Source organism: Thamnophis sirtalis, unplaced genomic scaffold (assembly GCF_051295495.1).
Source record: "Thamnophis sirtalis isolate CommonGarterSnake01/CBP01778 unplaced genomic scaffold, rThaSir2_p1.2 scaffold_6, whole genome shotgun sequence".
NCBI classification, from domain to species: Eukaryota; Metazoa; Chordata; class Lepidosauria; order Squamata; family Natricidae; genus Thamnophis; species Thamnophis sirtalis.
Window position 1 is genome coordinate 65,239,834 of NW_028261386.1, and position 450,385 is coordinate 65,690,218.

The 450,385-nt window shown below is 36.7% G+C and overlaps 3 protein-coding genes and 1 long non-coding RNA gene across 25 annotated transcripts; 2 read left to right on the top strand and 2 right to left on the bottom strand.

The window, feature by feature from the left end:
• Nucleotides 1-4,895: 4,895 nt before the first annotated feature.
• AKT3 (AKT serine/threonine kinase 3) lies at nt 4,896-168,640 on the top strand. Of its 3 annotated transcripts, none has more exons than XR_015696982.1 (15): nt 4,896-5,386; nt 20,066-20,205; nt 85,844-85,969; nt 98,063-98,174; nt 106,821-106,965; nt 109,952-110,083; nt 111,500-111,565; nt 118,873-118,941; nt 126,104-126,226; nt 137,118-137,246; nt 146,947-147,161; nt 148,162-148,249; nt 157,358-157,460; nt 158,500-163,233; nt 164,399-168,640. XR_015696982.1 is itself a non-coding variant. In XM_087718033.1 (14 exons), the coding sequence occupies exons 2-14, from the start codon at nt 20,160-20,162 to the stop codon at nt 158,583-158,585; spliced, it is 1,440 nt and encodes a 479-aa protein (XP_087574159.1). In that variant the 5' UTR covers nt 4,896-5,386; nt 20,066-20,159; the 3' UTR covers nt 158,586-168,640. The 3 variants fall into 3 exon arrangements, 1 of the variants encoding a protein (XP_087574159.1); XR_015696983.1 differs by having other exon boundaries at nt 158,500-159,494; nt 160,364-168,640; XM_087718033.1 differs by having other exon boundaries at nt 158,500-168,640.
• Nucleotides 157,532-275,205, bottom strand: SDCCAG8 (SHH signaling and ciliogenesis regulator SDCCAG8). 13 transcript variants are annotated; one of them, XR_015696975.1, is made up of 20 exons: nt 274,213-274,676; nt 269,543-269,701; nt 269,378-269,463; nt 264,081-264,194; nt 262,263-262,385; nt 260,911-261,042; nt 259,314-259,378; nt 257,832-258,020; nt 256,173-256,311; nt 252,919-253,071; nt 250,130-250,264; nt 246,978-247,094; nt 239,716-239,858; nt 220,984-221,111; nt 213,790-213,898; nt 209,662-209,793; nt 172,597-172,723; nt 169,213-171,805; nt 167,457-167,622; nt 165,734-166,952 (listed from the first exon to the last, which is right to left on the bottom strand). XR_015696975.1 is itself a non-coding variant. In XM_014067419.2 (18 exons), the coding sequence occupies exons 1-18, from the start codon at nt 274,373-274,375 to the stop codon at nt 171,782-171,784; spliced, it is 2,238 nt and encodes a 745-aa protein (XP_013922894.2). In that variant the 5' UTR covers nt 274,376-274,676; the 3' UTR covers nt 168,774-171,781. The 13 variants fall into 13 exon arrangements, 4 of the variants coding, with proteins under 4 accessions (XP_013922894.2, XP_087574156.1, XP_087574157.1 ...); XR_015696976.1 differs by lacking the exons at nt 165,734-166,952; nt 167,457-167,622 and adding an exon at nt 157,532-157,816; XR_015696981.1 differs by lacking the exon at nt 274,213-274,676 and adding an exon at nt 275,131-275,205 and having other exon boundaries at nt 165,734-167,622; nt 264,081-264,103.
• On the top strand, nt 274,647-365,036 carry CEP170 (centrosomal protein 170). 8 transcript variants are annotated; one of them, XM_087718024.1, is made up of 19 exons: nt 274,647-274,685; nt 295,842-295,986; nt 299,043-299,132; nt 301,670-301,748; nt 303,391-303,449; nt 303,850-304,009; nt 306,435-306,569; nt 317,565-318,032; nt 319,676-320,292; nt 332,497-332,646; nt 339,136-339,262; nt 339,555-341,390; nt 348,428-348,662; nt 350,969-351,146; nt 353,580-353,747; nt 355,073-355,161; nt 359,967-360,060; nt 361,045-361,096; nt 362,873-365,036. In XM_087718024.1, the coding sequence occupies exons 2-19, from the start codon at nt 295,882-295,884 to the stop codon at nt 363,157-363,159; spliced, it is 4,929 nt and encodes a 1,642-aa protein (XP_087574150.1). In that variant the 5' UTR covers nt 274,647-274,685; nt 295,842-295,881; the 3' UTR covers nt 363,160-365,036. The 8 variants fall into 8 exon arrangements, with proteins under 8 accessions (XP_087574150.1, XP_087574149.1, XP_087574151.1 ...); XM_087718023.1 differs by lacking the exon at nt 274,647-274,685 and adding an exon at nt 275,291-275,497; XM_087718025.1 differs by lacking the exon at nt 274,647-274,685 and adding an exon at nt 275,291-275,497 and having other exon boundaries at nt 350,969-351,116.
• Nucleotides 365,037-408,897: 43,861 nt separating this feature from the next.
• LOC148045002 (uncharacterized) lies at nt 408,898-419,595 on the bottom strand. The gene is made up of 3 exons (XR_015697157.1): nt 419,556-419,595; nt 416,636-416,680; nt 408,898-409,125 (listed from the first exon to the last, which is right to left on the bottom strand). It is a non-coding gene; the product is annotated as an uncharacterized LOC148045002 (long non-coding RNA).
• Between the last annotated feature and the right edge of the window lie 30,790 nt (nt 419,596-450,385).

The window sequence follows — 450,385 nt, forward strand, 5'->3', positions numbered from 1 at the left end:
GGACATGTCCATATGAAACTCAGGGGGCTGGAGAGGAACTCGAGAGAGAGACCAGAATGGATGGTGGACTGAACCCATGCATCGGAGGTAGACTGGGTCTCAGCGATCAGCGAAATACGCCAGGTGCCCCCTGATGGGAGGAAAGCCGGGCCTAGGGTTAATTCTTGCGGAAGGAGCACCCGCCTCCTCCTCCTCTGCCCCCTTGAAAGGGCTGCTTCTGCTGCCTGCTCCTCTGCTGCCTCTCTGGGGGGTATCTCTGCCTGGGGGTAGCCTTCCTGGTACTGGCGAAACCTGAATACCCCAAATCCAACCCCCTGAACGAGTCCTGACCCCGGAAGGAAGACCCATAGTCCTGACCATGGTCAGTGGTTCATCTGGGGTAGGGAGTCGCTCTGGAGTCATTCTTTCTCTGCACAGTGGGAAGCACCTTCTGCTTGTCCTTGTTCTCTATCAGGAAGTGGTCCAGAGCTGTGCCAAAGAGCCCCCTCCCCCATGAAGGGTGCGGATGCCAGGCACCACTTGTGATGTACGTCCCCTTGCCACTGCCAAAGCAACCTGCGGGATGCTAAAGTGGAGACGATCGCCCTGGATGCAAATCTGGCTGCTGCTAGGGTGGCGTCCGAAGAGAATTGGATGGCTGCCATCAGTTTGTTGATGTCTTGGTGAGCCCTGACATCCCCTATTGGGATCCGCTGCTAGAGATCCTGTGGCCATAGTAGTGAAGACCAATTGAAGGAGGAGGCAGTGGTGGCTACCTTTACTGCCCAGATCGCAGCCTGATGGCTCCTCTGCAAGGTGAGGTCTGCCTTCTTGTACTCCGGTTTCAGAGTGTCCTCTGGTTCTCCGGGCAGGTTTGTAGGCATATGCAGCGCAGTGACTAGTGCATTGATGGTGGGCTGCGACATGTGTCCACCTTAAAAAAGGCTTTATCTGTGAAGGTTGCCATCGGCCCCGAGGTGGGAGATGCCCATTGCCTTCTTATCAGGTCAAGGAAGGACTTGGGTGTGGGCACCGTGTCAGCCTCCACGATCTGCTCCTTGACTATGGTCTCAGCCGAGAAGCCTTGAGGTTGCACTGGCAGTTCTGAAGGTCTGTTGCCAAGTTTAGCTGCCGTCTTTGCTTTGAATAGCAAGGACTTTTATAGGGAGGGCTGGAACAGTCTGGAGGAGGAGGACTTTGAGGAAGGGACGCCCTTGTCCTCGGAGAGTCTATCCTCTCTGAGCTCCCCTTCTTCAGATTCCACATCGCTGTCTTCATGGGAGGACAATGGGGAGTCAGCGGGGTCTTCCCCTTGGCCTCCAGCCCCTCAGGAACCATGGGTAAGGGGGCCACATGATGCTGCATCTGGGGCTGTTGGAAAGCAGCAGCCATGCACTGCTGAAACGCCCTCATTATTATGTCCTGGAAATTAGGTACCCTTGGATGGGTACTCCGGCTCCCATACCCACAGGTGTGGGAGGGAGGGGTTGTAGTGAAGGGCCTATGGTGCATGGAGGGGATTGCCATCGCTGCGGAGCTCCCCAGACCCCCAAGGTGTCAAAGGGAATCCTCACTTGAAGGGAAGGATCCTCTTCCATAGCTCTGTTGGGGGAGGAATGCCCCAGTGGCCTCTCATCTGATCCCAGCCCCTGCGAGGTCTTTCTGCTGTTGGCCTTGTGGCATATTCGCTCTAAAGCTTTATACCTCTGCTTCTCATATTTGGAGCCTGGTTTGGTAAGTTTGGGACCAGCACTCGGCTCCTTAGGTGCCTTGGGGGCAAGGCGCCTGGTCTTTCTTTTAGACTTGCCGCCCCCTCCCTTAGCAGTATCTTTGCTAGCTGGAGCTGGTGAGAGCTCCTCCGCTCCTCTGGTGAGACTGGCTGTAGGCATGAGGACCTGGCTCCTGCTGGTGTCCTGTGTGTTCATGGCAGTCGCCATCTTGGATCATGTGTTCAAAATGGTGGCTCACGCCAAAATTCAAAGCTCTGTTCCTCTGGTGTGGTTGAACAGCGGCTTGTGCCCTTGGGCTTCTGTGCATCTTCTCTGCAGGTGGAGATCTCTCTCTTTCTCCCCCGCCTTCGGCGCTCGTTCTCCAGCTCCACCGGCCCCCTCCGGTGTCTTAGGACAAGCATGGGCGCTCTGCAACGTTCCAATGCCGCTGTTTGTTGCTCGACTCTTGAGGGGAGCGGTGGAGTGCTCCGGCACTGTTTCAGGTTTTTTCCCCTTGCCGCTCTGTTTAAAGGAGCGGCGAGCCGGCGCCTCATGAGGCTTCTTTCTCCTTCTCACGGGGTTTAAAAGGCTGAGAGTGGCCGCAGGATTATTCCTAGTGGCCAAATCTGTTCACCGCCTTTGCAGCTAGTGGCGATAGGCGCTACTCCCGCTGGTGGTTTTGCTGTCCGCCAAAGTACTCACGCTTCAGAGGAATAGCAAGTTTGCGCTTTAAATTAGTTTTTCTCTCTTTCTTTACAATTTTTCAAAGAAATCAGTATGACACAGCCGTTGTGGGACTGAGTCGATAACTGGGTATTACCTGGTGATGAGGGCGTGGTCTAAAGAGCTTATTGGACTCAGTCCAATCAATGAGGACAAAGTTAACCCATCCTGGATACTCCTCCCCTCACTATGGAGAAAAACAAGCCATGCAGTCTTCACATTCTCAGGTAAAAAATAAACTAGCAGCATGTATGGGTATTCAACAAGAGAAAGAAGTACAGTACATGTAAACATCTGTCAGGATCAAGGTTCTGGTTGAGAATTAATTAAGAACATAATCTTCAGTTCTCAAATTTAAGTTTGAAATTGATTACTGTATTTTTCGGAGTATAAGACACACCTCCCCCCCCTAAAAGAGCATGGAAATGTTGGTGTGTCTTATACACTGAATACACTTATACACTGAATACACTTATACACTGAATAAAGCCATTTTGGGCCCCCGAAGCCCTGTCCCTACATCCCATTTTCGCTAAAAACAGGAGAAAAATGGGCCATTTTGCTCAAAAATTGGGGCGTTTTTGTCTTCCCCTTGCCCTGCTGAAGCCTGCAGAGTGCTCCTGGGGGCTGGGGAGGACAAAACCTTTTTTTCTTACTTACCTCTTTGAAATCTTGCTGCGTCTTATAGTCCAAAAAATACTTTTAAAGTACTTCTAAAGCAATAACCTGTAAATCTCTCTAAACTCCCTAAATTGAGAAAAGAGTTATTAATCGTATGATGGTGACTTTGGTAATTGTAAACTCAAGTTTTAAAAAATACCAGCAGGCCATACAAAACTACTTGGCAGGCTGCATGTTGTGCAAGCCTGCTCTAGATTATTGGTTGTACTATTCATTTAATTTCTTCAAGTCAGCTGAATTTTTTTTTCATTTCAATATCTCAATCTTAAAGAACTATAAGCTTTTGTTGTCTCAATGTTGTATTCCCCCCTCCCTGGTTTTCTGTGAGCCGCCCTGAGTCCCCTCAGGGAAAAGGGCGGCCTACAAATGCAAATAAACCTCTAAACCTTTTTGCATTTTCTTTTCTCTTATGAAAATAAGCATGGAACTTGAGCTGGTATCTGAACTTGAAGTAGAGAACTGTGTCCTGCATATCCTGGTGCCTCTGAATTGGTGTTGACTACTGGAGACTGCCTGGATTAGTTCCTGTGGTTTTCTTGGCAAGATTTCAGAAGTGAATTGCAGTTGCCTCCTTCCTAGGCTGGCCCAAGGTCATTCGGCTGGCTTTATGCCTAAAATGGGACCTAATAATGCCAGTGTTCAATACGTATAATAAACAACATCCATTAAGAAAGGGTTAATGGGAAAAAGGCTTCATTTTGTCAACAGTCAGCAGTACAGAAATAGTGTAAATAAATAAAAAACCATAGAGAAGAATAGTACTAACATTACAAACACAACACAAATATTTTTAATATACATCACAACAATCATGATTTAAGTATCTATGTTGTAATAATCTAGTGTCTTAATTAAACAAGCTAAATATCATATGGCTCCAAACTGCATTTGATAGGCTGATGAACTAGTTACCAGTAACATCAATTATATCATCCATTTAGAACAGAAGGGCAAAATTGCTTAGATTAGATGAGAGCTAAGTCCTTATTTGACTATATCCAGTAAGTATTTGTCAAGTGTCCACAGATCCTGAAAAATACTGTATGAATATGAATTGTCACTATCTATTTTTTCAGAACCCTGTTTGCTGGATGGAAATTAGTTTTAAAATAAATGCAACAAGGAACAAGTGAATTATGTATTCCTATTCCAGTATTTGTGTTGTGTGCATATTTTCACCTGTCTGAAAAAGAGGGCATACAATGTTATCAGAGAACAACAAGAAAAATCTGGTGGACAGTTGACTTCCTATCCAAGAGGCCCGATAAATTTGTGGCAGGTGGGTTTAGGTTTACAGAGATTTTTGAAGTCATAAATATTGTTGCTGGCCGTTCCTGCAAAGGCTGCAGCAGCAAAGTTAATGAAGGCCGGCTACTGACTTTTTATTATTGATTGGGAAGGGATTCTTAAATTTGACATGAGACAAACTTATTTTCCTAACTCCTGTTTCGGAGAGCGAATCGCCAAGTAGCCCCACGCTCACTTTCCTAAGTCCGAAACAGCAACCCTACTGCGGCACGCCAACATGATAGGTCCCCCATCTTCGACAGGTATCCCCTATTATGCAGACTGGACTCTTCCTACTCGGCCGGCTGCTTTTAATCTTTGCCTTGCTATACACGTATCCGTCGACTGGTCAGCAGCCCCGCCGCCTCCCGCCTCCCTTTCTCATTCATGCCTTCACCTCCTTCCCGCCGCTCGCCGGTCTCTCGCTCTGTCTGGCAGCCCCCACCTTTTCCCTGCTCGCTCCGTCTGGCAGACCCCCCGCTCCATTCCGCACGCTGGCGCTTCTCGCGAGATCTGGGGGATGCCGACGTTACTGCTGCCGCCGCCGCCACCGCTGCCGCCTTGGAGGGGGAGACACTGTCGGCGGGGGGGTGGGGAGCCAGTGACGTCGGGAGTTTTCCTCAAAGTCAATAACGAACCTGGCGAAGGAGGCGGCAGGAATCGAGCCGAGCGCTGGGGCCCGGGCCGCTCCGGGTGTATTCAGTTGGGGAAGAGCTGCCGCCGCTCCTAACTCCCTGGATGCTGCGGCCGAGCTGCCCGGGCGGGCGCCTCCCTAAATAGCGGGACAGCCACTATCGATGTAGCCGCCGCCCCGCCTGCATCTGTCAGAGCGGCGCCAGCTGGAGTGGAAACCTTCGCAAACCCAACACCAAGGTAGACCGCCGTAGCCGTGAAGGACTCACCCCCGGCAGGGGGGACAAGGGAGGAGAGATCGTGGGCGCCCCCCTGCCCGGAGACCCGCTTCCAAGCCAACGGCCGGCACCAGCCACCCTCGCCTTTTGCTGCAGGTAGGCAGGCTCGCAATCGCGCTGACAGGCGGGGGGGGGGGCTGGGAAGACGGGCGGCGGCGGGGGGTGGGTGTTGGAGGTTGGCTGGCTGGGCGCTGGTAGCTCTGGGGGCACGTGAGGCGAGGGTGGGGGGCAGGCAACTGCTCCGGCTCCTTCTTCCCGCTCCCTGTGACCCACCGCGGCGTCCCCCCCCCGCGCCGCCATCCTAAACGCGCCTAGTGACAGGGAGAGGGAGGCGGCGGCGGCTGCCTCGTTTTCGCAGCTCCTCCTCTTCCTCCTCCTCCTCCACTTCGAACCAGCGCATGCAGCAGCTGAGACTTAAAACACAAGTCCTCTTCTGGTGTGTGTGTCCGGTTGGCGGGGCCTGCCGGGCTTCTGTAGAGGCAGGAGGGTTATGTAACATTAATATACCCCGTGTGTGGGGGGGGGGGAGGGAGAAGGTGTGCGCTTGGCCACGAGGCGCATCATAACAACACTCGCGCGCGCAGCCCACCCCGGTTATTTGTACGGACTGCTTGTAGCTGAAAGGCCGCTGAAATGGATGGCGCATTACAGTTACACGTTTCGCTTCTCTCATATGCCCAGCCTCCCTCCCTCAGGAAACACTCTTTGGTCGCTGTGCTTCCTCCTTAGATGTTCTTATCTCTCCTTACATTCTGTTCTAAGGCGTAAATGAATGTAAAATGCACTTAATGAAGGATCCTTTCCGCTTTCTTCCTGTTAAAAACAAATCTGCGTTCTAATAATAGAGACAAGCAAAAAGATAGCCTGCTCTTTTCTTGCAGAAGTCCACTAATGCAAGTAAACAAAGCTGGCTTGTTTACATCACGTCTGCTGGACAGCCATGGTTACTGCTTTGCATATAGAGGCATCGATGTACCTTGTGGCATGTCTGATAACTGCTTTCCTTCAGTTTATGCAGCCCACGATTCAAAGAAATTAGTACAGTCTGAAAATTTCAGTGCAGTCTTTTCCAGTATTGTATATGGGATTTTCTTTTCAGTTAGTCAGTTACTACAGTTAAAACAGCATAGTATTCTTCTCAAATAGTTTAGTGTTTCTTTCACAGGAGTTTAATTTTATTATTATTTATACATTATAAATGATGTACTTATAATGTTGACATATAGGATTGATGAGATAGCATCAAAATTTTTGTTGCCTCTGCTTAAAAGTTCTGCTTTAAAAAAAACCTATTCAAAATCATACAATCATATAAGTTATGAAGTAGGCAAACATTATTTATATTTCACAAAGCTATATAATTTGTACACACAGGAGTAAACAAAATAACAATCTGAGGACTAAATTAAATTTGCAAATTACTACTAGAAGTAAACAGAATGCTTTATGAACTTTTAATATAGAATAGTCTCTTTGTTTCCCTAGTAGGAATTAACATATAAATGAGCTACAATTTCAGCTTTACATTTTTAGTAAATATTTTCCAGATGCATTTCTTCTGTCTTTCCCTCCTTTGTTTGCTTGTAGAAAGTTTATTCTCTTGGATGAATCAATTTTGCTCTAAAAATCCTAACTGAAGTTCTCATTATATTTTTATTTACTCTCAATGGAGGGCTTTAAATTGATCCCAGTATCTTTCATTGCATTGATCGCTTATTTGTATTTGTTAACTGGACAAGTTAAACATGTTTGTTCAGAAAAGGAATGTGCATAATTTATAACTATCAGAAATTCTGCTTTTCTATATTTGGTTAGTGAATTTGTTTTGGATTTGTTTTCACAAAGATCTTTCCCTTGTTTTGCAGTTATTTTGAATGATTGTTTTACATTATTTAATTTTGTAGAAATTATTATAGAAGCTGCTATTATATAGTATTTACGGTGCATTTCAAATAAAATTTGATTTTTCATGGATTATCACTGATTTTCCTAGCTTGCAAATAAGACATGCTTTGAATTGGAATCTAATATATTGTTTTATCTGTTTTTAATTTAAAGAATACCACTTAAACATACTATTTTATCTTTTCATATAAACAGCTCATTGGGAGTAGGAGGTAGGAGATAAGTTCTTCTGAGTTCAAAGAGATTTATTTCCATCTAAAAATACATGTGATTAATGTCTTAACATGTTATTCTGGATAGAATCCTTGTGTTTCCATTGAAGGAACTGGATGTATAAATACAAAGGGGAGAGACAATTTGTCCTTATAGCCACTGCACATTCTGTAAACCTACTACTGTATGATATATTGAGGAGGAACCCTGAATAAACTTTGAGAAGTATGGAAAAAGAGAAACCTCATTGTATGAATAGATGTTTACATATGCATATTTCGCTTCACTCATTTTTTCTACCTGAAAGTAGTAATTATGCAAATGGCAGTCTAAATTTTTGAAAATGGTTTGACAATTCAGGTCAGTTTGTACTATAAATTGTGATGAAAATACCATATAACAAACTTTGTAAAATGGTCTAACTATAAAATGAGTAGATACACCGTAGATATATAAATTTAAAGCTATAATGGCAGTTGGGGCAGTGACTATTGCTCCCAACTCAATTCACTCCCAATTTAGCCCATTGTCTACTTTTGTTTACTTATATTCATGTCCTAGTGAAATAAATGGAATTTACTACAGAAAAGTCTGATTAAACTTACAGTAGATGGCAGCACCTAACAGCTCTTGGTTGATCTTGAAAAGCTGAGTAGGGTCAAACTAGGTAGGTAGTAGGACGCAACACCATTGGGAAATCTCAGGATATAGCAAAGACTAGTATATTGAAAAAGTCCCATTAGAAAGCAGGGACAAACTGCTTTCATACTGTTGCACTATACTACATTGACACATGCAAATAATTATATTAGGTGTTCAATTTGAGCCAGACTTTTTCAAAGATAATTATTTTTCAAAGTCTGATTAAATTTGGACTGAACAGGAAAAAATTTTTAGTCTGCAGTGCAGTAGGATTTAGAATTAAGTGGCATAGTTAAAAATAAAGAATTAAAGTTTGGTTATTTTTTCTTTTTAAATGGAGACCCCAAAATCATATCTATAACTTATTTAGGAAAATAAAGCTGTTTTATCCAAAAGTTATGCTGGAAGCTATTTCTGTAGAATTTGTTAAGGCTTACTACTAAGTGTTATGATCTATAGTTAACAGATCAGAAAACTATAGTTCTTGAAAGTGCTAGAGTATACTAATGTGCTTGAAAGTTGGGAAATACTTTGAATCACCCTGTTTATTACAAAATATTGAATATTCTGTACATTTTGTCCATATCCACAGTATGATAGTGAAAATCTGGGGAAAGATTGAATATATATGAATAATGACTAATTGAGCAAATTCTTAAATGGTTTAATTTCTATTTTGAATAAGAATGAACTATTCTTTTTTAAAGTATATTTTCTACTAAGCATTTTAAAACAGGATTTCAGAATTGTTTTTTTCTCACATTACACGCTTCTCCAAAACAGTACTAAAACAGTACAGAAAACAATACATATTAATTAGCTTGGGCTGATTTTATTAATTTAAGAAATTGTGGAGAAATCTTTTCTGTGATCATGAAGACCAAGTACATATCATAAAAATCAGTCACATGCTTATAAAGCCTCTTACACTACATTTGAACATAGCTTGTTTATGAATCGGATTGTGATAAAAAAAGTATCAACAGCATCCTAATTTTTGTTGTGCAATGTTTCAGTAAAATTGGGTTTCTTAGAAATTTGCCTGACAGATTTAAGAAAGTTTTCCAACTAAAGCAGATCACATATAAGGTGATAATGTCACTTTTGATATTGATGCTTATATATATATCAGTAAAAACGTGAATAAACAGCTTGTAAATTATGTGTTGCAAGTTGTATAGGATTTCTTGGTGCCCTGATTCTGAAAGAAATAGATACTTTAGGAAATAGTTTCATTTTGTCATGTTTTGTTATGTTTCCCTTGTCTTCTAAAGATACTCATTCAGGCCTTTAGTATATAAATATTAAAATATCATCTTGAAGTTAACAGCCACAGCTATATTATCAAAATGTTGAATTTTATAAATTCTATTTTTAAATTGGAAGCTTTAAAAAGAGGAAGGATAAATGGTTTTATCTCATGGTTATAATGGAAAACATGTTTTCTGCCCTGAGCATAAACTGTTATAGAGATGCACATTATACCAATTTAGGGCATAATTACTGATGTAGAAAGAGATGCTGAGTAGATGAAGCAATTGCTGTTTCATGTAGAAAGTATTATGTCCATTTCTTCTAATATATATTTCTTAAAATCATATTTTTACAATCATGTTGTTTACAAACTTTATTTGCAAGAGTTTCCTGCTCCTTTCACAGGAATTGATGCAGAATGCTATAGAGAAAAAGAGAAGGCAAACAAAAAATAGAAAATGTTCTCCTATGAATGTGAATCTTAGACTTACAATAAAAGAATTAGAACCCAATCTTTATGTTTTGAATGCACTTTATTGGGTGAGTGCCTATTGTAGAGATTACATGTAATTCCCTTAGATATCTCTGAGATGCTTAATGATCTCAAAATCTTTTTTTTTATAGTTTTTTTTCAGATTGCTTAGTATTTTGTTTTGATTTTTCATCTCTGCTCAGTTGGGATCCAGAATTAATTATGTTTCTTCATTGCTGTAGTGTCAGTTCTTTTGTTTATCAGACATAACTAAAATTAAAGGAAATAACCAAAACAGAATATTGTTTTGGATTATGGAAATTACTATAAGGCAGTAAATGTAAATGTGTCACAGAAAATGTGGCATTTGTGATTATTTGATTATCAGGTTAATCAAAGAATGACCAGAATTATTTTTATAATTAAACCAGATTGGTCTAATGGTTAAGGTACCAAGCTAGAAACTAGGATACCATGAGTTCAAGTACCATTTTAGCCATGAAAGCCAGCTGGGTGACTTTGGGCCACTCTCATTTGTTGAGAAAATAGAAGAAAAGTGTTGGATATATTTGCCATTTTGAATTATTTGTAAAAATAATAAAACTAAGATACAAATGAATGATAAAATATAATAAATACTTGTAAGAGAGAGAAGCATCAATACGCTTCATTTGTATTTGATAACAATCAATGAGAAATGCTTCACTGGGGCAATAGGTAAGTATATCAAGTATACTTATACTTTTGGCATTTCCATGGAGGATCTCAATAATTTCTATGTGTTGGAGCAGAATGTATAAGCTGCTGCTTAGATTAATGTTTTTATTCTGGGCAATAGAAGGCAGGCTGATTGTCTGAAGGACCTTCATTCTCCATTCACTGATCGTTTTTCTGCATCATGGTAGACTTTCTAAATTGCTGCTTGGTTTAAAACAAATATATGAATGACAGATGCTGATTTGTTTTCAACCTTCTCTTGGTCTTTTCTTGCCTTTGTAATATTGCAAAGGAAATATTGAGAGAATGTAGCACATGTCTTGTGACTGTATTTATCCTTGAAGATGTTTAGGTTTAGAATTCTTTCTGCAGCATTGTTTTCCAGACTTAGGTCTGAAGGAAAACAAATAGATGTAACGGGAAATTTCACTATGCAACCAACATTTACATGCATTTACAATAGTAAGAGTGTCCTGTGGTCACATGGTCATTATTTGCAAGTTTAATAGCCAACTTCTGACAAGCAAAATCAATGACTCCAAGTGATATGCTAATTTTATAAGTGCAGCAAGTCATATGATGCATATGATGCATACTGTATTGGTTAGCAACCAAGTTGCTGGTCATCTATGGTTGTTAAGTAAGGACTACCTGTAGTCATGTGACTCACCTGTTCAATACCTTCCTATTAGATTTCTTTCTTGCTTCAATAATATCATTAACTTCCCGAGACCCATAGCTGTAATAATTTCTTTCATGACTTGCAGTGTCTGGTTAGTGTGCTGTTCATTACCAATGAACTTTGTGAGCATGTACTTTTGAAATAAATTAGAAAGGGAAATTCTAAAGCAGTGTGGAAATAAGATTTTATATTCATGTTGTGTATTTCATTTTAATTTTGGTGATCCCTAAACTTTGGCATTCTGGCAGTAAATTCAGCAAATTATGTTGTTAAAAGAGATAAAGATTGGAGAGAAGAGCTGAAGAGTTTAGTGTCAGCTCCTAATTCTCCTCCCACCCCTGGGTCTGTTTCTCCCAGCTTTTTTATTTATTTATTGGAGAAATATGGATTTCTGAGGGAGAGGGGGAGTTTAGCAAGGGAAAGGTTTTGGGAAGTTTGTCCTGAAACTACTGCCTTTGCATGCAGGTGGCTTTCTTCCCCAAAGCCTAGCAAGAACCAGGAGAGGTTTGCAGTCTCCCAATGGCTAGCTGATGGAGACATAGGCTCAGCCCACAAAAGTGGCTTCATCAGCCAAGCACAGAGACATATTTATCCAGCATTGGAATATGGTGCTAGGACCTAATCTAGGGGGTTCTTCCCCCCTGCTAAGCTGTTTTTGCAAAGGTTGAACTGCTTATCTGCCTCCTTAAGGATCCAGCTGCCTCCCAGGGCCTCCCGATCCACGAGGTATCCCATGCTTGCTTAATGACCTGTGCATTCTTTTAACAGTAGCATCAGGGAGAGCAGGGGTAGGGGTCTTTAAACAAGGCTACCTCATTTAATGGTTGTCACCATTGTACCCATAATGGGCAGGCCCCATTATGGTCATAGGTTGAGGACTACCGGTATTAACTTTTTCTTTTTGGTTCAGATGGTAGCCTCTTGAAGGTGCAAGCAATAGAGCAGGTGGAGAAGGTTTACATTGGACTGCTGGATAGTTGCTAGTAGTTGGATTTGGAATCAGATGACAATAGTAGCAGGAGGGTGGTGGTCTTGAGTGAGGAATTACTTGCATCCTGTGGCTACCACTGAACTGACCATATGAAACAGTGGCCATCTTATTAAATTCGCCTACCACTTTGGACCTTAGTATTTAGCTGGGGTTTTCCTGCAAAAACTTGACAACAGTAAGGTGTTGAATTGGGGATTTTTTGTTAGGGAATTTTTGATGGGGGGCTGTTGCTGGATGCAACAATCTTTTTCTGAATGAGAGTGACAAATATTGAACCTTGGTTATCCTTAGCTTGTATTTGATTTTGATTTTTCCACTCTTATTGCATCTGCAGAGCAATGTTCCCTCTAATTTTTTTTCAGTGTGAGCGGAAAAGTATAGTGTTTGATCGGCACATTTTCATGCCTGAGCACCTGAATTTTTTTCACAGATGTCACCTAAGACAACAACGAAATCAGTATTATTTGAAACTCAAAGTTATGTTTATTCAAGGTACCCGCTTAATTAAAAGTGTTATATAATATCAGTATTACTTAACAACGGTCCTGCTTAGCAACCAAAATGTTGGCTCAGAAACTCTGGCATTGAAGCGTGCAAGTCTTAAAGCTGTCAAGTTACAAGACCCTCGCACCCCTAACCCTTTAGGAAAAAAAACCCAGGGGTCTTCAAACCTGACAGCTTTAAGCCTTGTGGACTTCAACTCCCAGAATTCCTCCTCCAGTCATGTTGCAGCAACGTCATCTGCGTGGATCTGCTCCATCTTCGGTTTTTTCACAGGAGGCAGGGCTGCTGCTGAAGATGCCAACGAGCTCCCGCCGCCACTAGAATATGCATTTGTTTAGCATGACATAGAATAGTCTTTCAACCAGAAGTATGGAATAAAAGAGAGACTGATAAATATTAAAAAAATAAAACCAAAAAGCAGCTATTTATTTGAGTTCTAGATAAACATTTAGTTCAGAAGAGATTAGAATAGAACAGAGAAAGAATAGAATATAGAGAATACAATAGAAATAGAATTGGAAGGGACCTTGGAGGTCTTCTAGTCCAACTCCCTGCTTAGGCAGGAAACCCTACACCACTTAAGACAAATGGCTATCCCACATCTTCTTAAAGACTTCCAGTGTTGGGGCATTCACAACTTCTGGAGGCGTTGGTCCATTGGTTAATTGTTCTCACTGTCAGGAAATTTATCCTTAGTTCTAGGTTGCTTCTCTCCTTGATTAGTTTCCATCCATTGCTTCTTGTCCAGCCTTCAGGTGCCTTGGAGAATAGTTTGACTCCCTCTTCTTTGGAGCAACCCTGGGCCCTGAGATATTGGAAGACTGCTATCATGTCTCCCCTAGTCCTTCTTTTCATCAAACTGGACATACCCAGTTCCTACAACCGTTCTTTATATGTCAATATCATTTAGACAAAGTTGATCCCCTTATTCTCCACTCCAGAACCTTGGAGTTTGAAGTTCTTTGGTTCTCTTCTCCCACCCTCTGTGTTCCCACGAGGGGATTAGCATCATAGCTCAACTGCCCCCCTCCCACCCATAAAGACCAGGAGAGCATCGCTGCGCATAGCCAAATGCTACCATAGCAACTATGGCGTTGTCTGATGTCTTTCTTGCACGCTAAGATGGACTGACGGGGTGAAGCATAGCTTGCATTGTCCCTAGTGCGGATTCTTTTCCCAGCCTTGGTCACTTTACGAGGGGTGGACTTCAGTTCCCAGAATTCTTCAGCCAGGGAAATTCTGGGAGCTGAAGTCCTCTGTCCCTCCCTTATTCCTGTTTCCTTTTCCTTCATTATATTCAACTGTTTCAATATTAAGTGTAATTCTTCCTTCCTAACATTTTTCCATTTTTTTCCTTATATTCTTTTCCATTTCAACATTGTCTTTGTTCCTTCCATTCTTTCTTCCTTCTTTCAATCCTTCCAATATTTTTTCCTTCATTCCCTTGTCTGTTTCAATATTAAGTACATTTCTTCCTTTCTTCCTATACTTTTTTCCATTTTCTTCCTTATATTCTTTTCCATTTCAACATTGTCTTCCTTTTTTCCTTCCTTCCTTCCTATACGTCTTTCCATTTTCTTCCTTATATTATCTTTTCTGTTTCAACAGTCTTTGTTTCTTTCTTTCTTCCTTCCTTCCTTCCCTTCCTATACTTCTTCTTTCATTCATTATATTTTCTTTTCCATTTCAATATTAAGTGTAATTCTTTGTTCCTCCTTCCTTCTTTCAATCCTTCCAATACTTTTTCCTTCATTCTCTTTTCCTTCAATATTAAGTGCAATTCCTTCCTTCCTTCCTTCCTAAGTTATTTCCATTTTCTTCCTTATATAATATTTTCTGTTTCAACATAAAGTGCCTTCCTTCCTTCCCTCCCTCCCATCCCTTTCTTTATGTTTTCTTCATGCTTTCTTTTCTTTTTCCTCTGCTCTTTTTAAATCCCCCCCCTTCTTCTCCTCCTCTACATTTAGGTTGGATTAGTTTGTACAACGGTCATCAAACTTCTGAAGTAAAAATAAATAAATAAATCATATTTAAGAAGAAGAAGAAAAAGGAAGATGTTTTTAGTTAAGTCAAACGTTTTAATAAAAGTTTCATCTTTTAAGATTTGTCCAACACATCCAATTGTAACCTTAACAGTAAAGAATATCACCCCAGCTGCTAAAGGTTCAACCAGTCTGAGAACCATTAAAAAGACAACAGTGCAAAATCCAAAAGACACAACTTCCTCACCGCCATTGCTTTGGTACCAAATCTTTGAGGAAGGGGCTCCAGAAAGGAGGAGGAGGAGGAGGAGGAGGAGGAGGAGGAGGAGGAGGAGGAGGAGGAGGAAACCAAAGAGAGGCTTTTACCGAGTCTGCGCCCCACAGCCAGGACCGTCCTTGCGCCTCAAGCCGCGTTTCTTCCCGCGGCGCAAAGCCCTTCGGGCAACCCGAGAGTTCCGCTTGACGCCAGAAGGGCTTTGCAGGAAGAAACGCGGCGTTTCTTCCTGCAAAGCCCTTCTGGCGTCAAGCGGAACTCTCGGGTTGCCCGAAGGGCTTTGCGCCGCGGGAAGAAACGCGGCTTGAGGCGCAAGGACGGTCCTGGCTGTGGGGCGCAGACTCGGTAAAAGCTCTCTTTGGTTCCCTCCTCCTCCCCCTCCTTCCACAGCCTGTGTGACGCTGCCGCCCAGGCTGAGAGCTGCCTGCCGCTGAAACAAGTTTGGGAAGGTCCTTTGCGGGCGGCCAGTTCTAGCCGCCAGCAAAGGACTTCCCCACGTTTGCTTTGAAAGAAACCTCTGCGCGGCAGTTAGAAACCTCTGCGCGGGGGTTTCTTGCCATGTGCGCGGCCGCGCAGCCGCGCACCTTAGAGGGAACAGTGCTGCAGAGAGGTGGCCAGTGACACTAGTCAAGATGACCCAATTCTTCCTGGATAAGAAGGGTCAGAGATAACACAGGATTGTGAACGAGAGAGCCTTGGAGGAAGCAGATTATGGAATTGCCCTTGAAAAGTATTTAGCAATAACAATGGTCCAGAATACACAGAGGTGACAGCAATTTGGACTGTTTCGTGATTTGTGGATATAACATCTCTGTTTTGCAGATTGCACTGGCTCCTAGTAGGCTTCTAGGAAAATTTCACAGCTGGTTATAATCTATAAAATCCTACATGGCACAGATTAGATTACCTACAGAAACTTCTGTCTTCAGTTGTCTCTGCCCAACTCACCGATAAAAGATGGCATGCTCGCTTTTCTATTAAATGGTATCATTTTGTGGGAATTAAGAATTATCCCTTCCCTATGAAAATGGCTCTGATCCTGTTGACCTTTTGTAAAGCGTTAAAAGGCCCTGATGTTCCCATAGGGTTTTGGACTGGGTTTAAGCAACGCCCATTTTCTAATTGTTACTGTCTCAGTGCTTCAAGATAAAATAGTTTTTTGATCCAGGCAAGTGTTATTGTAAGGTTTTTATAAATGATTTTAAAAATTGTGTTATTATTTCTGTTTTTAATTCTACTGGTATGTGTTGTCCAAAATGAGATAATTTTAAATTTTTTTTGAAGGACTTTTTAATATGATAAAAATAACTGTTTTGCCTTTAATGCAGTTCTGAACTTCAAAATATATTTGGAATGTTAAGCATTTTGAAATATTTTATCATTAATTGCAATCTCCAAAATAACTTGCTTTCTAGTTTGTTTTCTTAACATACAGTATTCATATTATGCATTTGGGATGAAAATTCATAGTTTAATTAGGAGATGGATTTAATTAGGAGGAACCTTGATGGTGCAGTAGTTGGAATGCAATATTGCAGGCAAACTCTGTCTATAACCTGGAGTTTGATTCTGTTGGGGCTCAAGGTTGACCCAGCTTTCCATCCTTCTGAGGTTGGTAAAATGAGGACCCAGCTTGTTGAGGGCAATATGCTGACATTGTAAACTGCCGAGAGGATTCTGTAAAGCATTATGGGGTAGTATATAAGCCTAAATGATATTGCAATTTCTATTGTTAAATGATCACCAGAAAGAATTTTGTAATATTAATGTATGGAGAAAACTGTGATGAGAAAACAATGATGGAATATATAGTGTGACTCCTGGCCTTTGAATCTACATTGCATTGTCAGAATCCATAACATCAGCAATGGTTTATGCTGTAGTATTCTGATACCTATTTCATATTTTTCTATCCCCCTTCCCCTGTAGATACTCATGCTTCCTAACAGTGGAACTAATTGCCTAATGAGATATTTAGTACCTATTACCAAATGTCAATCAAGACTGATCTATCTTTCATTTAAGTTTTTAAAATCAAATTCTTGTATTAAACTTGTAACATTTTTATATTAAGTTGAGTCCACTAGGTTGTATAGCTTCCAAGTATAGCATCCAAGTGTATAATTCAGTGGTTTGATATAAATACAGGTAGTCCTCGATTTATGAATGTAATTAAGACTGAGAATTATGGTTATAAGTTGTGGCGGTTGCAAAATGGGTCATCATATGACAGGCCCCAATTTTACGACCGTTTTTGCAGCAATTGGTAAGCGAATGCAGTAAGCAAGTGTTTCAGCTGTTAAATGACCCATTATTCACTATGGCCTGGTTTTTTTGGAGAGAAGAATTAAATGCTGGTTTCTGGCAAAATGCTAATAAATTGGGATCACATGATCACAGGGTGCTGCAAAAAGCTGTAAATGCAGACTGTTTGCTGGGGATCCAAAATGTAATCACATATTCACAGAGTGGTGCAGCGTTGAAACTTCAAAACCAAATTGTGAATCTCTTTTTATCTACCGTAACTTTGAATGGTCACTAAGCAACTTGTCATAAATTGAGGGCTACCTGTATTGTGTTTCTTTGGCTTATTTTATGATGGGAATGAGAACATCGATCAGCATTGTATGTTTGTTGTTTTGGGGAGTAAGAAAAGATTGTTTCCAAATGACTTTACTGATTTTGGAAAATCATTTCAGAGCTGATGTCTTTGGAATAAAAGTTATCCAGATTGGAATAAAACACATCCAAATAACATGATTTAGCACTACTCGTTGGGCATCATAAGAGGTTTTTATATTAGTCTGATGAAGAAATAATTTCTTGCATTTCTGAATGGAGAGTTTAATTTCTTCAGTTAACTGAGTGACAAGCAAGTTTTGAAGAGTTAGGCAACTTCTTGACAATCTTGACAAGTTCCCAGCAAGATTTCTAGTGACTAAGTGATCACTATAAGAGCAAAGCATTTTTTGGTCCTTTTTTTGGCTGGAAGTGTGCTGGTCTCAGGAAAATAAATTGTTCCCTATTTCTCATCTGAGATCTTAAAAAAATAGTACAAATTCTCCTGTTGAAATTTAGCGCAAAAATAAGATAATTTCAATGGTGTGGTTTCAGGCAGTTTTGCAGGAGGTTGGGATTTTTAAGAGAGGTTTGCAGATCTCCCATATCTAAAACCATTCTTGCTGGATGTTTTTTTCTTAAAGGGAAATTTAAAGTAACATATAATAGTCCTCAGCTTATAACCACAATTGGTAACCAGTTTGGCTGTTAAATGAGTTGCCTCCAAGTTTATGACCTTTGTTGTTTCATCTGTTAAGCAAATCACTTTGGTCATTAAGCAGTCATGAAGTTTTAAGTTAATCTGGTTTTCCCCATTCAGTGTTTGTCAGATGCCCCCTGGGAAGATTGCAAATGGTGATCATGTGACCATGTGAATAATTGTAAATACATGTGTTGCCAAGTGTCTGAACTTTGAACACATGATTATGGGATGTTGCAATTGTTGTAGACATGTACCATAGTTACTTTGCGATGACTATTTGTAAGTCACTTTTTTCAGCATCTTCAAACAGTCACTAAACAAATGCTCACCAATATCCATCACAGCGATGTTGAAATATTGACAGAGGCAACTTGTTAAAAGTATATGTATTAGGAACCATAGTTTATTGATGAAATGGATGACAAAATTAATGATTTTTATTTTGGCCAGGCAAATTTTATTCACACCATGCTATCCTGATGCTAGATAATTTTTTTAGTATTATTGTTGTTATTGCTATGTGTTAAGTGGTATCTATGAATTTGACAGGCGCAAAGGATTAGGATGCCTTAAGCTGCAGTTCAAAAGATTTATTGCTCATATTTATACTCAAGACTCTAGCCAACTATAGTTCAGTACAAATTGGTGCCAGTTAAGGGTCAATGGAATTCAAGAGAGGCTGGGCTTGGACCTTTTGTGGCAACATAAAGACTCTGGCTCATCATACAATTAACCTGCTCTGTAGCTCTGCTTGCTCCTCTACATCATTTCACATTTTTAATAAACTATTCTATGTATATTTTGGGGGGAAATTGCCACATTGGGAGGGCCTTTGCACATCTTGCACCAATTGCCTTCTTTCCTGGATCAGGCGGCTCTGCTCACAGTCATTTATGCCCTCCAAATTGGACTACTGTAATGTAATGTACATGAGGGTACCCTTGAAGAATATCTGGAATCTTCAACTGCTGCAGAATGCAGTGTCACAGGCAGTTTATATTTACTTATAGAAACCTCTGCTCCACAAGCTGTTTGATTGCCAATCTGCCTTTGAGTCCAATTCAAGATGCTGGTTTTAACGTTTAAAGTCCTTCATGAAATAGGACCTGATATCTGAAGAACTGCCTTTAGATCAGCGGTCCCCAACATTTCTGGCATAACCACCCTGGCATTGGGGGGGGGGGAATAGTTCCCTGTGAGTGGAAGGCAGGTGTGTATGAGTGTGCACAGCTCCATTTGTGTGAGAAGCAGGAAAGGGAGTTTTGCTGCAAGCACAAGTGGCCACTGCTTGCTTGAGGGGAGCTTCAAACGCAAGTGCAAGCGCCCCCCATTTGCGTGGCCAGGTTCTACACATGCCTGATGGTTGGGGACCCCTCCTTTAGGTGATTACATCAGCCAATCCCATTCAATCTGAGAAGACATACTACCAATACTATCTTCTAGAGTGTTACATTTGATGGGTACCAGGAGGCAGGCCTTTGTTGTATGACATTTGCCTTAAGGAACGTTCTTTTCAAGCCCCTGAAGTCATGTTAACTCCATCTCTGCTATTTTGGAAGTTTCATAAGACTTTGTTATATTATCAAGCTTGGGGGTCTCAGCAAGCTGAAAACTTTTTTAGACAACTTCTCCATGATTGATATTTTGATCATTTTGTGTGGTTTGCATAATTTAAAGTTTTTATAGTATTTTCTTTTTAAATCTTTAAAAATATTTTTATGGTCGCTTTATATAGCTGTGATTTTATTGGATTGCTGTATGCTGTCTAGAATCATTTTTAGTGAGATGAGCAGCTGTATAAGTGTGATAAATAAATAGGTTGGGTATTAAGCACTGGGACATCAGAAGAGTTAATTTTTGTTTATTTACACTTTCAGGCTGCTTTAAAATATTGGAAAGTCAGAAGAATAAAGGAACTCTAAAAGTAATACTGCAAAATATTCTTTAATCTGAAGGCTCAGTAGAGCCATCATGAGCGATGTTACAATTGTGAAAGAAGGCTGGGTTCAAAAAAGAGGTAAGTATTAATTGAAATATATATATAATAGAAAACATTTAAATATCAATTATTCTCATAAGTGAGTATATATTCTCACTATATACAGGGTAGTGTATTATATATTATACCTTAGATTCTTTAATGTTATATAATGTGTTAATATAAATAGTCAACTGACTATTTAGAATCATCATTTTTGATAAGCCCATTAATATGTAGACAAGTATGTAGATTGCTGCTAGTATAAGTGATATAAAAATTATGAACCAGTGATTTCAAATTTGAAATAAATTAGAATATAATAAAAAATGTTTATAGAGAATGGAGAAGAATCCATAATATACATTTTATAATTATTGTAAAGGTTATTTTATTTATCCCTTGATTAAATACCTTGTCTATTATTAATTTCTGCAGATTAGGCATTTGACTTCAACAAATAAACTATAGGCTAGAGTGGCATATAATATATAGGTTTAATGCTTTTTATATAATTCATGTATCTTGATATTATCGAAATAGTATGAAGAGTTATGTTAAAACAAAAGAGTTATGTTAATTCCTATTAATCAATTTCTTATAGAGTTAACCAATGATGTTTTTTGTCTAGTTTTTAAAATGATTTTAGTAATAGTGACAGAACCACATATTATAATTATACCATAGCTATAATTATAATTATGTAATACATAAAATACATGGAGAATTTCCAGATTCAAATTTATCTTAAATCACCCTCTTAGAAGATATTAGAGAAATGAAAAGATAAAAAGTATTAGTTTTAATTTTGATATTAAGAAAAGAAAGTAAAAGTTTAAATCTGAAATTCATCTAGGCCCCAGATATGACTAATGAAAGATTCTATGAAAAATTCTAATAGAAATTGTAGATGGGAATACATGAATGAAATGCTAGATCTGAATTTAGAAAATTCACTTCTCAAAGAGAAAAATGGAGGAAAAAATCCCAAAAGGGTTTTTCAATACATGGACACTCTTGCTTTGATGAATGCTTGGGAGACTACAAATCCTGAATAAAGGGACTATATGTTCTTTTCTGTAAGACATAGTAGATATTCAATAATTGATATCTCCTAGGTTTTTAAGACTCTCACATCATTTATTAAGGAACTGGAAATTCTGTCCATGACATATGTGGACCAAATCCAATTTTGAAAAGAAAAATTGCTTTTCAAATAGAGGGTGAATAACAGTCTGTAAAGAAGTCATATTCCAGAAATATAAAAAACAAAATGTTTCTTCAACATAAATACAACATCAAGAATATCAGAGACTAGGAAGATCAGGAATATTGGAGATATGTAATAGTGATATGAGAGTAATTCTTATAATGTTTGCATCGCAATTGGATTGGGGGGGGGGGGGGGAAGAAGAATTAGAAAATTTCACAAAACTAATCTAAAACCAGTATTGGGAGAACTAAATAGAGTTAAACAACAATTAATGGAAATAGAAGAGCTCCAAATATATATATATATATCAAATATACTCATCATAAGAATGCAAAATAACTGAGGATTATTAAGGAGCATTTTAGTTTGTTTTGGGGGAAATGGACACAGCGTCACAACTGAGATCCACACCCAATAGCCAGTGCTGGATGCTGAATTTTCTCCAGATAAAGGAGGAAGCATGAAATCTATCCCTCTGATATTCAGATGGCTATTTCCCATGAGTTAACAGCAAAAATGGAAGTTTCTCCATGGAGGTGGAGCTAGCATCCAGACATGGGTTGACCTTTGTCTGGATGGTATCTCCACCTCCTGAGAAAAGGCGTCTCAGGTGAGAACCAATACCCTTTTTGTTGTTTACTTACTAGTTGATTGGCTGGAAGGAATGGGGAATCTATCTAGGTTCACTGCTATGATACAGCCAATGTGGACACAACCACATTTGGATATGATTATTTTTAGCCTGAGAGAGACTTGTTTTACAACAGATAAATATTTCTCTTGGTGGTTTTCCTTTTTTGGATGGGATAATTTAAAAGAAGAATTAAAGACTTAAATATGTGGATTAGTTGGTGAAAAGTTCAATAAGGAATGACAAGAAAGTTAAAAACTGATGAAGGGGAAGTTTACTTTACAAAAAGATTAATTTTTTAATGAAGCTATATTACAAAAATCCTAACTGAATTAATACTCAAACTTTCCATGGGAACACATTTGCTATATATTAAACATTGTTGATAATTGAGTTGATTTACAAAATAAAAAATTGAAGTAACCCGAGTAGATTGAATATTTGGTTGTAACCATGGAAACACAGATGTGCATGCCTGCAATTATAGTTTTAAAAACTAGAGAAAGTTTGTGTTTATCTTCAATTTAACAGTTTGGTTTCAAATAATGATGTATAAGGCAGGAAGAATAGAGTGTAGAAGAGGTTCCTTAGAACAATTGTTAGGGAAGGAAGATAAAGTGATAAAGCAATTTCTTTAAGCTTACTACACATAGTGTTTGATGAATTGGGATCTAAATTGACTCAGTCACTTGAAAACCTATTCAGTCTTTGAAAAAACAAAACAAATGGAAGGCTTGATAAAATGAAAGGTGGAAAATGTCTGGAGATATAAAGTAAGTTAAGGATAAGATGGACATTTTAAAAAGTAAATGGAGAATTGGAGAGAAAAATGAATAGTGTGGCTGCAAACTCAAAAGGAATTCAGTTTGAGATTTAAAGCTATCCTACGGAATTCAGATGAAAATATAGAGGAAAAATTATACCAGCATTGACCAGTTTTTTGGACTGTGAAGATGAGGATACTGAGGCAAGAGAGATTCATAAGGTACATGGGATGTTCTGTGCATTTTGTAAGGCTAAAAATGCAAGGGATCAAGTTTTCTAACAGCATTTCAAAACATGATTAAAGAGTGATACTGTAGATATAATTATCCTAAAAGATAATTTGTATACTTGGGGACTTCCTCCAGGATGGTATGTTGAATGGTGGGGAGTGGTTTCTCTTGCAGACAAACAGCTGATTATGCCTCCAAAGCTAGCTATTTGGCGGCTCTCTTCCCAGACTTGAATGGGAGCAACTAGGAATTACCCAAGACAACCCTTGGGTGATTGTCAATCAGAATAGAGTTGGAAGGGACCGTGGAGGTGGTCTTGTCCAATTCCCTGCTCAAGCAGGACACCCTATACCATTTCAGACAGGTGTGTACCTGCTGGGAAGAGGGATCTTGATGATCACAATTTTTGGTAGGACCAATCGGAAGGTTGGGTCTTCCATCTTTTTCTTTCAACTGTAGTTATCTTTAAGTACTCTGGTTTTAACTATTCATTTTAAAGTTTTCCTTCTTTTTTGATTTATATTTTTACTAATTGACTGGTAAAAATGATTGAATGTTGACTTATCCTACAACCCTTTGCTGGATTTTAACACAAACATTTTTTCCTGTTTATTTTGGAGTTTTAAATCACTTTCATTTTTGCTGTAGAGAAGTCAACTTTAAAATATTCAGTTAAAACAAAAATGTGCTTAAAGGGAAGATTCACTGTCAGATAGTGAAAGTCATCTGATTTCATTTACATTTATACTGCATTTTTACTGTTTACTAGTTTTTTAAAAGCTCTGGTCTTAATTTTCTTAAATTCTGGTGGGGAATTTCCTTTTTTTCTAACTCCTTTTTATTGTGGGAAATTTTATCTTAATTTTTCTCTCTGTTCTTTTTTTTTTACGGTACATTTACTTCTCTTGTCCTTGAGAGTTAAACTTTATGCTTTTGCCATGAAAGCTACCAAAGAGTTTTGGACTATAATAAAATGTAAATAACAATAAATCAAAGATTTTGAATACTATACATTGCATGTTCTTTACAATGTCTTTAGGAGGTCTTTGAAAAAATGCTTTTTAACTTACAAACTCTAATTGAAATCTTGGATAAAGTTTATCAATGGTTTTAAATCAGCCCCAAGATGATACCCAGATACAAAGAACAATAGCTGAATTAAACTTGCAATCAAATATTAAGTGAGAATATTTGATCCTGGAGAGATCAGATATGAGGATTGTGATGATTTGTGAGAGAGAAGAAACGATTGTAGATTTTCCATGCGTTAAATACAATAATAGGCTGTTAACAAAGGTTAATCCAGGTTCCATATGTATTATTTATAATTATTTTTGTGTTTTTATAGTTTTAATTGTTGTGATAATTATCCACTGTCCAGGGTCAATTGGATTGAGATGGGCGATTATAGAAATTTATTAAATAAATAAATATGCATGCAGATCAGACTGAAGAAGATGAAGGACAGCAATAAATTCATAGTCTATGTAGCAATGAAACAGCTGGTGTAATATTTTTGGATGCAGAGAAATCTTTGGGAATTTGGATTGGACATTCTGACTAGAGCGCATAAATGAAATTAATCCAGAAGAAGAATTGGGTGAATAGCATATACTAATGGCAAATAGCAATGATTAAAGCAAATGAAATACTCTGTTTTTAATAAGTAAAGGTACAAGGCAAGGATCCAATTTTCCAGAGGAGGGGGAGGGAGTGGTCACATGTGGGTTTTCTCTTAGCCTGATTGGTCCAAAGACTGAGAGCAAAGCTTTAAATACTGGTGCCTTCCAATTCTGGCCCAGATTCTCTCAGTCTTTGGTCCAAACACTGATGGAGAAATACTTAGGTAGGATTTATTGTTGTTGCAATCTGGTTTCTATTTGGCTTAATTGGGCACTTGAAAGATTTTTACTAAATTCCAAATTGTGCAGCTGCGGCCCCAAGGGACAGTTATCTGCCTTGGGCGGTTGGGGAGGGCCCTGTGGGGAGTTCTGCCTCCCCCCTGCGGGCCTGGAGCCTCAGCCCTATCCCCGGGGATGCGGGGGTGCCAGCTCCTTTATCGGCGGCTGCAATGGCAGCTGCGCGGGCCATAAAGCCTCGAACAGCAGCAGTGGCGCCACGAGGCGTCTCCTAGCTGTTCGCGGAGCCGACGATCATCGGATCGGCTTCCGCGTTTTCTCCTTGGTATTCCCTGGCTGCGAGTGGCCTCTGGGGGAGGGAGTGCGAGCCTGAGTGCCGCGTGGCCTCCCCCGTCCTCTCTGGAAGCGGCGTGGGTGTCTGAGAGCTCGGCTGAACTGCTGGAGGCTTGATTCGGCCGCTGGGCTGGTGCGGAGGTGTCCGGCGGCCATTTCTGTTGCCGCCACGTGCGTGAGGAGCGCGCTTCGATCTGTGGCTGCTCAGGCCTTATTTCCCTTAGTGTGCTGAAGGCTTCGGTTCCGGTGGGGCCTACAGAGCCTTGAAGCCCTCGTTCCAGCGTCGGACACGTGAGTAGGCATGGACGAGGGGCCTGGAATCCCCCAGGGCCAGGAGGTGGGCCTGATCGGAGGTGGAGAAGGCCTAGGGCAGGGGATGGATCAGGGTATTCCCCCCCCCAGGTTCTGTGACTGCTCAACGCCCATCTAGGTCCTCCACTAGGGAGGAGGCCAGGAGGCACAGGGCAATTGAGAAAACTTTTGCAAGGGCTGAAAGACAGGCCAGGTCTACTAGGCCTTCATCCCGGGATAGATCCAGGTCCACTCTGGGTCCTCTTTCAGCACGCTCTTCTCCTAGGGGATTTAGCCCTTACTCTTCCCCCTCGGTCTCTCCGGATAGGCCTCATTCCTATTCCAGAAGGAGAAGATCTCCCCCTCCTTTCCCTTCTAGGGATCCCTTGGAGGGTACGTCTAGGGGGCCCTGTCCCTCACGCAGGTTGGCTCCGCAAGGGCCTAGCTCTGCCTTTGGTGATGTAGAGGATTTGGAGAACCTCCCTGAGGGTCTTAAAAGGCTTATTTCTGCAGCCATTTCAAGAGGTGTTGCCCAGCGGGACAAGGGTTCCTTTTCTTCCAGGCATGGGGGACTTGGCAGGGCCTAGTGTCGTGCTTCCTCTCCTTCCATGGTGAGCGAAGCTTCGTTATTGGGGGGGGGGAGAACCTCCAGGACATGGGCTTCTCGGATGATGAGAATGCAGGCCTTTCAGATGAGCCCTCGTCTAAGGGCCTCTTTGTTCCAGCCCTGTTCAAAATCCTTTTGGATAAGGCGAGGCAGACCACTAAGGTTGGAATGGGGGACCCCTCGGTGCCCCCGCCTAGAGACCCTGACATGGCCAGGTTCTCCGCCACAGCCACAAACAAGGAGGAGATTCCGGCTCCTCCCCTATTTTTAGAGGTCTTGACCAATCAATGGGCTCGCCCCTCCAATTTCTCTACTACTGGGAGTAATGACCGCCAGCATTATAACGTGGAGCAGACCTTTACTAAGGCCATTCAGCTGCCTGCCATTGACACCCCGGTGGCCACCCTTGTTTCCTCCTCTCTGGTGGTTTCGGGCGATGCGGCGGATAAGATGAAGCCAGAGGATAAACGTACAGAGCTTACCTTGCGGAAGAATTTAAATGCCACAGCATGGGCTATCAAGTCCGCAGCCTCGGCCTCCTACTTTAACCACGCCACTGTCATGTGGCTTAAGAAGCTCCAGGAGCGCATTCCCATCCACGAGACGAGCGGCTCCACCAAGATCTCTTTAAGATCATGGCGGCTTGCCAGTTATCTGCTGATGCGATCCTGGACACGGTCAAGTTTGCTTCCAGTGCCTTGGCCACCTCTGTCACCTCTTGTAGGCTTCTTTGGCTGTGCCACTGGCAGATGGATAACAAGGCAAAGTGGGATTTGGCGGCAGCCCCTTTCAAGGGGCCCAATCTTTTCGGGGAGGCCCTCGTCCCCATCCTGGTAGAGGACAAGGACAAGAAGAAGATCCTTCCTTCTAATGCTAAGAAGCCCAAGGCTAAGTCTCGCCCTTTCCGTAGACAAAGGTATAGGGCGGCAGATTACGGCTATAACCAGCCTTTTTCTTCTTTCCCACCTGATAGACAGTTCTCCGGGTCGTCCTTTCAGCACAGGAATCGTTTCCAGGGCCATTCCAGGAGGCCCTTTCGTGGTGGAGGCGGCCGTCCCTACCGCAGGGGGAAGTGACTCAAACCCGAGTCGTCCCATCGGCGGCCGCCTCTCCCTCTATGCGGATCATTGGGACGAGATTACTTCGGATGCTTGGGTCTGAGCCACGGTTCGTCACGGTCTCAGGTTAGAATTTCTCTCCACTCCTCCGAACCTCTTCCGGTCGTTCCCTCCGTCTTGGAGCCGGGAGCGCCGCCGCCTGATGGATCAGGCGATTGCCCACCTCCTTGACATTTGGGCAGTGGAGGCAGTTCCTCTAGGGGAATGGGGCCGGGGCCACTACTCCAATCTATTCGTGGTTCCGAAGAGCACGGGGGGCTGGAGGGCGATTGTAGACCTCAAGCGCCTGAACAGGTTTCTGGTGTACAGGCGCTTCAAAATGTCCTCCCTCAAATCTATCCTTCAGGGCATCAGGAAGGGGGACTTCCTGGCCTCCGTGGATCTCACGGAGGCCTATCTTCGCATTCCTATTCTGCCCACTCACCGCAGGTTCTTCAGGTTCTCACATGGGTCCCGCCACTACCAGTACAGGGCTCTTCCCTTCGGGCTGGCCTCTGCTCCCTGGACCTACACGAAGGTTCTGGCGGCCCTGGCGGCTCACCTACGCTCCGTTCTGGTGCGGCTCCAGTGTTATTTGGACGATGTCTTGGTTCAGGCGGGGTCTCTTCCTCAGGCCATCTCGGACCTTCTGCTCACCATTCGGAGCCTTCAGAGCCTGGGCTTTTCGGTGAACTTCGCCAAAAGCCATCTTTCCCCCTCCACACGTATCCTCCACCTGGGGACGGTTATAGACTCCATGTCAGGGGTGGTGAGCCTGTCTCAGGAACGTCAAAACAGCCTTCGTCACCTGGCAGAAAACGTTCGCGGAAGGCGGTTCGCTTCCATCCTCTCTCTGTCACAGTTATTGGGCAAGATGGTCTCTTGCATCGAGATCGTCCCATGGGCCAGGCTTCATCTCCGGCCTCTCCAGTGGGAGCTCATCCCCTTTCAGAGGGGGCGATTGAGCAACTCTCTTCGGACCCTCCGTCTCCCAGCGGAGGTCTGGGCCTCTCTGGTGTGGTGGCTTTCCCCAGCCATTCAGCAGGGCTGCTGCTTCTGGGAGCCGGACAGGGTGACCATCACCACAGACGCAAGTCTGTTCGGGTGGGATGCCCTGGTGGGTTCTCGGATGGTTCAGGGCAGGTGGACGGCCTTGGACCTCCGACACAACATAAATTGGCTGGAGCTGAAAGCCGCGTGCCTGGTTCTGCGTCACTTTCAGTCCTCGGTGGGGGGACGTCATGTGCTCCTACTGACAGACAATGTGGCCACCAAGGTGCACATAAATCGTCAAGGGGGGACCACTCGTGGGCCCTTTGGCTGGAGGCTCTGCGGCTGGGCACCTAGGCGGAGAGACACCTACAGTCCTTGGTGTCGGAGCACATCTCCGGGCTTTCTAATGTCCAGGCGGATTGGCTGAGTCGGGCGACTCTGGACAACGGCGAGTGGCAGCTCCACCCGTCGCTATTTCGGAGGATCTGTCAGAAGTTCGGGATCCCTCTGGTGGATCTGTTTGCGTTGCCTGCGAACTCCCAACTTCCCCAGTTTTTCACCCGTTTCCAGTCCAGGTCGGCAGAGGGCACGGACACCCTCAGGAGCCGGTGGACCACGGGCCTTCTTTATGCTTTCCCTCCCATTCCCCTCATCCCGGGGACCGTCAGGAAGGTGGTGGCAGAGGGGGCCCTGGTCATTGTCGTGGCCCCTTACTCGCCCAGGAGGCCCTGGTTCGCGGACCTGGTCCAGCTGTCGGTGACACCTCCGTGGATGATTCCCCGGGGGGAGGTGGTCTTGCAGCAGGGGGCCCTGGTTCACCCGGAGCCCCAGTGGCTTCATCTGACCATCTGGCTCTTGAACGGCAGCTTCTGAGGGAGGCTCATCTGTTCTCCGGGGTCATTCATACCATTGAGGCGTCCCGACGTCCGTCGACGACCCGCATTTATAATTCCACCTGGATGGCCTTTGTCCGGTGGTGCTCGCCTAGGGGCATTTCTCCCAATAGGGCCACCGTTCCTAATGTCTTGGATTTCCTTCAGAAAGGTCTTGAGGACGAGCTTTCACAGAATACTTTGCGCCGCCAGGTGGCAGCTCTGTCTTCGATCCTGGGGTGGGGGGTGGGGTCTTCTTCCCTTTCCCAGGTTCCCCTGATCAAACGTTTCCTGAAGGGGGTGGCTAATCTCAGACCTCCCCCCATCCACAGGTTCCCCACGCGGGATCTTCCCCTGGTGCTCAAGGCTTTGACGGGGGCCCCTTTCGAGCCTCTCCAGTCTGTTCATTTACGTTTCTTGTAGCTGAAAGTGGCCTTCTTGGTGGCGGTTACATCTGCCCGATGTATTTCAGAGCTGGGTGCCCTGTCTTCCAGGGACGACCTTTGTCACTTTCACCAGGACAGGATGGTGCTTCGCCTTGACCCGGAATTCGTCCCGAAGGTGAATACCCCCTTTCATAGGGCTCAGGAGATTGTCCTGCCCGACTTTTGCCCGGGTCCATCCAATGACAGGGAACGACTCTGGCATCGGTTGGATGTCCGCCGTGCTCTGCGGATCTACTTCCGGCGGACCGAGGGGCTCCGTAGGCCGGAGGCCTTGTTTGTTTCCTTCCAGCCGGGGACGCTGGGGTCGAGGGTGTCTTCGGCTACCATTGGCCGTTGGCTGCGTCAGGCCATTGTGGAGGCTTATGGGGCTTCGGGTCGGCCAGCCCTGTTGGGGATTGCGGCCCATTCTACTAGGAGTGCCGCGACCACGGCAGCGTGGGCCACGAGGGCCCCATTTGAGGACATCTGTTGTACGGCCACTTGGGCTTCTCCGACTTCTTTCATCCGGCATTATTGCCTGGAGGCCTTCGCGTCTGCGGACACGTCCTTTGGTCGGAGAGTCTTGCAGGGGGTGGCGGCTGAGGCTCCCCTTGGGCCCTAGTGATTCTTGTTCTCCTTCCCTGGGACTTTAGCTTGGGTATGTCCCACATGTGACCACTCCCTCCCCCTCCTCTGGAAAAAGAATGTGGGTCTTACCTGAACGTCTCTTTTCAGAGTGGGGGAGGGAGTGGTCACGACTCGCCCTGAGTTGTGTTCCGTTGGGGCCAACGGGAGGGCCCGGGTGTTTTCCCGGGGTTTGTTTGTGGTTGTTTTTTTGTTTTTTCAGTTGTACCATTCGGCTTCGAGAATCTGGGCCAGGATTGGAAGGCACCAGTATTTAAAGCTTTGCTCTCAGTCTTTGGACCAATCAGGCTAAGAGAAAACCCACATGTGACCACTCCCTCCCCCACTCTGAAAAGAGACGTTCAGGTAAGACCAACATTCTTTCTGCTTAATAAAAATGATATCTAATTTCTGAAGAACATTTTGTAGAAAAAGAGACTGGCTATGAGATTACAAAAGATCCAGTAAAGTACTTTTAGGACTTTATTTGACATGATGTAACAAAAAACATTTTAGAACAATTATAATAAATTATGGAAATGAATAAATGATCTTGAAATATGGAAAAAAGCTTACAGGTCTGGCAAAGTAAATTAATAGATTCGTATAGAGCGGGAAAACAGATTCACAATCTGACTTAAAAGAGAGCTGGCTCTACATTTCCTAAGTTACATTATATTATCAAACAAGCTGTCAATCATGGATAACAAAATAGATACAATATCTGAATATCAGAAAATCAGTTATAGAGGATTTTGCTTGGCTAATGGATTTCAGAGGTATTTGGAGTACAAAGGAACAAAAGAGGACAAGAATTTGAAGGGATACTTAAAAATGTGGAATGTTCTACAAATAAATTCAGCATTAACATCATGATCAAAGGCTTTCTCCCGTGCGCTGCTTGGAGAATCCAAGCGTGGGTTAACTTCTGTCTGGTTGCCTAGAGACTGAGAAGAAAGCTTTGGCCACGCCTCCTGTGCTCGACCTCCTCAGTTCTTTCTTCTCAGTCGAGGCTAGCAGACGTGAGCCAAATCTTTCTTCAGATTAGGCAATTAGTCATCAGTTTATTCCCATCTTGAATTCTCCAAACAAGGCAGAGCGGTCACAGGCAAACTTAAAGGGATTGGGTAGAGCAGCCCAGCCGCCATGCCGCTGTCGGAGCCTCTCAAATCCAGGCATTGGCCCCTCGAAAGCCGGTGGCATACCTTAAACGTTTGGAGGGTGCTCCATTGACATATCAAGAGGACAGCTTACTTCTGAAGGTTGGAATTGCTTTTCATTTCCTTCCAGTTGGCCTCCATGGGCAAAAAAGTATCCTTCTCTACCATCAGTTGCTGTTTGAGGGCTTGCATACTGATGGCCTACGAGCACCAAGCTCGTCCCGTCCAAAGACATATTACAGCTCACTCAACTCGCAGCGCAACGACGTCATTGGCCTGGGCCACTCAGGCCTCTGTTGAGATTTGCAGAGCAGCTACCTGGGCTTCACCATCGCCATTTATCAAGAACTACAAATTGGACTTATTTGCCTCGGCGGAGGCGTCCTTTGGTTGACGAGTGCTCGAAAGGGTTCATTCCTTGGATGCGGACCAGTTGGCTGCCCACCCTTGAACAGCTAAGCTTGGGTATATCCCATGCTTGGATTCTCCAAGTAGCACACAAGAGAAAGACTGTTGGTCCTACCTTATTGGTTGTTCTCTATGTGCTGCAGGAGAATCCAACCCACCCTGTGTTCACTAGATCCAGGGTGTGGCTAGCATCATCAAGTTTCCAGTCTTTGAGTCTATGCCTTGGTTGAAAGAACTGAGGAGGCATGGCCAAAGCTTTCTTCTTGGTCTCTAGGCAACCAGACAGAAGTAAAGTCATGCTTGGATTCTCCCGCAGAGCACAGAAAACAACTGTTCAGGACCAACAGTCTTTTTACTTCATGGATAACTACAGTTAGAAAGCTTTCATTTTGTATGCTAATATGCTACATCCAAATTCAGAAAACAGATTAAACACAGCAAGAATTGCTCAATGAAGGTAGGAATTTAGCATGATTAATGTATGTATAAATTTATAGAAGAATAAAAAGTTATCTTAAAGAGAAGTGACCTTAAAAGAGAGAATAGAATTTGAAATGCTTGTAGAGAACCAAGATAATTTATTAGCATGGATTAACGAATTATTACTAAAATTGCACAAGAGGGGGGAATACATTAAAAATATATTATAAAGAGGATGCAAAATTTCAAAGAATAACCCTGGGAACAATAGAAAATGCTGTAAAAAATGGAAAAATCCATTCCAAGATATAATCTGAAATAAAATAGTTATAAAATGTTTTAGAGATAAGAGTGTGTAACTCCATTAATTGTCTTCAAGATGGACAAATTATATAATGAATATTAGAAACAGTAAAGAAGAAACATTCTATCACATGTGATGGTCATGCAAAAATACTCAAAAATATTGGAAGGATCATAGTAATCATTGCATTTTTCAGAAAATTACCACTCAGCTTTCCATTCTCTGCATCCATGCTCAGATATCATGATCAATGATACTGAAAGCCACTGAGAGATCAAGTAGGACCAGGATGGATGCAAGACCCTTATTCTGATCCTGTCTGACCCTGTCAAGATTCCAGTCATGCCAAGCACAATCAATTCTGCTTTAGCAATAAATCCTCGTCTTAAATCTGTCTAAAAGGAATTTGTATGATCAACTTCTTCCAGACCTTCAGAAGCTGCAAACTGACTACCACCTTCACAAAATGTTACTTAAATATTGAATGTTGGAGAATGGATTAAAATTATGAATTAAGATTATCCAGGACTGGTTTCTTGAAGTGGGGATGGGCCACTGCCTCTTTGAGGATCAGTGGGATCACACCCTCTTTTGCATCACTCCTCCTGTCCAACTACACCAATTCATTCTTCATTCATGGAAATATTCAAGTATAATTAACCTGAAGTTGGATTCAGTTATAATAGAAAGAATTTAGAAAAAAACTTAATCTTTTCCATTATATATTTCTGTGGTTTAAGACTAATTTGTTGTTTGTTAAACATAGAAAAATCATGCCATGTTAATTCTTAAGTACAAAAGAAACAAACCTACTTGAATAGTGAAGAAGAAATGGTTTATGCTGGAAATATGTATTTCAGTTTTTCAAATTGGTTAAGCCTTTTTCCTGTAAAATTGACTTCTTTTTAAATTAAAATGTATGTTTTAAATTGAAAATTAAATTAAAATCTACTTTGTGAAATTGGGAACTAACTTAAATATCCCACCACTTATTTGGTTCACTACTCATTTGTCTTATCTTTTTCTCTTGTTACATTTCTTGCTTCTATTTTCTGTCATGGCATTACCCTTACTGATTAAAGAAGATGAAGACTTTTCTGCCTTGTTTTTTCATTCTTAATTGGGAAGTGAAAGGACCTTTAATAATTTTGTTGTATCATTTGTTGAAAATAACTGAACGATACCATGGTTTACTTTTCTAGTATTGTGTGAGTAGTTCCTCTGTTATGGAGAACTCTGTTCAGGAAACTGTACTTTCAGTTGTCATTCAGTGCTTGAATTATTCACTATTTATCTGCTAGGAAATAGAAAAGGAACATGTTGCCATTATCTTTCTTATCAAAGATCAAATATTGCTTATCCTAAGAAAACAGGTAAATTAATAAATTTTATTTAGTAAATATATTTATTTTAAAATAAGAAATTGATTACATTTATTATTGTATATTTGATTTATTTGTAATTCACTGAGAATTTTTGTTAACTATGTTAACTTTTGTTAACTATTATATTGCTATGATGTCATAATTAGGCTTGAGTTTGAAGCATTTTTAATGTTTGCCTTAATTATAATTAGGGTTAGGGTTATGAATAGCCAGCCAGTTCACCAGCACAAAACTGCAGCTCTTTTTACTACCCTGCACTCTTCCAGCCCAGCTATGCACAGCTGACCTTTGTCATTTTCTGCTGCTGATTAGGCATGCCCGGTATGACCCTATACAAGACAATTATTGGCCATGCCAGGCCTTCTTCTTGAGGTTAGGTGTGTTGTTCTTCAACTTGCAAGAAGGCTGAGTGTGATTTAGAGAAAGCAAACACAGGCTTCTTGCAAGGTTTTGGAAGACCTTAGAAGCTTTTGTAGCTTCACAAGAAGAGTGCACATGTTTTGGAGAACAACAGGAGAAAGAAGACAACAGAGATTGGAAATAATTCGTCTTTTTTGAAGAACTATATTCCAAACTTAAAATTGACAGGGAATGTCTGAAAACATAAAAAGACACAGCTCTTAAAGAATTTAGTAAAAAACATGGACATTTGTGAAGGAAAACTATAATCATTCAAGATATCAAAGAATAAGAGAGATAAAAAAATAAAATTGGATACATGTCAGACCCAGACAGGCTGATAGCCCAGAATTACCAGAAGTTAAAAGAGGAATTAGTGAAATCACTATTGAATATAATGAATGAAATCAAGGAGATAAAAACAATGTCAAAAACAGAAATAAGCATTCATAACACAAAGAAAGGAAAGCCGTGAGCAAAAAAATAAATCTCAGTCACATAAACCAATTTCATTATAGAATGTTATTTGTAAATATATTAGCTATGTAAAAGGAAGTTCATTCCCAAATTATCAGAAACGTTATATTCCAAAGATGACATGGAGAATAGTGGAATTACTGTACTTACAAATACACTAAGTATATCAATATTATGAATAAGGGAGCTGTAATATTTTAGCTGAGGAAAAAGCTTTGACTAGATATTTCTGTAAAATGAATCTTGGAGAAGGATCCCAGAGAGCATATGTCAGCAACAAACAACAAAGATACAGTGAATGGAACACACTGCAAACTTCTCAGTATGAAAGACACAACATTCTTTCCTTTACTATTTGTAATCTCTTTGGAAGTCACAGCAAGTAAGATCCCCAAAGATAAACAAATAACTGGAATAAAGTTAAGGAGAGGGATACAAAATGAAATACTATGCAGACAATATAATATTAACATAATATTAATTATGCAACCAAAGCTCCATATGATTGTTGATATAAATAATCAAAGACTTTGGCTGCCTTTTCAGAAAGAAAATTAATGAAAAGCTAAGATAATAACAAGGCATTTAACCTCTGAAGAAGACTTTATAAAAGACCCACTGTTTGTAAGACAGCAAAGGATTCAGTGAAATATCTGAGACTGCACTTGACAGGAAGTAATAAAGATATATTTCAAAATAATTACAGCAAATTATAGAAAGAAAAAGAATGAAACGGAGAGCTATAACAACAACCAACAAGTTTCACGTGAGAAAGTTTGATGAATTTAATTAAGAATAGTCAACGGATCATTCAAAGGGAAATTGTTGTCAAGCTTGGCATTTCACAGGAATGTATGGGTCATATTATTGATGTTCTTCAATATTATAAGATTTGTAGAAGATAGATTCCTCACATACTGAGAGTTTCAAGAGTTGATACTTGCCAACAATTGTCACACTTGACAAAGAAAGTGAGGAATTTCTTTATAGCATTGTGGCAGCCAACAAAATATGAGCTTATTAGTATGACCCAGAATTGAAGTGTCAGTACATGGAATATCATCACAATGTTTTACATGCAAAAAAGAAAAAAGAAAGAAAAAGAAAAATTAAAAACCCAGGGTTTGACAGGAAAATTTATGGTGTACAGTTATTTTGAGACACAGATGGCATTATTCACATGGTTTTCCTTGAGCCTGGCACCAGTATAAGCTCAGATTGCTATATTCATCTATAATATTCAACATAACTGCCATACCCAAAACTTGAAACAATGATTAAGAAGCAGAAAAATGAAGGTTTTCTGTGACACAGTGATAGGCCTCACACTCCACAAACCATTGAAGATAGATAGATCTGTCTTCCATCTTCTTACAGTCTAGATTTGGTGATGTACATCTTCCACTTTTTCTCAAAATTGAAGAATAACTTTGTGGGCATCCATTGACTGAAATGAAGAGTGGAAAAGGCTTGATTGAGTTCAAGGAGTCCACATCATTAGTGTTATCCAACATCATATTCGAGCACTTTGCCCCAGAATGAAACATTTTTAACTGAGTATAATTAGCAAAATAGAAACAGTAAACTGATGGCAGAAGTAGACGCAATGATCCATCTAGTCTGCCCCTTGACATTTTATTTTTGATTGTTGTTTTTTCTTTTTAATTAATTTTTAATTATTTTTATTTCATTTTTGTTGGTTGAGGGACATATATCTATCCCAAGCATATTTAAACTCATTTGCTGATGATTGACTCACTACCTCCACTGGAAGTTGGTTCCAAGCTTCTGCTATACTTTCTGCAAAATAATACTTTCTAACATTATTTTTGAACTTCCCTCCTTTCAGTTTGAGTTTATGCTGCTGTGTTCTTGATTTTTGCTTAATATTGAAAATACTGCCTTTTAGTACTTTATTTACACCATGGGTCATCAACCTGGTCCCTACCGCCCACTAGTGGGCGTTTCAGGATTCTAGGTGGGCGGTAGGGACTTTGGAGGTTAAAACCTCCTTTTGAGCGAGTGCAGTTGCAAAATAGGAGAAGCAAACACGTGGGAAGGGAAAGGGGAGGACGGGATAGCAGAGACAGCCAAAATCCGAAAAGAGCAGTTGCAAAATAGGAGAAGCAAACACGTGGGAAGAGGAAAAAGGGGGGAGGGGACAGCCAGAAGCCGAACAGAGTAGTTGCAAAATAGGAGAAGCAAACACGTGGGAAGGGGAAAGTGGGGAGGGGACAGCCAGAAGCCAAACAGAGCAGTTGCAAAATAGGAGAAAGAAAAGTTATAGGTAGGAGAGAATTGTTGGCTAATAATAATAAGTGGGCTAACTAGCTCAGCCTTACTTTGTACATTGCCCTAGGAAGGTAGAAAAAGGAGATAAAAGGGAAAAGTTAAAAAAAAATAAAAAAGGGAAGAAAAATGGAGAAAAGGGGATAAAATAAAGGACGAGAGTAAGCAGTGTTTAGTCTGGCTCATAAATTAAGTTTTGTTATCTTATAAAATAAAAGAAAGAAGTAAAGGAAGGAGAAGGAGAAAATAAAAAAGGGAAAAAGAGATCCTTGATATAGTGAAATACTATAAGAAAGGTAAAGAAGAAGAAAACAGGAAAAGGATTTTTTTTTTATGGTGACACTTAATAAAAATTTGCACCTAATACAGCGTTGTTTTTGGTGTTTGTAACAAAAGGGAAAAGAGGAGGGAAAAAAGCACTGTGTGAAGTGCAGATCAAAACGTAAGAGTAAAAGTAAAAGATTTAATGAAATTAATTTGCAGCTTCAAAGAGCCAATATAACTGTTATAAGTTGCAAAAATATTGTGTCATTATTTATCGAAAAGCTTGATTTTCTCCGTCATAATATTTTAAAGAGAGAATTTCATCTGTTTCCTGAATTGTCCTCTATAAACAATGATGCAACTCCGGGGGATATTGAAAGGTTCAGTAGCCACCTCAACGAACTCAAATTGGATATGAAAAAATGATTTCAAGATATTTTAAACTTAAAGGTGCATGACTGGATGATAAATCCTTTTACAGCAAATGTTGCTGAGGTTGTTATAACTTGCCAAGAAGAACTATTAGAATTTAAATATGACAAAGAGAGTAAATGTAGTTTTGGCAGTGGTGGATACCAAAAACTCTGGCAAAATAAAAAAATGCCTGCGTTATATCCAAATATGTGGAAAATGATGTTCAATTTATTGAAACCTTTCCCTACCACATATCTTGTAAACTCAGGCTTTAGTGCTGTTAATCATATTATGAGCAAACAGAGAAACCATCTGAATATCATCGAAAGAGGAGACCTTCGTTTGTTCCTTATGAAAATCGAACCAGATATCAAATATTTAGTCTCGCAGCATCAGCCTCAAAAATCTCATTAATCACTAGTAAAGCTAATTTCAATTTACTTTATTGTTTTCTAATTAAACTTTATAAAGTTAAAAACATTATAAACATGCATAAAGTAGAAATAAAAAGATAAATGTACGTACATTTCTTTTTTAAAAAAAAAATACCCTCCTTTCTAAAAAATATTCCGCACTTGCGCAAAAACTGGTGGGCGGTAAGGGAATTTTTCCATCAAGAAAGATCCATTAGTGGGCGGTAGGTAGAAAAAGGTTGACTACCACTGATTTACATCCTTAATATATTTAAAGGTTTCAATCATGTCCATCCTTTCCTTTCTGTCATTCAGGTTTTACATATTCAGCTTCTCCCATCTCTCCTGATATCTTCTGCCCCTTAGACATTGTACCATTTTTGTTGTCCATCTCGGGAGTCACTCATCTTTCAATACCTTTTTTAAAGTGATGTCTTCCGAACTGGAAATTATTCCAAATGCGGTCTTACTAAAGCCCTATACAGCAGGTTTAGGACCTTCTTTTTCTTGCTGGTGATCCCTCTGGTGATGCATCCCAGAGTTTTGTTTGCTCTCACTGCTGTTTAACCACGTAGTTTACTCATTTGCAGTCATCTGTATGAGCACCCCTAAAGCTTTGTCTTCTGTTGCTCTGTCTAACACTGTACCCCAATACTGTATTCTATCAGAGGAGTCTTTGTCCCCAAGTCCATGATCTTACATTTAGAAACAATGACCTGCAGTCTTCACATTTTTGACCAATTCTCTAGCAATGGCAAATCATTTTCCATGTAAGGAATACCCGACTATCAATTCTATTAAACCTCTTTGTGTCATCAACAAAAAGACAACACTTCTCTAGAAATCCGTCTGCTATATCACTTACAAATATATTGATCAGAACAGGACCTGAGCCTTGTGACAGACAGTGTGCCACTAACAATCACACAATCACCCTATCTCTGAGCCAACTTCCTATCCACAACCACTCAGTGGTTAAGCCCTAGCCTGCACAACATTTTTATGAGCTCATTATGTGAAATGGATTTTGCTAAAATCCAGATAGGCTATGTATACAGTACCACCCTTGTCCAAAACATTTGTGACATAGTTAAATAAGTCAATTAGTTTGACATGATCTGCCCTCGTTAAAACCATGATGCTTTGGGTTCATCAAGTTGTGTGCTTTTAATTTTAAATGTTCATAATCCTTTTTTCAGGAGTGATTCCATTAACTTCATTACTATAGATAAATGTTGAGCTCTCTGGCCTGTAGTTTCCAGCTTCTTCCTTTAGCTGTTTGCCTTTCCTGAGTAACTTAACTGATTAGAAAAGACTGGTTAAACAGAACACTTATTGGTTGAATGAGAATACTTAGAAGTTCCCTAAGAACTCTGGGATAATACTATTCTGACCCATTTCTTTATTAAGCTTTAAGCTGGCTATAGCTCTTTCACTACTGTGCTAATTCCAATTTATTTCCAGTATTTTTAAATGCATTTTATGAATATTTCATTTGAAGAATTTATCTTAGGGAATTGAACATTTTTGAGGAATAATTGAGTTTTCGTTCAGTTTTTGGTCTGAAAGATAAAGTTAGAAATTTTTTATAAAAAACCAATTAAAAGAATTTCTGCCTCCATGCATTGTTCTTAACTTTTATTTTTGTTTCTAATGTCTGTTACTTTTGAACATTTTCATTGTAAATGTGTTCTTTGTTCAGTTTTCTGTCCACTTAAATGCTTAGAGTTGCAGATATTTGAAATACTGCAGAACCTTTAATAATAAAATCACTCTCATTTTAAAAAGAAAATCTATTTTAACTTCCCTCCTATGCACTGTACTCATTTCTAAAAATTCAAGAGATTTCAGCTCCTATAAATATACAATGTATTTTGACATACCAAATTGTAGACTCTTGTTTATGAGGAAGCATCCCATGTTAAATATGTAAAATGATAACATATTTGGCACTGCTATTAACAGTTATATACCTTTTGTGAATATGTGTTGAACATTATCTTAGTGACGCTTCTTTATGAATAGGTTACATTTGTAATAAATAGGGCCAATCCAAAACATTTTTATGCTTGAGAACTATCCATTCTTTATTCAGAATGTGAGTGGGATAGTTGCTGATTTGTTCATCTCTAATGATTAGACATTTTTAATGCATCTGAGTGATTTGTGTAAGGTTAAGGATGTTGGACAGAACGTATTGTACATAGTTCTGTTCTCTCAAAATCATCATTGGCATTCTTTATCATATTCTGCCTAATGGATCATTCCTAGTAATAAATGGGATTAAACAAAACTATAAAATGTTACCAACATTTTCACCATCCTTCATTAGCTTTAAGCTACAGTTTCAGTGCATGGAAGTTTCCACCAGGCACCTGCAATTTCTATGACTCTAGCCTTAATTGAAATGATGTATATTTAGGACATTAGCATATATATTTATTTCTTATCACATAACCCATATTTTTATATAATGCACAATTCTGTCAATCAACAATTAATAATGCTGGAAATATTTTTAATAATAAAATCATAGCTAAATTGAAATCTAATGTAAATATTACTTTTTATTTATGTTTTATTTATGTTTTATTTATGTTTTATTTATTATGGAAATTTATATGGCTGCCCATTTTAAACAAATTCGTTAACTAATGAATAGTACAGAAAGAACCATATTAATAAATATTAATAGCATAATATTTTAGCTTTAAAGCAATCTATTAAAGTGTTTCTTATAGCAGAAATACATACTGAAATCTACTAATAAAAATACATGGTTGCCATACTTGTAGAGACTGTATGCAGGCCAGAAGTCTTAATTAGACTGGGTTCTATATATGACAGAGTATATAGGGCGGGAGATGATAGGCTTAGCTGTGTTGTGAACTAAAATCCCACTATAAATCTGGGATGGAAATTCTTCATTCAGGAAAACATTCCCTAGAAAATTACTATGTCATGGAGAATGTCTTTCCTGATTTTGGTGCTACCTCATTGTAATATTGTAATTGTAAGTTGTTTTCATCTATGCAGTTAGAGTTTCAGGTTGTTTTAAAACTTGATCCTAAAAGAATGAAAGTAGTTATGTACATAATAAATATTATTGGAAAACTTTTAACTATGTTAAAATGTTTTTTTGTTTTTTTAAAAACTGTAAATACCATTCTTATGAGATTGAAATATTAAAGAACATCTGCTTTTTAAATACTGCTAAATTGTAATAATTAAAGGTTAAATAAAAGCTGGGAAAGCTTTGGAATTTGAAATGTTTGTTAACAGCTAGTAACATGACTTATTGAAGACATTTTGTCAAAGTTGAAGAAGTTAGAGCTAATTAATTTCTTGGGAGACATATGATGAAATTGTAGGTGTGATAACATATTTGAGTAACATATGGTCGTTATGGGGTACCTTTCTAATGACTGAGCAGCAAATTAAAAATAGATTTTTCTGCTTTTTAGTAGAAGTTCTTTGTTTATATTACATTTCATTATACATAATTTCATTGCATAGTGGCTTCGCTTGTAATAGAATTATAAAATTATACATATACATGCATACCACTTTGTGTAATTTGAATATCAAAAGTTTTTTTTCCCCAAAGTGAAAATTTCTTTTTCAGAAAGAGTGTTAATAAATCCACTTGATATGGTTCTTATGGGGAGGGTTTACTAATCCTGTACTCTTCTACTTAAAGCCTGATCTTGGGGGGGGGGGATGGCAAATTGAGAAGACTGGAGAATTTCTCTTTCCACTCATTGTTCTTGAAGCCCTATTATGCAAACATAGCTTCCAGGCATTTAGGGAGGGATATTCATCTATGTGGTTGACTTGACCAGTCTGAAGTGTGTTCAAATCAACTAGTTTAACTTGTAATACTTTTCTTATAACGAATTGAGCAAAAATTCTTTTTTTGATTGAGAATAAAACATGATGCTATACATATATGATCAGAATTTAGTCATAGAGTTTCTTCCACTAAAAATTCTTTAATATTCATGTAACAAAATTCTTGACTGTTGCAAGTGTATACCTAATCAATGTAAAATATTTTTATATGATGAGTATCTTGATTTTATTTTAATTTTCTAAACTATTTTTTGCATGTATTTCCCAGCCCACTGCCTAGAATTTTTCTTGTTTGCCTGGATATTCATGTTAGCAAATATTTATTGTTTTAAAGGCTATAAGCAGTGATTAGTGAACTATAATACAACATGTTATATATATATATATATATATATATATATATATATATATATATATATATATATATATATATATATATATATATATATATATATATATATATATATATATATATATATATATATATATATATATATATATATATATATTTTCTGAGGTTTTCGCGGGTGTTAGTATGTAGGTCTCTAGTTGTTCGGGTTTTCTCCCGCGTAGAATTGGAGATGTCTTGGCGACGTTTCGACGAAGTCTCATTCATCATCATCACTACTTCAGGCTTGGTGTTTCCAGGAGTAGTACTAAGCCTGAAGTAGTCTGAAGCAGCCTGAAGATGATGAATGAGACTTCGTCGAAACGTCGCCAAGACATCTCCAATTCTACACGGGAGAAAACCCGAACAACTAGAGACCTACATACTAACACCCGCGAAAACCTCAGAAAATATATATATGTAAAAGCAGTATATCCTGCCACATTGTTCTTTTATTTATAACATTTTGAGGAACAAATTAGAATGAAATTTATCAATTTCATCTCATATGTAGTCAGTTATTTTAAAGGAAAATTAAAAGGAAAGAATTTTTTAACATCTAGTGTACAGCATTGACAGGATCATTTCTGCCCATGTACGTATTATCACTTTCTTGAAGCTTGGTAAGGCAGGATTTATCTTTGCAAAATCCATATAAGGCAGGGTGCAGTAATCAGGTATAGAGAATTGTGGCTGACATATTATGTTTCAACCAAGCTAGTACATTTGAAACTTGTTTTGCAGAGAATTTGAATTTACTCTGCACTCAGTACCTTTGGTAAGAATTTTATAAAGAAAATGAATAATGGATAAGAAGATAAATGTACAGTTATTTATTGCATTTAGAAATGATTTTTGGTAGAGTTCTCCTTAATTAGCACTAAAATTATAGTATTCTTGAAAATTTGGTTGTTCCTCATTTCACCTTAAAATACTGTTTGGTTTAGATTATTGAAGCTTGATTGCCTTGGAAAAAACTGACATCATTAATGAAAAGTTATTTGTCTATGATTTTTTAAAACTTAAGTTTATCTATATTTTTAACATTTGCCAAAAGCTTTGGTAATGGCATTTCTTGGCATACTGACATAATGCATGAGCCCTCTGTCAGTCCACTTATTAAATAAATTCTAAAAACAGCACATATTTATAGATTTCATTGCAAGGACAAGAAGTTAGTAAAAGTCAAGAGAAACAAATCACTGTAGTTTTAATGTGAATTTTTTTTTAATAAAAGCAGTTTGGATGCACCCCAAAAAATTCAAACTCAAGATACATTAATTTTTGATATTTAAATAATATTTTAAAAGGGTACTACAATAAATATTATTTTGTTTTCCTCTGTCACCTTTATACAAATAGAAAGCAATATTGCCCTTCTAGTTTTTTAGGCATATGAAATCAGCTTAGACAGTTTTCCAACATCAGATAGGCTTTCTAGTATCTCATTTGTAATATAGCAGAGTCAATAAGGAAACAAGGAAAATCTAGATCATTGGTATTCTAATCATAGATAGCTCAATGCAAAGTGAAGTACTGTTTTAAAGTTTCGATAGAACCATTCAGGCAGAGCAATCCAGTTGTCTGGGTAGTTGGTATTTCCTAAAGAACTATTTATATTACGGGAGAGATAACTACTACAATTAAGCATACTTTGAAAAAAAAAGTAATCTACACATCAAGAAAAAATGTATTTTTCCATGGGGAGGACATTTCCTAACTCAATAATCATAAGAGGGAGTTGTTATTATCTCTGCATTTTAGTTAATTAAGCCTATAATTTTCTTGTACATTAGGACTTCTTTAAAATGAACAACTTTCTTATAAAATGGAATTTAAGGCTAACAGTACCTTGGAATTTAACTTTTATTTCCATTTAATGCTATTATTCATTTGTACTTGTTTTGCTGAGTTTTTATTAATTTACTGTATGCTATCAGGAAACAATGTGTTTGGATCTCTGCCCACTTCAAATAGAAAATATTTATCTGTACCAAATGGGTCTTTAATTCAGTGATAACTCAGTGAAGATGACACCACTAGTCATTCTTACAATCAATTCTGACTTTTTTGTCAGAATTGTGTCACAACCTTTAAAAAATATTCCATAGTTTCAATATATAGTTTTGCTATTAATTCTTTATGAAAATTAGTTTTTGGATTGATTTACTGCTTAATACAATACAAAGTCCCATAGAACTTGATGAATATTTTTTATTTCTCTAGACATTGATATATCCATTTATTTTTAGGACATGTGGGCTGTTTTTATTATGTTTAAATTACATTTAATACATTTTAGAACTTAAGTGCTTTCAGATTTTCTTGTTAATAGCTGTCAGTGCCATTTTATTGTTCATGATATGGGTGGAGATCCAAAATCTTGTGAAGGGGATAAGGACATGGAAAAGAGCAGAAATGAATGAAACAGGAGTGAATAGTAGTATATCTGCAGGAAGAGAAACCATGAGTGCTTTCCCAGTATAATTAATTAAAGTGTATGAAAATAAAAAGGTTGTTGAAGCTGTTTAGTATTACAGTGGGGCAAAAAAGTATTTAGTCAGCCACCAATTGTGTAAGTTCTCCCACTTAAAAAGATGAGAGAGGCCTGTAATTGACATCATAGGTAGACCTCAACTATGAAAGACAAAATGAGAAAACAAATCCAGACAATCACATTGTCTGATTTGGAAAGAATTTTTTTTGCAAATTATGGTGGAAAATAAATATCAAAAATTCATCTCAATACTTTGTTATATATCCTTTGTTGGCAATGACAGAGGTCAAACGTTTTCTGTAAGTCTTCACAAGGTTGGCATACATTGTTGCTGGTATGTTGGCCCATTCCTCCATGCAGATCTCCTGCAGAGCAGTGATGTTTTGGGGCTGTCGCTGGGCAACACGGCCTTTCAACTCCCTCCAAAGGTTTTTTATGGGGTTGAGATCTGGAGACTGGCTAGGCCACTCCAGGACCTTGAAATGCTTCTTACGAAGCCACTCCTTCGTTGCCCGGGCGGTGTGTTTGGGATCATTGTCATGCTGAAAGACCTAGCCAAGTTTCGTCTTCAATGCCCTTGCTGACGGAAGGAGGTTTGCACTCAAAATCTCACAATACATGGCCCCATTCATTCTTTCCTGTACACGGATCAGTCATCCTGGTCCCTTTGCAGAGTAACAGCCCCAAAGCATGATGTTGCCACCCCTGTGCTTCACAGTAGATATGGTGTTCTTTGGATGCAACTCAGCATTCTCTTTCCTCCAAACACGACAAGTTGTGTTTCTACCAAACAGTTCTACTTTGGTTTCATTTGACCATATGACATTCTCCCAATCCTCTTCTGGATCATCCAAATGCTCTCTAGCAAACTTCAGACGGGCCCGAACATGTACTGGCTTAAGCAGGCGGACACGTCTGGCACTGCAGGATCTGAGTCCCTGGTGGTGTAGTGTGTTACTGATGGTAGCCTTTGTTACGTTGGTCCCAGCTCTCTGCACTAGGTCCCCCCATGTGGTTCTGGGATTTTTGCTCACCGTTCTTGTGATCATTTTGACCCTATGGGAGGTCAAAATGGCATGGAGCCCCAGATCAAGGGAGATTATCAGTGGTCTTGTATGTCTTCCATTTTCTAATTATTGCTTCCACAGTTGATTTCTTCACACCAAGCTACTTGCCTATTGCAGATTCAGTCTTCCCAGCCTGGTGCAGGTCTACAATTTTGTTTCTGGTGTCCTCCAACAGCTCTTTGGTTTTCACCATAGTGGAATTTGGAGTGTGACTGTTTGAGGTTGTGGACAGGTGTCTTTTATACTGCTAACAAGTTCAAACAGGTGCCATTAATACAGATAATGAGTGGAGGACAGAGGAGCCTCTTAAAGAAGAAGTTACAGGTCTGTGAGAGCCAGAAATTTTGCTTGTTTGTAGATGTCCAAATACTTATTTTCCACCATAATTTGCAAATAAATTCTTTCCAAATCAGACAATGTGATTGTCTGGATTTGTTTTCTCATTTTGTCTCTCATAGTTGATGTCAACTATGATGTCAATTACAGGCCTCTCTCATCTTTTTAAGTGGGAGAACTTGCACAATTGGTGGCTGACTAAATACTTTTTTGCCCCACTGTAACAGAAAAAGTATTTTACAAGGTATCACAAAAATCTAGAATAACACTGATAGTATAATGATGCTTGATGAGAATGTTGAACTGAACATAAACAGGATGACGATAATGCATATAAGAGAATGCTCACTATAAGAAATGAGGTTGAAAGATACTACATCTATACATAGAGAGAAAAGGATAGCTGTAAGAAATGTAGTCAAAGTGAACAAGGAATGGTTAAAATTAAAAAGGTAAAAACCATAGAGTGATTTTGATGAAATGAAAAATGTTTTGGAAGTAAGTGAAAAAGACCAAATAAAGAGACTTTGGCAGAGTGGATGGAATTAAGAATAGAATAGATTAAATGATTTTGGATGAAGCTGAAGTAAGGCAATGCTGGTAAGAGTATTTTAGAGTTTGCAGAAAAACGATAGTGACATACCAAGGTGTATATTGTGTAATTAGAGAAAGTTATGCAACTTGTTTAATGTGTATATGAAAACTTCAAGACCATTGGAAGAATACTGTTACCTTCCCCCTATATATAGTAAAAGAAATCAACCCTAAAGGAAATCAACCACTGTTCTTTGGACGGTCAGATACCTAAGCTGAAGTACTTTCATCACTAAATGAGAAGAAAGCAATCACTGGAAAAGACCTGGATGTTGGGAAAGATTAAAGACAAAAGGAAAATGGGATAACAGAGGATGAGATGGTTTGATAGAGTCATTGGTGCAATGAACATGAATTTGGGCAAATTCCAGGAAACGGTTGGGGGGGGGAGGGAGGCTGGTGTGTTATGGTCCATATGACCACAAATATGATCAGACAAGACTTAGTGATTGAACAACAAATAAGGTAGCAAGTATGAATTCAAAAAGTACAGGGGAATTGGTTTAAGTGCTGAAAAGAGGTGGTGTGATTCTAATTGAAAGTATACAAAAGTAAGCAAAAAGCTGGGAAGTACTTTGTGGCTCTTTGCTGGGTGGTACCGTGTTTCTCCCGAAAATAAGACAGGGTCTTATTTTCTTTTGACCCCCAAAATAAGCACTTGGCCTTATTTTCAGGGAGGTCTTATTATTTTTGAGGTGCAGAAGGTGTTGAGTGTGGTCACTTTGTGGCTGATGCTGTGTTGCAATATTTTCAGGGAGAGCTTATTTTCGGGGGAGGGCTTATTTTAGCACATGGGTTCAAAAGCCCAATTGGGCTTATTATCTGGGGAGGTCTTATTTTCAGGGAAACAGGGTATGTGGATAGTACATATTTTTATCTTTAGCAAGTCATTGAAAAGTGCATGAGTGTATGAAAATTTATTTGGTCTCTTGATTTTCAAAAAATATATAATAAAGGTAATATATTTTTAATTTTAAATGTTTTGTGCAAATATAGACTGAAATTTGGTTGCTTAATGCAGTAAGAATTGTACACCATGAAAGTTGTACCATACTAGGAATCTACATTTGGTGGATACTAGAAGACATCCTCTCTCTGCCTCAGTGCCCATCTTATAGAACATCCTTTTCCCTGAAATTAGATTGGCCTCATCCCCTTTTGATATTCTGAAAGGTGCTTATGTCATGATTTTATAAAGTAGAAATATTTCCAGAGTTTGAAGACTAATTACTTCTGAAACCAAAAATATAAAGAGTTCCCCCAAAAAGTACATATTTCAGATAGCAATAAAAGGACATGTGGGTGATCTTTGACTTACAACTGGAATTAGGACTAAAATTTCAGTTGTTAGTCATGATGGTCATAAATCAAAGCATCCACATAATCTGACCTGATTTTACAAACATTTTTATTGTAATCATTAAGTGACTCATAAGTCCTAAGACCAAAATGTAAGATCATTAAGAGAATCACATGGTCATAAATCTGAGTCCCTTCTGCTAAATGGGTATATTTGCTAGAAATCAGCAAAAAGTGCTGAAAACTGGTAAAAAAGTTACAAATCATGGTCATGTGACCGCAGGATGCTATAAATGTGATCTGGTTGCCAAGCACCTGAAATACAGTCATGTGACCATAAGGGAGGGGCCGCATGACATTGGCCAGAAGAGCTTTATGGGCCATAAAGCACCTTTTCTGAGGCTGTTGTAACTTATTAGTTGTTAAATGGCCAGTTGTAAATTGAGGATTAGTATAGCTTGATTAGAAGACATAGAAACAAAACAAAAGGAATCATCCACAGAATATATTACATATATCAATGTTTGCACAGAAATACAGGGGAGTATCATAAGAACTGTTGATAGCACTTTGATGAAAAATGGAATTAAATTGGAATTTGCCCTTCCCCGTTCTTCTCTTTCCTTCCATGCTGAGTAAAAAGCAACAACCATTGGCCTATATGACATTCTTTTCAATATTTGAAGAGTTATGTCATAATCTCATTTGGTTCTTCTCAAGACTAAATGTACAGGTAGTCCTCAACTTATGATCACAACTGAGCCCAAAATTTCTGTTGGCAAGTGAGACGTTAGTAAGTGAGACATTTGTTGAAGTCAGTTTTGCCTAATATTGCAAACTTTTTTTGCCACAGTTGTTAAGTGAATTATTGTAGTAGTTAAGTTAATGACATGGTTATTAATTGAATCTGGCTTCCCCATTGATTTTGCTTGTCACAAGGTCACAAAAAGTGATCACATGATCCCACGACACTACAACAATCATAAATATGAATCAGTTGCCAAGCATCTGAATTCTGATCATGTGACCATGGAAATGCTGCAACGGTCATAAGTGTGAAAAACAGTCAGAAGTCATTTTTTTTATTACCATTGTAATTTTGAACCATTATTAAACAAATTATTGTAAGTCGAGGAGTACCTGTATATCCTACTCTTTCATTTGTCTTCATAGGATTTCATTTTTGCTTACCATTGTCCTTATGTCAAGTCTATCTAAATCCTGAAATATAGTGCCCAGACCCCCAGACCAAGGTATACATGGTTTGACCAAAATAGAATAAATTATCACTTATTGTGATTTGGAATTTATCCTTCCTTCCTTCCTTCCTTCCTTCCTTCCTTCCTTCCTTCCTTCCTTCCTTCCTTCCTTCCTTCCTTCCTTTCTCCCTCTCCCTCCCTCTCCCTCCCCCCCTCTGTCTCCCTCCATACACACACACACACACACACACACACACACACACACACACGGAGAAGAGGTAAAGAGAATACACCATATATATGCGCGCACACACACACACACACACACACAGGGAGAAGAGGTAAAGAGAATACACCATATATATATGCACATTGTGTGTGCGTGTGTGCACTCTGCATTTATGTCCTTTTTTGCAGTCATATTGCAGTCACATTGCATGCTCATTGTAAATAACTACTGTTTCAAGATTTTTTACACAAATATATTTATCAAGTTGGCTATCTTTGATCTTATGTCTGTGAATTATTATTTTAATAAGTGAACATTTCTGTATTAAATTTCATTATGTCGTGTTCATTTAATTTCTCTAACTTATCCAGATAATTTTGTACGTTATTTCTATGTTCTGCAGTCATGGGCATCCCACTCAACATTGCTTAATTTGCAGATTTGATTAATATTCCCTCTTCCACTTTGTCCAAATTATTTATAAAAATATTGAAGAATAGAGGACCTTGGACTGATCCTTGTAGGTCCCCACTTTATACCTTATTAGCTAAATGGACAAGAAGAGAAAGGAAAAAGGGAGGAACCAGAATAGACGTTTACTTTAACAAGAGCAACAGCAGAGGGCAGAAGAATAGCAGCAAGTACTGTAAAACAGAAACGAAGTCAGCATCCTGAATTAGACAACCAGAGGTTTTCCCAGAATTGGCTGTAGTTATGTATAACACCAGAACAATAAAAACTGCTACTTTAAATATTACCAGAGAAACCTGAGGCTAAAATGCAAGTTTGAATCAGAGCTTGTAACTCGGCAACATGAGCAGAAACAGAGTGACCAAAGAACCAGATTCAACACATTCAGAAGAAACACATATTGCATATTCAGAAACGTCTATCGGGGTTATAACCAGTATAATATTTAAAAAATTGCTTTTACAATGGGAATTTCCTGAATTTTGGAAAGAAGAATTATTTTTGAATTATGATTGGCAAAAAACTTTCATCACAAGACAGGGCTAAAAGAGAGCAGAGATCAAGGAAGGAAACAAGGATGCCAAGAAGATTTGTAAAGTTCAGGAGTGCCACTTGCAATTTGCTCAGCTGTGTGTGAGTCAAGAGCAAGCCAAAATGATGAGAGAGAAAGTCTATTTTCTTGTTACTGTTGTTGAGGCTGCAAAGAACAATTTTGAGGAGGCTGGACAAAACTTTACTTGCACTGGATCTTCCACCATCCCATATATTCATACTAAAAGCAAGTTTAATTGCTTTGTTTTTCTTATTGTATCTGTTTAACTAATTTCTCATTAGTTTCTTTCACACTCCTTATTGGAAACATTGGTTTTTCATCGCATGTTTCCTTCCCACAAATGATAATGTTCTTACATGTCTTGTTTACTTTTCTATACTCTAAAAATCCTCTACGGAATTTTGTTCATATGGTATTTGCCAAGGAAGTACCTGAATGGATCATCTTGTGTTCATCTATTCCATATTTTTCACACGATGCATTCCATAAATACTTTTCATGCATGGGGCTGGGTTTCCCTTTGAATAGTTGGAGGCACCAAATCCTGTTTGCTGAAAGGGATAAGGACTGAGCCAGAGCAACCAATTTCTTTTGAGTTTCTCTCATTAATTCCCATGGCTGGGGAAAGGAATGGGATAATGGTATCTCAGCTGGTACCTACATTATGCAGTTTACTTTTCTGAATCAGGATCAGACAAGGGTTTAACAAAACAAAGAACTGGATGATAAGAACAACATCTTTAAATAGTATCAGATTCCATTTCCTCAACTATCAACTATACAGTGGGGCAAAAAAGTATTTAGTCAGCCACCAATTGTGCAAGTTCTCTCACTTAAAAAGATGAGAGAGGCCTGTAATTGACATCATAGGTAGACCTCAATTATGAGAGACAAAATGAGAAAAGAAATCCAGACAATCACATTGTCTGATTTGGAAAGAATTTATTTGCAAATTATGGTTGAAAATAAGTATTTGGTCACCTACAAACAAGCAAGATTTCTGTCTCTCACAGACCTGTAACTTCTTCTTTAAAAGGCTCCTCTGTCCTCCATTCATTACCTGTATTAATGGCACCTGTTTGAACTTGTTAGCAATATAAAAGACACCTGTCCACAACCTCAAACAGTCCACTATGGTGAAGACCAAAGAGCTGTCGAAGGACACCAGAAACAAAATTGTAGACCTGCACCAGGCTGGGAAGACTGAATCTGCAATAGGCAAGTAGCTTGGTGTGAAGAAATCAACTGTGGGACAATAATTAGAAAATGGAAGACATACAAGACCACTGATAATCTCCCTCAATCTGGGGTTCCACGCACGATTTCACCCCGTAGGGTCAAAATGATCACAAGAACGGTGAGCAAAAATCCCAGAACCACATGGGAGGACCTAGTGAGTGACGTGCAGAGAGCTGGGACCAACGTAACAAAGGCTACCATCAGTAACACACTATGCCGCCAGTGACTGATCCTGCAGTGCCAGACATGTCCCCCTGCTTAAGCCAGTACATGTCTGGGCCCATCTGAAGTTTGCTAGAGAGCATTTGGATGATCCAAAAGAGGATTGGGAGAATGTCATATGGTCAAATGAAACCAAAGTAGAACTGTTTGGTAGAAACACAACTCGTCGTGTTTGGAGGAGAGAGAATGCTGAGTTGCATCCAAAGAACACCATACCTACTGTGAAGCACAGGGGTGGCAACATCATGCTTTGGGGCTGTTACTTTGCAAAGGGACCAGGACAACTGATCTATGTACAGGAAAGAATGAATGGGGCCACATATCGTGAGATTTTGAATACAAACCTCCTTCCATCAGCAAGGGCATTGAAGACGAAACATGGCTGGGTCTCTCAGCATGACAATGATCCCAAACACACAAGGGCATTGAAGATGAAACATGGCTGGGTCTCTCAGCATGACAATGATCCCAAACACACCGCCCGGGCAACGAAGGAGTGGCCTAGCCAGTTTCCAGATCTCAACCCCATAGAAAACCTTTGGAGGGAGTTGAAAGTCCGTGTTGCCCAGCAACAGCTCCAAAGCATCACTGCTGTAGAGGAGATCTGCATGGAGGAATGGGCCAACATACCAGCAACAGTGTGTGCCAACCTTGTGAAGACTTACAGAAAACGTTTGACCTCTGTCATTGCCAACAAAGGATATATAACAAAGTATTGAGATGAACTTTTGATATTGACCAAATACTTATTTTCCACCGTAATTTGCAAAAAAAGTCTTTGCAAATCAGACAATGTGATTGTCTGGATTTGTTTTCTCATTTTGTCTCTCATAGTTGAGGTCTACCTATGATTTCAATTACAGGCCTCTCTCATCTTTTAAGTGGGAGAACTTACACAATTGGTGGCTGACCAAATACTTTTTTGCCCCATTGTAGCTTCTGATCCAGCTGCTGAATAATGATTCTGACCACCTTAAGGAAGACCAGCAGATTAATATAAAGTTTTATTCAGGAATAGATGCAGAATCTGTCCTGCAGGAGTAGATTCCAGCATTGAGATGGATATATAACATATACATAAGGCAGTGTGTTCACTTGTCATTGGTGTAACGTGCTTTTGTCACAAATGGGTTTTCTTTGTACATACAATGGCAGTCCTATATGTCTAAAAGCATTGGGTGGCCATTTCCCTATCTTAGAATATTGTATCCTGATATGTATGCTAATTTATTAGCTTGGCTTTGTTACGTTGCTACTTCATAAATAATAGTTTGTTATTGCAAAAGAAACAATATGATAACATATGTCAGTTACTTCAGTGTAGAATTGTGCCTTTGTCCTATTAAATTTTTCAATGATTTGACACCATTTATCATGATTTTTAATTGGACTGCCTCCTATTCTGTGATTGTCTTAGTTCTTTAGGGGGTAATTCCAATATGTAGTTATAAAAGAGGAGTGATTGCAGAAGTGGGATACTGCTTGCATTCAGTTGTCTCCCTGGTGTTCTTTAAACTATATATGAAACTATTCTGAGAGATCATCCATCAGTCAGTGGTGAAGTATCATCAATATTGTATGTTGATGATAACTGCATTATTAACAAACTTTATATTGTCACTAGAGGACAAATCAGATAAGCTGTGAAGTTCTAATACGAAGAGTGTGGGATTCTGAATGGATACCAATAGAATTTAATAATAAAAAATAAAGAAGCTAAAATGCTCTGGGACTTTAAAATTCAAACACACAACACCTGCCACATATCATCCCAGACTTAATCATTGTCAATAATTAAGACCAAAAAAACCTAGATAGTGGCAGTATCTAGATAGTGGAGACAGCAGAATAGAAGAGAAAGAACTAAAGAAGATCACAAAATACAAAGACTTGCAGACAAAAATAGAACTATGGCAAAAGAAAGCAAAGACAGTATCAATAGTAATAAGCACCTTGGGTGCAATCCCAAACTTGAACATTATTGGCATTGACAAAATCACCACCAATTGACTACAAAAGGCAACTTGGAACTTCTTATGTCCTGCGATGATACAACTTGCTTATTTGAGGTCCACAATAAATAGGTGGATAAAAATACTATATCCAATCTAAATGTTCTGGCTGACCAAATTGGGATTATTCATACTCATTGTAGAGTGCTGAGTACAGAATAAGTGGAAAAGTTGTAGGAATATGAATGAATGCAGGTATTTAAAAAATCTTAATAGAGTAGTTTGGCAATGGAATTAATTCTCCAGATGATGAATGTGTTCAAACACATGCTGAACAAACACAATCACCCCTTTTAATTTTATGATTGTATTGAATATCGACCATAAGAAAGGCTGAGCACTGAAGAATTGAGGCCTTTGAACTATGGTGCTGGAGAAGACTCCAGAGAGTCCCTTGGACTGCAAGGTGATCAAACCGGTCAGTCCTAGAGGAGATCAACCCTGACTGCTCTTTAGAAGGCCAGATCCTGAAGATGAAGCTCAAATACTTTGGCCACCTAATGAGAGGGAAGGACTCACTGGAGAAGAGCCTAATGCTGGGAAAGATTGAGGGCAAAAGAAGAAGGGGACGGCAGAGAGTGAGGTGGCATCAGTTGTAGAATTTTCTCCAGTATGATACAGGGATAGATACAGATGAGTAGTATCTTTATAAAATATATATAAATAATTAGTAATTCAGTGTAAATTGACTAATTTTTATGCAATAAATATTTACCCACTTATGTGACATATTTTAAGCAGTATGACTTACACTTTTTATTAGGAGATTAGATGGAACCTTATTTTATAATGTACTAGCCTGTTACCAGAGATAATGAGAATACATAGTAAGAGAAATCTAATAATACAAATATTTTGATGAAAAGAGCTTTCCCCAATCTGATGTTATCCCCAATCAGAAAACAGCTGATCGTGAATTATAGAGTTGAAATCAGTTTTTAGGTTTTCATAACTGGAGAAAGTATTGCTTGAACATAGCATTAACAGCAGTACTGGTTCTATGTATGTATATATATTAGGTGGTTCCTTTTACTCACGAAGAAATATATGAATAGCAATACTATGTTACAGGTGGACATAGACACTTTTAGGAAGTAGTTTTGTCATTTACCATTTACTAACTAGTGTGTGTTTGTTAAAAATTGGAGTTTATTTAAAGCAAAAGCTTTAAATTACTGTTGTAGTTTGCAGTGAACGTTACCATTGGATAGGTAGAAGAGAAAAAGTGTAGGAAAACTGCTAATTATAGTAATTGCAGCTGGTTTCAAAGTACTTTTAACAGTTTGGGCAGAGTGCTTATTTGAAAGCATCAAATGGGCTCTAGTTGTGAAATAGAACACCTGTTTGTTGTTGAGCATGTGTTTATGCAGATGATTGTTGTTGTCAAAGCACCTTGATGTAGAGTAGTCCTGTTTACATTTACATTCTCCCCAAAGGATTAACAGTGTTCTCTCAATAAATGTGCAGTCTATTCTCTTCTCAAAAGCTGCTGTTTGGATGGTGGTGTGAATGAGGCAACAAGTGCTTGCTAATCACTTGAATGTACATAATTAGCCACAGTCTGGTGCACTGGAGGCTTTGTATAACCAGGACAGTGCTGATTGGCAGCAGGAGTTAACAATAGACGTGGCAAGATGTTGCCTGCTGGCTGTTTTGAAGACATCTTTACCTTTCTTATTTTTCCACCATTTTTTTAAAACTAATTGTGCCTTTGCTTTAATTTCTCATTCATTTTAAACACTGTATAGCAAAAGTATGTCAATAATTCAGGTACTTCCCTCAAATCTTTCCAGCTTAACTTAAATTTATAACATTTTCGTTTACTACTTGTTTCTTGGATTGTTAAAATTTGGGAATATTTTGTTTTTTATCAATCTTTATAATGTATAATTCAACACACAATCGAACATCTATTTACAGTGAGAACTACTGTATTTTTCGGAGTTTAAGATGCAGCAAGGTTTTGAAGAGGAAAATTTTTAAAAAAGTTTTTGCACTCTGCAAACCTCCCCCAAAAGGGCATGGATAGCCTTTAGGAAGCTTATAGCGTGCTGGGGGCTGAGCAGGGAAACGAGCCATTTTTCACTTATTTCTACCCTCCCCAGACCCCAGGAGCTCTCCGAAAGCCTTCTAAAAGCTATGCACGGCCATTTTGGTGAAGGGGTGGAGTTTTGGGAGGCAGCAAATGCTGTATTCAGTATATAAGATGCACCCAGATTTTCAGGCTCTTTTTTGAGGGAAAAAGGTGCGTCTTATACTCTGAAAAATATGGTAATTTTTGAGAAATAACATCAGCTTCATTATGTTGGGAGAAATATCTATCTGGTTCAGTTCCAAGGCCAGAGAAAGGCACTGGAGACAAAATGGATGCTGGAGGCTGATTGGAAAGACGGTCCATTTGTTAATGAAACAGAACCACCAAGCACATGTGATTCTGAGTAGCTGACCCCCTGGAATTGCATACAGTAGTACCTTTCTGTCTTAGTTCTGTCTCTAGGTTCTTCTCTGAAGTCATTCTCACCATTCATATAAATAAGTCTTCCTATTAATTACAATTCTAATTAGCAGCTCTCCTTGCTTACATTTATCAGCTGTCAAAAATCTATTTGTAATCATAGTAGAAATATCAAAACAGGTGTATGGACTTGAAACCTGACAAGAACACATCTCTGACAGCAGTGGGATTCACATATCTTTCCTACTGGTTCGCAAATTTGAGCGCATGCGCAGTGCTCATGCATTATGTCTGGGCGGGTTGAGCGGAGCCTCCCACAGCCGCTGCTACTGGTTTGCCTGAACCGATGAGAACCGGTTGAATACCATCTCTGGTCTCCAAGCTAACAGGAGTTTCACTAAAAGAGTGTAACTGATGCAAGAAAAGAAAAGAAGAGTATGTAAAAGTCTGAATACTAGAGAAGCAAGTTTTAAGAAGAGAAGTTTTGCTACATTTGTCTATAGAACATTTCTCCAGAAAACTAGAGGATCATCTAGATGTTTTCAGGCAAATTGTCCCCAGTTTTCTTAATGAGCTCTGGCTTCTGCCTTGTTCCTCAATTAATCCCATATTTACCAGTGTTTTTCTGATAAGGTGAATTCTGATTGTAGTCAATCCCAAGTAGCCTGCAGATCCCTGGAGGTTTTCAGGCTCATTGTGAGTTCCTGAATGTGATCTTGAGTGACTGATAAAATGATCACTCTTAAGAGGATTCACTATTCATTCTGTGGATTGGTAGAACCTCAGACCTTTAGAATTGTCAGAATTCACATCATGCCTGATGTTTAATTTCATTCTTCAAGTACTTAGCCCCATATTTAGAAACCATTTTATGGTAAGATAAGCCTCTTTATTGCAGATGTAATACTATTTATGTGGAGCACAAACATATTGTTTAAATTCTAGGCTTTTTTTTCTCTCATATTTTTTTCCAATTAATATAAAATAGACCATTCTGTTCTTGGCTTTAAGATTAGGAAATTTCTGCTCAGTGCTTATATAATGGTCCTGTCTTGCTTCTGAACCTCTGGTTCTTACCTTGTTTTATTCAACTGTTTCAAAAAATGATTAGACCAGTGATTCCCATACTTTTTTTGGCCATGCCCCACCTAAGCATCTCTAAAATCCTGATGCCCACCCTGTGACATATTAAAAAAGTGAAGTCATGCGGAGGAAGCCTAAAACGCCATTAACTTGGTTTAAACACGATTCCAAAGAAGATGGCATCCATGAAAGAGAAAAATAAGAGAATGAAAGACAGTAGATTCTATGTCCGCCCCGCCCCCTCCCTACTTGGTTTAAACCTGCGTCTTAGTGGGAAAGTGCTCTGGTAGTTCAGTAGGTGGAGGTGAATCACACACATACGTGGCCCAGCCCCAGATTGCTCTGAGGGGAAAAGCCTGGTAAAAAACAGCCTATGAAACACACAGACTAAAAATAACTATAAATCTAACAATTTCTTACTTAAACTTGGGTCCTGGTTCTATATTCTCACTGCTGGGGTTGCCCCAGCAGCCATCCACTCTGTCTCCCCACAAAGCGGGTCTCCCTGGAATCACTCAGCAGCAAAGCCGACAGGAAAGAGAATGGGAGTGAGAGATAGACATTCTTCCAGTCTCACAATCCTTAGTGGGAACACATCTGATTGGCTGGCACTTGCTCCCCCCCCCTCAGCTGGGATATCCTTTTCAGACCAGGCCCTAGGAAATTCACTTTAACAAAGAAAATATTAGGTAAATGAAACATAGCTGTTTCATCATAAATATATAAGAACAATTAGCGGACTCTCAAAAATTCAGTTAATAGCTCATTGTCGAATTGCCCCCATTAAAAATCAAATTTCCCTCCTGTGGGGCACTGGCCCACATTGGGAACCACTGGATTAGACAAATAAGTATTTTAGTGGAGAGGGAAGTCTTCAGAAATTAATTTCTTCTTAAGTAGACAGTGCATCCCTACTGATATATAAAGGGAATTTGAGTGAATAAGTAATACCAAAAGTTGCATGCTTTCAATCAGTATGAAGTAGGTATGAAAAAGTAAAAATTCCTCTAGTTCAATCAGAGTTTCAGACATGATGTTCTGATAGAGAGCCAGTTTGTCTTAGTGATTAGGCATCAAGAGACAGTGAGTTCTAGACCTGCCCCAGACATGAAAGCCAACTGGGTGACTTTGGGCCGTTATTCTCAGCCTGTGATATCAGGCTCAGGTGAATCTATCAGTCAATTCCTGGCACAACCAATGGATCAATGCTTGGTTGATCCAAAAAAGTTAACATCCTTGACTACGTAGGATACGGCAAATGTTGGTGCTCTTCTCTTTCCTATTCAACTTCTACATGAGACCCCTGAGTGAACTCATCTGTCACTATGGGTTGAGTATCATCAGTATGCTGATGATACTCAGTTTGCAGGAGGTTGGAATGGAAAACCTTCAAGGTTCCTTCCAATTCTGTTATTCTGTACATTCCTGTCCCTGGCATATTGAGCAATGCTATTATATTCCTGTGTCTGGGCACTGTGAGGGTCTGGATGAGAAACAACAGACTTCAGTTAAGACAGAGTGTCTTTGGCTTTTGATGTTTCTGGGATGTTAGCATCTTTGATACTTGATGGGGCTCCATTGCCCCCAAAAGACCCTGTGTGCAATCTGAAGGTTCTTCTGGTCCCACAAATGTGGCTTAAGGAGTAGATGGCAATTGTGGCTAGAGGGGTTTTTGCACGGAGTCATATTGCATCCATTTCTGTTTCGGGGAGAGCTACTCATGGTCACTTATGCGCTGGTCATCACTCAGTTATTGCAATACATTTTTCTTGCCCTTGAAGTATTTATGGTTGTGATAAAATACATGTTATACCTCTGCTTCACATTGGTTACCAGTTTGTTCCTAGATTCAATTTAAAATACTAGCGTTGACATTTAAAGCGATTCACAGCATGAGACCAAGTTTATTTGAGGGATCACCTTTTTCCAATTTCATTTGCCCAATCTGTCAGATGCAACAGTGAGGGCATGTTACAGGTTCTGTCACCTAGGGAGTTTACATTTAGCAGGCCTTTTCTGTTGTGGTGCTTTCTCCCCCTGAGGTGAGGTTGTCCTTGTCACTGATGAGCTTTTGGAGATCCTGCAAGATTTGATTATGCCGGCAGGCCTGGAGATCCCATGGAATGGCGGAATAGTGAGGTGGCTCTGCTGTTTTTAACATCCTTTCATCTAATCTTTGTTTTCTTTTGCTTTTTAAAAATATTTCTTAATGTATTTATTAACTATTTTAGCTCTGTTGTACACCACCTAGTTTTGCTTGTATGTGAGATGGGTGGTTATATAAATTGCTTTAATAAATAACAATGGTCAAAAGTAACCCAGCACTTGTGGGATAATGCTAGGAAGAAAAACCAACATTGAAATTGTTTCTGGCAAAGATACGCAGATATTCAGAAAATCAAATAAGAGCAACTACTTTTTGCAGTACTGTAAAATATTACAGTAAGAAACTCCTTTTTAGAGGGATTTTTAACATATTCTGAATGTTTATTCTGAATATTTATTATTCAGACATTTTATTGTATCCATATGATTTCAGAGAATTTAAATTCTTCTTTAAATGCTTGCATTACTTACTAAGAAGTATGGAATCCAAAGGATTTTTAAAATCTCAACCAGTATAAGATGACATTGTTTATCTCAAGGATCAGGAAGTATGTATGAGGTAACGTGAAAGTAATTGAATACTATTGGTAAATGCTGTTTTGGTTTTTTTTGAGAGCCACTTGATGTTCTTGGCTGTGAACAGGATGGATGGATGGATAGAATAGATAATATTTATCTTGGGTTTTATTTACAAGAATTGCATCAGTGATGGGCAGCCATATAAATTGATATAAAGAAATAAAATAAATTCATTTCTTCAGAATGCTGCCTTATCCTGTAACTTATAGCAAGATGTTTTCAAGTCAGCTGGAAACCAATGTTGATGTAGTTCTGATGTTAAAAGATAAGAACAATTGGTCCTACCTGAACTGTCTTTCTCGGAGTTTTGCAGGAGGGTCCAGGAATGGGATTGTCATGTCCATGGCTGCCCAGAGACTAAGTCATAATTGTAGCCATGCCTCTCTGACTCTCTCTCCTTGGCTCCAGTTTCGACGAGGTCACAGCTCCATGTAATGATCTGGAAAAAAGGTGAGAAAGCCCCCCCCCCCCGCCAACATCAGGTCTAACTACAGACCTCCATATTAGGGTGGGGCCTGGACGTACCAAAGCTGGCGTCCCAAGGGAGGGGAACTTACTGGTGTGGAGTTCCCAAGGTGGACAGTACCTGTGGCAACACCCTTCGCCCGAAGGATGTTTCAGCTGATGCGAATGCGTCCAGCCTATAGTGCTTTATGAAGGGCGATGGTGTAGCCCAGGTAGCTGCCCTGAAGATATCTTCAATGGGTGCTTGTGTAGACCAAGCTGCTGAGGTCGCGGCACTCCTGGTCGAATGAGCTGTAATGCCAGCTTGCTCTGAGCCTCGTAAGCCACAATTGTTCCCTATCTCTAAAGGTGTCGGGACAGAAGTCAGGAAGGACTGTCTCCTGAGTCCTGTGGAAAGGTGAGTTGATTTTAGGCAGGAAGGAGTGGCCTAGACGGAGAACCACTCTATTGGTAAGGAAGGTGCAGAGGTCAGCCCTGGAGGGCAGGGCTTCCAATGCACCTCACCGAGGTGACGGCGATTAAAAAGTTTAGTTTAGTTAGTTTATTGTTTTGTATGCCGCCCATTCCCGAAGGACTCCGGGCGGCTCACAATAAATAGGGGAGGGAATAAATAAGACAATACAAACAATTTTAAAATCCACAACAGTCACAATTAAGACGGGGCTGGGTGCTTTAACAGCCCCCAGCCTGCCGGAACAGCCAGGACTTAGTAGCTTTACGGAAGGCCGGGAGGGTAGTAGGGGTCCGGATCTCCACGGGGAGCTCATTCCAGAGGGAAACCTTTAAGGTTAGGAACTGGAGACTAACAGATCTTAAAGACTGAAAAGGTTCCCTGGTGAGGACCTGAAGGATCGTTAATAGGTCCCAAGTAGGAAACATATGGACTACCGGTGGTCTGAAGTTGGCTGTCCCCTTGGGGAATCTTTTAATGGCAGGGTGTACGAGGTCTCTCCCCTGCAAGCCAGTGAACAGAGCTGCCACCTGCCTGCAGATTGTGTTGTGGGAGAGATTCTGTCCAGACAATCCTGAAGGAATTCGAGAACCTGAGGAGTGGATGCAGATGTAGGTCAATGTGTGATGCCTGGCATCAGGTGACAAAGGTGGACCACGTGGCATTGTATATTCGCTTGGATGACTGCCTTCTGGAGGCCTCAATTGTTCTAATCCCATGAGCTGAGAAATTGGCATCCCTCAGATGACCTCTCTCAAGTGCCAGGTGGTCAATGGGAGCCTGTGGCTCCGGATGGACCAGTACCCCCTGGCACAGTGAGATTCTCGGGGAATCCTCCATGGGGAACCTCTGGCAAATCAGTTTGAACAGCTTAGGATGCAGTTGCCACTTGCCATGATCCACTGTGGGTCTGCTGAGCCAATCGGCTTGATGGTTTGCCTGTCCGATATGTGTTCTGATCTGAGAGACAAGGGGTGCCTCTCTGCCCAGGTTCCCAGCCTCAGAGCTTCATGTCATAGAGCTCTTGAGTGGGTTCCCCCTTGCCTGTTGATGTGAGCTTTGGTGGCTACATTGTCTGTCAGTGCTAATATAGCAATCCCTGATGTGTGATTTGAAGTGACAGAGGGCCAGGTGAACCGCACTGAGATCCAGCCAATTGATGTTTTGATGCAACTCCGACATTGTCCACCGACCTTATGCCAGGTGCGAATCCAGAAGCGCTCTCCAGCTGAAGAGGCTTGCATCTGTGGTCATGATGATTCATACTGGGGTCTTGAATACACAGCCTTTGGTCAATGGTGGGGACAGCCACTAATGTAGAGAGAGGGGGACCTGAGGCGGCACTCTGATTCTGGCAATGGAAGCACTGGTTCTGCTACTTTGGTATGGAAGTAGCAGCCACTGCAACGTTCTGGTGTGAAGCTGGGCCCATGGCATGATGTTGATGCAGGATATCATTTCTGCCAAAAGCCTGGAGAGAAGGGCTATGGGGACCGAACGTTCCCTGTGGATTTGCTTAATCAGGTATACTAAACTATCTCTATGGTCTGGGGATTGTATTTATAATGAATTCTCCTGTGAGAGAACCTAAGAAATTTCCAGTGCTCTAGGAGAATCATTATGTGGAGGTAGGCCTCCGTCAAATCTATGGATGCTGAGTGGTCTCCCTCCCTGATCCCTTCTAGAATAGAGTTCAGGGAAGAGATCTTAAATCTCTTATACACTGTGATAATTTAGAAGTTTTAGATCTAAAATAGCCCTCTACTCCCCCACCCCTAAACTCTTCGGGACCACAAAATGTTGGAATAGAACCCAGATCCCTTCTGAGACTCTGGAACAAGCTCTATGACCGGGATGTCCAGCAGATGCTGGATAGCTGTTTTTATGAGTTGCCATTTCAGCTTGTTCCAAGAGGGAGGGAAGGTTCTGAATCGGTTCGGGAGGTGGAGAGGAATTCCAGTCTTAGCCCAAATCGTACAGTGTTTAGGACCCAGGCATCAGAGGTAATGGAGTCCAATCAATCCGCAAACAAGGAGTGGTGGCCGCCTATGGGAGGATTCAGATCCCTTGCCCCGGCAGAAGGGACAGCCACACCCTCCATGAAAGGGTCGCTTGCCCTGGGGTTGGAATCTGGTTCTATCTCATGGGTATTGTCTATCTACTTGCCTAACTGATCGAGATGGAAAATACCTGTGCTGGTGGAACTCCTGCGAAATGAAGACCTGTGGAAATGAAGACCTGTGGAAGTATGCTGAAGGATGTCGGTCCGAATGTTTGATTCGCTGTGGGCAGGACCTTACGCTTGTTCTTGTCCTCCACCATTTTGGGGTCCAGAGATTCACCAAACAGGGACCCACCTGAGAAAAGTGAAGCCACTAAGCCCCTCCACTTGGATTTAGCATTGGCCTCCCAAATGCAAAGCCGAAGGAGTCTTCTGGACATGACCGAAGCTGAGAGTGCCCTAGGAGCATGCCTAACAGCATTAAATCTCGCGTCGGTGGAAAACTGGGTGGCTGCCATTTATTTATTGACATCCTGCTATGGCCTAATTTCATTTGGAGGTATGCGTTCCTGCATTTGGCATAACCAGAGAAGGGTAGTACGGTTGAAGAAGGAGGCTGAGGCGGCCACTGATTGGAATGTTTTACGCATGGTTAACCCAGCCTCCTTGTCCTCTGCTGTTAAATTGTCTGCAATGTCCCCCATGACCAAGGATGTGGAAGATGCTAGGGCATCCACTGGGGCATTGATGGTAGGCACCTGTAGGGCCTGGGAAAATCCCGTTTCAAGATTGTAAAATCTGTAATCATTGCCCCCTGGGTTAGGGAAGGCCCCTGGTTGCCCATTATTTCTTGACTATGTCCAGAAAAAGTTGTGGGGGGGACTTCTTCCTTTGCCAAGGGCTCTAAAAAGAGACCCCCTCCTAACTCTTTCTGAGTATTGGAACCCTCAGTAACAGGTGTTACATCCCTCAGTTTGGTGGTGGTTCTTGCCTTGTGAATGAGAGATTTAAATAAAGCTGGGGGAAAGAGGCCTGTGAAGTCAGGAGGATCTGGAACCAGGGTCTCCTCGTCATCAGATAGATCTAGATCCCTCTGAGCATCTTCACCTATGAGGGAACCCTTGCTAGCCAGTGAGGGAGAAGCTGGTCTATGCACTTTAGTGGTTGATAACCCGGGTTGGGCTAGATAGCCTCGTGGAGCACCACAAGTTCCTGGGTATTTGCAACCGGATTTCTCTGATGCAGCTCAGAAGCAATGCCCTGGGAAATGGCCTGTGATGTAAGCTGTCTAAAGCACTCAGGGAGTTCAGGTATTGGAGCTGTTAGATGACTTGGGCCCGGTTTAGGCCTAGGAATTGCTGCCTGAGGGGCACACCTTGATCTGGGTTGGATTGGCACTGAACCTGGTGCTAGGCAATCAAATGGATCCTTTGGAATTCTTTTTTTAAAAAAAGTTTTATTGTTTTAATTAAACAAAAACACAAAAAAAGAATAATCTTTCATTATATCTTGTAGAAAGCGTGTTGATTGGTTACAAATACATTCGTGCGTTTCTTCCACAATCATTACATATACTTCATTCAAATTGAATTGTACATTTTAAAATTTATGTATTTTACTATCACTATACCACAATTCTCATTTGGTTACAATTAGTTAAATGTGCTTTTATCTAAAATTATTTGTATTTAAAGACACAACCACCTACTGGCATACATACAATCTCAATAAACCTCCAATGACTTTACACCTTTATAACATATTCTAAAACAAAGTCAGTTAGTAGGATATCTAAGCATTCCCTCCCCTTCCCCCCCCCAACTCACAAATTAAAGCTTATGTCCAATTTGCTTTTACTGGTACAACACACATGTATATATCATTAAACATTATCCATTAACATTTCCTTTTTATTATTATAGTAACTAAAAATTATTTACTATTTATATCACCTCTCCTCTCATCAGACCCAAAAGAGATTATACCTTTATAGCAAGCTCTAACAAGAATTTATTAATAAAATTTATAGGTCTTTTCCCTAAGTCCCGAATTACAATTTATATCTAAATTATTTTTACTAATTAAGGTCATTTCATTATTATTATTGTAGTTAATTATATGTTAACAAAATGAACATTTAATAAGAATCTAAAACAATCTACAAAATGCTAACATTACTACTTATTAATCATCAAAAGTATCAATTAACATTTCCTTATTATTATTGTGGCTAACGACAAAAAAAATATTTACTATTTATATCACATCTCCTCTCTTCAGACCCAAATTAATTATACCTTCATAACAAGATCTAAACAAAAATTTATTAATAACATTTATAGGTCTTTTCACCAAATCCCAATTTACAATTTATGGCCAGGTTACTTATACTAATTAAGGTTATCATTTCATTATTATTGTCGTAGTTAATTATATGTTAACGAATAAACATTCAATGATAATCTAAAACAGTCTACAAAATACTGAATCCCTACTTATTAATTAACTAACTTTTTATCATCAATTTTCATTGTCAACCTGTATCTTTCCAGTAGCAAAACAGTCTTATCTCTCTTGCCAGTTGTTGTGTCAATTCTCTTTTCGGCTCCTTTCCAAAGTTTTTATGAACTTCTCTCCACACTTTATTCCTTAGAAGATCTCTCAAATAGTCTCATTGCCCTTGAATTGTTATTGACATTAGCTTATCTTTGGTTGTCAAACTTATTTCTGAATAGGTTTCTCTTCTTAACTCCATCCTTATCGCTCTTTTATTTTCTCCTGTATCTTGAAATCTGGGCTAAAGCTCCAAATTGTCAAATTCACTTTTCCATCTTCCCTTCTTTCCGCTTTCACCCATATTTGCTCCATTAATAAGTTGCCTTTATCTTCTATATTCTCATTCTCTACTTTAATTTTTGGGGCTCCAGCCCGATCATCCTTTGCTGTGATAAACAATAGTCTATCCAACTTCTTCCCAAATCTCCCAAATCCTTCTAAAATATTTTGGATTCCAACCAGGATGTTTTGAAATTTTAAGGTTTCGTCATCTGAATATTGATCCATTTTTCCAAAAGAAAAGAAAAAGAAAAAAAGAGTCTAATAGCCACTGCCACTCTAGCCTTCCAAATTTCTTTTGTGAATATATCTATATTTATTTTAAGTCTTAAGCACAAGTTCTTTTGTACTCTTCAAAGTAGAAGGGTTCTTATCTTTTTCTTTCCTTTTCCTTCTCTTGCCAAAATATTTTCCAAGAGCACCTGCAAAAAGCAATTCATGCCCTTGAGTCTTTATCAAATTTTGTAAACAAGTTGCAAACCCTTCAGTTACAAAGTCAGTGAGATCAAATAGGAGTGAACAAAGGATACATTGTTTCAAAGAAAAAAAACCTTCAGACTCAGACTTCCGAATGACAGATTCCACTTTTTTATACTTTTTCTCAATTTTATGGAAAACAAAAATCTTTAAATGTCTTTGGTGTAATTTTATAACAAATAGAAGGGAGAATTTGTTAAAATAAAAAAGAGAGTTTTAATTTAAGCTAAAGAACAAGGTGGTAAAAAATAGAGGAAAAAAAATAAGTCCATTAATTTCAAGCGGAGACACAGGAAACGTTACAATCACTTCAATCCACAAAACATCATTGCAAGCAAGAACAAAAACTTTCTAAGGTAGTCTAATAAGGATTACATTCACCACTTTATTCTTCGCTTAGAGGACTACTTTATCTTTTTTTTAAAAGGTTTCTTTGGGTAATTTTTCTCAAAGTAAAAAAACCCTCACCCGATGGACTCATTTTCACTTCCTTCCTTCTAGAGCCGTCTCTGACTTTGTCAGCCTGGGGGCTGCCCGTTTGCCGCCGGTTTGAAGCGCTTCCCTTGGGTCAATCAAGGACTTTGCAGAGTCCCTGAGACCAGCAAGGCTTTGTCTTCCTGGTCACCATCTCTCCGGGACAGTTTAGGTCCTACTGGACCATCCAGAGGCAAAAGTGTCAACGGCGGTCTCGGACAGTCGAGACGGCATGTTGTGTTGTCGCGACGTTGGCTCCTCCTTTCCCTCCCTTTTGGAATTCTTCTGGGTCCCCAGTAGAAAGAGGAGGAGAGAGGGAAATGTTGTCCCTGGGGGGGGGTGCCCCTATGGGGGATTGGAGATTGATGTGATGAGCCATCCATGAGAGAATCTCCGCAGGAGGAGATTCTAGGAGTGCGCTCTATGGTTGTGGGTTGGCAGCCGGACAGAGAGTCTTTTAGCAGCCAGCCCACAACCATAGAGCACACTCCTAGAGCGGCCGCTGTTGGAAGACTCAGCAGCCAAGTTTTGGAGTTTGGAAGCCAAAGAAGAAGTTATGCTTGGAGTCCGGCGGCGGCACCCTGGCCCTGCAGGGAGAGCTGGGCCAGGGCATGGTGAGGTTGGGGGGCATGCTTGCTGAGGCAGAACAGGCGCTTGCGCAACCCCCCTGTCCAGCTGGACAGTGCTCCACGCCCTGACGTAGGTGGTATCTCTAATGTGCCAAGCCACAGGAGCTAGGGAGCGGGCAGAGCACCACGTGCTTGGCGCCTTAGGGATACCCCCTAGGTCAGTGAATGGCGCTCTGCCTGGCTGAAGAGGGGGTGAATGTGGTCACTTCATGGCTGCTTTGCCCCTGAGGATGTGCCCGGCTCTTTGGGAGCGCGCTCACAAGGGAGCAGCCGCCCAGCAACTCCCCCCTCCGGCCAGGCAGAACGGCACTCCCCAACCTATCGGTATCCCGAAAGCACCAAGCAACGTGAGCACCATTCTCCCGGTTTCCGCGGCTTGGTGCCTTCGGAATACCGCTAGGTTGGTGAGCGGTGCTCTGCCTGGCCGGAGGGAAGGAGTTGTCCAGGGGGCTTATTTTGGGGGCTGGGCTTATATTTTTGCCCATGCAAAAAATGTGGCAAGGCGTTAGTTTCAGGACAAGTCGTATTTTCGGGGAAACACGGTAGTTTACTTGGACTTCAGTAAGGCATTTAATAAGGTAGAACATAACCTACTACTAGATAAAGTAGAATAATGTGGGTTAGACAGCATCACCACCAGATGGTTTCGTAGTTTGCTGACCAACTACACTCAACGTTAGTCCTCAATGGAACTGCATCTACATGGAGGGAAGTATGCAGTGGACTACTCCAAGGCTCTGTTTTAGGCCCAGTACTCTTCAACATTTTCATCAATGATTTGGATGAGGGAATAAATGGGGAACTCATCAAATTTGCAGATGACACCAAGCTGGCAGGAATAGCCAACACTCCAGAAGACAGGCTTAAGATACAGAAGGATCTTGACAAACTTGAACATTGGGCACTATCTAACAACATGAAATTCAATAGTGAAAAGAGTACGGTTCTACATTTAGGCAAGAAAAACGAAATGCACAGGTACAGTATAGGTGGTACCTTGCTCAACAATAGTAACTGTGAAAGGGATCTTGGAGTCCTAGTGGACAACCATTTAAATATGAGCCAGTGTGCAGCAGCTGCCAAAAAAGCCAGCACAGTTCTAGGCTACATAAACAGAGGAATAGAATCAAGATCATGTGAAGTGTTAATACCACTTTATAATACTTTGGTAAGGCCACACTTGGAATACTGCATTCAGTTTTGGTCACCACGATGCAGAAAAGATGTGGAGACTCTAGAAAGAGTGCAGAGAAGAGCAACAAAGATGATTAGGGGACTGGAGACTAAAACATATGAAGAACGGTTGCAGGAACTGGATATGTCTAGTTTAATGAAAAGAAGGACTGGGGGAGACATGATAGCAGTGTTCCAATATCTCAGGGGTTGCCACAAAGAAGAGGGAGTCCAACTATTCTCCAAGGCACCTGAGTGTAGAACAAGAAGCAATGGGTGGAAACTAATCAAGGAGAGAAGCAACTCTGTACTGAGGAGAAATTTTCTGACACAACTATTTATCAGTGGAACAGCTTGCCTCCAGAAGTTGTGAATGCCCCAACACTGGAAGTCTTTAAGAAGATGTTGGATAGCCATTTGTCTGAAACGGTATAGGGTTTCCTGCCTAGGCAGGGGGTTGGACTAGAAGACCTCCAAGGTCCCTTCCAACATTTCTATTGTATTGTTTTCTAGTATTTTTATTTATTTGAAATATTCAAATTATGTCAGGTACATTATTTATTAATGCTTATAACAGATTATTATCCCTATCATCACAATATAATTAACTTGGAGGTATATGTGGAATTGCTGGTAAGTGCACTTTCTATATTTTACTTTAGGAAATTTTTAATTAAAGTTTTAATTTCCCCATATGTTTGGGAAAATCTTTTGGGTGGAATTTCAATTTCTATTATTCCTTACCATAATTTTTCTTATGCAATTAAAATCCTGTAATTATTAAAAACTCAGATCTATATAGTGTTTTAATGAATATTTTTATTTAGATATTCATTCTCATTTTTCAATTTATATTTTAGTTAATTGAAAGGTAAATGAACTATTTTCCTTTATAGAATGATAAATATTTCTATTAAATTTTACTATATGAAGCATATACAGTACATATGCTTGTTTGTACATTTTGATCAAGCCACTGAGTTTTCTGGTTGCGGTTTGAAGATATTCCCAAGAAGACTATTGTAATTAGTCTTTTTAAGTATTAAGAAATTTTATTATTAAATTATTTTTATCTGATCCTCTCAAAAGAATTATTATGGTGGGGGGGACTAGGATTGTTTCACAACTTGCTAGATTTCTTTGCAAAGCTAAGACATTGCCTAGGCATTTTGTTGGTAATTATGCTCCACTTCCCTTGCGTATTGGATATTCTTATCCATCTTTATGAATGTGATAGAATAACAACTGTAAAACAAAGCACTATGGATGTAAGTGACTGTTTGCATGTATTTCAGAAGGGATAAATGCTCGCCATATGGTACAATTACTGTGTCCAAGTTTTCAAATTAGCTTTTCTCATCCTCCTTATTACTGTCTTTAAAAAGAGAAGGGAAAAACCCAACATGATTTATCTACTCTGCAGTAGAACTCTTGACGCAAAACAGCAGCCCAGTTCTGTCCAGTTTTTTCCCTAGTATAATAGAGGCTGTCGGACTTTTTTATACTAATTACTGTGTGAGCCTCAGATGAACCCCCTTCAATTCACAAGTCTTTGTTAAGGGAGGAGCTGTCAATGTGTCTGCCCGTTTGCAGCTGTGCTGTGGCTTTAGCTTGCTTAACATTATGCTGCTTTTTAGACTTGACAGAAGGGATTCTTTTTTTTTTAAATTATTATTAAAGCAAAGCAGCCTTGTAGCGAAATGGTTTAAGCAGCTGCATTGTAGCAAAGCACAAAGAAGTTATTATTGTGTCTATTTGGGAGGGGGTAGAATGGAGGAAAAAAAATATTCGGCTGCTGTTGATGCCGATTGTTGACTTGCCATCTGCCAGATAGGAGAAGAAAAAAAAATGACAGCTCCAGCAGGGTGTTCAAGAGGTTGTTTGGAGAGACGCATAAACATGTGCAGATGTCGAACTGAATAATGGCAAGAACTTGAGACGGTTTATGATGCTGCTGCTGTGTGTGCACATACAGAATAAATGTATGTGGGGGCATGGTTAGGAGGGAAGATACACACTAATTATTCTGATTCTTCCCTTCCTCCTTTCATCTTGATAATTAGTTCAGGAGTTGAATATTTCCCTGTCCTTCATTATTTACATCCATAAGTACCTCTTAAAATAGTTAGCCAACTTTATTTAATAGTTTAAAAGTTTGGTGAAATTGTTACTGTTTGATACAGAAGTACTTAATATCACTGTGTGAACAGATGCTTTATATCCTTCCACATTTTAGATAATTTAAAGGTAGAAATGCGTAAATCTCTCCTATCATGTTTGTAGTTATTTTCTCTATAACTATAGTGAACTTTATAGTTCACTTTGTAGTTATTTTTAGAAGATACTTAAAGAAAAAATTGTTACATTCCAATGTAGAAGTCATCACTAAATTTTTTTTCCAGTTTAGGATATTAATGTTCAATTGCCTATATTATTAAAAAGTACACTTCCTTAAATTTTACTTAAATGGGTAAATAACTGCACACCTATAAGCATAATATTACTTAATGCATTTTTTGTTCAATATAGTGCTATACATTTGTATCATTATAGTAACCTGATAAAATCTTTGATCATGCTTTTTGTCTTTTAATAAATTTTCACTTTTTTCTTTAGTACTCTTTTATAATTAGTCAGCTTCATTATTTATATTTTATTAAGCAATATACAGTATTGGTATCCAAATTGATTTTCATTTCTTACAGTATACTTTTGGAATAGAAAGTTCATTTACGTGAATAGTTGTTTAGTTATTCAATAGTTGGTTCATACCAGGGCTACAGGTGATTTTATAGTTTTTTAGTGAATTAGTGGTGACTCTGATAATCATATCTACTCACAGATACTCACAAAATAGTATAAATTGCGTGTGCCTAAAAATATTTCTCTATTTTTCCAGTTTTAAATTTGCCTAATCTCAATAGGTACAAATCAAATGTACAGTTTCAGAGGAAGTAATACTGAGAAACTCTTCCTCTTCCAATGTTAATGCTAACAAAATAAATTAAAGATATTAAGAATAAGATATTAATTTAAGTATCTTTTTCATCCCATCTAATGTCTTTGATAAGCAGCTCAGCTTGGAAAGGTATTGCTGCTTTGTCTCTGCAGTGTCTCACGAAAATGTAAAGTCATAATAGATTTCTTTGCTAAGATGTAAGAGTTTTATTTATAACTTTCTGAATAAGTAAAAAAGTAAGAAAATTAATTAGACTATATGATGCAAGTATTAAGTAAATTACAGATTAGAAATGATACTGTGAAAAGATTAATGTGGAATATTAAGAACAGATGTAAAAAGATGAATAAATTATAGCTTTTATGAAATAGAAAATTTTACTTAGCCATATTTGTTTAGATATATTTAAATGTATTTTAGTGCCCTTTTTAGTTAGCTTTTCATTCATTTTTAATAAATAAATTGACATTATTAATATTGCTTAATATATGATTTATTAGTTCAAAAATCATTCAAATTGTGTCCTGATTGATTATTATGGTTTCTCCTTGAAAATAATACTTGAAAAATTATTTCCAAAGTATTGCTTTTCTGTTTGAAATGAGAAAAGAATTAGACTGAGCAGCAAGAATGTTGATTTTGAAGATATTAAAAAGTAATGCTTTATAGATAAACATTTCTGACAAATTAGCAAGCAGAAGAAATATTAAGTTTGCTTTTATTAAGAATGTTGGATTGTTTTCTAAAGCAGGCAGTTGGAGACTTCTCCAAATATTTAAATAATTCTAAGAATTCTAAAAAGCTATCAAGGCAGCAATACTCAATTGGACCTTTATTAGTAGATTCCATTGCCAAAAATTAAAGTGAACTTTTTATTAATTCTTATTTTTCCTGAAGTGCCACTTTTATGTCATTGTTTTATAGAAAGAAAGTCTAAAGAATGTGTCATAAGAAATCATCTATTCTATTGTTGAAACCGACCCAATAAAACATAATTTTCATTTTTTAAAATCTAAATAAATGAAAAATGTAGGGTAGAAATATGTTATTGGGATAATGTAAGATACTGTTAGTGAAAAGTACTCCATTCTGTATAATGTGTATGCATTTGCTTGAATGTAAATGATTTTATTGATTTCCCATTTTTTTATTTTAATACATAAATTCAATTAAATTTTACTACTGTAGAGTAGTAAAATCTGGAAAAAATCTGTGTGGCACATACACAATATCCGTACAGCACATTTTTATTTTGTTTTAGGTACTTAGAAAACTTTTTAAGGAAAACTTTCAATTCAAATATTTCTAAAGATCCACTTTGATTGTAAGGAATTATGCGATGATGCATTAGAAGTGATACTTGGAGAACATTTCAATAAATAAATATAGCATTCTGTAATGAATAAATGATAATTAAGTCACATCCCCATTGTGACTATAATTTCTATACTTGATTAGCAGTGATAAACACTTGAACTTGATTGTTACAATAAGCTGCAGCACACTCTTGTGATGTTAGGGAATCACAAATAGGGTACTGGGGAATTACAGATGAATGATGGGATGAAATTCCTTGTACTAAATTGAAAGGAAATGATATTAACAGGAAATTAGTACAAAATTGTGTACGTTTTGGTATGCCAGTGGGAAGTTAGAAGATACTAATTCAGCTGGGAAAGAAATTAATGGCATCAGTGGCAACAGTATAAGATGGGAAAGAGGTGGTGGAATAAGGATACTTTGCATTGCTTTCAGAATGAGATGAATCAATAGCAGTTTCTGACATCTTAAGGTGATAGTTATATAATACATTCCAAGTAGAAGTCCATGCATGTAGCAATTTAACAAGTTAACATTATAATTTATTAATATTAATGAAGATTTGACTGCTGAATATGCATGAAAAATAACAATTGTGCAGTTTTATATAAAGGCAGTAGATAGTAATAACCATAAATGGAATATATGGAATGGTGAAATTGTTTGCTTAGTTAATGTGCAAACTGTTTAAATCATTTTTTATATCTAAGTATAGATTTCATAAATTGACCAACAGACATAAACTCATGGAAGTGCAGAAAACCTAAATTAAAATAACTGTAGTGGTTCTTGGTTCTCAGCACATTTTGAAGTGCTATTACACTTTATACCAGCTTACTTTGCCAAATGTCTCTTTCCACATGATTTTTATCATAATATCCCCCCCCATTTCTTTAATCACTGATATAAGTAAGAGATAATCTTCAGTGCATCCTTATTGAAGATTTCTCCTAAATGAGGCTTGCTAAAACAATTCAGTTTTTATTTTTAAAATATTAGTGATTAAAATATTAATATAGTAAACTTGGAAAAATGAAAATGATGGTAATTTTATATTTTTGTTTTGTTGCTGATTTGTTTATATTATTTAAAAATCATGTATTTGAGTTTTTGGTATTATTATTTTCAATTAGTTTGTTAGTATCTGTTTTAAAGGATTGAACTCTTAAAAAACAGGCCAGCAAACCTAAATGCCTTGTGTTCTTACTTTTCTTAATATGTCCTGGTGGAAGGAAGTAGGGAGAGAATTGAAGCAGAAGCAGTTCATGTAGGTCAGAAGAAACACCAAATCCACACCTACTGAGTGTGCTGTCCTGGCCTAATAATTGCAACCTGAACTGCTGGGATATTGTGCCACCATCATGTGATGTTTTGCTTTGTGTTGAATGGCATCGTCACGCGATGTTTTGCCTCATGTAAATGGTGCTGTACTTTAGGATGAATAGCACCATTGTGTGATAGTTTGCTTAATGACTGCTTTACTTAGTGACAGAAATTCAGATTCTAGTTAGGTTTATGATACCTGTACTTTGAATGTTCTTTGTTTAGAAAAGCAGACTATTAGAAGTATACGTTGGTATGTATATTAAAAACCTACACATGGCAAAGTGATAATAAATTTGCCATTTTGGACTAATATAAAAAAGATTACTAAAATATTTAGTTCTATTTCCATGGCATATTTAAAATAATTTTATATGAATAAGTGCCAGGTTTAAAGGACTAGTTTAACCCCAAATGTGCTAAGATTGTTTGGAGTGAAAGTAATCTCTTAACCAGGAATGTTGTACAAATAAAGAAAATAATGTTAATTGATAGCTACACTGCATCCGACAAAGAGGAAAAATCATAGAACTTCCCTAAGAGATGCATCTATTGTAAGATATTCTTTCTTATTTACTTGTCCTTGGCCATAGGGGGTTAGGTTTTCAACAGAATAAATATCAGAAGCATTCTTAGCAAACAGATTATGTAAAAATGATGATGTGTATGGTGATCACGTGATATACACCCTACTCTTACTTCTTTGCATTCTGACGCATGCACATTTTGCATAGTAACATGAAACATGCTTCAGTGCACATTTCATCACTGCCTTTCCACTTTCCCCCCTTTATATATGCTTGGAGACAATTTTGGAAAATAGGTAAGCTATAGCTGTTTATGCTATTGAATTGTCATAACAGAATAACATCTGATATAATTTTGGTCACTTAAATTGATTCATGTAAATTGGCTGTATATTTAGGAATCAATTAAATATACACATATTTAAACTTTATCCTATTTCAAAAGATAGTATAAGAGTGGTTTGTTCTGCTTCTTTAAGCCTCCTCTTAATTTAATTAGTAAATGTAATCTTGATTAGTTAGATGTATACTAACAAGATGTATGCTAACAAAAAATATATTTGGTTCACATGGTGAAAATGGTATACAATATTGTACTCTGCTCTGTCTGTTGGTTTGTGTCAGAGTTGTAGCAATTTATTTTTCAAAACTATTTATAGTGTGCCCATTTTTCTAAGAATTGAAAGTAGTTTGCAATGCAGATATAAAACTACCAATAATGTAACCTAATTAATGCAGTTCAGTATCATTACCGCCCATAGTATGTGAAATAAAGTTTTTAAATAACTTCCTCAACTCTTGAGAAACAAGGTACAAGTAGTCCTTCACTTACAACCATAATGGAGCCCAAAATTTCTGTTGCTAACAAAGGCCATTTTAATTTTTTACTGTTTTGTATTGGAAATTGCTTGCAATACAATACTGAATTGTATTGGAAACCAGAGTACTGATCTTCAGCTGCTGGTCACCTCTATTTACAAATAATACCTTTGCATCTGTAAATGTGTTATTGGGGGAATGATGATTGACCAGAAGCTACAGCTGTCCAGCTATTCAGTGTGCAAATATTTTTTTATATTATTGATTAGGATGTAAAAGAAGACTTATGAGTATCAAAGGAAGAATCTGTGAACTGTGGTACACTTTAGTTTCATACTGAGGAAAAAGTAACTTGCAGCATCCAATCTGGTTGATCACTGGGACCAGTGAACTTTTGGACTCGTGCTGGAGCCCATCCTCAAGGAACTTCTCTCTAGTAGAGTGTGTGCTTTGGACAATTCTCTCTGTGTTATTTATGTGGGGCCTCCTATGTGGGTTTTTAGTTGTTGATTGGAATGTTGATGGCTGGCTGTTAGGTCGTTGGCTGTTGTTTTCTTGTGCTGTTAAGTTCTTGCCTCCTAAGTACTTGGTAAACTAGTGGTAAATCAGCACCTTTGATTGAGAAGACACCCATTTCCCAGCCTTTAATCACTTCCCTGGCTATTTTTGTATCTGCTCGTCCAACAATCTTAGTAGCTGTAAAATTGAATATATGTCCTTGTTCATTGCAATGAGAGGCTACCAGTGAGTTTGGATCTCGTCTGACTGCTTCTTTGTGTTCTTGAAGTCTGGTGGTTAGCTTCCTCCCAATCTGGCCTACATAGTCCAAGGGGATCCATTTTGGAGATCCGATAGATTACATTGAAAATACCTCTCACCTCCAAGTGACCTGTACAATGGATAATTTGCCCTTGTATGATAGCTTCTGGGTGGTGTGAAATGCCCACCTATAGATCTCAAAAGCTGTATTCTATTGCTTCTGAAATATTTTTGATGTATGGCAGTGTGTGCCATGGTTGGTCCTGTACCTTGTTTCTTCCTTTCTCTTCCAGCGTGTTGTACAGATATCTTATATAGGGTGAGAATTCTTTTGAGAAGGTGATTTATATACATCAACTAATTATAGTGTATTATATAATTAGGCAAATAGGTATTAAAAATAAAATAAATTTTGATTTCTCTGAATTTTGAGTATTTAAAAGAATTGTTCTTATATGATCAGTTTATTTATACAAAGAAGGAAGGCAACAGTAAGTTTCAAAATGAAAGAACTTAAAAAGTAGATTGAAAAAGTGATCTTAGCAAGAGAGGCATTTCTAATAATAACATATCTTTTTATCTTAAACTTTTCAAGGGCTATATAACGTTAACAAAGAGTCCCTTCTTATCTTAGACCTTTTAAGGACAATTAAGAAGTCACTTCAAAATGAGATAGGCAGCAAATAAATTTAACAACTAAAATAAATAACAATAATAATTAGAATTATTGCTTTTAGCAAACTTTTAGTTGAAAATCTTAATCTTTGATTTTTATCAAAGTATTATTGGCTACTAAAAGATGTTTTTGCTGAAACAACATTACTTATTTTAATTTTGCTTGACAATGAAAGATAATTAAAAATTATAAACAAATGTTAACATTTCAAAACTTACTAAATTCTACATAAAATGAAGGTGCTGGTTGTCCCCTTTAAAGCCCTACATGGCTTGGGATTGGGTTATCTGTGGGATCATCTTGAATGAAAAAGGAATGACTAGAATCAAAAAGGATTGACTCATGGACTCATAGCCCATCTTCATAACTCTCGCCTTATGGAATATTCTTCCCTCATAGATGAGAATGTCTCCACCTGTGTTGGCTTAGACTATGTTAAGAACCCCATTGCTTGGCTTTACTGTTTGTTTATTAATCATCATTAGTCAAAGCTGCTGTTTGTACTTATTTATTTTGTGATTATTCTTTTTGTTTTAATGTTTTTTATTTATGTTTTAGAATTGTAAGCTGCCCAGAGTTACTTGGTTGAGTTGAGTGGCTATAGAAATTGAATAAATAAATAAGTAAAAATAAATAGATATGAAAAACATATATACATTTTATTGAGTAATGATATAGTCTAGAGAATCCAGAACCTTGTATGTTCATTTTGGTCAGTTTGATTGGTTCTATGATCTTGCCAGTGCTATTAATATATAAACTATTATATGCATATAATAGTACAATATTGTGTATGCTTTCTGAGAAAAAATAACACAGACCTAGTTCACACATTTTGTTAAAACTGTAGTGTTATTTTTCTAATTGAGGATAGTTTGTAAACTCACCTGTAATTTCATTCACTTGTGTCAATTTTCAGAGATTGTTGAACAAGTCCCTGCATATTTTTTTGCCAAGCTTTTTTTCAGAAGTGGTTTGCCACTGCCTCCTTTCTAGGGCTGATAGGAAATGACTGTCTCAAGGTCACCCAGCTGGCTAAGGCAGGACCAGTACTTATGGACTCTTTGGTTCTAGTTTGATTCCTTAACCACTAAACCAAACCAGTTTCATCTATAATTGTTTTTTTTTGCGTTCGCATATTTTTATTTCCATTTTCATAACATACAATCACATGTATACTATACATAGCCAGTATCATATAGTATTAAATAATGATTACATCAGTTCCTCTTGTCCTCAACGGCCCAAAAAGATTAATACCCCTTATTAGCTCTTCTACTCTCCATACACCTCTTTCTTCTACCTCTCTCTTACTTCCTATCTTCCCTCCATCTTCCTTTCCTATTCCACTTCCCCTTCCCTTCTCCTTCTCCTCTCTCTACATTCCACTCCTCCTTATCCTCATCCTCCTCATCTTCCCCCCTTACTCTCTCTCCTATCCCTCTCTTCCCACCTTTCTTCTCCCTTCTGCTTCCCAGTCTTCCTCTCATTAGTGTATTTCCACTTCCATATTATTCTACTTCCCCTTCCTTTCTCCTTCTACTCTCTCCCCTTACCACTCCTCCTTATACACCTCATCTTCCCCCTTCACCCTCTCTCCTATCCCTCTCTTCCTATCTTCTTCTCTCCTCTACTTCCGACTCTTCTACATCCTGTCTTCCCTCCATCATTTTCTACTCTACTTCCCCTTCCTTTCTCCTCCTCCTCTCTCCCCTTACCACTCCTCCTTATACACCTCATGTTCCCCCTTCACCCTCTCTCCTATCCCTCTCTTCCTGTTTTTCTTCTCTCCTCTACTTCCCACTCTTCCTCTAATTCACTTGGTGTGTTTCAGCATCTGAGCAAAATCCCTTTTGTGTTGATGGTATTTATAATTCCATTTCAATATAAATAAAAAAGAAAAAATAGCAGTATACATGTACAATCATCCAACATCCTCCTCCAACTTGGTAAACTCCACTCCCTCCCCCCAACCCCCCCAACCTTCCCCCACCCTGACTTCCCAGAACCAATACAAGGTATAAATCTTTAACAAAAACAGTTTAAGATATACTTAAGAGAAAACGTAGAAAGTTAATAACATCTTTGAATTGATCTTAGCTCCTCCTTGCTAGGCTAACTATAAAAAAATTGTATCTTTTCTGATCTTAGTCATAAACTATCTGAAATTTCCTAGACCCATATTTATTTTGAATATAGTCAATCCATTTCCCCCAGTCTCGTTTATATCTCTCATTTGAATTATCCTTGAGATATGCAACTATTTTAGCCATTTCTGCTAAGTTTGTGATATTCAATATCCATTCCTAGATAGTAAACAAATCTTCCTTCTTCCAGTATTATGCCACCAACAATCTAGCTGCAGTTATCAAATGCAAAGTCAGGTTAATCTCTACTGCTGTACAGTCAGTGATTATACATAACAGAGAATAGGTGGTTTTTTTTTGAGAGAGCATTTTACATAATCCATCATATTTTTGTCCAGAATACCTTAACCTTTTTATAAATCTACCATGTAATTAATATTAATATTTTTCCCAACCCGTAGCAAGGCATTCCCCAGAACATGACCTTTAAAGTTCTCAACCACCTCTTTATTATACAGCAAACAAGCAGCCATATACCAGATCAAACCCTTCAATACTGAGCACTCCATTTCCTGCTAAATTAATCCATTCGCTTAACATTCCATATTAGAGATTTAGTTACCACCATTAGCCCCCTGAAACTTTTTAATAGCCATCTGAATCTCTTGATATTTAACCTTTGGCCTAGCTCCTCCCACTGTTTCTGATGTAACACCTGTATGCTCCTGAACGGTGGCTTGTGTAAGTTGCTTTCTTAATTCCTGTTCCATTCGTCTGGTAACCACACGGTCATGTCTCTGTTCTTTAGCTTCTTGTACCTCTGAAAGAACAAGTTGACCCCCTCTTGTTAAAACTTGAGTGGCTTGCTTTCCATCATACCCTTCTTGTTCTCTTTGTCTAGATCTAGAGGAAGAGGGTTGTCTGCCCTTCAGTACGTTAGTGTAGAAATCTTGAGCTTTCCATACTGTATTGAGGCGAGATCTTTTTCCAAGATAGCTGAAAGCAATGCCGGTTGGTGCGTCCCATCTAAACTGTATCTGGCGATTTTTGAGCTCTTCCACTAGAAAGGCATAGTCTTTCCTAGATCTCAGCATTTTAGGTGGTATCTCCTTCAGGACAGTCACCTCCCGACCCCGGATTTGAAGCTTATTTTTGTAGAATTCCTGTAATATTGTATTTCTCACATCTCTAGTGGCGAAGTAGACCACTATATCTCTTGGTAATTGTTTTTGTTTTGCCAGCGAGGAATTAACGCGATAAACCTTTTCGATTTGCCAGTCAAGATTCCCTTCTGACCTTCCCGCCATCAGATCAAAGGCTTCAGAGAGAGTCTGTTTCAGGTTCTCTTGTGTATTTTCAGGGAGGCCCCTTATCCTTAAAACCAATTCCATTTGCCTATACTGTAGCATTATGATTTCATTGTCTGCATCGCTAACATTTTGCTGGACCGCCTCCAATTTCGTTGCCAAGTTCGTATTAGCATCACTAAGTTCTTCTAACTTTTCTTCAAGGGCCTGTACATAACCAACTATTAAATTCAGAGCCGTCACCAAGTCCCCTCTAATCATTTGGTTATATTTCATAATTTTTTCAGACATCTGTTTGTTAGAAGCAGCTATCTCTTCCTTAAATTTTATTTCCATTGTAACAGCATGATTTTTTAACGCATTGATTAATTCCTTCTGCAGAATTTCCCTTGTCAGGGGGTCGCCTGCAGATGTAGAAGGGGGTGATGATTGTATTTTAGCAGAAGGCGCTGGTGAAATTCCGGCACTTTTCGATGCGGGGGGAGGAGGGGGGGAATTTTTGCTTAGAAGCCATCTCAAACTTAGTCTTCTTTAGTCAGTTAAAAAGTCCAGGCAGTCCAATTATACAGCAATTGCTGTTTGTTTTGATAATAAATCTCTTCTTGATAATAAATCACTTTTAGGCTTCGCAAAAGCTCTACCCAATGCACGCCCCTCCTACACAGCTCGGTGCCATTTTTATAGAGCTTTCAGCAAGTAATCAGCAGAAGGAATTCTTTACAATGGAGCTAAGGATTTATACATACAATTAAGAAGCTCACAAGTATTGGTTCAGCTCGGCTTGAGGTCCATAATAAATCATTGTGCTGAGGATGGACGAAAACCTTCGTTCTGCAACAAAAGGCAGAATAAATCCTGGCACGGAGCTGCCATGCTACCACCAGTGCTTTCCGACTCTCTTCCCAGCGTTTATGCTGAAAGAGCTAGTTGGAAACTTCCGATGCATAGCTGCTCATCTCTCTCTTCTAAGCCCAAAGGGAAGATAGATAAACTGCTAAACAGCTTGATAGATTGCTGTTTAGACAGATTAACGACGCCAAGATTCCAGAGCTGTTAGAGATAACAACCCTCTGTCAGGCCCCGCCCACCGGAAGTCTCATCTATAATTGTTTAATATTAAATAATTATATCTGGATACTACTAAAACCTATTGTGATGACCTTTAACAGGGCAAAGTGGTCCATAATAGGGCAACAGTTTTTGAACCAAGGTACTTTAAATGGGCTATCCTACAGAATGTGACCAAAATCTGGAAGCCATTACTCCTAACGGAATGCTATGTAAGAAAGTTGTGGCTGCTTCAATGGAATTTGCAGTTATTTTGAAATTTATTGATAGGGATAAAAATGCTGATTTTTAGCCCAAGATGACTACCATAACTGATTTAATTCCAAAAATTGTCCCAGAAACCCATCTGAGCCAATTTTGGTTCTTTTGGTTCTCCTTGATTTCTTTGATCTTTCTGTACCATTCTGCTATCACTTCTGGTACCATTGATCACAGTATCTTATGTCAGCTCTGAACTTACACTTGGGAATAATTTTATTGCAATTCTGACTTTACATGCAGATTGGACTACAAGATAACAGTGCATTATGGTAATGACCTTATGGCAATTAAACTGTAGGATCCTGCTGAATTCCATTCAGCCTCCAGTTGTCTGTCTTTCATGACCTAGGACTCTATAGGAAATCACAGACCTCCTGGTTTTTACATTAGGACTTGGCAGAAGTCTTACAAGCAGTGTTAATTATGAACCATTATTGCAAACAAAAATGATGCCAAAGAAAACAGGTGATTTACCATTAGTAGTGCAAAAGTGCAAGTATCTTTTACTCAGTGGTTCAATTCCCCAGCTATTTTCCCCATCCTTTGGACAAATTAATGTTGGTGTGTGACATTTGGTGATCATGACACTGATCAATTGTTGAGTGTTGCATGCACTCGTTTCTGAGAAAGTAAAAATTGTAATTGACCCTGACCTGAAATGTCCCTGAAAGTAGAGAAATATTTTTTTTTATAATATAATCTTCTACTGTAATTTTAAATGGACCAAATAACAATTTTATGCAAACACTGCTGATACTATACATGTGTAGATCTCAGAAATACTATGTCGTTTTTGTTGGATAATAACAAATTCTATATATTAATATTATTTCTCTTTCATTGTACCATGAGCTAGCACTTTGATAGCATTCAGCTTGTTTATACTTGAGTGTATGGACTTTGCACTTATCCTATTTATCAGTTTTATTATATCTAAATGTGCATTGGAACAAAATAGTCTAGTCTTGTGATGGTTTGTCGTTTGTTTTACTTTTTTGGTTCTTCAGAATGTGTTATGTCCAGTGACAAAAATAAATATATTAGTTTATATATTTTGATTGACTTACATGTCACCTAAATCCATTTTCTGTAATAATTTCCCAGTACAATTGCTTTTTTATTTATAAGAGGAATACATTGTAACAATTTTCTCTGCTATACCTAAATTAATTGGCAAATTTTACTTGATATTATTTTTCTATAATAAATGTAAATTGTTTGACCAGAAGAATTTATTTGAATTAACTAATTTTCTTCAGTGCATTTACAGAATTAGACTTCTTTAGTTATAAGAAAAAGAATGACAGGGTATGTTTACTTTATATTTAACACAGCAGAAAGAAAATAATCCTCTAAAGCAGAACTACTACTACTGTTTCAGATGACAATTACATTCACAATGTATTCATTTTGCGTTTTAATATGATGTATTCTTCTTTCCTCTGTATTTGTCTTTGGGGGAAATTTACTTTCATATTTCTTATAATTATTACACTTTGTTTATACAGTTATTTGTATTTATGAATCGATATAAATGTATTTTAAGTTGCTTACCAAAAGTAAATATTTATAATACAGTTGTACCTTCTTTCTGTGTATATTCTTTGTATATTCTTTCAGTTAAAGAATAATTTTAGCTGAACGAATATGAGTGATTCAATTCTAATTTGTTTTAATTTGTTTACTTCTCTTTATCATGAATATTTTCTGATATTACATAATATTTCAATACTATTGTCATTTCTGTTTGTATGTACTATGTACTTCTAAAGATATTCTTTAGAGGAAGTTTTTAAAATGCTAATAAACCTTAGAAAAGTGTGGTGGTGGGGAGGGTTTTTATACAAATTATATAGATTCTTAATACATATTGATCAATAACTATTTCCTGAAATTAGTATATGTGATTAGAAGTTCAAACAGATGATTTTGTGTAAATAAACGACTGATTATACTATACAATCAATACTATCAACCTATAAGAACATGCTGTCATTTTGTGCAGATTCATTTATAGACAATTCCTGTTTAGCAGCTGTCTTATTTAGCAACTGCAGTTATGGTAGGTATAAAAATAGGTAACTTTATGACCAATTCTTGCTTTTATATCCTTCACAGGTTATAAAGCAAAGGAAAGCTGAAATAAGGTCACTGTTTCACTTAACAACCATTTTCTTAATGACCAATTTACAGGTTCCAATTGTGGTTGTGTAGTTCCTCCCTTTATGAATTTGTAACTAAAAGTCTTCAGTTGAAACATTAACTTTTTAGAATAAAAACATGGATAGAATTTGAAACTTAGGGATGTTAAAATCCTGTTTGACAAATCCAATTTAGATTAGCTTGTGTTTGTGTGGTTATTTATGTTTGTGTGTATAATCACATTTCCCCCCTTTGCCTCCAGATCCCTGCACAGTCCTAATTGTTGTTATGTGCCCTTGATTAAGTGAGTTTAGTCAAGCATGCACGTTTGAACAATGTGTGTTGAATACTTGTCATCTAAAGCTGTAGGTGGCAAAGCAATGTCAACATTTCTATTTTTCCTTTTTCTTTTTTTTAAAAAAGCCATATTGAATACGAGTGAAAGGAAAGAAAAATCTTCCACAAATGAGCAGTGGGAGATGAAACAGATGAAAAGAGATGGAGGAGGAAAAAGAAGCATTCAAACATAAAAATCACATGTACATATATCTTCATAAGAAATACCAGATTGTTATGGTTTCTGGGATACTTTTTTCAAAATTCTACCGTATAAGTATTCTTGTCTTCAGAAAAGTTGGGCGTGGGGATACACACCAAATCCACACTCACATTCAAGATTCAGCTAGATCCTTCCAGTGATACCACCTCTATCAATGAATAATCTCCTGGGTTGTAAATTTGTGTTTTTTGTTATTTGTAAATAAAGTTTGGAGGAAAAAAGGAAAGAGTTTTTGTATATTCTTTTGTTGTTCCCTAGGTATAAAGAAAAACTTATGCAAGTTTCAATTCATTTTTATTTCCCTCCCCCCCCCGCCCCGCCCCAAAAATCCCCAGACAAGCAATAAATTGTTTTAGAACCTGTTCAGCTATGGAGCTTATCCATGAAATCTTTTTGGCAGCTTTATGGAAATAACTTACTATTATAAATTACTATAATAACATATTATTTTTAATATTTAATAATTATTTATGTAATACTTATAAAATATATATTTGAAATAATTTGTTATAACCATTGGGAGATTTTAAAGAAAAATCTCAGCCTAGACTAAAACTTTGGAAGGTGGATTGTGGTCAGGCTTGATCATACTTAGCTTTTTCAAGATTAGCTAAGGTTGGTTGTTGTTTTTCTGTATTTCAGTATAAATTGATAAATAAATAAATTTATTGGTAAATAAATTTCTTACATGCCAATATCTGTAAACCTTGTACATATTTTTATATATATTATATATATATATATATATATATATATATATATATATATATATATATATATATATATATATATATATATATATATATATATATATATATCACTGCAAGAAGAGTAGATAAAAATATAATGCAATAGCCTAATGTTCTTTAGGTTTTAAGATGGTAATAGATCTATAAATGAATTTGCAACAGTTACATATGTCAACAAAATTGGGAAATAATAGGCAGTATGCCTTTCAGGGTTTAAGATATGAAGACATAAACAGTTGCAGTCTCTTGAAAGCTTAAAACAGCTGCTTTGCAGCCTGCCTGATATTTTATGAATGTACACGAAACACACACACATACACACACTTTCACTAGGATATAATTTCCATGAAATTAGTTTTATTTGTAAATCATGTTTAGGGTTCATGTTTAGTTAAAAATACAAAAAATTAAGCAACTTTATTGGTTCACCTATTCAGTCTATTTGTTTTATCTCAACTAAAATTAAATAGAGAATGAAAGTATCACTTCTGGTTGGTTGACCATTTCTACTTTAAGCAGAAGTTCAGATATCATTTATATTAATAATATTTTTTTATATAGGAGAATACATAAAAAATTGGAGGCCAAGATACTTCTTATTGAAGACAGATGGCTCCTTCATAGGATATAAGGAGAAGCCGCAAGATGTGGATCTACCATATCCTCTTAACAACTTTTCAGTAGCAAGTAAGTATCCTTAGTAATCAGTTAATGATTATTGAACAGGTAGTAGATTGAGAAACTTTTTGAAATGCATAGATTTTAACTTTCATATTTTAAGTCGATCAGACCATAATTCCATAATAGCATGAAAGTTTTTGAAATTTCATTGAATATTCATTGTGCATTATGGACTGACCAAAACAAAAGAATAGTAGCAGAAGGGAGGAACTCACAGGATGTGAGGCAGATATTAAATTTTAAATAGCCAGTATTTGAGGTACCATTGGAATGCTTACTCTGTATGTAAATCAAACCTCTATACATCTACTATATACAGTGTGAAAAACCTGTTCTAAGTATTCATTTGACTTAATTTTTGTGACCTAAGCCTGAATTATCATCGTGTCTATAGCCTCTCTGAAGATTCTACCAAATAGCAGAAATGATTTGTGGCTCAGCCTAATAACACCTTATTGCTACATTATTTTAGTTACAGGTGGTCCTTGATTTATGACCATAATGGAGTCTGCTCATTACAGTTTCAACTGGTGAAGTCAATAAGTGAGACAGTCTTGCTTAATAATCCTCACCCCCTGTTCTCTCTAATGCAGTCATTAAATTACCTTGTAGGTCGTTATGAGGAGCATGGGGTGCCTCAGGGGTGGGGGAGGCCCTGGGAGGCCTAGCTTTGGTCCAGACCCATTTGCCCTGAGCTTTCCAAGGCTCTGCCCACCACTTGAAACACCCTGTACTTCGCTTCTTAACCCTTGGGATCCCTATAGTCCTGGGGTCTGTTCCCCACTCAGAGTCCTGTCAGTTCTTTCTCCTCCCTGCCTCCCTGTTACCCATTGGGCCCTAAACTTTTGAATATCTCCAGAACTCTAGAGCTTTCCACAGAATTTCTCAGATTGAATTAGGAAAGCAGAACAGATTGCTTTATCACATGATTGCATGGTGCAATTCGAGAAGTGGCCATTTTCTAAGCAGCCACATTTCAGTGCAGCTGTTCAGAAAATGGCGCTTGTTCCAAAACTGTATTGGGCAGCCATACAACAAAGTGATCCATTTTGTTTCCCTAATCCAAAGTCTAGAGCTTTGGAGATCTTTGAAAGGTAAGTGAAGAGGACAGTGTGGGGCAGGTGGAGTGGGAAGAATGCCCAAGAAGGCCTTTTCTGTGATTGGTTATAAGGGTGAATGATTGTGGGGGCACTGCGGTGACTATAACCTCAGGACCAGGTCAAATAACTCGGGGAGGGGTGTCTGCCACAACTTTGAACAATTGCCAAGTGACAAGTTGTTAATCAAGGACTACCTGCAACACACACACATACACACACTTAAGTGCACAGCGAGTTGTACCAAAACACTCCTGAAGTTTATTTTGGGATGAAACAAAGAAGCAATTTTTTGGTTGCATAATCCATACGTCCATAATGCATAACAGAAATCTATAACTCCTCTGATAGATAGAAAATAGAACGTAAAGAAAATAAAGTCAGACAATTTTTCTATGAACAAAGTTGGATATACTGTTAGATGTTGCTCTGTGTAGAAAGAATTCTTGGAACTTAGATTCAATTGCTTTTACTAGAGTAAATACTTTTTATAATAATGAGTCCCTGTTTAATTGGTATAAAATATTCTTCTTCCAAGATCTCAATATATTTGGTATTTGGAAATTATAGAAAATGCAAAAGTGCATTCTGCTTTTTTAAAAAAAACACCTTGTAATTCTTTTAGATGTTAGAAGATATAGAAAAAATCCAAGGCACATTAAATTGGTCTTCATTAGGAATTAATTTTTTTCATTGTATTTCTTGGAATGGGGCTGTAAGACTTAAGTATTATGCGTTTAGGTATAAATCCTGTGGAACTTAATTAAAGTTACTGAATGTGCAGAAGATTGAACTAGAGTATTTTTTTATTCTAACAATGTGAATTCAAAGCATTTGAAATCAATCAATCAATCAATGGCTGTGTGTGTGTATGTATGTTCCAGCATAACTCTGGAACGCCTCGAGCAATTTCAACCAAACTTGTTAATTATTTTATTGTATTGACAATGTCTCACTCCTCTTGTGTACAAGCTGATAAATGTTTTATATTCTATTAGATAGCATTTACATAAGTGAGTTCTTTTAAGAATTCTTGATGATAAAGTCTTGACCTGTTTTCTTTATCATAAGTTTTGAAACTTCACTTTCTGTTACTTTTATTGTTTTTATAAAGACCTTCTGAAAATAAAAAAATTAGACATAGGTAACTCATATCTTCCACAGGTAGGATGGGTGCATAGGATTTATTTACTTTTTTTGCAATAGCCTTACATTTCTGGTATACCATAGTACACAGATGACTTACCCTCTGGAAACAAATACTGTGGAAGTAAGAAACCCTTAACACCCCTTGGTGTGTGTGTTCTATTAAGATACAGATACAGCCTGTTGTGCCTTAATATGGCTTCTACTGTACTGTCATAAAATGGCTTCTACTGTACAGCACAGTGGAGTTGCCATGGTAATGGCTTCACAGTACTCCACAAGGGGGTTCCCTCTGGTAAGGGGAAAAATCCAACAAATTACGTTTGGTCCGGAGATTATCCTCCTATAAATAAATACCAGGGCAACACCAGGTTATCAACTAGTACTTTATAAACACAATTATGTTACACCATTATACATACATTATATGTATGTATGGTGAAAGCAGGATAGGAGTAGTGCATCCATTCTTGCTCTCCTTGATCTCTCAGCAGCTTTTGATACCATCAACCACAGTATCCTTTTGGGTTGGCTATGGGGGATGAGGCTGGACAGCACAGTATTGCACTGGTTCAGTTTCTTTCTCCGAGGCCTGTCCCAATCAATGTTAATAGGGAGAAAAATGTCATCCCTCGACCACTCCTTTGGACTCATGACTCATTTTTTCATGAATAACAATAGCAACAGCAATAGCACTTAGACTTATATACCTGCTTTACAGTGCTTTATAACGCTCTCTAAGCGGTTTACAGAGTCAACATATTACCCCCAGCAATTTGGGTCCTCATTTTACCCACCTTGGAAGGATGGAAAGCTGTGTCAACCTTGAGCCTGGTGAGATTTGAATTGCCAAATTACAGTCAGCAGTCAGCAGAAGTAGCTTACAGTACTGCACTCTAACCACTGCACCACCGTGGCTCATCCTTTTATTACATCTGGCCTTATGTTGCTTTCATTGACCTATTTTTAACATGATTTCAACTAATTGATTTGGAATAAATGTTAACTATTTTATTGTATTGACAATGTCTCACTCCTCTTGTGTACAAGCTGATAAACATTTTATATTCTATTAGATAACATTTACATAAGTGAGTTCTTTTAAGAATTTTTGATGATATAGTCTTGACCTGTTTTCTTTGTCATAAGTTTTGAAACTTCACTTTCTGTTACTTTTATTGCCTTTATAAAGACCTTCTGAAAATAAAAAATTAGACATAGGTAACTCTCATATCTTCCACAGGTAGGATGGGTACATAGGATTCATTTACTTTTTTTGCAATAGCCTTACATTTCTGGTACACCATTCATTTTTTTCCAATAATTTTGTTTTCTTTCTGATGTAATTGATTATTGTTCTTGTTATTATTATTAATGTATTTTATCTTGTTTTCCTTATTGTGATACCTTCTTATTATCATCAGATATTTCCTTGGGCTCAAGCCTTTTGCTTAATTCATTTTAAAGTATTTTAATATTCTTATTTAGCTTTTGTATATAAATACAAGGATTTTTGACTTTCCTTTTTATTGTGATATTTTGTTAACCTATTTGCAAAAAACCCAACTTTTAGATGTATAGGATTTAGATGACATAATACATCCTCCTGGACTTATGACCATGATTGAGCTCAAAATTTCGGTTGCTAAGCAGGACAGTTGTTAAGTAAATTTTCCCTCTTTTATCACATTTCTTGCCACAGTTATTAAGTGAAGCACTGCAGTTGTTAAATTAGTAAGAAGATTGTTAAATGAATCTAGTTTCCCCATTGATTTTGTTTGTCAGAAGGTCACAAAAGATGATCACATGGCCCTGAGAATATTGCAACCATTATAAATTTTATCCCCCTGTCTGTACCCCCTTCCCTGACTGAATTGTGAGCCGCCCTGAGTCCCCTTCGGGGAAAAGGGCGGCATATAAATGTAATAAATCCAATCCAAATCCAATAAATACATTCCAGTTGCAGAACGTCCACATTTTGATCACATGACCACCAGGATGCTGCATAAGTATGAAAAATGGTCATAAATCACTTTTTCAGTGCTGTTGTAACTATGGGGAGTATCTGTAGTCCTTCAATCGGAAACTTTTGAATTTTTAGTGTTCTCCTGAAAATGATGAAAGAGGTTCTATCTTTACAATTTTACAATTTAAGAGGTTAATATAAATTGTCTTCATGGGTTTAAAGATGGGGAAATTATTTTTAATTATAATCTGTCACCCTCCAGATATTGCTGAATTGCAAGTCCCAGTATCTGCACACAATTTGATTGTGAATGTGGGATAGTGTTTACTGTAACAGTGACATCAGAAGGACCAAAGGCAGGCATCTGGTAGTCAAAATTCCAAGACTACTGGATACAAAAATGGAATGAGAGTAACCCCTTCTCCACAGACACCTCCAGTCCTTTTACAAGGAACCCCAGCCAAGAGATCCTTAGGTACTTTGTGGCCCCAAAGAAACTCTCTTCAGCTTTTGGTCAAGATCAACTTTCCCATGGAATCAACCTCTACTACAGAAAAACTTCAGCTACTCTGGGATCTCTTTCACCAAAATGTTAAAAGTTATGAAAGTTAAAACCTACCTCTCAGATGGTACACCAGCTCTGAAAGCCCCATTTTGGCTTTATTTCTCCCTTCCTCTTGTGAGGAGGGAAAAAGCCGCTTTTGCTTTTTCCAGGCAGCCAGGCTGCTGCTGGAGCTCCAGCTCCTGCAAGAAGAACAAGTAGAATGCAGTGATGATGGTGGTGGTGATAACTACCACGTTCCCTCTCTTTCCTCCTCCTGCTAGTCAGACTTTCTCCATTTGGCAGCTAGGCTTTTAGCAAAACCCTGGTTGCTCACTCTGATTAGCCGGGTTCATCATCCAGGTACTTCTTTCCCTCTTCTTGTGATTTACCCAGCTGAATTGGTCTCAGAAAAATGTGGGGCAGCACTTGCCTACCTTTATGCTGATGGCTTTGAAAACCTCCAAGCTTTCTTCAAAGAATTTTATGAATTAGTTATTGAAGGCATGTGAATGAACAAACATACATTATCTTTTGCAGATAGGATGGTACAAGCAGGTCAATATAATAAGCAGACTGTGACTCAGCCCTGTAAACCTTTGTTTATGTGCATTTCTAAAAATATATAGGAACATACATCTTTTATATTATTATGTGTGGATAATCTTGTTAGATTCACAGATGAAAACTGGTGGAAACTTAATAATTCAAGTCTTAAATAAGGACCTAATAATTAATTAATTAATTAATTAATTCTTTCTTTCTTTCTTTCCCTCTCTCTCTCTCTTTTCCGTTCTTCTTTCCTTCCTTCCTTTTGTCACATTTAGAAACTGTCCACCTCCCTCACAGAGCGACTAACTGAAGATGCTTTAGTTTAGGGCTGTGAAACTCGTGGCCTGCATTTGTGTCACATGTTAGCTACGCTCACGCCTGGTTTAGTGAAGGGGGAAAAAGATGTGATATGTCACGTGATGTTACTGTGACAATGCAAATTTGACACCCCTGCTTTAGCTGAAGATATTGTTACTCATAGAAAATGAACCTTATAACTTCTCAATTTACAACAATTTATCATTTGAACCTATTAATTGATTTACTGTATATACTCCAAATTTCATCTGAATTTTCCAATACAGGATTGCCTTGTTATTTAAGTTCTCCAAACAAAACAAGTGAATTACATTTCTGAAAAATGCTGCTTGTAGAATACCTTGTAGAATGTCACATATGGTATGAACCTGCTGTAAAACATTTATTTTTAAAATGTTAATTTTTTTCGAGAAACACATTTCAAGGGTGATGTTATTCTCACACTAATGAATATGTGGTTTATGAGTCTAAAGCCAGTCCATTCCCATTCTATTAGGAAATGTAAAGGTATCTGTGTGAAGGAGAGGCGCCTGATATTTGCTGATAATGAGTTCTACAGGTACAGCTTGTTAGAGGAATATGCAGATAGCCTAAAAAAAATAGACATTAGGAAAACATGAGCCTAACTAAGGATACCATAAGGAAGAAACTCAAAATTGACCCATCTTCACTTTTAAAAAAAATATTATAAAGGGGTATAAAACATACAAAAGAAAAAGAGTTTTTTATGATTTTTATGATGACATCTTGAGACTCAACAGGTTCTCCGACAAAGTCATCCGTACCATCCAGGCCTCCAGACGGCCCTCCACTGTCAGAATCTATGAGGCTACTTGGGCTTCCTTCTCTCGCTGGTGCGACACTCATCAGATTGTGGCCTCTTCTGCCACCATTCCGCAGATCCTGGACTTCCTACAGGAGGGTTTGGACAAAGGCCTCGCCCCTAACACCCTCAGGCGTCAGACTGCGGCTCTGGCCACCATCCTGTCCACGGACTCTCAATTGCCGCTTACCAGACACCCACAGGTCCGTAACTTCCTCAAGGGAGCTACTAATTTCTGTCCTGTCATCCACAGGTACTCAACCTGGGACTTGTCGGTCGTGCTACAAGCTCTGTCCGCACCTCTCTTTGAACCACTTCGAACCATTGGTCTCTAATATCTGACCCTTAAAACAGCCTTTCTGGTTGCCATCACCTCAGCCCTCAGGATATCCGAGATGGCCGCCCTCTCAGTCAGGGGTGACCTTTGCATTGTGCATTCAGACAGAGTAGTCCTCAGATTGGTCCCAGCCTTTGTGCCAAAAGTTAACAGCGTTTTCCATAGGTCACAGAAAATTGTTCTTCCAGACTTTTGTCCGGGCCCCAGACATCCAAGAGAGCGGCAGTGGCATAAGCTTGATGTCCGTCGAGCGGTCCGTGTTTACATGAAACGGATGGCTTCCTTCCCCAAATTGGAGGGATTCTTCAGATCTTTCCAACCAGTCTCTATGGGCAGGAAAGTCACCTCCTCCACCATAGAATGATGGATACGTGCTTGCATCAAGATAGCCGATGAACAGCAGGCCAGGCTGGTCCCTTCTCGCATCACAGCGCACTCAACGAGGAGCGCCACAACTTTGGCTGCGTGTGCTACGCAAGCATCCATTGAGGAGATATGTCGAGCCACTACGTGGTCCAGTCCTTCTCCATTCATCAAGAATTACAGACTTGATGTCTTTGCCTCCGCTGAAGCATCCTTTGGAAGAAGAATTCTGCAGCAGGTCATTGGGACTCCCGTAAGCTTGGGCAATTCTTCTTCCCTTCCCGGGACGGCATAGCTTTGGCATGTCCTGTGCTTGGACACTCCAAGCAACGCCTAGGAGAATGACCATTGGCTTACCTGAATGGTCGTTCTCTAGGCGCTGCGGGAGTGTCCAACCCTGCCCGAATAAGTGCCCGTGGGGTTCTGTACTCCAGTGGGAGACATGCTGCATCTCCATCTACGACCTTTTAGGGCTCTCTTTTTTTGAAACTGAGCCTCTCAGGAGAGCAGGAGGCAGAGCTACAAAAAATATTAAACTCAGTCCTTGGGCAGCAAGCTGATGTTAACCTGTGCTTGGACACTCTCGCAGCGCCTAGAGAACGACCATTCAGGTAAGCCAACGGTCACTTTATTCTTTGTACACACCTGACTGTACCCAATTGTATAGCACCAATGCAATTATTAAATTTGCGGAGGACACAACAGTGGTGGGGCTCATTAATAAGAACAACGAGTCTGCTTATAGGAAGGATGTAAAAGGGCTGACACTGTGATGTAAAGAAAATAATCTTACACTTAACACCAAAAAAACTAAAGAACTTATAATTGACTTCAGGAGGAAGAGAGATGTGCATTTACCATTGTACATAAATGGCGAGTAGGTGGAGAGGGTTGATAGTTTTAAATTTGGGGGCATTTATATCTCAGAGGACGTCTCATGGACCATGAATGTTAACATGCTTGTGAAGAAGGCACAGAAGGGGCTGTACTTCCTGAGAATGCTAAGGAAGATAAATCTATCTCAGCATCTACTTCTGTCCTATTTTGCAGCACTATTGAGAGTGTCCTGACATACGGCATTCTTTCATGGTATGGGAGCAGCTCTGCAGTGGACAAAAAAGCTCTACAGAGAATCAATAAAACTGCCCAGAATATCACCAAGCTCCAGCTACCAGTCCTGGATGACATTTTTGCATCTTGCTGTTTGAGGAAGTTGCATAACATTCTCAGAGACTCTTCTCATCCTGCTTACAATCCTTTTAGACTGTTGTCTTCTGGTAGAAGATACAGAACAATTAAAACTAGGACCACACGTCTTCTGGATAGCTTTTATCCCAGAGCTATAATTGCACTCAACAATGAACTAAAGGTCACTAAAGCTATTGGGCTGCACTACTTGGTCTGTTGTGTGGATGTTTGGGTGGTTTAGGGGCGGGGAATTTTTGGGTGGGTGGGGGTGTGTTTGGAGATTGTTATGTGTGTTGAGCCTGGTCTCTGGGTGTTATGTGAATTTCGTTGTATGTGTAAACTGTGTATATATGTACAATGACAGTAAAGTAAAGCGAGGTAGAATGGTTGTTAGGGCAATTTATCTCAAATATTTTTATTCCTGCCATCATCTAGCAGTTGACTATTTGTTTATGTATGTGGACCCTTCAGAGATGCAGCAGAGATAATGGTCTGTGCATTATATAAATATTAAACAACATTTAAGTATTCATAATCAGAAAGTAGTATAGTTTACTCAAGTCAGATTTGTGTGTAATTTCCTCTGAAATATTCAGCATAGAAAATTGTAGACATATGGACCCTACTATTTTGTAATTGATCAGATTTATTAATATTTATTTATGAAAGAAGCAAGAACATGCCTTATATCACTTGTTGCCTATAGGTTGTCATTTTACATCTTGGCTGTAAATTTAAAAAACATACGCATTTTGGTTAGTGGTAATTGTCAATGGAGAAAAAACACATCAAAGTTAATAGGCATATAAGATTTAACAATTGCATTCAATTTATTAATTAATATAATTAACTAACTTTGGAATTCAGTGCTAACTTGAGTAGATATTTCTTGTAAAAATCTAGTTTTGCATTACTTGTAGACTTCTCTGTATCTGGCTTTAGGAACTCATTTGGCAGGTTCCTATTCTTCCATAACAGATTTTAATGGTGTGTAAGGGTACTGCAAGAGGGGAGAATGAATCACCATCTTCCTAGTTCCGCTGATGGAAGAAAGTTCAATCATTAGAAATAATTCATTGGACTCTAGCCAGAGAGAATTGTAACTATACTATACATTTTAAATCCAAATTAATATGAGGATTGGAGAGTTGACTGGAGAGGCTGCACAGATAATCTAATCATTTATTTTAAGTGTAATGATAAACCTGAAATTGAAAAATTTCTGCAGGATCCAGTCTGGGTTCACTCACCAGAGGTTTAGTGTTCCAAATTTCCGAGCTTTTGGAAGACTAGCAGAGAGATGTTCCTTGAAGATGGGCTTCATCTTCACGAGTCCAAAAGCTTGGAAGACTAACCCTCTGATCCCATTGACTGATCCAAATTGGATCCTGCAACATCATCCTGGGACATGTATATTTGCCTTCATTCGTGATGAATTTATCTCCATTCAGATTCTTGCACTATTTGCCTTTAAGGCCCAACTGTCAAAGTAATCATTTGACATTTGACCTTTGAAAATGTTAAAAAAGCTAGTAAAGAATATAATATATTCCCTTTTTGGGGTCAGGAAGGAACTACAAAAGATAGACTGAATGATCATTTGAAATTTCTTCAGAGATTTCCTAAAGAATGTCACGTTGATCATAATTTTGTGTTATGTGAATGTATGACATTCATTTGAATGTTTAGTTAATCAACAAAAACTGAATCAAAAATTAATTATTGCTGTACTATTTGAATAGTTTTCATTATGCTCCCATATCCTTTTTGGTGCTTTTCTTTCATCACTATAAAATAGTTTGAGCTATGTTTTGTGCTACACTTCATTGAGCAATATATTCCAGTTAGCCATGATGTCTAAAAGGGACAATAGGATTAACAGGGATTCCCTCACAGCTACAGATACAAAGGCAAAGTCCTAGAGCAGCCTTATGAAAACAGAGTTGCTGTAAAAGCTCAGCCTCATCAAAGACTTTTTAAAGGGAGGCAATGTGCAGTTGTGCCGAGCCTATACATGCATAGGATCCTGTTCAAAGTATAATTCAATATCCGTGGGATCAATCTCTCTCTTTCAAGAAGGTAACATTAATTAGTTAAAATACAGTGCTAGCAGTATTTCAGGTTTCTCCCACACTACTATTCTGCTGAATTCAGTGTACAAAAGTATGAACTAAAAATACATTGAAATAGGCATTATGTAGAAGCAAATAGAGGAAAGAAAGTACACAAATGAATATTTTGTGCAGATAATGCATGCCAGTTGGCAAGTGTCTGAATTTTGATCATGTGATCACAGGGATGCTGTGATGCTGTTGTAACTTCAAAAGTTCACTAAATGAATGGTTGTAAGTCAAGGACTATTTGTAATTCAAAGTAAATTAATTACAAAGGTGAGAGAAATTCAAGCTCATGAATTAATGGCATGATTTGTAATATCAAAGCAGCTTAAATTTATAAATCTCATTACTATTGTCTAAGACACTTTTTCAGAGTTTAAATTTACTCGTCATCCTTCCAGAATCAGTTGGTTGAGTTGGGCAGTTTTAGAAATTGAGTAAATAAACAAACAAATAAATAAATCAGGGCAATGAAATAGTTATATAGAGAGTGCTCAATTAGCGAGCCCAATTGTGACTGACAGTTTGATTGTTAAATGGAAAATCATGTAACTGGGACTGTACTTATGGTTTTACTTCAGCTTTCCTTTCTCTCCACTTTGCCAACCTTCAGAATGCTCATCCCAGGATTAGGATAATTAGCAAGAAACAAAATAATGTTTGAATTTACAATCATTGGAGAGGAGTAAGTTTATTCTCTTGTAACCCCAACTTCTCCAGCGTCTCTGCTTTGCAAAGTGAGGTGGGGATAGGAGGGGAAAAAAAGGGGAGTCACAAACAGGAGAGATTGGTTAAAGGGATTGTTTAGGGAATCTCTATGTTCTGTGATGGCGAAGCAAAAAAAGTGTAAAGCATAGATGACATAGAATATTAATGCACATCTTGTTTGCAAAATTACTTTTTCAGCAGTGTCATAATTTAGAATGGTTTACTACTGCCTAAGCCAGCTGGTAAGCAAAACCTACCTATACTGAAAAGCTACTTTCTTTGTTTTGAAATGTACTACTAAGGAATATGCAACGTGGTATGCTCTGCTTGTTAGGCTACATGTTCAATGATATTTGACTATTGGTTAAACTTTCTGAGATTTAAACTAATGTAAAACATCTGGAGGACACTGTTATTACTTATCTTTGAGTGAAAGAAGAGGAAAAGTAATAAATATAAGTAGCAATTTTAAATAAAATTATTTATGCATATTGGAAGTTTATCATCATATTGTTCTTGTTATTTTGGGGAATATCTTTGAAAGGAAGATTCAGGCAGCAAGATGTTTTGATCCACTGATTTATTAGTGAGGGAAGAGTGTGTCGGTGTTTTGCAGAGGCCCCTTTTCTCCTTGTAATCTAGAATGTCATCATCTGACCTGATGCTAAAAGATTTGATGGGGTTACTGCCAGGAACTGCAAAAGAAAGGGATCATAAATGACCTTTCATCTGTTCTTGGAAATTTGTCAGCATTTGGATTCAACTGAATATAATTCATTTATTTCATTCCAGCTCATTTTCACACATACTTAATTATTTTTTCTCCTAAGGAGTAGAGTAAATGTGTATGCATGTGTGTGAGAGACTGAATGTGCATGTATCTATATGTACTTTGTAACAGAATATTTTGCTTCAGCATGTTATAAAAATATTATTTTTCTAGAATGCCAACTAATGAAAACAGAGCGACCAAAACCGAACACATTTATTATTCGATGTCTTCAATGGACCACTGTGATAGAAAGAACATTTCATGTAGATACTCCAGAAGAACGGTGAGAAATAAATCCAAGTGTGTCTTGTTGGGCTTTTAAATTGTTGGCAGAGTTTTTAGAAGAAGAAAAAATGCATTTTGAGAATTTGTGTTCATTTATTGAAATTATGAGCTAAAATATTCCTAATTCATTGGTGACAGCTACAAACAAATTATAGCATTTAATTGTGACTTAAAATACTTTAATTGTATCAGACCTTGAAGGTAGGCAAAGTCGAGAAACAAAGCAGCAGAACTGCAGAAAAGCTTTCCGTTAACATATAAAACAGAAAAACAGAATAAGCAAAAATCTAGAAAAACAGAATCTTGAAGGCCTGTGAAAGTTTCTGTCTTATGCCAAACAAAATCAAGGCAGGGTTATTTTGAATTTATCTCTCATGCTTTCTACTTTCCCAAGACAAAGTAGTCTTTTCTGATCTCTAAATAGTTTATTATCCTTTCCCCCCTTCCCAAGCTCAATACTTCATATTTCCCTGCCAGAATCATATTTCCCCTCTTGCACATGATAATGGGTCAGAGAAATCATCAAGGGCAATGGGCACATAATCATTTTTGTGTGAAAATGGATTTAGCAGCTTGTCAAGGTCAGTAAATAAACCTGATGAAGATGGAGATGGAACTGGAAAGGGCCTCTTGTCCTCCTGTTGCACAGCAACTGCTACTGAAGAATCTGACTTGGCAGGGAACGAAGAATCTTTTTCATTCTAGAGTCAGTATCTGGCAATTCTGGATGTAGTTCACGGGGGCAGGTTTTGTGTGAAAATTTCAGATAGCACTGGCAGATAATCCTTTGCTTCCTCCCACAATCCCTTCAATTCAGGGTATTCAGTTAGTCTACATATCCCTTCCTATAACACGAGTCCACGGTATGTTCTGCCTTATATTCCTTTCTTTATTTACCAGGACACAAGGCAGAAGGCAGGTCCTCTTGGACCAGTGAAATACCAGATGAATCTGCTAAAGCAGGCAACTGCAGAAAGAAATTCACTGGGATTATCTGATGTGTAACAGGGAAGAGGTATAGAAAGCAAAAGGGATGACCTTGACAGAGAAAGGGAGGATCTGTTACCAAGACAACAAACATAAACATTGCATAAACACAAACAATGCAGATTGGTATGAAATTGTCTCAGAAATACACCTCCAAATTCACATGAAAATAAAAAAGAGAGGAGAAACACATTCAGATTTACAAACTTCTGTTATAGGCACTTAATAAAAGTAGTTTTCGGCACGCTGGCATCTGTTTCTTGGTCTGCAGGGCTGACAAGGCTTTGACTCTAGCTCTTTGGATAGGTGAAAGGAAGTGAGGAATGCAGTGGACAACAACACCAAACGTTCCTTTAGAATCGGGGTGTCCTCTTGCCTATGAGCATCTGCTGCTCATAACTAAAGCTAACTACTTATTTAATGAAAGTTGGGTGGTTTATGTTTCCTGGTGAAAATTAGAGGCTCAAAGAACAATGGAGGCAGGAGGAATGGAGGGCAAGATCTATATATGATAGCTGTAGAGTGCTTGAAAGATCAACACACAACTGGAGGAATGTGGTGAGATGTTATATTTAAATTATTACTATTATGGTTGGTTGCACAGTCAGAGGAAAGAACATCCGGAACTACCAGAGGACTGGAAAAGAGCCGATGTGGTTCCCATCTTCAAAAAAGGGAAAAAAACAGATCCAGGAAACTACAGACCTATCAGCCTGACCACAATACCAGGAAAGATTCTGGAAAAGATAATCAAGCAATGAATTAGCGAACACCTAGAAGTACAAAGTATTAGCCAAAAGCCAACATGGGTTTGTCAAAAACAGATCATGCCTGACTAATCTTATTGCATTCTTTGATAATGTGACAAAATTAGTGGACCGGAGGAATGCCGTTGATATAGTTTACTTTGACTTTAGTAAGGCATTTGATAAGGTAGACCATAACCTACTGCTAGATAAAGTAGAAGAATGTGGGTTAGACAGCATCACCACCAGATCGATTCATAACTGGCTGACCAACCGCACTCAATGTTTAGTCCTCAATGGAACTGCATCTACATGGAGGGAAGTATGCAGTGGACTACCCCAAGGCTCTGTTTTAGGCCCAGTACTCTTCAACATCTTCATCAATGATTTGGATGAGGGAATAAATGGGAAACTCATCAAATTTGCAGATGACACCAAGCTGGCAGGAATAGCCAACACTCCAGAACATAGGCTAAAGATACAGAAGGATCTTGACAAACTTGAACATTGGGCACTATCTAATAAAATGAAATTCAATGGTGAAAAGAGTAAGGTTCTACATTTAGGCAAGAAAAATGAAATGCACAGGTACAGTATAGGTGGTGCCTTGCTCAATAGTAGTAACTGTGAGAGGGATCTTGGAGTCCTAGTGGACAACCATTTAAATATGAGCCAGCAGTGTGCAGCAGCTGCCAAAAAAGCCAACACAGTTCTAGGCTGCATAAACATGGATAGAATCAAAATCACTTGAAGTGTTAATACCACTTTATAATGCCTTGGTAAGGCCACACTTGGAATACTGCATTCAGTTTTGGTCACTACGATGTAGAAAAGATGTGGAGACTCTAGAAAGAGTGCAGAGAAGAGCAACAAAGATGATTAGGGGGCTGGAGACTAAAACATGAAGAATGGTTGCAGGAACTGTGTATGTCTAGTTTAATAGAAAGAGGACTAGGGGAGACATGATAGTGTTCCAATATCTCAGGGGTTGCCACAAAGAAGAGGGAGTCAAACTATTTTCCAAGGCACCTGAGTGTAGAACAAGAAGCAATGGGTGGAAATTAATCAAGGAGAGAAGCAACTTAGAACTGAGGAGAAATTTCCTGCCAGTTAGAACAATTAATCAGTGGAACAGCTTTCCTCCAGAAGTTGTGAATGCCCCAACACTGGAAGTCTTTAAGAAGATGTTGGATAGCCATCTGTCTGAAACGGTATAGGGTTTCCTGCCTAGGCAGGGGGTTGCACTAGAAGGCCTCCAAGGTCCCTTCCAACTCTGCTATTGTATTATTGTATATGTTAAGACTAGGCTTGGTATTTTTTATCCACGTACTGAACCCTTCCCAAGGCTCCGTGATAAGCAGGTGTTGTTTGATGGTGTTAAATGTATCATCACATAAGGTAAGTTGTTCCAAGTAAAGCTGCTTTTAGCAGTTGACAATGATTTTATCAATGCCAGTGGTGTTCCAATGGTGCTCCAGATGTTTTAGGATTACATGCAAGGCACCTATTGGTGCTATGTTTGCTTTCTTTTCGCCAGTTATTCTATTTGTATTTGCAGGTTTTTGTTCTCTCTGTTCTATTTTGCTATCTTCTGTACTGCAAAGTCCACTGACTAGATTTTTCTTTCTTTCTTATTGACAATGATTAAAATCTGTGGTTTCTTTGAATTCTAAAGTACTATTATTATTGGCTCACAACTACTGTGTTTCCCCGAAAATAAGATAGGGCCTTATTTCCTTTTGACCCCCAAAATAAGCACTTGGCCTTATTTTTGGGGAGGTTTTATTATTTTTGAGGTGCAGGAAGTGGTGAGCATAATCACATCATGGCTGCTGCTGTGTTGCAATATTTTTGGAGGGCTTATTTTGGGGGAAGGGCTTACTTTAGCACATGCACTCAAAAGCTCGATTGAGCTTATTGTTTGGGGAGGTCTTATTTTGGGGGAAACAGTATATAAAGACACAACAATAGTTATGACTGGTGGATCATGACCCAATAATCTATCAGTCTGTATTTGGAAATTAATAATATTTTAACCAGCTCATTTTTTTACTTTTTCAATTATATTCTCCCACCAATTTTTATTACTGACAGATGGTAATGTTACAGATGTTCTGGTGAATCATTTTGATGACTGTATTAAGTCATTGTTTATATTCAGTTTGTAGAGCTTCCTGCATGACTTAAGTATATGATCTGTTTCTCTGCACAATATGTACTTTGAATCATTTGACAATTTTTTCAGTTCTGGTCATGATTACATTAGTTCAAACAGCTTGCTCTTGTGCAGCCAAAATAAAATCTTCAGTTGTAAACTATTGCCAGACTTTATCTTTATCCAGTTTCTCCTAAATCTTTTTGAGAAATTGACCAGGTAATGCTTTTCCCTGCCAGCATCTTATTTGTATAAATATTTTTATATTTATACACAATATTTTTCTGATCCACTAATTTAGTCACTTTGTCAAAAAGCCAGTAAGTTTTGTCTGGGATGATCTATATTTCACAAACACAGGCTGGCTTTTAGTAATTCTCTTATTTGTTTCACAAATGCATTGGTTGATTATTTTTTCCATGATCTTCTCAGGTATGATGTCAGTTTGATTGGTCTGTAGTTTCCTGGATCAATTTTTCTCTTTTTGAAGATTGGAACCATCAGCTCTTTTCCAATCTCCAGATAGAATGAGACAACTTGCCACTGCCAACTTGCTGCGACCATCTTGCCATGGTTCAACTTTTTGCAGCCAATTTGCTGCAGGACAACTTGCTGCAGAATAATTGTATGCGGGATAAGTCAATGTGATAAATATTATCCATTATTACTTCTTCAACATTATTTCCATTGACAAAAATGGAAGTAATGTTGAAGAAATAGTGCCAGATAACATTTATCATCTTGAGTTATGTGGATTGTCCTGTGAAGAGTTGTCCCATGATGAGTTGACTGCCGCAGGATGGCCATGCTTGGTTCGCCACAGCAAGATGGCCACCACCATCATGAGCCATGGTGGCGCAGTGGTTAGAGTGCAGTACTGCAGGCTACTTCTGCTGGCTGCCTGCAATTTGGCAGTTCAAATCTCACCAGGCTCAAGGTTGACTCAGCCTTCCATTCTTCTGAAGTGGGAAAAATGAGGACCCAAATTGTTGGGTTGCTCTGTAAACCACTTATAGTGGGCTGTAAAGCAGTGTGAAGTGGTATATAAGTGCTATTGCTGTCATCTAGGAAGAGATGGGAGCAGTTGAAGCAAACAAGCTATTTTAATGATGACAACTTCAGCTGTAGACTAACATGACATGATAATACATTGTCTTCAACATTCACTCTCTTTCTTGGCATTAGAACTCTGACTATGAGATGCATAGTCAGACACATCCAGAAGTGTTATTCTTATTGTATAATTGAAGAGAAAGGGGACAGATAAATGACTTTAGAAAAACATATGGAGGTCATTCATTTGAGCACTGAGATACAGAATGTATTAAAAGTGAATCCTATTCTAGCCTACCCTCTGCTTCTCTACCCCTAGCCTTTCTCGAGTAATCCTTTGGCACTACATTATGCAATTGATTTCAATAATATGGGAAATAGCCAGGAAACATTGTACTCAGGATTGCATGAAAGTATATCTGGCAGCTTGTTCTTTGAAACAGGAACATAGATGATATAGGAATTAAAATGGGAGAAAAAGTTTGCACACTTGATTTGACATTGACTCAGTATTTGTACCTTTTGTCAATGTTCCAAATACTTGTATTTTATGTGTACCTTTATGAGATGGATAGCTTCTTCCAAGAATGCCTTATTGTTGAAACACTGCTTTTAAGGCTAGAAATTTTTTATTGAGAATATCATAGGTTTTTTTCAGCCAGGAAAAGAAAACTGGAATAAAACACACCAAAGGGGTAACTGGGAGCTGAATGTATGAGTGGCAGCTGGGAAGAAAAAATTCTCAGACTCTGAAAGGACTTATTTTTGAGTAGACCATTCATATTTGTATGCTTTTTCCAGATTTAAGGTTTTACAATATGAGGAACCAGCTATCTTCTCTGCCCAGGCATTAAACTGAGTCCTGGCTAGGCATTGTAGAAAGATGAGAAAGTTTATTTATACAGGCCTGATAAGGGTACAAAATTCCACCAGGCACTTCCTCAGCTTCTCTTTGTTATCCTCTGGTATCTGCCATCTCCCTCCACTTCTGTTTTCCTAATCCCTGCTACTGCTCTTTCTTCAGAATTAACTTTATGCTTAGCAAGCACTGAGTCTGCAGGCACTTATAATCAGGTGCTGTGGCTTGCTCACAGGAGGCTAGGTTGCATCACATCGGAATCTTGCGAAAACTACAGAGCAATTAATTGAATTATAAGGATTTTTCTGTTTTAAATTTGCCATTCTGTGTGTCAAAAGCTGTTAAATAATCATGGGATTTGGATCAGATCATGACTGTTGCTCAAGCCTGGTGTACTGAAGATGTGTGTGCCTTCGGAAGGCGATCCAGCAGTTCTAAAAGAAGAGATAGTCATTATTTCTAATGGTTATAGATAGTCCCTGACTTAAGACCACAATGGAACCTAGAATTTTGGTCATATGTTGTTGATGTTGTAAGGCACCACATGATTTGACGTGACTTTATGATCATTTTTATGCCAGTTGTAAAGTGAGTCACTGTAGTCATAAAGCAAATGGCATGGTCATTAAGCAGATTGATTCTTCTGAATGGGTGTTATCGGCGAAAAGTAGAAAATATCAGTCATGTTATCATGGAACACTACAAACAGTAGTAAACGCAAGCACCCATCACTTTGCTGGAGGAGTGGTAGTTGAAACTTGGAGGACAAATCATATGTAGCTTTCTTAAAGTTCATGTAACTTTGAACAATTGTTAAATGACCATTCATAAGTCAAGGACTATCTTTGTATAATTTAAGTCAATAAGCATGAACAAGTCACAAAGAAGAACTGTCTTTAATTTTTGTAAAAAATAATGGTGCAGATGTGGGAGATTTAGAAAAGATATCATACCCTTTCATTGAAAATTTGCAAAATTTCTGATATATACTGTATTTTTCAGACTATAAGATGCTCCGGACTATAAGATGCACCTAGCTTTTGGGGAGGAAAAAAGAAAAGAAAAAAATCTGCCTTTGCCTCTGCCTCCCAGCAATTTGCCTCCTTGCAGCAAAAAGCAAACAGCATGTCAGCTTCATCACAGCCCAATTTAGCACGATCAGCTGATTGGTAGGTGATCCATGCTGCCTGGAACGGACCGAAAATGGGACGTGCTGAGGCCAAAAATGGGGCACATGGAGGCGGCGATGGGCGGTGACAGTGGTGATGGGCGGTGCTGATCCCTGCACCTGGAACAGCTGATAGGTGGTATTCCGGGAGGCAGATCCAACTGCCAATCAGCTGCTCGTGCTAAATCAGACTATGCTGAAGCTGACCAGGCTGTTTGCTGCAAGGAAGCAAATTGCTGGAAGGCAGAAGCTGAAGGGTGGGGGCTGGTGGGTGGGTGGGGCTTTGGCAACATTCGCACTATAAGATGCAGAGACATTTCCAGTCACTTTTGGGGGGGGGGAGTGTGTCTTATACACCGAAAAATATGGTAAATGTCAGGAATCAATTGAGAGTTCCATCAGACTTCTCAAGTCAACTTGCAAGGGACTGGGGTAACACTGTATGGTAGTTTTGGGGCCATTCCTGGCTGAGATAAGCCTTGTCCCACAACATGTGCTTGCTGTATTGTGGCACTTTATAGGTTTGTAATTTTGAATTTATTTCCTGTTCATACAGCAATAAGACTTTGGCTACTTTTGTTCTCAGGAAAACCTTAAGAATCTGCCATATTCTAGATCTAGAAGGCAAGATCTCATGACTCTTTGACACAAAATATTGAGGCTTTCAAGATAGATGTTAGCCCTTTGTGTTAGTATGGTGAAGAAACAGAAGCGGTAAAGGTTTCAGGAGTGGTCTTTGTTATTGTAGGGTAAAATGACAAAATCATGAGATCATTTCAGGGTTTTTTCCTGCCCATTTTATAGCAAAAAATCACCTGGGATTATTTTAGGTTTCTTTTTCATGGTCCCTGCTTTCCCAAGTTTGAATTGTGTTTGTCCTCCATTAAAAGTTTATTGCTGTCTTCTCCCTTATGATGGCCAGATTTACATTCTTTCAGGCAGCATACATATGCTTTACTTTTTTTTAAAAAAGTGATTTTAATTGTAGACTTTTCATTACGCAAAAGGACATATTGGATGGAGAGTGGATTTTCAATGCAATATCAAGATGTACTGTAATTTTTTCGTTAAAACCTCACTATGGAATGAGATTTGCCAGTCCTACATTGTTATTTGAGTTTTGCTAGCTCTATACTTCTGAAACTATGATTTACACTTTCATGTTGTCCATTTATATCATAAATATGTTGAATTTTAATTACTTTTACATTTTATTCTGTTACAAAGATTTATTATATATACATTTTTACCATAATTTAGATTTACTTTCATATAACATTTCGTATACAAACCTAGCTTAGAAACTTTTTAGTGATGGTTTATTTCAGAAAACTGAGAGAATAATTAAACAAGAATTTAGTTTCTTGGAAGAGTGTATGCCTTTAAAAATGATTGCATCATATATTTGTACTTGGAAGTTGAGCTTCATTGTTCTTTAAAATCTCTGCCCACTTGGTTTGATCCACTTATGTACTGTTACAAATACATTCATATACATACAACCATGATTTGTGGGTTAAAAGCAATAGGAAATTTCTGTCCAAAGTGTAGCACAGCTAAGTAGGAATGCAGTAGTGACCTGGTTGGCTCCCATTGTTGTGTATTTTTAATTTATGTATCAGTCAGAACATGTTTTGCACCATTATAGGAATTTATCTAATTATATACATCAACAGGGAAGAATGGACAGAAGCCATCCAAGGAGTAGCAGACAGACTTCAGAGGCAAGAAGAGGAAAGAATGAATTGCAGCCCAACATCCCAGATTGATAATATTGGAGAGGAAGAGATGGATGCCTCGACGACCCACCATAAAAGAAAGGTATTTAGATCATTGGTTAACACATTTAAAAAAGTTTTTAGTGTCCTTAGTTACAAACATTCTTCTGATATTCTGGAAAGAGGAAAAGTAGATGAAACTATGCGAAACTAAGGTTCATATACAGTATATAATAATAAACCATATTAGTTGCTACATTAAAATTGTGTCAAAGTTTTATTAGCTGACATTCTAAAGTTCAAAGGGATTAGTTTGGAGTAGTAAGTTTGCTGCATACCCAAGATGTTTATCAAACTAATCGTAGTTCTGTGGGTTGTGTTTATTGACTGTTTGCTTATGATATTTTTTTATTTTTTTATCTTTATCAATTTATTAAAGATAAATCTTTAATCTACCTTTTACTTGAATTTCATTGGTTTTGTTGTCCTTTGACATATCACATTTAGAAAACATTTTGTGGATAGGAAGAGTACAAATATTCCATATACTTATTACCATCAATGTGTATTGTTTGTTCACTAGTTATTTCTTCTTTAATTAGAATAATAGTGAAAAATAGTGGGTTAATTCTGAGCAGCACTGTAGTTTAGTAATGCTGAGTGGCTCCTTCTCTGTCCCAAATATCGTTTATATTTTGTACCAGTTAGTGAAATAATTATTCTTTTATGTGATGATACAAGAATGAGAGTAAAAAGTGGAAGCTAGCTGAAAGTTTGTCAGAGAATATAAATTGCATATTAAAAAGTTTCTTGAAAGAAAATGTTATTTTGTAGAATGCTATTATTTTAAGTTCATTAGGAATAAAACTGCTAGCCAGGTCCACTTGGCTCTTGAGGCACTATTATGGAACTGGTTTATCACTGTCCTCTTCCAGATTTTTTAAAAACTTCCGACTCAAACTAGTAGCACTTGAATTTTTAGGTAGCCGCTAATCCAAATATTAACCAGGGCTGAATACCAATTAGCTTTTGAGAGCAATTAATACTGCCTTTTTAATGCTCATCAGTTGGCAAACTGAACACACTCATTTTTCTAATGCTTCACCTTTTTTTCTTCAAATATGCCTTTTGTAGTTGTGGCCAAACAGTTCAAATGTTGTTTCAATTTAATTTCAAAACATTTAAGGGCTATAGGATATTATAGGATATTATTTTGTATATGTTAGACAATGACATTTGAGATAAGATCAGAGAAAAACCTCTGACAACTCCTCTGCACAGATTATTGTTCTATAGACATCACTGTAGCCGCAAACAGCTACTCTATTAATTAAAACTTTTCAACTGGCTGTTTTCAGGATATTATATATCCTTTTATAAATCTGATCAGTTTGAGAGCAGCTCTAGTAGAGATTTGCTTTGATTTTGCATTCATTCATTCTTTATAGCCAGCCATCTCAAATTAGTGATAAACCAAGAACAAACCTAACACACACACACAAACACACACACGAAGAGAGAGAGAGAGAGAGAGAGAGAGAGAGAGAGAGAGAGAGAGAGAGAGAGAGAGAGAGAGAGAGAGAGAGAGAGAATTACTAATTTACTAGAATGCAAATATGCAACCTCCTCTCTCTCCCCTCTTTTTTTCTCAATTTTTTTCTTCTATGTAGCCCATTTTTAAATAAATCCATTTTGTTTTCTAGCAAAGCTCATGTTATATATTAAGTAAAATAAGTGTTAAAATAATGCAGTTTATTAATACAGAGATACTGGTGGATGCTCAAATAGACATATTCAATATATTGATTTATGTGTGGCAGCTTTAATGGTGATCAGATAAATATCATTACTAATATTATTCTAATTATTATATCAGCAGTAGAGTATTGAGTATTTGTTGGCTTACTGTTTTAATATATCCTAAAAAATGAGCATAAAAAGTTCCTGCAATCTGGTAAGAAAAATAACGCATTATGTTTCCTAGAAATCAGATGTGACAAGTTGATTATAGTTATTAGGTGAGATTATTAGAAGGACTAAGAACATTATCATTGTGCATATTTGTCTTTAGGAGGGTGCAACTGGAGGATTAAGGGTGTCTTATTAGGTGACCAAATCTCATCTGGTTAATGTGACTCATAAGAATGCATTAATAAAAGATAGATTTTTAGACCTAGCTTGCTTAAAAGTGTGGATGCTAATTACCATACAGGAATATCAGTTATTGAGTATTTGAGACAAAGGATTATTTTTCTATCTCTGGGAAATGATAATTCTTCATCTATAAGTAAAATATCCACCATAAGAAATGATAGACTATCGCATGAGATTGCTTTCAGGAGCTTATAAATAAAGTTTAGACTTTGAAATGATTCTATTTATTAAGCAGTGTTTTTCCTTTATAAACACGTGCTCTTTCTAGGGATCATTACATAAAAAAATTACCTTTTCATTTCTGAAGTATATTTTTAAACAAGAAATGCTACTAGATTTTGATCTTCTAGAGATAATTGTGACTTGTTGACAGAACAAAAAAAATCATTTTAGTCCACTTAAAAGATTTTTACAAGCTAGGTTGAACACAAACAATCTGCAAACTCTACAAAGAAAACAAACAGGTTGATTGTTAATGTTACAGTACTTTGAAGTCATTTTTGGGTGTAGGAAATTTTCACCTGAAGCTTCAGAGCCAACAGTATGCCCGTTAAAGGTTTTTGAATTCTCATATTTCTCTGTAGTTGATGATCTTTCTAAAGGTGGGAGTTTTGATAAATCTAATAATTTAGATTTATCAAAAACATTTTGATAAATCTAATAATTATTCTTCTCTATGTTGTATAGCTATATAATTGTCTATACTACGTAAGATAATTGACCTGCTGGTGTACTTCATTTTCAAATGTGTTTTCTTATACTGTAAATAGTAATACTAAAGTGAGATCAGCATTTGGAATAATACCACACTGATTTGTAAAGAATAGCTCGTTTCTTAATAACCATTGACTTTACTAATGGACAACAATATTTTAATGAATACAATATCTGCAAGCTGTAAATTCCATCAATTTTTCATCTTATACTTCATACAGACAATGAATGATTTTGATTACTTAAAACTACTTGGCAAAGGCACTTTTGGCAAAGTTATTCTGGTCCGGGAGAAGGCAAGTGGGAAATATTATGCTATGAAAATTTTAAAAAAGGAAGTTATTATTGCAAAGGTATGTTTATGTGTTTAATATAATTTTGTTGTAAATATAAATATTTGTGAAAATAGCTTATTTTCCTGTGCACTGCTTGGAAAGTCCAAGCAATGGGTTAAATTAGTCTTCTTCTTAAACTTCTTTATATTGTGATATAAAGGCTTTAATCACACACACCCAAATTTTAAAGTTCACAAGAATATTTATACTTTCTTAACTTTTCTCTTAAATATAAGTCTCTTTATATTGAATGGAGGCCGAAATGGGATTCATTGCAATGTAAGAACCGTTCTTTCCCAGAAATTCAGATTTTTCCCCGTCCTACAGTCCCATCATATAATTCTATAAAGTAATTATATAAACCTCAGTATTGCATCTGAGTATACATTTAGTATAATAATAAACAGCCAACAGTAAACAGCCCAACCAAAAACTCTAAGACCACCCCCAGGAACAGTAACCGGACAAGCCACTAAAATATAAACTGAGAGCAAATCCCACTTCTTACTAACATTGATGATGTTACCTAGTTTGAGTAATGAAATGTCTGCAAGAAAATAGCCAAGTTCAGAACGAAGCAAGGAACACACAGGCTAGTATATAAGTGACAGCAACTGCCCATACCAAATCAGTCTGTGACTATGTGTTGCAGAATAGTAGCCTCTTGCTAGCAGCTCACCAGGATTTCAGGCAGAGCTTTTTTACTTTACTTCCTGTCGGATTTTTTAAAGATCAGATATTGGGACTGAACTGTATCAAATGAAATCCAAAGATACTTTTTGCTGATTAATTTTGGCCCATCCGTACAGATTCAGTAGATGTTGTACGACATGTCATTCTTGATGAATACCATACTGTTTATATGTCGTAGCAGTCTACAGCATTCGTGCTCCAGATCTTAATTATATATTTCCATGGTGACACATTTTATAGATACATCAAATATTACAATATGAAAATGTTCTGCTCACAGAACATAGCAAAAGAGACAATTCTGAACATACCAAAAGAGGCCAACCCTTGATACACTATTCTAACTTTAGTCTATAAGTCTTAATGGCCCACCGCAGATCAGACAACTGACAAACGATTTTGCATCTCTTTGTATACTTTTATATTTTAAAAAGTGAGTATTCAAGGAAATACTCATAATTTTCTCAACAATAAATACTGGATTCTATAATTCAATAGTACAGGAGACTAAAATTATTTTACCATAGTGCTGTAGCAGTAGTGCTTGTTATAGGTTTGATGTGAATGAAATATCATGTATGATGTATCCTTTTGAAGCTTTTGAACACCGTGTTTCCTCTCCCTTTTAAAAAATGGTTAGTGTATGATATTTCAGAAACTTCTTGCATTTTTTCAATAATATTTTGAATAGTTTTTTCTTCTAAAATTACTAATTTTAATATTGTATTTTTTATTTTTTAGGATGAAGTGGCTCACACACTTACAGAAAGTAGAGTATTGAAAAACACTAGACATCCTTTTCTAACAGTGAGTATAGATAATTAAATTTATAGTGTTTTGTAAAATTACTTGGAAATTTTTCTAATTTCTAGAATGTTCAGTGGATCGATTATGCCTAAACTATACTGCAATGTAGTGACTTTTAAGTATGAAGATATTAAAACAATATGGTTAGGCATTATACTATAAGTGGAAAGAAAAGAGAAATGGATTCAGGAAATGATTTGGGGATTATTAATTGTATTAAAAACCTCCTTGATGATTTTAATTAAAAATTGATATAGAAATATTTTAAATAAATCGTAGCATACTTTCAATACATTTAGTATCAGTGCCATTATTTAGCTTAGTTTGGTTCAGTCCAGGTCTTAATTAAAATATTTTAGGCTGATTTCAAGTGTATAATAGTTGCAATATATACTCAAAACCTTGCCACCAGATGCAAAAGATGGAGGGTTCTTGTGTTTTAATGGCATATAGAAGAAATTTAAATAGATATACTATCATAAGAAACTGAGAAGAAAAAGACAATAATGGTAACCATCTGTTAGGGGAGAGTCAGATCTTAATGACCTCATAATGTTCTATAGTATCAAAGAGCTCAGTTTCATCAATCCTGCAAAAGCAATCCAGCAGTAAGAACGTGTAAGGTCAAGCTATCTATAGAAGAAAGGCTTACACTGAGAGAGATCATTTGTGGGATCCTTGCAGGTGGAATTCCTTCAGGTATGGGACCTTCAGCAAGACATGTTGGACTTTGAAGAGTTCGAGTGGCAGCTAAATGAAAACAAACAGTGTAACGAAGCTTGGTTGGGGACAAGCAAGTCCAACATGGCTAGAGGAAGGAGCAGCGGGAGGGAAGCAGTGAAGGAATAGTGAAGGAGTGATGTCTGTTGTCCCTCCTCCCCTCTTTCCAGAAAACAGCCCACCAGATGGCTGGCTCAAAATCAGACAGTTTCTCATTCCATTGCAGGAGAAGTGGCCAGATGGGAGGGCTCTCTCAGCTGCTGCCGGGTGAGGATAACTCTCTAAAAAGCCTGCTTGCCTCTTCTTCCCACCTCTGAGTGGAAATCGCCGAAAAAGGGGCCAGGAAGATGGTGGCGCTTGGTTGTGGCACGTTTGCAAGCTGTCTGAAGTTGAGCCGGTCATCTGGAGATGCAGGTCCAGAGAAGAGCAAGAGGGGGGGGTGCTTCTTGTGCTATTACTGCCGAGCTCAAATAACTGCATTCATGTGTGAGTCCACACATGCGTACACATCCACATTGCCCTTTAAGGCAGAGGAAATGGGCAAGAAAAGCTGATAGTGGCCCATCTTAATGGCCAAAATCACTTGAAAGAAACTGGTGGAGATCTCACCTGCTTTCATTTTTCAAGCCAAAGGCACTTAGGAAGCACATGCACACCCAGGAAGGGAAAAGGTCAGATGGAGAAAGGTGTGAAAGAGCGATGGCCATTGTCCCCCCCTTCCCTTTCCAGAAAACAGCCCCCCCTCCTTGCTCTTCTCTGGACCTTCATTGCCAGACAACTGGCTCAACTTCAGGCAGCTTGCCGCAGCCAAGTGCCTCCACCTTCCTGGCTCCTTTCTCGGCGATTCCCCATTCGAGAGTTTTCCTCACCCGGCAGTGGCTGAGAGAGCCCCCCGTCTGGTCACCTCTCCTGCAATGGAATGGGAGGGAGAACTCCCAATCTCTTTCCCAAGTAGCCGAAGGGAGCGTGTGATTCATGGTGCTTGGAATATTTCAGCTTGGGAGTAGCTTTGGTGCTCTCTTTTTGCCCCTCCCCCCTTTGAGTGGGGCAAACTTGTTTGGGGAATGAAGATCCGGAGCGGCTCCCCACTTCAAGTCAAGGTTGAGGTCTGATCTTCTCCCGTTAGGAGAGAGCCAAAGCCATCCCTGTCTTTGGTGCCAGGAGGTTTCTCAGGGAGGCCTGATAGCACTAAAACAAGGGTTGAGGTGGGGAAGCACCAAAAATGGGACATGGGGGAGTCATACTGTGTCCCCCTCATGAATGCATGCTATCCCCCTCCCCCCATGCATGCACCTGCGACCTTCCCCTACTCCCCATGCATTCACATGCGTCTCCTTCTGGCACCAGAGATCCAAAAATCAGCTGGCTGGCGGGAAGCACGCTGGCATTTGCAATGGATCTGAGCTGGGCGACTGTTCGTGTGCCAGCAAAAAGCGCCATATGTTCGCCATCACGGGTCTAAAACAACCAGAACACAAAACACAAAAAACACTTTAAAAATCCCAACTTATAAGACACTAAATGAATTTGTTGAGAAGATTGGATGGAATTGATTCATACATATAAAAATAGGTTTTACAACTAGCTAGTATTCTTGTTGAGGTGATAAATGGGGCAACCAACAGTATCAAAATTCAAAGACCTATTTCAGATCCAGTCCAAATGACATATTATTGGCAACCCAGGATAAAAACTTTGCTGGGAAAAATATTATGCATATTCAAGAGCTAGATCAGATGTTCTAGCATTAATTTATTTTCTTCTATAATATATAGGATGGGACAAGACCAATAATTATTATTGCTATCTAATAGACAAGATATATATATATATATATAATCATAAACAATCACAAATTCCAATACAATGCAACTTTTTTTTTAGATAAAACTGCCCCAGTAATTATTTCTGACAATTTATTCAGTATGTAGTAAATTACTTTTTCAACTTCGATATTGATACCTTCACAATCTCATATTCTCTAGACGGAGTAATATTTGAAACTAGTAATTCATGGTATTGGGCCTTTGGTCACTTGGACAATTTTGTGATCCAAATAGACAATTAGTTGGATATAAAAATTGCTAGGCACAAATATTTTACTTTGGATAAAAATGTTACGAATATACTTTGTGACATTTATTAAAAACTGCCTTTATGGACTAGAGCTATAAGTCAAAAGTTTTTTTAGTGGAATAACTTTAAGTATATATTAATATATATGCTTAAATGTTTTCAGAAAACTATCTTTAGATGATTTGGCCATAAAAATACCCACTATCCATGCCTGAATAGAGAAGTCTTCCCCATAAAACTCAAGCATTTAGATGCATGAAGTAAAATGCTGTTTTACTGGCAATTCCTAGTGGAAGTATATTCTCCACCTGTATATGCATGTAGGGAAAACATGCTATGGATCTAGAGCATGGGGGTGAAACTCACCACGTCACCGTGACATTTTGCAACATTTTCCCCCTTCATGGAGCTGGGTGTGCGTGGCCTGCGTGTAATGCATGTGGGCGGCAGGCCACCAATTTGCCACCCCTGATTTAGAGAAACACCTCTTTGAGAAATTTGCACAGCTGTAAAATAAGTATATATTGTTCTCCAGTGTTCTTCAGATGTGTACATTCCCTCTTGACTGGAAGCTCTGTTGGTTGTAGACCAGTTTTGTAAAAAGTATACTATTCTCATATTGCAAATTTATTTAGCTTTCATCTAAAACCAGTTATGAACTCTGGTAAAGTTCTTTTTGTGCTTATCTACGAGTATATTTCTATTTTATATATTGCTTGAAATATTCTTGAGAAGAGTGGTTTCTCTTTTAAATCTCTTAATAAAAATATGCCATTCTTATATGAAAGTTAAATGTAGTTGCCATTATATTAAGACTATAGTTAGCCTTCAGGACATTTTTCTAGAAATTAATTTCACCCACAGGGTCCTGTTTCTATCATGCTTCTTGGATTATATTTGGGGTTTGCCTATAAATTATTCATAAAAGGTTTATTCCTTCAACTTAAATTTCACTTATCTTCAGACCCAAATGATAAAAATGTAATTAAGAATAGTAATTTTATAGAGTTCTTTATTTAAGATAAAAAATATCTTCATGTTGCAGAGAAGAATGGTTAAATATTGTGGAGAAAAAGCTCTTTTTGCTACTTTCCATTTACCTTTCAGATTGATTCTGCCATCTATATTTCTTCTCCTAGCTGTATCATGTGTACACATATTTATAAGTTTCAAATGATCCTGTTTGAGTCAATAGTGGTAGTATATTTATACAGCTGTAATTATCTGGACAAGACTTAATAAGGTTTCCAATAAACAGATTATACTTCAGAGCCTTATGGTGTGTCTTGTTTATGTCAGTTACTTTCTCATATCCAATTGTTGCTAATGTACCAAGACATTTTTGGTCCAGAGTATTTGCATCAACAGTTCTGTTCTGAATACTTAGCAGTATTAACCTCCAATATAATGATGCTGGACTAAACAGATGGGATACTTCAAGTTCATACACAGTGATGGATTTATTTAAAAAAGAAAAGTGATAATGGGTACATCATATACATTTTGATATATATTATGGGTATTTTTATTTAATCTTACACCATCATTCTATTGTATTAGAATAGCTGTAAATTATAAAGGATTCTGGAGAAGAAATCATTTTTTATTATGAGTTGCTGTAAAGAGAGGTACACTTTTTCTTTGCATCATATTTCTTTTTTTCCCTAAGACAATTATTCAGCATAATTAAAGTCAAAAACGAAGTAAAATAGCTTGCAGCACCTAAAACATCTTGCAGGTATTTATCTAAAAAAATAAAATTCGGTGGCGACAAAAGTAAGTAATAGCAAGAAAAACTAAATGGATAGTTACTGTATGTAATAGGTGATACCTGGCTCAATAGTAGTAATGATGCTCTGAGACCACAGCCAATACTTTTGCCATTGGGTGGTCCAATCGGACCTAAACCGTTCCGCAGAGACGGTGAACAGGAAGAATACGTCTTGCTGATCTCAGGGACATCACAAAGTCCCTGATGGATCCAAAAGAAGTTCTTCAAGCCGGTGACAAAAAATCCAGCCATTAGGCTGATGAAGTCAGGGTGAATTTTTGCCATTTTAAAAGAGACTGCCTATAAAAAACTTAAAGTTAATTTAAATTTGAGAACAGAAGAAATAAACGGCAGAATTAAGCTTTGAATGGTTTTGGACAGTGGATTATCTTACTTTTTAAATGCTATTTTCATGGATGGAATTTATGCAAGCCTTTTAAAACGAATGGATTAAGTTTTCTTCTATTTTTTTCTTTTATTATTATTCTTTGTAACCTATGGACTAAAATCCTACTTCTTCACTACTGTGGGTGTTTTTCCCCCTTTCTTCTCTAACTCATTCAAGAATTTGACCTTTGTTTAACTTGGAATATAAAAAAGATACAAAAGGAAACAAAAAAAATGTTACAACAGAGGGAAAGAAAAACATTGCTGTTCAGAGGCTGGAGGTTTGTGTATTGGAAACAAAACACTCTCCTCACTGATTATTCTGCTTTGGCACTTCAAGGTCTCACCATTTGTTTATAGAGAGTGATAAGAAGAAAAGCATTCAGATGTTCCTTTGAAGTATATCCTTAACCAGAGAAAAGTGAAAATAAGACCTTATTGTGAATTTATGCTTAATCTTGTAAAAACCTTCTAAGCCAAAGCAGCAGTGTTTGTCAGCTGGAGATAATGGCACAACTTCAACAGCAGAAAGAAATTTTAAGCCTGCAAAAGATATTGTTAGAAATTCAGAAATTATCAAATACATTTGAGAGAATGGAGAAGAAGTTGGAAAACCTAGAGCATCTAACAGTAAAACATGATGAAGAAGTTGGAGATGTTTATCAAGTGGAAAAAATGGAGGTTAGAGTCCTAAAAATCAAAGAGGAAAATGACCATAAAGAAATTAAATCCATTGATATCTATGCTGATTGGTTTGTGTCTGGAAATGGAAAGAGTGGAACACTGAAAGAGGAATTAAATGGAGGGGAACTCTACCCCAGATGGCAAGATACAGAAGAAGAAAAAACAAAAGAATTTATGGATTTAAAGAGAGAAATTTTATTAGCAACATCATTGATAACACCACTGACAATTAAAGATAAGCTGATTAAGGAAACACATGAGACTTAATAAGCAATGAGTTGCTAAGAGGAGTCCATACAAATTTGATTAAGGAGATGATTAGAGGACATACCACAAATGGCAGAGGACATGAGACTGTTTTGCTAATGGAAAGATACAGATTGATAGATGGAAGTGCATAATTTAAGACTAGTTAAACTTAGTGAAATTTAGTGGCAATAGATATAGTCAAATAAATAATTGATAATGATAATAATAATAATATATACATATGTATTGTTATGATAAGCAATAATTGGATATGAATATTTGAATGGACCCATGAAAGGAAGATTAGAAATCTTTTTGGTTATATATAAAGACTAATAAAAAAGAACTAAGTTAAATTTAGTTAAATTTTGATTATTAGGGGGAAAATGTTATGATACAGGATATAGTTAAATAAAGGAGGGATAATGATACAAAGGAAAATATGTATGGGTACAACATAAGGAAACTGACTGTAAATTGTAAACAGTGATTTGGTAAAGAGGATTAGAAATTTTTGTTACTAGATATTATGGATGTTTAGCTAGAATAGGCCATAAGGATTCAGTGTTATTGGAGGATTTTAGAAATAGCAAATGAAATGCCAGTATGTGGTTATGTTTTAAATCTTAATATATTTTATAATGAAGGACGTTTAAACAATTGTAGTCAAATGAAAATGGAGGCATGATGATGGTAATATGTATAAGTATCTGAGTTAAAATGCTTGAGTTAATATGAATTATGATTGATGACTGGAAGAGATGTAACCAACTGATACACTTTCTACAGTATGTAAAAAAGGAGGATTCTTTGTTGTTTTTGTTTTGAAAATTAAAAATTAAAAAAATTAAAAAAAATCACTTAGTTGAATTCATTAATGCAAACGTATTTCTGATACTACTAACACTTCCTTTGTAAATTACTAGGAAGGTCATGATCTCTAGCCATACTTTCCCATGTTTTTCTTTTATACTTTGTTCAAAACCAGGGTGTTTTGTACCCCTCTTAACTATTTGCTTGAAGCATTAATTTCTTTTCTAGGACTGACACAAATAGAATTGTCATAGGTTTGTGCATACTCATCCTTAGACAGTGTTAAAAGGCCTTAAATCTGCTGTGTTGTGCTTTTGCGAGGAGTCATAATTTGACACTTGAGCAGTAGGTTTTTAAGAAGCATTTCCCAAAACACCTCTTTAAGTGGTTTTGCATGGCAGTTTTTATTCTGAAATTAAATTACATTTTATGTGTCATTTAACACTTTCCCAGTGTTAAATTCCATTGACCCTCATATTACTTCTGATTATATAGTTATAGGACTGAGGTATATATGAATTGAATGGAAATGATTATACTGTATATTGCCTTTGTCTTTATTGCTGGAAGATAGCTGCTTTAATAACTGCATTTTTTTCCCTTTAAGTCTTTGAAATATTCATTCCAGACCAAGGATCGACTATGTTTTGTGATGGAATATGTCAATGGAGGAGAGGTAAGATGCGAAGCAAGTAATGTTATTGCTGCTTTTATTTCTGTCTTAACTATTAAGTTTACTGACATAGTCCTTTGGTATAACTGTAATCTCTGTAACATTTCCTTTTACTAACACTTGTCCTTCCTACTCACATGTATTTCTCAGTTTGCTGAACAAATCAATTTGCTAAATGAATATAAAATAAGTAAAAATATTGAATTTCTTAGTCAGCCTTTCCTGTGAGCAAAATGCATAGCAAGTTTAAGAGGATCTAATTAGATGGGTAGGAAAGTTTGGATTTTTAAAAAAGGCATTGTCTGTCAATTACTTATTACATTAAAAAATTCTTATTTGTTAAGATTCAGAATATTAATTTACTGAAGTCTACTTTTGAAAGTATTAGCATTTCACTTGTTTTATCCTTTTTTAAACTTCAGTATTATTGGACACTTTACCTCTATGTTTTGCCATAGAGTTCTCTATTAAAACATTTTGCTTATGAAAAAATGCAGTTGAAGACAGGGTGATATCTTCATCTAGACGAAAGGTCGCTGTCACTGTCTCTCTTTCTGTCCCTCCCTCCCTCTCTCCCTTTCCCCCCTCTTTCCCTTCTTCTCTCTCCATCCCTCTCCCCCTCTCTCTGTCTCTCTCTCCCTCCCCCTCTTTCTCTCTCTCCCCCTCTCTCTGTATACTATGATCCTTATTCCATACTCAGCATTTCTTCAGTAATTCTGTTTAATTTAAGCCTCATGTTAGAAATGTTTTGGTGAGGATGTGCAAGTTCTGAATTAACTTTTTATTCTAGAGTATTTTGGGAGAGAAAGTTAAATTCTTATGATAGTATAAATTTAATATGCAGAAAACAAAGCGTGTAAAGAATTAGGTTGCTATTGAATTTCCTATGCATATGAACAATGTTGCTGCAATTTATATCATATAGCATCACCTATCTTAAATAATTAATTAACAAAGTTTATGAATGAATGAGTTATATGGAATTATATGGTTAAATCTTTGGTAACATAAGAAAGTGAACTTTAATGAATTCTGCTGGGAGTTAGGTTGGATAAATTGGCTTCTAATATTTAAGGATAAAATTTCCCAGAAAGAATGGAAAATTCTATCAAGTAACATCCAGAAGAAGAAAACAGTTGACACAAGAAAGGAAAATAATAGAAATCTAAAGATGCTAGTATGAATGAGCTCAGGTTTGAAGTACCTAAAACAACAGAGAAAGGTTTTCTGGCTACATTAGAAAGAAAGAGGAAATAAAAAAAAGTGCACCATTGTGGGGAAAAAGTGTTAAAAATAAAAATAATGAAGTGGTAATAGGCTATTATGAGAAATCTGAATTTCTTAACTTACTTTGCTCCTCTTGAATTATAGAATTACTGAAGAACTGGAGCAATATGTTTCTAACAGATATTAGAAGGACTAACGGAAAAGGACTCACTGTTGACTGAATCATCAAACAAAAAGAGTGCTCATTAATGACCACTTCATTTTGAAAAGAACCTTTGATTGGAATGCTATAGAGCTCTGTCTTGGATCCTATGCTGTTCAATGGTTTTATAAATGACTTGGATATGAGAGCTTGGGGGACACTTACAAAGTTTGCAGTTAGGACAAAGCTAAGTGGTAGGGTTAATACAAGATAAAAATTCAAAAACATCTAGACAGGCTTGAGCACTAGCTGAAGTGAGCAGAACAGAATTTAGCAGGGAGAAGTGTTAAATTCTTCATCTGGGTAGAAAAAATATAAGACATAAATATAGGATGACCTGATCTGGCTTGGAATAGTACATGTGAAAAGAATCTGGGTGCCCATGTCAATTGGAAGTCTGATAGAATACATAAAAGGTACCATATTTTTCAGTGTTTAAGACGCACTCCCTCCCCCCAAAGTGGGCAGAAATGTCTGTGTGTCTCATACAGCAAATGTTGCCAAAGCCCCACCCAACCACTGGCCCCCACCCTTTGGCCTCTGCTCCTTGCAGCAAACAGCCTGGTCAGCTTCAGCACAGTCTGATTTAGCACGAGCAGCTGATTGGTGGTTGGATCTGCCTTCCGAAATACCACCTATCAGCTGTTCCAGGCTATGGGGATTGCCACCGCCCATTGCTGCTGCCGCCTATCACTGCCTCTACACGCTCCATTTTTGGGCCTCTGTGCACCCCATTTTTGGCCCATTCCAGGCGGTGGGGATTGCCTCTGACGCATAGCCCCGCCATCTGGAATGGGCTGAAAATGGGATACGCTGAGGTCGAAAATGGGGCGCACAGAGGCAGCGATAGGCAGCAGCGACAATAGTGGCGGCAGTAGGCGGTGATGGGTGGTGGCGATCCTTGCAGCCTGGAACAGGTGATAGACGATATTCCAGGAGGTATATCCAACCGCCAATCAGCTGCTTGTGCTAAATCAAGCTGTGCTGAAGCTGACCAGGCTGTTTGCTGCAAGGAGGCAAATTGCTGGGAGGCAGAGGCAGATTTTTTTGTGTTCCTCCCCAATAGCTAGCTGTCTTAAAGTTTGGAGCATCTTATAGTCTGAAGAATATGGTAAATGCCATCCTGAGATGCATTAACAGGAACATAGAATCCATGTCACAGGAATTAAGTGTTCCACTCTAGTCTGCTCTGTTCAAACCACATTTAGAATACTATGTGCAAATCTAGGCATTATAGTTCTAAAAGGTATAGTGAAAAATTACTTGGAAAACAAACCCTGTGAAGAATGGTTAAGGATATTTTAGCCTGTAGAAATGACAGCAGAAGCTAAATATGAGCAGTGTTCAGATATATTAAAAATTATGTAGCATAAGGTGTGGATAATTTTTAGTGCTCCAAAGGCAGACCAGTAGTTTACATGGAAGCAGGCTGTGGCTGTTCATCAGGAGGCTGTTCATCTTGAGAACTGAGACTGGAATTTCTGTTGCTAAGTGCAGTAGTCACTAGGTGAAGAATCATGTGACTCCACCACTAGTGAGGGCAGTTACAATAGTCTTGACTATTGTTGTTAGGCGAGGACCATGCTATCATTAAGTGAAGACTTCACCTTTCTCCTGCCCTGCATGAACTGCTATCTTTGTCGTGCTGTTCCCCACCATCTGGGTCCTGCAAAATCCTTTCAGCAGATGGGGCTCCACCACACTGCCATGCTTGTCTCCACTTCAACTCCTTCCCACCTACCTCTCCCCATCTCTGCCCTTTTGGTTGCCCTGCACTCTGCTGCTGTCGCCTACCCCACCACCCCCAGCTGACCTTCGCCATCTTCTTCCTCCTCGCAGAAGTGTCGTGGAGGTTTCGTGAAGGGCCAGCAGCTGCCTCGGCCAGGTGCACCTCATCAGCAGAAGGAAGAAGATGGCGAAGGTCAGCTGGGGGCAGTGAGGGGTGGTGGGATACAGGGCAGAATGTAGGGCAGCAGAATGCAGGGTGGTCAAAATGGTATAGATGGGAAGAAGATAGGTGGAGAGGGGAAGTTGAAGTGCATGCAGTTGTAAATGCAGGAGGACTGCAAAGGACCCAATTTTTGGCCATGTGACCACATGCTGCAATCTGTCTTTGACGATTGGTTATAATTACTACCATTTGTCAGTGCTGTTGTAATTTTGAATATTTGCAGAATGAATGGTAACAACCCGAGGACTACCTATATGAGCTCTCAGGCAAGCTGCCAAAAGTGGTTCTTTTTTTCTGGAGGTCTTCAGAGACTAAATGAGCATCTATTGAGACATGCTTTGTAGAGCCTACACTGAGCAAGGGGATGGATTAAGTGATATCTGAGATCCATTCCAAGTTTATTCTGTGCTTCTAATTATTGTTATTGGCTCAATTTTCGCAACTACATTAACTTTGTATCTAGTTCTATTCATCTATGTGGAAGCTGAATTACCTGAGTTACCATTATCTGATGATAATTAGCTTTTAGAAATTTTAGAGAATTGGTGAAATACCATAGGACCGGATGGCACTAAATATTGCTTCTATCTTCTTTTTTAAAAAACCCAGTTTGGTGTAATAGTTAAAGCATCAGGCTAGAAATCAGGAAACCATGAGTTCCAGCACAAAGCCAGTTGCGTATCCTTGAGCCAGTCAATTCCTTTCCGTTTTAGAAGAAACCTTGCCAAGAAAATTATATGGATTTGTCCAGGCTGCTTGTGAGAATCAGACATGATTGAATATAAGAAAAAGTGAAAGAAAAAAAACCACATTATTTAGAAAGCAGAATGGAGTGACTGCAGAGTAGTCAATCTGATGTTGATACTTAAGAAGATTCTTGGTAACTCATAAATAAATTAATCTGCAAGCATCTCAAAGCAATATGATTACTACCTAGAGTCATTGCCTATTTGTTAGGAATGCATTTTATTAGCTCTGTACTATATCATTTTTTAAAAATGATTAATAAGTAATTTTGTTTTTTAGCAAAATGTTTAACAAAGTATTCTAGGACATTCTGATTATAAGCTAGCCTATACAGGTGAAACTCGAAAAATTAGAATATTGTGCAAAAGTTCATTTATTTCAGTAATGCAACTTAAAAGGTGAAACTAATATATGAGATTGACTCATTACATGCAAAGCAAGATAGTTCAAGCCATGATGTGTCATAATTGTGATGATTATGGCTTACAGCTCATGAAAACCCAAATCCACAATCTCAGAGAATTAGAATATTACATGCAATCAATAAAACAAGGATTGTACATAGAACAATATCAGACCTCTGAAAAGTATAAGCATGAATATGTACTCAGTACTTGGTTTGGGCCCCTTTTGCAGCAATTACTGCCTCAATGCGGCATGACATGAAAACTATCAGCCTGTGGCACTGCTGAGGTGGAAGACCAGATGCTTCAATAGTGGCCTTCAGCTCTTCTGCATTGTTCGGTCTCATGTCTCTCATCTTTCTCTTGGCAATGCCCCATAGATTCTCTATGGGGTTCAGGTCAGGCAAGTTTGCTGGAGAATCAAGCACAATAATCCCACGGTCATTGAACCAGGTTTTGGTGCTTTTGGCAGTGTGGGCAGGTGCCAAGTCCAAGCATCCCCATAAAGCTCATCTGTGGAAGGAAGCATGAAGTGCTCCAAAATCTCCTGGTAGGCTGCATTGACCCTGGACTTAATGAAGCACAGTGGACTAACACCAGCAGATGACATGGCTCCCCAAATCAACGCAGACTGTAGAAACTTCACACTGGACTTCAAGCATCGTGCAGTGTGTGCCTCTCCATTCTTCCTTCATACTCTGGGTCCTTGGTTTCTAAATGAGATGCAAAAGTTGCTCTCATCAGAAAAGAGGACTTTGGACCACTGAGCAACAGACCAGGTCTGTTTTTCTCTAGCCCGGGTAAGATGCTTCTGATGTTGTTTGTTGTTCAGGAGCGGTTTTACAAGAGGAATACGACATTTGAAGCCCATGTCCAGGATCCGTCTGTGTGTAGTGGCTCTTGATGCACTGACTCCAGCCTCAGTCCACTCCTTGTGAAAGTCCCCAACACTTTTGAATGGCCTTTAAACTTAACAGATTTGCAAATGACACAACACTACAAGAGAGAAATACAATTTAAATTGATCCTGATGAGATAGAGGAATGGTTGAAAATAAGCGATGAAGCTTAAGAGACAAATGCAAAGCTCTTCCCTTAGGCAACAAATCAAATGCATTGGCATTGAATTGAGCATTACAGACTAATGGCATTTATAAAAAATATGATGGAATAATAATTGATTGCCAACAATGTAACTAAGTGTCATGTTACACTGAGAAAGGCAAATACAATTTTAGGTTGCATAACTATTTCCAAATTGTGGAAAGTAATAGTCCCACTTTATCCTGTGTTACTCAGAGCCTCAGTTTGAGTACTATGACAGTACATGCAGTTCTCAACTTACAACCATTTGTTTAACAACCATTCTAAATTAAAACTGCACTGAAAAAGTGATTTATAACCAGTCTTCCTACCATTTATAACTGTCATAGCATCCCCATAGTCATGTGATCAAATTTAAGTGCTAGGCAACTGGTATGTATTAAGTGCTAGGCAACTAGCATGTATCCTGGGCTAATGTGATCACCACTGGTGACCAGCTATCTTTCCAGCTATCTTCTGACAAGCAAAATTAATGGGGGAAACTGTATTTGCTTAATGACCATATGAGTTACTTAACAACTGCATTGATTTGCTTAACAATAATGACAAAAGGTTGTAAAGATGGGCACTATTCCTTTAAAAACTGCCTTTCTTAGCAACAGAAATTCTCATCCCAATTGTAGTTATAGGTTTGAGGACTACCTATATTGTGGATCATACTTTAAAAAATATTCATATCTGGATAAGTTCAGGAAGGGAAACAAGATGAAGAAACCAACCCTTTGTAAAAAAAAAAAGATTTAATATGCTGAATATGTTTAATGTTGAAAAACTGAACAGTATTTAAATTCCTGGGTGGGGGGTGAATCACACATAAGTAATTCAAGTTATGTTCTCTCTGATTCTAAGCATAGAAAAGGAGTAATAGATCCACATCCTCTGAATGAAATTTGGGGTGATATTATATCTTATATCCTTATATGAAGAGAAGCTTTATGGTGGACTAAGTTACTCAGAAAAGTGGGTTTCCTTTCACTGGATATATTCAAGCAGAGACTAGAATAGTCATCCTCTTTGATACTTTAACTGAAATTTCTGATCTGAAAGGGGTTGGATTTGATAGTTTAAATTGTCCTTTCTAATGCCTAGATTTCAGTGACCACAAACACACTTTTTAAACCATACTCATTATTTTGTTTAATATAAAGACTTAGAGTGATTGGTAGAATTCCTACATTAGTTTCTTTGCTACAAATTTTAAAAAAACAAGGAGAAAGAGGAGCTGGAAGAAAAAAGTAGAGAATGATGATGATGCACATTTTTCCTCTGGTAACTGAAGGTTAAATGGGTAGCAAGGAAAATGCCTTAAACAAGATTGGTATATTGATTAAAATGCTGATTTAACAGCTCGCTTTTTCCCCTTGGAAACCTGGAAAAGATAAACCAGCTGCTATCTAAGAGTGCTGAATGTCCACTGAGAGTACACTATCTATCATCACAATATGGTGATGAGAGGTGTTTTATGTTTGTGTTAATTTCCCCCACTAAATCAGTAATTATTGCAATCCTGTCCCTGCTGTTTACCCTGCAGCTGTTTTTCCATTTGTCGAGAGAGCGGGTGTTCTCTGAGGATCGCACACGCTTCTATGGTGCAGAAATTGTGTCTGCTTTGGACTATCTGCATTCTGGAAAGATTGTATATCGTGATCTCAAGGTAAAAAAAAGTAATCAAAATGTTGTTTTTGAAGAGACTATTGGGAGAAACAAAGTAATTATGAAAGTTATGCTATTTTGAAAAAAGTAACTAGAAAATTGCAGTCTAGATTGAAGTTCATCAAAATGCTTATTATTCAATTTTATATTGTGAACTGTATAACTTGGCATTTGTGTAAATAATTCATAAGAAAGATTCAGTTTAGTGGTATGATAAAGGAATGTGTTAATTCTGTTGCTTCTTTTCATCAAACACATATAAAACCACTTATAAATGCTTCAGTTATAATTAAACTCCATAAATGAAAATAGGGACTTTGGTTTTTAATTGTTCTAGTAGAATATTGAGTGCTAACCTACCTCGGAAGAGGAGCCGTTTTGTCTAAGTTTATTTTGAATATTCAGTTAGCTGGACAGGATTGGAAGGGCTTTTTTCTTTTCATTGCAACTGGCTTTGACACATTGAGGATTCATTTGTTTTTACTTTAAACTTGGGTAAATCAAACTTAAGAGTTGATGTTTTGTTAGAAGTTCATTTTCATTGTAAGTACAATGTTTCATATTTCCCCACTGTGGTTTCATATTTTATGAAGCATCTCAGTGCCTAAATAATCCATAATAATTGGCATTATTTGATTAAAGCAAGGACTATGAAGGGCTTCTTTGACAGGAAAATGTACTAGATATTAATCACTAAAGAGAATAATCACATAAGATGGGTTTACAGTTTGCAAATATTCTTTCCAGTTGCATGTTTATCCTCAACAGCCCAGAACCTCACTACCTTTGCAATCCTATTACTTGTAATACCTACTGTTATTTTATTTTCATGTAGATCTTGACCTATAAGAATTTGGTCAGTGATTGTTCCAAGTTATAATCATGCTGATTGAATGATGGTTACCACTGGTCTTCAGAATTCTAACTATCTCAGCACCCCTGTGGTTATTTGATTGCAATCTGGGTGCTTAGCAACCTGTTCACACTTACGAGTGATTGCCAAATGCCCTGCAAATGGTTGCACCATTTGCAACCTTCCTTAGTGTCTTCTGCACAAAGTTATAGGGAAGCAGGCAGAGAAGGATGTAATTCCCTAGGCTAGGTCTTCCCCATCTACATACCATATTTTTCAGAGTATTTATTTATTTATTTATTTATTTATTTATTTATTTATTTATTTATTTATTTATTTGTCAACAAGTACAAAGAAGCAAGTATGAAAACACATGAAAAATGGCATAAATAAATGGATATAAATAAACAAAACATAGCCATAAACACATAAAAAGAGTACATATAAATGGAGACAGTAGAACAGGGACAGTAGGCACGCTGGTGCACTCCCCCTTAGGGATCTCTTAAGAAACATGTAAGGTCCACCATTTCTCCCCCTAAAAGAGGGTGAAAATTTGGGGGGGATCTTATACACCAAATGTAGCCCCGTCCACCCACCAACTCCCACCCTTTGGCTTCTGCCTCCCAGCAATTTACCTCCTTGCAACAAATGGGAAAATGGGGCTTCCGGGATAGGCTATGGCAATCCCTGCAGCCTGAAACAGCTGATCATCGGGAAACTAAAATTGAAAGTGAAGCGGACTGTTTGATGTTTGCGGCAAGGGACAAATTGCTGGGAGGCAGAGGCAGATTTTATTTTCTTCTAATCAGGCTAAACTGAAACAGGCTGTTTGATGTTTGTTGTTTGCTGCAAGGAGGTAGGTTAATAACTATAAATGCCTATAGAATGTTCAAATTATTAGACTTATTTTTAAAGACTGCTTTATTATTGTTCTAGACAACTTAACAAAATGAAGAAGCATTTTAAAATAAATGCTTGATCTGAAAAGGCCCAGTACTATTGTATCTTCTTTTAAATAACAGAGAATAATGTATACTTCCAGAAAGTCACTTCAATTTAACAGCATCTATACAAGTATAGTCTGAAGTGTAACACCACAAACAGTGTATATCATCTGTACTGTTTGCTATTTGCTGCAAGGAGGCAAATTTCTGGGAGGCAGAAGCAGATTCCCCCCCCCCCTTTCCTACCTAAAAGCTAGGTAAAAGCTTATACTTTGGAGCATCTTATACTCCGAAAAATACAGTACTTTCCCCCAGCTCCTATCTGCTTGCACCATACCAACCGCTTGAGTACACTCATGCATCCAACCCATGACACATCTCACACACCATTTCTGATCCCTGTAGCGCCCTCCCCAATCCATACTATGCCTCTTATACACCCCTTTGCACTATCTCAACACCAGACTTCTCTTGCACTCTCTTGCACTTTGTGTATCTTCCCCAACTTGCTTGGCATCTTCATGCCTCCTCATACTCTCACACACCCCGCCACATGCAGTGCCTCATTCCACTCTGTAACTCAGAGTGGAAATGAGGTGTCTTTGGTGCTTTCTGAGCCTGGTTGTTTTCTTGCAGATGTCTCATTACCTAAACAAGGTGACATCATCAGTGTTAGAAAGATAATACATTATATGATATATGATATAAATTTTATGTGATAATACCGGTAGGTCTATGACTACACTTCTTAGCAATGAAATGTCTGCAGGAAAACAACTAAGCTCAGAGACCATTAAGGATCACTCATAGTGCCTCAGGCATTCTGCTGCAATCCTCCCCAATTGACATACCCCCCCCCCCGACCCTCTTGCTCCTTATCCCGGCCACTTTCCTGCCTGCAAGCCTGGGACTTGCAAGTTCCTGCTGGCTTTCCCAATGACCTTGGTTGTGGGAAGCCAGCAGAAATTGCCTTACCTAATGACTGTGGGATTCAGTTAATGATAGAAACCAGAATTGCAGGGATTGTCGTCACTAAGTGGTGGGGTTGTGCTTTATGATTATATCGCTTAGCGACTGAAATTCCAATGATAATTGTTATCATAAGTCAGAAATTACCTGTGATACAAAATCCTATAAAATGTGGGAGCTTTCCCTCACTTAGTAAACTGTTATACTTCTTTGGCAGATGTTCTCACTTTGGTTGTTCTCACTTGGTTTCCATCAGAACTTGATGGCAACTGTACTGCATCCCCCAAATGCTTAGCTAGTGATAGCTCATATTTAGGTAATCATATAATTTCTGCTTTCCATGCATGTTTCTGGTATACCTAAAATCTCAATCTATGGTTGCAAGTTGCTATTTTGTTCCAGCTTTCACTGAATTTACCAAGTTGGCACCTTATGAGATACTATCCTCACATTACTGAGGTCTCTTTCCTTTTTGGATGATTTTTCATTTAAGTTATTTGGAGATGTCATTTGATGGCCTGGTCCAAAGAAGAAAGGCATGTACAATAAAAACATAGGTATTAGTAACACTTTCATGATATCCCAAACTTTTGAATATTAGTCTTCTTTTGGTATTCAGTCACATATCACTATTGGAAAGTAATTTATGTATGTGTGTGTGTGTGTGTGTATGTATGTATGTGTGTGTGTGTGTGTATACACACACACACACACAAACACAAACACATATACATATATACACACACTTAATTAATAATTCCAAAGGACATATTTGTGCAGTTCAGTCTGAGCAGAGTAGCTCAAAAAGTGTTACTCTGTTTTAAAACTTTGCATCTTAGGTTAGTCAAAATCCCTTAACTCTTTACATAATGCATGGGAGTTGTGATCTTATGTTATTGCCAAAGGAGCATCTATGTTCTTTTATATTGGAAGAAGATAGCATGTTCTGGTGAAAGCATTGAATTGTTACCTGGAGAAGTGACTAGATCCAAAGCAATTAATTTTCTCTCCCCCCCCCTTTCATTTTTCAACTTGTCATAATCTATGTTGAGTTTTTTTCCATTTCTGATTAGGATAACTCTCAATATGTTTGTAATACTTTAAAACTGAATGTAGTTAAAGTCAAACTGGATTTTTATGCTAGAAGGTATAGGGCCGTGATGGCGAACCTATGGCACATATGCCAGAGGTGAAATGCAGAGCCCTGTCTATGAGCATGTGCACCATTGCCCCAGCTCAGTCAGCAAGTCGTTGGAGTTCCAAGGCGTGCATGCATGCTGGCCAACTGGTGGTTGGGTTTCCAGCGCTCTACAGTGTGCATTCTGATTTGGGCAGTCTGTGCCTAAAAAGTTCGCTATCACTGGTATAAGGGATTTGTAGTCAATTTAAATAGGGGAGCCTGGAAAGAAATATGTACAAAAGGGTTGAAGCTAGGTCCTCAGAAATAGCATATTATTTTTTCTAGGCTGCTCAGTTGAGGAATTTTATTATTTAGAAAATTAAATATTTAGGAGATATTTAAAACAGATTATATATACCAGAAATTAGAACTTTTATTTCTGATATTGGTTTTACAAGGAAAGTATAGAAGTATAGAAATGACATAGAAAAAAATGGTGAACATGTTCAACCGCAGTGAAATAATATTGTTTGGTATATCTTTTGCATACCACTAGTATAATTTGGTATATCTTTTATGCATTGCCCAGAACCATTGCTGTGAATGGATAGCTATATGCAGGTAAATCTCGACTTACAATTGTTCTTTTAACAATGGTTTGAAGTAGTGGTGGGTTCCGGATCCTGTTGCAACTGGTACGGTTGCAACGGGGCCCGGCGTCCTCCACATGAATGCATGCGTCTTACCATCCAGTGATGCCTCCACAAGCTTCTGCGACGCTCCAGCTGCTCGGCGGAGTGTCACGCAGGCGCTTTACGCGCCATGTGTGCATGCGGAAGCACTGAAGGGTTTAAAGACAGGTAAGGAGTGCGAGCGGGTGGGCCCTCCTGTACCCGCTGCTCCAGGCAGGCTCCGCTATGCCCCTACAACCTATCACTGGTTTGAAGTTACAGCAGCCTTGGAAAAAATGAATTTCTGACCTAACCTTAAAAATATGTTCATTGCTTTTTCCCTGTGGTCATATAATGCCAATTCAGGTGCTTGGCAACTGGCTCGCATTCACAATTATTAGAATATGCAGTCATGTTATCACAATTTATGACTTCCCTAGTCAGCTTCAGACAAGCAAATTCAGTCACGGAAACTGGATTCACTTAACATCCATATAATTCACTTAATGACCATATGATTCATTTAACAACTGTGTTAAATCAGATCATTGACGTGATTATTTACTTACTGATATTTAATGATAGAAATTCTGGTCCCAATTGTGGTTGTACAAGGGCTATCTGTAAATGGTTTAAATAAATACATAACCAACAAACCAGGAATTATTTCCATTGTGGAAAATTGTCACTGTGCATAATGCTTTCTATACCTTTCTATAAGATACAGTTGATTGACAGACAAAAAAAAAGTAATTCATAACTATTCTTTCCGTAGTTTTTCCAAAGCTTTTGAGAAAGTATTTTGTGTTTGATGTATGCATTTTGTGTGGTATTGAATAGATTTTTTGTTTTATTTTAAATGATGTGGATACACATCTATTCTTCAGATGCTTGTAATGGTTTTACTGGATAAAATTCAAAAAGCTTACATATTGACATTACTGAACTTGGGTCACTTGAAATCGGATTGGAATTTGTTACCATCTTCTTAACAAAATTATATTCAGACATTTTTTTGATCAGTAATCAAGTCTCTTTATATATTTGGCCTCTCTCTACTCAAAGTTTTAGTGGTCAAAGATTTGGGGAAGAGGATTAGGGACCAGACTGATAAAGTGTGCTTGAAATACTGTTGTGATAACTAGGAAAGTGAAAACAATAGAAAATACTTTTTAAAAAATCCTCTAAAATCAAACGAAGCAATCTGCCAGAATGTTTGTGTTGTCCCAGGTTTTAATCAAAACAAAATCTTAGAATGATTTTCATGAGGAAGTAGAAAGACTAGTCTTCCATTTTTTCTCTTCATTCTTCCTCTCAGCTGCTGTCTGTTGAGCAGAACCTCTATTTTCCTCTCCCTTAATTTCCTAATGCCCTCCCTTCCTTTCTTCCCTTAGTTGCTGCCATTGACATCTGTGGGTTTTTATTAATCTTACTCTTTGCATTCCAAGAACTACCCAGTATTTTATGGTTTAGTCCATATCTGGAACAAAACAACAATTTCATTTTGGTGCAGATCAAAACTTCTTGAATATTTGTATTCATGTGTTGCAACTATTCCCTGTATGAAAATTACATGCACTATTTTTTTTTTCACATTTCTACTACTAATAATCATTAATTTCTTCATACCAAGAAAAAATTGAAGTTGTAAATTGAAATATTGTACAGTAGAGATGACATCACTCAATGACCCTTAGAAACATATTCCTACTTATTTGGGTACTTATAAGATACTTCCTCTAATCTAGTCCTCTAGTCCTCAACTTACAACAGTTCATTTAGTGACTGTTTATTACAATGGCACTGAAAAAAGTGAATTATGACTGTCTTCACACTTATGATGGTTGCAGCATCCCCATGGTAACGAGACCAAAATTCAGTTACTTGGTAACTGATTCATATTTATGATGGTTGCAGTGTCCCCTTTTGTGACCTTCCAACAAGCAATGTCAGTGGAGAAGCCAGATTCACTTAACAACCGTGTGACTAACTTAACAACGGCAGTGTTTCACATAATAATGATGGGAAGAAATGTCATCAAATGGGGCAAAACATTTTAACGGGTGTGAAGACCTTTTATATCCACTGTATATCGCTTTTTATGTACAATTTTAGCTAATTTGCATTTCATGGTGGATTTGATTTCAATCAGGATGTTTTAAATCACGATTTAAACTATGATTTAAATCACTAGTAAAAAGGCTTGATTTAAATCAGCTTGCCTTAAATCATAATTTTTAAAGAACTGTCATCTCTGTCCCACAGCAGCTTCTCCTCTGTTGACTCACCGACAGTCCCAATAATATAGAATATACATCCTTATGCTTCATAACTAAGCTCCATTTCATGCTGAATAAACTAAATTATTACTGTATCTTAAATAGAAAACTATCTTTAGATAGATTTTTATTCCAAAAGCATTTTATTAAAATAAATTTAAAAAAATATAAAAAAATCATCGATTTTTATCCACCCTTTTATATTTCAAGGCAAATGCAATGGATTCAGTAAGTATGATTCTGCAGTCATAAATCAAGCAATTTAATTTGAAAAGAAATCCATGGTACATTTCAGAGAATTGAAATATTTAATGCCAATTGTAATCTTTCCTACTTGTGAATATAGTTAGTCATGGATATGCAATATCTGCTACACTAATAAACTTTCAACTAATGCATTGTTTGGGATTTTGTTTTTCAAAAAGATCCTGAGAACGTATCACCTTGAATTGTCATTGAGAATTTGGATAGTTTTTTTATGTTTATTTTTATGGTAGTTAATAAAGTTGGAGGTGCTCGGCTTATATTATAAAGCCCTATGATGCTTTCAAATGAATGAGTCATTTCCTATAGTTTGTGGAGTGTAGGACATAAAACAGATGGCCCTTTCTCCTTCCCCAAAATCCAATCTCATGTCTGCCTTTTTGAAGTCAAGCAAATTTTCCTAGGCTTTTTAGACAACTTTACTTTTGTTCCCCCCTCTCCCTCCCTCCCTCCCTCCCTCCCTCCCTCCCTCCCTCCCTCTCTCTCTCTCTCTCTCTCTCTCTCTCTCTCTCTCTCTCTCTGTATAGATGGAAATCGTCTCTAGGGATAAAATAATCCATTGGAGGTCTCCTCACCTTGTCGGATCCAACAGTTTTTTTAAAAAATGACTTATTTTCTTGTAATAGAAACAAACTGGAGCATTTCCACTTACTATCATTCTTGATTCCTTTTTCCTCACTGGGTCCACTGACTATTTCTGCCATTCCCTTGTGCTACGTGAAAAGAACTTACTCACATTTTGAGGTCATATTTTCTCTTCCTCTCCATCTTTTCTCCTTCTGCATTCTTTTCTCTACTACCTCATGAGGAGTAACTAGAAGCTACAGGTGGTTCACAAGGCCCACATTATAGCAGGTCAAGCATGCTTAAACAAGTGTAGGTAGTTTTGACTTAGGACCACAGTTGGCCAGAATTGCTGTTGTAAATCATTGTGGTCATTAAGCAATCATTTTTACAATGGTCATTAAGAAAGTCACCATGGCTGTTGAGCAAATCTGATATATCCAATGGGTGTTTTTTTGCCATTTTCTATACCAGAACTGTCAGTTAGTTCTAAGTCTGTGAATTCTACTTCTGTAGCATTCATATTTCTTTCCAACGAACCTACTGCTTTCAGATCACATTCCTTTTGTGAGTTTAATTTATCTATGGCTAGATGCAACTGAATATTTTCCATAACCATTATCATTTCATCAAACTTTTTAAAAATATTTCAAATAAGTATTGCATTTTGTCACAGTCTTTTTTCTGATGTCATCCACATTTGCTTGTCTGTATCCTGATAAATTGTTGCTCTGTGTAACTTGGCAATGATAGATAAAAGAACATAGGAATCCTCAGAATGAAAAAAATAACTAAAAAGCATCCTCAGAATGGGGAAAAAAAACAACCTAAAACCCCCCAGAGAATATATTTTCTATATATTTCAATCCAAAATTTAAAAAAGAGTTAAAAAAATAAGCTTCAAACATTTTACAAGTTAGTAATATACAAAAATCCTGTAGTGAGAGTCCAAAATAGATGTAAATCAAATGAAAACACTTTCATTACCCCATAACATGACATGATTTCCTTATGAAAAAGCAAAAGTTATTCAGAACAATAGCACACCAGTCAAAGAGAAGATGAACAGATAGGGTCCAGCAGGGGGATAAAATAAATCAGCATTCAACCAGCCAGTCACCTTTTATAGATAAAAAGTAAAATAAAACAAAAGATTCAAAAAGTGAAATTTAAACTCAGGCATGCTGAAGAAAATGACCTGCCAAGAGGAAAGATGGATACCCATGACTTTCTGTCTGCTTTCAGAAGAAACTGAAATCTTCCCTTCAGACTCCCCTTCCCAGGTCTCTGAAAGTCATCTTGGGTCATTCCTAAATGCTCCCATTCAAATCCATGGAGCAGCACTACCAAAGTACCAGCTTTGGCAGCAAAAGTGGCATATCATTGGCAGGAAAAAGAAAAGTTCATATTGTTCAGTAGTCATCTTGGGGAGGAGTCTCTTCTGAGTCATTTAATATAGACTATTTTCAATACTCCAAGCTATGTAAATAGCAATAACATTAGTAATAGCACTTACATTGTACTTTGTATCAATCTGTAAGTAGTTTACAGAGTCAGCATATTGCCCCCCAACAATCTGGGTTCTCATTTTACTGACCTCAGAAAGATGGAAGGCTGAGTCAACCTTGAACTAGTCAGGATACTGGCAATGGGCAGGGTCAGCCTGAAATAGTGCATTCTAACGATTGCGCCACCATGACATTAGAATGTCAACAGTCTTTAATTATATAAATATTACTGTACTGAAATTGAAATGATGCAGTATATCAAGATTTATAATGATTCAAATAAAAGGAAAGAAGCAAAAATCTTTAATATGTTAATACTTAACTGTTATACATATATATTAATGACAAATAACAGTGCTTCTAATGTCAGTGTAGTATATCATGTTCTTCATGCATCTAAGGTTATTATTACCATACTGAACAGAATAGAATAACAGAGGTGGAAGAGACCTTGGACGTCTTTTAGTCCAACACCTTGCTCAGGTAGGGAACCCTATACCATTTCAGACAAATGGTTGCCCAATCTCTTCTTAAAAACTTCCAGTGTTGGAGCACCCACAACTTCTGGAGGCAATTTGTTCTACTGAATAATTGTTCTAACCATCAGGAAATTTCTCTTTAGTTCTAGGTTGCTTCTCCTTGATTAGCAATCTGTCACCCTGATTAGTTATTAATATGATGAAGAAACTTCCATGGATGATTTAGCAAGGGGAGCAATTGCTAAAATATGAGTTCTGGCATCTTGATTCAAACCCCATGATTTATGTAATTGTATCAGAAATCACTTTATAAATTCATAATTATATAATAGTATTTGCATTATGATATACCACATATGTGAATAGAATTTTTCAGTCTTCATGACTTGCTGCAAACACCCTTAGTTTCTATATAATTACGGAATAATGAACTTTGGCCACAGTATATGAATACATTAAACTGAGTTTCCTAGCAGTTTTAGAATTCCAATTGCCTACAGTAAAGAATTTGGGTCATTAAAACAAGAAGCTAATTACATTGTCATTTCACTTTTTCTGTACAATACATGAACTGTTTTACATAATTCCAGTTTTCACTCATGTTTAAGAAGATAGAATACCACTACATAGAGTAGTTCTTTCTGCATTTATGCTTTTGCCTGCAAGTGTATGCTGCTATTCCTTCTAAGGTTAAATGGCTGTGTGTTTACCAATGAAACAAGATGCACACATATGCCTATCAAGATACCATGAGCCACTTTTTAAAAGATCATGCGTGTACCCTCATGTTCAGCAGTACATCTTTTGTAGGATTTGCCTAGTCCTAAAAATCATGCTATAAAAATATAAATAGCAATTATATAAATGAAGAAAGTAAATATCAAACTAGATACAAAGATATGTACTGGTATAATTAATAGATATGCTGGTATTTTGTTTTTCTTAGAATAATATTATTTTAAAAGCCATTATTGGTTGTTCAAAAAGAGTAAATGAGGAAATATATTAAAATGGAAACAGTACCCTGGGTTAAAGGAGTAAAGATACATAAATAAATTTGTAACTTCAATCAGTTCAAGTGACCATTAAACTAATTTTAAAGGAAAAAAACTTAAAAATATCAGAATTGTCGTTATCTATTACTTTTATTGATAGCAAAATTGTAATAGAATTCTTACATGGCAGGTGTTTTTTTTTTGTCTTTAAGTGACTTTTTTGTGTGTCTTTGTAAAATACAGTTAGAAAATCTAATGCTGGATAAAGATGGACACATAAAAATTACAGATTTTGGACTTTGTAAAGAAGGAATCACAGATGCAGCTACTATGAAAACATTCTGTGGTACTCCAGAATATTTGGCTCCAGAGGTATGTCAGTATTTTATATTTTAAAGTCTTGCATTTTCTTTAATCATAAAACGCTTAGAATGGTAATCTTTATATTTTAATACTTGCAGATACTATTACAAAGGGTACTGTATTTATTATAGGTTTTGTTTCGGGGATTTTTAGAAGTGTAGTTTAAACTTAATTAAAAGTGTAGTTAAAGATTGGCATATGCATTAGTTTAATTTAAAATTTCTGTAGTGGAATCTATCTGCCATATAAATTGTAAATTCTCTCCCACTCCCCCCCTCCCCCCCTCTGCCCTTCCTCTCCCTTCCCCCTCTCTTTCAAAGGAATCTTATTTTTCTTTTCTTTTTAAAGCATTTATTTTTTCACACATAGAAAACTAAATGTTAAGCTAGTTCAAAAAAGTTCACAAATTAGATGAGAGAAAATAAGGAGATGAGAATTTTATTTCCAAGTAAAGTTTGGAAAAAACTCAAGGAATATTGCTGATGTAACTATGAAAAGAATTGTAGCTTAATCTAAACAGTTTGTCACCTAAGATAACACAAAAATATTTTTGCCAAGTTTTCATTAATGTTTATTTAAAGTATATTTTAGAGTATATTTGTCTCTTAAAATAAAAAAGGTTTCAAAAGCAAGATTTTTATTATGATCTTTCTCTGCATCTTGTGATTGAACCAGGAAACCTGTGGCCTGCTCTGGATGGGTACATACATAGCCGTTATTCTTTGTAAATTCTATGCATCTTATGTATGAATTATATGAAGTTTAGAAGATTGAAGAATCTTCTGCAGATGATTTTTATGGGAATCACTTAGTAAGACAGATGGGCAATGAAGTTCCTGTTGGCAGAGCTTCATTGAGAATTTGGCAATAAATCTCACTCTAGAAAATAAAACCTGCTCTTAGGAGCTAGCGGAAGAGAGTCAAGCTCAAAGTTCTCTTAGATAAGTTGTTTTACTGAAGAATAAGAAGTTCAGCTGCTTCATTATAATTAAGCCTTTTTCTATATAATAGTTCCTGGGTTTACATGTTATGTGTCTCTCCTTTCCTTATGTGGTAATGCATATATTGCTATTATTTTCCTTGACTTTTTTTTAGAACTTATTTTATTGTCACTTCGAATGTACATTAATCGGCATACATAAACAGGAAATTTCATTGCAAAAAGCTCTCAAAGGGTGTCCACCTCTAATATACACTACACAAACATGACAAAATAAATATATACATACCGTGTTTCCCTGAAAATACGACCTGTCCCGAAACTAACGCCTTGCCACATTTTTTGCGTGGGCAAAAATATAAGCCCACCCCCAAAAATAAACCCTTTGGACAACCCCCCCCTCTCTGGCTAGGCAGAGCACCACTCACCAACCTAGCGGTATCCCGAAGGTGCGAAGCCGTGGGAGCCGGGGGGAAAGGCACTCATGTTGCTTGCTGCCTTCGGGATACCGCTAGGTTGGGGAGTTGCGTTCTGCCTGGCCAGAGGGGGGAGTTGCCGGGTGGCTGCTCCCTTCCAAGTGGGCTCCTGAAGTGCCAGGCACAGCCTCAGGGACAAAGCAGCCATGAGGTAATCACGCTCACGAGCAGCCGCCCAGCAAATCCCCTCTTCAGCCGGGCAGAGCGCCATTCACTGACCTAGGGGGTATCCCTAAGGCACCAAGCCACGTGGCGCTGTGCCCGCTCCCCAGCTCCCGCAGCTTGGCACCTTTGGGATACCCCCTAAGTCAGTGCATGGAGCTCTGCCTGGCTGGAGAGGGGGGTTGCGCGAGCACCTGTTCTGCCCCCAACCTCACCAAGCCCTTGCACAGCTCTCCCAGGGCACCGCCACTGGGCCCCGCTGCCTTGCCACACTCCAAGCATAACTTCCAAACTCCAAAACCCGGGGCTGAGTCTTCCAGCATCGGCCGCTCTAGGAATGCTCTCTATGGTGGGCCGGCTGCTGGACAGAGAGTCTTCTGGACAGAGAGTCTTCCACTGAATGGCGCTCTGCCCGGCTAGAGTGTGGATTTGCTGGGTGGCTGCTCATGAGCGTGATTACCTCATTGCTGCTTCGCCCCTGAGGCTGTTCCCGGCTCTTCAGGAGCCCGCTCGCAAGGAAGTAGCTGCCCAGCAACCCCAAAACAATAAGTCCTCCCTAATAATAAGCCCAAGGCCATATTTCGTGGAGCAAAAGAAAATAAGACTTTGTCGTATTTTCGGGGAAATACGATACATACGTACAAAATTATGCATATACCCACATATATTATATGACATAGAGAAACAACACAGTCTGGTTTGTATGTATACATTTACATGCAAGAGAAATGAATCTTGTGAGTTTGCCAGACGGATGGCATAGGGAACTAAGCTGTTACAGAATTCTTCCGATAGGCAAACTGTAATGAATCAAATGTAGGGGGAATCACTCAAAACAAAATCTAAGACAGGTATCCTCAAACTATGGCCTGCAGACTGGATATGGCCCGCCAATGCAAAGTATCTGGCCCGTGGAGTGGTGGGAGGAAAAGCAGCTTGAAAAGTAGTGTGTTAAAAGTCTTTACAAGTGCTTTAAAAACAGCCTTTTGGATGTTTTTCATAACCATGTGATCCAGGGCTGGTGGGTGAGTAGGAGAGGAGGTGGTGCTAGCTTGCAAAGCAGCTGTCAGCTTGTAAAGTAGTGTGTTAAAAGTCTTTAAAAGTTTTTAAAAGTGCTTTAAAAACAGCCCTTCAGATGTTTTTCACAGCCACGTGATCCAGGGCCTGTGGGTGAGTAGGGAAAAGACTGCTTTTAAAGTAGCTTTAAAAGTGCATGGTTGGGTGAGGGACTTGTCTCCATGATTCCTAGCTTTTCAAAATCAGTGGAAGTTGGCTAACACTAATTCAAATGCAACCACAGTATAATACCTGAAGGAGAATTCACCCATTGCTTTGATTCTTCCCATATAAACCAAAGTACATAAACCAAATTGGTTGCTGAACAATTTTAGTAGATATTCATGTGTGTATATACCAATGTTGGGTTGCAGGCTGTATGCTCTGGTATGGGCGTACCGAAGCTTACTGGATGCCGTTCCAGTAAGGTGCTCCGGAGGGCCCACCCACCCGCCCGAGCTCCTTACCTGTCTTTTAAGGCTTCCACACATGGCGCATACAGCGCCTGTGCGATGCTCTGCTGAGCAGCTGGAGCATCACGGAGGCGGTAAGATGCATGCGCGTGCTGCGTGTGTTCATGTGGATGCCACCAGGCCCGTTTCAACTGTACCGGTTGGAACGGGATCCGGATCCCACCACTGGTATATACACAAGCACAAGTGTGGCAAAAAGCAAATCACTGTGAATTCTCTTCCAGGCTTAAAAGATCTTTATCCCTATAATCTTAAATAAGCAGACCCACACTTCCCATTGAATTAGTAATTTATGTTGGTTAAAATTGTTCTTTATTTTAAATATTGTATTATTTCATGGTTTTTTTGCACTTGAAATAAAGATATGTACAGTGTTCATAGAATTTTTTTCAAACTATAGTCCGGGTCCCAATAGTCTGAGGAACCATTATCCCTCCTTAATTCACCCTTGGAGGCTGTGTGTGTGTGTGTGTGTCTGTTGATTCTCGCCTTCTTCTGCCTGCTTCCAATGTCTCTCAAAGTCCATCTTGGGGTTTTTAGTTGCAGACTTAATTGGTGCAGTTCTCAGTCTGGTTTATTGTGTAGTCATCTGAAACATATGATCAGCAGTTATTTTGAAGGAAATCCTGTTTATTTTTTTATTTTTTAAATGGCCTATTAAGGAGCCTGAAGCTGCTGTTTTAATGAAGTTAGGCAAGTGGCAAGAAAGTTTGTGCTCTTTTTCCCTTTGGGGGGGTGGGGCTCTTAAGTAAATCGATTCCTTGGGTTGAGTAAGTACAGCAAGGACAAAGGCAAAATGGACTGCTAAATTAGCCATGCCCACCCAGTCACACCCACCCAGCCGAATTGCCCCTCCCAACAGTGTGAGGGACCATGAATCAGCCCCTGTTCAAAGCGTTTGAGGACCCCTGATCTAAGATGTGGAGAAGACCTGTTGTGTTTCAATAATACTTTTGTCTGCTTTCAAGCGCTTTCTAGTCTTAGCAGATTCTTTACTTATATCTATATTCCTTCTTAGTTTTCTTTAACCTGCAGAATTATAGCAACATTAGGAACATTATCCACCCTTTTGTTCTGTTCTTAGATTTCCATAGCTTTAAACTGCACAAAATTATTTCATGCAGGTCTTCATATTTTGCAAATTTCTCAGTTCTTTCTCTACTATTCTGCGGTCTACAGGTATTGTAATCTCCACTATCCAGACTTTTTCTTTCTTTCTTTCTTTCTTTCTTTCTTTCTTTCTTTCTTTCTTTCTTTCTTTCTTTCTTTCTTTCTTTCTTTCTTTCTTTCTTTCTTTCTTTCTTTCTTTCTCAAGAATTGTTAAGTCTGGAGTGTTATGTGGCAGCCTGTTTGAATTCTAAAATCCCCAAGATTTTAGCTTCAGTTTCTATTACTTTGTTGTCTCTTTAGGATTCCACTAGTTCTTGCTTGCAGGCAAATGGTATTTCTTGCAGATATTCCAATGCTCTATTATGGCTACTTTGTCATGCTATTCTTTGTAGTCAATCTGTGCAATCTTTTTGCAAAGTGAGTCTCCTTGAAAAAATTCTCTCTTGTTATTAACCTCTCCCAGTCTATTACCATTAACTATTCATAATGGCTTTTAGATCCACTTTTAGCAGAACCATCTTCAGTTCACCTTTTTTTCCCTAGAAGTTTCCCCAGCTGAACTATTGCATTTCTTCTTGCATATCAAAATTAGTGATAATTTGGGATTTTCTAACGAATCTTCATTGACGAGCTAGCCAATTACAGAATTTCTGTTCTATCAGTGAATTCTGTGAGCACTATGAAAAAAAATAACCTTATTTACACTGAAAGCATAGTAAATTATTGTGCTGTTTTCTTGCAGTGGCTGCATTTCTGTTGAATTAGCATTAGTTACGGGTATTCATCCCTCTAAATGTACAACCATTTTAAAACAAAATGTTGATCACATAAAGATAAAACAACACTTGAAGTGTTAAGTACATTTTTGGCATTTCAGCTTCATTATGTCCAGTCCTCAAATGCATGAACATAATCATATGAATATTAGTTATTTTTCACATGCTTATGTGATCACACAAAAAGTACATGCTAAAAAGAAGCAGATGGTGACAGATGGGGAAGGTTGAATAAGGTGGTTTTGGAATCCTAGAAAATGTACTTTTGTAATAGTGTAAAAATAAAAAAAAAGTATTTGAATGCCAAGTAAGAATCTACAGAACAATTGATTGGTAATTGTTTTCCTATTGTGGTAATTTTGATTAAATGTGTTTCACTGTCAATATTCATAATATTCAATATCTTATTCGTATTAAAGCCTGACATAAAAGAATGTATTTGTATGCAAACATTCTTGAAAGTAAGAACTCATTACTTAGTAACAATTAACTTTTGAGTATATTTTCATATCATTGTGCCATAAAATAATATTTAGCTGGAGTGGGTGGAGTCTCTCAGAAAGTAATTTTTATTTTTCAGTTTTCCTGAAGAACAGTTTTTATAATACTTCAAAGCTGGATTTAAAATAGCTGCCCAGTTTTATGTTTAAATATGTGCATAAACCTAATCATGTTCTCTTAGTAATCTCATAATTTTTTAAAACAGCCTATGTCCATTATGAAAAGGATTTTTTGCATAATTGGAAAGGGCCATTTAGGCCATCAAGTCCAGTCTCCTGCTCAGTATAGGACTCTAAATTAAGCATGTCTGACCGATGGCTATCAGCCTCTACTTGAGCACAATCAATGAAAGGAGTTCACCTCCTCCCTTGATATTTTTTTAAATAGTAGTCAAGGCTGTGCAATGTAGTCAATGATCATTCAGAGAAATTTATTTTAAAACATAAAGACATTCCTAATTAATCACATGAAGTATTTTACAATAATACTTTATTAAAGTAAAAAAAATAAGGAGGGATAGATGGATAGACACATATACCTTCTCCACAATAATATTTTGACAGGTTAGTTTCATTAGAATCCTGGTGGAGCAATGGTTACAAGTTCAGGATTGCAGCCAAACTGCTCACTGCTTTGGCTGTTGACTGGGCCAAGGTTATCTCAGCTTTCTGTCCTTCCAGGTCGGTAAGATGAGGATCTAGATTGTTGGGGGCAATATGCAAATAATGCTTCGACATTGTAAACCTCCCAGAGAGTTCTGTAAAGTGCTATGCAACAGCATATAAGCCTAAAATGCTATGCTAAATGCTATTAGTAATGTCCCAAAGTTAATTCAACAGTTGCCAATTGCAATTTGGAGACTTGGGATACAGTCACATTTCAAAATAGTGCATTTGTATCCATATGTCTGTTTGTATTAAAATTATTTACAGAAATAAAAGCTTTAGAACTTGTTTCCCCCATCAGAAGTACAATTATGCTTGAGCTCAAGTTTGTGTGTTCAATTGTGGAACCATGTCCTGTTCTTGGAGATGGCTTCGACTTGTAGTTTTTCAGAAGAGCTTTGCCATTATTTCCTTCCTGAGGCTGAAAGAAAGTGACTGGTCCAAAGTTGTCAGCTGGCTTTGTGCCTTAGGCAGGTCAAGAACTCACGGTTTCCTGGTTTCTAGCCTGATGCCTTAACCACCACAATGAACTGTTTCTCAGTTGTGATTTAACACTGTCCAAAATAAGCTCACTAATGCTCAGTGATATGAAACATAACATTCATAGTAAAAATCAAGATGAATAAATTGGAAAAGAGAAACATAATGTTGTAGTTTAATTTGTCTTGAAAACAAATTAAACTGCATTTAAAATAGTTCTTTCTGTTGCAAGACATTATAAGAGTAAAATCATGTTTTAAATTAAGGCAATCACATAATCTAATAACTGGAAACCATGATTGTTGTTTTTACATCTCTGAAATATATTGAAGTATCCTAATATATAGGAAATATTTTTATTATAACAACTGATAAATCCCACCTTGCTATGGTAAGGTTGAATTGAAATGTCATGTTTTCTCTAAATTATTCAAAAGTTTCTAGATCTGTTTCACTAGATATTTTATTGGTGGTGCCTCCAAAGTAAATATTAGGTTTTATTATTTATACTTTTTTTAAAAAAAGCCTCAGACACTTCATATATTGCCAGGTATATTTCCCTGCTTTTAATGCAAAAGGGACCCCCATTCTAAATATGTTACAATAGATATGTGAGTTATGTAACAATAACAAAGTTTACTTTTAATCACTCTAACATTTTTATTCATGTATAAACTAAAATAGTTTAAGTCATTTTTATATGATCAATTAAATTTTATTTAATCAATTTAATGTCAATTAAATGCAGTAGTCTCAAGGTAGTTTATATAGTGTTAATACACTAACTCAAGGATGCAAACTGGCGGCTCATGGGTCGGATGGGCCATTCGCAAGCCATACCCACCCCAGCTCCACAAAGGGGAACATGATACGTCACGTGATAGCAATACGATGCGGCAAATTTGACACCTGTGCACTAACTGATAGGTGTTAGTGACTTACTGGTCAAGTATAATTTAATGCATGACAGTGGTTTTCCATTACTGTCTATTATTTTCATCATTGAAAAGTAGAATTTTATTACAATGATTATTAAACAAGCAGAAAAGCTCTAAAATATTGCTTTTATTTCTATATAAGTAAACTCTTTACTTATTATTTATTTATTTAGCTAGAAGTAGGACTTGATTCAGTTTTATAGGCATCATCCTTTTATATGAAGAAATACTTTTTTTTTCATCTTAATGCCATTAAATAAATTTACAGGTGTACCTTAACAATGAAAGGAGTTCTTATGCAATGATGTATACAATTGTATCATATTATATGGTACTGGAAAAAAAATAGGAATATTTTCTTTGTTCCAGCAGTCCTAACTATAACAACGAGCAACAACAGCAATGGCATGACAAAGTACCAATAATGGTGCATTGGAATATCTGCAAGAAATACCACTTGCCTGCAAGCAAGAACTAGTGAAACCACAAAACAGACAAAGTAATAGAAAACGAAGACGCTAAAGTGCTTACCACATAACAACCCAGATTTAATAATTATTCATAAGAAAGATTTAAAAGAAGTCTAGATAATGGAAATTGCAATACTTTGGCAAAAGAAAACAAAATTGGTATTAAATAAAATTAAACAAATTTAGCCTTGAATAGAATGCCAAGACATCTAGAGCACCACTTGAACACTATTGGCATTGATAAAATCACCACGTCAATTGTAAAAAGCTATTTTACTTGATATAGCTTACATCCTGCAACAATATATTTAATATCATTAAATAACAACATTTATCTATCCCAAGGGTTTGGAAAAGACTCAATAAGGCAAAATCCAGCCTAAACAACTACCTGAATATGCAACCGATCATAAGCACCTGCTACATAATACTCAAGAGTTAACAATTATTCATAAGAAAGACAAACATATCTGGATAGTGGATGTTGCAGTGCCTGAAGACAGCAGAATAGAAGAGAAAGAATTGGAGAAAATCACAAAATACAAAGACCTGCAAATAGAAGTAAACGGCAGTGGCAGAAGAGAACAAAGTTAGTATCAATAGGAAAAGGTGCTTTGGGTGCAATCCCCAAAATCTGGCATACTGCTTGAAGACTGTTGACATTGAAAGAATTACAATCACTCAATTATAGAATGCTACTTGGTACAGTTTACATCCTGTAATGATGTAACAAATTTACAAATACCAACATTTCTCTATCCCAGATTCTTCGGAAGAACTCGATAGGTGGATAAAAATGCCAGATCCAGTCTAAACATCTGGCTGATGATACAACTGGCCATAATAATTAAAAAAATAATGTCATGTAGTGGTTAAGCTTTTGGATAACCTAGTTGTAGTCTACCTTTGGCTCAGGAAGTTCAGTGGATGGCTTTGTCCAGTCACTCTCCAAGCTTCCTCACAGAATTCTTTTGATGAATAATAGAAAATAATGCTCTATATGCTGCATTCCACTGTTAATTGAATGGCATACAATAAATCAAGCCTATGTCTTATATGTTGTTCAATTTTTTAGAGCTGTGTTTCTTTACCTTAGCAACTTAAACTGTGTGGTCATCAATTCTTTAAATCCCTCAGCCAGCATGCTGGCTGAAAAATTCCAGGAGTTGAAGTCTACACAGAGCTTAAAAGTTTCAAAGGTTGAGAAACACTGCCTCAGAGTATTAATTTTTGTCATAACAATGTCATAGCATAGCGAGCAGGAGATACTGTACTCCTTGCGGTATCTCCAGAACTATTGGACCTACATCAGTGCTTCTGTAGTGGAAGACGAAAAATGAAGTACTTTATGACCAGGACTGTGATCCGTTACACTGAATTGAATCCTTTATTTTAATAGATAAAACAGTAGAGCTCAAGGCACATAAAAACAGATGCTCAAAAGTTAGCTTTTAAATCATGTACATCTGTGTTTACCTAGAAGGATAATGACCTTGAAATGAAGATGCTGCCTTGTTTAAACAAAGACTAAATATAATACTTCCCTTTTCCTTAGAAAATTATGACAACACTCTCTTTTAAAGGGTAATTATTTCAAAAGTAATCTGTTCATCAGGTAAATATATTTGTCTATGTGTTAATGCCTTGATATTGCTATTTTAGGTTTTGGAAGACAATGATTATGGTCGTGCAGTGGATTGGTGGGGCCTTGGAGTTGTTATGTATGAAATGATGTGTGGCAGATTGCCATTCTACAACCAGGATCATGAAAAACTTTTTGAACTCATTCTAATGGAAGATATAAAATTTCCTCGAACTCTCTCATCTGATGCAAAATCATTGCTTTCAGGTCTCCTGATAAAAGATCCAAATAAACGGTAAGATTAAAGATATATTTTGGTATTAAAAATATATACAATATAAAATATACAAGGGAATGAAAAAGAATAAAATGAGAATTGCTTTTTAGAAAATTCCTGTTTAAGCAACATGATGCCCTTTTCCTCACAGTGAACAGGAATTAACTGATAATATTTCTCTATTGAACTATATTCTACTCAACTATATTGACTTTTTGTAGGATCAGAAGCGGCAAAGTTTATAACTAAAGAGGTAATATCTCTTATGAACTAAAATGGTGCTTAGTCAGTACTGGACTTTCCAGTATTTTAATTACCATAGTAAAATGTCACTTTCTGAAGATTAGAAATTTGTTCAAGTTGTATTCATAAACTGTATGAGTGATAGAGGCACTAAGGTATACTTACTGGGATCTCAGTTTTCTGAATTGTCTCTTTTATCTTATAAGACTTTCAGATATTATTTATTTGATTGATTGATAGCTGCCAATCTCATATACATGATGCTGAGTAATTTACAAAAAATAAAACAAGTTATACAGAATAAAAAGACCTAGGATAAAAACATCATAACATCAACAGATTGGCTCTACCACATATGTGGGGCGCCAGTTGAAGAAAAAGGAACAGAAAGTGCAGATAACTCTAATGCAAAATTCACTTTACATATTCTAGGAAATTTTATCGCTTTAAGATTAAAATCTGTATGAGCATTCCTGTATTTTCAATCCAATTAATTTGCATAGCAAATTTTAATAAAAGCAAGTGAAAGTACATGAGCTCCAAATTATATTAAGGAAGGCATATAATTATATATGCATTGTTTATTTTTAAAAACAAATTCCCCAACTTGAAAGTTGTGTTTTTATTTATTAAATGGCTTACATTAAATCTTAAATTATTCCATGGAATAATTTTAATTATTTTAGTGATCACATGGTCTCTGTACTCCCCTCCCCCTCTTTTTTTTTTTTTTACTAATAAGAACTCTTATTGCTTATACTCTTCTCCTCAATAGTCTTGGTGGAGGACCAGATGATGCTAAAGAAATTATGCGACACAGCTTCTTTGTTGGAATAAATTGGCAAGATGTATATGATAAAAAGGTAGGTTTATATCAGATAAAACAGAATTCCTAAGAAATCCCAAAGAGAATATACCTTATTTCAATTACAACAAATGTATATCAAGTAAATGCATATCAGGTAAAATTTAGCAAACTATCAAACAACAACAAAAACTCCAATATATCTAAGCGTAACAATTTTGGTCTTTTCTGATTTAATAGAAGCATCGCACTTCTACTGAACTGAGTCTTAATCTTTTTTTAAAAACAGTGCTTATATTTAGTGGAATCAGACATTTCATAATTATTATATATATATTTTGTATTTTCAAATGTTTCCTGTGTGAAAGATTAGGGTTTCTTGAAGACTTTCAATTTCAGGACTTTTTCTTAGGGGCAGTGAAAGCATTTCCATTTGTAATAGTTGCTGAAATGAACCAGCTTACCACAGGGTTTCAAGCAGAGGATTCAGAGGGTCACTTTGTGTAGCCATCCTGTTCTTTTTTTACTCATCTTTCCTTTGGACTTTGTAAGCCTAAACTATAACTTAGTGTAAATCTTGAGATACTATGTCATATTGAAGAAGGAATTCTTGTAGGGGCTATTGGTATTGCTGCAAAATTTGGATTGGAGGGAGAGTTAAGCATCCTCAGGTAATTTTTAATATACTGAAACTTCACAGTGTTACATTATTTTAATATTACTTAAATGTTTCTTTGAAAACCTATTTTAAAGGATTTTCAAACTCCTTAATCTAGATTTGGGAAAGAATATTTGTTAGATTTTTGTCTACAGTTGAGGAAAAATAAAGGAAGTTACTCAGAAGTAATTCACATATCTTTCTTGGTTTTGGGAGCCAGCTATCTTTGGTGATAGTGAGTGAAGCCCTTGTATTTTGTGGGTTCATTTTTAAAATTACTATCTTTTTTATCAACTTTGTCATAGTCTTCATTTTTGTTTATTTTGTTTATTTTGTCTTGTTTTTAGTGAACTGCCCTCAGTTGTTTGATGTTGGGTAACATATAGATTTTAAAATAATTACAAAGATTTTGCTAGTTTCAAATTATGTTGAATATTTTCTAAAATCTCTGAATTAACAGTGTGTGCATTGAGATTAAATAATTTGCAGCAGAATCCTCTGCATATTTTTTCTAAAAATAAATCAAACTATGTTCAGTGGAGTTTATTATTTGATGAGAGTTTAGCTGGTTTGTATTATTAAAGATTGATGAATTATAAAATAAAACAATGGGGAAAGTTTCTGTCAAAATGTGTTGATTTATCACATAGTTTCAAACTTCTTTTTTAAAAACTAAAGGGAAGGGAAAATGCTTTTTCAGTGATATTTGATATTGAGCAAATAATTTAGCAAATATAAACATAACACATTTTTTGTGGCAATTTGCAACTTGCTGTAGAGTTGGATACTATGAAGCAGTAATATGAACGCTGACAGCAAATAAATAATTAAGCTAATTAGCAAACATCAGCTATTTTATACAATTCCAAAAAGAATTCACACCATTTAAAATAGAAGAGTAAATTTACTAACATTTCCCCAATCTCCAGGTGCTAAGTTTGTGAAACTAAAAAATGAATATTCTATAATTGCATCTTAATAACATTTACAAAAATTAATAACAGAAGCTTTTTTTACTTAAGAAAGAAATAAATGAGTAAAAGGGAAAATAAAATTCAGGGTAATTTTTATTATGGTGGCACAGTAATTAGAATGCAGTATTGCAGTCTTAAAAACTCTGCCTACACCCTAAGAGCTGAGGTGGCGCAGTGGTTAAATGCAGCACTGCAGGCTACTGCTAGATCAGCAGTTCAGCGGTTCAAATCTCACCGGCTCAGGGTTGACTCAGCCTTCCATCCTTCCGAGGTGGGTAAAATGAGGACCCAGATTGTTGGGGGCAATATGCTGACTCTCTGTAAACCGCTTAGAGAGGGCTGAAAGCCCTATGAAGCGGTATATAAGTCTACTGCTATTGCTATTGCTATTGAGTTCAATCCTGACCAGCTCAAGGTTGATTAGGCCTTCCATACATCCAAGGTTGGTAAAATGAGGACCTATATTGTTGGGGGCAATATGCTGACATTGCAAATTGCTCAGAGTGTGCTATAAAGCACCATAGAGGTATATAAGTCTAAGTGCCTTTGCTTATTATTTAACAATATTTAATACTTAATATTCATGGTAAATAATTATTTGTCTATAATATAAGAAAGAATGCAAAATATTCTTCTGTATCTTCTTAATTAAGGGATACATGGACTGTAGAGTTAGTTTGCTTAATTTCACTGGGCTGTATCCTAAAAACAGTAGCTGGAATCTAGCTTCTGGAAAGTGGAGGCCTTGTAACCTCTGTCACTAGAGCTGCCAGTACGCTCAGTTTTTGGCACCCCTTCAGAATTAATACGTTTTACCTTAAATCTAAGCAATGTGTAATTCAATATAATGTATTAATAGTTGAGAAACTCAAACATCTTAGTTGTGAATACTTAATGTGAGGGTGGCACTACTCTTATTTGTACTAAATTGGACCACTCTGAATTCTGTCTATAAAATTAGAGTTTAACAATGAGGAAAAGAGGCAAGGACTATAAAAATTACAGAATGCTATGCACACAGAAAATCATAATATTTTCACAGCTTCAATACATAATGTTACAGATTAATTGTTACAAACTACTGTAAACCTTACAGATTAATTTTCTACATATGTGAATGTACAGCTGAGAATTTAGAACTAATTCGTTAGTTTTAAATATAAAAAAACTAATATTTATAATAGAAACTTAAGAGAAATATCAGTTGAATTGAACCAGAAGCAAAATGCACATCTTCTAGAACTCATGACATGAATCCAGTTCCTAGTGAAAATCAATAAAAATAGTTCCACTGACAGTTTTTAGTATCACAAGTTTGCCACAGGCCGGTTGTATTTGTGTAATAAGTTCACATGTGCATGTTATACTTACCTAGCAAAAATACAGGATGTACACTAATTATTTATTGTATTTATTTATACAAACTAATAGTATTCATTTATACAAAGTAATAAACTTGGCTTTAATTAATATCACAGCTCCATGTATTTCTGGTTCTTTCCAATCCTGTGATGTTCCTGTTTTGCAAAAGGATAAAATTTGTGTCATGCTTTTTTCAAAAAAGTACTTGTCAATTATCAAAAAGATTTAGATAGAATAACAATTATTAAAATTTCTCAATTCTCAATTCCTCAAACTATGTTTAGCCAATCCATTAATATAGCTTCAAGAAAATATAACAATTTATCCTACTTTTTAGTCTGAAAACACAAACTACACTCAAACATACAGTCCACAAGTATTAACACAATGTTCAAGTATATGGAACTACTTCACATTGATTGATAATTCTACGAGCTGCAGACAGGATTGCTTGAATAGTGGAGAAAAACAATGTGGAAAACATATGTAAATACATTGTGTAATTGCATACAAGCATATCACGATTTTAACTCCCATGCATAAATTTTTCTATGCTTTGCAACTCTATCCACATACTTCACGAATTGTCTCTCAGATGATCTTATGTCAACCACAAAAACTTACAAACATAATTCTAGGCTCAATTATGGTTGTAAGTTTACTCCTCTTGTAGTCCAGTCTAGCTTCATCTTGCTTAAGGAGTTAATTTCATAAAGCAAGCTTACAAACTTGGATTTGTAATAGTTTTAGGAAAGGCAATTAAGCAGTACATTGGATTTCATTATTTTATTAATATTGTCATTTAATCATGTTTTTTCTCCTTTCTAAATGTTTGATTATATTTGCATATTGTGTGCGTGTGTGTGTGAGTGTGTGTATTCGTATATATGGTCTTGTTGTATTTGGGTCTTTTCACATATACATACATACATACATACATACATACATACATACATACATACATACATACATACATATGCTGGTCTTGTTGTATTCGGGTCTTTTCCCTTGTAAGATTGAGATTATCTTGGCAATGTTTCGGCAAGGTCTCACTTGCCATCTTCAGGCTGGGTTTTGGGCTTAAAGCGTGGTTGGAACTGCCCAAAACCCAGGCTGAAGATGGCGAGTGAGACCTCGCCAAAATGTTGCCAAGACAATCTCAATCTCACATGGGAAAAGACCCGAATACAACAAGATCAGCATACCTACACCCATGAAAATCTACGAAAACACACACGCACGCACGGACACACACACACACACACACACACACACACACACACACACACACACACGTACGTTTTATATTGAGCAGGAATTGTTTTTAAATCAAATCATAATTTTTGTTTTCTTTATACCTTCAATGAAGTTTCTTTGATTTCAGCAAACTGAAATCAGTGATCATGCTTTAGTGGAAGTATGAGCTGTATTTGAAAAAGCATTAGAAAATAATTTAATCTCTCAATAGAATGAATAGAAACTGGATGTAAGGCAATGTTGAAGTTGCTTATCCTGTAGAGTGCCATAGAAATGTTTGTAGTTACACTGATGGAAAGAGTGAAAAAAGGTTTGGTGGAATGATGAAAGCAAAAAGACCCTGGATAAGAAAAAAATGCATGCCCAAGAATAATTGCTGAAAAAAATATGTATATTTCTTTCTTTCATTTATATGACTGCCCCACTCACAAAAGAGATCTTGGGCAACATACAGTTAGATTAAAGCACAAAAACAAATGCTAAAACAAAACACAGCATCCAGGACAGGATAACCAAAGCCAACCATCACATATTTCATTCAAGTTGTTTCATCTATGAATGGCTTATTCCATGCTCTAAAATCCTGGGGGAAGAACCAGGTTTTTCAGACCCATGAAACAGAACAGCAGGATCAGAGTCATCTAAATCTTGGGGAAAGCGTTCCATAGGGCAAGTGCTGTGACAGTGAAAGCATGCCTCCTGGTCCTGCCAGGTGACATTGTTTCTTATAAAAATCCCACAGCATGCCCATTCTGCCAGATTCCATAGGATGAACAGAGATAATTGTGACAGATGGCCACACAAATAACCTGGCCCTGTGCCATGAAGAACTTTATAGGTGATAATCAGCACTTTGAATTGCATCCAGAAGCTGAAAAGGAACTAGTTTAGCACACAAAATAATGGTGCTACATACAACATGTCTTCAGGACCACAAGATACAAAAGTCTGAAGCAGTGCGAAGTTGGGGGAAAAAGAAAACAGCTTAGTCTCCCCCCGATCAAATAGTAGCAGTGTTTGAGGCAATATGGCTGCTCGCAGTATGATAGGTCATGTGACAGCACAGGATGCAGACTGACAGTCCAACTGAGCCACCTGCTGCTCCTGTTCTAATTGTCACACATATTCCAGACATCTTCTGGAATGTAAAGGGCAGGCAACATAGAGGTTCTGACAGCTCAATACTCAGGGAGAGGGGAAAGCAATTCAACTGATATGCTGCTGTTATTACCTGAGGGAGGAATAAAGCCAGTGTAGCCACCATTGCAAAACCAATGACATTTTCGTCAGCGAAGTGGCAGCAACTCCTGCTCAACTCTCCCATCCACTGAACAGCTGATCAGAGCTGCCTTCATTATTGCTTTTCCACTGCCCAATTACTGACTGGTTGCACAATTCTTGGCAAAAAAGAAAGCTGTGGGAAAGGCCGCCTTGTTTGGTTGCCTGAGAGGCCCTTTGTGATGTGAGCCATCACTATTAATCTGATGCCATAAAGCCTCACTGCCTAGCCAAGAACCAGGCTGTGGACCGGGGTTGGGGACCCCTCTCTATAGCTCATATTCTGTATATTTATTTCAATAAAACTTAACTGTCCCATCCTTAGCACACACCTGGCACAATCGGGAGTGGGGAGATTTTGTAATGTATATGGAGTGGGGAATGTAGAGAATGAATGTGCAAAGAAATGAAAACGGTTATGAGAGTCTTTGTTGAATGTAATGTATGAGTAATATGTAAAATATAATCAAATAAGTTCATTTATTTTACATCAACACTGGTAAGAAATATAAAAAACAAAAAGCTTTAGGACATCGTGAAAGCAAGGCAGGTTTTCAAGAATATAAAGGCAAAGAGAACATAGTAAATATGGTGTTCTTATGATCTGCCTTTATTTTCTTTTTGTTTATTACTTCTGTTTTATAACTTTGCATACCTTGAAGAAAATTGCCTGAACACTCTGTACCTATTACTGAGATTCATTGTTCTATCCAACACCAATTAAATTGAAAATTCTGCTTTTTCTATGTCAGAACTTTGAGATTAGAGTAACTACTATCTAAGCACATCCTCTTTGGTCTGATTTTGCTGATGTAGAAAGTGTTTTAATAGTTTGTTTTTAAATTAATGAATGTTTTGGAAGAAATGTAGTCTATCATAAATCCTGTATAGATAGTATATAACTCTGATTAAGATTTAATTACAGATACGCTGATCCAAAACAAAAAAAAATCTAAAATAATTAGTGTTACAAGGACCTTTGATCTAAATGGATTGATTAAAAAGGGCAGATTAATGCTGATTCAGCTTTTTTGCTCTTAGGTGGCAGTCTTGCGAAGCTTCTTTCTTGACTTTTTGGATTTTTAGGAAAAGAAGGAAGGATAGATTAATAGATATAGAAAAAAGTTACATTTTTCAGGTTTGAAATGATTATTTAAAACATAGAATAATAAGAGTTGGAAGGGATCTTGGAGGTCTTCTAGTCCAGGTGTCGGCAACATTAAACACTCAAAGAGCCATTTGGACCTGTTTCCCACAGAAAAGAGCCACAAACCCCTTTTGACATCTAAAATGAAGATAACACTGCATATATCATTTTCAATAAAATGTATTGAAATATTAGGTTATTTGTGAAAAATACATAGTTTAATCTAATTAATAGTTTAATGTATTCAAATTAAGATACATTGATATAGAGTTTGTATGTAGAGAAAAATAAAATCTTGATTTAAGGAATGCATAATCTACTGTTTTGTTTAATTTTTTTAAAAATGCTTTATTAAATGAAAGGGAAATAAAGTATCTATATTTTATAAATCAGAATCTATTTTATTAGGCTCTAACATAATTTAGCAATGACAGCTGTGATACTAAGCATTTTATTTTTAAAAAAGGCTCAATTGGTGATTTTAAAATTCCCTTCCCATCATTTTATTAATAGTGAAAAGTGACTGGTTATTTTAAAAGTACTTTATCTTAGATTTTAAGATAAATATTTATTTATGAGGCTTATCTGCGTTTTTAGTCAGCAGGAAAATAAACAAGAAACTTTTTCCTTCACAAAAGCTGTATGTCCACGCCGCTTCGGCTTATTCGTGTTACTGTACAAATCCTGTGGTAGAAATAAATGCACCTGCTGTTGGAGGGTGCCACGAACAAGAACTGGTTCAAGCCACCTCAGGATTGAATACACCATACAGTAGAGTAGTCAGCAGAGCTCTTGAACTGTTTTGGAGCATGAGGAAAGGTCCATCGTAAATGTGACAGGTTTTCTTTTTTGGGGGAAAAAGTTACTCTTCTTTCTGTTGCCTAACAAGTCAGGTACATTACTTTTTCTCATCTTCCCTAATTCAGCACTGTGATAAATTTGCAGCTTGGGAGCTTCCCCAAAAGGATTCAAATATATATCACCTAACTCTTATTTCTGATACCCCCCCCCCTTCCGCCTGGGTGGTCTTGTCCTTCTTTGCCGAGGGAGCAAATCGGACAGATGGAAATCAATTTTGAATATTCAGTGCTAAAAGTTGTCTGGTTTCAAACACTCCCTTCCTGCAGGTCTCCCTTCAAATCACCGGAAAATCCTCCCACCCTCCCACAGGACATAATAATAGATTTTTTCTTTCCAATCTTATAGTAAATGTTTATTTAGAATTTACCCCACCTGATCATTTGAGTCAGGCAATCTTTATATTCTGTGTGTGTGTGTGTGTGAGTTTGTGTGTGTGCATGTACACACATACCCTTCCAAGGCTCTCGTAGACCTCCATCAGGCTGCAGAAGCGAAACCAAACCTACCTCTTCATATGCATTCATGTGCAACCACAAACATTTGCATACGTTTCGCCCATACGTTCGGGATCAGACATCCGAACTGCCAGCCTACAGGCACCTCTGCAAGGAAAGGTTGGATGTTGCTTAAGAGTTTTTTCCAACAGATAAAGGGGAGGTGGGGCACGTTCCCATAAGAGAATCTGGTTTTACTAGGCAGGGACCCACAGCAGATGCAGCTCCAGAGCCGCGGGTTGCTGACCCCTGTTCTAGTCCAACACCTTGCTCAGCTGGAGACCTTATAACACTTTGGACAAATAGCTGTCCACTCTCCTCTTGAAAACTTCCAATAATGGAGCACTTACATCTTCTGGAGGGAAGCCATTCCACTGACTAATTGTTCCCACTGTTAGGAAATTTTCAATTTAGTTCTGTGTAGGTTGGATCCTTCTTTAATGATCTTCTACCTGTTACTTCTTGTCCAGCCCCCAAGTACTTTGAAGAATAAGTAAACTCCTTCTCTGTGACAGCCCTTCAACTACTGGCAGACCCCTAATCTTTCTCTTTGTAAGACTTGGCATACCTAATTTCCTTATTTGTTTATCATATGGCTTTGCCTTCAGACCTTTTATCATCTTTGTTGCCCTTCTTTTCATTGTTTATATGGTCTTATGATCTCTCTATTTTGTATTGTGGGGGCCAAAATGGGATACAATATTCCAAGTGTGGTTTCACCAGTGCAGTTGGTCAGCCAGTTGCGAATCCATTTGGTAGTAGTATTTTCTATCCTGTGTTGTTCTACCTTATCAAGAAGTAGACTGTGAACTACTGGTGTTCTTTTACATTTTATTGTCTGTTTTGACTTACATTCCTATTCTGTCGCGGGTACTGCTTTTGATAAGCTGAACTATTTCTTCCTTTTGCATAAAGACAGATGCAAAGAATGAATTAAGCAGTTCTTCTTTCTTCCTGCTACCCATCACCTCCTTGCCATCTAAAAGATTCTATAAACCACATGAAACTATTTTTTTAGACATCAATGGAAGAGAAAGTAACCAAGACATACATGCAGGGGAAAGGATGATTTGTGAAAATTGGAATGTAATGTTCATATGTATTAATAAAAAATTTTCTTTCACTACACCTTCAGCTTGTTCCTCCTTTTAAACCTCAAGTGACATCTGAGACGGACACCAGATACTTTGACGAAGAGTTTACTGCTCAAACTATTACAATAACGCCACCTGAAAAATGTAAGTATCTCATTATTAAGGAAGGTAGGAGGGGAGGATTTCACATTTCATTTATTTGATTATGAAGAATCTAAGACATAATCTTAGATTATGAAGCTATTACAACAAATAATAACTATAATAGTAATTTGTGAGTGTGAGCATCTAATGATGATATCAGTCAGCCATTGAGGAGGGTCCCTGGGAATCAGAAAGGTCTTTCAGCAAGAAGAGAAGAAGTTGATAGTTCACTTAATTTTTCCCTTTTTCTCCTCCCCTTTTTTGACACCCTGTAGTCTTCCCAAATTCTTTTTGGTGGGTGTCTTCAATAGCAAAGGTCTGTGTCACTCACATTCATCCAAATCATCAGGATAGAACTGCAGAGACAGAAGGGGAAGAATAAGAAGTTATTGGTTGCCTTTTATTTGTATATGTATTGAGTATATCTGGAGCTATCCAAGAGATCTTATAGTAGGAAATCTTCAGCAGTGACTTTTTAAACATAATTATGTACTCTGATGTACTCTAATTTAGAAGGATAAAAAAGCCCCTCTGATGGGTTGGCTGAGTAGGTGGGAATTAGTTCAAAATTTCAGAGTATTAATCTACAGGAGTGGGAGTCTATTTATCAATAATCTATTTCTTCATTCTATTGAATATTGGACATCCTTGAATCCCTGAAGACTTGTAACATTTATATTTTGTACAAGGCCTAATTAATCTTATTCTGTCTATTCGGCTTCTCATTCTAAAAAATATTTACAAAAATAGTCTTCAGTTTTACATATCTCTACAAAAGATCATAGTAAACATAAATACAAAAATAATTTCATATTTAATTGGCAACTTGAAATATAAAATGTATATTTTAATTCTTCCAACAATAAAATTTGAAAGGAAAAATGTGATTTTTCCCCACATTTCATTGAACTAATCTTAAGAAAAATGCATTTAGGATGGTAGCATTCTAATAATAAAATATGTGCAAAACTCCTTATTTCAATAAAGAGGAACATATTAGTCATTTTTATGAGTTTATCTTTAACCTTCAATTCCACAGATGATGAAGATGGCATGGACTGCATGGACAATGAGAGACGACCACATTTCCCTCAGTTTTCTTATTCTGCAAGTGGCCGGGAATAACTTCCTGTTTTGTATTCCTGCTATAGAGACATACTCAATTTATCACTGAAAATGATTCCTGAACATCACCACCAGTCCTTGTTATTATTTAGGAGAGCAGAGCACTTTCAGAAATCATTCCAAATTGACCAATTTCCTTTTTTGATTAATCAGCCTATTTGGTTTATCTGCATGAGGTGTTACATTGTTCTAAGTTGACCTGCGGTTACTGCTGTCTCAGCATGAAAGTCATAGCAAAAAGCATTCCCCAGATATTAGAAGGCAAATTCTCAGTTGCGTGGATTTGTGCACAACTAGCTCTTATTCTCTTGCCTTCCCAGAGCAGAGATTAAAGGGCATGCCGGTCTGTGATACGGTTCTTGCTCCCTTCTAAAATTAATTCCATTAATTTGGATGTTTTCACAAGCTGATTGGAGCTTGACAGAATGAGGGAATATTACAAGGTGGTTGTGTACATATGCAAGCTTTCGGTAGATGTATGCCATCACTTGAATCAGTTTTACGTTTAACATGTGGATAAAAACATTCAGGCTAAGGACCTATAATTGTGTGTCTGTATGTGTGTGTGCGCATGTACATACACATACTCACACACAAACACACAAAGATAGATAGATATATGTATAATTATATATAATTATTTTTTAACTGTTGGATACTACCCAAGAAGCAAAAAGTCTGGGATTACCAATTTCCCACTTAGACTTCCATATTCATGTGCAATTATGGAGAATGGGACATTTAAATGGAAGAAATTATCACATAAAAGCAGCAAGTGATGTTGTTTCAACCTCTTATGATTTGTGTCTTGTGCTTTCCTTTTTCTTCGTTGATATTCATCACCCCTGGAGGCTGAAGAATTTAGACAAGCTTAACAACATTGCTTTTCACCAAAATTTGTATACTAAGGTAAACAATTGTTTACCTTTTATGTTTTTTTGAGTTTATGAACTAGTTTTATTTTCTTCAGATGTTTTAATTGAATATTTTGTTACACTTCAGTAGTATTTATTTTTTAGTGACAATGATTGTATGTGTCATGTTTGCAATGCTGCTACATCCTAGAAGAGGCTTGCAATTTATTTTATAATGTACGGAAGAACTGTACAAGCTGAACAAAAGAATGCACTTTTTTCTATATGAAAATGTTAAAATTCTGAAAGTGTACCTTGTATTTAGAATTTGGTTTTTATAGTTAAACTATTTCATTATGATCAAGAGAAAAAAATCCCCAACCTATGTATCCCAATTGTTTGCACAGTCTTTACTGAAGTTGAATGTGGTATAGAAGTTGGATAACCTTCAAAAATTTTAAGTTACCAAGGCCACAGTGATTACAAGAAATGCATTGTAAAGTTTCAAACATTTAGTTAGATTGATAGGAGTATCTGTTTTAAAATACCGTATTAGTTCTAGCCATGACAGATGCAACATTTTTAGTAAACCTAATTCTCAAAATATTTATTAAATAGGATGTTTGAATATTTATTTTTTCATTTAAAAGATTTTAAAAAATAAACATGTGACGAAAGGCAATTTATGACATGGCCCTTGGTGATGGGAGTTGGGATTTTCTAAAGGAGCTAGTAAGTGTAATAGTGCATGCCAGATTAGCCCTGAAGGATGATCTGTGGGATTATAACTGATGATTCTTGACTTCTTTCTTTGTAACTCCTATAATCTTTTAAGCTCTTATATGACTTGTCTAAGTCTTATGAAAACTGCCCTCATGACTTTAAAAAATATTTACATGCAATTGTATCCATCTCTTGATGCAGAAAATGTACATACTTTGAAGTATCACTGCAGGCAGTGGAACGTGCTAGGGTTATCAAGAGGCATGTGGGCATTTTATTCAGGCAGCTAGGATAAATCTATGCTTTAAAGAAATAAGGTAAGTATCATTGTATACTATAGTAGGTCAGAAATACTGTGTATCTCTTGTGTGGAATGATTATAGAATAAGACAACATCTGCATTTATTAAAAATTGGGAAGCAGTAAGGAACAGACAGAAAGAATGAGAAATTTAGTTTATGATCAGTGTCTTAGTACTATGTATTAAATACAAGTATACTGTTTCTTTAATAATAGTTGAAGTATTCTGAGTTCAGCAGTACTAATATGCAAAAATTTATTTGCTCTTCAGATGGACAAGGAAGTTAATTAGGACCACTTCTCTCCTTTTGCCATGGATAAATAAGAGAAGTCAGGAGTCTCATACTCCAAATGAATGAGGTCATGTACTATCATCATTTTCCTACTTGAAATATGCCAGCCCAAGCTAATAAAAAAGCCTGACATATATAAGATACATTTCTTCTCCTGTGCAGCCCTTATATAAAAGTCTGCACATGGATCAGTCTTGCTGGATTGGAACAGGCATGCTTTTTCACAGTTCAAAACATTTATTGATTAGTGTGTGCTTGGACTATTTTAGATTACTCATAATTATGTTACACATAATCATTAAGAGGATATAGTTCAGTACTAAAGTATAGAGCAGCCACAATTGAACAGACTGTTTAGGGGAAAGGGGTATTCATTCAATTTGAATGTCCGTTAAACTCTCAGGTTGCCCTCTGCCTCCCACCATCCACACCCCACTTTCCTTGCTCTCACTCCCCTTCCTAGAGATGGACTACAGGAAAAAGCACTTTCAGATACAGCCCTTCAAGGGAGGTAGTTGTTCCTAGCATCAGTCTTTGGGATGTTTGATGACGCTTTTCTTTCTAGCTCCTCTAGCAGTGTTCAGAGCTGCAGGTGAGGGAAGGGGAAGGAGTCACAGCTATTGCTCCTCCTCAGAGCACCTCCCCAGCCTTTTTTCCTCAGCTCAGCCCCACCGCTCCTCCTCTCATCGTCTGCCAGGTTTTCTCAGCCCCTTTTCTCCTTGACCCTCCCAGGAACTCACCATTAAGTATCTACAATATACACCCACCTGACCAACCTTGCATTTTCTGTCTCCCAGAAGTTAAACAGAAAGCATATCCATTTTTGAGGGTTTAGCAGCAACTGCTGCCCAGACCATTCCCCAAACAAGGGAGAAGTCTGTTATTTTTGGAATATTGCCCACATGGAAATTTTGTTCATTGTGTCTAAAGTCCATTAGTCCTGCACTATTTGTGATGGTCAATGATAAATTATTTTTGTAAACATGCCATTGGTCAGTCAGTATAGAGGAAAAAACATTCCATGCAGTCCCATTTTTACATTATACAAATATTATATTTTACGTTCTAAATCATTAATACTATTTTTATGATGACTTGATTTTTTTTAGTCATAATCCTATCTGATTATAATTGTTTCTACCCATTGCTTTTTGAGTTTTGATGTGTTGGCCAGGGAACGTAATGTAGTAAAATTATGGAGATTAAGAAAAAATGAAATCTTGAAATACATAAAATAGAATTTCTGTGATCTTTTTCTTGGTTTTGTATAAGGGATATTTTATACAAGATTCTAGATTAGTAAAACTTGCTTATTAATATGTTATGAAAAAACAACATAGACCAGTTATGCTAATATGGAAGAAAATGAGTAGCTGTGTATAAAGTGAGGCTAATGTGTACTCTTTCTTATCTGTTGAATACCAAGCTGTCTCGTTTAAGATGCTTGTTGCACCAATATTAGGTGAATAAGGCTCAATTCAGTTTTCCCGCTACACTCACTTTTTAACAGAGTTTTAGATTTTTAACAAGGCTTCAATGTCTCACCCTTTCTCAATATACAATATGGATAGATGAGAATGTTATTTATAAATATTAACTCTTCTGAATTCCTCCTGCCAACCAACCTAATGTGCTAGTTCAGAAGAAAGTAGCTTTTGTCCAAAGGATCAGAAATATATCATCTCGTTGTACAGGCATGTTACCTGAAACATTTGAATGATCCCATCTGTATTGCAGGGTGCAAACATTGGGCTTCAGACAGAATATTTCATCATGAGTGCAGTATTGACCAGGGGACACATTGTATTTTGTGCAACACTGATGGGATCAGGACATTACTCCAAGATCATTCATATTCAATAGTGAATGGGCTCTACCATTCTGAAGTATTCATTGCTTACATCATAGATTACTTTTTAGATCATTACTATAAATGAATACTTTGATAACACTTTTTGCCGTTTGCTCTTTTTGGCAAAATTCACAAATGAAGTTATAGAAGTATCATAGGGTTAGTCTTCAAAGTTCTAGATAATCTCCTGAACATTTATGAGATCATTAATGTCTTTCACCGTCCCCTGAATTTTCAGACAAGGGCAGTGCTACTATATACACAATAAAATGTTTTATGAAAAAAGTTAAACCAACTTTCAATTTTGCTATTTTCCTGAAAAGGAACTTGTAATTTGATGAATATGTGCTCAGCTGAACAAAAAACCAGCTTTCTTTTGGCACTAGATGGCAACACTAAAACCATGTGTCTTACGAACAAAATCCAAAATATAGTGATATATCTCTTTTATATTGAAGTGATTATAATTAATGAAATTAATTTATTTTACCTGAAGTTTCAAAGAGCAGTGAACAATACAAGCAATGTGTGGTATCGCATTAGTTTCTTTGCAGACACAATCCTACAGCTTTTTCGTTGTGATATCAGAGATCTTTTCCTGGAATCAGTGGGCTTGCACCAAACAGGTTCAGTACCATGTAGTTTCTATATGTTATATATTTCATATAAAGGACTTTATGATTCTGTTACTTCCCCAGTAGTCTTATGGATTAGGATCTCAAAAAGAACTTGCACTTTTACAGCATTTTGCTGAGAGCACTACGCTAACATCCAGCCTCAAAGTAGGAAATAATATTAAACCAAGTTCTGTATGAGATGAACCAGAAGAGCCTCTGCTATTTTAACTCTTTAATATATTGCATTGTGTCTATATTGTGTCATTGAGGAAAAGGGATTAATAGATGGCCATATACATTGAATAATTTTTGTTGTATATCTTTCCTTCAGGAGTTAAAAGTAGCAAAAAAGGAGTCTCTCCTCATATAATCCTATGAGATAGGTTAGCTGAGAGAGTGTGACTGGCCTATAGTAATGACAGCCATTGTCAGAAAGAATTGACAAATTCTGGGCGGAAAGAGAAGGCAACCTCTTTTCTACATAAAAGACAGTATTATAGAAAGCCTTATCATAATTTTCTCCAAATCAAATAGCATCTGTCTTTTTAAATCACAGATTTGCCATGGAATTGCAAATTAGTCCATATTATAAAGAACAGAACTTTTGCCATTTTGTATAGAGAAAATATTTAAAAGTCAATATTTAAATTGCCTCTGAATTTATATATTATTAATACTGGGCTGACATCTGCTAGTGAACTAACATTCCTATCCTCCTTCCCTAAATCTTTCTCAAAGGCTGGAATGTAGCAAATGCATGCCTGCTCATCTAATGTTGGATGCAGCCTACTATAACACATCCTGATAAATAAGTGGGGGGAATCTCCGAAGCTGGCATCCTATTTTATATCAGTTGCCTGCATTTAGTGTGTTGTCCACAGACCCAAGTCAGCACTAGAAGCTTTATCCCCTTCCTTTCTTGTGCTAAGGAGGATAGGATGATGGAAATCGAAAGGCCTAAATACTTGAAGCTCATCAGATTGGCTAAACTTGTCACAGCTTTATATCATTTGGTTTGATTTAAAGGCAATTGGGATTTGAATTCATGTTCCTATATGAAATAATCCTTCAGAATGTGGCAGCTAGTCTTCCCAAGTAATACATCAGTATTTTTTAAAAAATAGAACTAACACTATGGCCACAATACATTTGTAGCTTTTCTACTGTCTTGCAGCCTTTTCTGAATTTTGCTACCCTGACACAAGAGCTTTCAAGAAATTGTATTTTCATTGTATCTTGTTGGCTCCAGCTTATACTTGCTTCCAGGACATGATGTCCTCTTAACACTGCAGCCATCTTGACGACATCAAAGACTTTGGTTTATATCTGGATAATTTTTGCACACAGCTTTGCTTCCCATCATGATTCTTCCAATACATTTTGCTCATTGCAGAGTATTGTTTTATACTTTTTTTTTCTTTTTAAATGGGGGAAGGTGTCACTTCTTGAAGCTGGCAGTTCTTGCACAGGCCATGTGCTTCTGCTGGAGTGAAAAAATGTAAGCTTTCCTTACTATGTGCAGGGTCTCTATATTACACCTCAATGTACAATTTTGCTGCTACTGTTTGTACTGTCTACAGTAGAATTTCCTTATCTTGATCCTGGTAGTGCATTTACAGGTAAGCATGAAATGTAAAATATTTATTTAAATAAAAACTCTAAATTGATCATTCAATTATCTTCCCTTAGCTCTAGAGTTTGTGAAATTCCTTGACCTTGCTAGTTTTTTCAGAAAATCCCTGACAAATCTAATTGTATAGTTAAGGATATTAAGCAGACAAGACTAAGTCCAAGAAACAATTGTATTTGTACTTAGTTGTACTTAGGCTACTTTCTTTAGCATATGACCATAAGGATCTAAAATAACTACAGGGCTTTTTATTTACTTTTTGTACATTACATATCTTTACTAGTTTTACACTTACATATAGGGACACTCATTTGTGTATTTATTTATGCACACAGTATAAATAAAGCACAATGTCAATCTGTTAAATTTATGTCTATGTTGTTGGTTTTGCTTTGAAATACATATGCACATAAAGTTACAATTCTTTTTCCACTTTGTTTTAGGATAAAAGAAATTGCATACTCTGTTGAAATGACTGAAATACATAATTTTGAATTACAGCAGGTATAACTGAAGTGTAGAGTTTCTAAAGTATAAATCTGAACATAAAGATATACAGACGATAGTTTTAAAAGGCTGGTGCTTTCTTCTGACTGTGTGCATCGCCTCATTGTGCATCTGACGGTGCACAATGTCAGTCTTCATATAAATTATCAAGAAACTGCTCTGTTCTCCCATATGGAAATATCTCCTTTTAGATAATTCTGTAATTAAGAACATTTATTAAATACTAATTATATATAAGATTCCCACTGTTTAAAGACGCTCACTGTCTAAAAAATATGGGAACGGAATGAAGGAGCCAGAAGGAAACCAGATGCAGAATTTGTTGTATAATTCATACACAGTCACTGTAAGAAAAGCATGCTGGAGGACACATTTAAGAAAAACATTTTTATTTTTAACTGAAATTATCAGAGCATAGCATTCATTATGGAAATGCATTCCATGTATAAAAGAATACAAGTTAAATAGGAAAGATTTTGGAATGAATAATAAAAATTATGAATGGGAACTTACAGAAATGGCAAAAGTAATAAAGTCAGGCTTACGAACACAAAAAAGCAGTTCAAGAATATGTAAGGTGCTTGCTTCAATAACTGATGAGAAACTATGCATTCTGATACTGATTCTGCTTTTGCAAAATCATGAGTAATAATTACCAGTTTGTCCCAGACATCAGTAGCTTGGAAAATCATAAGATTCCAGTATAACATCCATTCACTCATTTCTGTTACTCTTTCATGCCTGACTCAAAATTATGGAGTTAAGGACTCATTTGCTTAATTAATATATATTAATTTACTTCAAACATTGGACTGCTCTGTGTAGAACAATTCCAAAATTGTTTTAAGAAATAAGTTTTCCAAATTTGTAATATTAAGAATACAATCCTAAAAACTATAAATAAGCATTTCAAGAGCCGTAGGATTTCTTAGATTTCCCTCTTGAGGCCCTATCAGAAATCAAAACTGACTTAAAGGCAATCAATCATTTAATAAATCTCCAAGATCTAGAAATGGAAAGCTTTAAAAAAAGGAGAGAGATTTCAGAAAAGATGCTTTGTTGTTCTAGAGGGTTTTTTCTTACCGCTTTCAATAAGCATTAAAAATCAATAAGGAAAGGAATGAATATTTGTTAACTTTTTGTACTTCAACCTTGTCAGATTGAAGCCACCAGACTGTCTTGTGAGATCTGATAGATACTTAGTATTCTTTTGACTACAAAAATGCAAACTTGAGACAACAAAACCACAGTATCATATTTGTCAAATTGACCACCACATTTCTTTAAGAGGCAAAAGATTGAATGCCTTCAAAAATACTTTCTCTATATAATGTAATGTTGCTGTTATATATACATTTTGTTTTGCTTTCATGGAATTTCAAGTCCCATGGGTTAAGCTTCTGGGAATTCTCTCAGAAATGGTATAGGGTCTCCTGCTTGAGCAGGAGGTTGGACTAGATGATTTACAAGCTCCATTCCAACTGTGTTGTTCTGTCATTATTCTATTATTATTATTATCCCATCTAATAGCAGTCAGTTCTATTGTTGTAAGGTTGTTTCATCCTGGATCTTCAGACCTTTGCTGTATCTACTACAGAAAGAATGCCAGACAGTTACCCCACTCTTCTGTAAAGTTATCCAAAAAGGCATACAATTTAATTATATAATCAGCAAGAACTAGAAATAGAGCATTGAAATATGGTAACACAGTATAAAAAAAGTAGCTGCAAGTATTTTAACTGGGATAAACTGTTGTAGAAACTGAAACTTGTAGCAATAAAATAGTTTTTGCAGATCAAAGTGGAAAAATAATCTATTTCTGAGGAAGAGTTAAAAATTATGGTACCATCACAGAAAAGGTCCATCTTTAGTGATTTTTTCTGAATTGCTTGGATGATGAGTTCCCAAACAATGATCACACTTTTTAGTCAGGCACTTACAACAATGTTTGGCTCTTTAAACAGCTTAGTGTTTGGCCTTTAAAGTACCCTGTTTTCAAACTGCTTTGATTTTAAGTTTTCATTGCAAAATAAAACAATGCCGTTTTTATGGATCACAATTATTGGAAACCACAGTCTCCAGAATAGCTTTATACCTGAAATGAACTTAGACTTAGTATCTACACTGCTGAAGTCATCAGGTGCCCAATTGGAAAAGGAAACATTCTCAAATGAAACAGTGAATTGAAAAAACAGAGGAGTGCAGGTTTCCAGAGACTCAGTGGCCAGAAGTCAAATCAGACTTAAGGCAATTTGGAAATGCTAAAAGAAGACAAGAATAGCATATGAGAGTTCAAGTAGCAATGAATCAATGCATAGAGATTCAACAATCAGTTGTTGTGTTCATTTACATAATCCGTACTTAGTGTTTTTTACCATCAGCTTCACATGTGAACTGTCTTATTTAAACTGACAAAAAGAAATACAGTATGTGAATTCTGTTTGTAATCAATTACAAGTGAGAATTCATTTATACCTGTAAGTAATCACCTGATAAGTTTATCAAGAATGAATCAGCATGTGTGAACAAATATTTGCCAGGGATGCTTGAGAAACAGATTAGCAAAACTCAGAACATTTAACAGCAGAATGCTTAAGAGAACCAAAGGAATAAAAGGATGTGTACTTGGTAAAGAAAGAAATGGAAGTAATGGAAAATAAAAATACAGGCAGAAATATGTAGTTCTGTCTAAATACATGTAGGATCTTAAATATCTGAAAGATTGGTAAGAGCTAGGAAAAATACTACTACTAGTTGGAAGATAGTGGTTGCTGAGTTTGGAGAATGAATGCAAGGTTAGGTGAGGTGGGAACAAATTCTTGAGGGACACCGAATGGTAAAAAGAATATTTTAGGAGGAAAAACAGGGTTATGCATGTGCTGGAACCTTCCCACTGAAATCAATGGGATCACAAACCTTAACTTTGTCTGGACTGTGCCTTAGTTATATGTAATCATGATTTCTCAGTTAAGTCAATATTTATTATACCATGAAAACATTTTATGACCAGAGGTATGTAACTATTCCAATTAAAACACATAAATTAAGATTCCATGCTAGACTTTGAGTTATTGCTCCAGGAAATTCTAATAATTGCATATTTGCTAGTCATTTTTAGTTATAAAATGACATAATGTTACACTTCTGTTTACTTCTGTCAAGCATGTACACATTTATTTATTTGGGTTGTTTTTTTAAATCTATCCTACTGCTGAAAATTCAGGGTGGATAATATTAAGAAACATTTTATTCATGTATTTAATAAATATTTATTACATATTTATAAGGGTGAAATGAAATTATTGCCATGTTAATGAATATCCAAAGCAAATGTGTTATTGGTCCTTCTTCATTTCCAAGCACCCTTTAAAGCACTGTGTATGAAGGGTTTAAATAAGATTGCCTTGGACAATTCAGTATTTATAATTTTTAATCATAACTAAAACCTTGCTATGAGTCACCATTTATCAAATAGTCAATTATTATTTGATTTCCAAGAACTTTCATTTTATTATTTGGTACAGATTCTGCATTGAAACAATACTGTGCAGTCCTGTGATTTCTATTTTGCAACCAAATGTCACATTTCAGTTATAGCTCTAGCAATATTTATTCAGAAGTCAGTTTGTTCAACAACTTAAGACTTTGATCAAAGATTGGTTGTCATACTTGCCCTTCCTTTCCCCACTACAAGCTGACACATTTTTCCTCTTGCTAGTCAACCCACTTGTTTGTGCACTGTCTCCATCCCAAGTCGACTTTTGATTATAGGTAGATTTATAATAAAATTAGAACTTTTGCCTAGGAGTCCAACATTGATTTAATTTCTCACATTTTTATTAAATTCTTACCTTGGTGACTATAACCATCATGGGCATCATTCAAGACATTCTAGATGCTCAGGATACTCCACATCAACCTCCATATTAGCCCTGTTTTTTAAATGTATGCTTCCTTGGCAGGTGGACCTATTTAGAAGCAAAGTACAGAGCTACATCCATTCAGTTTTTAATGTGGAAGAATGTACATGGGGCTTATATGGAATCTAGGTGCACTGAATATAAATACAACTTTAGATTCTAATATCTTGATTTGCAATTACAATGTTTTACTTTTTTTAAAATAGAGTGAGATATTTTCAGCTTCAAAATACATGTGTGTCTTCTTATAAAAACAGACCAACTACAGTTTTGCTGTAATATTTCTACATCATCACTATCTTTAAGCTGCAGGATAAAAGATCTCTCCCTCTCCCTCGCTCTCTCGCTCTCTCTCACACACACACACACACACTTTTCCCCTCTGCCACACTGTGCTTTTTTCTCCAACTTAAAAAAATAGTTCATTGTTTCTCCAGCAGAAATGTTAAAAGGCTCAGCTCCACAGCTTTCTTGCCCTAATTCACCATTTGTTGACATGCCCTCACTACAGAGTCTCCATCTTGTTACCACTGCCTTGAACAATGAGAACCAGCAGAAAAAGATATTTTACACAAGAATATGGAAAACATTCTATTTAGATATTATACCCTGCAGAGAGGAGGAAGGTGGAGGTAAAGTGGTCTTTGCGGGTGGGGGGGGGGGAAGGATGTGACTTATTTGGCTCCAATTGGTTCTGTGGGATCATCCATTTCTGGTCTTTGGCTTCTTTGGCTATAGCTTCTTTTGTGAGAGCTTAGAAACCTGATTCTCCAGACACTTTGTTTTTTAAACTCTTAAGAATAACCTGTTGACCTAAAACGAGGCTTCTGCCCTGACTGGACAACCAGCATATCAAGTCTGCTTCATGCTGTGGAACACAAAACAGTGGGAAGGAGAGGGTAAAATTAACCAGGTTTCCTGCTTTATGGCAGCTAAAGTTCTCCAGAGAGAACCCAGAAACAATTGAATTGGTTCTCATATCTGCCTCTGATACATTACTGACAGTCAAGTAAAAGAATCTCACAAAGATTATTAAATAAGGAAGGCGATTACTAAATCTTCAAACCCAATTTCTGAGCTTTCTAGGCTGAAGTTGTTTTCATTCTCTTCATACTGTAATAACTATTTGATGAACAACAGACAGCTCCCTTTCTCCCAGATATGTGCAGAGGTTCTGAACCTGTCCTATTTTTAATCAACCTCGCCCCTTTCCAGAATCTGGGAATATTAATAACCTCCCTTCTTCCTTCTTCACCAATTATGAAGCCAGGCTGAGGAACATTTTCCACTTGCTCGGGAGATGGTGAAGGACTAAGGTACTAATATTGGACAGGTAAACTATTTTTTCTGTGAAAATTGCTCCAAGAGATGTAACATGCAGGGAATCTGGTCAGAGATGCTGGCAGTTCCATATGCCTATGATTGTCACAACAAAATCAAATCAAAAACAGTGCTGGTATCCCAGAACAGCACAACTCTTTCATATCCTGTATCTGCTGAAGAACACTTGCGGCAAAGATGCTGGCTTTGTGGTGCTAGGACAAATCCATACTTTAAGACTTATTTATAGATGTGAGTCCTAGGCAGATGGTAAAGCCACAAACGGACTGAAAAATCAGCTACTTCCACTGCCATCTCTTTTTTGTTCTTTCAATTCAGCCCAACCATGTATGTTTGCCTAGACTGACATTTATTAAACATAAAGGTTTGCTACCATCATATCGAGTTCTAAGGAGAATATGATGTATGTACGAATTCCAACCTCAAATAGAGTTTTGTCTAGGGATTATATATTATATATATTACTCATTTATATGAAAACATGAAAAATCAACGATCATCGAATTATTTATAAAACCATTGAGAATGTCATTTATCTGACTTTTAAACTAACATCTAAGATTATTGATGTCTTCAAGCACCAGGTTTAGTGCAAACAACTCTACAGTCCAATCAGAGAGCTGCATTTATGATCTTTCAGATAGAAAAGCAATCATTTATAAATACTGCAGACTACAACAATACTAAGCTCCAGAGCTGTAGGAAAAGAAACTTTTCATCATCTTGCAAAGATGAAACAGATTTCAACCTTATTGGGGGAACTGTTCCTCACCCATGGGACAATAATACTTTAATTTATTTCAAAGGTGATGTGCGTACCTCTCTAGTCAGGGTAAAAAATGATATAAAAATGAGGAGCACTGGGGGGGGGGGGATAATACTGCATTTAAAGCTGGTTTTGATCCAGTATAACTTATCTGCATGTTTCAAGTTCCATCCAAAAAGACTGCACGTGTCAAATCATCTAAAAGTATAAACAATCAGAATTGTCTTCTTGAGAGAGCACAAAAAAGTTATTGAGTCCAAGACAGATGGGATGACTTTCCCAGCAAGGGAAGACATTGACAAATGTTTAACGATCTAAGCACATCAGGTCTTTATGCTGAAAAAAGGTGATTGGCATTTTTCTTCTCTGATGTTTTCCCCGAAACATTTTCAACTATGGCTGTGGGACAGAGGATAACTGAAAGAAAACAAACAACAAAAGATGGACTTTTACCACTTGTAGAGATCTGCAATCTTACATGATTTTTCTGTTACTTTTTTAAAAAGATAGTTGACAATGAATGTATATCCTATAAACAGGTTTCAAATCTCTTTCTTGTATTGATTGTGTACAGAGTTACATTTCACAACAACATGTTGTAAAAAAAAGGCTTCCATGATTTCTTAACATAGCTCATGCTTAACAGCAAATAGCACAAGTCCTGTATCAGGAAACATCTATAGTTGCCTCTTTTCCCTTCAAAAGAGGTGACAGATTTATGTTAGAATACATCACCTTGACGAGATTTTGTCAAAGAATGGCCAATTGTATCAAATCAGAAGATTTTTGTTTCAAGTTTAAAACAATTACAGCACTTTTGTGAAATGGTTTTCTTCATCTTTATAAACCACTGCTATGAATGGCAATGAATATTCCTCAACCCGTTTTACCATTTTAGCACAGCCAATAGAAACAGAATCATATTAATGACTGGGCACAATTACCCGCTGCAAAAACAAATAGAGGCTGAATGCTAACAGAAACTCAAAATGGGACTAAGATACAAAAGAAATGAAATCAGCAGTTCCACAGTAGTTCCACAAGAAAAGAAAAAGAAGAGAAGGGGTGGAGAGCATTAAAAATTCTGATTTAATAAGGAATGAGAATGCCAATCAACCATGGTGTATCAATAAGCCATAAAGAAGAAAAGGAAAAATTGGTTTGCATGAACTAAAGTCATGAATATTTCTCCTGGTTTTCAGAGATACCTGAGTCTGCAGAAAATCCACCTCTTCTGTAAGCATCTGCCGCTCCTTGTATAACTCATTCTGTTTGTTGAGTAATTCTACAAGTTGCTGGGCAGAAGACTGGCAATGCTTGTCAAGTTGATGTAATCTGGATCAAATATATAAAAAAGAACAGAATTATAAATGTAAAAAGCATGAGCAAATTTGCAAGGGGTATTCTTTGGATTATGGAAACATCGCCAGGCTACATTTACTAGCTTGTTGAAGAAAAGTTACCCAATAGCACACACAATAACAGAGTTGAAAGGGACTTTGGAGATCTTCTAGTCTAACCCTCTGCTCAAGCAGCAGACCCTACACCATTTCAGACAAGTGACTGTCCAACTTCTGATGGCAAGCTGTTCCACTGATTAATTGGTCTCACTGTTAGGAAATTTCTCCTTAGTTTTAGGTTGCTTCTCTCCTTGATTAGTTTCCATCCATTGCTTCTTGTCTTGCTCTCGTGCTTTGGAAAATAGGTTGACCCTTCCACTTCCTTGTGGCAATCCCTCAAATATTGGAACATTGCTATGTTATCCCTAGTCCTTCTTTTCACTAGACTAGATTTACCCCATTCCTGCAACCATTCTTTATATGTTTTGGCTTCCAGCCACCTAATCAGAGCCGAGGTGGCGCAGTGGTTAAATGCAGCACTGCAGGCTACTTCAGCTGACTGCAGTTCGGCTGTTCAAATCTCACCGGCTTAGGGTTGACTCAGCCTTCCATCCTTCCGAGGTGGGTAAAATGAGAACCCGGATTGTTGTTGGGAGCAATATGCTGACTCTGTAAACCGCTTAGAGAGGGCTGAAAGCCCTATGAAGTGGTATATAAGTCTAACTGCTATTGCTATCACCATCACTGCTCTTTTCTGCCTTCTTTCCAGGGTCTCAACATCTTTTTTATAATATGTTAACCAAAACTGGAGGTAGTATTCTAAGTGTGATCTTTAACTAAAACTTAATAAAGTGGTACAATTTACAATACTGATGTCACCTTGAAGCTGACCTGACCGAAGCCATCTTGGAGCTTCAGTGTTGCTATACTGGAGCTGAAGGATAGGGAGAGGGGATTAAAGATAGCTGGGGGTTTGTAGCCAAAATAAAATACTTTCTCTTGGGAACCAAGGACATTCTCACACCTGGCTAGAGAAAGGAGGAGTGAGGTCTTCAGACAACCAGACAGTGTTCTGATTGGACCATGTGACTGATTGAGGTTGAGAGAAAACTTTTAATTAGGTGAAACCTGGGAACCTTCAGTTGGTTTTCATCAGATCTGTGCCAATAAGATATAGCCAATAAAGCTATTTGAGGAATTCATCTGCCTCGGAGTTTTGCTTGTTAGGGTCTATTACTTAGAACCCTGAAACTGATTGTAAAAGTATAATCTGGACTTAGATCTATTGAGATTCTGATGTGTTTAATTAAATGAGGTCCTCCCTTCCAAGCTACATATATATCAGGCCAAGATAAACATAAAACATATATGTAATTTTTTTTTTAAAAAAATCACTCAACATCTGCCTCCTGGTTATAGAATGGCTGTGGTGGCCCCTGAGTCAAACCATTCATTGATTTAAAAAAGTGAACTAGCTTCCAATGAATTGTTGCAATGTAATGTTACTAAAACAGTAATTGGTGCAAACAAGTCACAATAAATGTTATCAGTTATATGATAGACTGGACCCTCTACGCATTTTGCCAGCAATGAAATTCCTATTGTTTCATAGTTTAAAATAATAGCTACAGAATAGATATTTGAGACAGTTGAAAGGAGATGCATAAAACCAAAACCTGGAGCCATTCAACTTACTCTTTTACTCTCTTAGGTAAACATACATTTTATGAGACACTGTCATTAATTAATGCAAACTATGAAAAAAAAGTTTTGGGATATGTCTTATTTGGCTAATCCAAGGGCATTTTCAGGCTGTATATTACGAAAACTGTTTGATGTAATATTTTTGAAGGGCAGAGTTCATTGATTTACATGGCTTCCCAGAAAACTATTTGGACAACTATCTGTCAGTGATGTTTGAAATTCTTGCCTAAGTAGTGGGGAAATTTCATGGGTTATGTCTGCCCCCTTCTAATTTTATGAGTCAAATCCCCAGGTAGACAAGAATAAAGCCTTTTTTGAACCAGGAGTACAGATGCCAGCTACATCAACAATACACTGGAATTTCTCTTCCAATTTATGTTCTAATTCTTAATCTAGTTTTAGTTGGCGGTTGTTTTTTAATTGATTTATGCTGAATTTCTCTTGCTTAACAAGGTTTGCATGTCTTTATAAACTCTTTAACTCTACTGTTCAAACATTGCAGCATCCCCTTTTCTCATTTGTATTCCACAACAGCCTTTGTAAATCAATTCTAATCTGTTCACCTACTTCACTCAATCTTGAATAAGGAACGTGTTTTGACTGATTTATCCTTTTCATTCATCTCCTCTCTACTTTCTATAGCAGATGTTTGACCTGTTTTTTTTTGGGGGGGGGATCTGATTAATGATTTGTTTATTTTGATTTTGGCGTCAGGATGACTCTGGAAAGCTTGTTTGCTTTTTGGCCATACAACAGCCATTTATTGCCACAAATAGCCAGTTCAAACACGACACTTTTGGAAGCAGAAGCCCTCTCGGCCACTTAGTGACGGGACAACTTGTTCTGACCACCACACTCCTAGTCCCAAGCAAGGGCCTTTCAAGTACTGAGGACAGTTATGGTGCCTGTTTCTCAATTCCCTCCTACTGAGGTCAGATGAGAAGAATAGTGAGCCCAGCAGGCAGCATGAAAGTGTCACTATCTGGTTCTGCTATATCTCTGTTCTTCTGTTTTTGTTCTGAAACTGGGAATACAACTAGCTGCTTCCAAAGCCAAAGTGCTGAGCTGGAGAGGCAGATGGCAGCCACAGCAGCCTTGCTTTCTTTGACCAATTGCAGCAGCATGGGGTCCTTGGATTGTCTTCTGCCCAAGGCATCTTTTTGCCCTCCATCCCTGCTTGTGAAGATAACTGCTATAGCCAATAAAAGTTACCTGCCTCCCGGTTGACATCTGTGAAATTAAGAAATAGTTCTTCATTCTAGAGCTTGGAGATTTGGGTAGGAACCTGACCCTCAGGAGAGCTGGGGAATTATAGTGAAAAAAAATCAAGATGGTGGCCATTAAAGTGTGATCAAAATTTGCTGTTTTTTTTAAATGGACAGAACTTCAACTGTACCATCACAGCCACCATAACTTTTTTTTTAAACCATGCCTTGCTAGCCACACCACTACTATGCATGCCTTTGGACACAACTCCCAGTCTGAAGCCTAGTCCAACAGCCACTAGAACAGGCTGATTCTCTCTAGCTCCAAAATAGGAAGAGGGCAGTTCATGCAACCTTTCTGATGAATAATACTAATATTAATAACACTAATAATAATAATAACAACAACAACAACAACAACAACTTGAACATTCTGATTCTACAAAAAAGCACCCTACTTGGAACAGCTTATATCCTCCAATGTTACCTTAACAGTTCCTAGGTCCTTGGTTAGGACTCGAGCTGTTGAGCTACCAACCAGCCCCAAAGGCTGATTAAACATCATCAACATCATCATCATCATCATCATATACTTTATTCATTATCAGTTGACTGAGTTTCATGTTTAATTAATAAAGTATATAATAATAATACAGAGAACTAACAAATTCTGATTCTGGGATAAGCACTGTTCACCCCAAGGGGGTAAGCAGGAAGTGAAAAGGCTGTCAGGTTCATGTCCTGACTCAGATGGAAGGGAGAGGAATGAAAGACTGGGGTTGTTTGCCTGCAGAGGTACAGACAGCCTGTGCAAAGAATAGCACAGTTCACTAGCTTGCCTGGCTGTTGTTTTAGCAGCTAAGAAAGCAGCAGCAGACAGCAAATAATACAAACAAGTGGCCTTATGTTCAAACACCTGTGACATCAATATAATTAGTCCAATGACAAATTCCAGGTTGATACCCACAAAAACACAGGCAGGAATAAATGAAGGATGCTTTTATGAAACAATTGACCACCATGTCCTGAAAAATATGAAATACCTGCAACGCAAAAATAAATTGTTAAAATAACTGCAAGGACACCAACCAATCACCCCACTTCAATGTTAACCAAAAATAGTATGGCCAACTAGGGAAACTGGGGAATCGTGGAAGCGCTCTCCCTCCACGTGTTTGTGAAGAATTGGACAGGACTTCTCCATAGATGGCTTCCTTTATGTCAAGATAATATCCTCCATTACTGCAGAAAGGCCTTTTGGGACTCAATCCTTGAAGCTTTAAAACTGAGTTCTAGATCAGGGCTCTAAAATTCATGGTCCGCTGGCCGGATGTGTCACAGGCTGGCCATGCCCACACCCGGTTCAGCAAAAGCGAAAAAACTCCCGATACGTCACACGCTGCCGCCATGACAATGTGAGTTTGACATCCCTGTTCTAGATTGTACAGATATCCTTGTGCAGGATCAGTAAGTCTGAATGTCTTAAGAGGTGAACATAATCCCATTAGAGAGGGCCAAAGCTTGGATATGAAACTGTCACGTCTCATTAGCAGAGTATTTCTCACTGTAAATTTGGTTAGAAATGAGAAGATGTACAAAAATGGCCTGCCTAATAGAAAATAAATAAATCTCCCAGGGGCTAAGTTGCTTCAGTGTTGACAAATAGAGGACATCGCGAGGCACATAATTCCCCTTTGTGGAATGACACACTTGCATGATTGAATTTGTTCGGTAACACTTGTCTGTTCACTAAGACATGTGAAATATCACAACATGAAATTATGCAGGAGGTATCCAGTTGCATAGTGGCATGGTAAGTGCAGCTGCAGTGATGTTAATTTTTCTAATCACTGTTGGGTTTTCTGATAAACCTTCAATGGTGCAATTGTGAGGCTCACTTGCAAAAGTGCATAGTATTTCAAATGGTGCCAGAAATTCTAACCCAGTTATATGAATGGCGGCCTTGGTTGCTCTTCAAAGATGTTGAAGGGAAGGCAACGTACTACTGTACCTGCTTCATAACACCTCTAGTAATATTTTCAGATGGAGAAAGAGGTTTGTGTGTCTCCCTGAGCAGCATATATAAAAGTGAATGTACACTAGGACAAGTTAAAAATAGGATGGTTATTGAGAACAAAAATTGCTCTGTAGACATTTGCCCAAATATAACCACTGACTGTTTTCAACACATGACCCAAGAATGCCAATGATTCCTTTGTTTTCAGTACTCATTATGATGATGATATTGAGGTTTAAAACTGAAGTAAATGACATTTCAAGGAGCTCTGGAAGCTCTAGGACTTCTGTTTGTAAGCCTGGAGCTTAGCCAAGAGAGACTTATGGGCATCAGCAGGAGCTGATGGAAATTTATGCATGTGAAACCTCCAAAGCTGTTTTACTCATTCTGATCTGAGATATCAGCACTTTGTAGAAGCTCAGAGACCCACTCCTTCAAATAAAACTGATAATGAGGAGAAGCTGAACCCTATATATTTTATCTATGAAAATGGAGAAGAAAATTATAAAGTTTTGTTTTGTGGCCAACGTCCAGAAAATGGTAGAATATTCAAAACTAAACCCATATAATATATGATGAGGAGATGCTAGATCTATGTAATATGGCAGCCTTAAAGTTAATCATATATTTACTACATGGGAAATATTACATCAATGAGTTATGTCTTTGCAGAATCACCTTGGCACATTCTTTGGAAGCAGAAGTAATGCAGAATGCATTTATTATTCGCAACAAAAACTCGTTTCGCAACTCGTTTTTAAATTCCTGTGTCTTCAAGTTCCTCCTTGGACTCTCCTAATACCTAACCAATATTCTGGCTGCTAGACAGACACCTGTTTATTTTCTTAGGCTTCCAAAGTTTTGCCTTTTTATCTCATATTGATTGTATTGTGTTATTTGATTCAAAACATTGTATTAACTGTGAGACTAATATACGAACAACAACAACAAAAACCCCAAATAATACCCTATTCCTAGCAATCATTTCTCTACAATGGCGTTATCATGCCGTACAGAGTCTAGGGAAAGAGGCAGTAGATCTTGGAGAAGGTGCTTCTTAAGATGCTGCAGATGCAGATGATAAATTGTAGAAATCAATTGTGTCCTCTTGAAATGTTAACAGAATTCACAACTCACTGCAGAAGTTCTCTTAAGGTAATCTTTGGTGAATGGAAGGAAAGAGTTTATTCTATTCTATTATTCTATTCTATTATTTCTTTTATCACAGCAGATGGCAGCACCTTGCCAACTTTTCACTGATCTATTAAAAAAAAATAAGTAGGGTTAGTTTACCTATTTATTCAGCCATTCATTCATTCACTTAGCTTGTACATTACACCATTTCTGAAGAGTCCAAAAACTAAGAAATTACGAAATATTAAAGCCCAAAAAGTAACATAATAAACTGATTAATAATTATATATATATAATTATATATATATATATAATCATGCTTGCAAATGTCCTTTTTCAACAGTTTCTTATAGACAACAGGAGAAGGCTGAGGCCTGTGGCACCCCATAACACAGAGCTCTTGTGGCACCTCCCCTACCCAGTTCCATTAGGAATCACGAAGAAGGCAACGTCGAAACTGGTTACTAATTTTCTAGAAAGCTGGATTGAACAGTGACTTCTTGAGGAGGATAGCACAGGTGCTTCTTTCAAAGCAGCCAAGACTTGCACCAGCCTCTCTACTTCTCTTCAAACTTTCACTAATTAGATCATGATCATAGATCAAACCTATTGCAGCTAATCACATTGAAATAATACTGCTGGATATATCTACATCTCTTGATTCACAAATATAGAAAGCATATAAGTTTTGAGTTATCAGAACTGATCAGATAAAATGTACAGTGCCTATTCTTTCTTCTGAACCTTTCTATTTTTTAACACAATGAAAAAGAACTTCAGTTTAATCAAGTAAATGGAATCTGTAATGCATACACACACTTACTGTTCTTCCTGCATTTGTCTTCAAAGTAGGTTAGAATGCGGTAAATTAGTTTATGACCTAACAGTTCTACAATTCAGAGACTATGCTGGCAATAGTACTGCTTCTGCTAAAACAGAAGTGTGATTAGCCTAAAATGCATTTGCCACTAAATTACCCCAAAAGTTCATCAAGCACATCAGTTAAAACTTAATTGGCAAAGTTGCGGGTAGCAAATTTGGGTTTGCTTTCTGGTTGTTTCTATTTTCTCTTCTCCTTTCCTATCTGTGAATAGACAGTCAGATCCCATGTTGGGCCTCCACTTTGCACAGCAATCCCACAGCAGTTGTCTTGAAGCCACCTGAAACTTTAGTCCTTCAGCAGAATTGACAGTCTAGTTCTGGTCTTGGTGCTCATGCATCAGGATGCAGCTAATATTTACCATCTCCATCCTTTCATTAATATGTTTTATTATTCTTATTCCAAAGCGTGCATTTGAACATTCATTATCTGTGATTTTTTTTTAATGGCAACAGCATTCTTGCAGTGGTGGGATTCAGCCAGTTTGCACCTATTCGAGAGAACCGGTTGTTAACTTTCTAAGCAGTTCAGAGAAGAAATCTCCTTTTCTTTTTTTCCACTTTACAGGGCTAATCCTGTAAGGAAGGCAGTAAGGAAACATTCTGGTGTTGTTACTAGTCTAATCTTTATTGCCCTGCTTACAGAAATTGCCTCTCTGGTTATCCCTTATTACATTGTAAAAGCTAAGGCGAAGCACCCATTGACCTGAGTGATGTTGAGTTGGCCATGCCCACATGTTCACCGAGCCACGCCTACCCAGCTGGTCATTAGAGCAGAGAACCGGTTGTTAAATTTATTTGAATCCCACCACTGCATTCTTGGTATCTCTTACACAACATCTTTATCTTCTAGAACCCCTTGGAACACCAAGAAGCTCCCTTGGATTGAAGCCCAAATAAATCCTGTTCAGGCACAATAGTATCAACCATTGTATCTGACTCAATTTTTAAAGGTGAGACAGGCACATTCAGGGGAATCCTTCACAAAAGTGTTGTTTCAAAACCAATAGGCTCTTATCAGGCACCTCGAGCAGACCCACTGAAAAAGTGCCTCCTCCTTGAACATGTTTCTGGTGCCAGTAAATTTCATAGTAACCAGTCCTCTAAAACTTTCCAAGCATTTGAATGAAAGACATTTGAATGAAAGATCCCAGAAGAAAATAAATTAACAAGGGCCTATTTTGACTAGGAAGAATATCTACTTTAACATTACTTATTTGTGGTGGAACTTTTAGCATAATTCTACGTTTTTGGGGACTGCAAGTTCCACAAAAGTGACAATAGCAGCTAAGGACTTCAGTGTTTATTACATATGAATTTGCAATTGTATTTCCAGATTAAACAAGGCTAAAGACCAGCAGAACAGGTACCAGTTGTGCATGACATATTAATTTACATTCTATAAATTAATATATAGTACATTTAGCATAATTATAAAATGTAAATATATACATATCTAAATCTACTCAAATGTCATGCAGGGAAAACAGTGATGGCACGTAATCTTTTCTGTCTGCTAACAGAATGGAATTTGCAAGCAAGCTAACATTTTCTACCTCTGGCTATTAAATCTGCTGCTTGAGAAATTTTTGGGGACTTCTCCCCAACACCCAAGCAGATTCAAGGGAGGAAAAGAATGTTGGAATGTTGCCCAATAGAAGTAAATTTCAAATGTAAAAGTGTTTATAAATGCAGCCTAAAAACCATGATTCAGATCCAGAGAAATGAGAAATAAACTTTTGGAAATATCAGCTGGATAGCTGAATCTAAGTGCTCCTGCTACTCCAAATCTTAAAAAGGTAGTTGGCTTGGTGCATGAAATCAAAAGTAGTTTTACCTTGAACACCTGGGGCACAAGGATACCTAGGATGTAAGCCAGTCTTAGCATTATGATTTTCTTTACTATGTAGTCACTTCTGTTTTTTGTGGAGTTTCATAAATACCTGCACTGTAACCCAAATCAAAATATGCCTTACCACAAAATTAATCTTCATATGTCATAGTAAAGGATAACAGCCCCCACCCCCAAGCAAATACCAATCTATTATAGTAAGGTATTTCCACTATTCCACTATTTTGGTTATGATATAATGGATTTCTACTATACTCTGCACAGATGAACGTGCAGAGCAGAGAGATTGAATTACAGCAACTGGCAGCAGCTAAACCAGCAAATCCAATCCAATCCAATCCAATAGTTATGCTGCACTTACTGGCACACATCTTAATTAGGTTTTAATATAAGTAATCTGATAACTACTCCTGGCTGGCCAGACCTGAACTGTCAGCAGTGAGAGCTTTGTTCTTTAGCTGCTCCTACTGTATACTGTAGGAACCTTCTTTCTGACCCTTATCTGAGAACCCCATCTGCTGGTTACCACGGTAACTGAAAGAGGCCACTTCAGCTGAATCAAGAGACTCTGGTGATACAAGACTGCGGGCAAAAGAATTTTGCAAAACAAAAAGAAAAACAACTTGCTCAAGAAAATGAACCCACACATCGTTATTCTGCCTTTCAGGGTTGGTGCAATAAAGGAGGATTACTTTGCAGGCTACAAACCCTGCAGAGGATCAGCAATACATGGCCGACAAGCGTTAAGAGTGTGGTGTTTGTTTGTTTTCCAGAGAGTTGAAGATGTTTTCAAAAGTAAGAATGAAAAGCTGCTTCTCGCGCAGTAGCTTCATTTTCAACTCTGGTACCTAGGTAATTTTCTTTTTCTTTTTTATTAAGTGAAAAGTATATCCCTAAAAAACACCCTTTTCAATAAATTATAACTTTGTGCCTTTTTTTAAAAAAAACACCACTTTTAACTATTTTTATCCACCTACAAGCACAAAATGGGATAGTATGTGCCCATTGTGAAATTGATTCTTTTAAAAGGCCTGTTGAAATTCAATTAGGGGAGATATTTTAAAGAGCACAATATTAATTTTTATTTGACTATGATGATGTCTCTGGTGCAAATCCTTGAGGATTTTTTTTTAAATGATGTTTTTCCCTGGTATTTCCCTAATATTTTTTTTTACTATTCAAACTATGCTCCAAAGAATAGTATAGGGATAATTTGCAAAGGGCTTGCAAATATTTGAATTTAAACATTTACATCATTTATCTTTTACAACAACCCGGACATTCCTAAAGAGACATTTCCAGAAGTGAGACATCCATCATTGTTTTTGGTGGATTGGTTGTTGTTAATTGCTTTGGTGCACTGTGTTTGAATTATAACCATCCTAAAGATTGCCATATAGCCAATCAATAAAAATTAGCTCCTGACACGAATTGTAGAATGATACTCCTGGAAGGGACCTTGAAGGTCTTCTAGTCCCTGAATCTTTGCAATATTTATGTGCTTTGCTTTTAGGAATTGGAATGTCATGCAGATTATATGGCTTCAACACTATCCAACATCTCCCCATCTCCCAAAATCCCTTTAATTTTACTATCTAGCCCGGTTTAACTTTTTAAGAACTCAAAACACTACACGTAATTTTGGGACTTTTTTCTGTGGTCAACAAAGCTATCCTTGCTTATAAAGTGTAAAGTTATTATCAGTTCAATGCAATCTTAGCTTTATGTTGGGTAGCACAGACCCTCAGATTAGTCCTCACACGAGTTTACAGAGCTTGCTGCTGTTTTATTCTTCGAAAGGACTAGAAGTTCCTATACACTTTTTCACTGGAGAGTCGTAGATTATATTGCCTCATAGACAATTACAGCAAGTTTACATATCCAGTTGTCAGAGATGAAGTAAGGCATGCAAATGTTTTGTTGCATGCAACAGTCCAATATCACTGCACATGAAGCAACCCAATGCAAGGTTTATGTGGAAATAAATCAATATAATCCTATTCCATTCCTACAATGGAATAAAGGCTGCATCCTTTCTAGGATATGTCACTGAACATAAAGAAGAATATTCAATACTATACAAGTACTTCGGCTTTAATAGATTTGTGCCTAAATTTCACTACTATGAATGTTTAGTTTGTAAACTTTTCTAAGAAACAGAGGTAAGAAAATGGAAAGCTAGTATAAATTTTTCTAGTCTCTTCATAGTTTTCACGATAATTTGCACTTAAAACATAGAAAGTCAAATGATGTTTGTTACAACAAAAACAAACAGTACTAAGCTGAAAAGTAACCCTTATTGGATCTTTTTTTAATTTCATCACAGATAGAAGTAGTTTCTTCTTGTATTAATCTCAATTCTCTGCACTGGGGTTTTGCACGAAACTAAAATGTAACTAAATTTACTACGTCACTAAGTTTTTCTTACATCACGAAATCAATGCCATGAAGAACTGAAGATGGGCAAACAAGAGGTAGATCAGTTCTCAATTATTCCCACTGAATTCAATAGGATAAGTAAACAAGAAGCAACAGAAGCAACCCCAACAGATTCTCAGTTAAGAGGGGTAAACTCCTGCTCTAAACAACGATGCTGGACGTGATATTAACTGATTAAACTCTTAGAGGTGGGATTCAGCCAGTTCAGATCGGTTCAGGCAAATGGGATGTTAATTTTACATCCGGTTCGCTGAACCATCAGTTCCAAGGACTGGCTGGACCCAAACACTCCGCTCTGCCCCCCCTGGCATCCGAAACGCAGCCCGTTTCGGATGCCAAGTAAAGGCAGGGCCTGCACAGAGGCTCTGGGAGAGTGAAAAATGGGCCTCTCAGAAGTTCCTGAAGTCCAGAAATGGGCCCGTTTCTGGCCTCCAGAAGGCATCCGGAGGGCCTCTGGAGCCCAGGAGGTTTGAGCAAAGCCTCCAAAGCCTGGGGAGGACATTCCTCTGGAGCCTGGGGTGGTGGTGAAAAACGGGCCTCCTGGAAGTTTCAGAAGTCCTGAAATGGGCCCATTTCCAGCCTCCAGAGGGCCTCCAGAGCCCGGGGGAGGATGTTTTCACCCTCCTGGAGGCTCGAGGAATGCCTCCGGAGCCTAGGGAGGGCAAAAAATGAGCTCTTGGAAGCTATAGAAGTCCTGAAATGGGCCTGTTTCCAGCCTCCAGAGGGCCTCTGGAGCCTGGGGGGAGGATGTTTTCACCCTTGAGGAATGCCTCTGGAGCCTTGGGAGGGCAAAAAACAGGCCTCCTGGAAGTTCCGGAAGTCCAGAAACAGCCCTGTTTCTGGCCTCTGGAGACCAGGGGAGACAGTCTTCACCCTTCTGGAGACTAAAGGAGCTGGGGAGTTAGGGAAGGTGAAAATACCCCCCCCCTCCCATGGTGCAGGAGACCGAGTATACCACAACATTATAGACACAGCAACCGGGCAGAGAACCAATTGCTAAAAAATTTCAATTCCAACCCTGTTCAACTCCCATTTCAGTATCTTGGAGAATAAACAGAGCAGAAAAGATGTGGAGAACTGAGAGAAGTAAGATGTAAAATGTCTGGAAAAATTAAAAAGGAGATACTACTAAACTGTTACATTTGTATCTAAACTTTATTTCCTTTTTCCTATTCCATCCCATAATTTGCATAACAATCAGAGAAAAGTGGCACAAGGAAAAAGGGTTAAGTACTCTCAGCATCTACCAAATTTTGGTATAAAAGGATCAAATGTATTTTTAATACCAAGCAGAATATATTGGTCGACACTTCCATTTCTACTTCTCTTCTATGTTAATCTACAATTATTTGTTAATAGTTGTCTTCCTTTAGGTTCCTCAAATCAACAAACGCATAAATTGAACATTCAAAGGTGTTCAAACCATGTCATTTAGTATTTCCTTCTTGGAAATTTGAGGCAATTTCAATCATTTTATTTTATTTTATTGTGTATTTGCATTAGAAAACAAATTAAACAAGTGCTTTATTGCTCACTTTCATTATTATTTATTACTTCCACAAAGTAGGGTTCCAAAAGTTCTTAAATATCTCCTATTTAAGATATGTTTTTCTTCAGAACTTCATGATAATTTCATTTCTCTCCTTATCACTAATGCTTTTTTAAATTGAATTTTAATATGAAGCTATGAAATTATCCTGAACCAACAAGACTTGGCTGCCCAATCTAAATTTCTTGTTCAGACCACAATGCCTTTAAAAAGAACCTCTCTGCATGTGAGCTTCCCAAGAAGTGACATCTAGCAGACACAGTGCATGTGGTGTTTAAGCAGGCTGCACAGAATGAACAGAGAAGGACTTTTTTAGGGTTTGATGGCATGTGCAGAGCGTATGGGAGGCCCCTAGGACTCACCAGGAATTTAGAAAACAATGTAGATCAATGTATAAGTTTGTATTAACTCTGTTAAAAAAAGAAACATTAGCAACTCTGCATTTGTAATGGAATGCTTTCCTTTTTCAAAGTGACAGAATGCCTTTGAATCATTCCTGGAGCTTCAAGATGTCAAATACTAAATGAAGATGAGAAAGACCCCTGTGATGGGTAAAACACCCCATCACTTGATTATTTGGGCAAACTGACCTCTGATACATACACATCATAGCCACCAAAACTTTTTGAACAATTAATTTTAGAAGAGATGGGAAGAAAAAAAAATCAGATTCCAATAAGTGATATACAGTTCTTGTGAGGAGAAACAGATTTTTAGAAATGATGGAAAAGTGCTGCATGAATCTTCCTTTTATTTCTAACATACAAATCACTATGTTCTTCTAGAAGCTAAAGGAATTTTGCTATTATTCAAATTGCAGAAAGTTAAAGCACAATTCTGCTTTCTGTTTCTTTTATTAAATGAACCCTAAGTTTATATTAATTGAAATCTTATTAATGAAAATAATATTAAAATTAGTTCTTATTCTTTATTTCAGTCTGCAACATTCTGTCTCTCATGCACATACATAGACTCACAGATTCACTAAAAATGTGAGAATCCTTGAGGTAGTTAGCAAATGAGAAAGTAACAATTATAACCATAATATTTATAATAAATCTAAACAATACACCATTTCTTTAAAAAATAACTAAAAATGTCTATTCTACCATTCACACACTCAATTAATATTTCCTGGGAAAAATCCAGAAAAAAACATAAATATTGCTACTAGTAATAATATTGCACTACAACACAGGTTAACATTCCAATCAATAGCAAATCATAGTTTAAAAGAACTAAAACTGCCAGTTTTTAGGAAGTGCTCAGTAAAATGTTCTCCAAGAGAATCATGGAGCACCCTAGCTGTTTCCTACTAAATGCTACTACTTTTTCCTGTTATTTCTTTCACACATAGTATCCTGAAAAACTACAAGTTACATTCTTTCTCTGCCAGACTTAGTAGCACTAACAGAAAAGAAATCCTGTTTCTGTACACACTCAGATGCATGGTGGCAAAAAGTGGTGTGTACCCATCAACCCCAATCAGGAGAAGTGCTTTTTGCAAAACGTTTGCATTTTCATTCCCATTTTTTGGTTAACTTTTTGATAAAGTACCGTATTTATCGGCGTATAACACGCACCGGCGTATAACACGCATCCCCCATTTTAACACAAAAATTTGAGTAAAAATTTTTTTCATTAAAAATAAATGACTTGGAAGCTCGGAACTTAATGTTGGATTAAAATTTATAACATTAGAACATGAATTATAACATTAACTCCTCTTAAAAGGCAAATATGAAATGAAAAAACACCTCTTTGAGCAAAAAGTTATTTCCATTTTCTTCCTTATATAATATTTTCTGTTTCAACATAAAGTGCCTTCCTTCCTTCCCTCCCTCCCATCCCTTTCTTTATGTTTTCTTCATGCTTTCTTTTCTTTTTCCTCTGCTCTTTTTAAATCCCCCCCCCTTCTTCTCCTCCTCTACATTTAGGTTGGATTAGTTTGTACAACGGTCATCAAACTTCTGAAGTAAAAATAAATAAATAAATCATATTTAAGAAGAAGAAGAAAAAGGAAGACGTTTTTAGTTAAGTCAAACGTTTTAATAAAAGTTTCATCTTTTAAGATTTGTCCAACACATCCAATTGTAACCTTAACAGTAAAGAATATCACCCCAGCTGCTAAAGGTTCAACCAGTCTGAGAACCATTGAAAAGACAACAGTGCAAAATCCAAAAGACACAACTTCCTCACCGCCATTGCTTTGGTACCAAATCTTTGAGGAAGGGGCTCCAGAAAGAAGGAGGAGGAGGAGGAGGAGGAGGAGGGAACCAAAGAGAGGCTTTTACCGAGTCTGCGCCCCACAGCCAGGACCGTCCTTGCGCCTCCAGCCGCGTTTCTTCCCCGCAAAGCCCTTCGGGCAACCCGAGAGTTCCGCTTGACGCCAGAAGGGCTTTGCAGGAAGAAACGCCAAGTTAAAATTGATATTGTGTGCAGAAAACAGAGACTGAGAATGAGGCTATTTATCTTTTCCCCTTCTTACTTGTTTGTTAAAACCTCTAATATACTCATCATAGAAAATGATCACATATATTTCCTCATATCTATATCTATATACTCCCGTTTTTTGGTTAATATACAAAAATATATTAAGCTACTAACTAAATAGCCAGTTGAAAGCTTCAGTATAATTCTCTTCACTTGAGTCTGAAGAGAATAGGTGTAAAGGAATTAAAACTCAAGGATATTGCAAAAAGAATGTTATCTCACATATATGCTTATCCCTTTAGAGACATGATACAAATATCTAAGAAATTAACCATAACTGATTTCCCAACAATGAAGAATGTATAATCTCAAACGGAATCAATGGTATTTATAAAGTAATTATTCCCCAGAGAGACAATTATGATAGGAGGGGGAAATACAACAGCTGTAGATAGAAGAAGCTGCCTGATACTGAATAGGACAATTGGACCATTTAATTCAATGTTTTGCAAACGGGAACTTTAAAATGTGTGAACTTCAACTCCCAGAATTCCATGCTAGAGTTGAAATCCACACAGCTTAAAGTTTTGCCACGTTTGAAAAACTGAGTTCACTCAATAATTTCTTCTCTGGGTAAAACAAGAATAAACAAAGTAGTGACTCTCCTGGTGCTTTGGATTTCAAATCCCATCAGCCTCAGCCCATGGTAAAAAAAAAACCTGCAGAAGACATAACCTCCATGCCTGATGCGTGGCCTTTCAAAATCAAAACATTCCTAGGGATGCCAGAAGCCAAACTTAAGAGGTGCTCAAAACATTAAAATTCTTACTTCAAACAATTCTGGAGTGTTTCAAGCTCAAAAAGCTCCCGAAATTCCTGGAAAAAATAGTGTTTTGTGCCTGATGCATTTGGAATCAAAACATTTTGCGTATTCATTAAAAACTCTTTGCATTCAAGGAACATTTTTTGGAATTGAACATTTCCTAGCTGTGGCTAAAAGACTTCCCATGGATAAATTGATTAAGAAGCGTTCCTGATAAGAATGATTCAACCTCCCTCCCTCTCTCTCTCTTTTTTTAAAAATTGATAATTGTGCTTCCTCTCGTTCCTGGTATAAAGCCTTCTTTCATCAAGTTGAATGGTGGTCAAGTTGAATGAAGATATCCAAGGTGCCTTCATGGAAGGAAGGACAGAAGGATTTTTGGACGAGCAACCAAGACTGAGGAGGAGTCCCCAAATGCAGCCAGTTGAAACTGGGGCAGAATACATCCTCTTCCTGATGTAGCATCCTCAATGAGTTAACTTCAGTGTTGTTGAATGTGAGTCACTTGGCCTGCCTGAAGATGAGGAAGGAGGAATGGCTGGGGAAGAAGATGCTTGCTGGATCAAAGAGTCCTCAGAAAACCCCAGGAACACAGAACACGCCGCGTTTCTTCCTGCAAAGCCCTTCTGGCGTCAAGCGGAACTCTCGGGTTGCCCGAAGGGCTTTGCAGGAAGAAACGCGGCGTTTCTTCCTGCAAAGCCCTTCTGGCGTCAAGCGGAACTCTCGGGTTGCCCGAAGGGCTTTGCAGGAAGAAACGCGGCGTTTCTTCCTGCAAAGCCCTTCTGGCGTCAAGCGGAACTCTCGGGTTGCCCGAAGGGCTTTGCGGGGAAGAAACGCGGCTGGAGGGGCGCAAGGACAGTCCTGGCTGTGGGGCGCAGACTCGGTAAAAGCTCTCTTTAGTTCCCTCCTCCTCCCCCTCCTTCCACAGCCTGCGTGACGCTGCCGCCCAGGCTGAGAGCTGCCTGCCGCTGAAACAAGTTTGGGAAGGTCCTTTGCGGGCGGCCAGTTCTAGCCGCCTGCAAAGGACTCCCCCACGTTTGCTTTGAAAGAAACCTCTGCGCGGGAGTTAGAAACCTCTGCGCGGGGGTTTCTTGCCATGTGCGCGGCCGCGCGGCCGCGCACCTTAGAGGGAACAGTGGACCCGGCGTATAACGCGCAGTATCGGCGTATAACACGCAGGCAGGGTTTAAGCTTCCAATTTTAGTTTTAAAACTGCGTGTTATACGCCGATAAATACGGTATATGATTTCAGAGCAGACTCAATAAGATGACCAACACAACTAGGCTATGCTGTTTACCATCACCTTCTGAAGCTGCCTTCTTTAAACTAGAGGAACATCATGATTTGTTTTTTTCAAGACTAGTCTTTTTCAATATGACTTAGTACACACAGAGGAATATCCATTCATGCTCTTAGGCCAGAGGGGGAGTCAAAGGTGGTATTTACCGGTTCTCCAAACTACTCAAAATTTCTGCTACCGGTTCTTCAGCAGGTTCTGACCAGTTCTGGGGAACCGGTAGCAGAAATTTTGAGACATTTGGAGAACCGGTAAATACCACCTTTGACTCATCCCACCCTCATCTATCTCTGGCTCCCGAGTCCCAACTGATTGGGGGAAATGGGGATTTTGCAGTTACCTTCCCCTGGAGTGGGAAGGGAATGGAGATTTTACAGTATCCTTCCCCTGACACGCCCACCAAGCCTTGCCATGACCACCAAGCCACGCTCACAGAACAGGTAGTAAAACAGGTATATTATTCAGACCATGAGTTATTCTTGCAAATATCAGTCATGAATTTGTCTCATATGCAAGAGACCCAACAATCACAGCCAGTAAAATAACAACTGTATTTTAGATTAGCTAAACCATAAAAACTGCTCCTCTACTATATTCAATAGAATGTTGTTGAACTTATTTGAACATGGCTAAGCAAGACCAAGATATATTTCTCTCGGAAAGGAGACAATAGATGACAAATCAGCCTTAGCTGGTAAAATGTACTACATGCTACTTTCACTTTTATTCATGAGAGATCAAATAATCTCATACCTTGGCTCACAGCTTGCATGAATGACAGGTACAATTCCAGATTACTTTAGATGCTCTAATTAGGGATCATTGAGACAGATTGTCGCAATAATGCAGCTTACATTTTGAAAATAAAGAAGTCTGGTGAAAGAGACCTGAAAAAAATGAAGTAATTAATATGAAGAGAGAGATGATGGAGAGATGATATATAAAAGTAGTTTTTAAAACACTATTGCAGATAATATAGCCTGTAAATATATATTTGGAAGCTAAAACAGGCTTTATCCATTAAAAAAAAACTTTTATTAGCCCAATCCAGTATTATTTACTTGCCTGGGCATAACTTCATTATGTATGTACTCGTATTCTTACTCTCAGGAAAGTACAAGCATCATTTTATTCTTAAAGCTCTCTCTGATGCTACTGATTGCAGAATATTGTGTACTTTCTGAACAATGCATTTGAAAAACCACAAATCTTGCCCACACAATACAAGCAAACATTCTAACCTAATGGACAAACAGCTGTTCAATCATGCAGGCAGCTGCAACTATTCCTAAGTGTTACACGCATTTTGTACTGAAAAGTAATGTCTGAAAAGATCATCCATTAAAATCTCAGAATAAAGGGATATTCAGCACTAGTAATTATAGTCTTGCAACTGTTTCAGACGCTTTTGTTTCATGACCTTCTTATCAGCAGGTTCCACAAAATCTTTTAGAATATTCTTATAAAAATAGCAATCTTAGTATTATAATTAAAACTGTAATTGCTATATTACATTGGAGCAATTTACAGGCACTGGACCTTTGGTTCTGTTTAATCAGCCCTTGAATCAGCTGAACAGAGAAATTGAGTGTTTTCATAAACTCAACCTCTATTCTCTTAGTGAGCACAGAGATAATTACCACTATTTCATTCACAAAAGCTCAAAATATACTTAAAAATAAGGTATCACAATTGGTTATCTATTTTTCATTAGAGATTGATAGCTTTCTATTTCCAGAGCAATAGACTAATTTCCCATTAATTGCTAAATATTGATAGAAATAGGAATATTAGGCTTAAACATCTTTCACAGACAATGCTATCATTTCCCAGTTAAAGGAAATGAAGATGTTTCTTATAAAGACACCAGCAATTCAGATAAAATGGTCCTGATTTCTTATCCTTCCTTTTAAACAAACAAAACACTGATAATTATAATAATTTTAAAAAGCTTTCAAACTGAAAATCCTCCTTGCGAATGAAAGAGGTTTAAAAAACAGGGACAGCTCAGCAGCTCTTTGTACCAGAAAAAAGGAGAATAAAATCATGCCATTTTTCAATATATTAATAAACAAATGGGGGAATGGGAAGGAGGGGTGGAGGAAAGGATGGAGCAGTAGGTGCCTGGGGGACAATTGCCTCTCCAGCAGCGGTAAGGCTGTTACTAGGCTTGCAGTACCATTTGTTCCATTACACAATCTCCTGAAGCCTTTTACAGAGAACTAAAACAACTGCCTGTACCAACACGACACATGGCTTTCCATCCCAACTCTTTGCTAATCCAGACGCTCCAACCATCTTTCTTTAAGATGCCATATGGTTGGCAGAAGCCTGTAGATCTAGCAGCACATCTGCTTGTACATTACTTTTTTTTCCCTTTCAAGACTTCCTCCTCCCAAAAAAAAAGGGGGGGGTAATTTTAATATTGTTTGTTATAAGAGATGTATATCTCTAGATACAGCTATACGCACACACTCACCAGGTTGCTACAATAGCTTCATTCTCCAAGGAACAATTAGAAACAGAGCAACAAATAAAGGAATAAAAGCCTTTTTCATTATTCCTGCCATTTCCAACACCAAAGCATCAGAAATGTTATTCACAAACAGCTAATTCACTGAATAGGACAGCATTTCATCTGTCAAGCATAAATCAATCAGGAATCAAGTAGGAAGCCAGAATAAAAGAAGTCTTGCTTTGTTAACTGGCAGAGTGAAGATCCGTATGCAAGTAAATCTGCATGAATACATTGTAGGAGCTTTTTCAGGGGAAAGGGAGTGTTGGAAATGCTTGATAAGCAAGATTATTGACAGTGTTAAAATCCTGATGGGGCAGAGAAATATACATAAAGTCATAACAAAACAGCTTGGAGAAATAAATTACACAATATTTTATAGCTGTTTAGAATGTTAAAAGTTTTAGACAACCAATTTTTATACAAAAGAAAAGGAAAAGAGTTGAAATGATAAACAAGGTAGATTGTACAAATATATTTCCTAAGAGGTAAACATCATGGTGATTCAAGAATAAAATAGGATGTTTAACTTTCCAAGTAAAATATGTAATTAAAAATGATTCAGAAAGAAATAGTACTGAACACTGAGGACCTATACTATTTGATAAATGTAGAACAGTATATGCCTATTCATTTTTATTTCAATATTTGAACTATGCAAATGTATAGCCTGTTTCCCCAAAAATAAGACCTCCCCGGATAATAAGCCCAATCGAGCTTTTGGGTGCATGTGCTAAAATAAGCCCTCCCCTGAAAATAAGCCCTCCCTGAAAATATTGCAACACAGCAGCAGCCATGAGGTGACCACACTCGCCACCTCCTGCACCTCAAAAATAATAAGATCTCCCCAAAAATAAGGCCAAGTGCTTATTTTGGGGGGGGGGGCAAAAGAAAATAAGACCCTGTCTTATTTTCGGGAAAACATGGTATTCAAGCACAGAAGGGAGAAGGATGGCCAATATGGACATGTTTAGGTAAGGTTAAGAGAAATCAAAAGCTTCTGAGTCATATGCCAACTTTCCAACAGTATAGCTACACAAGTCACAAAGAAGTGCACATCTTTGGACTTAGGAACATTGAACACATTGAAAATGCTGCACCCATTCAGACTATTTCTATGGAATCAAGCCATACATCTAATGAAAATGTAGCCAGGAAACAATGAGAAATATAAAATATAAACAAAAATATGTTTCTTTCTCCCCAGATTCCAGCCATTGTAAATATTATGTTTAACAGATTTCCATGTTCAGCAAGATTTCCATATGCAGGTGCAGAACCAAAGTACTGTATCAACAATCCACTTGGAACGCACAGCAAAATGCATAACTGCATCCATGTATTACAGAAAAATAATTCTTTCTTCAAAAGTCATGCTGGAATACCCCCTCTCCTTTTGACAGAATGGCATTTGCTCCCTTAGATCAACAGCTAACTCTTCAAATGAATATTGATTGATAGAGAATACTGCCAGCTGCAATTTTCAGTGTAACACTTCCTTTTTTCAGCATTCAGAACTTTTTGAAGTGTTCATCATTAAGTGTGAAATTGTCCATGCTTCTTCTCTGTCTGAAAATTGAGTATTTCTGGCAAGTCAGAGAAAATTCCCGATAACTGTTTCTATGAGGAGGAGGAAAAATATTTGTACATTTATTTTTTAATGAAATTTACATAGTAAAGTTTCAAAAAAAGTACTAAAACAAAATCTGGGTTTTATGACTTGCTGAACAGAAGACCGGGTATACAGGCAGGGTCCCAGCACTATTGAGGTGGGAAGGGGGAATCTCAATCTTTGCTTTGGTATTGGCACCTGTCCATGAAATAGTAATGCACCTTGTTACTGCTCCATCAATTCAAATAGCCATGAATGCAAGGACTGAGGTTGGGGAGGGGAAAGGGGGGGGGGGGAAGAGTCAGTATTTCCTAGGTCCTAGTTTGTTTCTTTTTTGAGATCTACTGAAACTATCTTTTGAGATCCACTGCACTATTTTGTGCTAATTAATGGTAGTTCAACATGCTGTATGAATTAGCAAAGTACATTTTAAGAAGATCTGAACACTGTTTTAGTTGTTATGTGGATCTTTCCTTTAACAAGCAAGTCAAAACACCTGGAATAGATATAATTTTAAGGTGCTCCCTCTAGGAACATACAACATCCATTTCTACTTAGTACCCCTATATTCATTTTTCATGTCTTGCAAGTTTTTGCTAGCCGTATGTTTAAAAACATCACCATTAATCACTTTTGATGCCCTAGTTTTCATAGCTCACAAATTCTTTTAAGATCCCAGACTCATACCTAGAATTTCCTATTCTTTTACTGTGAACAAAGCACAAAGAAAATGTACCTGCTGACATTTTAAACATTTAAAATTATATATCATGAAAACACAGCTGCTAAAATCAGAAACAGATAGCAAGTCACTAATCTATTACTGTAGTACTATAGAAGGAAAATGTATTGTTGTATTGAAGATGAAATGCATACAACTAAAACATTCTTAAAACATTTATACTGTTTTTCATATTTGGTGGTTAATATCTCATTTTTCAAGTGAAAAGAGATACATATTGCTAATCCTGCTTCAGAAGTTCAGTTTTGAGTTAAATATACAAATAAAATTTAAAGATAAACATTTAATAAAAGTGGCAATTTTAATTGTCACAAGAAGAAAAGTTATTCTGTCATATAATTCCCTAATGCTTTATTTCAGTATCAAAATTTGTTAAACCATCACAGACATACTAACATTTGTCTAAGATTTTTTTTAGTTCATTAGGTTGTGAACGTCTTTAACTTTCATGTGACCAAAAAAGAATTTTAAAAACGAAGTTAAATCCTGAAACAACTAAGGAAGAGATTATAGGTTCATACTTTTTCCAACTTAAAAAACTCAACAGGGTTGTCCCAAAGGTGTTTTTTCAAAAGGCAACTGGACTTTCTTTGTTCTTCCTTGAAGACATTGGCTTTTTCATTTCTGTACTGAAATGAAGTGACTCCATGAACTGAAGAAGCTTCTTGGATGAGAAGTGAAATTTCTTCAAGGAAAAACAGAGGAAATCGAAAAAGAAACTTCTGTCACAATATCAACTAGATGATTTATACAGTGCACTCCAACTGTGGTGAATCATATCCAAATGACAATAATGCAGATGGACTAACAGTAATCTCAGAGGCACTGTGAACGGAAGGACTCACTCTATTGAGTTTGAAGTTAAAAAGCATCCAGGTTATCTCGCTATCAGTCTATCTTTTTAAACTATTTTCATTCCAAAATGCAATCCCGAAAACACATTTAAGAAAGGAAAACCAACATGTTTTTGCTTCAAACAATTTATATAAATTTATGTAATTTGCATAATTTACTATATATTGAATATATTGAAATGTATCAAAACAGATTCTAGCATGAATTACATGCTATTAGTGTTGAGATAGATCAGGGCTGTCAAACTCCCGGCCTGCAGGCTGTATGTGTCACTTGCTGGCAACGCCTACACCCCGTTTAGCAAAGGAGAGAAAAAAAATCCTGATACGTCACGTGACGCCGCTGTGACGACATGAGTTTGACATCCTGATATCCTATTTTGGCAGATCACTGTGAAGTTTCCAAAAGATGACCTAATTAATTTACGAGCCACACATCACTATCACATAGGTAACCTTGAAAAGTATTTATCACATATTATCACATATTGATTTATTTGTTATTTAAATTTATAGGGCTGTCCAATCATTGTTTATTAGCACCTTACAAGGATTAAAAGCAAGACAAATGGTCCCTCTTGGCCATTTATAAGGCTATAGATAATGGAAAACTCCAGTGTCTAACTTCCATTTATACGGGTTATAGACAATAGAAAAACACACTACCATAACTCAGAACATAGGCTATAACAGCCAGATTTTAGGGTTCTTGTGATGGTGGTGGGATCAAGCTCATTCTTTGTCTTCCACCATCAGTATTCTAGACATCTCTTCATCTGTTTCATCCCCCTCAATTTCTCAGTATACCATGTGGGATTAAGAGTCTACATGTTAGGAGAGGTCTCATGAGTGCAATTCTATCCAGAGCCACATACATCTTTCTGTTCTAAGTAGCAACTAGTAGTTTGGAAGGACTATGCAGCAAATGATAAAATAAATGTAGTCTATAATCTACATGTATTTATTTTCAATATGAATATTTCAATATGAAAAGTCATGGAAGTAGAGTCTTTATGCATTTGGGTTTCCAATATGCAGATTCCTACAACATTTTCCAATTTTGTCCTATGCTTGTAATACCATGGCTATCTGTCTATTATCAGTAACATCTCTAAACTTGCAGTGATCTATTAGATTTGTTTTAATATTTAAATATATTTGGAAAAACATGTTCATAATAGAAGTTATGAAGTTTCTACTCTCTTTTTCCAAAGTATTTTATTCAGTGTGATTACCATCAGATGAATTGATATGTTTAGCAAATTATAGGATATCATTTCTGACATTATATATTTTCCTTTATTTACTGTGAAGTTTTATACAAATTTACAAAAAAGTAAATTCTAACTTAAAGAATAATAAATTAATAGTTTTCTGTTCTGTGCACTTCAAATCAAATGGGATGTTTGATTAATAATGAGAAATGCTACACATGTCTATGTAATATATATTGGACTTTACTGGGACAACCAATAAGAATAATTCTTATTTAGCCATGAAACACACTGGATAATCTTGTACCAATTGAAATTGAAATGTCTTACTACTCTGTTACTTCAGATGCTAAACAACCCAAACAAAACCCATATTATATTGTTGCAGATTGTGAGAAATTTTAGGAATGTTATTGACATTAAAATACTTAAATATTATTGCGTTCTAAATTAACGATTTCATCATAATGTAGACTTTGGTGAACTGGAGTCGGTTTCAACAAACTAATTAAAAGTTGACTTTATTTGGTAGGATAGCATATGTAAAACATATTCAATAAAAGTTTTTAAAAGTAGAATGCAACAATTCTGTGAACAATTTAAGGTAAGCAAATTTTTCAGGAAGACGAATTTGTTCAGATTTCTTCCCAGTTAAATATCAGAGTGGTTGTTGCTCCTGTGGAGGCATCTGGGGCAGTTTTTTGCCCAGTTATCTGTGAATGGTTTGACCCAGTGGTGGGATTCAACGTTTTTTACTACTGGTTCTGTGGGCGTAGCTTGCTGGACGTGGCATGGTTTGGTGAGCATGGCAGGGGAAGGATACTGTAAAATGTCCATTCCCTCCTGATCGGCTGGGACTCGGGAGGCAAAGAATAGGTAGGGTGGGGCCAGTCAGAGGTGGTATTTACCAGTTCTCCGAACTACTCAAAATTTCCGCTACCTGTTCTTCAGAACTGATCAGAACCTGCTGAATACCACCTCTGTTTTGACCCTGTTGCTCCTGAGTATGAATGCAAGCATTTGTGTTTTACTCAGGGTGCAGGCCTGAATATCGGATGGAAAGGACATTGGTCACACTTTTTGATTATCTCTGGCGGGAGAAGGATGGGGGTAGTACATCCATCCTTACTCTACTTGTAATCTCATTTATATCTTCTTAAATAAATAAAACAAATATATACACTGTATCAGTAAGATTCGTCTTCCTTTGAGGTGTCATATTTCTACTTTTAATGAGAACAAACAGTTGCTATCAATGAAAAGAGCCCTTCTTTAAGAGAGATGGGTGATTAAGAAATAGGATAACTAACTAAGTAGCTGAATAAACACTATCAATATTTTTCATTTCCTGAAATAATGCAGTATCAATGAAAATATGGATCATATTGATTTGGATTGATCCAATTATCAAATTACAGCTTTAAGGGAAAGTCAAATCCTGTAATTGGCCTATACCATATATAATGGGATACTGTTAATTCTTAGACAATGGGTATAAGATAGAGCCTAAATTAATAACTGATCAAAGTTCTTTTTGTATGCAATGCATATTTAAAATTCACTGCCATTAAGAGGTCATCTATTTGCACATATATGAGCTATATATTTCTTCTTTAATCTTCCTTTGAATTCATTTCAGTGAATTATCCTTGTAGTTTTTATTTTGACAGCTCTCTTTACAGCAGTAAAACAAAATGTGTGCATTGCAAATGGCAAGGATTCAAATTTCAGCTATGTTTATCCAAAATAGCACTGAACTGCTTCTGTACTTATGCTATACTGCCTACAGCCTTACGGAAGGGGAGACAGATGGGATGAATTTAGCAGGGAAACAGCTGGGGCTTGAAGTAGAGACAAGCAAAAGTTTTGCTATCAGGCTTCATTATGTATCAAGGTACCAGTAAAATGTGTATCCGTAAGGCAGCCAAAAAAAGTGTGTCATTTGACTAGTGATAATTACCTTTTCTCAACAGCTGACAATGTTCTAAGTAGCATTAAATAGGTATAATAATTAAGCAATAAGGCAGGCAGTGCTTTGCTTGGGATTATAGCTTGCCTCAGGTATGTTGCTAGGCATAAGGCTGAAGGGTGAGTGTTTTTAGACACTTGAGAAATGTAACAATCCCTAAGAAATGAACTACCTGGATTGTCTCACTGCTTTTAAACAGAGGTCCAGAGATGTTAGACACTTCAAAATCCTGTGGATTTTGCTGACATGAAAATAAAATGTCAAATGCCCAGTGTCTTTTATTTTTATCTTTAAAAGACCAGTCCCTTATTTCCATACTCAATTAAAAGGCTCAACATTAATATCCTATTATAATCCTATTAACCCATAGCTAGCAATATTGTTTAGTTTACTAATGAAATAAAGCTTTTTGTGTCAAGCTCTTACATTTTTTAATTTATAATTTTGCAATATTTCTACATTTCTTCATTCTCAGCCACATTTCATCTCCCTCAGTATTTATCTGCATACAGATCTCCCAAAAAAACAACCACTAGACAGTCAACACCAGTGTTATATTATTTCAGAAAGACATGAAGAACTCTTCCATTATAGTCAATTGTTCCATTAGAACAATCTGATTTAGAGTATGGCAGGCTGGCAAGAACAGCCTGTTTGATTCTGGAGTAAAAACAAAAACAAAAATGGGAGTTTACCAATTTAGCATACAGCAACTAAGTTAGAGAAACAGAGAAAATGTATTATAAGCCTCCAGTGGCCTCAAATTGATTTTTTCCTAAGAGTCCAAAGAGGCATGATTATGATTTTAAAAGACTCTACGAGATATGAATGTATCGGACGGTACACAGAAGTATCTGTAGTAGACAAGGAGAAAAAAATAACAATTACAGATAAACTGCTTGTCAATTTTAAAAGTTACTAAATAGGAACCAGTCTCTTATATTCTTACAATCCAGTGCTTCATGTAACCAATGTAATCCATAAATGTATTTAATATAATTCTCAACCCAGATTACTTTCACAACAATATTTCACATTCCACTTATTTGTACATTTTACAAGTTATTTCTAAAAGAAAAGATTTTGAAGTGCTTTTGGTCACAAAGCAACTAAAGTATAACCAGAAACAATCAGTGTGCCATTTAAAGAACTCTGCCAAATAGGTTGGTAATTAGATTTTATTGTTATTTGGAGTTCATATAAGGCCTATGGAAGGATCCCAATTTTGTTAAATACCCAAAGTGGATATTTGCTGTGTGAGATCTGCCGCTTACTAGTATTTACAAAACATCATACTGTGCATCTTGAAATATCAGAGGGATACCACACAGAAACTGAACTTAAACACACAGATGTATCCATAACACACAAATGAAGACAATGAGAAAATAGTAATTAGATATCAATTTAAATACCTGCTTAAAAACAATTATTTAAAGACAAATGACTCTACTGGAAACAAGCTATTAGAATCAGCAAAGAGGGTCCCATTCAGAATTATGACATAATATATACCTAAAAATAAAAGAGTATTTCTGCAACATTTTTAATCGGGGTCAAATTATTAAGTCGCTTGTGAATTAGATGCCTATTATGGGATATGGCATGCTGTTTTTGTTTAGTATTACACTAGTTTCTTTCCATAAATCTGCTAATATTGTATTGGCTCAATTCTTGGATCTTAGATCTTAGATTGGCTGCTTTCCTGAAGTTAAAGAGTTATCAAAGTAATGGTCATATGAATAAATTAAGATCCTTAATTCTTCATTCAACTCAATCTATCAAAGCACTTCAAAATGAAATTAAAGTGGGATTTTACTTAAATTTAATGTAGACAACCTATCTAATTGTAGCTTGATAACACAGGCATTCTATTATTATACCATAAGTAATTTATTAGTTGTAAAAGTTATTTGCAAAATGAAATAATGACACTTATGACATCTGCCTTTTCTGTCTATAGCAGAGATTTTTGGATAGATCTATAGGAGATCTTCACAGATGGGATGTTTTCCTCCTTTCTTCTGCCTTTACATGTGCATAGATTCGATATATGCATAAGGAGCGCATAGCAAACAATGAAAAGAGATGGTATATACTTAGAAAGCAATAGAGATGAAAAAATTGTATATAAATGTATATATTGTAAAAATGAGAAAGGATGAAATGAAGAATATGTATAAGATAGAATAGAATGGAAAATCCGAAATCAGAAAAAAGAAATACCGATAATAGAAAGTTGTAAAAGTGTAATTGTGATTTTAATGCTTGGAAAATGTCAAATAAAAATATATTTAAAAAAAAAGATTCGATATATGGAGATGGTGGGAAATAGAGAAATGGAAAATATGCACTGGTTTTCCTTCTTATAATGTCTGCTGCCTAATATATATGTAGTCAGGGGGAAAAAAAACTTGATTAGACTTTTGACCTTTTGCAATCCTATATAGGATCTATATCCCATGGTAGAATGGATCATAAAAGTATGGTCATATCTAAAGAACCATTCTAGACAATGTTCCTAATTCATTTTTCAAGTAACATTAATCACATATTTTCTACAATTAAGAAAATTTCATGGCAACAACTGACTGCAAAGTATATTAATCAACAGAATCTGATGGACTCCTTTAAGAGCTATAGCTCATGCACGAGGAGATGAGAAAGGGGGATATTAGTAATTCACATCTATAAAATACACACTATAAAATATGATATCAAATATTACATGTATCACAGTGAAACAGATTTCATAAATGTTATGCTTGCTTTCAATTCTGAAAAGGCCACCACTTCAGGTATTCCAATAAAACCCAGAAGCATAATACACGTTTGACACATTGAGTCTTTATAATCTAACATCTATGAAACTAGACAAGTTTTTTTTTCTTATTTATAGTAACAGGCAAGTGCAGAGCTCTGCCATCTTGTTACACAGATGGCTGTACATTTTTTTAATTGTTAACTTACAGCCACTGATGCCTGAGGAATAGACACACATCTGCCCCAAACTGCCAATCCTCTAAGCTTTTCTTTTGAACTATGGTACTCAAAAGAGATCAAGTAGGTGTTAGAAGCCAATTTTAAAAGCAAAATATTGGTCATATGCATAGACATACAGTAGACAAAGCTACATAGGCAGCAAAAAAACTCTTTTGGATTTGCATATAGCAGATCAACTAATCACTGAATGTAAAATATTATTTGAATGGATGTTTTTAATTGTTACCACGTCATAGAAATGGCTGGTATTAATTACAGGTGTGACTGATTCATATAGAAATAAAAACATGAATGTTTAAAAAGGTCATCTCTTGTCATAACAGTTCTCTTTTACCTGAGGAACTGATACATTAAATCTTCCACACATCAGTGCCAGCAAATTTATATTATTTATATTTATATTATTTTGATCTAAGAAAAAGAAAAGATATAACATTTTGACAAATTCCAGTGATTGTCTATGGAGATTCTCAGTCATACAGGTCATGGTTGTCCCAAAGGTGCATTTTCAAGAGGCAACTGGACTTGGATGAGAAGTGAAACATCTTCAAAGAAAAACCAGAAAGTCCAGTTGTCTCTTGAAAAACCACCTTTGGGGAAATTCCAATGAACTACAGCAATCTAATCATGACATTGAGGGTTACAAAACTACGTGGTTGTAAATATTTTTAATCAGGAATTAAAACTTAATGTTCTAGGAAATGCAACATCTCATTGCATTAGGCAATCCTGCCAATATCACTAATTGTAAAGGTTTTTTTAAAATCAAAACTGGATTTATGGCACTCCCAGCCAACTATATTTTTCTTAGTGATAACTCTGGTTTTATGTAATTACAAATAATTACAAGCAACCTTTCAGATAATTACCTTTAAAATATTATTTAAACTAGTAATTTACATCAGGAGTCACCAGCCCACAGGACATGGCCCATTCGGAACGTGGCCCATTTAGAACAGGGCCATGCAAGCGGGTGAGAGGATGCGCACATGAAGCTCCATTTGCCACTTGCATGGAACCACACTTCTCCCCTCCCCCTTCTGGTCCACCAAGCTGGAAAGGTTGAGAACCGCTGATTTACATGAAGCATGTTTTTCATCAAGTAAAATTGAACATTTAATTGTAGTTAGACCTCACTTCCGAAAAATTAACATATGGCAGAAGAATACTATAAAAATTTGAATAGACTAAAATATAGTTGCTATTCTGAAGGAAAAAGTAGAAAATATGCTCATAGAGCACCTGTTTGGAAAACATTTGTCACTTGGTTTCTTAGTATCTTCCTGATGTCCACCTGCAATAAGAAAGTGGAACTAGTGGAACACATCAGTTAGCTTCTTAGAACATCAATCCTGGGTAATTAGCAATATCTATCTGATAGGATAAAATAACATCGCGCACCCCAAAAAGATCACCCCAAAAAATCATGGTTACACTTTGGGGTTGAGCTAAGAAAGAAATGTTAGATCTTTAGTGTATGAGAGGCGTTTAGTGTGTGAAGCTTAGGACGAGCAATTATTACAGTACTGAAAATTCAGATAAGTGGTAAAAACTGGGCTAGGCTGAACAGATTCGAGTTTTTGCTTGTTTTATATTTTATGACTGGATCTGATTGATGACCACATTTAAATAAGCTTTCTCAGCTGTTTTGTCCTCTAGTGCTCAATTGTTTATCAAGACAAGGAGAAATGGGTGGTGCTATTTCAGTGATTATGTGGATATTATAGAAAATTTTACCAGTGTGGTAAAAATGACACACTGATCATTGAGGAATGATTCATGTTCTGATTTATTCTATGAACACAATCCTGATTATGCTGTTTGAATCAAAGTGCAGTTACTTAACACCAGAAAGTAGAAAGAGCTCATTCAATAAATGCTTAATCAAATAAGCTACTGTAAGGTAGGGTCTATAACAATTTGCCATGGCCAGCGTGCCATGACCAACTCGCCACAGCCAACTTTCTGCAGCTAACTCGCCACAGGATAAGAGTTACACTAATATTAAAGGCATGGTGGAATAGAAACATTAAAAAAAGGATGCCAAAGGAGGGAGAAAATGAAATGTGAATGACAAAAGTTAAAATATTTTTTTATTTATTTTAAATAATTAAATTGAATTTTCAATTGTCCCATGGTGAGTTGTCCCGTGATAAGTTGGTGATGGCGAGTTGTCCCATTCTGGTACAAGTAGCGCATGTGATTGAAGCTGGATGAGTGAAGATGAAAGATTCAAACAGATTCAACTCTGTTCATCAGATTTCTTGAATGACAGTCTACAACAGAAGACAAAGTTCTTTGGGTCCATGTAGTAAAGCCCCACCTCATAATGAGACCATAAGGCAACAATAGGATACGGTGATATGTTCATTTGTTTCCTGTCTTCTATCTGTATTGATAGAAGTGACATTAAAATTAATGCTGATTTTTCCTCCAACGTTTTGAAGGAAACTCAGTGAAGTTTATCATCAGATGTAGCTTAGTACTTTATGGCTTTCATTGTGATTAATCATAACCACAAACATGACAAGGCACATTTTTATTCATAGCCAGAATATAAGTGACTTAAATTAGTTGAAAATACTGTCATGACTATGGTTAAGCTTTGGAGCTACAACAATTACAATCTGCCTATTCTCAGATAAAACTAGGTGGAGTTTTCAAAGCTTTGGAAGATTTTCCAATCACTTAATGGAATGGGGGAATGACATGATAAGTTCACAGAATTGTTGAGTGTTCTACTTCTAAACTCAGACATTTTAGTTTTCTGAAGAATTTAAGAAATTGAGATGCTTAATGTACTTCCAGCTTGTGGGGCAATTAACCCCACAACACTTCTCCATTTGGCACACTAGGCTTCCCCCCCCCCCAACATCTACAGTTTCTGATAATGATTGCCTCTTTTCTTGTTTCCAGCTGTCATATTCAGTGCTAGAAAGGAATGTACAGTAGAATAAATTCTTCCTACTTAAAGAAAAGTCTTATTCTGCATGTACAGGAGAAAGATGGGGCTAGAACTCCCCTCTTTGACTGATGATGTTCCGAAACACTGCAAGACACTGAATGTATATAAACAAAAGAAGACTCAGTTCAGATAAGACTGAGTTTGGTTGGCCAGCAGATATGACAAAATAAGACTGTAGGTATACCCTATTCAGAATTGGGCAGCATTCCCTCTAAAGCAGATTTGAAGCCTGGAGGTACATTTAGATCCAGCACTGTGTACCAGTTGTGCCTGTTTCTGCTGGAGACATACATGACCATAATGATGTATGCCTTAATTATCTCATGTTTAAATTAATGTAGCTATTTTTTCCAGGGGCCTGCCCTTGAAGAATGCTTGGAAAGACTCACATCAAAAACAATGTGGTCACATTGCCTTCTTATGCAGGCTCTGTTTACCACAGTATGCTATTCCCATACCAACTGCTCAAGTTTACAAACCCTCTTGATCATAGCTAAGATGCAGGTCCCAGAAAACCCTAAATTATTTAGGGTCAGTCCATCTGAAAAGTATAACTTTTCAGACGATCCTGTCAATTATTTAAAAATCGATTTCAGAGAATGTTTTCATCACCAAGATATGGCACACTAGTGACAAACGGAACATTTATTTCCTGTGGCAGAATTCCATCTGTAATCTTCCATTTCTAAGGCAATTAAGATTGGTTTACTTTTATTTAGTGTTTGATAAGTATGCATTCTCTTGGTGGTCCTTCATATCCATATGTTATGGTTGAGAACATGTCTATGACAATACATACACACACACACACAAACACAAAACTACTAGTGAATTTGTACCATACTACTCAAGTTGTTGTTTTTTCTCTCTCTTTTTAAGTAGTTCTGGGCTTCCATAGAATAGCTTAATAAAAAGCCATTAATTACATCCATCATATTTGATGAAGATTAACCAATGGAGATATCCAGCAGACTTTCATTTATTAAACCCTGATATGAACTGGATAAGCATTCCATTCAGTTATAACTGCTGCTATGATAAAAATAATGCTGAGGATCTCACATGTCCTATATTAAATCCAAACTCATTTTATGTGTATAAAAAAAATCCCTTCTCACCCTATGAAAGATATGTGTCTTTGATAGAGGTGAATTGAAAGGACATGAGATTCTGAGCTTTTCTGTGAAGTATCTGAGCTATTCCTAGCACTCCATTCTTCTGAACAACAAGCTCTGACATTGTTCCTAGGGTTTCTTGGAGCCACTCTTCCAGCTGAGGAGTCACAGGATCAAGGGCTCCTACTACCACTCAAATCATTTTGGCCTTTACTTTCCATATCCACTCCATTTTTTCTGTCAGGCCTTGGTACTTCTCCAGCTTCTCATACTCCTTCTTCCAGATGTAGCTGTCCATAGCACTACAACATTGTGCAGATGTTCTTGTACAGAGTGCCAGCTAATTGGTTCTGCCAGTCAGTACATGTTGTTCCTACCTGCATCTTACACCCTGCCACCATATGTAGGACTCTCTCTCGTTATATTATAGATATTATCTATAATTTTTATAGAATATATAACATTTTTATTAAGAGTTTTAAGAACAATAATAAGAACATACACAAACTAAAGAACAAGAAGGACAAAAGAGAAAGGGAAAGATTAAACAAAAGCTAAACCTGCAAAAAGAAAATATAAGAGGTAAAAAATATAGATAAAAGATGAAAAGTAGAAAAAAGAAAACAAGAAAAGATATAAATATCTTTTAAACAAGGTAAAATAAGAATAATTTATCATCTTCATTGCAACTGTAAGTAGTTATATTTTAACCTCTCCCTCTCTAAGGTTATGTCATGACTCCCTTCTTTCTGTAGTCTATTCATCCAATCATCTAATCATCAAAACCATAAAATCACATGTTAAGTTTTTTTTATTCTTTTTTATGCAAAAAGTCATTAAGGGATTTTCAGTCAGTTATAAATGTGGTTATTGACTTTTCTCTAATCAAACAAGTCAATTACAGAAAGCTCTGTCATCTTCACAAAGCATTCCTCTATTGTAGGAAAGGAAGGAAAGAGATCCTGCAGATTTTATGTAACTGATTATAGGGGAGGGCATTCAACTCCGTTTCAAGGACCATTGTGCCAATGCTGTCTGAAGAAATTTCTGTGGTCATATGGCAGCAAGATACCATGGAATGCTGTTTCCTCCCCACCAAAGTGGTACCTATTTATTTACTTGCATTTGTATACTTTTGAGTTGCTAGGCAAAGGGACCTCACACCATCATATGACACTAGGATCTCGAATCTCGGCTGTTGGTTTCCAGCTGACAAGCTCAGCATCTTAACTACTGAGTCACCATACCACTCTCTCCCCTGGAGATATTGTCAACATTTTTCCATCTTTGGGCATATAATCATGTTGAAGAAATCACATATAAAATGTTTTCAATGACTCTTTTCTTTTTATTCACCAATCCCAGGAGGAAAAGTTCTGGTTTCAATTAAATATTAATTCTGGTATTTAAAATTCTATGAATCACTATATGTATCTGAGCCTAAATTTTTCAAGCTTTTTTACATGTCCAAGATGATAAAATGACTCTTCTTATTTTTCACATTTTCAATACAAATCTTTAAGATTCTACCTTTTTCTAGTGTTATATACCTATAGTACATAATTTTATAAATATTTTCTTTAAGATTATAACATAATGTAAACTTTAATCCTTTCAACTAAATATTTGACTGAAGTGATGCGGTCACTGCCCTTTTGTAGAGCTCCCTGGAAGCTGTAGGAGCCTGATGGGGGCAAAAGGTTTAAGCTGAACCCTGATAATGGTAACCTTGATAATATAGGTATGTGGAGCCTCACCATCTGGAGATTTAAAATCTTTAGTTCTGGGTGGGTTGGCATCCCTGAGCAAACCAGCAGTAACAGAAGCAGGAACCCACCCCTGAATGTAATACCACTGTTACGTGAGCTGCACTGGCTGTTTCTGGGTGCAATTCAGCAATGGGATTCACTTACCTTCCCTACCAGTTCACAAATGAGTGCACGTGCTGCGTATGCACATGCACATGCACACCACATTCTGTACATGCACAGTGCTCACGCATTACATCAGGGCAGGTGGGCAAAGCCTTCCACAGCCTCCGCTACAGGTTCACCCGAACCGGAGAGAACTGGCTGAATACCACCTCTGGTGCAAATTTAAGGTATTGGTTATTATCATTAAAGTTATCTATGGCATGGGTCCAGGATACCCATGCCATACTTTCCCCAATGGGACTGGCCTGCCCATTGATGCTGGCAGAAGGAGTCTACTGTGGATATTAACTTTTGAGGTTAATAATGATCCATTCTTTTTTAGAATCATATAAAGATTCTTGAATCAGCTTCATATGTATTTGAAGTCTGCTATGAAATTCATTTAGTTGAGATTTTAAAATTAAAAGTTAACTTCTAAGGTATTTGATGTAAGTCTTGTCCCAAGTACAGCTTTTATGTTCACTTTAGATCATTTCCTTATTTTCTTTCAGTTTCTTTTAAATTATAATCATCTCCCAAGTGAATACATCTGTTTACATTTCGTTTCATATTGTCAGTATCATTTAGAATTAAAGAATTGCTCTGTATTTTTTTCTCAATATAGATCACTTTCTAAAGATAGGTAAAACACAGAATCTGATACTATTTCCCAACCAATTGTGAGGATATAAATGTATGGTAGAAAAAAAAATCTGAAGAGTTCAAATCTTCCTCTATTAAAGCTAAAACAAAAGCTTTATGAAATGTTTGAAATGGGCGAGGCATTTTGGTGAATTGATATCAACTGCCTCTTTTTGGGAGGGTGGGCAGAGTAAACACATATTGTCACAAGCAGTAATATCTGAAATACTGGTAGGTAACATATTTGTAAGGAAATATTCCAAACCTGAGATTAAATCAATAATATAGTGAACAAAAAATCTAGTGCTGTTTTACAACTTAATAAGTTCTGATAGGAATATTACCAAGAGGACTGAAAATGAGGCCAAACGATTATAAATGACAAGATACATAAACAGCAAGTAAGACATTTAGAAATTCAGTGAGAGGAAAAAACTGAAGAAGTGGCATTTCTTAAACAGATGTAAGGGTGACTGCAGATGGCATGTTAGAGAAGGTCAGCTGCCTCAGAGGCAATAAACAAAAAAGTTGATTTGTGATTGAACACAAAGAAGAATGCAAAAAAAGGAGAGAGTAGCCTGGATACTAAAAAAAATATTTTAAGCTATTTTAATTTTTCAGCAATTATTCTTCTGCATTATTAATACCAGGTCATATACATTAGAAGCTAAATCGCATGGCAAATGTAGATGAGGAGACATCCTACGTTGACCTGAATGGTTTAAAGGAGGCAACAATTCTGTCTATCATAGCCACAGAGTGATATGGAACTCTGCCTCAACTGGATGGGGAGTTTAAAAAAAGAGTAGATATATATTATATCTGTATTTTTTAAAAGTCTATTGAAATATAGTTGCTGACAAAGACAAGGAAAAAATTTGTTGGAGGCAAGCATATTTGAATATAATTTGGACTGCATTTGTATTTGATTTTTTTAAATCTATTTTTTTTTAAATGAGCAATTACCTAAAATATTGATAATGTTTTTGAGATAAAAAGTATAGAAACATCAGTTTATAGTAAACCGCACAGGGATAAATTAATAAATCTCCCTACCTTAGTTTCATTTTCTCATGCATCCTTCCATGCTGGATACACTGATCCTCCAATTCATCATGCCTTTTCTGCACCTTCTCAAGTCTGTCATGGATATACTCATTTTCCTGACTAAGCTGGCTGATTTCCGACCTAGAGAATTAAGAACACTGATGATGGATGTTGCCAGATTTTATCATGCAGTGTATCATCAACTTTATACTTCACATCTGCATCGTTCTTCAAAGCAGAGAATATCAAAAAGTACTCTGGTAGTACTGTTGCATAGCTGGGGACATAACTCTACCAGAATCTGCAACTTAAAGTCTCTATTTAGACCAGCAATGGCTTAGATAATAGGTGTCATAGTCTAATTTAGAGGATACTAAGATGTAAAAGGCTGAACTATTGTTGCCAGGGGTATGGGTTTTTTTTGGCTTTTGTATTGCGGTTTTATCTTAGCCCAGAGTCACTGGGAGTGATTTGGGGCAGCCATGTAAGTTTTTCAAATAAATAAACATAAAATAAATTAAAATAAAATAAACCACAGAATTTTGTAGGAAAGTTCATTACACTAGGGCAGGGATGTCAAACTCCTGGCCCGTGGGCTGGATGCGTCACACACTGGCCATGCCCACGCCCAGTATAGCAAATGGGGGAAAAGTCCCAATACATCATGTGATGCCGTGACGATGTGAGTTTGACACCCCTGAACTAGAGAATAACTATATGAGAAACTGCCTTATAAAATTTCATTTACTTTGCAGGAAGGTGTTATAGTTTTCTTTTCAATGCCCCAAAACTGCAGGAACCACATTAGGTGGGTCTGAGGGGGAAGACCTTCTGTGCCATGGTAACTACATTATGGGACATTCCCTCCCCGCTAAAGTGAAGTAATCTCCATCCTTATTATTTTCTGGAAGTCCCTCAATACCTGGCTATGTCATTTGGCCTGGGGATTTGAAGAAACTGGTGAAATCTTAAGGTGGCTTTCTTACTGAACTTAATCTCGTGTGTTTTATGTTTTCTTTTTCTTTTTCTTTGCTTTTCATATGCTTATTGTTTTTATATTTTTTGCTGTATGGTACCCAGAGTCATTTCTTGTGAGATTTTATAAATAAATAAATAATTTTATCAATCAATAAATCCTAAGCATATTTCATAGAAAAGATATTCCATCAAATTCTGTGAACCTCAGATTAAAAATATGGCATGACACAAATGATTTTGAAGACTGGAGTCACAGAATGTATATTTTAAATAATAAAAGAGTTATCATGGCAAACAATTCTGTCATTTCACTCATACATTTTCTTTGTGGTGTAGGTACTACAATGTTACTGAAATACCACAGCTGCAAAATGTAGCCATACTAAACATCGTAAATCTTGATCCATCAAGAAGCTAGCATACACGTTGTTCTCAACCTTATTTGACCCCAAAATTTCTCTTGTTAACCAAAATAGTAGTTAAATGAGTTTTGCCCCATTTTTTGACCATTCTTGCCACAGTTGTTAAGTGAAACACTGCTGTTGTTAAGTTAGTAACATGGCTGTTAAGTAAATCTGGCTTCCCCGTGGCTTTGTTTGTCAGAAGGTCACAAAAGCTGATCACACGACCCTGAGACACTGCAACCGTTATAAATACATGCCAGTCGTCAAGCATCCAAATTTTGGTTATGTGACCACAGGGATGTTTTAAAGATTGTATTTGTGAAAAATAATAATGACACTTTTTAAAGTGCTGTTGTAACTTTGAATGGGCACTAAATGGTTGTAAGTCGAGGATGTTGTAAATTACTCCATGTACCTTTAGCTTAAAAAGCCAGTTTTATCCCTTTAATTTTGACAGACATACCCAAATTTCACTCAAAATATTTGGTTCATTGTTTTTCTGTTCATCAGAAACTTAGCATTTTAGAGTAATATAATTAAATGTAAGGTAGCTTCTATTTCTTTTGATGGTGATTAGGACAAAAAAAAAAGATATCACAGTTGTGGCTTACTTTTCCGCACAAGTTCAGTTTTACCTTCTGATTCTCTAGCTTTCCAAGACATCCCTAGTGTTTAACTGTAATGACTGCAGTCATCCAATGCTGCATCAACTGAACATGCAGAAAAACAGTTCAACCGGGTGTATGTTCTTTACTTCAATTAAACTCACACAGTTGGATGCCTACTGTTGCCAAAATGGTAATATAATTTATCCATTATAGGGAAACAGTAAAACTACACTAAAAGTCATTTAACAATATTTATAACACCATAAAAACTGTGTTAAAATATATGGACTGCAATGTGCACCAAAATTATAAAATTTGTTTCTCATAATCGGTGATTAAAAACAGGATCATTTCTCTAGCTTCAATACACTCAACCCTGGTGACAGATTAGAATTCAAATCTTAATGATCAATTTACAATTAACAAGATAGAAGTGAAACAAATTAAACCAACCATTATATATAATGAGACCCAATGGACTTCCATTGTTGCACTTAATTACAAAGCACAAATCACAAATACACAATAGACAGTGTCAAGTATCAACCCACAAACCTTAGACACCATGATAATCCCAAAAAGGGGGGGGAAATCATATAGAAAACACTAAAAAAATGTATTATTACAATTCCATGTGTTACATAGAGCTAGATGTGCAGCTGGAGGGGAGTAAGTTCAGTATGTCCAAGATCTGCCTATGTATGTGGGAAAATTTTTGCTCAAGCTAATTTTTTATTATTATAGATTTCTCTGAACAATTTGCCAGCAATATTATACATTAGTGAAGGTAACAGCTAAATCCAAAAAAGATAGCTTGCTATCTATTTGTGTAAGATAATTGCATCTTTACACACCGTGGATATAATCAGTCCCAAGACATTCTCTACATTAATCAATATAATTCACTTCTTATTATCTTACCAAAAGAACTATAATTCTTAATGCATTATGTTTTGTCAAACTTAAACAGTAATATATACTAAAATTTAAAAAAACATTTTGAGATATTATATCATTTTCTTGGGTTCAAATTGTAGAAAAAACTTTTTAAACTTTAATAAACAAAAGCACTGTGCCAACAAATAAGTATATTTAATGTAGAAAATACTTTGTTCTATAAAGGCATATGTTATTTCCAGATTACAACTCGCATCTCTCCCAACAAGAATGGGCATCAGTCCCCAATGCAAACTCAACACAGTGAAGGAAAAATGGATAGAGATGTCATGGGAGATGGCTTGGCTGTATAGAAAAGCACTTCATACTACAACATTTAGTTAAAGGTTCCACTCCCATTCAGATTAACATGATTAGCATAAGATACAGGAAAAGATGTTCCAACTGTAGCAATAGCACTGCAATGCCCAACTGTACAAATAATTATCACTTCAATGTTTGTAACTTAATTTGAATCAAATACTTGGTTTTTTTTTTTACAAGGGTGACATATAGAGTGCACATTCATAAATAAATATGCATTGTGCCAAAATGGTAAATAATTTCTTAAGTATTTATTTATCCCTTACCCAAAAATATGTACCTCAGAAACAACTTTATTCAAGAACTGATTTATATCTGCCCTTCTGCTTAAGTAATCTAGGCACAAGACTAACAATTTGCAAACCATAATGTATTAAAAGTATTCAGTTAATTTAGTTAATAAGGGTGGGAACTTTTTAAAAAGTTGATATTGCATATATATTGTGATTACAACTACTGTGATAGACAAATTTCTTTCTCATTCTTTTCAATTTGGAATCACCAATTCTTTTTGTACTATGAGCTAGGAAGAAGTACATACGAGAGAGAGGGAGGGAGGGAGAGAGAGAGAGGAGAGAGAGAGAGAGAAATTATACACTCATTATATATTGATACAGAGCATACATAGATGCTCATTAGTATGAGCATATAATGTCTATAGTGAATATTGGCTATAATCAGCATCAGCTTTTGTCCACACATTAAATGTGTTCATTGGGAGCAAGAGAAGGAAGGAAAGAGATTAAAGATCACTGACAACCAAAGTCTACAGCAATTAACATGCTATCTTACTATGGGAAACAGCATTATTTTGAGCACTTACAAATAATAAGGAAGTCTCAATACATTCTAATAGCTTCATATGCAAAATTACAGACTTTCTTTACCTTTTTCTTTCAGTGACATGTTCAACCTTCTTTGCTAATTGACAACATTCTTCTTTTAATTTTGATAGAAGAGCATTCTGGGAACTCAATAACGATTCCAGTTCGTTTACTAGAAAAAAAATCATATATATAGATAGGTTTTGTGAATATTAGGATTTAGATATTACATTTTAGAAGCACTTTAAAATTTTACTTTGACTATTATGCACAAATTACATTTTGAAGAAGTTAACCATAGCAAAGAGAAAACCTCTTTAAAGTAATAGGACAAATACATAGTCACGTTTCTTTATATGAATTGTAAGGTTTTCTCTTTTTTTTGTTCAGATACTAAATCAGTTTTATAGAAGCTTTCTAAACAAAGAATAGAACACCTCAATGCTTCTCACTAATAACAAGAGTTGACACTTTCTCTTTACAAAGAAATACACAATTGCCTTATGACAAATTCTACAGAATGCTATTTCCTATCTAACCTTTGTCCACTCATCTTCATTTTTAAATTAAGTTTCTTCAACTTTAGTACTTAACAAATAATCCTGAAATTGTTGGCTTTGTCCCAAACATTAAGACATTGGGAACTAAAATGAATTACAAAAATGCTTTACATTCTGATGCCCAAATTTCTATTTAAAAGGGAGGGAAAATACAAGGATGGCATTGCCTGAATGCATGTGGTTTTTCTCCCAAACTGCATTCTGAAAAACTAATAAAATTATTCCATAATCCACCACTTGTGAATGAATTGTCATTACATTTTGGCTAATGAAAAATGAAAACATTTATTCATGGTAAACTTTCACGTAGAAACCACCAAACATAATCATGCATTCTTTGTAATTATATTAAACGTAGTGATCTTTACACATAATACTCTAAAAACAATTTAACAATGTCATAAAAGATAAATATTTTTTTGGCCATAGTTTATTATTATGAGTTATTGCATTTACAATGAGAGGATGTTTCTTTGATCCTTCTGGATACCAAATTCATTTCCCTGCTAAATTTCCCTCTCCAAAGCACCTGAGGACAGGACAAGAAGTAATGGATGGAAACTAATCAAGGAGAGAAGCAACCTAGAATTAAGAATAAATTGCCTGACAGTTAGAACAATTACTCAGTGGAACAACTTGCCTCTAGAAGTTGTGAATTCTCCAACACTGGAAGTTTTAAAGAAGAGATTAGATAATCATTTTCCTGAAATGTTATAGGGTTTCCTGCCTCAGCAGGGGGTTGGACTAGAAGACCCCTAAGGTCCCTTCCAACTCTGTTATTCTATTCTATTCTATTCTCTATTCTTCTATTCTCTTATATTGTAATAAGCTCCGCCAATATATCCTGTGTTGCCCTTATCTATTTTAGTCTGGCTGTAAAAAAGAGGCCTTGGGAAATATTTCTGCTATGTAATATAATCAAAATAATTTTTGCATGGAGGCTGGAATTATTTCATGAGTTAATATGCAAATTAAAAAAGTCCTCAAACTAAGCTGTCTGCCAATTAAAGGAATACAAGTTCCATTAAGACAGCCCTTCTTTGGTAGAGGACGCATATTATTCTGCAGATGTTATACTGAATAGAGCCATGACTGGTGGTGAGTTGCTACTGATAGGTCATATACCATTTGGATTGTTTCTCCTTCTGGCCAAAAGTTAAGGCTGGCCTTTTTTTAAAAAAATTGTGATATTTGAGATAGTAGTAGTATTCAGTGGTTTACCTCAGGAAGATAAGATTAGGGTGTTTTTTTGGGGTGGAGTAGGGGCATGCCTTCAAATCAATGTGGACTCCTGGTGATTTCTTGGACTAATCCGTGGAGGTTTTTTGGCAGCATTTTTGAAAGGCTTAGACTTTCTTCCTAGGACTGAGAGGAAGTGATTAAACCAAAGCACTAGGCTTTGTTTGTGTCTTAGATGAGACTAAAACTCATGTTCCCATTTTGTAGTCTGATATTCTACAATATGTAGAATACAATATGTAGAATATGTCAGAGGCATGACAAACTCAGCAGTTAAACTTACTTGCCCCAGATCCTGCAAACCTAGTAGTTCAAAAGCACGTAAATACAGGTAGATGAATAGGTACCACTTTGGTGGGAAGGTAACAGCATTCTCCGTGCCTCAGCGTATAGTCATGGTAGCCATGTGACTACAGAAGTGTCTTCAAACAATACTGGCTCCCTCTGTTAAGAAATGGAAATGAGCACTGCCCCCAAGAGTTGGACATGACTGGAGAGAGAAAATTTTTACCTTTACTCTAACTACTACATCAAACTGGATCCTCTCAAATTAGTATTTCAGAAATGTATTACCTCCATGGCAAGTAAAGGATTATCACCACAAATGATTTCAGGCAGGATATTTTTATTTATTTATGATCTCTTCAGTATGATGACTATTTAATTAGGAGAATATAGTTTACTATTCATAAACATTAATCCTGAATGTGATTTATGGTTGTAGGAAGTCCATATTTTTAAAGAAATGGGAGAGGTTATTAAGTCTGAATATTTTCTCTATGCTGATAAGCCAAGGCAGGCCTGCTGGTTTTCCAGGAAGTTCAGAGGTATGAAAATGGGAATGCCAACTACAGCAGTGGTAGAGAAATTCAGAATAAATCAACAGAAGGTAGAGCGCGTTTTAAAGAATGTACTACAGCTTCAATGGCAATGAAGATGTTGTAATTTGCCACTGCTACTACATCTACACTGATTTTTCTAGTGCAGCTATTCCAAATCACTGTATGAAAGATCTACCACATTAAGAATAGAAGATGATACAACTAAATTTTCTATGTAAAAATCTCTTACATTCATTCTAATTAAGATTAGAAGATTCTAATTATGTACTTTCTATGCTTACATGTTCATGGATACACTTCAGTTTAAACACAGTGAAGATATGACAAGATTCCTCATAATAAGCCAATCTTTGGCAGAAGTGCTTGAGAGAGTGATAGATGGATTCTGGAACTGTAATGCAACCTGTTTTAAATGGAGCAACACTTCCCTAAAGAATCAGGTTTGCAGTCTGTGAGTGCATCTGGATTCACCAAGAAGCAGATGCCCAAGAAGATGTAAATAGGAGCATCTTTGCCCAGCTTAAGCTAATGTGCCAATTGCATCTGCTCTTGACAAGGTCAGTGCATCCATGATAATACCTACCAAGACAGGGCTACTGATTGGCTAGCTTCAATATATATATTATTTACCAATAAGCAATGTCCAAAGTGTATATTACATAAAAGATGGAAAAAAAGAAAAACCCAGTCTATTTAATGAAAACATAACAAAAGAAACTTAAAAACATATTGAAATGGTTGGAACAGGATACTTAACGTGTGAGAAAATAAGATTTAGATAGGATGTAAAGAATGTATGGATGCTTAATGAATGAAGAAATATACTGAGACGACTTGGTCATGTAGAAAGAATAAAGAAGGACTGAATTGCAAATAGGTTGAGAGGAAGGAAAAGAAAGTCATATTTTGATAGGGTTGATGAATTATTGTAAGAGAAAAGTTAAAAAGAAAAAAACACAAGGTATTGTATGAGCTGATATAAGGGCCTGGTGGAAGCAATGATAGGTTGTAATGTTAGCAATATATTAACAAGGGAGAAATACCATAAATAGAGCTAATCTGTACCATTCATAAATGTTTTATCCACATTTTAATGAAAATATCAATCCCATAATTTGTCAGATGTTTTTAAACTATGCAAATAATCCTGCCTTATTCCATCTGACTGATAGAAATTTCCAATTAATTTAAGAATTAAGAACACTGGAAAGGATAGGAACTGCGGGAAAAATATGATTAGGAATCTATCTAAAAAAGTAAGATTATAATTAATAACAAAATAATAGATAAAACTCCAAGCAATTTAGCATGACTACTATTCAGATTAGTTCTTTTTCTGTGTTTTTTCCCCTATTTCTTTTACTTTTTTATTATTGTAGTTTTTTTCTTTAAAAAAATCACTTGACATGAAGTACCATTCTCAAATGTAAGCAGATTAATGGAGATCTTACAGATATGAGAGAAAAGACTAAATGACAACTGGTTCTGTGTTTCTGTGCCAAGTCACAGCTGCTTATACACAGAAGTATTGTATAGAATGTAGAAAGATGCCACAAATAGTCCCTTTCCCCCTAATACACTTATGTGGAATGAAATCATAAAGCAAATACTTATGCTCATTTACAGAAAAATTGGCCTGCTAGGATTTGTGTCACTACTGCAGGATTCAAACAGATCACAGTTTCAAATTAAAATGGCTGTAAATTAAATGCTATCCTAGCTATGTAAGAAGAACGACCAGCAAAAGATGGTAACTAAACAAGCTAACTTTTGCTTTTGGTTTGTACTCTGTGAAAACACCCACTTTGAAAGATGGGCAGCCAAACAAATCATTCAAATAAATATATAAAATAAGTAATCATTCATGGTTATTCATGAGCTGGGACATGACGATCACATATAAAACGCTGAACTTTGGTGTAATTCAATTAATTCAAGGTATTGCTAGTGAATCTGTTTTAGGCTACCTTGACCAAGAGCAAGGACGTTATAAATGTGATATTAATAATAAGAAAAACAGGTTTGCCAGACCAGGACACTTCCTTAAACAGTATAAAAGAATGTATGTGCATTTATTTCAAAATTAATCCCATTCTTCTTTTAACAAAATAATTTACAACAAGTAGATTAAATAGATATTAGGTAACAACATAAAACACAAAACCATAAAACTTTGTTTCCTTAAAAAGAGGAGAGGAATAATCCCATTTTAACAGTAGGTAATAATAAACAAATAAAACTAAAGAAGCACTTATCCCATCTCAAAATTTCAAACCAGACTCATCCAAATTGGCGTCTAAATACATTCTGTCTTGGTGGCATCTGAGTCAACCAAAAGACAGTAATGACTTTAATACCAATAATAAAATTGCCTTGGTTTTCATACCAGATTTTGAGAAGTAGAATTAAGGTGCCAAGCAAGGACAGGGGAAAAAAAAAAAAAGAACAGTAGCAATCTATTATCAGAGAAACAGGCTCATCCATTATGCACTGGTGTATGCCACAAACTGACAGTAAAAGTCTTAGTCTAAGGTGACCAAAAATCAGAAGGAGTCTTGTATCACCTTTTCAGACTAACACATATTTATTAAAAGATATAAGCTTTTATGAACTACAGCTCAGCTCCAGATTTCTCCTGATTTGGGAGAACTAATCAGGGAATTAAGGAATACTTCCAAATAAAGACATAACTAGTAAGTGCACAGGCCCAGAGACCACTTTCTGCCATTCCGACCAGTCTTCAGGTAGAGGCACAGATCAGCATACTTTATATTCAATATACAAATCACCGCACTTCTATTGCTACAGAACTGTGAGAAATCAAAAACAAAAGTAACACATAGAGGGGGGGAAATAGTGAAATATGTCCTTGCAAAACAAAAGGCATCTCTAGCCTTCTTTCAAAGATAGAAGTGTCTGAAAAAGCAAACACTTGAAGAAAAGAAATAAAGTCTCACCTAATTCTAGCACACATACACACATACACACACCTAAAATTTAACAAATACTTTAGCATCTTCAATTTTGCATATCACGGGCATGATCAAATTTAATTTAACATGTAATTTCCTGAAATTCTACAATTCATTTACTTGTTATAGAGTTGCTTCACAACTCATGAATGAAAAGGTATGCAGATTATATTCAGACACAGAAGCAAGCCCACACTATATGAGATTTAACATGAACAGCGGCCTTTGGAATTCAGCATATTTAATGATAATAGTTCTAGTTTGTTGGAAAACTGGTATAGGCATTTCAATCAAAACAAATCTTTAGGCGAGTTAACCTCATTTCACAGAAGCCACTGTGCATGCACCCTTGTAAAAGTGGTACATTACATTATAAACACAATGGGAAATCTGGGAAATCTGACTTGAATCCACATTTTGCTGCATTCCTAAGTTGCATATTTAGCCCATGGGTAATTCCCCATAATTAATGTCAATTTTGGGGAAATTTATATATTATTTAGAAAAAGTTAAATCATGATTGAATTTTATTTTCCTTTCCCTTTCACAAATGTCGATTTGTAACTAGTTAGATTACATACACAGATTTAGAAAGGTTGGAGATACATGATTCATGGCTTACTACCGCAATGGTTATTTTCATAATTGCTCATTTAATTTCATTACAATTTTGGTTTCAGAGGTTAAGTTCTGAAAATGCACACTTTGCGAGTATTTTCTGCAATTCTGTATATGGAAAATTGTTATGTATTTGTTGTTAAACACATAGAACATTATGTTGTAAACCTAAAAAAGCAATGTCAAAAGACTACACAGATATTGTCAGAATTTCCATGAAACAATGTCACCATCACGGTAAAGGTAAAGAACGATAAATTAGTTGAACTAAAATACTGTATTGAAAGACATCAGGTTTAAGTCATATTACCAGCTGTTGCCAAAATCCCATTCTTATCAATTTAAACTTCATACTGCAAATTCTTGTAGCTACAAAAGATTAAAGCTATATCTAAATTTGAGTAGAACAGAATACACCAATTCCAAAAATGTGTGAAGCAACGAAGATTAAATAAAGGAACATATTAATTTGGAGCCAGTGAATTACATCCAGCTGCGACAGTGAATTAAGTACCAATTAATGGCTAAAGCTTTTCTCCAGTTTGGATTCTGAAGCAAACTCATTAAGCTTTTAGAGTAGCTATAATGTGTGTACTGTGGGAACTGTTCAGTACTATTCAGGAGACTTTAACTGTAAGCTCAGAGCATTTCCTGCAGAGCTTCTGATGCTATTTTCTTTATATAACATGTGTGCCTGAAAATCCAGCCAAAAATAAACCCTTTGTTTTTCTACTTTGTTGTGGTCCCTCTCAGCTTTACGTTTCTTGAACACAGGTAAATAAACTCATAATCCAGATGGTGCAACAGATGTGAGAGCAGCACTCTGAAATCAACAGACAGTGGGCAATACTTTCCATTTTCTCTTTTAAACGCTAACTAATATGTAATTCGGAATCTCCGGTGTAGTTAGCATCTGCTCCCTTCGGCCAGCCAAAGGTTACAGGTGTTCCTGATGTCATTTCACAGTAAGGCATGGGCCGGGCTTGTGAGTGAGTGCCCAGGCTCTAATCTTTCCCGACCACCTACCAGTTTTATCATGCTGGGCCTCCATTTGCCGCATCTTCTGTGTCAGATCCTGCTCTCTCTGCTGAGCCTGAAGGACTCGAGTCTTTGCCTCATTGCTAAAGCTATGCTGAATGTTCTCTTTTTCTAATCTAGGGAAAAAAAGATGGGAGGCTAGGTAAGCTGAGAAAGTACACGTTTAAAAAAAGCAAGCCCGCCCCATATAAGATCTATTATATATTTATAATGCAGAGGATGCATAGGGTAGGAATTATACAAAATAGCAACTCTCTGGGCTGAGAATACTAAATAATTATATTCATTTCTTTATAAGTAGCTTTCTATCCAAAATTGTGAGCAATACAACAGCAAAATAAGTTTAAGTAATAGAAAAAAAACAATTGTACAAAATATTTAATACATACATGATTAAGAGCAAAACAAATGATAAAACAGCAAGACAAGAATAAACTAGAGATATTTAAGGAAGGTGCCTTTATTCTGTTTCTCTATTAACAACATTCTACTCAGGTCCCATACTATTGTATATAGCTACAATATATTTATTTGTTTGTCTGTTTGCTCATATCATTTCAAAGTGACTCTGGGCTGCTTACAACAATTTTCTTTCCTGACTCCATTTATAATAAAAATCATACTCCTTTTTTATGTCTTAGGATTCTCAGAAATGTATGAAAGTATTCATCCTAGATGTGTGTATTAGAGCAACACATTTAACAACTTCTGGATAAATTCTAAATTAAGTTGAACAAATACATTATCATTCTTTATAATGGAGAATTTAATGTAATAAAAAGAAGGTCAATTTATGAAATATCGTTCTTTTTATTTGTTGGGCCTAGCTCTTCTGAAATAAGCAATCTCAAGCAATCTAGCACTATGGTTAATATCTGGATGAAATTTTTAGATAAAAATCATGCTTCCATTCTTTAAGGGATTTTCTTATCATTAGAACAGATAATTACATTAAAAGTCCTTTGATAACTGGAATAGCTGGGACAATGCTTTCCCCAATGAAAAAAATCAAGGGACATCCCTGTTTTTAAAGAGTGCTGGAGGTAAAGAAATGAACAGAACAACCAATTGTAGAACCTTTAATTTTGAAACAAAAAAGAATCTAGTTCAGTCAAATTTGGGTACACAGAATCTGGCTATAAGGAAGGTAATTTTATACAATACTACTGCACAGTGGAGCCAGCCACCAAAAATTTCAGGTGACCAATATGATCAAAAGTCTATTATCTTCTAGAACATGAGAAAAGAAGAGAAATTTTCAGATAATCAGTTATTACTAACACTGCAGATAGAGTGCCGTTATCTTGTCTAGACTAATGTCTAGATCCATGAATGCGAACCTATGGCACACATGCCAGAGGTAGCACGCAAAGCCCCCTCTGCTGGCACGGACGCTGTTGCCCAGGTCAGATCTCTGTGACATTTCTTTTGTGAGCTTATGTTTCCCTGCAAATGACGAAACAGAAGCTCACAAAAGAAAAAGATCTTATCCTGCCTCCCACTGGCCAGCTGGTCTTCGGGGCTCTGCTTCACATGTACACATGTTCATGCATGTCTGTGCATGTGAGCATGCATGTCCAAGTTTCAGTTTGGGCACATGCACAGTTTTGTCACTCAGTGACCAAAGATTCGCCATCACTGATCTAGAACTACTGGTAATAAGCATAACTTTGGCTTGTCATGTTATACTGGTGGTTTGACTACAGCAATGCACTCTACCCTAGGCTGCCCTTGAAAACTGCTCAGAAGTTTCAGTTGGACCAGAATGCAGCAGCACTGGTAGCAATGGTCTTTCCTTGGCATACCCTTGTGACATTTCTGCTTTGCAAGTCACAATGATTTTGTCTGCTCCTGCATGTAATTCTAGGTGCTACTTGTTATCTATAAAGTCCTACATGGCATAGGCTAGGTTATTTGAGGGACTACTTACTTCCCATGGTTTCTGCCTGGGCAATATAGGCCAGCAGAGTTAGCTTACTCCAGCTCCCTTCAAATCATCAATTGAAGACCTAATTTTTCTCCAGACCTTGATGTAAGATAGATGGTGCCCTTCGGCATATTTGCTATTGTTGTTTTGTTTGTATATTAGCTTGGTTGCCAGTGGTTTTTATGTTGTTATTTATTTATTATCCATTGTCAATTGGAGTTGGATGGTGTTCAAATTAAATAAATTACACACACACACACACACTTAAAATACTGAAGAATTATATCACTACAGTAGCAGGGAGAATTTTGCTTTAAACACATGTAAATAGCAACTGCCATACCTCATAACCATGTCATTAAACTTACCTTCTCAGTTCAAATACATTTGAATTGTCCTGTACTATGGATAGCAATCCAAATTGGCATTGCTTAATGCACATTGATTCTGTTGAGACAAGTCTTAGCTGCCATTTTTATCAACATCTCTCCCCTAATTTTTAGACAATCCAAAGTCATATCCCATTCTATTCAGAAAGGTCCCCAAACCCTCAAGGGGTGGGTGGAGGGCATCTTAAATGGGAAGGATGAAAATAATACCCATACATATATGACACTTATGCTATGGCACAGCCTAACCTATGTTAAAAATAAGAAGAAAATGGTAAAATGAATATAATTAATTCCAGGGCTTGCTGCCTGAAGAAAGGAAAATTTCTATTGATGTGTGCGCCCGTGCATGTGTTAATAAGAAAGACAGTAAAGGCAAACAAGCTATCTGCAAATAGCTTGCCCACAGATAATTATTATTCTTGTAACAACCATATATTTTAGTATCAGACAGCTAGAAGGAAACAAGTTAGTCTCTTAGTTCAGTGCAAGAATGTAGCTTTAAATACATCTGACAGGATGCTGCCTTGCCTCTGCCTTGGTTGCAATTCTTAGTTGCATTCAAAGTCAGCAGGTATTCCTTGAGTATGTTTTCTATCAGGTTCATGGTAGAATCTTGCTCCTTGAGACTGCTTTTCACAATCACAGTGAAATACATATCTTATTCTTAGAGAAACCTACACCATAAGTGGAGTTAAATAATTCTACTTTTTCCTGTTATCCATCTCTTTTTTTATTTGCCATCTTTGCTGAGCAGCTGGTATATTGCGTCTTGCCTTTCTTTCATAGAGGAAAAAGACTTTTTTGCTTTTTTTGGTCTTTTCTCTTTATTCTGCTTTTTCTTTTCCTGATCCTATCTCTTTAAATCGGGCTGCCTATATGTCATCTTCCTTAGTGACTCTTCCTCATTACATCTCCTATCAGTTATGTCCTTATTAATGTTAAATTGTCATTACATCAGTCTATCTCCTCAGTTTATACAATTTGATGAAAGCCCAGTCATCCTAGTCATAGACCTGCATAATCCCAGTATATGTCTGGAATATGTGAAAAACCTATGCCAAAATTCCCTCTTTATGGAAAGGATGAAAAACAGAAGTATTACAAAAGGAATAAAACATAGTTTTCTACTATCCCAGTAAAATAATATTTAGCATCACCACATTTTTGAAATTTTCTGGGATCATTATTTTATCATTCTACAGAGAATATTCCTTAAAAATAAGTAAAAAAACTTGAAGGATATAGGAATGTTGAATTAAACATTTGTATTATCAATATCAAAGATGAGCAATAATTTTAAAACATGCATTGTAGGTTACTAAATAATTAAAACAATCCTTTTTGCACTGTGATTCATTACATATACATATTATGGAAGAGATGGACCACAGATATACATATATTTGTATTCTATGTATTTTTCCATTTGAGTGGTAAAAAGGAAATATATATTTTAAGAGAACTATCAACAATTTATAAATTATTCATTCTTAAGACCATTTACAGTCAGAAAAGACAACACAATGCTAAAGTGGCCAAATCCAGGCGCCTGCTAAGTCAGCTTCCTTCAAATGCACTCACTTCCATGGCAGTAGCAATATATAAAAGCAGCCAAGATCAAACCACTGGCTTTGTATCATTATTACCAAATACAGGTTTAATGTAAAATAATAAAGTATGACATGAACAGTGAACCCCTTTTAGTTGAGTTTCAGACCTGAATGTGAGACTGAAACAATATTATGCTTCTGGATGACTTCTGTCAGCAGAGGAAGGGAGGTCATGCATCAATATCATTATCATGGTATCCTTCAGCACTGGCTTTGAGGGTTGGGTAGCCCAATTCTATGCTGGTTCTCCTCCTTCCTCTAATGTTGGTTCTAGTTGGCAATGATTGAGAGTGAGGTGTTCTAGTCATGGCTCTTGCTTTATGAAGTTCCACAGGGTTTGGTACTTATCTCTGCTCCTGTTTAATATCTGCATTAAGCTACTGGGTGACATCATCCATCACACTGGAATGAGCTATCATCAGCACACTGAAAATATCTAGATTTACATCTCTACCCCGGCACACTAAGCAATTCTGTTGACATCCTGTCTTGGTATCTGGAAGCTGTTAAGGTTTGGATGGGAAACAAGAGGCTTAAGGTCAATCTTGACAAGATGAAGTGGCTCTGGGTTTGGGATCTTCTGGTTCCATGGATTTGTGATCTCTTCTTCTGAATGGGCTAGCATTGCCCTAAGCAGACCTTGCATGCAATCTAGGGTCCTCCTGGACTCATGACTTCTGCGTGAAAAGTAGGTGGCAGAAATGACTAGGAAAGTGATAGCATATGGAATGACCCTAGGAGATAGGAGAAAGAACCTCAGACTAGACATGATCAAACACGATCTCAATCCACTGAAGGAATGTGGTCATGGCAAACATTTCCGAATGGATCTTCCTTAGTTTTTTCAACTGTAAAGATGGGTTGGGAGGATGGAATGTACTTTCAGACTTGCAAGATTCTCTGAATGTATCCTTACAATAAACAAACAGTATTTCTGGCTGCACTCCCTATTTGGACTGTCTGACAAACTAAACCAGGAAGCTTTCACAGTTTTGTGTTGCATGCCAGTTGCACTTTTTCCTGGTTTGGGATGCTTTATTTTCAATCATTTGATCCCTGGTTTCCTCCTGAATGGATGACTATAAAATGCTCTATCTGAGGCTGTCTTGAAGAGCATTTGGAAACTGCGGTTGGTACAAAAAGCTGCAAGGGCAGTTATGTATGCCTCTCAGGCAATTCACATTACATCTTTACTCAATGAGCAGCATTGGCTTCCAATGTGGCTCTGGGTGCAATTTAAGGTGCAGCTAATGACATAAAGCTCTACCTAGCACATAACTATGATATTTGAGAGATTGCCGTAAATAATAGAAAGCAAAGTGGCTGTGGTTAGAATGCAGTATTGCAGGCTAACTCTGCCTGCAGTCTGGGGTTTAATCCTTACCGGCTCAAGGTTGACTCAACTTCCCATTATTCTTAGGTTGCTAAAATGAGGACCCAAATTGTTGGAAGCAAAATATTGATGTTGTAAACTGACCCGAGAAGTGCCATAAAACTCTATGGTTTGGTATATAAATCTAAATGCTATTGCTATCCACCATATGACATTAGGTGGTTGTTGCTTGAGATCTTTCATAATATTCTGCACGGATCTAGGACAACTTGCTGTGACTAACTCATCATTGACCAACTCATCACAGGACAATTTGCCATGGTGAACTTGCTGTGGGAGAACTTGCCCTGGAACAAGAATTACACTAACTTTGAGGAAATGGTGGAATAGAATCATTAAAGAAAGGATGCAAAAGGAGAGACAAAACAAAATGTTTATGACAAAAATTAAAACAATTTTAAACATTATTTTAAATAATTAAATTTAATTGTTGAATTATCTGCATGAGTTGTCCTGCAGCAACTTGGCCTTGGTGAGTTGTCCTGGTGGGAGTTGGCCATGGTGAGTTGGTTGCAGTAAGTTGTCCCATTCTGATTCTGCACTGTGCGCGCACACACAATTTGCAGATTAACTACCATCAAATTTGCTTCATGTCACTTTGTTCTCTGTTATATATGGTACAGTGAATTATAAAGTTTATAAAGTTTATAAACTGGGGCTCAGAGAACAAAATGGATTGAATATGGATCAATAACAAGAGATTTGGCCAAAATAAGATAGATGTACTTTGATACTCTTTCTTGCAATTTGAGTTCATGTTACTTCTTGTGTACTACTACATAATGTAAGCACAATATATAAATAAAGGGCACTGGGTATTAGGGAAGAATTCAAGTCAGTTGATTCCCAAAAAGTCATCAAGGTGGTGGTGTGGCCACATATGTATTAGATTCAGAAGAGGACATGTGGTTATATATAGGTGGTGATGAATGCATCCTTGAGCAAGGGGTTGGTTTGCGACGATCTCAAAGAAGTGTTCTACCTTGTCCTCAAGGAATCATCATGGGCCCAGTTCTGATCAATTTTCATCCTGTCTCCAAAGGTATTGAGAATGAGTTTGCAGCTCTAGAATATCTTGGAGAAAATGAATTACCTAGATCTTTCTAGTTAGGTATCAGGCTTGTATGTAGCACTAATGCAACTCTGATTACAACTGGAGATCGGTGGTGGGACTGGGATAGAGTTAGTATATCCTAGCCCTCAATCTTTCAGTGCTTTTGGTATAATTGGTCCTTATATTGCTCTGGAGCAACTTTGCAGATTGAGAATGTAGGAGATGTTGAGGTGATTGGTAGTTCTTCTAGGGCAGTGGTGGGTTGCAGGTGGTACGCCCCAGTACGGGCGTACTGGAGCCTGCCCGGAGCACTGGGTACCATTCCGGTATGGTGCTCTGGAGGGCCCACCTGCCCGCCCGCGCTCCTTACCTGTCTTTAAAGTCTTTGGCGCTTCCACGCACGGCGCATACAGCGCCTGCGCGACACTCCGCTGAGCAGCTGGAGCATCGAGGAGGCGTCTCTGGACAATATGATGCATGTGTGCACTGTGTGCGTGTGCTCCATGCGTCCACTTGGACGCCGCCGGACCCGTTCCAACCATACCAGTTGGAATGGGATCCAGAACCCACCACTGTTCTAGGGGTAATTCCATTCAATGTTGTTAGATAAAATTCTAGCCCTAGAACTCTGCTTTATAGAGTTCCTGAGAACTCTACTTTTCTCTCCATTCCTATATAACACCTACATGAAGCTGCTAGAAACTATTGGAAAGGTTAAATATCACAAATATGGATTTACATCTCTACCACAAGTTAACTGGCTTATGCTATCAACTTTTTTCCCAGTATCTAAAATTTGTGAAGGGCTGGCTGAAGAAAAGCAGGCTTTGTCTACACCCAAGCAAGACTATGAGTCTGGTTTTAGGGACTCATTTCTGGAAAGTTTCCCTATACAGCTTTCAATAGGGTAATATCCCTCCAGACAAGTGCAGTATTAGGGGTTGTCTCAAGACTTGTGGCTGATGCCATAGCAGATGAAAAATTAAATGGTTTAGGATTTTTGAGTATGTTGTGGTTTGGCTGTTCAGTTTTATACTCTCTTGTTGTGTGTTCACTGTTAATCTTGCTTTGACGTCAAAACCGATGTTAGTTTGCCAGAATCACATTTTGAATTAAATACATACATGAGAGTTCATCCAACAATCTTTTGCAATGTTAACATAGGGTCAATTATTGGAAAGAAATTATGTTCCTGTATGAAAAAAAAGTCAGTTATGTTGGATGAAGGTCACCAAAAATAAGTGCAGGGCCTGGAAGTGGAGCAAGCTATGGATGAGGAGCAGACTGCCACGTTATAAATACCCATGTCTTATATTCTACTTGTTATCAAAATGTTTGATAACATTAAATATAAATGTTAGAATTATCCTTGTATCAGGAAGAAACGCTGTATAAAACCCTGAGATATTCTGTTCATTCTTTGTATGTGAAATCATTCCTGAATTTTAATTTATTAAATAATACAGTTAATCAACTCAAAAGTTGTGAGTTTGAAATAGGAATGTGGCTTTCTAATCAACCTAAAATAAGAAAACTACAAACATATTTATTCAAAACTTAATACGAATAAATACATTTTAAATTCATTCTGCCTAAGACAGAGACGCAGGAGCCCCAATGAACTTTTTATGTTTTGTCATGTCTTGATTTTTTTAAACAAAAATATATTAGATTTAATTTAGAATAAGGTTATAAATAAGAGAAAGTCAGAGACATGCAATTATGATAGTTTTTGGACAATATCATGCTTTTTTATAAAAAATATTTCCCATAACCACAGAACAATATTTTGCATAACATTTTGATAGAATTACATATCTAAGTTTGGATTATAAATATATAATTAAAATATGGCATTTCTACTAAAATAGGGCTATAAATTATAAGAAAAACAGAAAAGGAAGCTTGGATAAATCAGATATAATTTATATAAGGACAACCACAAAATTTGTCTAGATATTGAAATATTGAGCTTCATTTCCTTTTACAGAAAGGTTCCCAGCAAAAGGTTGTAGTTAAGGACATATTGCTTGCAATTATGCTCTAACTATAGCAAAAAACATCCAAACTGTAATCTTTAGGTTTCAATCTTATGTTGTATTAAACACTGTGTGTGTGTGTGTGTGTGTGTGTGTGTGTGTGTGTGTGTGTGTGTAATCATTTAGAATTAGATAAGAAATATGTCCTACAAGAAGACTCTAGGGAACAGTTAAGAGGGCCTGCATATCTTAAGATTTTTATGATTCAACAGAAACTGATTTTGAAACTTCCTGAATGTGCTACTCAAAAACCCCATAAGAGAATTCTGGATTAGCACCTGTACCTTAAATATAAATTAATAAACCAGATGCTCCTCAAATGCTCTTCCTATGAACATGTTAACAGTTCTTTAAATCTGTGTTATGTTTATTTTGTTTTAACAGATACCTAAGAGCAAACACAAGAAAAGAAGAAAAATACTGGAGTAAAGAAAGAAAGAAAAGATTTATGACATTGTAGAACTGAATAAGAATTTTCAAAGTAATATTAGATTAATAGAGAATATATATGGAATCTTCTTTCAATTCAGCAGTATAAAGCCATGGTTCAAATCAAGTCAATCAGCACAAGCAGTCAATATAATAATAATAACCAATCAGAACAATTAATAACACTATATAATTTTACAAAGACTATGATAATTATCTTATATTTTAAAGCCTTGTGTTCTTAACTATTCTCAAATGACATAAAGTGCATTGTAGCACAGCCTACCACGCCTCATTTTTTTTCTCTGAGTAACAATTAGACGATGAATAAGATTCTGTATGTTTTATAACATGCTTTTCAGGGGAATGGATTTCTTTCACATTTTGTCAGACTGTGACATTTCTTTGCAAGCAAAGCAAAACTAAGAGACTACTCCGCAGCTAATATCAAAACCTTTTCTTATTATCATCTTGATTTGGCTTGCCTGAACCACAACATTTTTCTAATCATAACTTTTGTGTGTTAACATTACCCAAAATTGACAGACAAAGCACCATTCTTGTCAATTTAAAAAGTGTTTGAAACACTTTATGTTATTTAGAGCAATGGATGAATGGATTTTAATAGCAACTTTCCAACTACACTCACAATTACTGTCATTACGCTAAGTGCTTGATGTCCCACTGTGCAGTTTTGCTTACTGCTTTTTTACCTTCTTCCATGCACACTTTTAGCCACTGACTATACAGCCTTTCAGTGTTTTCTGCCTTTTCCTTTAAATAAACTGGCTCTGGCTCCCTCCATCTGGTTCCCCTTCCGTCAGCAACCCTGCACCTGTTCACACCTCCTCTCCTGTTGGATTCCACTGAACATTTCCTCCTCTGCCAGGGCTATTCTGGCACTCACAACCTTTCTGTCATTCAATCCATCTGTCAGAAGTGAACTTTGTTTACTGCAAGCTTCTGCTTTCTTCTTCAAGATGCAAAGCCCCTCAAGGTCATTGTCAAAAGAACTGTCGGCAGAGATTTAATCCTTAGTAAGAGACAAAGCTGGACAGTTATGCGTTATATATTTTTTCCAATAATGTTGAAGACAATAGCGGAAGAGAAATATAATTTAAAAAATCCTCAAAGATCAAATTCATCGTCTTTCTGTAAAATCTTGTAGTGAGCGTTATTTATTAAGCGAGTTTAGCTGAACAAAAGGGACATGTGACAAACTATGTAGAAGAGAAAATACAGTTTCAGAGAAGGCTAAGATGTAAAGTGGACCAAAGAAAAATAAGGATGAAAATATTAATACAGTTTTTAAAAAGAGAACAAAGCAATATTCATTAACCAAATGCTGATTTTAATGTTACCTTTAAGCTGCAACATAGCTATATTTAAACTGTCATTCATCTATGACTAAGTAGCATATTTTGAAAAAGTAAGGTAAAAATCAATTCACCACTGAGAAATTTTATATATGTTATACAGTTTATGTGATTATCCATATTGCTATTCAAGTTAATAGAAAGAGCAGAGCAGCTAGTTTTGAGACATTTCATACTGTCAGCAGGATCTATTATGCAGGCTTAGTCAAGCATGCATCTGCTTTTCAAAAATTTGTTCCAACAGCCGCATACTATTGAATTATTAACTAATTTCTTTTTTACAAACATTCAAATAAAAACATTTTCAAAATGTTTTCTTGAATAATACCCAAATTTCAAGGTATTTTTCTTCACCTGCTAGAAATGTGTGTTGAAAGAAAAGAATAATTATTTTACTAGTTAACATTTAAAATGGTTATGGAACACAAAATATTGCTTCAGAGTTTTTAAAGTAGAAACTTGTCATTTTCCAAATCTTAAACCAATGACAGATATTACTTGCTTAAATAATAAACATTAAACACATAATTAAATTCCAGCTTTAATATATTGGAAATGAGAAACAAGCTCTTGCCTTTGTAATGATGTGTTTTTTAAATTTTCATTAGTCAAGTACTCATTTAAAGGAATTAAGATATTCATGATCTTCTCAAAAGGTCTACTACACAGCGCCTATCACATTACTTATATCGATAGATGCTTTTAGTTCTTAAATGATGTGCTATGCTGAGAACATGACAAGAGCTAAGATATAATGATACGGACAGGATATAATGAGAACAAGAAATCATACCAGCTGCACTTTTACAAAACGTACACAGATTGCAGGAATGAGAAGGCAATAGTGGGACAGTTGATGTGGCAATCAGGCTGCCATGGAAAAATGCAACAATTGAGCAGGAAAGAAGTCAGCTCCCTGTCATAATTGAAAAGACAAGAGACAGAAGAGAACTAGCAGATGGGAAAGAAAGAAAGAATCATTTGGAGCGGTTTTTTTCTGCTTCTAATTGTTACTTGCCAGGACAAGACATAGTAAAACAATAATGTTTTTCATACATCATAATTCCATAAGATTGATTTTAATGTTTAAAAAGAAATGTTAGGCTTAAAATAATTTAGCAAGTTACTACTTTATAATACAAATGAATAGGAATTTACTTACAAGCTCCAAAAAGCAGTTTCTTCCAATCTAGCAATTTATCCCTTGTAAGGGGAAAAAACATCCCAAGAATGACTTCACTTTATTTATTTTTCTTTTTGTCACTGCAGTAGCTCCATTGATTTGGTGCAGAGTAGTTGGTTTATTTAATATGCATTATCTAATTATGTGCATATTTCCACCTTATTTTATAAAGGTAAATTTAAGTTGGATGTCATAAAATATCAGCACGAAGCATCCAAATATAAAATGTTATTTTTTTTGTTCTGTCAACAAACTAAGACCTAATACACATTTTGTTTTGTTGTTTTCTAATTAAATAGCATGAATAAGCTTATCCAGATTCAATACCCAAAAAAGAGGTAACCAAATATTTATTGTAACAAGTACAAAACATACAATTTTCAGCAATGTGCGTGCATTCAGGAATGTTGGTTTTGTTTAAGAGACCAATGTCAGTATAATCATTGCAAATGATTATATAATCAGTTGTATCTATATAATCAGTTGTATCTATTAATTGTTCTTTCAGGGGGGGAAAATCTAAGCTTGATTATCAAGCTATGTAATTTTCCATCATCTTTAAAGGGGGGGGGGACCCTGAAAATATAGCAACATGTTCACAATTTACTTAGCTGTTATACTTACATATTTCATTTTCACCTAATACTTCATTAATGGCTTTGGAAATATTGTATCGTCAAACAATATATTTTTAAAAGGACAATAAGTGTCTAAGACATTAGATGATAAGAAATCAGCCAAATGACAGATTTTAAAATGCACTGTATTAATTATTACTGCAAGCACTGCCAGAAAACAAGAGATCTGATTTATTCCAAATCGTTTGATAGCTGTCATCATAAAGGAGCGGATATGGGCTAAATAATGGCAGGTAAAATATTCTTTTTTTTGTAATAATGGAAAGTACTTCATTTATATATGTAGAAATTAAATCAGCTACTTCAGAAAGAAACAGTAACCAAGGGGTTTCCCCAGCTTTCCCACAATTCTTGTGAATAGGCTTTGAAAACAGCAAATGTTTATTCCACATCTTGTTGAAAATTACCTTATGTACGACCTTCTTTATAGTACTGGATATAGTTGTGGATGTGTTAGTGAATACATAATACACATAGCTCAGGGGAAAGAAAAAAATGCTTTCAAAATCAATTAAGGAGAACAAATAACAACTTTACATCCACTGCAATGATTCGATAATATGCCGCTACATCAAATAAGAGTATTTTTTCTTGACAGTCCTAAATTAGATGTATCACAGTAATGGATACATAAATAGCATATGTTCTTCTTATCTTCCTATTTTAAATCCCTGTAATATTTGTCCCCTCTCCCCTCCCAGCCAAAATCAAGTCTGTCCATAAAGCTCTGTAAACAGAAAAATAAGTTGAAAAATGGAAAGCGTTTCAATCTTCTTTGTTAAATATCCATTTGTATATCTGCAATTATATATTTCTTTTCAAAGAATTTCATCATTCATCTTGCTAATCTAACCATGATAACTATTCTATGTAACAGGTCCAGATTTAAATTCATTTTTTTCTCATTCAGTTTTCTTTTCAACCTCGTTTTCCCCGCAGATATCAGTAAGACTGCAACCTGTATCCAAGGTACAATGGGGAATAAGCTTCTTTAAATGCCATAAAATTTATTTATCAGAAATTATATGGAATAGTCATGTATTACTGTCTGGTTTGCATTACTGATAATGGTTAGCTAGACTATTCAAATATAAGGTTGACATAAATCGTAGTGCTGAAAAAAAGCAAAATGAATGCCTTCTTTAAAGAGCTTTATATATATATATATATATATATACACATATATATATATATATATATATATATATATATATATATATATATATATATATATATATATATATATATATATATATATATATATATATATATATATATATATATATATATATGAACTGCATTTATTCTAATGTAAGTCACAATCATAATGTTTTGAATGTTTAAGTGATACCAAAATGCTATCTTGTTTGCTTTCATTGATCACAGATAATGTTTCCAGAAGGGCAATGTAGTATGAATGTTCTTTCCTAGCAGGGATTTTCAAGAATTTACAAAGTCAATTCTTCAGCAGATTTGTCCTTTTTATACATTTCTTGTGCTGCAAATTTCTCGGATAAACTGCCCAGTTAACAAAAGTTTGTGTGCGTTTTTGCAGTAAAAAGACATTGCAAGGTCTTTATCAGACCAATGGGCACACCACTGTAAACATCATGGAACTCTGCAGCTATCCTGCAGTTTCCCTCTCTGTGGTCAGTCTTCCCAGCTGCCCTATCTGTTACTGTCTGATTAGTTCTGCTAAGGAGCTCCTCCCCTGCCAGCTTTCAGTGCCATCTGTTCTACACAAGATGGCTGCTGCCCAGCAACCTAACACTGCCCTCCTACCTGGCACCCGGCTACCATCCTTACCCCAAAGTGCTAACACAGGTTCTCACTGCTGGCAGAGTCAGGATTTCATTACTACTACTTTGACAAGTGCAGGGTTGTTTGTAATTTCTCTTTTATCCTGATTTTGATTGTACAACCACCTCCCACTGATTCAGTTTGCTTCAGTTTTGTTGCTCACAGATTTTACTCTCCACATTAATCTCCCTCTGGCATGTTACTGCATCTGTTCCCTTTTTTATTATTAATTTTCAAATTCCCACCATTTTTGACAAAAAGGAGGTAATCTACACTCTGCTTCTGCCCATTTCATTTTCTTTAATTTGGAAGATAAGTATGAAAGCATGCCAAAGAAGTTAATTCTCCGTTAACAGTTTATTTTCTGGCATCTCACTGCCTTTGTATATGAAAAACAGATAGGAATAAATGTTGACTAAACCACAAATGATCCTAAATTTAATGAAAAATAAACATATAAAAACAGGAGCTAAAGAATTGATTATGCATGTTATCTTATTTCAGGCTTTTATATTTCCTTTTAATTATAAAATTCCAGGTAATATATGGGAAATTAAACTTTAAAATTCTCACCCGTTAAATACAAATTTCAATTCATATGAGCAGTTACTAATTATAGTTTGATGTGACTACTCATTTCATATTTTGTAAATTAAAACATTCTAGATCTTTCTATTTTTGCATATATAAATATACACCATTTATATGCATACAAATCTTTACCCCACAAAGAAAAAATTTAACAGAAGAAGAGTAGAAGAGACATGTTTTTTTAAAATCAATAGACTATAATACCTCAATACTTGTCATATATGTTGCGTAAAAAGATCCTTTTTTCTAGTAAGAATAGTATCAATGTCATACTGAAACATTAAAAAGTATAAACAATTCAACTACGTTCCAAAAACCTATTAGAGTGATAGACTTAATTTATGTATCTTATTTATTATACATGGACTTCAATGAATGTTAATGAAGCTATGGAAAATGTGCTAGGGGCTACAAGAAGTGCTAATAAACAGTAGGTTTTTGAAGCTAAAAAGGTTCTGATAATCATTATATGCCCTTTCAACAATATCTTCCAAAGATATGGTTTCCAAAAGTTATTCTTCTACTTATCAGTTATTGATTACATATCTATCAGTCCTCCTAGTGAAAACTACCAATGCCAACAAATATTAGTAAAGATATATAGAATAATTTGGCTCCGCAGGGAAAGCATTTCTAACCCCTTAATAACAGGTATACCCCACACGAGGTGGAGGGAAGAGGGGCTTTAGAGAGACAGCAACATTTCAGGCTGCTACCTAACAGATTTCCCCATAAAGGATGCATTGGAACTTCCTTTTTCTTTGCAGTCTCCAGCTGAATACTGCCCATTTTCAAATTCACTCTTTCTTTTGCCAGATTCTCCACCCACAGCAAATGTGGGTTTATTCTATTCAGTTTTCAGAGTTCATCTGCTTAGTGACAGACAGACAGAAAGACAGACAGATGAATGAGCAGACAAGCATTCTGAGCCCTTTACAAATGTTTTGCCCAACTTTCCACTGAGCTTGGAAAGAAAAAAAGAAGTAGGTAAAAGCAGGCTGAGGGTTTGTCAAAATCAATGCAAACTATTTTTTTTAAAAAGAATTAAGAATATAGTTCATGATCCAAAGAATTTTTCATCCGTAGTGGAAGATTTGATTATTTCTCTTCCCTGTTGCAGCAAGTCAACTCTTCAAAATTTGCTCTGCAAAACGACTTTAGTAAACCATGAAAGTAGATAACAACAAAGAAAAGGAAGGCTACAAAAAATTAACCAATCATATTGCACTTATAGATGTTTTTACTAGTTCATTTTGTCAGCAGAATACTGGCTTTTAAATACAACTCCGTGTTTTCTCGCATAGTAAAGTTCAATTTTGAAGTCCTAAATATCAGTGAAACCCGCTGTGTCAGCATTAACACCTGTACCACACAAGAAGAGATTGATAATGCTGCAATTTTACAATGCCAAAAATATGTACTGAAGTGATCTATATATGGCATTTTCTACCATATATGAATCATCCAGGGAAGAATGGGCTGTTTTACATATTATAAGTATCCATGTGATCAGCACAAAAATCAATAAAAAGGGAGGGGGAAAGCAACTAGTGAAATAAAGGAAAATAACAGTAACAAAATACTGTATTATGTTATTTATAGGACATTATTTCTTCTTATTTTTGAACCATTAAATTACAGCCAAAATATTGTTGATCAATCATCCCAAGAGCCAATTTCATAAACAGAAAGCAAACTCATCTATCTTTCTAACACTGTAGAATACTATTTTTGCTGCTTCCATGCTTGATAACTCCATCACTTTTCATATCCTACTCACATATATTAACAGTATCAAACTTTATAATATCATACAAATTAAATGGATTCTAAACCAACAATAAATAATAATGAGACAACAAACGCCCCTTACCCATTCCATACCTTAAACATGATGTTTTTAAATATTCTCTGGACTACCCACTGAATGTGAAAAAGAATATTTTACCCCATTTTAAGTTGCATTTTTACAATTAGCTAGACTATGCACAAAAATGTAGGATATAACAATACATATGAATAATTAAATAGGCTAAACTTACAGAGAAGCAAGAATTTTAAGCTGTTTAATGGTTTTTACCACCTTGTATGCAATGTTTGAGCTTAGTAGCACAAAATATAAATTCTTTATTGAAATAGAATACCTGTATTTATTTATAAATGTACTTTCTGCATCTTGGAAAGTAAAAGCTGGAAGAATGTGGTGACGTATATTCTAAATATGTACCTATTTTATTACTTACCTTGAAAAAATGCATTTTCATAAATTAATATGCCATGAATATTTTGGGTGGTCAGATTTGTATTTTTTATGTTAAAAAAATCCAATAGGACATATATCACCAGGTGAGCAGAGCAAAAACAAATATATGTTATTTAAGGGGCTGGGACATTTAAGGGTATAAATATATCAAGTGTTCAAACCTTACTTTGTCTCTCCCCACAAATCTTATTTTGCTATCAAATCTTATTGGCATGATCTAGGGTGTTCTGGAGGCTAGTAGTTTACTACTCCAGATTGAATATGTAAAGAAATCTACATAATTGCCAACAATTTAAACAACTGTACTTATATGTGATGATATGTTATGAATAAGAAAGAATCCAATTCTTCAATGCAATTATATTATAAATTGAGGCAAATCGGTTATTGGAAACTATAGATAGGAAGCTAATCAAATTATAAATATCACTCACTTTTTCCTCACAGCAATAAGGAAAATATAAAAATATAATTTAGTAAATGTTGTGACATTGTTACAGAAAAATGAATGAGAGAAAATAAGATACAACATAAAAAGAATATAGTAGAAGTGAATAATATATATATAGTAGAAGTGAATAAAAAACAGAATTAGAGCATGGGGGAAGTGACTATTGATACCAAAAATGCAAAAAGACTATCTGAAATTTGAACTCCCTCTCACTCCATATTGTTACAAAGTTACAAATCAGAAAATCCAGAAAATAGAACAAAATAACTATATGACTTAAACAATCAGCATGGAAATATATAGTCTGTTGTTAAACCTCTCCACCTATCAAATTTCTAAATGAAATATCCAATATGATCAATATCTGCAATGAAATTCTGCAGAGTGAATGGCACCAGATAATACAACATTAAAATAGTGTTTAATCATTAAATTGGACAAATTTAAGTCACTTATTATTGGGAGATTTTATTTAATTAGGCTGTTGGTATCATTATTAAAAGTGTGGAAGTTTTTCAGGAAATCTATCTACACTTTGGATTTTCTCCAAGACACCACACAGCTTCAAAACTTGTATGATTAGCCTTAGGAAGGAAACTGGTAAACCATTTGGTAAACTATCACAACAAATCATTATAAAAGAAGTCCTGCAAAATCCAAACTTTTGCTATCTTACAACTTACCCAAAACTTTTTTCAAGTTCATTAACCTCTAGCATATTTGTTCTTCAAATACAGACTGTGAGAAAAGTGTTTTTTTCCCCATCTGCTCCTGGCCCATAATCTATATTTACACCATTTTTTTAAAAAAAAGAGTATGATATGATAATTTAAGAGCGATACTACAATTACCCAAGTGAACCACCTTTATTCATGTGCACATGTATATAATTGCACACTACATATGTACACCCCACCTAATAAAATCATAAACTGGAATGCTTTTTAAAATACTTTTAATTATAATATAATATGTAGCTTTTATGTATTTAACCCCACCCAAATAAAAATTAGTTCATGCTTAATATTAAAATTCAACTGTTTAAAAAAATGATAGAATAACTCTGTTCAGCAGGGCCAGTCATGAAGAAGATAAATACAATTATATTTTAAAATATTATTATTTATTGAACTACTTGTTCACCATACATTTTAAGCCAGTTTATTTGTTTATCACTACTTTTTAGCCAGTTTTAAATGATTTATGTATCATAAATATTTTTAAGATTATGCACAAAATTATTAGGAAAATTGGGGCTATTTTTCACTTGTACCTATATGAAATTGACAAACATTCAGCTATTCCCTAAAACAGTTATAATTGTAGAATAATTGGTGTTGTGTGTAACTTTTACTGACTACAAATTAAGTAAAAATCCCTTTAAAGAACAGGGCAGAAGGAAACAGATTAGTACATTTACGGTTATCACACTTTCCTTTTTTTCCATTATACATTCACTTCTAAACTGCCTCAAAGCTAGACATTTAATTTGTAACAACTGTGGATAAGCAAATGACAAAACATGGAAATGTGAAATTGAAACTGGTATTAAGAACAAAAAAGATAAATGGTACCTGAGAAAATGCAGTTGTTGCTCAGCTTTGCCCAGCAATTCTGTTAGTTTCAGACATTCCTCCTTAGCTTTTGCAGTATCCTGCTGTGCTTGTTCTAAGCGCTGTTTGTTTTCATGAAGCAATACTTGTAATTTCTCAATTTGCTTTAAATACAAAGAGGAGGGCAGGAAATGTAGATAACATTAATTGAACATAATAAAGGAAGTTAGAAAACTCACAAATACCAGAAGAAGTTTAACATGTTAGGTATTTATTTTTTGGATAAAACAAAAGTTGAGAAACAATATTTATTATATTATGTTTACATCATACTTTTCCTCAATTCTACAATCATAACATTGGTTACATTTTTTTGAATCATATTTAACAAAAAAATGCAGAATGCTCCACCAATCACTCAGATTGCAATACTGCAGCTACACTTAATTTTTACTTTTTACTGCAGAATATAATGAGGCAATATAAGATACTATTCTATCTTTAGTTCATGACTACAAGATATTAACTCTTTCAATTTTTCCCTGTTCCTTCCTGATATTCTAAGCTCAAAATATATTTTAAAGAAATCTAATAAGCATTTTTGCAAATGAAAAATAAACAGAATTTGACAACTATCAACTAATGCCAAGACAATCTCAAAATTTCACAGTATAGGCATAAATATAAGTTCCTATAATTTTCTCAGGGAAAATAACTAAAGAAAACAGATGGGCTTTATACTATCCCTCAAGTGAAATCAACTCAGGTTATGCTTGTCCAACAATAAGTGAATTACAACATAGAGGGACTATGTTGAAAATAGTATCTCTCTACCTGCCAGATGTTTTGAGTCCAGAATTTAAGGTAATATTTTATCTGTTAATCTTCACTGCATTCAAAATTCAAACAGCTTCTTTAGAATTGTTATATTGCAGAGTAAAAAAAAAGTAATACCCCCTTCACATTACTTTTAGCTAGATATAATGAAGAACTGTGTATTATATTTTGAGTATTATGCTTGATCATAGACTTCTTAGCTGCTGCCATATTTGGCATTTAAAAAAAATGTTACTTTAGCTTGTTCTACAATTCATATACATGTAAACAACTATTGAGGTTAACAACAAAAATAAATGTTACTTCTTATACCATCTCATAGCCTTTTGACAAAGATCCTGGGTAAAAACAATGCTAGTAAATAGCATAAGAAAGCTTTTTAGAGCCTTAGCAAGCAGGTCCAATCTGGATTTAATATCTCTGGATTTATTATCACTAAAGTTATGTAGAAAAATAAAATGAAAAATTGTTGAAAAGCATTATTAACTAGGCATTATTATCTTTTTATATTGTCATTGTGTTAATTACCTCAAATTTGGCAAATCAATATATTCTTTGTAAGTTATATTTCTTTTAAACCATGATAAATTTGATAATAGTATAGAAACATTAAAATATTGATACAAACAGTATAAAAGGAGGGATGACTTCCAGAATAAAAACAACTTAACTTATTGGTGTGCTATTTCAAGTTCAAACTCTCTCTATTTCAATATCTACCTACCTACCTATCGGGGTGGATGTATAGACAGATATAAACATATAGATATACCAATGAATTAACATTAGCAAATTATCTGCTATATTTATTACTAAGCAACATTTAGTAATAGGAAGTGTAGGGCAAAGAATGGAAGAGAGAATTAAGGAAACTAATTGATCATAGCTAGTCTAGTCTTTATTGAAGGAAGATGAGTTTTTAAAATATTTTTATTGTTTTGCTTTTAAATCTGCTACTGATTAATCTTACTCTTTAATTTTAACCTCCACTAAAATAGAGTTTATACTAGAATGTAAATCAATTAAGCCAATGTTTTGAAAAATGTATTTATTTTAAATTAATTAATTAGAAATTATAAATGATTTTGTTCAAATTTTAAAACCAAAAAAATATATTGATACCTGTTTTTTTCTCTTTCACTCTTACATGAATATATATATATATATATATATATATATATATATATATATATATATATATATATATATATATATATATATTCATAAGTACTAACAAAAGAAGATTGTATGTTCTGCTCATTTTTTGACTACATAAGTGCTTAGGAAGATAAAAATATCTTCCACAACTTTTGAAATATGGATTTGGATAATTGATTTTAAGAAACCAAATAAGATATTTAATCTTATCAAAATGAAATCTATTATTCCAAATGTTCTATCCCACATTTACTTACTTTTCATAATTATTAAACAACTTTCAAACCCCTTCTATGAATAATAATATCATGTAAGAAGGCATTGGTTGTTAAATGTCTATGGAGATTTTCAGTCATCCAGGTCATGGTTGTTCCAAAGGTGCTTTTTTCAAGAGGCAACTGGACTTTCTGGTTTTTCTTCAAAGACATTTCACTTCCCATCCAAGGAGCTCTTACTTCAGCTGAAGAAGCTTCTTGGATGAGAAGAGAAACGTATTCGAAGAAAAACCAAAAAGCCCAGTTGCTCTTGAAAAAAGCACCTTTGGGACACTGGCTGTTAAGTCCAGGAATTCCTCAGTGTCTCACTTTTAGGAAGAATCTAGACCAATTATCTTGACTGAGACAATTTATGACTGCTTGTGATGGTTTTCTGGACCAAAGGATTAAAACAACTATAGTGTATTTTCTTGAACAAGTGTCGTGCCAATCACAAGAATTCAAGCTAGTGATTGCAACATAATAGCAAATATTATGGCATATTAGAGTGCATATTAGAGAGTGCAGAGAAGAGCAGCAAAGGTGATAAGGGGTCTTGTGGCTACATCATGTAATAAAACAGCTAAAGGAACTGGGTGTGGTTAATCTAATGAAGAGAAGGCTCAGGGAAGACATGATAACAGTCTTAGTTGAAGGGTTACCACAGGGAAGACAGTAGTATTCTCTATAGCACCTGATGGCAGCAAGTAATGGATTGAAGCTCTCAGAGATATTCAACCTGTAAATAAGAAGGAATTTTCTGACAGTAAGAATGATGCTCCATTGCTGGAAGTTTTCAAGAAAAGATTAGGTAACTATTTGTCCAGGATGGTATAAGAACTTCTGCCTTGGGAAGGGAATTGGACTAGAAGACCTCCAGTGTCCCTTCCAGCCCTATGATTCTATGATTATCTAAATTTCAAGTCTAAATTTGGCAGACAGTTTCCTTAGTTGTCTTGATGGATAATCTGAGCTGGAATTTGTTAATTCAACCATATTTTGCTCTGTTCAAGTTTGAAATCTGTGGTAGCACATTATAACAGTTTCATACTTAATAGATGACTCATTTTGAAAAGTAGTAGTAGAAGACTATTTGTTTATTCATATCATTTATGTTAAATGGATCTTTACATAATTTTTCCTCATTGCTATATTCTAGTACAGATAGTCATCATTTAGTGATTGTTTGGCAACTGTTCATAGTTACAATGGTGATGAAAAAGAAACTTTACAAACAAACGTTTAATATTTATGATCTTTTCAGGTCTGTAAAGCTGAAATAAGATAATAAGCACAGCTGCAGTTTTACTTATCAGCCACTTTGCTTAATGACCAAGTTATCAGTCCCAATTGTGATCACTAAATAAGGACCTTTACATATAAAAATAGCTGAGCGAATTAGGTATCATTAGTATGCAGATAACATGAACTTATACAGGTCCATCGAGCCTGGGATCAGAATAGGACTGGATCAAAGCCAAATCACGGAATTGAATTTAGTTAAGATGAGGTGTCTACATCTGACAATATATAAAGAATGAACTAATGTACCAATTTACATTTTTAGAACCCCCCTTCATTTTTGATAATGGAAAATCTTTTGGCAATTTCAGGTGTTGCGGATATAATCTCAGTTAGCAAAACCAACTAACCTCAATAATTTTGACTCTTAATCTCCAGATTAGATTACTATAATATATAGACTTTGCAAAAAAATTGAAAACTGAAATTAGCAAAAGGTACAGATGTAAATATGCTAAATGTATATTGCTCAGGTAAAATAATTTCTGAACTCTGGGTCTATTTCAAAATATTAATGCTAAATCCTAAAACCCTTTATGAGTTGGGAGTGGAGAACTATTCAAATGTCGTTGTCTATTTGCTAAAATGATCTCTACACAATGACACTGACTGAAGTAGACAGTAATTCTCTTCAGTTCTTTTGATTAATTAATTAATTCACTTCACTCTGGATAAACCTTTTCCAGCTTTCTGAAAATTGTAACCTTTTTTATTATAGAAGAAACTTAAGATTCCATAATAAAAGGCTTGGAAATATTCACCTCTAAAATATCTTGAAGTCTGGATTCCTTGTAGGTTCACCCTGACTGCAAACCCCCATAGGAAAAAAAATAAAGTTGAGCTTGCCTACATGATCAAGGAGATATCACCATCTTCAAGCTGATGAATGTTTTAAATGAGGAGGAAGGTTTCTTTGGTCATACTTTGTTGGACAAAGTCCGGTATCTAGATCTTAGTTTTTTCAGCAAGACCTATTTTGGAACTACTTATAATTCATGGTTCAGATATATAAAACCTATTCAGGCTAAACCCAAGAAAGTCTTTAAAATTATATTAGCTGAGGATTTAGAAAGATTATAGTCACATGCAAACAATAGAAATAATTAAAAACAGAGAAGGTCTGGGCTGCAGAGGTCTGAATTGTTTTACATGGAGTCCCTGAGTACTTTGTCCTAAACAGGCTGGTCCTATTGCAGGGCAGATACTTCAAGCTGCAAATACAAAGGGGCAAGCAGCTGAAATAAGGCATTGGAAAACACTATTGTTCTGTTGCTGTATCAGCTCTTCTTACATATAATGTAAACTCTTCTTACATGTAATGAGGGGCACTGTTCCATTTCTGTTTTGAAATTAAAAATTCAACTTTGTTGCAGGGAGAAAAATGTTTTACCATTCTTGCAAGGATCTTCGAATAGTTAGGACCAGCACAGCCAACTGAGCAGTGATATAGTTTGATCTTTCAATTAAGATCAAACTATATCACTGCTCAGTTGGCTGTGCTGGTCCTAAATATTCGAAGAACCTTGCAAGAATGGTAAAACATTTCAAAAACATCCCAGATCAATGAACTGAGGGTAGCTGATGCCATTCTGCATCTCCCTAGAGTATTTCCAACGTGCAAAACTATAGATATGTTTAGTTCCATTTTATCCATTCTTCTCAGAATTAAAGTTTATACATGTTACAATAAAAGAAAAAAAAAGAAAGAAGTATAGTGACTGTAAATAAAGACAAAAATATGTTTTGGCAACATTATACCATTTTATGTTTTAGATGGAAATACTAGATGTCATTTCTTTTGTTGTAAATGGCTTTCCATGGACTTCCATTACTTCTGCCTAGATTGCCAATTATTAATATAATGCATTCCAAATGGAGTTTACTTTAGAGAGGCTTTGAAAATTCTAATTGGTACAGAATGTGACAGCTTTTTAAAGATAAATACGAACATGCTATAAATTTCTCCTAATTATGCATTTTTCATCATTTTCTTTTCACCAAACATTGGGAAAATGGATATGCATGCAAAAAGATGTTCATGCCCACTTCAACCAAGGAATGAAGAAATGCAACAGAACAAGCCTTACTTCAAAACATATAACAAACTTTTGGGGAGTTGAGACAAATCCAGTCATTTTTACTAGAAAATTATTTATGTCACACCTAAACCATATTTTACCAAATGCTGTTTTAAAGGACAATGGACAGGATCCTTTTCCATATCAATAGGGCCCTGTTTTTCCTCTCCTCATAATGCCGAGGCATTTAGGAAAATCATTAGAATATTCAATAAATATGAAGAGCAATAATTAGTATTCCCATTTAATCTTCGCTTTATTTCTTATTTTGGATATCTAACACATCTGAAACAGTAATATCAGTGCATGACATGCACAGCCTTCGACATTCCATTATGATGCCTATATATTACCTGTGTGCACTATGCAGCACTCTATACAATGTGAACATAACATGTCCTACTGTATACAGTATATTTATTATCATTACCACTTGCTGATAATACAATGGCCTGAAAAAGAAATGCTTCAATTGTTAACTTGTAACTGTTTTTTTAATCTTTCATCCAAAAATTAATCAGTATGTTTGCATGCCATTCAAATGTGTTTCTCATATTTCTAAAACTATTCACTTTATCTTAATAAAGAAGATTAAACTGTTTTATTTGTGCCCCACTAGGCCTTGTGGAGATTTTGACAAACTTCTGAAATACTGTACTGGTTTGAAGTGACTGCTCCTTTAGCTTGTATCTTAGTTCTGCTTGATGCATTCAATTTTAACTAACCCACTCTTGCAATCCATTTCAGCCCCACCACAAAGATTTTGGGGAAATCTTCTAGAAGACTATGGGAAAGCTTTTAGAAGCCTATGCTATGTAGTAAGTTGCAGTAAGCAGTAAAATGCCTGAATATTGTATGCTCTCATTTGGGTGATTTGAATGTGCTTGCTACTGGACACAGCTCAAAGTAAGAATCCAAAAACACTGTTGGAGAGAAAAGAAAAGATCCTGCTTTGTAGTTTAATTTCATTTCATAAATACTACAAAAGGTGTAAAAGAACAATGGCTGTTTTAAATGATAATAATATGATTATTTTGAAAATAAAGTAATTCAAACAATTAAATATTCCATTCTCTTTATTAAATCACATTTCCTTTTTGAGTGAATATCTCCGAGTTTCTTTTCTGTATAGATGTTATGCTTAATACAGGGGTCCATAAGTTTCACTACAAATGTATACGGAGTTCAACTTTTTCATGTATAACTAGTTTATCCCAATATTAATTCTTTGTATGAGACAGCAAACAAGAAAGTCTTGAAAATATCTGATATTAATCAGCAATTGTCTAATTTAGAATTACTAACTTTAGAATACAAAAATAAAATTTACTTAATGCTTTTAGAATGCAAAATGTTCAGAAATTGGTTAGATATACTGTGTTATTTTTTTACATACAACAAATGATTAAGTTAATATCACAGAATAGATATATACACATAGACAATGTCTGTTCATGCATACGTCAAAAAGTATGTTAAGATTGGAGGGGAAAAATCTCTTATAATAAAACATTGTATTAGTATTAAATATAATAAATTAATTTATTCTCATAAGGACCCTCTCAAAATACTTATTAGGAAGGAAAGTCCCATTTTTCTACAAATATAGAGAATTTGTAAATATAGAGAGCTTTGATAGAGTATTCTCTCTTACCTGATCTTTAATTTCAAGTTCCCTTATTGTTTTTGTCCTATACTCCCTGTGCTCCTTTTCGGCTTCATCCTTCTTCATTTTGGTCTGATTCAATTCGTAATGTATTTCTCCACACACCTGTTAGTTCAAAAAGATAACATCCTGCAGTTTCAGGACTCCACAAAGTAATATTTGTTTAGAGGAAAACTTTTGATGCCCTCTAGTGACTATATTTATTATTTCATCATTTGCACTGAATTCTACAAAGTTTTTATATGGTACTCCTATTTTTTAGAGCCGGGATGGTGAACCTGTGGCATGCGGAGCCATTTGTCAGGGCACGCCAGGCGTTGCCCTGTTAGCTGGCCAGTGCACATGCATGTGGTGGCCAGCTGAGTTCACCCTTTTTTAAAGCCATTTTTCACCCTCCCCAGAGCCTTTATAGGAGCATGGTGAGGGCAAAACAGCTCCCCCCCCTGGAGGCCCTCCAGTGGCTTCAGGACCTTCCCTGAAGCCTCTGGAGCGCAAAAAACCAGCCCTACAGGTAAACTGGAAGTTTGGGAACTGACTTCCAGTTTGCTCCCGGAGCTTTCAAGGAAGCCTCCTGAAGGTCCCTGAAGGCTCTGGAGGACTAAAAATGGCCCTATGAGCAAACCAGAAGTGACTTCTGGTTTGTCCGTTGGGTTGTTTTTCGTCCTCTGGAGCCTTCAGGGAAGCTTCCAGAAGGGCCCTGAAGGCTCCGGAGGGCTTAAACCAGTCCTAGAAGCAAACCGGAAGTCAGTTCCTGAACTTCCAGTTTGCCCATAGGGCTGATTTTTTGCTCTCCAGAGGCTTCAGGGAAGCTCCTGAAACCTCCGGAGGGACGGGGAAGGCTGTTTTCGCCCTCCCCAAGCTCTTATAAAGCCTCTAGAGGCTGGGGCGGGTGAAAAAAGCATGCAAATAATGGGGTGTTGCACCTGTCGTCACTGCTTTAGACTGATGCTTTACATAGTCTCTCTCTCTCTCTCTCTCCCCCACACCTCTCTCTCTCTCTCTCTCTCTCTCTCTCTCTTGCTCTCCCTTTCCCTCTCCCTTTTTGTTAATGGTCATATAGCCACCAAATTGCATTCACTGTTGCTGTTTAAGCCTAAATATATCTATCATCAATCAATTCCAGAAACATAGATATTATACAAGCATAATCCATAGCAATAAGATTTACTTATTCAGAGTTACTTTTAGGAGTAATTTACTTTTACTTTTAGGAGTACTAGACGGAAAGAGGGGAGAACATTCCTATTTATGAGGCAACAGGATGACATCCCATCACTATGTTGAAGGAATTATATTGCAATGTTACTGGAAAAATAATGATTACTATTTCACATTTTATTCCAATATAATAGCAATTCCTTCACCCCACTCCTATCATCAACCCAACAAGAAAATATTTACTCCAAAGCATTTTCCAGGGGAGGAGCTGATGGAATGGGGCACTTTTTGAAAACAAGGAGAATTCATAAATATTTCATACATCATCAAGATCCAGAGACTAGAATTCTATTTTTTGTTTCTGGAAATTTGTATACTTGCACCATGTAACTCTGAGCTGAGCAACTTCTTTTTCTCAGGGGACCTTCCTTTTTCAAAATAGGTATCTAAGATTTTCAGGACTGTATGGAAGTATGCGGTGACATTATCACTGATTGATAGGGCTGAAATGTTGATTAATTAGGAGGCTTTAGGTGATTTACACAAAATTGTTTGTCATTTACTTAACCTGTTTAATTCAACAAAAAGGGCAAAAAATGTATCACTGAAAAATTACAATTTTTATGCCAAATTTAGAAAAAAATAATCTCAGGGGCTCTGGTGACCAGATAAATTAATTGTGATTAAATCATATAGGATCGGTGCAAATTGGCTATTTTTAGCTTAAACTAGAGTTTATATTTTAAGGAAAGTACAAATCTTTTACCCAGATTAGTGTTTCCCAGCTTTGGCAAATTTAAGGTAGGTGAACTTCAATTCCCAGAATTTTCCATGGTAGTCAGCATGGTTGACTGGGGAATTCTAGGAGTTGAAGTGCATACATTTTAAATTTGCCAAGACTGATAAACACTGATCCAGACAATGAATAATAATAAATGATCCCACTTTTAAAAAAATCTCAGGCATTAGACTTCAAAGTGTTTGAAGTAATGCTGATCTTAGATTTATTCTTCGCTGGAATCTTCTTTTCTTTGCTATTTTAATCACTAGCTATCCCCAGACTCTATGAAATAGACTAATCCAGAGCCTCCAATTTCAGCAATGTTTGTCCATCGCAGTAAAATAAATACTGAATAATAGGAGTTAATTTTTAAAATATTAATAGAAAAGCCAATCCGTAAGAAACACTTTTTCCTCACAAAATTAGCCCCTTTCATTATCAGGAAGTAGGAAGCTGTAATTAGAATGTATTAAAATAGAAAGGCTACTCTTTAAAGGCCAAAATTTAAGGAATAAAGTTTATCTCTAAAAAGAACTATAAATCAACAGAAAAAGTAGACATGCGTCTTAATAATTATAATAATTACTGGTAATCTTTCATTGCACACAATGAAAATGATCCTACATTTTTAGTGTCCAAGTAAAAGAAACTTAAGAAATTTGTTGAAATATAACTTTTACACTTGTAAATGCTAAGGCAAATACAGGAATACAATAAACTAAAAAATACACATAGTATTTTTGTAGTGCAGTCAACATTCTGCTTTGCTGTCAATCCAGATGGTAACAATGTACCAGAACCAACATTCAGCTGAAGGGTCTATCAGGACAGACTCTTGACATGGGCTGTATGTTGATACCAACTTTGTTTCAGCAACCATTTTTGAAACTGGATTCTTATTCAGTTGCTGACCACATAAACTATTGCAATGCTACTGTACCTACAATAAGTTTAGGATTTAGTTTTTATTTGGCACTTATTTGCAAAGCCATTTATTGACTGAACTTACTGTAAATCCTCTGCTGCTTCTCCTTTGTGCTGGCAAAGTTCAACTGCCCTCACTGCATCAGTTATTTATTTAAATATCAAATTTATTTGTCGTAGTTCAAATGACTCCAAGCTGTTAGTTAAAGTTAATTTATACAGTCAAAATGGGAGCTGATGAAAACTGCCTCTTCTGTATTTTCAAAAACTATTCTACCTTATTGATTTCCATTTCACGAGAAGAATGGTGGTTCTGAGCTTCTTCCAGCTGATTGGTTAGGGAGATCTTTTCCCTTGTAATCCTGTCAATCTGAGACTCCAGACCAGCAACATTCTGAGATAACGACATTACCTGAAATAAAAGACAAAGACATTACCTGGTGATAATGCAATCCTTTATTTAGCTATTATTAGGTCAATTACTCTGTCTGAGAAAAATTCTGATAAATTCATTAAAAATGAAATGGGAAATCATTATTTTATTGGGATTGTCATAATTGTACCTGTTATATAAGTAATAAAATGAATATCCAGCAGACATATCAAAAATTTTAGTAGCCCAATATAATAATATTTAATGCAGAATCTATTATCTGTACTATAATGAAGGTAAATAAATAGTATAATAATAATTACAAATCAAAAGATGTTTTAACAACGTGAAATCAAATACTGGAACTACATTTAAAATAATGAAGTTTTCAAAATGGCAAATACTTTGCAACTCTATTACTTAAGGGAATTTTTTTAAAAAAATACAATAAATTAACTATAAATCAAAATTTAACAAAAGGTAATAATTACAATATGCTTACAAGTACAAGTATGTGTCATTTCCAGATTGCTTAGTACATAAGATTTTTAGCTGCAAATGTAAAAAAAAATGCTTCTTCCATATCATGGGTTCAGATTATTATTATTTTATTTAGCTATCTAATTATCTGTAATTTAGAGCTAATTAATAGATGTCAATGATTGATAAAATGCTGCCATAACAAAGTTAAATTTTGCCATCTTTCTTTAGCCAGTCTTTTGTTTATTTATTACCTTTCTCAAATCTCAACACTTTGATTTAGTTTAAGAAATTGACTCAAGTAATCTGATTACATGTAATTTGTTTATATGATAGTTCTTTTTATTTTTAGAAATACATTTTATGTATTTGCTTTATGGATAAACTGCTGTGATACGGATCACAGAGATAGTTTTCCATGATCCTACCAAACACCATTTCCAATTTATCCCGGTACCTTTATCTTAACTTGCCACATCTTTCTCTGACTCACTTGTTTCATAGATAAAAATTATTATATTTTATATTAACTATCTTTATCCACCAACAGTTATTACAATTATTCAGCCTAATGACACACTTTATTGTAATTTTGCATCCAATCTATTTTTCTCTCTGGATTTCTGTATACGAACACATTATCCCAATGAGCTTTCAACACCAAGACTCTACTGTGAGTCAAATTAGCAAATGACTACCAGTGAGACAATTATAAATAATAATTTATAACCAAGATTTGATCAACTGTTTGATCTATATGCTCTTTTATATTGACTAAGTCTTCGTTTAATTACTCTATGATCACTGCCAAGCTCATCTTCCAAAACTCCTGTCTTGGCTGGTTCAAAGAGTAGTAATTTGGACAATATTGATGGACTCAAAGTATTTTGCTTCACATACATTTTGGCATTAAAACTAGAATTCTAAAAAGTAGTCTATATGCAACAACTCTCAATAGCCAGGAGACATGAAGTCATCATAATAGTGCTCTAATTGTAATAAACTCCTTGAACATTTTTTCCATTTTCTATATTTTCACTACACTTACACTTTTCTTGCTCCAATATAGTCATTAGTGTTCCTCCAATACTCCTCCCCATAGTCAGTAGATGTTCTTCACTGTCTATTGTTAAGGGTTTTTAAAGATAGAGACAAATTTTAGATTTATTTTTTTAAAATTGCTTTTATTTGAGGGCTACTGGATCTGGTAGATAATGAGGGTGGGATTTCCAGCATTTTTCCATCTTTTATTCCTATTGTTAAGTTTCATATATACAATAAGCCAATGCCATTGAATTTCAGTTGAAGAAATCTGAGAAGACCCAAAGGTGCTTTTTCAAGAGACAATTGTACTTTCTCTCCTAGTGGCCTCAAGAACTCTCTAAAACAATGCAAATAACCATTTGTCTGCAAGGAGTATAAATCCTTCCATTCCCCACCATCCAGTCAGAGCTGAAAAAGCTTTTTGGATGAGAAGCAAAACATCTTCAAAGAAAAAAAGAAACTCCGGTTGTCTCTTGAAAAAGCACCTTTGGAACAACTATGACCTGGATGACTGAGAATCTCCATAGACAAATCTGAGAAGCGTTCTGAAGTCACAATTTAAGTTATTTTCAATTATCAAATTTCTAGCTTATTCCAATTTCAATTCCAATTTCAATTTCAATTCCAATTTCAAAATGACTCTTGGCCGCTCACCATGGATTAGCAAATTAGCAGAATGGCCAAGCCAATTCTTCTACCATAAAGCAAATGGGGAAAAAAATTATTTTACATGAGTTTAAAGACACATAACATCTATTTTATTCTTTCCCATTGTTTCTACGTTTACTTTCCTCTTTTGCTATCTGTTCCCTATTATATTTTTAAATGCAAACCTGAAAAAAGCATATCCAAATTAATGAGTAAGGATTACATATTCCTCAAATAATAAAACAATAGCAGTAGGTAACTCTGTATATTCCATGCTTCATTTAAAACTTCCTTAAACTATTTCATAGAAACAAATTTGTATACAGGAAATGTAGATACACATGAGAATATTTTGGAGCTAAGTGAAACTATTTAAATATATAATCAAATAGTTCAAGTATTTAGAATAGTGGTTCCCAACATTGTTTCCAACAAAAATTCATAAATGTAATACCTATTAAAAAAACAACCAGGTACCAAAATTGTTTATGTTCCAAAGTAATTAAAAAACAGGAAAATACCAGTGATGACAGGTTTTCTTTTTCTTTCTTCATTTCTTCACGAACTGCTTCGCGCTCTCCAGCTCTCTTATCTAGCTGAAGCACTAATTCTTTTTCAAGGCGATCTTTCTGTCTCTCCATTTCATTTTTAAGCTGTTCACATTGAATTAAAGCCTGTGGAGATGATGAAGACCACTTTAATATTTGTAGAACCAAATTATACATTCTTTTAATATAAGGCAAAAATTAAATTTTGGAGAAAAATGAAATTAAAAATTCATTTAAATTTAAGTATGTTTTCACTAATATATAGATGCATACTGTATATAAATTTATAATTATACAATAAACTTTCAACATCCACAAAACAATGTGTCACTCTTAAATAAATGGAACTTTAATTCAGTGGTAATGCTGGATGTGTTTGTCCTAAATACCTATTAACATTTCATCATAAATATTCTGATTTCACATTTTGAAGTACATATCATATGATGAAAATGACTAAAGTTGCATATTTTTACATACGGATGTAAATGTACTTACTTTAACTCATCTTATCTTTACACTTTTCAGGCATATAATTTGTTCCAATTTGAGACCAAATTGACTAAATTACTCAATTTAAATGTTATTTTCTTATGTGAATATTATTATACAGGCAGTTATTTCTCGGATCCTGTTTGAAACATAATCAGCCTTAAAAAAATAAATCTACTCTTGATATTTGACCGTAAACTCTCTACAAAATATTACTTTTATTAAACATTGTCATTAACAGACCTTGCAGCATTGTTTTTTTCTATTTTGATTTTGCAAGACTTAATCTGTAAAAATATTTTTAATATTATTATTTTCTAGACTTTTATCCCAATTTTGCTCCAGGAGCAAAAGGTGACATACAAAAGCATGCTTTTCTCCAATTTTCCCCAATAACAACAACAACCTTGTGTGGTAAGTTAAGGTAACAGAGAAAGAGTATGCTGAGGTGATGAAATTTTTTATTTTCTTTATTGATATTAAAACAAGAAATTTGATAGGTAAATTGGTGAGAAACAAAATTGCCACCTATTTCTATATATTTTTGTTTGTTTTTTAACCCTCTGTGGTCTACAGATACTAATTAAATTTAAATTATCATAGGCCTAATGATTCTAGTTTATCCAAATATATCGGCTCAACTCTGAAAATGAAGAATATATGCACAAGCACTCTGTTTACACAGGTGCAGTGCTTACCCAAACAACTTTCCCTGCACGTGGTATCTTCAGCAATTCTTGTTAAAGTGATAGGAATATGAAATGTTATTATTTTAAAGCATGTTGTAAAATATTACAAAAAAAACTTCTGATTTGCCACTATTGGGTAACTCCTGAAATTATTGAAGTTAATTAATGATATTGTCATATTACTATTCTTAGAACTGAAGCTAACTGGATTCTTTCAGAGTATACTGGTACTTGAATTCCATTTGCACAATACAGTTTGGTCCCTTACAAAAATCTTTTCTTCCAAAACAGAATGCATATTGCATCAACTAGATGCAATATACTAATTACACAGCAGATGGCACTAGATGCCAAGGTAATAAATCAATCTAAAGCAAGAACCCTGTAAAATAAGCTTTTTAACTTACATTAGAAAAGCGCTTTAATATTGTTTATATAGCACCATTTTCAGTGCAAGGTATAAAAACTTAAAAGTATAACTCCCACTAAGTTCTTGAAACTGAGGAGAGAGAAAATTCACTTCTAAGTGAACAGGTCACTGGCAATAAAAAAAATGCAGCTATTCCAACTATTCCTCTTTCTGACAAACCGTAAATGGGAGAGGGAATAGAGAAAAGGGTATCTGAGATCTACCTCATGCCATTCAAATTAGTAGCCATAGGCTGTATGAATACAGGTAGTCTTTGACATGTGACCACAATTGGGACCTAGAATTTCCATTGCTTAAGTGAAGTGTTCGATAAGTGAGTCTGATTTTACAGCCTTTTTTTTGCCATAGTTGTTAAGCAAATCACTGCGGCTGTTAAGCGAATTGTGTGGTCATTAAGCAAATCCAGCTTTTGGTTGCTGTGACAGTTGCAAGTCACTTGTTTCAATGCTGCTGTAACTTCAAATAGTCGCTAAATGATTTGTAAGTCGAGAACTCTTTGTAAATACCTAGATTTGCCTTAAGTGCCTTCCAATCAGTTTTATTATGGACCCGGATTCCTCATCCATTTTCTCCACGTCTTTCATGAGTTCAACCACCTCAATCACATCTACACCTTTCACATATTTTCCAAGTTAAAGGCCCCACTGATCAAGTTTGGTTGCCCTTTTCTGCCATTTTTCTAGTTCTACTATTTACTTTTTGAAGTGTGGCACCCAGAACCACATATCGTACTTTAGATATGGTTAAACCACATACTTTTAAGGGCGTTATGAAGTTTTTTTTATCAAAACAATGAGCCATCCAACTCCACAGCAATTTTTGGTTAAAAAGAACATCTATTCTAAAGTCATGGAATATGTACCTTGCCTTACCAGGTACATAAAACAAAAAACAGATATGCTAATTCTAATGTATTATAAAGCTACACTACAAATCTTGCCAGTGTAAAAAAATACAAATCACCTGGTGTCTCTTTTTCACGAAACAAGAAGTGTTCCTTCTTAGTCTCTCCACCCTGCTGAAATCCCAGAAAGAGAGATGATTTTTAAAGGAAAAGCCTTCGGCCTGTTCCTGGGGGCAGTATGTGTGTGTTCCTGCACCCAAAATCTCACTTTGGTAGGAAATACATGCAGAATCTGTTTTAAAATTACTTCTATCACTTTTTTCTTTGCTCCTTTGAGCAAAGAATCTGGCCACAACCATTTTCTACCTGGGTCTTGCCCATAATTCATAAAACCCTTCATATCTGTCATACCTAAACCGCTACCTATAGGTATAGGGAGTTACATCATACCTACATAGGATTACCTCTTTATCACGATAAGAGATCCTGGGTGAGAAATAAGAGGTGCATTTGTGGATTGATAGAACATCTCAAACATTTATTTAAAAGTCAGTCTAATAATAGAAAGGAGTCTAGGCAGCAAAGTAATTTTTCTTTAGTACATGGACCACTTAGTACTATTCACCAAATATCATCAAAAATATTAATGGAATAGGGCAGAGCCCATTAAATCTAGCATTCAAAGCCTAAAGTAGTCAAGCAAGATGCCTCTTAAAGGCACATAAACAGGGCATTACTGTCAGCATTCTATTGTGTCTTTGTACAATTTTACCTTGGTTTTTTCCAAATTAGCTTCTTCACTCATGTGTACTGCTTGTTTCACTTGTTCATAAGCACTGCATTCTCTCTGTTGCATATCATTTAAGTTTCTTCTTATTGTAGAAAGTGCTGCCATTAACTCATCTCTCTCGCTTAAACGAGAGAAGAAAGAAAAGATCAATATATTAGACAGGCAGGAGATACTTTAGGAAGATAAAGAGCAACATCAACATTTAGTAACATTCATAAGTTATTATATAGAAAGCGATCACGTTAGATTTATGCCAGTTTTTTTAAAAAAAAGATAAGAACAGTCTGCCTCATCTTTATACTTTAAGCTGTAAATTAGCAACGACTCTACAAGAAGTAGTTTAGATTCCAGATCAGGAAGGGGTAACCTTGGCATAACTATAGCTCCCTTCCCAAGAATTCTCCCCCATAAATTCCTACTGAAAGTAATATGGCAGTGATGGCGAACATTTTCGGCACTGACTGCCCAAAACAGAATGCGCATGCGCGCCACAGCCCCAGAAACTCAAAGTACAGCTGGCCGGTGTGCCTATGCGGGCCAACCAGCTGGTCGAGTTTTGAGGGCTCTGGTGCACACATGTGTTCTAGTTTGGGCAATTGGTGCCAACAAGGTTCACCATCACTGTCCTAGAAGGTTACTATGCCCACCAAAACCAAAGAAAAAAATTGGCCAGTAAAAATATAGCTCTATTATTTTCAGTGATTTTATAGCATGATCAGAAAGCTTCATATAAATCTGCAGAATTTCATAAGATTAAATAACAGTCCCCAAGTCCTCAAATATTGCCTAGAAAACAATACATATATGCAGGATCCAATCTGGGTCAGTCACCAGGACCAGAGGTTTAGTCTTCTGCGTTTTCGGACTAGTGCTGGAGCACCTCTTCAAGGAACTTCTCTCTACCGGAATGTGTACTTTAAGCTATTCTATGCATCTTATTTATATGATGCCTGTTTGGGTGTGGCTTCCTAGGACACATATATTTGTCTTTATTTATAATACATATTGTATATGGCAGATAAAATTTGTACAGTTATAGTCAATTACTTATAACTCTGACTTCAATTGTTAAATACGATGGGTTAGAAAAGAGAAAATGAAACTGGAGAAGATCCTAATTCAGTTGGTAAAATCCTATTGTTTATTTCTGAATTACTTTTTTTGCAACCAATGATTTTCATTTTTTAATCACATATACATATAAAGAGATTTGTAAAGTATGGATTGTATAAATCTAATGTACAAAAAAGACAAATGGAATTATTTATATTTACTTGATGGCTTCATTATGTTGGGAATGTAGATAAGTACTGAATCTTTCTAGGTTCTTAGCAACTAGAAGGGCTGTATGAAAACCTCTTGTTCTGTTAATGGAAAATGGAAGCCATGTGTGAAATGGAGCTAAGGGACTCATTAAAAACCATTCCATAATCAAATAAAGCACTTGGTTAGGAGTCTATGGTGGGTGGCTACTGAGCAGGAAGATACTCTAAGAGGAATAATGCTTTTGGAAAGCTTCCTTACATTGCAATGAGTCTTCATAGTCAATTGCGCTAAAATTACTGATGTTCATGAAATTACTTGTTACAATTGTTATAGTCTGTGGGTTTTTTTTAAATTCAGAACCATCCATCTGCTTACTTTGTTAGTCTTTCAATGGTTTGCATATGGACATTTGAATGAGTCTGGGAAAGAACCGCTTCATGCTGTGCACAATTTAAGCAGAGACCACCAGGCCTATTAGAACTATTTGCTGCATTGATCAAATGCTGATGTTTTAATCGTCCCCTCAGCTCTTCACAGTTTTTTTGTGACTCTGATAAAGCTTTTCTGCAACAATAACAACATAAAAGAATTATAAACAGCACACAAGGTTGAGTACAATAATGATTGGAAAGCAACTGGAACAACTTTTTTCTTACTGCTTTAAACTCTCTAAAAGACCACAACTTTGTGCCACATTAAAGAACCACCATCTTATTACCACATAAACCTTTCATGGTTCACAATCCACATCAAATGCATAAAATATTTCCTGAGTAAAGATTACCATATGTCAAAGCTGGGGAAAGGGAAGAAAGAATGAACGGGAAAGAAGAAATGAGAGGCAAAAATGAAGAGTCACAAATAAAAGAGCATCACCCTGTGTTAAACAGATATTTTTAAATTAAAAAGCTGGATAATACCACATGTATCTATAGCATGACAAGAAAGCTTGACCTCTGTTTTAGGAGTTAGACATTGTGTGTCTTTGTGTTTTTAATGAAATGAATTGAATGGTAGTGTCTTAAACAATTTGTATGCTTGTTTATTTGCCCACTTCAGATCTTGGCAGGAACCAACTGAAAAAGGTCAAATAATCTACTTCCAGGGCATTCATCAACAGCACACAGCCTCCTTTTCAACAACCTTTCCTAAAAAGGGAAGGTTAGAGAAAGGAGGATATTTAACTAAAATTATTAGTTGCAAGGATGGCGTATTAGGAGGGGGGGTGCAGGAAGTACCGCCCCCTTCCTTAAATAGGCCAACAACCACAGCATGGACCTCAGGTCATTTTTATTTGTTTTGTGGATGTTTTTGCTGTTTTAATTTTTTTTACATTGTTTTAATTGTTTTATAATTTTAGAATTATAAGCCACCTAGAATAACTTGGATGAGTTGAGCAGCTGTAGAAATTGAATGAATGAATGAATGAATTTACTGTGCAATCATAAAATAACCATTCTGCAAAGAAAGATACAAATCCTTACAAATAACTAATATTTTTGAAAATATTATTTTAGGCACCAGAGGGAGATGGAGAAACTGAAACAAGCATTATATTGTTCTGAAAGTTTTATCTTTGTATGTTTGTAATGTTAGGGATTTTTTCCCACTAGATACTGATTGATTCTTTGCAATAACTTAGCAATCTTACCAGGAAAGCAACAAATATACATCTAATTACATACAGAAACAGACACATTATTAAACTATGACACATTCAAAAACTTTTAAAGAGCAGAGAATAAAATAATAATGATTTATTTCTACGGACTTACGGACAAGATAATGAGGCAAAATGAGACAATTCTATAGAGGCATAAAGCTTCAATCTAAAAATACATAAACTTTTTTTTTTACCGTAAAGACTGTATCTGAGCTTCAAACACTTCCGTCTTTTCTTCATGAAGATATTTTAGTTTCTCCTTTAAAATAAAATTAATACCTATTATTTGTTCGGTTATAAATAAGGCATAGTCAGGACTGCCAGGGCATCTGCAAAATTTTAGCAATCTGTCTGTCTTCTATCATTAAATTTATAGAGACTATCTGACTCCATCGTGACATTGGATACCAAACCTGCACTAGCTGAAAATGGAAATTAATTTAAATTACACAGCAACCACTCTGTTCGCCTAAGAATAAAATGATATGGTCATATACTAACTCATTTTCATCATCATCATTAGGTCCTGTGCAAAGCATATTGGGCAGCGTTTTCCAGAGCTTTCAACTGTTCTCAAAATTGACTAATTCATTTTAACTAAGCATTATTAACTATTGGGTAGTTTCTATTAAATTTGCTATCTAAGTATCATTGATTAAAAATGCTGGGAACTGAAATAAGGCTGCTATACAGCACATAGGACTATAAAATACAGATCCACCGAGTTAAGCTTTAAATGTCAAATCAAATTGTTTAGGGATTTAGATGATCATTTTTTGTAAATTTCTAATATTTAAATCACAAGCTTTTTTAAAACCTTTTTTAGATGGACAATTAAACTGCAACATTCAAAGGCAAAATATGTAATTAAAGACATAATTCAGTGTAACATTATTTGGTAAATGGTTATTTTAAATTACCCACACTTCGTTTTTTCTACAATGTTGAAAATTATTATTCTATAGCAGGAATATGTACAGAAATACAGAGCAGTGCTTGCATCATGTATAATATTCTGACACATCCTCTCTTGTGATTTTGTTTTTATTTAAGTTTAATTAAATGATTTTTGTAAAATGATTTTAATTGTTGATTTTATTGTACATCTCCCAGAGTCACTCTTGTGAGATGGGGAGCCATATAAATTTGATAGACAAACTTGGATTCAATATTTTTACATATTGTCTAGACTTACAACCTACTTGAAAATTACTATTATTAAAATTAGAAATATAAAATAAATGCAGAACAAAAATGCAGCATACAATACAATGCAGCAAAACTGAAAAATTAACATTTAAAACACGGCAAAATAAAACGTTAACCTTGAGCTCTGCAGAATAGGTTTTTAAAAACATGTTAAAATAAAGAGAGTTTCCACCTATTCTTGGAAGAGCATTTTTGTTTAGACATCACTTACCTACCTTAGAAAACAGCAATATCCTAGAGGAAAGATTACTGACTGACTCAGTCAGTGTCAATGACTGAAAAGAAATTGGGCTCACAAACAGTAAGATTTCAGGCTGTATAGGATTTTAGAACTTAACAACAAAGATCAGGAGGAAATATGGTAACCTGCTACATTATTTTAGGTGAAATAAAAGTGTTTCATTAGAGTCTCATCAGCAGCTTTATTTTGAACTGTACTTTCTGGTCATATAGTACATTTTGTTAAACCTATCTAAATTAATTAGTTGATTAAATGCTTATACTTTCAACATAAAAGTAGAGCATTTTACCTGAACAACAAATTGTTAATGTTAAAATAATCAACATTTTAAAAATACTGACCAATTCCTGTTGCCACTTTTCCAATTCCAGTGGAGGTGCCTTGGCTTGCTCAATGACATGACAAGATGCTTTAGCAGCTCCACAAATATGAGAATGATCACCATTTATACCACCAGATTTTGCAAGTAGAGTCTGAAACATATATCAACAATGAATGTGCACCTTAACTGCATATACATAGCACACACATTGAAGATTTCCTACAGGTATATATGATGTTTGTTACTGATCTTCTTATATTTATTCATAACAAGCTCAATAACTAATGATAATGATATAACTTTATATGTTATATTATTAATATAGCAAATTATTGAACTATTTCCACAAGTTGTTCCTTCTATTACAACATCATCTCTGCACCATTTCCAGATCTTTCCTAAGAGCTTTAAGACTTAAAGAAGAGTTTTGGTTTTAATAAAGAGATCAGGACAGAAAAACAATGTTGAACAAATGAAATTTTGCTGATAAAATGAGTGGCAGCAACATTAATTGTTACCATATGAAGCCATTAAAATATGTAATTAAACAAAACTCCACATTACTTTATTTATGACAACTAAATTTATTTCTATTTTCAGTGTATTCTGTTTTACAAGATGAGACATATATTTAGTGATAAACTAAACCTATCTGTATGTCTTTCACATTTAGAAAACTTAAGGGCAGGTTTTGCCAGAATCAATGACTGGAGCTCCAATGGAGGAAGACAAAGAATGAATCCAACTGAATAAGAGCCACTGTCAGACCTATGTCATGACAATAAAAGTGGCAAAACTTTGCTACTTCTTCATATTTATTGCATCTTCTGATATCAGCCAGCAGCCCTATTCAGAGTAACCGCTTCATATTCAGGACAGGCGGAGCCTCGGGATCATCTGCAGGACCATGATAAGAAATATTCATGCAATCTTTCCGGCCACAACACTCAGATTTACTTGGAGTTGGACACTGATTGGGCATGTCCAACCCAGTTGTAATGTTATCTAGACTGAGCTTGACTCTGTTAGGTATGAGGATATGGTCAAAATCCTTCCGTCTGTTAGTTTCGCCACCTTTATGTTAGATCCTGGCTCCTCCTTCAAACAGAAACTAGATAGCCCTTAATCCAAAATACTTTAACAGACCAGCAACTTGGATTTTATAAAAAGATGAAATATTAAATTAATCTCTATCATTATGAATGCTGTATGCAATACAGATCTATTTCTGTTTATATATCTGGTAATATAAGCTGCATATATGTGATATATTTTGATGCATTATTAAATTTTCTAGAGATTTCTTATTAAATAAAATTTTAAGACTACATTTTTATTTATATTTGACATTTTAAATTCCATAGAACTCACTGAGGCATTGAGGATAGTTTGCTCTCTCAAGGTCCGCTCTGTTTCCATCTTCAGATTATTTTGTAGCTTCTCATTTTCAACTACAATAACATGTATACGTGCTTTCAATTCAGATATTTCTTCCTAGAAAGTTATAATTATTGTTAATGTAATTATTTAAACATGGACTCAATCTCCTTCACAAACATAATGACAGCAGTGTAATTAACATTCAATTTTGCATAAAATCTTACATTAAAGGAAGCGTAACTAAATTTAGTGACATATCAAACAACAGAAAAGGATTTCTTGCAAGTTCTAGCATGCTTGAAATAATACGCTACTGGAATACTCTTCTTTTAATAAAAAGATCATTTTTCACCAAAATACTAGTAATATTAATGCAACATCAGTTTAAAAGAATAAATTTTCCTTATTCTTTAATCCTGCATAAAATCAAAGACCTGCGTTTTTATGAACAGCCTAGATTTTTCTGTATTTCGAGTTCAAAAATATCATAAACTAAGAGGGAACTTTCCCCTCTTAGTTTTTGATATTTTTGAACTCTAAATACATACAAAATGAAAAACAGTCCATTACATACAAAATGAAAAACAGTCCATTCTGATGAACTGAAAGCAGGCCTCAATTAATGACCATTTGTTCAGTGACCATTTGAAGTTACGATGATGCTCAATGAGGAGATACACAACCAGTCCTCAAAGATACAGCTGTCAGTGTCCCCAAGGTCATGAGATTATAATTTGAATAACTGGCAACCACCTTGCAATTATGACAGTTACAGTGTCCTGCAGTCACATAATCGTCATTTGCGATCTTCACTACTGGCTTCTGACAAACAAAGTCAATTGGGAAACCAGCAGGTCATCAAAGGCGATCATGTGATGTTGTGTCCAACAAGAATGAAGGATTTGCCTAATGACTGCAACTGGGAGAAACACTGTTACAAATCAGCATGATCCATGACATCACGCTTTACAACTGTGTTGCTTAGCAACAAAGTTTCCCATTCCAAATACCATTGTTAATCAATGACTACCTGTATTCAGTGAGAAATGTATATGAAAACTATGCACATGTGAGCAAAAAATATATGTATAGGAAATGGCACACTACTAGATATAGATCCAGAGCTAGATTAGGGAAGTATAATTAGAAAACACTGGAGAAATATATTCTTAATCTAATCAAATGGCAACTACAGGTAATCCTCAATTTACAACCATTCATTTAGTGACCATTCAAAGTTACAAACTATGAAAAAAATGTCTTAGGACCATTTTCATATTTAGGACCATTGTAGCATCCTCATGACCATGTGATCAAAATTCAGATGCTTGGCAACTTGTTCATATTTATGACGGTTGCAGTGTCCAGGGTTATGTGATCCCTTTTTGTGACATTCCAACAAGCAGTCAATGGAGAGGCCAGTTTCACTTAACAACATGTTACTAATGTAACAACTGCCATTATTCACTTAATAACTGTGGCAAGAAAGGTCGCTTAACAACAGAAATGTTGAGCTCAATTGTGGCTATAAGCCCAGGACTATCTATAATTTTTTGTTACTTATTATTCAAATGCTCATGTTTTTAATATGGTATTACAGTAGAAAAAGTTACTTCCTACTTCAGATATATCTAAAGCTTTTGGCTATATTAAACTTTTCATCAATAAATATAAAATGCTTTCTTTTTTGTTACTAAAAATTATCTCTGTTTTGAGTATAATATACAGAAGTGTAGGGTTAAAACGTCAAATGTTAGTGGTAGACGAATAAAGCTGTTTTGAGAGAACAGATCATATTATGTACGATACCTTGCAAAACTTGACTTCAGCTTCTAAATGATTGATATATTGAGACTGATCATTAATGATGGGAACAAGTTCAGAAAGGGCAGGCAAACTGTGATCGGTAGCTTTGGATGTTCTCTAGAAGAAATAAAAAAAAAACTAACCAGAATTATATGTTTCAGATAAAATTCTTTCCAAACTGTTTCATATTTGAATAGCATTTTAAAGCAGAATAATACATTAAGAATCTATCAAATAGGTTCCCTTCAGTAATTGAATGGTTAGTGCTCAGAAGGAAGGAGGCCATTTCAAAGTAGATTGAGGTCTTCATGAGTGGACGAATATAGGAAGAGGATGAAACAAAGTTGAGGAAATAAATCCTGAATTTTGCTACAAATGTTTGTTAGCAGGGATTCATATTTTCCACTTAAAGAAAGTCTCTAAAGCAGATAGAATGTAAACACTGCTGCTTTGTTTTTTTTAAAAAAAATTAATTAAGCATTCACTGTTTTAACATGCATGTTGGTGTACTTCCTGTACCTGCATATGCAGTGTACTTCTTTTACAATTAAGCATGATGGATAAAAGTTGATTTATTTTAGTTTCTTACCTGACATACTCTATATCATGTTTAATCCAAACAGAGGTTTATGCATGTACAGACAACACACAAGCATTGCTATGCATGTAAGCTGAAATAAGTATTTATCAAAGACTCTTGGACTACTCTTTGTTGATAGACTGAATGATTTGAATTGATAACAAACTGGGCTTTCTCCCAACAATCTCAATCTTTGTGAATACATCCATCCCGATTTCTAATCTCCTTATAATTTTTCTCAACTGGAAAAATTCTGACTGCCATCAGAAAAGAATCAGGGCATATTTATGGTGGTCCTCATGTTCTCATATGGTCTTCCCTAAGATGCTTATTTATTCATTTCATTATTTATATTTATTCATTAATTCATTCATTCATGCCTCACCAAAACCCAGCAACCCTAAAATATTTTAAAACAGGCATGGTATAGTTAAAATGACACAATTAAATTAAAAACCCTTCCAACTTAAAAAAAAACAAATTTAAATATTAAAACATTAACATATTTTTTATTTGCAAACTGCCCAGAATCAGATATAGAAAGCTAATGAATAAATACAGTAATACATAAACAATGTATTAAAAGCAATGATAGCGTAAGAGATGGTGCAGTCCTAAAACTAAAAAATATATATTTTATATAAGTCTACTCTTGATTTTTTCTAAAGACCAAGGAAGAAGAGGCTAACTTGATTTCTACCAAATGTCTGCTCCCAAGACCCACCACTGCCTTTCTAGTTTTGGCTTCTCAAAAATGGGGCTTTGAGTAGTTTCTCAGACTAATCTGTCAGCCAATTCAGTTAGATAGTACTTACCCTATAGGTACCCAGATGCTGAGCCATAAAGAGCTTTATAAGTCAAGAACATTATTTCTTGAAAGCAATCAGTGCACAGGCTTCATAATTGCTATTATATACACCCAGCACATAGGCTGATGAATTCTGCTATAGTTTCTGAGCAGTCTTTAAGAGCCACTCTATGCAAAGTGTGTTGCAGTAGTTCATCCAGATGGTAATAAAAAGAAGACTTGTATAACCAGTTTCTCCTTCATCATATAAAGCTGCAATTGGTCCACCAACTGAAGCCTGGCAAAAACTCCTCTGGGCATATGTCCATCTGCTCTTCGACCAAGAGCTGCTTTTTCTTTTTATTTTGTGTCCAGATCAAATCTTAAACTGCCAAAATGAGGCCACCTTTTTGGCTTTATAATTAGCCAGAAGCAAATCACTTTTGCTGCATTCTATTGGTAATATTCGACAGACCTACAAATGGGCCGGGCTCTTTATCTCTCCACATTCACACAGCATGTTGTTATCCGCTAGCAACCCCCACTTGAGCATATTGGTTTTACATTTAGGCACTCCCACCCTCAACCTATTCAATGTCCACCAAGTGACATAGAGGACATCAGATTCCCCAGCCATGTTCTCTTCTGGGATTATTCCTTGTTCCATTAATTCTCTCCTTCATTTCTAATTCATTTTTCCTCCTGTATGTTTTCAAGAATATTTGTTTTTGCCATAAAATTCTTTCTAGATTTAAGGTGACAGATTTGGGGAATGTATCCATTCAGAGGATGCTGATCATTCTCTTGTTTTGGTTCTCTCGGCAACTGCTGCTAGTTGTCTCCTAATCCTAGGTAGAGGAATACCAACAATAGTGGTTCCATCTTACTTAGATTCAACTTCAGCCTACTCCTTTACAGCCTCCAGGCACCAGAATAGGACAGAGACAGCATACTATATCCTCTACAGCTGATTATTTAAAGTTAGTTATGATTGGAGTACAGGTAATACCACACTTTAAACTAATGTATCCCCACCAATTTTATATGATGTTAAAAGAACAGGAGAGAAAGGACTGATCTGCACAGCAACCAACATATCAGAGACTACTGGATGATCCTTCACCTTCTACTACCTCAGACTAAAACCACCCATATAGAGAGAAAAAGAGCTACTACTCAATGAGATCACCAATGGTCCAATAAGACACCATGATGGAAATGCCATGTTTATGATCTTTATTCATTTTTATCAAAAGCCTACCAGTTTCTTTTTAAAAAGCACATCCGTTGCATTTTGGATATGTAAATTATACAAATATATTAAAAAACCAACAACACCTGATATATAAAAGAATTTATTTAAAGAAACAATGAAATGGCACAAATTTCAATGTTTGCAAAAAGCAGAAAATGTAACTGGGAGGGATAGTAGCTATTTTCTCTCAGAACAGATATCAATACTGATCAATGAAAGGAAGAAATGTGACATTAAACTATCCTGACAGTTTATTTATTTATTAAATTTATTTGCCACCCATCTTGCCACAAGGTGACTCTGAGCAGCTTACAGTAATAATGATATTAAGAGAACATTAAAAGTGGTAAAACCATAACAATAAGAATACAAACTAATTAAAAGAATACAACATTATATTTAAAAGATGGGAGGGAAGAAGCAAGATGAGGGCAGATGGGATCTACTATTAGTCCATCAACCACCTCCAGAATGGTGCTCCCCCCTTCCTTTGGAACTCCAGACCAATTGGAAGAGCCAGGTTTTCAAGGTCAGAATAGTGGAAGACAATCTCAATCCCGTGACCCGTCAAAACCGCGGTCGACAAAACCGCGCTCGACGAAAGCGCATACCTGACGTCATCAGCTGATGATCCATAGTTTGGGTAATGAAATGTCTACAAGAAAACAACCAAACTCAGAGAGCACCAAAGACCCCTCATTTTAACTGTGAGCTACAAATATTCTCCTCTATCAGTATCCTGACATGTTTTCATCACAGCTTCATCTTTATATATTTTATTATCTATTGGTACCATAATCTACATTAAATCAGGCTCAGAAGGCATGGTATAGGTTTCCCCTCTGGATTGAAGGAGTACAAAGGAGGAGGGTAGCTAGAAGCAAGCATTTTCTGTGATGGCTCCAGTGCTATGGGATATGCTATCCCTTGAAATTCATAGAATCCCCACATTTCTATCATTTTGGAAGACCTGACTCTTTACCAGGGCATTAGGAATGTTTGTTTGTTTGCTTGCTCTGAAGTGTTTTAATGACATGTTTCAAGTTTAACTTTATGATTTATGTTGTAAGGCTTTTATATACTTTTAAGTTGCCCCGAATCTCAGAACCAAGCAAATTATAAATGTTAGTGAATGAATGAATGGATGGATGGATTGATGGATGAATAACCAAGTAGCACAGTTTACAAAATATATGGTACTTGCCACGTTAAGATATTTTGAACCACTCAATGGTTAACTTTTAATCTTTTTATTTTAATTTATTCTAATTATTCTAATTTTTATTGTTCTTAGCACTTTGTAACTTTTAATTTTATTGTAAGCACTTGGTGTATTAGTGAGATGGGCGGCATAGAAATTTAATGAATAAAATTGATTTATAATGAACAATCTCTCATATCCTTTTGAACTCACTTCCTCTCTGTAATATTAAGTAGTCTTGAGACTCCTTAAAATTTTATATTAAAATGCCACTTTTTAAAGAGACCTTTTAATGCTTTTTCATTCTGTCTAATAACTTCTAAGTGGGGGGCATTTTTAATTAGCTTCCATTAAAGCATATAAATTGGTAGTGCTCAATAATTAAATAAACATCTTAACATGGCAAACCCTTTATCAGTTTAAAAAGAGTTGAAGAAATGTTGTATTTACCCTCGCATCTCCATACATTTAGCAGAAAAAGACAATAAACAAATAACAGGGAATATTTACTACAATCAAATAAAACACATAAACATTTTATATGTTTTCATGTTCCGTTATGGTTTTGATCAAACTATAGCAGTAGACTTATATACCGCTTCATAGGCCTTTCAGGCCTCTCTAAGCGGTTTACAGAGAGTCAGCATATTGCCCCCAACAATCTGGGTCCTCATTTTACCCACCTCGGAAGGATGGAAGGCTGAGTCAACCCTCAACTGGATTTGCCAGTTTCCAGAAGAAAACCACACTATTCTATCTCTCAGAAGAAAAATGATACGACATGTGACTTGTCAGAAGTGATCAATGGATTCAATAATTATCTTTTCCTTCAAGTAGAAGTTTTGAAACGTTTACACACATGTGCAAAACAGCAATAGGAACAGCACTTAGACATATATCACTCCATAGTGCTTTACAGTACTCTCTGAGAGGTTTACAAATGTCAGCATAGTGCCCTCAACTATCTGGGTCTTCATTTTATCAACCTCAGAAGGATGGAAGTCTGAGTCAGTCTTGAGCCCCATCAGCATCGAACTCTACACTGTGGGCAGAGTTAGCTTGCATTGCTTCATTCTAACCACTGTGCTAACAGGGCTCAAAAATCAATATGTGGTATATATAAAGAAACTTGCAGGAATTTCAGAACATCTCTTCTGTTAAAATCAACTAAAAGGACCATAACATGCTTGCATATGCTCTGCAACCAAACAAATTCAGAACCTTTCTCTTTAATCTCATCCTTATGCTTCGCCTTGTCATAGCATACACAATTAATTAGATGTATAATGCTGAACTAACAATAGGTAACTTAAAATAAATACAAAAGTTTATATATAGGCTAGCCTACTAATCCTTTGTTAAGTTACTACATAACTCCTCAAATGAGACAACATAAATACTACTTAGATATTGTTCTGTAAACAGATATGTAATTATTTGGTCATGTAACAAGAGATAAAAAGAGGATAATACTTACTGTGGGTGACATTCCTCTCTTCTTTGAAGGTGACATTTCACTCCCCTTTTCTTCTTGTTGACGTAATAATGCTTTAAGCTGATTAACTATAACACAATAGTAAAATATATTTTACCTAAGACAATAATTCTAATTTGAAAAAAAATCAAATGGAAAATTTCAAACCTGCATGGCTGTACTGTAGTTCCTGCCAAGCGTTATCTTCAGTCACTTCTTGGCCTGAATTAGGAAATAACTGATCCAATGTAGCTGTACTTTCGCCTATGGCCGGATCTTTTTCATGGAAGACATATTTCAATTGATCAAGGCTTTTACTAGCACGATCTAAAAATAATAATTTTGAAAGTCCATTGTGATTAAAAGTTTCTTTGCAACTCGGTAAGAAATACAGATAAGATGTATTATCAAGATTTTTATAACTGAATAAGGAGAAATTAAAAGAAATAATTTAGTTTGCTTACTAAATATATTTTAACTGGAGAAAGAGGGAAAAGAGAGACAGACAGACAGACAGACAGACATCTCTTTTGGAAAGCTACATGAGTGGAAAGTGGAATATTATTAATTCAAATATATGTGCACTAAAGCAAAATACAAAGCACTGAGGTAAACACACAGAACAAAATCCTAGTTCAGTCCCCCGACTGACCAAAATGTATTTAATTCAAGTACTCTTCATATGTTACAGGGAAAAGAGAGCAACAAAGCATTATATACTTTTTATAGTAAGTACTCCCCTGGATGTTCTAATAGCAAACTTTCCCCTCTGAAGTATTGCATGGACCTATTTGGCACATAATATTGACAAGAGTAACTGAAATCCTGATAATTCATAGGAGCAAAGAAAGGCTAGAACAAGGGCACTAATATATATATATGGTATAACCGAGCAGATCAGAGCCATCTATGCTAGTGAGACTTAAAAAATTACTACAAGAATTATTCATTAAGATCTGTTTTACAACAACATTGTTTCAGAAGGATTCTTTGATCTCTGACTGCGACCATGTTATAAACAACGAAGTTTTACAAAGAAGACATTCCTGAAGACTCTCTGAGATAGTGACAGAAAGAAGAATGCACTTTGCTAGAAATGTGTTCCACATGACGAGCAACATCCAGCAAAATCAATTGGATGCCAGCAGATGGTTGGAGAAAAAGAGGATGGCCAAAGAAAACCTGGTGCCAAACATTTTAGGAAGATCTGAAAAATATCAACCTTAAATGGAAGAATACAGGGATTGGAGATGTAACTGAAAATTGTGGAGTACACTGGTGGCCCAAAGTGCTTAGCACAGGACATGATGAATGAACCAATAATTAATGAACTATTTTTCTACCTTTTGCCACATTTTTATGCCTTCGTGTGTAAATAAGTGTTTAATAGGATTTATAAATATTTGATTATATGTTGTTTAGCATTCAAATTACTAAAGCCTTATTTTGCATCACACTTTCTATGATGTGTATATGTCTGGTTTTGTGGGGAGGATTGTTTATTTCCAATTTCAGGATTATTTTCAGCTCTAATATTTTAATTAAGATAGACTTTGACTTACAATAGTAATTGAGCCTGGCAAACATAGTCATAATTTGTAACAATTGTAAAGTAATGACTATACTGGATTTTATTACCTTTTTTTGCGGTGGTCATTAAGCAAACATAATGGTTGTTAAAGCAACTTTTTGTTCACAAGGGGTGGTTTTTCTGAAAACCATAAATAAATGCTGGTTTCTAGAAAAAAAAAACCCATAAATTGCAGTCATGATAAAAATGTGGACCAGTTGCCAAGTGCCCAAAATGCAGTTACATGACCATGAAGGGGGAGCAGATATTGCAACACGGGATTCTCTAGTGCCATTTTCCACTTCAGGGAGACTGAAACCATTAGGTCACTCTGCCCTTGGCAAATGATGAACCCCGATACGTTTCAGAAAGAGCTGGGAGTTCTTTCTGTTGTTCTGATGCATAGTTCATTCAAAGCTTTGGTTATCACAGGACAATGGTTAGCTGAGGTGCTCCACTGAATCATACCCGTGTGAATTCTCCCCTCTCTGGGATCCTACAATTCTTCATGATTTCCAGAGGAGTTGAGGGAGATGAAACGAAAGAGAGGTATCTAGAACATCATTGATACGCAATAAAAACACTATTAAGGCTTATTTGTGGTGGAAAAGGCAGCAAAACAGTAAAGAAGTAGTACTTATCTACCCTTACTGCATTTCATTCATTAGCATCCCACAATTCTGTTTCAGGTGATGTGAGTCCTCTTAGTAAAGAGGACTCTGGGAACCTTTTGCAAAGATGTTTGGAGGAATTTGCTAAGCATCTGTAATTGGATCACTTGGATTCACTTCAAGTTAAGACACAGCCTTGGTTGCAAGTCTCAAGGAGAGAACGAAGGTGGAGACTTGCCCAGGTATTTGGGAATAGTTTGAACCTTGAGGAAGTAAACAGATCCTTAGGACAGTGAGCTCAGTCAACTACTTTTTAGATCCATACCTTTCCTGGCTTGTCAAAGGATTGGGGGTGGGGAGTTATTGTGTGAGTATGTTCTAGCAGTGGTTAATTTGTTTTGAATTATGAGGTTTTTCCTTTACATTTTAAAGAACATTTCCTCAAGAAACCATTGCTGGACACTACATTACTGGACAATTTTCATCCAGTATCCCTTTTTGATGGGTGGGGTGGCACTGCTCAATCTTCATGATCTTCCTACACCAGGGGTGTCAAATTGGCAGCTCACAGGCCAGATGCATCCTATTCAGGCCACACTCAACCCAGCTTTGCAAATGGGAAAAATGTCTTGAAACATATGACAGTAACATGACACAGCGAGTTTGACACCCATGTCCTACATTCACAATTTCTTCTCAAGGAGTAGATGGCAGATGTTGACAGAGACTTTGCACAGCTTTGCATTATTCACAGTTGCATTGTTCTCTGTTTTAATTATATATTTTCTAATGACTGTTTTTATATTTTTTTTTATTTATTGTTGTACACAACCCAGAGTCCATTTTGTGAGATGGGTGTCCACATAAAATCCTTAATGAGATATTTGTGTAAACAAAACACATAATTCAGCTCTTAAGAAAAATCATATAAAAAAAGTTACATGGTCAGAGATATAGGAATATACCTCTCTCTCCATAGGAAGATATATTTTAATTTAACTTTAAGACAAGCTACAAGTCTGAATTAATGAATATCTACATATTATGGCAGTGCAACCCTATTAGGCTTTCACAGAATCCTGAAAAGAGGGCCACTTTCATTAATAACAGGGAGGCGCTATTCATTAAAGCAGATTTATTTAATATTTAACTAAGACATAATTATGGATAAGTTCTCTATATTATACAACATAGTTATATATATGTAAGCAAAAAGCAGTATATGCCAGATGCCATTTGAATTTCCAATAACCATGCTAGACCTAATAGTGCCCTCAACCAGAAATTTGATCCGTTAGATTCCAGTTGAGTAGCATTTTGCTAAAGATTTTACAAAATATTGAATTATCTATGGAGAAATGCCAAAAGAACAGAAATTCTCCATCATATAAAAAAGCTGATTGCTAATCTGAAGTGATTATCACTAAGCCAAAATTTACATACTTTGTGCAGGTGATGTGAATAAACAGTAGAAAAAAATAATTATGCTTGTCATAGTTGAGCGCAAACAAGGGATAAAAATGGATGAATCAAGAGATTATTCAAATGTCTTTGGTGGGGCTACAGTTTGTTAAAGGCATATAGTATCAAGATGTAAGGTACAACAGTATAGTTATCGAGAGTTGAATCTAACGCATTAGCCCCCAGTTAATTGTATCTCCTCCTTTATCTAGTTTGAGTTTTAATGCACTTGTCCTAATCTCTTCAATTACTACCCTCAATATTTACATTGATTTAACTTATGTCTGATGAAAAAAAGAAATAAAGCTACCTGTGTAGAAAAAACAATTTAGCCTTTTAATACAATGTCAAACCTTGAAGCTAGCTATTGCTTTCTGGAAATCTTCAAGATGACCACAACTAGTAAATAATGGCCAACCAAAACACTCTGTTCTCCCAAATTAGTGACTTAAGTTCACACATAAAGTTAAACCATGACATGGCTTGCTTCGTTTTGGGCTAATAATAGTTGGAAGCAATTGAGTTTATCTCTAAATGCAATTCCTGCTATTTTGATTTTCTCCAGCAATCAGGACATAATTCAACAAATTATTTGAAACCTGTCAGTCAGCCTAAGACCACTAGTACAAAAAGATGTCAAATCATTCTGTAGAACCAGCAAGAGATGCTGTTCTTGCCCTTCTCCTGAACAGCTCCTTTCTTAAGTTGGCCAGCAGAGTTTTGAAATTAGACTAAGAATGATCCAAATAAATAAATAAATAAATTCATTTCAGAACGTCTGTCATCGAGCACATCCATCTGCCATAGTTTCACATTTCACCCCGGGCAAACCAAGGGATGGGATCACGAATAAGGAAGACCTCCTTCTTTTGAAGCCCTCGCCTCCAAAAACACTTGTATTTTCCAATAAGCTTAGATCTCTCTCCAAGACCTAGCTAAGAAGCGGCTCCGGAAAAGGACAGTAACAAAGCCAGTAGCAAAGGCCAGTATCAAGGTTGAGGAGGCCAAATTCAAACGGACAACGAAGCTGCCCTGCTCAGGCTTGTCGATCAGAAAGCTCGGCAGTTCGGCGGTTCGAATCCCTACTACAAGTCTCCTGCGTGAGCGGGTGTGTGTGAACTAGATGACCTCCAAGGCCCCTTCCAACTGTTACTGTTTACTGTTTTACTGCCCGCCCGTCTTCTCTTCGTCCTCACCGCGTAAGCCTCGGTGATACCGCTCCAGGGACTGCGCCAAATCCGATTCTCCCGTGGCTTCCCTCACGGGATCGAGTGAATCCGGAGACTCGCTCCAACCGGGCCCCGGGCTGCACGCCGCAACTCTTCCGGCTATACCGACAGCTTCTGGGACTCCCTCCATTTGGGACGCGTGGGAAGTATAGCCGCCCCCCTCCCCTCCGGCTAGGCTTTCTTCGCGGGCTGTCGGTCTGTGTAGTTCCAACGCCGTCCTTTCGCAGTGCACGCAACAGCCCCGGCGACTAAGAAGCAACTACAAGCCCCAGGGACAGCGTGAGGAAGGGAGGGTGGGAAGGTTCAGATGAAGCTTGCGAAGCGGTTCGTTGCCAGGACAACCGAGAAACGGCGCTTCCCCGAGTCCCGCTTCGAAGACCGCTTTTATGCCCGCAGATAATCAAGTGACGTGTGACGCGGGGCTCGCGCTGCCTCCGAACGTAAGAGAGACAGAAGGCTTTCCTCTCTCGCCCGAAATGCTACACGCCGTAACGCTCCTCTATGTCGAGAAAGTCTTTGCCGCGCTGCTTTCTGGGAATTGTGGTTTGGTGCAAGAACAATGTCCCTACGGTGGGTTGGCTCGGCTCTGCGAAGGTGCCAGCCAGGGCTATTGTATACAGAAGACGGTTTTATTCTGTGGGAGGGGGTGAAGGCAAGGTGGTACTTTTTGTTCGCTTTAAAGTGAGCGCGGGTTCCCCCCCCCCCATTCTTATCCCGGACAAAGATGAGAGGAACAAAGCATTTTTATAGGAGAAACTATATTTGCCTTTTTCATATTCCGCAAAGAAACGACCCCCACCGAAAAAAAGATGCTATCTTTAAACCTTTCGAAACCTTTACTAGTTCGTGCCGTTAAAAAAAAAACACAGACATAAACAACAATACCAAATTCCAGCTTCTTCAGTCTGGAAAACGACGCCTGCGCGGCACGAATCGGTTGCTTCGCGTTCTACACGCGCCTGCGCATTAGCCTCGTCCTGAGGCAAATCCATTCTTTCTTCTCCCCCCCTCTCCCTCCGCTTGTATGTCGCTCCCTGGGACGGCGCCTGCGCAGTAGCTTCCCTGTGTTCCGCGCCGTTAGCCGCTTTATGGTAGGAATAACGTTGAAGCGGTTGCTACAGGCGGAACAACGTAGGTTGGCGAAGGGTTAGCGATCGCCCTTGACTTTCCCCATCCGCCCCGCGCGCCCTTGTTGTGGGAGAAGATGGTGGATCAGTGAGCCGGCACTTTCAGGCTTCCTGAAAGGGAGTAAGTGATGCTGCTGCGGGATCCTTCACTGTGGTGGGGAGGGGAGGGGAAGGGTGTCTTTGCCCGGCAGCGAGCGATCAACACATACAAGGCATCGTCCTCTTTTTTTCTTCGCGGTCCCTTCCTTGGCTTGCCCTCGGGAACGATGTCGATCCTGGGGCGGATCCACATATGAATTGATGCTCCCGATTCATAGGAATCAACCATAACGGTTCTCCTGACGTACTTTTTCATTAGTAGTAGTGGCAAGATTGCTACCGCTACGAGAATCGTTTTCCTTGTTGCCCCTGCTTCGTTCCCTTCTTTTGCTATTTCCTGGCCGCAGAAGGCTTGTCCCTTTGGGAGTCAGTCGAGGCGGTTGCTGCTGCTGCTGCATGAATATGAAGGGGGGATGGTCCAGATTGGATACAGATGGAGCTTACTCGGCCATCCGCTTCCTCTTTTCGCCTCTCCTCCCTCCTTTCACATGTTAGCTCGTCCTCCCCCCCGGGCGCTCTCTCTCGCGAGTGGCGTGGAGGCTTCCCCACCCTGGGTTCAGGCTCCAGGCTTTCAGCCCCCGCCCCGCTCCAGCAGCCCCTCTGGTGGAAAGACGCGGCTAGAGGGGGGAAGGGAGGGGGGAGGCTGCTTTGCTAGGGCGTTTTGTTCTGCTTCGTCGTTTTCCATTTTTTTCGTCTCCCTTCTTTGCAACTGTACCGTTTTCTTCTTTGTTCGTTTTTCCTTTCCTTTAGTTTTTACGAGCTTCTCTTTTTAACGCATACATGGCAGGGCGTGTGGGTGATTTCTTGGTGTGGGGAAGAGTCTGCTTTCACCCTGTTTTGTAGGTTGAATGTAAGCAGCCTTACCTAAAATGATGCATAGCTTTACACCTTGAAGACATCCCTGTGGGAGAAACTATGCCGAATCCTTTCTCCCTTCTCTCCTCTTTGATACGTCTGTTTTGTTCTTATAATTTTCCGTGTATAAAAAAAAAATTCCAGAAGGAAATGTGTTACATGGGTTCTTTGAAATGATTACAGAAATATCTTTTGTCAAAGTCATCTTTTCAAATTGTTTGTTGTGAATGCACATGTAATGTATATGGCTACAACAGATTTCTACTGGTCAATTTAAAGAAAAAGCTTAACAGGTTTGAAATACACAGTATATCATGAAAGAGATAGTCCAAAGGAAACAAATGATATCTGTACAGATGAGTCTTCTTTTGTGATCTCATCCACTAATTGTTTGGAACGGATGCTAGAAATGGGGGAAGGGGAGGGTTTCCGTTCATAACTGTACTCTTATATAGGTACTTTTTAATATTTGCATTCCAGCTAATTTAGTATCTGGCATTGTACAAAATTCTATGTATCCTAATTAGAAACTGCTTAAAAATGAGCTGGGGTTGTTCAGAGCATGGTTTTAATGGGGAAGAAAGCTGAAAGACTTGTGCTACTTGTTAGTGTCTGAAGTAGAGTAATTTTAAATAGGTGCTGCCAACTCCACTGTCTATTTCTACTACATTATGCTGCTTCACATTTAAAACAGTAATAAGACAATGTGTCTTCCTATATTGACTATTTTCAGCAGCAAGGGATCTTTTTTAAAGCACAGTCTTAAAAAATAAGTGATATGTGATAATTTTTCAGTTATGGTACCCTTGAAGTCTTGTTTGCAAATACCATGGTATCCTTTCGGTGGAGTTTACTGGCTGGATTCACATGTCATACATAGGTTTGCAAAGTTTCAGAATATCCTGCTAAGCCACATGCAAATCACATAATGGTTTGGTATTATATGTGAAATTAGGCAGTGTTTTGCTTTCTCCTTAGTTCGTTGATTTTATACTGTAATCCTCCTGTAAATATTTGGGTGAGATGCTCATATAATTATTTAAAACAAATGATAATTATTCTTCATTAGGAAATTTTCCTATCTTCAACTTATTTTTTTTTAAGAATCCAGCCTATTTCTTGAATTGTTAATAAAAGTTAAGTGATGAATCATATTTGATGCTCAAGGGTTTAAGATGCTACAATGTGTGCAAGTTCAAAATTGTCAAACATCTAAAAATATGATTAAAGGTTAATGGTTTTGTTGAATGGTGCCTCTAAAGTTTGTCATTCAATGAGCACATTTACTTCTTTACCTGCATCTACTCATTTTTGGAAGTGCAGTGATCAGTGTCCCAGATTTGTACTGTATTTAAAGGATTTTGTGATGTTGGTAATACAGCATCTAGCAATTAACATTTCAACAGTAGTGATTTATAGATTTAGTTATTCATTAATGTGCAAGTACAAAACCTATATACATTGATGATTTATTACCATGATAGCCATGTGATGCTGTGTAATAATGAAATTTTCATGAATTGTTTAGCAGTTGTAAAAATCACACAAAGGATATGCTGCTGAATTAAAGGAGTCATGAAAAATAGAACCACCTTGATAAAAGCGGTTAGAAGAATCATGAAGATAGCAGGTGTAAGAGTCGGCTTTTAATATACAAGATCAATTGATTACATTAGATCAGTTACTTTCAATTTCTCCATTTTAAAATTACTCTTGGGGAAGACTATATACTTCATAATTCCTAAAAGGGATGGTTGGTAATTTATTATTAATATAGTTATCTATAAATGGATACTTAATTTGTAACCTACTGCTAGTAAAATCCAATTGCCTCTTGTACTGAAAAATTATAAGGATGTGACAAATGCTTCAAATTTGAACTGAAATCAACATTTTTGAGGAAGCTTCTTTCACACTTGGAATGGTTCTGTTTCAAAATATTTCGCACATGACTAAAAGTCATGTTAGCCAAGATACAAGAATCTGTGTCTTTTGTTCTTACTATGCTTTCAATGGTGACCTAAATCATACTTTGAAGAAAGTAATCATTGTATATAATATATTTGTATACTTATCTAGTATAGAAGCAAGTTCCACAGAAAAAGTGATATTTGTGAGTAAACTTTCATGGAGTTAATTTTAAACAAAAATCCAAAACTTTCCAGAAAAAAATGTATGTGAGTTAAATAGTGGTTTAAAAGTTTCATCATTAGATAATAAAATATTGGTATTTGATTTTTAAGTTATTATAAGAACAGTCAAAATATTGCTGTCATTCTATACATTACACATAGATACTCATGCTGTTATCTTTCAAGATAAGTTTTGTTAAGAAAAAGTATGAATAGAAGAAAACTGGGAAGATGGTAACATTTAGCTTCCTCATTCACTTTTGCATCTTTAGTCAATATTTTTCCTTGATACAGATTTCATCTACTTGCTTTGATTTTTAGCCATTCATGTATAATTTGCCTCACAATAAAACTTTGGGCTTTGATACATTAACATTTTAAGATCCATACTGCATTTATATTAATATTTATTCCAGATGATTGGATTGTCAGCCCTTAATACAGCATAATCTTCATATAAACATATACATTCATATCCCAACTAATATCCCAACCATCTAATACTGCCACAAACATTCCTTAAGCATTCAATACCTAAAAAGCCAGGGGACTGTATCTACACTTTCTGGTCAGTGGTGAAATATTTGCTGTGTATTCCATTTTTGCTGCTAGTTATTGCCCGAGCAAAAGATAAATTCCAGAGATTCATATGCAAAGGATATAGCTAAGGTACTGAAAGGTAATCAGCCAAGGTTATAATTTTATCATTATCAGAGTCCCTTGGTCGGTAATAGGCTTAATTGACCATGATTTCATAATTAGGAAGAAGATAACCCTAGTCTCCATTAATAAAATAGTCATAAATTAGCATACTCCAAAGAAACGTAAAGGAAAAAGGTAACCAAAACAAATGGAATCTGTGAAGAATTGTTCAAAACTGTTTTATCCAGTTTTAAAATATTTTTTCTTCAGGGCAGGGTTTTCCCACAGGACCACATTTTGAAAAATCTGGCAGTCTGAGGAAAGCCAAAAGAGTTGAGAAATGTTAAGTTTCTTGATACAATATGTCTGTTGCATCACTTTTGTTTTTATTTCTGGAAGTATAAAAAGCATTTGTGTATGACAAATGTATGAAATAGCTTTCTAAAAGGAATATTATACATAGTTATTTCAAATACGTGAGAGGGGGAAAATTGCATTAACCTTTTCCAATCCTGATTATGATGGCACAATCCTTGATCCAATCAGTGCTTACTATCTGGTATTAGCATTTGGAAATGGGTTCCATTAGAAGTGGGTTGTTGAAAATTTTGCTTGGATACCAACCAAAATATTGCATTTGGCAAAACGTGTACTGAAGTATTGTGGTTAGCAATAAGCTGTACTTACTTCAGCAAAGTGGTTTGAATGTCAGTCTAAACAATATTAGGTTTTTGGATTTTTTTGATAGTATGCTGATGTTAGTCCAGTTAATGAAATTGTGGATTTATGTAGTTATTGGTGAGCCTGATGCATATCTCTCAGTGGTGGTTCCCTCCTTCAAACTTGGAACTGGAAAGAAAATGGCAAGCTCTAGATTTCTGTCAGGTTCTAGACTGGAAACTTGTTTTGATACTTAGCTCCTAAAATGTTAACTGACATTTGTATTTAACAATACAACTGTTAAATTATATTGCAATGTTTATAAGAAAAACAAATGTATAGAAACAAATTAAAACAAGCAGTGATTTTGAATTAATGAGCACAAAATTAATATCCACAGCATGTTCTCAAAAAAAAATTTTTAAATGCCCTCTGACCAAAGCCAAATCCTAGGAAATATAGCATAATATAGTGTTACAAAGAGAATAAGCTTTCATAAATAGCCACATAGTGACAAAATAATACAATTTATCATTGTACTATATCATTATATTACATTATATATCACATATATTGTGAATTGACAGGGGGGTCAAAAAAGAAACATAGTGATCAATTATCTTTCTCCACTCTTTGGAATATGGTATTCAGTTAATGGGAAAGTGTAGATTTTTGGTTTCTTGTGTTTATAACAATTTAACTAAAATTCTGTGGTTTAATTCATACGTCTTGCCTAACCATAAATGTTGGCAAATTACAATTTCTGTATTTTTCGGTCTATAAGACACTCTGGATCATAAGACACACATTAGCTTTAGAGGAAGAAAACAAGAAAAAAAAATTGCCTCTGCATATTCATCAGGCTAGCGTCCTTGCAGCAAAGAGAAAACAGCCTGGTGAGCTTCAGCACATTATCACAGCCCCAGCACATGACTCATTAGGGCTACGCTCCATTGTCCCACCACCAGTCAACTGAGCTGCCGCCGCCATTGGGAAACACTGGAGCCTTCTCTGCCAAACAGCTGATTGGTGGTTGGAATGGCCTCCTGGTATACTGCTGATCAGATATTCTAGGCGGCGGGAATCGGCAGCAATTGGTGGTGGTGGTAGGGATCGGCAGTGGTGATTCCATCGCCTAGAACAGCTGATTGGTGGTAATCCAGGAGGCCAATCCAACCGCCAACCAGTGATCGGCAGCAAAGGCTAATCAGCTGCAGTTGCCACTGCCACATCAACACCACCACCACCACCACATTATTCGCTCTATAAGATGCACAGACATTTCTACCCACTTTTTGGGGGGGGGGGAAGAAGTGTGTCTTATAGTGCAAAAAGTATGGTACAGTTTTCATACAGCACTCTTAAGTTAAAATTAGAACAACTATATAATGGCTTAGTATAAAGTTTGACTGCAGCATCTCCAAATATTTGAATATTCATACCAACTTATAATTGCTGATAGTCCAATTCTAAGAAACTGCTTACTTCGCAAGTGGTGCAAATATATATTTGTTTTAAAAAGTGTTACAAATGTATCATATTTCTAGTTTGTTTTAAAGAACCAAATGGCACTTGGAGAAATGGAATAAGTTTTTTTTAATGCACATTAACTGAATAATGCAATCTTTATAAATTTAAGCAATAATACATAGAGATTTTCGTCCTTTCGTCTATGAGTCTTTATATCCACTGACATACTGTGTCTAATCAGATTATCGAGTTCAGGTGGTAGAATAGAAGAGCTTCTTTTACTTGCTAACGTTAAATGGCTAACCACCGAGTAGATCAGAAGGATAAACCAGATAAATCCCAGGAGGAGAGAACTAAATCCTGTTACAAAGGATTCATAGGACATCAGTCAAAAGTACATATGCAGTCATTGAAGCAAAATGGCTACTCTAAGAACAAAACTGAACATTGTTGTAGTTTTACCCACATGATTTCCCATCAAACCTGGTTTCCAAAGGAATCCCTCCCCCCCTAATATATTATATTATTTCTAAGTCGAGTGGATGACATAGAAAATCTAGAATGGAGAAAGAAATTGCAAAATCCTAATTCAGACTTGATATGCTATAACCAGAATGAATCTCTGGCATAGACTTTACTACTTTTAATTATCAGACTAAATCTGATATAACCCCGTTTTTAAGATTCAAGATTTAATAACATTGTGCTAGTGATAAACAAGTCCCAATAATTTGTTGTAGTTTTTTTTATTTCCCCTTCCCCCAAAGTTTTCAGTTTGTTTTTCAATTTAATTGTATAGGTTATAGGTTATATTAAAGATGGGGGGGGAATTCTGAAGTGATTTATCTTGGTCTGGGGGGGGGGGTTACGTCTCAAAACCCTGGCATTTTAACAAGGATGTGTAGACTTTTAATATCTACTGTATCTTCCTTGTTTGGCCCTTATGCCTAAAGTGTATTGGAATTTTTCTTTTTTAGAAATCAAATCCACAATTCAATATTACTAATTATTATCCTGAAAACCTATGTAGAATACCTCAAAAACATTCTATGTTTCATGTGATTTAAAAGCCAAGTTCTTTTTTAAAAATTTTTTTTTTAGATATATTGGATTTCCCAGTGGACATTCAGAAAAGATTGGCAACTGGAAATGTGATAAATGTGAAGGAACATTAGTGCTCATGCTTTCGGCATTCCCATTCAGAGTTCTCTACCTAATCAATGATATTAATATATACAGTAATCATTGTGGAGAACCACGTTTTTGCAAGAACAGGATTTAAACATATTAATGTATTGCATTATTTTCCAAAATTTGTAATTTTATGAGCAACCTCACATGATGTTTGGACTATCATGAAAAAAGTGATTATTTCTGAAATAATATGTACATATTAGCTAAATGAAATTTGTCATTTCTGTGCCTTTAAAAAAGCTTTGTATTGATAGACATTATAAAGCCAAATGGTCAGTGTGTAGTTTGTTGTTTAATTGTAATTAATTGTATAAATATAATAACCTATTTTAATGTAGAAAAGTAATGAAAATGTGAAATGTTAATTATACATTGGTTTTTTTAGTTTGCATTGTTTATAGTTTGGTATATGGGTTTTTTAAACATAAAAACATTAAATAAGGTTTTTTTTTCTTTTAAAAAACTGAATAAAATCATATTAAAAAGTAAGAGTGGCTGTTGTTGAAGTCAGCTTGAGTCAAGATATGCAAGCTAAGTCCATGGAAACAAGCCTTACCCCAGAGCTCAGTTCCAAGAAGTAGGAAACAGAAGAGTGGTGCCACTATATCCAGAAACCTATTAGCCCACTAAGCAGTGATTCCCCTTACCCTCACTTTAATGAAGGTGGGTTAGAATAGCAAAACGTTATCTCCCCCATTACTACTCACACTCATAGCCACTACTATGGTAGAAATATATTCCGCTAGGCTGAGTTAATGACTTTTCAGAGACATTTCTGCCCGTCCCAACAAATGACATTGGCACCAAGCAAGAATGGCCCTCCGGGGGCCCTAACTGGCATAAAATAATATTCGTATTGTCTCTCATCCAAGCACTAACTGGGTAGAGAATCTATTTAAAACCTGAACAGCAGAAGATGGAATCACTAGAGATTTCCAACATTAGGGATCTTTTGGCAACCTTCATATCACACAGAAAGAGGACACCATCTCCTCACCAAAAATCTCCTAGGTCGAATTCCTAATATAAGCTAATGGAGAACAAAGGAGCACTCATCAGGATATTTTTACCAGAGGGAGACAAGAACTAAATGTAAAGACTTGCAGAAGTCCAAGTATCATTTGCTAACTGCCAATTCTTTCATCAATTCAATTTCATCATAAATTCCTTCATCCCTTTGATCATTTGCTTTATGGTATTGATTGAAATTCAAAATAACTCTGCCAACTGGCGTAGTTTGGAGCTTCTTGGGAATAGGAGTATTGGTTTGGTTGACATCTTAATTCGACAACAATATTTGTTCTTCCTATGACAGGTTACTAAAACAGCTAATCAGTTCTTGTTCAGAGATAGCAGCTGAATACTCAGAATGCATATTGTGTTTACTTGAACTCTGTCTTGCTAAGAGCTGATCTGTCATTAGGGAGTGTAAATTGTTATCTGCTTCATTGTCTTGTTTGGTTGCCTCTTGGTTCTTGTTACTCACACATTTAACAGCTGGTGTCGTCCCCCCCCCCCAGTAATGAATTGATATTTGTATCTCTAAATCCTCTGATTGGATAAATTCTAAAAGCAGCCAGGAAGGATTCATTTTCAGTAACACTTGCAGAATTGCATTTGTTATATCTGCTTGAATGAATCAACTTTTATTCCTTTCTGTCTCACAAAACAGCTATATTACTTTAATAAATTGCAGTTGGCAACAGAATAATGAGGCAATATTTTAACATAATTATGCACATCATCTCTTGCATAGTTTGATAAACATGTAAGTGACCTAAGTTATTTGGATTGCCTGAGTTATCTCAGGTCCCTTTTACTTTGATCACTACAATGACTCAGCTGTCATAAAAAGTTTTGTCACTTCTTGGTCAAGTTAGATGCTTATGCTATGCTATGACCTAGCATAGCTACAGAGAAGCATTAAGAAACCTTTCATTACCTTCACCTTAGTCACTTAGTCAGTAGCTCAGAAATGGCTTTCACTATCTGAACCATCAGAAGACACCCAATCAAGGATATTCCATAATTCTATTTAATCTTTATATTAAATATTTAATCACATAATTCTTCCTCTTTCACAATTGATGCATTTTCCCCAAAAGGTATTATCTTTTTCTAATCTTTCAACCTGGTAGAAGAATATATCAGTGCTTGGCTAATAGTTAAGAGTGTATTTCAGTGTCATAGCTTCATATTAATTTAATGTAAACAGCAACAATGCTTCCATTCACTTGTGATTCACTTATGCCAAGAGGGCATTGATTTCAGTTGCATGGTTATCTTTATTGTATTGACATGACTTGAACTCATATCTCTGTTACTTCTTTCTCATGACACGTAGTAGCCTGCATATGTACAGTCAAACCAATGGTTTGTTTGGTTTTGATTTAGTATATAGTATTATGTTTATAAGCAATTCTATTTGGCAAAGTATTATTGTATAACTTAGTGTGTGAATGCAGTCTGTGATTAAGGAAACAATAGCATGGAACAAGGGAAGGTAGGATGTAGCAGTAAGCAGAACCACAGAAACGACTGGACCTGAAATATCTTTGCATGATTGCACTGCAATGAATGTCTTAAATGAAGCACAAACCTTTGTCCCTAATTATTCTATAAAAAAACTGGAAATAAAAAGGTTACCTACATGAATGCCTACACAGTACATTAGGCTTTAGAAGGAGAACTATAACCTCATTTCAGTAATGTCTGAGAGATAGTGAAACATTGTAAGGGATTGTTGTTGTAGTCTGCTTGCCAAGGTCAGCCTCACCTCTGCTGAAAAATCAAGCAAAATAGATATATAGACTTCTAGGATCTTATTCTTCTAGACAAGTGGTGGCTAACCTTTTCTGGACCAAATTGCCAAAGCATGCACATGCGTGAATGCAATATGCATGAGACCCGAAGACTAGTTGGCAGGTGGGAGGCATGCGTGCATGCACAGTGGAACTGACCTGGGGCAATGGCTCATGTGCCCACAGAGAGGGCGCTGCATGCCACCTGTGGCACGCGTGCCATAGGTTCGCTATCACAGTTCTAGAGCAATGGGCTCTATAGGATGTCAAATTTGGTCACTTTGTCTTGATCAGTAACACAGTAATAGCTGACTTAAAAGTCCCAAAACAACATGTTTTGTAGATTATCAGTTCAAATTCAGATTTGAATTGTACACATCAATATTTAACTCAAATATTGGCAGAGTATCTGAAGATCATTCAAAAGGTGATACCCTTTATTTTTAGCTGGAGACAGAAATGCAGAATTCTGACTCTGGGTCATAAATTTGTTACTGATAATCTGTTGGATCCCCTGTGACATTTGTTTCTCTGTACACCAACACTAAACAATGTAGCATCTAAAACAATAACATCTGTTTCCTCCTTTCAGAATGAATCTGTACGGATTAGGGCAGCTACTCAATATTGTTAAATAATTTCATACGTTTATATTTGCAAAAATATTTTTCATTTCTGGCCAGTAATTACCAGATTGACATTCAAATTTAAAAAATTAAAAGACCATATAAATTAAATACTATGCAAAAATGATCATTTAATAAGTTAACTTATTAAAAGACTAAGATAGACATTATCAGAAGAATCTTCAAACTGTCAATGAAATTTCAGGACAAAACATAGAAAGTAAAATAGAAAGTAAACCAGATATCAGATGTAACAACCCAGATGTTTAGTACATGGTAACAAAGCAACACACTTTGTTCCCATTGGTAATCATCCAGATTTTTGCATCCCAGTTCTAGTAGCCCTGCTTAAAAACATATGGTTGGCCTACACATTAAATTAATAAATGAATTATTTTGTAATGCATAGAAAATGAATTTCATTAATGTTATTGAACATTATGTTATGGAAATGTCTGAATTCTCATAGTGAAAGACTCTTCCTTTACAAAAGTCTGCTACCACAAACTACTACTCCTTCCTTGAGCCTTATAGGACAGGGATTGGCATGTGTTGCTTGTTTAGGACCCACTTTAGTTTTACTATAAATCTGAGTTCTATTGTTGGCAGTTAAGTATAAATCAACCTACTCTAAGTTAATGAGTGTAGTCTAAGAATTAATGATATCAGCTGTAGAAGTACATCTAAAGAAAAAAGCAACTACATGCGGAATTTCAAATAAGTATAAATCAGTCTCCTTAGAGCAATTGCATTCTGGTTACAGTTTAAGATTTCAGAGTATTCATTCAGGTCCTTACAAAGTGGAACATCTGAAATGGAGTATCTTTGGCCTCTTAAAGTCTTGTTAAAGTCTTGTTAAGAAGCTCTAATAAGAATCGTGAAAGTTTGTTTCTTGGCATCTTCTGTTGTTGATACACTGAATGAAGCTAGTGACACAGTATGTATAGCCTGTCAGGTATTTTTCAATTTAAAGGTTAACTTCATTTGATTTACAGTTCTGCACTTTCATGTACTGTATATTCAACCAGGAGCAGTACTATGAAAGAGAAAGATAATTTTGAATGTGTATTCCGAAATAAACAGCAAAATACTGTATGCTTATTCAGGCCTTACAATATAACTTAACGATCCTAGATTTTTGAGGTGTCAATGCTGTGCTCTCGCAGAACATTGAAATTCATCACACCTTTTTTCAAAGTGTTAAGACTTTAAATTGAGTTGAAACTGTTTTTATTCAAATCTGGTTCTCAGAGAAGTAGAGTCAATTTTCTTCTTGTTAACTTTTAAAAGTGCAATAAAAATTGATGGTATTAAACTCATAGCAGATACTTCCAAGTAAATATGAATTGAACTTTATACTGTAGTATAAAGTATAAAGTAGTTTAGACACCATAGGAGTCGTGTAGAATGCTTATCTACATTACCGATCTGTCATAATTTTGCCACTTGTTTCTCCCAACTCAAGTAGTACAGTTGCTCCCTCCAACTTTTTATGGGGGAAATTCAACTTAAAGCAACTATGTTCTAGATACAGTAAATACTGGATACAGCTGATATGCAGTTATTTTCATTTTCTGTCCTCTTAATTAGTGATTATGTGCTCAGCATTCTGATTTATTAATATTGACCTAGTTATTTGCAAAGATTTTTTTAAAAATAACATATTCTTCAATATATTTGAGTTTATACATTTCAAGGATTTCTTTACTGTTATAAGATTTATAAATGGGTTTCTTCCATCTTACGGGTAAGAGTTTGTTCTTATCCAATAGCAAAGAGAAATTCAATGCATGCCTCCCTGAAAAAGGGAAATCTGCCAGGTTCATTGGCAAGTCCTTGGCAGAATTTCCAGGCATTTGACTAAGGTTGGCTCTAAGCTCATATTTCATTTAAAGCTCTCAGACACCCAGCCCTGCATGGCTAGATAAGAATTCTTTATCAAATGCAGGTATGACTGTATTCTTATAATCATTATAGTAGTATAGATTCTAGTGCTTCTTCCTTCCACTCTTTCCATAATTTAATTTTGCCCTGTGTTTGGTTTTGAAACTAAGTGACTGTTGGTTGTTGACATAACTGATATCTCTAGCCTGAGAAACATATATTTTCAACTCCTATCATAACATCCTCTTCATTCTTTACTCCAGCCATTCTATGTGTCTACAAGGATCAGAATCATCACCATCCCACTTCCTAACTTAATACAGTAGATATTTTCTCCCATTACTCCATCTCCATAGCAATAGGAGCCTATTGTTTCAGGGTCAACCAACAAGAATAATAGATACTTCCTCTCCCCCTCAGTCTCTTTAGCTTGCAGTCTTACTTTATCTGGCTGCTGTAAATCTCCAAAAGCCTGACCAAAGTAGTGTGTGTGTGTGTGTGTGTGTGTGTGTGTGTGTGCGCGCGCGCGCGTGCGTGCGTGCGTGTTGTGTAAATAAAATAATAGCTGGATTCTGTTCTTTGGCTAAAACTTATAGTTTCTGTCTGTCTCTTTGGGGCAATTTGATCTCTTCCACTTCAAAGGGTAAAGAGCCACTGGACAATTTTATCTTTGCAGACTCTTTCAGTTATTGATCCCTATCTTATCTCTTTCTACTAAGTACTGCTTAGCCTGCCGAATCTCTGCAGCCACCACATTTCCATTGTGCAACAAGATAGCTAGCTTGGGTTTATGATGAAATGGCAAAAGGCAAGACCCATATGCATCATCTGCTACCTCTTCTTTATTTAACCATTCCAATAAATCAAATATTTAAGATATCACCTCTCAGAATGTACTGAATTTCAGCTCATCTCTCCAACTAGTATTGGAGGGAGTGTTGCAGCCACGGTCCTTAATAAGAGGCTAGAATGTTACAATGATAGTCTATTATTGGAAATCTTGATGTGATCTCATTATTCTTTAAAACATGCTTAATTACCTGAAATTGCTGAATTACTCTTAATAAGTGGCAAAACAGTTATAGAATCCAGGAAAACCTCATCCCAAGGCTTCTGTAAGATTGGAAGAACTGCAGCAGATAATTTGCTGATTTGAGGCTTGATCATGCAATGAGTATGACATGATGTGATGTAATTTTTGAGGGCTACTATGTCATGACCCCCCCACTCCCCATAAAATGTGGATTGCTTTAAGGACATTCTGTTGCCATCTTTCAAAGTTGTAAATGTCTTCCTTTTAGGAAAAAGCATGGTGGCACAGTGCTTAGAATGCAGTACTGCAGGCTACTTCTGCTAACTGCCAGCACTTTGGCAGTTAGAATTTCACCAGCTCAAGGTTGACTCAGCCTTCCATCCTTCTGAGGTAAAATGAGGATCCAGATTGTTGGGGGCAATATGCTGACTCTGTAAACTGCTTAGAGAGGGCTGTAAAGCACTGTGAAGCGGCATATAAATCTAAGGGATATTGCTATCACCAGTCTTTGTGGTACCACATTCAGTTCTCTCTCCAAGAAAAAATGGAAATAAAAAAGAGAACAGAATCCCCAAGATCATCCATCCTATGGATGCTACTGTTGGATGCTACTGTTACTGAACAGATTTATTCAATTAAGAAGGGAATCCTCTTTCTAGCTTCAGAGTCTCTCACCTGGTAGGCAAATTATTAACCTTCCCCCATCCCCCAAAGTTTTCTCTCTGGAGATTGGAAATTGGGAGATGTGATAAAGTAAAGATTGTTCTCATTTATATAATAAAAACCAGGCTATAAATTTTGCATTCATGGAGTGCAAAGAGTCAAAATGAGGAAAAAAGTGACAGTCTGACTTGGCCTTAGGAAAACCTGAGAGAAGTAGGCAAGAGATCTAAGTTATCAGGATTGGTTTTAGATTTTACAGGACTTTACTCATTCCATTGAAGAAGTGGAACCAAACCTGGAAAGGCTTTGTAATGGCTGGAAGTTCCTTGTTAAAACTATTTATTTCATTTGGCCAGTGGCAATTAACTGTGTTAAAGAATGCACAAGGTAGTTGGTAACCTGTAACCCTTTCAGAAAATTGAACAAACACTTGCAGGCAAGGTATCCCATAAGGCACTCCAAGTGCAGGGAGGCTGTGGAAAGGGGGTGCGCGTGTGTATGAGCACAGGGAGGCTGGGGAAAGAAGGGACAGAGTTCTGTGTGCAAATGCAGGAAGGCTAGTAACAGAGAGTGCAGGTGTGTGTGTGCCTGTGTATGAGCACTGGGAGGTTGGAGAAAAAGTGTGTGGAGTGCCTTACAGGATGCTTTGTCTGCAAGTGCAGGGAGGCTGGGGAAGGAGGGCACAGGTGGATGCAAGCCAGTGAAAGGGGAAAGAGGCTATACAATGTGCAAGAACAAAGAAATGTTGGGGTGGGGGGGGGAATTTCCCAGGCATCTTGTGACTTCTCCTGACCGCTTCCCTTTTGACTTTGCTTGTGGGAAGCTGGCAGAGAAGGTCAGCAATAACCCAAATGGGATGTTGCAATGGGTCATATGTGTGAGCTAGTTGCAAATGCCTGAATTTTATTTACTTGACTGTGGAAGTGCTGCAATGGCCTAAACTTCAAGGGCAGGTTGAAAGTCCCTTTGTTCAATGTCATTGCAACAGTTGAAGAGTGCTGAACAATTGGTTGTAACTCCTGTCAAAGGAAATCAGAAAAAAAGAATCTGATGGGGAAATTATACCTTTTTTGCTGATCACATTTCAAACATACTAAGAAATTGTGGTTTGCCTGAAATTAGAAACAGAAGGGAAGAATTTTAAGAGCCTGGTTCTTCTTTGTAAGACAAAAAATCATAATCTAAAATAAATGAAAAACTGGTTTTTCCTTTAAATTATCAATATATTTAAAGTGTTATCAAAGTATTTGCAAAATGTTATCAGAGTTTGAAATAAACTTTAAAAAACTGAAAATATCAAGCACTAGACAGCTTAATGACCTATGATTAAATTTATTCTAAATAATTAAATTCAACTTATAGTCTGAGTGATACAGTAGAATTACAGATACCCCATGTAAATGCCTGATCAAAAGAGAAAATGCATTCAATGTATTAACATAAATTTTAATGGAATGCTAACTGATTGGGGGGAAATACCATGATTTCAGCTTCCTTTTGTGAAAATATTTTGATAGACAGCAATTGAGGTCTTCTGTCTGCCTAAGATAGCAAGTTAATTTCAAGGTTAAGAAAATAAGTAACAAATATGATTGGCATCTACTAACACTTGGGAAAACAAGGGTTGGAAGGGACCTTGGAGGTCTTCTAGTCCAACCCTCTGCTTAGGCAGGAAACCCTATACCACTACAGACAAATGGTTATCCAATATCTTCTTAAAAACTTCCAGTGTTGGAGTATTCACAACTTCTGGAGGCACGTTGTTCCACTGATTAATTGTTCTGTCAGGATATTTCTCCTCTGTTTTAAGTTGCTTCTCTCCTTGATTAGTTTACACCCATTGCTTCTTGTCCTGCCCTCAGGTGCTTTGGAGAATAGCTTTACTCCCTCTTCTTTATGGCAGCCCCTGAGATATTGGAATACTGCTATCATGTCATCCCAGTCCTTCATTTCATTAAGCTAGACATAACCAGTTCCTGCAACCGTTCTTAATATGTTTTAGCCTGCAGTCCCCTAATCATCTTTCTTGCTGTTCTTTGAACTCTTTCTAAAGTTTCCACATCTTTTTTACATCATGGTGATCAAAACTGGATGCAGAATTCCAAGTGTGGCCTTACCAAGGCATTATAAAGTGGTATTAACACTTCATGTGATCTGGATTCTATTCCTCTGTTTATGCAGCCTCGAACTGTGTTGGCTTTTTTGGCAGCTGCTGCACATTACTGGCTCATATTTAAATAGTTGTCCACTAAGACTCCAAGATGTTCTCACAGTTATTACTATTGAGCAAGGTACCACATATACTGTACCTGTGCATTTTGTTTTTCTTGCCTAAATGTAGAACCTTACGTTTTTCACCATTGAAGTTCATTTTGTTAGATAGTACCCAATGTTCCAGTCTGTCAAGATCCTTCTGTATCTTAAACCTATCTTCCGTAAAGTTGGTTTTTCATGCTAGCTTGGTGTAGTCTGCAAATTTGATGAGTTCCCTGTCTATCCCCTTGCCAAATCATTGATGAAGATGTTGAAGAATACTAGGCTTAAAACAGAGCCTTGGGGTAGTACCCCACTGCATATGTCCTTCCATGTAGATGCAGTTCCATTTAGGACTACATGTTGAGTGCAGTTGGTCAGCCAGTTACAAATCCATCTGGTGGTGATGCTGTCTAACCCACATTTTTCTATTTGATTTAGTAGTAGGTTATGTTCTTCTTTATCAAATGTCTTACTGAAGCCCAAATAAATTATATCGACACCATTCCTCTGGTCCACTATTTTTGTCACTTTGTCAAAAAATACAATAAGATTAGTCTGACGTGATCTGGCTTTTGGTTATTACTTTGTTTGCTTCTAGGTGTTCGCTGATTTGTTGCTTGATTATCTTTTCCAGAATCTTCCCAGTATTCAGACTGATAAGTCTGTAGTTTCCTGGATCTATTTTTTTTCCTCTTTTGAAGATGGGAACCACATCAGCTCTTTCCCAGTCCTATGGCAGTTCCCTAGTGTTCCAGGATCTTTGAAAGATCCTTTGTGCTGTGTTCAAGCTGATGTGTAAGCTTTGCTAAAATTGTTTTTTTCAAAATTATCTCAAAGCCCTCAAATTCAAAGAACACTTTACTGTGGTGCTGCTTAAAGCTGTCTTATTGCGTGGAATCATAATTAAGCCCTACTCCCGATTCTAGCTACAACAAGGCTGTGCATCTAGACTCCTTTAAGTTGCTTCCGGATGCTGCCACACAACCTTTGCTCTGCTTTTTCTCTCCCATGAGCCCGAATATGTCTTTTTCCAAAGGCTTTCCCATTCCCCACTGCACTTTCTCAAGAACCACCGCCTCTCTCTCTCTCTCTCTCTCTCTCTCTCTCTCTCTCTCTCTCTCTCTCTCTCTCTCTCTCTCTCTCTCTCTCTCTCACACACACACACACACACACACACACACACACACACTCACACACACACACACACACAGAGAGAGACAGACAACTACTACAATGGCTGACTTCTGGTATGGTTGGCTTTACTACTGTCTGTCTGTAGTTGTACTACAGTCAGCTTAGCCTTTCAGACCTCTTGAAGTGTTTTCTGTTAAGCTTTGTGAGTCTGCTATATTAGTTGCTTGGCACACCAAAGTGGTGGGGGAGAAACCACTTTTCCTTCCCTCCCCTTTCTTCTTGGTTTGGCTCTCTCTCTAAGAGCTTAGCCTGTAACACAGGGCAGTCTGCTCTCCAGCAGCTTTGAGGAAACCTAACCTAGTTGGGTTTCCCTAGCACTCTCTCTCTCTGAGTTGACACTTCTTTTTCTCGCAGTGTGGGCTGGCATCTGTCACTGCCAAGCTTTTCTGCAATCTGCAGCTTCCAAGATCTTTCAGTCTTTCTCCCCTTCCCTGTTCAGAGCAGTTCTTTAGCCATTTACAAAGCATATACATACTTCTATCCATTCCTTTATTCTTTCTATGTTTTTTTTTCTCTTCAGCTTTTCAACTTCTGTCTTTCCCTATTCATTATTTGAGTCTAATAAGTAACAAGCTGCTGCTAAAGTTCCCGTATTCTTCTATAAGGAATGGTCCCTTTTCCATTGAAGGGGATCCAATTTTTTCTCCATGGCCTTTCTTTCTTAATTTCAAAGGTTTTATTTCTTTTAAAACACAAATATTTCATCATTCGTCAATCATTAAAACATCGAAGTACAATTTTTTTGTATGCCCCTCCCTCCCTCCACCCCCCCCCCCCCCGACTTCCCAGAACCCGTACACGGTATGGATTTTTAACAAACACAGTCTAAAATCTATTGAGAAAAAAGAAATAAAGAAATTAATGACATTCTACATTGACCTTAGCTTCTTCTTGCTGAACTAACTTTAAACAATTTAAATCATTTCTGATCTTAAGCATAGGCTAACTGGAGTTTCTTGGTCCCGTATTTATTTTGTATATAGTCAATCCATTTTTTCCAGTCTCGTTTATATCTCTCATTTGAGTGATCTTTAAGATATGCCGATATTTTAGCCATCTTGGCTAAGTTTGTGACTTTCAATGTCCATTCTTTCATTGTATGTTTATTGCAGCTGGGAAGAGGAAAAAAGCTGCCATAAAATGATAAAAATATAGTAGATAGCATGTGGTATTTAGCAAGAAATTGGTATTTATTAAAAGAAGTAGCAGTAGTTGTGTTCTTTGTTATATAGAATGACAGTTGGGAATATCAAAACAAGCATGAAGTTAGTTTAATACAGTGTTGGTGGGATATTTAAGAAGAATGCATGATTAAACAAAAAAACAATGGGGCCAAGAATATATGGATCCTTAAAAATTTGGACTGAATACAAAAATGAGCAACAAGTACAAAATAAGTACATCAAGGTGGTTTGATAATTGAAAGACAATCAGGAATGAATTATAAAACATATATACTATATGAAGGAAGAGTGACATTCTAAGAAAATTATGGTTGGGTTGAAATGAGATTCTGAAAAACAGAGAGATGTTTGAAGGATATGCAATGGAAAACATGTTCTATTCCATGCACAGAGCAAAGAGGGCTTGGAGGTTTGGCCAGGCCATGGACTATATATCTTCCTCCTCCTGGTTGGCAATCCCTCCCCTCATTGTTTTGTGTCTGCCTTTTCCTTACCTCTTTTCAGTAGCATCGTTCCTACTGTTTTGGTTGGCTGCCTGGTTGGCTTGCCCAGTCCTCCCCATGATCTTCCTACACCTTCTTTTTCCTAACTTCCCATTTAGCTATTTACTGTTGCTGCCTCCACTGCCATGCACATAAAATCCATCCATCCACTCTTCCATCCTTTCTCAATTTCCTTTCTTTTACTACTTAGCTGTACATTGCTAAGACACCATGGTGCTACTGCTTGTAATGTACATGTCCTGGATCTAGATCCAACCTGGTGTTGCTGCTGAAACACACATTTCAGTCCAAGCATAAGCTACTCAGAATTCTCCATAAATAAATAAATAGATAAGTATGAAAGGAGCTTTATAGTGAATAAATAATATAGCTATAAATAGATTTGGCCATGCTCCCTTTACTTTTTTAAATCTCATTAAAAAAATTAGCTTACTGTTTTTTATTAATTTTAGCACTTTGCATAATGTTATTTATCCTGATAGTGAATAGTATGATGGGTTTTCACATATGCGAAGACTTATATAGTTCTAATTTCTTTTAGATTTATTTATTTGTTCTCATTTGCATAAAACTAAATCAGAAAAAGCCTACAGTGGTTTACAGTATTCTGAAAAGCCAAGTCAAATGCATATGATAAACACCATTAAAGTTATTTCAAATCAAGACAATAAACAATAAAGGAAGATGATATGAAACAGTCCTGATTATGAACATAAATACTAGCAAATTGAAATAGTTTTAAAATAGTCATTTATTTAATATATTTTCCATTTCTAAAGGAATCATCCATGAACTATGCCTTGGGAACACAAAAGGCATAGACGGCTGGCCTTTTAAGTTGCCTTTGCATGGAAAAGCCAAGCAGGCCTCTCTCTAGGCACTGAAATTGTACACCAGGACTGAATGTACAATCAGTTCTGATTATTTTCAAATAAAATGTCTCTTGAAACAGTTTTATCTGAAGACATTCTTGGGATGGCATCACTTTTGCAATTTGGATGTAGGGAAAAGTAACATTCATTATTTCATTCACAAAAGCAATCATGTTTAAAGTGGGTTTTGGGGGGGCAGGGTGTATTGGAAGCAGTGACTAAAAACAATATGTGACACATAGGAAACATAGTGATACATTTCTGCATGAAAAATAATGTCTGTGAAACAAACCTTGATAAAAATTTCTGGCACTGGAAAGACTCCCAACGATTTTTTAAAAAAATCCCATTAGGAACTAGAACGTAAGGTTAACTAAAATATGTTCCCCTTCTCATTGCAGGATGACGTAGCCTTGTGAGGATTTATTAGCTAAGCAGAAAATGAGCTTAACATCCTGGTTTTTGGTGAGCAGTGGAGGCACCCGTCATAGACTGCCACGAGAGATGATTTTTGTTGGACGAGATGACTGTGAGCTGATGTTGCAGGTAATTCTATCTGTTCTCCAGGCAGTAAATGTCGAAGGCTTGGATGTAATATACTAAATGCACACTACTTTCTGGGGAGTCTATTTTGAACTGTTAAGTAGTTTACTTTTCCCTATTTAGCCTCTAGCAATCATTTGAATCCCACAAATATTATAGCTCAGACATCTAAAGATTTTCATCCTGTGGCTCTCTCATTTTCCCCCCATTGATACCTGAAATAGAAGAATTAAGAGTTAGAAAAAATATAAAATTCTAAAATATTTTCTCAGTATTGATAAACAAAGTGCTGTGCTTTAAAAAGTATCATTAAATAGTGATGGAGTCCATAAATCTAACCAAGTTTGTTGCATTACTAACATTCAGAAGGTTGTAATGCTGTACAAAGTAGTTCATCATGGTACAACTGGCTTTGGAGAACCTTTGAACTAAAGTTCACAGTTAAGTATATACAAGGCTACGCTAAAATGTTAGCTGTAAAACTTTAGATGTCAGTTTAGATTGGAAAGCTTTCAATTGGGCTGGCAAATTTGGTAACCTAGTAACCTAATACTTGATTCGCATGCATGGTCTGGTGATCTTACAAAGGATTGTACAGGTCTGGTAAGTGGTAACAAGCAAGTTTAATAACTGATGAACTGTTTGTTATAGTACAGCAGTTATTTCTCTGTGTTATATTTTGATCAGATATCCAAGGTTTTGTATAGTCCATTGTGTATATTTTTATCCCATTTGGGGCCATTGTCATTACAACAATAGATTAGTTTCCACAAAGTTGGCATTGATGGGCCATGACCCAAAATCACAAAGCTTAGCTTCAAGCATACAAGTTACTGGTGAGATGCAGATTTATATGAAAAGCTATGTTATAATGGAAGGAGATGGGGCAGAAAGGAGAAGAGAACATCCAAGAAAGGTGGACATTGATAAATGGATTAAATAGATAAAAGAGAAAGAAAATAAATTTGAAGAGATCTGAAAGTATTAGCAAATTTTCAGATGGGGAATGTGTCCTGATATGAGCTGTGCCCACCAGGATTGTGCCAAGCATTTGTATTACCTTTGTTTTTCAAGTCTTGACATGAATAAAGTAATTTTAAATTTATACAATTTGCTATTTTAGAATTGTGTAATATAAACATCATTTTATTTTTTTGTATAAATTATTGAAAGGTACTCATTACTTCCACATATTCATTCTGCACTTGTTCACCAAGTGCACTGATAAGTACATCTCAAAAATGAAGAGACTGTGGACATTTTAGTACTAAAGAGGACTCTCTTCCATTAGTTACTTAGAGCTAAACAGATCAATGTTAAATGATCTTTTCTCAGTTATTGCAAATAAGGTCCATTTTTCAAATCATTTGGTATTTACTAACCTCTGTATATCAACAGTGTTAATTTAATTGTAGAATGTTACAATTAGGAATTATGAGTTTTTGAATGTAAAATCTGTGAATGTGCATGGCTGTGCAATATAATTGCGTATGGGTGGTCAAAACAAATGAGAAACTAATGAAAATAATGAAAAATCTAGAAGACTCCTGATTGCTCATCCCTGATTTATTGTCACATCCGAATAAGGGTTCTTGTTTTGTTGATCCCAAATAATTGGGGTTTATAAGCATATAACAATCCAATAAATATAATGCTAGAACTAATACAATTTATTTTTATCGCTTATAACGTATACAGCATATGTAATTTTCATATGAAAATAACTTTTTTCTTTCATATGAAAATCTAAATTTTCCCAAAGATTATATAAGTATAACTACTGCTACTTTAGCATGTTACATTAATGAATATGAAGCCATTTTTTAAAAAAATAAAACTGTCTGTTCCTCTTGTTGCATCGAGTGAATTCTTACTTTTCTGTTCCGTATTTTTTGGCGGATAAGATGCACCTTTTTCACTCAAAAAAGAGAGTGAAAATCTGGGTGCGTCTTATACACTGAATGCAGATTTTTTTCCCCTCCCAAAACCCCACCTCCTTTGCAAAAATGGCCATGTAGAGCTTTTAGGAGGCTTCCAGCGTGCTCCTGGGGGCCGGAGAGGGCAAAAATGAGCAAAAAACAGGCTGTTTTTTGCTCATTTTTGCCCCCAGGAGCACTCTATAAGCCTCCTAAAGGCTATGCATGCCCTTTTTTGACAAAAAATAGGCCCAATTTCATGAAAAATGGGCCACTTTTTGCTCATTTTCCCCCCCCAGCCCCCAGGAGCACTCTATAAGCCTCCTAAAGGCTATGCATGCCTCTTTTTTTTTTGACAAAAAGGCCATTTTTTGCTCGTTTTTGTCCCCCCACCAGCCCCCAGGAGCACTCTATAAGCCTCCTAAAGGCTATGCATGCCCTTTTTTGACAAAAAAATGGGTGCATTTTTGGGAGGTCCGCAGAGTGCAAAAACCTTTTTTAATTTGTCTCGAAAATTTTGGTGCGTCTTATACTCCTGTGCGTTTTATACTCCAAAAAATACGGTAATCCTCTGCAGTGTAAACTATATACTTCAACAGAATGTCCTATTTCTAGTTTTTAGTAATAATTGATTGCACTTGTTTATATTATTTTTCTATAACAACATAGTTTGGGGAATAGAAGACAGGAGCTCTTGTTAGCCTTTTCATTGTAATCTCTAGCAATCATTATTTAAAGAATGCTATCCTCTAGCAGTTTTCTTGAATAACTAATCTAGGTTTCTATGAAAAATACAGATATAAAGAGAGATTGGAATTAGATGTAAGTATTACTCTCCCATTCAAGTTTGGCTATTCACTTTTCCTGGACTTCCTGATAGTCGCTCAATATTATGCAAAAAATCTCAAGTGCTAAAGCAGATGTACATGTAGTGTTATTTGAAAATTTCAATTTGTACTTCATTTTAATGTTGAATCCAGTCTTCTTACACTTTAACAGCTCTTCACAATGATGGTGTCGTGTATTTTGTAGTTATATAATAATTCAGTTTGAACTACTTTTTCTGAAATGATTGCAGTTATTATTTTTTGCTACTTCAGTTGTATAAATTAATATATAAATTGTGTCATCTAAATATTTCAGTCACGTAGTGTGGATAAGCAACATGCTGTTATCAATTATGACGCCTCTGCTGATGAACACTTGGTGAAAGATTTAGGCAGTTTAAATGGGGTAAGTTTATTTTGTTTTCATTCAGTCTGGATGGTTCAAAACAACTATTTTTAGCTGTATATTTGTTATGCCAGAGCCATGTTGAAGGCACTGTGCTAGAAACCAAGAGATCATGAGTTCTAGTCCTGCCTTAGGCACAGAGCCAACTAGACCCTGAGCCAGTCACTCTCTTAGCTCTGAGAAAGAGATGAGAGGAAACCATTTCTGAATACCCTTGTCAAGAAAAGTGCAGGGACTAGTCTAGGCAATTGCCATGAGAACACAGTCATGAACGCACAAAACAAAATAAGATAAATTGCTATGTAGCTATATCCATTTTTTTTCTTGTTACATTGTTAGGGTGTTTCCCATAGTTGGGGTGATTTCCAGGCTTGGAGGCTATTTTAGGGGAATTTGAGAATATCTTTTGAAGACGTATGAAACTAAAATTAGGTAGCCTGTACTAGTTACTAACAGATTAAACTTAAAAATAATTTGAAAACTAGTCAAATACCAGAAAACATTAGTATGTTTTGGTACACATTAACATACAGTTATCAAGTTAAATTTTGAGCCCCATTACAAAACTACCGTATTTTCACCCATATAACCCACGGGTTATATGCGGTTTTTACATGCACAGCGCCCCCCCTGCGGGTTATATGCGTGGGCGGGGTATACGGAAGATATTTTACACGATCGGAGGCTTGCACAGGCTTCTTTCTCCGTTTCTTCCCCCACCCCGATCTCAGCTGTTTCCTTCTCCTCCGTTCCTTTCCTCTTCCCCAGCTTGCACAGGCTTCTTTCTCCGTTTCTTCCCCCACCCCGATCTCAGCTGTTTCCTTCTCCTCCGTTCCTTTCCTCTTCCCCAGCTTGCGCAGGCTTGTTTCTCCGTTTCTTCCCCCACCCCGATCTCAGCTGTTTCCTTCTCCTCCGTTCCTTTCCTCTTCCCCAGCTTGCGCAGGCTTGTTTCTCCCTTTCTTCCCCCACCCCGATCTCAGCTGTTTCCTTCTCCTCCGTTCCTTTTCTCTTCCCCAGCTTGGGCAGGCTTGTTTCTCCGTTTCTTCCCCCCCCATCTCAGCTGTTTCCCTTCTCTCTTACTCGTCGCGGGTTATATGCGTGGGCGGGTTATATGCGTGGGCGGGTTATATGCGTGGGCGGGGTATACGGAAGATATTTTACACGATCCGGAAAACCCGCGGGTTATATGCGTGGGCGGGTTATTTGCGTGGGCGGGTTATATGGGTGAAAATACGGTACTTAGAATGAAATTTTCTTCTCTTGTCCCAGTGCTGGCAACCATTACTAAGCCAAACTGGGCTCGATAATGAAACGGAGAATAAATAGAAGCTCTGCTTTGTGAAGGGATAATGTAGAATTGCATAATGTAAAATTAGGCCTTCGCTAAAGAATTATATGCTCACTCTTCGCTTCACATTGGAACTTTCAGTGAAAGCTTCTTCTGCCATTCAATAATAAAAGTTTTAAAATATATTCAGCGAAAATCTAGCATGCATATTTAAAAAAGAAAAAAAACATAGTTAACCCACCGTATGAGCTGGAATATAATAGACTGGAATTAAAGTGTTCATAACATTACTGATTTAATATGAAGTTCTATGGTTTAAACATTTATGGTTTCTTATGAAGCTCATGCTGGTAGAATATTCACTGATGTTACTTTAAATGTAAATAAATATGAATAAAGTGAGATACTTATTACAGAAGATAAATTGACTTTCCTTCAGACGTGCTGATTATGAGAAATACTTATTGCAATCCTTAAAGATAGTTATGAAGTGATGTATGAACTTGGTAAAAGCAAAGATACTTTGCAAGTATAGATACATAGTAAATGATGGTGTCAATAAAATGTAAGTGTATTTTCTATTTGCATTCCTAGCTCATATTTAAATGGGGAGGGATGTTCATTAATTTTTCCCCACTCTTTGTGTAATGTTACTTATCCGAACGAGAAATAATGTGATGGGTATATATTGTATCAGTATGTATATTGTGTTTTCCCAAAATACATGTCCCGAAAATAAGGCCAAGCCAGATTTTGGGGGTTGGCTTAAATATATGCCCTCCTCTGAAAATAAGCTCTAGTGAAGGGGTGGGCATGGCCAGCGTAGGAGGCAGCCCTTCCCTTCCCCAGTCAACTAATGGCAGCTGGGCCACTTAATTGCCACCCGTTGATCAGCTGAGTGCAACACAGCAGCAGCCATGAAATCACCATGCTCGTCGCCTCCTGCACCCCAAAAATAATAAGACCCAAAAAATAAGTCCAAGCGCTTATTTTGGGGTTCAAAAATATAAGATAGGGTCTTATTTTGGGGAAAACACAGTATTTTTATACATTTTTCTTGTTTTGTTTGGATAACCATATGCTATGCTATGACTTTGTTACCAAAATAAGGAAAACATCAAGAAATATATTACTGTAATATTAATTATTTATTAGATTTATACCCTACCTTTCTCTTAAAACTCACCATGGGTTATGTGTTTTTCCAATTTTATCCCAACAACAACATTCTTGCTTTTTTTCTCTCCAGACTTTCGTGAATGATGTGCGGATTCCAGAACAGACATACATCATCCTAAAGCTTGATGATAAACTGAGATTTGGATATGATATCCTTAACATAACAATAACACAACAATAGAAAAACATGTTTTTATCATGCCTAAGATTTTATTTCATTTGATTTTTGTAATTTGTTGATAAAATGAGAGTAGAGTAGTACAAAACAGTAAGTTTGTAGATTCTCAAATTGAATTTTATCATTGTAGAAAGAAATAAGAATAAAAAGAGATGAGAAATATTACATTTTTAAAATCTTACCTACATAGCTTTGCTTCTCTGCTTTTTAGAAGGTAAAAGTGCTACAAGGTAGGCGGAATCTAATAATTTGAATACTGAAAAGGGAGAAGCTGGTAATTTGTCACTTGCTCAATGAAAACCAATAGATATTTTGAGTAAACTAATGAGTTATTTTCTGGCATTTCTTGTTGCTGCTTTTACATTGGATTAAATATCTATATTTCCATCAAGTTCCTTCATACATATTATATCAAAAACATTTATGCACACATGTAGCTTATATTTCACCAAAATGTTTTGCCATTATGTCCAAATTGGCTAATAGCATATGATTCAATTTGCTTACAATATGAAAGCATGGTTTATAAGTTATATTGGTAATTAATTTTCATAATTTTCCAAACTATTGAACATTAAACCATGTTAGTGCTGGGAGCAGGATTAATTTTATGTTTAAAAACATAAGTTGTTTTTAGTATGTCAAAATGTGTGTTTCTGTGTGTGTGTGTGAGAGAGAGAGAGAGAGAGAGAGAGACCATGTTAAGGCCAGTGTGCATAAAGAGATCAATGTAATATTTTATTTGAAAAGTACTGTAACAGTAAGCAATATTGTAATTTGGAAAAGAACAGTGTGTTTGTGTCTGGAAACTTTCTACCCTTGGACAATGCCATATTTTGTCCCTTGTAAATTATCTCCTCCCTGGAATGCCAAGTAACATGTGTCTTTCCCATTAAGCTTATTAGCATATAAATGATTATCATTTTTGTCTTCCCTTCCCACACCTTTTTAACATATTTTTTATACCAAAGGTTTTTTATATATTGAAATGTTCTGCTCTAGAGAAAAATTTCCATATTTTTCTATTTTATAATTGCGCATCTCCCTTTCATATATGATATTTTAATGGTTTACTATCGTGACCCGTCAAATGCACGCCCGACAAAACCGCGCCAACGAAACCGCGCCCGCCATCAACAAACAACATAGTGGGACGCGAAAACAATGATATAAAGGGTTAGAGTTAGGACATTTTCGCGTCACATTATGTTGTTTGTTGATGGCAGGCGCGGTTTTGTCGGTGCGCATTTGTCGAGCGTGCATTTGTCAGTGAACCATTTACTATAAGCAGCTGGGAGAGAAGTATGTAGCCCAATTGTAGTGAAAGGAAAGCAGAGGTGGGGATTGTATGCATATAAATTTAAGGGGGAGGGGGCAGGGGAAAGACTGAATGAGAGAGGAAGCAGTGGAGATGCTGTAGCAGGCATGTTTCTCCAAACCACTATCCATGACTTTACACAGTTTTCAAGAACAAGCCTACCCATGTTGCTTATATATTGAAACTGTAAACAATTGTAGTGTCTCAAACACTTGTAGATTTGTAGAGTTTAAAAATAATTTGAGGTTTCTGAAATAGTTGGACAAGAATGACTAGTTTCCTTAGCGTGTCATACATACCAATCTTTTCACTGTAGTCAGAGGAGAACTAAGAGTGCCTGAAGAAGCACTTAAGGTAAAAAAACTAAATGTATATGTACTTTGTTTCATGCACTGTGTTGTAGTTTTAGACTGACTCCCATTAAGTAATAGCCTCTATTTGTATGTGCGTTCCAGTGCTGTTGCTTTGAATGGAGCAAAGGTTAAATGGATGTTGTCCGTTCCCTCCCCCTCTTAAAACTTATTTTGAATTGCTTAAATGGTAACAGTTTTACATATGGCTTCCAAATGGAGGTGTCATTTTGTAACTTTTGATGAACATATGAACATTTATAGTTAAATATCTTTACTTAAAATGGATCATCTGACAAATGAACATGCATATTAATCAGTTTTGTTATAGTGTATCAAACAACATGTTTTTATAAGTCCTAATATTTTCTTGCTTTGTCTGGTTGATTTTGCATACTCTTCAGCATGAGAAGTTTACTAGTCAGTTACAATTATCTCAGAAATCCTCAGAGGTAGACGGGGCAAAACTAAGTGGCAAAACTGCAGAACCAAGAGTACAAGACAGCACTGTTGAAATTCATCACAAAGCAATTGATGCTCTCAAGTCAGAAGAAAAATCAGCAGGTGAGGGAATGAAATAAGTACTACAATCTTTAAAGTATGCTGAATATTTATTTAATTGATTGTTTGTATTATTATATTCGCCCATCACAAATACATGAGTAGGTAGGTCACAACAATTAACAAACAATATAAAAAACCTAAAAACAATATAGTACAAAAACAATATAAAACTACATTCATTTAATGTAATTCTCTTAACAAACATGGTAAAAATGGACATAGAATCAGGCCTGGTTGTGTGATGACTTGCTTAACGACTGCAGCATTTAGCAAAGAGATTCCATCCCAACTGTGGCCATAAGGATGATCTGTAAAAAGCATTCAAGATACTATGCATGAAAAATAATTTGTTATACTCTCAGCCAATTTATTAAAGGCACTTCACATTCTTACATTTCTCTGCCACTTTCAATAATGTGTGATTTATAAAAAAAATAACAGGTATATTTGAGAATGTTTTATGATTTTTCTTGCACTTCAAAGTATTGCTATTTAAAGAAAGATAGAAGCCTTATAGGAACATAAATGAGACAGTAATTCAATGACAGTGTCAGGCTGATAGCCCTTGAAAGTAAGTGCATGAAGCATGAGTATTCTTTCCTAAATTGCCAGTTTAACATTCCCTAATGGCTAAAGAATTAGCCTCTTTTCTGTAGCTGACAAGAAGTGATTGGCTAAGAAATGTAAAAGAGATTAAAAGAACTCCTTATACCTGCATACCTAAGATAGGATGTTTTGTATGAGCCTGGCAATTAGTCCTATACAGATAAATATGGCCATCCATTTTTGAGATATCATGTCTTAATATTGATGTGAAAATTCTTGAAAGAGTTACTGAGACATTTGACCCATGTGTCAAAAAATAAAAGGCATGGGACTCAACTTCTTTTTTATTTCCTCAATTCTAAACAAACTCTGGAAAGCCTACACAAATTTTGGAGAATAGTTTTGGGATGGATGAAGACAACTTGAGACAACCCAAATAAGAGGAAGGCAAATGTTCTTTGTTCCTTCTCTGCTACGTCCAAGATAGTATTGCAACCATACTAAGATGGATTTCTACTGTCTTTCAATAGAAATACAGAAGAAGATTAGCATATTATTGGATTCAGTACAGTAAGCAGAAACATGAGTGACATAAAATTATAGGAGTGCTTTTTCATCAGGTTAGACTTGCAAATAGACTTTCTTAAGGCCCAAACCCTATCTAAAATGTTAATCTTGTCACAGTTGCACAGGCCAGCTCTACACTACACTAATATAGCATTGTCTTATTATTCTGCCTTTGAAGAGAATTCAGAAAAGGTATAAACAAAATGTTTTTGAATTCAGACCAATGTGTGCATGAAGTAATATCTGGATATTGAGGACCCAGATTGTTGGGGGCAATATGCTAACTCTGTAAACCACTTAGAGTTGACTGTAAAGCACTGTGAAGCTGTATATAATTCTAAGTGCTATTGCTATAACATCTCCAAGATCCTCAAAGTTCACAATAGGATGCTGTGGATTCAAGACAGTTCAAGTTCGGAATGTTTTTCCTACCAGAGTTCAGAACATTTAATTTGTTTTATTCTAATTTTTTTGGAGATTAAGTGATTGTAACATTTAATGCCCATTCTCTAATTATTGTTCTAGTTACCAGTCTCATTTAGCATCCTGTTTAACTTCTACAGTGAAACCTTAATTTATTACATTCTTCAGGAGGAAGGAATGTTAATTAAATTACGCATGTCCATTACATTCAAAGATTCTTCCCCCCCCCCCCTTTTTTTTTTTTTTTTTTTACTTTTTCATCCTGGAGATCATCTACAGGCACTTCTGAAGATAGCTTGCTGGGGGAACAATAATTACTTCCTTCCCCCATGGTAAAGTTTTATAGAACTTTTTCTCACACTGAAGAACAGTAGCAAAGATACTGTCATTCTACAGAAGCAAATAAATAAACCACTTTTCTAAAATACCATAGTATGCTTCTCTGGTTGACAAGGTATAAATGGAAAGAGAAAACAGAAAATTACATTATAGCAAATCATTATATTCTGTGAATTGGTATAAATTGTTGCTGTCTATTTCATTACAGTCAATATATTTATGGTTTTTTTAATGCAATTGAACTTTTGGCCCAGAGCAAATATTTCATCCTGTAATAGCTCTGAAACCCAGCAAGTTGCAATGTAAACAATGTAAAAAAGGAGAAAGTCACTTAAAGTTCACTTGAAACTCAAGGCAGTTGTTTAAATTGCATTGTGAGCAGCTACAGTATAAGCAAAGATACAATTTGTATAGCAGGCCTTAGATTACACAACATCTTAAAGATACTTTTGAGTGAAAGAATCAGATATATCTGCAGTTGTGACAGAACTATGTGTACCATATTGTTTCATTGGTTGTTTTATAGAAAAATGTTTTTCTGTTTATTTAGATCTTTCTGGAGTGCCTCGAGGTACACCATTATATGGGCAGCCATCTTGGTGGGGTGATGATGAGACTGAAGAGCAGAATGGTTGTAGACAAGATGGTAAACCTGAAGAGAAAGCACAAGAAATAGTAGTTTTAGGTGAGGTTATCCAGAAGGTAAATCCTCTTGTAACTTTTCCTCAGATCCTTTTCACAAGTGGCAAGGTTTGTACGTATTGTATACTACTTTTCCTTCTAAGTTAATAATTTAAAATGAAAATTCTTGTATATTGGAACAATGCGGATTCAGAGGAGCAAAGAAAAGGTCAGTATATTGTAGATTATTAAATTCTGTATTATTCTGATAACATGTAGGAATGACTTTGGAACACAGGAAAAAGACCCACAACCTAGACAAAGCCTGATAAGAGGCAGCTCAGCCTGCAGGTTGGGAAAGTATGGGAAGTCTTCAAAAAGGACCCACCTTAGTTTTTGAGAAACTAAAAGGAGGGGAAGGGAAATTATGTGTTCGAGAATCTTTGTGATATACCGTATTTTCACGACCATAAGCCGCACTGAAAATCCTAAAATTTTATCAAAAACCGGCAGTGCGGCTTATAACCTGGTGCGCTTTATGTGTGAAAAAAGATTGAAAATCTCTCCCTCCCAACGCTCAAACTTGAAGCTCGCAAGCATGCACACGTCCCTCGGGTCTCTCCCTTCAACCTCGCTACTTTCTGAGTCGGAGCAGAGAGCCACCCAGCTCCCAGCCCCTATAGACTGGGCTGTTCCGTCACCCCCGCCGCCGCAAGAAGGGACGGCAGACCGGCGCAGCCCTTCAGGATTTGCCGGCGCCGAGCACCCCATCCGCCCCGGCAGTCGCCCTGCCTAACTCCGCTCCGCGCCCCAGCCGGCTCTGCGCTGCCGGTCAAGGGCGCGCGGGTGGCCGGTGCGGCGCCGGTCTTCCCAGCACACCACGCCGGCCGGGCAAGAGCCGGGAGAGCAGCGGAGCCCGAAGCCTCCCGCGCCAGAAAAAGCACCTTTGGGATCCCTGGGAGCCTGCCATGTGCGCCCACCCACCCGCCTCAGGGACCGCAACCCGGGCGCCCTGCCCGCCCCCATCCCCCCCCGCCTAGCTCACCGGTGCGGATGACATGGGGCATGCCGCAGCAGGCGTGCAGCCAGAGGACTCCGAGTAGGGCGGCGGCGGCGGCAGCGGAGGCGCAGGAGCGGGCCAGTGGCGGGCGCGGGGCATGGCAGTAGGTCAGCATCCTGGGCGGGCGGGCGGCGGGCAAGGCGCGGGAGGCGGAGAGGACAGAGCGACCTGACCGCGGCGCCCCAGGCCCCCGCGCTGGCGATCTCCCGGGGTGGCGTGGCTGCGCGGGGCTGCTCAGCGGAGGAAGGCGGCCGCCTGGCGGGAGAGGCTCGGCCGAAAGGTGCCGGGGCTGGAGCCGCAGAGCCAGGCATGCCTTCCACCCGGGAAGTCCTGCCCCTTCATCCCCGAAGGCCGGCGCGCGGTGAGGGGGGCCGGCGAAAGTACTTTGCACATGCTCCACGGTCGCCGCGCTCTCCGTCCCAGCCTTCGCCGAAGCCGGCGGGCTGCCTCCCGAAGAAGCCGCCGGAGCGTCCCAAGCCAGAAAATGCCCCAACTCGGGCAGACGGAGTTCCAGTTGCAAGGGGAGCCGAGTCTCTGAGCGCGGCTTATAACCCGGTGCGCTTTATATGTGAAAAAAGTTTTAAAAATTAACATTAACTGATACTGCGGCTTACAATCCGGTGCGGCCTATGGTCGTGAAAATACGGTACATTTAGCACATACTTAATATAGAGTTAAGTGAGAGAGAAGCAAAAGAAAAAGGGGCTGAAGCAATGTTTTGGCTCCAATTCACAGCTTGATGGATCAAGCTCATTTCAAGGAAATTCAGTACAAATGTTGACGCATAAAAACAGCTTCAAGGAGTACTTAGAAGGTTTGCAGAATAGACTGGAAAGCAATATCAGGATTGATATCAAAGGAGAGGTTACAGAAACATAAAGATTGGTGTTTTGATGGCTTAAGACTTCTCTACCTCTGTGGCAAATTGTTGTTTAAGTACAGCTTAATGCTATTCAGAACAGCCCAATTGAAATCCAGTTAAAATGTTTGTGGCTATTTGCAGTGTTTCTATGGAACTGGTTCTAAGTGGAGCTGGCTAGCTCCAGCAAACCATACATTTTAGATCAAGAATGGTTTGGCAAAATTAGCATTAAAATATAAAACACATAGAACTAACGTGTTTATCGATGTGCTTACAAATAAAGAATGGGTTATAGGAAAAGATACCTGTTTATAACCTCAGAATGGGTGGAGTTATTAAACATGGAGATCTTGGTGCTCTCTGAACTTGGTCATTTTTGTACAGACATTTCATAATCCAGCTAGGTAACCAAATCAGTGCTAAAAGGGAGTGGGGTTTGCTCTGATTATAAAAATATAGCAAATTGTAATAATTTGTATTGACATGATAAAAAGAAAAATTGGATATAAATTGTAAACAATGATTAAGAAAAGGTTTAATTTTTTTTGTTAAAATTAGAACATTATGTTAAAAATGTAGTGTTAATGGATAAAGTTAGATAAATAATTGATAAGGATAACAATGTATATATATATATGTATTGGTTTGATAAGAGGAAATTTGATAAAAAATTTAAATGGTGAAAAAAGGGGAAAAAGTAAGTTAAACTTAGTCAAACTATTGTTAAATGACTGATAATGATAATAATGTAATAATTTGTATTGACAGGATAAAAGGGAAATTGGATATAAATTGTAAACAATGATTAAGAAAAGAGGTTTAAAATTTTTGTTAAAATTAGAGCATTATGTTAAAAATGAAGTGTTAATGGATAAAGTTAGATAAATAATTGATAAGGATAACAATATATTATATTGTATATTTGGTATAAATTTTTAAACTATGAAAAAAGGGGAAAAAGTAAGTTAAACATAGTCAAACTAAATGACTGATAATGATAATAATGTAATAATTTATATTGACATGATAAAAGGGGAAATTGGATATAAATTGTAAACAATGATTAAGAAAAGAGGTTTAAAAATTTTGTTAAAATTAGAGCATTATGTTAAAAATGAAGTGCTAATGGATAAAGTTAGATAAATAATTGATAAGGATAACAATGTATATATATGTATTTGTTTGATAAGAGGAAATTTGATAAAAAAATTAAATGGTGAAAAAAGGGGAAAAAGTAAGTTAAACTTAGTCAAACTATTGTTAAATAAATGACTGATAATGATAATAATGTAATAATTTGTATTGACAGGATAAAAGGGAAATTGGATATAAATTGTAAACAATGATTAAGAAAAGCGGTTTAAAAACTTTGTTATTAAACATAATTAGTTTTTTTATTTTGAATGTGTTAAAAAGGTATAATGTATTTGGATGATATTGAAAATAGATAAGGGAATGCCACTATGTGATTTTGTTTTAAATTTTGGAATGTTTGTTATAAAGGGACGTTAAAACAACTATAGTCATGAAGGATGAGGTATGATGATAGCAATATATATAGCAATATATATATGTGTGTGTGTGTGTGTGTGTGTGTGTGTGTGTGTGTGTGTGTGTGTGATGTAAAATAGATAATTTGAAATGAATCAGAGGTGATGATGGAAGGGATGCACGAAAACTCTGTGTAACCAATTGACACACTTTCTACAATTTTGTAATGGAGGATGATTTTGTTTGTTTTTATTTAAAAAATAAAAAATTGGGAAAAATATATAGCAAATTAACATATTTGGGATATGTAATATTTTTAAAAACAAGGATTACATCTACAAGTGAAAGTGATTAGCAGGACTAAATTTTAATTTCAGTATAATTACTTATTAAAATCAACTAAAATAGTTTACTACCCATTTATTTAATAATTTACCCTTCTTTTATATTAAAACATTGACAGCTTGTGAGACTGAGCACAAGGTTTTTGAGACATCTTGCACAAAGCTGCACATAACTGATTTAAATGTTTTTAAAATAACTTTGATCAACCGATCTATTAAATCAGTAAAAATAAAAAAGGTAGTGCTTGGGATTTTTGGAACTGTTCACCAAACTCATTGAATGTACTGAAAGAAGACAGTGGGAAACCACTTCTATAATGCCTGTTGAATGACTGTTGGGAACCCATCACAAATCATGGGTTTGTACAAGATAATCTACTTTTGCATTGAATTATAATCATTGATCCTACCAATTTATTTACCGTATTTTCACCCATATAACCCGCGGGTTATATGCGTTTTTTACGTGCACAGCGCCCCCCTGCGGGTTATATGCGTGGGCGGGGTATACGGAAAATATTTTACGCGATCGGAGGCTTGCGCAGGCTTCTTTCTCCGTTTCTTCCCCCACCCCGATCTCAGCTGTTTCCTTCTCCTCCGTTCCTTTCCTCTTCCCCAGCTTGCGCAGGCTTCTTTCTCTGTTTCTTCCCCCCCCCATCTCAGCTGTTTCCCTTCTCCTCCGTTCCTTTCCTCTTCCCCAGCTTGCGTAGGCTTCTTTCTCCGTTTCTTCCCCCCCCATCTCAGCTGTTTCCCTTCTCCTCCGTTCCTTTCCTCTTCCCCAGCTTGCGCAGGCTTCTTTCTCTGTTTCTTCCCCCCCCCATCTCAGCTGTTTCCCTTCTCCTCCGTTCCTTTCCTCTTCCCCAGCTTGCGTAGGCTTCTTTCTCCGTTTCTTCCCCCCCCATCTCAGCTGTTTCCCTTCTCCTCCGTTCCTTTCCTCTTCCCCAGCTTGCGCAGGCTTCTTTCTCCGTTTCTTCCCCCACCCCGATCTCAGCTGTTTCCTTCTCCTCCGTTCCTTTCCTCTTCCCCAGCTTGCGCAGGCTTCTTTCTCTGTTTCTTCCCCCCCCCATCTCAGCTGTTTCCCTTCTCTCTTACTCGTCGCGGGTTATATGCGTGGGCGGGGTATACGGAAAATATTTTACACGATCCCGAAAACCCGCGGGTTATTCGCGTGGGCGGGTTATTTGCGTGGGCGGGTTATATGGGTGAAAATACGGTAATGATGTATTTATATTGAGTTCAAACACAAGTATCTGAATGTTCTGTTTCTCTAGCAATCTTGAACCTTACCTTGATGCATAAATTTCTACTATAACAATATTTAAAAATATACATGCACTCATCAAAAACTCCTAAATAGAGTTAGAAGTTATGCATGTGAAGAGGAAGTGATCTTATTAATTGACAAATAGTTACTAGAAAGGAGACTGAAACAGGAAGGCACAGACTATATTTCCAATGGAGAATTTTTAAAAACAATTTGATTGTATCGAAAATCATTTTTATTCTTTCCTACCTATTGGAATGTTGGAAAAATATGTAAATGAATTTGGAAATTGTCCTGTGCATTTGATCACTAGTAAGATCTTTTTTTGGGGGGGGGGGTATTTATTAAAATCTTGGGTACCTTTTCTCTATATCTAACTTTCTTAGAGTTAGGCAGCATCAGAATTGAATGAAATAAATAATTTGCTTTGATAATAAATCATACATTGTTTTTCTTATGTTAATTATATTTAAAGCAACTTAAAATAAACTTAATAGCGACACCAGATTAATGCATATTACCCTCCAGTTTTCACTGTTTATAAAATGGCAATTCGCTGACTAGACGAGAAAGGATATAGCATGAAATGATTTAATGAGAAGATTGAAATACTAGATTACTTGCGGCTAAGCCAACTAGATACAATTAGCTTTAATAGCCTTAAGATAATCAGATTATTTTAATACCTTTTTCCACCTGCCATAATTGAAAGATTTGATAGAAAAATACTACTGGGGAGGCACAGTTGGTGATAATCAAATGCAAGAAACACTATTTTGGGTTGAATAATATTTTTATTGTACTATAGAATATACTATAAATATTCATGAAGTGTTTTCTGATAATATAGGGTATATATAATTAAACATTTTGCTGTTTATTTTCACTTTTAAACTACAGATAGTCCACGACTTACAACCACAATTGAATTTCTGTTGTTAAATGAGATATTTGTTAAGTGAGCTTTGCCGCATTTTACAACCTTTCTTGCCACAGTTATTAAGTTAATCATTGCAGTTGTTAAGTTGCTAACATGATTGTGAAGTGAATCTGGCTTCCAGGTAGATTTTGCTTATCAGAAGGTCTCAAAAGGTGATCACATGACCCTGGGACATTGCAACTGTCATACATAAGAATCAGTTGACAAGTGTCTGAATTTTGATTAGGTGACCATGGGGATGCTACGTAGTTGTAAGGGTGAAAAAAATGCTCCTGAGTTATTTTTTTCAGTATCATTGTAACTTCAAACAGTCACTAAAGGAACTGTTGTAGGTCACGGACTACCTGAGTCTCCCTTTTTAATCCCCATTGAATTGTTCAGGCATTTACTTGTCAATACCTTGCTATTTATTGCTCTTGCACAAAGAAAGCAAAAAAAAATATGGCAATATGTTTATCTTCAGCCTATTAATATGTTTGAGCTTTCATTTACCATTGGCAGTTACACAGGCATTTCATAAACAAGATTTAAGATGGTGGATTTCATCATTCAAGTTCATCATAAATGTGTTGTTTCAGACCTTCCCTACAGTTCAAAATGAATACCAGTGTGATTATGAAATTGAATAAGATGTTGTGTAAATTAAATTTTGCCCTTTAGATCTGGAAAATAATTCTGAAATTGCCTATAAGAAGATACATAATTCTGTTTCTGCCATATCCTACACAAATTTTAAACTGAATTTATTTGACTATTATTTAACTTACTGGGCTTACAGTGATTGCATAGAATGTTCTTAAGCAGAGATTTGCAGAACTAAAATAACTCAGTTTTCAAAAACATATAGGCACAAGTTGACACTGCATGCAAACTGCAGAATACTCTATATGTGCCTCATTTGTTTCTTCTCCCTCTGCTTCATTTTTGTCATTTCTGCAATTGTCCATTGCACATTGACTCTATCAAAGATCCCCCAACTCTCAGTATTACATCAACATGTATTTAAGAAAACATGAGTGATCAGTGAAAATCTGATGCAAGCAATCAGAAACACTATCATTGTATATAACCCAATAAATAACGTGAAACTTTGAACTAGAATTGGAGCGAGATGAAAATCTATAAGACACCAAATGCAGTCTGTCTTTTCTAAAGACTATCCTTTGATAGTAAACCCTTTGAAAAATGTGAGAGATCACAACATTTCATAATGACTATAGATATCCTGGATTTTACTACAATTCTGCCATTCCACTGTCTGGGTGCTTGCACAGCCTTTGATGTTTAAATCAGTTTTTCATCTTGTCACTGGTTTTTGTAGTTTTAAAAGATACTACTGATTCTAAGCTAGTAATTTTTTCCAGACCTAAAAAGATTTGACTTCCTTGGTATTAATAACTTAATATTGATAAATATGTTTCTGTGGTGTCCCCCTATCCTTATCCTCCTCCTATGCCAATCCTTATGTAACAAAATTTGTTCCATTCACAAACATAAGAAAGAAGTATGGAGAATCAAGAAAAAACAACATACAAAAATATTGTAAGGGGGAAGGGCAAAGATGGAGCAATGAGGATTGAACACACTTGATAATCCTAGAATGCCAACTGACTTTTGTGGAAGGAAGGGTGGGGTGGGGTAGGGATAACAATAAATCAAGCCAGAAGAAAAAGTACTTTGGAAAGGACAAGGCTAGTTAGCTACAACTCTACTTTAAGACTTACTGCAGGTTTCTCTTCTGAAGTAAACTTGAATGGAAATAATAATCCAAAACTCCTCAGAGGGAATGGGCCAACCAAACTTAATTAATCAGTAGTTTTTCATTAACATTTTTCAAAGCTCCTGGTTATTGAAATAGCTCTGCTATCCAGTTAAGCCTGGATCAGTTCATAGACTTGAAATTATTACTGATATGCTGAAGAATTTTGGCTAAAAAGCATTGTAAATCTGAACATTTTGGAACCGGTTTAATTAATAAAGGCAACGTTTCTAGCTTTCTTTAAGATTGATTCATTTAGATTTTTTTATCCCACCTTTATTATTTTTATAAACAATGCAGCAAACATTTATTTGTTTGTTTGTCAGATTTAGAGAGTCACTCGCAAAGTGGCTTGGTGGTGTACAATTAAAAACATTAAAACCATACAAATACATATCAATAAAAGGCAGTGGAAACAAATACAGAACAATCAATATTTAAAAGGGAGAGGGATTCAAGGCATTAACCAACCCCAATGTTGCATGCTTCTCTATGAGCTTCATATGAGTTGGCAGAGCCAGAACTTCAAACTCTTCCAAAATGCTAGGGGAATTGGAGCTGCCTCACCTCGGGGGGGGGGGGGTGTATTACAAAGGGGAAGGCATGATGGTAGAGAAGGCTCCACCAGTTGAAATTCTTTAACTGGTGGTGTCTGTAACATACTTTCTCTTCTTGACTGGGTGGGACAGAGTGATATAATGGGGAGAAGACAGTTCCATGGGTTCTTGATCCCATGCCATGTAGGGATTTAAAGATCATAACAAATACCTTGAATTGAACCTGCAAGCATTCCACTTTAGGGGTGCCCAATTGCTTGCGTGCTCATGTTCTGTAGTAGCTGGTTACACCATAACAGTGGCCCAAAACCACTCAGCCAGCTTTCCTGTCTAAGGTAGAACTAGAACTCAGTCTCCTACTTTCCAACCTGGTGCCTTAATCACTATACCTAATTGGCCCTCAATTTAGATTACTAAATAAAGTGGCTTGTTTTTCAGTATAAAATTTATAACGAGGTTACAAGTAAGTAGGAAATAACCTGGCCATCAAATAAATTATTCTCTGCCATCATGACTTTGTATGGACGGCTGCTCCTCTCTACTTAGAAACAATCTGTTGTGCTAATGAGTATCATAAAACTTCTGTTTCGCATTCCTGCTATATAGAATCTTCTACAGAAACAATGGTTTTCATTTGTCTAAATCCAAAATCCCATCCAGTCACAGGAAACACTATGATTCAGTTCAGTTTTTGGTCTTCCGCAGTCTTTGCTACCAGCCATCCCTGACTTCCTTACCCAGTTTCCTCTTTACTCCTGTCATTCCTACCTTGTTATTAACCAATGCTGCTCCATGTCTGTGCTAAACATTTATTGCTTCCTGCTGTGTTGTGCTTTCTTTCATTTCAAACAAAAGCTTGCTGTTCTCACTTCCAGAATCCTGGTTCCTGATTTTGGATTCATATGTGCAGTTAGTTAGTCTCGCATACTGTATGTACAGTTCATTTGCTATATGGACCGCTCTGCATTGCGTGTTAACCAAGCCACTGATCCATTTTGTTCCCCACAAATGCTGCATTATACATGCAATATCCTGGCAGAGAACTCCTTAACATTTTGCATGCCACAGTACATGCTACAGAGATAATGGGATTTAACCACCAGAAACCAGTAACTGCTTTCACTTTAAGAAGAGAAGAAATAAGAGATTTTATAAAAAGCATATTGGGACATCAGGCTGAACAATATGATACTTTAAAATCTTTATATTCAGTGTTATTCTGGAAGACTTCAATTCACTCAACAAGATTTAATCTACTCTCCATTTCTCCTCCTCCATACCTTTAGAATTCTCAGTCCTCCTGTAGAAGTTCCTCCAGCCATGTAGAACACATTTGGTGAATACATGGCAAGAAGAAAAATTGTTTAGCTGATGGATATTATTCAGATAAACACTCTAGATTTGTTGTTAAGTAAATGAATATTTTATAAATGCATCTTCTCTCCCCCCCAAAAGAAAACAAATTTTCCGAATTGATTAAATTACTGAAATTTTCTTTTAATTGATCTGAATTTGTCTCTTTTCCAGCAAACAATAAATTGTACATTCCAGAGCAATTTTCTTCTGTCTCGAATCTTAACAGATTGTGCATAACGCTATGTGTGTCAATTGGATGTAATAGAATCTTTCAAAATTAGATAAAAGTTTAACATTTTAACATTACTGTAAAACAGTGGAAGCCTCAGCTACAAGACTTCTTTTAGATTGGTGATCATAGAATACTGTATGCTATTTCTAATTCATTACTACTGTCATTTATTTTTCAACTATAAAAATAGGAACAGAACCATTTCCTGTTGCCATTCTAAAAGTTTCTGTTTAAATTAAATGTGATTATTTCTGAACAACATCATGGAATCTGCTTGCAGCTTGCTTGGTTGAGCATTTTAAAATGAATTCTGCATGATATGGGACCATTATTTCATCCATAGTGTAAGCGTTTTGAAAAATTCCTAAAATGTTATTTGCCTTAATTTTTTCTTTTTGTTTTTTTATAAGCTTAAACTAAAGTATGCTTCTTAATTCAGCAGTTTCAGCTTAATATCCAATATTCTTTTCAGCAGCAGTTGCTTGTAGTTCTATTCACATCTTTGACACTTGACTGTCAAGCTTATTATGCTAATTGCATAATGTTTTACAAACATTTTAACATTTATTCAGAATGGACACTGTCTTTCTTCTTCTACTACATACTTTGTTCATCAGAAAATAAGAAATTTACAGTTCCATATGTAGGTTTTTTTTGTTACTATAGTAAATTTCATTTTAAATCGATCTTCATTTCCGTTCTGTAGTTTAAAAATTGGATTTTCCAAACGTTTCTGAAATCTTTGCCGTTTCCCTTATTCATTTGATCTTTCCAGGAATATTTTATAAATATGCTATAACTAGATATATTTAAAATCTGCATTAAAGCTAAGTCTATACTTAGTTCTCAATTTTGGCCCATGGAGTTGGAAATACTTTCTTTAAAAAAAACCATCTCTTTGATATCACCTAGGACTTCAGTAAATTTGAGATCAATAAATCTAACATTCCAAATTTTCTCTGGATTCCTCATGAACTTGTAGTTGGGCATGCTAGTTTTTAATGCATGTCTCCAGAATTAAAATACCAACAAGGTGGAGAAAAAATGCAGTTCTGAAGCTGGTTTTCATTCTTTCTGCACAAACATATTTCTTTTTCAAGAATTTTCACCTGGCTTTCATACTGATTCTGAAATTCCTTGAAGACTTCGGTTGCACAATATCGGAGAATTCAATTTCTTTATTTTTCTTAATAGGAGGCAGCACAGATGGCAAGCAAGCTGAGGAGCAATCTGCAGCTGCAACTGGAGAAGAATCTTATCCTTTTTGTAGGGAACCAAGTTATTTTGAAATCCCTACAAAGGAAGCCCAGCAACATTCACAAACACCTGAGGGTACTATTCATGAGATCCCAACAAAAGATACACACATAGCAGGGGCGGGGCATGCTTCATTTACTATTGAATTTGATAATAGCACCCCAGGAAAAGTAACCATCAAAGATCATGTCACAAAATTCACTCCAGATCAGCGTCCCAAGCCTAAGAAGTCTCCTTCTGGTGCTCAGGATCTCTCTGGGCTTCAAACTGTGATGATGGCACCGGAAAGTAAAGTGGCAAACTGGTTAGCACAAAACAATCCCCCAACAATGATGTGGGAAGCATCAGAAGAAGACTCAAAAAGTATTAAGAGTGATGTTCCAGTCTACTTGAAGAGACTGAAAGGTAAAATAAATAATTTCAGCTTTATTTCTTTTGCCTTGAACACATAATATAAGTATACTTGCTAGAAATGTATACAATTACTACACTTCATTGGGATTCTTACAGGTCAAAACTTTTTAATCAAAGCATTTTGATTAATAACAAATTGTACCAGGACCAAAACATTATGCTTGTCAAAGTTTGTAATATTAACTAAAACATTATTACAGTTACAAAATAAACATTTCCTTTAAATCCTGTATAAATAAACTGATATAATTTTCCAATAATGTTTTATAATAGAATTTAAGTGAAAATAGGAGTTCTGGCAATTTTGTATTTATAACTAAAAGAAACAAAATGTTTTCAGCTAAAAGTAGATGTAATGATTATAATGGTTAAAATATAAATATAAAGGTTCCAAATAATAGTTCTATGAATATAGGGCATTCTAGAATTTTGTTCTGTTTTGTTTAGTTTAAAAAAAAGACCTTGTGTTTTTGATATTTTTGGAGGTAGTCTTCGAAAGTTGTGATCTAATGTTGATGGGTTATTAGAAGGTTTTGTATTGCTGAGTGTAGAATGCATTGCAGTAACGTATCCAGTATTAAACATCTTGTGTGCAAACCCTAGCCATGTTTTGTTACTACTTCCAGCCTTGACTCCTAGATAATATGCATGTAAGAGGCCAGAAAACAAGTACTGACTTGTTATGAAAGCTGTTACGAAGATGAACGCATGTTATTCGGGGCTTGTCTTTCCTGGTCAAGAATGAATATTGAAATGTATTCAGTATCTAGATCACAACTGTTTTTAGAAAATTTAGAAAATTGTGCATCTTTACAGCCAATCAACTTTATGGAGAAACCTTGAGAAATTATTCAATTTATGTAGAGGAAATTGTTGTTGATCATCTTGGCATTTTTTTTAACTGTAAACACTTGTAAACACTTGTAAACACTTCCATATTGTATAGTTGCTTTATACTTATTCAGGCAGATATTTTACGTTTGTTTAGACATTTTTCCATGTGATTCTAAACTGCATTTTAAAATCATATATATATAAATTAATGTTATCGTATTTAGCTCTGTTTCTATAATAAATTTTGACAAGAACTATTTAATTAAAACAAAGAAATCTTAAGTCTTATCACTATTAATGCAAATGAAGGAATGTGTTTTGGAAACCTAAGGAATAGGTCCAGGTTTTCTGCAGATTAACGATTAACAGGTGTAAAACCTATACAATGACTTTTTTTTTTTGCTTTCTACTTTTCATGAACATTTAGAAGTATGTTTTCTTTCCCCAGTTCATGAGATATTTTTAACAATTTAACAATATTTTGATTGAAATTTAAGTTCTCTCTTGTGCCCTCATTTTGATAGTATAGTGTTCAGATTTCATCAGAGCATGATTGGTTAAGAACTGAATGTCTTTTGAATAAGGCAATTCAAATGCTTGGTGGTGAGCTGGCAAATGACTCCATTATTGTATAGCAAGTCTGAATGAGTGTGTTGTTGCTATGGGAAGCCTGAAGACTTGTTAACTAACGAACCGTTGAGCTTCTAACAGAATCAAATCCTGTATTTGTATTAACTTTGGAATGCTCTTTTTACATTATGCTGAATAGAGCTAGATTTTTCTTTTCTTTGACTTTGCAGGAAATAAACATGATGATGGAACACAGAGTGATTCAGAAAATGTTGGAGCACACAAGCTCTACAGTAAACGTGCTGCACTTGAAGATCATTTAAAGCATCATTATACTGAACAGAAAAAATTACATTCAAAAGCTCTGAATGTAGAGAAACATTCTGATCAACCCGTTTTAAGTCAGACTGCCTTTATGATTGAGTTCTTTGATGAAGGCCATCCCCGGAAGAGGCGATCGTATTCTTTTTCTCAAAATATAGGAGGTTTGTGCCCTGAAACACCTTCTCCAGCATCCCTTGCAAGAACTGAAAAAGTGAAACCTCCACCACCATTGGCACAAAACAATTCCACCCAGCACAGGGCGGTGCATGCAAAACTTCTCAAGCAAAAATCAGAAGAGCCTTCTGCTGCACTACCTTTCTTACAAAGTGCATTGTTAAGAAGTTCAGGAAGCCTTGGGCATAGACCAAGTCCAAACGAGGACATGGAGAAGAAGCTAAAAACTCAGCTTGTTTCAGTGAATCTTGAAAAGGATGATGATGACCAAAGTGATAAAGGTACTTACACTATTGAACTGGAAAATCCTAACACAGAGGAGATGGAAGCACGGAAGATGATTGATAAGGTAAGCTGTATAAATGTTTGCTATTTTAATTAACTATTATTTGTGATGGACCTGAAAGGATAATAACTATAGTAATGATTATTGAACTAAAGGTGTTGTGATATATTTCTTCAGAAAGATACTACTCACAAAGCAAAACTGTTACTATGTTGTGCAGTGTTTTCTCAAAGCTGTTGCTAGTACACAGTTCCAGTTTTGCTTAATCCTAATGTACTGCCTTAATAGTGCCATACATTTGCCTTGTTTTTAAAAAAACTGTTTTCCAGAATTTACATGAATTTATGTCCTCAAGTTTTTTTATTTCTTCCAAAGCAAATGAAATGAAATAAGGTAATGTTGCCTGTTTTATAAGCTGCCTTGTATTGAGTTTATAATTAAATATTTTTAAACAACTCTTATAGTTAAATGCCAGTATAAATCAAGACTGTTCTATGTTGCTTACTTGTCCACTCCTTTTAAGTTACTATATTTTTAGGACTATAAGACGTACCCCTCCCCCAAATAAGTGGGTGGAAATGTCTGTGCATCTTATAGAGTGAATGTTTCTGAAGCCCCACCCGGCAGCCTCTGCCTCCCAACAATTTGCCTCCTTGCAGCAAACAGACTGGTCAGGTTCAGCACAGCCTTATGTAGCACGAACAGCTGATTGGCGGTTGGATCATCCTCCTGGAATTCAGATGATCAGCTGTTCCAGGCTGTAGGGATCACAGCTGCCCATCTCCGCATACCCCATTCTCGGCCTCTGGGCATCCCATTTTCGGCCCGTTTCAGGCAATGAGGATCGCCGCCAATCGCCACCGTTCAGTGGCAATAGGCAGAGGCAAGGGCAATCCCCATCTTATTTTTCATTGAGAGAATTAAAAATCAGCTGTAGTTCCTGATGATTAAAGAGATAAGAGGGTCCATAGCAATTCATCTTTCTCTCCCTTCTTGGCAGAGAAAGCCCTGTGGGTAGATGGGTAGAAATCTGCTCTTAGGTAATCTAAGTTAAAGCCTTTAAATTGTTTTAAATAATATATTTTTGGTCAATAAATCAGCATAGAACTCTCCTTTCTAGTATTTGGATTATGACTTGATATTTCACTCAAGCTTCCTGCTTTGTTTTAATAATAACACTGGTTGCATAGCTTTTTAAAACTCATTAAATTGTAGTTTTTAATACAGTGGTAGAAAATGTTATTCATAGCCAGGAAAACAGAAAAAAATAAATACTACGACAGAATAGTATGTTATATCATAATTCTCTGGTTGTTACCCTTAGAAATAAAATCCCCATCTGAATGGACATTACAGCAGTTCTACGAAACCTATTAGGCTACAACTTACTTTACAGATCTAGTATATAATACTTCAAAGGAGCTGATATTTCACAACGCCATATACAGAATGAGCTGGGAGGTGAAATTGTAGTATAATTCTGAATATCCGTCTAAGAAATACAATACTTGAAAGTGTGTGTGTGTGTGTATTTTCATTCAGTAAAGAGAGTATTTTATATATAGGTCAAGTTGAGGAACTAAGTATTCTTTAACATTTTATTATCTGAAACATGTGAGACACTTTTTTAATTATTAATCTTTACTACTTCTAGTGAATTATTCCATGTTTGCATTTCTTAATGTGCATTTGTGTATAATTCTTAACATTTAAATACAGTAAATTGTCTGAATTCTGTGTATAAATCAGTCAGCAGCTGGATGATCTAGGATAGAAATAAGACTTGAACAAGAAATAAAGTAGTCTTCTTTGAAACTCGGTTTTGCTCTTATTCTCTGTTGACTTTAGTGCCGGGAATGAAAGACACATGCAGGTACTATATTACTTTACCTCCCTTAGATTAGAAAAATAAATTCGTTTTAGTAGCAGTGAAGTCCTGCAGTTCTGGGTTACTTTTCTCAGTTTTATCACTTGCATTGCTGGACATGGTATAGTCCTTTCCAATAGTTACCTTGGTATTTTGTTAGAAGTATTGCATGCTCCCAGCCTAGTGTTCTATGAAGAGAGAAATTAGGTCAGAATGGGAATTTCACAATTTGGGATGGAGAGGAGAGGGTTCTAATGAAATATTTCTCTGTCTCTGTCTCTTCCTCTTCCTTTCTTTCTCTCTCTCCGCCCTCCCATCTTTCTCCATTGGTACATTCACAGGTACTGATACAGATATAAATAAACAGATACTGGCCTTAAACATATTTTGTTTATGTCATAGTAATTAGAGAATTGGAGTTAAAATGCTTAAAGTTGCCTTGTATTATTTGATAACAGGTTCCATAAGGGCCTTGCAAAAATAGGAAAGAAATTGCAGCCATTTTGCCATTGGTGTATTGCTCAGTCATATTGTGCATTAATAGAATAAAGATGAATTTTTAAGAAAAAAAAAAATTTCAGTGGGAAACTGATCAAACTTATGGATTTCACTTGGTGAAAGTGCTTTAAGTTCTATAGTGTGTGTGGGGGGGGGGATGACAACCCTGAGCTCACATTCTTGGAGGCATTTTCGGTTTTTAAAGGATTTGCCAAACAGGATGGAGTAGGATGGCAGCCAAGCTCATTGCCTCTGTTTAAAATCATTGGCAGGCTGCCATGTACCTATTGGCATGAGCAGGGCACAGATGCTACATGGACCCACACCTGATCCATTGTAACATTTCCTTAAAGGAACTGAGGGGATGAAGAAAGGAGGAGAGTGGGGGCTGGGCAGAGAAAATTGGCAAGAGAAGGAGTTCGATCACAATGGAAAGAGAAAACTAGCATGTACACGCATAAAAGGAGCTGATCTCAACAAATGGGAAGAGAGTGGAGGACAAAGTAGAGCAATTGGACAAATGGAGCTTTAATTGTAGAGCAATTGGACAAAGGGAGGAAGAGGAAGGGATTGGGTATCTTATTTTAAAGTTTGAAAAGAGGTGAAACAATAGCATCACAAAGAAAGAGGCTTAGTAAAAAGGTTTCCTGTATCCAAAGTCACAGGAAAAGATAGCTGAGGAAGGGAGTTGGCACTAGATTTGTAAAAGTGTGGAAAAAACAGTGAAAATTCCTGTATCTGAGATAAATCTTCCTGGATATCTTCCTCAGGAAATGCAAACTGGACTAAAAGAGAAGATTTTAAATAATAGCCACATCAATAGTGAAGTTATCCATCTACAGTACAGTATAGTACTGCTGTTCTCCTATATTGCATGACTTGAAACGCATTTTATAATATAAGTGTCCCATTGGAATAGCTTCCTATTTCAAACAAATCCCATGTGCGTAGATTAAAATCATGCCAGGTTCCAAATCTCCTGGGAAACTGGTTGTTGCTTGAAATAGTTTCATCAACCTGCCCCTACTCCACCCCCCCAAACTAGAATACAAATTTCTAAATTCTCATTTTCCATAACCATGGCTAACAGTCTCAATTGTTATGGTTATGGTGATTTTTGTATTGTATTTAGATTTATTTGCATTGACTGCTCCTTAAATAGGTGCTAAGTCAAATATTAATACCTCTGTTTGTATTCTGAGTTGGAGTATATACTTGAAAGTACAGCATATATGACTGTGGTCCAGTTTCCCATGTGACATTGATGACAAAGTAATACAAGCTGACTGTGTGTGTACACTTAAAACAGAGAGAGGTGAAGAATCTGTACATACTCAAGGCTGATTTAGACTTTCCCCCATACCTACATTGCAAAAGGCTTAATGCACAAGCTAGAGCAGTGATGGCGAACCTTTTAGACACCGAGTGCCCAAACTGTGTGCACACATACCCAAGCTGAAAGGTGCACATGCGCAAAGGCGCGCAAATGCATGCAAAGCGCGGACATGTGTGAATGCACAGCAGAGACCCAAAGACTAGCTGGCCAGCAGAAAACAGAGCATTCCCAACTCCAGCAGCGTGGCAAGAGGTAAGATCTTTTTCTTTTGTGAGCTTCTGTTTCGTTGTTTGCAGGGAAACAGAAGCTCACAAAAGAAACGCCACCCAGATCTGACCTCGGGCGATGGTGCACATGCCAGCAGAGAGGGCTCTGAGTGCCACCTCTGGCACGTGTGCCATAGGTTTGCAATCACAGAGCTAGAGGTTGCAGAAGGTTTCAGACGGGCTGTTGCAAACCTCCCAAATATCAACTGCACTGTTGTATGGAAGTGTGCTGATTAGTCAATCAACTTCCTGTTCTATGCTTAATATTTGAGGGACCACTAGGTTGAAGGTTAAAATTCACTGACATATAAAAAGAACGCCTATCCAATTGTCCTTGAATGACAGACCCATAGGTTTCCTCATGTTCAGTGCAGAAGAAATCTGCTCTGATCCTTAGTGTTTCTAAGTAACTGGTACTGCTTGAATTATTATAAATACCATGTTTAATATTAGTGTACATTCCTATTTTATAAATTACATTGCAGCATATGTTTTGATTTTCTACTTCTTTGTTGCCCATATTTTATATATTATTGTACAGTATGTTATTTTGTTACTATTGTTTACAATTATTTTTATTTATTTTTTTAGCATTGTTGTGTGACCTCCATCCATTTTTATAGATTTGTGCTGATTGTTTTCTGTTCTTCTGACAAATTATACAATCAGCTGTCAGTGTTTCTTTTGTCAAGAATTTCACAAAGGTTCAATGTGTTTAATGACAACAATCTCTTTTACAATCCCAGTTTAAATGCCATGGTTTAAATTAATTCTGTAATATTCTTTACTTTTAGATTTATATTATTTTTAGAAATATTTCAATTATTCAGAGTGATGTTTGTTATTGTGCATTCCTGTTATACAGATATGATTCTTTATCATGTATTTAATAATGTAATGATGTAAGCTATTCTCCAGAAATTGTGAATGCTCCAACATTGGAAGTTTTTAAGAAGATGTTGGACCATTTGTCTGAAGTGGTGTAGATTTCCTGCCTAAGCAGGGGGTTGGACTAGAAGACCTCCAAAGTCCTTTATAACTCTGTTATTCTACTCTACTCTACTCTACTCTACTCTACTCTACTCTACTCTACTCTACTCTACTCTACTCTACTCTAAAGAGAATGCTTCTTTAGCTCCATATTCCCATTGTGTATTTGCTACTAACCAGTAAGAATATGCTTATTATATATGATAACATAGTCGTGGTTATGTATTTTATTAAATCCTGCATATTTTCATCATGTTCATTCTCAACTGAAATACATTCTGACCCAAATCAGAAATTATCAAAATTTGTATTAGTAATAGTAATTAATGTTAACAAAACTAAATATTCAACATGTATACTGTATTGTGAGGAAGCTGGAAAATCAGAGTAAAGATTGATCTTTGATATGCTGACAACACAACTCTTCCCTCAGAAACCAAACTAAGTGTGAAATATCTGATCAAAACCTTTAAAGAAGAAAGCTAAAATTTGGCCTCTTCTTGAGCATCAAAAACACCAAGCTCATTGTAAGCAAATGTCAAAATAACAATTGGTGAGTGTCAAAATTAGAATTGACAGTGAAAAGACAGAATACATTAGAGTTGACAATGAAGTGGTTGAATACATGCAAGACTGCATTCCTTCTTAGGATCACAGATTGATCAAACCAGTGAAGGCAATTCAGAAAGTAACTTATTGATTGATCAAAGCAGTGAAGGCAGTTCAGAAATAAAGTATTGAATTGTCCTGGATCACACAGCAGTGATGAACATGAATTGAGTATGGAAAAGCAAGGATATCCCACTGGCAACTAAATGAGGCTGCACTGTGGCTAGACATTAAAGCCAACACCAGCCAAACCATAAAACAACTAAAAGAAGCCATACAAGATTGAGAAAATGAGGAGAGAAGTGGTGCATAGAATCGCCAAGAATTGGGACTTGATTGAACATCATGGTCAATAGAATCACATAAAAATGAGTGCATTACAAACCACTTTTTTCAAAGGATATGTTCAGCCCTAATTACGAATAATTTAAAGATCTATCTTGAGGATGGGACCTGATCTTTATATGAGATTCATGACAGAGCAGTGTTCTTGAAATTAAACGTATTTGTTTGATTAGATAGATGACTTGTAAACAGATTTGTTGGCTAGATAGATGACTTGCCTGGGCACCGGATGCATATTAATTTCATAAAAGGGGGATAGAATAGATACTATTTCAGGGTCAATGCATAGATAGATAGATAGATAGATAGATAGATGATAGATAGATAGATAGATAGATAGATAGATAGATAGATAGATAGATAGATAGATAGATAGATGATAGACAGACAGACAGATTAGATTAGATTAGATTAGATTAGAGAGATAGATATATCATACATACATATAATGAAGCTCTGAAATTTCTGTGACGTGCTTAAGATGCATTCCTGATACAAAGTATTGGAAACATTTTTAAATATAACTTAATAAATTCATATATCACCTGACTTTCAGAAAATATATCTCCCTGCATTAAAAGGATGTGGATAGCTGAAGGTTCCAATAAGTGATCCTGTGAACAAAGAACATAATGTACTTCTAGTCTTTTCAAGTAATTTGCATGAGGGCTCAAATTATGTGGGATGATGAAGTTGCATAGGACAGACTAATCTGCCTTCAACCTCCCAAGTACTTCTTTACTTCAAATTTAGGCCAAACCATGATGACATGCAAAGCCTGGAAGGTATTTCTACTCACCACTTAGTTTTCCTATGTGGAAATAGACTCAACAGCCAAGGCACGTGTATACAATTGTATTTTTATAGAGAAAGTGTTGCTTTTGCTGGCAACTAATGAAAAGTATATGTAAATCATCACAAGTAATGTTGCTTAAAAGAAAAGATTGAATATTAAATTTCCTTCCAGCACGCAGAGGAAATTATATATTTTTCTGAAGTTGTGTTTCATGTTTAACAAGAAGAATTAAATAACATTAAGCAAGTTAATTTTTTACTTATCATACTACTTCTCTGCATGTACAATATAATATGCATTGTTATTTTTCCATCTATTTTGCCCTTTTAAAAAACCTGGGAGAAGATATAGATATAAGAATTTTACAGATAGGTTCCTTATTTAATGGGAAGATAGATTTAATATGTATTTTTTATTTAAGTAGGGCCTACCCTTATTTATTGTGCGGCTTCTGAAAATAGATATTAACATCATGTGTACATATATGTAGTCTTTTCTTACTGACTACTCATTCAGCAACCATGACCAATCCTCAAAAGTTTTGGCTGTCACTACATCCCTGTGGTGATGTGATTGTGATTTGAATGTTTGGCAACCAGCTTGCATTTATGACCTTCCCTACCAGCTTCCCAAAGGGGAAGTCAATGGGAAAGATATCAGGAAAGGTCTCAAGTCATGGTAACCTCTCCCTTAGACCTTCTGCACATGCACCATGCCATGCCATCTACACCTCAGTCTTCCTATGTGCACTTCCTGCTATATCCCTCCAGCTTCCCGTATTCATGTCATAGCACCCTCTCCCCTGCCATTCCCCAACTTGAGCATGGGCTGCACTGTTCCTCCCAAGCCCTCCCCCAGCCTCTCCCACTCCCCCGTAGCAGCCTCATACTCCTCACCTGGGACTTCCCCATATTAGATTACATGTGATTTCTCCCGACATTTACTTGGAACTTTGGTTTCCTGAGAAAGAGTGCATCTTTAGGCTACAATGGCAACTGGTACTGTTGTTGCTAAGCAATGCAATCACTTGACATTACACTTCATGACCGCATCACTTAACACCAGCAACCCTGATCCCAATTGCCAGCGTAACCTGAGGACTAGTTATTGGAGTTAGTTATTGGAGAGATCCCCAGGATGCATTTCAGCTGCAGTTGTCAATTGTAGATTATAGGTATCTCAGATCTGACTTGGCATTATACTCCGTAGTAACGAGAAATTGTTGAAAAACTAGGAAGAAGCCCTTGTTTCCATCTTGACTATTCTCAGGTAATTATCAGAACAAAAAAGAAGTAAAAAAAAGAACTCCCAAATATTAAGAATGGAAAAATAACAGTTTTGAATACTCAGATAAACAGCAACTTACCAAAATCCAGTCCTAAAAAGGAAAGCTTACCAGGCAGCTATAAGTCATTAATGCTGAAGTGAGGCAGCTTCCCTCAGGAAGGAATAATATCCTATTATATTATTAAATTGTCACTCTTTTAATCTAAACCATATTGTTGGTTTTCTATTAATTTTAAATTTTAGTAACAGTATGATGTTTGCATGCTTATCTTGTGCAATGGAATGGCTTTACATCAAAGATACTTTGTTAACAAAATTTTCTTATGCTGAGAAAAATGAACACTATCAGACTTTCTTACTACATAAATGGGAAAGCTGGGCCATAGTGTGTATTAGAAAGAAAAATTAAGTATTAAAAAAATCCCAGATTATGTCATACCATTTCCATACTGTTAAGAAAGAGTCAAACTTGACCTTGGGTAGTATTATCTTCAATAGAAATGTTAAAGTTCTAGTTCTTTTGAAGGTCTCAAATAAACAAAGATAAAACTGAAAACAGCTATAGATAGTGATGTAACTTCATTTCTGATTAGGAAATATATTTATAATGTTTGCATAAGTTCTAGAAAATGTAATATGTGGAGAAATATATTGCTTTTTTTTTCTTCACAAAATCTCAATCTCCAGAATCGCCAAATTTCATGTGGCATACAGAGATATTTTCCATATGATACCAGAACATATACCCATGATGGCAAACCTATGGCATGCGTGCCACAGCTGGCACACGGAGCCATTTGTTAGGGCATGCCAGGCGTTGCCCTATCAGCTCCAGCGCGCATGCATGTGCTGGCCAGCTGACTTTGGCCTTCTTTTTCAGCCATTTTTCACCCTCCAGAGGCTTCCCTGAAGTTTTCCCATTTTCCCTGAAAATGGCCCTATGGGCAACCCGGAAGTAACCTCCGGATTCTCCATAGGGCCATTTTTCGCACTCTGGAGGCTTCAGGGAAGCCTCCTGAAGGCGAAAAACAGCCCTCCGGGCAACCTGGAAGTGACTTGCTGTTTGCCCATAGTGCCATTTTTTGTCTTCTGGAGCCTTCCCTGAAGCCTCCAGAGGGTGAAAAACCACCCAATGCACAAACTGGAAGTTCGGGAACGGACTTCTGGTTTGTGCGTTGGGCCGTTTTTCATGCTCCAGAAGCTTCAGGGAAGGCTCCCGAAGGCTCTAGAGCAGTGGGTCTCAACCTTCCTAATGCTGTGACCCTTTACAGTTCCTCATGTTATAGTGAGCCCCAACCATAAAATTATTTTATGTTTTTGATATTTTTTTGAAAATATGAATTTTCTGCTGGTCTTACGCGACCCCTGTGAAAGAGTCCCAACCCACAGGTTGAGAACCACTGCTCTAGAGGGCGAAATATGGCCCTACGGACAAAACAGAAATCACTGTTCCCAAACCTCTGGGTTGGCCATACGGCCGATTTTCACCCTCCAGAGGCTTCAGGAGCTTCCCTGAAGCCTCCAGAGGGGGGAGGCAGGGGAGGCTGTTTTCGCCCTCCCTAGACTCCTAGAAAGCCTCTGGAGCCTGGGAAGGGTGGAAAAAGTGTGCAAAAAGCAGGGGGGGGTCGCGCTGGTCGCACACACATCCACACTGGGTCACGCGCATAGCATTATGGGTGTGACATGCCTGTGCACGACCCTCCTGCACTCCCCCTGCTTTTGGCACGCAATCCAAAAAAGGTTAGCCATCACTCACATACTGTATGTAAATGGAATGGCATTTTATTGGCAAATAACAAGACTTTACAGGTAGTCCTCAACTTATGACCACAATTGAACCCAAAATTTATGTTGCTAAGTGAGACATTTATTAAGTGAGTTTGGTCCCATTTTACCATTTTTCTTGGCACAGTTGTTAAGTGAATCATTGCACTTGTTAAATTAGTAACATGGTTGTTAATTGAATCAGGCTTCCCAAATCATCACTGATGTCATTGTTATTGCAAAGTTTACACATTGATTTGCTTGGACTCAATACATTTAAGCGGTGTTCAAGCGGTGTTCCAATATCTCAGGGGTTGCCACAAAGAAGAGGGAGTCAAACTATTCTCCAAGGCACCTGAGGATAGAACAAGAAGCAATGGGTGGAAATTAATCAAGGACAGAAGCAACTTAGAACTAAGGAGAAATTTCCTGACAGTTAGAACAATTAATCAGTGGAACAGCTTCCAGAAGTTGTGAATACCCCAAAACTGGAAGTCTTTAAGAAGATTTGGATAGCCATCGGTCTGAAACGGTATAGGGTTTCCTGCCTAGGCAGGGGGTTGGACTAGAAGACCTCCAAGGTCCCTTCCAACTCTGCTATTGTATTGTAAGCATACATGTATTTACCCAGGTGTTAAAGGAGCAAGAACAGAAATATATCTAGTTTTTATGTAATTATGGACCCATTTCTTTCTGCTTCTGCTTGTCACAAAAGGTGATCACATGACCCTGAGACACTGCAACCATCATAAATATGATTCAGTCCACAAGAGTCTGAATTTTCATCATGTGACCATGGGGATGCTGTACTGGTTGTAAGTGTGAGAAACAGTCATGTCACTTTTTTTCAAGTGATGTTGTAACTTTGAAAAGTCACTAAACAAACTGTAACCTGAGGACTATCTGTATGTGTGTATACATGAAAAATCCACACTTTTAATGTTGAGCATGAGATCCAAATTAGTATTTTAAGAATGCTCAGAAATAGTATTTCCTTATCTTTTTTAACATTTTTAATTATGGCTCCCCATGCTATGTCAAATAAATTTTATACTTCCCTTTGATTCTGAATCCCCTGAGTGTTTGGAATTAATACAATGTGATGGACTATGGCACAGCATTTAAGAAGACTATCTGTGCCTTGTGTGGCAAAACAAATAAACATGCTGTGGAATAGAGAGGATTTAATAGGTTGGAGTAAGCATTGGTGCAATTGCACATATTAATTGTAGAGAATTTTAAGCTGATCTCCACTGAAAGAGACTTAAGTAAAAAAAAGGATTCTAATAATGCTCAAGGTGGTTTAAGTTCTTTCTCGGGATGACAGATAAAAAGAGCAGCATTGTGGCACTACTTTAGTTTAAATGTATGATAACATACACTTTTCATCAACTAAATGGCATCTCCTCATGTAGAGGATTTTATCCAAGGTGAAAGCTTGTATAAAGTCACAGCTTTCAGATTTTAACAGATGGTTCACATAACAAATACACCAACAAAAGATATTCAACACCATGACTTTTTTTAAAAACAAAAACAGAATGAAAAGGGTGCTATTACAATAAGTATTTAAATATATATTGTTTAGAGTTTTTCTAAAGATACATGCTTCTTTTCTTAAAATCAGTATATATTTAAATTTGCATGAAATTTTAAAATCTGGTACTTTTTAATCCCTGGATAGAAGAAGATACTTTTCAGATCTTTTCAGATTCTTGCCAGATAATTTCAGTGCCACATAAAAATATCTTTTGGAGCAGTAGCACTAATTGCCGTTTTTACAAATCTTCACTAATATCATTGTTCTTGCAAAATTTACACACTGGGTTGCTTGGACTTGATACATTTATGCCAAGCATACATACATTTACCCAGGTGTTAAAGGAACAAGAACAAAAATATATCTAGTTTTTATGTAATTATGGATCCATTTCTTTCATAACAGAATATATCATTTCATCCATACAGTAATAAGCACATGATATACATTACACACAAATCAAAAGCTTCAGTACATGAGGCACAAAAGGATTACTTAAATTTAAATATTTCAGTAATTCTGATTTTGTTTAAAATTACATCATTCATATATTCTGGTGAGACTGATTTATGGGTGCAATCCAATGGTATGTTTCTGTCACTAGAAACAATTTCTGCATCATTCTGGAACAAGCCCTCACAAAACCTAAAAATAATGTTTCCAGGACTTCTCTAATCCGCTTCACTAGATTTGGGAAGTACTTTGAAAATTGCAACAGAGGCAGGAAAGTCTTCTATTATTAAAATAAGGCTCCTTAATATCATATTTTGATTTCATTCAAAAGAAATATTAACAATTATTTTGAATCTCTAGAATTAGAACACATCGGTTCTACTTTAAATAGCAAATCATTTCAAAAAAACAGCTTTATAAGCACTCACTTTTTATTGGTAGCAGTACCTATGCATTCCCATTTAATACTACAAAGGAGGCTTTCAGTTAATGTATGATGATTTGTTTTGTTTTCAGGTTTTTGGAGTGGATGACAGCCAGGATTATAATAGGCCTGTTATCAACGAAAGCCAGAAAGATTTAGTAAAAGATTGGGCTATTAATTCTGCTACAATAGTGCTTGAAGAAAAAAGACTACTGAGTACAACTGGATTTCTTGACACAGAGGTAGAAATCAAATTTTGATGGGTCTTCTTTTTCCTTCCATTAAATGAGAGGACCTTTTTAGAGTCAGTGTTAAGTAGCTAGTAAGAGCTATTAAATACTTTATGATTATATAATAGTAATACTTCTTTATTTTTATTAGAGCTTATGTATAATCTCCTAGTACTTAAAAAGCTATCCTCACACTTGCTTTCTTTCTGCTGCTATTCTATCTGCATATATACCAAAGCACTGATACACAGGATTTTAGGAAACTGAAATAACCTAAATACTAGCTTTGTTGTATAAATATCACCATTCCTTTTATTATTTGCTTATAGTTATTTGGAAAATTTGCAAGTCAAAAAAAATATCTACAGAAACAAAGCAGAGATGAAAAAAAAATGCTGTTTCCAGATGGAAAATGTGTCATACTTTTGAAAGAAATTTAAAACATTCTATAGCACTATACTAAAACTTGTTGGTAATTTTTCACATCCAAAATTCTGCACATATCTAAACCACAAATCAACAGATGTCAGTATTCATCTGTTTTAAAGGAATATGATGAAAGAAACATATCCAAAGCTTAAGATGGCTTGTTACATTAACATCTACAATATACAGTTACATTTTTCATAATTAACATTATAAATGAATAACCCTTATGTGTTATTCTCAAACATATTGGTATATATATGTTCTTTTGCACGCTTGTTTTTACTTTGCTTATATTTCTTTTCTTACCCAAACTTCAGTCTCATGTTTATCTTCCAGAATCTAATCTTGATGCTCTTAATCTTCATATTCAATATTTCTATATGATATATTTTATGCTAAACTCTCTATAGTATATCCGTTTTTATCCTCTTGTTAAAGATATTTTTATAAATGGTAATAAAAAAGATAAAAGATAGATAAAAGTCAGTAATAGATACTGATTTAAAGTAGCTTAAATTGACAATAAGTTCATTAAAGGTAGAGGAAGCATGGTGGTGGTTTTTATTAATTTATTGTTATTCAGAGATGTTATGTATCCCATCCCAACACTGCCCTATAAGTTGGTTCTCGTGTTGTCGGAAAATTCCTATCAACCTTTCCAAACTAGAAGTCTAGGCTATTCTTAAAGCAATTTCATATACATAAGCCAGCCAATCACTGCTGTTTTCTCAAATCAATCTTCAAGGTTAATGCTACTATTCTAATAAACACCCCCCACATTCATAATTTGGAATGAAATTTTTGAAGTGGAAGTAAGTATGATAGCTTGTGCTTCTAAACCATAATTAAATTATTAAAGAAAGCCTATTTTCTATAGACCTTATATTTGGTCTACTTTGAGTTTTAGAGAACGATAAAACCTGGAATGTGTCTAGATTTACATGTTTGTCTAAAAAATCTATTAACTGTTTAAATAGCATTAAAACAGGCAATTTTTAGGACAAATATCAAATTGCCATGTTAGCAAGCTAGCAATTGATTGGGAATAGTATAATTTGCTTAGCCCTGACATGAATACAGCGGTTGCCAAGCTGCATTCATCTACATTGTGATTGCTATTCAAGAACAGTCTCCCTCAAATATGAGTTGAGCTTTGCAAACAATTTTTAATGATTTGTGTGTTTACTTTCAGTTTAAGTATTAATTTTTCATTATGAGATTTTTAATGTTTCTTAATTTATTTTTAATGTTTTGGTTTATTATTTAACACAACATATTATCAGTTTTATCTATTTTCCCACATTTCATAATTTATTTTTGTAACTGAGAAGGGCTAGAAGTCTCTGCATCTATCCATAGTTTTTCATTTGACCATTAGAGATGATTCATTTTACTGAACTATTAGTTCAGTATCATATCGTTATAAATATTTTGTATTTATAATATGCAGAACATATTTTGAGCTTTTATTAGTGAGTATTGAAAGAATGTTAATATCCTTTAGAATCTGTAGTAAGTGACTCCATAACTTATCCATAGCAACCTATATATACATATTCCATATGTCCTTTAACATGAATGTCATCAATAAGATTTTTAGGCCCCCAAACAAATCTTGAAGTGAACAAGAAGAATCTAATGTGCAGAATCATGAGTTCTAAGCTTTTTGGGAGTTAAAACTCTTGCATTTCTGAAACTGACATATGGTGTAAGTAACAAGAAATTGTTGACTTTCCATATGTTTTCCCTGAATATTTTAGGAATGCAGCAAAATCAGCATTAACATTTACTTAACATTAACTTTTTAGAGAAATTGGTTGGAATGTACATTTTTATTCTGATTTTGTAATTTAATTTAATTTTCCACCTTTATTTTTATTTTGTCTTGAGAACAATAGAGTAAAAAATAATTGATTAAGTGGTCATAGGAATTAAGAATAATTTTACACTCATAGTTTACTTCACAATTCTTTCATTGTTTTACATAGAATAATTCCATTCAATTTGGTGATATTATTTCAGAGGAAATTTTTTAAAAAATTAGAAGGCCAAACTGAATGGCTTTGTCAAAATTAAGAAAATAGATTTTTAAACCTTCATGGTTTGTGCTAGTCTGATCATTTGAAGGAAATGCAATATATAGTATAGAACTTTTGTTTCAAATCTAAACAAAAGTTTATATGTTTTAGCTCAGATGTTCATCATCTGAGCATAATTCATTTTCAAATTCTGTTTTATCATATTCTATTTGTGGTGCCTTTTTAGATCTTTATTTTAATTGTGCATATGAGAACCATTGAAGACTAAACCCCTGTGCAGTCAGTTGTTCTCTTGATTTCATTTTCAGCTTTACTTTTTCCAATATTAACAAATCTTTATATTTTAACCATTTTTCTTTGCCTGCTGTTTTATTTTTCTATAAACACTTATTGGGCTGAGGACCATAAAAGTATATTGGAATATAGCCTGGGTTTGTATCCATTCCATATTTGTAATATGGCATTCCTGAAGAATCTAGTTTCTCCAGGCAGTTCATGTGGTAGCATTTTGTTAATTGTAAACATTTCTCAAAAGAATAATCAGGTGACACTGCATATCTATTAATTGTAACATATTCCATGTTCTGGCATGATCAGTACAAGGAAGGGGCTTGATGTGCTGAAAAATAAACTTTCTTAAACTTTTAATAGAGTTCATATTTTGCTGATATCCAGATTCAGAAGAAAATATGATTCAGAGCATACTTCAGTATGCATGAACCACTGTTGACACCTCCTTAAAAATCCAATGACTGTTTTTCTGGGAGTGGACCATAGCATCTATGTGGACTCAGAGAAAGATGGTACTCTTTTAAGGAGTTGTTAGCAGGTGCTATGTGATATATAACAACCTTATAATCAGCCCAACTTCAGACCTGGATCACTGCAGAGCTGCACACTTTTGCTGTCTCTGTTATCTAGGTTAAGTTAGGTACTTATTTCACATCTCTCTGGCTTTTCTGAAATTTGGCACTGTGACCAAAGCACCTGAAGGCAGGACAAGAAGCAATGGATTGAAACTAATCAAGGAGAGAAGCAACCTAGAACTAAGGAGAAGTTTCCTCACACTTAACACAATTAATCAGTGGAATAACTTGCCTCCAGAAGTTGTAGGTGCTCCAACAGTGGAGGTTTTTAAGAAGAGATTAGACAACCAATTGTCTGAAATAGTACTGCATAGAGTTTCCTGCTTGAGCAGGGTGTTGGACTAGAAGACCTCCAAGGTCCCTTCCAACACTGTTATTCTGTTACTGATCCCCTTTGGTGTACTGCCCCAAAGAGAAAAATCCAAATGGTAACACACTATCTGTGTCATTAACTGATATAATGAAGGTTGATATCCTTCAAAATACAATAAAACCCTTGAATTTTATACCTGCTGGGAACAATTTATTCTAGAAGAAGAAAGCAAGAGGTACAACAGAAAAGATCAGAGGAATGAATGAGGCAAAATATTCTGAGACTTTACATCCACTTCCTGCTGCTTCACCAGTTGGGCTGCATGTCCTAAAGTGGTAGACTCGTTGCCTATCAACTCACATCAATCTGTGGTTCTTTTCAGGAAATGCTTGGTAATTACCTGTTGGCTGACTCTTGGAATGAGGTCAGCTCTCTTTTGATGCTGTTCCTTTGGAAGGTGATGCAAGAGTGATACTCTTGGATGAGTATCAGAATCAGTTGGGTGAGGGATTTAAGCTCTGCCTGTTGAACATAGGGAAGGAGCTGTCAGAAAAAAGAGCTGGTTGCTACTTCAGGAATTATAGCCAATCTTTGAGTTAGATAAGATGATAAGAATTTTCTGATGCTGGGATGAACAGTATGTGTGTGTATTTTAAGTATTCCATTGATGTGGGCAAGCTCTCTATGGAACCTGGGATAGTAAAAGATTTGGTATTGGCAGAGCATTATAGAGAAAGGGAGATTAATCTGAGGGAAATGTAAACATAATGAGAAATTTAATTACCATTCTGCGGGGCATATTATTTATCATGCCTACAGAGTTAAATATCTTAATTTTGTTTTAAAAAAAAACAAAAAAAAACCTGATCTTGTGACTCCATAATATCAGATCAGTCTAAAATAATAAAGATCCTCACAATTTGCTTATAGCCAAGAAACATACTTGGCCAGTATAACAAAGTCCAAGGTGGCATCATATTACAAAAGTGGGCTGTGACAGCTGAAGTAGCCAGATGGATTATTAGAATTAGCTGGAGGAAAAATCAACTTGGATGTGGCTAGGCATAGTATTCAGGCCTTTGAAAGCTTGAAGAAGCAATTTTCTGCATGAGTATACTCATATCACAAAACCTATCAGATGCTTTGTATAATGATGGGCTGACTTGGCCCTTCCCTTCCCAGAATTCTTCTACTGATCCCTCAAAGATTTAAATATAATGCTTTCAGGAGAATGAGGTGTTGTTGTTTTTTAGGGGTCCCTCATATTTAACAACCATGAATTATTTTCAGCTTCGAGTGATACTACTGTTTCCTGGATGTCAGAATGAGGAGAATAGCTGAGCCCATATTGGTTCTCTGCTGGTTAGCCATTTTATGTATTTTGGTTTTATAGTTTCTGATTTTGGTTTTGTTAGTGCCCAAAATCATTTTCTGTGTGATGGGCAGCTATTTAAACATTTGAAAGGAATATTAAATATTTGCTTCCCTTTCAGAAAGGGTTTTTAATACTCTGGTGGATGAAAATTGAAACCTTTGGCCTTAACAATACTAAAATGCTATGGTCTGAAAATTAAATTGATGTAATACTCAGCAATCAGGTTAGAGTCAGGGAGAGTACAAAGAGATCATATTACACTTGTTCTTTAAAGCATTTGCACTGTCTGGCTGTTTGTTTCTGGATAAAATACAGAAGGTTGGTTAACGCTTTTAAAACTCCATAACAAATTTGTGTGCTGTGTTAATGGTGCATATTGGAATGTACAACAATATCTTACGTGATGATGAGTGTGATAATTTATATTAGTACCTTTGCCATTATTTAGAAATAGTTCATACAAAAATATTCATCTAGATTTCTACTTAGGTGATTAAGTTGATTTGCAATAAAGTACTGACTGCTACTGTAAATTAATCACCATTCTAGCATTTGAAACTATTATTGAATCTTGTTTGTAATCCTGGCTTGCAGTCACCATTTAAACCAGGTGTGTCAAGATTTTGGTTTGCCTGGCCACATTGAGTGAAGAGGAATTGGATGAAGAGGAATAGGCCACATATAAAGTATATAATATAATGTATATAAATAACCAATTTTGTTTATTTTTTAAATATTTTTTTATAAAATCTTCGGCTGCATTACAAACTGTCCATGGTCTGTGGATTGGGCACAGTTTAAATGTGGGTCATCCAACATTCCAGAAAACTCTTGAGAAATAGGAACTATTCTGTCAATGGAAATTGAAAGCAGAAGAGAGAAAGAATATTCAGAAGAGAGAAAGAATATTCAGCCTTATTTCAAGTATGCCAAGTGTAGATTGTTATACATATCATGGCTTCTGGTTTATTGGTTTCCCCCACCCCACCCCACCCAATTTACTCTGATATGTGGATAAAAGTGATTTTCCAAAATCTGTGTTTGCAAAGAACAGTTGGCCTGAATCTATTGAAAGACTCTCAGATCTTTAACCAAAATGATAAAATACCAACAGTTAAAATGATCTTTTTTTAAAAAATGAATACACTGGTTTTAAAACGCTATATTATACTGATGCTGATGTTGATTTATGATGCTGATTTTATTTATTTATGCATTTATTGTCTGCATTTGTACACTACCTCATTCTCAGCAAACTTTCCAGTTTGAGTTATTCTATATTTCCTAGGTAAGATTATAAAGATACTCTTACAGTGTGAATTTTTAAACAATTATAACTTATTGTATATCTTAATTTTCTTCAGCTTCCTTTAAAGTGCATAAGACCTGATCCTGTAAATATTTATCATAGGAAATTTTTGATTAGATTGTTCAGTTTTATTGGGTGTGTAACTGATCTTCTTTAAAATCCCATATTAGGAAAGCACTGGCACATCTGGAAGCAAGCGCTGGGTATCACAGTGGGCTAGTCTGGCTGCTAATCACACAAAACATGAAGAAAATGAAGTACGGATGGAGTCATCTGCGCTTGTTCATTTAGAAAATGGTACCACATCTAATACCCATAGCTCTTTTTATACTATATCAATCAATTCTCTTATTTAGTCACATTTTGGGTTTGATTAATGTGTTTCATTCTTTTCAGTGACTCACTTTTCCACAACTCTTATGGAAATATTATATGTTTATACTCCATCTCATAAATTGCATTACATTTCAATTTTTAAATCTGAATAGTGTGTGAGACAAGAAAAGATGCTTTAATTTTCTAATCTTGTCACATGTATTAAATTTTAGAATTCCTGCTTAACTTTTGTTTCCATTTTATTTGATTTTAGACACTGACATCAATGAATCTGGCCTGTCAATTAGAAGTTCTGGCTCAATTACCTCTTTAACTAGCCTAGATCGAAAGAGGCGGACACTCCCTCAGTTGCCAAAGGAGGAAATTGCTGTAATCGAAGGACAAAAAACAAAAGTTACAGCCCATCTCAGATCAGAGATAGGTGAAAAACAGGACACAGAACTTCAAGAGAAAGAAACCCCAACCCATTCTCAAAAAGAAATAGGACACGCTACTGATAAAAGCCTGACTAAAGTGAGCAGGACAATAAATGGCCTTTCTCCTAAAACAGATAAGATGGTTTTTCACTCCAGTAGTTGCCTCTCTTCTGAAAAAGATAAAAATGAAAATGGCAAAGAAACATCTATGGTAAAGCAATCTTTAGCTAAAATTCAGCAAGAACAAAATGAGCTGACACATTGGGTACCAGCTAAATTATCTTCTGCAAGAACTGCAAGCCAGGTTGAAAAAGGGAAAGAGGAATCTTCTGTTTCCCATAAATTGGATATGAAAGAAAAGGCATTGGGGCGTGGTGCAGGTAAAACAGAAGTTAAAGTGGCACAAAGTGAAGGGAAAAGAAGGAAAGCCGAGGAAGCCAAATTGCAACCAACTAAAGGACTTAGTGGAGATAAGAAAGAAACCTCAAAGCCATTAGTAAGGCAAGGGAGCTTTACTATAGATAAACCAAGTGCAAATATACCCATAGAATTAATTCCTCATATTAATAAACAAGGAACTACTCCATCAATTTCTTTAACATCTACCAACAGAGCAAATGAGAAAAGTGATTCAGTGGAAACAGATCCTAGTCTAGATACAACTCTTATTTTAAAAGATACAGAAGCTGTAATGGCTTTTCTTGAGGCAAAGCTGCGTGAAGAAAATAAAACAGATGAAGGACCTGACACTCCCAGCTATAATAGAGACAATTCCATTTCACCTGAATCAGATGTGGACACTGCTAGCACAATTAGTTTAGTTACCGGAGACAGTGAAAGAAAAACTACTCAGAAACGTAAAAGCTTTACTACCCTCTATAAAGATCGATGTTCAACTAGTTCTCCCTCAAAAGATATTTTAAAGTCATCTTGTTCAAATGCCAGTGACAAAATGGAGAAGAAAACAAAAAGCCGCTCCTCAGAAGCTAGTTCAAGGGGTGATGCACGCAAGATTGCACAGAGTACTGGAAGAATAAGGCAGCCCTCAGTAGATTTAACAGATGATGATCAAACTTCTAGTGTACCTCATTCTGCTATTTCTGATATTTTATCTTCTGACCAGGAAACATGTTCTGGCAAATCACATGGAAGAACTCCTTTTACCTCAGCAGATGAACATTTGCATTCCAAAACGGAAGGAATTAAATTAGCTAAGTTGAAATCATCTTCACCATCAACTGGGCAAGTCAGTAAGTCAACCACTCTTCCAAGGCCTCGCCCTACAAGGACTTCACTGTTACGGAGAGCACGGCTTGGTGAAGTGTCAGATAGTGAACTTGCAGATGCAGATAAGGCATCAGTTGCTTCTGAGGTATCGACTACAAGTTCTACATCTAAGCCTCCATCAGGAAGGAGAAATATTTCAAGAATTGACCTGCTTGCCCAGCCACGGAGAAATAGACTTGGTTCTTTATCAGCAAGAAGTGACTCTGAAGCAACAATGACTAGAAGCTCTACATCTCGTACTTCAGACACAATAATTAGAAGTGGCATTAGACTAACACCACCAGCAGACAGTACTAAAGTTTCTCCTAGAATTAGAGCTAACAGCATTTCTCGCCTATCAGATTCCAAATCCAAATCTCTTTCTTCAACCCATAACTCTCCATCAGGTATGAGATACTTTCCATCTTATCTCTAATAATTTCATTTTTCAGCACTTTCCATTTTCATTTGGTGGCTATTAAAAATTGGTGCTTGTTCTCGTGCAAAATACTAAGTCAAATTAAACAAAAAGCATTAGGGTACATGGACACAAAACACAGCCAAGTACAGGTAGTCCTCAACGTACGACTACAATTGAGGCCAAAATGTATGTTGCTAAGCGATACATTTAAGTGAGTTTTGCCCCATTTTATGACTTTGGTTGTTTAAGTGAATCATTGCAGTTGTTATATTAATGACCTGGTTGTTAAGTGAAACTGGGTTTGCTTATCAGAATATCGCAAAAGGGGATTACATGATCTCGGGACATTGCCAACATCATAAATTTGAACCAATTGCCAAGCATCCAAATCTTGGTCACATGACTATGAAGATGCTGCAATGGTCATAAGTGTGGAAAAATGGTCGTAAGTAGGGGTGAAATTCAGCAGGTTCTGAGAGGTTCTGGAGAACCGGTAGCGAAAATTTTGAGTAGTTTGGAGAACTGACAAATATCACCTCTGGCTGGCCCCATTGGGATGGGAATGGAGATTTTGCAGTATCCTTCCCCTGCCAAGCCCACCAAGCCACAAAAAAAAATGAATTTCATCACTGGTCATAAGTCACTTTTTGCAGTAACTTTGTAACTTTGAACGGTCACTAAATGAATTGTAAGTTGAGGACTGCCTGTATGCTTTTTCACTACAATACTGGAGGACTTGAAAAAAGATTAAAGGATTCTGGATTTAGATTTGCTTCCCAGTCCTGCCATTTACGGTTCATTCATGTTGAACCTAAACTGCGGTGACCTAATTTTGTGTTGCAGTGTTCTACATAATAGCATGGTATGTGGCCTGCTCAATTACTCAGTTTCATACAGCTACTGGTAGTCATTGGAGTCTGCATCAAAGACATGTAATTTTCATGTGACTGATATTATAAATGGAAACAAGCATACTTGCAAAATACTCTTGTGCCATATGATAATTATAAAACTTGCTTAATTATCAACATTCTTGGTAGAATGTGAAGAACTACTACCGGGATATAATTTGCATTAATGTTTTTAAGGTTGTACTATCTATTTACAATATACCAACTGCTACTTTGAAAGGTTTATGAAATCATGGGGCATCATGTGCAGGGGTGGTATTCATTTACCTTCCTACCAGTTCACAAATGCCACCTCCGTGCATGTGCTCAGCCTTCAGTGCATGCGCTTTTGGCTAAAAAAGAGCCTAAATGGGATGCCATAGAGACCGGGGGGGGGGCGGCGGCGTACCTGCAATTTCTGCTACCAGTTTGGGCAAACCAGTCCAAACTGGCAGAATACTACTTCTGATCATGTGACGGCTTTAGCTGTGATAACTTGAAGAGAAAGTTGCTGTGCATGCATAGGCATATTTAAAATCTGACTACAGGATGGAAATTACATACTTCTAAGCCTAATAAACTGTATTTCAAGCATCCTTTCAGTTAATCCACTGATTTATTTATAAATCAGTTTTCATGTCTTTTTTGAATTTATTTTTCTTTTATTTTCAAAACAAACACAACACATAAAATCTTCCTTCTTTACATACTGTAGAAAGTGTATCAGTTGGTTACAAAAGGTTTTCGTGCATCTCTTCCACAGTCATCAAGCGTAATTCATATTAACTCAAGTATTTTAACTCAAATATTTATACATGTTACCCTTATACCTCCATTTATATTTGACTATAATTATTTAAACGTCCATCATAAAATATACCGAAATTTAATACATAACCACATACTGGCATTTCATTTAATATTTCTAAAATCCTCCAATAATACTGAATCCTTATGTCCTATTCTAGCTAAACATCCATAATATTTAATAACAGACTTTTCTAATACTCCTTTCCAAATCGCTGTTGGCAATTTTCATGTAGTTTACTTATATTATACTCATATATATGTATTTAGGTTATCATCATTATACCTCCTTTATTTGACTATATCCTGTATCATAACATTTTACCCCTAATAATCAAAACTTAACACTATCTAACTTAATTCTTTTTATTAACTTTTGTATATAATCCAAAATAATTTCTAATCTTCCTTTCATGGGTACCATTCAATATTCATATCCAATTATTACTTATCATAACACTACACATTGTATACATTATTATCATTATCAATTATTTATTTAATTATATCTTTTATTACTAAATTTCACTATGTTTAACTAGTTTTAAGTTATATTCTTCCATCTATCAACCTGTATCTTTCCAATAACAAAACAATCTCATATCTTCTGCCATTTGTGGTACTAATCCTCTACTCATCTTCTTGATCAGCTTTGTATGGACTTCTCTTAGCAATTCCTTGCTTATAAGATCTCTCATATAATCTTGATGCCCTCTTTCTGTTTCCTTATTCAGTTTGTCTTTGATTGTCAGCAGTGTTATCAAAACTTTTGCTAGTGGAATTTCTTTAAGTCCATAGGTTCTTTAATTTTATCTTCTTCTATATCTTGACCCTTGAAGTAGATTTCCTCTCCGTTTAATTCCTCTTTCTGCATTCCATTCTTTCCATTTTCAGGAACAAACCAATTACCATAGATATCAGCAGGTTTAGTCTCTCTATATTCATTTTCCACTTCGGTGGTTTGAGTTTCTATCACCCCGTTTTGCATTTGATGAACATTTTCATTTTTTTTCATCATATTTTCTTGTTATGTGCTTTAGGTATTCCAGTTGTTTCTCTTCTCTAATAATTTCTGTAGTTCTGAAAGTATAACTTGCAAAGTCAAGACCTCTATTTTTCCTTGGAATTGTGTCATTCTGACAAACACAGCTACTCTAGCTTAAAAGATCAACAAAATTAAAGCATAGATTCACAAAGAACGCTGCTCTCCTCTCTGGTCGAACATCAAAGGGACATCTGTGCATTCTTATCAGTGGGCAGCCAAGACAATAAAGCCTTGAGGCACCAAGTCAAAGCAATCCATGAAAGAAAAGAAAAAAAATGTTCCGTTTTGAATACTCAAAACTCCAATCAACAATACCTCCGCAATAAAAGAGGAAAGCTTTAGTCTGTAAATTACGGAGAGTCACGAGGAGAAGGTAGAAGAAGAAAACAATCCATCCATTTCAAAAGGCTTGCATAGATTCGATCCATGTAAATAACATTTAAAAAGTAAGATAACCACTGTCCAAAACCATTCCAAATTCAATTCCACTGCTTTATTCTTCTATTCTGTAATTTAAATTGGTTTTTGAGTTTTTATAGGCAGTCTCTTTTTTAAAACAATAAAAATTCCTCACCAGCTGGAAGCACTTTCTCTTTCCGTATCCTTCCGTTTTGGGCCGTCCCGACTTTGTCAGCCTTTGGCTGGATTTTTTGTCACTGGCTTGAAGAACTTCTCTTGCTTCTTTCGAGGATTTTGCAATATCCCCGAGATCAGCAAGACGTATTCTTCCTGTTCACTGTCTCTTCGGGACGGTTTAGGTCCGTTTGGACCACCCAGTGGCAAAAGTATTGGGTGTGGTCTCAGAGCATTGAGACCACACAACCATCTCCTCCCCCCCCCAGTTTCCATTTCTTTAGGACTTTCATTTGAGCTTAATAGCATATTGTTGTTAGTTGTGAAGTCGTGTCTAACTCATTGCAACCCCATGGACAACATTCCTCCAGGCAGTGCCTTTTGGTACTGTCCATGGGGTTTTCATGGCAAAGATCCTGGAGTGGGTTGCCATTTCCAGTGGATCATATTTTGTCAGAGCTCTCTGCTATGATCTGTCCGTCTTGGATGGCCCTGCACAGCATAGCTCATAGATTCATTGAGTTACGCAAGCCCCTTTGCCACGACAAGTCACGGCTATAATCCATGATGGGGTTAATAGCAGAAGCATCAGAAAATTTACACCACTCTAAAATAAGGCTGAGCATCCACAATGCGTTGCCTGTGGCTTCCATTAATCTATTTGCAGTCCATCACCACCCTAAAATTATGTTACTGAAATACAGTAGCAAAATGATTGACTTACATCATTTTAAAGGAGACAATAGGAACAGTTTATCATGAAAAGCCTTCTTCTTTTCTTACCCTTAAACTCAAATCAGCCTGTTTATGGAGATTCTCAATTGGGTCATGGTTATCCCAAAGGTGCTTTTTCCAAAAGGCAACTGGACTTTCTTGTTTTTTCTTTGAAAATGTTTCACTTCTCATCCACAAAGCTTCTTCAGTTCAATTCAATTTTGGAAAAGCACCTTTGGTCATTTATGTCCTCAAATTGTCAAATTCCACGCACTAGGTATATAATTCAAAAGAAAATTATCCTCTGAAAAGTTTAGTACTTGTCACACAATCATATACAATGCATTACTGTCTCCCAAAACTTGGTAAGTATGAGTAAGTTTTATCTTAATTATACATAGGCAGTACCACTTTTTAACTTTTGTTATTATTCCAAATAATTTGTTATTAAAAATTCATTTGTGAGTCTCCTTCCTGCAATGTAGATCAATACTTGGATTTTCAAATTGAATTGAATGCGAGAAATAATTTAGTGAGTTAAAATGTGTAAGTAGTGCTCCTATTATTTCCACATCTTTTTTTAAGTGGTGGAATTAACTTAGTTATTACCTTTAAGACAAATGCATTAAATCCGTATGTGTCAATAACATGATAACACATTTTTGTACACAGAAATATATCATCTTCTTCCAGACCCAGATCCTGCTGTTGAAACTTACAGTGGTAGAGTACTGGACATCATGTATTTCAAAATTTTCACCCCTATTTTTTTCTCTAAATACTCATGTTGTACAATGCTGAGTTATAGAACTAATTTTAAATATGTATTTTTAAAAAACTAATTGGAATTTTATTTTGAATAAGCAATTTGAAGGTATAGAAGAATTTTGAGTTCAGAGATATATTTAACCCAAGATGATTAAACTCTATTTTTGTCCATGACTGTGTTTACAATCGGTAGAAGTATTTTTTTTATCTGGTTATTAAATGTAAAAAAAGGAATGTTAAGAATTTAATATTTAATCAAGCCTGTTAGAATTATGGTAAATTTGAAAGAAAGTATGATAGTCATATCTGGCTTTCTATTCTTTAAATAGGACAATTACCTATATTCTAAACTCATTCTAGGATTATCTGCTTTCATTTACAAGTCACAGTTATGGCCATTATTTAAACCATCAGCAAAAGAAAACCCTTTAAGTTTCTAAAAGAGTCATCTCTTCACTTAACCAGTCTGCACAGACAAGACACCCACTTTTCAATATCCCACAATTTCATTTTTTTTCTGGCTTTCTGACTTTAATAAATAATTTGTTTGATTTGAACATTGCTGTTTGGCTGAAAAACCAAACAGATCAGATCACTTTATTCTCCATGGCACCTGAGAGGAAGACAAGGAGCAATGGGTGAAAGTTTGTCAGAGGACAAGCCTGGAAATAAGTAGGAATTTCCTGACAAAATAATTAATCAGCTTGCTCCCCAGAATTGTGGGTGCTCCGTTGCAGGAAGTTTTGAAGAAAAGATTGGATAACCATTTGTCTAGGATGGTATAAGGATTCCTGCTGTGGACAGGTGGTTGGACTAGAAGACACCCCCCCCCCAAGGTCCTTCCAGCCTTATGATTCTATAGAATTTAGGCACTTGGTGATTATATGACTTTAAGAAAGGTAAAGACTTTATTGCAGGTAAAGACTAATTCAGGACTTTATCCAGAGGGAGACATAGATTCCTTCTTTCCTGGTAAATTTTTCATATACACTTTCTCCCTTGGTATCGGCGTTCCCCCCCTGCCCCCAACGGAATCATGTTGCCCAAGAACAGTGTCAACAATAAAACCCCAGCACATTAAAACCTCCTTCACTCTTTCAATCAACTCTTTCTCACCTGGTCTAGAACACCTGCAATTGTCATTGACTTTAACAAAGCTTTCACTCAATTGATCAAAAACATGCTTGACAGCAAAGATAATTGAAATTCTCTTGGTGGTTTTTTATCTTTTTTATTTTTTGGAAATACAGTGGTGCCTTGGTACTCAACTGCTTTGAAACTATCAAATTTGGTACCCAATGCATTTAAAAGTGAAAATTTTATCCCAGTACTCATCATTTGTTTGGTATTCAATGCACAGGCTAGAACTTGTAATTGTTGGCTGCCTTGTGACTCACTACATTATTCCTTATGGGAAAAATATGCTTGGTACACATCATTTTTGGTATTCATTGTGCCTCCTAAAACCAATTAACAATGAGTACCAAGGTACCACTGTATTGTTATATCACTAAGAATTGAGGCTATATTATCATAAGCCTCCCTTACATGCTTTAAAAAGGAGAAATCATTTTAGTGGTTCTCAATGTCTATACGGCAATGAACATTTTCTTTGTTAAATCTGCCACTGTTCTTTCTTAGAAAAATAACAGCATCCTTTATTGTTGTTATTATTTCCCACCATTTTTGTATATAAACAAGGCAGTGAACAAACCCAATATTCCTACCTCTGTTTTCCTCACAACTCCCTGAACTCAAAAAGTGCCCTTAAAATAATTAGTCAATATCTCCTAGTATTTTCTAATTGGATTTCAAATGACATAAATTATAGTTTTTCTTCTCTAAGTCATCCCATTAATAGTATTTATATTTCTATGTGTTGTCAAATATGCAGTTACACATTTTTTTGAAATTGGCATGATTTGCAAAAAAAACCATACAGATTCACTGTATTGTCTTATTATTTTAGACTAATATTAATATTCCATCTTATTAACTCAACATTGTATACAGAGTACTCTTTTTCACATTTTGTCAATTAGTGTTTATTATTTAACAAAATTCTATATTATTTTTTCGTTTCAAATTAGCCAGTAAACACTTTAATGAGGCATTTGGGGTTTGGTATTAAGCAACTTTGGTATGCTATCATGTTGTTAAAGTCGTAATTGTATTATCTGCAACAAATACAACAATAATTCTTTTTCAATAATTAAACTAATTTAGTAAATTCAAGATGGAGGCGCTTTCCTACTGATTATGCTTCCACCTCAGAAGATGAATTTGGATCAAACCGTAATTCTCCTAAACATGCCCGTCTACGTACCTCTCCAGCCCTGAAAACTACTCGAGTGCAGAACATTGGAACACCAGTACAAAGTAGCAATGCCATGAAGCATAGGATAAAAGAACAGGAGGACTACATTCGTGATTGGACTGCTCATCGAGAAGAAATAGCAAGGTTGGCTTTCCAAGAAATAATAACTCTGTGAAAAGTCATTAGACATTAATTATAGTTTCAAAATTTTGGCACCATCAGGATAATCAGCAGTGTCTGAAGCAAATCACAGAGATGCCAAAAAATGGCAACATGTTAGCTGCAAATGATTACTTGTGTCCTGAAATCTAATGCAATTACATAAGTTGTGACATTTACATGACATCATTGTGTACAAGTTGTTGTCTTCCGCATCCTCCACAACCCTCTACGAGGAATAATACAGAAAACTCTCAATTTAGTTACATGGAAAGATAATGATTATGTAACTGGTTTGTGGATGCAACGTGATGGTGTGAATTGATTTAAAATCTATATTGGGCCTTGAGTGGTTTCTGAGAATTTCCACCACAAAAGAGGATCAGGACCAAATGAAAAGTAAATGTGATTTCCTTAAAAAGTGAAACAATTTATGCTGATTTAGCATTGCATAGATTCATCAGCAAAATGATGGTGACTGTAAAGGACAGTAGGTGGGCTTCATATCTCCCAAATAAATAACCCCTAACTTGCAATGTCTCTCTTGCAGCCTTAGCAAAGCAAACTTTGTGGGTGGGTTTGTTTCCTGTCTGATTAAAAAAAAATTAAATCACCAATCAACCTATGCATTTAGGACAACCATTTCATCCTTTAGAACATCTCAAGCTTAAAAATTGAGATTCCTTTTCAGTTTTGCAGGAAATTATAAAAGAAAATGGATGCCTTAGCAGCATCCTTAACCTCATCCCTCTACTTCAAAAATACACCACCAACTCTGGTGGCACTATGGTGTTCCTTGCCCTGCCTTCTCCTCTTAAAGCAGGGGTGTCAAACTTGCAGACCATGGGCCAGATGCCCCACATACACCCTGGCTCTGCAAAGGCAAAAAATGTTGCAATAGATCGCAATACGTCATGGGGCATGATCAAGTTTGACATCCATGCCTTAAGGTGTGAGGTACTCAGACCAAAAATGATCCTCAACTCTGGGTTAAATGACTGGTTTGTTGTGTATGAATAGCTCTGCATAGTATTCAAAAATTCAATTGAGAATGGCTTCTCTAATCCCCTTGCATAAGAACAAATAGTTGATAGATCAGTCAACACATCACAATAATTATTTCAGATTTTTTTCAATTATCTTGCATGACAAGCAATTGGAATGTTTTCTATTCTCAACCAAACTTGTTATTCATTAAAATGCATATTAATTAGTTTTAATGTAATATGTTAGTTTAAATCTTAAAATACCATTTTCATAAGCAAAACACACATCAGAAAATATAACATTTTCTATGCTTCATGAAAGCTTTGTATGTTTATGGACACTTGTAACAGGAACAAAGCAGCAAATACGAACTTTTTTTTCTTCTGGCCATACCAGAGTAAAGACAAAATGTGTATTATTTAATATACTCACATTTGATCTTTGTGAAACCCAGTTTTTAAAACAGAGAATAGCTTACGCAGAATACATATGCATACAAAATTAAATCATGTCAGTTTTTCCCCAAGACCATGTTTTATAACTATTTAATAAACAAAAGACAGACAGATTGACCATGTGCAACGAGGGACTTGTTAAATTTAAGGAGAGGGAATCAAAGAGGAAAAAGGATCTAATAAAAATGAGCAAAGTTAACAATGATATTGGGAATGGAAAAAGCATGGGCACAGAGCCCTCAATTGTACCGAGATAGGATTATGATAAAATATGTATATGCAAAAATATTTTCCTGGAGTATTCAGTTAGTTCCTCCTGCTAACAGAATGGTTTTCATCAATGGAAAAGGATGATAGTGATTTCCTCTGCAGCTCCATTCCCTTTAAAATACTTCAAAGGTTGGAGGACCCTGTAGTTCAAATTTGAGGAGCAAAGGACTTTGAAGGAAAAAGTAGAGCATAGAATTGCATTATGCAAATATATTTTCCCATGAGATATTTGATTTCAGTCTTTCTACTGAAAAAATCTAATTAAAAATCTTGGTTAATAAGGTTAGAAAATACAAGATAGTCGTGGTGGAAATATATACACGTATGCCCGTGTACTTACAAATGTAAAGCAGCATAATGGATTCTGGCTCAAAAATGGTTGAGGTGGATTTATACAATGGTAGTTGAAGAAAGATAAAAAATTTCATAAAGCACTTTTACAATGCAACTAATTTTGTGGAATCATTAGAAAAGAAAAACTAAGAAAATGCTTCATGTTTCCAATGGTCTCAACTAGAAGCTCTGATATTGATCAGTTCCCCTACTTTGTACTGCTAATGCTACTTTAATAATCAACAGGATCAGTCAAGATTTGGCTCTCATTGCCCGGGAAATCAATGATGTAGCAGGAGAGATCGATTCAGTGACTTCATCAGGCACTGCTCCTAGTACCACAGTAAGCACTGCTGCCACCACCCCTGGCTCTGCCATAGACACTAGAGAAGAGGTAGGAGATCTTCATGGAGAAATGCATAAGGTTCTTTCTTTTCTTTATTTCTTTTGTTTTACTCTTTTGACATGCTTTTGATTACGTCCACTCTTGTGTGCATGAAGCTCAGCATTCTCTTTCTTTAATTTTGAAGTTAGATGAGCAATGATTGAAAATTAATTCCAGTAGTTAATGGGCAGCTCTCTTCCTATGGTCAGTGCAGAAAACAGTTGTGCTTTGAACACACTTCCATGTTGTTGTTTTGTAATAACATCATTGTATTGTTTTTCATCCTAGGCACAGATACAAACAGCTGTGCCTATGTATTCCCTAGTGAAAAAGAATCCTTAAGCATATGTCAATGCCAGATATTACAAAATGTTATCTGTGAAATAAATAAATGTATGCATGATTAGTGGTCTTAAAATGGCTTTGCATTTCATTAATCTTTGCTTCTCAATAGTCTGTAGTCAGCCAGTGAATTAAATCTCTCCCAATACATAATAAACAGATAAATTGACATACCTTCAGAATCAGCAACTAAATTAAATCGATCTCAGAACATAATAATCAATCTAAACAGACATACTTTCATAGCCATAATGGTTAAAGTGTTAGAGCAGGACCTGGAAAACCCAGACTAAAGTTTATGCTTAGCCATAGAAAACTCACTTGGTGGCTTTGGCCTACTCACTGTGTCTCATACCAACCTAGCTCAGGTTTATAAAATGAAGAGTGATCCCTATGTAAGCTCTGGGATGGAAGGGAATATCAATCTAACAAAATAGCACAAATAATAAAATATAAAATTCAGATTTTGGCTTTCTCTGATCTATTTCTGTATACCTCTATGTCTTTCATTCTCAGATCACTGTTGCAAACTTTAACTAGTAATTAAAATTATGTAAATTAGATCAATTTTATAACTAGAATGTTTCTGAATTAATTTGTTTTGTTCTCAGAGTTGGCTTGGTATGCATAGTTTTAATAGCTGGGCAATAGTAAACACTATGTTTTTCTAGGGAGTGTGTAATCATTCTTTAATATAGTCAATTCAGTTCATCTTTTAATAATCAAAGAGAATCCCTCAAAATTGATTGCATAAACTAAGTTATAATAACACCAGCTATATTTACACTGAAAAAATAATTCTTGAATATGAGATGGGTTTTTTTTTCATTTTAAGAGATGAAAAAGATTTTCTAAAAAATAAAAAATAAACTAACTCAAGCTATTCTCATATTTGCTTTGGCAGTACTATTAGAGAGCCCAAAGGTGGCATATACAACCTGAGAAAAGAGTACTTTCAATTTCAAATTTTGTATATGTCTTAACTGTGGTGGTGCAAATGTCCATATTCTGGTTCCAAAATACACCCATCCATCATCTCCAAGGTTAATGTGTCTCTTCCCTGAGGCTAATATTCCATTACAGCAAACAATATATGGAACTCTAGATTCAGAGAGTATCTAGACTCAGAGGTCTAATTCCAAAATGAGTCTTTTTTAGGATCAGGTTGTACCTGGTATGCTGCAGAAGATTTGCTTCCAAAAAGAGAAGAATTGCTCCTAGAAGGGCTGGGGACTTTAGAATTTTCCAGCCCTGGAACATGGAGATTCTTGTCTTTTTGCTCAACTAATTCATAATGTTTTATCATTTAAACAGGCTACTCTCTATATACAGTGAATCAATAGACACAGATCTGAAATCAGAAACAGCAAGGGACACTTCAACATTTCAGAAGATTGTGTTACAGGTTTTAAGGTGGCCATTCTTAAATAAGGAACTTCAGAGAGAGACTTCAGCAAAAGCACTGACTGGAGCATAGGGCATTAAATTCCAGAAACATAATCTAGTTGAAATAATCCTACAGTAGAAAATATTGCCAAACCTGACTATTTCTCTCCATCAACTTGTGTTGTCTCCTTTTATTTATTTCAATAGCTTGTACGTGACCTGGTTAACATCATGTTCTGTGTACATTTTTGCAAAATGAGTATAACAAAGACACATAACATCATGTATTCAGTGTGATTTTACTAAGTTTGTGTTGGTTTCTTTCTCTTTCCCCTAAACAGGTGTACTAAGCATCTGCTAATATAAATGTGCATTTTTCTCTAAGATAGATAATGTTGATTTACATCTTTTTTTAAATACATGTAAAGCCCCTTCTTATGTTAGCACTAAACTGCAATCTATAGTGTAGAATATATAAATAGTGTTATACCCAGCATTGTTCAATATATAAATAAGTATGTATTTCTGTACCTCAACACTAAAATAATGGACAATCAATCTTTTGGTAACATTAATGAAATATTTTATTTTTAGTACATAATAAATTAAATATTCAAATCATTTGGGTGTTTATGTTTCTCTGTAGCAAGATCATAATAAATGGGCCTCCGAATACATCTAATCAGTCAGCTTTATAAGATAAGGCTTTGTTATCAATTATATATATTTGAATATATTTTTCAGCTCGTTGACCGTGTGTTTGATGAAAGTCTAAACTTCAGGAAGATTCCTCCAGTGGTAAATGCTAAAACACCAGATGGAAATATTCGGCCAAATGATCCCAAACCACAGACAACAGATGTACCTGAACCCCCCACAATTACACGTCGCCGAACCTGGAGCAGAGATGAAGTAAGGATTCATATTTTATGTAACGAACTGAACAAAAATTGCACAGAATTGCTAATTTTCAGCTTTCAGTGCTAAAATCACATAGAGTGAACTGTCATTTTTAGGCAGGACATCAGTTAAGAAAATTCCATTTTGCATCTCAATGCTTTTCTTGTTCCACAGGCAGCTTTACTTTTCATTGGGAGCAGGAGGTATGGGTTAACAAACAAAGGGGAGAAAGTAGAAGTTCTACATTTTACATTGCGCTGGTTGTTGATCACATAAGAGAATGCGGGTGATCCTCAAGTTACAACCACAATTGAGCCCAAAATTTCTATTGCCAAGCAGGATAGTTGTTAAATGAGTTTTGCCCAATTTTATAACCTTCTTTACCACAGTCGTTAAGTGAATCACTGCAGTTAAGTTAGTAACATGGTTGTTAAGTGAAGCTAGCTTCTCCATTGACTTTGTTTGCCAGAAGGTCGCAAGAAGTGATCACATGATCTTGGGACACAGCAATGGTCATAAATATGAACCAGTTGCCAAGCATTCAAATTTTGAACACCTGACCACAGGGGTGCTGCAATTGTCGTAAGTGTGGAAAACAGTCATAAATCATTTTTCCAGTGCGGTTGTAACTTTGAATGCTCACTAAACAAATAGTTTTAAGTCAAGGACTACCTGTACAGTTCTTCCATATTTAGAGCCACTGGGTTCTTTAATGCTTAATTAAGGATGTTTATTTCTGTAGAATAGATTCCTTCTTAAATTATAATTACATTTTCTTGAATTGTAAGTTTTCCATCCCCAAACTTTACAAACTAATATAACACAATATTAGCAAGAAATATATAAAATAATAATGAAACTCTTCACTATTTGAGTGTAGTTAGGTTGAAGTTATTTTACATTAGGCATATGCAAGATCAAATATATTTTGCATTCTGCAAACATTCCAGAGAATTCCAGAACATTCCATTCCTCCTTCAAATAACTCTTGTGGGATTGATCCAACAGCTAATATTTGAATACCTCAGAAGCAGTTTGTAGCATGTTCAATGTGGCATTCTGAGTTAAATAGGCCTGTATAAGAACTGGACTGTTTAAAGGATTATCTTTCTATTTCTGCATTAATTCATAGAGTGGAAAAAGGTTTAAAAGATATATTTTGGGCATCAATTTAATGCTTATCTAAGTCAGAGATCATCTTGGTCTCACATTCCATCTAAGTAAAATTATATGACAGAAATGACTTTGAGCATGATGTGGAAAAGTGAATTAGGATATTTGGTTTTGCTTTTTGTAAGAATAAAGTCTTTATTACATTGATTTTCTAAACTTTTCAGGTTATGGGAGATACCTTGCTGTTGTCCTCAGTCTTCCAGTTTTCTCGGAAGATTCGGCAATCTATAGATAAAACAGCTGGTAAAATAAGGTACCCTATTTTCTTTATCCAAAATATTCTTGCAAAAACTATTTAAATTCTTATATTTACTATGGTAGTGCAAATCCTTTGAAAGAGCTGTAGAATATATTACCTGACTTGATATACTGATAAAAACACTTCTAGAATAACAACTGTGTAGTGACCAATACATGAGTTTTAAAAACAATTTAACATTTAATATTACATAATATTTTTGATGGTATAACTAATACATTTGTTATGTACACGGCTGCAATATATATCGACAAGAGTTAAAATATAATATTTCATACTTTTATTTTCTGGCTTAAAAATAAGGAAGAATACTGTTGATGAAGAAAAAAAGAATCTAGCCTTCATGCTTTACAGACATGTATGTATGTATGTATGTGTATATGTGTGTGTATACATACATACATACGCACATATACATACACACCATTATTTCCACTCTGATGTGATAACTTCTTTTCATGTAAATCATACAGAATTGAAATTATTAAATAGTATTTATACCTTATGTTTTTTAACAATATGAACAATATGTCTAATGCCAGTTTTTAATATCTGATTTTACTATCAGGAGATGATATTTTCCCCCTTTCTAATGACATTTTTACCTAACATGTAGTGTGCTTTTTTTTCTCATTTTTTTTAGCTACTCCTCCCACATTTTTGAAATAACACTTCTTTTTCTACGCACATGTCATGACTATTTCTTCATAATACTATTCTATTGTATATTTATTTTTCTACACAGGAATTTATCTGAATAAAAATATTTTTTCCTAAAAATAGAAAAATTGTTATTCTTTCAAAATACATTAACTCAGTCAATTATATGACCCTAAAAGATAGGAGAGTTATGAAATGTTCATATTATTGATGTGGGAATAAGACCAAGAAAATATAAGTTAGTTTTAGTTCATTCTGAATCTGAATAGATTTCATTTAGATAAGAATTAAGAATCCATCCAATTTCTGTATTTTATCCATGCATCAGATAATTACATGACGTAGAAGAGTTAGAATATTGTTGTATTTTGAATGTTATTTAAAAACTTTCATTCTGTAAATGTTTTTCTGTTTTATAATATGCTATCTATTCTAAGATTTTTTAATATTACTTATTTTTATTCTTAGTATGCAGTCATTAAAAACTGAGAATGGTAACTATTGTTGGCCATTGCATATAAATAACAATTCAAGGCAAATTGCTAATTATGAGCACACAGGGCTTGATTATTCCTAGCATGTAAATTAGAATAAGTAATGAACCTTGTTTGATCCTTGGGTATAATTTAAAATGATTGTTGTTTTTCCTGAACCTTTAATTATTTTTGTATGTTTATGATACGTTTACCATTGTATTTTGTTAGTTGTCCAGAGTCATAACATATTGGGGCAGTTCATAAATTTCATAAATAAATAAGCATGAAAATATAGAATTCCTGCAATTCTGCAGATTTTTCCTGAATATGCAGGTATTAAGAGAATTAGCAATATTTTCTAGAAACAATGGAATAGCTACTTTCCCCATATATTCATTCTTCCTATACAACTACATGGGTAAAATTAAACTTGTATACCACACAACTTTCTAGGAAAGTCACAACAATCAAGGAATTAGAGCATTAGCTTGTCAGTCAAATGCAGCCTACAGAGGTAAGCCCTTAGATATGACTAAATCTAAGTAGTCATATACTTTGATTTGTTCTTCACAGAAACATCCATGTAAAACTGTTTATCTCTGAAACAACATTTTTTAACTGTTGTCTAGTTGACATGGGAAATGAAAGTCTAGAGTTGCACTTTAAGTCTAATAACTAACTACATGTAAAGTAGTGGCAATAACTAACCTATTCAGTGATTCAGCTATTAGACACTGACTCTGTTTAGACATAATACTATCTGATAAATAGAGATTAGGAATAATCCATGTGCCAGAATAGAACTTCTTTCAAATTATACAAAACCTTCTTGATATTTTCAAGTTCCCTCCAAACCAGAAATCAAAACTTCTGTTTGGATACATGTCACAGACTTACAATACCTGCCATAATAGAAATATTTGATACCGAATGGTAAAATAGGTATAATTGTTTTGGCTTACGTGAAGTTTATATACTTGCAGTTGTAACCATTTAAAAACATTTAATGTAGAATTTAATTTAATTCATTAACTTGTAGAAGAGGGTATGTTTTCAGCAAATTAGCTTTCATCTGAGGAAATGTGTCTGTAAGTTGAAATATTTTGAGGTTTGGAAGAAAACATTGATTTATTGCATTAATATGCATGCACATATTAGCACAAATACCTGGACTTCTGAAAATAAGCAGACATTCAGAGACTGCTGTTAGTCAATGGAATGGCAATTTTTCTCTAACAGCTCCAAGAGAAGGAAATTTTATTTTGCCTTTCAAATATATTACAAGGACAGATATATTATATCATAAGAATAAAAAAGCACAAACCACCCACTCAGTAGCTTTTAGAAAATCGGTGAAAATCAAGCTACTTCAAAAAACCTTTCAATAACATCCTGTGTGCCTCTTGTTCTTTATCTTAGTTTTCCTCTCCTATTTTTATTTTATTTTTGAGATAAAGACAAAAATTGGAAAATGAAAAGATCTGCAGATATTTAAAACATATTGGAATGAATGCCAAGAAAGCTTTTTTGAGGAGACTGTTGCAAAACTAGGACACCAGCCCTGCAAAATTCTCCCAATTTTAATACACTGAGGATAAAACATGTACATACATGAAATTGGAAAGAAAAAACAAACACAAGTTGAAAACCATTTTAGTAACCCAAGGATGTGGCCTGTGGCTTCTAATTGTTGGAATGGAATATGAAGCCCCTTTGCTTCAGTCAGCATCAAGGGCTGTGCATACCTGTGCCCTATTACTGAAGTGTAGGAGGCCTGTTGAGGCAGCTCAGCTAAACCTCAGCATGCCATCAGGAGGTTTACCTTTGGGTAGTGATATACCTCAAGGTAAATTGCACCCATCTTTTAGATGGGTAGATATTGAGAAGGCTAGGAAAAAGAGGTGCAGATGTAGATGCAAGGGAAAAATTGCAGATGGTAAGCAAATTGCCTCCATGGCTATAGATTCCACCTGCATATCTAGGAGAAGCCATGGATACAAAAGGAACCCCAAGTTGCAAATCTGCTCATTCTGGAGGTAGTGCTGCTTGATCAAGAGGTATAGGTGGAGATAAAAAGAGTCTTGCCACATAAGCAGCACTCCATATTAATTGGGTTCAGCTTCAGCCCGTTTCATGATTGATTTCATCATTCTACATAGTCTAGGTACCAAGACTTTTACAATATTATCAGCTTAGGTTGAGATGGCCATATCATTTAGCATATGGATATTATGCAGTATTATAATAATAAGGGGAGACAAAAGAATCCCATGTCCCTCCATGTATAGGGGACCACTTGATCAACTCAAGTGGTGGCAAGAGCCGAGGTGGCGCAGTGGTTAAATGCAGCACTGCAGGCTACTTCAGCTGACTGCAGTTCGGCTGTTCAAATCTCACCGGCTCAGGGTTGACTCAGCCTTCCATCCTTCCGAGGTGGGTAAAATGAGGACCCGGATTGTTGTTGGGGGCAATATGCTGATTCTGTAAACTGCTTAGAGAGGGCTGAAAGCCCTATAAAGCGGTATATAAGTCTAACTGCTATTGCTAACTCTCTTTCCTTTTAACACCAACTGAAACCAACCACTGTGGAAGAAGTAGAATCCCTGAAGGACAGTGGTTGCAAAGCTCAATTCTAGATACTCAAAAAGGATACCACGATGGTACTTTATGCCGCTGTGAGACTCAGAAGGACCAGAAGGGGCACAGTAAACCCCTCTATGTTCTAACAAAATATCACAATTAAAGCTTCTGTTTCATGTGCACCCTAATTCTCATTCAATAGCATTGTCTTATCAGCTGGAGTTTTATCTCACTACACTTCAACATTTTGGTTTGGCACAAAGTATGGCTCGCAGACTGTTTGGTCTTATTGATCAGTATCTGTTTTGATTCTCCCAGGATTATGACCAATGCTCAGCCTCAATATTAGAGCTGTTTGTCAAAGGTGCTCTTTTTATAACAAGGACACCGAATCTATTTAGCATAGGTCCACAGTCTGGAAATACACTTCAGATATCATTGGATTCACAATTAATAGTTATGGCCTAGAGCACATTTGTTTACTTCCTCCTTCCTGAACCAATGAGATTTGGAAACTCATAGCCATGGAAGTATTACATTCCATCTTGGCTACTGCATTGTGGTCTATGTAGAGTTACTGTTGAATAATATCCAGACATTGCAGTTGGTACAAAATGTAGCATTTAACTAAAATAAGGGATCACATAATCCCTGCACTGAAAGATCTATACTCATTCCCAGTTGCTCTTCAGGCATAATGTAAGATGTTGCCATTAATCTTTAAAGACCTAAAGAGCTTTGACTCTGCTTTCCCATTATGAACCTGCCCAGTCATTAAAAGCTGCAGGAGATGGTCTTTTTAAATTGTGTCCGCTACCAGAAGCTCATTTTACTGCCACTTGGAAGAGAGCTTTCTCCTGCTTCCAAGCTAGGGGTTGCATTCCCTAAGGGGTTGCTGCCTACTCTCTTGGCATTCATAAAATTGGTAAAGTACATTACTTTTTTCAAGCTTTTATTAGTTAATTTTATTAGTAGTTGTAATTTATTACTTTACTTTGTTTTGTGTTTTGAACACTGAATAAGGCAGGAAATAAATTGAATAAATAATAAAACTCATCACTTTTTTGTGCTTCTTGGTTACAGAATATTATTCAAGGACAAAGACCGGAATTGGGAAGACATTGAAAAAAAACTGCGAGCTGAAAGTGATATCCCAATTGTGAAAACATCAAGCATGGTATGATTAAAATAACAGATTTAAATAAATAGAAGTGAGACATTTTGTCATTAAAAAATAAATCCCCTTTAAAAATATGATTGTTCAGCTGTTATAAAAGCCCGTGCAAACTTAAACTCGGTCTCAAAATATTGACATTATTGTGTACCAGAATTTTACCTAACACTGAAGGGACTGTTGTGGCCCACCAGTGGCCAGCAGAGCTGGCAGCAGATTTGGACAGTGAGGAGGTTGGAGAGGAACATGGGCCAGTCCTAGAGTCTGGGGAAGGCTCTGATGAGGACTCTGCATCAGGGGCAGAGATGGGGCCAGGGCTGTCTGACAGTTATCAACTGTCTTCGGAGTCAGACATCAGTGAGGCAGATGAACATCTGAAGCCTGTGAATGTGCGCATTCACAGAGTTGCCAGATGAAGGAAACAGCTAAGGAACAAGGGTCGACTTGGGAGTAAGGTCACAGGTAGACGGTGAATGGCCCTTTCCAAAGGGAATAAAAGAGGAGCAAAAGGGGAGTGGAGTTTGCAGGAGACAATGTAGTTTGTTTATTTGGTTCATGACTCTCCGAAACTCCTTGCCAAGTTTTGAAGATATTGGCCTGACAGCTCTCCAAGCCAGATAAGGTCTGTGACTGTAAATTCACCCTTGAAAGACTTTGCTGGATATGAATGAGCAGAATTCACAGTAAATTAATAAAAAGGGGGTTTTGTCGGAACAAGTAATCTGCTTCGTGGTTTGGGGAAGCCTAGGTCAAAGCAGAGACTGAAGGAGCACCCAAGCTTGTATCTTTGAAAACCACCACTGCTTATCATTTTGTCAAATCAAACACCAGCTTGGCTTTATAAAACTAAATGTTGTGTGTTCCATTCAGTTAGATCAATCGTAATTAGGAAAGGTCACCTTTAAACTAGAAAAAAATAGCTATTGGGATTGCTATTTCGTATTCCATCCTTGAACCTTAGTAAAAGCGACGTATTTGCTCCTGCAGGAAATCTCATCAATATTGCAAGAATTGAAAAGAGTGGAGAAACAACTGCAAGGTATTTAATATTTCATCCAACAATTTCTAGAATTGTGATTTGCAGAAAAATAAACATGTAACATTTATAGAAGATATAGAATAGGATTTGGGTTTCAAGGCTGTTTCCTAAATTATGGGTTGGAAAGTATAGGGAATACGCTTCTGTAGGATATTACCTGTTTCCTAGACTTTTTCGCTTTATAAATTTGTACCCTGGAAATCATGACTTGGTCTATGGATTTAAGACGAAAGATTTATCTGATCTGAAGAGGAACCAGAGCATAAGGAAAATTAGATTTCAGCTATATCCTATTTAAAGGACAAAAAATACTAACAATAGGTTCAGAGAGGGCTGCCATAGCTTGGTGGAGAATCTGAACCTAAAATCTAAATGACTTTAATCTATTAAGAGTTTTGAGGAGGTCAATCAAGCTAGATTTTCCATTGTTTTTTTTATAAGTAGAATTTGCAAACAAAATAATTAATAGTTATTCTTAGCAATTTTATTTATTATTTTCTTCATGTCCCAGAACCATACATATCATCTATACCAGTGATGACCTTTTTGTCCTTGCATGCCGAAAGCAGGGCGCGGACGTGACAGTGCACACGTGTCCACACCCATGTGCGCATGATGCCCCCGAAACCCCCCCTGGTGCATGTGTGCGACCCCTTTGTGCCCCATTTTCTGCCTAATAGGCCTCCCTGAAGCCTCTTGGAGCCAAAAATGGGGCCCATGGGGTGTTCCCCACACTCCCTCCTGCCCCCCATGAATGCATCCATGACACACACACACATGCATGTGCATCTCCCACACCCAAAAATCAGTTGGCCAGCAGAAGGCGCACGCACATGTGCAGTGGAACTAAGCTGGGGCAACAGCTCGCGTACCCACAGAGAGAGCTCCACATGCCATCTGTGGCACGCATGCACCTCACCTTTTTTTTTTTAGCATGTATTGTATATATATAAACAGCTTGTAAACACATGGAACACCACTGTGGAAACCTGTGCTATTTTCTGAGCAGAGGTTTCAATATTATAACGTTTTACAGTTTTGTATTGTTAAACTTAACTCTTAGCCCTTCATTTCAAAGTGTTGATTATTATGGTATCTCTGCCATTTTAATATTATTTTTGTTACTGCTATGACCAAGATACTGATTTGAACAGAGGACTTGAGATAATGATACGAACCTTTTTGAGCCAGTAGGACAATTGAGAATGATTCATCTCTCTACCTAGAGAGAAAGGGTTTGCCAATTCTCAAAATTAATGCTGAGGTGAACATAGGGAGGTGGGTGGGGGGGAGTCAAACTGGTTAGAATACACTGTGACTATCCAGTATGCTTCCTACCCTCTCTTTTATTTCTGTTCAGTGAATACTTCCAAACAACTGCTGGACTGTAGCCATCCATCATTTCTATTTTCTAAAAATGATCATTGAGTCTAATAAAAAGAAAAAACAATGTGCTAGTTGTATCTGCAGACCAATATGTCTTTGGGTATTCTGGAAAATTCTTGCTTATTGACTGTAGTGATGTTCCAACACTGATATGAAAAGACCATATACATATACAATATTCCTTGGTTATTGGTTAATAAATTTTGTCTTGTCTTGAACTATTGAAGTTAATGGTCCTGGATATATTGTGTTGCCCCCAATGTTTTTAACTTTTTCAAGAAGAAATGAGATGGAAAGGAAATTAAAAGACTGAGTAATATTATATTAATTTTAACGCTGTTAACCAGCAGTCAAACTGATTTCTTTCCTGGTTTTTGTTCTGTTTGTTAGTGATTAATTCAATGATTGACCCTGATGGAACTTTGGACGCTTTAAGCAATTTGGGATTTGCTGGTCCTGTCCAAGCAGCTCATCCTAGGCAGAAATCCACTCCTGGTTCTCAAAGTGCCCATCCTCAGATACATCCCAACTGTCTGCCGGAAGCAAGGGCTGTACGGCCAGCCACTGCCTCTACTTCACGTGAACTTGGAACTGTTGAATCCGAGCATGATTTCAGCATACATTTCAATAGGTTCAATCCAGATGGAGAAGAAGAAGATCCAACTTTGTGTAAATGACATGAATGTGATCAGTACTTTTAGTATTGAATGTGCAAAATTCATTAAGAGTCTTACCATCCTCTAAACAGTAAAACAAGGTTGGTAAAACTGTTGTTGCTTTGTTATTACCAACTACTTTGTGATATTTTGGATGTCACAAACCATTTGACTCATTGAGGTAAACTTTGGTACCAATGAAGATGCACAGTTTATGATCATTTTACGAGTTTCACAAACACTTGCTTTGAATCTTTTCCTCCATAGTTTATTTTGTTTAAGTAGACTTCAACCAGCCAACCATCCTTCATTTCAAAATTCTGAGTCTCCTATGAAAAGGTGATCTTAATTAAGCTTCTTGACTTATATGTGTATAACATGATCACTTATGCTTGATTCTGAATAAAGGGAGCTAATTAGGACATTACATTTTAATGATATCACAATATAAGGAAAAGCAGACTTCAGAATAATTAATTATTGTATCCTGGAGATTGCTTAAAGGTTTACAGGGCTCAAATATTATGTTTGCACTAAGAATTTGCTGAGAGTGGCGAATGAACATATCAGTAGGAACTAATTACGCTATACTGTACTTTGGAAAATGATCAAAATTGTCCTTTTTTAAAACAAAATACCACTTTGAGAGTGGGGTAAGTCAACTTTCTAGGACGATCCATTTGACACTTGAGGATCCTATTCAATATGTCTTTTTGATGTTAATGAAATTAAATGTTATATGATTTCTGTTCAAATGTTTGGAACTACAAAACTGATTTAAATATATTGCTGTGTGTGTCTACTGCTTGAAATTCTTTTTTAATGCTTTGTTACTAAGATCAGACACAAAATTCATTCATCATGACTTGTGAAACTTTCTTCCAAAGTTTGGAGATAGGGTAGTGAAAATCTAATCATTAGATTGACTCCAGGCATACAAATTATAAATGTTTTCCTGTAGAATCTCTAGTAAATCTGTCTAATATGTTTATAAGAATTTCTGGAAAAAAATGCTAACATAGACCTTTTGCTTATACTGCTTAACAGCAAATCTATTAAAATATCACATATAAGCCTATTTATCTTTAAAACTATCCCAATTTTAACATTTGGAAATAATAATTTAAAAAAATTAACCATCTTGTATTTCCAGAACACTGTAATTTCAAAAACGTCTGTTACATGCAATTAATAACTGGAAATTTCTTGTGTTTTTGCATCAGTCTAAATACTAAAATTAAAAATACAACTTTGAAGCTTCTATGAACCAGTCTTTAATATTTCAGCAATAATCATATGTGTCGGTTGTTTAAAAATACTCCTTTCCTGTACAGGATTTTGAAACTGTACAGGATTTTGGAAGTCATTGCAAAGCTTGGCCAAGTAAATATACAAAAAACTTTTTTGTAGTAATATAAAGAACCCAATAATCCTGTTGTATATTGGATTACTTTACTTGTTTGTTTGTTTGAAAATTTAAAATCTGCCTCTTGTCAAACTCTGTATCCCACTCAGAGGTTGGGAAACAATTGTTTACAGATACCATAGCAGTTTAAACTGATATATGATGAAAATACATATATTGAGAATAGCGATATTTTGGCCATCATCATTCCTTCCTCTTTTCAGTGCTTGGGAGAACCACAAACATACAAGTATCAGAAACTAGGAAATAGTTATAGAAAAATTAAAGATTTTGACTCTTTAACACAATTCTTTTTGTGTATTCTTTTTCAGACATTTACACATTTTGTGTTCTGTAATATTTGCATTTACAATTTTCTTATTTGTATGGATGCATACTCCTTATTTATTTTTGTTACACTTATTATGTATGATGTTACAAGCATTTACAGCTCCATTTTTAAATAAAGTGTTTCTGGAACTTTATACAATAACCTGATAGAAATGTGTGATTATCTGTGTGAACATATTGTGATTTGGATTGAGTTCAGTAATTATGAAGAAATTTTTTTTAAAAAAAAATTTGCTTGAGAATAATTTTACTGAACTTTGTCTTATCTTGGTGTAAAGAATAACATAGTACTTTTATTGTATTAGGTCTTCACAAAGAGAATCTAAAATCACTGTATGTACATTCATTCCAGCCCGCACGCAAACACATGATTTCCTATTGAAAATTGGGTGGGTGGGATTCAGAGAATGCTTCAGAGTATAGAGAGCTGAGGTGCATTAATTTACCGTGGAAAGAAGTACCTCTCATCACAAATACAACAGGGCTTCTTGTGAAGATTTTAACAGCTGGACAAATTCATAATGAGAGAAACAATTAGATGTTTTATGTCTAAAAGTCAATGCCAACATCATAACTACCCAACAACATCAGGATGGACTTCCATCACCAAGTCCAGTTTTCTGTTTACCAGTAGCTGCTAGTCTTACACTTATTTAATTTCAGCTTGTTCTCCCTTACTCAGCAGATGAGCAAGTTTATGATTCAAGAATATTGACTCCTTGAAAATTGATTAAATGAAGTAATATCACTGAGCATCATTAACATGCTCTGAATTATCTGTCCAGTGGTTTATGTGTCCATTGATCATTGTAAAGAACAAGGCAGAACAAGGTAGGATATGAAATATAAGCTAAACTTGACCAATTTGCGGTTCTCACAATCTACATCACCGATCCAGTGGGAGTGTGTTTAGTTAATAGACCAGTGCTTTAAAAAGCTAACTCTAAATTGGTAAGTATGAGCCAAATAGACTCATTTCATTTAGTGCCATAGATTATACATTCTAAATTAACATTTCCTCCATATTGTGGAGTTTAGTTTCATTTGGCTTTAATAATGTCTAAAGCAATTTTGGGGAATGTATTGTGATTTTTTAAAAACAATGTGTGATCTATTAAATGCTAGTTATTGCATCTCAAAAGTGACTGAAGGGTCACACCACAATTTCTTACAATTGTTGAGATCAATGGAATTCTAATTTTCAAAGAAAGGATCATTTGGATATTAAATATATCATGGACCTTTAGATTTTGACTTTAAAATGATGACAATTTAATAACAAAATGAAAATTATGAACTCAGATTCTTTTATCATGAATTGTTCCAATCTCAGACCCAAACTCACAGTTGCAACTGTACTACAGCAAGTAACTTGTTGCCACTGCCATCAACACCCTACTTCCTGCATGGATTTTATGTGCTAAGACATTTTTTGGGTGTAGAAACTATTTTTGCAAGACAGAACACTTGCTTTTCACTAATCCCATCCATCCTTTGCAACCTAAAATATTGGAGGTTCTTTGCAATAGTGCAAGCATCAATTTATTTAATTTGCATACTATTGTAGACTGCAATGACTCCCAAGGCAATAAAGACAACCTTAAAACCAATACAAAAATGTCAGCATAGAGCACAATGGTATACATTTAACTACCAAATCTCCCCTACAATAGTTGTTTTTAAATTACTTTTCGGAGAGCCACTAGGATGGTTGATAACTTGAGCCAAATCCATATCAAGAGAACCACAATGGGAAGCACTTTGCAGAGCCCCCCTTGCTTCTCAATACTAGAGGAATCATCAGTGCATTATATTGGGGAGCGCACAGTGGATAGATTGATTCTACACAAAATTCGGTATGCCTAAAGATACCTTGGAGTGAAGCTATGTAGAGATTTATAGAACAAAATTAGCACTATAAATCACACATCAAAACCCATTGGTAATCAAAATAGTCCTGTAGCACAGGTAGTACAGCTGTGACAATACACTGAGTTTTGCATTTTGGAATAATTACAGTTTCTAAGTTGGTCTTCCATGTGTATAGAATTGCAGATAGAGCTATAGCTGACACACCAGCCAAAACAGCAAATCCCACCCCCAGCTATAGCCTCCCATCTGGCTCACAAGCAATCCAGATGGACTCCAAGTCATGGAATTACTTCTTCAAAGAATTAGCATTTAATCCAAAATCAATATCAGACCCACCAACCCTTCTAAACAAGCAACAACTTCCTCTTGCTGGGATTTGCCCCATTCAGCCCCTAAAAACTTCCAGATTCAGGATAAAAATTTAAGCATCTCTGCTCAGTGCAGAGTGGAGATGTTAAATTCTGTGTCATTGATGCACTGATAATACTAAACTAATCGATGTTTTCCCAGGGGTTTCAGGTGGATCTTCAAAAGTACTATGGAAATGATTGAATCCTGAGGCACCTTACAAATAAGCCATCACTGAACTAAAGGCTTCCACTCCTTAAGATCACATCAAAAGTAATCTGCTATTTCTGTTCCTTGCCAAGGTCTGAATGAGATCAGAAAGAGTTCGGATAATCTATTTCTGCACTGTAAAATAGAATTAAAAGAATCTTGATGCAATCATATATATGATATCAAAGGGTTTTCCTCCTCTCTCATTCTCTTTTATTATTTGATCAACGATCAAGAGGAGATAAGAGGTTCACAAAATACAGACACAGGGCTCTGCACAAAATTCAGAAACAACAAAATAATGGGAATTCCATTTTACAAAGATTGATAATTAGGTAACTCTTGGCCAGTTGTTAAGTTTCAGATTGAACCCTGAGAAGGTAAAAAAAGATAATCTCATGTAAGGCATGGGGGAAAATACGTACAAATAAATAAAATCATTTAAGATGTGTTTAATCTGCTTTTTAAAAGATAAAAGTTCCAAGTGATGAGTAGCTTTAGATTTCTCACATTTATGCCTAAGATTTTGTTCTTCATGTGCTGAATAATATTTAGAGACACTAGATGGCATATTGGTTTACTTTTTCACAAATTGCAAAAATAATGACAAGGCTAAAACAACAGTATTTTTTAAGAGGCAGAGTGTGGTGTTAACTATAAAGTAATAGCAACCATTACAATTCATAAACTATCTTTTTCATTAATTTAAACAACACAGTACACATTGAAGAACAATAAAAACAATGCATTATGTATTTGTAAAAATAATAATCCTGCAACACCATCAAACAACATTTGCCTATCCCAGATTCTTGGGAAGAACTTGATAGGTGGATAAAAGTGTCAAATCCAGTTTAAATATCTGGTTGACTGGGCAATTAATAACAACAACAACAACAACAAAATTATAATATTAAAACAGCAACAAACTGGTGGGAACATCAGCCTGAAAAAGTCACCGAAAATCAAATGGTCAAGATCTTGTGGGATTTCTGTATACAAACGGACAAAATACTGGCGCATAATACACCAGACATCACACTGGTTGAGAAAAATAAGGTCACAATTATAGACATCGCAATACCGGGTGATAGCAGGGTCGCCGAGAAAAATTGCAAAATACCAGGACTTAAAAATTGAAATTCAGCGACTATGGCACAAACCAGCAGTGGTAATTCCAGTGGTAATTGGCACACTGGGTGCTATTCCAAAAGCACTGGAATTACATTTAAAACAGTTAAAAATTGACAAAATCACCATCAGTCAAATGCAAAAAGCCGCACTGCTTGGATCTGCACGCATATTACGAAAATACGTTACGACATCCTAGGCCCCTGGGTGGGGCCCGACTAGTAACCAATGCCAAATCCGGCAAAACAACTGGCCGCTGTGATACAATTGTATAATAATAATAATAATAATAACAACAACAACATACATACATACTCAGCTGTTGTAAAAAAATCATGCAGACTGATTATAAATTGCGGCACAATTCAGTAGCACAAATGATCCACTGGAATTTGTGCAAAAATTATAATATTAAAACAACAACAAACTGGTGGGAACATAAGCCTGAAAAAGTCACCGAAAATCAGATGGTCAAGATCTTGTGGGATTTTCGTATACAAACGGACAAAATATTGGAGCGTAATACACCAGACATCACACTGGTTGAGAAAAATAAGGTTACAATCATAGACATCGCAATACCGGGTGATAGCAGGGTCGCCGAGAAGGAACATGAAAAAATTGCAAAATACCAGGACTTAAAAATCGAAATTCAATGATTATGGCACAAACCAGCAGTGGTAATTCCAGTTGTAATCAGCACACTGGGTGCTATTCCAAAAGCACTGGAATCACATTTAAAACAGTTAAAAATTGACAAAATCACCATCAGTCAAATGCAAAAAGCTGCACTGCTTGGATCTGCACGCATATTATGAAAATACGTTACGACATCCTAGGCCCCTGGGTGGGGCCCAACTAGTAACCAATGCCAAATCCGGCAAAACAACTGGCCGCTGTGATACAATTATGTTGTTGTGATAATAATAATAACAACAATAATAATAACAACAGCAACAACAGCTATCTTCTGTTCCTAGATGAAATGCAAAATATAAATCAAATGATAAATTTGATATAGTTGTAAAGGCTAGGAAGTAGGCAAGGTCAAGTCCCATTTACAGTTGTTGCCAAGAAAATTGCAAGCAGTTTCCAGGGATTAAGAGTGACGTGAAAGCACACATCTATTTCTTTAACAAGTCCTATTTAAAGTGAGACAGACATATTTAATGAGGAAAGGAATACCAAAAAGATCCAGTTTCTTGTGATGACCATCATAGTGGATCTTCTTGGTCTAGATTCCTATATCATATTATAAGACCTGATCAACAACTTAATATAAAGTTAGACAACTTTTTACATTCCTTGGAACAGCAAAGGTGACTAACCAACAAGCATGTAATGGAGACCAGCCATGAAGACCAGCCACAACACCAGCCATGAAGGCAAAATCATGAAACTGTCTCACTTTGGCCATGTCATGCGGGGAATTCATTGAAGAAAGCAATTATGTTTGGAACAGTTAGCAGTAAAATGAAACCAGGTCAACCAACCAGTCAAAGAACACAGTGACTGGACACCATCAAAATTGACACCAGTCAAAAACATAAAAAAACAAAAAGAAGTAGTGCAAAACTGGAAGGTGTGGAGAGACCTGGTCCATAGAAGCACCAAAAGTTGGACATGATTGAACACATAAATTCATCACCATCACTCTTTACATTGGTGTGTCCAGCCTTGGCAACTTTAAGAATTGCATAAGATATGCTGGCTGAGGAATTCGGGGAGATGAAGCCCACAAGTCTTAAAGTTGCCAAGATTGGACGCCACAGCTTTACATAGTCCGGTCCTCAAACTGGTCCCATATTTTAAAGAAAATGATTTTTACTTTGGGCTGGATTCAGAATTATGGTGACCAACAGTTAAAAATAATAAAAAGATATTATATTATTTTCTTCAAACAGTGAGGCAGTCACATGGTGCACCATATAAAACTTTTGTCCTTAAAGGAAGGTTTACATAGAATACTTTGTGCTCTTCCTACAAAGAGGTAATCACAGTGTACAGACCTGGAAACAGGATGGACATCTACCAGTCGTGCCTGATCCATCAAATAAAAATCTTGTGGGAATCCTTGAGAGTGATGCTTTCGCTGAAACCTGGAACAATAAATGTTTTGCTTCTGCCAAACCATTGTTGACCTAGATTGGTTTGGCAAGGCTTCCAGAATGCAATGTGGAGTTTGAAACAAAAGACTTCTTTTTTCATATGCACACCTGAATTAAGCAGCCATAATGACAGAGAGATGCTTTTGAGTGAACTGTCCTGGATAAGGGAAAGAGCTAAACTCATGATCTTCAAGAAGTATAATATACTCTCTTTCATCTGTTCTCTTTGTCAGGAGCACATCTGCTTCTTCTCCTCTGACACTCCTCTTTGTGTACTTGTAGGTCAAACAACTTTTACAAGGCTTTCAGTAACCATTCTCAGGAAAGTCAGATGACCTGTTGGATGCTCCATCAAGGTTTGAGAAACAGAAGTATGTTCAAATGTCTGTTAGTCATGCAAAGGCTTCAGCAATCTTATTTCTTGTATTTTACCACTATCATTTTGATTACTGATGCATTCATTCCAGTTCCTTATTGTTGTCACAGACACATTTTAAAACAGTATTAAAAGATTTATTTTTCTTTCCATCCAATCATGTCTGAATACTCAGACACTGCCTGGACTAGTCCCTGCAGTTTCCTGGCTAAGGCTTTTCAGAAGTAGTTTGCCACCTCCCTAGGGCTGAAAGAAAGTGACAGGATCAAGGTCACCTAGCGGCTTAAGATGGAACTAGAACTCACAGACTTCCAGTTTCCAGCTTGATGCCTTAATCTCTACACCAAATTGGCTCTCCATGAAAAGGATATAGATATTTATATACCCAATGGAGAGATTAAGCCAATACAAATTTGAAAAATGTAATAAAACATGAACCAAAGCTCGTACAACTCAAAGTACTTTCCCCCCTGCCTTTGGCTCTGATCAGAAATATATATATATCAATAATTTGCCAAGATGTAACACAACTATTTTGCAGAATATAATATTGCATACTCAGAACTAGAATTGTTAGAGCCTACTTTGACTCAATTGTCAATGGTTAAAAACTATATTCTGCTATCCTACTGAAGGGCAGGTCTCTAAAAACAAGAGGAATAAGAACAATGGTAATCAAAACATAAGTCAAATTGAAAGTAATATTAAACATGCCACAGTAATATCAGTATAAAAAAAGAAGATATTCACTGGTAGCCCGAATGATGGCAAAACCAATAAAGTCAAAGCATCTTTTGGTATCTTCCATCCTTTGACAGGGATAGTATCTATTTGCATGCAGTGTTCTTCGCTTTATAAAGAAGAATGTTTAATAGTCCTCAATGGAATTGTATCCCTGCTGGGCAAGAGGCCAAGAGAGTAATTTCTTGATTTCTTAGCTCTGCTAAAGGATGCAGCTCTTTGTTATTACAAAGAAAATGTGAGCTCTCTTCTTCCAATTGAAATTAGCTTTCATATATAAAGGGACAGGTATGTATCCAGCCTACTGAATCTATGATAAATTTACAAACCATGGTCTGTAGTCATACATGCTGATTAATTGTATAAAATAAACACTGAAAACTCTACTTATCTGTTACAATTATTTACTGAGCCTCTCTTAAACAAAATCACAATTACTCAATTTCCATCTGGCGGCATTTTTCATAGCAGCAGCTGTTTCACTAAGGGAGTTGTTCAGCCAAACCTAAAAGGCAGGTGCTGCCCCTAACATCAATGTTTTCCTGGGCTGTTTCCTATGAAGCAGCAATTAATTATAGATAATTACTGGTTTTTGAATGCACGGCCCTAAATTTATGAAATATTTATGCACCCAAAATGTATCCTGCTGTCAATAGCAATTCAATTTTTCATGCATTTTGCTGATCAAATAATCTGAAAGTATGAGCCTATTCATTAGGAACAATTGCTGTAATCTTTCTTGAGGTCTCCTAATATAGCCCTTGAACATTGAATATTCAGGAGGAAATTTATAAGCAGGGGTAAGCAAACAGACAAGCTGCTTGGAATGGGACAAAGCAACCTCTGTGTAGACTGGAAACCAGATCCTAAATGTTTTAATTACCAATCCAACAATACCAGCAGTTCATTTAGTGAACTTTGAAATTATAACAGCACTGGGAAAAAAATGACTTATGACCATTGCAGCATCCCCATGGTCATGTGATTTACATTCAGACGCTTTACAACTGGTTCATATTTATGACGATTACAGTGTCCCGGGGTCATGTGATCAGCTTTTGCAAACTTCTCACAAGCAAAGTCAATGGGGAAGCCAGATTCACTTAACAACCTTGTTGCTAATTTAACAACTGCAGTGATTCCCTTAACAACTGTGGTAAGAAAAATGGTAAAACGTGGCAAAACTCACTTAGCAAATTTCTCAGCAACAGAAATGTGGGGTTCAGTTGTGGTCATAAGTTGAGAACTATCTGTACTGTTTGTGTTCATAAGTAATGTTGATAGTCCAGATCAAGATAGTAAGGAACTTTTTTAGTAACAAACTTTTCATATAAATACAATGTTTTTAGTTATTTTTGGATAAAGACTAACACTAATTACTGGAAAATTTGAAAAATTATCACTTTTCAAGAAGTGAAGTTCCTTCCACAAAGAATTATTCCCTGAATGTCCTTTCTTTTTTCACTGATAATAATATTCTTGCCAAGAAGTTTAAGAAGATATTAAAACTTAATACAGTTCAATTTCACGTTAGTAAATTATGACCTCAATACTTCAGTTTTACTTTACTTTAATATAGAGAATGAATGCACTCTCTATAAAATCCAATAAACAGAAAAGAAGGAGGGGGAAATTTTATACCTTTTCATGTTTTGAGGGAAAATATTTTGCACTGCATTTTATACATTGTACCCATGAAGAAATAAAGACCATACCGTATTAGATAGATTAACAAAATTAATGTCTATTTAAAATATTTGCCATGTATTATTACATATACTAGATACATATTCTATAATACAAGTATATGGAATTTCCTAGATGGTCCATTAAATAAGACTTATTTCTGGACATATTTTATAATGTTACCGTGTGGTAAGATAAGCAGCCAACAAATGTAATAAATAAAATAATAAATAACTAAATATAAATTAGTTTCTTTTTTCAGTTTAATTATGTCCATTCTCAGTATTTTTTCATGACCCACTAAATAAGGTTTACTGGAAAGGATCAAAGTTTGACTGGACATGGTAATCTATTTCTTTATTACATCAGGGTATACCTTCAAAACTAATCAATATGAATATACCGTATTTATCGGCGTATAACACGCACCGGCGTATAACACGCATTCCCCATTTTAACACAAAAATTTGAGTAAAAATTTTTTTCATTAAAAATAAATGACTTGGAAGCTCGGAACTTAATGTTGGATTAAAATTTATAACATTAGAACATGAATTACTTCCCCACCCTCTTCTGTCACATCATTTTCCCCCCTCTGATCCCCCTGTACCACCTAATCCCCCCCCCAGATCCACCTGTACAACCTAATCCCCCTGTACCACATAGTCCTGATACCACCTGTACCATATAACCCCACCCCCCATATCACATACTCTTTCCCCCTGCGCCACATAACAAGCCCCCCCCACATAAACCCCTATTTCTATATGTTTTTGTTTTCACCACAGTACCTGGCCTGTGTCGCTAGCAGACTCAGGTTACTCTTTAATTGCGCTGACGAGTAACGTCCTCAGCGTAACGTCAGGGACGTCACTCGTCAGAAGTACGGTGGCCTCGGAGGGTCCTGAGGAGCAGCCTTTAAAACAGCAGCGCGGGCGGCTGCGGACTCACAGCTGATTGGGAGAATGCCGGCGCGTACACTTGGGACCAGAGAGCAGGCGGGCGGGAAGGTAAGCACCCGCAATGATGGAGAAAAAATACAGGCAGCGGGCGGCTCTCTGGCCGCTGCGAGCCGCTGCTGCTAGGATGGGGTTAAATCAGGCAGCGGGCGGCTCTCCAGCCGCCGCTTGTTCAATGATGGGGTTAAAGCGAACAGCAGGTGGCTGGAGAGCTGCCGCCACTGCTGCAAGGTAGGGGTTATATCAGGCAGGGTAGCTGGAGAGCCGCCGACGCTGCCATGAAATGGATGCTGCACTTCTATGAGTATCATGGGCGCCGGTGAATCAGCTGGAGCAGGCAGTTTGGGACCCGGCGTATAACACGCAGTATCGGCGTATAACACGCAGGCAGGGTTTAAGCTTGCAATTTTAGTTTTAAAACTGCGTGTTATACGCCGATAAATACGGTAATTTCTGTAAAATGTAATAAAATGGGAGATGATCCAAAATTCAAAAAGAACATTCATCGTTCAGTTTTTAAGATAAGAACTATATGTTCTGAATTAGAATGTCAACTGCAGAATAATTGATTTTTCCTACTATATTTGAAGGCCAAAATTCAATTCTATATCATTTTAGTGCTGTTTATGCAGCCCACCAAACTCAATGTGCTTAATTTAAGGATTAAATTTTATTGAATTCTTGTGGAACTTGCTTCCAAAAAGCTTTCCCTAGGATACCTGAATGTCATCTTATTGGGGATGCCTAGAATTACCATTCATTTGAATTAAATGAAGTTCATGGGGTCGGGAGCCCGATTGGAAGAATTCCAAAGCAATAAAATAAATAAAATAAAAGAAGAGGAGGGGAATTAAAAAAAACCCATGATTTTCAGGTCAATCCTGAGTTACATTTCTAATCTTACAAGTTAGCATTGGCTGTTGCTTATGCTACAATATTCAAGAGGCTGCAAATTCAAATCATTTTTGCACAAAATGCATAAAGATAGATCATATTTGCTTTGTTCGTTTTGAAAAGAGAAGAGAATTAAAGGCTGCTGAAAGCAGAGGCTCATTTATTACCTGGACACATCCATATGCCCTCTATTTATACAGTTAAAACTTATCAGAATGCATAGTTTCATGCTGTACTTTGTCTTGCTTTTTCTCCAGTTTCTCAGCATCTGTCCTATAATTTTTCTCCATTTATGTGGCCCTGGAGACTCTTTTTGCATTTTACCAAATTATGCTGATGAGCTGAATTTAGTGTGCAGAAGTACAGGAATTCCCAGACTGGGATTTTGGCTTGTTGCCTCTCTGATGCAGTGCTAAGAGTTGCTATTAGTTGCCATTGTTCTTATGAAGCAGACACTGCTCTGATATTATTTTGTACAGCGTTTATTTTGTAGTCTACATGGCGAGAACATAAAACTAAAAGTAGACTGGTATTCAAAGATGTCTGCAAACCTAGCAGACAACTTTATCTCCCAAAAGGTAGATACAGGAACTAGAACAGAGTTCCCCAACCTTTTTAGCTTTGCGGACCTGGGTGGGGGGTGGGGGTGGAGAGGGAGGAGAGAGGAAAGGCAAGCAGCAGCAAAAAGAGACCAGCAAAGTTAGGGTACTTCAGTAAAGCATTTGTCAAAGTGGGCAACAACCTACTTCTTGGTAAGATAGAAAATGTGGAATAGACAGCATACCAGTAGATGGATTCATAACTGGTTGACAAACTGCACTTAGTGTGTAGCCCTCAATGGAGCTACATCTACCTGGACTGATGTAATGAGGAATCCCAAGGTTCTGTCTTAGAGCCAGTTTATAACATCTTCACAAACAATTCAGATGAAGGGAGATAAGGGGAATTCATTCACTTTTGCAGATGACACCAGAGGTATAGCCTCCACTTTAAAAGATAGGCTCAAAATTCAGAAGGATCTAGACAAACCTGAACACTGGACCTTATCCCACAAAATGCAATTCAGTGGTGAGAAAAGTAAGGTTTTACACTTAGGCAAGAAAAATCAAACACGCAGGTATACAATAGGTGACATCAGGCTCAACAGCAGTAACAATGAGATATCTAGGAGTCCAACTGGGGAACCTCCCAAAGACCCATTAGATCACACAGATTAGGCCTCCTCCGGGTTCTGTCTACTAGCCAATGTCATCTGGCCACTACCTGGGGGAGGGCCTTCTCTGTGGCGGCTCCGGCCCTTTGGAACGAGCTCCCCGCAGAGATTCGGACCCTCACCTCTCTCCAGGCCTTCCGAAAAGCCGTTAAAACCTGGTTGTGTCGGCAGGCCTGGGGTCGATGAGTTCCCTTCCCCTCTTGAATCGTGTGGCTGTTTGTTGTTTTAAATGCCCTGTATTTTTTTGTTGTAGTTTTTGTGTTTCCCTTCCCCTCCTTGGGTTTGTGCACCACCCTGAGTCCCGCTGGGAATAGGGCGGCATATAAATAAAATGAACCTTGAACCTCGAACCACATAGATGTGAGTTGCAGTTGCCAAACAGCTAATGAAGTCCTAAGCTGGGTCAACAGAGAAATAGTATCAAGATCATGTGAAGTATTAATACCGCTATATACAGTACTGGTTTAGTAAGACCTCACTTGGAATAGTGCATTCATTTTTGGTCACTGGAATACAAAAAATATTCTCCAAAATATGCTCTGGGTTCCCCCTCTCTCTCCCTCTCTCTCTGAAAGAGAGTGAGAGAGGGGGGGAGAGGGGGGGAACTGATAAGAATCACTTACTTAGTTTGCTTACTGCTAGAATTTGGTGCTGAAATTGGGTCTCTAAAAAAGTCTTTAAAATACTTCTCATGTACTTTGGAGAGACAGCTGATTTTCTGGGTAGACAAGAGTGAACATTTAATTATCTGCCAAAACTGCAAAAGCCAGTACTGCCAGATGGTTTTTTAAAAGAATTCCTGCAGATGAGAGTCAAGTCCAGGGAAGACACTAGCTGGCCAGCCCCTACATATCGATTTTGGTTGCTATCCATTATCTTTTAAATCAATTGAAATAGTGCTGACCTAGAGTATTTTGTTTCCACAGATGAGGACAGCAGTAGTCCTAAGGAAGTTAAGTCAGAACATTAAAAAGGCTGTACAGGTAGCTCTTGGTTAACTAACATTTGTTCAGTGAATATTCAAATTTACAATGATGCCGAATGAAGAGACTTATGACCAGTCAACACTTGCGGCCATTGCAGTGTTCCACAGTCATGTGGCCATGATTCAGGAAATTGACAACCAGCTGATAATTATGACATCACATTGTTCCATGCTCACATGATCACCATTTGCTGCCTTCTCTGCCAACTTCTGACAAGCAAAGTCAATGGGAAAACTGGCAGGATGGACTGCATGAGATTCACCTAATGATGCAACTAGAATTGTCAGAACTCCTGTTGTAATTCAGAATGGTCATATGGTTTTGCAGCTTTACAACTGCATTGCTTAATGACTATAATGGAATATGTGAATGACCTTGGGGAATGTCCAGGAAACAATAAGGCAAGAAAGGGAGGAACCCCAATGGCTTAATGGGCAGAGAAAGAAACTTAGGAAGAACCATCCTAATGGAAGTTGGTACATTCAGATTTGCAAGATTTGTCAATGCAGTCATAAAATAAAGGAGAATTAATCCATCTAGTTGTATTTCCTATCTCTTTTACTTGAGAGGGCTGTTAGCTATGGAGATCCTCATTCCAATTATTACCATTAACCAAGGACTACTGAGATTTTTCATTCCAATGCAGACATTTGACTAGAAGTGTGGATAGTTGAATTATATAGTTGCTCCGATTTCTTCAGTTACAAGTAGCATTCCTAGATTCATAATTCCAGCCATATTCCTTATTTTACTACTGGACTACTGATGGAATGGTGAACTGCAATCTCCAGGGAATGGAGAGTGTGAAAAGGTCAAGATGGTAGCCATGCCATATGACTGTAGACTAGCCTCTTTTCTATGTAACACATGGGAAGGAAGGAAGGAAGGAAGGAAGGAAGGAAGGAAGGAAGGAAGGAAGGAAGGAAGGAAGGAAGGAAGTTCCAAGCAGAGAAAATACACTTCAAAAACATTAATCTAGTACACAGGTGTCAAACTCACGGAGTCATATTGCCATCATGTGATGTTTTGTGACATTTTTCCCTTCATGGAGCTGGGGTGGGCATGGCCTGCGCATGACGCACCCAGCCTGTAAGCTACCAGTTTGACACCCGTGATCTAGTACACAGGATACAAGAATCTTAGTGAAAGCTTAGTGGCTTGGAGATTTGAAATGGAAATACTGAATTTTCAGAAGACATTTGAAAAAAACCTGAACATTTAGTTTATGAACTAATATTTAGATCAAAATAATAGCTCACAAAAATAACCAAGAACAGCTTTAAAACTGAAGAGATATAGATATATAATTTTCTTATTTTAAAATGAAAAATTGTGAGTCAGGAGTCTTTAAATAACAGAAAGAAAAACTACTACCAAAACTGGATTATTTTTTGCAAAACTATAAATTGAGCACAAACAATAATACATTTCAGGAGGTACTAATTACTTTTTGATCCATTGGCCCACCTGCAAGCCCTACCTGCAAATCTTCTGACTGATCTCTTCCTTTCTTCTTTATCACTTCTACCCAGAAGATGATTTAGTGTTGACTAAGAACATGACAGAACAGTCTGATGATTAGTTCCACTGATGTTGGATGCTGATATATTAGATATTTTATCACATCTACTGTCCTTATTTCTAAGACTCAACTTGAAATATTTGTAATTTCTGCCTGTATTCAATGTCCTTGAAAAAGAACACACTTTGAAATAGATTAATGTCACAGAATCCTAATGAAGTTGACAAATAAATCCTTTACAAAGTTTTAGCCTTGAATTTCAATAAGGTGGCAGAAAAAACATAATATCTGGGATGTTTTTAATCAATGTAAATATAGTACTGAAATATTTGTTCTTTGGGATATTAATGCATTCTTTCTCATGGTTATTGTACTTAATCAAACAAGGTAAATAAGAAGGGTAAACTACAGAAGAACAAAATTGTATCAAAGGGCAGCCTTGCATGGAAAGAGTTCCTTTTTTTGGCAGAAGGAAAACATTTAATGAAGTCCATTGAAAGTCAGTGTTCTCATTCATTTGTTTTATCAGATATAAATTGTGATGGGTGGGATGGAATTGCTCTCTGTCATTTGTAGCAAAATCTACTTGCATGACTGTAACTTTGTTGCTTGTATCCTTACAATTTATATTGATATTAATTGTTTCCAGTTTGCTTATTTGTACTCTATAACTATCATTAAGTGTTGTACCTTATGATTCTTGGCGAATGTATCTTGTCGTTTTATGTACACTGAGAGCATATGCACCAAAGACAAATTCCTTGTTTGTCCAATCACACTTGGCCAATAAAGAATTCTATTCTATTCTATTCTAATCATGAATCAGTAGAAAAACAAATGAAAACAGAAAAAAAAGGTTGGATATCTACAATGCTGGGATATTGAGCCGCCACTTCAGCAGCGTTGCCTTAAGAAACCGGGACTTGGAAGAAAATTAAGCAAAACCACAATTGGGAAATGCTGCTATGTTGCAGGGGCAATGGCACAAGTCTTAACTATTCTGACAGAAATTACCTAGTACTGATGTAATAAAAGGTATTAGGAAATTTGTGATCAGTGAGCTTTAAACACAAAAACTAGAAGTTTAAACTGGCCTCTGGTTCAATTTGAAGGCCTGGCAAAGGACATGAGAGTATACAAAAGATCCAGCATTCTGTAAGTTATACTTTATTTCATGAGCTGTTCAACAGAGTTGCCATTTACATGCTATCTATATTTATCTAGCCTCAGTAGCATTTCTCTGCTGCTAATTAACAGCTAATAAAGCCATCAGATAGGCAGATTGTACCACCGTGCCACCTGCATATTAAAGCAGATGCTAATTTTGAGGATCAAAGTTCACATGGGATAAGGCTTATGAACAGAGCATGAATATAGAAGCAAAGCAAAAGCGGGCCTAAAATATATCTCAACCATACCCTTTCTGCGTTGGTTTCGCCTGCGACAGTTGGTCTTGCTCAGAAATGAGCTTTGGAGATGAGCATCGCTGATCGATAGAAGGGAATTCAGACTCCTCCAGAGTCTGTTCCTGGGAATTAGATTAAAGGCTGATTTAAAATTTAAAAAAGTGCTGCATACAGAATTCTGCTAGTGTGAAGTTGTAATTACCTACCAGGTGTTAGAAGACTCAGCACTGACTGAAAGTTTCTCTGCCAACATGCTTACTCCTCTCCAAGTTTTTTTTTAAAATCACTATCATTAATTTGGTCAATTAGCTTCTGGGGCTGATGTCATGCCTATTGTTTACTAATTATACCAGCAACCTGGTATTAGTCAGTTCCAGCATTGTTTCCCTTTAAGATATAAGCATAAAGGCAAGGTTCCAGTTCTTAGGGAAATCATTCTAATAAATGTAAAGAGAGCTGAAAGGCTACAGCCCATCAGTCAGAATTACTTTTAATCAATTTTGCGATTGCGCTAGCTTTCCCAGGAGTCTTCCCATCTATGCAATTTAACTAGCTTAGAAGTGGTGAGAGTATGGAATCTAAATTAGACCTGAATAGCATTAAGCACTCAGAATTTGCTTACACAGAAAGTGGAGTTAGGCATCCCAGATAACTGCCAAGCTATAACAACTTAAATTAAGCTTGGCACTGTGGGTGCACATGCAACCCAGAGAAAGATTATGATTAGCCCAGACACATGTTTTCTATTTTTAAGAACAGATTCCAGAAATGTTAGGAGTCTGTTTAGGGGCTGGACTGTGCCAGAGTCATCTTAGACTGCTTCTGGATCAGAAAATTAACTTTTGGAAAACTGGCAACCACCACCAGTGTAGCAGGGTCTGGAAGAATCATTTCTATGATGGTAGGTTTGCACACACCTAATAAAATATATTTAATAGTATATACAGCAGCAATTTTCCCCCACAAAAAAAAATACTTAATTTAGGACATGGGGTTGCATGAAGAAGTGGTTCTTAGAGAAGACCACCACCAGCAAAGCTGTACTCCGAAAAAGCTGATTTTCAATCCAGGTTCAAAATGACCTTATAATGTATGATAGAGAGGAAACCTGGTGAATCTCTGTGCTTCTAACATTGTGAGCAGCTATTTGATTTCACTTTATTCATTCTCCTTTCTCTTTTATTACGTGTATCAGGTTTGTTATATCATTGGCTTATGGGAAACAATGTCTTTGGTTTTATCGATTTAGGCAGTAAACTGCTATGAGGATTTTTTTTAATGAACAGCAGCAACAACATTTAAAAAATGTTTTAAATAAATATTTCAAATATTTTCCTAGGTCTTTCTTCTTTCTTATAATTGCAGTGTTACCCATGGATAATCAATCATGTACATAGTTATTTTTTTTTCTTTATACAAATCTTAGTCAGGAAATTATTTAAAGAACTGCCCTAGCGTGAGTCTGAAACTTATCTAGTTTATTGTTCTGTAGTGAGATCCTTTACATCAACTGGACATATTTGTCATATCCTGCCCATCCTTCCAATAAACTTGTAATTGATGTCTGTGAGGGTAATCCAACTTAAATCTTTTAACAATCCCATTAGACTAGTTAAGATAGAGATTGGCTTGAAGCCCAGAGTTGACTGCATGGTTGAATAGGATTTTAACATCTCTTATCAAGCCACTGTTTCAAATATTAGCTCATATCCAATTTTACATTTACACCTGATTATCTAAATTTTGTTTGGAATCTTCCTATATATATCAAAGGTAAATGCTGATGACAGCTATCTAGCCACAAAATCACAGAAAAGAAACCATGTGGACTATGGAATTGGTGGAACCCAATATGAGCCACCTATAAAAATTGGACTGCAAAGCCAAAGTTTTTATTCCTGGCAAAAATGCTCAAAGCTAGGTGTCAAAGTCACAGTGGTTAGAATGATGGGATACAGCAAAACGACCAAAGGATGCAAAATTCTATACCTCAGGTCTTGCACAGTAGTTATAAGTAATGGTATATACTATTTCTATAAGACATGGAATTTTTAATGAATTAAGGAACATGTGAGTTTTGAAGAACACATATCAGAAAGTATGTCTATACCAGAAAGTATGTCATATTAAACAGGAGAGCACCGTAGGCCAGAAAGATAAAGAGAAGATAGAAGATATGCCCAACCAGTCAAGCAAGGAGGAAACAGAAGATATGCCCAACCAACCACTTATGCTGAACAAGCAGATCAAGAAGGAGAAGCAGAACCCTGAAGGTCAAATTGGGCAACGAAAGGCATATAATGCAATCTTATATGGTGAAACCCCCCAAAGTATATGAATCTATCCCCTAAAAGAACATTAATGGATACCTACAGAAGACTACCAGGTAGAAAAGAAATAAAATCATATCAAAAAGTGGAACCCAGACATTCATCTGGGTTTTTTAAAGCTGGAAGGTGTAGTCATCATGAAGCTACGATGAGACATTTGCCCCAGAAAAAGTCATAATGACACTATCCCAAAAGTGCTTTTTCGAAAGGCAACTGGATTTTCTGGATTTTCTTTGAAGATGTTTTGTTTCTCATCCAAGGAGCTTCTTCAGCTCTGATTGGATGGTAGGGGATCAGATCAGAGCTGAAAAAGCTTCTTTGATGAGAAATGAAACTTTTAAAAAGAAAAACCAGAAAGTCCAGATGTCTCTTGAGAAAGCACCTTTGGGACAACCATGACGTGGATAACTGAGAATCTCCATAGACATAATGGCATTACTTTGTATTTAATCAAGTAAGGAAATGAAAATAAAACATATGGATACACTGTGAAGCAATGAAAAACAAGTGGGGCTTTAATTGTATCATCATAGTTGCCATCTTGACTCTTTTGTCCATACTCCAAGGACAGCCTTGGTTAATACTATCACTGATGAAAAAAACCTGAAGTGATGGCAACATTCTTATTGTTATTTATTTCTCATGATTCTCATTTCTTCAGTCATGATGATTGAATTCAGTTTACTTCTTCTCCCAAAATATGCATCATCTAAATTCTATAACTTTATCTCTTTAGAAATAAACTTGGAGAATTAAGTAAAACTACTGCTTGGAGCAATTTTCTAGGAAAATTTGCTACCCATCTGCAAAAAAGCAGTTTTTGTCAAAAACGGTTGTTGAACTGAATTCTGCTTTATATGTCACAAGTTATGGTGAACTTAGAAAACATACACAAACTTTGCTTGCTCAGTGTCATATACCTTGCCTGTATCCTGATGGCTTCCAAAGCAATTTTTTAAATCTCCTCCTCAGTCAGGGGTTGAACTGTTTTGCATTGCTAGGGGCAACAAGGTTAGTGGATTATTAATTGCTTTAGCCCTATAGCCAGCTGTTTCCTTATCTTTCTTCATCTTCAGTGGAAACTTTCTGAACTCTTTGGGTAATCAAATGCACAAATATCCCCTAGGACAATTTGGGCAAAAAAATGTCAGCTATACCATAGTTAGACAAGTGGGAGAAATTGTGGGGGGTGGGGAAACTATAAATTGACAATGTCGGCAGCATCTAGAGAGAATTTATACAAAATGTTCTATAGATGGCATCTACCCCCAAGCAGGACTGGCAAAAATGTTTCCAAACAGCTGGAAATGCAAATAAATACGTGGAAAGTATTATCACATGTGGTGGACCTGTCCCTCAGCAAAAAATATTGGCTAAGGATTAAAAAAATGGTTAGAGGAAATGGTAAAACAGCAATAGTTAAAACCAGAGCTATTCCTATGGGATATATTATCAGGGAAATATAACAAAAAAAATCAATATTTAATGCTACACGTAATAACGGCGGCCAGAATAGTACTATATATGCTCAAAACTGGAAAAACAGAAATATACCTTCTGAGGAAATGGTAATAAAGAAAATATTAGACTGCACTGAGATGGATAGGTTGACAATGGAAATCAAAGACAAAGGAGAAACAGACTACTATTTAATTTGGAATGTATGGTATAATTGGCTTGATAGTAAAATGCAAAGATTAGACAACTAATAATGAAAGACGATTAATGAATTAGAAATCAGAAATAAATATTTATACTTATTTCTAATTCATTAATTGTTTTTCTTTATTGGTTGTCTAATCTTTGCATCTACTATCAAGATGAAGAATATTTATTGTATATAATAGCATATAACAATAAGATGTTACAAAAATGTAAAAATATATCTATAACAAAACAAAAACTGTAGATATAAACCGGTATAAAGTTGTTGTAAAGATGTAATGAAAGATATAAAATGAAGAAAACTATATAATAAAAATATTTTTTTAAAAAGAAGTCATTACTGTATTTTTTGGAATATAAGACGCTCCGGAGTATAAGACACACCTAGATTTTGGGGAGGAAAACAAGGGAAAATATCTGCCTCTGCCTCTCAGCAATTTGCCTCCTTGCAAAAAACAGTACAGACAATATACACTGTTTGTAGTGTTAACATTTCAGACTATACTTATACAGATGCTGTTAAAATTGATGTGCTTTCTGGAAGTATAGTTATTCTCTGCTATTTAAAGAATAGAACATTTTAAAACAATAGCACTGGGCCTGCTCAGATCAAGCGTTTATTTTAAAAAGCTTCTTCATTTTGTTACATTGTCCAGAATAAATAATAAAGCAGTCCTTAAAAAATAAGTCTAATAATTTGAACATTCTATAGTAAGGTGACCAGATTTTCAGATTGGTAAAGAGGGACACCTTTGACCGGGGGGGGGGGGGGGGGGCTTGATTAAAAATTTTATACGGAGCAACAAAAATTTTCATACAACGCAAAAATAGTATTGTAATATTTTTTTTATTTCAGCATAACTACAATTTACAAATATAAATTGTAACTGTTGCCAAACATCAAAATTTTGATCACGTGACCATGAGGATGCTGCAACGGTTGCTAAGTGTGAAAATGGTCGCTAAGTGTGAAAAATGGTCATCAGTCACTTTTTTCAATGCCATAGTAACTTTGGTCACTATACCACCTTTCTTGCCACAGTTCTTAAGTGAATAACTGCAGCTGGTATTTTGTATCTTGGATAGAATCTTTTTTTAAATAGTCTAAGACAATTTAAAAAAAGAATCCACACAGAATAAATTGAAGTAAAACATTTCAAACTATTCCATACAGAATAAATTGAAGTAAAACTATTTTTAAAAATTCTATGCACAATATATTTCAAAGTATTGTGCATAGAATTTTTAAAAATGGTTTCACTTCAATTTATTTTGGATAGAATCCTTTTCTAAATTGTCTTAGACAAATTTAAAAAAAGATTCTATCCAAAATACAAAATACCAGCTGCAGTTATTCACTTAAGAACTGTGGCAAGAAAGGTGGTATAATGGGCTTAGTGACCAAAGTTACAATGGCATTGAAAAAAGTGACTGATGACCATTTTTCACACTTAGCGACCATTTTCACACTTAGCGACCGTTGCAGCATCCTCATGGTCACACGATCAAAATTTTGATGTTTGGCAGCAGATTCGTATTTATGATGGTTTCAGTGTCTGGGGTCATATAATCACCTTTTGACAAAGTCAAATGGGGAAACCAGATTCACTTATGTTACTTACTTATCAGCTGCAGTTATTCACTTAAGAACTGTGGCAAGAAAGGTGGTATAATGGTCTTAGTCACCAAAGTTACAATGCCATTGAAAAAAAGTGACTGATGACCATTTTTCATACTTAGCGACCATTTTCACACTTAGCGACCGTTGCAGCATCCTCATGGTCATGCGATCAAAATTTTGATGTTTGGCAACAGTTACAATTTATATTTGTAAATTGTAGTTATGTTGAAATAAAAAAAAATACAATACTATTTTTGCGTTGTATGAAATTTTTTGTTGCTCCGTATAAAATTTTTAATCAAGCCCCCACCCCCCAGTCAAAGGTGTCCCTCTTTACTGAAAATCTGGTCACCTTGCTCTTGGGGGGGGGGAAGGTGCATCTTATACTCTGAAAAATATGGTAATATAAATCAAGGATGGGAATCCATATAGACTCCAAAATACAAGCAGCACATGAAATGATTTGGTGGCTTCTAAATCTCCCTAAATCTCCTCTAGCAAATTATTAGTAATAAGTGACTAACAAGTTTATATTTTAATCTGTAAACATAGATATGTAGAGTCCCTTTGGTGTTATAGTTAAGGTACTGAGGACTGATTCTCATTTGCTCCAGTGGATAACACTAGAACTAATGGGATAAAATGTCAAATATGTAGGTACAGATTGGCATGAGGAAGAACTTCTTGATAGTAAGAGCAGTCAATCAGTAGAATAGGTTACTGCATGCAATGGTTTCTTCCTATTCACTGGAGGTTTTCAAACAGAAGCCTTATATTGTCATCTATTAGAGATAGTGCAGTGAATTCAACCATTTGCAGGGGATTGGACTGATGCTCTCTTAAGTCCCTTTCACTCCATGATTCTATGACTTTATTAATGTGGACCATCATTAGCTAGATATAGGCAGTGTGGAAGACTAGCTTGAAATATACAATAAACCTTTATGAGCAATTGGCCTCATTGCAGAATTAAGACTGACTGTATGTTAGAGAGACTTATGAAGATCACACCTACCATTAAGTAGTAGCAGTTGAGCAGTTTGTGGTACACTTTCATTTTATATGTTTTGATCAGTTTTGCAAATCTACTGCTATTTGATCTGGGTTTCAAACTTCAGACAACAATTAAGGTAAAGGTAAATGTTCCCCTTGAACATATGTGCTAGTCGTTCCTGACTCTCGGGGGCGGTGCTCATCTCTGTTTCAAAGACGAAGAGCCAGCGCTGTCCGAAGACGTCTCAGTGGTCATGTGGCTGGCATGACTAAACCCACTAAAAGTGGTCTCTATTTTTCGCCTTGCATTTTTTTACGTGCTTTCAAACTGCTAGGTTGGCAGAAGCTGGGACAAGTAACGGGAGTTCACTCTGTTATGAGGCGCTAGGGATTCGAACTGCCGACCTTTCTCATCAACAAGATCAGCACCTTAAGCCACTGAGCTACCGCGTCCCACAATCTAACAACAATTAGATGGGAGCATAGAGAATTTAGTGCTGCCATCTAATAGCGAATCAGATTTTTGCATTCCAGATATAATAGGCTTATTACAGGTAGTCCTTGACTTATGCTTAGTGATTGTTTGAAGTTTTTGTGGATCTACCTGGGGGTTACTTATGATCCAGTTTCTAAGTTCTGATAATCCTCCCCTCCATGGTCACTTAAGTTCACTTCAAGCCATCAGCAAGTGGGCCACATGGCCATTTACAGCATCCTGTGGTCACATGGCCACATTTTACTAGGGTTTTGCCAAAAGTGGCATTTATGTCCGGTTTTGGGCAAAACTGTACCCATAGTGAACCATTGATTTATTTAACGATCATGGTATTTGTTTAACTGCCCCCAGAGAAAAGGGTTGCAAAATCAGCAGGTTTACGAGTGTCACAAGTTACAACACTGGTGGGCAGGCTCCATTACTATCACAACTACCTATACAAACTATGAAGTTTTAGCTGAGGTGTTCACTTGACAATAATAGTAATCTGAAAAGTTATAGGGATCTTCTTCCTGATTTCCTCTTACTACAGGAAGTAAACAAAATCAATTCTTGTATTGCTATTGTTCCAAGGTAGAAATGAAGATTTTTTTAAAAAAATGTGAATGGTCCCAAAGAGAAGGCTTAGAAACTGACATAACCATGGCTATGATAAAGTGAAGGAGGACAGCCAGTGAAGTACTCTTTCTCCCAGTCTGTTCCAGAAACAATTTCCAAAAACACATACCGTAAGCAGCTTTGGCATCAGAACCTCTTAACAAAACAAGGCAGCTCATTGAAAGATCATAAGGTGACTTAAACTTTGATTAAGTGCCTTTCTTCAGCTCTAGATGTATTTACGATCTGTAATAATGGAAGATTAAAATGCAAGTCAAATTCCAGGTTGCAGATGGAATGGAAAAATCTTAATAGCTTGTTTATTCAGTTTATTTCTCTCCTTCCAAAGAACAAATATGTATTTTCTTCAAAATGCTCACATATTTCTTTCAAGTTGTCCCAGAACAAATTATTTTACAACTGAATATAGCAGCCACCATTCAAATCCAAAACAATTTATCTGAAAGTCACTTTTGAAGACCGTTTTTCTCTACTCTTTTCTTGACCAACATCTATCATTAGGCAGAAGTGACAGCTCCCCAGCTGTTCCTTTTGAGCCCTTGACTGTCCCCAGTTTAAAAAGGTCAGATCCATGAGTGCTCCATAGCAGGTCTCCTTTTCTTATATTCTCCAACTGCTCTCAAGCATCATAAATGATCACATCCGACAGCCCTTTATAAAGTGGAGGAAGGTTCCATTGGGTTCTTCATCATAGTCAGCCCAATGTCCTAGATGTATATACCCTTGTGCTTCAAGGACTTTAACTCTGCATATTTGAGTATAAAATGTCTCATAGCATAACTTGGCTATAACCTGTATTTAAGTAAGAATTTGAAGGTTTACAAAATAGACTTCTTCTATGTTACCTTTCACTGAACTGGCAAATTGTCCTGCCCATCCCCCTTCTCTCTCACACACATGCAAAAGGAATACATATATTTTTAATATGAAAAGCTTTCAATATTTTCAAAATACATAGCCTTGATGGAAACATTTCCTCTCTGGTAGTGCTTTTTCAATTCATAGAATGGAACTCAATTGGAAAAATCTGGAAGGGAATTACCTTCCTGAATTAGCCTTGAGTACGTGCTTACTGTCCCTGTCCTATTCTTCCCATTTATTTGTATTCATTTCTTATGTATATTCTTATACCTGCTTGTACTTACATGTTTATATGTTATATTCATACATACATTTTCTCATACATGCTTGACAAACCAAAATAAATAAAATAATAAATAAATAAATAAATAAATAAAATAAGTCTTGAGACATATTGCAGAGGTACACAGGTTAGTTAGTTTACTTTATTAATTAGCCCACAGGACATATCTGAAGACAAATTACTACTAAATCAGGTAAATTTATAAATATGCAATATTTGTATTTCTTCCTGTTACATGTATTGAGTTGCTTGGTGACTTGTCTTGCCTATTATTTTGCCAGTTAAAAATGAATAATATGAAATGCTTCCTTGTGAAGGAAGTCAATAAAATGCACACCATTGTTAAAGAAGCAGTCTATAGCAAGGGATTGGTGTGATGACCTGTTTTAAAAATTCTACCTTTTCCAATTACTTTTGCAACACTCTTCTATTTCATTGCTCCTTATTCTCTACCTGATTACTTCCCAAATATCTTTCAAGATACACACTGTATTTTTACTCTTTCCAAGACATTGCACTAATGTTTATGTCATTCTCCTGCATTGCCTATTGCCCAGAGGTGGGTTCTTACCAGTTTGGACTGGTTTAGCTGAGTAGGAAGTAACTTGGCCAGCTATGCCCCTGAACCAGTTCTATCAGTGGTGCCATAAACCCCACCATTTTGTTTTTTGCGCATGCACAGAAGCATTTTTATAGTACTGCACATGTGCAAAGCGCACATGTGCCCGCAGCACATCCCTGAGCGAACCGGCAGTAGCGGCAAGTGGAACCCACCCCTACTAATGCCCCTGGAAGCAAGAGATCTTTTGATTGGAAAGATGGAGCTTCTTTTTCAGGACCACCTTTGTGCTGAAATCTAACCATTTGTTTCCCTTGTAAGGCAAATGAATACAGGCTAGCATATATGTGGACCTCAGGCCCCTTCAGATGTACAATAGCCTCCTGTTTATCATCTACATGAGCCAATTCCTCCAAGAAAAAACTTGGTATGTAGTTATTTTGCTATCTTGACTGTAAGACCCTGAACTCTTTGCTCAGTACTCAAATTACTTTTTGACAGACAGTTGGCAAATTCCCATCAACGCAACACTAATTCCAGACTCAACCTTGTGCTTTTCCTCATAGATTTCTGCTGAGATTTGACATTTAAGCAAAAGGTCTACTAAATATTTACTTTATAAAGTGCTGTATGGTTCCAAAGTCAGCAGTTCAAAAAAAGGGGGGAAATTGATCTTTTAAAGGTTTCTGTTTTCTGAAGTGTGCTTTCCTAACCTTGGGAGCAAACAGCAGCAGTTTAGCATCTGCAGAAAATACAAAGATGGTTTGGGGAAAGCTTAGAATTTGCATTTACAGCCTGGAATCAATCCAGTTTATTTGAAATGTCATCATATTTTTACAGTGGCTGTCTACATAATGCTCAGGGGTGCTGGAAGCTATGTTTTGCCACTGCACAGTAATAATATTTGCATTTGGATCATATTTTAATGTAGTAAAGAGTGGAAAAAATCCATTTTTTGCGTTCATCTGTACACAGGCTTTCACTTATTTAGTCTTAGCCTTAAAATATTTCAATGCTATCTACTCTTTCCCTAATGTGCCATTTCTTTTAGAGTCTCTCTCTCTCTAGTCCATCTGCCACCTCTTTGACATTTTAAGAGAATGGAAATACTTTGCAATATAGCACATTCCATGGGACTAGATATCTGTTTCCTCCCCAGATATTGCTGAACTGCAACTCCATTCAAATCTAGGTAGGAGGACCAGTAATGTGGGATAATTGGAGTTGTATTGCAACAATACTTAAGTGAGCATATTTTGTCCAGTTTTGCATTCATCATTTGTTTTCATCTTCTGCCTATTCAACTGGACATCTTATTCACAATGGAGCAAATAGCCTTACTTTGATCTGTCAGGCCTACTTATTTTGTGTTGGGAATGCCATAGAATTATCTACTACAATGTCCTACCTGTCAATGACTGCTTCAGCTTCAAGCATAATAATACAGAAGTACAAAATAGATACAAACTCAAGTTAAACTGCATCAAACTCGATTGCAGAAAATACGACCAGCAACAGAGTGGTCAATGCCTGGAATGCACTACCTGACTCTGTTGTTACATCCTAAACCCCCCATAACTTTAACCTTAAACTGTTTACTGTTGACTTTTCCCCATTCTTAAGATGTCAGTAGGGGCGTGCAGAAGTGCACCAGCATGCCTAACGTCTGTGTCCTACTGTCCCCATTTATTTGAAGCCATTTCCTGTGTTCTTATTCATGTTTATTCTTATTCCTGTAATCTTGTACATGAGTGACAAACTAAGTAAAATAAAAATAAAATAAAGTAAAAGGAACTGTGTCGATCACAGGGTCTAACTTTCTGCCTACTGCAAGATTTTACTACTTTATCATTTCTGATAGATGATCAGCCAGGCCTCCGGTTTAAATACCTGCATCAAAGAAGATTCTAGCACCTTCAGAGGAATTTTATTCCATTATAAAACTGAACTGCTCTTGCCATTAGGAAGCCCTCCCCCCAATGTCCAATTAAAAAAACTGAATCATTTTAATTTAAACTCATCATTCCTTGTTCAGTCTTCTGGAACAAGTTTAAACATCTTCTACATGGCTCCCTTTTCAAATAATTCAGAGAATTATCGTGTCTTCTCACACTCTTTTCTAGGCTAAACATACCCAACAGTCTTAACATAACACATTTCCTTCTAACCTCTTATCAACTTGATTACTTTCCTTTGGACATGATTCACTTTGTCAATCTTTTTCCTAAAATACAGAGCCCCAACAGAGACATAATATTCCAGATGTGGTCTAATCAACACAACTATTTTGCTTGATCTTGACCTTAGATTTCATACAAGGATCTCTTGGGAGACTTTATCAAATGCTTTGCTAACATTAAGATACATTATGCCTATTATATTCCCCTGGCCAGGAACAGGAGGGGAGTTCAGCTGTTTGAAAAGCCCTGAGTGGAACTCCCCTCCTGTTCCTTCTTCATCTGTTTGAACAAACCACGCGGGGGTGCTCCCTTGTCTTTGGCAGATGCCTTGTTTCCAATTGGGGGGAAGATATCCATCTTTTCTCTCCCTCTCCATGGATCCCCACCCCAATTGGAAAAAAGGCGGCTATGAAAGACAAGGGAGCACACCCCGTGTGGCTTGTTCAAACAGCAGAAGAAGGAACAGCAAGGGAGGATTCATTGGACAAGCACACATGATTTCTTTTTATAAAGTTGCATTTTATATTTTGGTGAAGAGAAGTGAGCTGTTATGACCTAGGCTTCCCAAGAGCATGGAAGCAAACTCCTTGTCCCAACAAAAACCCCTTTTATTAATTTACTGTGAATTCTGTTCATTCAAATCCAGCAAAGTCTTTCAAGGGAGGATTTACAGCCACATACCTCATCTGGCTTGGAGAATTACCAGGCCAATATCTTCAAAACTTGGCAAGGAGTCTCGGAGAGTCACGAACCAATTAAGTGAACTAATCGTCTCCTGCAAACTCCACTCCCCTTTTGTTCCCCTTTTATTTCCCCTGGAAGTGGCCATTCATCATTCACCTGTGGCCTTACTCCCAAGTCAACCCCTGTTCTTTAGCTGTTCCCTTCATCTGGCAATTCTGTGCACGCACACACTGGGAACAGGCTCCAGCTGTTTGTCTGCCTCACTGATGTCTGACTCTGAAGGCAGCTGATAACTGGCATACAGGTCTAGCCCCCTCTTTGCCTTTGACACAGAGCCATCATCAGAGCCTTCCCCAGACTCCAGGACTGGCTCATGTTCCTCCCAAACCTTTTTACTGTCTGAATCTGCATCCAGCTCTGCTGGCCGCTGGCAGCTACAACATGAGCAACATGATTGAAATCCCCGTATTTAATCAGTATAAGGTGAAGAAAGGGGAAGAGATGATTCTGTATACATTAACAAAATGATCAGAAAAGTCTATATCATAAAGATGCATTCTGTGTTATATAGTGATAGTATCTTCATAGCTTGTGAAGAATTTCCAGCATATAGGATTTTATAAAATCAGAAGCAAGCAACTCTTCCTCCCCATGGAAAGATTTTTCTGAAAAAACTTTAGTAATTTAAACTATCTTTAAATTTATATTTTAAATCTACATGCTGACATATAAATGATAATGGAATTTATTTCTGATTTCTTTATTTTAAGATGGCTACTGTAATTGTTTACAAATCCTCAGTGACAGTTAATAATGTTCACTATATTATAAAAAATATCAAAGCAGGCAGAAAATGAGTTATCTTGTTTTATTTAAAAACAAGTAGAATTTGAAAAGCAAATTCAATTGACAGTTTTATACAGCTGCCCTAGATTATTGTGACTTGTCCATTCTTGAATTGTTCTTCAAGTATCTGCATAATGTCGGCAATGGTCTTTGGAGATTAATAACGCAATGGCATGTTTATGTCTCCTCATAAACATATTGGCTTGGAAGAATATGTTTGTCTGGGAAGATTAAAAAAAATATAGGAAGGATCTAGCAAGCTAAGACAAAGTGGAACTGAAATTTATCCTCATAACATCTTGCCCGGAGAAAGATTTTTTTTTTTAACCTATTTGACTATTTTGTCAATAAGAATCCTGTCCCTGCCTTTCATATAGAACAAGGATCTCCAACAGTGGTGGGTTGCAAACCGTATCGGTTGGAACGGGGCCGGTGGCATCCTCATGGATGTGTGCAGCACGCGCATGCATCTTAGCACCTTTGTGATGCTCTGTGATGCTCCAGCTGCTCTACGGAGCATTGTGCAGGGACTGTACACACCATGCGCCTGCGCGGAAGTGCAGAAGCTTTTAAACACCGTTAAGGAGCACGGGTGGGCAGGTGTGCCCTCTGGAGCACCATACCAGAATGGAATCCAGTGCTCCGGCTGGCTCCAGTATGCCCGTACCGGGATGTACCGCCTGCAACCCACCACTATATGGTTTTGGATTTGAAATAGAAACCAAACATACCAAGGACATTTGCTTCATCTGAATTTTTTCTAACTTATATGTCTTAAGCAACTCCAATTAATGAGAGGTGGAATGTAACAAGGGGGGAAAATCAAGAAAAAAGCACTATTTTCTCACTGATAACTGATCACCTAATTTTGCCTGCGAGGAAAGATTTAATTAACCCACTGCCATAAATCAGACCTTGGGAAAAGTTCTGGAGATGAAGAGAAACATACCCATGTTTGGCTGTATTCAGGTTTGTTCCAATTTATATATTCTGAGCAACTATAACCAATGAGAGGTGGAAGGTAACATGGGGAAAAAAATCAAGAACTGGGAAAATACAAAGGTTTTTTTTTTCTTTGCAAAAGATAAAGATGGCTCCCACTTCTCTTCCACTTCACATTAGCTAAATTAACTAAATTTAAGGTGGACCAGAACTTTGAAATAAGAACTATATAAGTAACTGCAATTTTGGAACTGGACATTAAGGAAGAACAAAAGACTAAGATGGCTCCTCCACTCTTCTTCGCCACATCAGTTGAACTAGCTAAATTTAAGGTGGACCAGAATTCTGAAATAAGAATTGTATAATTAACTGTAACTTAGGAACTCAACATTATGGAAAGATGGGAATTTGAAGAACTATGTGAAATTATAAAAAATATGCATAAATCATTAAAATCAAGTCTAAATAGAATTCTGAACTCAGAGAAGCGGGAACTGAAGGAAGAAGGGGGAGGGATAATGAAGGGGTAGAAACAGTGGGGGGGGGGAAGCAGACAAAAATCTTCATTGGGTTCGACAGTGGTATAGGGAAAATTGAAAAGAGACCAAAGATCTTACAGAGGTTGACAGTGGCATAGGGAAAACTGAAGGAGGGGGTTTGACATTGGCTTGGGGAAAATTGTAAAAGGTGGACATGTTAAAACAAAGAAAAGGAGAAGACAGGAATAGAGAAGTGGGACAAAATACTTACTAGGAAAAAATCAGACAATTAAAAATTGTTATATGGGGAAATGTAAAGCTGAGATATGTGGTTTACTCCTAAACATGACAATAAAATTGAGTTCCTAATGGTTTGAATATGATAATGGAAAGATAATTCAATAAAGGTTCAAATATATGAAATATGGACAAATATGAAATTGTTATGGGGAGATTGTAAAGCAGAGGTTTGTGATGCACTTTTATACCTGATAATTAAACTGAGTTGCTAATTGATTGAATATGACAATGGAAAGACAATTAAGCATGGGTTAAAAAAATATAAAACATGGACATATATAGAACTTCTAAGATGATGAACATAGTAGATTAATGGAATTGTAATGAACATTGAACAGTAAGGATTGTTATTTAAAGACAATTAAGGGTAATCTAAGCCAAGATATAGAAAAATGGGGAGGGAACATGAAATATACTTACAATGAGAAATTATTGAGATTTAAAGAGAATCACAAATTTGGGGCATGTAATGATGAGAATAGCTGGGAATTGTAACTAGGTCTATATCTCGGCCAAAAAATAGGCTGGGGGAGGGGGTTTAAAAACACAATATGTATACTTTTTTCTCTCTTTTTAAGAAGAAGGAAGATATATGTTAAAATTAAATATGTATATTGAAAAGGAATTATAAATACACAACATAAAATGGAGCTTGCTCAGAAGCTGAAATACACTAAGTAAATGAGATGAAGAGTGTGAAGTAGAGGAGAGAGGTAAGAGAAAAAAGAGGGATAGGATAGAGGGGAGGGGGGAAGGGAGGAGGAGAGAAAGAAGGAGTGGAAAAGGGAGACAGGAGAAGGAGAGAGGAAGAGGAAGTAGATAAGAGAAGGATGACAGAGGGAAGAAAGGAGGTAGGGAGGAGGAGGAGAGAGGGAGAAGAAAGTGATGGATGGTATATGGAGAGCCAATAAATTGTTCACTTGTTTTGGGGAGTTGATGGTAAGACAAATTGATGTAAACATTTAATAATATAATACGATGTTGGCTATTCAATAGTAGGCATGTGATTATATGTTATGAAAATAAAAAAATTAAAAAACTTTATATAAAAATAATAATAATTCTTCAGCCAACCAGGAATTCTGGGAGTTGAAACCCACAAGTCTTAAAGTTGCCAAGTTTGGAGACCCCTGATATCGAACATAAGGTAGGAAAGTTGAAGGTCAGTATCTATCTTACAATTTTCCAGTATAAGCTGCTATCCATGTTCCTCTTCAAGGCTTTGAAGTTTGCCATGTATTCTCATCCTCTCCCATTCTCTGTGATGGATTTTGTAGTTAATTCCACTCAGTTGCACATTCCCAGAACAAATCGGCAATATCTCAGAGTTCAATAACTGGGATAAGTGAGGAAAGCAGCCCAGCAATTATGAAATAAATTGAATACATATATCATTATTTTATTAACTCCTACATTTTCATTGAATGACACTATTCATTAGATCAGTGGTCCCCAACCTTTTTATCGCCGCGGACCAGTCAGCCTTTGATAATTTTACTGTGGCCCGCTGAGCGCGCGCAGGGGCGGGGGGGGCGTTGTTCGCGACCTCCAGGTGCATGGAAAACGGGTTGACCTCTCTGTGGCAGCCTCTCAAACATTGGAATATTGCTCTCATGTCTCCCTTGGTCCTTCTCTTCACTAGACTAGCCATGCCCAATTCCTTCAACCCTTCATTGCATGTTTTAGCTTCCAGTCCCCTCATCATCCTGGTTGCTCTTCTAGGAATGTGTGAGAGAGGCAGGACCCACCTGCTCCTCACAGAGGCCCCTCCTGGAGGCTCCTTGCAAAAGGCTTTGCTCACAGAGCATAGATCCACCAAAAGGGGAAGATATTCCCTTTCTAAAATCTAACCAGCCACACATGAAGCCCCTTTGTCTGGCAAAACGTTTTCCCTTTAATTTTGTGAGTTATTTGTGTTCTCTTCTTATAGGCAGCTCCTCAGCTTATATGAGCGGTAGGCAGAGGTGGGTTGCTCCTGGTTCAGCCCAGTTTGGCCAAACAGGTAGTGGTGGTGGCAGGAGGCTACGCCCAGATGCTTCTCTGCATACGAGCACATGCACAAGCATGAGCGAAACCAGTAGTAAAGAGGTTAGCAACCCACCACTGGCAGTAGGGCTCCTCTGAGCGAGTCTCATGGCTGCCTTCAACTTCTCTTTCACCAACCGGCCTTCAAAATCAAACCAGCGAGATCTACTCGCTGGAAAACTTTTAGCAGGGGATTTGGTTATTAGATGGCATTCTCCATGTGAAGACTGTCTACCACGGCCCCTGCATCAACTTCAGCCCAGATCCACCTCCTATCTCGGGTCACCTCCAAGTTTCTAGGGAGCCATCTCTCGGCCGCACCGTATGGTCTTACATCTGAGTGACCCCACGATGTCACCCTCACAGGCTGGTGGACACTTTCCTCACCTAAATGTACACCGGAAAAAAAAACTAAGAGCGCCTGAGCAGCTACGTAGGGCTAGCGTAGGCAGCGCTAGTAGCGTAGCCTTGCGCAGGCGCAGTTCAGTATGGCGCTGAAGTGCTGAAAAGGAATGAGAAGGGCGGCGCTGGACACAGGGGGGCAGTGGGTCATGGCCCCTGGCTGCTGCAGCGATCATGGCCCCCGGCCGCTGCAGCGATCATGGCCCCCGGCCGCTGCAGCGATCATGGCCCCCGGCCGCTGCGCGGCCCGGTGTCAGGTACTCCACGGCCCGGCACCGGTTCGCGGACCGGGGGTTGGGGACCACTGCATTAGATTACAGATAAAAGATAAAAGATACAAATAATGTTGTATGTCTAAGTTAATTAAAAAATAACTGTGGTTCCATCATTAAAAATTACTCCACAACATTTAGGCCCTTGTCTGTTGCTTTCTGAGAGGTCCCTTGTCCTACTTAGCTTTTTGACTCGGAGGCTTTCTTTTCAACTATTATTCTTCACAAGCACTTCTTTCAAGCAGAAGCTTCATCATTTTTCTCTCCTTTTTGCAACGTTATACATACATATTTTTGATATTGTGCTCTGCAGTCCTTGGAGTGCAGTCCTTCATTTAAGAGTTCCAGACCTGGTACTAAAAAAAAAAGCCCACCATAGTTGCCTCTAGACAAGATAGGTGGCACATAAATCAAATAAATATTAGGTGAAATGTGCATAAAGATGCATGCAATCTTTTCACATATGATGATATTATGCTAAATCATAACAGAAATAAAACAGAGAAAAATTATGGAAAATAAGACTGAAATTATACTAAAATTGACAGTTATCTCCCCAGTGTTCTGTTCCAAGGTTCAATTACAGGAAACAATAGCATAATTTACATGCAGCCCAGAATAGAATTCAATCATCTCCTCATCAATGACAAAGGACTGGCAGATCAAGGCAAATGTCAGAGTTGCTGAATATCTGTACAAATGCATTGCAATGCCAAGTGACCCCCTGCTACAATGGCCCCTGTAGTTTTTGTAGGGCATATGAGACAGACAGATTGATTCTGGCCAGAGAAGTTAGCCCTGAAGATATCTTGCTGTTAAACCCAAGTGACAAACACAATTCAAATTTTATCCAGAAGGAAATGGAATCCCATCTGATGACATCAAGTCCAAATATTGAAGAACAGAAGATGGAATGAAAGAGGATATCCAAGTTCATATATATATATACATAATTCACTGCCTTATTCCTATATATCTGTTCACATTGCCACTTTGCAATAACACTTAAAGGGCAATCTACATATACATAAGTATTGATTATTTTTATTCAGTAGTAAGGCATCAAGATATTTGATCAATTTACTAATGAATAGGCCACCAGTTGAACTGAAAATCTGTACCAGTTGCCAGGATTAGGAAATAAGTAGTCCTCCTGGATGTGATGATGATTATGATGATGATGATGTCCCATCATATCATGACCCACTCTTAGGAACCGCATAGATTTTCTCCATGACAACCTGTCCTTATCCTGGTTTTTTGGGTGTTTAAATAATGCACTCATCACCACTGTAACTGAGTCCATCTATCTTGCTGCTGTTTCCCCTTTTCTTGCATTAAAGCCTTTTCAGAGAACTGTGTCTTTGCATAATATATTTGAAGTAGAATAATTTCAGGTAGAGGCATCCTGGTGCCCTCAATGTATTTTGAACAATTTACTACTGTCCTTGTTGATTGGCCTGATGGGTGGTCCAACCGTGAACATTTTGGGAGACCAGAGAGATATTAAAAGCTGGTTATTCTTATGTTGATGATGACAAAGATGATGAAAAAGATGAATTGTATATATTTTTGTCTAGTAATTAATGAAATATTGTTTCTAAGCCATTTACGTATATTCATCTTTGATTAAAGCAACATAAAAACACATTCTAGTGGTCGTTTGTTTTCTGCCTTGTTCTACTCAGAAAATAATTTGAAAGCTTATGGGGTTTTTTTCTCCTCTGCTATGGTTCTCAATATTTTGTTTTCTGCATCACTGTTCTACTTTAAGACACAAGCTCCTATTAAATGTACTGGAGAATGAGCAATTAGTCATCCAAGAATCATATACAAGCATGTTTTACTTGCTTCTACGCTGCCAGTTTTCATTTTTTTACCCATGCTGTAAAAGTATCATCGTTTTGAAAAAGAAAGATTGTCACTCTCAAAACATTAGAAAGAAAACCAGAAGACTTTGCTCCCAGCTCTGAATGTATAGTTTCTCCATTCTGCACCATGCTTTTGTTCACTGAATACTCAGCTCTCCACCTCATCACCTCTGCAATGAAAAACAGTAATAATTTTCAGCTCTCCTAAAAACAATATTAAGTGCACTAATTGCTGGTCAAAATCTGTACATCCCAATTCCTGTAGAGCCAAATATGCAGGAAATTCAGAAGAGTAGGTTTCTCCTCATTTGGATTTCCATACAGGGAAAGCATCCCTTTGTGCATCTTATTACATTGGACAGCAATTTTTCCCAAAACATTTTGCTTCATGAAAAATCTTTGGTGATTATAATAGTACCTTCAAAGTTAACTCAATTATCCCAAAGATGCTTTTTCTTTTTCTTTTTTTCTTTTTTCAAGAGGCAATTGGACTTTCAATTTTTTCTTTGAAGAAGTTTCACTTCTCATCCAAGAAACTTCTTCAGTTCAGTTCAGTTTTGGAAAAGCACTTTTGGTCATTTATGTTGTCCAATTGTCAAATTCCATGTACTAGGTATATAATTCAGAAGTTTCTTGGATGAGAAGTGAAAAAGTTTTCTTTTCTTCAAAGAAAAAACTAAAAATCTAGTTGTCTCTTGAAAAAGCACCTTTGGGACAACCATGATCTGGATAACTGAGAATCTCCATAGTCATTGAACTCAATTATACTTTCAGAATGACTGTATCACATAGGAATCTTGAGAAATATAAAATTAACTTTTAATGACTATCTGTGCTCATCTGTTTTTTTCAGTGCTAAAACAGTGTATAGTCTCAGAATTTGGCAACAGTTGCCTTATGGATTGTATTTCCCTGCAAATGTAGTTCAAAAAACAATCTTCCTTTAGTGTCAAGTTATTTTGTATTAGCTCTTCAGCTAATGAAAATTGATTCACAGAAGACCTTGCACAGTTTAATAGTATCACTGTTGCAACAATGATTTTGCATCAGAAAGATTTGAATTTGTCTACTATGTATAATGGGAGATAGGAACAGTTTTGCTGATTGAATCCCTTGTGTGTGTGTTTTAATTTTTTTAAAAATGACTGTGTTTCACATGCTTATTACTTTATATATATATTTGTTGTATGCTACCCAGAATTACTTCTTGTGAGATGAGTGGCCATATAAATTTGAGAACTAGATAAAATTTAAATAATAAGTAGACATTTCCTAATATATAACATACTGTATTTAAGCATCCAGCCTCAAGATCATGTACTGGGGAGTGGATTTTACACTAACTGAACCAGAACATTGTTTTTCAAGGATTAGATCCATTAACAATATTAAATAATTGTCCATTACATGATTCCTCTTGACTTGACTTATATTCAGTATCTAAAATTCTTTCTCTCTTAATATTAAATTCCTAGTTTTTCTCTTTCTCACCTGCCTATATGTCTTGATCAGGGGTGAAATCAACTTACCTTCGTCACTGGTTCGCAAATGTGAGCGCACATGTGCCACTCCATGCATGCGCAGCACCTTCCACGCATGTGCAGAGCATCAGAAACAGGATGTGATGACATCCGGGTGGGAGGTCAGAGCCTCCCACCACTACTGCTACCAATTCGCCCAAACTGGATAGAAACAACTGAATTGCACCACTGGTCTTGATGGGTTTGGCTTGAAGGCTGGATTTTATGCTTTGCGTAAAGCAGGAAAACACTGGTTATCTCATTTCTTTATCCTACCAACTTTAGACTCAGGTGGAACCCTACAATTGCTGGGCTGCTTTAATGCATAGCAGAAGAAATGCTGTGCTCACACAGGATACAAAGCTCTTCTTCCTAGTCATTTCCACAGCACACGTAGTCAATTGTGTATGTCGTGTCGATTTTCTGTTTTCTTTATTAGAACAAGCTTTAATAAGATTTCTTTTCTCATTTGCAGCTTAGTTAAGTTCCCATATTGCCAACACTGCCGGGAATGTGGAATGTGGTGGAGGCTATGTGGTCAGTAATTTAAATAAGTGTGCCTCTTGAGCAAGGCTGCGATAGAAGGGCTGTTGCAATAAAGAATAAATGCCTTATTTGTGTTCCTGTGTTGCCACTGCAGATTTTTTGGAGTGGGTGGGAGAGAGGGGGACACAAAACAAAACAGTAACCCTAATATTAACTGTTCCCTAAATGAATAACATCCTGGAAGCTAACTCTTGAGTGTGAACTTCATGATTCAGTCAGAGGTCTCACACATTTCCACCATCCTCAGCACTGTTTAAGATGAAGTCATTAAAAAAAATCTATAAAGCAGGCTAAATTTAATTCACCAGCTGAACATGGATGATCCATATCTGCTGTTCAGCATACTGAAAATGAAACAGATAAAGGGATCCTTTCTGTCATTTGGTCGTGCTGCCTGTAAGTTTAGATAAAGGGAAATATTAAGGGTTATAGGGCACACATTCAAGCTGTAATAGAAGTGATGATTGGATGGGGGTTAGTATCAGAGCTCAACCAATCCATACTTGTGAACACTGGGACAATTCTCTGGACTTTTCCTAGAGCAGAATTTATTAGGAGGAGGAGTTTCAGCAGAGATGGGTGCAGTTAGCCGGAATATTTGAAAGACAGATTGTCATGAAGAAAATTTATCTATGTTGACACGAACTAGTGGCACATAACCAGCCATGAAGATGATGAGATTACTCTGATGTTACACAATGTGATGTCTCCTTTGGACAACTCCTCCGATGATTCCTCAGAGGCCAGCTTGAGGGAGAATGAGATCATTCTTGGCATGTCAGAAATTACTGACCTTGAACTGCTGGCAGAATAGGCTTTGGCTTTGCCAGTGAAGAAGAAGGGGAGGAGCTGCCTGCAGTGGTAGATCTCAGAGCACGCAGGGCAGAGAAATGGAGGTCTGACAGATTGCTCTGGAAAAGGTCCCACCGCTTTTGATGGACTGAACTGGGAGCTATTTAGCAAGTTAGATAGAGGGAGAAGTTGCTGGAAGCAATGTGGTGGGTTGTGGCTGTGTGCTCATTCATGTTTCTGACTTTCTATAACCCGTGAGCTAATGTGGATGTAGTTTAAGTTTTGCCTGGGGGCTTTATGTCCATTTATTGGACTTACTGTTTGAGCAGCTTGCTATTTGTGTTATGGACTAATTGCTCATTGCCTGGGGAATTAATCAGGGCTTGCTCTTTGCTGGCTTTGGTTGGGACAGTTCTAACACTAAATGAAGTTAACTGTTGGGGAAAGATAAATAAAACCCTCCATAAATCACACTGACATGCAGTGGTGGGATTCAGCCAGTTCGCATCACTTCAGGAGAACCGGTTGTTAAATCTCTGAGCAGTTTGGTAAACTGGTTGTTGGAAGAAATCATTGGGGCAGAGAACCAGTTGTTATATTAGTTGAATCCCACCACTACTGACGTGTAAATGTGAGTGAGTGGGGCAGCACACACAAATGTACTATTCTTCAACTCAATACTAGCCTGTTCAGGATAATCTGTATTTATTATGTCATTCTAAATAGTCCCATAGTATAAATATAAGCCAGGTTGGTACATGAAAAACAAGCCAATATAATTTCTGGAGACAACCTGGGCAGGTCCCTGCAGGTTTTTTGGAAAGATTTCAGAAGTGATTTGTCATTGTCTTTTTCCTAGGGCTAGGTGACAGTAATTGGCCCAAGACCACCCAGATGACTTTATGCCCAAGGCAGAACTAGAATTCAGAGTCTCCTGGTTTTGGCCCGGTAGTTTCACCTTGACACCAAACTGGCTTTCAACTTTCACTTTATTTTATTGCAAATAACATCAAGCTGTTGTAGTCTCTGCTTGTGGATCCATCTTGAATTGAGATTCCAAAATGGAATTTAACTCAAGGCATCAGGAAGTCTGCAGATGTAAAATCAACCTCCCACTCATTACCTTATTCTATAATTGTTATGTTGATTAAGAAATATTTGCAAAAGTACTTGCAAAAAGTTTGTAGAGGTGTATCCATAGAGACCTGTATCCTCTGGAATTCTCTTTTATGAATCATAGAAGATATAAAATGCAGTACTGTAATTATCCATTTACATTATTTCTATCTGATATTTTAAGTGATTTGTATTCAGCTCAGGGTAGTTTTAAATGATAATTATATTGTAAAGTTGCAACCTTTTCCAAATAAGGATGCACTTACTCTGTATTCCAAGCCAGTCAATCAATTTTTCAGCAGGTAGATGCAAGAAATCAACTAACTTAATTCTGTGCTCATTTCCATAGAAGAATTGTGGAATCTTCCGAGGACCTAGAAAATTGCTTCAGACATCTATGTTCCCAGAACATCATCTCTGATGAAGAGGCTCAACTGATCTATTTCAGACTCAGATATAGTGGAACTGAAACTATAATGAAGCTCTTTTTTCACAAGTGTTTGCTTACTTTTCTCACTGGAGAATCTTTTGCCTCAATCTTCTGAGCATTTGACTTTCAGGTCCTGAAAATGGAATGTTGGCTTGAGGGTTTTGCAGCTCCCTTAATAGCCCAGTCAAAAAAGAAACCAGGTTCACAACACTTCAGAAGTGATGTGTCAGTTTTCCCTTTTCTTCTATGTATGTTGGCTAAGCAGAAAGCACCTAGCTCCCTGTTTTAATTCCCACAGTTTGAAGCTTGATTTTTGTTGCATGATTTCATTCTTATGTTACTTATTTTATGGTAAATTGCATTTTTTTTAAAAAAAATCAGGTCACTGCTAGCCTGAGAATGTGGATTTTAAAGTTAATAGACTGACCGTGTGGCTTACCATACAATGTGGAACTGACTTTGCTTGTTGGTAATTAGTATGCATAGTGTTATCTTTTCTGTCACAACATAATGTTAAATCTTTCCTAGACTGTCTTGAAAATATGACCTTGACATTACATGTATCGCTATTCTGTTTCTTGATGCTAATGGGATCTCAGAATAAAATTCAGGCAGCAAGATGAAGCAAACATAATACGGAACTAATCTAGCACCACTTTTCAAGATGTTTAGGTAGGAAAATTGTATATGTGTGCAGCTGCTGTTGGAAGACAATCCTTACTTTTTGCTCTTTCACATATCTTCTTGTCTGTGCATAGCTCATTCTGTCAGTCTGCTCCTGCTTTTAAAAGGAAAACAGTGAAGGGAGTATGCTCTGATTGACCAGGAAATTGGGCCAAATCGCCTATTGGGTCAGTCCTACCATAAGGCAAGTAAAGACAACATTTCAGATTCTAGAAGCTAGCAGTAAGATAGCAAGGACTTATTCCAGCCATATAAATTAACTTCTGTATTTTCAGAGGTAGTAGAACTACTGATCAAGTAATGCTAACTACCCTGATGTATGCCAGTGAGACTTGGACTGTATACAGGAGGCATGCTAGGCAATTGAACCACTTCCACATGATCTGCCTCCGTAGAATACTGAGGATCCAGTGCCAGACAAAGTGCCAGACACAGAAGTCCTCTCCAGAGCAGGCCTGCCATCAGTTCACACCCTGCTGATGAAAGCTGAGACACACTAGGCAGGCCATGTAACAAGGATGCCGGACCATCACATCCCTAAACAACTACTCTATGGTGAGCTGTCTCAAGGAAAACGATTGCACAAGGGACAAAGGAAGCAATACAAAGACACCTTGAAACCCTCTTCAAATTGACACCACCTCCTGGGAAACCGTGGCACAAGATCAATCAACATGGCACACACTGATCCACCAAGGCTCCCGGGCATCAGAGGACAGAAGAATAACCACAGCACAAGAGAAGTGAGCACTCTGCAAAGCCAGAGCTGCAAATGCTACAACAATGGTGTCCACACATATTTGCCCGACGTGTGGCAGAACATTTCATGCTAATATAGGCCTTATCAGCCACCTGCAGACACATTGTGGCTAGCCCACAACCTGATAGGTGTCAAGGTCCTCTTTGAATACGATGGACAAATATCATCAAAACTAATCTAACAGTAGTATTGAACAAAGATTGAAATGAGAACCCAATTAGCTTTTATACATCAAATGAGTAGAAAACACTATATTCACTTCAGTGAGGAGAACATGATGGCCAGACTTGACTCTTGGATCAGGCTTAGCCTTGCTCTTAGTTTCAGTGATATTTTGGTCCCAGGCAGCAATAAATATTGGCACTTGAGGACAGAGTTAGATATAACTTTTCATCTTCTAAAGTAGCTTGCTATCCTCAGTCAAAACAAAATATACTATTCTGTCATGAATGTGGAAATAAGAAACTATTGATCGTTGGCCAAATTCCATGAGATTTCTTGGAGAAAGAATTATATTGTCTCCTTTGTTTCTTGAGACATCACATTATTGTAATTTAAAACTTAGTGTTGATAATTTGATCAATTGCTATCTACAATAATGCAGAATAAATAGATGAAAAAATAGTGGTGATATGTGGTTTTATATTGGTATGTGGGGATGACCTTGAAAGACAAGGGAAGAAACAATCAGTCAAGAAAGGGAGGAGCCCTTAATTCCTTAATGGGCAGAGAAAGAAACTTAGATAATATCCATCCTAATTGATCAGGCTGAAAAACGGAGCAAGGGATTTGTACTCTTATAAGATTCTGTTAGGTAGACTTACAATAAAGTACAATGAGCTCATCTGGTCTTGTTTCTTGTCTGGTTTACCTGGAAGCGCTGACAGGTATACTGGAGTTTAGTATATTAGATTATGATGACTACCTAATTAAGCATGCCTGCAATCCAATATAGTTTCTCATTTACCTTGGGCTGCTTGAATATGCTACAATTCTTGCAAGTTCACTAAAATTACATTTTCTTGAAATTTTAGCAAAGGAAGGAGAAGAAAAAACTCATGATTCAAATGTCTTTTGTGGATAAATAGCTTCAGAGAGCAAATGTAAATGTGTAGAAGAAGCTATTTTAAGGTTCACCTTGTTCTGAGAGAAATCTGATAAAGGAGTTATAGCTTAAATATATGTTTAAGAAATTACTCTGACAAAATTCATTCACACCTCTAAGGAAAAGCTTTGGTGACTTGAAGTGCTTTTGACCTTTGGAAATTAGTAATTTTTGTAAATATAAAAGAAAAGAAATATTATATTCTCTCATGCACATCTGTAGATCATGGCTAAGTGTTGATCTGGCCAAAGCAGTCTTACTAATTGCTCTGATAATAGTAAACTGTTTTTTCTCTTGCTAACATCATCTTTTTTCTTCAACACCATATTTTCTTAATTTTGTGTGTTGAAATCATAAGGCACCACAATATATGTTAATTTCCACAGGAAGCAAATGTTTTCATGGAATTTATATATTATTTTGTCTTAGAGGTAAATATAGCTTTCTCTTCTTTATTTGAGATTATCAAGAAACATTTTAAAATTGTCTTAAAGAGTTGCTGTGAACATCTACTATGTTTTCTTGCCATGTTTTACTTCCAGTAGTATAATATTCCATAATATTTCGTGTGGACAATGTTTGGGGGATAAATGTGATTCACATGCTTCCTAGATTTGCTTTTCTAAAGAAAGTTTTGTTGAGGGAAATCTGTTTGATATTAGCATATTGAATATGCTAATATCTAACAGATCCTATATTTGGCTGTGATCTTCTTTGTATTCAATAGAAGTGAAACAGCATGGGGTCCACCATTGAACCCCTCAATACTTAATCAGGCTACTTGTCTTATTCTAACTCAGAACTTCAAAATTAAAACTCTGCTTATGCTCTTTCACCTAAAGAAAAGAAATAAGGAACATATTTCTTTCTGCTTGAAACACAGGAAAATAGTTTTTTCGCAAGTAGGAAACAACTGGGTGGGCAGTTAACCACATTATCTTAGTCATAGAGCGCAGTTTAGGATAATCAAAGTTCAACTTGTAAACAAGCTATAGGTTAACCATATTTTTAGCAATATATCTGAGTGGCGTTCTGACTTTTCCTCTTTCTGCATGAGTAACCAAGATTCACTTCTCTTTTAGTTTCACTTTACTTCCCTATTGTGGTTTGGGAATCATGTATTGTAATTTTCCTTAAATATTTGTAATTTACCCGAAATAACCTTGTGCTGACTTAGGTGAGAAGTTATGACCTGGACTAGTGCACGCCTATATGACGTCTATATGATTTGTAATAACCATTTCAAAGGTATAAAACCTCTGTCAAAATGTACCTAAGTCAGATCAGTTAGGTGGAAATCTACTGGTCTCTTGAATGCATTCAATAATAATAAACCTTTCTTCTCTGGGAAAAAAGGTATCGTCTCATGTTCTTACGTAAGTAGAAAGGCAGACCCTGATTTTGCCATTACAGAAGGACATTTAGATATTTAAATTGTTCTATGCTAGGGAAATATTTTTACCTTCTCAAATCTTTTTAGGGAATAATTGAACAGCAATTATGATTATGAATCAGCAATTGTGATTCTAAACAGTGGCAACCGAATCAAAGTTTTAAGATACTTAACGCGCAATCATCTCGACTTTAAGGTAAGCACAATTAAGTTGAAACTAAATAAAGGCTAACAGCAAACATCTGTGACACACTAAAAAAATACTTTGCTTCACAAAGTTGCAAGAAATAAAAGTAGATGGTAACAGATAAGATGTGGGCTCAGCTCAAAGAGATTACTGAAATGTCATTGGAAAAACAATGGGAAAAGACAATGAGCAATGAGCACTTGTTCATGTTTTCACAGGAAGTGAACCCAACTTGATTGTATCTAATCAGTGGTGGGATCCAGATCCCGGTGCAAGCAGTACAGTGCAACAGGGCCCAGCGTCCATCACATGAACACATAGTGCGCGCCTGCATCCTTACCTCCTGTGACACTTCTGTGATGCTCCAGCTGCTCGGTGGAGCATCGCACAGGCCTCGTATGCTCCGTGCATGGAAGAGCTCAAATACAGGTAAGGAGGGCAGGTGGGCCCTCCAGTGCACCCTACCGAAACGTTACCTGGTACTCCCAGCAGGCACTGGTACGCTCGTACAGGGGTGTACCGCCTGCAACCCACCACTGTATCTAATGATCTATTTCTTTATAAGTCATTTATAATGATTATTTAATTGTAACATTGTTCACAATAAATTATTTCCATAAATAAATAAAATAAATTGTATTTACTATACCAATAAAATATAGTGTCTATTGACCCAACTTGGGTTTGGTGATGGTTTTATCCAACTCCATCATGACTTTCATCTAATAAAGGCATAGGAGTCAGCTTTTGATGGAGTAGACAAGCAGCCTCTTTATTCCTCCATTTTCTTTCAGGAAAACAACAGCCTCCAATCATATCCTGCAGATTAAACATGATCAAGTAGTGCAATTTGATTTGTTCAAACATCACAATTCACTTTCCAAAAATTTAGTACCTTCTATATTGAGCTGTATATTTTACTTTCTGAGGTTAAAATGTTGAATTTAAGTTTTTTTCTTTTAAAAAGTGCTGTTTTGGGACAAGAATGTAATGAATATTAATTATAATAACATCATTTTCTGTAGCTTGGCGCTCTCTAGAAGTGTTGGATCTACAACCTCCAAGATTCTAAATGACCAGAAAGCGACACTGAGCTCTTTTATATTAATTCATCTCTGTAATAGTTTCAAATGCTCTGCATTGCATCGGCATATAGTAATTACCCTACTGTCTATGAATAACCATGGAATCTGCTGAGCTCCCTAAACTGTCAGAACATTGTTTGAGTCACTCAAATGTAACCAGATTCTAGGCTTGTCCCATCTATAATTCACCAAGCTTTTTGTCAATCCGTCAGTCATGAATGCCGGGTCCAGGACTTTGCAGACCCAGTTCGGCATCCAGATCTATAGATTTATTACTTTCCTGGCAGGTGAGCTTATCAACTGTTTCCCACAGCTCCTGTTGTTTGCCCTTTTGTAGTGACAATACTCATTACTTCCCTCTGAAGTAAATTCAGGATAGCAGAAGGGAAAGATTAATATACCTGTGTTCATATTTTCTGAATATTGAAAATGATGGACTGGCAAGCAGATTATGGTGTATGGGAGGTTTAAAATAATATATCATCGTCTTTATCATAATCACATAGCATTCATAACAGAGATATATAACAAATTAAGGAAATCATTTTGAACCAATGTCCTTCTGGATTTATGAAATATTGAGGAAATTTTCTTTTAATGGTATCCATACTATTGAAATATTCCTATGGTGGGAATACTCTTCTTTTTTCCTCCTATTTTTCTTCTTTTTCTTCTTGCATTTCTTTTTTTTCTATTCTTGTTCTGATTTCTGTTATATTTTAACCAGTAGTGAATTATTTTTTACTATTGGTTCTGTGAGCGTAGCTTGGTGGGAGTAGCAGGGGAAGGATACTGCAAAATCCCCATTCCTTCTCCACTCCTGGGGGAAGGATATTGCAAAATTTTCATTCCCACCCCACTCTGGGGCCAGCCAGAGGTGGTATTTTCTGGTTCTGTGAACTACTCAAAATTTCCGCTACCGGTTCTACAGAACTGTCAGAACCTGCTGAATTTCATCCCTGATTTTAACACTGTAAAACTATTTAAAAAAAGAGAGGGCCTAGTGGTATGAAGTAACATGACAGAAGTGTATATCATAACAAGCATATGTGACAGCATTACAAAGAGCTGCAATGCTGTACTTAAAGGGACTCTAGAGATCACCTGAAGGATGGAAGCAGGGATGGGTTCCTGCCAGTTCTAACCTCTTCTATAGAAGAGGTTCCACAAATCTACCATGCTGTTTAGAACCGGTTCCAGCTCCCTCCCACCGCCCGTCCGCACCACGCATGCCCCATCCACCACTCAATGATTGGCTGGCTCACCAATCACCCCGCCCATCTCTAAGAGTCCTATCTAAACCTTAAAGTCTTAAAGCTGTCAAGTTTGAACATCCCTGGGTTTTTTTTTCCTAAAGGGTTAGGGGTGCAAGGGTTTTGTACCTTGACAGCTTTAAGACTTGCACACTTCAATGCCAGAGTTCCTGCGCCAACATGACTGGAGGAAGAATTCTGGGAGTTGAAGTCCACAAATCTGAAAGCTGTCATCCTTGGGGGTTTTTGGTTGCTAAGCAAGGGCGTTGTTAAGTGAGTTTCACCACATTTTATAAGTTGGCCATACCCACCCAGTCACATGACTGTCAAGCCACTCCCACTCGGTCACATGGCTGGCAAGCCACTCCCACAAAGCAGGCCACACTTACAGAAGAGGTTCTAAAAATTTTTGAAACCCACCACTGGATGGAAGTGTTCCTCATCATAGTCTCCTTGCTAATGCTAAACGAATGTAGGCAACCCATTCCTGAGGAGACTGAATTCACATTGTTGTGAATCTTGTAATCTGTACAGATGCAATAGCGCCCAGTGGAAATTTGGATTTTCACGCCTTATCTATAGTTAGTCTCTACACACACACACCCAAGCAACAGAAACCTACACATCTTACCCAGAGAAACACATTTTGCTGCCTTGGATAGATTGGAGGGAAAAATATATTGCAATAGAAAAATGTACTTCATTCAGAGTTTTCATCTGAGAAATTACTTTTTGCAGCCAAAAAAAATCTCATCTCACACAGAGAAACATATTTTCTGTTTTGGACATATTGGGGTAAACAATATTTTGCAATAGAACAATGTACATCATTCACAGTTTTCATTTTGCAGTCAACACTTATTTTCTAAAGTGATTGGAATGTCTTGTTTGAACTCGTTGAATGAATCTTTATATTAAAAGGTATTGCCAGATACAAAATTGGTAGCATCAGAGAGCCAAGAAGCACATATTGCAGTATCTGAATATATCCATAAAGACATTTCAGTGGCATATAAGTGAAGGGAAGCAGCCATTCAGTATATTTTTAAAATTATTATCTTTTCCATATGGCATTACTATAAAAAGTACTAGCTTTAGAACCACGGTAGGAATTTATTCAAGGATCCCATGTTACTTTCTGTTCAAACTGTAGAAGAGCTGGAGACAATATTTTAAAATCTTGGCAGGGCATATCTAACGTTTTTCATGTTTACACTATATCATTCCTTGTCAGTCTATCATGGTGAAGGGACAACTGGGCCATGAAAAAAAATTCATGTTTAAGACTAATGACTGGACCAAATCCCTTTTTTGTAGATTAAATTGTGGATAAGCTTGGCTTCACAGAAGTAAGAAACCATTGATCATTTCTCAGTCCCATACCCTACAGAAAACTCTCTCCCTGGTGGAAATTTTGTCCTCATTTGCTCAGTACAACCTACACCATGGGTTCCTAAATATGCTAAGTAGAAATTAAAATACTGTGTAAGGTGTACTGTAAGTTATAATGTAAATTGATATAAGAAGTCCAAAAGAGTAATAAGAAAGGAGGTTGAGTTATAGTAGTACAGAAACTATATGCTAAAACATAGTATTTAAGGCTTAATATATTAAGTATAATATAACTATAATATAATTATACTATAATAGAAATACAGAGAACTTATGTAAGGGAAATAGACACTGAAACATTAAATTTATGAAACTTTTTAAATAAAATCCTCTAACAGCCATAAACCAAAGCCACAACTTTCCTATGTTAATTCTCTTGTCTTAAAGAACATTTTAAATTGACAAAAAATATGATTATTTCTAGAATCACATGACTCAGTACGGTAGGGTCAAGATAGAGAAAGATCTGAGCCCCATCTAACAAAATAAAATTCAATGGTGAGAAAAGTAAAGTTCTAAATTTAGGGAAGAAAAACCAAATGCACAGGTATAGAATAGGTGGTACCTGGCTGAATATAATAAGTGCAAGAGGGAATTCGGAGTTCCAATGGACAATAACTTTAATAAGAGCTAGCAGTGTGCTGCAGCTTCCAAAAAAGCCAACACTGCATTAACAGAGGGATAGAATCAAGATCACAAGAAGGGTTAGTGCCAATTTATAATGCCTTGGTACGATCCCATCTGGAATACTGCATCCAGTTTGGATTACCACAATATAACAAACATGTTGAGACTTTGGAAAGAGTGCAGAAAAGAGCAACAAAGATGATTAGAGGGCTGGAGGCTAAAACAAACGAAGAATGGTTGCAGGAATTGGGTATGTCTAGTTTAATGAGAAGAAGGACTGGGTTGACATGATAGCAATGTTTCAACATTGAAGGACTGACACAAGGAAGAGTGGGTCAATCTATTCTCCAAAGCATCAGAAGGAAAGAGAAGAAGTAATGGATAGAGACTAATCAAGGAGAGATGCAACCTAGAACTAAGGAGAAATTTCCTGCCAGTTAGAACTATTAATCTGTGCTATGACTTCCCTTCAGAAGTTGTGGTGCTCCAATGCTGGAGGTTTTAAAAATGAGATTGGACAACCATTTGTCTGAAATGATATAGTTTCCTACTTGAGCAGGCAGTTAGACTAGAAGGCCTCCAAAAACCCTTCCAATTGTATAATTCTGTTATTCTGGATCAGAGGTGGGTTGCCGCTGGTTTGGACTGGATCGGCCGAACCAGTACTAGCAGTGGCAGGAGGTTCCGCCCACCCGCCCGGACGCTTCTGCGGATGCACAGAAGCGCCGCGTGCGTGTGTGCCTGAACCGATAGTAAAAAAATTGGCAACCACCTCTGTTCTGGATGCAGAAGCAGTCTCTTCTAGTAGCAGCATGATCCCAGAAGAAGATCCCAGAAGAAGGAATAACGGATGGAAACTGACCAAGGAGAGATTCAACCTAAAAATAAGGAAGAACTTTCTGACAGTGAGAACAATCAACCAATGGAACAATTTGCCTTCAGAAGTTGTGGGGGGCTTCATCACTTGAGACTTTCAAGAGGAGATTGGACTGCCATTTGTCAGAAATGGTGTAAGGTTCTCCTGCTTGAGCGAGGGTTGGACTAGATGACCTATAAGGTCCCATCCAACTCTGTTAATCTTTTAACATTATTTGCTTTAATAGGTTGTAGAGTCATACTTACATATGTTCTGAACTGCCTTTTCTGCATCAAAACTGAAGCATTAAACAGTCTGTATATATGTATGTTTGTTATATAATGTTATGTATAACTATATATAATTCTATGATAAAACATAACATTAAAAAGAAAGGTAAGGAATTTAAAGTTGAAGGGATCACTTTGCCAAGAAATTGCAGAAGGAAATATTCTTCCACTAGAAAGTTTACTGGCTTATAATTGAAGTCTAATATATCCTTTTACTGATGTTGAGTTTCTAAACAGGAGACATGACTTATCCATGAAAATGGTAAGGAGGAAAGCTAAGAAATTAAAATTGGAGTTCATAAAAGGTAAAGGTTGTGGGCCATAGCTATTATTATAGAAGTAATAATAGAACTAAATATATATTTGGCCAATTATATTTATTCTCCTGAGCATTACATTCATAATGTGATAATTGTTTGGGTTTTTGTTTGCTTTAATTCTTCATTATTATACCTACAGTAGCTTTAGCTTCAGCAGAATTTTGCCACAAGTTATTACTTTTTCTCCTTGCTAAAATAAGTATGAGGGTGATATTTAAAAACAAGTCTACAGGCAGAATGATATTGCTTTGTTATGCAGTGATATCACTAACAGAGAAATGAATCAAATAGAAAATATCAAAGGAATTAAATTTAAGGAATTCCTAAATATTTTCATTAATGCTAAAATTGTTAGATGACAGGCATTTGTGGTTTGCACAGAAGTTTAAAAGGTATTTCTTACAGATGAAAATGTTTTATAACAATTTGACATTTTGTTTTTTTTAATTAGGAAGGCAGCAAAACTTGTAATATTCAGCATATAAGAACAAAATTAAAGAATGCAAAAGTTTTGTTTTTGCTTATTGTGGTTATTTATTTATTTGTTTGTTTGCTTAATTGATTTCTATAGCTTATCTCAGCAAATGGGTGGCTCATCATTTAAAAATACATATTACAATATATGAGATGATGAATGGCTGGATGGCTGGATGGCTGGATGGCTGGCTGGCTGGATGGATGGATGGATGGATGGATGGATGGATGGATAGATAGATAGATAGATAGATAGATAGATAGATAGATAGATAGATAGATGATAGATAGATAGATAGATAGATAGATAGATAGATGATAGACAGACAGATATAGAACCTTTGTTCAATATGCCTTTAGCATCTATGTGATTGTTTTTTAAAAGGTTTTTTAAAATATATATTTTGTAGGTAGCTTTTAAAAAAATCATAAAACAGGGATAAAATATTTTGTAGCTTTGCTTTAACATCAAAATAATCTTAGATTAAGAAATCCAAAAGATTTATTCTTGAATTGAAAACAACAAAGATTATCCTAATATTGATAGCATTTAAGATCTTAATAGAATATAGAAGCACATTTTATAAGGCAGAAAGAAAACCCAAATAGATTGTCAAGAGAGAAAGCAATTTGGAAGAAACTTGAATAGAAGAGGAAAAAAAGAAAGAAGAATAAGAATGAAAGAAGAATGAAAGAAAGAATAGAAGAAAAAAGAGGGAGGGAGGACAGAAGAAAGGAAGATGGATATGTATTAAAAAGGGAAAGGAATATAGTAATACTACCTTAGAATAGAAAAATGACAGATGTTCACCCTTCCCATACACTGTACCCCTGAAATGGGATCCCTTTCAACTTCAGTTCTCAATATTACCCCAAAAACTCTATTTAGTAGCTGGACCTATACCTGAACTACTGTTGATTCAATGTTATTTTAAAAGTTCTATATGTGCTCAATCACATTTCAGTTTGGGCTGCCTAATTTTGTCTTCAGACCAGAAGGGCTATTCAGCCGGCTCTTACCGGTTTGGGCAAACCGGTAGTGGCACCTGCTGGAGGCTCCGCCCCCATCTACCCCTGCCCGACGTAATGCGTGACCTTCTGTGCATGCACACTCACATTTGTGAACCAGTAGAGAAGGTAAGTGAACCCCACCACTGCTTCAGACCTTTCTTTAATGGCAGTTTCTTGACTTTGAAAAATACCTACCTTTGCCTTTTGGCCAAGTAAAAAATTCTTGTACAAGCATCTTTCTGATTGGTAAGTTGGGAAGCCATTTAGTGTCATCAACATTACTGTCATTAGTTTTGTCTTTTCGATTTTGAATGTAAACAATTTTTATAGATTTGATTGCTTCTTAATCCTCCTGTTATTAATGTTTCCCAGACTTACTCAATTTGTAATATTGGAAAATAAGATTGAGGCCAATACTATAAAATGATTTTTTAAAACTCCTGTGATCACAAAATCTATTTCTCTAAAGTATTTTGGCATAGGCTGTTCCTCTTACAAACACTATTGTCAATATTCTGTACCAAATCACTCCCTCAAAATAATCGGACTGCACTGTTGCTGCAGTTTTTCATTTGTTTAAATTGATCAGAAACAAACTGCAGAAGCATCTAATCTTATGTTTTACTATATAATTCCAAAGAAACATTGAAATTTTTTATTTTGGTGTTCTTCTCTATTCATAGAAGATACATGGTGGGTCTGGGTTTTTTTAAACAATGATTTAAACTAAACCATAATTCTTTTCTTCATCTGCCAGAATGAAGAGCAGCAGTAACAGCAACCTATTGCTTTTCTGGATATTTTAGATAAATGGTGTTTTGTTAAATGTTTAATTCCCCACCCCACCCCTTAATTTGGCTGACATAGATGAAATTTGTACTTCTGGGTACTGGGAAAAGAACTTTTAAGTAAGAATAATGACTTCAAAGTCTTAAAATACTTTCTTCTCCTGATTGTGCATGCACATATAATGAATTCATGAATGTGATGGATGGTATAACATTTGGCTGATGAAGGTTACCTCTCAATATGCTTGGAGGGGAAAATGTTGGTCACATTTCTTCAGCTGCCAAGTCAAACAGAAGTTAAAATAAGAAATTTACATGTTTACTGTTCTTGATATCATACTTAGTCCTGATTTTATTTATTCTGATTTCTTATCTAAAATACCATTGTTTGAGTTCATATACTGTATCATACTAAATCACAAACCATGGGCTACTGATAAACAATGACCAACTTCCCAAAAGTACAGTAAACCAAAAACCAAGCAAGCCATCTTATGGTTCAGTTTAATGTGTAAATCCAACCAGCATTTAGCAATAGCAATAGCAGTTAGACTTATATACCGCTTCATAGGGCTTTCAGCCCTCTCTAAGCGGTTTACAGAGTCAGCATATCGCCTCCACAGTCTGGGTCCTCATTTCACCCACCTCGGAAGGATGGAAGGCTGAGTCAACCTTTAAAACATGAAGTGGTTAGTTCACTATTTAAGAGTTAAGAAGAATTCCTAATCTGAAGAGAGAGAGGGAAAACCACATATGGGTAAGTTTTGCAAATTAATTGGGTAGAGAAAAGATTTCAAAAGGCATGGTGTAGAAAACTGCTGTGAAAACATTTGTTTCATTATTAAATGGACAGGCTAATGGGAATTCATTATCAAAAGTTGTCAGCTGTGTCTAATACAAAGTTTTGCTCCTCTTTTTACATTGTTATTATTATTATTCTATATTGTTTCTGTTGAACTTCATATCTAGTTTAGGCAATAAAGCTAGGCAATAAATTATGGATTTCCAGACATTTAATCCTTAATTCAGCTCTCTGCACTGGCGAAGATTTGGCAGAAGATTCCCAGACATGACTCAGCTAAGCTGAAAATCTTAATGGCACAGAAGCATGAGGTCTTAACACAATTGTCCAGTTCCCACTGCAGAGAAAATAATTCAAAGCTTTTAAATGTTTAGACTCCTGTGGTTAAATTATTTCTTTCACCTTTCTGCGCTACTTGGCAGTTTGATGGCCTTCAGTGGTTGCCATACATTTAGATAATGGCTTCTCTAGCTTGGGAACCTCTGGTCCCCAACTCATCATCTTCAACCTTTGCATGGTATGCTATTGCTTATTCACAGCAGTTTCATCTTAGGGGCTCCTTGTAAACAAGTATGGACTGCCATCCAAGGCTTGTAAGGGAAATGTTATTATTCAGGATAGGATGTACCAGAGAAAGTATTCAGCCAGTTCTGACCAGTTCTGGAAAACCAGTAGCAGAAATTTTGAGTAGCTTGGAGAACTGGTAAATACCACCTCTGACTGGCCCCACCCCCATCTATTCTATGCCTCCCGAGACCCATCTTATCAGGAGGAAATGCAGATTTTGCAGTAACCTTCCCTTACCATGCCCACCAAGCCATGCCACACTTACCAAGCCAAGCCACGCCCACAGAACTGGTAGTAAAAAAAATTTGAATCCCACCACTGGGATGTACAGTGTGTTTGAGTATTTTAGAGAGTGGGGAAGTTTTATTTTCTCTTCTCAATCTGTTTATAATAGATGGTTCTTTTTTGAGAATAGCAATAGCAATAACATATACCATTCCATAGTGCTATACAGCACTCTTTAATCAGTTTGCAATGTCAGCATATTGTCCCCAACAATCTGAGTCCTGATTGAACTGACCACAGAAGAATGGAAGATTATGGAAGTCAACTTCAAGGCCCTTCAGAATCAAACTCCAGGCTGTGGGCAGAGTTAGCCTGAGTACTGCATTCTAACCACTGCGCCACCATGGCTCGGAATCAGTATGACTCAATTTATTTATTTTTAATCTTTTAAAAAAAACTTCATTGGACATGTATTTGATTTAAGGAAATATTTGGTTTATGTCTCTTAACTGTTTGAATGGAAAGGTATAATAAGTTATACTAAGGTTTGGCTGTAATCAATGAATGTTGCAGTGTGTTCTGAATAAAAACTGGAAGCTGTATTTCTATCTTAAGGTTTTATATGTAGGATCTATTATGTAGTTTCCTTATATATCTATTGTGCAGCTACCGTTTCAGGCTGTTGGCAGGAAAGAAGTTATTTAATTCCTGCTGGAGGTTTGTGACCATAGAATTCAGATAATGATCATCATCAGTGAATGTTAAGTAGATATTCTAAGTATTGACAAATTAGGCTATCCTATTTATGGTTATTGTTTGGGGGTTGATTTAGATGTGTTTTCCACAAAAAGTATAATAGTTCTGAATTAAAAGGAGCAAAATTTGATTATTCAGTGTCCTGTTTTATCAGCCCAGACTATACTACTGTACTTGTAATCCATTTCTGTGGGAGATGTTGGTAGTGATGCTAATAACAATTCTTCATATTTTAAATATGACTTCTGTATATCACAAAAATGATTTCTCCAATTTCCGCATAAATGCAGTAAGAAAGGACTGACCAAGTAAAAATCAAAATTGCATATCTAGTCTTTGTAAAAATTGAGGAATTTTAAATTTAGCAGGCTAAAATCAAGCAGAATGTTAATTTTAAGAACCTTAAAATGAAATATTATTGATTCCATGTGTAAATATATTAAAACTTAAAGATTTGAAGCTATAAAACTTTAAAGTACACAGTGGACATATTCAGTGAATTATCCCCTAATAAGTGTCCAGAGATGGTCCTTTAAGTTTCTCTGTTTTGGCATTTTGCAGCATTTCAAGAACAAAAATTATGCACTGTAGCAACATTCTTCCAAGAAAAATATTTTGTAATTGTTCAGTGCAAAAGCAGTGATAACTTTAAAAGGCTCAGCATTCTAAATTTAATATAACTATTGGCTAAGGCTAAAGTTATATTTTCCTACATTGCCCAAAGCTGCTTTTCAGAAAATCCATTTTATCTAATGTAGGTAAAGAAAAATCCACTAATACCCAATTTAAGATAATATACGTACCTATTTGGGAAGTACTGCTGTAGATCTTACTCAGATTACCTGGAGAATTTTTAAGATAAAAAAATTCATATTTTCATTTCATTTTTTTCATTTTAATTTTATTTGTATGCCGCCCTTTTCCCTGAAAGGGACTCAGGGCGGCTCACAACTCAAAGGGAGGGAAAAAAAACAAACAAAGTTACAAAAAACATAGAAACCATACATAGTTTAAAAAAAAACACAACAATCATACCATTCGAAGTGGGGCAGCGAGTCTTTAGGCCCAGGCCTGTTAGAACAGCCAGGTTTTAAGGGCTATGCGGAAGGCCTGGAGGGTGGTGAGGGTACGAATCTCCACGGGGAGTTCGTTCCAGAGGTCGGAGCAGCCACAGAGAAGGCCCTCCTCCGGGTAGTCACCAGTCGACACTGGCCGGCTGATGGAATTCGGAGGAGGCCTAGTCTGTGGGATCTAATTGGTCTAGTGGAGGTAATTGGCAGTAGGCGGTCTCTCAAGTACCCAGATCCAATACCATGAAGGGCTTTGTAGGTGACAACTAGCACCTTGAAGCGTACCCGGAGATCAACAGGCAGCCAGTGCAGCTCGCGGAGGATAGGTGTTACGTGGGTGAACCGAGGCGCACCCACGATCGCTCGCGCGGCTGCATTCTGGACAAGCTGAAGTCGCCGAATACTCTTCAAGGGCAGCCCTATGTAGAGCACGTTGCAGTATTCCAGTCTGGAGGTCACAAGGGCACGAGTGACTGTTGTGAGAGCCTCCCGGTTCAGGTAGGGACGCAACTGGTGCACCAGGCGAACCTGGGCAAATGCCCCCTGGTCACAGCTGACAAATGGTGTTCAAAAGTCAGCTGTGGGTCCAGGAGGACTCCCAAGTTGCGGACCCTATCTGAGGGGCGTACTATTTGACCCCCCAGCCTGAGAGGTGGAACACTTGGCCAATTAGTAGGAGGGAAGCACAGCAGCCACTCGGTCTTATCTGGATTGAGTACAAGCTTGTTAACCCCCATCCAGTCCCTAACAGCCTCGAGGCCCTGGCATATCACGTCCATCGCTTCATTGAGTTGGCACGGGGCGGACAGATACAGCTGTGTATTGTCCGCATACTGGTGGTATTTTATCCCGTGCCATCGAATGATCTCACCCAGCGGTTTCATGTAGATATTGAAAAGAAGGGGGGACAGGACCGAACCCTGCGGCACCCCATATGTTAGGGGCCTAGGGGTCGATCTCTGCCATCCGACCAACACCGACTGCAACCTGTCTGAGAGGTAAGAGGAGAACCACCGTAAAACAGTGCCTCCCACCCCCACCTCCCGCAGTCGTCGCAGAAGGATACCATGGTCGATGGTATCGAAAGCCGCCGAGAGGTCAAGGAGTACTAGGATGGAGGCATGACCTCCATCCCTGGCTCTCCAGAGATCATCGATCAATGCGACCAAAGCAGTTTCCGTGCTGTAGCCAGGCCTGAAACCCGACTGGAAGGGATCTAGATAACTGGTTTCCTCCAAGGACCGCTGGAGCTGAAAGGCCACCACCTTCTCAACAACCTTCCCCACAAAGGGGAGGTTGGAGACTGGACGATAGTTGTTTAGGACAGCTGGATCCAAAGATGGTTTCTTCAGGAGGGGTCTCACCACCGCCACTTTTAATGCGGGGGGAAAGACCCCCTCCCAAAGGGAGGCAGTAACAACCGCCTGGATCCATCCCCGTGTCACCTCCCTGCTGTTAACAACCAGCCAGGAGGGGCACGGGTCCAGTACACATGTGGAGGCACTTACAGCTCTCATGGCCTTGTCCACGTCCTCAGGGGTAACAGCTTGAAAATCAATCCAGTGATGTCCTACCAGATTATCCCTTGGTGCCTCAGCTGGTTCTGCAGGATTGGAGTCCAGGTCCGCCCGAAACTGAGCAACTTTATCCGCGAGGAATTGGACATAGTCCTCAGCTCTGCCCTGCAAAAGATCGCTCGTATCCCTCCTATTTAGGAGGGAACGGTTTATCCTGAACAAGGCGGCTGGGCGCGACTCAGCGGAAGCAATCAGAGAGGCAATGTGTGTTCTTTTTGACGCCCTAATTGCCCGGATATAGACTCTGATGCTGGATGTTAAAAGTGCTCGGTCCGACTCGGACTTGCTGGATCTCCATCGGTGCTCTAGGCGTCTCTTTCGGCGCTTCATCTCCCGGAGTTCCTCAGTAAGCCAAGGGGCCCTCCTGGATCCACTGCCTCGGATCGGCCGTAAAGGCGCAATTCAGTTAAGAGCCTCTGTCGCTGCTGAATTCCAAGCAGCAACCAGAGTCTCCGCCGGACTGCGGGCGAGAGTATCAGGAATAACCCCAAGCTCCGTCTGAAAACCCGACGGGTCCATAAGTCACCTGGGGCGGAACCACCTGGTCGGTTCCTCCTCCCTACAGTGGGGGTTTGGTCTCTGAAAGTCAAGCCTCAGTAGGTAGTGGTCCGACCATGACAGGGGTAAGATCTCACTACCCCTCAGACCAAGGTCACAACTCCACTGCTCCGAGAGAAATACGAGGTCGAGCATGTGACCCGCCGAGTGAGTTGGGCCCTGGATTATATAACAGTGATTAAGATAGTCAGGGCGGCAGTCATAGCAGTCAACAACGGGGGGGGGGGGGGCGGTGTCCTCCAAAGAACTTAGCCACAGCGTTCTCCCAGTTGCATCGGCAAGCCAAGGTCTAACAAGCCAACAGCAGCCCTGCAATGGTCATAGTCACCAAGCCAGAATGGTAGTTGCGAGGAGACCAAGCCCCCTCTGCAGCTAGGCCACAGCGTCCTCTAAAGCTGAGCCGCGGCGTTTTCAAAACGGCCTCAGCAAACCAGAGGCACAGCAGCAGTTGTGGCAGACAAAGCAACAGTAGGGGGGGGGGCGAGATTCTCTCAGCCAGCAGTTAGAGAAGAGTCGAAGCTCTCTCAGGCCAGCTGGATCGTAAAAACTCCCAAACGGTATCACCCAAACGTCTCCAACCAAGCTGGGTCGCGGCGCCTTCCAGACTCATATAAATTGAGTTTTATAAGGCAGCAAAGTATACAGCATCATTATTCATCATTTTATAGTTGATGAGATGGTTCTGCATTTATGAACCTGTCCTACTTTAAACAGAGTGAATCATATTATTATTTATTTATTTAGCATATGGCATACAATCTCAGGGAAATCTACAAATGCTACATGCAATTCAGCCTTGACAGCCTAAATTGCTAATTCATTTTGTCCAGCACTTGTGTTCCTATGCTTGGTGGACCACAGGGAATGAATTAGGTTACACCATCTGACTAACGGCACTCGGGTAGCTGGCTCTTCCAGGCTCCTCTGCCGGTCTCACCTTGTGTTGTTTTGCCTTGCATCCTGTCAGTCCAGAGCTGCCTTCCACTTTCCACACACACAAACGGAGCTAGGTTTTTCCCACTGAAGTGATACCCATTTATCTACTTGTCCCAAAGGTGCTTTTTCGAGAGGCAATTGGGCTTTCTTGTTCTTCTTTGAAGACATTTTGTTTCTTATCCAAGAAGCTTCTTCAGCTCTGCTCAGAAGCTTCTTCTCAGAAGCAGAGCTGAAGAAGCTTCTTGGATGAGACGCAAAACATTTTCAAAGAAAAACAAGAAAGTCCAGTTGTCTCTTGAAAAAGCAGCTTTGGGACAACCATGACCTGGATAACTGCAAATCTCCATAGACATTTATCTACTTGCAATATTGCATGCTTTTGAACTGCTGGGTGGGCAGGAGCCGGGGAATGAGCGGCAGGAGCTCAACCCGTCTCATAGAGCTGGTGGACTTAAACTGATGAGTACGGACCAGTGGTGGGTTGCACTTACCTTCACTACCGGTTCGCTGATCATGTATACATGCATTCCATTTGTGCATGCGCCTGACTTGTTCTGTGCGCGCATGCCCAATCCACTTCCCCTGCGACAACCAGCTGATTATCGGGTCTTGTGCAGGCGCTGCATGCTATGTGGATGTGCACAATTTGTCTTTTCCTATAAAAACAGGGATAGACGGGGAGGCCAAAAGAGCCACCATACTGATTCGCTCTCAGCTTCTCTGGGCCACTGCCAGTTCGGCTGAACTGGGCCGAACTGGCAGCAACCCACCTCTGGTGCAGACAATTTCTATCAGGCAGTTCCAGTGTCATTAAGCTACTGCACCATTGCATCCCCGTGAATCATGTCAAACAACAGGAAGGAATAGCCTGGGGTTACATGCATTGTGGCTTGGGGAAAATATTGGTTCATAGTTGCTTAATCTCAAGTAAAATAATGACTTGGCCTAAGTCTAGTTGTCAGTCTAATCCTGCAGTGTCATCTTTGGTAACAGGAGAAGAAAAACTCATCTATGAATTTTGTTATAGAAGGATCATGAGAGCTCATGTTGTCTCATATAATATGCCTTCATTTGCAAACAGATTGCAACTCTGCCATGTGCACAAAATATGGGCCAATGGCTGTATGAATTAGCTTTGATTGTATTGGGTGGCCGTCTTAAATGGAACTGTTTGTCCAGCCAGTAGCTATCAAACAAGACACAACGTCTGTCTTCAAGATCAAATGATAAGTATAAATTTTAGCATATATTCTTTTTTCACAACACACCAAGTCATTAGACAGTTTTTTTTAAAGCTCAGCATGTTTATGAATTATAGAGCATCCCTTGGCTTGTTTGTGAATGCAGCCAATTATGGTTTGTTCAGAAGATCATGTTAGACAAGCCATGATTTAGAAATAAAAAGAAGCTGTGCATTTCAAAATATCTGAGTTGTATAACATGTAAAGTATTATAAAGTTACCAGAAGTGAAGAGATACTCCTGTAAAAGAAAACAGAGACAGTAAATGTTTTTACAGGTCCCAATTCATTTACTGTCATATGAGATAATGACAAAGTAATGGGTGATTCATTAGTGAAGAAGAAAGGATACGATTTACCAGATCAAAAGCTCCGCCATTCCCTTGAAGGTCCTCCAGGACAGAATATCTCTTCTATGCTGACCTGAACCTGGCACAAAAATTTCCCCCTTCCATTTTAATAAATAAATAGTATTCTCATTACCCTGATTGATGTCAGCCAGCACAGTTTTGATGAGGCAATCAGTTTGCCATTTTGCTCTCCCAAACATCATTTATAGATGAACTGTTCATAAATTAGAAACTACCAGGGCTACTGAAGCACTATTTATTGCAGTATTTAGCCCTTTGCTTAATTTTTCAAAGTTATTTCCTGCTTTTATTCTAGCTTCTACTTTTTAAAGTTTGTTTTCATTTAATGCTACGATTGTTTGCATTGATATATTATTGTTTACTTGTATATAATTCCTGTAAGCCACTTTATTTTTTGACAAAGAGGCATGATGTGAATAAATTTAATAATACATCTAGTAATGGAGGATCTTAGAAATCATAGCATTGATATGTGAGAGCCTGTTTAGTGTACTAATTGAAAGGAACAGGATATCAACCAAGAGACTGTAAGTTCTAGCCTCACCTTAGGCACAAAGCCAGGTGGCTTTGGGCCAGTAACTCTCTCTCAGACCTAGGAAGAAGGCAATAGCAATCCAGTTACAAAATCTTGCCAAGAAAACTGAAGCAATAGCATTCCTTACCTAGTTTATTTATTTGTTAAATTTTTTACAATCATAAACCTAAATAAAGAACATGATATTAAAATACAAACTATCCAAGTTAACAGTGGAATATAAGGATGCATGTATTATGTTCAAACTCAATTGTCTCTGATCTCGATTGTTGTGGTACAGAATCTGGCCATCTTTGTTTTGTTGGAAGCACACAATTGCTTGATGGGACCAGTCCAAGTAATTTGTTATTAGGGGAAAGAATAGCACCAGGGTGCGAGAGGGGGCATTTCAAAGTACATGTGTGACCATCTCAATTTCAGAATCTCAACTTAAATATTCTAGATAGGGAATACTGAAGCTCCTGGTCAAAACCTTTGAGAGGAAAGTGTCTAAGAGTGCCAGTGTGAATGGCTTCCAATCAGTGGTGGGTTTCAAAAATTTTTGGAACCTCTTCTGTAGGTGTGGCCTGCTTTCCGGGTCCACTGGTGGAACCTCTTCTAACTGGTTCGGTAGATTTGACAAACTGGTTCTACCGAATAGGTGTGAACTGGTAGGAACCCACCTCTGCTTCCAATGTGAAGGCACAGGTATATAGTAAGTACTTCAATATGTATTTCTGAGAAACCTGATTTGAGTTTCTTACTTTGTCACAAATACACTCCTCAACTTAGAACAGGGGTGTCAAACTTGCAGGTTGTGGGCCACATGTATCATGTGCTGGCCACTCCAACCCGTTTTAGCAAAGGGGGGAAAAGTTGTGATACATCATGTGACGATGACATGTCATTGCGAGTTTGACACCCCTGACTTAGAATGTGGAATGACTCTGTTGGTGCTTGTCTAAAGCTATGACAACTAAAGTTCCAGCTCAAACAAATCTATGGAGACAAGTCAGTAGTTAGACTTACATTTGCTGCAGTGAAGGAAATAGTATCTGACCTGATCTACTTTGATCTTTCTCCTCAATATCTATTTACACTGCTCTTAGAGAAAACCTGGACCATGGTCAAGCTGAGAATTTCTGACCTTAATGTACAGAGAGATAGATTTAATGAACTCATGTATTCATCTTTTGCTATCTTCCGGTACTATTGGTTAGGGTTGGGTTTATTAGATTATACTCATGGTTTGCATATAGATTTGAAAAGAAAGATAAAGTATCACTCTGATTTCAACTAAAAGGGGAGTATATGAGAATATGTACATAATTCCTGACATAGATCATAATACAAAAATATATCATTAGGGAAAAATAAGAGCTTTATATGAAGTTTTGACTCCTAGAGGACTTGGAGACTTCTGGTGTTACAAGTTTTTGTCATTAAAAAGAGAACTATAAGTGAATGTTTTCAGTCTTGGTTCCTTACTTGTTCTTGTGATGCTCTTAAAAATTGTATCAAGATATATTTAAAACTGCTTATATTAACATGTAGATAAGGTTGAGGCTTGTCATTATGGGACTTTGCCCATAATATCCCACAGATGACGACCTTTCTCTTGATCATCATTGGATGCAGTTATATGAAGAGACAGTTGTTATGTAAGTTTTGGGGAGTAGGGACCTAAATTGATCAAGGATTAGTGAAACAATAACTTCAAAGGATAGTTAATTTTCAGGAAGTACATGTTAGGCAGAAAACCACCTAGCAGGCTTATCCCACAAGGAGGGGAATCAAGAGGAAAGTTTTCCTACATGTGAAAGGTAGAAAAACAGGTAGATATGGAGATTACCAAACTAAGATCAGGCATGGTAAGATATAAAGATGGGACACAGAGGAAATTTCAACTTTTTCTTTGCTACTGCCTCTTCTGACTAGTAGGTTGTAATAGTGCTGAGAGACAGTGCACCTGACAACACACTTTCAAAAAATTAGGAAGAATTGCTCTCAACTGGAGGCAATAAATTAAAAAAAACTAAATTGGCATATATATTTGTATTTTGTAAATTTACCTTATATATTTTTAAACCAAATATCAGCAATTAAGTCCAATGGAAGCTGATATTTTTTAATGATTTTTGATATGGTACTTATTTTGAGTGCTCCAACATATTGTAAATTCAAGTTAGCAATAGCAATAGCAGTTAGACTTATATACCGCTTCATAGGGCTTTCAGCCCTCTCTAAGCAGTTTACAGAGTCAGCATATTGCCCCCACAGTCTGGGTCCTCATTTTACCCACCTCGGAAGGATGGAAGGCTGAGTCAACCTTGAGCCAGTGAGATTTGAACAGCTGAACCGCAGATAACAGTCAGCTGAAGTGGCTGCAGTACAGCACTCTAACCATTGCGCCACCTCGGCTCTTATAGCTCACTAATATAAAAAAAATAAAGCGATGTATTATATAACAACATAATTTCACTACATGAAATTTTAATTTGAGTGACAAATTAATATCTGGAAGAGAATATTTTAAAAGTCTTCTATCAAGATTATATTAGAGTTACTTTTATTGACATTTCCTGAATGAAGTACATTTGTATCACTAGTCTTTGATAGCAAACCTATGGCACATGTGCCACAGGTGGCACACGGAGCCATTTCTGAAGGCACACGAGGCATTGCCTTGTCAGCTCCAGCGCGCATGTTATGGGTCATGCACAGGCTGGCTAGCTAATTTTTGGCCTTGATTTTCAGCCATTTTTCACCCTCTGGAGGCTTCCCTGAAGGGGAAGGGAAGCCTCTGGAAGCCTCCAGAGGAAGAAAAACGGCCCAGCAGGAATCCAGAAGTTCATTCCTGAAATTCCGGTTTGCATGTTAGATTGTTTTTTGCCCTTCCCAGGCTCCTAGAAAGCCTCTGGGGCTTGGGGAGGGTGAAAAACTGACCTACTGGATCCACCAGAAGTCAGAAAATGGAACGTTTCCACCCTCCCCAGGCTCCTAGAAAGCCATGAGCATATACGAGGGGCAGGGGGGGGGCTGTCATGCACGGATGCGTAGGGGGCATGGCGCGGGGGGAATTAAATTATGGGGTGGGCATATGAGCATGCGTGATAGCCTGCACGCACATGCTTTTGGCACCTGAGGCGAAAAAGGTTCGCCATCACTGCACTACGTTCTATTTTCACATAAAATGATACTGGTGATGTAGGATAGTCACATATTCAAATGAAAAATAGAAGGCATCTGATATTATTCTTTGTTCCTATTGCTTATCACTGTACAACCCTTAACATGTCTGCTTGGAATTGCTATAAAAATCAATGAAATATAGATCCAGAACATATGCACGACAGTATTTTACCTACTTTAATGAGATTACAAATCCATTCAACCACAGTGGAAGGAAGAATTCTGACATTTAACATGCTAGTAGCAAATCGGATTACAATATGTATGTTCCAGCTTTCAACTTGCTTTTATTCCTATACTTTCCTCCATAGTTTAGTCGTATTGAATTATAATAGAGAGTTGCTTTAATCCTCCTCCTCCTCCTGCTGTAGTACTGGCGATTTTATTACAGTAATATGGAGCAGAAAAAGATTGAAAAAGGAAGAGGCAGATGCATTAAAGAGGATAATGCATCATAAAATTTCTTACCCTTGGCTCTTCAATCTGCTATCCTATTTCTAGAAAGTCATGTCAAGCTTCATCTGGTCTTGCCTTTACTATATTTTGTTGAATACTAGGTCAATCGCTAATAAAAGAGACACAATTCCTGGTTTCAAAGGATCATTCTAGTTGTGTATTATAGAGATTTTTTTTTCCAGGACTGGATGGAGGGCTTGTTTGGATAATTTGTTGCCAGCCAAGTATTTCAGAAGAAAGCTGCAGGCCTGAGGGTTCTGCCTTTCTTTGGGGGACTTTACAGTTCTGGAAATGGCTAGTTTATTGAAGAGAAGGACCAGGAGAGATGATAGCAGTGTTCCAATATTTGGAGGGCTGTCTGTCACAGAGAGGAGTGGGGGGGGTCAACCTATTTTCCAAAGCACCTGAAGGCTAGACGAGGAATAATGGATGGAAACTGATCAAGGATCGATTCAACATAGAATTAAGGAGACATTTTCTGATGACAGGGACAGCAATCAACCAATGTAACAGCTTGCCCTCAGAAGTTGTGGGATCTTTACCACTGGAAGCTTTCAAGAAGAGATTGGGCTACCATCGGTCAGATATGGTGTAGGACATGGCTGTCAAACTCACCACATTACATTGCTCTCACGTGACATTTCGTGATGTTTTTCCCCTTCGCAGAGCTGGGGGAGGTGTGGCCTGCATGTGATGCATCTGGCCTGCAGGCTGCCAGCTCCACACCCCGGTCAGAGGTGGGTTCCTACCAGTTCGGACCAGTTCAGCCAAACCAGTAGTGGTTTGGCAGTCTGGGATGCTGGAACCGGCAGTGACGCAGGCCTGTCATGCCCCGAAACCAAATTTTTGCATGCGCACCAAACCCGTATTAATGCCAGGAACAACCTATCCCTGCTCCTGGTGTAGGGTCTCCTGCTTGGGCGGGTGTGTAGACTAGACGACTTACAAGGTCGCTTCCAACTCTGTTATTCTGTTATTCTCAAGGCATGTATTGCATTCTGGATAAATAGATGAAAGCAGGGATTCTGCTGATGTACTGGCTGAGGATGTGTTGAGGATTAACATCCCTGGCAATGGTGGTTCCTAAACTGCTGTTTAAAGACCACAAGTTTTTTCCCCTCTGGGTGGACTTCAAATTAAATCAATCTTTATTGCTGTCATTGACCATCACAAAACATATATAACAATGGGCTTTGACATTAAGAATGGTTTGAGCTTTGTTCATGAGGCAACCTGTATTATAGAATAAATTGTAACTAGAATTAAAGCAGGTACCCTTTTTTCATTACAGTTTAGGAAGGATATGGGAAATTATTTTTCAGGGTCTTTTTATGAATTTTATTGTTATGTAACCTAGACTAATTAAAGAAGTGGATGGCATATTGACATTTTCAAAATAATATAAAATATAATAAAAAGTGCTTCTTCCATTGCTTCTGGAGTCTGGAGAATCAACACAATAAATTGCAACATCATACTGTATCTCAAAGGTCAGATATTAACATTCTTTTATAGCTGCCTTTTTCTGCATAAATTATATTATTCTATTCTGTACCTGCTTTTAGTACTAATAATTACCAGTTTTTATTCTGGAGTTTCTGACTATTTCTTGTTTGGAAGGAGAGTTATTACATTACATTTAATTAATGTTGCCCTTGTGAGATCAATCATGAGTAGCGTGAAAATGTTCGTAGCTAATGTTATAGATAATAGGAACTTGGAATAGCCTTATCCATGGCTCCAGGCACAAAACACAGTATAATGTTCTTGCATTGATACTTTTTTCTGTGCTGTTCTGTAAATTCAGAAAGTTACTTCATATTTAGGTACAAATAACGGCTGTAGCTGTTGCGTTCTAAAAAGAAGGTTGTTGGTTCAAAATTCAGCAAAACCCTTTTAAAAAAAATTTCTTCTCCCGAGCTTCCTAGTTTTCCCTCTGTGTGTGTGTGTGTGTGTGTGTGTGTGTGTGTGTGTGTGTTTTAATGAAGGTCCAGCAGAGCATCTTTTCATTGTTTTTGAAGAATTTAGGTAAAATGGTTTCACCCTCTACCAATAAGACTTATTTGGGAATAGGGACAGAACTTTTCTACCTTAGGTGACTGGAAAAGTAATGATGTGACATATTGCTGGATCTCTTTTTAAAAAAGTAAAAAATAGGAAAAGTTGAGGAAAGAAAAATAAAACAGCAAATTCCGTCCATTTTCAATCAAACTTTTATTAACAAAGTATTCTAAACATAATAGTATTCATTGTAAAAAAAGTTTGCCATAGAAGTTATTAGAGATCATGGACAATATCTAGAGGCAGGTGTAGGGTCTCCTGCTTGGTCAGGGGGTTAGACTAGATGACCTGCAAGACCCTTTCCAACTCTGTTAATCTGTTAACTGAAGAGATGTTCCTTTGTCTGCAAAGTAGCCAATGAACTGATGAGGTTAGTGTGCAACAAACTGAAGCATGCTTTCCAAAATGGACATACACCTTCAAGACACAACATAAAAAAAGAAGTAGTGTCAACCCTCCCAGCTAAACTAGATTGGAAACAAAATGAGATGACCTAATTCACCTTTATTGCAAGGCTACATCGACAGAATCTTGCAAGTCTGAATCTACAAACTTTTAACTGTGTGATCCATTAGGGCAGATACTTCCTAAGTTTCGGTCTTTGACTAGTAAGTGGTTCCTTCCTCTTTTGTTGATTGTTTCCTGAGCAGCATCTACTTCCCACATCCCCTAAGGTCATCCACTCATTCCATAACAATTAGAAAAATGGACCTGAAATCACTTTGGTGGAGTGCAGAATTAATGAAAGGCAATGTTGTCCATTATATCATTCAGAAACAATTGATGCCCTATTCTGGGAAGAAGTAGTTAGGCAGGGTGGATTCACTAATAGAGTACCAGAGGCCTTTTACATGACTCAGGAGGATTACACTTTTCATAATCCTTCTGAGAATTTATGAAAACTAAAAAAAAAAACTAATTATGTCAAAAGTTTTCATTAGATGATAAATAATATAAGTATAGCTAACTTGTTCAACCAGCAGCTCCTTATTTCTTTCTTTTAAATAAAAGTTTTATTTTCAAACAAACACAAACACACAAAACATATAACATAAAAACCTCTTCAACTGCATACGGTGTGTCGATTGGTTACAAGGTCTTTCTGCGTCCTTTCCATAGTCATCACTTAAGCTTTATCAAAAATCACATATTGTCAATCAAATATTTTTGTATACATTATTATTATACTTCATTTGTTTGATTATCACTATTGTTTCTCCATTTTAAACAAGGTATTCTAAATATGTATCCATTTATATTATAATGATTCATTATATCATCTTCAATATATCCAACAATAAAGAATTTTTTATATCCTATTCTAAATCATTCTATTATTTTAGCATTGATAATATTCTCTAATAATTTTCAATTCCATGTTTTTACCATTATTAGTATCATCAATCTAATATACATGTATACAAATTGTTATATTAGACATCCATTAAGCATAGCTATTATTATATCCTTTTTATATGAGGCATATTAAATTTGAAGTAAATTTATATTATGGCGTTTCATTACATCATCCTGAAATCATCCAATGATATTACATCTTTATATTCTATTCTATATAGAATTATTTATCTTTTATAAAAAGGCTTTTCAACATCATCTCCATCATCCTCACTTACAGTTTGTATAAAATTTCATATTATCAATCTAGTATATATAAATGCTTTATTATCATTATTGATCATTTATTTGACTGTAGCTATTATTACTTTGTCTTATACATAGTACTCAAAGTTTAACTACAGTTAACTAAATTTTATTGTGACATTTCATTTCATCATCCTGTATCCTTCCAGAAATAGTGCTGTCCAATATCTCTTGCCATTTGTAGAATCTGTATTCTAAGTGTTTTCTTGATAAGTCTTATGTGGACTTCGCTTGACAACTTGCTGTTTATTGCATATCTTATAAGAATTCGAAATCCACCATCTGTTCCTTTCATCAGCTTGACTTTTGTTATTACTGGTACTTTTACCGAAATTACTCTCATTGTTTCTGCCAAATTTTCTCCCCTTTCTTCATCTATGTTTTGACATCTGAGATAGAGTTCCAGCTCATCGATCTCTCCTTTCCGTATTTTGCACTTATCATTTCCCTCCGCACTCAATTTGCTGTCAGTGTCAACAATTTTATTATCACTTTCATATGTCTCTGTGATTTTTTGAACTCTGTCCTCAAATTTCATCGTTGTTTTATAAGTATTCTCAACTCTTCCCTCCATACTTTCTGTACTTTGATCTACAATTAAAAGTCTTTTTTCAATTCTCTCTGTGATTATTAAGACTTTTTGAACTTCTAACATTTTTTTTCAATGTTAGTTCCTTTTCTTCTTCATATTCTGCCATTTTTCCAAATTATAAACACTGCCACTAAAACATCCAAGGCTTTTGCTAGGTTTAAACAATAGCTTTGTAATATCAGATGTTGCCAGGCCTCTAACGTCTAGATGACAGTGTTACATCTTTTCCCTCTGTTTTTGCCTCTCTTTTCTAAGCTCCAAACTCTGGAAGAGAAAAAAATTGTTTAAAGAATACGATCCAGCCGAGCCTTGCCAGGAAAGAGGCTTTTAATCCATGAATACAAAAAATGGGAAAAGTATAGAGGAAGAAGGAAAAAAAAAAAGATCAGTCCAGTTTAAAAGTAGAGGCATTTGTAAAAAGTCCATCCATAGAAAACAAACAAAATTAAAGTGGAAAAGATAACACAATAGTTTTAAACCAGGTTTAATTTGCCGCTTGCTTCCTTCTGTCTTCAATTTTATTTTAACTCTAAGTCTTTTGGGTTTTCTCTTTTCTAATAATAAAGATTTTTCTCACCATTTCGACATACTCTCCTATTCTGCTTCCGTTTCAGGGGCTTGTCCCAACCTTCTGCAGCCATTTTGGCTGCTTCATTTGTAGCCAGCAAAAAGAGCTTTCTCTGGATCAATCAGAGGCTTTGCGATGCCTCTGAAATCAGCAGGGCATGCCCTTCTCTATCACCGTTCCTTCAGAACGGTTTAGATCCAAAAGGATCATCTAGCAACAGAGATATCAACAGCAATCCTGGAGTCCCAAGATTGTATGTCATGTCGTAGCGATGTCAAGCTCCGTCTTCCCAGTCGCTCCATATTTCTGACTTATATTAAGAGGAAGAAAATATTTTTAGAATATGTGTTTCACATAGAAATTTATAATGGAATTGAATTTCATTAATTTATAACTTTAATTTTTTATTCATGATAGAGTACTTTTCCTACCACCCATTCAAACGCAAGATTCAAAGCAATAATAAGTAGAGGTAGTTCTTAGTGAATTATTAAGAACACAAAGTCAAAGGAGTTTTTAAAAAGCTTGTAACAAATAGATTTAACAAATATTTTTTAGCCCATTGCCATTCAGTTGTTCTAGTTCCAAGGTTAATGCTATGTACCCATAGATTACATTCTCATTCAAGTTATTAAGTACTGAAAATATATTTTTGTTTGCAGGCATCTGGAAGGTTTTAGTTCATGTTGTAATTTAGACTGAGTAAACAAAGAGATTTTGGAAAAATGGTAAGCTGGTCAGAGGTAATAACTAGTGTTAGTTTGGAAGATAATGAAAGCTGAACCACAATATTTAAACAAGTCTATGTAAACAACTACTTTAGTTACCAAGGATCCATATCTCTCACTGAGGCATATCTTATCAGTACTTTCTTCCTATCCTGATGACAATGCTTATGATAACTATGGCCTCCTGAAGGTCCATGAAGACTCCAGAGTGCATAAACCGGCCCTACAAGCAAACTGGAAGTCACTTCCAGTTTGCTCATAGGGCCGGTTTAAGCCCTCTGGAGGCTTCAGAGAAGCCTCCTGAAGGTCCCTGAAGTCTCTGGAGGTTCTCACCCTCCCCAGGCTCCTATAAAGCCTCTGGAGCCTGGGGAGAGGGGAAAGCATGCAAAAAATGGGGGGGAGCATCTCTCATGCATGCGTGCACACTGGGGGGGGGGTGTTTCACATCTTGCATTATGGGTGCAGCATGCCCATGCATGACCCTCCCCCTGTGCTCCCCCCTTATGGCAGGTTTGCCATCGCTGGCATATATCATTCTTAGACCACCATCCTAATTGGCAGAGCCAGCTCCTAATGTTTTTCTGAAGGTCAGAAGAATGGGGACTAACTTCACCTTTTGAGATGTTATAAACAACAGGGTCAGGGGCAGAGAAGATACTCTTCCTAGATCTCAGAAGTCAAAATTCCTTAACCTATCCATCTGCAGCATGCCCTCCCTACCTTACTGGGTGGGACAAATTGATGTAATTGGGACAAGATAATTTCTCAGGTAACTTGGTTCCATATCTTGAAAGGCTTTAAAGGTAATAATACCTTGAATTGAACCTGGAAGTAAATTGGCGCCCAATGCAGTTTGTGCGGCAGAAATGTTACATGAACAATCCAAGGGATGCCCAGAAATGCTCATGCCATTGCATTCTGAACTAACTGCAGCTTCTGGATAATAATTGCAGTAGTTGATAAGGGAGATAACAATGCTCGAGTGTCTGAAAGAAGTGCTTCTTGATGAAGGAAAGGGCATAATTGGCTCCCAACATAATGTTCAGCAAAAGTCCTCATAGCCATGACTGCTATCTGCTCCTCCAGGGGGTCATAGGTCCAGGAGGACCTCCAGATCATGCACTTTGTCCATCAGGGGCAGTACAACACCATCCCTAAGCATGGTAAGCTCCTGGATACAAAGGACATCCTACCCATGGCCATTTCATCTTACCAGAGTTTGTTGAACCTGTTGTTCCCTATCTAGGTTGTCATGGAATTCATGCACCATGAAAAAGATACCAAGGACAGAAATATACAACTAGGTATTGTTAGCATATTGGTGATAACTCATCCCATGGAGATGGATGCTGTCACCCAGCACCTTCTTGTGGATGTCAAAAAGAAGCAAAGAGAACACGTAACCCTGACGTATCCCATAAAGCAGGAGCCACAGGCTGGTCCTCTTGCTCTTTATCAACACCAATTGGAATTGGCCCCAGAGGAAGGAAGTGAACCAACACAAAACTATGCCCATGACCTGCAACCATGGTCAATGGTATTGAAAGCTACCAAGGCCTTTGACAATAAAAAAGAGCACTATCACCATTCTGTTTCTACCAGAGATCATCCAAGCATGTGAACAATGGCCTTTCCATTCCATATCCAGGCCTGAAACCTGACTGAAAGAGGTCCAGATCATTTGTCTCATCATCTGTACTTTGCACCCCTTATTGATCTCAATTTCTAACTGAACTTCTAACACACCTTATTTTGTGGATGCTTCCTTACCCCTGACTCCAACAGTTTCAAATCAGTTCAGCACAAGCCCTGCCTGTTTCTAATCTTGTCTTGTTTATACAGTGGCATGACTAGGTTTTAGTTTAATTAAAAACCTCACTAGCATCTTTTGCAACAATAGTATGAGAAGTACCACTGCAGACATTTGTTACTAAAGAGAGACCCGTCCTAATCGCTGTTGGATAACAAAATAAGTATGATTTCCAAGAAGGAGAAAATAAGCATTTTAGGAAAATTTGTAGTCTTGACAAAGTGGAATCAGGCAAAATAGATGAAATTGAGTTGTGTTATTTTAACAATCAGGGTTTTCTAAGAACTTCAGGAATTACAGGAAGTTAATGCAAAAGACCTTAACTTACATAATTGAGTTATTCTAATCATCCTTTATTATTCTAAAATGTTTATTTTAAAAACATAGTAAATAAATTTATTTTTTACTATGTTTTTAAAATAAACATTTTAGAATAATAAAGGATGATTAGAATAACTCAATTATGTAAGTTAATGTCTTTTGCATATATATGAAGATTCTCAATCATCCAGAACATGGTTATCCCAAAGTTGCTTTTTCCAAAAGGCAACTGGATTTGTTTTTTATTTTTTTTAAATGTTTCACTTCTCCTCTAAGAAGCTTTTTCAGTTTTTCTGAAGTTCTTTTTGGATTAAATGGGTAATGATAAAACAATAGAATGGAGCAAATTTTAGAATGGTTTAAGACATATCTGATACACTCTGATTTTTCATTAAAGAAATAAAGCATATTATATTTAGGGGAATGATTCCCAGGTGCGTCACTCTGTATTAAGACCCATCACAAACAGCATTTTTTTTCTTTTTTCTTTTAACCCTAGGTTATTGTGGTGTTTATTAAATATATAACAGAGAGATACGGGGTGTGTGTATGGAGGGATACGTAGTAGGGCTGGATTGCTACAGGCAGGGGAGTAAGAAACGATACGAAATCAAAATCTATTAAATGAAACAACAAATGTATAAGAATGATAAAGGTTAAAACACCTGTAATCAAATGACATACTGTATGGGATGATGGGTTTTCTTTTCTTTTTTGTGTGTGGGTTTTTTTCCCCTCTGCCTTTCTTTTTCTATTGTTATGTGATTATGTTGTCTATGTAACAAAAAATAAAAAAAAATTCTTATTAAAAAAAAAAGACCCATCACAAACAGCATTTTTATGCTACAGAACATATTTGCTATTGTAGTCTAATACCTTAACAAATACACCACAGACATTTTCAAATGTATTAGCAGTCAATCTAACAAGCCTCACAGTATGTTTCATACAACCTTTTCTTACCATTGTCTTTTTTCCTCCTGGAAACATCAGCACATTTCCTAAAAACATTAGACACTTATTTTCTAAGAGGCATTTAGAAAACAAGAGGAGCCAGAAGCTTAATTTGCAGCACGCCAGCTTCCATTTTTTCATTAACAAAAAACTTTTTAAAATTCAGGTGAGACTAAGAGCTTGACAAGAGTGGAATTTGCAGGCACACTGATAGGCATTATAGAGATGTATATGGCTGGAACCACTGCCAAATAAATTCTAATGAGCTTATGCAAAGCTATAGACAAGGATTCTGCAAGTATCCTGGCTTATCATTGATGTATATACTAATTCAACCATTCTAATCACTAATTGCTCCTACTCTGAGAATGCCAAATGTGCCCTCCTTTATCAAAAGGCTGAAAATTCCTTTACATTAGCACAAATGCCTGTTTCTCTATTGTACAGCAATGAGTCATGGTTTGAAACTAGATCACATACTGGAAGTGTAGTAGATCAGTGCAGTGTCTACTGAAATTTCTTGTAAACCTTTCCTTATTACAACCATTCATCAATTTTCAAGTATGCCCCAAATATTATATAGATACTGTATGAAAGATGATTATTCCAGTATTGAGAGGACAGCATTTAGTGTTAATTGGTGTCATGGCCCAAGATTCAGACTATGACTCTGAAGATGCTCTGGCTGAACTGTAGATTGTTGGCCTCAGGAGACACCAAGCCAGGAATGATCTGAGTCTAATCAAATATGGACACCAATGGAATATCTGGAGTTGTCAGATGATTATATATGGCCTCCAAGCCCTAGGAGAGTAGAGCAAAGAGCAGAGCAAAGATGCTCAATAAGGCTCCTTGCCAAACAAGAAAGTATCATATTTTTCAGAGTATAAGATGCACCTTCCCCCCCAAAAAAGAGAGTGAAAATCTGGGTGCGTCTTATACATTGAATACAGCATTTTTGCCTATCAAAACCCCGCCCCCTTTTGCAAAAATGGACATGCAGAGGGTTTGGGAGGCTTGCAAAGTGCTCCTGGACTGTTTTTTTTTTTTTTTTTGCTCATTTTTGCCCCCTACCCCCACCCCCCAGGAACACTCTACAAGCCTCCCAAAGCCTCTGCATGACTTTCTTTTTTTGCAAAAAACGAGGCACACAGAGGGTTTGGGAGGCCTGCAGAATGCAAAACCTTTTTTTTTTTAATATTTACCTCTTCAAAATCATGGTGCGTCTTATACTCCAGTGAGTCTTACAGTCTGAAGTAGCTCTTAAGTAAAGACACCTGGTTACAGCCTGATTTAAGAGGCAATCCTTATTCAGATTTCTCCATTGGAAACTGTCAGATTTCCTGCTCTGTTGTGTTGCTCCTGCCCCTGTGTTCATGATTCCTGAACTTTGACCTTTGGACTGACTGGCAAACATAACTTGGTTCTCTGAACTGGATTTGACTTCTGTGTGTTTCTACTGAAAATGAAACTATCCAGCAAAGCTTTCTTTTCCCAGAGATTCTGTTTGAATTACATTCCTTTTTTAAAAAAATCTGCTATTATCTACTGGGCCTTGAGTTAAATAGCTATTTTCACCTAGCAAGGGAATGTGTGAGAGTTTGAAACTTGAAATGGAACAATTGAGTTCCCTGCTGGAATCTGCAAGAAATTCCACATATACTGTTCTGGGTTTTTTCATTAGTATAAATCTTGCCTTTATTTTCATTTGGATGAGGAAAAATGTCTTATGAGGAACTGTTTATTTAAATAAAATTTTATTTAAAAAAACAATAATAATGAAATAAAAGATGATGAGGGAGGACTCTATACACAAAGTCTTCCAATTCCTTAAAAAAAAAATCTTTAATGTTTTAGTACCATTTTAATTGCTAAAAACTAAGTCAATTGAGTTCAAGAAGGATAAAAGCATATCATTTAATTAGAAGATTTTTAAAAATCCAGTTATTTACTATTATGTAAAAATGAGGAGCAAGTTAATTAAGCAAAGTGAATACTGAAGAAATAATAGAGGTTCATTTCCTTGTTTCCTTTCTGTACTTATATCATCTGCCATTTTCCTGATTTATATAATGAGCAAATTCTACATAAAGTGAATCCAAAAAGTGGAATTTGGCCATCATCAACTTTGGATCTTTTGTATATATCTTATATATATATATGATGAAATATTATAAATCATTCAATTTAACTCAAGGACATTTACTCTAACTAACAATTTCACTTTGGACACAAAGATAAAATAAGGGACTATGTGTGATTTCTCTATATCTTTTGTGTATTCTTTACAATAGAAAAATCAATAGCAAGAAACTAGGCATGGGTATTAAACAATCAACCAGAGAATGGTTGAGCATGGAAAATAAAATATAAAGTTAAATGGGTAAGACTTAATAGGATTGCATTTCCTATATGCTAAAAGAGCTAATTTCACATTTTATTATTTCTACTGAAGAACTATGCACACTTAGATTCAAATTGAAGCTCATTATATTTGGGGTGATATTGTCAGGTCTGAAAGATCAGGACTACACATTAAAATCAAATTAAAGTGATTTATTGCTGATGCCAATGCACAGGAATCTAGTCACCTAATGGTGAACACTATTTTGGCACTAGATAAGGGTTAACAGAATTCAAGAGGGGATGGACTTAGTCCATTTGTGATAGCATAAAGACTCTAGGCTGATTCCTCTTTTGATGCCATCCCCATGCTTTGACACTCCTTCTCCTACAGATATTTAACTCACCATTACAAAGAAACTCCTACCATAGATGGTTTTGATTTAATGAAACTTTAGAATTGCATCCATTTTTAAGAAACTGAGAAAAAGAAATGGTGATAGAAACAGAAGCAACCATATAGATATTTTCTACTGTAAAAATATGCCCCCATCAGGTGTTTTTCTTTCTTCACCTATGCAAACAAGTGCACTAGAAGATCAGTTTTGCTCTTGTTAATGGGTCTTCTGCAGTAAGAAATATGATAGGAAAAAATGGCATGAATACTTCAGATGTTTACAGAAGTTAGACAATCAGGCATTAGCTATTGCACAATAAAAGTTTCATCTCAAAGTTCTCTTGTTAATGTGGACAAAGGTGTTTTTTTTGTTTTCAATGGAAAGAGAAGTGAAAGTTGTAATGGAACAAACATAGAAATCCAGGTATTTGCCATCATGAATGCTGGATGACTAAAAGATGGAAACTTAATCAGTAGAAGGGGTAAAAAAAGAGCTAACCCCAAAAGAAGATTCATGTATAGAAGTAGACAAACACACCCAGAAAGCATTTAGGAGTACCACACTGATTTTTGGGGGGCTCCATTATTAGCTAACCAGGGCTGCATGCGGCTGATGGGCAGTGGGTTGGACACATCTGGTTTAGCCTTTCCCACAAACATATGACCAGGCTTTTTGTGGACTACAGGGAGAAGAATGGGATTGAATGCTGTAGAAAGGCATCAACACAGAAGAAAGCAAAGATAATGGCTGGATGCTCTTTTCTGTGTTCTGCCAATTGCTTTGAGTTGAACAAATCAATTAATACTGGCGTGAAACAACAAGAAATAGATTTTACTGTCTTACTATTGTTATGTCTTCTTTCATAAGCTACAGAGTTCTGATTTTTTTTCTGGCTGAAATCAGTGGAGTTAGGTATGATTTCAATTTCATTTATTCCAATGAAATTATAGTAAAAGTCAATTCGTCAGAATCCAATCTTTTGTTTCAAAAAGTTTAAAAATGCTTAAGAGGTACATGGAGTACAACTTCTTAAACAAATTTCTTTAAAATAGCCTTGTCCAGTCTGGTGCTTTTCAGATATGTTTATTTGTTGCTTACCAGACTTCTGTTGAATTACTATAATTCCAAATCTAGAAATATTGGTGCTTTTAGAGAGAATCAGACTGAGGAAACTTATTTTTAGAAAAATGTCATTTGACAGAATACAGCTGCTCAAGAACATACATACACTGTAAAGGTAAAGGTAAAGGTTTCCCTCGCACATATGTGCTAATCATTCCTGACTCTAGGGGGTGGTGCTCATCTCCATTTCAAAGCCAAAGAACCAGCGACATCTGAAGACATCTCCGTGGTCATGTGGCCGAAGGTGCACGGAACACTGTTACCTTCCCACCAAAGTGGTCCATATTTTTCTACTTGCATTTTTTACATGCTTTCAAATTACTAGGTTGGCAGAAGCTGGGACAGGTAACAGGAGCTCACTCCATTACACGGTGCTAGGGATTCCAACTGCCGAACCTTTCTGATTGACAAAGTCAGCATCTTAGTCACTGAGCCACCACCTCCCTAACATACACTGTAGGAAGATACAAACATGCTTGGACATATATGAGCATTTTAACAGAATAACAGAATTGGAAGGGATTTTGGAGGTTTTTTATTCCAATCCCCTGATTAAGCAGGAGACTACCATTTCCCAATATCTCTCATTATTGTAGAAAAAATGGCAGTAGAGCAAGCATTATTAATGATTCTAATATTAATGACTCATGGAAACAAAATCTGTTAGGTTTATACTTTTTTATCAAGCATAATAATCAGCCCTTCTAAGAAGTTTGGCATTTGGCTTCTGGTTTGAATGAATTACTAATGAGCACAAAAGCAAATGTTCTTGCATGTGGCAAGGCCTACTATATGTACCAAACAAATTTTGATTGATTACTTTAATATTCCTGGATTACAGTCATAGCAAAAGATGCAATGAAGCTTTGTTACAGAATGATGCAGTAATGGATACAATTATAGTTGAGTGGCTCTTTATAATCACATAAACTATCTTTGATGTATGTGATGCATCCTATCTTAATGGCTTAAAGTGCAATGTGAAATTTGTCACTATGGTCCACTGAGCAGAAGTGCCTCTGAATGTGACTTGTGGAGACAGCCCCTCTCTGTCTAAATAAAAAATTGTTGAGTTGAAATCAGGAAGAACTTTAAGTGGAATGGAACCAAGGAAGAAAGAGGAAAAGAGAGGCCCCTTCATCTTTATATTTAAGTTTGCAATTTTCAGAACCTTCAAAACTAAGTACAAGACAACATTAAACCAAAAAGGAATTTCTGGTTCTAAAGATCTAGCATTTCATGAAAGTTATTTTTATTTTCTGTGTGCTTTTCAAGATCTGTATTGCTTCTCTGTTTATTTTATTTAAACAAGCTCAGTATTATGTTTAATAGGATGTTAGGATATCTGTGCAATAGCAATAGCACTTATATACCACTTTACAGTGTGTTTGCAGCCCTCTCTAAGCTGTTTACAGAGTCAGCCTATTGCCCTCAACAATTCTGGTCCTCATTTTACCCATCTCAGAAGGATGGAAGGCTGAGTCAGCCTTGAGCCTGGTGGGATTTGAACTGCCAAATTGCAGGCAGCCAGCAGCCAGAAGAAGTAGCCTGCAGTACTGCACTCTAACCACTGTGTCACCAAGGCTCATCTGCTATATTATTAGATCTGGCCTAGACTTATCTTCTTCTTTATAACCTTCAATGGAAGATTCTTTTAAGACAGTATCTCAGCAGCAGTATATGTTTAGTTTCTCCAACATTGGTTGTTTTTGTCTGCGATTATAACAACAAAACCAACAAAAGAAATGCTTGCTATTTTTCCCTGTGTTTTTTTTAAGAATTATGTTTTGCTTATGAGATGATTTATCTCTGAAGCAGGAGGCCTGGTTTCTCTCGAGTTCTACCTTAAATTGGGTCTAGAGTAGTTCTTCCTAGTATCAATAGACTTTTAGCCTTTGGGCTAAAAAGAAAAGCATAAAAAGGTGTTAGATTTTGGTACAGGAAATCTTGGCTCAGATTCTAACTTAGTAATGGAGTTCCCTAAGAGCTTAGAGAAACAAACCATTTCTCATAATGAAGGACTCATTAAACAAAAAATAATTGTAATACAATTGGCTGGCTACTGTGAGAACTGGTACTTGAACTGCTTACATTATGTTCTAATATGCAGTTTCTATTCTATGACACTGCAAAAGCATTAACAATAACAAATAGGGGAAGAATTCTTATTTGTTTCTTAAATATTTGCAATGTGTTATATGCATTGTAGAGAGTAGTAAGTTCTTGGCACAGTGCAAAGTATCATATGAAATGCAGGAAAGAAGAAAAAATATATGTATCCTTAAGAATGTTCATTTTTCAACTATTGTTATTGAACACAGCAATAGATAACATTCTGTTCTGTTTAATGCCATATTTCCCTATGTGGGTAGAAACTACAAATGAATAAATCTAATACATATATTTCAATTAATTTAAAGCAGCAGGATTTTTAGGAAACTATTTGATGAAGGCAGTCCTGATAATCTACTACTACATGCTTGCGTTTAAAATATATCTGATAGAAACTGGAAAGATGATTGCAAATAGGTTCCTACTTAGATGAGAAAGGAAAGCATGTAGCACCTTTAGCGGTGAATTATGCATTGTAATTATAGTACAGAAAAAAGGCTAGCGTAAAGCAGGCCTGTAAAACTTGTTTAGGGGAAAGGGTTAAACTGATAAATTAAAAGTAATTGTGAGCTGCAAAAACTACCTGGTGCACCAATTAATTGTTGGTGGCTTATGGAATGGTGGCAACAAAGATGCTGGTAACATCAGTAATGAATAGAGGTGTTGGAGGCATTCAGAAATGATGAATTGTTCCTGCCGGCAGCAATATTTAGCAACGGTGAATTCATTGACTTTTCAAAGAATGCTGACCAAAGATGTTAAATAAAATAAAGGTCTTCTTTGAGTTCTATCACATTCTATAAGATAATAGAGCCTCCTTATGTTTAGCTGTACGACTGAAACTTTTTGGAAGATCCCGTTGGAAAAGCAAATTAAAATGGAAGGAAGGAAGGAAGGAAAGAAAGAAGGAAGCTCTTATCTTGCAAAAGCTTGCATTAGTTGATGCAAACTTGTAAATGATTATGAAGGTCTTGTAGGAAATGATTCTACACGGAAAACACCAACATCCTTCTTTGGTGGCTTTTGGACCCCACCCAGCTCTGCTTCAGGAATCTTGCCTCAGTCTGCATTGGGATCAAGGTTTTATTACCCAACAAGGGCTAGAATCACTTTTGGGTCATTATCCTTCTTTCTCCTCAACCTCTCTTCACGTCTCCCAGCAATATCCTCCCTCTGAACAGTACAATAGCTCCCTTTTTTAGTCTTTGAGAAAAGTAGGTTATCTCTTCTGCTCCCAGCCTATGTTATCAGCAATATGTACCTTTGCAAGCTCATGATAGGATGTCAGTCAGCTACATATTGTCACTCTTCCCCTTTAATCTTCTCCATTCCTTCTACTGGCTTCATTAATCTCTGTCTTGCAGATTGCAATATCTGGGTCAATTCAATTATCTAGACAGAAAACCAGCAACTTGATGCTGTTTCCCTGATTGATGCTGGACTACAAAGATATATGGGTGCATGGTAAGATACGTATGGTTAAGCTTTCTGTTGGTGCCTTTCATTTTTGGTAACCCAACTGATAGGTGGTAGTTGATAATCCAGTGACTTCATGACCCTACAAGTAAACTGTGAAGCTTCCCACTTCCCATTTCACAGTGCAAGCCTCTTTCTTTATGGTGCTGTAGAATCTTTCCTTAGGAAATAACTTTTTTGAAAGACAAAAATGTAGATGTTACATATCTTCTTCAAACTCTGGCACAAATCCTCATTAGATTGATCAACATCAAAATAAATGGAAAATTGAAATTCGACCCTTTTAACTTTTAACTCTTCAAAGGCTTTTTCATATTTAGGAGTCTTGAGCTCATTTTTTAAAAAGTAAGTCCATCTTTCTTGTCCTCATCTTTTACCTCGGTCTTTTTGTCTGAGGTATAGATATCTCCTTATTTGTGAAAGTAATTTTCAAAAAATTGTAATCAATGCAATACTTTGCTTTACTTCTGAATAATTATGTGGTTCATACAGTTTTCTTTGCTATATTTCTATGATACACTTCCTAACTGAAGTGACAGTCTTTTCCTTCATCTTCTTTATATGCATTTGGTATATACTCAAGATCTTTTCAAAAATCAGAGATGCAAATGTGATAACTGTGTTTTAGTTACATTGGTGCTCATCGGTTTATATACATATACACATATACATATACATATGCATATACATTTATTTATTTATTTATTTATTTACTTATTTATTTATCAGCACAAATGCAACACAAATGTAACAAGGCAACATAAAAAATGGCTTTCTGCCTGAATGACTCCCAGAGTGAGCCAATAGACAGAAAAGGGAAGCAGTATGCTCCCTCCCATATTTGGGCATACCAGGGATTGTGACACAATACATACATACATACATACATACATACATACATACATACATACATACACTTTTAATTTTAAAATTAATATTACCCTTGATCTTCAAGATGAGACAGAATATTAAAACAATGTAAGTTGAGATATTTAATCAGCAGTTCTTATACATTAAAATGTATAAGAGAGCCCATTCTTCATGATTTTGATGTTAGCCTTAAAAATCTAATACAATTTTTTAGTAAATTCAATAGGGAACAAATTTTCAGATCAAGTCATCCGCATTCTGTATAACACATAGTGCAATTTCTTTCTTCAGCCCATCTTTCTGCAGGTTGCAAAGGTTTTTTTTTGATGTGTAGTATGGTTGTACTTCTTTTGAAAAATTGAATGTAAAAATGGGGACAGTTTCTATAAGAATTTACGTGCCATATATTCGCAAATGAACCCATTTTGTGAATTACTGTTCAGTCAACCTTACTACTGCTACTGTTCCACATTTCTGCATAACCCTTCTGGTCATTGTTGGCATTCTGTTCTTCACCTTGGCAACAATAGAGTCTCTTGGGGCAGATAGGCTGCTGTCAGGGGCTCACCATAGAAACAGCCTGTCAAGAGGGAATACTAACAAAATTTCATCATGTTCCTAATGATGGGAACTCCCAGATGAATGAAGAAATCAGATGAAGGGAAGTGAAATGATAGCCTAGCTTGAAGCAAATGCTGTTGCAAATCTCAGGAGAAATAAGGCAGAAATAGAAGCAACAGGTACTCTGTTTCTGGAGAATTGTTATAGAGTATTGTTATAGACTCCCTGCAACTCAGCCATAAGAAGCCTATTAGGCAAGGTTGAGATTGGCCATGGGGTATATGGGTCACCTGTCAATTTTAGCTTTCATTAAAAATATAATAGCAGTAATTATTAGAAATTAGTACTTTGCTTAAAAACACACCTGAACAAGATTCTTCCATCAGATTCTACTGTAGTATCTCAGCCCCTTCCATCACTACAAGATGATCTGTCTGCACTCTTCCGAAAATTTGCTTTTTCTTTTCCATCAGTTATACCGATTACATGGAACCAAGTCTCATGTTAGGTTTACATGTACATAAGCCCCACAAACTTAGATCTATTTCAGACCAATGGGAAATTTCCAGATTAAGAATTTGTCTTAATATTTCTATTCCAAAACAAGGTTCATCACCAAAAAAGATAGCCATATTAGTCTATTTCCCCATTATTGAGCTAAAGAGCAACCATTCCTTCTGTCAGCACAATACAGGATTTGCTGTCATGATCACCAATTCCTATCCTGCAAGTCCCTAATCAAGTGATGTTGTTCTGATAAATTCTCAGGACATTGTTCTCAGGACAGCACAGTAATCAAACCTGAGACTATCACATTTATAGGGAAAAGATTCCACATATACCATCTCAGAATTATATTAATACAAAATTGCATAAAACATCTTTCTTCTTCTCCACATTGTACATGTGTGTGTTTCTTTGTTGGAATCATAGAGGTGGAAGGGGCCATTTAGCCTATCAAGCAATGCAAGAATCCAAATTAAAATACCTGAGAAAGGTGCCTTCATTTGAACACATCCAATGAACCTGAGGCTGCTCCCTCTCTGTGTAAGTAATTCCATTCTCAAATTGCTCTTAGGAATTTATTTTCTAGCATTCAGTTGTAATGTGATTTCACATAACTTGAACCTATTATTCTGTGTCCTGTACTCTTGAACAAGAGAGAATTGGTCTTGATTGTCTGTATAATGTTCTTTTAGGAATATGAAGATTTCTGTCTCTCTGTCTGTCCACCTGTCCATCCCTCCATCCATCATCACTTAGTCATTTTTGCTCTTGATTAAATGTACTGTAATTTGCTCATGATTTGGAAATTATACTTCTGTTGATGAAGCCTGAAATTATATTTTCCTTCTTTTCATATCACATTGGTGGCCCATATTCAGCTTGCAAATAAGCTGCTACAGTATTCCTAATATACTATTTTTGCAAGTGCTAATACCAAGTAAGTAGTATAGTATTCTCCATACTACCGATATGAGAAGGCACGAGGACAAGCATTTGATTTAAAATGTTGTAGTTTCCTGTTTAATTGCATTCCAATAGTTAGTTCCATCTATTTCTTCAGCCTCTCAATATCATTTTGATTTTTATCTCCTAGATTATTATCTATCACATCCAGTTTATGTGTCATTAGCAAATCTGACAAGCTTTATTTCCACTTATATTTCCAAATCTTTAATGACATATGGAAGAGAAGAGAACCCAAGGCTAAGCTCTGTGATACTCCACCTGATGCATCTTTCCTATCTGATGAGTAGACTTTAATAAAGTTTTGCATGTGTCTGTGTACAGGGTGGGGTACAAAGTGAAATATCTTTCAATTTCAAGCAAAGAAGAAATTTTAAAAAACCCACTCTATTAGTATAGGCTCCTGGGAAGGGTTAGAAAATCTGAAGATGAGACGAATGTCAGCTTAATTTGATGAACAAATGGAAATGGAAGGTGGGACATAATGCCCTCTAGTCTCCCACATTTGGAGTAAGGGAGGGGAAAGAATAGTGAGGTGATATAAGGGTTGAAGTTGGCAAGATGGGAAGTAATGGAGTCCCAAATCAGACAGAACTGCTGTGCAAATATGAAAACGATGAAGATATGTCACCTATGATTCAGGCTGGGAAAAATCCACTGGTGGAAAATGTTCAGGACTCAAGTATCATCTGTGTGCTGGGTTTGATTCCTGAATTCTGCAATAGATAGATGTTTTGTGTACATATAACATTTATTCTCTGCAAAGAAATAACTTATCCTCATTGAGACTTTGAAATTTCTGCTGTCAGCTAGTTAGAGATCTGAATTTTTTTGACAAACCTTGAAAACCCAATTCAACTTCCAAGCACACTCTATGCTCATTTAATTGTCATGCTTACACTTAAACTAATCAGCATGTCATGGGGTACTTTGTCAAACACTTTGTTGAAATCAAAATATTGTGTGTTTATAGCATTCTCACAATCTACTAAAGAAGTTACTCAATAAAAAAATCTGGCAAGATTTCTTGACAAATCTATGGTTACTTCTGAGGAACAAATCTCTATAGTGATCTAAAGGAAGAGATTAGCTCAAATCTCCCAATGTACTTCCTGTTCCTTGAATTTGGGGTGGCAAAGCATTAAATATTTTATGCACCCAAAAACTTAGGGAAGTTCCCAAATAGAGGTGTCACATGGGCAAACTAAGTTGTGCAATTATTATACGAGCTCCTTCATTTTCAGCCATCTACAACTCTGAAATCATTTTGAAGGGCAGCCCTATGTATAATTCATTGTAGTAGTCAAATTAATGCCGTAAGAGCATGTGTGACCGCAATTGGCTTACAAGAGAAAATTATGCAGATGTCTCAACCTATTTCTCCTAGTCCAGGAAACTTGCAGACGGAGAACCTGATCAACCTGGATATTGCAACTCCTTCCTTCCTCCAGAATCAATTGGTTTGATTTAGTTTAATAAAAAGAAGGGCCAGGGATGACATGATAGAAGTGTTCCAATATTGAAGGGGCTGCCACAAAGAAGAGGGGATCAATCTATTCTCCCAAGCACCTGAAGGCAGGTCAGGAAGCAATGGATGGAAACTAATCAAGGAGAGAACCAACCTAGAAATAAGGACACATTTCCTGACAGTTAAAACAATCAATGGAAATGCTTGCCATCAGAAGTTGTGGGTACTCCATCATTCGATATTTTTAAGAAGAGATTGGACAGCCACTTGTCTGGAACAGTATAGGATCTCCTGATTGAGCAAAGAGTTGGACTAGAAGTCTTCCAAGGTTCCTTCCAACTGTTATTCTGGTTTCTAAATCTATAACCAGTCTATCTTAGGAAGCCTAAATTGGCTTCACCCCATCCAAACTCAGCCCTCCAGCCACCCGGACAGCAACACTTTGATCACATCTTTTCTTGGGGTGGATGGAGATGATGCCCTCAGTAAGGAGGGACAGGCCAAACTCTGCAGCATCTTACATCAGAGTAGAGGTTGTCAAGGCAAAGGGGTCTATTATTGACATCTCAAGGCAAATCTATGATCACACAATGATGTTGATGAGCCCCCTAAGTACTTCAGCAAAAGCAAGGCCACACTGCTGTCATCTCCAGCCCAGAGTTAGTATTAAATCATCCTTAACTCTATTACCACGTTACAGTATTCCTCCCCCACTCCCCTCTTAGCTGAGACCGTTCAAGGACAGCCTCAAGGTAAGCATCATCGGTTCGTGTTTATCTTTTATGATCTTACAGAGAATTCCAGTGAAGGTAGTGACTTGAAACAGAAGCAGTAAAGTCAGGAGGGGGCGGCGGGGGGGGGGGCGGTTGGCATATTTCCTGCCCGTTGAGTTTTCTTGCAGATTCAAGAATGGGGGAGACGATTGCCAAGTGAGCCGTTTGCAAGGCCCACAACTTAACAAAGTCCCGTTCCATTTAACCGCTATTCGCTCTGCCTGCATATCTTCCCGGGGCTACGCTCGCCAACGGCGTCGGGCCGCGGTCCAGCTCTCCACTGCTTAACTTTTCGCCCAGGGTCCGAGCGGTGTGTTGTGTGTATGTGTGCCCGCATATATACAAGCGTTGGCAACTTTTGATGGAGACCAGTTGACGCTTCAGCCGTCGACGGCTGGTGGCGAGCCCCAACCTCGTTGAAACGATATCC

What these genes read in the sequence shown, in the direction of transcription:
- CEP170 (XM_087718024.1), top strand. Translation starts at nt 295,882, where the DNA reads ATGAGCTTAACATCCTGGTTTTTGGTGAGCAGTGGAGGCACCCGTCAT. An exon ending in ACTGTGAGCTGATGTTGCAG is followed by an intron (nt 295,987 to 299,042) that starts GTAATTCTATCT and finishes TAAATATTTCAG; the next exon opens with TCACGTAGTGTGGATAAGCA. An exon ending in TTCATGGAGAAATGCATAAG is followed by an intron (nt 351,147 to 353,579) that starts GTTCTTTCTTTT and finishes TATATTTTTCAG; the next exon opens with CTCGTTGACCGTGTGTTTGA.
- SDCCAG8 (XM_014067419.2), bottom strand. Translation starts at nt 274,375, where the DNA reads ATGGAGGGAGTCCCAGAAGCTGTCGGTATAGCCGGAAGAGTTGCGGCG. An exon ending in GTGAAATGGAAATCAATAAG is followed by an intron (nt 247,095 to 250,129) that starts GTAGAATAGTTT and finishes TTGAACTAACAG; the next exon opens with GTGTGTGGAGAAATACATTA. An exon ending in TGGATTTTCTGCAGACTCAG is followed by an intron (nt 171,806 to 172,596) that starts GTATCTCTGAAA and finishes GTTTTCTTTCAG; the next exon opens with TTATCCTCTGTCCCACAGCC.
- AKT3 (XM_087718033.1), top strand. Translation starts at nt 20,160, where the DNA reads ATGAGCGATGTTACAATTGTGAAAGAAGGCTGGGTTCAAAAAAGAG. An exon ending in AGGAAGTTATTATTGCAAAG is followed by an intron (nt 110,084 to 111,499) that starts GTATGTTTATGT and finishes TTTATTTTTTAG; the next exon opens with GATGAAGTGGCTCACACACT. An exon ending in ATAAAAGATCCAAATAAACG is followed by an intron (nt 147,162 to 148,161) that starts GTAAGATTAAAG and finishes TCTCCTCAATAG; the next exon opens with TCTTGGTGGAGGACCAGATG.